The sequence below is a fragment of the Amblyomma maculatum genome, chromosome 3 (genome assembly GCF_055883805.1).
Source record: "Amblyomma maculatum isolate TAMU_Amacu chromosome 3, ASM5588380v1, whole genome shotgun sequence".
In the NCBI taxonomy this organism is placed as follows: Eukaryota; Metazoa; Arthropoda; class Arachnida; order Ixodida; family Ixodidae; genus Amblyomma; species Amblyomma maculatum.
Window position 1 is genome coordinate 155,363,015 of NC_139346.1, and position 576,716 is coordinate 155,939,730.

Consider the following 576,716-nt stretch of genomic DNA (forward strand, 5'->3'; position numbering starts at 1 on the left):
CCAGCCGCCTGCGCCACAGATCATGACGTACAGCGACGTGTTGCGTACCCCTGCGCCTGAACCATTGACACCCTGCAACCCTCCTCCTCCCGCTCGTCCTCCACCTCAATATCCAGTTTCGACTGGTGTGCCTGAAGCTCGACCAGCCGTTCGCAAAGCACGCGCGTGGCGCACGCCGAACAATTTGCCTTTGTGCTTCCACTGCGGCGAAGCCGGTCACGTTCTGCGCCACTGCCCGTACCGTCGGATGGGATTGCGCGGATTTTCCCCGGATGCTCCTCGGCCGCGCTATGGCGAACGACCTCGGGACATCGACCAATACCTCAGCGACCACGTCCCACCTGCGTCCCTCCAGCGACGCCAGTCCAGGTCACCACCGCCGACACAGTTTTCAACCAGCCGCCGTTCTTCCCTCAGGCAGTCCCCAAGTCCGCACCGGGAAAACTGAAGACGGCGACCCTCGGGGGTAGGGCCGCCGTCGATGGACACTACGACCAACATCCTCCGCTCACCGATCCGATCACACAGACCGACCTCCGACCCTTCGCTCCGACCAACAGTCCGACCACTTTTCGACGATCGCCGAAGATTTCCTCCGACGCCCCCAATCGACGCACCGCACGACCAACGAGTCCGACGACCTCCCGACGATCACAGAAGCTTACCTTCGACGCCGTAATTCGACGCAACGAACGACCCGTCAGCCCGACGATCCCTGACACGCCGCACTTTGTCGACGGTGAGCTACATTCCGCCGAGATACCGATCGTCGTTGATAACCACAACACCACTGCCCTTGTAGATACCGGCGCTGATTTTTGCGTTATGAGTCATGACCTTGCTACCATTCTGCGAAAAGTCCTGACTCCTTGGCACGGAGCCCCGATAAGGACAGCCGGAGGGCATGTGGTAACGCCGCTTGGAGTGTGCACCGCTCGTGTCGAGATTCGCCACGTAACTTTCTCGTGTTGCTTTGTTGTGCTAGCAGAGTGCTCCAAGGACCTGATTCTCGGCCTTGATTTTCTTAGAGAAAACGACGCAATCATCGACCTCCGTGACTTCATGGTGACTTTTTCCATTCACCGCGCAATTTCCGACGAGGACAGACAGCACAGCGACGACTACACAGACAGACCAGTTTTCAGAGTGTGCGACGACCATGTCACTCTACCTCCACGCACCAGCTTGTTTGTTACAGTGCAGTGCGACAACCCCCCCCCCCCCCCCCCCCCCGCCTTTCAAGGCCTCGCGGAAACGAACGTGAATTTATTGTTGAGCCTACAAGTCTGCGTCGCTCGGGAGGTCTTTGCCTTGAGAAATAAACGAACTGAACTACTTTTAACGAACTTTAGTGCTGAATACCGCCATTTACCACAAGGTACAGCTATCGCTTATTTTGACGAAGTCAGTGCGCCATCCACCCATTGCGCCCTTTCGCTGGCCAACGAGAACCCTCCCGAGAACACTGGACATACTGTTCAAACTGACGTGAATCCAGCTTTGTCTCTTACCCAGAAACGCCGCCTTCAAGCAATTCTGGACACTTACCGTGACTGCTTTGCCGTCACTTCCAAAGTGAAACAGACGTCAATAACCAAACATCGAATTATAGTTGATCCACCGAGCGCCCTATCCGCCAACACCCCTACCGAGTATCGCCGAAAGAACGAGAGGCTATTCGGGCGCAAGTTGATGAAATGCTCCGCGATGATGTGATCCAGCCGTCCACAAGTCCATGGGCCTCACCAGTTGTGCTGGTCGCTAAAAAGGACGGAGCACTCAGATTCTGCGTCGACTACAGGAGGCTTAACAAAATTACGAAAAAGGACGTCTACCCATTGCCTCGAATCGATGACTCGTTCGACCGACTTCGCCACGCCCGATACTTTTCATCGCTCGATCTACGCAGTGGATACTGGCAGATCGAAGTCGATGAACGTGATCGAGAGAAAACCGCATTCATTACTCCTGACGGACTGTACGAATTTAAGGTGCTTCCCTTCGGTTTGTGTTCCGCTCCCGCAACCTTTCAAAGAATGATGGACACTGTCCTAGCCGGCCTGAAATGGCAGACGTGCCTCGTCTCCTTGACGACGTTGTCATTTTCTCTGCGACCTACGAAGAGCACCTCAAACGATTGACGGCCGTGCTAAATGCCATCCGCGGGGCCGGACTCTCACTAAAACCAGAAAAATGCCACTGGTTTTACAGGAGATTTGTGCACGACTTCTCCCGAATAGCGGAACCATTGACTCGTCTAACAAAGGACGACCAGCCTTTCATCTGGGCCGACGAGCAGCAAAGGGCCTTCGAGGAGCTTCGCAAGCGCCTTCAAACAACGCCCGTACTTGGCCACTTCGACAAGGAGGCCGACACAGAATTACATACCGACGCCAGTAACGTTGGCCTCGGTGCAGTTCTCGTTCAGTGGCAAGAAGGCGTTGAGCGGGTGATTGCCTACGCCAGCCGCACCCTGTCTCGTTCCGAAGGGAATTATTCTACTACCGAAAAGGAGTGCCTTGCAGTTGTTTGGGCGGTAACAAAATTTCGGCCATATTTGTATGGTCGGCCGTTTAGAGTGGTCAGCGACCACCACTCACTCTGTTGGTTAGCAAACCTTAAAGATCCTTCAGGCAGGTTAGCCGGCTGGAGTCTCCGCTTACAGGAGGTCGACGTCACTATTGTGTACAAGTCCGGCAAGAAACACAGTGACGCTGACTGCCTATCCCGAGACCCTATCCCGTGTTCTTCAATTGAAACAGATGACTCCGTCTTTCTCGGCGCTCTCTCGATGCCAGATCTCGCTCAACAGCAGCGAGACGACACCGAACTGCGGCCCCTCATCGATTACCTCGAAGGAACCGCCTCATCGCCGCCTCGCCTTTTCACGCGTGGCTTGTCGTCGTTCTGCTTACGTGACGGCGTCCTCTACAAGAAAAACTACGCTTCCACAGACATTCAGTATCTGCTGGTTGTCCCAACGCCGCTCCGTACCGACGTTTTGCAGGCATGCCACGACGAGCTTTCTGCCGGACATCTCGGTTTTTCGCGCACCTTGGCACGAGTACGACAAAAGTACTACTGGCCCAAGCTTGCCGCTATGGTTCAGCGCTATGTTAGGACGTGCCGTGATTGCCAACGTCGGAAGATACCACCTGTCAAGCCGGCTGGCCTGCTGCAGCCTATTGTTCCTCCGCGAGTACCTTTTCACCAAGTCGGTATGGACTTGCTCGGGCCATTTCCTACGTCATCATTGGGCAACAGGTACATTATAGTCGCCACAGATTATCTAACCCGCTATTGTGAGACGAAAGCTCTCCCCAGCGGCACGTCTACTGATATTGCGAACTTTTTCATCTTTAATCTAGTCCTTCGTCACGGTGCCCCTGCGATCGTTTTAACTGACAGAGACACGGCATTTACTTCAGCTCTAACCCAGGAAGTGATGCGGCTCAGTGGCACTTGTCATCGCAGAACAACAGCTTACCACCCTCAGACGAATGGCCTTACTGAGCGACTCAATAAGACCATCGCCGATATGCTTTCTATGTACGTCAACGAAGATCATAAGAACTGGGACCAGATACTACCGTATGCAACATTTGCTTATAACACCACAGTCCAGGAAACGACCCGCTTTACACCGTTTCGTTTGGTGTACGGTCGCGAAGCTGTCACCATGCTGGATGCAATGTTACTGCCAGATGCTGCCCACCCATCGATTGCAGGTGCCCACCAATTCGTCCAGCATGCCGAGGCCGCTCGCCAGCTGGCTAGACTGAGAGTCCGGACACAGCAAGTTAAAGATGCTCGACGGTATAACCTTCGTCACAGGGAGGTAATTTACAACCCTGGCGATCAGGTTTGGGTGTGGACACCTGTTCGCCAGCGAGGTCGCTCCGAGAAGCTTCTGCGCCGCTACTTCGGCCCGTACGAAGTACAACGCAAACTCAGCGACGTCACCTACGAAGTGACCCCGCAAGGAACTGTTCGCTCATCCCGACGGCAAGCACAATCGGAAGTCGTACATGTCGCCAGGATGAAGCCCTTCTACTCCCGCTAGGTCAAGCTACATGTGTTTTTTTTTTCTTTGCTTCCTTTAACTACTTGATGTGAACGCGCATCCTCGCCGACTACGGTTATCCTCGACCTCGCCACTCGGCATCGGGACGATGCCTTTCCCACCGGGAGGGGCAATGCCGCAGTGTTCTGGCGCCGCCATGTGGCGAGCTCGGGAGACTGGCACGCGCTCGTCTTCTTCGCTCTCGGTGCTCGCCCGCCAGTCGGTTCCGTACCTGATCTTGCCGGTGCTTTTACTTAGTTCTAAGTAAACCTGCTGAACCAGTTTCACTAGCTTCTGTGACATTTCATATAGTGATTATGCTCCTTTCTGGTAAAATACAGAGGCTATGGGTTGTAGGAAAACAAACGTATTATTGATGAAGGCGAAAAGTAAGACGCCCATGGGCTGTGCGATTTCAGTGCATGTTAAAGAACGGCAGGTGGTCGAAATTTCCGGAGCCCTCCACTACGGCGTATCTCATAGCCCGAGTTGCTTTGGGACGTTAAACCCCACAAACTAAACCAAACCGCATAGGCGTCAGCTTACTTGAGCTCTGCGGGAAAGCGAGAACGACCTTGATGTTTTCACAGCGGTTGTATATCGCACTATTGCACTGTACAGCACCACCATTTTTGCAGAGCATTGAAGAGCACCTTAGTTTGGCAGTTAATGTCGACACGTTAATAATGAAGTCGTTGTGTAGAGAGGGGAGATCAATGTGTGCATGCCTTTAACCCTGCTCACTTTATAAAAACGCTGATCGAATGCATCGCTTAATTGATCCTTTTGTAATGATAGGATTTTGTATACTTCCGCACATTCTGGCTTATTACATTTGTAATCTACGCAGTTTGATAGTAAAACTAGTGGTCTATAGAAAGCATTAGATAGAAAGTTGGTTTTAAAAATGGGAAAGCGCAAACGGCTGAGAGGTTTGTCGACATGTTCAAGCCGATGCGGGCAATTAGAAGACAACTAAATAGGAGACAACTAAATGGAGTATATGGTTAAAGCAAACATTCTGCAGCACCAACACATACTATATGATTTCATGTGAAATTTTTGTGCCCTCCATCATCTCGTTGTCCACAGCGAGCGCTGGACGCCAGTGCTCACGGCATCCGTCGAGGCGGGAAGTCCCGACGACCGCTGATTGTGGAATTGTCACATAACTAAATATGGCAGCGCCTACGCTCTCGCGCTGTAAAGTGCCTGTAGCGCCTAGTTCCATGTAAATACGTAATCTTTGCCTCAAATGTACTTTGGAGAGATTCCCGTAATTCTCGGTACAGAGTGCGTGGGTTACATATGCCTAAGATTTCAAACTTCGCAATTTGCAGACTATCTATAGATGAGGACAGTAAACAGATCTTTTCTCAATATCGGCGAATAATGCACGAGGTTTCCAATGCGTATTCTATTGTAATACTTGCCCCATATCTGCACGTATATTTTCATGGGCTGTTAGGGCACCTCTTACGTAAGCTATTTGCCGGGTAAGGACAATCTAGTCAAGCAAATCAATGTTCTCTTTTTATACAAAAATATAGCTTAACGACAAAACCTTCCGATAAGTAGCGGCACTAATAAAGCATATATAATGGTTTAATTACTCTCCAGGAAATCAAGAGAATGCTGTCTACCGGAAAGAAAACCGCTCCAGGGCACGACAAAATGCACTATGAAATGCTGCTACATCTTTTCGGTGCGGGGCACTAATATCTCAGGCCTGGAAAACAGTCACTATTTCACAGTTCCTAAAACCTAGAAAGCCACAAACCTCTCCTATAAATTAGTCTTATAGCACTTACAAGCAGCCTCGCAAAATCTTTCGAAAGTGTTCTGAATATGCGGCTGACCTTTGCTCTACAATCGTGGCAGGTTCACGGTATTCATCAGTGCAGATTTAAAGAAGCATGCTCAACGAAAGACCATGTAGTACGGCTTTAAAATACTGTCCGAGAGGTCCTTCTAACAGACAGCACTGTCTTGCCATTAAAAAAAAAAAAAAAAAAAAAAAAAAACTTACAACACAACCTGGAAGTTCGGCATTATCCGCGATCTAGCAGCCCTAGACAACGGAAGAGGAAATGTGGAATTGCCTGAATGACTTCCTTTGTAACTGTTTGTTTTAGGTACACCTAGGCTCAACCCTAACGAATCTTTGTTCGGTGAAATAGGGTGTCTCAGAGATGTATCCTAAGCACTACACTCTTTGTAGTTAAAATGAATTCTATATCAAAAATAATCCCCAAATCCATCATGTACTCAGTTTATGTTGACAATATTAAGATCGCTTGTACATCATCGAACATATCAACATGCAAGAGGCAAGTTCAGCTAACAATAAATAAACTGCCAACATGGACAGAAAGAAATTAGTTTCTGTTTTCTTCATAGACATCAGCAGCTGTTCTGTTCTCACTGAAATGAGAAATACAATCTGACCGCAACCTATGCCTGAAAGCCTTAATACCTTTTAAAAGTTAACACAAATTTCTAAGAGACACTTTCTATTCTTCCTTATGTACACCCTCAAAAAGAAAGCATCATGATGTCAGAACATACTGAAAGTACTGTCACGAAAACACTGGTGATCCGACAGGGCATGCCTTTACACATATTTCGCTCTATACTACGTTCAACTTGTGATTACGAAAGTATAGTATATGGGTCAGCACGATCCTCCTACCATAAACGTCTTGATCCAGTGCAAAACCTGGGTTCGCGTCTCTGAGCTGGTGCCTACTCAACTTCACGCATTAGTAAATAGCCTTTACGTAAAGCAACAGACAAACCAACCCTTGCGAGAAGAACAATGCTCACGTGTACATATTACTAAAAAAAAAATTCCTCCCAAAACACCTTTGTTACCCTACCGTCCCTAAGTGCACATGCAGAACCCTCTTGAAGAATGAACCCCAACTGATCAAGTCCTTGCTACTCTGTTTCGAAAGCATATTAGAAGAGTTATAAAAATTGGATGTTATACCTAATATTGTCGCAAAACACAGCCCCTTGTCGCCATGGGAGCTTTCCCGCTGTGTGTGACCTCATATTAACACACCTTCTAAAAAAGGTAACACCGCACGAACACATACTGCAAGAGTGTCTAGCTCTGAACGAAGAATACACGAGTTACACAGAATTTTACACAGAAGGCTCAAAAGCAGAAACTTACATTGTGAGTGCTGTAGTGCAAGAAAAATGGAAGATAATAGTACGAATACGAAGTCGAGCATCAATAGTTACTACCTAATATTTTGCGTTGCTTGACAACTTGACAGCGATATTTCGCGAGTTTGACAGCTGGGTTTCCCACTGCTCTTCCGTTAGGCCCCTGGTACTGGTGGTTATCATACACTGTGGTCCCTTGCAATCCTACGTCATATGTTGTAGGGTGTTTGGCAAGTCACATTATGTGTAATCATATTTGTAGGTGGTGGGCGATATCGTGTGTAGTAAGGTGCCGTGGACGTGATTGTTGGTGTTTTTATTTTTCTGATGGTGTCTGCTTCTTCTCCGGTTAGTTTCGGATGAGGTGGGGAATATTTTCTTCTGTCAAGTCTGTAACGCAGGAGGATGTCAGCATACTTCTTGGGTGCATCATAAGTCCTCCGACATCCCTCTAGAAGTGGTGCTCGGTTGATTGGGCGCGTACTGAATGACGGTATATTCGAGTGGCAACAGGTTAGCTTCCGGTTGCTACATTATATGGCACCCAAACCGTGTAAACAGCACATACTCTTTCATACTACTGCCACTGTGCAAGAAAAAAATGAATTTGTGTGCGTTTAATATAGCCGCGTTTTTTAATGCTTTGACGAATTTCACTAAGGTCAAAGGGGCTCTCTAATATCACGCAGCCGCTATTCAAATGCGAAGATGATTGCCTGTCGCGGTTGGTTACCTCCTCATATATGCTGTTACTTTTGGAATACTTTTCAGCTAAATAAGTCACTTCTACTGGAAGCAGAACCTTTGTAGGCTGGAGAATGCAACAGATGCGAAAATTAAGTGACGTCACTACCGGCTGATTTGCAAGCGAACTGAGAAGCCAGCGAAATCATTTCGCGCGGTCCCAGAGTCTATGCTAGACAGCCTTTCACTTCCTAATGAGTTTGTGCCGCCATCAAGCCTATATTATTGAGTGGCAAAAAATGGCTTTCCGGCAAAATTATGGCTTTTTGTTTTTCAAGTCCCAGGTGTTTCTATACTACGAAATCTTGGGCCAAACGTATACTATGTAATAACAAGAGTTGCACTATGTCATGCCAGCCAAGTGGATGCCCGGTAATCACTGTGCAGGAAGTAATTAACCGTCGCAACTGCAGGACAAGCTTGCATTATGCGTAGAGCGGAAATTTTATTTACATTGACGAGCAACGCCATAGTGTCCAGGCGCATTTTTCAGGACTGCTGAACGGAGGTGTACGTGTCGTGGTCACTTCTTGCCAGCTGAACCGTAGCAGTAATTTGGCGGTGCACAGGTTGGACATGCGGCCGAAGACGCCGGCGGATAGTAACAGGAAGAGGCGCACAAGGGACATCTCGGCGCTGTAGTACAAAGCAAAGGAGAGGGGAAAAACAATGCAATGATTAAGAAAGAAATTTTCTTCATCGCATAACTAACGAGCAAATTATCATCGACAAGAAACATCTTTTTGGACCAGGCTATAATACTTAAAGACAGGCGAAAGTTATTCAAACTGACATCTTTATGAGTCTCTTTTTCCGCGGACATTGATACACTATAGAACTAGACGTATTATTCAGCGTTTCCTGTGACTAAGCATTTTAGTTGTTCTTTGTTTCTGGTGGTCAGAGTGTGGGTATTTCTCGGTTGGTCCCGAGACGAAAGCAAGTAAAATATTTACGTTTAAGGTTATGCATTGAATGTCTAGGCGATGTAAACATGTTGTAAATAAAACAAACAAACATAAATATGTATAATTTCCGGTCGTTCATCTCAAAACATTTCACTGTCCATTAGGGAATTCACGAAAGGAAACGCATTTCCATGCTTGGTTGCTCAAAGGAAGAAAAAAACTATGGGCCACGTAGATGTTCGTCGGTCTGCTGGTATTAACTGTTAGCGCAAAAGAAGTTCCAAATCTCGGCAGTTTGCACAGTACTGCAGCACTGCTTAACGCGATCTGGTGCAACGCAACTGCTTCGCATTAAATGCGTCAGCACTACCTCACGATATCCTCACGAACTTATTAGGACCATTCTTTAATCTACACCAGCTACACCAGTGCAGCGAAAATCCATTGTAGGTATAGGAGATTTTCTTCACTGGTGTAGCTGGTGTGGGTTAAACAAATGGCCCTAGCTATGCGAAAGCATTAATAAGTTTAATAAGAAAGCAATATGTCTTTTTGTACTGAATTGTACCACCTGTACGACTTTGGAATGTTTTTCCCACAACACTAATGCCCCTGATAGGGCGCTGTAGGTACCTGAATAAATAAAATAACCTAATAAATTATGTTATGTCGCCAAAACCTGAAGCCAAAGTCTGTCACCAAAACGTGAGCCAAAATGGATTGGTGGTAGTGTTCGTGATAAGAAAATAATGAAAATGAAAACAGAGGTAGTGATAACGTCATTAGTGATAATGAATTATTAAAATTAATTATTCATAAGTAACGTTATGATAAAAAAACTAGTGATAAGGAAATTAAAGAAAAGAAGATCAGCGATAATAAAATTAATGATAAGACAGGTAGTGATAAGGAAATTATTGACAAAAATATGGGATAAGGGTGCTTTATCTCAATTTATTTCCTTGTGTTGTCAGAGTCACGGTTATATTCATCTTTTCGATAAGGATGCTTTCGCATTTCTTTAATGCGAGTTACCGCAGTGATCTCAATTTTTTTCCCCGTGATGCCAAGTCACGGTTATATTCCTCTTTATTTCAGCTCTCGAACTCGCGTCTGCAATTCGGTAACACGTCCTGCCTCTTTTCAACAGACCACTCGTTAAACACCGCCTCTGGCAATGTTTTTGCATCTCTGCGGTGATGACCCACGACAGAGATTTTTAAAATAATTACAGTGCAGAGTTTGTTTGGGACCTGTCAAGCACAATTCTCGAAACTAAGAGGAGTAGAATGCGAGCTTTGTTCGATACCACTTTGGCATCCACATATCATTAAGTCTGCCTCATGGCAATATGTCTCCTGGTTCATTTTCATTGGGCTTGTATTCATTGCACAACAGTTTGGAATCGTCAACTATTTACAGCATGGCCGGTTGTTTATATGCCATGTATCAGTTCAGTTCAGTCGTTCAGTCGTGTCCGACTCTTCGTGATCCTATGGACCATGTCACGCCACGCTTTCCGGTCTCTCACCATCTTCCTAACATCACATAACTTCATCTGCAGTGCCTCGAGGATGCCATCTAACCATCGCGTTCGCTGCCTACCCTTGGAATAATAAAAAGACTGAAAAATAAAAGCGTTCTGCCCATGCATGCTTGTTAGGTAGTAGGAAATGAGTCGTGAAATTTAAGGTTAATCTCACTTACAGTATCAAACCGTATTTTTTTTTTAACTGGCTCCGAAATTCTTCAAAGAAGGCCGGTTAACTGCTTTAAAAGTGTGATGGCAGCGCTGTAAGGCTATGTTATCGCAGATAAGAGCACTTATTAAGAGTATTCAGCACACGGAAGAGCATTGTGTCATAAGCAGGGAGAACACTTTAGTAAATCTGAACTTTGGGGACTGATACTCACGGCAGACGCAGATGCCGCACTCACTGGGATACTCCAGGCCTAGCTCACAAGGGCAACGGCATGGCAAAGACGGCAGACATCCTCCGGCTCCGTCCACAAAAGAGCCTACGGTGAAATTCTTACGTTTATCCAGAGAAGCCTTTTCTTGGTGCATGTTCGTACCGTACTTTGAGTACGCATTACTTAGATACGCTTGTTACACTCACCTGACTCCTTTACATTTTTACCGTTAGCGAGCGTCTGCCAGTTTTTGGGCAGACTGACCGTCGGAAACATCTAGGAGGTTCGTAAGGGCTTCAACTTCAGCCCGACTTGTCTCTCACGTAAAATACCCCCTTTAGGTATACAGATACTTTCTTTCCGTGATAATACGCATAAGGTCCCCCATAGGCTCGTACCCTGTAAAAAAAAAGTGTGTGAAATTACAGGTACTTTAGAGAAATTCTCTGTTCCTCTACAGAAAATAAATGTTATACTCCATTGACGCAAATACGTTCAAGAAAAAAAAAAAACAAACTAATTTCTGTTTTGGGCCCAAAACTCCGCTGGAAGGCAAAACATTGGAGGCAGATATGGTGTCTGCTCCATTTCCTATCGCTAAGTGATTCTTTCTTGAAAAGTAGATGAACGCTAATGGAAGCGAAATGTTATGAACGCGAAGGAGGCGCTGTCTAAGAGCGGCTGCGTAACAACTTTGATACTACAGCAGCTAACTAGTGGCGTCAAATTGAGGTCATTTATTGGCTATGAGCCGATAGTGGGCCAAACCAGAAGGAAGAGTGGCTTCCTGCTATAGTGGAACAGTTATACATGATATCGCTCCTCTGGCTGTTTAGGTGGCTAGACAAGGATTGTTGCGAGGCGAACTTTATGAGTGCCATCGAGTACTGCCCGCGCCGACACACAGATATCCGTGTGAAAGTGGTAAGGTTTTCGCTTTAAAATTGGTGTTCATTGACAGCAAGTGGAGCTTTATGTAATATGATTGTTTTACAAGCAGAAAAACGTGTGAAATGACCGAAGAATATAATATATTTATACATCGCTATATTATATGCAAGGAGAGAAGAAAAAAAAAAACCGTGAAATGAGAGAAAAGTAAAAAAAAAAAGACAACGTAGTATAACAGAGAATTTTAAGAAACTTTTCTGTTAACTGAAGACAGAAACAAACTAAAATAAAAAAAATAATAAAACAAAAACAGAAAACATAGAAAACAGAAGAAAAGTCTTATATTTTTCAAGAAAAAAAATTAACAGTGTAGGAAAGAAGCGGCTTTTTCCTTTCAGAGAACCCCTTACAGCCAATGGCATCGACCGATTTTTATGTAAGAGACTAGTCTAGTTAAGCCATAGTGAACCCCTCATCATCTCTGTCTCCCCTTGCACTGTCATGCGTACAGGTCCAAGGCGTTCCAAGGTAATTACGACGTTATGGGGATCGGTCGATGACACGGCTGCAGGGAGATCTTTCTAGGGCAACAGCCGCTTTTTTTTTTAGTTGTATTTCTTGGGCCTTTATCTAGTGTTCACATTCTTTAGTGTGTAAAAAGCACCCTGCAAAACTTGGGCTTCGAATAACCTTTCCCGCGAAGCTTTGGAGTAACCTCGATTTTTGAAAAAAGCACGAGAGCAATGCTGCGCACACAGTCGCAAATAATCGAGTTGTTTAGAAAGCTAGTAGAAAGAAGATAAAACTATAGGTGGGCGCTAAATAGCTCCACTCTATACAATGCTTCTGAACAAGTGGGAGCGTCGTATAGAACGGTAGCAGAAGGAAATGCTATTAAATACCTGACAAAGTATTACTTCTCAGTTGACGCGCAGCAGTAGCGTTTTTTTCTTTAAGCTGCTCGTAAAAAAAAAAAAAAAAAAAAAAAAAAAAAAAAAAAAAAGAGAGAGAGAGAGAGAGAGAGAGAGAAAAAGAAATTTTGTTTAAGCTTTAAATAAAGCTTCAAAAATATTTCGGGGGCGCGTCCTGACACCGAAACACCCGCCTGCTGCCCCTGGCGTCCCTGAAACCCAGGATGCTACTTTTTTCACCTTTTTATTACTGCCACTTGATTGACAGAAGCATACGTCACTGCTAGCGGTCGTTGCGAAAAGCCTCGTTATGCATTTCCATGTAGTGCTATTGAGCGCTTCGCACCTACCACGGGGCTGCCCTTGTTTTTACTCGTAAGCGTGCTGGAATTTCGGTTGTCAACTGATGTGCGAGAATGGCCCACAACTCCGGTACACTTGACAACTAATAGCAGCCCGTGGAAGCGTCGCTTGTGTGTTTACCAATAGGGCATACAAGGCTTCAAAAGCTACCTTTTTTTTTTCTTTTTTTTTTTACTGACGGTATCTGCTAGTGTTGCCTTCTCTTTTCTTCCCTCTTTCAGCATGTTTTTTTAGCTGTCACCAGCCTAAATACGTGTCAAAAAAAAAAAAAAGCTCCGCAAAAGCTACTTATTCTATGCTTTTGATATCTTCCGTCTTCATATGCGGTAGAAGCAATAAGCAATTAACTCTCGTCGCAAGCGCTGTTTGCAGCGTAACAGTCATCTCTTTCTAACAAGAGTTTCTTGCGAGGGACGTAGGACCGGAGACAGCAAATAAAGCCTGCACTGCTGGCGCAGCTCCCGTTTGACATATTTGCAGACTCACCTGAAGCTGCTTCGCAGTAGTGAACCAAGAGGGCGATGGCGAGTACTGCCTTGACCGACATCGTTCCTGCAAATGGAACACGTACGCAGCTGCAAAAGAATAAGTTTCCAGCCGCTCGAACGGAAGACGCGTCAGCAAACCAAACTCCCGTGCTTCCTGCGGTGCACAAAGTTCACTGTGGCGACCGGGCGCGGCGAGTGCTCACCTAAGCTATTGCGAATCTCGGCTCTATTGCAGAGACCTCCATATGGAGGGCTTAGCTAGATTTACTCTTTACTTTGACCGTGTGCAGGCTGCAGTATTTGAACGCAGTTTACAAGAGCGATATATAGGGTAAAACTGCCATTTTTAATGATAAAGGAATATATGAGACCATTTCAAAAGTGCCATGTTGAAATTTACTGCTGCAAAGATCAAGTGAAGGTAGCACGAGCCGATGAAAATGGGTTGTTAAACCATCACAGTAAGTTGCCTAGGGCTACACTGAATTCGCCATTACACACTGTAAACATGAGCCGATGAAAATGGGCTGTTAAGCCGTCATAGTAAATTGGTATTATATATTCGCCATTACACAAACATGAGCCGATGAAATAGGGTTGTTAAGCCGTCATAGTAAATTGCATTAGGCTGCTCTTACTTTGCCATTACACAGTATAAACATCGTGTACTATATAGGGAAAAATTCTCCATTACACGCTATAACAGGCATGTGCTCATAGGTGCCACGTCTTCCAACGATTACCTCGTTTGACCACTACAGGTTAGGTCGTTTAAGCCCGACTTGGACTTTCACAAGTTTCCCCGGTGCGATTTAATCGTCGACGACCTGTACGTAGCTAAAGTTCGAATGTGCACATAAGCTACACTACACTGCATGCAATAGCAAACACCCCTTCGGCCCACTCAGCGTGATTTGATCAGGTATAGCGTGCGCTACTTTCGTAACAGAACAGCGTCTGAATGCATACGCTCGCAGTAAAGCTTCCTCCGCGTCTGGGTTCGATCCCGGATGCAGCGGTCACGTTTTGAGGGAAGCAAAACGAAAGGCGCCCTTGTACTGTGCGATGTCAGTGCGCATCAAGTAACCCATCTCGTTTGAAGTTATCCGAAGCCCTCCATGGCGTCCCTCACGGCTGGAGCCGCTTCGGGGTGTTATACGCCACAAACCAAACCAAACCTTACCTTCAGAGTCTTTGGCTGCAGCAGCAATACGTAGAGATTGCAGACTGGTTCGAGCTACGATGCAAGAACGTGCGTGAGCTGCGCGCTTTTAACCGCGCACTGGCCCTTTGTGACGTGACCTCCGACGAGCATGACGAGTCCTCCTTCCGTACCTATCTACCTCGGCATCCGCCTCAGTAAACACGCGCAAAACTGAAGTTTAACAACACGTGTGACACACTTTCACTGCTCAAAGGTCCGCTATGTGTCTGCACGTGGAGGGGTTTCGGGTCAGTGTTTTAGCCGGAAATTGTTTATTTTTACTTCCCAGAAATCCATGGATGATAAAAATGTGCTCAGCGTGTTGACAAGGAAAATAAGGGGTCAGCAGATGTAACGTTCACACTAAAGCCGACGAATTTATCAGGATGGCTAGAGAGGGATTCGGCAGGCAGTGTACGGTTCCCCTACTCTAGCATGATTGGTCAAAGTATACCCTGACAATTGCTGTGACCGCTGCTAGCTCTCTGTGGCTTACTTATAATGACAGCCCTCTCATTGAAAAAAAAAAAAAACACATAACGGTGCGCGCATGTGGCGTATGTTGCACTCGATGAACGATGCATACGATAGACTGTAGGGGTGATTTCCATGGCTCTTTTGTTTGTTTTTTTGTTTTCACCTGGGAGTAAATAAAAATTAAGAGAATTGAAAACCAGTGCCGTTTCCGTTTAGGATAATAGCACGTGCATAGAGTGTGCATCTCCAATTGTTTCTAGTTTTTTTTTTTTTTTTTTTTTTTACTTGTGTTGACCAAAGGACACGCCATGTCGGCTGCGACTGTCAGCTGAGGCTGCCACGTGGCTCGGCAGACTCCATTAGATTCGCCAGTTTTTACTTGGCCATTTTCTTTTGGCTTCGATGTCTGCAGTTACAGTGCTGGTATTGCTGATACTATGCGAGCTGCGATAATTCTAGAGCAATAGCTTTATGATGCCTTTAATTTTGTGTAAAGGGCAGGGTAAGGTCATCACCGCAAAAAGCGACTTGATTATGTGCCCAGGTTCTCATACATAGGGCTCCCACGGGCTACGCAGTCACCGCAGATGTAATTGCCAAATGGCTGTCGAATGCAAGGCCCAGGCACAATGATCTCGCAGCTAAGCTAAAAGACCGGCATGATTGCGACGAAAACGTAGCCGCAGTTCTATGCAGAAAATGCAACATGGACGCCCGCCCAACGGTGCAACACATGTTGTGAGGCTGCCCTGGCTACCACGACATCACAAAAAGACGCCTTCCAGTCCATATGACCACATTAAGTGATTGAACAACACCCGGCAACGATGACGCTCGAGCTCGACCCACGCTGCTATCCCTCTGAGAGTTTGCACGTGAGGCAGGCATTGACGTCGAAATGTGAGCTCGCTGACCCCACTACCCCTCTCCCTTGAACAAGCCTTCGTGCCTACTCCATTTATTATTAAAGATTACTCACATCGGTTGACATACTCCCAATAACCAGTATATCACAATCTGGCTCTCCGAATAGGCCGAAATCGATTGCCACGCTATCAGCAGCGTTCAATCAAACGGTTCCTATGCTGAATATAGCCCACTGGGCCTCTCAGGGCGCCTCCTAAAATACAACTCTCCCTTGTGTATAATTTAGTTGTGTTCACAGCAATGCCTATAGAGCCCAACCCAGAGGATGTCATTAGTGGCGAGGATGTCATTAGAGGACGATTGTATAGTGGCGAGTTGTCGGGAGGGTGTTAAGTAATATTTTAAACTTAACACCCTCCCGACAACTCGCCACTATATAATCGTATCCACAGAAAGTCTATATATAACTTGTACGTGTCTGGCTTACCTACAGTTGCTCTAACGGCACCCCATCGAGTCTTCCGACAAACGGACGTAGCCATTTAATGGATCGAACGCTATTTACATATTCTTTCTATGCTATACCGTCAACCTTACAACAGTTTACTTAGTTTCTATTAAAATACTTTATAACAGTTCTACCAGCATCTATATCAATCGTAAAAAACATCATGGCAACGCTTTTTCAAAATTAGTAATACGATTGGTAGAATCTAACAGTCCTGTTGGGCTAAGCTCACTGAATTGCTTGCGTTCAAATCTCTCACGGGGATGGCACATGACTGCAACTTTTTATTTAACGCGACGGCGTTAGAAGCCCTTTTACCAGACAATCCGAAGTCGGCGTGGTGAGCTAAAATCACGAGCATGACGCTGACAGGTAGTAGCTGGCAGCTGGCATGGCCTAGCACTAATTGGACGTAGGGTTGTCGGACGTTAAGTTTGGCAGGAGCTGCCAACTTGGGTCTCTCCTACCATGTGAGAAAGTGATATCTGAATCCGCCTGTCAAGGCCCTTGGGCTCTGATTCAGACATGTTACCCTTAGGCCACTCAAAACGTTAAAAACGGGGCATTATATGTTGGGTGGTAGCCTACGCTATCGATTCATACCCTTAAAGGAGCAGCTTAAGTGTCCCCCATAGTTTTATATTTAGTTTTAGTGGGGAACTTGCCTGACTCGAAAAGGATTATTCTTAAATTAGCAACGCATGTAGCCATGCTGGCACTTGAGATCTCTTTAAAGCTATCAATTATCTCAAAGGTCAGAATAATGCTTCTTCTATCCTCCACAGATATTTTGAGATTTGGGGCCGTCGTAGCTGCCTGACTCAGAAGCAGACCCTGTGGCCTGGAAACTTTTGACTGCACCTTTTCATACCCCGCACAGCAATTCTTTTTTTCTTCCGCTGTTCATATTCTGGTATTCGCCACGATAATCTCATGATAAAGCTTGGTGGGGGGCAAATGTCTAGCAAACATATCGTGCCGACAAGGACACGACGGTTTACGAATTAACTGCGGGCGACAAAAGCCGGCTGATTCATTGGAGCCCTGTCTCGCTATAGCCGATAAGGAAAGTACCTTGAACTGATGAGTGGTATGACAAAGCGTTGAGCCAGAAGAGGTTGTACCGAGTGCTACACAGGCTGGTCTTCAGTCTGCGCGGCGATCGTGTTGCTGGTGCACTCGACATGCTTAATTTGCACGAAGCTTTACTGAATTTTAGGCTTAAGATTTTCATAAATCCAAATCCTTAATATCTTCTGTATGACTTCCCTTAAAACACTACTCCGCAGTTTGGATGCGTTAATGATTCTTTTTAGCTTTTTTTGTGAAAAACAAAATGTGTCGCATCAAATACCCTGAACATACTTCCCTTCAACACTTCCCAGTTCTTAAGCAATTGAATAACTATATTTGATGCAATGTCTATTTCATTCCATTCACTTTTTGTATTTAAATATCCGTCTTTCGGTACCTGTAATGATTAAATATTTTCTGATTATGATGTTCTACAGAAAGGTGTCGATGCTTTTTCTTTGTGAGAAAGATGGATGGTTTCCACAATAAGAAAAAATTATATGGGCTTCATCTGTTACTACGAGTGACACATCACGACGCCACGTTCATCGCACTTTATTTCGCCTTAGTCTCAGCATACATGATTACCTGAAAAGTAAAATAAGTGCCCAGCGGAGTAATAAGGCCAGGCTAACGAAATCACCCCTGACCTACAGGATCAATTTTAGTAAGCATTTTGGCAACACTGTGCGCGCCCTGTGGCGCAGCAGCGTTTGGCCTCCAGTGTAAGCGAGAAGATTCATGGCGTTCACTTCTTGCCAGTGCTGCCATAACAGTACGAGGCTGGTGCACACCGCGGGCACGAAGCGGAGGAGGTGGGCGGGTAGTAGCAGGCCGAGCTGCAGATCGGGCACTTGGGTGCTGCAAAGAAGAGAGCGAGGAATAAACACTACTTTTTTTTTCAAAGGACCATATAATATCAATTACTCATGCACTTGTATAAAAGACTAACCTACGCACAGAAATACACAGAATCCCATGTGAGTCTATCGGTGCTCGCGTTGCTCCCTGTCATATACTGATTGTCATCTACTACTGGTGGCCACTTATTGAAACTACTGGTAGTCAAAACTGTTTACCGTGCATACAAATATTCCGTTTGGTGCTCTACTGCTCGAGTATATTGGCGTAATGAGTGGCTAGTAGTGTTAGCAAAGGGAACATGGCCAAGCCGCGTGAAACATGGGACTTTTATAATAATTTACCAACATTGGAGGGTCACATTTGGAGGGTCAAATTCTAAAGTTAAAGCTCAGCTACTTTGGTCATCTGATGAGAAGGGAGGAGTCGTTGGAGAAAGATTTGATGTTGGGAAAGGTTGAGGGTCGCCGGAAAAGGGGTAGGCAGCGAACGCGATGGTTAGATGGCATCCTCGAGGCACTGCAGATGAAGTTATGTGATGTTAGGAAGATAGTGAGAGACTGGAAAGCGTGGCGTGACATGGTCCTTAGGGTCACGAAGAGTCGGACACGACTGAACGACTGAACTGACCAACATTGCAGGTTCTCCAGCGTGATTCTTAAAGGGAGCTGTGGATGACGTCAGCAGTAGTGCTCAGACTGTGAGAGTGCAGATGGTTCCCCTGCTTCCGATTTGGCCGCGAGCAAAGTCCGTCTAAGCATGCGTAAAATGCCGCTAACATTTTTCTCCACAGAATATAAACCCTAAATACTAGAAGCAATGTATATATATGTAACCTTCATCGTGCAGAAAAATTTGAAAGTCCGTCATGTACAGGAGTTTTTTCTTTTTTTTTTTTTTTTCAAAAAGGGGTAGTTTTGCAGGCGGAATTTAACAACCATAGAGTGCCCAACAATTCTATACAAGGGCATGTTTTCAAAGGGGAGCTGTTTTTGAACGCAAGATTTTCGTACTCATGGGAAGATTGGACTATTCATACCGATATGCTAATAATAGTATCATATTATTCCATACTGTCTCTCAATTATTGTGTAAAACAATCCTCATTGCTTCTATGTAGCTGACGTAACTACATTCGGGGCGAGCGCAAAGATAGCTTTAATAAATAAAAATTTAGTTGTTTCTCGGCGAACGACTGGATTATTCTCATCAATATTTCCATAAATGTTTCTTACAGTATTCTACAGCTTCCTCCAAATTATAAGCATATGTCACAGAAATTATGTCACAATTATGTCACATAAAGGCGCACTTTGTTCATGCGTAAGTCCCGTATGACGGTGGCTCTTCTTTTTCGGTGAGATTTTGCTTGCAGCTATTGCAACGTAGTTTTGGTGTTGTCACGGCTACAGTTCGATGCAAGGCTATTTTTCTTTCTTTTAGCGCCAAAGCCTCCCCTTCACGTTTTAAATCCTACTTTCATTTACCAAATGCAATAGAAATTTCTTGAAGCACCCGCACTAGAATTTCGATGTTACGAATTCGATAAATAAGACAACATAACTAGAATATCTAGAGATTAAGAATAGAGCAAATTTGGCTTAGAAAGTTAAACAAGTAGTCACAACAGACACTGTCTAGGATCGCGTCAACGGCTTACAAGAAATATATGCGTGCACTTTAACGAGAAGACTACAGGTACCGACAGTGCCAATTCGATAGGGTGAGTTTGCTCTACTCACGCTACAAAAAAGTGATACTCCGACGACATATACACCTCCAGACATCTTGGAGGCGCGAGTGAGCGGTTATTTATATAGGCGGCAGTTATTGTTGCAGTGCAGAAAGGTTGTACGTCCCGTACAACCCATATGTACTTTTGCAAAAAGCGTTTTTCATTTTGTCATCCACCCTTATGCGGTCACTCATCGCCGCTTCTGGAAATATAAATCCCTGCATCTGCTGAACTTCCGCCTTCTTTTTGCTGAGTGCCCCCTCGCTGTCCTATCCAAGTGAAGCGTATAGCATTGAAGCGCAAGCGCAATGACCGTTTGTTCAACAGTCTCCACCGGATACACTTGTCAAGCCGCCAGTCAAACCACGAGATTAACTCGTCGTGTATTATGTTTTCAGGCCCGTTTTATTTCGTCGTAAAACTTTGCGCAGGAGGTAACCAAGAAGACAACGTGCCTTCAAAACACACGGGACGCGGTTGCTTTTATTGAAGCGATAGCTTTACTACGTGATGTAAAGTGAAGGTCTCCGTGCACAGAAATACGACCTTGAAGTGAACCAGAGGTCAAACCACGAAACACTTGTGGCTTCGCTAAGGTCTCAAACCCCACGGTAGCAAAGGTCAAGGTCAAAGGTCAACGTGAAAGGTCAAAGCGATGAATTATGACGTGGGCATATGATTTCGTGTAACATGATAGTTGACCTCACATTGGAACTGAGTATATAAAGAGGAAGGCGCAGCGCGCCAGGCCATTACTGCAGAATGGAGCCCGAGGATAAAGACACGAATGAAGCTATCGCTTGCACACTAGGTTTAACGTAGCTAAACAACCAGCGATTTTTTTTTTCTTCTTTAGTGCCAGTGCTTGGCTGAATACGCCAAGCACAGTGTGCACACGCGGATTTGTTTATATATTTACTTCAAATTTGTAAGTGCTTACAAGTAGATTATTCCTTTGCTCTGGGCTCGTTACTATTATTCTGGTAGCCTTATTCTCCTTATTCCGCCTTATTACTTATTCGGAGCGAAACGCGGAATGTCATCTTGTATTCGCCGCCTGAGGGCCACGTATGGTCACAATGACTCTCTGATGTTGTTTATCCGCCAACGTATCACGCGCGCGCAGGTTCTGGTTAGCGAAGGGCCAGCTAGTATAGCGAGGTGACATCGATTTAATAAATTCACACACTTTATTGTAAAATCGCATAATCACTTACTCACTCACAAAAAATAACACATATTGCACGTGTATACAGCACACGTCTAAAAGCAACTATAACCTCCAAGAATACAAGTATTGCAAGTTATTTTCAGAACGGCGAAGGAAGTTTATAAGTGGGGAAAAGACTCCTCAGTAATTCAAACATTGGAAGGTGGCCAGATAACTTTAAAAGCTAAAAGTTAGAAGGTGGCCAGATAAGCAAAAACCTTTTTCACTCTGCGTTTTGCCGCTCCAGTGAGTCCCTCGTTGTCACAAATTATCTTCAGTGTGCGATTGGCTCAAAATTTGTTACGCTCTAAAAACAGGTGGCAGAAAGTATACGGTGATTTCTTCCTTTTATTCCCAGCCCTGTAGGTATTCTTCCTTTTTTTTTTAATTTAGCAGCGCAGAACAGAAGACATGAGGCCAAGCTCCATGAGCACCATACGAAGAAATTCGCGGTACACAGTGAGGGTATCTTTCGTTGCAGTGTACTGCGTTCTTGAGCTGTTCGTCGTTACAAGACGAAAAAAAAAGAAAAAGAAAAAAACGACACCGTGTGTGCGCGCCTATGAAGTAAAGCCATATGTAAACCGTGTCAAACGGGTTAAATCAGGCTGCTGCGGAAAGAAGTGCATTGCGCGCTCTTGTATAGAGAAAGGTTGCATGCCAAGGTCGCATATCGAAGTCGCATATCCTCCAAACATCAAGTACCAGGCGAGTTTGATGTGACTGCGTGTATTCGCTGCAATACTCACGACAGACACAGATCCCGCAGTTGCTGGGGTACTCGAGGCCCAGCTCACACGGGCAACGGCACGGCAGTGATGGCAGGCAACCGCCCGCTACGTAAATGGCCACAGGTCACAAGATTAGTGAAGTGATCCTTGGATAAAAACAATTAGATTTCGCGCACAGCAGAACAAGATGTCAATCCCTTGTACCCGTAATGCGTAATGAGTGAACACAGCTAGTAAACGGTCACTGTACGTCATGCGCGCGGTGGCTGTCACCTACCGATCTGAACAACAGCCGGCATATTGATCAACGATTCAAGTTTATCATAAGCACGGTGATGTTTTAAAGGAACCGTTGAGTATACAGTCCGCGTCTGATCTTAAATTTCTTTGTTGCCTCTTTTCATGCATCCGACCCTATGCCTGACACATGTTGTCGTTAGTATTTTATGCCAACTAAAAACTTTACTCACGACAGATAGTTCATAAACTTAAAAAAGGTTTGTTGCAATACAAATGAAATTTACAGATTGTATTAATGCGCTATAAGCGATGTTTGACACCCCTTTTGCGGCCGATCTTGAACTGGATTATTTTTAGGGAAGACTGCACATCCTGTTTACGCTACATATTATAAACTCCTGTTTTTAAAGCCAGTTCTTTGCAATTTCACACGCACCCAATACACGGTAGGTATGTTTTTATTAACAATGAGATGTCATTATTTTCGCGTATGTACTTCCCGTTATAAAACTGCAACTCCAACTCACGATAGGCACTTCGAGGAGGTTTACATGAACAGTCAGTCCCGGATGCATCAAAGTAAAATCGTTTGCGAAACCGTTCAAGACATCTATAATTGCACATACACAATATTGCAATGGCCATGCTTATCTGCAGCTTAGCACCAAGAATTCAGGATATAACGACAGAGATGAGATGGCTGCACAGCATGAAGAGCACTCAACAAGAGCTGAGGGGGAGTCACAGTTCGCAAGCCGAGCCAAAATTTCGACAAAGGAAATTGTCTACTTCTGGGCCAAGACGAATACAAGACGTCCACACGAAGACAAGTCCCCTTGTAGAAACGTTGGTTCAGTTTGCGAACTGAGGCTCCAGCTCAATCATTGCTCAGCAGCAAGAATTCTAAGCAGCCTATCCTGTAGAGACAAGTCACCAGTTAGAGTGTACTCTCGTCTCAGCCCTCACTGGAATGTTGCTACGCGCCTGGCCTGCTTTGCATCGAAGCCGCAGCGGATGGGGCTTCGAAACTAGTCGCCGCCTACCGCATGAGGCCGAATCCTGTTACAAGTACAATTTAAGTAAAATAGCACCTTATTAACGTTTAGGCGTGGTTAGGTTCCTTAAAGCACTTGGCAGCAAACCAGGTCAAGCGAAAGCCACTGGTAGACTCTGTTCAGCTAGGTTGACTTCACCGGGCAAATGTTTAGCGGTCATTGGCTCCACCGCGTAATAGCTATGTCGTGTGGAAAAGGTGCGCCCCATACCAAACGCCATGCGGAACCTCCTCGTCACGCTGTTTTACAACGTCTTCCTGAGGCGAGTGCTGGGTCAGCAAGTGTCCAAATCAGAGTAGCTGGCCCGGTTCCACTCGCGAAAAATGAGCGCTGCAATACCGTTCCTACGATACTGAATGTTCCGCTGGACAATAGTCCGATAACTGCAAGCAGTATGACTATAGTTCTTAGGGAGAATTTTAAGAGGATTTTATTTTTTTACAGTTAGGTATAAACAATGATTCTTTAATTCTTGGCGTAATGAATCCTCAATCGACAATAATCAGATGCTGCTAAGTCCAAAGCTCAGCTATTGAGCGTTGTTGCAAGGGTGACTCAAGAAAGTGTGCTTTATTGCAAAGCATTATCGCGGTAACGGAGGCACCACACTATTATTAACCGATGCTTGCCATAATCACTATATGTATAGCTCCTAGTTTTCTGTAAATACTGTGAGTTTAAAGCACCTTTCGCAAAATTACGGGAAAGCAACGAGTAGGATTTTTTTTTGTTCTTTTTTTAACGTCCAATTTACAGTACCACACCCCGCATTACTTCCACCGGAGTGAAGAAACATCCCATCTGCAGTGAGGCCATTTAATCACTATGCGATAACTTTTCTTGTAAACCACAGAACTGTTCGAGGTCCACCGTTGTGAAATTCGCTGAGCAACCAGCACAATTCAATCTTGATTTCAAAATAGCATAATTCTAATTCTTCCCCTGCAAGGTTTAATTGGTGTCAGTTAACAACAACAGCTCATCCCTTGTAACACCGCACGCTTAGGTATAACTTTAAAGTGGCTGAAATCTTTCTTAGCACTAGAGCGACTCACCTGAAGTTTCCTGCGAATAAATGGCAACAAGAGCAAAGGCCAGAAGCACCTTGATCAAATTGGTCATGGCTGAAAATAGCATGCGTAATTAATACGGGAACCGGTAACATTGATAAGTAACCTTCACGCACAATAATGTGAAAGCGCAGATGTACTCTGTTTTAAAAGAGGGTTTACCGATCCTTCCATACGCCATCGTTCATTCAGCCCTTCTTAACTTCCTGTTATGTTTCCCATATCGTTCCCCTTATATTTGGTTTTTGTTCAGGCCAAGGAACACAAGAGCTCTGTATAAGACAATCAAAGATATCAAAGGAAGCTTCTGTGCTAAGCTGGGCGTGATAAAGGACAAACGAGGCAAGGACCTCACTGAAGCCTCAGAGATAAAGAAGAGGTGGCAGGAATACACAGAAGAACTGTACAAGAAGGACCCGAATGTGCAAACCCAACATACGACGGTCGTGATTACACATCCCGAGCCGGGCATCCTGAAGAGTGAAGTTGAATGGGTCTTAGCCAGCCTTGATAAGAACAAAGCTAGCGGAATTGATGGCATTCCAGCTGAGTTGCTTCGAAACCTAAACCATGACGCTGTTAACATTCTGCATACATTATGTTAGAAGATTTGGACAACCCTGCAGTGGCCACAGGATTGGAGGAGGTCAGTTTACATCCCCATTCCAAAGAAAGGCAGTGCCAAAGATTGTTCCAACTACCGCACGATCGTGCTTATTTCGCATGCTAGCAAGGTGATGTTGAAAATCCTCCAAGGTAGGCTGCAGCAGTATGTGGATCGGGAGCTTCCGGACGTGCAAGCTGGGTTTCGCAAGGGCAGAGGAACTGGAGACCAAATTGCTAACCTTCGCTGGATCATGGAAAGAGCAAGAGAGTTCCAGAAACCCATCTACTTCTGCTTTATTGATTATGCGAAAGCGTTTAACTGCGTAGATCACAGCAGATTGTGGCAAGCTCTCCAAGAGATTGGAGTTCCAATTCACCTCATCTGTCTCCTCAGGAACCTGTATAAAGGGCAAGAGGCCGCAGTCAGAACTGGGCATGGTCTTAGTGATTGGTTTCCGATCGAGAAAGGAGTGAGGTAAGGCTGCATACTGTCGCCCTGCCTATTTAACCTATATGCAGAGTGCATCATGAGGAAGGCCGGTCTGGACGAGTCTTCAGCTGGAGTGAACATTGCTGGAAAACGTATCAACAACCTTAGATATGCGGATGATACCACTTTAATGGCAGAAAGTGAAGCGGAACTCAAGAGACTTCTGATGCGCGTACAAGAAGAGAGTGAGAAGTTTGGGCTTAAACTGAACATTAAGAAGACAAAGATCATGGCGTCTTGCCCTATCAAGTCCTGGAGCATCAATGGACAAGAAGTAGAAGCTGTGACAGGTTTTCTGTTCTTGGGCTCCAAGATTACATCGGAAGGAGACTGCAGCCATGGAATTAGGAGACGCCTGCTTCTGGGAAAGAGAGCAATGGTTAGCCTTGACCGCCTAGTAAAGAGCAGAGACATTAGTCTGCCAACCAAGATCCCTATAACTCGTGCTATGGTCTTTCCAGTTGTGATGTATGGATGCGAGAGTTGGACTGTGAAAAAGGCTGACCGCCGAAGAATTGACTCATTTGAATTGTGATGCTGGCGAAGACTCTTGAGAGTTCGTTGGACTGCCAGAAGATCAAATCAGTCGATGTTGTCGACCATAAACCCTGACTGCTCATTGGAAGGTCAAATTCTAAAGTTAAAGCTCAGCTACTTTGGTCATCTGATGAGAAGAGAGGAGTCGATGGAGAAAGATTTGATGTTGGGAAAGGTTGAGGGTCGCCGGAGAAGGGGTAGGCAGCGAACGCGGTGGTTAGATGGCATCCTCGAGGCACTGCAGATGAAGTTATGTGATGTTAGGAAGATAGTGAGAGACCGGAAAGCGTGGCGTGACATGGTCCATAGGGTCACGAAGAGCCGGACACGACTGAACGACTGAACTGAACTGAACTTTATTTCATGTACTTGGGCGGTAGCGAATAACAGCTCATTTTTTAGCATGGTTGAGGCAGTGCGCCTAACATAAGCATGTAATTTGACGGTTTCAACTCTAATCTGCTCCAACCACCGCCGTAATCCGTCGTTTTCTTTGCGCGGGTCTCGTATTCGACGCCCTGAAGCTAAAAAAAAAATAATAAGACTTGAAAATACATCTGCTTTTGCGTTACGCTCGCAAAAAAAGTGCGCCCTACATAGTCGAGTCATAGTTGTAGCTGTAAGGCCTGGACTTAACTGCATGACAGGAAGACGGTAGTGAAAGGCCGTCATAAGTTACGGTGAATAAAATGCGCTCGCGGGTCTCCCATTATGAAGCGCGTCACGCTTTATTCCAGCACTGGGAGGGAAATCTCTAATTATTATATAAAATTCAGAATATTTTGGTTGCGATTAGCTTGAAAGCGATCGTGACGCCACAGGTGAGTCGTTAACCAATACAGCACAATAGCGCATTGTTGACTCATTTCTATCCTGTCCATGTTGTTCGCGCTGTTAAACCATGTCTCATTTGTACGCATACCAACTTGCCCGATTTCCAGTCTTCTAGAAGGGCAATATCTATCAAGGAGTTTGCTCATTTCACTCTCTTTCTTGGTTAGTACTTATTTTCTCTTCATTATCTGCATTAATTGTATTCAATTTAAATTTGTGACACTGTCTTCTTCCTACACGATACCTTAGTGACGTATAACTAGCAGTAAAATTTCTCGCGCTATTCGTAAATGCAACCAACAATTACTCACCTTATTTGAGTAGTACCCGATGGAAGTAAATGTTGGTAGAAGAGCAACGGACCACTGCGGATTTTCGCTGACAGCAGGGTTTTTAAACGCGCGTGTAAAGACGTTTACCTGCACCGGAAGTCAGAAGGTCGAGTGGGGCTGCTTTTTCTCCCCAGAATTGCTCTATTATCGATCGCGGCACGAGGCACTGTCAAAAGTTTACGCGTTCCTTCACATCCATAATGTCCGCTTGATCAGCGCACGTGTGTGCGGCGGGCACAAAGTTCCCAAAATAAACGAACTTAAACAACACTGTACGAGTATAAACACGCAGCTGGCGGATGTTTCTACTCAGATGCAAACCATAAAACTGCACGTGGTATCTAAAGCAAGATACTCTTTGTAAATTTAAACTACAATTATAAATACGGAGAGTATCTTCGAAGCTCATATATTGTGAACCAAATGTGTTGTAAGTTTCATGTAAAATTTCATTGTTTCATTCTCTAGTACGCTGTCTGTCAAAATTAATAGGCCTGAGAGCAGAACCAATCCTGTGGGAGCATAAAGACATCATGATGCGATGTGCTTCCTCCAAGCACGGAAACATGCTTGACGAGTGAAGTGGTCTAGTCTAGACGATGATCGGTCATCCCGAGGTGAAAATATAGTTCGCGATTATCAAGTAACGTACTCACGAAAACATATCTTCGAATTGTTTGTTTTTCCTTTTTTTTGACATGTTATACATCGCGCTTTACCTTTCCAAATATGCAAGATCATGTGCGTATGTCTCTTCTCGGCAAACTTTAGGCAAGACGTTCTTCGGCCTTTTTCGTGAACCATCCCCGCAGTTATGGCGCCACTAGTACCAGAAGTCTATCGACATCAGCAAAGTCTCCATATTAGTTTGCAGGTCATTACTAACATTCTAAATAGCGAATCCGTCAATATAATGTAAATCAATTTAACAAGCCGTATGTATCAGCATATACCAATCCAACAATCCCTACAAGCAACTGTTAGGTCCGTTATCAAGTATTCGCGATCGTGTCACATTATAGGCAATACAACAATTGTCAAGATACGGCGCATGACGTGGACGCACTGACATTCGCCAAAAACATTCAGCTCATTAATTCGAATAGTTTTTACCCTGAAAACACGCATGCAGAAAATACGACCACGAAAAAGAACGCATTGCCCTCTATCACTTGTGCCGCAGTTTACAAATTTGTGCGCAGATAGGATTTTGTACAATTCTCTGCATCCGTGTATCATATATTGTTTCTGTCTTTAGAACTCCGTCGCGACAGCTCAATGATTAGGGCCCTCGGCTATAGCACTCTAATTAAGACGCAGGTTAGAAAGTGTGTTCGAACTCGGCCTTGGAGGCCGCGTTTATAAGGAGGTGAAACGTAAGGTACCCGTGTACTTTGCGATATCAGTGCATGTCCGTGTCTGTTATCGTAGTACCCGAAGCTTTGAAAACGCAAACTAACCAACTTGCCCAGCTTGCCGCTCTGCTCCAATATGTTTCTTTTGCATTATAGGCTCTGTTTTAAGCTCTTCTCACGATTACCCGCCGTGGCAGCGCAGCGGTTAAGGCGCTCGACTTCTGTGCCCAAACATGCGGAATCGAATCCCGGTCGTGACGGCTTCTTTTCGGTGGGGGGTGAAAAGCAAGGTGCCCGTGTGCTGTGCGATGTCAGTGCACGTTAAAGAACTCCAGGTGGTCGAAATTTCCGAAGTCCTCCACTACGGCGTATCTCATAGCCTGAGTCGCTTTGGGACGTTAAACCCCATCAACCAACCCCCATCTCACGTTCGGCGATTTCCGTCGGTCTGTCGGCGGCTCCAAATGTTTAATATCGGACACGGAGGGGAACCTTATGGTTCAAAATCGCGGTCTAATCGTTGGCCACCCGAGGTTCGGACTGCGTTAAACGACTCGTTCGGTTTATTCGTACAAAATTGCTGATCGAGTCGAGTTTCAATATGTGTGAGGGAGTCGTACCGACAACCTCTGGTCATTGAAACCATAGCTGGGGTGTAACTTCCGGTGGCCGTGGCGATAAATTGTTAAGTTGGTTTAAAGCGAAGGAAAGTCGCGTGCATCTGTCACACTTCTCGGTGGACGCCTGAACCACGCCGTAAGGCTGAATGAGGTTGATGCAACTTTATTGTGAACAGGGATGGAAGGAAGGAAAAACTTTATTTGAAGATTGAGATAAGTTAGCTAGCGTGTCGAAGGCCGTGGAGACCTTTGGCGACGCCGGTCCATTCGACGGCCTTGAACTGGATGTCCGGGTCATCACTGGACCTTAGCTTTCCCCTAGCTTCTTTAGAGGAATCAGGTAAAAGTTCAGAGGGAAGCTTATGGGCTTTGCACACCCAGATAATATGGTCGAAGTGGCCTTTCTCGCCACAAAAGCGGCAGAAGGGATTCATATCTTTATTTATGAATTTTAATGTGTAGGATATGAGTGGCTCACTGAAGGGTTTCGGTTCCTGACTTCGCGCCACCGCTCGGCCGGCTAATTCTCGAGCATGTTAGTGGGCAGCCTGATTTCCCGGATTACCCGCATGAGCTGGAGTCCATATTAGTTCGATATCTCTCAGGAGGCGGAATTCTCTTATTTATGAAAACCCCAACTCTAGCAAAGTTGCTGATCGCCGACTTGGAGTCGCTTACTATGGTAGTAGTATTAGAAAAGGCGATGGCGGTCTCCTCCGCGACTACCGGTCTGGATGTGGAAGCCGTCTCCACCATAAAAAAAAAAAAAAAAAAAAAAAAAAAAAAAAAACTGATTTATTTATAGAAAGGGAAATGCGCAGTATCTGTCACACTTGTATCTGTGGACACCGCAACCGCGCCGTAAGGGAAGGGAGGAAGGTGGGAGTGAAAGTGGAAAGAGAGAAAGAGGAGCCGTAGTGGAGTACTACGGAAAATGTCGACCACTTGGGGATCTTTAACGTGCGCTGACATCGCACAGCACACGGACGCCTCTTCGTTTCGCCTCCATCGAAACGCAGCCGCCGAGGTCGGGTTCGAACCCGGGCACTCCGGCACAGTAGTCGGGCGTCTTACCACTGCACCACCCCGGCGGGAGAAAGAGGAGCCGTAGTGGAGGACTACGGAAAATGTCGACCACTTGGGGATCTTTAACGTGCGCTGACATCGCACAGCACACGGACGCCTCTTCGTTTCGCCTCCATCGAAACGCAGCCGCCGAGGTCGGGTTCGAACCCGGGCACTCCGGCACAGTAGTCGGGCGTCTTACCACTGCACCACCCCGGCGGGAGAAAGAGGAGCCGTAGTGGAGGACTACGGAAAATGTCGACCACTTGGGGATCTTTAACGTGCGCTGACATCGCACAGCACACGGACGCCTCTTCGTTTCGCCTCCATCGAAACGCAGCCGCCGAGGTCGGGTTCGAACCCGGGCACTCCGGCACAGTAGTCGGGCGTCTTACCACTGCACCACCCCGGCGGGGCCGGCGGGGCATGACCATTCTGGCCGGATAAGGAAAGAGAGTGAGGTGGGGGTCAAAGAAGAAAGAGAGAAAGAGATGACGCGTAGTGGAGGGCTCTGGAATAATTTCGGCTCTCTGAGTATAACGTGCACTGACACCGCACAGCATCACACAGGCCTTTGCGTTCCGCCTCCATCGAATCGCGGCCGCCGCGGTCGGGATCAAACCGGGGTACTCCTTTTCAGTAGCCGAGGGCCTTAACAACTGAACAGCATACGCTCTTGCATTTCAACGCCTATCGTCCGGGGCTGCTGTTTTTTACTCCTGATATTTCTCCCGAATCATGCTTGAAGGGCTAGTTGCCTGCGTCCAGAATGGCGAACATATTAGTGAATATAAAATGAACTTCATGCACTCAAGGGCAACAGCAGATAAAGCCACACAGTTTTTGCGAACTTCCGCACTCACACAGCGGTGCAGTAAAACCTTGGAAGTCGTTTAAAAGTGGAAAGTGATGGCGCCTCTTTCCATACACGAAATGCAGTACACAACATAATGCGTCAGTACTGTGCTCGTTCACGAATTACACTACACGAGATACTATGGCACTGCAGTACTCCTACACAAATTTCAGTTCACGGCGGCATACTATGCCGCTACAGTACTTATACGCATGCTATACTAGGCCACACACATCCTAACACATACACGAGCACCTCCGCGCTGTTCGTTTATCGCGCGGATTTCGGCCTTGAAAGTCTGTATCATTTGAGGGGAAGTATTGAAGAGAGGAAGTAGCCTGCATGCGCGGCAGCATGTCGAGAAGCCTTCAGCAGATAGTGCGCTTTCCTGGGTTATGTCGCTCTGAAATGTACCTTTAACGGGGCATTTTTAAAAACTAATTGGCTTCATACGATGTAGAATACTTTGGCACTCTTTCTCATTGAAACATTCGCTTCGAAACACCATCGGCCGCCTTTATTGGTGCTCTCCAAAACCGGAAAATTATTTTGGTAAGTTTCCATTGCATGTGTTTTTATGGGTCGTACTCTCGACTTGTGCATACTACGTTTCGCGGTGTTTTAAAAAAATACTCCGCCTCTGTAATGAGATTTCGTACTTTCATATTGTGTTCTACGATGTTAATAGTTACCCCGTACGAGTATCCTTCCACCATGCTCCGCACTGAATGACGATATCATAGGCGCACTGTGAAATCGAAACCTGCTTTGAAATATTTTGGTTCTATGTATTTCTATGGGCGATAAGCCTTTTTTTCACTCCCAGTCGGCATCACCTTTTAACAGCAGCGCCATCGCATCTTGCTTACGTCACAGATTTGTATTGGTCTATAAGCAAAAAGCAAAAAGAAATGTAGAAAAATGAGGGTCTCGTTAACATACCATTTTCGCTTGGTATTAGTGGTTGTTGGTTGCCTTCGAATGTACCAGCACAAAGTACCGCAAAATTTCAAGAATGTCGCGAAACGCTACAGAGTCGACGTCGCGTTTTCTGGCCCCTAATGATGGCTAATTTGTGTGCACATGTGCAAAGACAGATTGATAGACCGCCTAACTGCAACCCATTTGCTTATCACGTAAGGCTCAATTTTCAGCTTGTACCTTGCGTGTACGCCGCGGTTTATGAGTTTCCTTTCTCTTGCGGATGCATTTTGGTCGGACAGATGAGAAGGTGAATCAACATTCGTTTATAGAGTCGATCCTCCGACAAACATTCCCATGTTGCTAAGCGTCACAGTCACTGTTAAAAAAAAAAGATAAAAAAAAGGCAAAGAAGATAATGCCTTCCGTCCTTTAATAAAAATAGGACATTAGCGGCATAGAGACCATGGCACGCGAGAGTTCTTCGAGGCATATGTCATGACTCATGAAAAAAAAAAAAAAAAGAAAGACTTTTTAGCGATCCATCCTCCTGCTGACTGGGAGGCGCGATTTCCGCCAGACACGAAAATTTGATGACAGAACAGCTTTCATTTTAAATGTAGTCTGAGCATGATGTTTATCATTTTATTTATATCATGTTTCATCTGCATAAATTTCAGTTTTGTGTGCGTGTGTACTCGGCTACCTTTATTTTGTTGCCCGTGTCGGTCAGCGCACCTGGCGCTACACTGCATGTTTATTAACCACAGGTGCTTGCTCCATCAAGTCCGTTTTTGAAGTTAAAGTTTCAGTCGTTATTCCAAATTTTCGAGCCGTCAGCGTCACGGAGGTTTTCACCTTCAAGTGACCTTGACAGATACTGCGTCTTTCATTTCTTATAAAGCAATTTAGAAATGGAAGCGAAAGATTCATTGCGCAGGAAGTGTGGGTGCCTACGATTTTTTGATGTTCACCCAAATGTATACTGCGCCTTTCTTTCCCCAAAATCTTACTCGAACGGACAGGCAGATAAAGCAAGGGGGACAGATACTACGCCTTTCCCTTCCTGTGAACCAATAATAATAATAATAATAATAATAATAATAATAATAATAATAATAATAATAATAATAATAATAATAATAATAATAATAATAATAATAATAATAATAATAACGGAGAGGCAGCACTGAATTGTGCAATGTCCAGGCACGTTAAAGGCCCAGAGGTGGCGAAATTCCACGAGGACTTCTTTCTCTTCTCTGCCCCGCCGGGGGGGGGGGGGGGGGGGCGCAGAGGTAAGACGCCCTTCTACTGTTCCGGAGTACCCGGGTTCGAACCCGACCGCGGCGGCTCTGTTTCGATGGAGGCGAAACGAAGAGGCGTCCGTGGGCTGTGCGATGTCAGCGCACGTTATAAAGATCCCCAGGTGGTCGAAATTACTCCGTAGCCCTCCACTACGGCTCCTCTTTCTCTCTTTCCACTTTCATTCCCACCTTCCTCCGTTTCCTTCCGGCGCGGTTCAAGTGTCCACAGAAACAAGTGTGACATACTGCGCCACTCCTTTCCTGTGAATCAATTATTATTATTATTATTATTATTATTATTATTATTATTATTATTATTATTATTATTATTATTATTATTATTATTATTATTATTATTATTATTATTATTATTACTATTATTATTATTATTATTATTATTATTATTATTATTATTATTATTCCTTTCTCTCCGCTTCTACTCCCATCTTCCTTTTCTCGTGTCTGGCAGATACTGCGCCTTTCCTTCCTTTAAACCAATGTATAATATACAAGAAAATATGAAAACATGATCTTGTCCTGGTTAGGTGGAGGTCTCCACAATTTCGTGGCGTCCACTCAAATGTATAACGCTCCTTCCTTTCCCCAAAATCTAATTTAAATAAAGATTTTGAAAAAACACGGATTGAAAAACGGGTGTTACAGGCGATCACTGCAGCACTGACAGATTTCGCTCTAAAATTAGAATCTTAAGGAAAAATAAAATTAGAAAAGCAGGCATAGGTAACACAGTTGTGTGTGTGTGGGGGGGGGGGTTAACATCTCAAAGCGACTCAGGCTATGAGAGACATCGTAGGGGAGGACTCCGCAAATTTCGACCACCTGGGTTTCTTTAATGTGCACTGACATCGCACAGCACACGGGCGCCTTGCTTTTCGCCTCCATCGAAAAGCGGCCGCCGAGGCCGGGATTCGATCCCGTGTCTTTGGGAACAATAGTCGAGAAGTACTTTGCTTTGGGCTAGTTGGTTCATGGTTGAAGTGGATTATGAAGACGGCGCGAAAGCGACGAGGACAAGGAAGGAACACCAAAATAACGCCGTAACCACGTGTGTGTGTGTGTGTGTGTGTGTGTGTGTGTGTGTGTGTGTGTGTGTGTGTGTGTGTGTGTGTGTGTGTGTGTGTGTGTGTGTGTGTGTGTGTGTGTGTGTGTGTGTGTGTGTGTGTGTGTGTGTGTGTGTGTGTGTGTGTGTGTGTGTGTGTGTGTGTGTGTGTGTGTGTGTGTGTGTGTGTGTGTGTGTGTGTGTGTGTGTGTGTGTGTGTGTGTGTGTGTGTGTGTGTGTGTGTGTGTGTGTGTGTGTGTGTGTGTGTGTGTGTGTGTGTGTGTGTGTGTGTGTGTGTGTGTGTGTGTGTGTGTGTGTGTGTGTGTGTGTGTGTGTGTGTGTGTGTGTGTGTGTGTGTGTGTGTGTGTGTGTGTGTGTGTGTGTGTGTGTGTGTGTGTGTGTGTGTGTGTGTGTGTGTGTGTGTGTGTGTGTGTGTGTGTGTGTGTGTGTGTGTGTGTGTGTGTGTGTGTGTGTGTGTGTGTGTGTGTGTGTGTGTGTGTGTGTGTGTGTGTGTGTGTGTGTGTGTGTGTGTGTGTGTGTGTGTGTGTGTGTGTGTGTGTGTGTGTGTGTGTGTGTGTGTGTGTGTGTGTGTGTGTGTGTGTGTGTGTGTGTGTGTGTGTGTGTGTGTGTGTGTGTGTGTGTGTGTGTGTGTGTGTGTGTGTGTGTGTGTGTGTGTGTGTGTGTGTGTGTGTGTGTGTGTGTGTGTGTGTGTGTGTGTGTGTGTGTGTGTGTGTGTGTGTGTGTGTGTGTGTGTGTGTGTGTGTGTGTGTGTGTGTGTGTGTGTGTGTGTGTGTGTGTGTGTGTGTGTGTGTGTGTGTGTGTGTGTGTGTGTGTGTGTGTGTGTGTGTGTGTGTGTGTGTGTGTGTGTGTGTGTGTGTGTGTGTGTGTGTGTGTGTGTGTGTGTGTGTGTGTGTGTGTGTGTGTGTGTGTGTGTGTGTGTGTGTGTGTGTGTGTGTGTGTGTGTGTGTGTGTGTGTGTGTGTGTGTGTGTGTGTGTGTGTGTGTGTGTGTGTGTGTGTGTGTGTGTGTGTGTGTGTGTGTGTGTGTGTGTGTGTGTGTGTGTGTGTGTGTGAATCAAAAGGAGGCGTTTTAGATCAAAATCCTGGGTTCTAAATGCCTACCGTGATTTCACGAATACTGCTGTGTCCATTCGTTAGCTCACTGACTTGCCTAATTCAGACCAGAGGTAAGCAAGGGTGGACAGACCACAGGAACAATCACACAACTGCATGTCCGCGCCGTATATGACGGCGTGTGCAACCTTACCTTCCTCCTTGGTATCTTGAATGCTGCATCCGGAAGAGCAACAACACGGCATCGCGAATTACCCTACTAGAAACCGCAAGACAATAGCTCTGCCCACGCTGTTTGGTACCGCAGGAGAGGAGATAGCAGCCCAAAACGCAAGAAAAAATACAGCTAATCATGAAATATCGTACAGCAGCCGGGTGTTTTGACAGGATTGTGTTCATCGTGTCTCAATTATTAAACGTTATTTTGTTGTGTTTATCAGGCGTCCATGCTTCCAGGCCACACATTGCATGTGCTTCGCAAATACGATCATCCTAAAGTAATGATTTTGTTGCGAAAGCAACACTACGCTAGGTCTGAGCGATTTCACGGAGCTCCGAAGAGCCCCAACTGCACATGGCGTCTCTCATACCCTGAGTCGCTTTGGGAGCTTTGGGACGTTAAACCCCACAAACCAACCAACAAACCAACCAACTGCACATGATCAAGGAGCGAGTGACGTCACACGGAGCACTGCTGGAGAACCGCGTCTGACTCAGATGTGCGCCGCCGCCGCGCCAGCTGCGCATGCGTCCACAAGGAGTGACGTCATACAGTGGACAGCTGGCTCGCCGAGAGGTGCCGCCGCCGCCGCGCCAGCTGCGCATGCGTCCACAAAGAGTGACGTCATACAGTGGACAGCTGGCTCGCCGAGGTCACCGCCGACTCCTCCCCAGGGGCGCGTGGGTATATGCAACAATTTCAAAAGATGAAAAGGATCTACATTGCATAGCATGTGGGAGATGGGGCACTCTAGATCATATTATTTGGGAATGTAACAACAACCCAGGAGCTAAAGAAAATATAGATAGAGACGCCTGGGAGACCCTGCTGTGATGCGAGGACCCCGCTCAGCAGCAGCAAGCCATCCGCCTGGCGGCTGAGGCCGTGAAGCAACAATGCATATTCACCAGACCTTAGTTCGCGAGGCTCCTGAGTACAGTGTTCTAGTGCTCCTGAGTAAGGCTCCATCAGGCCTGCGTGCCGAAGAGTCCGAAACGGAGCTTCTTCTCGGTGGAAATAAAGATGAGGAGCCTTAACCCTACTCAGACTGCAGCGCTCCGTTTAACCCCAGCGGGTGTCACGTTCAGAGGGCCACCCCTCTCTATGGAAACCGCGCCGCGTTCATCAAACCTCTCATTCTAGCCACCCTACCATAGTGGAGGGCTACGAAGTAATTTCGACCACCTGGAGATCCTTAACGTGCACAGACATCGCACAGCACACGTACGCTTCTCCGTTTTGCCTCCATCGAAACCATATTCTCACATCGTGATCGAAACCACGGTCGAAACGCAGCCGCCGGTGGTCGGGTTCCAGCCCGGATACTCTGCCTAGAACGCCGGTGAACTTTGATACGTTAAACGGAACGCTGGTTGAATTCGATACAACGCTCGGTCGCCTGCAGCCTAAGCTTTCAGCAGCGTTGAAACTCTAAAATTTTCTTATTAGTGATGGCGTTGGATACCGATCACGCTTTGTAAGAAAGTCTGAGCGCTGCTGCTGCACACGGTATATCGCGCGCCCGTGGTCGAACACAACCAGCGCTCCGCTGAACGCATCAGTCTTACAGGAGAGCAATGCGCAGTGTCTGTAGCACTTGTTTCTGTGGGCACCTGAAGTCCCTCAGAAAGGTCAAAGGTCAAATCGGCTTCAGACATCGAGTTTTTGAGAGAATGTGGGCAGTGGGGCTGCAGCACTAAAAGCACGCGTGAACATGTGATAACGTTCTGCCAATGGGAGGCCTCCATCTTTGTGCCTACCCTCGGGTAGGCACAAAGATGGAGGGGGACGGCTACTTTCACAGATTGGCGTTACGTTTAGTTCATTTAGCCGTTTTTAGTCAAATTATATCGCGGGAGCCTTATATGTTTATTCGACATACGAGTGCAACTTCCAGCCGTACTACAGGTGCGCCAAAAGGCGACCTGTGAACAATGCAACAAAAGGTCAGTAAAAATTGACGGTAGCCTATTCTAGCAATGCAGTTTATCCTAATCACTGGCTTGACCTTTTCTACTGACATTTTTCTTTGAATTAATGAATGAATAAATTATATATAATTAATTAATTAATTATTGAACTAGATGAAGGTGCGGATTTCACTCCGCGTACAGACGGAACTGAGAAAGAGACAAAGGACTTCCGCGGTTTCTGATTTTATTTGTTTGCAGTGCGCCAGCACCCACTTCAAGCATCGGGCATGCAACTCAGAACTTGGTTTCGCAGATCTGGGAAGCGCTGACGATCTCCTTCAGGTAGTCCTCCTGCAGTAAAAGAGATGGCACTCAATCGCTTTTGCGCCGCAGAAAGAAGAGTGTAAGAAGCTTATTATTACGCTTCGTGTAAGCTTGTCAGCTCTATACGCACTGCGTTTCTTTCACCGATCCTCGCGGCTTTGGTCTAACCGGCAAAAGAGATCGGCGACTTAGCTCGCTTAGATGGTGTATATAAAGCGAGCTGCGCAGTCCGAATTGGTATTTTTTAGGTATTTTCTCGGTTATCAAGCCTCCGTTTTTGGCGCGAGTGGTCTCTTTGTGATTAGAACGTGGCATCCTAACGATACATGGCCGACTTCTTTTTTGTCCCCTGTGTCTCTTAAAGCTCCCGGTGGTCATTGGCGGCGTTACATTTAAAATGACGGTTTAGCGAGGTCAAAGACCGACAATGCGACGCATTGCGCACTTCCTGGGGAAACGTGTGTTTGAAACCTTATCGCGTAGCTTGACGTGCTTGCTAAACACTAGTGCAATGTAAATTATTCTAAAAGAAAACAATATGGTCATTGCTTATCGCCAGGACCATTGTCCTTTACGGGGAACAGAAGGTGGGCGAGGGAAACTTATGTGATTCTGGGCAGTACGTGTGGCTCAACGTGAGCAGAAGGTATCCTGTGTGATTGCTGCATTTCTAAGTGCGATGCTCTACAGACATTAATGGACATGAATTCGTTGACGGTCATATTGCCCAAAGTCAGTATTTTCCCTCCTTGTTCTATTTCTTTTTTATCTTACAACGAGCTGTTTAACATTTCAAGTTATTCGCATAGAATAGCTATAGATGAAAAATAAAGCTTGCCTTTTAAATGTACTCTCCGAGCCGTTTTTGCGTGAATAAACAAGTTAGAAGGCAAAATTAAAGCAAATATGAAAAGCCCGGTTCAACTAAATTGTCTGATCTAGGAAATGTGGCTAGCTGCTTTTAGGCGGCGTGCAATAATCGTACTTTCAATGCTTTGCTTGGTGCTTTTACGTGGCAAAGAAACGTCCTGTGCTGTGATGTAAATTTCTTCACTATACTTTCGACCGGCCGCGTAGTTATTTAAGTACACTTCATTTCATTCGATCTATATCCGCACTCTTCGGAAGACTGCCATAGCCGTCGAGTCATCACGGTTTCTCGCATCGAGTTTGGACACATCCGACCACGACATCAGAACTTAAGTGCGTCGATCCGTCTAACAACAAGATTTAAAATTTCTTACCGTCCATATTAGGCGCATAAGATCCTCCTGAAAATAAGAAAGAGAATAACGGTTAGAGCATCTGCTTCTACACTTCTGTATTATAGAAGGGTATGATAAACATTTGGGTCCCAAACAAACTTATAGAACAGTTCTAATTTCATGTGTCTCCTGTTGCGTGCTAAAATACATTTTACTGCAGGTTGCTGTTCATGTAAACACTGCCAAGGGCGCTCATAGGGCCGCTGTTTGGCATGGGCATATATAGGCTCACATAAACTTTCATTATTTTCAGCAAAATTAGCTCAGGGAACGCTAAAAACAATCATGACAAGTACGTGATAGGTACGAAACCATTCGTGAGGTAAATAGAGCCCTTCCTTTTGGGATTTTCGGCTTTATACTGTATACTTTTTTAGAAATTCGATGTGTAGAAATAAGGTGCTGGTTATTTAGTTTAAAATCGGATAAAATTGTAGTTCGGGAAACGTTTTCATCGCTTCATTTCTTTTTTCGGGAATAATTTCCAGCAGCAGTAACTGGCAGTTAGCATGCGTTATCATTCATGACATAAACCTGTTGTCAGGGTGGCTGATCCTGTCCCTGATGGTGCTGGGACAGGTAGGTCACTGCCGCTTGCGGCGGGGGCTAGCCTGCCACTGAATTTTTATCTGTTGTGGGCCGTCATTGCACCCGCCACCGCTTCGGTGGTGGACGATGGCTGTTGCGGCGCGCGTCTTTCACTCTCTCTATTTTCTCTTCTTTCCGCACGAGACAGCGGCGGTGGCTCAGCTACAGGGCCAGTAACAGCCCCGTGAATTTTATTTTCTTTCTTACTACAGCCACAACAGCAGCTGTTAATTGTTTTCTAGGCAGTCAAGAAATGGCAGCTTGCACCAAGGAAGTGTTCTCAAGGCAAAATATTTTTTGATTTGTCATTAACACTAATTCGTCCCACACATTACCATCTTCCTTAACAGCAATAAGCGTCTTTAATAGACATGTCTGCCTTTGCCCATCAAACGTTGCAGCGGCCATTTGGAATGCCCGAGAGTCCTGGAACGGGGTGGCATCAGCGCGGACTTTGTGCTCTGGCTTCTCGCTTGTAACACTTACATCTTGAAGTTATCAACTGTGTAAGCTATATATACATTAAAGCAAGTTTAAGAACGTTACCAGACAAATGAAAACGACGCTTTAGGAGAATATTACAGCCGCTTGTTCCCGTGAGATGTCGTACTTTGTAAACTACAAGTAAAACGCTCTTTAGCACGCATTTCTCACAGAAATCTGATTCAACCAGGCACTCATGAAATCAACTCAGTGAGCAGGAATCGAGTGAAACTTTGTTTTGTTCGAGCAAGAAGGGCTTTTAAGTATAAAGAGGTTGGTTGGTTGGTTGGTTGGTGGGGTTTAACGTCCCAAAGCAACTCAGGCTATGAGAGACGCCGTAGTGGAGGACTCCGGAAATTTCGACCACCTGGGGTTCTTTAACGTGCACTGACATCGCACAGCACACGGGCGCCTTGCTTTTCGCCTCCATCGAAAAGCTGCCGCCGAGGCCGGGATTCGATCCCGCGTCCTTGGGAACAGTAGTCGAGCGCCGTAACCACTGCGCCACCCCGGCGGGGTTTTAAGTATAAAGAAGAAAACCTCTTTGCACTTGACTTCACGTGCAGCAAATATGAAGAAAACAAAGACATAAAAGGTCACGAGTGCTAGCGAAAACTTAATGAATTTCAGGGAATTCGGATATGAAAAGCTTGCCATTGAGTTTTGTACTTTTCTGCACTCACACATTCAATTGCTCACTTATTAGTACAGCATGTATATAACTGAGCCACACTTGATAATACAAGCGGTGCGCTTACCACATCGGCCTGTGACTTGCAAGCATTTCGGACAAAACTGACGCCCTTCTCCGGCAGCCTTCCCAAGTGGCTAGCGACCTGCGCGTAATAAGAAGAGCTTGCATATAAATAACCATTGGACAATATGGGGCATGATCGTTTCGTAGGCATGCATTGAAACTCGAAGTACATAGACCAAGCAGCCAAACATCCCAGTGAGTATATATAGCGTCTAGCTGGCTTTGGCATGTGATTTTGCTGTCGCTCTTTTCTTTTTTCTTCTTCTTTTTTTTTTTTTTTTTTTTTTGCTATTGCGAAAAATTGTGAAATCTGAGCAGGATGAAGAAATGAGTGGAAGAAAAGTAACATGGCATGTGAATATTGCACCCCGCAAAATGATCCACAGCTAAGTGAACGCATGGCGGATTCCATCAAGCAGAGGGAAGCGAAACAATTCCGCTAGACACCATTCAATAACACTGTATGCTACGGCACCCTCTCCGATTTCTCAAAGTCACACAAGCGTTTTGCAACCAAGGATGTTTGGCTATAGAATTTCTATAGAATGGACTCTTAGTTCACTCTATCAAGTTACTCCCGAAACATCAGCATTGAAGCAATAAAGCTACAGCTTCGTATTTAAATGCGCCAGTTACCCGCAGAATCAGCGGGTTCCCCTGTTCTTGACTGGTTTTTAGAGCGTTAACTCTACTGCGCTCATTTGCGAGTATCACGTTATTCGCAGATCTTGTACTTCATATGCACTCCACAGATGGCACCGCGTACTAGTGCGCCGTGTGTTGTTTCCCCTCATGCTGTGTCTTCATCATCGTGTCCAGACAAGAGAGCCCTATGCTATAGCATAATATTGTAAAGTTCCCAGCACGTTCATTTTTCGCAAGAGTATCTCCAAAGGACTTCGCGATCTCTTCAACAAACCGGTTTCAGGTCGTGTGGATTTCCTCGTGGTTGTCAAACCAACTCAAAGCCGTGCCAGCAAGGAAGAAAACAACGTTGTACAACCGGGTAGGGGAGTTCCAGCGGTTGTACTTGCTGCACCTTTCGTAATGCCGGAGCCAGTCTTCAACGTCACCTTCTGTCTCACCACGAAACGTACGCGGCTTTCGCTGATGGGGTCGTCTCGTCTTCAGCTCGCTGTTCCTGAGTCTGCGTCTCTTGGGTGGTGGTAGCCTTGAGGCGATAAAGGTGGCAAACCTGCTATCCTGCTGCTGCGACGGGGTACTGGCGAATCCAGGACGTTTTAAGTCGAAAGCATTTAACGGCTCATGCTGTAGTGGACAAAATGTGTCCCGCTTTTGCGGCGGCTCTGATTGGCCGAGGCGGGATGGCGTCATAGAGGTTTCGACCAATCACAGAGCACCACCACAGGATGCGCGAATGCGTTCCTTATATGGCCATATGGCGATCAATGATCAATTACTAATTAATGACTAATTAATTTATTGTTAAATATATATGAATGGCTAATAAGGTGATTCATTATTTACTAATTGATGACTAATTGATTAATTATTTAATCTATTACCTGCTCAATGACTAATTTATTAATTATAATTACTATTTAGTGCCAGTTGCGTAGCAGAATGCGGCACTTAGGCTTTCGCCTTTCACTACTTTAGTAGCTAAAGTCCCTCATATTTCTTTTTTACCCAGTACTTACACCAAATGCAGCGGATGGAATGTTTTTAATAAAATGAAGGCTTGGCGAACGAAGCTGGTCGCAAGCGGTTCAGAGCCCAGATCAACCTGCGCGCGTCTCACTCTTCTTCTTTCTCCTTCTTCTTCACTATGACGCAGCGCAGCGTAACAGTATGAACAAATGCAACCACATGACAGGTGAGGTTAACTTGTCCAAAACATTGAACATTCTTAGGAACTTGAAAGACCCTGATAAGACGAAATGTCAGTCGCGCATCAGACTAACAAAGGTCAGACAGTGATTTGAGGGAGCGGACAAGGACTTTCGACCGGAAGGTGGACAGTGGGCCTTTAAGATGTGTGGATGTCGATATGAATACCTTTGGCGCAGTGGAGGGTGCGGTGCCACAATGGTATACGATATGTATGGTTTAGCGTGCCGAAGCGACTGTGGCTATATGAAGGACGGCGTAGTGGAAGGTTCTGGAATAATTTCGACTGTTTGAGAACGTTAAAGCGCTGTGACGTCATACAGCACACGGGCGCATATTGTGCTTCGCTGCCATCGAAACGCGGCACCTGCAGTCGTATCAAACCTAGGTAGACCGGTTCAGTACCCGAGAATCTATACCACTGAACCACTGTGACGGATGAAGGATTTCGAGAATCTCTGGAGCTGTACAGCAATTTGAAGACCAATCCTGCCACGGTTGGTGCATGCAAGAACTTTATTGAGTGAGGCTATCCTACGTATACGGCAGTTCAGTAACAGGAATTAAATGACAAGTCAGGATCTTGCCAGTTTAGGCGGAATGGTTATGCTCGCTTCAGACTCATTTAGTGCGTCCAGTACTGTAAAGCGTCGCGCGCTGTTAGCGTCTGAAATTAATATAGAAACATGCGTGGTGTTCATTCGGGACCTCGGCATTACGATCACATGTAGGCCTTGGCCTCGGGCTCGAATCAGTAGCCTTTGGGGATTTTCAGCGGCAGTCGTTGCTTTTAGTATAGAGATAGCCAGATCGTTTCTGAAGCAAGTTCCTTGCTCTTCCACGTTTCCATGAGTCATCAGGCTCCCAATTTTGCAGTAGCGCAGATAAGTTCAAAGAAAGTTTGAAAAGATGTCACCTGATTCTCAAGGCCGTCGGTGACAGAAACAGTGCCATAATTAACGACAGCCTCTCGGTGGGTTGAATAATCTCTCAACATATGTTTCAGTGCTGCCATTCCCCCTTTTATCGGAGAAAGTCTACGGGGAAACGCCATGCAGAGAGCGACAGCGGCCGCACTTCAGGGTAGTTGCGTGGAAAATGTGGTTCAGAATGTGTGGGACAAACATTGAAGTTACTAGGGCCATTTTTTATTCTACACCAGCTACACCGGTGCAGCAAAAATCTATTGTTGGTATAGGAGATTTCCTACACTGGTGTAGCTGGTGTAGGTTAAAAAAATGGCCCTGCTGTGGGTGCAGTTTATGTGCTCTATTCTCGGGCACTTTGCTTAAGGACGGAGAGCCGAACCGGGTGTCGAAAGTGCCAAACCAACACATGCGATGGCATATGGCCACTTTCGGAGATCAGTCTGACGCCCTTTGACCACAAGATGTGCTAGGCATGTATACCATTACAACACTGTTGATTGCTGGTTTGATCACTCAATATAGACCGGAGTCACATATGGTCGTGTATGACTCCTGAACGACACAGAAGTGAAAGCTGATGCTGGCGGTACTCAATCTTACCAGCGCGCTCCAGGCTTTGACCTCAATGCTAAGAACATATTGTAAGCGCTGTACGGCGCTTCATCTTTCACACGGGTGCACGTGCTACTTCATCTTCATCCTTCTGTCTAGAGGAGATCCATCGTCATCGCTCAGTGTGATTCGCTTCGGTGTGTGACCCGGGCTTCAGATCTCTAATAAACCTGGTCTACCAATCCCGTCCTTACACGTGGTGGAGGTGCGTCTTGATTTTCCCGCTGCCTCGTCACCTGCATCTACCTGGAGCTCCGTATCGGTCGCCGCTTGGCAGCTACCACCCTCATTATGACACTAGAGGGGACCGCCGATGTTTTGGGTTCTTCCCACTGCACCCCAGCTCCCCTTACTACTTGGACTGTGAGATGCCATCAGCGCGACCCCGAGACGTTTGCCAGTCTACGCGGCGATGGCGCTGATGACTGGCTTGACAACTACGGCCGCGTCAGTGCCTTCAACCGGTGGGACGATCCCCTCATTTTATTTGAGTGATGTGGCCAAAACATGATTTTTGAACCACGAGTCGACCGTTCCGGACTGGGCCATATTCCAGAAAAAGTTACGCGAGATATTCTGCGCTCCTGCTGTTCGAACGGATTCCGCTAAGAAGAAGCTGCATGCTCGAGTTCAATGATGTGGTGATCTTATTTTGAAGACGTCCTCGCATTTTGTCGGCGTGGGAATGACACCATGCCAGAGGCCGAGTGGGTCCGGCACGTCATTAAGAGCATTAGATTACTCGCCTTCAACGCTCTGGCCGTGCAGAACCCTACCACCATCGACGCCGTCGTCTCGACCTGTCAACGACTGGATGAACTTCAATCCATCTGCCTCCAGCCTGATCAGCCTTCCTTCAGTTCTACTGAAGCCTTCGACCTCCGTGTGTTTATCCGCGGACTAATTCATGGAGAGCTTCTAGCTCAGGGTGATTCGTGCCCTAAGGTGATTAGCCCTCATTTCCTTGGTCAGTTCCACAGCAAGAGCCTCAAAGATCATAGATATTGCTTGCCATGCTCGGATTTTGAGCTAATGAAATAATAGCATGCAGTATACACTTCTGGCACTCTGGATGCACTGGTTCAGGAGCTCGGCAATGCTGATCCTGCGCTTCCAAGATTTCACTGCTGCCTTTTTGAAAGGAAGAGCCCTACACGCGACGGCTGTACCTCCCCATTTTCGCCGAATGAGTCCTCATGCATGTTGTCACTCCATCCTCTCTTTGCGCTGCTCTCTTTTAGTAGATTATTGTAAGGAGTTTCATTGCCTACTGCAACAATTAAATCCGGCACCTAGGAACCCATAACGCTGTGTGTGTCTTCTTCCCCACCGCTATGAGTTATCGCGCATATAACCTCTTCCCCATGGCAGCGGTGCAGCGCCGTGGTAGAGAACGCAGTTCCCCCATGAAGCTCTACCATTTTTCACCCAGCTTCTGGATAATTTGTTAATTCCTATAGGTACATTGGTCTGTTGCCATGTTTACACAGCGCGTTAGTATACCTTTCATAATCTGCATCGACCAGCTTTCCCGCGAGTGTTAACCTAATGGAGTTATTGCTGAGTCAAATTTGAGCATTGGTACAATGATCTGCTTATTAATGCTTTGTCATGCTCCCAGTAATATATCCTCGCCCGACAAGTTCAAGCCGCTGATAATATAACCACATCATGTCTGTCAATAGAAGCTGCAGCTAAACGCGATTGAGTCGAAAGCGTCGTAAGGCAGGCTCGGTTAAGTAACGATGCTAATCCACATCCGTTCTCCCAGATGAGAAGATCGGCGCATTGAAGCTGTAGAGAGAAAAAAAAAAACAGCTTACCTCGGGGCTCACGTTCTGTAGGATGCACTCAATCCCTGTGACTATCTTGTCTTCAGGAAGACCTGCGAGTTGGTCATCTTCATCAGAATGGCTACAGTATATCTAGAGCATCATTTTTTTTTTATATTTTCTGCATGCAATTAGATTTAACGCACTAAATACGTCATCAAGGTCAAACCTTTTATAAGGCCACATCACCGCAAGCGGTGATCTTTTGAACGATCGCTTGCAGTCTGCGGATGAAAGTTTCAACTTTCAAATGCTGCTTGGTTTTGTGGTAATACAAAATTGTGGCGTCATTTTTTTCCAGTACCGCTTCAAAGGCATTGCTACATGACACGTATTATGATCAATACAGGCTCTTAACTTACGAAACGGCCTCAAAACGTTCCAATTAACAGCTACTAAATATACCAATATATAAACTTACCAACATAATCAATTAGAGATCTGTGAGAGATGTACTTTTGTGTATTCAATCTCTTTTTTTAAACACCTTGTACATACAGTCTGCATGGCGGACAAAGCTGGGGCCTGCAATGTTAACCAGTTTCTTCGTTTTAATGGTAATGCTTACCGAATTCAGATGAAAATGACGCCACCTCATTCGTGTTTACGGTGATGATAGTCCACTAGTTTTCAAGCTATATATATACGCACGCCATCTGCTAAACCAATGACGTCATTCGCAAAGTGAAACAGCGGTTGGCGAAATATGCAAAATATATTTGTAAGTACGGGTTGCAGAAGACAGAGAAATGCTCGGAAAAATGTGTGTCTCGGCAAGGCGAATACAAAGAGAAGACAAGTTTTGTATATCATTTTGTTTGGAGTGATAATTATAACTTTCTGATGCACCCTCGTAGCTGTGTAGACGTGCAGACAAGTTTACCCATCTATATATCCTCCAGGTCATCTTGGCTAAAATGCATCCTCTCCGTTTTATTTATATCTGTTCATTTGAAATTAAAGGCACCGCTACAAAAGAAAAGTCGCAAGCTGCAGAAGGAAGAACATAAGACAAAGTCCGTCCGACGCGTCCGAGCTTCCTTGCGTTTCCTTTAGTAGACTGATTTAACTGATTTATTTATAGGAAGGGTAAGGCGCGGTAACTGTCTCACTTGTTTTCTGTGGACACCGCAACCGCGCCAAAAGGGAAGGGAGGAAGATGGGAGTGAAAGTGGAAAGAGAGAAAGAGGAGCCGTAGTGGAGGGCTACGGAGTAATTTCGACCACCTGGGGATCTTTAACGTGCGCTGACATCGCACAGCACACGGACGCCTCTTCGTTTCGCTGTCCATGTACCGTCTGCATGTCAGGCGTACAGCCATATTCAGAAATTTTATACTGATGCCAGGGAAGAATTCTTGAACGTAATTTTTTTCCACGTTTTGTATAACAGCTCCATAGCCATCAATATACCTGCAAACCTTTTCTCAGCAAGTTTTTAGTGTCTTGTTATTTATATTCAAAACCTCACCCTCATCGGTTTTCTACGGCAATCTTAAAAGCTTTTTTGTGATTGCAGTGCACATTTCAGAAACAAAATTTTGGTCCACATGGGGAATATCAGCCATTTCTACCAATATATTCATAAAAGCATTTTAAAATATTCCACGGCTGCCACGAAACTGTTTTTAAAAACACAGCCCATAGGTTTGCGGTGGCAATTCTAACAACTTGGTGTCAGCGCAGGAAAAACTTTAATCTCGCAACGAATCGGAGGCTGAGACGATCGTCATTAACATGTGCACAACACATCCCACAGCTGTCCTACAATATTAAAAGGTGCACTCGGCTGCCAGAGAACGAGGCCAGTTCGAAGCTGTAGAAGCTCTCACTCTGCAAACACACTGCACTTGCAAGTCAGATAACTTCTGTGTTTTTTCCTATCTTTATTTGTGCTGACGATCCAAGGCTGCGACCCTCAGCATTAGAAACCCACCTTTCCCGTCTTTTGCAACTTCTTTCTATTTGTCTCTGTTTAAATGTTTTCACTACCACAGCCATACTCTAATACTGCTTGTTCCTTAGGCTGCTCGAGACGGGCGCTACAATAGCAAAAAAAAAGAAAAATCATTACCATGCTCCGACGATGAGAGTATCTGGCGAACATCTCTAGCGACTATTAAATACAATAAACGTGCCTGATGAGCCCTTTTGCGCGAGGGAAACGGTCGAAGCATCGTGTTTAGAGACTGCCATGAAGGACTGAATCTGAGTGCCTGGCTGCTTCCTCATACGAGCCGTCTGCAGAAGCGAATGGTGTGCGCTAAATACATGCTGAGCGCACGCTGGCTTTGGCCTTGACCAAACGGCGTAACTAGAACGAATGGCACCCGGTCCGGCGGTCGCGTGCATCAGTGCACCCCCATTGAACAATGTCATTTTTCCTTGCTTCGCAACTGATTTCGCTCGCGACCTTGCGAGAGGTATTTCAATAAAACATCGCATACAAAACGTACTGAGTGAATATATCACCACGTGAAAGCGTATATTTCCAAAACGGTAAATCTGTAGAAAACGCAGGAACGGACGAGGTAGAAGCAAGCAGTCCTCATCATGAAGATCGCCTAATTATTTTCCTCCCCGCGGATCAGCTCCGCTTTAAGGCTTGAGACGAACGACATTAACAGCTCTAGTCGGGGCGATTGGACGACGTCTGTGGATCGAACGGGTCAAACTTGACGCAACGCGTGATGAGGGCCAGTGTGCGAGGAGGGTAGTTTTCAAGGAGGTTTTGATAAGAACACCGCAAGAGAGCAAGCGAGCCTGAAAATGAGCGGGATCCCGATACCAGCGGCCATAAACCGACTTTAATAGATTTGTGACACGGAGAGGTGGACGCAGACAAGTTGGCGCCGGAGGTCTGTTCGCACAATTGCATCTCGTGCGTATGTGGCTAAGCTAGTGCTTCTGTGGGGTAGGATGAATTACCGACCAACGCGACATAAGGCGGGGCTGTACACATCGCGAATGTAGAGGGGGAAGGGGATGGGAGGGGCAAGAAATTTTATTAACTAAAGCCGTGCTAGCCATGCTGAACATCATTTTACGGCAAATTAAATTAAATTCGCGAGGTGGGGGGGGAGGGGGGTACCCGAATTCCGCCTTCAACGGTATTACGTGACAGCGCCAATGGCTCCAATCCTTATTACCTCACACAAACTATTTAATACACAGTCGTCGTAAGCTCCCACATTTTGTGATATCTGGCATGTTTCAACCAAGGACCTACCCGCATGACCTACAGAGTAGCGTGTCCTTGCTCTCCACCTAACACGGGCGGAGGAGGTCTCTGTGAGGCCACGGGTCGGAGTGGTACTTACACTTGCAGTTCATCACCAGTGGTGGCAAGGTGAGAGGATACCAGTTCCGGACAGATGCCCTCCCTGAGAAACAGCCGCTTGCGACACCACTGTCCAGTATCTATTATGGACATGCCCAGCAACTTCGCTTGTGCGCAGTAATACTCTCCAAATCCAAAAGGCAGGCATTTCTTTCACTAATGGTTCCCATTTGCAGTTATGGATAATGAGCATTTATGCTCGCAGTTAATGCGATTTATTACACATGACTGGACTGCACGCGTTTTTTTAACGCTGCTTTTTAGTACCACCTTTTATATCGTTTTATATCGTAACTTAGCGCAGTGAACAAGTAAAAAAATACCAGGGACTTTAGCGACTAAAGTATTGAAAGGCGAAAGCCTGAGAAGCCTCATCTTGTCTAGCGTTCCTGCCATCTGCAACCCCACACTTGAATGCGCGCCAAGGAACGCCACGCGACAGCCGCCGCAAAAGCGGGACACACTTTGTCCACCACAGTATGCGCCATTAGAAAGAATGGCGGATAGCCCTAACTGTGAAAGATGCGGCTGCGAAGAGACCACACAGCATCTCCATTGCGAGTGCCCTGCTTTTTCAAGCGAAAGATATGCGCTGCGTTCGGCTCTGGACCATCTTGACAGCCGTCTTTTCACAGAGGAGAAAATCCTCGGCCCATGGCCACAGAAGGCGTCTAACGGCAAAGCCTTCAAAGCACTTATGTGTTTTATGAGAGACACAAACTTGATTGAGAAACTGTGACTGTGCTCCTCGCCGCCTTACCTTTCCTATCATCCTCTTCTATCTTTCTCCTTTAAACTCCTCATTCCCCTTCCCCAGTGCAGGGTAGCAAACGGAAGCTTTCCTGGTTAACCTCTCTGCCTTCTCTCTCTTTCTCTCTCTCTCTCTCTCTCTGAAGGCGTACCCTTCCTATCCTATAATTTGTCTCCCATCGTTAGCCTCTAGTCGGCATTCGTTGCAGTGATACATATAAATATAATTGGTTTACAGGAAAGGAAAGGCGCAGTATCTATCACACTTTCTCCGGCAAGTGTTGTTGTGGCTTTAGGAAGAAGGAAAAGAAAATTCACGAACCTGCTACTAAGTTTCTGAGGCTTCACAGCAACTTCCGGCTTTCAGTTTCTAGGCTAAGTTGAAGATATCACGTTTGCCTGCTCGTTTCCCGTCCCATATTACTTGACTGTTACGAGCTATCGCTTGATTTCTGCGGGGTCCTTCCTGGAGAGGACGTCCGTCTCCTCAGGCATCCTAGAAATTATACGATAGAAAATACCAGCCTTCATTCCGTATTCATATGAATAATTCTCTAGCCTGTTGAGCCACCTCCACTGCCTCGTGCGGACAGAAGAGAAAATAGAGAAGAAAGGAAAAAGAAGAGGGAGAAAAAGACGCGCGCCACAACAACAGCCGTCGTCCACCACAGAAGCAGTGGCGGGTGCAATGACGGCCTACAACAGATAAAATTCGGTGGCTGGCTAGCCCCCGCAGCAAGCAGAGTTGACATACCGTCCCAGCCCTGTAGGGCAAGGAACTGCCACCCTTCACCACCTCCTTCACCTCACCCCACCCTCGGCAAGTGTGAGTTTGGACAATACACCATCGCTCCTTTTGGGTGGAATTCATTGGCGCGAGTTCATGTGTGGCATTGCAGATGGCAGGAGCGCATCCCGCCTCAGCCAATCAGAACGCTTCAAAGGCGGGACACACTTTGGTTTGGTTTGGTTTGGTTTGTGGGGTTTAACGTCCCAAAGCGTCTAAGGCTATGAGAGACGCCGTAGTGGAGGTCTCCGGAAATTTCGACCACCTGAGGTTCTTTAACGTGCACTGACATCGCACAGCACACTGACGCCACTCCGTTTCGTCCCGAGTGGTACTGCAGTGGTAAGACGCCCGATTACTGTGCCGGAGTACCCGGGTTCGAGGCCGACCTAGTTCGAACCCGACCTCGGCGGCTGCGTTTCGATGGAGGCGAAACGAAGAGGCGTCGTGTGCTGTGCGATGTCAGCGCACGTTAAAGATCCCCAGGTGGTCGAAATTACTCCGTAGCCCTCCACTATGGCTCCTCTTTCTCTCTATCCACTTTCACTCCCATCTTCCTCCCTTCCCTTACGGTGCGGTTGCGGTGTCCACAGAAAACAAGTGAGACAGTTACCGCGCCTTTCCCTTCCTATAAGGTAGGTAGGTAGCAACTTTAATGATTCAAAAAAGAACCAAGTGAGGGGGGTAAAGGGAAGTGAGGGAGCAGGACGACGATGGGCCCTCAGGCCGCTCTAGATGGCCGGACACTTTTGAGCTTCGGCGACCCCTCGGGCCCAGCTCACTGTCAGAAGCTGTACCTCCGGCAGCGAGCTGCGCAGAGCAGCCTCCCATCGCTCTAGATGTCTTGGCCCTTGCCACGGGGGCTTGGGTTTGTTCGGGCAGTTCAGGAAGACGTGAGTAAAGTCGGCTCTGGTGCTAGGACACAAGTGGCAGTAAGGAGAGGTTTCGCCACGGTTTATAATAGAGAGAAGGAAAGGGGTCATGACTGTGGCCGTCTAAAGTCTGCGCCAGAAAGCCTGGTCGCTTTTGGGAAGAGATTTATGCGGAGGAGGGTACAGCAGGCAGGAATTTCTATAAATTACCGTGAGGTCGTGGTAGTTAAGAAGCCGATCTCTGGCACTGCGAGACGAAGGCACCAGGTCGCTCTCAGCCCGGTTGACGAGTGCTCGGGCTGGGAGTGAGCGGCCGTGTTGCCTGGGTGTTCGCTGTGCGCAGGGACCCAGAGGAGGGTGATGAATCAATCAGCCCACGACAGCATGAGCCATTAAAGGCTTTCGCCTTAATAAACCGTATAGCATGTCTTACTCAAGACACAAGAGTCCTGGAGAGTTTGATTCCCCTTATCCATTCAACTGAAAGAAGCAGCCCGAGTTGGCAGCTGCTGCCAGCTCATCTATCTCGAGTGGTCCAGTGACGTCACACAACTATACGTCCAATCAGTGCCCGGCCTGTCAGCTGCGAACTACTGTAGTAATATTACTGCCTGCCAGAGGCATGCCTGTGATCTTTTTTTTTTAGCTCACAACGCCATTTCCTGATTTTCTGGAGTGCGAAGCCCCTACCGAGGAGGGAGGTGGTGAAGGGTGGCTGATCCTGGCCCTGATGGGGCTGGGACAGGTAGGTCACCGCCGCTTGCGGCGGTGGCTAGCCTGCCACCGAATTTTATCTGTTGTAGGCCGTCATGGCACCCGCCACTGCTTCGGTGGTGGACGACGGCTCTTGTCGCGGCGCGCGTCTTTCTCTTCCTCTTCTGTTTCTTTCTTCTCTATTTTCTCTTCGGTCCGCACGAGGCAGCGGAGCGAGTTGAAGTCTACCCTGATGGAGCTGGGGCAGGTAGGTCACCGCCGCTTGCGGCGGGGGCTATCCTGACACCGAATTTTTATCTGTTGTAGGCCGTCATTGCACGGTGGCGGACGACGGCTGTTGCGGCGCGCGTCTTTCTTTCCCTCTTCCTTTTCTTTCTTCTCTATTTTCTCTTCTGTCTGCACAAGGCAGCGGAGGTGGCTCAGCTGCAGAGCCAGTAGCAGGCCCGTGCATTTTCTTTTCCTTCTTCTTACAGCCACAACAGGCAGCGGAGGGACCCCGCCGGTGTGGTGCAGTGGTAAGACGCCCGACTACTGTGCCGAAGTACCCTGGTTCGATCCTGACCTCGGCGGCTGCGGTTCGATGGAGGCGAAACGAAAAGGCGTCCGTGTGCTGTGCGATGTCAGAGTTGTTGTTGTGGCTGTAGGAAGATTGGTTGGTTTGGTTGGTTTGTGGGGTTTAACGTCCCAAAGCGACTCAGGCTATCAGAGACGCCGTAGTGGAGGACTCCGGAAATTTCGACCACCTGAAGTTCTTTAACATGCACTGACATCCTATATAAATGTTTTCTACCACCACCACAGCACACGGGCACCTTGCTTTTAGCCTCCATCGAAATGAAGAAGGAAAAGAAAATGCACGGGCCTGCTACTGGCTCTGTAGCTGAGCCATCTCCGCTGCCTCGTGCGGACAGAGATATTGATTTGTAGGAAGGGAAAGGCGCGGTAAATGTCTCACTTATGTTCTGTGGATACCTCAACCACGCCGAAAGGGAAGGGAGGGAGGTAGGAGTCAAAGTGGAAAGAGAGAAAGAGGAGCTAGTGGAGGGCTACGGTGTAATTTCGACCACCTGGGGATCTTTAATGTGCACTGACATCGCACAGCACACGGACGCCTCTTCATTTCGCCTCCATCGAAACGTAGCCGCCGAGGTCGGGTTCGAGCCCGGGTACTCAGGCACAGTAGTCGGGCGTCTTACCACTGCACCACCCCGGCGGGGCGGACAGAGAGAAAATAGAGAAGAAAGAAAAAGAAGAGGGAGAGAAAGACGCGCGCCGCAACAACGGCCTTCGTCCACCTCCTAAGCGGTGGCGGGTGCAATGACGGCCTACAACAGATAAAAAAAAATACGGTGGCTGGCTAGCCCCCGCCGCAAGCGGCGTTGACCTACCGTCCCAGCCCCGTAGGGCCAGGAACTGCCACCCTTCACCACCTCCCGATGTCGGCGCACGTTAAAGATCCCCAGGTGGTCGCAATTACTCCGTTGCCCTCCACTACGACTCCTCTTTATTTCTATTTACTTTCACTTCCACCTTCCTCCCTTCCCTTGTGCAGTTCAGGTGTCCACAGCACAAGTGTGACAGGTACTGCGCCTTTCCTCTGAACCTCTCAGCTCAGAGCCAGAAGCAGGCCCGTGCATTTTCTCTTCCTTCTTCCTACAGCCACAACAACAACTACCTGGGGACGTGCGCAGACATCGCACAGCACACGGACGCCTCTCCGTTTCGCCTCCATCTAAACGCAGCCGCCGATGGAGGCGAAACAGAGAGGCGTTCGTGTCCTGTGTGGTGTCTGCCATTATAAAGTCGTACGCAGGCGTGTACCCCTCCAGATATTGGCCTAAAACATTAGAGCACTGCAGAATCTGCATAGGAGTAATGCGAAAGCACGGATTCTGCTGTTGGTTGCTTCTGGTTGCTTCTAGTTGCTTAATTCACTTCTTCTTTGCCCATTGTAGCCTTTGGTACTTTCAAATTGCGCGCCAATCCCTTCCTATGCCATTTTTCACTTCCGGTTGCGTGACGTCACATCCTCTACCTCACACTAATTCTCTTCTTGTTTACCCTTTTTAGTCCTTGGTACTTTCAAATTGCACGTCAATCCCTTCGAATGCTTTTTTTTTCGGCTCTACTTTCGGTTGCGTGACGTCAGATCCTTGACGTCATATCCAATACCCAGCACCCCTTTCTCTCTTTTCGCTTTCACTCCCACCACCACCGTTCCCTTAGGTGCGGTCAGGTGTCCACAGAACAAGTGTGGCAGATACTGCGCCTTTCCTATAGTGAACGATAATATTCTAGTTCACTATAGCCATTCCTTTCCTGTGAACCCGTTATTCTAATTAATTAACTAATTACCTTATTGACCTAATTATTTTTTCTGACACAACATTACGTCACCCTCTATCGATTGACATCACTAATTAACCTCTACCACTTCTCAATTACTCATAACATGTTGCGGACACGGTTTGCGGACAGAAATCTGTACATAGCGAAGTAATGGACAAAAATGTGTCCCGCTTTTGCGGCGTTCTCATTGGCCGAGGCGGGATGACTTCATAGAGATATTGACCAATCAGAGTCCCCCCCACAGTATGCGCAAATATGTGCCTTATATGGCCATATGTCAATCAATAATCAATTACTAATTGACATATTAATTACCAATTGATAACTAATTTATTCATTACAATTGCCACTAATGAATAATCAAATGCTTAAATATTTATTGATCACCTATCTAAACACTACTTAAATAATTAATAATTAGTGCCAGTTGCATTTATCTATGGTATGCCGCACTCAGGCTTTCGCCTTTCATTACTTTAGTAGGTAAAGTCCCTCGTAATTCATTCGCTTTATTTGTCCCGATCTACCCTAAAACGTAAATAACAGCTGGGCGTATTGCGAGGAACATAACGTGGTGGGTTAGGTTCCCCAAAGGATTCGACAAGTAAATGGATTTAACAAAGAGGATTCAGGAATTGCATTCTGTTAGGAATACATGTTTTTGTAGTTTAACATTACGGCCTTTTTTTTTCCCCCTTTCGGCTGCTTAAGTGCCAATTGTCAGTGGTACCTTATATTTTGTATTACATGGTCTTTGTCTCATCACAGTAGTCGAGCATCTGATGGGGCTGGGACAGGTCGGTCACCGCCGCTTGCGGCGGGGGATAGCCTGCCACCGAATTTTTATCTGTTGTAGGCCGTCATTGCACCCGCCACCGCTTAGGTGGTGGACGACGGACGTTGTTGCGGGGCGCGTCTTTCTCCCCCTTTTCTTTCTTCTCTATTTTCTTTTCTGTCTGGGGTGGTGCAGTGGTAAGACGCCCGACTACTGTGCCGGAGTACCCGGGTTCGACCCAGACCTCGGCGGCTGCGTTTCGATGGAGGCGAAACGAAGGAGAGGCGTCGTGTGCTGTGCGATGTTAGCGCGCGTTAAAGATCCCCAGGTGGTCGAAATTACCCGCAGCCCTCCACTACGGCTCCTCTTTCTTTCCACTTTCACTCCCATCTTCCTCCCTTCCCTCACGGCGCGGTTGCGGTGTCCAGAGAAATCAAGTGAGACAGTTACCGCGCCTTTCCCTTCCTATAAATAAATCAGTTTTTAAAAAAATCAGTCTGTCTGCGCGAGGCAGCGGAGGTGGCTCAGCTACACAGCCAGTAGCAGGCCCGTGCATTTTCTTTTCCTTCTTCCTACAGCAACAACAACAATAGTCGAGCACCTGTGGATTGTGGTGCTGCGGATCATTGTGCCCTGAGCGGCTTCAGTGCCCTGGCGTCTGCCCTGCTGCTTGGCGTACCGGGCTCATTTTCCTCGGCGGGCGCTCTCTTGAGGTTCGACTGCCCGGATCCCGCCTGCTGTCAAATCCGGCGGTCTTGCTGCCCCTGAGTCCGAGGTCGGGCTATCTGCCTGGCATATTGGTTCCGGGAAGATGGACAACCGCCACCAAGTACTAGGCCTTCCAAGGCCCAGTGCTTCACTTTCGAGTTGCCGGAGCCAGCTCTGGCAGACGACCTGATTGATGCGTTCGAGAAGGTCGTCAGTGTCGTCGGGGGGGGGGGGGGGGGGGGGGGGCAGTATTTGCAGCACCTTGGCGGAACTAAATTCCTCGCTGCTGTGTCGTCGATGGCGCAAGCGACGAATGCTGTTGCCGCTGGAGCTCTGCCCGTTGGATATCGCAGTGGTTTTTGTCACCGTTTTCAGACTGCAGCGACGATGTCCTGGCTGCAGCCTGAAAACGGTGACAAAAACCACTGCGATATCCAACGGGCTGAGCTCCCGTGGCAACGACATTCGTCGCTTGCGCCATCGACGACACAGCAGCGAGGAATTTAGTTCCGCCGAGGTGCTGCAACGCCTGCATGCGGCGTTGCAAGCCTCCATCTCATGTCCGTAGGCGGAGCATCGCCCACACTTGGTCGCGCGGCAAGCAGCTCTGCTGTTGTTGCCGCGGGAGCTCTGCCCGTTGGATATCGCAGTGGTATCTGTCAGTTTTCAGCCTGCCGCAGTGCATCGGCGACGATGTCCTGGCTGCAGCCCTGGCACCATACGACAAGGTGCAGGCAATCACGGAGCCCGTGTTCAAATGAAAGAGCCACGTCCGCAATGGGTGCCGACTTGTGAAGTCGGACATGGCACGAACACCTCCGAACTTCCTCTCCGTCGCGGGCCACCGGGTCATGCTAGAATATCGCGGAATGAAACGGGTCTGTTCGCGGTGCGGCAGGAAGGCCACATGGGCGCTGCTTGCCGGGCGACCAAGTGTGGGCGATGCTCCGCCTACGGACATGAGACTTGAGGCCTGCAACGCCGCATGCAAGCGTTGCGGAGGCCAGCATGAAACATTGGACTGTGTACCGCCACGGTCGTACGCAAACGCTGTTGCTGCCACTGAGCGTTCCATCAATGCAACAGTCGTCATCAAGGCCTCTTCCAACGAGCCTGACATCCAGCAACACATTTCCCCAGCCCCTTCCATCACGGAAAAGGAGGAACAATCGGCGGATGCCTCATCAGCGGAGACCGCCGAGGAACTATCAAGTAAGCGCGAGACATCCTCATTGACCGATGGGTCAAACACATCGAACTTTCAGTGCCCTCTGGCTGAGCAGCTGAGCATGGAGGAGTCTCAGATTGGATTGGATTGGATTGATTTGGATTGATTTATAAGAAGAGAAAGGCGCGGTAACTCACTTTTTTCTGTGGACACCTCAACCGCGCCGTAAGGGAAGGAAAGAAGGTGGGATTGGAAGTGGAAAGAGAGAAAGAGGAACCGTAGTGGAGGGCTACGGAGTAATTTCGACCACCTGGGGATCTTCAACGTGCGCTGACCGCACAGCACATGGACGCCTCTCCGTTTCGCCTCCATCGAAACGCAGCCGCCGAGGTCGGGTTCGAACCCGGGTACTCGGGCACAGTAGTCGGGCGTCTTACCACTGCACCACCCCGGCGGAGCAGTCATTCTCAGATGAGCCCAGTGCAAGTCATCACAGCAGGAAAAAAATGGCTGAGGCTTAGCTTGGTTAAGCCTGGTCAGATGCGAAGCATATTGATTGCTAAACTCGGCTTTCCATGGTTACACTTGGCTAAACTTTTCTTTCCTTGGTTACACGTGCTTTTACACGGTTTAAACTTGGAATGCACAATGTTTTCCCATCGCATAAAACTAGGTAATAGCATGACTCGTTCATCTCTAATCTAACTGTGTTACCGACACGCACAACGAACATGTCGTCCCCCAGGCCAACGATACTCGATTGCCACTACGCGAATATGTACGCAAAGCAAAAGCTGGAGGCATCGCCACCTTTTGTGAGGGTCTACTGGAGGCGTTGTTGTTGTTGTTGTTGTTGTGGCTGTAGGAAGAAGGAAAAGAAAATGCACGGGCCTGCTACTGGCTCTGTAGCTGAGCCACCTCCGCTGCCTCTTGCAGATAGAAGAGAATATAGAGAAGAAAGAAAAGGAAGAGGGGAAAGAAAGACGCGCGCCGCAACAACAGCCGTCGTCCACCACCAGCGGTGGCGTGTGCAATGACGGCCTACAACAGATAAAAATTAGGTGCCAGGCTAGCCCCCACCGCAAGCGGCGGTGACCAACCTGTACCAGCCCAATCACAGGAGCACTACTTCTAACACCGTGCACAGGAGGCGAGTTGTTGTTGTGGCTGTAGGAAGAAGGAAAAGAAAATGCACGGGCCTGCTACTGGCTCTGTAGCTGAGCCACCTCCGCTGCCTCGTGCAGATAGAAGAGAATATAGAGAAGAAAGAAAAGGAAGAGGGAAAGAAAGACGTGCGCCGCAACAACAGCCGTCGTCCACCACCAGCGGTGGCGTGTGCAATGACGGCCCACAACAGACAAAAAAAAATTCGGTGCCAGGCTAGCCCCCCTGCCGCAAGCGGCGGTGACCCACCTGTACCAGCCCCATCAGGGGGCGAGCGCAATCGTCTCCTCTTTATATATAAACCTGCGCTATACCACGTGGTCCGCACAGCGTGCAACCCCGTTGTTGTTGTTGTTGTTGTTGAAAAACCTTTAGTTCCACCGAGAAGAAGCTCCGTTTCGGACTCCCCGGCACTCAGGCCTGATGGAGCCTTACTCAGGAGCCTCGCGAACTAAGGTCTGGTGAATATACATTGTTGCTTCACGGCCTCAGCCGCCAGGCGGATGGCTTGCTGCTGCTGCTGAGCGGGATCCTCGCTTCGCAGCAGGGTCTCCCAGGCGTCTCTATCTATATTTTCTTTAGCTCCTGGGCTGTTGTTACATTCCCAAATAATATGATCTAGAGTGCCCCATCTCCCACATGTTATGCAATGTAGATCCTTTTCATCTTTTGAAATTGTTTCATATACCCAAAAGGGACTAATATGATTGCCCCCTTGTAGCCTCCTCCATGCAATTGCCTTCCCGTTTCCGAGGGAACGGTCTGGTGGCGGATAGACCCTTCTGCTTAGTTTATAGTGATCTGTAACCTCTTTATACGAGATTAGGCTATCTTTTACATCCATGCAAGAGGGCTGCTCGGCAGCCGCCCGGTGATAGAGAGCTCGGGCAAACTCATGAGCAGCCTCATTCCCTGCGATGGATTCATGTGCTGGTATCCATATAATTTCCACGTTGCGCTCAAGCGGCCTCGATTCGAGGACTCGTTTGGCTTCTTCTGATATTCTTCCCTTCCCAAAATTTCTGACCGCATTTTTGCTATCGCATAGTATGAATTTAGCCTTGGTACCGACACAAGCGAGCGCTACTGCCAATTCCTCCGCCGCATTGGCGTCTCTCGTGCGGCTTGAAGCCGATACTACAGGTGCTCCTGTTCCGTCGACTACTGCGGATACGGCTGCTCCTTGCCGTCCACATGCAGCATCTACGTAGGCCACTTGTTCTGCTGGTCTCTCCTCTGTCGTGTCGTAAGCGTATCACGTGGTGTGACGTCACCATACCACGTGGTCCGCACGGCGTGCAACCGCAGCCGACGGCGCGAGCCGGTCCCCCGTCTCTCCTTTGTCGTGACGTCAGCGTATCACGTGGTGTGACGTCACCATACCACGTGGTCCGCACGGCGTGGAACCGCAGCCGACGGTGCGAGCCGGTCCCCCGTCTCTCCTCTGTCGTGACGTCAGCGTATCACGTGGTGTGACTTCACCATACCAGGTGGTCCGCACGGCGTGCAACCGCAGCCGACGGCGCGAGCTGGACCCCCGTCTCTCCTCTGTCGTGACGTCAGCGTATCACGTGGTGTGACGTAGCATTCCCCATTTGCACGGCGTGTAACCGTCACGAAGGGCTGTGGTTTACCTCTAGCAATATGCTTCGCATAAAAGGTGATCGCAGAGTCGTGTACTACATCTCAATCAGACGTCTTACACGGAACCATTAAAGAACGCCAACGCTGTGCGAACATGGCGGGAGCCACAGCTCCAATCAGGCACATTCCGGTGGTCCCAATTCCACAAATCGAGCGTTCCGCTCTGCGAGCGACCACACGAAAAAAAAAACTACACGCGAATGAAGGTGATGACAGTAAGTGGCAACATTCTTCGCATGGCTACTGGCCGCCGCTACGCGAAAGGCTGTTCATGAGCGTAGTATTGCTTTCGCAATAAAATTCGGCGGCAGGCTAGCCCCCGCCGCAAGCGGCGTTGACCTACCAGTCCCATCCCCGTAGGGCTAATAACAGCCACCCTTCATCCCCTCCCATCAACGGGTCGGCGTAGGACCGTCGTTGTCATGGTCAAGGGCTCAGCCGGTGGGACACTCTCGGGTGGCCGGTGGATGATGAAGCGTTGAGCGCTACAGAGGCTGGGGCGTTGGAAGACGCCAGAGGCCTAGCGCAGGCGATCCGACGGAGACGCAGTGCAGCACGAACCCGGAGTCCATCAACTGCCTCCTACACGCTCGAACGCCACGTAGTACCTCGTTCCTGTGCCTCCTTCTACACCTCGGTTTTCCGACACGATAGCCTTGCCAAATCACGCCACGCGACATCATGTCTTCGCGGCGTCGGCCACGTCCCGCAAGTTCGCGGGCGCTGTTACGCTGCTTCGCGCGACGCTTGTGTCGAACGCACTTCACTTGGCATTCTTTGCGAATGCGCACCTCACACATATCTGTGTGCCCGAATTGGCAGGAGTGACTCAGATATAAGCCCTTCCTTAACCAAGTCGTTCGGACGTACTACCTGCGTGACGTAGGAGCAGTGTGCCTGACCAAAACCATCTAGGAGGTGTTGGCCTGACTCTCTAAAAGGTTGATTCCTACATCACTCTCCCACTTCAAATTAGTAATCAGGGAGTAATTGCTTATTCGAACACTACTTCAAATTAGCAATCCCAGATGGCAGCTCCTCCCAGTTTTGTGATGTCATGTGGTCTCGTTAAGTTTTGCTGATCAGCAAAGGATAACACTTAAGTATCCCGCATGTTTAAAAGGACGACATGCACGAACCTGCGCCCGCGTATTCGAGACGTTCGCGGAGTTTCGAAAGGGCTTTATTTTATACGAATGCAACGTTTGCGAAGATAACGAACCCCTACCTGTATGTAACTCGTTAGCAGCTTTTGCCATGTAGCGCCTGCTCGAAGTATGGATGGTCGGTGGTATAATAGCACTAACTGCTAGTAACGTTGCGAACCTGTGCGTATCTGCAAATCCACACTTAAAGCGAAGTTTATGCATGTAGTTTCTTTCGTGGCGACACTCTCCATAGCTCGTTGCAATGATGGGACTTAACGAATGGGCTAACACATTTCACGGTCGCATCTAAAGCTCACCTCTACGTTGCGCGGCCACCAAGTATACCAGACTTTGACCGCTTAACCACGTACGTGAACAACCCGAGTGCGGCTGCAGTTTCGGAGAGAATAAATACAGTTATCGGTGCAGAAAATACAGCCGTGCTGTCTGGGTACTAAACGCTTGATTGCAGAGCGTAACATCCACCAAGCTGACAGTCCTCATAAGCCGAGGATATCTCATGCGGATGCCTCTGACTTTGTATACATGCACAAGAGCGAAGTCTCTCCATGCGTTCATGGGATATCTCCGTTTGACAAGAGTTGTCTCGAGGCATAATATCCCCGTCACTAGAATTGAAGAGCGTTCAATGTGTACCCCCTTTCGGGATAGCGTCGGGGAGCGGTCACGCGAAAAAAAAAAAAAAAAAGCGAGGGAAATAAAAAATATAGGGGACATTCAAGCTCCACTGTGCGTGAAACGCGGTTCCCGCACACAGGCGCGTGCGCGTGCGCGACTTTCTTTTTTTTTTTTCACTTCTTTCATTTTCACACTCTCAATTTCTAATGAAATGTTTTTCACCACCACCACCGCCATAGCGGTATGACGCAATTCGCCGTGAGATCGACCTTAAGGTGGGGCCCGTCACTTCGATAATGTGGATCGGCAGCCAGCGGCCCTCGCAGAAACGCACGTGGCGTAGGTCTGCTTCCGAGTTTATGGTGGGTTTGTTGGCGATGACAGCGTGCCTTCTGCAATGCATGAGCGATTTACTCTTAAGAGTGTTCCAATATTGCAGAAAAAAATCCGTGGATCTGGTCAACGCTGCGTATCCTATACGAGTGAGACAGACAAATTTAGCGTCAAGCCCACGCAGTTTCAAGGTTCCTGCTCTGACCTGCAGTACTTTAGAATGAATCGAGACAGCTTGCGTCATTGTATCGTACTTGACTCGAGGATTGAGCAGGTTAAATGTAGCACTGGCAGCGTACGTACCGCCCGACGGGTTGCCGTAGCCTGAGCGCACATCATCTCTGGCTATACAACCATGCAGGCACAAGCATTCACCAAAAATAAGATTACGCCGGCAGTATACAGAAAACCTCTCCGCACAGCAAAGCTGACTGTTCACATGTAGAGCACTGAGCGGGTTTAGTTTTCCGAGCTCACCACGCGGCAGATCCTTCTTGCGGCCAATGTCAGAGAATCTTAGCCCTGCTCCAATCACTCTAAATGATTTCCTAAAATAAATGAAAGCAAACGTGATTTCTGTTGTGTGTGTTGTCGATAAATGGTAAATTAGTAGTGTAATTATTTTTTTTACAATGGCAATAAATTTCACCGTATAAGGGAACATTTAGAAGTTTGACAGAATTTAGAGCTATCAGCGATTAATTTTAAGTAACGTTGAAGTGAAAGCTACGAATCAGTTGCTGCAAAGACTTCATAAGAAACTGTACATTGGCGCTGTCATGTTCTGGCAAGGAATTTTGAGAGGCTGAAGATTTCTTTATCACTGTAAATATTAAGTAGTGACTCAATTTTATCCGAAGCAAAAAATATTGGTTACTTCCAAAACTGGTTCTGCATATAAAAAACTGCCGAAAGAAATGGAGTTCATCTTATCATGCGACTATAAAGATAAACATCGATAGTTAAGCCTGTATGAAGCTATTTTACTCCCCTTGTCAGAAACAACAAGTTTTCTCGGAAGACAGCACTTGACGAAAATGGATTCTAATGATTCTAATGGGCTACCAGGGAAATATATTGATCTAGGTTTATTATGTAATGCTTAGTGTAACAATTAGCTGCTGGGAAGATATGTTTCTCAAACCTTCCAGCATTTCTCTAAAGGAAAATATGCTCAGTAGCACTGTTACGGATGTGCAGAAACCTTCAACCGCAGAAAATAAAAAAAAAAAAAACAGAGAGAGAAAAGAAAAAAAACTGCATGGGGTTTAACGCACCAAAGCTACATAGGCTATGAAGGATGATGTAGTGGTGGGCTTTAGTGTCATGCAGTAAAATCCCAAAGCAGGGAAGCGCCTTGCCGAACGGCCGTGATTGAACCTTCCCCCCTCCCTTCCCTTTCCGTTCGCGAACTCAGCAATCGGGCGCCCTACCAATGAGACATCGCGACGGAGGTTTAACAACAAAAAAAAAAGAAAAAAAAACGTACTCAGACAACTCTATCGTGCATACAGAAGGCACAAAGTGGCTTGTTCAAAACTGGATTCTGCTACGCAGCAGTCTGTGATTGCATATTTTAGTAGCTGCGGTATTCCAATCAGAAACGGGAATACACAATTTATGAGCATTTGCATTAAGTTGTATTGAAAGCATTGACCTGTTTTGCAGGGTGCCTACGACAGGATCACTTCGTTTGTGACGCCGTGTGTCAAACAATCTCAATCGCTAAGACCGCCCACATGCTGCATGCTGGATGATGTCCTTATCCAGCACGACATACTCGATATGGACAAGTACTTTTTTTTAATGGAGCGTAGGCTGATAGCCTGTCCACATTTCTTTTACGAGAGGCAGATAGTTGAGCAAAAGCGCACAGGAATCGCGAAACAAACAGTAAACATTCTATTATACGGTGCACGCGCACAAGTAAATCACTGCGGGCTGACACGCGACGCGAACACGCATCCACACTGAGTAGGGTTCACCAAAGCGCCGCAAGGTGGCGAGTCTGCTCGATCTCGAGGCCATATTTCACAATAACGAGCACTGCTTCTATCACTTTTTATACTTTCAATTTTTGTTTTTCTCGAATTTCTGGAACATTGGCATTCCAATCTAAGCATTTTGACGCCTGTGTGCCCTCGTTTTTCCAGTATTTCATTTTGGAAATATTGCTAACTTTCAACACAATGTGTATTGAGGAAACAGGAGAGCATTTCTCCGCTAGCAAACGTTTCGACAGAAGAGCACAAGCAATACCACTTGTCGTTGACTAGCAAATTGGGGCTCTATCTCGACCCTAATTTTTTTTATGAACTGATACTTAGTATCAGCAAACATTGGCTTTCCAATCTAAGCATTTTGACTCCTGTGTGCCCTCATTTTTCCAGTATTTCAGTTTTTTCTTATCTTAATTATTTCATTAATCAATTAAACATTTTAAAATTTTCTTAATTAGCGCCGTCAGGCATTGCTTTTTCATTCTAGCATTTTGACACCTTTGACCCCCTCCCCTTCCAATTTTTCTCATTTGTTTAATTCATCAATTATTTACTATTATTTTATTAACTCGTCACAGCCTTCACACACCAATCGACCATCACTCACTAGAACCACAAATTACTGTGATACGATTTTTTTTTAAGGTACCCCAAATTATTTTCGACGCGCAGTACCGACTACTACGACGTTGGCGGCTTTTCGATAGAACGAACTGTATAAACTATCCCTTAAATAAAGATATCGCGGCCTCCAAGATCAGGGTGTTCCACTTACGGCACAAGAACTTTCCAGCGTTTACAGCAGTGGCCAGCAACAGAGCGGACGCGATGAACAGTGCCGTCTTCATGGTGGTTCGGGCACGGAGAACAAAAGAAAGTTACGTGTGCTTCGATCGGTAAACGGGCTGTACTCTGCGCGTTTCTCGACAAGCGGACCTTTTTTATATGCAGCACTAAGAAAGATGCCGCTGCGACAGAGCAAGGCCACGGTCGCTGCTGCGTCCGGTTGGTGGCTGCAGCTCTTTATTTTTTATTTTTGTTCTCCTTTCTGCATGCCTTCTCTTTCTTTTTTTTTCCTTCAATGGATAACCTAGCTCTAAGACAAAAGCGATTTATTTGTTAGCAGATGGGGGAAGACTCAATAACTGCCTCACTTTTCGATGGGCACCCCAATAGCGTTATGAGAGAAAGATTGAAATACGGAGTGCTATAAGAGAGGAAGAGGGGACGGTAGTGAAGGGCTCCGTAATCATTCCGTCCACCTATGGATCTGTCAAGATCTTCTGGCTGAGAGGAGTTTCAAGGGTAAGGAAGCAAGTGGCGAGAGGGAAGGGTCACTTATGTAAGCGCTTTGTTAAGAAAGCAAGAAGTGCAGCGGAACTGGGCTAAGAGCGGGCACTTGAAGAAAATGCATGCAGGATGTATACAAGATGCCTCTGACGCTGCTGATACGCTTGGGCGCTTCCGATAAACGGCTGGAGGAAATTCTTCGCTCGTGTGACGCGCGCGCGCGAACGCGAACAACGTCCATTACCGTCGCTTTTGTTTTCTTTTCTTTTTGCTTACTTTCTCTTAAGTCTGTTTCCAATACAGAAGCCTGTCGCGATCGACGCATGGGAGTTTGCGTGTATGGAGCACTCTCTTGCAGCAGTCCATGTAATCAATGCTCATTTTTCAGCATCAGCATGGGATGAAGCTGAGACTAGAGTTAGTGATTCGAGGACGTGAGCACATAGGCAGAAACGTAGCAACACTGTCCGAGTGCGGACCTTCCGCCTTAGGGACTGCTACTGCTGCACATTTATTCTCCGAGACACGGTGGTTGTCCTGGACACCGGGGCAACCGCTCTCTTCGCCTCTTGAGCAACGGAATATGCAAGACCACGGTTCTAAGCGACAGAGAGTTACTCAACTCGCTACACGTTACGCGCATGTCATGTAGGGAGCCTGTAAATCAGCCGCGATTTCCGCTGACTTCATCTTTTATTTATCTTTGCTTCTCGATGTTGCTCATCTGCGCTATCAATTTATTTTGCGCGGAGTCAGGTCGTCAGCATGTGGTGAATTGTGGGAGGTAATTTTGAGACAGCAGCGCTCCTACAGGAAGTGATGTAGTAGCAGGCTACTGTGCTGCGCTCCCTCGCAGAGTTCAGAACATCGGTTATTTGCAGCATGCTGAAGCGAAGGTTTTTGAGGAGTAATAGTGCATTATGACCGAAACAGCAAATAATCGCACGCGGGCAAGTGGCGCGATACGTTGAGGTACAACTATTTTGAGCGCACGAGTGACTTACACGCACGCGCTGGCGGAAATGAACCCGCGAAAAACAAATGCAATAAAAGCCATTGAAAGTAATTAAGTGCAAATGCAGAATAAACTGAACTGCCCCGTTGTCTGCATTGTACTTTATGATAAATGAAAACAAAAGCTTGAGTGCTATCTGGCAAGCCACCTTTATTTGCGCAGAGTTAGTAAAACATTTTGATCGAAAAATTAATGGGCAGTACCAACACTGTGGCGATGTGGCAGATGTCTATCAGATGGCGGGTGCCTGCCAACAAAATCGCAAACTATTCCCTATTCACAACCCTACTCGAGAGGACTGGGAGGCGTCGCTGTTCAGCAGCTCCGAAATTGAGGAACAGCGAAACCTGCTTAGCGGTGTCCACACTGGCACCAACCTCTATCGTTACCAAATAAATGGTGCACCACCACCACCACCCCCACCTTGCTATCAGAAAATACCACTCTTTTTTTTTTTTTTTATGTTGGAAAATTCAAGCTTCTCTCGGACCTCACGAAGTCCATATTCTTGCTTTATTCTTCGTGTGAGCGATCTCTGGTGGAGTATTAGTATTTTGCATCGTAGCCAGAACAGTTGCGACAGGGGAAAACAAGATTTGGAGCAGTGTTCTTTGTAGTCGGTCTTCAACGCAGTTCCCTCTTCATTCGATTTCATTGCCTTAAAGGCGTCACACAAGGGGTAGAAAGCGTTATAAAACCGTGTTGCAGCACTTTTCTTTCTTTTTTTTTTTATACTTGCAACAAACTTGGATGAACAGGTGAGTGGTATCTTTTTTCCCTAAACCACGGCAGCGAATTAGGCAACTAGCTCCTTTAGTACGAGAGACAAACAAGTGGTGCAATTTAATCACAACGAGGCATGTGCGTTCCGCACATGTTCTATTCGGAAAATTTGGAGGACGCCGCATTCAAGCATTAACGCATTCATACATCGATACTTTTCAACCCTTTTGATTCTGGATGATGCTATATAAACTGAACAACTCTGCGATTCCTTCTTTGTTTTTCATCAGTTGAATAGGCGCCAAAACCGTTTTTCCACCTTGAATCTTTCTGTTTTGTTTTGATTTTCTCTGGTAGAGCAATTCTGCGTGGTAAACGCAGTCCAAGCCCTGTATGGGCAATGCCCCTCATTATGTGTTTGCGTACCATATACTTTGCAGCCAAATTCGTCTATTTCTAAACACGAAACGACATTGTGTGGACCCATAACTTAAAACCAGCATTGTTGTATCTGGTCCTGGATGATAGATTGTGTGCAAGACAGTGCTGGCCGAATACTGACAGGCTATTCTTATCTTTATAATACTGGAGTGGGAAAAAAAACACAAGCTACAATACTGGCTTTAATTTGATCGCCTGTTACACCAGCACCTCGCAAGTTAATTTAAGTTCTTCTTCGATAGCATTCTCTATTTTGTCTAACTTCGATCAATGCTCCTGAAATTAAACTATAAAGCCACAGAACACCTAAACGTGTACTTGGATAATAAACAATAAAAAACGCGGAATGAAAAAGTGTTCTTAAAGTCGCTATCGCGTCTAGTCTTAAAGGCGAAGCTAAAGCATCCTAACGCTTTTTTTTTTTTTTTTAACGCGACGACGTTAACGGTCTGGTTCAGGCGTTGTCCGCTTAGGAGTTGTCAGCGCTGTCGTCGTTGTGAGCGGAAAATTACGACCATGCGCCAGGCAGGTTGTTGACAGTTGACGTGGCCAGGCACTGATTGGTCAAGGGTTGCGTGACGTAACAGGAGCACATCACATGACGAGTTGGTAGAAACTGCCAACTCGGATAGCTCCTTTAGGATTTCAGGGCGAGAGGGGAATGGAACCCGCTGGGGTGCCTAAATACCGAGCCACACAGACTAGGCCGCGCAGGCACATTCGTGTGTCTGAGTGAAAAGCGGGGCTTTAAGTCTATGTCGGGTGGTCGTTAGTCATTTAAGACTGTATGGTAATATATGTGAGATAATAGAGGCACAAATTAAGGGATTAGTGATTAAGCGACTAGCAAAGTGCATGTACGAGAGTGTAGATCCGCAGACGACAGCCATTGAGCCTTAAAGGCGGAACTTAAATGCCTCCAATTTTTTTTATATTAAGTTTCAGACCAACTGCATCCGCAGTTTGAGGCTGTAGCTAAAAATTTTGTTCGGCCAGGACATATTATTTGTGAACCACGAAGCCCCTGTTAAGGTTCGCAGCTTTCCATTTAGCCAAGCAGGTGCATGTGTTTGAATGAATGTTAGTAAGTAATTACTTCATTATTTCAAATATACCCCGCCTTGAGATATTTCCGTGAGCACACTGAACTCACCTTTTGATGACCTTTCCCTGTCATCTGTTAGCTGCTCTGGATGACAAATGGTACAGCGACTGCCCGCTAAGAGGGAGCTCTCCCGGACCCAGGACGAATTTTTCCTCAACAAAACCGTTTACCTTTGCGACTGTTAATGACTACTTGCTCTCTTATTTAAAAGACTTGGTCGAGACCTGTGGTATGCGCCAGTTGTTGTTGTTGTGGCTGTCGGAAGAAGGAAAAGAAAATGCACGGGCCTGCTACTGGCTCTGTAGCTGAGCCACCTCCGCTGCCTCGTGCAGACAGAAGAGAAAATAGAGAAGAAAGAAAAGAAAGAGGGAAAGAAAGACGCGCGCCGCAACAACAGCCGTCGTCCACCACCGAAGCGGTGGCGGGTGCAATGACGGCCTACAACAGATAAAAATCGGTGGCCGGCTAGCCCCCGCCGCAAGCGGCGTTGACCTACCGTCCCAGCCCCACAGGGCCAGGAACAGCCACCCTTTTTACCGCATGCGCCTTCAGGAGAGGCCACACAGGTTGTCCAAAAACGCGCCCTGGGGAAATGCAAAAATCAACATTTACTTTCCTAATGAACACCCACAGAGTTATCGCACGAGTATAGCAAGCCTGCGTGAATAACAAAAAGCAAATAAGCACTGCAGTCATCTGTTAACCAAAAGCTAGTGAAAAGCGTGCGGTTTGCTGCTCTGACTAAAAAAGAACAGGAGAAACCAACTGGCAGGTGAACAAGTGCATAAGTTTCAGTATACTCCACAAGACTTTACAGGGGGAAGGGATGTAGCTAAATTATTTACAATTCAGAAAGCGGTTATGGAATCAGGCCAAGATGCTTATCGGGAATACACGATTAGTTTAACGCTGGAGCTAAAACGCACTCGAGTGATAGGAAACGATTGCTTAATAGAGCCCTGCACGAGAGACAAGCGAACGAAAACCGCGCAAAGCATGCGTTAATCGTTGAGGTTATTAAATTCTGCTTAAAACGGAACTACCAGAAGGCCTTACTATGCTCCTGCAAATCGTTTCGTGCTGGAAACCAACCAAGTCGTCGTCGCTTCAGAGAGCATGGCATAGTTGCCAACTCGCATCTTTTCGAAATCCATCTACTTTTTTTTTCACCTCTATCGTGTGTCTGCATCTAGCAGGGAGGTGACTAGGCTGAAATTATGCAGTCGACAGACCCCATGCACTTCATCCTCCTATTCCCTTCAATAGCAGCAGCTTCCACGTTTACGTCATCAGTAGACGCCTTGGCCCATCGATATGACGCCTTCAAGTATAAGCATCGCCCAAGAATGTAAAGAGCTACCACGTTAGTAGAGCACTGACTGCCAGCATCCATGAATTAAAGAGGCACTGAACGAGAAAACTAAATAGCTAAGTCCACTATCCACTTAAATGCCGAAACCGTGTCCCAAAAGTAGACATGTGACATTTTCCCTATTGTAACCCCCCCCCCCCCCCCCCCCTTTGTGTAAGAAAGTAGCCTGGGACCCTACCAACAAACAATTTCCTGGCTACGTACCTGCTGGTGTGATCGCATGCCGCAGTTAGAGCTTCCGTTTCGGTTTCCCCAAGTTATGAGCTTTCGCTGACGTCGTTCGTGAATATACTATAAAACAAAGTCAAGCGTTCACCTTGTATTCTTGAAGCGCCTGATTCGAATCCTGGGACCATTAAACCAGATAGAGTATTCCCCCAAGCACCCCCCTCGCAGTGTGTTCAGCTAAAAAGCAAAAAATTTGACCGAATTAAGTGCCACTCATTCGTTGCCAGCGACAGTGCAAAATATGTGCACCCGCAAAAATTGCACCTAGTACTCATTCTGTATGTTTCTTTTCACTCTAAAAAGTGCGTTCCCGACGTACCGTTAAAAAAAAAAAAAAGAACACTTGTGGCTCTCAGCTTACTGCATGCAATTTTTATTGGCCTTGTATCGAAGGATAGCTGCTATTTGCGCTAGCTGTAGCAGTACGATGCTGGTGCGCAAGCCGGGCACATGTTTCCTACAGGTGGAAAGTAGCACCCCGTAGGGCATATTGGGCAGGCCGGGGCTGAAAAACAGAAAAGACAGGCCAGGGAAACACGTGTGACCAGCCACGTTAGTGCTGTCATCAGCAACAGCAACGCCGCAATGCCCGAAAACAAAAAAATGTTCCCGATATTTGTTATCGACTTTATGCATTTTGTTGTTACTTGCATGCAAAGACGAACTTATGATTCTGACGATGTATTTAAGTTACGCGTAGCAGGAATTTCGAAAATTACAGTGCTTTTTTAAGTCTCCTTACGGGTCGAAATTGAAATTTGAACTGGAAGATTTTTTTTTTTTTTTCTTTCGGATTATGAGAAATCCTCGAGAGCAGAGCTAAAGGCAGATAGTTCTGCCTGATGGGGCTCCGCACCCCAAGCGGAAAACACAAGCACAGATATACTACGTTTACAGCAACAAAACTGTGGGGCAGTATTTAAAAAAAAAAAAAGAATGCATCTGTACAAATGTTTAACCAATGCATCCATGAATCATGAAACTCAATGCATCGCATGAAACAACACAATGCACAAGGTGCGAAACATAACACGTCGAGCAAATTTAGAATACTAAAATAGTGCTAAGTACAAATAGTTGAAAGAAGATAAGGTTTACTAACGCTTCTATGAGCGAATTCTTTTGAAATCCTGAGATAAGGTTCAGATAAATTGAGTTTATTGATTGAGACCGAAACAGCATACGAGGCCATCTGTATGGGGTCATCTGTATATCTGGGGGAGTATGATCATGTTTGATGAATATTGTATTGAAAGAATTGAGATTTAGTTTTATTTCTTTGTAAACAAATAGAGCAGGCTGAAGTAAAATGTTATCTTCTAAATGAGGTATTTTGGATTTCAGGAAATAAGGCACCTTGTGCTCCTAAGCAATAAATGGCACGAATCGCATTTTTGAAAGGTTTGGTTTCATTTGGTTTGTGGAGTTTAATGTTCTAAGGCGACTCAGGCTATGAGAGACGCCGTAGTGGAGTACTCCGGAAATTTCGACCACCTGGGGTTCTTTAACATCGCACAGCACAATTGAAAGCCTTTCTAGGTTCGTGGTGCGTCTGCAAAAAGTGACCGCCGGACGCGTCATCGGGAAATGTCCGCCGTATGAAGACAGATTAAAGAAGGGAAAATTATTAATATCAATTGTTGCCAAATAATAGAGGTTGTTATATCCTGCCCACAGCACTGATTAGGCAAGAAATGTTTTCACAGGAGGAATCTTTACTTGCTATTTTAACGAACAAGTTGAGTTGGAATTACAGTAAGGTAAGCTACAACTGCTAAAAAGTACTCAACGTCAACACCAGCCTTTGCAGGTTGGCTGTGACCGACGAGATTGTCTATAGCACAGGCACGTCAGCGAGGCATATTCGCTTTATTAAGTTCACACTTTATTAGATTATACAAACGACCGTAATGAAATATGTTCTTGCGGGCAGAATCGGTCCCTGGTTCGATTAGAACAGTGGTCGGCTCGATGATATCATAGGTACTGCAATATCTATGATGGGCACACTTGCCGATACATTTTTGGCCGACCCTTCCGTCCACGCCACCAAAGAGGCAATAAAGGCTTTCACCTTAAGATGCTTGGAAAATGTAGGCTTTTGTAAGCTTGCACACATCATAGGTGTATACAGCGCACTAAGTTAAAGGGCCCTTGAAAAGCTACTTGAGGTTATATGCTTACGCAAGAAATCTTTAGAGATGATGTTTATGAATATTCGAGTCAAATTGAAGTGTCTTGCGTACAGCCTATAAGTTACAAATAATTCTCTAAAAACTGCTCTTGGCGACTGTTCGCAACCGACTTGAGCGACATATCCCGTGCGAGCACAGCGCGCATACCCCCTTATGACGTCATTGAGGCTTGTTGGGCGCGCCCGGTCATTGGACGCTCCCATGGTACGGGGGCGGGACGGGACGTGGTAAGGCGGTGTTGCGACTCGTTCTCTTGTTTTTTTCTTGCGCGCCGGCGTGGAATGACTTCAGGTGGGAGAGGAGGAGTATCATTTTCGATCGCCCATAGGTTCGATGCTAATGAAGGCTTAATAGGTTTTGTGTTGCGGGGAGAATTGATTGGGTACCTATGTTCGTGCACGTTCGCTAGTTTTAGTAAATAGCTTTTCGTGGGCCCTTTAATCACTCACTAAAACGTCCATCAGCGATATACGTAAATACAGCATTAATTATATACTCCATGCAAAACAAGAACCTTCACCGAATAATGTGTTACACCTAGCCATACGGCTTGAACTATATTTTCCCTATTGCTGAGTACCTGATCCTTCAGTTTATGATTCGCCTCACCGTGTTGGCTCAGTGGTTACTTACTGCACACGATTGCTGAACCGAAGGACGCAGGACAGAGTCCCGGCCGCGGCGACCTCTGCAGCAAGCAAAGCGCCCGCTACTGTGCGATGTGAGCGTCTGTTAAAGAACAGCGCTTGGTCGAAATTTCCACAACCCTCCACTGCGGTGTCTTTTTGGAACTGAACCAACCCACTGTCTGTCTTTGCTGTTGCCGCTAAGAGCCCAACTTTTAATTCCCTGCTTATTCGGATTCTTTTCTTTTGTTAGTACACTCTACTCGGGATTGTATTTGCATATTACATTTGTGTATAACGTACGTTCCCCTCCTTATTGATTTTCCGTTGGGGATAAAATAAGAGAATAGGTGAACGGTATTCCTTTTTACCCGTAAATATGTCAAGTATAGCTACTTATTACCGGTCACGCTGAGAGAGCACCATTAAACCAATCTCATGAGTTTTCGTTGCGCTTTATGTATATAGGGCACAGGTAAATTGTGAAATAGCAGCCATGCTATAGCCCTCGAGGGAGCGGAGAGCGCCAATCGCCAAACCACGAATTTAAGTTCTCGTAACAGACTCACCGCAGACGCAGATGCCGCACCCACTGGGTGCTTCGAGGCCAAGCTGGCACGGAAAGTTGCACGGCATAGATGGCCTGCACACGTAACCGCCTGCGTGCAGAGGCATAGTTTCGCGTTACGTTGAGAATGGGCCTTTGTTGACCTTAAGGATGAAAGAGGTGTTAATCGGATATACCGCCACCATAGAAACAGTGTTTTTCCACCTCCTCCCCTCTGAAAAAAAAAAAAAATTTCATCGTGGCTGGTATGATCAAACATCGTTGTGCTGCTTAATTCGGTTATAGCCAACACGACAGTGATCACCAAAGTTGGCCCGGGCTACTACCAAATTTTGCACAGGCCATCTTCAAAATGTTGCTGTGTCGACTCGTTACACGTGCGGATGCAACAGGCCTGGCTGTTACCTCGGATATAACGAATATGGGTGTGGCTATGAAAACCCTCAGTTTTTGCCGTCATCGGAAACTTATCCCAGAGCTATAGCGCCGCATCATTTTTTTTTTTTTTAAGTTCATTCTTTTTTTGGGGGGGTAGCGGATTCCGGATTCAGTCGACACTGGACACCTCAGTTTCCAGTCAAGAAATGCGAACATACTAAACGCTTCAATGTCTGACCGCCCGTCATTAACGTCGGCTAATGCTATAGCATAGTGCAATTTAGCCAACACGCCTACCAAGAGAGAGAGAGAGAAAGTAAACTTTATTTTTTTTTTTTTTTTTTTTTTGTACGCAAACTTGCCATAAGGCATATTATATAAACTCATGTAAATGGTTTTCCGTGAGGAACCGGAGCAGGCTCCCGCTCTTAGCGTTGTCGGTGAGCCATTTAGAAAAGTTTAACGGAATTGCGTGTGTGGTTTCCTCAGTCCAGGATGCCATTGGCCTGGGTTGTCTCCCGGGCCCTTGCGAGCAGGCTCGCTGCTCAGAGAGACCCGTGTGGGCCAGCTCTGCCTCCCACTCCGCTTGGCTGTGTGCTCGAGCTTCATTTTTCTCTAATTGCTCTTTGCAGTTCCATATCATGTGAAGGATGTCCGAGACTTCATAGCATGCAGTGCATGTGTTGTTTTTGAATTTTTCAGGCCAGATTTTGTGGTACTTTGCTAGGTTTGGGAATGTCCTAGCCTGTATGTTCCTCCAGATTACTGCCTCCTGTCTGCTGATACCTACCAAGGCACATAACGATTCATCACAGTAGCTAGCCCAGACTTTAAATTTAAAATACCCCACTCTTCTTGTATCACGTTTGCTTTCCTCATATGTTTGCGGGAAAAATAAAACTTCTGCAAACCGAACTAAACAGCAGCGATTTAATCTAAATTTGCTCAAACGTTAGATATGATACACAGAATTGCTTAAAAGGAAGCTGAAACACTTTATCGTGATTTTCACGAGATGCACACATGAGAATATATGGAACTTATATTGATTAAGCTTGCGAAGTTGTTTTGCGCTGCCCTTTAAAGATATCGTGTAATCAACAATTAAATTCGCGATTATTTTTAGGATTCTCTTTACAGCAACAAAGCAGTGTGGAGGAAATTTTACTATGATGTAATTATTGCCGGCGTTTCAAATTTCAGCTGCTTTCGCCCAGTTCCTTTTGTGATTCCATTTTGGAAAAACTCAGCGAACTCGGGCGATGACGGAGACGAGTGGACACACGAGCGCTCGTGTGTCCACTCGTCTGTGTCCTCGTCCGTGTGCGCTGAGTATTTCCAAAATGAACTATATCCAACTCGTCCAACTCTCAATTTTTGTAATTCACCCGATTCCGACAAACAAGGCCTCGTGGCCTTTACCTTCGTTGGCGTTGATTTTCTTCCTCAGTGTAGGCGTTTATGCGTTAGAAATGCATCACCTTCGAAGATGACGTCAACATCGGTGTGCCTACTCTGCAGCTTGCGTTGTGGAGAAGCCTGAACGCCGAAACAGATTTTTCAACAATTATGTGGTCAATTTAAATGCTATATAGCGCAAACTTATTTGCACGATTTACTATCAGCCTTCACAGATTCTACTCCTTTAATTCAGTTCAGTTCCAAACCGTTTAAGCTGCTCGTTAAGGCATCGCTGCAGAAAACACCTAGAAGCAGCGAAATCTGAAACCAGTTCATTGTTAAACAGGTGATCAATGTGTGCACAGGAATACAATCACCGTGATCAATTTTTTTTTTTCGCTCTACCCTGCAGTGTCCCCTCATAATGTGTCCAAATTACACCGGCGTCCTTCAGTGCTTAATCTTACAAATACAAGACCCTTTCCATGGCTGCCTCATACTAATCTCAGTTTACCTTATATGTGATGTAACCTATTTTCAAAATACATGTATTTCCTTAATTCCCTGGTGTAAATATACCCATACCATGGCTAACAAGTTACCTGAACAAATTTAATACCTTCAGACAAAAGTACTCTCTGAACAAACAGCTGGTTCATGACCAAAGTTAATGAGTCTCGAAAATACCATTTCGTCTTGTTCGTTCCTTCTATACGTTCATGTAATTTCAGTCCACTTTAATTTCGGTAGCTTGTCTCCTGATAAGTTAAGCTTAGGTAAAAGGCGCGAAAACACACACGAACACAAGAAAGGTAGCGGGACTGAGCGCCTTGTGATTAGTTAAGGTACTGAACTAGTTTTTACAACTGAGCTCTAATTTCGTTCACTGGTCAGATTGAGTGTGCCACTGACGCTAGCAAATTGGTAGAAGCAGTATTCGTCAACTTTCTCAGATATTTTGATTAACCTAAGTATGTCATTTCTTTTAAATTGCGAGCGGTGGCATTACTGGTCCGGAGCTTACACTATTTCGAAACTATTTAACAAATAGGCCACAAGGCTGGTCCTAAGATTCCTGAAATTCGTGCTAAACCACGGTGCTATATATTCGAGGTATTGCATTTTCGTATTAAATAAACTACCTCCTTAAATGTTTGAACGTGTCTTTATAAATGCTATACGTCTCTTTATATGCTGACAAAACTACAATTGTGTGCAAAGACACTATCTAAATAATTTTATTCCCTCCCTCTATCATGATGCCTCTAGAATTGCTGAGTGGTCCGAGCTAATGTGTTGCAAATTAACACGCTGAAGTCAAGCTTTGTTTCGTGCTTTTCTTTTTTAATCAGAATAAATGCACATAGATATTTACCAATCTGAGTTACCTTAAACTCTGGTGTCATCACAGCTGCCAAACCAACTTTATTGAGGTCATCATTAGCAAAGAAATGAAAATCCCAGACCAAATTTTATTTAAAGCAAAACGTTTTGCCTTTGGAATAAGAATATTATAATCAAAATCCGACCTTACTTCAACGTGCACGCACTAATTTCGCTCAGTCAGATCACTTATGAACATTTAAATGCTTTATTTTCTATGCATTTGTGTCACATTTTACTTATCACCCTTATCCTGTGCGTGTCTCCCTTTTAGCGTAGTAGCGTCACATGCCTCATTAAAAACTGCTCCATTACTAATTAAAAATTGTGAAATATATTTTGTCAGCGCTGAACAAACATAACTCGAGACCATGCATTATTTGAGGAAGATGTCAGCCGAATACAAATACTCATCAAGCAACAGAGGAACAACATTCGTGGTGCTGAATTTGTTTTTTTATTTCCTTAGCCTACCTGAAGTGCTTGACCATGAGGAAATTTTATTTTTACTTGTATCACCGAAGGGCAGCCAGCTGCTCAAGAATTTTATTACAGTATGATTCGCTACCATGAAAAAAAAAAAAAAAAAACGGTGTATGCGCAGTTGGTTTACCTTATAAGCAGACCTCATTTTGCTTAAAGGCATAGCTGAATGCATTCAGCATCACAAACGACAGGTGCCAGTGGAAGCACAGCGGCAGGGAATCCAGATCGAGCAAAACGCGAAAAGCCACGCTGGCGTTACAGATAAACGACGAAGATAAAAAAATGCGTACCCACTACAACTATATGTACATCGCATAGACTCCAACAGCGCATGCGTGGGCGTGTAGTACGAATGGAGAGGGAAAACATGAAATTTAATGAGCGGCGCTTTTGTCGTTGTTGTTTCTGATATAAATCGCCACATGCAAATTGTTTTTGAAACACTCGCCCTGTTGAAGCGACGCAATTAAGGCGTCCCTTCGTATCCAAATATGTGTAGCAGTTTCGGCAAAAGGCGTTTCAAGGCCCCATTATAACTCGCAACTTGCAGAGCTTCATTGCAACCTTGACATCATACAGTTCATTATCAGACTTGATTAGAGCACTTGGTCGGCGCGCTTACTTTTATTCGGTGTCACCCTATGTGGTTTTAAGAGGTTATTGACTTTTCTTACTTAGAGACCATGCGATATGCAGGATTTTTGAAGAACTAACATTTTTGTTTGAGACCGTGTACTTTCAGGGCAGTATAAGGATGTTGCATGCGCAGTTGCGTTCAGAAGCTTTACCTTCGACTCTGGTGGCCGCGACCGCAGCCAGCAGGATGACGCAAATCGACTTGAGATGCATTACTTGGCACTGCAAGTACACAAAACGACGCGAGTGAGGCATGCAAATCTGAAACACAGGGCTGGCCAAAATGCATTTGATCTACTTTACAAGTGAACTTACACCAAGCAGAAAAGCAGAAAGGTACGTCTTTTCGCGTCATGACGTCACAAAGGTGTGGCAACGCTGGCGTCGATAGACTGGTTGCGAAAAACGTTACGGCATAGCGGTACACCTAGGCACAGCTTTTTTTTTTTTTTTGTTTTGCCGTTGAATTATTTGGGGCCGTAGCTTTATTGTAGTTAGAACGCAATGTGGCAAACAGCTTTTTAACGTATAATTATTGCACATTGTAACTGCACCATTACAATTATATATCCGCAGATCCTGCCTCGGCAGGATCGCAGCATTTTGCTATTTGTTTTAAAAGAATGTGTCCCATTAGTTTTCAGAAAGTCTTGGCACTCTGTTGTGAACGCACGATAAACTGAGAGCAAATTATTTATATTCATTGGATGATTAGACCATTCTCATGTATAACAATAAGCACATCTAGCATACCGTGTGCCATGTTACCGTTAGCGTAGTACCGGGAGCCCACCCACCGCTAGTGGGCACGCGCTAATGCCGACGCGGCAGGTGTACGAGGATGACGGTCAACTGGCATCATCATCTACCGCGCGCATACGGATCAATCAACGCGTGCGCACGGGGGGAAGGCAGGCCCAAGGTACTCCGGTAACCCTAACGCTAACACGATACACAGTACGCTAAATAAGTTAAGTATCTTACAATATACCACAGTTTCCACACAATCAGATGGTGTTTCAGAAACCTGAACTTGATTCGCTTAAAATTAAACACAGATATTCAGTGGACGTTATTTAAAGCGATATAGCTTTAAAGGCCCACTGTCCACCCTCCGGTCGAAAATATTTTCTTCCCCGGTGACTGTGAGACTTCGCCCCTAGAACGCAAGGCCGCAAAATGTTTTTGAAAAGAGTAACTAATAACGCAGTTACAGCCACCGCAATCACCCGATTCTGCCATGCCTCTCTCCTTCCGTTCCCTCGCAAAGGTTTTTCACTCTCCTGCCCGAGGTCGTCTAGCCTCCGCAATAGAAATTCCCCTTCCTCCTCCGCGTTTGGCGGGAGGTGGGGCGTGGCTCTCCGCGAGCGCGAAAAAAAAAAACGGTCGAGGGAGCGCGCGCCGCTGGATTCAGTCTGGCCGTGGCGAGGGAAAAGCGCGCTGGGAGCGGTAGACACCCATCCTTCTCCCGTCAGTCAGCGAGACGGACCAATGGACGTCGCTCCCGGTACGTACGTCATTATCGGGGCCCGTCGGGCCAGCGCAGGAAGCGGTGAAGCTGGCTTCTCAAAGGAGAGCATGAGGGAGCTTTGAATTGTATTTTCGATGCTTTGCGGCGCGCGTGTCGCTGTAGAATTTTGCACAGACTATCTTCGGTACCTGATCGAAACACTGGGCTCCTTTTCTTAAAAGGGCCTTCCCTGGACAGTGGCCCTTTAAGGCTCCCGTTCACCGAAGGTTCCATTGTTGAGAAACTCAGGTCGCGCATGGATGTCTGGAATAAATGGTATCGAAAATATTATTTCTAACTTTCTTTCAAATCGACGCAAGTCTCAGATGACTTGGACAATTTTCATCAATTATGGTCGGAATTAGAATCCACGACCCTTCGGCCGTAAACAGACATGCTTGCACGCTGCCACATATAGGCTGCGAAGGCATGGTAGTATAGCTTGGGTGCATGCGTGGATTTATATGCGTGCCGTGTGGCCATCTTTCTCTTAAAGCGGTAACTTGTGTGCGCTAATGAGTATGTCTAATTAGAGAAGTGGCCCGCCAAGGTGGCGCAGTGGCTACGGCGCTCGACTATACTGTTCCCAACTAATCGAGATCAAATCCCGGCCTCGGCGGCCGCTTTTCAATGGAGGCGAAAAACAAGGCGCCTGTGTGCTTTGCGATGTCAGTGCATGTTAAAGAACTCCAGGTGGTCTAAACTTCCGGATTCCTCCACTACGGCGTCGCTCATAGCCTGAGTCGTTTTGGGACGTTAAACCTCACAAACCAAACCAAACCAATTACAGAAGTTTTAAGACGAAAGCCTTTAATGGCTCATACTGTCGTCAACAAAAGCTGTCCGTGCAAGCGGCGTACCTGATTGGTCGACAGAGAAGTGGCGTCACCTCCCATCAAATTCAAAGCGACCAACCAGAAGTCTCATCTTGTCTAGCGTTCCTGCCATCTGCAATCCCACACTTGAACGCGCGCCAAGGAATGCCACGCGACAGGAGCGATGGTGTATCGTCCAAATGCACACTTGGAGAAAGTGTGACAGATACTGCGCCTTTCCTTTCCTGTAAACCAATTGTAATTTAGCACCAGCTCCTTCCCTTGCCCCAAAGTATATTCGTATATGTTGTGAAAGAAGGCCAGGTGCCCCGCCGGGGTGGTGCAGTGGTAAGACGCCCGACCACTGTGCCGGAGTACCCGGGTTCGAACCCGATCTTGGCGGCTGCGTTTCGATGGAGGCGGCTGTGCGATGTCAGCGCACGTTAAAGATCCCCAGGTGGTCGAAATTACTCCGTAGCCCTCCACTACGGCTCCTCTTTCTCTCTTTCCACTTTCACTCCCATCTTCCTCCCTTCCCTTACGGCGCGGTTGCGGTGTCCACAGAAAAACAAGTGAGACAGTTACCGCGCCTTTCCCTTCCTATAAATAAATCAGTATTTTTTTTTAAGAAGGCCAGGTCCAGACGGCAAGGTCGTGAAGGCAAGGCAAGGTATGCCGTGTCAGCGTTTAATCTGATGGAGAAAACCCAAGCGCGCGCCGGAGCCGGCGCCGCGGGACGATGATGATGGTATGTACAAGAGGAAGAAGAAGATCATGGTATGTACAAATGAAAGAAGATCCGTGGAGGGCTCACACAATCTGCCCGGGGGGTCGGAAGCGGCCAGCCTGGCCGCTCCTAACCAACCGATGTACCGCGGCGCAAAACGGCTTCAAGCGAGATACATGAACAATTTCAGTTCCACGGTGGCGTCGGTCAGCTGGGGGATCAACAGGTGTGACTTGGTAGTTTACTGGGGAAGTTTGGTTGATTACCTTGTAGGGACCAATATAGCGGTGCTGAAATTTATCACTAAGGCCAGGGGTGCGCAGTGGTGTATAGAGCAGTATTTCGTCACAGGACGAAAAGAGACCACGCGATGCTTCGAATCGTAGCGACTCTTGCTGTCTTGCTGGCACGCTTCTGTGTTGAGGCGGGCAAGATGACGGCATCTGGCCACAAGGGATAAGAACTGGGCTGGTAATGATGAGGAGTAGTCGGGCGTAGAGAAGAAGGAAGTGTCGAGGATTGTAGTAGGAGGACGGCCGAAAACGAGGAAAAATGGGCAGTAACGGGTAGTCCGCTGTACTGCAGTATTAGAAGCGAATGTGACGAATGGTAGAACAGTATCCCAATTTCGATGATCCGGTGTGATGTACATGGATAGCATATCCGATAGGGTGCACCCCGCCGGGGTGGCGCAGTGGTTACGACGCTCGACTACTGTTCCCAAGGACGCGGGATCGAATCCCGGCCTCGGCGGCCGCTTTTCGGTGGAGGCGAAAAGCAAGGCGTCCGTGTGCTGTGCGATGTCAGTGCACGTTAAAGAACCCCAGGTGGTCGAAATTTCCGGAGTCCTCCACTACGGCGTCTCTCATAGCCTGAGTTGCTTTGGGACGTTAAACCCCACAAACCAACCAACCAACCAACCAACCGATAGGGTGCGGTAAAATCGCTCAGTCAGACCTTTAGTCTGGGGATGGTAGCTTGAGGTTGTCTTATGGAGGGTGGATGACGCAAGAAGAACTTCGGATACGACTGTCGATAAGAAGGCCGTCCCGCGGTCACTTAGAAGCACCCGAGGAGCGCCATGACGCCAGGGCTCACAATATTCAAAGAGCAGGTTGACCCTAAATGCAAAGAGTGTGGCGTCGACGACACTTTAGACCACATTACATGGGGGTGCGCATCCTATCCACCCCCTGACGATTGCTGCTAGCTCCATCTCTGGAGGAGTAGGAGGCTGTGCTGCACTGATCGGAGCCGGCCTTCCAGGTTCGGGTCACTGAGTGGGCCGAAGAGATCGCCGACAGGACGCAAATGGCAGCCATCTGGCGTGGCCAACAATCCAACTGAACCCTCACCTCTAACAACCGGTGAAAATAAATGTTTTCCCATCCATATGTAGCACTGCAACGAACGCCGATGAAAAACAAACAATAAGAGACAAATGATAGAAGAGGAAGGGTATGCTTTCGTCATTCTCCTTTTCAGAGACATCTAAGAGACCCTCTAATTTTTAATTACGCTTGCCGTAAGTAATTGAATGTTATCTGTAACTCTTTTCGAGACACTGGCACTGTTTCGGAATTGCGTGTAATGGTATTTATTGCATAACAAATTAGGGTAATTTATTAATCCAATGCTTTTTCCATCGATTCTGAGCACCGAACCAAGTGAGAAAACGCAACTAATCTCCTCTTCCAGAACCGTTAGCTTGTTTCAAAAATCGTTAACGCAATGCATCTTCAAAAATAGCCAACATTCAGCGCATTATTACTCAGCCTGTATAGGAACCATAGGACAAAATTTTGGATCACTTGACAACTTGAGTCCGTTTTTTTTTTTTTTTCAGTTATAACTAATTTAGCATGCGAACGTTGTTAACAGCTAAGGCCGGCATGTCTAATATTTCGCACTGTTTCTGTATCCTATTTAAACAAAGTACAGCTCTGCTTTCAATTGCTCACAATGGTACTAAACATTTTTAAAATGCGTTGCGAAAAGCTAGCGTGTAAAAAACGACAGCGATCGACTCCCCTGATGGGGCTGGGGCAGGTAGGTCACCGCCGCTTGTGGCGGGGGCTAGCCTGCCACCGAATTTTTATCTGTTGTAGGCCGTCATTGCACCCGCCACCGCTTCGGTGGTGGACGACGACTATTGTTGCGGCGCGCGTCTTTCTTTCCCTCTTCTTTTTTCTTCTCTATTTTCTCTTCTATCTGCACGAGGCAGCGGAGATGGCTCAGCTACAGAGCCAGTAGCAGGCCCGTGCATTTTCTTTCCCTTCTTAGCCACAACAACAACCACAACAACAACAACATTGGCCTATTCTCTTTATTATCAGTTACTGAGTGCAAGAGATGGAAAGCATCATACTGATTCAACATAACCTCGTGTGGTTTCCCACACACCAAAACAACAATTTCTTTTCCTTAGGTGCTGCTGCGCTACTTCAGCCTTCAATGGCGAATAAACAAATTATTCTTAAAGCTACATTTATAGGTATACACATACCGAAAATCCTGATATAGCGTTAAACAGAGGAGGTTTTAACCTAACCTCACGAGGTTTCCCACCTCTAATCAATGCATGCGGAGAGTGAGAAGGGTAAAATGCTGCTCGAAAGCGCAGGAGTGAGTGAGTGAGTGAAAAAACTTTATTGAGGTCTTTTGATTAGTCTCGGAGAGTCTTCCTGCAGCCGCTTCTTCGCCACCGTTGGAGACTCCTTAGCACGGGTGGTTCCCTCATTCCAGGGCTCCACCGGTCCTGGCTACCTCGCATGCGTGCTGCACCAATGCCCTTTGGGCGGTGAGCTCGCAGCTGGTTAGCAGGCCCTCCCATTGCTCCGCACTCGGGTTAGTTTGTTTGTGGAAAGTGTAGTTGTGTTTACATTCCCATGTGACGTGGTATAGGGTCGGACTGTCTCCGCACCAGGGGCAGCTATCTCTATACTGTGTGGGAAACATTTTGTTTAGAATGTATAAGTTGTGGAAGGTGCCAGTCTGCAGTCTTCTCCAGCTGGTCGCTTCTTCTTAGTGAAAGTAGTGAAAGGCGAAAGCCTGCCGCATTCTGCTGCGCAACTGGCACTGATTAGCAATAATTGATCAATTAATCAGGTAGTCATTAAGTAATTAACTAGTATAATTATTTATATGTATACTTAATTAATAATTAAGCTGTTATTATTGAAATACTCTATTAGTCATTAATTCATTAATTATAGTTAGCCATTAATTGGTAATTGGTCATTTATTGGCATAAGGTCATATAAGGCACGCATTCGCGCATACTGTGGTGGTGCTCTGTGATTGGTCGAGACCTCTATGACGTCATCCCGCCTCGACCAATCAGGGCCACCGCAAAAGCGGGACATATTTTGTCCACGACAGCATGAGGCATTAAAGGCTTTCGCCTTAAAAATTGAGAGGGGTGCAACGTTGCTGAGCCGAATTTGGAGCGAAAGCTGTGGCTGCGGTCTACCGAGCGTTGCATCGAACACAACCAGCGTTCCGTTGAACGCATCAAACTTCACAGGCGTTCTAGGCAGAATCCACTTTTATGCCCAGCGCATGCGATGCTGGCAGACGATTCCCTGCTCCATACGGTCAGCTCTCCCAGAACACTAGTCTAGGCGCATTGTAGTCTAGGACTCTGACTCTCTGAGGCGGCGCTTCCATCTTCTGGGATACTGCTGCCCTCCTCCTCCTCTCTGTAGCGAGCGCAGCGGCGGATCCCCTGATGGGGCTGGGGCAGGTAGGTCACCGCCGCTTGCGGCGGGGGCTAGCCAGCCACCGAATGTTTACCTGTTGTAGGCCGTCATTGCACCCGCCACCGCTTCGGTGGTGGACGACGGCTGTTCTTTCGGCGCGCGTCTTTCTCTCCTTTTTCTTTCTTGTCTATTTTCTCTTCTGTCTGCACGAGGCAGCGGAGGTGGCTCAGCTACAGAGCCAATAGCAGGCCCGTGCATTTTCTTTTCCTTTTCCCTACAGCCACACCTCTGGAACGGCGCATGCGCAGTAGTGGCTTCTGCCCAGCTCCGCGAAATGCGCTTTTATTAGCCTAGTGTAGCTATCACTACAAAAAAAAAAGAGCTCAAATAAGATTGCCGTAAATTATATGCTGCTGTAAGCATTTTAACTCGTTTCCCAACATATTTTAAACACTTGTCGTTAGTCGTTACTTGGAGTGATAAGTCAGACCGCTTGCGTAGCGCTCCGGTAGATCGAAAAAAAATTTAGTGGGATTAGACGCATGCATCCGCTTTAGTTTCCGCACCTTAAGGTTAAGTTTCTAGCAGCCAAAACAACTTTTCCTTTTTCGAAAAAAAAAAGTCATTGTACACTTACACTAGCGATGACATTAACCTCGGAAACATTGCATTTGAGCTTATTCGGGGTCGCAACAGGCTGTCACACGTTCTCATCTTTTAGTGAGACTTCTAGCCCAGCAGTCGAGCGTACTATAATAAGGCTGCATACACTCTCCTTTTCTCGAAGGCACATTTGATGTCGCTACATTGCAAGCCTTCGAAACTGCCGCACCGTGCAGAAAAAAAAAAAAAAAGTTTCGAAAAGTTGTCAGCATAGTAGGCTAGATCTGGTCAGCTCATTTTGCACGGTCATTCTTTGATATGATAAGGCTAAAATTTTCCCGAGCACAGTGGCGTTTCGCTAACTTTTTTTGTCATCACCGTTACTCGCGTTAGTGGAAGCAAACGTGCGTCTGTTCTAATGTATACTCACAGTATAAACACAAACAGTAAAGCACAGTAGTCGTGCTTTATGAATTGAACGAAAGCTAAACCCTTAATTATTTCTTCCGAGTTGGCGCTTACGGTACCGCGATCTTCGCAGCGAAATGACGAGGGTTTTATGATCAATTTTTCCTAATTGTGTGAGCTGATTTTTTTTTCTTACTATACGCGTTGAATTGTGATTAAAACACTATTAGTGATAAAAGCGCTGCGCGATTTTGCGACATTTTATGAGCGCGTGGCTCAAAGGCTCTATCTAAAAGTATTTCAGGCTGAGAAAATTAAAAAAGAAAGCGCGCTTTCTCAAGCCAGTCGCTTACCGCCGAGATACAGTCGCTGGTATCGTCGAATGAGGCGCGATACCGAACAAGGATGAAAGACAGTGCCAGCTGCTACAGCAGCTGTCCGTATTGCCCGCACTGCAGTTTCTGTAGCCAGCTCAATCTTCAAAGTATTGCACAAGTGCCCAGAGATGAAGTCTTTTCTATTCACTTGAGGATTCTTTTTTTTCCTGAGGTAAAGGAGGAAGGGGGGCGGAAGGATTCAAAACTAAGCTGCGTCCAAGAAACAATGCCACGGTCGCCCAGCAAAATGTGCTAGTAAGCACTGGTCTATAGTTACCTCAAATAGTGATTGCGGATTGTTTTTACTGACGGACGTTAAACAACAAAGAGCTCTGACAGTTGTGCGATCCTTCCTGTCCTAAACCTTCGTTTCATGAAAGCCTGGCGTAATAGAAACGCGGCAGATATCGTTGAAGTGTTTTCTCCCTTCAGTTCTAACGAAAGGCGGAAAGAATAAAGAAAAACGAATACCGGGTAGCCATAAATTGTAAGCGAAATTTTAAAATACCGGCTATTGTGTTAAGTGACAAGGACGTTGTGCAGCTGCTGAGTGTGAAATCGTTCGAGTCGTTTCGCTTTCTGGCGAAATTCAAAAACATCTCTCTGTAAAGCCTCTCGGCTAACGGTAGACTCCTCAAATGGTATATCGAGAAGGAATGGAAGGATGTTTCCTTAGACATGGATTTTCCTGGCCTGGGGAGTGTGGTCCCGTGACCTGGAAAATAAAATAAAAAGGGGGAAGCAGTAATAAAAAGTACAGAGCGAGTACACGTGATGAATAAGCCCAAGATGAGGGCTCGGTGCCGGCAGGAGCTTCTGGGACAGTGTGACTCCAAAGGACCTGATCAAATATGTAGCTGCAATAGAATAATTGTGAAGAGCGTTCCGGAAGTGACAAATTATCAGCGTATGCCGAAAGGAATGTTAGCAAACGTTAGTGACGTTAGCACTAAAAAAAAAAGGGGGGGGGGGGGGGGGGGGGTCCTGGAAGGAGGGCTGGTGTCATGATAAGGAACGCAGGTTCAGTTAAATTTCAGGAAGGCATTAGATGAGTCTGAAAATGACGGCAGGTCAAAAAAGAAAAGGCGACACAGAAAGAGAACAAGGAAAAGTGGGAAGGAGAACTGGGAAAAAAATAGTGCCTGCCACACATGCCAAGGTACGATTGCAGCGGAGGTTCCTGGACGCCCACGGAGCTGTATGTCCGTGGCCGGTGGCCGGGCCCCCTCCCCAGCATGCCCCTCCTGCGGTGATGCAGGAACGCTGGGGCACCTCCTCTGTGTGTGCCCGGCACACGCCTACCACCGTCGCAAGATGGAGGCAGGCTATCGGGCCCTCGGACTTCCTGCTGCCCCCGAGGACCACCTGCTCTTCCCGGCCAGGAGCCCCCTGGCAGCCCACCGGCTCCTGCGGGCCTTCCTGGAGGAGTCCGGCCTGGCTGCACAACTGTAGCCTACCACCGGGCCTGCTGACCTGCTGGCCACAGCGTTGGCGACGGAGCCGATGACGAGGACGACGACGAGAGCGACTCCAAGATGATGACCCCCCCCCCCCTCCTCTCCCAACATCCCATCTCCCCTCCCCCCCGGACACCAAGAGTGCTGCCGCGAATTAAGGCCGGCATAACCCGTGCCCGGTATCCCCCCCCCCCCCCCCCCCCCCCGTGAATATCCCAAAGTTCCCAACCAACCAATTACGAGAAAAAAAAGTATTCAAAGGAAACTTAAAAAGTGAAAACAGAAGAGAAGGAGAAATTTTTGTTTGCACACATGGAGTCATGCTATAAAAGGGGGAAGAAATCTGCAAAAACGAAATGTGCACAATACAAGCTACATATGATTGACTTCAAGAATGATTACGGCCGGGGCAGAAGGAATACATTTCAGATTATAATTTTAATTTTTTCATTCATTCATTCATTTCTGCTGGTTACAAAGCTTTAAATTTATGGATTAGAAATGCATCCCTGTATTTTTTCTTCCATAATTTAGTCGACTTGGAAAATAAATAATGAAAATTAATCAGATTTATTGCCATTCTGACTGAAATGCTGAGAAAATGCTTTCGGGAGGTTTTGCCATCATCTACACGATGATGATTTATTCTTAGCGCATTGACGGCCCTGTCTCTGCAATGTATTGTTTCTGGCAAAAAGAGCATTCTAGAAGGTAGGCAAATTTGACGATGTGCAATTAAAGTCTGATTTTGTGTGAGAAGCCCCTTGCAGTGCTTTTGACCGTGGTGTCACTTTGTATGTGAGCGCAAAACAAAGCAAGGCAGGGCAGGGAGGGAGGGAAAAGAAAGAAAGAAACAAAGGAAAGGAAAGGAAAGGAAAGGAAAGGAAGGAAGGAAGGAAGGAAGGAAGGAAGGAAGGAAGGAAGGAAGGAAGGAAGGAAGGAAGGAAGGAAGGAAGGAAGGAAGGAAGGAAGGAAGGAAGGAAGGAAGGAAGGAAGGAAGGAAGGAAGGAAGGAAGGAAGGAAGGAAGGAAGGAAGGAAGGAAAGAAAGAGGGAAGGAGGGAGAAAGGGAATGGAAGGGAAAGGAAGGCTGATTGATTGGGATACGGCTTCGATATCCCAAGGCAGCGGATCAAACCCGGCTGTGGCGGCTGCATTTCAAGGGAGATGAAATGCAAAATCCCGTCCCCATGGCCGTGTAAACTATTCCGTAGCCGCATGCTACACATGACATGGGCGTACCTCGCGGACCATACATCGGTTAGAAGCTCTATGTTTACCCTGTCGCCGCTGAACTGCACGACGAGATAACGCATGCACACAAAGATGCGAGGCACTCTGTTCAGTATGTTAAACCGGTAATAGACCCATTTCATGCTCACGTCTACTCTCGATCACGGGAGAGGCAGCGATGTTTTCGGCATTTCTACACGTTGAAGAAAAAGAGGCTTCTTTCCGCCTCGAGTTGTGAATTACTCTGCAGGATGGTCTTTCTTCTTTCATCGTTTTTGTTCTTTCTTTTTCTTTTTTGCCGTCTATAACGCATCTAGTTTCTTCGCTCCGAGAACGTAGAAGCATATGTGTCAAAGAGTGATTTGGATTCGCATCCTGAGTTTTTAACGGCTACATTGACAATACGTATTTTGCGCTCGTTCATTTACTCACTGAATTGCTCCAGATTATAGGCAAGTCAAAACCACCAAAACTACAACAGAACTTATTTACATCTGAGGAGGCGTGTCATATGCGCAGTACAGATTTACTATCTATAGCTGTTGTGTGGGAAAGCGTCATGTCCTGGACACTTTGCGATGCGCGCTTCGCTTGTCGCGAATGTCCGCAGCAGAGCAGCCGAACGCCGCCCTTTCCACCTGTTCTCACGACTGTACATGCAAGCAGCATTCGCCGCGGGGGTTCAGAGGTTATGACGCTCTACCGCTTAACCGGCCACGCGGATTCAGTGCTGACCGCGGCGGCTGCTTTGTGATGGAGGCGAAAAGCAAGATGCCCGTGTACTGTGCGATATGTCAGTTCATGCTAAAGAACCCCGAGTGTCCGGAGCTCTCCACTACGGTGAATTTCATAGCCCGATTCGCTTGACGTCGCATCCTATTTACCAAAATTTAACGCGCCATTGTTAAGGCCCCGTTCAACGAAAATCTGGCGTCGGCGCCGGCGTGGTGACCGAAAAATCACGAGCATGGCGTTGGCAGGCGGTAGCTGGCAGCTGACATGGCCGCGCACTGAATATGGATGGCATGACGTTACGTTTTGCGGAAGTTACCAACTTGGGTTTCTCCTTATCAGAATCAGCCTACCAGGACCCTTGCATTCACGTTACCCCTATAGGACACGCAGGCAGGTTTACGCGGCTTGGTTAAATAGGGGCTTCATATGTGGGCTGGCTATATCACCGTGGGCTATATGCTATCGCGTCATATCCTTAAAGGTGGAGCTTAAATATCCCCCCCCCCTCCCTCTCTCGCACCATTTTTTCTTACCCTGTCACGAAAGCTGCTCGGGCTCCTACTCTCCACAGCAGGCCTCCTTATGTCAGCGTGCACTGGCCGGAGACTGCGGTTCGCGCGGACGTCACCTGTAGCACTGTAGAATGAGTGTCAGTGTGCAAGTGTTTTTCACTTCTGTCGCTAACGCGCTCCAGATGCCATCTATGAATAAAGTTGTGTGCTGGGCATCGCTACCTCCATCTTTTTCTGTGCTCGAGCTTCTGTTACCTGAAGAGCATTTTTCCCTCGTTGACGCCCGCGATTTGTGCATCATGCAAATTGTGAACTGGAAATCGCGCCTTGTAGGAAATCAATGAGCTGGTGTTTTATTTTTGTGTCTATTCTTTGAGTATGGTAAATCCATGTGCGCTTTTTTTTACCTTTGGTTTTGTGCATGGCAGTGTAAATGTATTGATTTTACTCAATAGTGTTAGAGGTAGCCAAACAGATGGACTTTGGGCTTAAGGACATTTCAGCGAAACGCGTTTTTTCGATCATCAATGATTCGCCTTTGGCTTACATTCCCAGATTTACCGTTTTTTTTTACAGGAATGTAAGCCCGACACCGGCAGTACAAATTGGTATTTCCATATGTCAGGATTCGGCAGCTGAGCGTAGTGTCCTTTTGCTATGGTCTGCCTGAGTCGCAGCAATACAAACATATATCATTACATTCTACGACACTATAGCCCCAGTCACATGGCGACCACCAGGCTAACACAGAAGTTTGACCTCTAAATCTCCCTCAAGGTGAAAACGGCGCATACCCGATGGCTCGAACTACCTGGCATAGTGAAGCTTTCATTTCAAAAATGTGCACTGGTTTTCTACTGTACGCCACAAAGAGCACTGCATGTGTTGCAGTATCTTTTGTTCACTTTTCATCTTCGTCGATAGGGGAGAAAACCTGGGCCAGGGGGCGCTGCGCCGCTCTGTGCGTCAGCGCCCTCCATGGAGATCCCGTCAAAACCTACGCGCAGTGAGGCCGCGTCGTCTGCTCCCCGCCACATAGAAAAGCATGCTGTCGTCTGCTCCGCGCTGCTCTCCAGCACGTGTTTGTGCGCAAGCGCTCGGTTGTTTCTCTGCTCCTCCGGCCGCATTCTGGCCGCCGTCGCGCAAGAAAAAAAAATCTGGAATGAAAAAGTGACGGCGCGCTTTTTCGCAAAACTCGTGAAAGTGTTTTTCTCTCTGGAATGAAAAAGTGACGGCGCGCTTTTTCGCAAAACTCGTGAAAGTGTTTTTCTCTCTTTCGTGTTGAAACAATGGTTGCCGGGTTTTTTTTTTTTTTTTTTAGGTATCTCGTACTGCTCGTATCTCGCACCTCTGTAACTGGCGGTGCCGCAGCAGCCATACCAACCAAGTCGGCCTCAAGAAACAGATATGTCATTAATGCCATCACTCGGCGCTTATAAAGGGAAAACACATACGTTAATCGTCCTATCCTCATACGCGATCCTGCTTCGGGAGCTCAAAACTGCGCATTTGCTAGAGGAGATAACTGAACTAGGGATTGCACAGCGTAGCTGTGGAATTAAGAAGACGAAGGTTTACTTGGAGAGATGTCCCCGCCTGCATGAAAAGTCGTCAGGCATTTCCTCGCTCTTCGTCTCACGGAGAGAGGAAACTGCCGAAAGAATGGCATGCCTCGGCTTCTCGTCAGTGATCCAGGTCGTTAAGAAACTTCTCATCGTTAAAGGTAGATAAGTGATTGATTTCGTATGGCAGCGCCACAGCAGCGAACTCCCCCTGACCGCTGTCAGCAGGAACCAAAGGGTAAGGCGGCATGCTTTGTGCCTTTGTAGGGAACGCGTCCTAAACGCGCCGAAAGCAGGCACCACGGCGCCGGCAGCATCGCATAAAACGTCTGTCCCCAAAGAGTTGAATAGGCCCCTTTCAAGTGAGCAGTCACAAATGGAAAGGAAGCTCCCCAACCAGCGCCCGGAGCACTCGTCGCTGTGTACACGCAACGAGAAGGCTGGACCCTTCATTCTCTGAACATGGAAGAGACATCAAGAGGTGCCGCCTCAAGTCCTTCAAAATACCTGTCGCTTGCCTCTGCCTTCGAGTACCGAATTCGCGTTCTTTTTTTTTTTTTTTGTCTGAGCTTGCCAACAAGCGCTATTTGAAAACAATGTCCGCGGCGATCAATTAATCATAATTTCTCACTTTCGAAAGCACCGATAAAAAGCGTGCCTCCAGCCAGCCTCTATGTCAGCCGGGGCACAGAAAAAAGTAAAAACAAGAAACACCACTGGCAAAGAGCGCCGGCTTTGCGCGCACAGACGCATGACCATCCCCCCTCGTCCTCACTCTCCTTCTCCCGCTCCGCTTGCACGTGCGGCTGCCTCTAGCACGCGCTCCCGAGCGAGCGGGCTGCGCAGACTCCGCAGACAGCAGCGCGAATGCGCGTAGGTTTTGTAGTTCCTCTCCGCTCCGATGGAAACCGAGCGCTGGCGTCGCGGAGCGAACTCCAGCTTTGGTTCCCTATATTGAAATATTTTTCAAATTTTGCAAACTCTTTCAATGCAGGAGAAACTGCAGGCCAAAATACGAGCAATTTGGAAATCCATTTTTGAATAATAGCTTGTAGTGTAAAGCAATTGCTGAAAAGCCACTTTTTAGAATTAAATTCAAGTGCACAAAATAAAATATTCCAATTACATACAGAAAACTTGTTGCTAGGCTAGTTGGCGACACATTCTTAAAATAAAAAGGTAGTGAAATACATACAGTAAGCAATGAAGTTGTTCAAGTTGCCTAAGTTTCTTGTGCATTAGGTAATTGCTTGGTTAAAGTTAACTGGGACACACTTACGTACAGTACGCTGTTGTAGACCTCGGTCTAGCATATACAGGCCCGTTTGCTACACTCTTATTTCTAGAGAGCAAGTCAAGGTGCTGGTTGCCTTATGTCCTGAATGTCCATTCATTGCCAGTTTTCAACATAGTACATATATAGGTTCCATGGAGTGGTGGTATTGTCATGTACAAAAACCAACTATAACAGCTCAAGTATAACAGACCTTTATTCTTCTCAGAGACACTGAGAAACAACAGCAGATCTTATATGAAAAGGTGAAATAAGCTTTTGTATACAATGATATGTAAGCTGAATAAATAGAATGTGTTGCACTAAAAATATGTTTCACGTATAACAATATCACAAAATGTGAGACTAACTGCACCTTCGTCCATTGCATCTCCGTTAGATAGAACGATGCAGCATCATTCAGATGAAAGACATTGAACAAACACTCCATAAACACCCAGATGCTGTTGCATGCAGGCTTAGTCTCACACTAATACTGATACACACAAAAAGAATGTCACCGGCTTTCCACTAAGCTACAAAATTCTTCGGGTAAATAGTACTCAGCCCTAGCTGTGAACATAAAAATTCTTAAAAATACCCGCCAATGGCATGAAGATAGGAACAATAGAAAGAAGACTATTACACAGCAACAGAAAGAAGATAATTCAGTTAACATTATCGCTTTTTCTCCACGCAGCTCCTCTAAGGCTGGCATATGCATAGACTGCATTATTTAAAAACACCGGTCTCTATTCGTGAAGGCACACACATGAGGTTTTCATTCTATGAACAGTCCGCATCTAAAGCACAGTGTGATGCATTAGGATGGCTTTCAATTTAGGTGAAGACTCCTTGACCTTGTGAGGTCAGCAAGAGTGACTTTATATAAGGCACACCATTGTTGACAGCAGCAAGCAAACAGCAAGTGTCAACAGCCGTGCAAAAAATTAAGGCAGAATTCAAATAAGTCCACTCCAAATAAGTAATTCAAAGGCAGTGCGGTGTCAATGGCAGTTGTGCAATATGCAGATGAGAGCCTCTAATAACGCTTAGCAGGTATGGCCGCAGCTGTTGCAGGTCCTTGAAAGCAACAGTAGGCAGCCAGAGATCACGATACAGAAAGTAAACGTGCCCCTACAGCGAACCAGTCTTGTCATATGTGTATGCAACATGAATAATCTGCAACAAACCGCAATGTACTGGCCAAGCTCAATGCAGACTGCACATAAAAATGCTTGTGAAATGCAATTGACAGATGCCAATGAAATGTATGCACAGCCTGCATTTTGTCAACATGATACACGAAGCCAAGGTCTCCTGTAAGATTCTGGTGGCACAAACATTCAAATGAGGGCAAGCACATGCCTCACCTAAGTCACGGGTGGCTGCTCTAGACAGACAAGAGGGATTTGTAAAATAGTCTGGTAGTCTTGAAAACTTAAGACTTATCATCAGTGAGGAAAAAAAATGCAAAAGTCAGATCCCACAGTTAAAAAAAACCTTGTCCAAAACTGGTGAAGTCTTGTCTACACATAGGAACCCTCTTCCAGCGAGAGCAGGACAGCAGCAACCCTCTATAAATCACTGCTCTCCTTCCTTTGTGGGTGCCTGAAAGCCAGTTGCCTTCAGCATTGACGAAAATGCAGAGTTTGGGTCATTTGCAAGAGTGAAGGGGCTGTCCATTTCAAGAACCTAGAAAGAAACAAGCCATCAAAGCTAACTCATGCCTGACAAACAGAACAGGAGTCTAATTGCATTCCAATGATTACAACACAGAAACTGCCGCAAATAAACCGGCTAGCCCTGCTCCTACTGGTCGATTCTGACTGGCAGGTCTGCGACCAAAAGGAGTGGGGACTGACCGACAGGTTAGTGACAATTTTTATGATGTGATCAGAGCATAATTCGGCCCCAGCTGTCTATGTGGATAAAACAAACACTGCTATGTCATGTTTCCAAAATTTCACTGGTGTTTCCTTATAATTTATAGGTTTTTGGTCACCTGAAACAATGCTTCTGCACAGGAAAGAACTGCTTATGGCCGAATGGATGGCTAAATTCAAAACATGATCAAAATAAATTCATGGCATTTGATTCACAATAATGTAGCACATATCTAATACAGTAAAGCACAGGAACAGATTAACCTTTTCCTGCTATTAATGCAGTTTATGATAGCAACAACAGTAAACACATGTCAAAAGCTATTCAATATGTGCATGACATCCGCTACATTTGCAAGAGGAAGGATTCAAAAATGCCTTCTGTACAAACAACTTTTCACTCGCAAGATGCTCGCTGGCAAAGTCACCACTCACTCACCACTGTAGATCAGCATTCAACATAATCTTTATGTCCACTGCCAGACCCCTCCACACTTTCTTTATTAATTTAAACAGCGTGAACACGAAGACAAAGGACAAGATAAAAGAAAGCCACAGTACAAGCGCTGACTCCACACTTGAATAATTACTCACTGCCGGGACAGGATGAATATTTGTTTAACTAGGAAGTTTCTGTTTTCCTTTGTAGCCATATGGCTGCACTGCGGTGGATGTCCAATAGTAATTACTCCCTTACAACAAATCTACTCCACCTTACTTGCATAAAAGCAAATTTGGTCTAAACTTGCTTTCAACATTTTCAATTGGAATGTCCTTTCGCAAAAATAGTTATTACATCTGCCCAAAGCACATCAGCACACTAAATCACTGCAAATGCTCTTTATATGGACGTGGAACACCCTGAGAACACGATGCTCGAAGGTGCACCCATTACCACCAATGATGTACTACATACAGCATCCAAAGGTAACCTACTGTTTAAGAAAAGTCATGCTGAGAAGACAAACCAGGGGAACTGGTTTGGTTTGGTTCATCAGATTTAACTTCTCAAAGCTACTCAGACTATGAGGGACAACATAGTGGAAGGTTCCCGATAATTTGAACCTTCAGCCCAAACGAAAACAACCTGCTTATATGGCGGTATTTTACTGAAGAAAAAGAAGGAAAACAGACTCCAATTTTCAACTTCTGAAGGGGCTACATATAAAGATCAGCTCAAGGTAATAGAAGAGCTGCTTCTCTAGCCAAGCTAGAAAGGTACATGCTTAACTAACACCGGGATCAACCTCAGAGTCCCGAGCCTCACAAAGTTGCCACTAATTTATTCACATCAGGCAAACCTTACCAGTAAACTGTTCTCAAGTTACTCAATAAGGCATGCTGAAATCGAATTCAGAAAGCTGTTCATAGCATGCGTGCTCACCTGTCCAGCATCCAACACCAGAACCATATCACAGCTAAGGACAGTGTTCAACCTGTGTGCAATGGTCAGAACGGTGCAATCCGCAAAGGTCTCTTGCACTGTCTGCTGGATCAACCGGTCTGTCTCAGCATCCACAGATGCAGTGGCTTCGTCCAGGACCAGAACCTGCACGCAGCAGCAGGAGCAGAAATGAAGAAATTAGCGATACGAGACACTGGTGAATGGCATAGTTGCCCTACTGGCTTTATTTAAAGCAAAGCCAGACATATTTAACCAAGCATTGCAGCCACACTCAAGTTCTAAGCATACACAAATAAGACCGGGTGCTTCATGAATGAAATGTGCCATTACAGGCTAGCATTCTGAGCTAGGAGGTTTGCTCAGTCCATGCCTGTGGTGTCGTCCCTAAACCACCTCCTTTGATGGTTGCTCACGAGAAGGAGATGAAGGGTTAGTTGGTATAGCATGGCAAGACAGCATGAGGAACGACAGCAAAAAGAAAAAAAAGGTACATAGAAGACACACATGGGTGCTGACTATCAATTGAAATTCAAGTGCTACGTTGGCACATGAGCAACTAGGCTAACACGTACCACAAATGAAATTTATTTTGGAGGGCAGTCAGTATTTAGTAAAGAAAAGAGGGTAGTACACCGTAAAAGGCTGCTTGGCTGTTGGAATACATTGCAAGCATTTGTATAAAACCATGCAAAGAAGATACAATAAAATCTAAAAGCTATGAGGCGTAAGAGGCCAAAGTGCGAACTACCAAAGCACAGGAAACCCGAAGGACATAAATGAAGGTGCCAAAAGGCTAGAAAATAAGAAAGCAACAAAATATGTTGCAGTACACATCTTGGCCAAATTTAAAACATCACATGGCGAACAAAAGCAATCGGAACAGAGTTTTCGTCACGCCGAGGAACTTCAACTCTTTTGGGGGACGGGCAGAGAGGCTGAGTGCTAACACGCTGGTCTTTTGCATTACAAATATTGAGGGCTTCGAATAGTTCCTTGCATCTACAACAATTTGTCATGTTGCTTTTCCTTCAAGATTATATCAGGCATGTAGTGTCCACTGTTCCGTACAAGCTGTTTCACAGATCAGCCTCTCAAAGGCCATCATCGATACCAGAAAGCTGAAGTTATGTCACACATGGTTATTACGCATGAGTGAACAATGTGCTTGCCTTGTTGTGACGCAGCAGAGCTCTAGCCAAACACAGGAGCTGTCGTTCGCCGACAGAGAAGTTGTCCCCATTTTTCTCTACGGCACATTCAAGTTGCTTGTCCTCTTTCTGAATCTAGACAAGAAAAGATATAGGATGCAATAAGTGAGTCCCCCCATGAGATTAAGGTAACAAATGAGAACAGAAGAATCCTTTACAGAGGCTGAAGTAGCGTCAGGAATTGTAGGCAAGAGTTGACTGCAACTCAGCAAAAAAAACAAAAAAAAACGCAGAGCAAGTATGTAGCATGTGCAAGCTGTAACAGTGAAAGTATAAAATACTCAAAAAGAAGTAAAACACAAAGTTACATTCTCATAGACACTTTGAAATATATACAGCTGCCACAACTCTGCAATACAAAAGCATAAAAGCATGAAAAATAAGAAAAAAAAACCTTCCATCACATACATATAGCTGGCAGCCCTAAACAGATTCTCGTCAGTCACATTGCTGTTATTTTTGTAATGGCTAAAAGTAAGCTTTGTGCATAAGTGCACAAATGCCAAAAGCAGTTTTGTTTGCATTTATGGATCTCATAAAGAGTTACTGTAGGTTACATGAAAAGCCCTATGTATGCATACACACACATATCACTACTTGAATTAAAAGTAAAAACGAGGTTTATTCACTACTACTAACACTTCCTGATGCAAAGCAAAATGTCTTGCCGAGACACAGCACGGCAGTTTCAATGATGGGGCAAATTTTGCTTCCTCCTATCCCAGTTAATGCAATGCAGGTCTGAAAAGAGTGGTGTAACCTAGCACAGACACCATGCGAAAACAGGCTAAGCTATGAGAGCAACATCTACCTCCATGTAGATGGGTGAAAAAGTAAACAAGCGCACAAAACTAGAAAAGAATAATTTCTGGAAGAAAATTTCCTAGAACAAAGCCTTTTCAAGAGCCTATCACAGCAAAGCAAGACAAGCACGGAGCCTACCTTTGACTTCAAATGTGCTCTCGCTAAGGCGTCCCAAAGTTCTTCATCTGTGTTTTTATTTGTGGGGTCCAGGTTGTATCTGCGTGACGAACACAACATACCATTTTAAATGTTTTCGCAGGTGCAACGGCCCCAACCTTCAACAGCAAAGCAATACATACTTTCTTAAGGGCAGCTGTATATTATTCTTCATGCACACAATATCTTGCTCCATAAAATTGACGGGTGATTCAGCATGCTTAGGTCAAATACAAATTAGGTTTACTAGTGCTTTGGCCATCACTTCAGTTTCAGGTCACACACACTCATTAGCATGCAGTCATAATCTACCACGCCATGAGAAAGACCGCTCAACATAAATTCCCGCTTTCACCGAGCTGTACAAACTTGCCTGCATGGCTTAAGAGTAGCGTGTCTAATTCTGGATCCAAGGGTCCCAAGTGGGCTCAATTCTAAGCTCAAAAGTGCTCCCCAAATTTGCCATGACATGTGATCTTATCATGTCACACAAACCATCTACACAAGATATAAGACTTGAGTGCATTACATGAGCGTGGCTACTGCATGAGCTTGAGGCTTCAGACATTACACAATAGCTGAGTGGAACCTTTAGTGGAACAAGCACACTAAAGGTGAGACATCTGCGCAAACGATAAAGCCTAGATGTGGCAGAGTAAGAAGCGTCATAAAAACAGCCGTAGCTAGGTTGCTTTGAACATGATAATAATCCTACAAAGCTCAGTTTACGTGCTTTGTGAAAACCCTGAGTTATTTCAATGCTACAGGCACCATTCAAAGTATCTCTACAAGCATCATTTGCAGCCAATAGGGCAATCGCATATCGAGCTGCAGTGCAAAGAAGGTGTACGCACCTGACGGTGCCTTGGAAGAGCACAGGGTCCTGTGGAATTACAGCCACTGCAGAGCGCAGTTCGTGCAGCCCCAGGGTGCTGACATTTACACCGTCCAGCAGAATACGTCCAGACTCTAGTTCCTTCAGTCGCATGAGTGACACCAGAATGGAGGACTTGCCTGCAAGAAGACAAATGGAAAAGAAAATGGGGTCTTGCTTCAGCATATTGTAGGAATTTTAAGATCATTTGCTGCCCTCACTTGCATTAACTTAAACTTTCAATGCACTTCAATCAATAAAAAAGACCAGCACAGGAGAAGTGACATGAAATGCCACAGCTCCCGCCCCCATAACAGAACTCACAAAAAATTTCATAAAAAGTCTGCAAGGCATTTTTTATAGCACAGCCCTTCAGTACCTATTCGTGGGTTAAACGGTATAACCGTCCAGGCAAAGGAGAAGCATTCCAGAGGATGAAAAAGTGAGCGCGGAGGATAAAAGTATGGCGACAGTGAGAAGCGCGAGGGGAAAAGTGACCGAACAGAGGCATGCTGCCAATGACAAGGCCAAACACTGACACCGTTTAGAAGTGCACATTCCAAATGCAGTTCCTTTGAAGCTGTGGTTCAAACACCTTACTGTTTGGTTCGGGCTATGAGAGATGCCGTAGTGGAGAGCTCCGGAAATTTCAACCACCTGGTGCACTAACATTGCACAGCACATGGGCACCTTGCCTTTCGCCTCCCCCAAAAAGCGGCCTGATCTAATTCCTCTCCAATTAAGAGTTTGGTTTGGTTGGTGGGGTTTAACGTCTCAAAGCAACTCAGGCTATGAGAGACGCCGTAGTGGAAGACTTCGGAAATTTCAACGACCTGGGGTTCTTTAACGTGCACTGACATCGCACAGCACATGGGCGCCTTGCTTTTCGCCTCCACCGAAAAGCGGCCGCCGAGGGCGGGATTCAATCCCGCATTCTTGGGAAAAGTAGTCGAGCGCCGTAACCACTGTGCCAACCCGGCGGGGTCCAATTAAGAGTGCAGCACCTTGTAAAAGTAGATTATGTCAGGACTGAAAATGTTCTGAAAATTATTGCTGTTTACTAGAAAAAGAAGTAACTACATTCTACTTTAATGGTTATGACTTCTATATTACACAGATGATGTCATGGTGTTTTTTTTTCGCCTCACATAAATGGGATCCTTTTAACAGTGGCATGGCTCTATGGCTGCAACAGACTGTCTGCACTCTCAGATGCCATGAGGCCAGCAGTACGGTAGATAAATCAAGCCCTTTTCAACAAAAATACATGCAATGCTTCCCCAAGAGCTTCTCTCATGATGCCTTGCATCACAAACAACTGTCACATCTACTGCCAGTTATGCCAATCAGCGCATGATTGGCCGAAGTGTCACAGCTGAAGTGTGGGCCTGATACAAAAACCAGAGATTTTAATGTACACCTAATTCAGGAGTGCTTTACAAATAACGCACAAAAAAGTACAAATAACTAAATGCAATAACCGCTTACCGGCTCCAGTACGGCCAACGATGCCCACTTTCTGGCCGGCCTGCACGTGGAAGCTGATGCCGCGCAAGACCAAAGGCAGCCCTTCGCGGTAGCGCAAGGACACTTGCTCAAAACGCAGGTCTCCCTCGCTTGGCCAGCCCGTGAGGTCTACACCAGCATCAACATGCCTGGGGGCCTCTTCCTTCAGATCCTGCATTGGTGGGGACAGGGGTCAGCACTGCTCCAATTCACTGGCCTAGAAAGAGTGCTTAGGCACTGACAGCAACGTCACGCGGACAAGACTAAAAAAAGGAAAAGTGGAAGCTTAAAGTGACCCTGACAGAGAAACTGCTATGGCAGAGAGCTACAACTGTGGGACATTGATTTGGACCAGTGGCATGGACTGTGGCATAAAGACCGGAGAAACTAGAGGTCTAGGCGAGAGTTTTAAAGGCTAACCCTATTTCCTCAACAGTACCAAAGACTGAGCATTTTGCTCACAAAAACTGCAAAAACAATCATAATCAGTAAATGCAAGCGGAGAGAAACGCACACTTTATACTTTGACCGAGGCAACATGAAAAAGATTGTTTGGCTGTAAATCACTCACCTCGCAGTACTCCCGGATTCTTTCCATTGAAGTAAGCCTGGCTGACAGCTCAGACTTCAGCCTCATAATGAAAGGTATAAATGTGCACACCTGAAAAGCCAAAAAAGAAGACGCAGCGAAGGCTATGAACATAACTCTTCTAAAAGAAACAATGTTTATGTTACCTTTTAGGGACACCAAATTCACTACCACAGGAATTACCGGTGTGCATCATAAGTACTTCATAACTTGTGATGAAGGGCTAGCAACAACACAATTGACTTCTTAGAAGCCAACAACAAAAAAAGGGGGACAAAACCCGAACTTCTAGGTTGGTTTGTGGGGTTTAACGTCCCAAAGCGACTAAGGCTATGAGAGACGCCGTAGTGGAGGACTCCGGAAATTTCGACCACCTGGGGTTCTTTAACGTGCACTGACATCGCACAGCACACGGACGCCACTCCGTTTCGCCTCCATCGAAACGCAGCCACCGAGGTCAGGTTCGAACCCGGGTACTCCGGCACAGTAGTCGGGCGTCTTACCACTGCACCACCCCGGCGGGTAAAAACCCGAACTTCTATATTGTCCACACAAACTGCTGTATAGTAAGCAACTTCCATTGCAGCTGCTTTCAATGATGTCTGTAGACCTTGCGCCATGTTGGAGGATTGCGATCGCGGGATTACCTGCTACGGAATGTATCAACAGCTTTCTTGGTTTGGCAATCATTTTATTTAATTGTTCAAAAGATAAATAATGACTAACAAGTGATCCGTGGACCTTTCTGTATTGTCCACGTTTCTGATTGGCTTTGCAGGTACCTATTATGCGTCGAAAACGCAATCGAAGAGGCACCGCAGCAGCGAAGAAATTCACAATGGTTTCAGACGTTGATGACGAGGAAGTGCACTGGAGCAAGAATATTCTTTTCGTTTTGAAATGTCAGACGCACTGCTCTTCAATCATTGACCTCTATTTGTTTTCTTTTTGCGTAGCCGACCATATTGTGGGGGTTAAGGGGGTAACTCCGCGCCCCCATTGCGCGGATGACACATATATTGTAATCACACACTCGATTACAAGTGCACCTTGGCGAAACTTGCCGATTGCTAGAGTGTTTAAGGCTGACCAAAAACCCTGTGCTGCTGAGCCAAAAGACACAAGCTCTATCTCGGCTGAAGCGGCTGTTTTTCTTATGGAAGTGAAAAACTAAAACACCCGTGTGTCGAGATTTCAGTGCACTTTAAAGATTCCCAGGTGCTCGAAATTACTCTGCAGCCCTCTACTACTGCGCGCTTCACATCCCTGGTGTAGCTTGGTCGTGCTAAAAAATGCCTAATTTGCACTGTTGCTCGCATTTCGGTGCAACGATAGCAGGTGATCGGAAAACTGGCAGCCTAAGCATGACTGCCAATGCTGCACTGTGGGTGCACACCATCACTTGGACAGTTCTGCATGAAAGATTATATCTTCGTAAAATACGTGAAGAGCGAACAGCCTTCCACGAGCGGTTAATGACTGATTTACGCAGCCTACTGCGTGCGCCGGCTAACTGAAGGTCTGCATCGGATCCGTTCGCCTGTGACAATTTGCAAACAGAAAAATGTGCGAGACTTGTATAAAATCGAACTAAGTGTTAAGAATAAAAAAGAACGGGCACATGAAGCCAAAGCGCCAGGCGCAAAACTAGTCCTGCATGAGAAACTACTAGCTGACTGACGCACTGAGCAGTAACAACTAGAAGACCACGGAGTGCTTCTTGCCAAATTACAAGATAAGCAAACAGCTCACTTTTGGGCTTTCTTCTATGATCGAACATCTGCAATTAAATTATTACTTCTCGAAGTGAACTCAATATCTGCTATCGGCTTTCTCGCTGACCTCCTATCGTGATCCCAGCAAGAAAAAAACTACTGGGGCACTTAAGCCTCCTTACGTGTTGCTAATGAGTATTATTAAGTTATACTGTTTTGCTTCCGTTGCATTTTTTTAACCGAGGTAGTAATGGTTAGCTCAGTTAATGCGCGGTTTTATCAATTTGACATAATTTTTTTGTGGTTTACCATTCGATTTTGAGTTATATCTGTCGAGGCCTTTTTAACGATATATAACTATGTTGCAGCCTAAAGTTAACCACAATATTATTAATACCATTTACCTAATTAGTGGTTATGAACTAATAACTGCAACTAGTGTAATACAGCCGTACTCGATATAAGCTATCCAGCAATATAACGATGCTTTAGCGTAACTTACAACGTAGATATAATTAAATTAACAATTAACAAGTATGCAATTGGTTCAGCGCAGTTGTACTCAACATAAGCTATCCAATAATATGACTTATTAATGTAGAATAAAACTAATCTTAATCCCTATTAACTAATTAATGACAGTTAATTGAGAGTGAAAATTAGTAAAGGGCAATTATACTCAACAAACAATACAACGCAATAACACGTGTTACTATTATCCAGCTACACAGCCATTGCAGATGCATTCTGTTTACACACCTTCCATACACAGTGCACGTGAGCCAAGTAATGCTGCGCATTAATAAAAATCTACGAAGCTGGCACCCTCACTTTGTTTGCCTGCTTATCCATAGCTCCTTTTTGTGTGCATCAAGAGCCGCAGCCATACAGTCTAGCCCGGTTGTAACAAAGTCGGCGGGAATTGGAAATCACTTCGCTATAGCCACTATTTCATTGTATCTAGACTTTGAATAAAAAAAAAAATAATTTGAGCAAATTTTTGATCGTCGCTGGATGAAGTGGTCCAGCGTTCCCTGAACACGTTTTGCAAGTGCGGTCTTCAGGATCGCGGCCTCCATATCGTCCAACTGAAAACCGAAGTTCTGCTCTGAACTCCCGAGGTACATCCGTAGTGTGTCAACAGCTGCAATGGCCGCTGAGGGGGTCATCAGCTTAGTGGCGCAACCAGCGTCGTCGCAGTCACTCTCGGAGGTGCTATCCATCCCTTCCATTACGTACCTGGCAACTTTGTCAATCGTGATGTCTTCCTTGGCAACAAGTTCGTCATCCGTGGAAATGAAGTCCATGTGGGACAGACCTGGAGGCACAAGGTCCAACTTGTTAGCGGACTCCCATAGCTGTTCCAAGCAGGCTGTCATGGTGGCACCATCAGCTGTTGCAGCGACGTCAACTGCAGCAGTTTCGTCCTAAGCAGGCGCCATGTCTGCGCTACTGCTTCGGAAGAAGCGAGCTTTCTTAAAGCAGTGAGCGATAATCAGGTAGCCAGGTCTTCACATCCCTCCAGGCTTCACTTACAAGATGGCTTTCCCCACAGGGACCTTCATCTCGGTCATGTTGAAGGTGCTCGATCACTCGGCGTCGGTAGTGGACCTTGAAGTTAGCGATAACCCCCTGGTCCATAGGTTGCAGCTTGGCAACTTGGCGAAGCCCAATTTCTTAGCCTTCACTAGCATGATTGGTCCACTGAGGGGGATGTTCTTTGATCGACATAGATGGCGCACTGGATCCTCTTTCGGTCCCCGCTGTCAACGTTGTCGTAGAGAACAGCGTTGATCTTTCTGCCGTTCTTGATTATCGTTGAGAGTGTGGACTGTGCGATTTCATACTTCGTGCGATAATCACTATTCATGTTTCGGCGCACTTAGTCCAGAATGGCACGCTTCGTCTTCAGTGACAACACTTTCTCTTGCCCATTGAGGTGCTGGGTCAAGCAAAACTCAACATTGCCGGGAAATCAAAGAGTCAGGTCCGAGAAAAAGGATAACTGAGTAGGTCCATTGTCTAAAAATTGTCCAAGCAAAGTCAGGGGTCACCGGATATCAAAGGTAAGAAGTGGAACAAGGCAGGAAGGCGTAACGGCATCAGCAAGAGAAGTGTATACAAAGATCCACGAAAGCGGAGGAAACATCTTCACTCCCGCGACGATTTATCCCCGACTCTCTCTCTCCTGGGTTCAGAACCGAGTGAAGAGAAATTCAAGAACCGCGATTCGCCAAGTTGACTGCTGCTCCGAGACGTCATCGAAAATTGCCTCTTATTTTCTTCCTTTTTTTTTACCTCCCGCGCAACCAGCTCAACAACACGACGAGACACCGCATCACGAAGATATGCCAAGCGCTGCAGTGAAGCAAACTTTCACTTCGCAAAAGTGCAGACGACGCTGCTAATGCGACCGTCAGCCAAATTTTGTCCTTATTTTCACACAAAAATTTTCCGGAAGGCATAAAAGCTCGATTGACACATTATTTTTCACTTGGTACAAAATCACTTCACTATATCCGCTGATGCATGCTCATTTACTTCATTAAAACTGGACCAAATTGTATTGAAAATGCAAGAATGGGAATGGGAAATTGAACTTTCTTCGTTATAACCGCTATTTCGCTATAAGTGGCTTCGCTATAACTGGGCTAAACTGTATTTGCGTACCTTAGACGGCGAGAAATGCCAACTAGCACATCGCTATCCTGTATTGCCATAGTACTGCTGCAGCATTCAGAACCCCACGACATAGCGGAAATGCGCTTGGTCAGCGCAAGGGGGCGCCAGTTTTTGAAGAAGGTCTATATATACCCTCCTGAGACCCAAATAAGTAAGCAAGTAGAATTACAAATGAGAAAAGTGTTAAATATGTTCTAAATAGCCCTGATTGTTTCAACTTAGTGCGATGTTACTGAACAAAAAAAAAGAGACTAAGAGAGTGCATGTGCAATTTAAATTTTGACTTCTGCACGTTTGCTTATTATTATGAATTTTCATACAACATACTTTCAGAGTTATTCAGTGAAAATACTATGCAGAAATACAAGAAACAGGGCTTGCTATCCCAGCATGTGAATTAATGCTGCACCGCTGAATGGTGCCGTGATGCAGCTCATTTTTTCGAAACCCTTAGTCAGGAATTTGAACAATACAATTCTATTAATGCTGTGTAGGTACTAATAGGTTTGTAACATATTAGACAACTAGATCTCGTAAGGATTAATGCCTAGGCATTGGAGTGCTGGCTCAAAATGTAGTGTCCAATATAGCTCGAACAAGGAAGAATATACCGAAACTAATGAAGCCATGTTATGGTGTATACAAGCCTCTGACCAGAATTGCAGAAAGAGGTAAAGAAAATTACGCTGATAACACTGTTTCACATCGTACAATTCAACCAGCGACGTACGGAAAAGACGGAGGTGAGCATGAGGCCTGCCAGCCCAGTGCTGACACTCTGGCGCATGACAACGACGATGAAGGCTGCGGCAGCCACCATACAGATGCCCACAAACTCCATGCGCAGCGTGAACCATCGGGACGCCAGGTGGAACACCACATGTGCCCCGGAGTGCTTGTTCACCAACTCATACATCCTGAAGCAGACCAAAGAGAATTCCAAGCATAGTCAACACGAGACATAAACGCAAGGAATGCCTCACATACACAGCACGCAACCAAGGTCGCCCACCATAATTCGAAGTCTTCTTTTAACACCGATCTGATGCTCTCATCATAGCTTGTGTAAATCTTTCAGGGTCATCTACTGGTTAGACATGTTTTAGCGATTCATGATCATGGTTTGTTTAGCGAGACAAATTTTGTAATATGTCCTGAACTTTGTGTGAGGAAAGGCGCACAAAACAGTCACTTATCAATGCCAAATGACTCAATGTCAATGACTCTGGCGCTAAGCATTTGCTTCGTAACCTTGGAATCCTGGCAGTCGCTGAACTCGTTAAATACAACTTATGCATATTCTTCTACAGGTTACTAAATGACGAGCTTCCAGTATCACTTATTTCACAAATTTCACTAATAAATGATAACAAAACATGATTTGCAAGAAACAAAAATTTATTAATTCCTAGAGTACAAACAATTATGGGAAACAAAATTTTCATTTTTCTGCTATCATGGTCTGGAAAGTGTTACCATCTATCATCAAATCGGTTAAAAAAAACAAATTTGCATCCAAGTTTCTTTTTAACAACAAAAAATAACTGATACTAATAATGACTATGTTATCAGCTCTGCATAGTATGTATTTTTATCTGGTTTAACATGTTAAAAGTCTGTACTGTCATGCCTTTTTATGCGTATCTTTTATTACTGTTTGATTTGGTGTTTAACTTACATGCTCAGTTCATTTTATGTTGCAAAATAATGTTATTCTTATTATCAGCTTATCTATAGTCTATGTTCAATTTATCTTACTGTGAATTATTGCTGTCTTGCATATCAATCTTTATCTGTCATTCATAGGGGGTTCCGATACTGTCGCCGACTCTGGGACCTCCTAATATATGTATATGCTGGAATGTACTCAACAGTGATATAATAAATTGAATTGAATTTAATATGAAATGACTCTTGCGAGATCATAAACACGGGTTTGGTATGAAACCCCGATAACTGCTTTTGTTTCAACTTTGTTCTGCGACTGTTTTGTGCATTTTTCACACGTTTAGCCTTGATCATATGGGTCTTCCATTGAATGCTCAACTACCTCACACTTTACACGGTGTCAGAACTCAGAATTCATTTTTGTCATCCCAAAAACGCCTCCCCTAATTTTTTTTAATACATCGCACAGGTTGTAATATGGACACTATCTTTCACTGCCTGCAGTTGGATAAGGCATACTGTCATATAAGAGTGAAGTTGCCAGCACAAGCCAACAACATGACTAGCACTGTTTCATGAATACACGAACACATTCTTTTTGGTTTGGCTTGGTTTAAAGCAATTAACCTTCGAAAGTGACCCAGGCTATGAGGCACGCCATAGTGGAGGGCTCAAAATATTTCAACCACCTGAGGTTTCTAACGTGCACTGATATCGCACAGTACACAAATGTCTTACTTTTCGCCTTTGTTGAAAAGCGGCTACCATGACTGAGATTTGATCGTGCATCCTTTGGTTCAGCCGTCGGGCACCCTAACAACTTGGCCACCTAAAATGGCTTGATAATCTGACACAAACCCTACAATGGTTGAAATGTAACCGTCACGAACATCTTTGGATGCACACTTTAACAGTAAGTACTATTGACGGCCTGGTTTCCATCAACTGGGCCGTCAACCATGGGAGGTAGTGCGAAAAGATATGTGGCAAAAAGCTCACTTGTTGGTGAACCACTTGTGGCACCCGAAGACTCGGATGACTGCGACACCTTGCAATGTGGTGGCAAGGTGCACAATAACCGCCGAGCGGGCAATGTTGTCCAGCTTCTTGACTTCACGCACGCCAACGTTTAGCCAGCGGTCCAACAACAGATACACCACTGCGGATGCAGCCAGAACAATGCTGAACACGTAGTACACATACACCGAGATGAGCAACTGAAGGGCTATGGACAGCAGACTCTGCACCACCATCTCCAAGAAGAAAGGCACCCTGATGTCCACTGGAAAAGGGCACAAAAGAAACGTACACAATAATTTACAGCACGTCTAGCAGCTTCCTTGTGCTTCACATATTTTAGCATTAATGTCCCCAACCCCACACATGCACTTTAAAATAGGAGTGTGCAAAAAAAATATTCCACATTTCAAATAGTCTTCGAACCGCATCTTCTATCTGATTCGATTTGCACTGCACTTTCACTATTTGAACTATTCGAGAATGGTTTCAATACCAAAAGTCCTCCCAAATTTTCAGAAACTATAAATGTTCATGAATTTCGCAACGGTGGCCTCTTGGACTTGTCGCACAACCCAACTTACTTCATGCAGCAAAAGTCCATGAGGTAATGTGCTCGCGGGTTAGAAAACAAATTGCCCCCAATACAAATAGCCCCAATGCAGTCAACGAGTTGCTGTGAGCCTGACTGACAGCGCCGATCCTCTCTTTTTAGATCACCATACGGATGCACATGGGAGCAACCCGGCTTGAAGGCAGCACAAAGGCAAAGGCACAACGGGGAAATTACTGGCATGAAGACATTGCAGTTCTTCCATGCTTGTCACACTGGAACTGAGGGCTCATTCTAATCAGCATGAGCGACCACGACTAGACTCACTGCTCTTATGGGCAATACCAGAGATGTTGCAATTGACCTGACTATTTGTGAGCAAGAGAGGGGTGTTGTACACAAAGACAGAATTGGAAGCCGATAACCACCTCAAACGGTCATGGCTAGCCTTGGCCGTCTTGTATAGAGCAGAGACATTAGTCTGCCAACCAAGATCCGTATAACTCGTGCTATGGTCTTTCCAGTTGTGATGTATGGATGCGAGAGTTGGACTGTGAAGAAGGCTGACCGCTGAAGAATTGACGTGTTTGAATTATGGTGCTGGCGGAGAATCTTGAGAGTTCCTTGGACGGCCAGAAGATCAAACCAGTCGATATTGTCGACCATAAACCCTGACTGCTCATTGGAGGGTCAAATTCTGAAGTTAAAACTCAGCTACTTTGGTCATCTGATGAGAAGAGAGAAGTCGTTGGAGAAAGATTTGATGTTAGGAAAGGTTGACGGTCACCGGAGAAGGGGTAGGCAGCGAACGCGATGGTTAGATGGCATCCTCGAGGCGCTGCAGATGTAGTTATGTGATGTTAGGAAGATAGTGAGAGACCGGAAAGCGTGGCGTGATATGGTCCGTAGGGTCACGAAGAGTCGGACACGACTGAACTGAACTGAACAACCTGCTACTGTGTTTTCACAAGGCTTTCACGGGGTTGAAATTCTGAAATGTAATGATGTTGCACGCCGGTAATCAGTTCAATCAACCTATGACTAGCAAGACCCTTCCGTTCTGCTTTGCATTCCACAGCGGGTTTCTTCAAAACAGAAGGATTTGTGAGAAATTGGCTGATCAAACAAGTGCTTACTCTCATCCATGTCTTTGGAAAACCGGTTAGTGATGCGACCAGATGGGGTCACGTCAAAGAAGCTTGTTGGGCATCGTAATATCCCTTGAAGCATTTGGTTGTGGAGCCTGCTAGAGGCATTCAACAAAATCTGAAATCGAAAATCAAAAGAGAACATTAAAAGCATGCAAGCATACAATGTAAAGGTGCTCCATGTTAAGGTCTCTTCAAAACACTGTTCCAACAAACAAAATAGAATTCTATTCTTTACAACCTTATTCTCAGGTCACTTGATGTTTGCTACATTCCTAAATGCCTGCCGTTGTGGTTACCAACAGTAAGCAAAGATGGCAAAACATTGGGACACTAAGCCATTAACGCATGAACAGCTAAAATCGTTTTGGAGAAATATTTCAGCCTGCTTTGCTAAACTAAGCTGAGGTCCGCTGGATATACTGGTGAATGTGTAATCAACTGCCTTCAATAATAATGACAGCTGCTGACTGATAATGAATTACACAAAAGTTTCCAGTAATAATCTATATGAATGCACCCTAGCACTACTGCATGTATAGCCTACACGCAACATGAACATCAAACACACAATGAACACGAGCATACCGTTGTGCACGCGATGCCCTTGACGATGCCACACAAGAGCATCACGGGCACAGCCACACCGTAGGCAATATAGTAGAAGCTGTCCGAGTGGCCACTTGGGTCTGGGTGCCCATGATGAATAGACTGGTTATGAGCAGTCGTAAATCCTGCGAAAAAGTTAACAGTGAAAGAACGCCCAAGAACTTGTAGCATGAAATCTTTGCATCTCGGGAACCGAAGCTGGAGTTTGCTCTGCGACGCCAGCAGAACAACAGAACAACCCAAGTGCAGTCGTGCAGCGCAGGGCAGTCTTTGGAGTTTGCGCAGCGCGCCCGCGCGGGAGCAGAACTGCACTTTACACGGAGCAGAAGAACGAAGAGGAGAGAGAGAGCAGTCGCGTAGAGACTCGAGCAAGGCCAACGCTCTTCGCCAGTGGGGTTTCTATTTTTGCTTTTCTCGGTTCCCCGGCTGACAAGGTTTCTATTTTTGCTTTTCTCGGTTCCCCGGCTGACAAAGAGGCTGGTTGGAAACATTTTAGAGCGCAGCTCTTTGGCGTCCGTTCCTGGGTTTCGCGTCGGCGTCGGCGTCTGCCTCGTAACCAGCTCCGCCCCCCTTTCATCCCCCCCAGCGCTAGCAGCGACCGACTGATACCGCTGATACGCCGATAGTGAGTCAACCCCAGCTGCGGAGTTGGTTTCCCCTCCTCTTTCTGCATGACGGCGACGGTGTTCTATGCAGTCACGTTATCTTGACTCTCTAGCGGCGTCAGCGGCATCAGTCAGTCGCTGCTATCTCTTCCCTCCTCCCTTTATCGCGTTGTCCGCTTGCTGCGCGCGCCTCTGCCCCCATCGTTTGCCGCTGGGTGTACACGCCGCCCCCCTCCCCCCTCTTCCTGCGAGTCTCCGGTTGTCAAAGCGCCGGCTCGAACTTAATTCCTTTCTTCGCTCCTCCTCCAATGCAACCCCTGTGCGGTGGCAATCAGAGAGCCAGATCGGTGGCGGCGGATCTGTATATGTGCACCGCCCGAGCCGAAATTGCCGCTGCCGTTCGCCACTGCGAAATTATCTGCCAGTTCTTTCTGAGCCATGAGCGAGACGACCGGTGGAAGTCCTCCGTCTGCTGCTGCTGCTGCTGCTAAACGAGCTGCCAGAGCAGAGGGACCAAGTCGAACATATATCAGTCTACTTCTCTGACCACAAAGCTTCCTTCATGACTGTCAAGAACTGTTAGTGGAGTCTTTGTTAAAGGAATATGTGTGAAAAATAAAAAAAAAAATTCTGTGATAGCGCATACATGTGTTGCTCGATTTCTTTGCCTCAATCTATCGAAAGGTGAAACAGCTTATTTGCTGCGCTCAAATTTCGCATTAGGAAGTAACGCAATCGTCGGTAATTTTTTATTGGAGCTTTCGAAAGCGAGAAATTATGATTAACTGATAGATAGACTATCGTCACTGCGCCCCACTTCAGGTCCTGAAAAACAATCGCCGTGAACAAGCGCTCTTTAAAGAACACTTGTTGGCAGGCGCTGAGACAAAAAAAAATAATACATGAGCACGGATTCGCTACTCGAAAGCGAGAGGCAAGCGACAATATGCGACAACATTCCGACGACGAGGCCGCACTGTGCCGAGGTTTTGCCAAGGTCTCCACAAAGGGCGCTGGCGCACAGAGCGACACAGCGCCCCCTGGCCCAGGTTGTCTCCCCTCTTGCTCAAAGAATCAACAAGACATGCAGATTAGTCACACATCGCAGTAATAGCACGCACCTTTGATTGGCAACTGTGTCGATGTTTCATTGACAAAGGCAAGCTTTTTAGCCTGCATCTGAAATTGCAGAAGAAAAAGAATCGCTATTAATAACAACATGTTCAAAAAGCTGGAAAGCTCAAACATTATACAGTAGGATCTTAATAATATGCATCTCATGGAGCCACAAAAATATCTGTACCCATCCAAAACTCATCAGTAAGCAAAGGCATGGAAAATGCATTCATGCAGACTTGCACATGAGTGATGGTATTGACTTGTAGTAGTGTGACCACCACTATGTTTGCTCGCTACGCTCAAATAACAACACACAAAGGTGTCTGAACTTCAACCTGGCCTGGCATTGTGTGTTCATGAAACAAGATGAGCTTAAAACAACATGTACCCAATACAGTTAAACCTCGATGTAACAAACTTCAATGCAATGAAATCCTCGGTGTAACGAAGTACTTTGGTTTTTCACAACTTCGTGTCCGTAGAACACCATGTATTTTTAGCCTCAGTATAACTAAGTAAATTTTACCGCAGCTTCAATATAGCGAAATTTCCTTGCTGCCTTAAAATGAACCAGCGGAAAAATTGTGCCGTGAGTGCGAAAAGTTGAGTGAAGCACGTAGTGGAGTGCATATGTGAAGGTGCGTCATCAGAAAAACAGGTGAAGAGTGCATGGCCGATGTAAGCATGGGTGGTGATGGAAGACTGCATGCTGCGCCATGTGGGGCAGTATGGGCGATGTTCGTGAACATAACGTTGGGGAAAACCACTAGGTGGCACAAACCCCTGCAGAATGTGCCGCCAGCAAGACAGGACACAGCCAACGCAGCTCTGGCAAAATGTCCAATTGGTCGCCCCCTGCCCGAAACGGATGCCAAATGGGGTGCGGCGCCTGAACTCAAAGGGACCTGCGCTGCGATAATAGTGTTTACCCGCAAAGCTCTGAAAAAACCTCAAAGGGTAGGCACATCCGTCTGCCTGACAACCTCACTTTACGCTCAGGCGCTGTGCACACATGCCAACTCTATACGTGTGCACTAACAAAGACTCGCATGTTTGCGCATGCAGCGATGATCATCCTGAAATGGGTTTCAGTTCATCAGGTGAGACAGAGGGCACCATTTTCACTGTTGCTGACTTAGAGAAAGCGAGACGAATAAGATAGCATGGCCCACAGCCACTGGCCTTCATTTCCCTGGCTCCTACGTGGCTGCACCAGCGGCTGAACGCGGTGTCAATTCGGCGACATGATTGGGAACTCACAGTTCAGCCAGGCGGTGATGATGGCGAAACAAAAAATATATGTCGCCATCACGCACATAACACACAAATCCACCGCAATTCAAGGCTTTAACTCTTTATGGCCTGTGAATGTTCTGGAGGGTTCTCCGCAGGCAAGATCAAAAATTTTCATGTTTCAAACCTTTAATTTAACGAAGTAAATGGCAGATTTTGCCGACTTTGTTATACCGAGGTTAACTGTACTCACAAGCAAGTAAACAAACAACGTTTCGCATAAACCTAAACTCGAAATCTTTTGATCACACTATGACAGTTTCCGTAACCCACTGAACATGCAGCTAAATATACTATGAGCTACCACTGCCAGGAATACTTATCAAATGCCTCCTTTAGAACAAACATGATACGGCACGAATTGCTATGAATGGCCTTACAGTAAAAGCTCGTTAATTCGAACTTCACGAGACCGGGAAAAAGTTCGAATTATGCGATGTTCGAATTATCGAATGGCCTCGAAAAAACTGGCCAAAACCGTTTGTACTACGGTAAAAGTACCGTATTTAGTCGCCTAACGAACTCGCTCGCATAATGAACCCACCCAGCCCTGATTTGTGCCTACGAATCTGAAAAAAGTAATAATAATAAAGGCGTCAGTCGTTAGCGCGTCCCTCCGTTTCGCGCCTTCACCGTCCACAACGCATTTCTTGGCAGTGCGCCAAGATGCTGCGCGGAGATAACGGCGTGCTTATCTTTTGACTTTAGCTCAGGTAGGGAGGAGGAAAGCGAACTTGGCAAAGTGCCAGCGCTTGTCCGGTTGTGCAAGCCTCCTTTTCAGTATGTTCGCTTTACCATGCTATGAGCGACTTGGGCGGGCGGTGCCGTCTACTGCCACTCCAATCATCGGAATGAACGGTGCTAAAAGCCGGCGTCATGATCGCGGCTGACTCGCGAGCTTCCGTTGACTGATGGGTGGAAGGATGGATGGCTATCGAAAAAAAAATTAACCCATAGTGTCCGTCCAAAATCATAGCCTTTTATGGGCATTGGCTGGGACCGTGTCGACAGTACTTATCCCTATTTCCAAATTAACAGGGTTGGAATTAACGAGTATTTAGTTGTGAGCTACGGAGGTTGCGCAGAAGAGAGAGCAGGCAGCCGCCGCCGCGCGACCATGCACTGACCTTGCCGCGGCCACGTCCCCTCCCTTCAATGCCGCCGGCCGCCACGCCGGTCATGGCGCCATTTAAGTTTTACCCACTATTCCATGGTTTTACCTGGTTCCTTATTCTGTCCCCGTTTTGGAAGTGCGCAGCCTCTAATTATGCCTATTGATCGCGGAGGTGTTTTTTTACTTTTTTTTTTTCCCGCGTGATGTGCGCCAATCCACCCAGACGTGGCGGCGCGTAGCTCGAATTATCCGTAGCGGAACCAACTCGCGTTCGAATTAACGGGATTTTTTACACACAGATCTCTATGGAGCTTGGCCGGACCAAGTAGTGTAGTTCGAATTATCCGAAAATTCGAATTATCGAGGTTTGAATTAACGAGCTTTCACTGTATATCCAGCACAATGTTGAAATGAGACCAACATGTGGCAGGTAAAGCGAGATCACAAAAACATAGCTGCCATCTTGCCAAAAAATAAATTTTTATCCATGCCACACATACCGAGTCGACCCAGTACTGCAGCCAAATGTTGGCGAACATCTGTGCACAGACAAAGACCAGGAAGGCCGCAGCCAGCATTGCCACAATGCACGGGCCGCCCGCAGCTCGGACGAAGAGGCAGGTTGCGCGTTTTGACAGGCCTCCAAGCGCTTTCTCTTCATCTTTCACCAGCCGCCTGCTGCCTTCTATGCTGCCGTCCACTGCAAAAATTAATGCGTGCCTATAGACGTTGAACCATGTGTTCATTCATGTTATGCTTGTTATGCAGTGATTACTTGTCAGCCCTAAACTCTTGCCAACGCTATCTTCAAATCGGGTCAGATCGAGTAGGATCTAGTGAAGTTGGTTTGATTCAGTCCACTATGTTGGGTAACACTGAGTAAAGTCCAAAGCCTATAAGCCATTGTTCACAACACTGATGGCCAAGCTCAGCCCTATGGCATGAAATATTTCTTCCAATAAGGCCAGAAAATCTATTACCGAGTATGCGAAATATCGAAGCCTCTGACCAGTAAAACAAATACAAATCCTTCGCACCCCGCTGCGATGGCGCAGTGGTTAGAGTGCTCGACTGCTGTATTCAAGAATGCAGGATCGAATCCCGGACATGGCGGCCGCTTTCTGATGGAGGCGAAAAACAAGCCACCAATGTGCTGTCATGTTAAAGAACACCAGGTGGTCAAAATTTCCGGTGCCCTCCACTATAGCGTTTCTCATAGCCCGAGTTGATTTGGGACGTTAAACCTTATAAGCCAAACCAAACACCTTTACACAGCCTCCACAAAACGCCGTGTATTTAATTCCCTCTTTAATGACGAAAAAAATTAATGGTAAGAGGCATGAACAAACATCAAGTAGAAATATAAAAGCTTTAAGCAAAAAAACTCTGCTTGCCTGTATCCTTGTCACCGATGAGTGTTTCTTTCGAATCAGCAGAATCTGCCTTTGGCATATCTGGTAAAATGAGAAATGAGAAATAAATGATTACTTCACTGCTATTTCTGCTCAACACAATTAAGAGGGTGTGGGTGACCAGTTTGTTTGTTTCTACGTGGTTATTTTTAATGCAGGTGCATTCTTTTTTTCTTGCACAGATAGCCACAGTTAGCAGACAGGAAGTTGCTCAAAATAAGTGATACACTGGTACAAAACATCTTTCACTGCAAATGATTTGTGAACTCTAAGCTCCAAATTTAGGTATATTCAATAAAAGCACGGACGTAAAGTCAAATTATGCTCTGCACATGATACAGAAACCCGGTAGGTTTTGTGCATTGGTTATAAAGACAAAAGTAGAGAATTTTCTTAATGAGAAAATTTCAAGTGGATGTTAGTTAGAGACCCACTTTATTTGAACTTCAGAGAGAAACTGGAAAGTAATACAAAAAAAATCATAAATTGAGAGCACAGGATATGCTAGGTACAATAGCACAGAATAGAATAGCATAAAATTAGAGCAAACAGAATTTGGGATAACTGAATAAATACACTGAATAGCATACATTTACTGGCTTCACAAAAACCCACAGGAAGTGAAGTCCTGCAAAAAGGGGCAGCTTTATAACTGGAAAGAACATTAAGACTGCTCAGTCATACTTCATGAAAGCATTTTATGGCATTGGCTCCCACACCCACACTCCTCCGAGGAACGATATGATGCCAACACACAGCAAGGCTTGGTGTCATTGACCACATGACCATGAGATGCATCAAATGACTAAATAGGTCTGTTAAATTTGTTAAATTGCTCCTGCATAACCCCTTTACACTATATGTACGATTTCCTTGCACTACTATCATCCAGCCTCTATGACTGAAGCAAAGCAGCCAGCTAGAAGGAAGGACATTTAATTTAAGCTCCTGATGTTCTGTATGCAAAAGCGACTTCGAAGTTTTGAGTATATATCACTTGTTATGTCGCATATGATGAGGGAGAGTACTGCAGCACCTTGCCGTTGACTTACTAGAAGTGTCGTTTTTGTTATTTTCCAGTTTTCATTTTTATTCTTTTTACTTCTTCATTTTCATCTATTTTGTTTTGTGTTTTTCTAATTTTATTTTTATTTTTTATTTCCCTCAGGACTTTCCAGTATCTAAGCTAGACAAGGAGAATTATAGACACGTTCACAAGAAGTCGACATAGAATAGTGGTTAACGCGCTCGGCTGGGACATGGAAGATGACGGCTCGATCCTAACGTGGACATTTTTTTTCTTAATGATTAACAGCTCGTAAGGACACACCGTGGCGACAGTCTTTGGCAAAACGCTCCTTAAACAGGTCTTGGATGCGCCACTCGTGCGACGAGAAATGTTTTCGCATTAATATTTCTTAAGGACCAGTCTGCGCAGTTAGCAAGGACCTCAACCCTTATGCGACATGGCATTCACATCCTTTTAAAACCACTATGAAGCCAGTTTACAGCACAGCATTACAGCGAACTGTAATATAGCAGCTTCAAAATATCACATGTGTAAAATATGCATTGTAAGAGCACTCAGCAAATTTAGCTACCTTTAAGCTTTTTTTTGCTGCCATTTCAACTACTTTTCAGCTACTTCCGAGTTGCTTTCTAGCCACTTTTTACACCACTGAGTTCGGCAACACTGCAAGGAGTTCTTTACAGCAGATGCAAAAGCTCACAATGCACGATGACCTTGCTTTAATCAATTTTTAATAAAATATATATATACAAACCACAAGGAGACGAACCTCCAGCTCCGGACTCAACAGAGACCTTGGCGGTGGCGTCCATTTCGAACATCTTGCGGTACTCCCCACGGAAGGACATGAGGGCAGCATGTGTTCCCCGTTCGATGATGCGTCCCCCACGAAGAAAGAGTATCTGCTGGCACTGCTCCAGGGCGGCCATCGAGTGGGTGACAAGGAAGACTGTCTTTTCACGCAGGGCCCCCCGGATGCAGCGTTCAAGCAGTCGGCGTGCCACACGGGTGTCTACGGCCGACAGAGGATCGTCCAGCAGGAAAATGTCACGATCGCTGTACAGGGCTCGTGCCATGTTTATGCGTTGCCGCTGGCCCCCGCTCAGTGTGGCACCTTTCTCGCCGATCTGCAGATAAGCATCCCGGGAAGCAAAAGTCGATGTACACTTTAGCTGCAGCAAGAAGCGTCACCTTCAAGTGCGATCTGAAGGTACTCTTGTGCCAATGCCAGATGCTCACACTTTTGTTGTCGTCCCTGACCAAAATAACAAACAGTTTTCATGCTTGAATCATGGACTCATGTGCCCTTTAAACTTAATTCCAGAAAAAAACAAAATTCTCACTGACCTGCCAACTTCAGAGCGGGCAGTATTTACTGCGAATATGATGATGGTGCTGTACAAATAATCATAAGAACAAACCTCAATAGCATTATTGTGCTACTTTTCGAGTGTAAACCTCTAAGTTGGCTGAATTTTATTCTCGCTTTCAAAAGCTAGCAAAAGAGAAAACCTCATAATTTCTTTGATAAGGCTTAGGTTGCGTCCACTGTGCCGTTTAATTTTTCCACTAACCGGTATTGCGCTCTTCTAAGTGAATTTTGAATATACACATGGCTGATGTACACATACAAATCCACCCAGCATGCAGCAGAGGATTTGTCTTCTTACACAAGATGGAACAGCCACCTGAAGAAAAGTGTCTCCTTTATCTATACGCAGTAACGGATGCATTGCGAGGATAAACTTGCAATCAGATTCCACAAACAAGAAAACCAGAAAAAATTAGGGAGGGACAAGCTGATGGTTTTGGCTAGGGGGCATTTATGTATCCCTTAGCAATGCTAACATTCAATACATGTGGCTCAAATTAACACCATAAGCCTAACCTTGGTGCCATTACGAGTATATCCTCGCAGTTCCCTACTCTGTGGCTTATTCTGTGGTGCTGAATCCTTACCCAAATCCAATCACAGTGCTAACGATATGAAATGTGCAGCTACCCAACATTTTTGAGAGTGGACATTTAAAACACCCGGGAAGAAAAACATGTAATATTTTTATCTGTTAGCATCCTGGGAACTCTATTGCAAATGCCACCATACCAAGACAGCTGGAAAGGATTACTTAGTCATTATTATTGTATCCCAAGGGCTGTAGGGTGCTTCACACTTTTTCCACTGCTTAATTAAAGGTGACTCAATTTCAAAATCACACAACAGCCATGAAAGGCGATATATACATATTAGCTGTGCTTTGGTTTTTTTGACGTTTAACGTCCCAAAGTGACTCAGGCTATGAGAGACGCCATAGTGGAGGGCTCTGGAAATTTCAACCTGGGGTAACGTGCACTGACATTGCACAGCAACTTGCGTTTCGCCTCCATCAAAAAGCAGCCGCATATATGCATACTAATTAGCACAATGCTGCCGACTCTAGAAAATTTTACTGCAGTGTCCAGTCATTACTTGGAAGTTATTTTTTAAAATTTCACAAAAGCATGTTGCACAGCTGCTATGTACACAAGGCCAAAATAAATCCCGCACCCTTTGGAGAAAAAAATTCACGTGACTGAAGAAATATTACCTCCGTAAGATCTCCGCAAGTAAATTGGGCCAAGTCAGGCAACAGGCAGCAAGCATCAAGGACTGCATCATACCTGCGAAAAACAAAAGATAAAGGTCAAAGTATCTATAGGCAAAAAACAAAAACAAACTACAGTCCAAGCAAGGCAAAACTTCCACCTTGATTTCAGATATGGCAGCCCAAAAAGGATGTTGTCCCTGATGGTGGCATTGAAAATCCAGGCTTGCTGGGTGACAATTGCAATGCTGCCATTGACATCCATCTCCCCTGTCACCAGGTTCATCTGGAAACATTAGAACAGCACCATCAGTCCATAATATTCGAAACTAGCTCTTGTTTTCTGTTACAAGTGTTGTCACATTCACACTAAAAGAAGAGATGCTACTTACAATCATGTTTTTGCTGACTGCACAACAGAACTAATGTTCAAATATGTTCTCTGCAACACAACTTCCATAATGCTCTGGGCTCTACCTAAACAAGCTCGTGCTTAGTGCACAATAAGCTGAATGTTAATTTATACCGGAAAATCTTTTTCACTTGACTTGGAAGAAAAAAAATATGCACAATCCTATGAATTGACATCCACCCGAGCACAGCCATACAGCTACAAAGGTAAGCTAGAGAGCTTCCTCAGAAACTTCGCAGTTAAAGAAAAGTTCATCCTGATTCGGGGATCGGTAGAGAGACTGCCCCGGAAAGGTGGTGGTCCCGGGTTCGGGTGGTCTAGGGATTTCTCTCTAAATATTGACCAATACCAATTGTATGAAACGTCTGAAAATTTAACTCTGTAAGCACCTACCTCACCGCACAAAGCATTAAGAAGTGAAGTCTTGCCACTGCCCACTCGACCACAGATTCCAATTAGTGAGCCCTGAAAGCAGAAAGTGGAACCAAACAGACTGAAGAGAAACAATGAAACAAAGTTACGGCGAACTGAGCGAAGCAATACTCCATCTAAGGCATATGATGGGCCTCAGTTGTTTCGGTGCCATAAGACGCAACTAACATTCCCTCTCCTTACCTTCTTGATGTGCAAGGTTATATCTTTCAGTGCCTCTTCGGGTTCAGCGTTCGCCTCATTTATGGGCGTAATCTCATTTGCGTTCCCGTTGCATGTTTCTTCTCTTGAACACCTCTGCTTTGTCCGTTTGGTGTTTGGTACACCCTTTTTGGAAAAAGAGGAACAATAAATGGCAGTAAATACTGCATAAAGCACTGAGCCATCTATAAACGATGCTGTGTGAAAAAAAAAATTTGTGATTTTCAGAACTTCACTGCTGACAGATGGGTATGGTGTAAAAAAAAAAAACAAAGAAGAAAACATTTCTCGACCTTAGCAAAACGGAACACTTCAACATTTCATCAACTCACAAAAGCAAACAGTCCAATGTATTATAAATGGTCACTCAATGAACTTACGTTTTGCCTCAGGGAACAGACTTTTTTTCTTTACCTTTCCCTGGTCACTCCTTATATCGCTATAAACATGCATTGCACATTCATCTTTATGCCTATTACAATGTTTCACACATTGCTTAATTGGTCAATACAGGTGACATCTGGCAACTTTATTAGCTCATTGGATATAAAAAGCTAAGGCAGAAATTTTCTGAGGTTATCAAGATGTGAATTAAATATTAACGCGTAGCGTTAAAAAGCTCGTTACACAGGAAACCTGAAAGTGTCCAGAGTCGGTAGGAAATAATGATTAGAGATTCTGAAAATGAAATCAACAAATCAAGGAAGGGTTCAAATGAAGCCAAACTTGGCAATGATGTTTGTGTAATGGGTATACATAGTTCTGTAAAATAAAATAGTGCAATTTATGTTGTAGGGGACTGCACCCTGGTCGTCTGTGTGCCAAACGAGCATGCCACACATGGGCCTTAAAGGCTCTCTGGTCTAAGCGTGGTACGGAAGGCTTGGAGAATGTGTTTTGGCGTGTGTGACGTATTAGCATGCGTTCCAGTACGGCAGTAATGTACAATGAGAGAGAAAAGGAGAAAAAGAAGGGTAAGGCAAAGCTTAAGCGAGACCTAGTTTTTCTGACCTCCTCAGAGTTGAAATTGTAAAGAGCTGAGAGTATGCATTGCACACACACACTACGGTTACCCATTGCAAGCACGCTTACTAACCTTAAACCTGTCCTTGACAATGTCCACACTGTTTACGTTGGGCTGCACAGTGTTCCACGTGAATGTGGCATCAGAAACTGTCACAGCAAAGCGCTTGTCCTTCTCCTCTATTTTCCTCGTCCACACTTTGGCATCATCCAATTCGAGGAGCTCCTGCACAGATATTACAGGCGACAGATGCACACGCTTCAGCCTGACATGCCATGAATGCACTTCGTACCAAAACCATGTGTTAAAAAATACCAGAGTACACTACAAATGCCTGTAAAGCTCCTGCGCCCTTTTCTTGTACCTATGATAATCATGACAATCATATATGCACCTGGCACACTTCTTATGAACAGATAAACATGTTTTCAAGCAGTGTGATTACGTGGTGAGCAGAAACTAAAACATGATTCTGCATATTTCCAGGAGATTATTACATGATAGCAGTGATGATGATAAAGGTCAAAACAGCTGTTCTATAAGATATTTATCAATAATTACTAATTCGGCACTTATCAGCAATCATAAAGCAACACTGCTTTGTTTTCCCCCTACTCAACAGAAAACAAATCAAGCTGCAAAATAAGCTTAAAATGCTTCACCAAGGTCTCTGTGCACTCATCTGGTTGGTTTGGTTTGAGGGGTTTAATATCCCAAAATGACTCAGGCTATGACAGATGCTGTAGTGGAGGGCTCCAGAAATCTTGACCACTTGGGGTTCTTTAGTGTGCACTGATATTGCACGGCACGTGGGCGCCTTGCTTTTCGCCTCCATCGAAAATCTGCTGCTGCGCCCAGGATTCGATTCTGCATCTCTGGGCACAGTAGTCGAGCTCCCTAACCACTGCACCACCAGGGCAGGGTGTCTCCTCTATATCGCGCCAAAATTTTCCACATTCCAGTTTATTACAGAACTGAATGCGGTGTGCAGAAATATGATGCCTTCTTCACCCAAACTATTCAAGAAAATGGCAGTGTTGGCCTGACTTCAGTCATTTTGTTTTTATACCACTATTAACAGCACACAAGGCCATGGAAACGGCGTCTGTGACAGTCTGTGACATCCGCAGCCCTGGATGTCATGGACTAATTTCATTAAATAAAACAAAGAAGCATACACGACTTGCACATAATTAGATGTTTTCAACTGTTTAATACATTGAAGAAACAGGTGACCGGTTTAGAAAGCTCGAGTCAGATACTGTTGAGAGTGCAACAAGAAAAAATGAAGACAAAGAGGTGCACACACCTGGATTCTTTGCAAAGCCACTTTGGCCTCAGTGACTGCTCGGATGGCATAGGGCAGGGTGCCGATAGAGAAGCCCATGCCATTGAAAAGTGCAAAAAGAGTGAAGGCTTTCGAAGCCACCAGCTCATGGCCTGTGGCTCCATAGCCTAGCAGTGTCGACACGGTCGCCATGATCAGGATCACTGGCGTCACGGTCGTTGAGAGTGACTGCAGAAAGTTGCCTTTCATCAGCACATTACGCTCGTTATTCCGCACACCTATGAAGAGAAATAAATGAAAAGAACAAGGGTTTGTATATTTGCACTGTTTCACATTTTCAGCAAGACCTTCTTCAAGCAACACATTAAAAGGGACAGTGAGCACAACGGTGCTTAGCCGCTAATGCCCCAGTCAAACTCAGGAGTGATAACGCAGCTTTTACACCTTGTTACAACACACCTTCCACCAAGTGCTTGTGGCTCTATGCCTCAGTACTATGCAATCTTAAGTACAGGCTCGCCTATGTAACATTATGATATGGCACATTATGTTCTAGACTCGGGTCAACTTGGAAGACCATATGAAAAACCAACCAATTGCCATATACACCTTCCCCTCTAGTCTCAAAAGCTGAGCAAAATGACTTGCATCTCTAACATGCTGTAGGTCCTATGAGCATGAAAAATGGCACTTTTCTTAACAAATAGCCCCATTATCAAATAACACGCATCTTCACTTCAACTAGGCTGGTTGGTTGGTTTGTGGGGTTTTACGTCCCAAAGCGACTCAGGCTATGAGAGACGCCGCAGTGGAGGACTCCGGAAATTTCGACCACCTGGGGTTCTTTAACGTGCAGTGACATCGCACAGCACACGGACGCCACTCCGTTTCGCCTCCATCGAAACGCAGCCGCCGAGGTCGGGTTCGAACCCGAGTACTCCGGCACAGTAGTCGGGTGTCTTACCACTGCACCACCCCGGCGGGGCACTTCAACTAGGATATATGTTACTAGCAACACAGATAACAGGTACGGACATTGCAGGAAGAACAGTGGCACCTACCATTAATCTTGTTGGTGAAGGGGTCCTCCCAAGCATACATCTTTATGAGCCGAATGTTATTAACCACCTCTGTCGTCAGCTGCACCCGCTCATCTGCCTGCTTCACCGTTTGTCGCCGCAGCTTGGCAATGACCGCTGCAATGGAACCCTGCAAACGCGACATATATAGTGAACAAAGGTTTCCACTCAGAGGTGGCAACATTTTTTTTAAACAAAAGCAGCACTAAATAAATTCAAATTTTGTACAATTAAGAATTACTCACTGACCCATTCATTTAGCTCATTAACATCTGCTGGCTGAAATTTATGTAAGGAATATATTGTGAGGTAGTGTGAAGAATGATATACTGCCAAATTGACTGGTTTGCTAAAAAAAAAAGCAGTAGCAGGTGTGGCCAACACCAAGGAAGCTAAGTATAGATACTGGACATTACACGTCCCTTGCAGGTTACCAACACATCTAGTTCAAATTACTTCATGCGTGAATAGAGTGTCTAAAAAGAATATATATATATTAGTGTCGCACCAACGCTCGGTGACTGTTGCAAAGAAGACAAGCGTATGTCGAAAGGCGCGTGATAACAAAGAAGACGACGCAGGAGACTGGCTTGCTAGTTGAACGTTCGACCTGAACATCGACCTGAGATTGAACATACTCTTATACTATATTCTTAGATACACAGCTTATTCATGACTGATGATTGGAGAATGCCTGTGCCACTGCATATGTTGTCTCTTGCCAAACAGACATGCCTACTATATAGATCTAAAAAACTAATTTCTAGTCAGGTCCTAGACAGTTTTTGCACCGCAGCGGCCAAACTCATTCATGCCCATCGAGAGAACTTTGCGGTTTTATAAAGTTTGCTCAACAATGCAATAAATACCAATGTCAAAGCAATGAGCACTTTGCAATTCGTTTTGTGCGGCACCTCCTCTTCTAACCAAATCGCATTTGACATATCACTTGCTGCCAGAGGACAAACACAACAATTTGTTTCACAATATGTCACTTAATGGGCAACTAAAGAAATAAATAATAAATAAAATAAGTAAACTGGATAAGCTTAGAAAGGGAATGGCGTACATGTTGTTGTTGCTACTGTAGGAAGAATTAGAAGAAAATGCACGAGCCTGCTACTGGTCAACTTGGAAGACCATATGAAAAACCAACCAATTGCCATATACACCTTCCCCTCTAGTCTCAAAAGCTGAGCAAAATGACTTGCATCTCTAACATGCTGTAGGTCCTATGAGCATGAAAAATGGCACTTTAATGAGCCACCTCCGCTGCCCCGTGCGGACAGAAGAGAAAATAGACGAGAAAGAAGAGGGAGAGAAAGACGCGCGTTGCAACAGCCGTCGTCCATCACCGAAGCGGTGGCGGGTGCAATGACGGCCTACAACGGATAAAATTCGGTGGCAGGCTAGCCCCCGCCGCAAGCGGCGTTGACCTACCAGTCCCAGCCCCGTAGGCCAGGAACAGCCACCCTTGTGCATAGGTAAATGCAGGTCATTATGCTGCACAATTATTTGAAAAAATTACGGCCGATTATACAGTAATCAAATGCGAAGTAGGTGCGTCGCACTGCTTAACCGTTATAATTCAGCACGTCAAGCACAGTGAACCTGCGCCGCAGTGCCTGACAGTCCAGCTTCATCCACTGCGATGCAAAGCAAACGCATGGCGCACCCGCGTCCTCAGCTTTCCTTACACCATCTTCCAAAATGAACGAAACAGGCACAATGTACCTCTTTACAATGCACTTCTCTGGGCCGAAAGTCTAAATGGATCATAGGGGAGAGAAAGAGAGAGAAATGCGCTTGAAGGCGAGCACCCGTTAAGGTGCAGAGATAAGCACAAGCAGCTTCACGACGCGGCGAGCGACATTAGTTAACGCACTGCCCAGTGACGGCCGCCACGTCTGCAACTGACACGGCCCTCTCTCACTGTCTACTCTCTCATTAGGTGCATCTATGCGGTCGCTCCGCCCCCCCCCCCCCCCCCCAAGTGATAAGTCGCATGATGCGGGCGTCGCCACTTTCCCTTCCTCCTCTTCAAGTTCACGGAGAGACGGATGGACAGAGAGAGAGCGTGCGGCTACTGCTGGAGCTATGCGACCACTCCGCCTCCTCAATGCCGAGCCGCGCGATGCGTGCGTCGCCACCTTCTCTTTCTCCACTTCAAGTTCACGAAAAAAGAGTGGGAGCGGCTTCGGACAGGCATCGGCGAAATCCGTGATTGCAGCTAGTAGTGCTACGCACTAAAAAAAAAACTGAGTCAGATAGAAAGGATCCTATAACTTAATCAACCACATACTCCCCAGAGCTCAGAGACTGAGCATTTTTATCCACAGCACACCACTGCTTTGAGTAAGTGAAACAGTGAAGTTGAACTGCCAGTACTTACCATGACTGGATAGAACAGGAGTATCACAAAGTTTCCCATGAGTGCCCATGGGCCGATGAGGTAGCAACTGTAGACTAAGGTCAGTATAAACATCACAGGTGTGCCCAATATGAGGGTCCCATTCATAGCTGCATCAAACACTCGCTCCATGTCATTTGTGACGTGGTTGATCACCTGGAAGGAAAAAAAAGGTGGGAATGAAGTAAATTGCACCCTGGTTCCTCTCTTCCTCTTAGTCAAAGAGGTGTTCACATCTAAAAAAAAACCAAAGAGCTACAGACCTGTCCCGAATGTTTTTCTTCAACTCTAACCTTGAGCATTCTTCGGTACATGAGCAGCTGCAAAGCCCCCTGAAGTCTTATGCCTGCAAGATGCGAGAGCAACAAGAATAGTATTAGCACACTTGAAAAAGTTGCGTTGTATAAATCCAGGCAGCAGTCTAAAATTGAAAAAAGCTACCAATGCACTACTAACATAGTGCCACTAGCATAGCCAGCACACAGTGTAACCAGTCAATCAAAATACCAGCAGCTGCAAAAGTAACGTTCGACTATTTGCCCCGCATCTTGTAACAGGGGCGCAATGTCACAGCCAAATCCAAGCAGAATAAGATGAGCATGCTGGACGCCCTGTTTAACAAATCCAAGACGCCATCAAGCAATATTGTGGGGCTATAAAACTAAAAGCTACGTTCAGTAAAAGGTCACAGTAGAAGCCAGAAACATTAAAAATGAGAGTAACAGCAAAAGGATTCCTAAAGAGTTATTATTGCAGCAGGTTAAATCAAATACCCCCTTTTCCAATATCAGACTTTCTGCTATGGAGATAAGCAGGTGCTCGCTTTGACAAGTTTTGCACTGGATGATCAAATACTCATGCATTTCCCAAGACTACATATGAGCAAACCTTAGCACTGAGCAACCTGAAATCTTGCAAAAATTTTGAATACATACTAACTACAAGAGAACCTGCATAAGAGAGTAAATTATACCACCAATGAAAGAATGTGCCATGCTCAGGAATGTGCAGCCCATGCAAATCTTGTATAGATCGTAGAGTCTAGCACTGCCACGAAAACAAGGCTACACCTCACCGTAGATGCTAGCTTCCAGAGGGAGCACTAGTGCAGCATTACAGCATTACAACTCTGCAAAGCTGAAGCTAAAGCATATAGTTTAAACCACTTGTACTAGTCGGAACCTGGGATAAGCAAATGCATCAAAACTCCTGCTAAGCCCCGAGATCCTAACTCTGAGGTTCTTATAACTGACTTGCAGAACTGTTCAGCCCCTGGTAATGGCACAGAGGAGTCAGTCTAGGGAAAAGGAAGCAAAAGTGTTGTATGAAAAAACATAAGAAACCCACAGTTATCAAGTCAAATTTCGCTCGATCGATATGTTCGAATACTTTGCCACTACTTTATTCCACCACACAGAATCGGCGAGTTTACGAACAACGGATCCCTGTCTCTAGTAAGAGACCAAGAATTGCAACCAGGCAACTACAGGTGTGCTTCTGAAAACAGCTTTTTCACAAATTTTGTGGCATCCACACTTTTCTCCTCAACTGCCCCTGAGCCAACATGCCTTGAATTACAAACATGAAAGATAAAATCGTATGCAGCTTCCTTGGGTTTAACCATCCAGGCAAACATAGGTGGCTGCCAAAATAGTAAAGTGCTTCAATGACCTCGGGAATGCCTACTAAAACCCCAAAAAGTTTGCTAACCTCACCTTTAGAACCACTACACATCTACTATGCGCAGTTTGTTGCAGAAGTATAAAGTCCAACCATGCCATTCCCTTCAGTGGCGTAGTAAAATATGTAAACTTTTGCAACAGACTGTACATTTCAGGCAGTGCAATCCAACATAACACAAACTAAAATGTAAAAAAGTAACAAGAAGCCATCTGATGCTTGTGTGTCAGCAGCAGAAGAAACTTCCAAGATCGTACGTGAGGTTTAAAGTGCTAAAGCGATTCTGGCTACAATAGAAATTCCAGGAGCCAAACTCACCAGTGTGAGCACCAGTCACCCAAGCCATGCTCAGGCATGCCGATCGCAGCAGTTGGGTCCCCACAAGGCACAAGGCAAGCAGCAAACCTGTGCTCAAGTTCGCAAGGGGGTCTTCAAGGTAGGACAAAATTGCCCGCAAAAGCACAGCCTGAAATGGGAGACAAGTTGCATGAAATACGTAAAAAACGGCACACCACTAAGTGCACAATTACTAAACCACGAACTCCAATTTATGCATATATTCATGCTCCGCCTGACAGTCATGTGCAAAACCATGTTTGAGATATTCAGGTTTCAAATTACACGCAAATAATCCCAGAAAAATAATAACACAGAGTCAGGCTAGCACTAGCGTTTCTAATGCCTAACACAAAGCTGACATGAGCCCATTATGCTGCCAGTGCCTTTTACGTACGAACAAAGAAACAAAGCATCACTACAGTAGCATTTGAAGCAGAGATAGCTGCTTCAACTCGGTCTTAAGGAGGAATGGGAGGTTGTGGGACAAAATCTTGAATCATTGCATCAATTTTAATGAAACTTCTCAGAGGCACTTTATCCCATTAGAGCATAACCAAAATTAGAGTACTATATTATTTTCCTCAAAGAAGTTATGCTGATCACAATGAGCTACTCAGTGTGTCATGTTTAGGCAGAAATACTGTTAACATGTTCCCTTTCTTGGCCCCAAAAAAGCCAAGAAATAGTGAATAACAGCGCTCCACTATTCTTCCATCATATGCACTTTTTCTGAAGTGACAACATCGCGCCCAATGCCCAAAAGAAACAGCAGTACTGAAGCCCAAGCCAGAGATTAGCAGACGAGACTGGTCACTTACAGGTCCAAGAAACTGGAAAGTCATGCCAAGGCAGGTGAAGAAGCCAGAAATAATGGCTCGTGTCTTGCAAAACCTGGCAGCAGCCTTCCAAAACTGAGCCTTTTCTCCCATCAGTAACTGCTCATCCTTCCAGAGTCGTTCAAGCCTGCCCATGAAAAAATAATGGCAACTTTTAAACATGGTTTACCCGTATGTTTCTATTTCTAAAAAGCTTAAATTTTCATCGGCTGCATTTATGTGCAAAAATCCCCAAACAGAAAGTTATGGCAATGCAGAAAAAGCAGTATGGTCACACAAATAAAAAGGCAGAAAGTGTAATCTTGACCGATGTGCACGGGTTTACAACAAAAAATGTAACACAATACTAGTATGTATACGCCGCTGACCTCTTTTTTTGTGCAGTACGTGAACACAATGAGAAACTGGATAATTTAGTCTGGTTTGGTTTGTGGGGCTTTAGGTCCCAAAGAGACTCAGGCTATGAGAGACACCGTAGTGGAGGTCTCCGGAAATTTTGACCACCTGGGATTCTTTAACGTGCACTGACATCGCCCAGCGCACGGGCGCCTTACTTTTCGCCTTCATCAAAAAGCGGCTGCCGCGGCCGGAATTTGATCCCGCATCCTGGGCACAGCCCTCGAGTGCCCTAACCACTGCACCACCATGACAGGCTATGAGAAACTGGCACTGCACCATAAGCGTGAAAGTGTACATATGAACTAGCTACATATATCAAATATTTGTATAGCCATGGCCATAACACTTGGCCATTGATGAGCAATAGTGGAGGGCTCAGAATTTTAACTATCTGGAGTTCTTTAATGTGCACTGACACTAGTACATGGCCACCCTGCATTTCGCCTTGATTGAAACATAGCCACTGTGGCCAGGTAGTTGAGTGTAAGGGTCTTTCTAAAGAACATAAAACATTACACAATAAAATTCAATACTCCTTGAGTTAATACTTTCCCTTTCATATGTATTCTTGGACCACTGCCAACTTTGATTAACTTTCCCCCTACACCTGCATACCAGACCGATGTTTCTTTCCTTTGGGTGCACACTTCCTGAAATGACCTCCTCTCATTCACACTCATCTATGAAACCGATGCACAAGTTTACAAATGAGCTCTTATCAAGACTACAAAAAAACCAGCCGCCACCTATATACAAACATAAGCTCAGTCCAAAGAGTGTTACAACCCTCTGATGTCACATAAGACAATGCCATGCAGTTCTAGCTCAATGTGGACCTTGTGTGTGGCTAGGTCACAAAGAACTTATATGAAGTCCGACCCACGGCCAAGACAGCATTTAGGCAATCTAAACAACATCATCATCATCATCATCATCATCATCAGCCTGACTATACCCACTGCAGGGCGAAGGCCTCTCCCATATTTCTCCACTTAACCCGGTTCTGTGCTAGCTGCATCCACTTGACCCCTGCGGCAATCTAAACACGAGCCTTTAACCAAATGTTTAAAGATTTCCATAAACACCGGTTTAAGCACAACTATGGGCTCAGGGATTATGTAAGCTTAAGCAAAAAAAAAAACTGCTTGGCAAGACTAGCAGCTGTAGGCCAAAGACTCACCTCTTAACGTTGACTTCTGCCGATTCGCTGGGTGCCATGTGCCAGAGGTCCTCCTGATGGATGCCCTGGCGGTATGCCTTCCACATCAACCTTGTGAGCCACACAAGTGAGATGAAGGAGAAGAGACCTGCCTTGCTGGTTGGCAGCTCATGTTTGTCTCTGAAATGGATGTGAATAGCATGACAGCAGCAAGCACCTTACATGTTTGCTCTGTTGCTTCAGCAATAAGAAATTCTAGAGGGCACTTTAGACCACTAACTTGCGATGAGGTGAAAGCCATTATAACGTGGTGGATCCTAGCCCTCCACTACGACGCCTCTATCTCCAGCTCTTCTTTCACTCTCACCTTCCGTCCTCCCTTTATATATGTGGTATATTGCGTGGTATATATGTCCGCAGACAATTGTGACAGATACTGTGCCTTTTCCATCCTGTAAATCAATTTGAAATGCCGCTGATGCCTGCTGTACTATAGCCTCCTAGAGATCTGGGTCTGCTTGTTTGCTGTGTGGTGCGGCGTTCAAGGAAGCGGCAAATGAAAGGCGCCGCATGGACGCCTAGATCGGATGCCCGGAGGGGGTCAGCTTCTTCCATACATGAATCGCCTGGTGACATCATGACCAGTTGTGATGGTATGTGGCACGCCCCTTGTCAAACACAACCAGCATTTCATTGAACGCTACAAAGTTCACCGGCGTTCTATAATTCATTTACAGGAAATTAAAGGCGCAGTATCTGTTACTCGCGGAATCCCACTATCCTCATGGTAGACAATGGGAATTATGATTAACGTTTCACGATTCAGGGTGTGGCGCAGTTTCTAAAGCGCTCCAGCTGGCTGGGTATCCAAAAAAATGAAGGTTCGAATCCCGGTGGAGACAAGGTTTATTTACTTATTTTTAACTATCTCCCTCAAAAGTGTCACAGCCTCTGCGACAGCTCCTGCTGACATTGCTTGCAACATCCACCCATCTATGGGACAGCGTATAAAGCAAAGAACTTCTGTTTTAAGTCACCTATGCAACAGCACAGTGCACTTATGACAGTCTACTTTCTGTAAAACAAAAAAGATTTTTTGAGCACCTCTTTGACTGCACTTGGCCATGCATTTCGTGCCTTATGACCATGCTCTCGTCTTCTTTGCAAATCGCCAGCAATGTGGGTGGAGAAGCTAGGAGTTCTAAGAGCCCAAATGCAGTTATTTAACACAGCAAGATGCTGCCTGAGATGCTTAGTGGATAAGCACGCAAACACCAACATTCCATAGTTAATTCAGACAGTTGTCATCAGAAAATGCCCTGTGGCGGCACTTAACGAAATCTAGGGAAAGTGGCAAGTGAAAGTGAAGTACAATGTTCGCACACATTATAATGTGTAGCTGTTTCTATTACATTAAAGGAGCATAGGCACCATATTTTAGTTGCATTTTTCTTCTTGTTAATCATATGCGAGACAACATTCAGCATGAATTCCCATGTGGTATTTGCCTACTTCTCTCACAGTTTGTTTTCACAGCAGAGTGATGCCTATGACACCAAACGCAAGTCTAGGTTATGTGAGAGATAAAAAAGCTGTGACATAAAAGCTGCTTCTTCACTCATTGCGACTGCTGTTACTAAGACAAGTTCGCTTTAGTGTTGGAGTGAATTAAAATAATTAAGGATGTTATTGTTTGCCCACTGACAATGAGGGCAAACAGCGGGCAGCCTACAAATGCCACCTGGCCACGTTACCCTGAGTGGAAGCAGACTATGCGATGAATACTATTTAGCACTGGCCTGCCTATGTGGGCCCCAAGTTATTTCGTAATAAGCAGCACCCATTTTCACAACCTTCCGTTAAAATAATGAGGTTCAGTACATCAAAATAAACAACAGACACATCATAGGCCAGTGTCAATGTTTGAGGCTGAAACCAGAGCTTTGGAGAAGGCAATTAAGGAATGCTAAGGTACATTAAGAAAGCCCCAAGATGTGTTCTTCATTCAACTACTATAACCACCATGCATAAGGTGCACCACACTCCTGTGAAATATGGTACAGCTAAAGCAACCATTTCTTTGCCCTCAAGGGAGAAAAGACCTCTGCTCTTCAATATGCATCACTTATGTGTTGCTAGCAATTTCTGCTTGTCCTGTGCACAAATAGACTTTTGTGCACCAGGCACAGTGACTAATGAATGTTATGTACCTTTACGAGACCTGTTTAGCATATTCTTCAAAACTGAACAGTCCATTTCGCCACGTTCATTAATTATATACACGTGCTACCTAACATACTTATACTGGAAAAAAAAAAGTGTGCGTGGGGGCTTATACAGAAAAGGTGCCTCAAAGAGCTTTTAAATGAAACTATCCAATGTAAAATAAGCGCTGCCAAAATATTTAGGAATTAAAGTATGACAGGAGCAAATTCTGGAATGCACACGTAACCAGGAAGCAACGTTACACGCTTCCCTCAGCAACAAAGACAACTGGCAGCTGCTGTGTGTTAAAAAAAAGGGGGGGAAAAAAAACTGGATGAGGGACAGGTGCAATGTATAGCCAAGCAGTAGCGGCATGACACATGGTGACACTCTTCGAATGCTGCTGCTACAGCTGCAACATTTTACCCTGACCTCGCTAATCATTTCCGTCATCGTGCAGGCATCCAAAGTCTGCACATACCTTTGTGTTTGTCACAGGGGGCGTAGGAAGGCGGTCATGCCCTCCAGTTTCAACTTTTCCCAGCTAGCGGCCCATTGACGTGCACATGATAAATGTGTTTATTGTACTGTATGTTCGTACTGTGGCACGGGCAGAGGCTCTTTATTTTTCTTTCCTTTTCATGCCTCAACATAATATATGTATGTTTGTACTGTATTGTTAGCAGCAAACCCACCCACTGTCACTTTATGCCACTGCTGGTGTTCATGAAATTTTTGTTCCTCAAAAGCAAAGGTAGCACACTGTGCAAATGCCACAATAAAAATAAGAATTCATAGCTGGCAGGTTCCAATGATGGTACCAAAAACCTTGCAACATCATCATAATCTGCTTTGATTATTAAATACTGTTTCACTAAGACAATAGATGAGACTGTTAATCTAGGTTAGATAGTATAGCGAGAATTTCGAGCGTAACACTTGTGCACACACCCCCAATACATTCCCAGATACATCACTCAAAGACAAGAACGTTTAAGATCCTCCTCCCCCTTTTTTTTCCACCAATCACCTGAGTCATGTCACCATTGTAATGATTCAAAAAGTGTTAATTTTCAATAGTAATTATGCACAGCATGAATGATGTACATTATGATGAACTGCATTCACAAGTTCTTGACTGTGTGCAATCTACACATGCAAAGCCTTTTAAACACCACAATACACAATTAAAAAGAACATAAAACTCACTTGGAGTGAGGACGGACAGGTACGAGCACTTTTAGGGCATCCTTGTACTTGGATAGACCTTCATTCACTTTGAATGTGTCCAAGTCCAGCGAATCCCTGAATATGACAAGGTTGAACACACCGTTTCTATGGAATGCTTATCAAAACATGTGTGCTAAATGTACTTACAGAAACATATAAGGCCAGTCAAGATGGTCCACAAAAATAACTCGCGAACTGGCATTTCCCAAGGTCACAGAGTAATACAATTTACGCAAGTGCCAACAAGAACATCAGGCCTCATGAACAAATATTTAAGCATTCGAGTGAACATTAATTGCTAAATGCAGTTTTTTACTCTCTTCTCCAATCACAGCTGTTCAAGTGCAAAGACCACACACACTAGAACCTTTTTCTAGCCTAGAATCACCTCAAGGATAAATAAAATTGTGTGCTACAGGGCTGCACACAATTCACAACCGTTCCATTTATATTGCACAAATATTTCAATGCTCGACTACTGAAAACCAACTTCCAGAGTCAGGGATCACTAGCTCTTACGCACTTTTCAATTTGTTATCAGCACATTAAAAATGTTTGCTTTTCGCAAGCTGTAGCCTGCAGGCTTGATAAGAGTAAAGTTTCAAAATGGTTTCAGACGCCTCCTTGCGCTATCTTGCCAGCTGAATTTTTTATTACGCGTGTGAGTGTGTAGGTTTGTTCTTCCCATGAAGTGCCTGCAAGCTGGAAGACCAAAAACTCCGAACAGAAAAAAAGGCCGGCAGGCGCTGGCGCAATAAGCACATGCAGAGGGCTTCTTTCGTTGCAAGCGGCAGTCGACGCAAAGTTACTCAGATTGACACACAAAGATCGCAAATTCTATGGACATATCGTCTCGGCGCGTAATACGTGCGCAGTATATGCGTATGTGGAAAGGCGCGGGGATAGCTAGCCTGACAACAGCAGAGGTGAACATGACGCCTCGGTCGGGCACCTGTAACCCGACGCTACAAACGTGCAAGGTGCGTGCAGCACGTGTCTTGTCAATGAGTGGCTGCGCGGTTTTATTTTCTTTTTTCCCCTCAAGGACAGAGTTCGCGTCGGCCGACTCCACGGCCTTGGCTGGGAGCAAGAGCGAGAGCCGACTTGGGGGATTTCGATCGAGAGCAGCTACAAAATTAATGAATGACAAAAGTAAACAAAAAAGGTTGGAGAAGGCGAAGTAACAGTGTAAAGGTTAACTCAATCGCTACTGTCAAGCCGCAGCGTGAAGAGACAGCCATATATCATAAGCGAGTTATCAGAGCAACGCGCCTGAGAGCACATTTTGAAATTCTACGCGCGGGAATATCACACAACAGTTAAGATATACCAATCGTTGAGTCTGCTTGCCTGCCGGATTGTCGGTGGCGCAGTACAGGGAGCTCTAAACACGTTAAAGACCAAAATGTTTTACTCACGCGTTAATCATGTTACAAGCTCGGCCATCGGTCGAATCTTCGTCGACTTGCGCGTAGTCCTCAGCGGTACCATAGGGGAGGAACAACGAGCCCGTCGACATCCACTTGTGCATGTCCGCAGGGGGCTTGTTAGACTTCGTTGCCGCCATGCCTCGCAGTCGTGTGGAGCTTCTTCCGTGAAACGGTGCGGTTGCGCTACGGATGAGTCAAACGCGTCTGCTACAGCTGGACGGGAGACACGCAGGAACGGCGGTTTCGCACGTCATCATTTGAAAACGAGACAAGCAGGGAGACGCTAATTCGAGACTATTCACGACAAGGAGCTGAAATTTAGGGTACAGTACCTTTACAATAAATGAGGCATCGTACCAAATGCACCGTCAAGGTCGAGCAGCCGGTGCGCCGGCGACACGGAAGAGAAGTAAAGCTCGCGCTGCACGCACCGACCTCGAGCAGAAGCTTGGCAGAAGCAGAACGAGCGAACGAGCGCGACGAGCGCTCGGGCTGGATTGACTTGCCTTGCCAGCGATATACAGTGGTGATAATGCCGCACCGCATTTACTCGTTGGAAAAACAAATTTGCATCATGCCAACAGGCACGTGTACACGTGTATTGATAAAACGGTAGCCCTTGATTGTAAAGTAACGCTCGTGTAGCAGAGCTTGTTTTATCGCGTCAGTGTGTTTCGGCTCGGATGCGGCAATCTTGGGCCTAGTTCGCAGTCGAAGCAGGTCGAAATCAAAGACAATAAACGCCGCGGCGCGCTGAAATGTGCGTCATATAGACTGCTATTACTGCTCGTTAATATTTTGTTTGTTCGACATGTGTCGAATAGATATGTCACACGTAGAGCTGTTATAAACTTTCTAAACCTAATTACGAAATGTCGGACAGTAGTTCTGATGAAAGCGATGAGCGGCTTCGAGAAGCGGTGGTCACTGCCAACGATATTGTCGGCAAAAAGCCGCACAGATGGTACTGGGAGTTCGTTGTTCTTTTTCACTGCTATTAGTCTGGCTGGTGAAATGCTGAAGTTATCCCATTTTCATGTAGCGTTCAAGAAAGTTCCGACGCATCCAACGATCATGGTACCAGCATAACGGACCTCACTTTGGAGTGCAGGCAGTACTTGGCCAAAAGCCTGTCAACTAGCCTAGATAAGTAAGTTCGTTTCGAGTGGCTCTCGGTATGCACGTAAAGTAAGGTGGACAAGTTGACGCAGTATTGTGCTGCTTTTCGAGCGTAAACCTCTAAGTGGACTGAATTTTATCATTCTCGCTTTCAGAAGCTAGCAGCTAGCAAAAGAGCAAACCTCATATTTTCTTTACTACGATTTAGGTTACATTCAAGGTGCCGTTTAATTTTTCCACCGACTGGTATTGCGCTCTTCGGAGTGAGTTTTGAATATGTATGTGGCCGAACTTATATATATATATGTGGCTGTCAACAGCCTGTCACGTTGCTTACATAAACATGGAATCTTTTTTTTTTTTTTTTTTTTTTTTTTTTTTTTTGAGTGATCAGCACTATCACACTGACATGTGGGACAAAATGCTTTAGGACAACCTCATAATGGTGTGTGAGTATTGATGTGCTAGCACATTCGATGAGTTTTGTGAGTTTATTTAAGCCATATGTGTAGGTTTCAGAACTTACGTGCTCTGTTATTAGAATCCAAGGAGAATAGGACTAGACGACAAAAGGCACACACAGCAGATCATGCATATGGTGTGTTGTGTTGGCCTTCTGAACATTACCCCAGCTTGCGCAGTTTCCATTTTTAGCATATGCAGTTTGTCATCAGTTGGCAATTCAAGTAACCCACATTTTAGTAACCTCCTTAGATTTTGCCATGAATATTGTCATGCTCATGGGCCTTTCTGCAAATTTTTTGCTTGTAGGCAAATCAAGATAGTTGATAGGCATATTGACATCCAAGATAAAGACGAAAGCCTAGGTAAGTGAACTTGGACTTCTCATCCAAGATGGTTTCGTCAAGAGTGTAAAAACTCATTTTGTTTTTCTTGTGCAGGTATTAAACTTTTTAGTGACTCAACTGTGGAGCTAGTAGAAGCCGAACCAGAAGTGGAACGGCCACGCAAAAAGCACAAAAAGTCAAAACAAAAGTAAGGACCAGAAAACAAGTTGAAAGGAGTATGCAGCAGCAATGTATCATATTTATTTTTATGCAATTGTAGGTCATCCTGGTAAACTCTATCTGACCATCACTTTGACACCTGCAGGCTTGTTACTAAATATATTGCCATAGACTGTGTCCACAGGAACGCCTGAAGTTACATCCACATTAGCTAAACTGATCATAACTATGCACTGTTCTTTTTTCCGCAAGATATGCTTAAATCTAAGTTTAGGAACATTTAAAAGCGAAAGTCTAACATAGTGAACAAGCTAAAGACAGAGGAACACAAGAAAAACAAGTACACTGTGTTAGGTCCACACCAACTGGCCCAAATAGTCGCCATATTAAAAGTGAAAGCTTTTGTGGTAATAGGTTATGAGCAACTGAATCAAACGCTTTTTGAAAATCTAAGAAGGAAAGATAAAATCTCGCTGGCCAGCAGAATTTAAGGAAATGGAAATATTATAGGCGAGTTCTTTAAGCTGTGCTTCACAAAAGAAACTGAACCTAAATCTGTGTTCTGTCGAACACGAATTGTTTAGCAGATGGCCAAGAGTGTAAATGAGATGTTCGAGTGTCTTGCATGGCACACTGCTCAGTGATATATGCCCTTAGTTATGTTTTAGTTTTGTCTCTGCTCTTATGGAGGGGAATGATATTAGCACTTTTTTTGTCAACCTCTGGAACAATGCAACTAGATATGGGCAACTGGAAGCAGCGCAGTTTTTGTAAACATAATTGAGTATGTTGTCAGGCCCATGTGCTGAATTTAATTTTCGATAACAGCATGATTCCCCATTCAGAAATTTCTGTGTCATTCATTCTGGTTGAGGTATGCTCATTAACATAATCAGAAAACACTGGTTGGAAACTGTCCTTGCCCTTTGAGTCCATGCCAAAAATGACTCAATCTAGTATATCAAGTACAGTGGCACTGGGGTGTCTCGTAGTTTTTACATTTTACCACAGTTCCTTAAAGTTTGTTTTTATTCTTTGCTTAAGTTTGGTGAAGTATGCCATTTTGCACATAGCATATTTCTTCAGATACGTTCTTAGTCTGCATTTTCATTTGGGAATACAGTGGGCATATCATACTATCTGCGAAACGGGTGCTTCCATTGATTGATTGCAGCTTGGAGATTACTATTTTTTCAATGCTTATACATCACCACGCTTGACTGATATGAGGTGGGACAGTATGAATGTGTTCATCAGAGATACGATTTTACTCAAACAAGCTGCAGTAGGCATCCATATTTAGACAGTCCAAGTGAAAGAAAGTCGGGAAAAAATCACATCTAGTTCATGTGACGCAAAGCATAATCACCTTTTTCACCAAAAAAAAATATTTAAGGTTGTATGTGCTGGTGTTTCATAACAATGCAAGATAGTTTTTCTAAAACTATGTCATGGTCACTTACACCCAGCAACAATTTGGCAGAGGCAACTGGGCTGTGGTCATTGCAGAAAAACAAGTCTAGCACATTAGCATAGAAATCTTTGGCAAGGATGATAAATGTTTCATCAAAAGCTAATGTGCTACTAAGCTGAAAAAGATGGCTGTGCACTAGTGTAACCAAGACGCCTATACAAAGAACCAACTGCTTATAGAGTACTACCATTCATCAGCAGTACCTTGCACCAGATAGTTTCATGCGAGTCGTATAGGTTAACCAACACACTTTTCAAACTGCTAGAACAAGGATAAACACACCATCACCACATGCATTGACAATCTTGCCTATACATGGCAAGATTCAAGATATCTTGCCATGTCTTGCTATCTTGCCATATCTTGCCTATACATGGCAGAGAATGGAGGAAATATTTCACTATTGCTTATGCTACTGTCTAGCCACAACTCTGTTCGAATTACCATGTATGCATTCGTCATTTTTAAGAGTGAAAAAAATGGCTGTTGGTCTACGCAAGTGACATCTCTTTCAAAGGTTTTGTCTAGGTGTAGCCTGTGGTTTGCTTGTAAGGTTCAAAATGTGACAGTCAATGTGGGCTGTATATGAGGACACTGTTGAGGTGACAGCAGAGAGGGTGCTGCAGTTGTAAGCCCAAACTTTCTCCGTTTTCACTTTTGACATCATACCATAGAATGCTGACCACAGTAGCACAGAATGCAACGGATGGGCAAGAAGGCAGCCTGATTTACACTCAGCAGTGCATGACCAGCTTGTCCAAGTATAGATCCCACTTTTATTGAGGTCAGTTCATGCTGGTAGCTAGGGTGAACAAGAGTTTCCTATTAGCAAGTGTGTGATGCATACGAGTCAACTCTCTGTGCCTATTTCTTTCTTTCCTGTGTTACGACTGTGTGCAGTGTTGCAAAAATGATACTGATGGTGGGTTACCTATGCTGCATACATTTATACCGCTTTCAATGCGTATAACAAGAAAATGAAATGAGAACTTGTTTCAGAACTTTGCACATAACTAAAAATATTTCCATTCCCTCCAGTTGCCAATAGAAGGTCCTGTAGTTATAATTATAGAGGCACTCTTCCTTTTTTATTTGCTGCTTGCCTCGGCCTTTAATTTCTTCTAAGGTCACCTGAATGGCATAGATATGCCATTCTACCTGCAAAGCCATGTACGGTATGCGCAAATATATAAATTTTTATTGTTATTTAGGCAAGCTTGAAAATGGATTGTTATCGGAGTGTGGATGAGTGAATTACAGCGTGCAAGGCCTAGAATGCATCTATTCACCACGAGATCAACTTAGACGTAGCACCACCGCTGCTCCTGTAGTGTGGATCAGCAGCCGACGGCGCTTGAAGAAATGTGTGGCATCAGCTTGTTTCCAAATTTACGGCATGCTTTCTGGCCAAGAAAACTTACGGTTCTGCAGTTTTAGAGTGGAAAAAAGCCATAAAATAAGCCATGCTGCAGAAAAAAAAAGTGTGGATTGTAGAAAAACATGGCACGCAACCACCCTCTTTTGGATTTGGTGATGTCGTTATGCATGCATTTTAGCTGAACCACGCTAACGGGTCCAATATTTTCGTTGCGTCACATTGACCAAATGGCAGTTTTTTTTTTTTTTTCTTTCTTTCTTTTTTTTTTTTTTTTTTCGCCTTCGGCCCCAAATTTACTCGCTTAAAATGGGTCTCGGACGGGCAAATTCAGAGCCACTTCCAGTGAGTGCATTTCGCGTTGTAAAATCTCACCGCGCTGACATGGTGCTGAGCTAGGAACAAAACTGGCACCTAGAATGGAGTTTTTGCGAGCAGCCTACTAGCATGTGCTTTCTCTTGTCCTCTATTTTTGTAAGGCGAAGCTGCTGCAACTGGTGCACTGCAGGGCACAACGAAATGCGTAACAATATAGTACTTGTTGCTGTGCTGCAATCTTGTAAACCCATGCAGATGCAAACTTGGTATTCTGACCTGGCTTGAAAAGGAGACATTACCTCGAGGAGTATGCGGAATAGATAAAGCACAGACAGCGTATTGTCCGGCTGGTTTGTAACAGACTGTTACTGCCCATCACCTCTGGCTAGACGTTTCAAATGCTGAAGAATTATGGAGGATGTTATCCCGCATGAAATACTCAATACAGGCAATTAGTGCCTTCAGTGTGGTGTGGAATGATAGACTGCTCATATTTTTGCTAGTGGCAGACAGGTAAGTAAAAGTTCACTGCTAAGTGCGAAACAAACAGCACACATCAGGCCATTCGTGCGCACGATAACACTGCTATCTAGAAGACGACATGAGCGTGCATCCACACTGGGTAGCGTTCGCCGCTGCTTCGCAAGGTGGCAACTCTGCCCAGTCTTGAGGCCAACACCATAAATAGCTTTTAAGTTGTGGTGCAACACAGAAACTGCCACATACAGTTCCCTCTGCTTGTTTATTCAATTAATTTTGACAAGTTTTATCGCAAAATCTAAATCGAATACGATGCACTAAAACGTTTCTTGGTTGTTTTTTTTCCAGGGTAACCGACGACATGCTCGCAGCTGTTGCTGTGACACCTGAATGGGTGTTGCAGCAGTCAGGGATCCATGGTGCACACAAATAAGTGAGCGCTGCCTGTGCACTTTATGGGAGTTATTGTGCAGTAGGAGATTACAGGCATTCCTGTTGCGTGCATACTTTCGTGGTCATTATTCTCTCTGTAACTCAACTGTGTAAGGCATCTGCCATCATCTGAAGTGTGAGGGAATTAATTGACTGCAAAAGTACATGCAGTGCTGCCTTCACTGTCTATCATCATTGTGGCTTTAACGCCGACTCCCAAGTCAATTCAAAGGCTGCCTATCAAATGAGTCATCAAGTGCAGAGAGTGTAGAAAGATTTCGCATGGGAATGGCCAGCATCAACAGAACTTGAGAATGATAAATGATCTTCTGCACATTTCATTTTTGTTTATTCAATGTGGAAAACTCAAGCACTCGTGACTAAATGAACTGTCTTCCATACCACATCGGTTGGATTTTCGGTGCCTAGCACGACATATCATGTATATGCCACAGCGAGTCTGCAACTAGTGGCACCACTGTTTGTTTCACTGTTTTGATATTGCTTGCGCTTCACATTCAATAAACTACCTAGCCACAAAGTGCATGAGTTGCCACGGTTGCTTTTGTTGCAGTGTCAACCACAGAACTGACACAGTGCCATGAAGTTACTAATGTACTGTGTAATGGAATTATAGGGTTAACAACTACTATATAAAACAAAAGAAGATAGTGCAGCACTGTAAGAATAAGTTTTTATACAAAGCAAGTGTGTCAAAGCCTTTCCATCCTTTGCCACTTGCAGACCACTGAACTGATGTACTGTGCTGCACTTCTAAAAACCTCGGATGCCTGCACTATAGTAGACATTTCATTTTACCTCTGCAATACACTTTTCTTCATCAGAGTGCAGAACACAATTTTCAACTTCCTGTGGGCCCCATGCAGCTGCATTTGCATAACTGTACTGCTGTCACCCATAGCACGCACATGTCGCAAGTTTTTATGCAGGCTAGGCATGTTGGTGTTGAAAGAAAAAGTCTATATGTTATGGCTAGGTGTTGGGACTTTCCAGTCCAGACCGATAAAAAATGAATAAAGTATGCCAAAATCAGTTTTCAAAGTCTGATTAAACCAAAAAAATGTCAGTATTATTGGGATGTAAACCATAGCCAGGTGGCTGTTGTGTACAAGTTACATTCATTCGAAGGTTAAATTAAGTGCAAAGCCAACAGCGTGGTGTAATGGTGGTATTGTTGGGTAAGCAGCACCATTGTACGATTTGAGGCATTGCTCCGCTTGTTTATGCGTGCATCCTCGGACCAGGAAGCACTTTTATTTGCCTCTTTGCTGTTTGTATTACTGCCTGCAGTTATGGTTAAGTAGGTTTATCAACTGCATGTAGAACACTGGCATGAAACCACCATAAGAAAATTGATCTCAATCTGGCTATCATCCAATCATTCATCAGCATGCAGACCATGTGATAAACAGCCTGTGTAGCTTTAGAAGCATGCTTGCACAATTCTATGCCAGTTTTGTCATTCAACTCCTTTTTTTAATGATGATAGCAATGCCTATCACCAGCAAAGCTACAAGTATACTATCATACTATCATTTGCACAAGAAATACTGGTAAATAAGCTGTTAACCCCAACAAAAATGCTGAGGCACTCTCCAGGCTCTGTTGACCTCACGAGATATGGTGGAATCTCCACACGATTCTCATGGGAGTTGAATAAAACGTGTCATCCGAAAACCTTAACCAAAACAGGCCCCAAAAGGTCACGGATGAAACATACTTGGCACAGAACTTTGTAGAAACAAGCCGCATTTCATCGCTTAGCTCTGTGACAAACACAAGAGAATTCTTTGATTTCGTCAAAGATAAATATGCAATGTTATTGTGCGCAACATGTCATAGGATGGGTGACAACTTGGGGGGTAAAAAAAAGGCAAATTCTTATTGACTAAAGTGGGAGCAAGTTCCTTCCGCGGGCAAATAGCGCTAAAACATTGGCTCCGGGAGTCTGCGTTACTGCGGCTACTGTCGCCCCTTTCCCGTTAGTATTTAGAAACTATGCCCTCCTCTCCAAATAGTACTTTTCACTGCCTCTTGGAGGGGAATTCGAAATATGAAATTTTCATACATTTTCGTGGTATTATTCAACTCCATGCGAGATACGATTGTATTGGCCATACAAAAGTGTACTGCCTCTAGAGGATGTCGGCTGGGAATGAAAAATATTATGCCGGCAAACATATTAAGCGGGATTGTATCGAGATTTCACTGTAATCACATTAAATCACTGAAGAAGTCAGTAGACCATTTGGGAAAATGTTCGTGGAAGAAAAAAAAATGTTCCTAAATAAATGCCAAATTTTCAAGTAACAAAAACCGATAAGTGTGACCATTAGCTATGGCTTAGTAGCCATAGCTATATAGCATAAAAAAAGAAAAAGGACAGGAATGTTTCTACTATTTGGGCACGCCCAATGAACAAGTTTGACCAGACTTTGGAAAACAATATAAAGCAAAATATTGTTAATTAGGACATTTGAACTAAGAGCACGGTCTTGGTCGATGCCTACAAAACTGACTTCAACCACTCATTAATTTAGACACGTGGTCACATGTAGGAATGACCTGCAAAGCCAGAGATCGTTCAGACCCCCTCGAACCTTGGCTGCATTGAATAGTGATACCCGCACACCTAGGGCATCTGCACTATGGAAGCCCCACATTGCCCAGTAGCATAGTTTTTTCCTAAATTTACATTCATCTTGCTGCTGCCACTGCCTGCACACATCAGCCACTTGCACCAGTTCAGGCACTGCACTGCCCACCAGTGGTGCTTTAGTTTTATTTTCGAAAGGCGCCACACAACTCTAACACCTCCGCATACTTTTTGCACCTACATACTTCCCTCTTCAAGTACCCTGAACAGTTGCATTTTGGGCCATTTGATACTTCACATTTTTCTCTGGTCCTTTAAAACCTGAATGAGATTTTGCAGCTCCCCTTGATGCATTGCCAAACTCCATTACTGATTGCAACAAATGTTACAGTATGCAGTATTGACAAGAGCTACATCCTGTAAGCTTCGTAGCCCACAACTGTGGAATGTTGCCATGGTCTCGCAGCACAAGGAAACTTAGCAGAGGGCAAAATTCTCTGCACTACCACCACTTTAGAAGTCAAAGCTTCATTACGCTAGGTAGAGCAGTGCTTCAAGTGCGATTATTTGACTTTTACCGAGCTAGAGGGTATGCATGGCTATGTCTGACCACAAGGTCATGACCTTGGATGACCTTTCAAATACGGTTGGCGAGAGCAATGAAATGGGAGTGAGCTTTGAGATTGGTCACACGACTGACGTCATACCATCGTGTGATGGAAGCAGCCATGACATCAGCTGCAGCCGAGGTATACGAGCGCAGAGCAATCGCACCTAGACTAAGAGCCAGATGGGAGAAGAGAGATAGATGGATTTATTGAAAGGAAAAGGCAGAGGTTGGCCTGAATAATTTAAATCTGGCCTGCTACACAGCACTGGGGAAGAAAAGAAAGAACGTCATGATGGGTGACGTGGGAGAAGGCATATGAAATGGGAGTGCACTTGGTACTAGATGTAGTTTAATGCTTCCGGCCTATCATCCTGCAGCTACACCTCGCTGTGCAAAGATAAAGGCAAGAGATAGCAAGGGAACGAAAGGAAGCTTTCACTAAAGATTCTTGTTCAAAACAGTGCAAAAATGACCTAAGCAATTTGAGTCAGTAGCCAGAGGGGGTTTCACAATATCTCCAGTTGTGTTGCCAAGGTGGTTAGATATTGAACTGGAGGGACACTGAAAGCAAAACTTGTGTACTTGTCCTGAAAAAGACGCGGGCAACATGGATGCTGTAATGGAGTGCTCTAGACTAATTTGCACTGCCTAAGGTAAACGCATGCCAACACCCCACAGCGGGCCCCAGTTGAGCTTCATCTCTAGCAAAATACTGGCACGACAACCAGGTTTGAACACAAGTCCTTTGGCTCCAGAGTGAAGCACCCTAATCCCCTTGATGCCACTAAAAAAAAATAATCAGAAATCGTGAAATTTAGTATGCCTTTTCACCAGTTAAAGCGCGTATAGCACAATGTCACCATTCCTGTAGACAGCAGAAAAGGAAAAGAAGAAGACAGTCTGTAGGTTGTCTTAATTTTAAGTTTTTATTACCCAATTTACACAATGCCATAGTATGCAGAGATATAAAGTCGTAGTACATGCATCCTAGCACACAAAGGGGGGGAACTGTGGAAAAGTGGTCGAGAGGGGTTGCGCGGCAGATGGAGCAATGACTACGTTGGGTTAAACCACACTCTTCGGACACGATCGAATGATGAGCCCCCTTTGGAACGTTGTGCCCACCGTTCCCACCTGCACCGAGATATAGCAAGGCGCCAAGAACAAGTGGAGGGTGGAGGGGGGGTCCCCATGGGCCTAAACACTCATGTGTCCACAGCACAGATTTGCGAGAGTGCTTCACAAATGTCACACAAACATTGAGACAAGTATTTAAAAAAATAATGAAAGAAAAGTACACAGCAGTAAAGCAGCTAATAAAGCTGGTCTCACACAACATTATGCCAAACAGTTCATGTGAAAAATGGCTTTATCTTTGGGGAACCTTTATTACTAACAAGCAAAGCTAACCTCGTTAAAAAAAGATAAATTTAGAGAGATGTGTCAATGGCACCCATCAGACCCTGGGGTCAAGACTTTGTTGGCTTTGCCATGACAGCCTTAGGCCATGGAAGCAAATGACCACTCTGACAACAGGCTTTGGACCAAAAAATAAGCACGTACAAAAAGCTCACCTGGCAGCAACTCGAGCACAAAAAAATCTGCTAGACAAAACTGTCCGGAATGCTCAATGCAGGAAGCCTGAAAACAGTAACCCAGTGCAACGCGAAAGACCTTGTGAGCCCAAAAAATTGGGCAAGAGCAACGAGAAAGACTGAAGTGGGACAACAAATTTGGCTCACCCTGGAATAATGACCACAGGCATTAAAAGAAAATGAAAGGGCTCCCCACAAGTCGCAGCGCTTCAAACACAAGAAAACTAGCAAAACAATTTACAGGCAGCACTGCTCTCTACGTTCAAGGAATATCCCAGCGCCCGAACCTACACTGCCATATTTCAGGAATGAGCACTAAATTTAAAGAGAGAAAAAAAAAAAAAAAAATGGCACACATGCACACACGCAGACATTTACACACAGCATTTGACTGTTGTCCTTCCCTTATCCCCATTCACAAATGGGAGAGTACGGACACAATGTGCAGCACACTACAATGAAAAGAATAGGCGGAGCTCAAAAGCGCGAGCAAGTCTGCTAGAAGCCCAGCTGTGGCGCATGTGATGGGAGAGGAGCAAGTGAATGAAAGGCACCGCCCAAGAACCAAAATGTGTGGCCATACACCGTGGAAGCTGGCAAGCCACTGCAGGTAAAAGCTCCCAAATGGGAGGGCGGAGGGGTCACAATCAGCTGGGCCAGGATGCTGCCGAGAAGAGGGCACTGCGGCTAGATATGCCTCTCTGATAACGCAAAAAGGATCCATACTTGAATGTTGGTATCATTCACCGCTCGTCTGGGCCAAGGAAACAACTCCGGCAGTGCCACCGCCACAGAGGAAAAGAAAGAAGAAAACCTATGGGATGTGCTATTGCTATTTTTGTGCCCCTGCCCACCAACCCTCGGTTTTGTAAAAGGACTGCCTCTGAAGTACCAGGCATCTTGAGTACACTGTTGGAATGTCTGCTTGTTGAAACATAGAAAGAAAGAAGCACTTGAGTACTGCAAAAGAAAAAAATAAAAATAAATGCACAGTTAACAGCCACCGAGGGGAAAAAAAAAAAAAGCTTTCTTACCAAACTCGACACCAAGAAGCAGTACCAAACAAAGGTTTACGCTTTACAAACACATTGTACACCAACAAACATCCCGGACCAAGGAACTTAGGTAGAGATTCGTTCGCGTCACATCTAGAAAACAACAGTGGACTACCGGCCAGCACATGCACGAGTCTTTCTGCGTCACACAGCGGGATACACACTACAGGAGTCCTCAAAAGAAACCCCCACAACTCACTCCTCCATCACTAGCCCCCAAAACAAAACCTCACTGAACGTGTGAACCTTGCTAATGTCACAGTAACACAGGGGGCGCTCACACGGAGAGCCAAGTGACACTCATCAAAAGCAGGGTGCCTCACTGCTTGGGCGACTACGATTTGGGAGAAGGCTTGTCCACTGCCAAAGGCAAGAAGACCCCCACAGCAATGCATGCTCTACACACACCCCCATTGGTCGCTGCCTCCATTCGGGCGCGTTTTGGTCGTGGCCTGGTTACAAGACTACTACGCTAAGTAAAATGCCCACCGGCCACAAGTCGAGTGCGCTACGGCCAAAGGGAAGCTGTGCGTAACGGGATTAAACTGGGGGGATCGAAGCCTCCCCTATAGTGGGGGGAGAAAAATTAAAAAGGCGCTGAGAGCTGCTCCGATTTCCAGAAAGCGCATGTGTTGTTAAACCTTCCAAAAAGAAGAAAAGGGCAGAATTCTGCTGTAGTTTGGGTCACTAACAAACACGTACTAGTCGCAAGACAGATCACTCAATCCACCACTGGTTCCCCCCCTCCCCCCTTTCTTCATCTGCTGCTGCTGTTTGCTCACATTCCTTGTAGAGAGAAAGAGCCTAGAGCTACTTTTACGAAACATCGTGGTCTTCAACCTCGGGTGCTTGTTCCTTCTGTTCACCGTCACCTGCAATGGGGAAAAACAAAAAGTAATATCAAGGGAGGTTACCAATTCTAATTTGCACAGCTGATCTTACAAGAATCAAATACACCAAATAATCCATCAGATTTCAACACTTAAGAAAACACCATGAAGAATAAAATGGCAGAACAGAGTCTGGCATTACAGGTTAGTCTGATATAGATCAGCTAAATTAACATATGACTGACTGCACACTGATACTAGCTGCAACGCCACGCAATTTCAGCAGCACAACCTAAACCATGAATAACACGTAACTGCACACTTGCACCTCAGAAAACAAGTAGCAGGGAAAAAGAAAAGACAAGGCTATGCAAACTTTGCGTCTAATGAAGCATGGTTGCATGCCTTCGTTCCCAAATTTCCACACCGGGAACTACAAGTAAAGCGTTCCTACCTCCTCGCACCTCAGCCAAAGAATTTTAATAGTAGCATACTAAGATTTGCAAACAATTCCAAACATTGGAGGAGTGGCCTAGCTTTGAAAACAATCTTTTAAAGACAAGTTTGTATGGCCAATGTCACTTTGGCATACAGCAAACCTCGTTATAACTGATATTAGTCTTAAATATATGCACAGATTCCTGCAATAAGCCTACTAATAAACACAAGGGGCACTATTCTAAACCTTACAACACAGAGGTGCAAAAATGAACAAAGATGACTATGTATGTAAAAGCTCTCCTTTCATTCAGTGTTTGAGAGCAACAATTAATACAAGCTAGGATGCTGGGCACGCACGCCCTCATTTAAGTCCGCTTTTTTCATTTCACATACTACCACACGTCATCTGCCAGAATATGCTCAACGATTTCCTGGTCACTCGCCTGACAGCAACAGCCAGGTTATCATAACCAGAGAAAGTCCTCAAATGTTAACATTCAGAAGTGCCAGTTAATGTGGTGACATCGCCCAACACTTCTACTCATTCGTCACAGCACCTCAACAGCAGATTCCTTCAACCTTCTGTCAAAAGATTTTCGACTGAGTGCTAGGTGTAACACTGAAGCTTGTGGCAGCATCCTTTCTCTACATCCGCTGTCGATCGTCTTAAGAACACCTTTATTTTTGTATCGGGCAAAATTGCATCCCCATTTGGCGAGAGAGTTGCAGTTGCCAGAATAGCAGGCTGCAGTGGCCGCAACACGGTAATGCGATAGTTTGATCACGTGCCGACCACAAGCATGTCAGCGCTAGTTTCAGTTTTCTGGCCCTAAATGGTGCGGTGCACGAATGAGCAGGCAATTAGCATTTCTGCTGTGGATGATTCAAATAACCAAAATATTGCATTTTGTTAGCAAGTTTTCTTCGCTCCTTTATGAATTTCGAGCCAGTGAATACAATGAAATTTTTTGTTACAACTGTCGAGCACCAAATTTTGAATTTTTGTTTCACAACACAGATACAACTCCCATAGAAAAATAAAGCATGGGCCAAGCAAGGTTTGGCTTAGTTTGTCGGGTTTGACGTCCCAAAGCGACTCAGGCTATGAGAGACGCCGTCAATGGAGGGCTCTAACCCAAGCTTTTGTTACTTCACTTTATCCGATAATTTGCTTTACGTGCGTTTGTTATGATTAGGTTCAACTGCAGTGGAATCTTAACACAACTGAGCTGAACACGTTCTTTTTGGTAAAAAAAATCTAGTGCAGTCAAGATCACGTGTATTTGACACCACAGACATGGACGTGCACTAAGTTGTTCTGCAGACAACCGCTGCACAAATGCATACCCTCGTGCTGCATGTCGGAGGTCCAGAGGGTGAGGTTATCCCTGAGCAGCTGCATGATGAGTGTGGAGTCCTTGTAGCTCTCCTCGCTCAGGGTGTCGAGCTCGGCGATGGCATCGTCAAAAGCTGCCTTGGCCAGCCGGCAGGCCCGGTCTGGGGAGTTGAGGATCTCGTAGTAGAACACTGAGAAATTGAGAGCCAGGCCCAGGCGGATCGGATGTGTGGGAGGCAGCTCTGTCATGGCAATGTCGCTGGCTGCCTTGTATGCCACCAGGCTGTTTTCGGCTGCTTCTTTGCGGTCGTTGCCTGTTGCAAACTCAGCCAGGTAGCGGTGGTAGTCGCCCTTCCTGCAAACCAGCGTGCTGCCTGTTAGTTAAGCGCTCATCCCCGGATATCTCATTTGAGCCCTACGGACTAGACCCTGCAACTGGCACTGCTGCGGTACAAAGAAATTGTGGAATATTGCCATCGCTCCCAGCACTGCCAACATCTACCTCCCGCCAAGAGCCTGGATAAGATGGGAGAACAAATTTTATGCCAACTCCAAACACTCTGCCCGGCCGTATAACAATACTTTGACCCCGTGGTCACTGCCAAGAGCTATCTGCCTGCACTGCTTAAACTGTGTGGAGACGGCATATGTCTAGCAGGCTGAACATGCCCTCACAGTACGGGCAAAAGCAGTGGTATCATCCTACGACATCCCGAACTGAGGATGTCAACAGAGCTTGCAGGGTTCTTTCGAGAGGCTCATAAGCTCTCTTTTTCTATAATCAAGTTTTCACCACCACCACCACCAGAGGACAGCTGTCATGACAAGTGCAATCCAGTACAAATGGACCAAAGGCAAAAATAAACCACACCATTCTTTCAGCCAATGTTATAGCATGATGCATGGTCACTGTACGCCTGCCGAACTGTGCAGGTTCTCATTCTCAATGCAATCGCTTTCAGAGCCATTAAAAGACAGCAAAACCGGAATGCAACCAGAGTCAGCTGAAATTCGGCACTGCGTAAAGGCGCCACTCACAAAACAGCCTGTACTGAAACTTTAAAAGCAGCAGTGATGTGCGGAATAAAGGCTCAAGACATCCACTGCACAGTAATTTTCCGCAAAGTATTTGGTCCATGAATCTATTCAAGCATTCGCAGAAATTATGGACGCATCCCTAAGGGTGCAAAAGGAAAAAAATATGAATGCCACACCTTATTACAAAAGCAATGACACTTTCTCAACTCACATCTTGTAGTAGAACACCTTGGATTCACCGGTGGAGGCAGTGGGGATGAGGTGCTTGTCCAAGACATCCAAAATGTCCTGGCAGATTTCTTTCAGCTCCGTCTCCACCTGTCAGGACAGTGCAAAAGGAAAGTTAACAGTGGAACATCACTGAGCAGGCACACAAATGAGCCTTTCTGAATTTCCATATTCGATCATGTAATCTGAACTGGTACTAATGACAACACTACAAGCACTTTACTTGCTTGCAGTAATATGCAGGAGCGTGCAAACAGTATCTTTCCCAAATAGTGTAGCTTCAATAGCAACTCGACTGTGAATCAAATATTTTTGACAGTATCCGATACTTGCGTCAATATTCAGCAAGCCATTCATGCAAACTAGTGGTTGCACTGCAGTGCAGCACCGTTCCTTATACACTCATAGCTATAGCTGTTAAAAATAGGGATGCGCAAATACGCTAATGGTTTTTGAAAAGTATTTGCAGTTCAGTTCGTATAGTGAAGGCACTGTTCACAAGCTTTCTAAATAATCACAAGTATGAATTTCTAGTTTATCAAAACTCACAGCAAAACACTGCAACGTTTCCAAACTACCTAGCTTGCCCTTTCCTTAAAGAAACGACTGGCAGCATGCAGCATTATGTGCCAATGGCCCCCTAGAGTTACTGCTGCTCAACGCTTGCAGGTTGGAAAACAAGTGAAGCATCATGTGGCGCATCTGACTGTCTTGGAACAATGCATTGGGCAAATGGCCGAGAGTCTGACAGGCATTGATCATCTTGTCTTAGATCACCATGTGCACGCACACAGAAAGTAACCAGACTTGTGGAGGACACCACAAGGGGGCCAAGTTTCGGCCCGTGTGCACCGCTGCGGTTGTTCCACGGCGACAGTGTTGCTCATTCATACAACTTTTATGGGACTAGAAATCTACACACCTTAGGCCATAGTGTACACAAAGAAAAATGTGCAACAGAAGCACTGGGCTCAAAGCCAGCCTACAGAACTGCAGTGCGTGCATTGGGGAAACCAAAGACATGGTTTCGTTTGAGTCTTCGCAAGCTCACGACAGCACTGGCATGTTTGAGGCCCATCATATAAGGCTTGCAGTCCGAAAACAAAATTAAAAAAAAGAACAAAAACCAAAACATGAAAGCTAAGTGACCAAGTGCTTGTCAAACACTGTTTTGGGCAGTATTCCACAACCAATGCTTTGTCTTCAGGTGTCAGGAGGGATCATGGAAGGAATGGTACGACTACAGTTGCTGCATTTTGCCTACGACTTGCCTCACTATGCATTAATTAACGACCGATATCACTCCTCCAGTAAGAAAGTAGCCCGATTACAATACTTCATGGCAGCATTCAGTAAATTCCTTTTCCATGTGTGCAATAAGACAAACTGTGATCTTAAAAGACTTGTTCACCAACAGAAATGATAAAATGTTATCTTTTGCTGTTGATGACGAATTAGAGCTATGTGTGAGTGGAGACATGGTCCCAGAGGTCAGTTCTGTAGCATATACCAGAGCTTTAGTGTAGTGACCAATTTCCAAGGGCATGCATGAGCATTATGAATACCACCACATAAATGGAATGTGCTGCAACACTGAACGTAAGAAAAATATGGTGGGCTTTACCCGAACCTTGTGTCGACCATTTAAAAACAATAGCAATTTCGATGTTCAAAATTTTCAGATGTTCAAACACCATCAGCATGTGCAAACAATAAAAAAATTTTTAAAATTTCTTTTTTTCCCCCAATATCCCACAAACTTCTCAGTAGTGCACGTAAGATAGTGCAAGACATTGATGCAAAAAGATTAAGCATGGCATGTAATGACTCAAAAGACAGGCTAGTACACTTTTGGAGCTTGCAGAGCTCCAGTGATACTCAAAGTTATCACTAGGGTTGGGACGCTTGTCACATATAAACCAGTTGCAAGCAATGCCGAACTAAGCTAATTCAGGGGCCTTCCTGCTTTCTGTGCCTCATGCAAATACCATACCTGAGTACAGTCTAGTGGGGAAAAAATTTGAATGCCTAGAATGTTGCATTCAATTGGCCTTCAACACGCAGAGCTGCTTGCACACCGGACTTTTTAAATATGTTCTGAGCAATCAACACGGGCAATAATTCCAAGTACCGCAGTAAAGCAGATTTTACTATGCTATGGTGCTGACCTGGGCCATTTTGTACATTACCATTGCCAAATAATGTTACTGAACAGGACAAGCATTGAAGCAATAACATGCCAATGTGCTGCATGGGCACTTCACTATTTATACTTGTTTGAACTTGGTGCACCCAATTTGTGGAAGTTTCTATTGCACTATGTCATTTGAAGCCCTCCCATACAGCAATTTACACACCCTCCACACGAGAGACAAGTAGTGAACAAGCAAAGCATGTTCTAAATAGTATTAATATTCATAGGCAGCTACATGTCTACTCTCCTAGATTGAGACAGTTGCTTCTCTAAAGAAAACAAAGGTAATATGTACACATTATTGTGCTCCTCCAACATTCATCTGCTTCTGATGGCATCTAATTATTTTTGCAACTAACATACACGTCTGCCATGTCATAATAAATTAATACAGCTGCAGCGCCAGAAGATGCATTTTTCATCTGAAGGGTAAGCTATTAACTGCACAGTCTCGAGAGCAGAGGTACCTGTATCCGGTACTGGCGGATCATGTCGAGCCTGCTCTCGGAGCCCTTGTTCTCTTCCTTCTGCTCGATGGAACTGATAATGCGCCATGAGGCACGGCGGGCACCGATCACATTCTTGTATGCCACTGACAGCAGGTTGCGCTCCTCCACAGTCAGCTCCACATCCAGGGAGGCCACCCGCTTCATCGCCTCGACCATCTCTGCAACATCATATGCAGACGTGCTGTCAAAGTATGGCTGGCCAGACCCACGTGGACCACGAACAGGGCAACTTTCCATGAAACACAGAATATGTAAATTCGCAGCACAGACCCAGATAACCTTTCTTCCACGAGAAAAGCGCCACCGGCTAAACAGCAAAGCCAGCAACATTGCACTGTTCTGGTCAGCGCTATGGCGGTAAATACACCCACAAAACAGCAATAGCACAGGAAGTACACTGTGCACGGTAGAATTGGCCTCGAGATCGAGCAGAGTCGCCACCTTGCGGCTCAGCGGCAAAACCTACTCAGTGTGGATGCGTTTTCGCGTCGCGTGTCAGCCCACAGTGATATACGCGCGCGCATGTGGCGTGTACAGGAGTGTTTTTGTTTGTTTCGCAGTTCCTGTGAGCTTTTGCTTACCTATATATGCCTGTTGCAAAATAAATATGAAAAGTGTATAACCCCACGCTTCATTAAAAAAATATATACTTGTCCGTATCGAGCATGTCATGCTTGGATAAGGACATCATCCATCGCGGTCTTCGGCGCTTGAGATCCTTTGATATGCAATGTCTCAAACGAAATGGTACTGTCGTTACGCCGTGTCAAAGCAAAAAAGGTCGTTGCCGTCAATAAAGTTAATGCAAACGCTCAGAAATCACATATTCCCGTTTCTGCTTGGAATACCGCAGCTACTAAAACATATGCCACCGCAGACTGCTTTATAAAGCAGAATGCAGTTTGAACAGACCACTCTATGCCTACTATGCCGTTTGTATACACGATAGAGTTGTGTGAGTACTTTCTTTTTTGCTTTTAAACCTCTGTCGCGGTGTTTCAATGGTAAGGGCGCTCGACTGCTGATTTCGAGAACGGGGGATTCAATCACAACCGTTTCGAAAGGCGTTCCCCTGCTGTGGAATTTGACTGCACAATAAACAATCTCACGTGGTAAATGTGGTGTTAATAATAATAATAAAAAAAAACTACACCAAAACCAGCCTCTGCAATCATCCGTCATAGCCGATGCCGCTTTTATGCGTTAAACCCGGGCCAATATGCATTTCTTTTCTTTTCTTTTTTTTTTTTTTTTTTGTTGAAGGCTATAGTGCATCCGTAAAAGTTTTAGTGAGCACATTTTGCTTTAGAAAAATGCTCGAATGTTTGGTAAACATATTCCCTGCACCTAATTGTTACCCTAAATATTACATAATACACCTATATCAATGTACTTTACTGGTTGCCTGTTATAATCCCTTTTCGTCCAAGTGCTGTCTTCCGACAAAACTCGTCATTTCTGACAAGGGGAGTAAAACAGCTTCATGCGGGCTTAAATATCAGTGTTTAGTTCGAGGATAAAAATACATTTTTATAGTCGCATGATAAGATGGCCTCCATTTTTTTCGGAATAGTTTTATATCCGGCATCTGTTTTGGAAGCAACCCTAATATTTTACTTCGCATAAGATTTAGTTACTGCTAAATAATTAGTGATGAAGAAATTTTCAGCCTGTAAAATTGCTTCCCAGAACATGACAGTGCCCATGCGCAGTTTATAATGATGTCTTCGCAGCGAGTAATTCGTAGCTTGCACTTTAACGTTACTGAAAATTAATCGCTGATTATTGTAAATTCTGTCGTGTGTAAAAGTTCTCTCACACGGTGAACTTTATTCGCATTGCAAAACAAAATAATTACAATACTAATTTACCGTTATATTAACATCCCACACATCAGAAATCCCTTATACTTTCCTCAGTTTCAGGAAATCATTTAACGTTAGTGAAGCATGCATTAATACACTATCACATTCTATGACAGTGGCCGCCAAAAGAATCTCGGCAAATTCAATCCACTCAGCGCTGTACACGTGAACAATCAGCTTTCCAGTGCGGCAAAGTTTCCTGTATAGTGTCGGCGTGATCTCATTTTTGGGGAATGCTTGTGCGTGGTTGTCTGGGCCAGAGTTGATGTGCACTCAGTCTAAAGCAACTATCCATGCAGTGCGCTGCCAATGCTACATTTAACCTGCTTAATCCTCGAGTCAAGTACGATATAATGAACCAGGCTTTCTCGATTCAATCTAAATTACTGCAGGTCAGAGCACGAACCTTGTATCTGCGTGGGCTTGACACTAAATTCGCCGGTCTCACTCGCATTAAAGTCGATAAGAAAAACAAAGCTGTCATTAGGCAGGCCCAAGCATTAGGCGCGTGAGCGCGGTACAGCGCAAGAAACGTGCAAAGTAAGCCTAGAAGACTGGTGGTTGCGTGCTTTGTTTTCCTAAAATCCGCTCTTCTTCTGCTGCATTGGCGAAATCTTTGGATTTCTTTCTGTAATATTGCAGAAATACTGCACAAGACATGTTTTCATCGCCAACAAACCCGCCGTAAACTCTGAAGCAGACCTACGTAGCGCGCGTTTCTGCGAGCGCCGCCGGCTGCCGATCCACACTACCGGAGTGATGGTGGCGCCACCTCTAGGTCGATCTCGCGGCGAATATATGGCAGAAGGTGGAGCCACAAATAGAGCTGATGTGGCAATGCAAAGGGCATAAGCTGTCGAGGCTTGCTACCACATTGGACCAGAGTTAAAGCATCTCCAATGATCGTGTGGATAGAACAGCAACAAGTATTACCCTTGTGGACTCCATGGGGTCATCGAAGAAGCTATCAGTACTTAGAGCTAATAAAATCAACATGTACTATAAAAAATATAGCATCAACCACAAAGAAATGTGTGCATTGTTCTAGACGACAAAATGAGCCGAGGACAACTTCTACCTACTTGTTCAATTTGTGTACACGCATCAAGCAGAAAAATCGTCTGGTACAGAAGACTTCCTCTCAACAAAGCTGAATTTCAGGGACCGTGGCTTCAACTTTCCTCAGCACACAAAGACAAAAATAAAAGCCTTCGGCATACCTTTACTGTAGATTAGGACAATGTTAGCATTCTTCTAAGATTCTGGTACTGTCGATGTCATAAGGTATTGTGTAAAATGGGTAGCCAGATTTTCTAGCAGAACGTCTCCATCGTCTTTCAACAAATCTGCAGTTCATTAGTTCTAATGCCTTCTTTGTAACAACGTGCTTTCATTCTGCAGAATAATCTAATTCCAGTTAGCACATTCGTAACTACTCATGTACGCATTAGAACATGTCTCTAAAGAGCGGTTCACACTGGAAACAGTAGGTCAACACGTCTGTTGCCCGACTACACAGAAATGAAACTTGTGCGGAAAACTTGGCAAACCCCCCTTGACACACCAAAAAAAACTTCAGCAAAAGTCCTTTGCTGCCCCTCTAGCATAGCTGCTCGCATGCTCCCTTCCGCAAGACTCCTGCGCATGGAAGAGGAGGGGAACAGCCCCACCACAGCTGGTGCTAACGGCACCCTGCCCGACTGCTTGCAAGACACTGTGCCATGGCATACGACAAAGCAATGAAGGGAAACTTTTGAAGCGGAAGCTTCACTATGGCAGCCAGCTCGAGCCTTCAGCGTCAGTGTATAGCTGAAATAGTGACAACTGGGGCCTCACCTTTCATGTGGGAGGGTGGCAGAGTCAGCCTGCCATGACAAGTTACGCCTATGCTATGCAGGCACGTTCATAAGTGGCATGAAAGTAGGTTCGGCTTAGAACGCCAGTGAACTTTGATGCGTTCAACGAAATGCTGGCTGTGTTTTATGAATGCTGGACCGCCTGCAACCAAAGCTTTCGCTTCACATTCAATTCAGCAGTGTTGAACCCCTCATTTTTCTTTTTTTTTCAAGTACTGTTTGCAAGCATGGAAGGCATTAAACAATCACTGCTAAGTGCCTGCTTTGTTTGTGTGTTGCCAGTAGCTTCGCTCGTCCGGCAAACAAGCCAAATACTTAATGAGCGCCATTTGCATTTAGGCAACACTCCGCAACTTGTCATGTTAGCTATTTGTGCAGCTTGACAAGCTGTTGAGAAACAAGTTTGTTGGTAAACAAGTTTTCTGTCGATGTTGTGTTCTCGCAGTGTGGCTGCCTTAAAGGGGCTCTGCAATGCTGATCCGCTACACTTTAGATGGATTATTGTCACTCAGATACCAAATCAAAAGGAAATACAGAAGTCAGCACTAGAACCAGAGTTATTAAGGAATTAATTTTTCAATATACAAGCGAACCAAAAATTGGCTTCAACTCATTTTTCCCGGTCTTTCACTTTCCTATTTTACTCTCCCAATGATGACACGTGCGGCACCAATTGCAACGGCCTACATGAGCACGTTATCACAGCATTGTGGAAGAGGGCTTCTCATGGTTTCCTGCTCGCTGTAACACTTTTTGCTAAATTTCACGACTTTTCTTCCATGGCTAAGACTGTGTGGGTGCCTCTCAGAAATAGAATGAGGAAAAAATAGACCGGAGCTGGCGTGAGGAGGTGACATTCCTTTGTCACCACGCACCCCCAACTATTGTGCTACAATAGTGAGTGATGAGGTCGTTGAATTCTTTCCTGCCTACTCTGCCACAGGTAGCCGTCCACGTGTATAGGCCACAAAGTCTTTCATGCAAACTAAGTAACCAGCGCCTCTGTTGGTGCTTTTTAAGTCACTTGCTTTGTAGTGCATTTGTGTAATTCAAACATATTGCATTCATTGACTGAAAGGTATACTAAATAAAAAAATTGCCGCCGAGATTTCCAGCGCAGATGGTAGCTATCGCATTAGGAGTGACCAAACAATCTACGTTATGAACAGAAATGAGCGGAAAGGAAGTGTTTTAATGAATATTTCTCAAATCGCCGCACCTAGCGAGCTCCTGTGAAAGCTCTGACAAAACCGGATATCACGTCACAACTACCCCACCGTGGTCGGTTGCACCTGCTCATTTTTCTTTTTCCCCGTGGCACTCACAAAGCACAGGAACGTGCATGTCTTTTTTTTGCTGCTCATGCTCCTACGCACAATTCATCATTCCCTCCTGCGCGCAAACCATTGTCCGCAATACATGCCCTCCGTTAGTGTCCCCCTCGTGTGCAGCATTCCACACTTCAAAGCACTGTGCATGGCGCGACGCTGGGGCACCCTGCCCGACTGCTTGCAAGACGCTGTGCATGGCATACGACAAAGCAATGAAGGAAAACTGCGTGTAGCCAGTCAACCAATTTCAGGTGTGAGGGCGGCGGCGGTGGGATCGCGGGGCCATGACATTGCTGAGGGTAGTTGCGACGTCACACCCGCCGTCTCACAGTCGGGAGCACGCTGCCTCTGACCCGGCGGCCGCTCAGAAAACGTAAAAAATACAGCCATCTGCTCAAAACTAACCCGAATTATTTGTCTGTACTAGTGTAATCGTGTCTTAAGAATGCAATTGTGGTGCTTTTTCAATATTCTTGGATATTTGTTCAGTATACCTCTAAGGTAAAATACAAAAAGACATAATAAATCCCTCCTAATGGGCAATTTGCAGTGCATATGCTATTTATTCAATAGCCAAACGTGCACCTGTTGGAGTCCGCTGCAAAGAACCACCACTGTTTACCGACACTGTCTGTACCATGCTGTTGCTTATCGAGCAAACTAAAGTATTAAATACCAAAATATGCGAGTCATGATCGGTGGTAATAGCATCGCTAGAACTCAACTGCAACAAACAAGTAAAACAATACACTCAAATTATGTTGCAGGGCCTTATTAAGACACTTCACAATAGCTAAAGACCACAATGCATTCACATAGTCTGATACAACTAAAATCTGCATTAACTGCCACACAAAATTCCTCCATGACAGAAAGCAGCCCTGTTAAAATTTTTTCCGCTAGCCTAAATGAAACGCTGAGAACCAGACTGTATTATAAGCTCAAGAATTTCGATACCCTTGGCTTGTTTGGTGCAGTCAACTGTCAAGAACAGATTACTGTGCAGCAAATCTGCCCAGCAGAGTAATACACAAGCTGCATACCATGGCCCATTAGCAGTTGCTGTAATTTTTGAAGCTGTATCCTACAACGCATCCACCTTTGTTCTGCCTCAATCAAGACTATAGGCATATGCACGGGATCTTAGTCTAAAGGTCCTGGATTAAATTCCAGACCTCGTCCGAATTTCCCCATTTCTTTTCAGCTCAACTGCTTTGGTTACAGGAACCTCCCCAAGAAATTTGGCATCAATCTGAAATTTTTTTAATAGTTTCCAAATTTTCTTACGATTCATTGGGAGTTTTTCACTCTCTATCAACAACTTCAGCTTTTCTGCTGCATCCATATTCTACCAGTTTCTATATTTCAAAAACGAAGTAGGGGTGAATCTGCTTACAATCGAAACCGAAGCATGCCACTGTAAAGAGGCGAGACAAGCTATCAGGGATGCCTGACATCGTTACAACTGTTTTCTCTTTCCAGACAAGATTGCGACAACAACCCTTTCAGGTCATTCTGGTTCATCCACTCCTCAAGGGTTGGAAGCGTTTTCATCAGACAAAATTCGAGTCAAGTTAGAAAAGCTGGCTATCGAGGCAAACGAAGGAAATTATCTAAAACGCTTATGCAGACCGGAAACTAAGCGGTCGAACTACATGGCGGTATGACACGTTTAAAGACGCCCCGCCTCCCTACCTTTGCACCCATTGCCAAGAAAAGTGTCCCCGAGTATAGCACAGCAAATTTCAGGTTCCTTACTCTGCAACTGACATCAACAAACGTAAAACTCTCCTGTACTAGGTTTTGGTTTGGTTCATGGGGTTTAACATCCTGAAGAGACTCAGGCCATGAAAGACACCATGGTGGAAGGCTCGGGAAATTTCAACCACCTAGGGTTCTTTAATGTGCGCTGGCACAGCACACAGGAGCCTTGCTTTTCACGTCCATCAAAAAGCTGCCGCCGCGTGCATCAGGTTTTCCAACTGATTCCATGTTGTCTCTTAGAACTCTATTCGTTGATATCCGGCAGCAAAATTCTAAAAATTCTTGCTTTCCTGCTGCAGTAGGTAAGAAGAACATCGAAGTAGACCAAACAATCAGGACACTTGAGCTCCGTTTTAAAGCGACCACGAAAAGATATGTACTTAGACTTTTTTAGAGTATGAGCAAGTACTAATATTCGCCTTTGCAGCACAAAAATTTTGAAGCTGGTTTCATCAACACTGAAAATATTGGCAATTAAAATTTACGCCCCTCCTCTCTCCTTTAACTCTACACATGCTTGCACCTAAAACATAAAGTAGCACCCCACTTGGGCACAGCCAGATGTTCCAGTTTATGTTAATAGGGAAGGACAGCTAAGAAATGGGGTACGGAGTCGTGGTGGTGCATGCAAGCACTGCTATGACACATCGAGCAAAGAAACCCAAACATGTCCTCTTGATACTCACTACTATATTTATAGCTTCTCTAAACAGACGAACACTAATTAGCAAATACCCTTAGGATACCTCTGTATATAAAAGAATGTATGACATTGATATAAATACCGGCTTGTACAAAAGCAAAGCTGCCAAAATGGGTCAGGCGTTCGAACCTTAACCAAAATTTATGAAAGAACAAATTACTTCGAGAGGTGTAAATTTTTTTTCACTATAGAAGTCCTATATTCAATTATTCGCAATCCAGACGTCGACATGCAATGTGGGCTTTCTCTACACGATTACAGCACCACTGTTCCAGCTGAAAGGTAGCCTTTGCTATCGATAATTTAGAACTGTCTGAAGAAAACGCTTTGAAAGCAGATGGTGCCATAACTAAGCTGTCCGATGGCCTGCGCCACTTGGAGACAAACCTTTAAGGTATGGGTCAACCATTTTTTGCCCATCAGACAAGATGTGCGAGCCTGGTACATACAGGATGCTAGTGCTCTTTCCAATAAGCAAACAAAAGTGCACCATGGTGCTCAACAGAACAAATCAAAGCGAGCAAATTATGCAGCATGAAATAGCGCTCCTACAATGGCCCTACACCTCCCACCTGCTTTTTATAACCAGTTATTTTCCACCTGCCTCTGATTTGTCACACCAGAATTAAGTTGCAGGCACAACGCATTGCATGACAGAGGCCTACCAAACTCATGCGGCGACTAGTTCATTGTTCAATGACTGGAAGACAGTCACTTGCTTTTACAATTGCTAATTGCATCTTGAAATGTGAACTTGTCTACAACTTCCAAAAATAATAACAATGAAAAGCTAATCGAGAATTTTGCTCACTACAGAGTACAATGCAGTAGCTCCATCCCTGCAGCAATGATGTATGCAACTATAAATTAGATATGCATTGAAGCTGACAGCGAAAATTTTTCTTCCCCTTTAAAACATATCAATATAAATTTTATGCACACCATTTGCTTTGACCGTGGTATTTGTAAAGAAGTGTAACAATAAACCAGAAAGCAACATAAAGGATTGCTTTAGAAGAGAGGAAACGAAAACTACCAAATAACAGAATGACCGCAATGCTTAAGGAAAACAAAAGGGCATGTTATAGCCTCCAGATTTCCTTGTGTACGAGGAAGCAGTTGCCTGCCGTTGGCCAAAGGGACGTTTCACTCCAATCGTTCACGTAAAAAATAAAGTGAGGGCCACCTGTAGCTTCATCCCCAAACTGCGCTTTCCAAGCAACCTTGGAATTAATTAGTGACAACAAAAAGTCAACACAAAGAAACTATTTCTATGCATGTGATGCAAATCAAACAGTCATTCCATACTAAGAACCAGCATCCAATTCATAACATTTAACTGACTAGCTCAAATAAAGCTTGGTTCAATGTGGGCACCAACAACACATTGCAAGATGCAACTGTGTTAGCACAAAGTGGTGCAATATGAAAATACAGCCAATCTTTTCACAATACTACACATTGAAGCTATTCTGAGGGCCTTGCAGAACATGCAAGACACTTGAGACTGAAGTAATATAAAGCCAGGTATAGTGACAGAGTATAAACACTGCATAGACATGCATCCAATTGCAAGAGGACTGACATCACGGTGCACAGTAGATGTTTCCATTACGCAACCTACCACATAACAGCTTATTTGCCCTTCATTCCATTCTTACTGCAAAACATTGCACAAGCTGAGAATTTCACAGTCCATTCTGAATTCAGTAGCAAAAGCAATGAGTTAAGAAACCGCATTGTCTCGTACTATCCCACACGGAAAAATTGCATTAGCCTGCATTAGGTCAGGAGAGGGCAGAGACACAGATTGCCCTTGGCCATGAAATGCCATACCGTACTGATTAAATGCCACCACGGCATTTACACATAACATTTACAGATAACATGATAGCTGGGTGAATCTTAATACCACTGACTAGGACACGAAATGCTTGATTTCGGCGGTCGTCACTCGCATTGATGCATCCCAAATTAGGCGCGTTATCACCCATCCCCCTTTCCTCCTCTTTTCGCTACTTACAACAGCAGATTTTGCATTTCAACAGAGCAGTACTGCTTACGCTACCGTTTACTATGGCAAAACAAAAAGACACCAGTGTTCACTCGCACCTGCAAATGTTTAATAAAAGTCAATTATGCTCCGCGAACACTATCCACACCGGAAACTGCAGTACTGAACTCCATTCCTTGAACAGATTATTGATTAGTAGCGGTATTTCAAAGCGAGGAGCCTACCGGTTTCGCCATCACTCGAATAAACAGCGCGAACTGTTAATACAGCGACATTGATCTCTACAATGTTTACGAGCCGCAAAAACGGTAGCGCTTAACAGTACCCACTGCAGCTCTACAAAAGGACGGGCTCCGCCCCGCAGTGAGTATTATGCAGTAAAATGAACGCCCAACAAACGACCAACACAAGAAGTATGCCTACACGTTATAGATTAAAAAAAAAAAAAATGGAACCATTGCCAAGCTGGTGACAGGCACACTTCCCTCAAGGTCCCAAGGGCAGCGACCAAATGCCGGCTAAGGGCCACCCGGTCTTCGCTCCGCAAAATGCAGCTCTCAAAAGGCCGTATCCGAGTAACAATCGCTGCAGTAGTTTGGCCACAGCTCGCATAACGACCGCTCGCCATGCATCAACCACTAGCCTTCAGCCAAATGTCAAAACCGGGCATATCGCCAACGCCGGACAAAGCAGCCAGTGACCTCACTGCAGTCGTTCTTGCCCGACGAAAGATGTTGAGCACGTTAGCGTGCAATTATAATCTCAACAAATCGCTCCCCAATGAGGTTTCGAACATAAACTGCACGCTACCTAACTATCTTACAGTCGAAGGCAGTCACCGTTAGCGTGGGCAGGGCACGCGAGATCTGTCTCCGGTATTACACAGGCACCGCGTACGCCGTAAAAAATGCCGAGCACCGCATCCGGTGCGACGGACCGTAGAGTATGCAACGCACGCTCCAAACTCGCGCTAAGGATTAGCGTTTCGTTGCGAAATGCAGAAACAGTCGAGGACGAGGCAAGGCGGCATAGGCCTAACGTCTATGCCAAAAAGGACTCCCGACACTTGGGAGGGCACATCGCTCACCATCGTATCGCTCGGCTTGTTCCGCTAGCTTGGCTTTGTACACGTTGTCTTCTCTCTCGGCCATGGTGAACTAGGAAGGGACAATCTGTGCCGGTGCCCGAGGCAGTGAATAAGAAACGCTTGACGCACCGCCGAGAAAATCCGCTCCACCTCCCGGTTGCACCAGGCCTAACACTTTGCCGCCACGAACGACAGGTTACTCCGCGCCGGACGCGCCGCCGTCGCACGCACGTACACAACAGCCGCCGATGCAGCAAAGCGGCCGGACTGCTGTCGGGTGTCTCCGGAGCCTCCGCCACACACAGACGTTGAAGTAGTCCGAAACGAACCGAACCCCCTTGCGGCTGTCAGCAACCAAATCAGGAGTTATGTGCCCCGGAGATAAAGCCCGCTTAAACGATATTTGCAAGTTCAGGGACGCAAGAAATTCTTCGCCGAAGCTGTCACTTCTCTTTCCTTCTCTCCTACTCACTCTCTCCTTTTTCGTCTGCTGCAGGCTTATTGGGCGAACGCAACGTCCGGAAGGGTCGATTGCGGGCTTGTCCGTCGCTCCCTCGAAATTCGAATCAGCTTTAGCGGCGTTTCCGTCAGTCCAAGGACGTTGAAAATCGTCACATACGCTACTAAAGACAGGCAGTGCGAAGAAACAGTGATGACGCTTACGTGCGCCAATACGCGTAACCTCCGCGCAGCGAACGCAGCGTCTGCACCAAGACTGCCAAGACCGACTGCTCAACATCGGGCTTGAAAGCCTCTTGCTTCCCCTGAAAAGCCGCGGTGACCATTTTTGCACGGCGTCCCAAATTCAAAACTATATAGCACTGCAAGAATTTTTGAAATATTACATTTGAAATGACACGGAGCTAATATTAGGCAACCCAATTTCGTAACAATACACAGAAAAAAAAACTGAACGCAGTTCTGTAATACCGTCCCAGCCGCTAAGCCTCCATCCAAAGCGGAGCATTTATATTCTACATCATTCAACAACTGCTCTGGTGGCAATCAACTTTTCCCACACACCAAATTACACTACTGATGCTAATTTCTCCATAAACCTGTTAAGATGTACAGCAGAGCGTCTATAACTAAAGGGAGATGAGTAGAAAAAGACCACTTAATAGCGATAAGGAACAGCTAAAAAATGCATAGCATACTGTTGTGTGGAATGGCTGAAGCCCCTCTTTAGTATCTTTGAGGAATCTAACAATAACTGTGTGCATAAATCAACGAACAATATTGAGAAAAGGTTCTCATATACTTTAACAGCACTGAGTTGTACCATACCCAGCAAATGCAGCAATCTAAATAAAATGATAGCTACATTAAAGTGACTCTGAAAAGATATTTAGAGCCACATGCTAATGCTAAAATATGTAGAGGCGTTGAAGGGAAAGCAATGCAAAAAACGAATACAGGAGCAGAAGAACACAACAGTGAGGTTGCAGGCCTTGATTCCGCATACCAACACATGCACCACACTCGTCCCATGGTTCTTCTCCCCCATCTTCATTTTTTGCGCTGTTTGCCCTTCAATACATATTACCAACTTGCCCATTTGGCAATACTATATAGATGGTCTTGTGAGCATTTGAGCCAAATCTGTACACTCCACATAGATCCTGTAATTAAACAATTTGTAAATTGTTTAATTTACAATTTCTCCTTGTCACCCCACACAACTGCTTAAGGTGATATCTCAATGCATGTTCTTAGCAGCCCTTACCCCCCCATGATGTTAAGTGGGCAATCTGGATTCACCCTCTCACTAGGCACACCCAAATAACATAGGTGGGACAGGGCACAGTGAGAAGTAGTCACAACTTCTCTTAACTGTTTCCTTTAAGCAGCAGTGTATTGAGTGGGGAGAGGAGGAACAGAACTTTCGACTGCTGATATCTTTGGTGTTAGTGAGGTTATCCACAATTTTTTGGTGCAGCGATAAGTGATGGAATATTGACCGTTCGTGCGCATTTTCTGGCCTTCGTAAATATCTTTTCGTAGCCCCTTTAAGGGCTGTGCAAACAATGGTGCACAACATATACACATTCACTAAGATTAACCAATGCAACTCACGCACACACATGCAAGCGCATACATAAAGTTAAGCAGACTGAAGACAACTCCTAAATCAGCGTTTTTATTTACTTTCTTATTCAAATTGTAACTTATTTACATAACTGGCCACAAAAGTGGCGACACAGCAGTAGCTCTTGTCTAGGCTAAGTTCTTGACTGCAGTCATCTCAGGCACAACCACTTCCTCTCTACCAGGTTGACTTTTGATGCCACACTGTCCACAATTCAAGAATGGAGGAAGCAGGACGAATTATCCGTGGTCAAGTGACGTGTTGCGCGCTACATTAGTCTTCAACGTCTCCCTGCTGTGGCCTTGCTTGGAAGTCACAGATGCTAAAAGAATTGTTATGTCATCTGGTTTTCCCCCTATGTGAAAGAGAGAAAAACAAATCACATATATTAGAATCACAACAAATCTACGATAAACACAAAAATACTGGTTGATTTCATACAAATGCAATCACAGTGAAAAGCCAACTTTTATTCCAGTGAACATCTAAACAGTGGTAGCTCAAAAATGCTGACTGTGCTGCATCTGCATCTTGACATACACACCTTGGCACATATCTCGCTAGATCACACAAAAAACATGAAAGGCTACAATTTTGACATACTTTCTCCGCACCTCTAGTAAAACCCACATAGGAGATCCACAGGATCTTTGATCTTGAATGCAGCCCCTTAAAATTTGGGTATAGCTATACATAACCACAGTGACAATGCTTACAAATAAGAAATGCCAAGCAGCTGCTACAAGGACTCCTATCTTTCGCTGGAGGATTTTGGATGTTGCTGTGTCCAAGCTACTGGCCTATCACGCCGAAATATAGCACACTAACTACCATATTATGAACTGTGTCGGTTGCTCATTTGACTAGAAGGAGCTGTAAATGACAGTGGTTTCTCAACAATTACAATCCAGGCAAGTGTCTACATTAAATTACTTCTGAAGCACTACAAACCCTAATGTACTACTACTCGACTGCATTATATTTCAAAAATAGATCAGTAGTTTTCCCAAAGAAAAACCAGCCAAGGATGGAAGACCCTGAAATAAAGCTACTAATTGAGCCATTATTGTGGTAGGATAGCTAAGGAGAAGTGAGGCAATTTCGAGACCAAAAACAGCTTGCTGTTCAAAAATATGTGGAGCTAACGAATTTTTATTTTTGTAGCACATCTTTATCTTGGCAAAGCCAGATGACAAAAATATGTGACACCTTCAACAACTTTAAGAGCAGAATAAAAAAAGTCACCCGCACAGCTGTTCAAAACCATGTCCACTCTAGAAGGAAACAGTCACATCCACCCTTGCTTGCTGCCAAAAATGATCAGATTTGCACCCAAAGCATAGAAACTAAGCTAAATGAAATGAAAAGGCTGAACACAGTATTACTTACAGAGAAATGAATACATTTTCATACAGAAAGATGTGGCTTTCAAATGTATGTAAAAGCTTACTGTACTGGCATTGTGTTTGTGTTATGTGCATCAAGCAGCACAGACAGGTGCATATAACCTCCACTGTGTTCTATCTGATGACTGTGGTGCAGTGGTGCAGGCATTAGGTGTTACTGTCTAGTTTCAATTCCACTACAAAAAAAAAAAAAAATTCTACAGTGGCATGATTTCCCAGTAGCTCTGAAGCACCTTTTAGAGCAGGTTTATGGTTCATATGCACCATGTGTCAATGCATACAGTGAAATCTCATTACTATGAACACCACATTCACAAATTTTTCAAATTATCGAAATTTTTAAGAATCCCCAGAAGATTCCTTATGTTTTCAATGTAAAACTATTTCAGAATAACGTACATATTAAGTTTTTGTTCTTTAATCTAGGAACATCAGTATTACGAATTTGGCTAAATTAACAGTGCCGCAGCTCACAACTCTCGGGTGAAACAACTGCAGTTTCTGTGTGTATGGACTGTGGGCTGTAGCTATCATCATCAGCATATCTATAGTGCTCTACCTAGTGCCACCACAAAGCCGTGGATTAATATGCAGTAGCCAGCAAGCCTAGTCATCTGCCTCTTTTCTTCCTGTGCTGTGTGTCGTTCGCTGGTCGGCCATTCGTGCCATTTGAGCGTGCGGGACAGTCGTATATCTTTTTTTTTTTTTTGGCCGCGGATTATCTTACTGCGAAGTTTTTGCCAGATATGACAATGATTGCAGCCAGCGAAGTGCCAAGAAGATAGGAACGCAGCTTTCACTGCAAGAAATCGATGCAGAGAAAAAGCGAATCGGCTTTTACAGAGAGCTAGCATGGCCCCATCGACCGCCACAATCATTTTGTAAGGCCAAGACAAGATTTTCAAACTTCAGGGAGCATTCAAGATGAGGTCATACCGAACTCTAATGTTTTTTCGAACATGAAAAAAGTATGTACTTTCATCGCTCGGAGCAATTACTCACCCTACGTGGTGTTGCACAAAGTGGAAGGAGTATGTGCTGCAGTAGTGTAATGTAGTGCATGGTCGTGTTTACTGCATGCGGCAGAAAAAATAATTGATTTCTTCACATAAATCAGCTTTGAAGTAAGTGCAACATCTTCATTTAAGGTTTTGCTTATTTACACACGTGTCTACTGCTAAGGTACATCATTTTCATACTAGGTTTGACCACTGGCTTATAACTGCAGGCTTTTCATTAGAAGGATATTACAAAATAACAAACAATTTTTTGCGGTCCCCTGCGATTCATTATATCATGATTTGACTGTACGTATAAGGCATTGACACATGGTGAAAAACCATAACAATATGCACGCACATACCTTCTGGTTCGTATGAGTATACAAAGTTAATGACCTAATTTTAGTTAATCAGTTATATTTCTTTAATTGAGCAGTATCATGAAGTGTCAGCCCTGCCATCTCATCTATCAGTACACATCATCCAAGCCCAAAGACAAGGGTCCAACGCCGACCACAGTGAATGCTTTTTGATGGAGGCAAAAAGCAAGGCGCCCATGTATACAGTGCGATGTCAATGCACATTAAAGAACTCCAGGTGGCTTAAATTTCTGGAGCCCTCCCTATGATCTCTCATAGCCCGAGTCACTTTGGATGTTAAGCCGAACCTTTTATAGTTTTCAAAGAAAAAAAAAAAAAAAAAAAAAAAAAAAAAAAAAAAAAAGACCAGGAGTAAAAGTGCGTGCATGCCTGCAAATATTTGTGTATGTGTGAATGCAAATATGTGTGCACAATTTAGAGCATATATGTAAGAATATGCGAGTGTGCAGAGTAGGAGGTCCGTGGCTGACCCTGTCACCACCAGCCAACCTTTTCCACACTCTTCTATGCATGCATGTATGCCACTTCACCTCTCCCTCCCCTCCCTCCCTTCTGTCTTAATTTTCAGCTAAGAAAGCTTTTGATGACACAGTATTAACAAACAAACATTGCTTTTACATTGCTGAAAATGACTAGGCAAACAAACACTGCTTTTACATCGCTGAAAATGACTAGGCAGTTCAGCGGGGGCTAATCACAAATTATTCTGCATTAGCACGGCAAACCCTGGTTTACCACGCCTTCACATTCTATGGTTTTGCTTGATCTGAACTTGCTAGCCTCGGTTGACAGATCATGTGAGGTGTGCTGCCTAACTTGGAAGCAGCAACACAGACGAAAAGAGCCCCATTTTATCCAAGCTCTACAAATGTGCATGCATGGCCTAGAAGTAAAATGTCCAACTTGTGGTTCCAAGAGTCTCGGTCGATTCCATGCCGATCTCAAAGGTGCGGCCCAACACTTACAATGTTCAGCCAAAACCACGAGAGTGCATTCTGGGTAGGTATGCATTGGCTGTGTTTTATGGCACAAAAGCAGCTAAAGCCATCATGTGCCAAGCACAGAGTTAAGTCTGTTATTGTTCCAGTACTCGAGAAACTGCTACCTGTGCAAGGCACGCCATTTAGGTCATAACCTTCTGGATGATCCCCACGCACCATAGTCTTTTGAGCTCTTCCGTACTTTGGTGCTGTCCTTCCTAAGTAACTGTAGCGAGAAATGGAGGTGTTGACTACTGCAGGCCTCTATAAAGAGATACGATGTCAGGAGCTAAAAAGCTACCCAAGGAATAGAGGTTGGTCTGTCCATGAGACGAATTAAAAGATATCGTAAGAACTCCCAAAAACAGCAAAGCTGCACAGAAAAAGACACCTCTGCTTACCAATAGTGTCAATGCCATTGTCCCGTGCCCGAAGGGAAAACGGAGACAGGTGGGCTTCGTCAAATGCGAGCCGCCTGGCCTGCAGCGCCAGAGAGTTGACTGTCTGCTGAATGCTGTCTAAGCTCGTGTCCTGGGGAATTGAAAAAGAATGAGGACAGAAAAAATAAACATCTGAAGCCCAATCCTGTAAGACAGTCAATGACGAGAGTAAAACTATAGGTGCACCCTTCATATAGCAGAAAAGGGAGAGAGTGGAAGATTTAAGAGACCTATCACACCTTCTCTAAGTCACAACAGCCAGCAAACTACTTTACTCTGGCTAGTAATACATAATTTGCGTGAAAGAGGTGTTTTAGTCCTCCAAGAGATGTCTGTACATTTCTGCAGGTGCTTATTTTGCTATTTACGATGAAAACTCGTGAGTTCAAACAATGAATGACCTAAAAAAACTGATAACCAAATGCATCACAGCAAATTTATTTCAATAAAGGTTGGGCAACGGTTGCCTGTGATTTAGCTTGCATTTTTGTAATGCTTTACTGCGTACACACTTGCAGCAGTGTTACAGCAACACTGCCTTAAAAATGGTAGGGACCTCCCCGGCATCCTTCAGGGCACAATGTGCTAGCGGCAGTGCCTCATCACAAGCAGCTTGCTTCTAGTGTGACGAGTTGCAGTGCAATAGAAGAGCAGTGCACACGGAAGCAAGGGAAATGAGCAGTGCCGCAAATGAGTGTCTGAAACAGCACGCAGCTGGACTGGTGCAAAGTTGGCAAGACTGAAACTGAAATCAACTGGTCGGCCGACCCTCAAAGACATTCACTTGTCGTCACGCCTGCCATTGAGAAAATGTCAGAGGTATGTGGTTAACTTTATAGCATGCAATTCAGGTCTATTATGACAATCCCTTACCAAGCTGATCATACCTGGAGCATCCTGTCTAATTAGCCATTACAAGACTCATAGCGTCCTTCTGACTTTATAGATTTACATAGGCATTGGCCGGCACATACTGACACTTAGAATTGTCCGCATTTCCAAATTAAAGGCAGATGAATAAACGAGCTTTTAGTTGCACATACCAGAGGTCGTGCCGAACAGGCGCCGTTATTAATGCCATCCCCTATTTTCTAGCTGCTGCGCCGGTCAAGGTGCTGCTTTGATTTCACCCATTACGGTTTTAGAGTAAATGTCAGATATATTGAACTTGCAGAGGATCAAGAAAGAGCTTGATATATTGATAATTCAATGCAAAAATATGCCAGACAGAGGAGCCTCTCTGCACCCATGCTAGCAGCACACTTCCTGCAACAACGCAGCCGACCTAACTCCATGCGCAAAAAGTGACCGTCAGGATCTGTTATGAGAAGGACCTTTCCAGGTGCATGGCATGCAATTCAATATATTGAATGTCTACTGAATAGAAGTTCGATAAGTGCGAGCAACTTTGTTATACTTCTGCAAGAAATTTTTAAGCAGACACTCTTAAAGTTTGATATAAGCAATATTTCAAAATATACGGAATCTACTGTACTGTACTAGGCTGCCTTATTTGCACTAGGCTACCCAGACACAGAGCGCAGTCTGTGCCAGAACTGACTCACATTCGAATTAAAAGGGTATTTTATACATAGGCCTCTATGCAGCTTGCCCGGGCCAAGTAGTACATTTTGAATTATCCAGAAATCAAAGTTATTAAAATTAAACTAACAAGCTTTATATGTATTTTATTTAGATGATATAAAAGACTGGTTTGGAACAAGCAGGACGGGCAAAAGTAGAATACAAAAAAAATTAAATAAGGAATGGCTACATTATTACATAAAATAGCACTTGATGCAAATATTTTCAACATTTAGGCATGACATTTTGAGTGTATCGCCTCTAAGAAGTTTCAAAATGTAACTGGCAGCAACTCTAAGTACAAACGGCCAATTTTTCAAACTCTCTAGAGACTGCGAAAACGTCCTAACATTCAGGCAGTCCTAAATATCAAATTTGTCACAAAAATAATTACATAAACTTCTGATTGTCACTATGGTGACGGAAGGGGTCAGCAGACCAGTCTGATGCTTGCAGGTCTTGATGCGCAATGTTTACACAGGCAATGGGCAGCAACTGGTGTTCGATCAGCACCTCGCACAAGAATGCGCTGGCTGGCTTGGATGAAGTCCAGACGTGAAAGAGAGACTGCCACTGCGAGTTCGGGAACTATAGGTTCCCGGATAGCGTGATTCCCCAGTTACTGTGTCCGGAATTTCAACAAATTGTGGTCGCATAATATGTTTTACGAATATCCGGACATGTGCCCGTGACATAAAAGACTTGAACAGTGGCGCTCATCCACCACGGTTTCTTTTCTGCAGTGCCTAGGTGCAAAGGAGCGAAGCATCAAAGAAACCCAGCGAACAAACATACGAAGTGGCTGTTTTTGTGGAAATATGACTTCATGAGGAGAAACATGGTGGCTTCTTTACAGTGCTTTAAGGGCATAGGGATGAACCATTTGAAAACTACAATTATTCACTTGCATACGAGCGCACTGGGTCTGGGGGTGGGATGACGCATGAGCAAAAATGCGGCGACTGTACGCCCGTCTTGACATGTCTATGCTGTAACGAGGCGAAGCATCCAGAAGCAAACCAAGAAAGTGATGCCGGACCATCACTGTCTATGAAGCGGACTTGTAACTAAATCTCTTCCGTGCTTAGGACAACGCAAATACAGATTGAAGTCTGCAACAGCTAAAAAAGGAGCTGTTTATACTTGACGTTTATAAATGCTAATCTACACTTCACGCTGTCAAAGTCTCAATTCTAATGCCTTCGTAGTTCATTCAACAGCTAATTTTTTCAAACTCGGGCGGTTCGGCTCATACGTTTTCCAGGATAATATGTTTCTTCCCCGCATATAAAAAAAAAAATATAATAGAACGTATCGAAAAGGTTTTACTGTAGTTCTGATTTGCCTCTAACTCCCCATAGTGATACACCTGTTTAGCTGTTTCTACTCAACTTGGCTCTAGTTTTAAAAAAAAACTGCACTTGGGACCGTTCACAACACCTCAATTCCCCTCTGTGAGGGAGCTTCAGAGCTCAAAGGCAAATCTTGATTTTGTTTCATAAAATCAACACTCTGTCTATAATACAGCCTCTAAGCATTTCACAACAGATAGCTATACCACATTTTTTTTTTTTCGAATTTGGATATTATGCATATTTGCGACAAGCTCGCTCATGTTTTCGCAACTGTAAGTGCCAGACTTGGCTGGCTGCCTGTGGCTTATTCATATTGGCACGAAATGTTTATTTGTTGCTGCGAACAGCCGCAGGCACGCAACCTTGTTACTTTGCTTGTAGCGCACAGAATAATGCAGGCAATGACGCAAATATTGTTCTCTTTGTTTCGGCATGCAGAAAGCCGCTGGGTGCATTTTGATCATTTCCATTCTTACAGAGGATGCACTGAGATGTATGTATATAGAATCATTGCAGCCCATCGCATATGCTTCCACATTGTTCCAAGCCATTCTTCACCTTTGGCAGGTTTATCTAGATGCTTCTTTGCAGACTTTAATTATGTCATTATGTCAAAATACAAGCAAACCGAAAATTGCATTCAACTCAATTTTCCCGGTCTCTCGCTTTCCCATTTCACTCGCCCAATTACGACACGTGCGGGACCACTCGAAACAGCCCATATGAGCATGTCACTATAAGGTCACAGAAGATGGCTTCTCATAGTTTCCCGGTCGCTGTAACACGCTTTTGCTAAAGTTGATGGGTGGTGGTGGTGAAAACATTTATTATAATACATATAGGTATATACACTAGAAGGGATGCCTAGACAGGCACTCCATTGGCGTTTGCCGCAGCCCGGGCGCGCTGCGTTAAGACCTTTTGGGCCTCTAGGGTGCAGCAGCCGGACAGGGTCGCCTCCCAGTTCTCTCGGGTGGGGTTGGGGATAGGGGGCAAAGATGGGTTTTTCTGGCAGGCCCACACCATGTGGTAGGTGTCAGACACCTCCCCACAGTGCGAGCACAGCCCGTCGAATTGCGAATCAAAATGTTTTAGAATAGCCGGGCACAACATTGTATTGGTGAGCAGGCGCAGGAGCACCCGCTCGTTAGCCTTCCCCAGCCCTTTGCACGGGGTGGGAAGAGTTTGGTGCGTAGATCTGTAATATTCACATATTTCTTTAAATTTGTAAACTGGGCTGAAATCAAAATCCTGATCCGCGTCGGGTCCCGTGGGAAATGCCCGGAGAGAAAGCGCGGGCGGCGGCGTCAGCTGCCTCATTCCCTTGGAGACCTGGAGCCCAAACGAGAGATCGGTACGCGGGATCCGAATCTCGACTGCAATTTTGGTATATGCGGTAAGCTAGGGGAGCAGTCCACCCTTGCTGGGCGTTCCGACAAGCCCCTCGCGAGTCGGTTATGATGTATTTGGAGGAGAAGTCAGAGGCTGCGAGGGCGATGGCAACCTCTTCTGCTTTTGTTGGTGACTAGCTCTCTTCAATGGCGCCTAACAGAAATAGAATGAGGAATAAAGAGACTCGTGTGCTTCTGTTGACGACTGATGGGTGGAAGGATGGATGGCTATCGCAAAAAAAAAAAAAAAAAAAAAAAATTAACCCATAGTGCCCGTCCGAGATCATAGCCTTTTATAGGCATTGGCTGGGACCGCGCCGACAGTACTTATCCCTATTTCCAAATTAACAGGGTTGGAATTAACGAGTATTTAGATGTGAGCTACGGAGGTTGCGCAGAAGAGAGAGCAGGCAGCCGCCGCCGCGCGGCCATGCCTTGCCATGCACTGATCTTGCCGCGGCCGCGTCCCCTCCCTTCAACGCCGCCGGCCGCCACGCCAGTCATGGCGCCATTTTTTTACCCACTCTTCCATGGTTTTACCTGGTTCCTTATTCTGTCCCCGTTTTGGACGTGCGCAGCCTCTAATTATGCTTACCGATCGCGGAGATGTTTCTTTTTTTTTTTTTCGCGTGATGTGCGCCAAGCCGCCCAGACGCGGCGGCGCGTAGTTCGAATTATCCGTAGCGGAACCGACTCGCGTTCGAATTAACGGGCTTTTTTATAAACAGATTTCTATGGAGCTTGGCCGGACCAAGTAGTGTAGTTCGAATTATCCGAAAATTCGAATTATCGAGGTTCGAATTAACGAGCTTTCACTGTATTTGCAAAGCGATGTAAATCTCGATGCCACCCTTGCCACCTAGTGAAATGTCAAATATGAAGAATGTGAAATATACAACTTTTCTTTAACAACATGAAGAACCAATATTTTGGCGTGTACAGTTTCCAAAAACACTTGAAAGTACTGTCCAGGCTTCGAGCACACCATCGCAACAAAGCCGTTATACGGCTATGAAACACATGAGTCGCAGATGCAACATCTGGTCACATACACACAAAAAGGATGCAAGGCCGATATGAAATGCCAAACCAGCGATTAAAGACCTAGCAAATGTGGCAGGCATAGAGGGATGCAATATCGTCACAAGCCTGCGAAGGTGAATATCAAGTTTTGGGTGTGGATTCGTGCCGCCCCCATGGATGTGCAATGAAATTACTACAAAGTAATGGCTGATGATAGTAATTCCACAGATAGTTCACACTGTCCTTTTGTGGTGGCGCAAGGTACAACTAGAAAGGTGTAATGTTAATAGAATTCAAAATTGTCTCCCAAACAGGGATTATTCTGTGTAAATTTGGGGCGAGAATCATAAAACCATAAGACAGGTCCAAATTCATATATTTTACAGGAAATTCAGAAGAGTTGGTAAGTATGCCTACCCGAAGTTGTGCGAGCTCGTTGACTATCATGTTCTCGGGCAGGTTGTCGAAGAGGCCATCAGTCGCCATCAAGATTAGGTCCCCTTCTTGGACAGGAAAGGAAGATGTCTCAGCTGACTCAGGGCTGCACAAACCAGAACACAAGATACATTGTTCAAATGCCTTTAGAAAGCTTCAAGCACAAGTAGTTTATTAGAGAATGTGAACATTCTAATAAGTGGAGACTAATATATAAAATGCATCACTGTTTTTATGCCTTTATTTCTGGCTAGCATGGCACTTCATCCTCGAGGGCACTGCTTCCCATATCAGCAGCACTAATGTTATCATAGACACAGCCCAGAATTATGTTTGAAAAATATACTAAAAATGATCAGACAATCGCTCTACACAGGTACACTGAATAATGCCCCCTAGTTCCTTAACACCACCGCTGTACAATTCAAGGCTGCACAAGTGAACAAAAGGTTTCAAAACTTTCTGTAGTCTTCCGAGCGTACCTGTCGCTGAGGACGAACTGACTGACACCCGGTGGTGGCAGGCACAGCTGGAAGGGAGTGTTGAAATAATGCTGCTGCTCCTGAGACCGGTGAACTACTTGGCCCCGCCGTACAACCAGGAACCCACTGTCCCCCAGGTTAGCAGAGTACAGGATGCGCTCCACACAGTTCAGCACTAGGACGCACGCCGTGCTGCTCCCTGCACAAGCACCACAATGTGAGGTCAGCGAGAGGCAAAAAAAAAAAAAGATCAGGACAAATGATGTCATTTAAAAAAGAGAATGAAACAATCTACAAATGAGTTAATATGGCCACAATTTAAAGCAAAAAGCCGTACAGTTTTCTTACTCTCTTTCATGATTTGCCAATTCAGTGCAAGGCTGCTCTCAATAATCCTCGCAACTAAAGTGATGATTTGAAACATTTGTTTGAATCAGGTCCCTACGAAGTAAGTGTATCACTGGAAGTGACCATATGGCTGGCTGATCTTGACTTTAACTGCTGTTGGACAAATGGGAACTGAAAGTGCATGCATGGCAATGGCATTTGTACACAGCATTTGTACAATCTGCTTTCTCACTCATTCTATGTGTAGGCCACTAACATTCATGATAATGAAAGAATTTAGCTAACAGCTGTCCTCGCTCTACTGTAAGTGAGAAGACAAAACAGAAAGTGAACGAACCTATCTTCCAAATATAGTTAATATTCCAGCACAGCGTTTTCTAACAACACAGTACCGAACATGAAATCTGGTCACAGTCAACTTCAGAGTTGTAAGACCTATCTTAGCAAGCAGGACGCTACCCGTTCGTTGCAAGCTCTGTAGGATGAACCTTTAAAGAATATTAAAATATGTATGTGCATTATAATATTCTTGGAAAATTGCTCAAACACATGTTAACATCCATGCTCTGCTACCAGTGCATATATGGAACAAAAAACACGCGAAGTGTATTTGCACACCTTGGTCCCACAAATCTATAAATTATTCAATTTTCCCCTATAATTATCTTCGATGTGAATAAAGAATACAGTGATGATGGAAACACAGCAAATGTCCAGAAAGAACAGCAAACACAACAAAAAACTGAAGATGACCCAGAAAACAATTTTCTTCCAATTCATCCAATTCAGCCCCATCGTCCTCCTCCATACTGAACTGTCTGTCGCCTGTAAGGTTTCTGCCCGGTCTAAAAGAAAAACAAACAGTAAACCACGCTGTCAAAGTTGCACCGAAATTCAAACCAGTTCGGCGGGTAAAATAAAAGTCAAAGTCCATAACTCATTCATTCAGCTAAGTAGACCGGGACTACAGTGGCAGTGCATCGCGCGTTCTCATAACGTAGGACGTTGTCGTCAGCGGTTCTGCGCACAACGGCACACACAGAGCTCACCTATAATGTGCCTCTTGTTCTCCAAGAGCTCGTAGTAGCTGGACGCGATGATGCTCGCCGGCGAGTTTGGCTTGAATCTACCGGAGTGGACGACGCGTTCGCAGTTGCGCATCAGCGCCGTTGAAAAGAGTGAAGGGTCTACGCCGTACGTTCGCCATCCACCGACACCGTCCGCTACACCTGCGGTAGAGATGTCAAAGAAAAAAACGACGATACCTAAGTTCACCCAACAAAGAAAAACTGACGTGCGCAGCAGCGATCTACGCGCCTGACCACACGAATTTGCAATGCATTGCATTCAACTTGGCCAAGCTCGCTGACAGCGTTGAATGACGTTCACCTTGTTGCCTGACATTGCACTGACGGATCCTTTGAAGCTAGAATGAAGGAGCATCCCGCGCAAACATGGATATCAGCAGTTCCTTTCCAAGACTGTCGCACTATTCGAAGAAACCCAGATCCAAAGCCAAAGAAAGTTTTTAGGCTTAAAACGCTCACCTAGGACGTCGAAGGACTTGTACTTCGCTGCGAAGCAGGCATCGTCTCCGAACTGGCCCCTGCCCAGACCTATGGAGAAGCGGTTCCTTTCCTTGGGAAAGCCACAAGTGACCGTCTGAAGTCCGAGGTCGCCTTTGGCCCAGGCGTACTTCGCGTCGGCGCTTGTGGTGCATGTTGAATAACTAAAAACACTGTTCGCTAGGGCACGCGTGAGGATACGTCCATACATTAACACCGACTGCATGGCAGTGTGCGTGTTTACGGCAAGTGCTTGCGGCTTACATGTTCCGGGGACAGGTTGCAGCTGAACTTTTCAGCAGGTAATTTTCATGAATATACACCTACGAGGCGGGCACGAACAATTCGCGATTATTAAACCATGCTGCATCCATCGAGAGGATCAGCGCCTCTGGCGACCTTCACTTCGGCGATCACACACGGTCAGCAGACGCGAAGCCGACGCGCGTCAAACCAGACGCCTCTGCTATCGGTGCATGCCATAAAATAAAAATTTCAGGAACACATTTTGAAGCGTATAATTTAGTTGACGTTTATCAAAGCTAATCTGAACAGAGATACTTCATTAGAACAAGTTGAATTTTGTTTGCCGTTTATTTGCATACGAATCTACCAACGAGAATGTGTGGCTCTCTCAACTGGCTGCGCACTGTTCCTTTCGCGTGGATTTCGGCAGCCGCTTGCCTGTAGACGCGATGTTCTTGATGAGTACGCGCTTGCTAGGTGATTCGTGCGTAGTAAGCCGACTAGCTCATGCCTGAAACGCGTAGAAAGTCGTCCTTGGACGGATATAGTCTATTAATCTCTTAAGCAAACCCTATCTTTCGTTTTTGGCATTATTTATTGGTCCCGGCGACCAGCTCTTCATTGCCGCCGTAAGGATGCAACGCTTCGTAGCATCACTTTTTCCGCTCTGCATTCTGCTCTCCTTTTGCGATCCTGCCCTTTGCTTGGGCGAAGTCATATATGCTATCAATGCCGGTGGTGAGGAACATGTGGACATTCACGGTATCAGGTACAAGCGAGATCCTCTGTTCGGAAAAGTCGGCACGGCGTCCGATTACGGGAAGCTTCTAGTCATTGGCCGGGCTCACAAGAACGATCATATCCTTTACCAGACGGAACGCTATCACACCGCCACATTTGGCTACGAAATCCCGGTTAACAAGGATGGTGACTACGTTTTGGTGCTCAAGTTCTGCGAAGTCTACTTCGATTCGTCGGGGCGGAAGGTAAGTGCCGCAGGAGCACAGTCTGCGTGGCGTTTCGCTACCAGCCACGCGTTTAAAATGCAGCGATTGCAGCTGCACCTGCTAGCTTTCGTAGCACTTCGTGCGATTTAATCAATTTAACGACTATTCTTTCTGTTCTTTCTTCACTACGCTATCCGCCGCTCGGCTTCCCATCCGAGTGTATTCGATCGCCGCGCGAGCGCTCGCGAGGAGCCGGAATCCGCGCCGAGCCATCTGCTCGTGTTCTACAGCGCACACATTGTGGTCGTCGCTTTTGTTTTATATTAAGTGCTGACACGCTTTGTCGTTGTTGTGAGGAAGTGGTGCTTTCGTTTGTCTGCTTTTTAATGTCTTTGATATTTTTTTTGCACTCGTCTTCCGACTGCTAGGCGCACCGGTAGCTGGGAATCCCGCTCGAAGACACATCCGTGCTTGGTTTCGCCCCCGTTTCGACGTGCCAACGAGGCACGCTTGCGCACCTCGTTTTACACGTTTGCAGTCCGTCTAAAATGTGTGCATTCATCATCGCTTGGCATTTAACTGTCGCTGCAGCATCGACGTTGTGGCATATTCTCTGCCTTCTGACTTTTTTTTTTTTCATTGTTTGGTACTTTATATTTTATTTTGGTGCGCTTGTCGCGCGACGTCAATCAACCTTTTTAAGCTGATGAATTGCGTACTGAAAGCTGCATTGGCTTTTAAAATGTCTGGTTAATATGAACGTTAACTTATACTGGTAACAACTATCAGTGTGATATAGACCGATTTGCAGTGATGTTAGCCACGGCTTGGGGTACTGGGAGGTCACAACGCTATCCTGGTTTTTCGGCGAGTAATCAGATGTTTCCAGTAGTGCAACAGAGTTATCTTTACGGAAAATGAATGCCAGCCTTTAAGCAAGGCTAAGTAGCAGTTACCAGCTGCACTCACCCAGCGTCATATGGGGTACAGATGACTCGTTTGTTATAAACTCCCATATAAAAAAAAAAAAATGTCCGGCGGAGTCGCCGACCTTGCAACAGCTTGAATCCTTGTAGTTTTTTAAGCGAGTGTTAGTACCATGTTGGAAAAAAAAAAAATGAGGTTAAAAGGGGGAAATGCAATAGCACCTTCATTTTTTTTTTTTTTTTTATGTCTGTCAATTACATATCATTGACCAGGTCATACTGCACTACATACTACACCACTACAGCATTCATATAAGAATTACAATGGATAACATACTATGCCATTGCAGTACCCATGCATGAATTACACTACACGACTTACTATGCCACTGCAGTACTCGGGCATAATTTAAAGTATGCAAAACATGTTATGCCAATTCCACTATGGGCCATACTACGCTACTATGGGATTCATACATAAATTACACAACACGGCACAGCATACAACGGCACTATAGTATCATACATCAATTGAACGACACAGCATTCTATTCGTACACGAAATACATTATGTGACATACTATGCCACTACAGTACTCATGCATGAATTGCAATATATGGCACATGGCAGCACTAAATATAATGATAATAATAATAATAATAATAATTGATTCACAGGAATGGAAAGGTGCAGTATTTGCCACACTTGTTCCATGGACACCTGAACCACGCAGTTAGGGAAGGGAGAAAGGTGGGAGTGAAAGCGGGAAGAGAGAAAGAGGTGCCGTAGTGGAGGGCTACATTTCGACCAGCTCATGAACTATACATGAATTACACTACACACCATACTATGCTACTACAGCACTTGTACACAGATTGCTGTATGCGACATATACTACTCTACTACAGTACGTGTATTGCCAAACCATATCCTGTAGGAGTAGTTAAACAGTGATTGTTGCTGAAAGGTGTCGCTGAAGTCAACCTAAAGGTAACATAGCAGGTGGGTGAAGCACGGCAAGGAGGTGGTGTTACACATGTGTAGTACCATGATGATACTTTTATTTATTTATTTTAAGGTGAAAGCCTTTAATGCCTCATCATTGTCGACAGAAGGTTGTCAGCAGAGGTTTCATTCTTTTGAGAGCGGGAGTTAAAAATAAATGAATAAACCTTGTCTCCACCGGGAATCGATCCTCCATCCCTTGGATCCTGAGACCAGCGCTTTACCAACTGCGCCATGCCCCGGATAGTGAAACGCTTTTCATAATTCCCCTTGTCTACCGTGAGCATGATAGCGGAATTCTGCGAGTGATTTATTTATTTATTTATTTACAGAAGACTGCTGGCTTTATTGCAAAGCCTTAAGCAGGAGTGGGTGTAAAATACACTTTGACAAAAAGAAAACCTCCCTGAGGTACGCGCAACTCAGCACACAATACCGAAAGAAACAACATTATACAATATTAGACGACGCCTGGCGTCAAAATGAGCACTGGGGAAAAAAAAAATGAAAATGTTGAATGCTGCAAAATTGTTACAAATTCCTAAGCGACTCCGTAAATGACTGCACAGTAGAAGCCTCTACAATATTCGCTTTGAGGACATTCCATTCGCGCACAGTACGGGGGAAGAAAGAATTCTTGTATGTTTCAGTGCGGCATGAGTATTCCTTCACTTTTAAAGAATGGTAGGATCGTGTCGAACGACCCGGGACGAGCTCAATGTACTTGCTGCTGTTAATTCCTAATTTGTTGTGAACAATCATGAACATGTATTTAAGCCTCTCGCGGTATCTCCTGAGCTGCAAAGAATCCAAATTTGCTTTCTCAAGTAGCATGGTAGGGGACGTCTGCCAGGTGTATGAATTATAAATAAATCGCACTGACTTTCTTTGAATATTTTCGAGTGTTTTAATGTTTTCTTTAGTATAAGGGTCCCACACAACAGAGGCGTATTCTAAAACAGGTCGGATAAAAGTTTTGTAAGCTAGTAACCTAATTTCCTGCGTAGAGTACCGGAGAGATCTTCTTAAAGCCAAGTTTTTTCATAGCTTTATTTTTAATATTAGAAATGTGTTTGTTCCACCGTAGGTCAGAGCTAATCGTTAATCCCAAGTACTTGTAGCTGTCCACGGTAGACAGGGGATGGTTATTAATAGTATAGGCAAAACTTAATGGCCGCTTCTTCCGCGTAATAGACATCGAAACTGTTTTTTTAGTATTAATACTCATCTGCCACGTTGAGCACCAATCATCAATTTTAGCCAAGGCGTCATTAAGAAGAAGCTGGTCAGCAGGAGTTCGTATTTCGTGATATAATACACAATCGTCGGCAAACAGCTTGATTTTGACAGGAATGTCTTTAACAATGTCATTTATAAAAATTAAAAAGAACAATGGCCCAAGTACTGAGCCTTGTGGGATACCGGAGCTTACCAAAGCTGGGCTCGAACATGCATTGCCGATTGATATGGACTGATATCGAGACGATAGATATGCTTGTATCCGCGTCAACAGTAGATCGTTTTTAAAGATAGTATTTAGCTTTAGCAAGAACTTACTGTGTGAGACCCGGTCAAATGCTTTTTCGAAATCTAAGAAAATGACATCAATTTGACATTGGTTATCAATAGCTGCGGCAAAATCCTGCATCGTCTCTAGAAGTTGGGTCACTGTAGAGAAGCCTTTGCGAAAACCGTGTTGCCGGTCGTCAATTACGTGATTGGTTTCCAGGAAGGCTGATATATGCCCAAAAAGTATATGTTCAAGTATTTTTGAAGAAGTACACAGTAAAGATATTGGCCTATATGAGCTAAGTAGAGATGAATTTTCAGTTTTGGGAATAGGAATAATTTTTCCGTGCTTCCAGTCCTCCGGGAGCTCGGCGTTTAATAGAGACTTCTTAAATATGAGCGTTAAGTACTTGGAACACCATTCGGCATATCTCACAAGAAACGTATTTGGTATGTCATCAATTCCCGGCGTCTTTTTTGCGTCACAACTGAGAAGCAGAGAGAAAACACCTTCTTCAGTTACAGATACATCAGTAATAGGCGGACAAGCTGAGTTAAAATGAGGCTTTCTACCATCATCGTGCGTAAACACAGTACAAAAGAAACGGTTGAAAGACGAAGCAATCTGTGTTGCATCAGTAATCAGTTCGCCGTCAACGACAACGCTGTACACAGGTTTCTTTTTCTTTGATAACTGCCGCCAGAATTTTGCAGGGGACGAAACAAGAAAGTTTTTCATAGATACGCTAAAGTGATACTCTTTTGCTTTTTTGATACTGTGTTTTAAGTTCAAGCGCATATCAGACAGTTTAGCAGCATCAACTGCCGACTGGCTTCGCCGAAGTTTTTTGCGAACTCTCTTCATCTTTCGTCCCATGCGTACAAGTTCCCTCGTCATCCAAGGGCTGCTGGCGCGGAGGGTAATTACCCGAGTAGGCACAAAACGCGAAATGCAATTCAGAGCAAGGTTCTTAAAGAAAACCCAGAGATTTTCTACTGAGCAGTCGCAGGATTCGTAAAGAACCACAAAATCTGAGAATGAAATATCAAGCAAGTCTAAAACTGCAACATCATCAGCACGCGAGAAGTTTGGCACAACACGCACCTCTTTCTTTTTATTTTTCGGAAGAAGCAATGGAATGTTTAAAGATACCATAACATGGTCAGATATGCCTTCGAAATATTGAAGTAGAGGACCGCGACGAAAGACACTGTTACTAACGAAGAAAAGATCAAGAATGGATTTCTTATCCTTTTGTATACGCGTTGCTTGCTTTACTAATTGAGTTAAATCGTGATCAAGTACGATGTCTACAAGTAGTTCGGCTGATGTGCAGAGCGGCTCTGGAAACTGTTTGTCCCAATTGACGAGCGGCATGTTAAAGTCTCCAGCCAATAGTACATTACTTGATTGTGCTTTTATAGTACATAAGAACTCATTTAGTTTCTAAAAGAAAACACCGTCACCTCGTGGTGGGCGGTAAAACGCGCCAATAACAAGACTAAGTTCATTTAGAATTAGTTTACAAATGACGCATTCAATTCCTTGCACGTCAGGTAGCCTGATTACTTGGAAAGATTCTTGAAAAAGAATTGCAACACCACCACCGCGAGAAGTCCTGTCTTTGCGCATAATTCTGTATCCTGGTGGCGTAATTTCTTCATCAGTGATATCAGAGTGCAGCCAGGTTTCGGTGATTATAATGATATGCGGTTTATGCGCCACTACTATACTTTCCAAATCCTCAGACTTGTTCACAATGCTCCGGGCGTTAAACTGAATACATTTTAGCGATTTAATTTGACTGTTCTCGATTCATTGGTCACTTTGTTTTCGATTCCGGCTGCCATGCTCTAGGACTCTTTCTTTGCTAGTGTCATCCCAAACAAACAGATCGTCACCAATTTTTATCTTATTGTAGATTAGCTTAACCTTCTGACCGGCTTTTCGAATCTCTGCGGTGCTTTCCCAGAGATTCTTCCGTATCTGCCGCGTGGTATACGAAAAGTCTTCTGAAATAGAGTAATCGGTGTCTTTTAGTTTCGAGCAGTTTTTCAGTATGTTAGCTTTCTCACGATGATCCATCAGCTTGATAATAACAGGTCGATGCTTGTTAGGTTGCTTGCGACCGATTCTATGAATTCTCTCGGCTGAAACAACTTTCGTGTCCATTTTGTCACAGAACACGCCTTTCAACACACTCTGTGACAGTTCTTCGTAAGTTTCATTCAATTTTTCAGGAATTCCGAACACGATTACATTATTTCGTCTGCCCCGGTCTTCTAGGTCGACAAGCTTCCTTTCTAAGCATGTAACTCGTGATTCTAGCTCCCGGCTTAAATCTCTGAATTCATTTATAGCTGATGTGAATTCTTCCACTTTGTGCAATTTGGCCTCAATTTCGCCCAGTCTCCGCTGAATATCTTTCTGGCCTTCAAGGAGCTGGGTCAGTAGCTGTTCAGTGGGTGGCCCAGGGTTGGACTCAATGTCGCCACACAGCATAAGTAGAGACAATATGAAGTCACGACCAATAAAATAAACTTCAAGCACTCTACGTGGGCATGTCAGCTGGATAAGGCACATATTATTGGATTTGATTCTAGAAACATTGCTACTAACCTGCATGAAAAACAGGAATGAATTTGACATGGTGTCGACTGGATGCCAGCTGACATGCCCACTGAAGAAGGATGATGGCAGGAGGGCTTTTATATCGTGGTTCGTCGATGACGTCGATGAGGTAGCACGTGGCGATCCCCAGCAGTCACTCAGATTCGGAAATTCTTTTTCTTTTGCGCAGTCTCCGTGCTGGCGTAGGCGTTCAGCGAGGATGAATTCCGTGTTCACAGCGCCGGCTTCCGCAGTCGAGACGATTAGGGCAAACTGCATGAAAAACGGGAATGGATTTGACATGGTGTCGACTGGATGCCAGCTGACATGCCCAGCTGACATACCCACTAGATACTGCGCCTTTCCTTTCCTGTAAACGAATTATAGAGCGCCGGTGAACTTTGATGCCTTCAATGAAATGCTGGTTGTTTTCAACAAGGGGCATGCAATGTACTGTCACGACAGATCATGACGTCACTAGGCGATTCATGCATGTACGAAGCTGACACCGCCGGCTGTCCGATCCAGGCGTCCACGCACACATTTCATTTGCCACTTCCTTGAACGCTGCACCGCACAGCAAACAGAAGCAGACCCAGATGTCTAGGAGGCGTTAGCACAGCAGACATCAGTGGCATTTCAAATTGATTTAAAGGGTAGAAAAGGTGCAGTATCTGTCACCATTCTCCGTGGACACATGTACCATGCTGTAAACTGAAAGAAGAGAGGGAGATAGAGGTGCTGGTTACGATCCACCGCGCTATAATGGCTTTCGCCTCATTGTACTTTAGTGGTCCAAAGTGCCCTCCAGAATTTTTTGGTTTATTCGCACAACAAACTCTAAAACATAGATCTAGAATGCATTAAGGTTCATAAAAAAACGTTTTCACATTTTTTTTTCTTACAGATGTAAAATTTAAATGATATCAAAGCTGATTAGTTTCATATCGTTCTTGTCTGTTGCACCTAGGACTAGAGGGCGCTGGCTGTACAGAGCAGTAGTATGCGAGAAGTGGCTGCGAACAAGATTAGCAAAGGAGTGGAGAGGTTTACATGGGAGTGCTGTCGTCGCTTTCTGTCTAGTCTTAGTTGAATTAACTCTGTGTACCATACACTCACTGAAGGCAGGAAACGATTACGGTGAAGGTAATTGCATAGTGTTAACCGTTGTCATACCGCCACCTCATGGCTCTGCTCGCGGCATGTTTTTCGGCTATTAAGAAACAAAAAGAATCACATAATGCAGCCTAAACTAATATACACCCCAGGAAAGTTGTTAGTGAATGGCAAAAGAATTAAGAAATAAATTACACTCAGGGGATTCGAACAGGTGTTGTGAGTGCAGAGTGTGCATGCTACACACGGACGGAGGACAAGAAAACACACACACGAGCTCTGAAGCTGCGTCAAAATGTGCGATCCGTCCGTAATGTATCTCTCCGCCTTCCCCTGGGGGGCCAGCCTGGACACTTGCCTGACCATGGTCAGCAGATCAGGGGCAGTTCTCCTGGGCTCCACAGCGAAATTTGGTCCATGACTGAGAAACTGATGGACATCCTCGGGGACGTCCTTGATGCTGCCAACGAGATGACAGGATTTCTGGTCGGCTTCTTCTTAGCCGGCGCGAGCGCACATAGACATGGGAGGATCTGCTGCCAGAGAAATTCGGTGGTACGGGTGCTAATGGCAGAAAATTCGTGCCATTTCCTTGTCGAGGATTGCGGCAGCGAAGATGATAGCACAAGCAGCCGGAGGGACTCCCGCTGAAGACGAGCAAGATGTTGACATTCTTGTCTTGACATTGCTCGTCTTCAGCGGGAGTACCTCCGGCTGCTCGTGCTGTCATCTTCGCCGCCACAATCCTCAACAAGAAAATGGCACGGGCTTTCTGCCATTGCCGCTCGTACCACCGAATTCCTCTGGCAGTGGATCCTTCCACGTCTACGTGCGCTCGCGCCAGTTAAGAAGCCGATCAGAAATCCCGTCCACCTCATCGGCGGCGTCAAGGACATCCTCAGAGGATGTCCATCGGTTTCTCAGCCATGGACCAAAGTTCGCTGGGGAACCTAGGAGAACTGCACCTGATCTGCTGACCATGGTCAGGCAAGTATCCAGGCTGGCCCCCCAGGGGAAGGCGGAGAGATACATTGCGGATGGATCGGCCATTGTGACTCGAAGCTGCGTTTCAGCGCTCATGTGTGCGTTTTCTTGTCCTCTGTTCGTGTGTAGCATGCGCTGTTGAAGTACATAACGGAAAACCAGCTAGCCCGTCAGCTTACTCTATCCTTCTAGGGAAGGAAAAGAGCCAAGTTCAACCTTTTGCATAAATTGAAATCTCATCAGTTTACCACTTGGAATAGTAGTGAAAGAGTACAGTTGCTTATTACCATGCCTAGAAAAAGAACGGGATGGAAGATTCTCTTTTGTCTCGCTCCCCGCATGTGGCTTGTTTTGCCGATTTTTATAATCTTTCTGCTTTGTGAGCGCTCTAAAAGCAACCAAATCAACAGATATCCAACATGCGAGTGTGCTAAGGGACATCTGCCTTTTAAGGTGAAAGCCTTTAATGGCTCATACTGTCGTTCGCAGAAGGCGTCTCACTTTGCGGCCACCCTAAGTCACATGATGCCACCCAAGATGACGGCCACCATAGGTCAAGGTGGGCCACCCTGGGCCCACACCACCCAAAGGGGGATGTATTAATGCGTAAGCCCTAATGCGCTTTCGTTACGTGGAAGGCAGTAGCCGGCAGCTGACATGGCCGAGCACTAACTGGACCTAGGGCTTCCTGACATTACGTTCGGCAGGTGCTGCCAACTTGGGCCTCTCCTCTTATATGGGAGGGTGATATCAGAATCAGCCTGCCAAGACCCTTGCATTCACGTTATCCCTAAGCCACGCAAACACGTTCCTATGGCCCGGTTAAAGCAGGGCTTTATATGTTGGCTGGTAGCTTACGCTATTGTGTCATACTGATCCAGACGTCTGTGCGGCGCCTTTCATTTGGCGCTTCCTCGAACGTCACATCACACAGCCTACAGAAGTAGACGCAGTAAAACCAGGAATCAGCGAAGTTTCAAACAAATGCTTTCGCCTTATCGCACTTTAAGGGTCCAAAGTGCCACACAAATGTTTTCATTTCTACAATGACCGAGAAAATATAAGGAACGAGGCCTCTTGGTGGCAAAACATGCCTTGCTGAGATGCTTACTTACAGATTTCTTCAAATTGAGCAATAACAAAAATACGTCCCAAGCGCAGTATAATGACGCACCTGTGGCTCGGCGTCATTCAGACTAGAAGCCATTTGCGTCGCAGGTTTCATGAGTGCAAATCAAATATTATCATAAATGAAGCGTACACATTTCATAAGAACTGAAATATATGGGCGGAACAGTGCACCGGCTTTGCTAAGCTTGGATTTCGATCCCGAGCCAGCGAGCCGGTTAATGTCCAATGCAGCGCACGGAGCATGCATGAGTCATCCATTAACATGCATTTCAGTCTACTAGCATTTGCGCCCGCGAAGAGCACCTTTTGATCTGTGTACTTAATCTTCGACTGCAAGATTTGCTTTAATAATGTCGTAATCTAACAACAAAACCGTATATACATCGCATATGCTACAGCCTAAAATTATGATCAACAAGTGAGCCGCTTCACTTCACAGCGCTGATAATTATGTAGCGGACTTACTCTGAGAGGCACTGTCTACTGTTTACAATCACATGGGAAATGTATTTTGCAGTCAGTAGTGACTCATCTCCCCTCAGTCATTTGCTCTACAGTGTAGACGGGAATAACAAGTTTCTGGCATTTAATTAAGCTTGCTTCATGGAAATTTGTAGCAGTCTTGTCGATCCCCCATGCGACATAGCTCGTGAATGCGTACACGTGCAAAAGAGCGCGCGACCCACGCGGCGATAGCAGCGAGCGAGCCGTCAACGTCACAGGTCATAGATGACGGTGTACATCGGGGACTGCAGCACCACTGAGCAATGCTTTGGGAGCCTATACTGAGTTTTAGTCTAACAAACTCCTTAGCTGTTTCAGGACCACTTCATAGGAAATCGGTCATATATAACCGATGGTATCTGATGCACTGCCAAGCATGAATTTCCGTGCGATGAAATATGTAGGCGCACCTAGGTAGATATTATGAGAGCTGTAGTACTTAGTTTCTACGTTGTTCTTTTTTTTCGGCAGGCAGTGATGTAGAAAAAATAATTATTCGAAGCGGAGGGTTCTCAAATGTCAACAAAAATGTTGTCGAGCATCGTGCTAGGATGCGCTACTAATTCGACACCTTTTTCATGATTCCACTGCTTCTACCGTGGATTTTCTAAAATAGAGTAGTAGCAGAGAGTCCAAAGACGACTTTGTGGGGTCAGATTTTAGCTGGGATGATGAGTCAGTCAAGTATTAGTCTGTAACTTTATACAGTGGCCCAAGAAAGGTATACGTTTAGGTTAAGCTCGCTCTTGAGCAGTTGCACAAGCTCACTGTATGTTCCTGCTGTTTTATTTCTTTTCACTATAGTTTCAGCAACCCTGTATGACAGAGTTTCGGCAACAAGGAAAGCTATGGCACATGAGGTGGCTCCTTCGGAACTTTAGGTATTGCTAAGCTTATTTTGATACATCAGTTGGAATATGAGCACCTACCTTTCTGAGGAGAGCTCCTGGAGCAGATTTTCAATTTTGATGGCAAACTAAATTGCACTTTGCCGTGCTGCGCAAAACAGACCAGCCATAAACCACAAAAGGTCGAAATGCAAAAAACTTCTAAGCTGTGCCATAGGCAGAGGAAGATCCCGCTGAAAACAAAATTTTTATCAATTTAGCAATGTTGTTACGAAGATGGCACACCTTCAAAGTGGACTTCACCACATAAACATGTTTGGGTCACGGTAATTTGGAGTCACTTCATATTGTTAATGCAGTTAGGAGAAGGGATGTGTGGGACTCCCAATAACTGCCGCTGGAGCTGGTCATCACTACTTCCGAAAAAAAGGAAATCGGCAGTTAGACGTGCCAAAGTTTGGAGCGGAAGCTCCAAATCTCGCATGCAAAGCTCAAGATCATGTCATTCCGCACCAGTGATCTTTAAAGCATGTTGTGCCTAACTATGTGGCTTGCTCACCTGGCAGGTGTGCTTACTGCATGACTCTCACACTCGAAAGGTGCCCCTAACCACTTGACTCACTCGCTTGGCAGGTGTGCTTAACTACGTGACTCGCCGTTGGCTCACCACTCATTCCCGCAGATGACTGACCATTCTCCTGATATAAGCACAAGCGCTGTTCAGTGTTTTGCAGAGTGATGGGAGAACTAGGGGGGGGGGGGGGGGGGGTTGCAGGTACTAGTCGTCTGACCACCCTGCAGATGTTGTGCAATATTTGAAAATGGTATACAAATCGCGGAATTAAAAGTTGGCGCAAGTTCGACACATAATCAAGTGTCAGCGCCCACTCAAAACTGAGACAGATACTGCGTCTTCCTTTCCCCTAAAACTGACTTGAGGAAGAAATATGATAAAATGTTGCTGAATGAAAAAGCAGTGTCACAGAATCTATAGCGTCTACTCTCAAGGTGAAGCTTGAGCATCCCCCTAATTCGAACCGTCCAACCATGCATAATCATGGTTAACACAGCTTTCACTCATATCACTAGGTCCAAGCCAAGTCTAAAAACTCGTTTTTTTTTTTTTGCCATAAAAATGAGAATGCAACATTTTTCTGTATCTTGCAGTGTTTCATTTTGAAATTCAAGCCTTTTTTTTTTTACTTTCTCGAGTTTTCTTCAGAAAGTTATTGTAGTCATATTTTTTGTCATTTGTAAAGGTAAAAAAAAAATGGTATATATTTGAAAGGCTATTTAAGTAGCTACATTTTAGTACATTTTACTGCAAAATCATCCAAATATTTCATTCGATAAAGTTTTGTCTCCAAGACTCTTCAGGTTCGCCTGTTTTACTCCATGGTCATGAAAGACTTAACACTAAAGAAAACAAAACGCATTATGCCAACTTTGTATATTTTGAAGTTTTGATATTACTGTATGCATGCTTTTTCAGCACTGTGTTAATTCTTTCCCCTAAAATTAATCTTAAACTGAAAGATATTTTGTTTTCATGTTATGTGTAGAGCTTAGGTAAATATTATTCATTAATATGTAAGAGCATTTAAGTAGCTACAATTTGATATATGTTATGCCAGGGTTGTTGACTAAACAAAGCAGTAAACTTGATAAGAATGCAGCGGTCACAACTGTACTTTTAAAGCAGTACCGTAAATCGTGTTAGTAATGTGGTCATAAAGGTTGCTCAGTATGAAGAAGGAGCTACTAAGTCTACTCCAGCAACTTGTTACGCTCCCAGATTCACAGCTTATTGCTGGCATTTGCTCCCATGACTGGAGCTTGATTGATTTCTTTTTTTTTTTCCAATATACATTTTTTGATAGGAAAATAGACCAGTGTGGACTGAAGTTTACTCATCATTCAGAACTACCTCTTGCTCTGTGTTTTCTGTTGCTTCCGCACATGTTCCGTAACAAAAAAAAAAAAAAAAAAAAAATTCACGCAGGTGTTTGACGTGGTCTTGAATGGACAGCACACTGTGGTGGCTGACCTAGACATCCATGCCAAGGTTGGACGAGGAGTTGCTCACGATGAGTACATTGCATTCAGCATCAAGGGCAACAAGCTGCGCATCAACGGGGAAGAGTCCACCCATGATGGAAAGATCAAGGTTGAATTCATCAAGGTACATGTATAAGCATGGATTTTCTTGCACAGCGCCTCAATGGCTTTTTTGCCTTGTTTGAGTGTATCCATTGTGGAAGTTTATATGGAGGTCTCAAGAGTTGGGCATAAAATGCACCATGTGCTTAGTATAGAAAGAAAACGGCGGGATGATATACTGTAAAAGTCAAGTCCCTCTTTGAGACAACCATTTACATTCATTTGTTGTCTTGCTGCAGCTACAGGTGGCGAAGAAACATAGACATTTTGCATTAATTCGCTCCGTGCATGAATGGCCTTACCCCTAACAAGCGGCCAGATGTGGAACAAGCTTCCGTTCACTTCCGGAGCACTTTTAATTGGTTTAGCAGTTTGTGTCTCGGGGTTGTAAGGCTGGAAAATTGAGTGTTGCATGACTTGTCTCATGACTGTTTCTTTTCAACGAAAACAATTGCATATCCTCCACCGTTCACACATGTGATGGCACTGTTAGGCCAGAACGTCATATTGTTTACCGCTGGCACTGACTACCAAAATGCTTTGTGTCAACTGTAGTACTTTACTCGTGCCTTCGTTCTTGCAGCGGCATTCTTATTATTAGGCTCAGCAAACCCGGCACTGTATTCAACGGCATGTATTCATGTAGCTTTTTCTGTAGGTGACACCATGTGCAACTGATATTGAACTGTGTCTTTGACGACTGTGTGATTTTGGCTTGATGGCAGCAATGTTTCAAAATATCAAGGCGTTAATGATTGTCCTGCCCTAATTACATGTCAGTTATTATTTGGCTGAAGCAATAGTAAGCAACAGCCGGAGTTTAATATTTGGAAGCCTGCAGCTTAGGCCTTGTTCAATACATCAACTTATACATTACACCCTGCACTTAGTTTAATTAATTTTTACTGCATTTTTCGCTACATGTCAATTCCCTTTATTTTGCAGGGATACCGGGACAATCCAAAGGTTAATGCCATCTATGTGATGAGGGGAACACTGGATGGTAAGAAGTTTTATTTCATGCACCGTAAATGCTTATTTGTCCTTGTTATCGCACATCTAGATAGTGTTCATAGTTCCAGGATTTAAAAAAAAAATACAAAAAGCAGTACACAAAAGTTGTTTTTGTGCATGTGGTATGCTGCCAGGTGGACACAAACTGTGAGGATATTTATCGTAATATCAGTAATTAACTAACTGAAGTAATTAAATTTTTATTTGCTTGAGTTAGCATGCAGTTTATATTGAAAACTACCAGGTAATGGCATTTGAGGGCCTCTGTTTTGTAGAATTATCCTTGCAGTTCTCTTACTGGCCATGCCAGTTGGGCCCCAAGGTGGTGGTGCAGTGGTTAGGGCGCTTGACTCCTGTGCCCAAGGATGTGAACCAAATCTCGACTGCGGTGGCTGCTTTTGTGAAAGGCAAGGCGCCCGTGTGCTGCGTGATGTCTGTGCAAAATTTCCGGAGCCCTCCATTGCAGTGTCTTTCATAGCCCGAGTCGGTTTGGCACGTAAAACCCCTCAAACCATGCCATTTGGTCATGCCCATCCACTGTTTGGATGTAGGGTTGTGTGACATATGTGACCTGTCATCACTTGACCATATGACATGTTGATTAAGCAGGAACAGCCAACTTGGGTTTCTCCTTTCAAATGGGAGGGATCGCAATCAGCCTTGCAGGATCCTTGCATTCTTAGTGAGACACGCTACCCCTAGGTCACGCAGGCACGTTTGCACGATTTAGTTAAGCAGGTCATTACATCTATCTCAGGTGGCCTTTCATATACAATTCTACAATAAAGAGTGTGTTCCACGAGGTGGAGTCCGGAAACAGCCCAAGCAAGTCGACGCAAGCATAGAAGAATGGGTCATTTGGGATGGGAATGGGCTCCAGGCATCCAGAAGGCAAAACGGAAGGCTTCTTCTGTGGCTGACACATCTCGCATGTGGCCACATAGTTTTGGACAGAGTGGTAGAGCCCTGGCTAGTAGAAACGGTGGCGCACGCTGCCATACATGCGGTAGGTGCCAAGCTGTCCAGCCGTGGGAGCATCATGTAACTGCTCGAGTACGGTAGGGAGCAGACATTGGGGAATGATGAGCAAGAGCTCACGTCATCAGGTCGCGTATTGCAGCGGTATAGTGCGTCTTCTGTGAGTACGAACAGGGCTAGGGTAGGATAAGAATGACTGGTAGTCAGACGGTCGATTAGAGAACGCAGTGTAGAATCTAAGCGCTGTTCTTTGACGATGTGGGGAAAGGCCGATAAAGAAGAGATGCATGCGACGACATCAGAGTCAGAATCGGCGAGGGGACAGGACAAGCAGTTTGCATCTTGGTGAAACGACAGAGAAGGTATGCTCTTGTAATCGTAACGTCCAGTGTTCCAAACGACCAGTGGGGTCTTTGAGTGAAGAGAGCCAGCATAAGGCATGGTGGTCCACGATGACAGTAAAGGGTCTCAAAACAAATAAGGGCACAATTTCGTAACGGCCCAAACAAGGGCCAGGCATTCCCTCTTTGTGATGGAGCAATTTTGTTTAGCCGTAGATAGGAGACAGTTGGCATACGCAATCACCCTGGTGTGACTGTGGTGTCGCTGAGCAAGTATAACTCCAATGCCATGGTCACTTGAGTTCAGTTGGGGCAGAAGGGTTCAATTCGGCCAAGACGGGTAGGATGGTGAGAGCACAAATTATCTCCGATAAAGCTGCAGCCTGTTCGGGGCCCCAAGAGAAGGGTACAATTAGTAGCACCTTTCTTTCCCTCCCAGCGGCCACGAATTACAGACGCTAGCGCCAAACTTCCCATCGTGGCGGGAGGGGGCGCATAAAAAATGGACTTGACGGGGGAGGCCGTATAGCGGAGCGGTCCAAGAAAACGGCGCGCTGTAGGGGGTGTCAGTAGGTTGCTTCAAGCAGCGTGGGTCGCATGCTCGCATGCATCCGTGCCCGGGAAAACGCTCTGCCGCAGATTTTCTACCGCACCTTACCGTTCCTGTTGCGTCGTGACCGGCTGGCGGCAGGAACAGTATGATGGAAAGAAAAACCACCGGCACAGCGTTCTCGAGGGCGCAGGTGCTCGCGAGCAAGCGTACCCAACCGCGGCAAGAAATGGCACAGAGAACAGCAGATATTGTCTTCCTTTTTTTTATTAACTGCATGTGAAATAGAGAATGAAAACATGCGACGGGGTATCACTCACACACACACGCACACACACATTCACGCACACAAATACCACTTTACATATCCAAATTTTTACAGTAGTGCTCTGCGCTAACATTGCAATCTTGGATGCTTGCTTTATCAATACAAAAGAACCCAGCTTGCCGGCACAGCTTGTTTCAATATGTGCACAGCTGATATGAAATCAAATAAATGATACACATATTCATTATGCGCATTCCATACCAACAAAGCAATGCAGAATTATAGAGTAAATGCATGCATTCTAGTATACCTTGTGGTTGGTATTCGATGCTGACAATCACATGTCACCATTCTATACATAACCAAAATACATGATTAAAAATTTACACTAGCCTTCCTGGAAGAACCGTTATCTTCAAACACACTTACACTTCTCCACAGGACATGAAGGTAACAAGTTCAACAACACCAACCACAGCGGATGTCGCTCACTGTAAGGGCCAGCTCAATCAGCAGAAGAGATGGGTTCATAGCTGCACGTAGACAAGTCTCTCATCTCACGAAGGGGCAGAGAGCCAGCAGGAGTGAGATGCACAGAGTACAAAAGCCACAAAGAACAATTGCGACTTTGGCCGATAAGCCAACACGCAGAGAATTCACAGTGCTAGGCCACACAGGGGACCGACACGGATGCCGTTTCTAATTCAAAACGAGTGGAGTCAGTAATGGTTGCAGTGGTTCGCGCGAGGGCGAAGCCACGCAGCGGAGTCGGCGGCGCCGTCGGTGCGAGAGGAAAATTTAACCGCGAGGGAGAAGTCCGCCTCCCATGTTTTGCGCTTTCGCTTTCGCCCTCGTGTGTAAGAAGGTGCGGCGAATTAGACGAGACGGAAGTGCCGCTGTGCTTCCGCGGCCTGACGGGAGCACGTGGCCTCTGTTCTTTGCAAAGCGCGGCCACTGACAGCTGATAAGTATCAGTGGTAAAAGTACATGCAAAGTAAGCTTGGTCGGCTGCTCTTTCTGAGCATGCCCTGGTACCACCTATTGTCATCTTCTGCTGATGGCAGCACTTTGTGAAATGTGAAGGCCATATGCTCCCATGTTCTCTCTCATATTGCTTCTAGCTGTATGTCTTTGTTCAGCAGATCGGTGAGAGGGTGGCCAACAGTTGCAAAGTTCTGGACGAAGCTTCGGAAATAAAAACACAAGCCGATAAAACTTTGAACTTTGCGCTATGAATGGGGCATGGGAAAAGCATTGACGGCACTAATCTTACCTGGTCAGGCTGAACACAGTCTGCGTTAACCAAGTGGCCAAGAACTTTGATTTCCCAGTAATCAAAGCTGTATTTCTTTGAGTTGAGCTGAAGTCCGGCACGGCAGAAAAGCGCAAGAATGGTAGAAAGGTGAGAGAAGTGGCTGGCAAAAGTGGACGAGAAAACAATGGTGTCATCGAAGTAAAGCAAGTAAGTCGTCCACTTGAAGCCTCAAAACAGAGTTGTTCATCCTTTTGAAAGTGGCAGGGGCATTACAAAGACGAAAAAGTATCACTTTAAATTGGTAGCGGCCATCAGGAGTGAAGAATGCTGTTCTTTCATAGTCTCGTTCGGATCTGCCAGTTGCCATAATGAAGACCGATGGAGAAAAAGTAGCTGGCACTGTGCAAGCGGTCAAGTAGAATAAGGTATTGTTATGCGGGGATCCAGGCACTGATAGCGAGCAAGACCGGAGCGGTGGTGGCTTAACTTGTAGAAGCTAGTCTGGAAAAGCACTTCCTCTTTCTCAACGATCTGTCCCCTTAATCGGAACTTCTTCTTTGCAATCTGGCCCCCGCAATAAAGAAGAGCCATCCTGGTGACTCAAGGAGGTGAAAGGATAGCGGGATCCTAATAAGGCTTCAAACGGTCGACGTGAACGATCTCGCGCCCACGGTGGCGAAGGTCGGTGGAAGCGGCTAGCGGTTCAACTTGGTAATTGACGGGAGAGGTCTGTTGGAGCACTAGATAGGGTCTGTGGTACTTGGAAGTAAACTTGCTGGTCAGACCTGGGAGTGTCGATGGGACCCAGAGCCATTCGTGAGCATCGGGAAAGAATTGGTGGACAGAGTGGCTGCTGTTGCTATGGGCTTTCTTCTGGGCTTGCTCGTCCAAAGTAAGCGAGCAAGCCGGCTTGCGATATTCTTCGGCGTGCCTGGCAGCTGCTGAAAGCTATGTATGCTCTGAGATATCAGGACGGTAGGGGAGGATGGCGTCAAGTAGAGACGAAGGTTCATGCCCGTACAGCAGAAAAAAATGGCGAGAATCCTGTACTAGTTGCTTGAACAGCGGTGTTGTAGGCATAAGTTATAAATGGGAGAATCTTGGCCCAATCGGAGTGATCGGAGGCGGTGTACTTGGACATCATATCACCCAGTGTGCAATTGAAGCACTCTGTCAGGTAGTTGGTTTGAGGGTGGTACGCGCTGGCTGTCCGGTGGATGGTCTGACATTCGTGTAGGAGCGCTTCGATAACCTCGGATAAGGAAGATTTGCCTCGATCACTTAAAAGTTCACGCGGGGGCCCCATGCTACAGAATGAAATGATGAAGAAAGGACGCAATATTGGGTCCGGTGGCATCCTGAAGTGCTGCTGTCTCCGCATAGCGAGTAAGGTGAGCGATGGCCACGATGATCCAACTATTCCTTGCAGGTGTGTACGGCAGAGGTTTATACAAATCGATTCCAACATCATGGAATGGTCGGTATAGGCATGGAAGATGCTGTAGTGGAGACGGCTGATGGAGAGGAGGAAGCTTGCGACGCTGGCAATCGATGCATGAACGCACATACTTACTGACGAAGCTATACATACTGCACCAATAAAAGCGCTGTCGCAACCGTTCATAAGTCTTAAATACACCCACGTGGCCACACTGCGGATCGTTATGGTAAGATGTGCAGATATCTCTACGGAGGTGGCGAGGTACGACGAGCAGCCGCTTAAGGTCTATCCACACTTGCGACTAAATGAGGACGCGCGACTGGTAGTCGCGCAACGAGAGGAGAGGAGCTCGCTACTACTGATGTTCACACTTGCGACAGTCGCCTTCTCGTTCTGTTCTCGTTCTGAACGAGTTGGGAATAGGAGAGCTGCTGGGCGATGACAGCGAACGTCGGTAGCAGCCGCTTGCCAGACACTTCAGCTTTTTCAGGCGAGCCGGTGCGCATGCCGCGCTCTCGTGTTTCCAGGAGAACGCCGACGACGAATAGACGGTGTCAATATAAAATGTTGCACCTGCGTGAAAAACCCATTTCTCAAAAGTTCATGGTACTAACCGGATAGTCTGAATATCTTTCTGAATATCTTTCCAATCTCCTCCCAGGCCATATGTTCCTTCTCCCTGCCTTTGAATTCCGGGTGCCGTTTGTTGAAAAGGTAGGGGTATTCTTTAATTGCATTGAGAAGGTGCTCGATCGAGTACTCCGGGACCTCGCTGATTGGTGAAATGGTTTGCGACTAGTAGTCGCGCGACTGGAAATTCGAGCAGTGCCCGATCGGCCCGCGGCAGTCGCTTTTCGACCGATGCGACCATTTGCGACTGTCGCTTTTCGACCAAAACGGTCACGCGACCGCTGCTAGTCGCAAGTGTGAACGGGCCTTTACGGTCATCTGGCATATAGTTGCGTCGATAGAGAAGACGGTCATGAAGGGCGAAATGCTGCACTTGACGACGAAGGGCTTAAGGAGCCGGTGAAAGTGACGAGTTCGTAAGAAGATCGATTAGTGATGTTAGCCACGGATCCTTGCGCTGTTCAGATGGCATGTCTTCGATGAACAGGGAAGGCAAGGCGGAGCTGGAGGCAGGGGACAACGGAGCGTCAGGCGGCACCGGCGAGCGAGATAAAGTGTCTGCATCAGAGTGCTTGCGCTCTGTACGATAGATGACTCGGATACCATACTCTTGTAGTCTAAGCGACCAGCGGGCGAGACGGCCGGTGGGGTCTTTTAGTGAAGACAACACAAAGCTTGTGGTCTGTAACAACATCAAATGGGTGCCCATACAAGTATGGGCGAAATTTCTGAAGCACCCAAACAATGGCCAAGCTTTCCTTTTCTGTCACCGAGTAGTTTATCTCGGCCGTGGTCAACATTCGTCTTGTGTATGCCACAACGTATTCATCAACACCGGGTTTTCGTTGGGCAAGAACAGCGTCGAGGCCGGCGTCGCTGGCATCAGTGTACACTTCGATAGGAGCAGCCGGGTCAAAACGGCGCAATACAGGGGGTGTGGTAAGTATCGTGCGTAATTTCGTAAAAGCAGTATCGCAAGCTGGCTGGTGACCAGGCAGAAAGATGTTTGTGAGCGCTGAGAAGTCTCATCAGAGGGTCAATGATGGTCACAAAGTTCCGAACGAAACGTCTAAAATAGGAGCAAAGCCTATAAACTGCATAGTTGCTTGATAGATGTTGCTCGGCATGCCCAATGCACTCGCCATGTTGCAACGTGAGTGAATAGAACGAATCGTTACTAATGGCAAGTTCAGTGCAGCCACTTCGTACACTAATGACTGCGCAGGGCAGGGGAAGACAGCATCGCGAGACGAAAAGGGAAGATGTGGTGAAGAGCACTGTACAGTCATGAAGAAAGGTATAGTTATAGTATAGTAGAAAGGTATAGTATAGAAAGGAAGACGGGAAACGGGAGCCATTACCACTTTTGCATCATACCCTTTAGAGGGAGCTTAACTGTCTCCAAATTTTATAGCGAAAACTTTACTAGCCATTACACAAAAATCTGGTCGCCAGCATATGGACTCGATGGTACCCCAAGAAGACTTCTGGTGCCCACGGAAACAAGTGAGACAGGTACTGCGCCTTTTCCTTCCTGTGAACCAGTTATGAAGGCGAAAGCCTTTCTAGGCTCACGGTGAAAATCTCGCGTCGGCGAGACTTGTCCGCTAGATGTGTCAGCGAGATTCCATGAGTGACAGATATTGAATCTTTTCTTTCCTGTAAACCAGTTATGGAATGCCGGTGAACTTTGATGCGTTAAAGAAGGGGGCGCGCAATGTACCATGTGCAGCAGCAACGCTCAGACTTTCGCATTTCTCCACTACAGATTCTGCAGTGCTCTTAAAACCCTTTTTTTTTTTTTTTTTTTTTTACGTGATGAATGAGCAGCTATTTAATAAAGCTAGATGTTTGACATACTGGGACTGCAATGGGGGAATCAACTACTACTATAAACTTATAGGCTCATAGAGCCTAAGTTTTTTGTGCCTATTATAATAAAAGAAAACGAAATGCGCATGTATCATGATTTGAATAACAAAGACTGCAATCAGTATTTCACTCGGTGTCATAATCTTTACATAATTCAAGAAACAAAATGTGCATATTTAGTGCACAATTTCCATAACAAACACTATATCTAATCCAACATTTCACTCAGTTGCATAACCTTCTGTTAATACAAAAAAAAAGATGCACATATTAATTGCACAATTTGCCTTGCAAACACCAGATCCATTATTTCACTCACTGGCAATGCAACAAAAAAAGACTTTCAAGCAAGTTTTAAACCAGTTTTGAGAGCTTATGAAACTTTTGAGTGCTTACAATACTGTTGCATTTGCAGTGCTACGTAGTAAGGAATGACTTGAACCATTATGTCCTTTTTATTGCCTATAATTGTCTATAATGTAGTCAACTGTGATGTCGAAAGCGTTTTTAAAACTGCTCTTCTACTTGTAAGAGAGAAAGCGTGGGAATAGTTGTGTGCGTTAGCCTTCGTTTTGCTTTTTGAAAGACTGATTAAGGCTGCTTCAGGCCTTGTCACATTAACAGAACCCACGGTCCTAGTTATGCATGCCGAACACTCTGTGCATTTCAGCAGTTTTCTGCATAGAAACCTGGGGACTTAATTATCTAATTTTTTTGCACTGGCTGAGTTAGGTTCATCAAAAAGGAAGACCTCACATTCATTCTCACTCTCAACAAGACCGTCAAGTTTTCCCTTCAGCTCATTTATGCGTGACTGGTGAGGCCATCTTTGAATGCTTGAGTAATGTCAAATAGGTTTATCAGATGTGATTCTTCATTGTCCTGCAGTTACCATACTTAGGAGGTTTTCTGATCTCCCATTGTCATTCTTGTGAGACAATGAAGAAGGAGAAGAAATGTCCTTCCCTATTTAACCATGTTAGAATTTTATATCGGCAAAAAACAAAGTTGACAAGAGAAGTGGTAGAAGCATATTTTATTTCAAAGGACATCAAATGTGTCATCAAGACTTCTCTTGCTCTTTTAAGCAAAGAGGTTTATTTTTTTAGTGTCTATTTTATGAGCAGATGAACCCAGGGATGTTTCACGCAGAAGCTTAGTTTTTGTCTGGGCATTGGATTAAAGGCTTAGGCTGAGTTGCGAGCTAGCGCTTGTCCTGTAGCTTCCTTTTATCTTGTCCTATGTCTTCCCTTTTGCGCTGTTTTTATTATCAATGGATGTTTACCAACTCGCCCAACAAAGTATATTGGTAAGCAAAGCTTCTTATGTGGTAGCTCCAAGAGCATATCATTGGCATCAGTATCAGTAAAAACAAAGAACAGTCTGGTGGGTAGCTGTGAGCCGTTGGCGGTTTGCAGGTTATTTTTTCTCTCCTCTGACATGTAGCTGGGACAACGGGTGAACATCCAAGGAACTACGTCCTTTGTGAGGATCACGCTTTGTGGTGTACTAACGAGAACATGTCCCTTGTAAACTGCATTCCAAGTCTTTGGGATGTACTGTGCATCAAACTTTTTTTACATGGTCGGTCTGTCACTTGCACGATGCGGTCTTTGCATGGAATCGCATGTGGCCATACCTTCAAATCCTCCCCTCCTTTCGGAGCCGCAAAGAGAGATAATTTCGCATCACATGTTCAGTACCCCAAGTTGCGTCGAGGCACAGCGCATTTCCACCCCATTTCTTTTGCATTCAGGACAGCAGTTTGCCTACACACAGTAAATTTTCCTTGCCATCCAAAATACTTATCAGACAATTAAAATTGTAATCAGTAAGGTACAAACGTAAGCGGCAAGCGCAAACGAAGCACGTTGCGTACACCACATCAAGCGCTCAGCCTCCTGCGGTGTAAGATATGGTAGCAAGCCTACCACCTCCTGGCCAAGTCACAATTTTCCACATGCAGTTCTGCCTAATTAGTCATCACATCCATTTACAAGTACTGATGTGCCCGGTTGGGGTATTTGTGCAAGATATATGTTGTTTTCTTGCATTTTGTGTCAGCTTATGGCAGCATGAACTTAACCTAACCAACCCTAGCCCAGCCTAGCCATTGTTTCTTGGTTGCAAAGATTCAAATACTGAAATAAAGTAACACATTTCGTCAAGGTTATGACCACATGCAAGGTATTGCCATTCACTGTGGCGATTCCCTTTTTTCTTTTGCAGATGTGCCCGAAATGCCCCCATTGGAAGAGATTGAGGAAGAGGACGAGGAAGAGGAGGAAGACGTTCCTGCCAGCCATGGCTCTGGCGACTCAGCTCATGGATCTCAGCATCAGCCGCGGCGACCCTCTGGGCCCCGTAGCCCCAACCCATACACGGGAGACGATAGCAGCGCCCTCCTCCCCATCTTTGTTGCCATCGGAGCCTTCATTCCGCTCCTGTTCTGCCTGTGCAAACTCTGAGCACCATCTGAATGGTCTAGATGATTTTGGCACCACAGCCCAAAAATGGGAGCAGAAATGGGTGAGGCTGTGGAGTGAGGTGTGAGGTGAATGGGGTGTACAGAGCATTGTGGGTTCATTTGGACTGCAGCTGAAGCTTGTATTCTAAATCCTCGCCAGATGTCGGGGCTGCCCTTTGTGCGTACTGAATGAAAGTGCTGGCTTAGGCACGTGCACCACCAGCTTTTGCTGCAGTTCAAGGAACTACAGCTGTCTCGTGTGATTGTGTGTGTCGAAGAAAGCGATGGCAAGCGTGCAAGCAGTCCGGTACGAAGGAGGGTTACTGCATTTCATTTCAGGGCCCATACATCCAGGGGCATAAACTTTTTGGGAAAGTGAACATTGACAAAGACTTTCTTGGTCCACTTTTAGTCATCTACATTATGCAGCATGAAACAGGGCTTCAGAATATTTTGCTTCATTCCACTGATCATGTGTGACAGAGTGGTACTGGAGTAAATTACAGTGATGAGTTTGCATATAAGTCGTTGTGATTGTGGCTTATAACACAACTGTCAAGTGGTCCTACCGGTCTTTCATGTTTTGTTAGGAATTTGAGAACCAAGCAGAAGATAAGCATAATTTAATATTTCTATTCCCCTGTGGCATGTAGGCTTGCGTGAAGATTTTTGCCTTTTTTTTTTTTCCTGCAGGATGATGTGGACAGTGCATAATGGTAGCTCAAATGTAGCATCATGTTGTACAGAGCGAGCACTACTTTTTGTACATGTCCTTCTGCATTTCTACTCTGTCAGTTGCATTGTGCGGGTCTGCTTATAATGCAGTGAGTGCATTGTCATTCATTACACTTCATTGGGGCATTTCTTCATCATTTTCATGGTTTTGATTGCAGCATGCTGAGCACACATGAATTGCTTCCAAGTAGGTTCTAGCATTGGGTGACGTATGCGGAGGTGAGCGGTCCTTCTTGAGAGTGAAGTTATCTCCACAGGTGAGAAGCAATACCTGTGGCATGAAGCTGTGTGTCTCAGTAGCTCGTCTATTTTAGCACCGATTGTCACTTGGTAGGTGCAGAGAACTAAACGTGGTATGTACTGGACTTGTGGAAAAGCCTATTACATGCAAATAGAGCAAAGGCTGATGGTTACAGCATGTGTGTCTTCTCGTGAGTGCCACAAAAACTTTTGTGTAGCTATCTTCAGGCCATGAAACATTCCGAGCACAGTTGCTATCCACTCCTGCATCTGTGGAGAAAAGAGTGGCAGGTGTGGTTGTTTGGGAGACTTCTGCTTCGTGCCAAAAGGCAGAACTTGCGAAAGGCTTGAAGTTCTTGATGCAGGCCAAGCATTTTGTTGTGTGAACTGGACACAGCCTCTGCCTCTTGATTCTCCATAGAACAATTCGACGTGATAGGTTTATTGTGAAATGCAGGCCAGGGAGTCAATGTGTGATGAAAGGCAAAATGCAGGCGTTAGTCTAGAATTTCCAAGTGTTACTCTAGAATTTCAAGCAACATTGAAAGTCATCTGTTTACTGTTCTTCTTTCATGGTGAGGGTACTGCTTGTTTTGTAGGAAGGAAGTGAAAGGGCATGTCTTCAGGGTTGCCGGTTTTCTAGTGTTTTTTCTGGTGTGCTTTTGAAGCGGGCTTTTATAGTTGTATGTTTGGGTTGTTTTCTCTTTATGTGTACAGCATTTTTGCTTTTGTTAATAGGTTCTTCACTTTACTGTGACATTTAACTGGCACACATTGACCTTGTAGTTTTTCTTGACGTAATTGTCTGCCAGACTTGCTGAGACCTGAGACCTGTCTTGTTTTTTGTTTCTAAACTTTCGTTAGTGTGACTTCCTTTGTTTTCCTCAGAAATTTCTTTATTTCCCTGACAAATCACCATATTGCATAATTAGCATACCTTTAAGAAAGGGAGGGGTGGAGAGAAATTTATATATTTACATACCTATGTATACATGTACCATACAAAACGCATGTCCTATATTAAAAGATTTTGCATTGAAATCTGCAGTTTGTGACAATGCTTGTAGGTGTCATCATTTGCTTTGGGTCAACTTAAAAATGGAGAAAACTAAGGAACCTGAAAACGGTTGAGGATTGATCTGGCTGCTGTTGGCACTCAGCAGAGCAATCTTTACGTGTAATCAGGTTTCTTCTTAGTGCTCATGGTTTGTTGTCCTGTAAATGATTTCAGTCCTGGCAGCTCACGGGCTTTGGCACTAGTCTGGTGAAACCTTGGCTGCAGGATAGAATCCCATTTCAAACCAGCGGAAATGCAAGGACACTGGGGTGCTGAGTGATGCCAGAGCATGTTAGAAAGGTGACAATGGTAATTCGAAGCTGCATGAACTTTGGTTGCAGCAACAGGTCTGTTTATGTCGTAATTAAAAATTTCTTGCTGGAGTCTCATTGACTGCCTTGCTAAGTTTACAAATGACCTTTTCTGTCTTTGTTACAGTTCATTCCCTATTTATACTAGGGTCTCTAAATGTTGGTCTCCTGTGTGTATCTACTGCCTTCTTTTTTCTCTTTTTATGCCAGCAAATATGTTCAGTTGATTAGCCTTTCTTTGCCTCCTGATTTTCAGCCGATCTCCAATGGGGGTATGTGCCATTTGTTTGGACGAGAATACTATGGCTCCCCTGTAGTTCACGTGCAGCTTTTGCATGTTAAATCCAATAGTATTTTTGGGGCAGACTTGCGATTTCTAATGACAGAACCAGATTGGTCTGCATGTTTTGCAACTGGGCATTCGAGTCCGGCGGAGAGCATGTGCCCAACTCTGTGTTTCGAACACTCGAGTTCCAGCCGGAGCAAGTAAGTGGCACTCACAAACTGATGGAGGAAAAATACATAATTCCCTGCACTTGCTTGCTCTTCATATGCACGTGTCTGTTTTCAAACCTGTAACGAATCTAAGCTGCCACCGCTGCTTCTTGAAATAGTTTTGGCATCAACAGTCTACGATATTATTTCATTCTTGGTTGCACAGCCAAATGCGGGCACACAGAGAAAGTCGCGGTGCACTGTTTTTAGTCTACCAAAGCAGATAAATAATTGAATGGCTTCGAATTTACGAAATAGAAGTGTGTAAAGACAGTTTTCGCGCATACTTGGCAGTCATTCTCCAAGCCAAGGCTCCTCTATGGCTCGAGCTCACAAGTTCGTGACAAGGATTTGCATCCATAGTGGCGGCAAGTACTGATCATTTGCTACAAAGCACAGAGGGTGGAGCCGGCATCGTGAAGACAAGTGGTCGGAAATCGAGAGTCGAAGTCGACTGACTTCTCTACGGAGTGACCTTCGCTCGGCGATCGCTCCCCATGTGTGTTTGGAAGATGCGATCTGTCTTCTGGATCTGGGTTTTGGAAATACAGTTGCTCTGAAAAGAGAGGAAACGTTGCTCTGGAAGTGCTCCAGATCTGCAATTGGAAGTCACCAATTCACCATTGGTTACGGGTTAACCTTGAAGGAAGTTCGCATGTTGTAACTGGGCACAAGATACTAAGGTTTATGTTGGAAGTATTGGGCTTTTCTTTTTTTTTTTTTAATGAAAACCACAAGCCTAACATCTGATCTTTGTTGGCAAGAGATAAGGCAACATGTGGCAGCATGACAGTGAGCAAGTTAAGAAGCCCAAGACAGTATTTTTGGGTTCAAGCAGCATTCCCTAATTAGTGTGATTATGAAGTTTTAAAAATTTGGTGTGCACGTTAAGCTCTGCATTTAATGGTATGGTATGACAGTGTTATAGCTTGTGTCTGCAGCTTCCATTGCAAATCTTTTTCTGAATCCACTTTGCTACTTGCTTAATCACTTCTCTTAATTTGTGCCTCTTTGATATCGTGCATACTCATTAGCAGCATTCTTTGGCTGGCACATTATGCCCAATATAGGTAATCAGTAGAGCCAGGTTTACCAGTGGCTTAGTGCGTGAACTGATGAAGGCTGTGGCAGTTTTTAATTGGCCCTACATTCTGCCGTCCTCTGCCTTCATCAAAAATTGTTTGCAACCAGTCATAGTAGCAGGTAGCAATGAATGGACTAAATAGTGTAGATCTTGCAGCTGTTTCTGTACATTTCATGGTAGAATGCAGTACTATAGCTTCAAGCACCATGTTTTGTAAATTGAAGTCGGCAGTGGCATAGGCAAAAACGCAGCATGCCTACACAACTCCAGATGGCCCTGCGTTCGAAACCAACTGATGCGTGCAAATATTTTGGAGCATACGCACAACTCTTGCTAAGAAATATTTGTGTTTGAGCCTATTCCCCAGATGGAAAGTTGGCAGCACATCTATAATGACCGAATAATTAGGTGGTTAAACGAAATTTAGAAAAACTTCAACTACACTTGATCAACTTCTGGACCAATTGCTACTGCATGTAAGAAAGAGGATGCCATGGATAATGTGAAAGAGCTTTTTCATACTATGAGTTTTGTATGTGCTCTCTGTTCTCCATGCATCTCAAATTAGAAACTGCTGAAGATTATTTTAAATTAGGTGTAGGTAGTGCAAATTTAAGAGCATGATGAGAATATCATGCGTTGAATTACAAAAAAAAAGGAACAGCATGATTATTCTCATTTAAAAATTGGGACAAAACATACTGAAGACAGAGATCAAGAACTGCAAGCATAAACGGTACACTTAGGAGTATTGCAGAAAAATTTGATCTCTATGCCAAGTGCTCTGCCAACTTAATTTTTGCTAAATGAAATGGCCGTTTGAGATGGCAATCAGGGTCTCGCTTCGCAGGTAATGCATGCATAGAGGTTTCAAGAATGTTTTCATGTTTCTCTGCTGGCTTTAGATCTGCACGAGTGCATATTAAGACTTACTTATTCCTCGAGCTTCTAGCAAAAATTGATGCTTGTTCTGCTGACCTAGAAATTTAAAATCAAGCTTTATTGATGTGCTTGTCTTATTAATTTGCATCTCTCATAGCTCATATATGTCACCTTGGGACGTTAAGCTCAATATGCCATGTACTTATTCTAGTCGGAGTGTGTTTCGTTGGGGTATTGTATATTTGCCAGCTACTGTACTACCTTCAGTGAGAAATTTCTAACAATCTGGAAAATAGCACCATGTGACTGTGTCGAGGTCCCAGCGACGTTGCTTTCTAGGGGTGGTGTTGTCACTTTTTGAAGCTTGCAAAAGTAAAAATAGAGAAAAAACCATATCACGCTAATTCTCAAGTCCCGCCCGTACTGTACTTTGGCAACATATCGCCCTTAGAGGCTTGGTGCGGCGTCTTGTGCCCTTTTCTAAGCAGATGCTTGGACTGCAGTGTGGGTAAATGATATTTGACAGGGGCTTCCCAAGATGGATATAGATATATATCCTCGTTGGCACTCCCCTCCATTTGACTTAAAGGGACCCTAGAAAAATAATCTCATTCAGCAAGTCTGTAGTAGTGGGTTTTGTGAGCATTCTAGTACACAATAACACTAGTTCAGTGTGGTGAAAAACATTTATCAAAGAACATTTCAATGAGAGAGAAAAAAGAAGGGAAGGGGCAGGGGAGGGGGCCAGAGGAAGGACACGAACTGTCGGGAGACCTCCAGCTTTTCCTTTCAACTTTCGAGCATTTGCTAGCTGTGATCGCCCTCCAAGAGCTAGGGAAAGGCGCTACACTAACAAATTATACGACGTTCCAGCAGGACCCCTCGACTTGTCTATGCGTCCATAGAAATTATACAGCCAACCAGGCCGACTTAGACCTGCTACTTGAATACTCCTTTGTAATGGTGACCCTCCTCTCGCTCCGCAAGCAGCACCCACCGTTACACATACTCAATGTATACTGCACTCCGAAATAACCGAATGTTTTATTCGTGGACCTCTTTAGCAGCGCGCTCAGAGTTGCAGGTTGGGACCCCCTCCCGATTGTGGGCGATTTCAACGCTCCCAATCGAGTGTGGGGCTACCGTCGTGAAGAGAAGCGGGGATGCTAGTTGGCGGAGCTTGCGTCAACGCTTGGCCTCACTCTCCACATTGACTCAGTCCACCCAACTCGTATAGGCAACTCTGTGACTCTGGATTCGTGTCCGGACTTGACCTTCACCCGCAACATTCAGTATGCAGACTGGGTCAACATCGAGAAAACCATCGGCAGCGACCACTGCCTTCTCAACACAACTATTAGGACCCGTCCTTCTGCGCGACCCACAACACAAGCTCGACTCCTAGATTGGACCAAGTTCGGGCAAAACTATAACATTGAGACACCCATACATGAGCAAGGCTACCGATCTTGGTCCAAACAATTGTCTCCAGCCTTTGCTCCTCCAAAACTCAAATTCAGCTCTCAGAGGTGGTCTCGGATGTGGACAACCACCTCCTCCACCTCTGGGAGGCCCGGCATAGCCTTATCTGTCGGTGGCGCCGGCAGAAGCACAACCTTAAAGCTCGCATCGCCGAGCTCACCCAGCGAGCGGCTGAGTATGCGGCCCAACTCACAGACTCCAACTGGGTGGCCCGATGCAATACAGCCGCGCGGCAGATGTCTAGTCGGAACATCTGGCGACTCTCCCACGCCCTAATTGACCCAACGCAAGCACGCACGGAAACTCAAAAACACCTCCAAAGAGCAATACACAGCTTTCAGGGCAACGTAACTCGGTTGGCCCACAAGCTACGAGACCAGTACTTGTGCACCACTCAGGACCCCCGCGGGTCGGCATACTCTTGTGCAGGCTCTGAGAATGTTGAGCTGGATCAACCGTTCCAGCTCCACCACCTGAGGGCGGCCCTGGCGAAAATGAAATGTGGCACTGCTCCGGGTCGTGACATAATTACAGTCAAATTGTTAGCCAATTAACCTCCCCGACCCGGCATACATATTTTTATTGGATTACATTGACTCAATACGGCTTGGGGAAGTGCCACTCCCCATCAAATGGAGGAACGACAACCTTCATCCCATCTGGGCAATTGTGGGCAAACTGATAGAGACGATGGTACGCGACAGGTTGTCCGAGTTCATGGAATCCCAACACATTTTCGCGGACAACATGTTCGGATTTCGCCCACACAGATCTGCACAGGATGTCTTGCTACAACTCAATTGGGCTATCCTCGACCCCTTCGAATACCCCCATAATGACGAAGGTTGTATTCGCCTTGGATTTGAAGAGAGCATTCGACAGCGTTACCCACGAAATCATTCTCACCCACCTCGCTCAAACTAACTGCGGTAAAAACGGCTTTCAATACATTCAGCAATTTTTGACCGATAGACAATCTTACTTTCAAATCCAAGATGAGAAACATGGGCCTTTTCATTTAGGAACCAGGGGTACACCTCAGGGCGCGGTGCTCTCTCTTGCCTGTTATTCAATCGGGCTATGACGCACCTGCCGGCCCATCTGGGCGCAGTCGCCGGTGTGCAGCATGCGCTGTATGCCGATGACATCACCCTGTGGGCCACGCAGGGCTCCCTCAGAGACATTGAGGCCTCAACCTGCAGCAGACTGTAGTAGACTGTTATGCTTGTCGCTGCGGCCTCAATGCTCCCCCAGAAGTCTGAATTTGTACACATACGCTCATCACCAAAGTGCACAGCCAAAATTGCGTTGTTTCTTGAGACAGGTCCAATCCCTGACCATGTCGAAGTCCAGGTACTGGGGCTCTTCATACATCAACACAAATGGTCAGTAACGACATTGGCAAGGTGGGGGACCAGGTGGGCCGCATGGTCCGCCGGGTTTCTAATAAGCGCGGGGGGTTACGATGCAAGGACTCCTTGCGTCTGGCGCATGCATTTGTAACCAGTCGAATTCTATATTCGACTCCGTACCTCCAACTGCGGAAGCAAGACGAGGATGCACTCGAAGTCATCCTCCGCAAAATTATTAAACGGTCCCTGGACCTCCCGGTGAACACCACCAACCAGCGTCTCCTGGGGCTGGGCATGGTGAACACGTTTCGGGAGCTGCGGGAAGCCCACATGACAAACCAATATACACGTCTCTCGAAGACATCATCGGGTCGCCGCCTTCTTGCCCGACTATATATCCAACACACCATTCTCATGGAAGAGCGTGTACGCATTCCATCCCAGTGAAAATGCGCCCTCTTCCCGCAAACATGACCCGTGAGGCCGGCACCTGGCGCGGGCGGAAGCCCTGGCTCGTCACTATATATGGATCGAAACCCGGCGTATTCTACATGGACGCCTGGGGTCACCACCATGGGGGATGGTAAACGGCTGCAGCCGTCCACCAATCCGAACTATAGTGAACGGACTTACTTTTCGAGCCCGTAACATATAACACATGCGGAGGAGGTCGCCATTGCATTAGCTGCAGCTCATCCCACTTCCAAAACAATTATTTCCGACTCTCGCGGGGCCTGTCGGAACGTCGAGCAGGGCTGGGTACCGTACCTAGTCTATCACCTACTCCAAAACAGCGTCTACACCGGGGATCCCGCTCATGGGCTCCTGCTCACATGGGCCTTGAGGGAAATGAGGCAGCTGACGCGCCGCCCGCGCGCTCTTCTCACCGGGCATTCCCCTCCGACCCTGATAATCAGGAACTCGAATTCGCTCCGGCTTATTCTTTCAAAGATATTGTTTTACTACATCAATCTGGCCACGGCATTTATTCCCGCCAGTGTAAAGGCCTCTCAAATGCGGAGGAGCGGCTTCTGCCCCGCCTTCACACAAATACTTTGCTGTGCCCGGCAGCTCTCAAACACTTCGACCACTCTTTTTCGGGCAGCTGTCCGCACTGTGCGGAGAATTGCACCTGCACCTGCCCCTCCAACCCTGCTATCCCCCCTTACCCCAAACCCACCCGGGAGGACTGGGAGGCGACCCTGCTCGGATGCTCTGACCTACAGGCCCAAAAGACATTGGTTGAGCGCGCCCGGGCAGCAGCCAACGCCACTGGAGTCCCGTACTAAGGACCTCACCTAGCGCTTGTGAGGGCATGGTCCAATATCGTACCTCCCTGTGAATGCTCTTTTCCGTTAAATGTACCACCACCACCACCTACTCAGGCCAGCGACGTTCACGTCGGCATCTATAATATGAATTTTCGCGTGTGAATTGAGACAGCCATACGCCTGCCAGCAGAATTTTGTCCCGGAACACTTATCTATCTGTTGATCGAACTAGAATGCAGATTTTAACATGTGCCGCACAGGTTCTCGCAGACGCCGCGCTGCACGCTGACCGTCACTACAGGACTACTGTGCAGCCATCGTTCCAGCCATTGCCTCTACAGGAGGCGATGCTCCAGCTTGTCGCTGAACTTAGTGCGGCATCGTGAATGCCGCCGACCCCGCCGACGTCGTCACAACGTCGCGAGTTTACGTCGCGTTTACGCGCGCTTTTTAGGAGCAACAAAAGATATGCAAAAGAAAAGCGCGCGTTCATTGGCATGCTCATTGGTTTGCCGCATGTGACGTTGATCGCCCAATGGGACGCGCCGGATTGTGTCGAGGAGAAGAAAGCATGGAAGAAAAGATTGAGAAGGAGGTGTAAAATTTGAGTGAGGGGTTTCGGATAGATGGATGAATAGAAGGAATGTAAGAGCTCCGCTTTGAAACATGATGGTGACAGTTGCCTCATGCCCGCGGTTGCTGCCGCTTGCGCCGCCGCAGCTATATTGATGATCTCTTATACTAATATTGCTAATATATTTTGCTGTAAAAAGTCAGTTTCATCCAGGCTTTGCACAATACCAGGGTATTGCGGTTAGCGTTATTTACTTCGCTTACGTGGTTGTGTCTTGGTTGTGTTCTAAATAGTTCTAAAGCGACGACAGCGGCATCAGCGGCGTTGGTAAGCAGCACGCACCGTTTCGCTGCAAACATGTTCCAAAGCGAAGTAGTGTAGTGGTAAAACTGGTAAAACAGGCGCTGGTTTAAGCGCGTGGTAGGTAGGTCAGGTTGTTCGCCGATTGCGGCAAGTTGCTACGTGTTTGAGTTACGGGTTTAGTTGTAGCCGGTTGCAGCTTTGATATTTTACGCCTGCAGTAGCATTGTGAATGTGCGGTTTATTTTAAAAGTCCGGAAATACTGCCAGTGTCGAACCAAGCATTCTTGTGATCCGCCGTGTTCACGACAAGGTATGTGCGTATCTCTACTATTGAGCCGTGTTAATCGAAAGGAGTGTTATTTATATGGATATATCATATTGTACTTGGGCATAATGTGCGGATCTCGGCGTCGCGTGGTAATAAATGCAAGATGGCTCTGTAGCGTCAAGAAACGGGCCCAACAAGCTAACTTGGCTCTTGCTGCGTCTCAACACAACTCTGCATAGCAGCTTATTATTTAATCAGTTGGGTTGAAATGTTTATTCACAACGTGTGATGTAAATCGTTTAAGTAAGTAACGGCTTTTCTTATTTGTGTTTTGGAAGTCGTCCATGTGTTTTCAGCGTCGCGCACATCATCTACCATGGACATGCGTTTTAGCTTGGGAAATATTTTGCTCTGGGCCGACATTGCAGTGCACAAGGCCCTGTTTTTGCGCCATTTTCATTTGAAGGTGCAGTAACTATTGTCCGCTCTGTGATAGACGTGGGCGGAATTTATTTTCAATACCGCGGCGTGGTTAGCACTTTGACAAATCACATGGCGGGCAACTGGCATTGTTAGGACGCTAGGCCTAAGAGTTGACCACTGTCACTGCCCCTTTCTCCTTCAAAAGGTTGTCACTGTATTACTGTTGCAATTGCTTAGATACAATATTTGTGTGTGCAGATATCCTATTCAACCCGTGAAGGGGCTTATAGGTGCAAGTATACAAATAACCGACGAACACGAAAATAAAAATCTGAGCAGTGTTCGTATCTGTGTCTAGTGCCTTCGTATTCTTTTCTCTAAGGATAATTTGAAACGACAAGATGTCAACTCACTTTACAGGTATGGGAGGCAGCATTTACCCTTGCAGAACTTGTATTAATAGTTAGTTAGGCTCCGTATGGCTGTTTTCACTTCTTCCTCGACCATTCCTCGTCTTGAGTGCACGTTGTCAGTGCACTTTCACAGCTTTCAAAAATGCTGTAAAATATGGATTGTCAATTCAGTTAAGCAGTTGTAGCTGCTACATTTCGTAGTGATGATTTGTTAGAAACTTTTGGATCACGAGTTTTGCTGTTTTCCTTCATTATGCACTTATAGCGCTGCGGCTATAGAGCCGGCAGTTGTTTCTTGAAAGAGCGCTAGAAGCTTTTCTTTACTAACTCAGTGTTAGTGAGGAGGAATGAAGTTTATTAGGGATCTATATCGGATGGAGCACGCAAAAGTGTGTGCGCAGAAGCCATCCGGTCATAAACGAATGTATATTGGACGGGTTGCGATGGCGTGTTTTGGCGCGCACGTGGTACTGTGCCATTGTTGTGGGGGGCCTCTCGGGGTCTCTGGTAATAGCGGTGCATCCTCTGATTGGATTGGTACTGAGGCTTCCCTTTTTTACCAGGTAGACCAGAAAGGTCCTGTCAATGTAACAAGGCTGCCAACCAGGCCTGAGGCTGTGACCTCATGGCACAGCTCATAGGGCATGTGTGGTCCGAGTAGCATTTCTTTGCACTTTAAACTCTTTACATGAAAGAGGATGCTGGCAGCGTAGTGGTGGCATACTGCAAAACTCATTATCTTCATGGGGGTCTGAAGCAACTGTGATGGCAGAGCAAGGAACTTGTTTACTGCTCTTTCGTACAGAAGGTCCTACCCAAACTATTCAAGCTAAAATTGATATTGTCGTGGATAGCTGGATACTGGATTTTTTCAACCGCCACACATTCAGTCCTGCAAGAGGACGAACACTGCATAATGGCTGAAAGCCAAAATTAAGATGCTTCTGCTTTGATAAAATGCAAAAAAAAAAAAAAAAAAAAAAAAAACTGAGCAAACAGTTTGTGCTTAGGTGCTCTGGATGCATCAGTGTGTAGTGAAATTCATGACACTGAAGTGAAGATGCAAGATTCAAATGTCTTGCAGCTTGCCTGCAGGAACACATGAAGTATTTAAAATGTGCACGGAGTCTGCCGGCACGGCACTACTTTCCTGGGAGCTGTACTGGTGGACGTAACTTCTGGGCTGCCCGAGAAAAATCGAATGCCAGACTTGTGTCACCAGTCCAGGACTGCCTAGGACTGAAAATCGAGCATGCCCACTGTCTCTGTGCCCTGCAGCTATGCCCTATGGCATGGATGTGACAGGGCGAACTCCCCATACTAGATATTGGAGCTAGGAGCTATTCACTTTGTCTGAGGCCTTGTGGCATGTTTTGTTGTGGTTATTGCCGTTTTTAAAACCTGAAGAGGTTGCATCTGTGTGAAACTTTTGCTCCTTAGTTTATTGGTCCTCCGAGAAGGATTTCTGCTTCACTTAGTGGAACAGACGTTCGTATATGTCCTTGTTGCAATGTCACTTATCTGTAAGGAGGCCATTGCTGTTTCTGGCTGTATAATTGATTCCAGGCATATTGAACTCTAAAGGGATTGCAAAATAATTAGTATATAGTTTAGCAAACAAAACATGTCAACAAATACGCTTCTCTGTAAACCTGATTACAGTGCACCCACATTAATGGCGCGCTTCCTGCGGCAACGCGCTGCCCACAGGCATACTGGCACATATCACCAGCCATGAATGCACGATGCGCGCGCGCATCATGCATTCGAAGGTTGCTTTCAAGCAGACTCTATATTCACCTTATCATGGAGTTTTCCAGCGCTGCCAGCAGCTGCTTAAGGATGCTCATCGACCCAGATGCGCACACTTGCAAAGTGATCGTGCGAGTGCCATTAGGACGAGCACTCCTTGCAGGTGCAGAGCGAGCAGTTTGATATTGGATGCAAGGGCACACCAAGAAGCCACCTCTCGGCACTGCTCTTGTGACACACTAAATGGAATAACCAGGGATATAGCATGTCTACCGCTCCTGCATGATTCTTTCCTTGGTAGTCTAGGGGCGTGTTAATATCGCACTTAATTTACCCTTTTGTTTTGGGCCAGTTTAAGCTTAATTTACAGTATTACCCACTCGCGGAAAGAAAGCACTTCCCTGCATCAGCGAGCTTTGACTACTGCTACGCGTACCGACTGCAGAGTTATTGCTGTTATGAAAAGAACTGAAGCTACCATTCAGCCAGTCGGAAGTAAGCGGTCACTGAATCTCAGTAGAGTTCTGAGAGAGTAGTAGAGCTTAGGGTTGGAAGTGCTCCTCCATTTGCTTCATTCTGCTCCAAACTGCTTTTCCTGCTCGATTCTGCTCCAAAATGCAATATTGCTTCAAACCTTAATGTTTTTCCATCAAATTTAGCAGAACCTGATTTTACCGCTCAGTGGACCCAGGAAACTCCTTTCTGCAATGAACTACATGAGTTCTAATGATTCTGCTGGGAAAACAAGCACATACTTGACAATTGTGCCTCTTTGTTAAAGGGGGAGTGGGTCTTAAAATAATTTTCTTTATTTTGGGTCCAACTTCAAAGAAAAAAATATTTTGAAATAATTACAAAATTTTAGACTACATTAACCAATTCATCAACTAGCTTTTGTACAGCAGTTAAAATGATTGCTCGGCAGATTGACGATATTGTCACGTAGTGGTGACAAGGCCGTACACACCAAAAGAAGACGCAGGCTTGATGGTACGGAAATTAACTCTTTATTGGGCTGACTTGCGCCCGCAAAAGAACTAAGCAACTCGGCGGCGGCGATAGCAGCAAACGTGTTGGTCGATCGTCGAACAAAGAATGCTCGTCACACTCGTCAACGCTCAATTTAAAGGCTGCACAGAACAATCTCGATAACGTCGCAAACAGCTACCAGTACGGCCTGGAACATTGTGGAAAGACACCTGAGTGGCCGGAACCTTCGAGACAAATCTCGGTGCACCTTGTGCTACAACAAAACTGATAAAGGCGTGACTCGTGACATCGAGCATTAACAAACAAAGATTACGGAACTGATACGCGGTCAAGAATCAGAGTGATAAGCCTGTATGCCAGCGGCTGTTAAAAAACAAATACTGTTATGAAGGTTTCGCAGCAATATCCTGCTGTTACTAGTGGTGCCATTTGTCTGTACACATGCTACTCAATGTCATTGAAATCTGCTGTGTGACAACAGTGTCTTGATAGCCCTAAAAAAAAATTTTATGGCCACTGACTCAATTGGTTCTACTTTGGCAGCTTTGCTACACCCGAACTCCAGCTTGAGCATACACATTGAAAGTTCCAAAAAGTGTCAAAGCATGCACTGCGTTTGCACAGAACCACCAAGTGGTTTTAAACCACTCCGTCTCTGTGCCGCCCCCTCCCATTTTTTTTTTTTCTTTTGCATGATTAAGCATTACTTGCAAAGGTAGTTCTAGCACTTCTTTTTGCAGTATTAACGTTTACGCTGAAAGTATTGATGTGGAGAAGGCATGCCCATCCACTTTGCAGACCCTAACCGATTCACCAGCCTTGGTTTCAAGACTGATACTGAGAACGATTTTTATTCATTTCTTGTTCTCCTCTGAAATTTATTTTATGGCTGTTTCTGGTTGCACTGACAATTTGCCCATTTGCGGAAAAATTTAATTTGATAAAATTGTTCTGCCACTCAATGAGAACTCTGTGAGATTGAACTTGTTTAGTGGTTTTATTTGGAGACTTGTGTGCTATTACCTACACAGGGGGACAGGTGAGACACAAAGCAAGACACAAGCAATAAGAATTAAACTTTGCACTTGTGTTGTGTGTTGTCTCATCTGTCCCTTTGTGTCGCTAGTAGTGTGCATGTCTCCAAATATGATAATCAACTGGCCCCTGTGCTAGCATTTAGTGGCTTAATTCACCATTCTGAAACCATAGCTCGAGGCTGCTGTAAGTTTTTTTTTTTTTAACTGTTTATTTTGTCTATTAGATTGCAATGTGACAGTGTGCATCATTTCTTCAGTAGTTAAAATCTGCACTGTCAGTTTGAGCTGCTGAAAAGGGAGTTTGCGAGCAAGACATGATTCTTTTCTCGGAAATGTGCTTTTTTCAGACATGTCTGATCAGCCTACAGGACGCGCACGGGGTCGGTCGCGGGGCAAGTCCCGCAACATACCCCCTGCACAGGAAGCTGGGGTACGTCGACCTGGCTTCGAGGGCCCTGGGCCGTCTCAGGTGAGTGTCTTACTCTGTATTCCCATTTCTCTGCTGATCGAGCCCATTGTGAATAGTTTGAAAATTTTTTTGGTCAGCTTAAGGTGGGATTCTATTTTTCAGGAAAATTAATATCAAATACAATGAGTGCGGAATCGAACCCAGGCTTCTGTGGCTGCTTTTGGGTGGAGGTGAAAAGCTAGGTTCCTGTGTCCTGTGCGATGTCAGTGAACGTTGAAGGGGTAGAGATGCCAAATTACAAGGTTGTGCAAAGCGTGTCATATGCTTTCTTTGTGTTTGAAGACCACCATTGCAGTCGAAGTATTAGACTTAAGGGAGGAGTAGAAAATAGGTTAATTCTTTTTTAAAGTTTGTGGAAATGTTCGCTCTTGCATTCCAGGCCTATCGCTAGTGCAAAGACTGTGACGTAGGTTCACTGAAAAAACCCACATTCAAGTATTTGTGACGTCACTGCACAGTGTTTTGACATAAGAGACAATGCTGCTGGTCAGCTATTTCTGGCTGTTTTATTGCACCCGTAGCATTCTAACAGTTCTAACGCACGGACAGCACGACGGCTCAATGTAGCCAAAATTGTAGCGGCAATGGTTGGCGGTTGGCGTCGGTCGCTGTAGCCGAGACCGAAGTGGCCGGTGGCACAGCAGTGAGGCAATGTAGTGCTATTTGGTTTTATACCGGAAAAGGCAAATGTTATTAGGACTGCTGTTAACTCTTGCAACAGTAGCATGCCTGCACAAATGCGGAGCCTTCGGCAACGACGCCTCCCACGGGCGCGCCAGGTGTCGAACTGCTTGCTCTTTGCCTGCCCTACTCACAGCTATACTCCGTTTCATACATCAAGTACAACACTGCCAGAGCTAGAACTCTTGTTTGTACTCCCCGCATCCGCGATGAAAAATAGTGCCTTCTCTTGACGAGAGGAAAGAATAGTTGCTTTGTCTGCAAGCTTAATACGTCCTACATTTGCCATCAACTCCATAAAAAGCACCCTTTTAGGGAGAAAAAATCGGATTCGGTAACCTCGATAAAACGTGCGTATGGAGACTGACCTCAATAGGCCTAATTTTCTCTCCACAAGTAGCGCAGACGACTGTTCCGGGTCACTTGCAGCATTTCTCGGCGCACCGGGGTCACACCGGCGCTTCATGGTGACTGTACACGCGTACTGCGATGTAAGCAATTGCTGATTTCAGTTCACTGTTGCCAAAACTGTACTTGATCGTTTTGATTCGCTAAAATTGTGAATGAAGGTTCGCACGCATAAGCCATGCTCAAAACTGCGCACGAAAGCGATGCCTCGATCAGTGTGATTCAAACTATATACCTGTGAGCATTTACATGCGCTCCTTCACAGTCAAAGCCTCTCCCATTTTTTAAATTTTCCCAGCTACTCGCATAGCATAGGAATTTGGGCAAAATTGTAGTGAAGCGAGCGGCCGACATCGGCGCTGCTGCGAGGAACAAGTTGTCGGAGAGTGATTTGGTGACAGCTGTTCGCAGGTGACAACGGCATGTTTCCGAGTGTTTCGTGCTGGCGCAGCGTGACTGGATCGCCAAAATGACGCAAACATCATGTTTACGGATGCAGTCGACCAACTCTTCCGCAGTAGACTCTGCCATGAGAGCATATGACGGAGTCACATTGCAGACAGAGCAGACGACGCGCCTACTCGTTGACGTCACCAGTTTTTGGCCCACGTGACATTTCCTTGTTATGCATTCAGTTTTGATGTCGAGTGAAAACCTAATAACTATGAACTGAAACTGCTGCGTATAGTAATAAATTGTGTAATGCAGTTTTGCCCTTCAAACATGGTGCTCTACGACGCTTACAGAATCTCTACGCAGTATTTACAACACAAAAGTATGGCACAAAAATTTGGTGTTCCTACCCCTTTAAATAATCTCCAGGTGGTTTAAATTTACGGAGTCTGGCACCGTCAATTCAGTGTTGCCAAATGTCGGTGAGCAAAAGTAGCTAGATGGCAGCGTGAAAGTAGCTAAAGGTAGCTAAAAAATTTAGCAAGGAGCTAAAAGTAGCTAGATGTTTTCCCAAGTTTTATTTTATATTTTGGATATATAATGCATTTATTGGCAGCTCTATTATTGTAAAAATTAAACGCAGCTATCAAGACATGGTTTCCTGCAGGCGACTACGCATGACAAGTGCTAACTAACGAACATGGAGGAAGGAAAGAACTTGTTTGCTTCCTTCCTTCCTTCCTCAATGCTAACGAATAACGAATGATAAATGTGCTCAGGTTTCGATTCCGATAATTTAGGCAGACGTAGTTTTCGCAAAGCGTTAAAGCTTGCGCGCTAAGAAAAGATTAGCTGCGAATGCATCACTGCTTTGTAAACATGTAAAGAATGGACGTTTATCTACTTTTAGTGCGTACACAGAGGCCTATGAACGGAGAGTTATGAAAGGTTTAATGACTGTCCAGGCGATATCTTCAGTCCGCGACTCGGCATAACTCGGACCGGTGGGCCTCTTTTATCCGCTCGGCGCTGACCGCGCATGATCCGCAAAGAGTCGAATCAGACAGTCGATTCCAGGCGCCTTATGGTCGCCTCGCAAGGAACGTTAAGAGTTTAAGTAATAGGAATGCGTACACACATGCACAATAGTGTACCGCGAGCACGACTTCGATGCTCATCGGAGCCATCGCGCTGCACGATAGGCGACACCCGTCAGAAGCTGCGCCGCCACATCAGCCGCATGGCCTCGCATCTCTTTACTTTGTGAGCTATTTTTTTTTCTTTTTCCCGCTGAGGCAAACATGGAGGAAGCTCCATGGAGGTAGAGGTAGAGTGTACTAGAATAGTACACTCTAGTAGAGGCGGCGGAGGCATACCAACACCCCCTAAGTGGCGCCTTGTATTGCATCTTCCTCCTCTCTCTTTTCAAGTGTTTCCTTCTTTCTCGCAATATATCCAATATATCTTTGTCTGGTTTGCGGCTTGTTTAAAAACTACCAAATGGCGCTATGTGCCTGACGTCAGTTTCATCATGTGTAGCGTCTGTGGGAAAATGTTTCACGCCAGAATAGTAATTTTTCAAAATGTAGCTAAATTTAAGCTAAATTTCACCAAAATAGTTAGATTTGTAGCTATATTTTGAAGAAAGGAGCTAAAACAGCTACTCGTAGCTAAACTAACTTTCTTGATAGCTAGTTGAGTCCAAAAGTAGCTAAATCTAGCTACAAAGTAGCTAAATTGGCAACATAGCCCAAGTCTCTTTGGGATGTTAAATCCCATAAACCAACCAACAAAATACGAAGAGGAAACTAGTGGTCTATGTTAAACATTGCTTTTTCGTTTTCTTGTTGGTAATCAAATACAGTCGAACCTCGATATAAGGAACTCTCCAGGCACTCCGCTCAAGGCCGCTGGCACTCGCCAAGTTTGCCCTCCCCTTACCTTCACCCCACCACTAGAGCTAACGCCAAAAAACACACCAATAGTTTGCTGCGCGGCACCCTGGCGTGCTGCCAAGAAGTACGCTGGTCTGAGACTGCGTGTAATGGGGGGACGCGCTAACAGCTAGCGGTTTTTTTTTTTTTTTTTAAGTTCTCAGTGGCAAAAGTGGGAGGTGGGCTCTTATGCAAATAAATATGGTACACGTGTCCGTAAAGCCTGAGCAAAAGATTGCGGCGACCAAGGTAGCTGCGCCGGCGTGGGAGATGCAGACATGTGACTAATCAAGTTCACTATAATACGGCACCGTCCCCGCTAAAGTCCCTAGGTCAGCTGATCTAGAGACTCGTATTAATTCTATTGGCTCTTGTCTCTGTTTGCAAACATAGAGTGATGATGATGGTGATACCAGTGGCTTGCTATTTGCACACACGGTGGAAAATTACGCTTCTGCATCTGTTTGGTGTCGCTCATTTTATGCTCCATATATACAAAATAATATCTGGCGCCCTTGTTAGCGCGACTACTGCTAGAATTTCTTGGGCGTTTTCTGAATTCGTCATTTACAAGTTCCCAGCAGCGTTTCATGAACCTGTTGCTTCATTGGGGCAGCTAAAACATAGCAACCTCGACGTAACGAAATTCGCGATTTAATGAAATTTTCGGCTGCAAGTATGACTTCGTTATGTCGAGGTTTCACTGCACGAGCAAAAGGAACTTTTACCTTTATTGTTAAAAAATTTACTAAATATGTATCCCACGCCAGCAGTCATAACTCATATATATACCTGACCACAAGTTAAAATTTGTTCATCCAGTGGCCTCATGCTTTGTGCTGTACAGTGCCGTGAATGTTTGCCTGTTTCTTCCCTTCCCTCTTTCTCGCTGCATTTTTACTTTTTTAACTTCCTTAACAGACTTTACTATAAATGGGGAAGAATGTACATTTGTCTATTGAAGATGAATTGGAACTTCAGTTTTACTGGACTATATTCATGTTTACTACTGTAGCGAGGTTCTACTCGCTGGGGTGGCACAGTGGTTAGGGCGCTAGACTACTAGCCCAAGGATGCGCGATCGAATCCCGGCCTCGGCAGTCACTTTTCGGTGGAGGCGAAAAGCTATGCATCCATGTACTGTGTGATGTCAGAACCCCAGGTGGTCGAAATTTCAGGAGTCTTCCACTATGGCGTTTCATAGTCTTAGTCTCTCTGGGACTTTAAACCCCTGAAACCAAACTTATAGCAAGGTTCTACTGTATACACATAGGCATGAACTGTGCAGTGAACCAAAATAATTACAATATCGTGAGTTGTTTTTAATGGCATAATTACCAAGAACTGTGGTATTTAATAAGGAATGCTTTTAAAGAAATGCAACAGTAATAAAAGTACTGCAAGATTTTTCTTTTTTTTCTTGCGTTGTTGCACAGCTTACTGAATGTGTGCAGTTTCATTAAAATATTTATTCTGGGAAAAAAAAGTTATTAATGTTGGTGTAGGCAGAAATGGCAGAAAAGAGTTTTGTGGAAAACAACGGTTTCATATAGCTACATTATACTGGAATGGAAGCGCTGCTCTAGGCAGGTGATGGTGGTGGTGAACTCTTTTATTGCGCCCAAAAACAGGGGACTAGTCAAAGGACCGGTGGCGCTGGCTTAGAGGAGGTCGGCGGGGATCCCATAGGATGCCGCGGCCTCCACCGTGCGCTGGATATGCCAGCGTTGGTCTGCTGGCTCGGAAGTACGCAGGAGAGACTCCCACGTCTCTGGGCTGTTTGAGTTGTCTGTGTTGTAGTGTGTACAAGTCCACGCCATGTGTATGAGAGTGGCCGGAGTTGAGCAGTGTTTACACATGGGGGTTGTCTGTTTCGGAAAGATCCTGCTGTATAAGATGGGGTATGGGAAGCTTCCAGATTGTAGTTTGCACCTTCGGACGGCCTCACGTCTTGTTAGATCGCGGTGTGCGGGAGGATATGTGCATCTTTGAAATCGGTAGTGCTGGAGTATGTCTGTGTAAGTGGTGAGTAGACAAGCGCGGGAGATATTAGTACAGTAAAACCTCGTTAATTCGAACTCGGTTAATTCGAACTGACGCTCGGGTCTCAGCATGGCCCTATGTATTTCAATAGGAGGAGATCTGCTGTATAAGATGGGGTATGGGAAGCTTCCAGATTGTAGTTTGCACCTTCGGACGGCCTCACGTCTTGTTAGATCGCGGTGTGCGGGAGGATATGTGCATCTTTGAAATCGGTAGTGCTGGAGTATGTCTGCGTAAGTGGTGAGTAGACAAGCGCGGGAGATATTAGTACAGTAAAACCTCGTTAATTCGAACTGACGCTCGGGTCCCGGCATGGCCCTATGTATTTCAATAGGAGGAAACGCCCGATAATTTGAACATGCCAGTATCCACAACGGTTAATTCGAACTAGGAGCCAGGGGCTCACACAGGTCCTCGCAGACAGAAGTCGGCCCATATCGTGTACAATGTGCAGAAAGATTACTAAAGACGCAAAAAACAAAATCATTCAAATCTGCCCGCGTGCGCGAGACGCGGTGCGCACTTGACAGTCACAGCGAGCATTCCGGTGCATGCCGTAGCAGGTTTTCGCTGCCGGGTGCCGCCAGGCTCCATCACACCAACGGTCCGGCGCAAGCCATTGCAGGTTTTGGCTGCACCGCGGTTGCTGGGTGCGCTTTTGACAAGCCTTTTTTCTTTTTGTCCTGCGGTCACGTGTGCACAACGCAGTTGTCGGTGTCGTGCATTTGTTCGTGCCGCGGTGGTCCAAGCTTTACCGTTTTCGTTGCCTCACCGCTTTGCCAGCGACGACTCATCGATTGTGACAGCCATGGCAAACCGCGGTAAGTACACGGCACAGGGCCTCAAGACGAAAATGGGGATTTTGAGTGAGGTGGAACGTGGTGTCCTATCCAAGATGGATATAGCCAAAAAGTATGACATCAAGAAGAGCAACACTGTCAACGTATCTCAGGAACAAGGAATCGATCAGTGCTGCCTTTCGTAAAGACGTTATGGAGCCCTCTCGCAAAAGGCTACGGACATCGGCCCATCCCGAAGTGGAGAGTGCCGTAATGGCATGGATAAAAGAAGTTCACAGCCGGAACATTCCGTTAAGCGGGCCCATAATTGCTGCGAAGGCTGCAGTCTTTGCCAGGCAAATGGGCATCAGCGAGTTCGGCGCGTCGGAAGGCTGGCTGTCGCGTTTCAAGGCGCGTCACGGGCTGACATTTAGTGGGGAGTCAGCTGAAGTCGACAAGGAAACGTGTGAACAGTGGGTCTCCAGTGAACTGAAGGAACTCCTCGCTGATTATGCGCTCAGCGATGTATTTAATGCTGACGAGACGGCGCTGTATTTCAAATTGCCCCCCAACAAGACAGTCACTTACAAAAGCGACACTTGTGCTGGCGGAAAGAAAAGCAAAGAAAGAATCACCGTCATGATGTGCGCAAATGCGACGGGCACGGAACGGTGCCGCTTGCTGGTGATCGGCAAGGCAGAACAGCCTCGCTGTTTTAAAGGCATCAAGACGCTTCCTGTTGATTACACCGCAAACAAAAAGTCGTGGATGACACGGGAAATTCTCACCGACTGGCTGCGCAAGCTAGACAGGAAATTCGCTGCACAGAACAGGAATGTTCTCATGTTCGTGGACAACTGTACAGCTTATTGTGACGTGAGTGGACTGACAGCAATCCGCTTGGCATTTTTGACTAAAAACACGACTTCTGTGCTCCAGCCTATGGATCTTGGAGTTATTCAGAACTTAAAAACGCTATTCAGGCGCCACCTCCTATAGAGACTTCTTCTTTGTTTGGACAGTGGCAAGTCGTATGACATCGATTTGCTTGGAGCTGTCCACATGCTGGCATCATCGTGGAATACCGTCAAGCCGGAAACTATCAAAAATTGTTTCCGCAAGTGTGGCTTCGGTGACGCCCCAGAAGCATGCAGCGCGGAGGTAGCGGATTCTTCATCTGATGACTCCGTCGTGCTCGACCGTGGCTACGCGGCTTTGTCGGAGGGTGTCGCCTTTGAAGCCTACGTTGACGTTGACAATGGTGTGGAGACGTCTGGGCCCTTGAGTGATGAGGATATAATCGCGGCTGCATGTGCTCCACAGGGCTCACGGGTGGCGAACACGGCTGAAAGCGATGAAGAGTCAGACGTAGGCGACGATCCAGTGCCACCCCCTAGTGCATGTGAAGTAGTGTTGGCGCTCGATTTCGCTGCACGATACTTCTCCGCCGATGAGAATTCGGATCCTGTGCTGCAACTCTTGGGCAAGCTGCAGTCGATGCTTGTGGAGTCGCGGCACAAGAAACGCAAGCAAACGCACATTACCGATTATTTTTCCATGTAAATAAACATGTCTTGAAGCTCGCTACTCACACGAATGCATTCCGGTTCTTGTTTGCGGCGCATGACTGACCGATTAGTCCCGTTCATTCGCCGTTGCTGCTCAATTGCAAAAATTATCGGAATGGCCCCTCCGTAAACGTGTAGTAGCGCCTAGCCCTCTTTACTCATGGTAATGAGTCAACATGTGGGCTCGGCCAGCACGGTGGGCCACGATGGCGCTCATTCCAGTGCCCGACTGTTAATTCGAAGAGTCAGACGTAGGCGACAATCCAGTGCCACCCCCTAGTGCATGTGAAGTAGTGTTGGCGCTCGATTTCGCTGCACGATACTTCTCCGCCGATGAGAATTCGGATCCTGTGCTGCAACTCTTGGGCAAGCTGCAGTCGATGCTTGTGGAGTCGCGGCACAAGAAACGCAAGCAAACGCACATTACCGATTATTTTTCCATGTAAATAAACATGTCTTGAAGCTCGCTACTCACACGAATGCATTCCGGTTCTTGTTTGCGGCGCATGACTGACCGATTAGTCCCGTTCATTCGCCGTTGCTGCTCAATTGCAAAAATTATCGGAATGGCCCCTCCGTAAACGTGTAGTAGCGCCTAGCCCTCTTTACTCATGGTAATGAGTCAGCACGGTGGGCCACGATGGCGCTCATTCCAGTGCCCGACTGTTAATTCGAACTCCGCTTAATTCGAACAATTTTCTCGGCCCCTTCGAGTTTGAATTAACGCGCTTTTACTGTATCAGCGAAAGCAGGGTGGCTGATCATACTCTCGGCTCAGCAGCTGGGATCTCCAGCGAGAGTGTGCGCCTGGGTGTTTCCGCTGAGCGACTCGTGGGCTGGACCCCAAAGAAGTAAGCGAGATGTGGGAGAGGGTGCTGTAGAACGTAGAAAGTAACGCCTGGCGAGAGATACGGCCAGCATCGTAGTTGCAAATAGCCTGTTGAGAATCACTGATGACGACTTTGGAATTAGGGTCGGCTAGCGCTAGAGCAATGGCAACCTCATCAGCTGCGGTGACTGTTTCTGCATTGCGAATGCTGCAGGCTGTGTACCAGCTGCGATGAGGGGCGAGAGCTACCGCCACCATCGCTGGCCTCGTTGGGTGTTGAGAGGCGTCCGTATACGTGACGTCCGGTCGGCCCGTCTGCCTCAGTGTTTTGCAACAAAATTTAGCGGAATAGGGTTTTGCTGCTCAGTGGGCTTTGAATGGTATTGCCTAGAAAAAAATGCTATCTGATGCAATTTAAGAGTCTATGAGAACCACAGAAGGGTGATAGCATGTTGTGATTTACATGTATGCAGGATAGGGTCGTCATAGTCAGAATTATGGCAGCACTCTGATGGTACAGGTTTAAACGCATCTCGTGCTAAGCCTAATGCATATAAAATTTTCATAACCCAGAAAAGCATAATACAGTAAAATCTCAGTGATATGAATCCGGTTACGAATTTCGGGATTATACGAATTCACGAAGTTCCCCAGCCAGAGTGCATTGTGTACAATAGGCAAAATTTCGGATGGTCCGGACACTCCCCCGCACCACCATGGATGATACGAACGCGCAAACTGCGACCGCGACCTCAAACACTATGCACTCTCTGCACATTGTTGACTCCGCGATTGCTAGCCGCGCTGTATGTACGCGTCACAAGCAGTTCACGGTGACGCATGGTCTGCTCTTCGCCGACGTCTCGATTTTCTGTCGAGCTCACACCGCGAAAAGCTTTCAGCGGCGCGTGGCCCACAAACCACACCCGTCGCGACTGCCGTAGCTAGCGGCGGCATGCGAGGCCGGTGCGCACAGACCGAACATCACGGACTCTGCGATCACGATCCGCGAGCAGTTCGCGGCACCGCGCGGCCCCGTTGCCATCCCCATTCATGCTGTACGCGCTGCTAGAAGTACGCGGAGGCGCGGGCGGACTCCACATCGCCGGCGCCGTGAAAGGTTTGCAGCAGCGCGCCTGTGAGTAGTAGTTGGCGGGCGCGCACGCCATAGACTTTGCGAGTGCTAGTCGCGCTGTACACATTGCGAGCAGTCTGTTGCGCCCGCCACGCTACTGGCAAAGTCGCTGTCTCTTGTCATACTTTACGCACAGTGAGAAGTCTGCGGAGGCACACATCGCGCTGTGTCCGCCGCAAATGGAGAGCTTTACGCAACTGTAATAAAACTTCTCGGGCGTAAACAGATATGCGCAACTACCTTTCTTGTGCTTCTGCATACTTTGTTTCGTTTGTTTTGGTGATACAAATTTTATTGCGACCCCGTAAGATTCGTATCACCGAGGTTCTACTGTAATTGTTTGTTCATAAGAAAAATTTTAACGAGCCATGAGCAATTGAGTTTTAACCTTATCTTTCCAAAGATTGTGTAATTTGAAATAAAATTAAAAAATTTTTCGATATTACTGCAATTTCAAAAATGTCTTTAAAGTGGCCTTCTACCTTAAGCGCTGTTGCTAGTCGTTAAAAATTTGTAAACTTTTTAGACTACTACTGTATGAAGACTCTCCTTGTTGCGTAAACATCATCCTCTACCTTTTCTTTTTGATACTCTATTCCTGTGATAGCCACCACCTCAGGCATACCAGCAACAGCCACAGCAGCGCCCAAGCTATCAGCAGCAGCCAAGCTACCAGCAACCGCCAAGCTACCAGCAACTGCCTGGTGCCATGGCTGCGCCACCACAGCAGCAGGCAGCATTCCAGCCGGCACCAACAATGGCCTCATCAACTGGGCGTGCTGCTCATAGGCCTGGAACGTTAGTGCGACCTGGAGATATTACTCAGGCACCCCCTCAGCCGCCCACCGAGCAGATGGGAGCCATGAGCCTGGCCGGAGGAGACACTGCAGGCAGGGGCGCCCGTCGTGGTCGGCGGGATGAGATTGCTATCCTTGCAACCCGGCCACAGCGTATCACTGACAAAAAGGGTGAGTTTGCAATGTTGGCAATGTTGACGAGTTTGGCGACTCAGCTACCCCTGCCCTGCATTATTGTTACATGCCTGCAAGTTCTTCAGATTGTCCAGTGAAATGTATGAATATGGGTCAGTGTTATGGTTTTTTTTTTTTTGTTTTGCTTCAAATTGTGCGAAGCGCGAATTTAATTTGAGGAAAAAAAAATTTGTTGCTGTATATACTCTTGGGCCACACTTCACGAATTTCATGCAGGGATATTCATTTTTCTGTTGGTTTTCTTACAACAGTGCAAGCGCTGTTGCGTGCCCGGTTGTAATGTGCCGACACGCATTTTCTTTACGAGTTAGCACAGATGTGGGGAATTCGTCGGTACAACAGGTTGCCAGCAGTTGCTTTAACCATTGTACTACGTTTAGGAAAAGCCACTTGATATTCAGTTCCTCCTAAGAGCCGGAGATGTCGATGTGGCGTGTACTCTGGCTGCGTTCCGCACTTATCACTCTCGGCGTCTAGTGGACGTATGTTGATGGGAAGGTTATCGGGCAACTTTATGTTCCGACGTGCATTTTCAATGTGCATTGGAGTATGTGTGGGTAAGTCAGTGACATTGAAAGGGCTATTTTCAGTTTTCCCTTTTGACCAGTTTCTCAGCTGCGGAGGAACAGCAGTTCAGACGTGTGTTCCATGCGCACTTCTCATCTTTGCGACTGATGTAGTGATTAGGCTTTTTGATGTTATGTGCTTACTCCAGGTACCACCGGGAACCCTATTAGGCTGTTGTCGAACTATTTCCGCCTGGAGACAATGCCAAACTGGGCCATTCAACAGTATCACGTGGACTTCGCACCGAACATTGAGTCGTCCCGGCTGCGTAGTGCTCTTCTGAGGGATCACCGGGACAGGTTCGGAGGAAGCTACATATTTGATGGCATGTCTGATTTGAAGAGTTCCACTCGTCTGGAGCACAAGGTTAGTCTTCGGTTCTTTCTTTTTTTCCTGGGGTTGCACCTCTTTACAGCATGTGAAGCACACAACAGAACTGTGAGGTAGAGGACCACTGCACAGGTTCTCACCAAACTAACTTACCGTGACAGTTTTTAGATGCTGTTCGGGCATTTTTCCCACACCTGTGAAGTCCAAAGTGACAAGCTTTTGCTGTTAAGCTGGCTAAGCATCTTTTGAAAAGGGTCCATTAATGCTTGCAGCTGTACATTTTAAGTACCTTGTTAGGCTATGCAAATAGACCAGAGCTCCTTTGGTTGCAGGTGACGGAACTGTACTCTCAGCGGCGCACTGATGGTGCCCAGATCCGCATCACGGTGAAGCATGTCCAGGAGCTGGCACCGAACAACCCTGAGCTGCTCAGGATCTTCAATACTCAAATGCGAAGGTGAAGTCTGTTTGGCTGGTCATGTTTTATGTCTTCTTAAGTTTTGGTTTTCTGGTCATTGTCTGTCAAGCCTTCTGCTGCACTCTGAACTGATTTTTCTTTTGCTCTCGTACTCAGGAACCTCGAGAGTATGCAGTTTGTCCAGATCCGGCGCCAGTTCTTCAATGCTGCTGGTCCGAAGCCTATCAGCCGTCACGGGTGAGGCTGTTAGCATTGTGCAATCTTTCAGACTTGATCAGTTATTCACATGTAACACAACCAAAAATATAATGCAAGATGGTACAGTTAAATCTCGTTACAAGACACTGTTACAAGAGACACTTGGTTATAAGAGACATTTAAAAATGGTTAGATTGGTTTTCCTGTCTGCCATGTTAACTACATTGCATACAAGAGACATGGTTACAAGAGACACTCTGTTACTAAGGACAACTTTTTCAGGTCCCTGGAGTAAATTCTTCACTATTTAGAAGAGACACAACCCAGGTGTGCTCATGCAATGCAGCTGAAGCGTACCAACTCGTACATGATGTGCTTTAGATTCCTTTAGTTAAATTCTGTCCCATACAGTGTCCTTTTTGTTGTATATGTCGGGAACTGAGGAGTGCTGTCCCATGATTGGAAAGTGAAACGACCCCGCTCTGTTTCAGCCACTGGCATCACATTATTGTCACCTATGAAGTCAGTCGGAATGTGTGAATGACATCCAGCATTTTTGACTCCTCGCTGTTAAAATTTGATCACAAGATGAAAGTTCAGAATCCTGATGTCTTTCTCTTTGTGGACAATGTTTGCAGCACCAAAAGCACCAAAGTTCTTGTGCTCAAAGCCACCAAAATTATTTTTCTCTCCGAACTCCACCCTACTTTCAACCAATAGATAAAGGCATTATGCACTCTGTCAAGTTTCTGTGCAAAACAAGGTTGGTAGAACGCCTGTTGCTCGATAGGCAACAAGACTCTATAGTAGTAATTGATGCGAAGTTTGCTGTTCAGGTAATTTCAGGTGTCTGGAATGGCCTGAGAAATGAAGCTGTGTAAAATCGTTTCAGACAGGCGGGCTTTAAATGTGGTGACATGATGTAAGAGGGCCTATATATGGGTACTGTGGAAAGCTTCCTTGAAGATGAAGCTTGGGCGAGCATCCAAGAGGCTGCTGAGGTACCAGAATCTTTTGAGGAATTTGTATCTGCAGATGTGGATCTGGTGGGCTCCCGAAGACCTTACAAACTGTGCGATTCTCGTGCAAGTAAATGGCACATGTTCCGCAAAGGGTGACTACAAGGACATTTCAGAAGAAAAGGGTCAGCATGTGAGGGTGATGAGCATGTAAGAGTGCTTCAAAGGTATTAAAGCAATAAGAAGGCTTGCAAAGTGAAGTGCTTTGCCTTCAGAATTTGGGAAGGAATACACTCTGCTTTCCTGAAAAATTTCCTGTTAATGTGTGTGAATGCATTTATATCTGATGTGCAGTAAACTGATAACACAGTGCTTTTAGATCCCTTGAGTGTCTCTTGTAACGAGGTTTTACTAACGAGTTTAAGACATTGTAAAAACAGCAATAATATTGTGATTATAATGCTAGCTCATAGTGCTCAATTCAACGTTGAGAGCTTGGAAAAAAAAGTACGGTCATTCCTTGTTTCACTTGCGAGATCCTCAGTGGTTGATTCTGTGTCATTGTAGCATGACAAATTTAGTGGCAGTTTATCTTGGGTAAGTGCGTACATACGTGCAGAAGCAATGCTAGACTGTTTTTTTTTGTTTTTTGTTTTTTGACACATTCATCTAAGTTTTGGCTTGACTTGTTTTGTCACGAAATAGGTCTAATTAATGAGAGACCCTGGCCTTCAGCTTCTTTGTCTAGTACATTTTGGGATCCTAAAAACTAGTATTCTGTTTTGTCTTCCCTCTCAAGGATTTCAAGATAATAAATCTTTTAAGGGGGGACACGGGTCTTGAAGGCGGAAAAATCGCTCAAAAATCAATTTTTAGAAAGCTGAAGTATTAGAATCTACAACTATTATTCTCTGATTCCACCAAGTTTCTCACCTCTTGTGTCAATATTTGAGGCGTAATATCAATTTATAACAAGTCGGCTGGCTCATTTCAAGCTGATGTTTTCACTAAAATAGCGCATTTTCAAAAAAGTATAGCTTCCGTTCCACGGCCGCGCTCACGGCGATCTTGGTCTCTTTCGAAAGAGTGGCTTTTCGCCTTCAAATTTCGCGCTCCTGCGCGTCGTTTCGCTCATTGGTTCGATACAAACAAAAGAAAGAAAAAAAGCCACAGCACACGTTCCTATTCGTTGCTTCGGTGCATGTGACAAAAAGGGACCCTGTGATTGGCCGTTCGCGTCTCGCGTCGTCTGCTGCGCGCGTCAGGGCAGTCGGAGCCGTGCCCTTAGATGCCATCTTGCCTAGTGCTGTCAGCCTCGAACGCCTCGGAGATCTCGCAGCGATGTCTACGCCAACGAGAAAGTTTGCGATGCGTCATAAATACGGCAAAAAAAGGAAAAAGTCGTCGATCGGCAATGCTAAGAAAGGTGCTTTGGTGTTGCGAGACGCCGAAAACGAGCAGATTCCTGCGTCCAGTGACCGTGTCGACGAACCTACGGATCAGCTAGGCCTAGCGGGCCCGTCAAGCGAGCACACTTCAGACGTCGTCAGCCGCATTCGTCACGATACAACGCTTCTGACGCCTTCCGATCTGGCAAGTGAAAAGAGAAAAGCCGACGCCAAACTGCGGGAGTTGGATTCAACGGCAGCAACGAAACGTAAGACAGACTTTGCCGCCAGCGATGCCGCGATCTGCCCGCTTGATGAGACGAGCTTCGCCATGATTTGCATCGAGTCGATCAACAGCCTTCTTGACGGTGCAAAGTGTAAAACGTGTGGAGGGAGTGTTAAAATCGGCCGAGGTGATCGCGAATACGGCCTCGCTGTCAAGCTTTTCTTGACATGTGTCAACTGCGGCGACAAGGCATCGGCGTGAAGTTCGCCGCGTGTGGACGGAAAGCAAAGTGTAAATCCTTTCGCTGTGAACATTCTGGCTGCGCGCGCGATGCAAAGTACCGGCAACCGGCGGACTGCATTCAACATCTTTGCCGCGATGAATATTTCCCATCGTGGACTGCACACGAAAACGTGGCAGAGCTACGTAAAAGAAAAGCTGACGCGTGCAGCCGAGAAAGTGACCGTTGAATGCGCGGAGTCAGTCCGGAAGCTGTACGATGAACTGAACGTTGACAATCCTGGCAACGTAGCCGTGTCCTACGATGGGACTTGGATGACTCGTGGGCATTCTTCCCACATCGGAGTCGGCACTGTCATCGAGCTTTTTACGGGGCTTGTCCTAGACTACGCTGTCCTGAGCAATTTTTGCGCAGGTTGTGAGCGGGGACCGAAAGTGGACGACCCCACGTACCAAGAATGGAGAGCAAGCCACGTCTGCCAGAAAAATACTGATAGAAAGGCTGGTGAGATGGAAGTAGAAGCAGCCCTAATCCTATTTAGAAGATCGCTCCAGAAGCACAACCTCAGATATATAACGGTGCTGTCAGACGGCGACAGCCGGTCCTTCCTCGCCCTGAAAGATGACCAAGTGTATGGCTACGTTGAGGTCACCAAAGAAGATTGCATTAACCATGTTCAAAAGCGGATGGGGACAGCTCTCCGCAATCTGCTGTCAAAACAAAAAGGGTCAGGCTCGGAACCACTTGGTGGTAAAGGCAGACTAACTGGTGATCTAGTCACCAAGCTAAGTTCTTACTATGGCTGGGCACTCAAGTCCCACAGTGGCAACATAGAAGAAATAGCAAGAGCGGTGATGGCTACCTATTATCATGTGACATCAAATGATCAGGAGTCGGATCACAGCCTTTACCCAACAGGTTCAAGTTCCTGGTGTTGGCAAAATGCTGCCAGTGCCAAAGGAGAGCCAGCCCCAAGGCACCGCTACAGCCTTCCTAGTCATGCATGCAAGGCATTGCGACCAATTTATGAGCGCCTCTCTGACAAGAAGCTCCTTGAGCGATGTGCAAGGGGGAAAACCCAAAATAATAATGAGAGCCTGCACTCTCTCATATGGGCACTGGCACCAAAAGAAAGGCACGCATCCCTCTTCAGTGTTGAGGCCGCAGTTGCAGAAGCAGTCTTGAAGTTTAATATAGGGTACCAAAGGACCTCGGTAGGAATTTTGAACGAGCTGTGTTTGAATCCTGGCCAGAGAAGTGTGCGGCGTATGGTAGAAAAGGACAAGCTTCGGTCCGTTGCACCTACAAGCAAGTGCGCATCGGCAGAAAATTTGCAGCGTGCTCTGAAAAAGCTCCACAAAGGTGGTAGTGCTCAAAATGACTATGCCCCTGGGGCATATTAACAATGTCTGGTAGTTGACATGTACATATTTTTACTTTTAGTGATTAGAAATGACTTCCGTTTGTTTTTCTCATTTTCTCAAGATGTGAATTTTGGTCTCCTGTCAAGTTGGTGAATGCGATATCTCAACACCCATTGCAGATACAGCAATGATTTTTGTTTCAGCATTAAGCCAAATATGTGGAGCACACAATGTTGCAAGGAAATTTCTTTATTATTGCTTTAAAATTTTTTAAAATGGCACTTTTTGTGACCACTGTGTTTCCATGTTATGACTACTAAACTTCAATGTGCAATAAAATGAAAAATAATAATTAAATAAAAAATCTGCTTGCAACATTGTGTTCCTTATTCATTCTAGTATATAGCTATATGCTAATAAGTTTTTGTGAAGTGGTTTTTTTCCTATTGTTTTCACAGCAAGTGCACCATTGTTCTTAATTATCTTAACGCCTAATTGGTTCAGAGAAAAACTAATTATATTTTTGGAATCAGCACCAGGAACTGCACACGTGTGCCAAGTTTCATCACTTTAGTTCAAAAATTAAATAAAATGGCTTTAAGACCAGTGTCCCCCCTTAATGAGTGAACCTTGTACTTAAGTTTTGTATATTGTGCACATCAAAACCTAGCAGTGTTCTCTAGTAACAACAGTTTGCAACCATACCACCACCCTAAATTTAGTAATAGCAGTGTAAAGGTGCTTATAAATTGACCCAAATTTTGTTCAGTTAGCAACGAGTGGTTTTATTCTGTTGCATAGATGTACAGTAAAACCTCGATATTTCGAACCCTGTTAATTAGAAATACCGGATAATTCGAGGGTTTTCTGCGGTCCCATATTTTGCAATGTATATTTGACCGGATAATTCAGACCGGCGGCCTGCCCGGTTAATTCGAAAATGAGTGGTGCTATGCGGCAGTGCCCGATTCATGTTTTTCTGCAAACGCGGCGAAGCTACGTCCCTGTGGAGCCATGAGGCAAAGCCACATAGCAATGGCAATGATTTATAGGCGAAGCGCCCCAGCCGGAGCATTCTCAGCACAAAAATCTCCACGGTGCGCCCCGCGGACTGACGGTATGCACACCTGCAGAGAAGACATGCCTCACTGCAACGCAGCAGGCGTACCGTTTTTGACACGTGATATCGCCACCACTCCATTCCATGGCATCACCACCCTCTTTGCTATGTGTCAGGGACAACACGTGTTCAGTGCCGCGGCCGCTTTTTTTCCCCGTGCCTCTGACCCTGTAAGTATGCGCTACGCAGGTCCTGCCCATACCATTTTTGTGTTGTGCATGGCAGTTAAAGATCGGCTGCTGTGCCCCCCCCCCCCTTTTTTTTTTCTGGGCTGTGCAGGAGTGCTAGGCCTGTGACCTTAATGATGAGCGAAATGCAGAAGTACAAGGCTTGAGCGTGCAACAGAAGTTCTGCTTGATCCAAGAAGCAGGCAAGAACGCTTGTTCCAAGTCAGAGTTGGCTAAAAGGCACAGCGTGCCCCTCTCGACATCCACAATACCGAGCAACAAGTTGAAACTAGAGGCCTATGGCAAGACACATTCTTCGAAGCGGTCATGAGTGCTGGCTCCCTCATATCAAGATGAGGAATTTGCTCTGCTTCGCTGGCTGCAGAAAGGAAACGGGCCGCTTTCCCATTCAGTGGAACGCTACTGCGGTAGAAGGCCAATGACCTGGCTGTGCGACTTGGGCACGACGAATTCAACAGAAATGTCGAGGTTCAGCGCGAGCGAGCTCAAAACATGTTGGCAATAGACTGCCTTGAAGTAAGCACTCACGTCTGCATCTGCACCCAAAGGCTGCAAGCCTGCCGTAGTGTTAGGTGGGAGGGAAAAAACTTCCACATGCGAGAGCTTCTGAGCTGTTTGGTGCGCAGTGCAATTATCGAGCACCAATGCCACCTTCCTGCCTTCGCGCTGCATCCGCTGATCAAACTCAATCAGCCACTGACTGAAAAGTTTGTGCGTTGTCTATGCTTTCCCATTTGCGACGGTAGCGAACTGGGATCCTCGCGGCACCACGAAAAAAAGCTGGGATGCTTGAATTTTCCTATGACGAAGGCGAGACACTTGTGGCTATCATCCATATTGGCACATAAGAAAACAGTAATACACAATTTTTTTTCCTTCTCAATCTTGAGCGCGTTGTGGAGGATTGTCAATACAGTCAGTTGCGTCAGGTTGTACTTGCACACCATGTTGCACACTTTTACGCAGTCCTTGTGCTCGCATATAATGTTCAGCTTAACTTCTAGAAGTATTGCTGTTCGCTTTCTCTCGCTGGTTGTGTTGCACTTCCGGAAGGATGGTCCTCCATTGCTGTTCACAGAAAATCCAGGACCAGCAAGATTGTGGCAAAGGAAATGGCACACTAAAAAAAACCACGCTAGAAAGACGTGCACAAATGCTGCTGCATGCTTGCCACAAAATGTGTGCATACGCGAAGCAGGGATTTGGACAAAGCAATGCAGCGCACCACGGTCAACACAGCCTCTGAATGGACTGCTCCATCGTGCCGAGGCAGAGAGGACGCGAGTTCTGTGGTCTCAAGGGGGAGTGCTTGCTCAAAGTTCTCCCTCAGAACGACCGTGCCTAGCAGCACCTTTGCTCTTCCCACCTCCTCCGCAGGAGAAAGTGCACCATCCTCTCCCGGGTCTCTGTGGCATGCAAGCTTCCCCTGAGCACCTGACCGACGCATTTGCTCGACACGCTCTGCTCCGATTTCTTTTTCTTTTTTATTGTCGCTGCATCGGCATTGTCTGTGTCTCCGCGTACGTGCACGCTTTTGTGCTCGCTGCGTTTCCGCGTTGTCGTTACTTTCAGTGACACCACTGTAACAAGCGGGTTATTTTACCATAGAACACATGACAAGCCTGACGGTGCAGCGGCTGCCCATTGTTATATCCGATATATTGTTAAACCAGCATTGTTATTAGTGGGTTTGACTGTAATTAACATTTCTGACTCTGGAGAGAGCAGCAACGCTAAAGAGAGCGTTGTCGAGAATTGAAAAAAGCACACTTCGCAGTGAAGGGCACCACAGTCAAGGGTAGAAAACAGGCCAAGGACAGGATTACTGTGTTGTTGGCACGAATGTGTGGTAAACACAAGCTGTCGCTGCTTGTCGGTTAGGCGAGGGAGCCTCGCTGCTTCATGTAACGAGTGCATGAAGTAGCGCAGCTGCCGCCAAAGGATGAACTCGTTTACAAGCACAATAAGAAAGCCTGGGTGACAGGTGCAATATTTGAGGAGTATGTGTGGCAACTTGACTGCAAGTATGGGGCTGTAGGCAGGAATGCCCTATTTGTTGTGGACAATTGCCCGGCATATGGCGACGTCCCACACCTCTAGGTCATCAGGATGGTATTTCTACCTCCGAACACCACTTCGATCTCACAGCCGATTGACTGCTCAAGCGCATGCTCCTTGGCTATGACAATGGCAAAAGTACTCAGTCGACCTCCTCGGAGCCATGTGCCTCGTGGTGTATGCCTGGAAATAAGTGGAGCCCACTTTGATCACACATTGATCAGGCGGTGTTTTGCACATGCTGGATTTTCCAGCGAAAGCACCGTTGATGCCGATGCAGACTATTCATGTACGTCTGAAGAAGGAGCAGAGTATTGAGACTGCATCAATGCACTCTGCGCACAGGATGGTGAGCCTAGCGCAGTCTGCTTCTTGATGTGTTCGGTCAGTTCGAAAATCAGCTTAATTTGAAGATTTCTCGTGGTCCCAATGACTTCGAATTAGCAAGGTTTTACTGTATAAGCTTTCATACACACTAAAATCGAGAGATACTTTGGGCAACAGCACAAGTTGCGATAAAAATAACCCTTTTGATGATACTTGCAAAGTGCAATTTGTCATGTTGCCTCGATTGATGCTCAGCTCCATCAGAATAGCCTCGGTGGCACATTCTTTCCCACAAGTAAAACCCATACAGCTTTGCTGCAGCGGCCTCCACTGTAAATAGTGAGGCGTGCCTAGTCTGTCAATGTAAGTACAGTATTTATGGTCAAAGCTCAGTTAACGGTGGAATTACTGGATAACCTAAATGCAAGCAACGTTTGGCTGGTTTGGATGCGGTTTTTCGGTAGGCGTTTTGTTTCTGTAATGGAATGGAGATTCTTCATCAGTTATAGTACGCCACGGCCAGCCTTGGTGTCATTGTTATCACGTTGCACGCCTTGGTTCTGTTGCGCTAATTGCATGGGAACGTTCATGCATTCTAGTGGTCCCAATTGCTACCAAATTGAGAAAACGCCGCTTTTTAAATAAATTGGATAGTGTTCTAAGGCGATATTTTTGTCTTGTGTTACTGTGGGGAGTTGTTTCGCTCAGCGTATTTTTTGTGTTGTGGTCATATACAGCCTGGAGATCTGGGAGGGCCTGACCACTGCTGTGGGCCAGCATGACGGAGGCATCCTCATGGTGGTCGACACAGTGCACAAGGTGCTGCGTACGGAGAATGTGCTCCACCTGCTTGGGTCTCTGCAGCAGTCTACCCGTGGCAACTACAAGGACGAAGTCATGAAGGCTGTCGTTGGATCAATCGTCATGACCAGGTTTGGGATTCCCTTCGGGGCACTTTGTTACCCTGGCATTTGGTGGTGAAATAAGTTGCAAAATTGTAGCCATTAGTTGCTGAATTGTTCATTAAGGGGAGATGCGGGTCGAAAAACGCGGGTTTTTTCGAAAATGACTGATTTTTTGTTTTTACTTGTTTTGTCAAGTTTAGTATCTCTACTTTCATGAAAATAAAAGTTGCGGATCACGGGAGGAGATCAGCCAAGCCGCATTCTCCCAATCACCACAGTTGCCCTGCGTCTAAAACGCAAGCAATAATAAAAAAAAGCATGCCTACGTCGCGTTTTTCGAGCGCTGCGACTGGTTTTTAAATCACGTGGTACGAATCAAGCCTCGCCATTGGCCGCCGCGCGCGCGCATGTGGCGAAGCCCACTTGCTGGCTCCTTGCTACGTCGAGGTGCGTTTCCGAGTGACGATCGTTCGGCAACTTTATCTTCGTCATGGATGAAGCACAATTGAACCAGCGCAGTCACCGAGGAGTGAAATACCGTTCTGTTCACAAATATAGAGGACGTTGGCGAAAATCGAAAGAGAAGGCTCGACCAGTGACAACTCGACCTGTGGCAGTTAGGCCTAGTGGAACCGACGCCGATCCCTCCAGCGTTTCAGATGCCTCCGAGGAATTTGAAGCGGCGTTAGATTGTGTGAGTGCCTCGGAAAAAAAGATTGGGCATTTCTAAGGTGAGGAAATAGCCTGCGATGAGGCGTCATCTGTAGTTACTGACTTGGCAGTGGTGAACGTTCTTGTGGGCGGCGCGATTTGCCCAAGCCAGCGTTCAGGACTTCCAGTATTCGGGAACCGGCCGCAAAGCGCAGACTCGCTTCATTTCTTGAACTACTCTGTGAGAACTCTGCCTGCCCGCAATGCGTGCTTTCCACAACATACTGATTGCGGCGAGTTATGGCGTGCAGGAATGCGAGCAGAGATTGACAGCGGGAGCTCGGATGAAAGCTTCGCCATCAACGTCAAAGCTGCTGTGGCGGCCTGTTTTATAGGAATTGGATATGAGCAGCTAGTGCGATTTTCCTCAATTATTGGACTCCACAAGCCAATGCATCATAGCTTGGCACATCCAGAGAAATAACAATGCAGAAACAAATGTCCTTGAAGCTGACTGCGGAAGCGAACGCAAATCGCCGCACACTGAAGAAAAAAAGCGCATGTCTGAGTCCACTCGCAAGGGTCATGAGGGAGCGCCTTATGCTGCAGGAAGTTTCTAGTGCCAGTGGCTGCTTTATGGACAATTTTCTTCTTTTGTTCCAAAGTTTGGTCGGAATTGAAGCTCTCTTTTTGAAATAAACATGCTATTTTAAGTTCAAATGCATTTTTCTCAAAATGCAATTTTGGGCAATTTTCAGCGTTTGCCCTTCATGTTTTTGGTACTTCTGATGCTCATATCTGAATGAAATTTTGCACATATTTTCTCTGAGGTATGAGGAGTGCCATTATCTCTTTCAAGAATAAATACTGATCAAATGTTTACAAAAAAAATATAATTACCACATGGTGGTGTCTTGACAATGTAGACTTGCCAGGTTCAAATTTTTTATGTCATTAGCATACTTAATATGTACTTTATTATTAGTTTTTGGCACTCTACAGTTTATATGGATCAAAATGAGCCATCAACTGTGTGTGTTTATGGAAGTTTAGTATGGCAAAGAAGGGGGGTGTATATTTTACACACTGTCACTGAACAGAGCAAAAACTATGCAACTTACAATAAACCTAATTGCAGATTTGAAATCAGCATAAAAAACTGAATTATTAACCAGAGTTTCATAGCTCTAAGTCAAATATTAAAGAAAAAGTGTCTTCGAGTAGCATCTCCCCTTAAACATGATTGAAAAGGTTTTTTTTTTTTTTTTTTTTTTTTTTTTGTCCTTCCCACTTTTTCTGTTTCAGAAGATGCGTGCATCTTTCGCATGCGTACGAACAGTGGAATTACAAATGGTGAAATTGCACTCTGAATGGCTCGACAAACTGGGCACGTTAGATTTTCAGTCCCGGGCAGTCCCGGACTACTTGCTGACAAGAGTCCGATGTTCAATTTCTTCTTGGGCAGCCCAAAAGCTCCGCCCACCAGTACAGTTCCCGTAAAAGTAGCGCTGTGCCATCCAGCTGTATTAAGGGGGGACGAGGGTCTTAAAACTAACTTTTTTAGTTATGGCTAGAATCTCATGAAACTTTGCACGCAGATGTGGTTTTCTCTCCTGATTTCGAAAATGTAATTATAATTGAGCTGGTGGTATTAGATCAAAAGTTATCTAACAAAGTCCAGAGCATAATTAGTGAATTTCTTACGCAGCTTTAATGAACTTTCTCATTGCATTTTGTTGCTTTTAATTACATAGATTGATAGCCAAAGTCTTCCCATACTCGATGACATCCTTCGTTTTCCTCAAAAAGGCATGTCATTCTCACATATTATGGTGAGAGTAAAAGGCTGCATTATTTGAAACGAACTCATTAAGTTAATCTCAAATTGACATTTATCCATTGCCTAAACTAAAAAACTAAAAATGTCATCGGGTACTTCATTTCTCTCTGAATAAAATGGTACTGAAGTTATTTGTGTGAACTAAAAAGAAGTTATCAAAACCCTGCGTAAGACTGTAGAGATCGACCAAAAATATGAAACTGAGAAAACGGCATTTGAAGTTTGACCACATATTATAACTTGAACAATCAGTAGCCTCACTGTGATATTTCTCACCAAAAATGTCATGCTCTTCCCATTTCTAAAACTGTCTTTGGATTTTGAATATGTCAACTAAAACTGAAACTATCACCATTACCCATGGCCAAGGTAGTGTATGCCATTAGGAGATCAGCAAAATATTTTGACATGCAATATTATTTTAATGGCAATTTGAAAAAATCTCGATAGAGTGATGTAAGTGTTGGATCACCCCCTGATTGTTGGATCACCCCCTGATCTTTTCAATATGACTGCAGTGATGCTAAATTTGTCATTGTCACTCGGCGACAATGTAGAGAAAAAGCACAGTAAGGCTGAGTGCAGTGTCCAGAAACAGCACTGAGAAAAACGTATTTGCATTTTGAGACAACCTTTAACTTTTGCTACACTGCAGCTATGGTAATATAAATGGAATCGTTGTGAGGCTTTGTTCTTTATGAGGAAGGCTATATACTAAACATGTAACAGTACCCTCCCCAAATACTGGTAAAAGCTTGCCACAAAGTCTAAATATACCGCCACTAGAACCAGCGGGAGAAGCTTTATTTACAACTTCATATGCCTGTGGCAGTGCCCTTCAAGGCAAACAGATACTCAAAATTACGATAAAACGGTCTTGCAATATTAATAAACCTGCACAAATTTTAAGGCTAAAGCACAGCGGCATACTGGAATGACCTAATAAATTGGCTAATGTTGCAGAATGAAGCGTTGCTACTTTGCTGTACAGCGCATGCAGGGCCGCACGCGGAGTCCCTTGCTGGAGCTAAAGCTCGAACTTTCACACCCCTTGAGCGCAGCGACGTGATTACTTAGACAATCGAAAAGAAAAAAAAAAAGAAAAAACGAAACCGTCTGCGGAAAATGAACGCGGGCAACGGCGCGATGTCAGGCTCGCCTGTCGTCTGAAGCGACGCGATAAAAAAAAGCAACGAAGTGGTAGCGTCGGTGAGGACCATGAGTATCAGCTGAACAGTTAAATCTATCGATGCTATCTTTGATGCCTCTGATCCGGCTCGCAAACGATTATATGCCGCCGGACGTGCTGCAGCTAGGTCGAGAACACGCCTCGCGACCCTGGCAGCGCGCCGCCGCACTCGTTCTCCGACGCGCACTCGCTAGGCGCTTCTGTTTTCAATACACTCCTGATACGGCTACGTCTACCGAGCTACGTCTAAAGACCAGCACCGGCTGCGGGAACGACTGATAACGATCGTGAAAGCGCATCATAAACGAGCGAAGCAGCAGCCGCGACGAAGAACGTTAAAAACAAACAAACAAAAAAATGGCAAGTCAGTCGCGCTGGCCAATGGGAAGCACGAGACGAGGGGCTCGCTTCGCGAGCGCGCGCTCCAGCCAATCAGCGGACCGGAAACGGCTTTCGGAAAACCCGCGACGGTGGTCGTTCTGTTTGAGCGAAGTCATTTGGAGATGCCGCAAAATGCGCACAAAGAAACAAGCTTCAAAACAAGTCCAAGATGGCGGCGGCCAGCCGGCTGCTTCACCCGCGGCGCGCGCGGGAAGTTCGAACAATTTTCACCCCTTTTTTTTGGCCATTTCGAGGCTCCCGTGGCGTTTTAAAAGTTGATTTTACCGTATTTCCCGATCGAATTCAGTGTTGATATTTTGAAGGCTAGTGCTCAAAGGTACAGACATTCCGAAAATGCATTTTTCTCAAAATCAATTTTTCGCCCATTTTTTACCAGTTTAAGACCCGCGTCCCCCCTTAAGTTAGACAGTGTGCAATTATGTTTCGTGTTCCTGCAGACGACGGTATTGTGCATTAAACCGCGACACAAGCTCTGTAACTGATTTCTAAGCAAGCGTGAGATTTCCCAATCTTGAGTCTTCACTTTCTTGTCTTAATTTCACTACACGCAGACGTATAAGGAGCCCCGAGGCCTGAAAGCATCGCAAGCAAAGTGTTGTGTGCCGGAGCAGCTAACGCTTTTTACAAGTGCTTCTGCAAATGCTTTCGTCTGCTTTTGAGCACAGTTAACTGGGCGAGCCCTAGAACTTCGCGAACATCAACGGCAAGCAGATCTTGTCAAATGCGTTGCATTTAGGCATTTTGCGCTGTGTTCGTGAATAGCTGCAACTGATTACAAGTCTCTATTATCTGTCTTTGGTATTACACTCGCGTCGGGAGATAAACGCGCTCGCAACTGCAAAAGAAACTGCGCATTGTGGTTGACTGATGGTGGGAGCATGCAAGGTTATGTTACCAAAACGCTACTTCTGTCAAAGTGGAAGCAAAGACCTGTCGGCGGGTATTCTGGGACGGGAAAATCGAATGTACCCACTGAATGTAGCAGAGAAGTTGCGAGCTCAATTCGCTGCAAGTTTACGCCCTACCAATAGCTAACAGCAACCCTGCTCATTCTTTTTAATGTGTATACTGCTTTCCCTCCTTCCTTTTGTTTTTTGAGATGACCAAATAAAGTTTCAGGGTAGACACATGGCACATACATTTGAATAACTGCAAAGTTTCATGGAGTTGCGAACACTGGTACTCAAGTTACAGAAGTATATCAGAATGGTTCACATAGGTTCCTTGTGACATGCCTGGAGAACTTGCAGGATGTGTTGGCGCAGTAAAATTCATTATGAAGGTTCCTGAATAGGTACCTTTTTTTTTTTTTTTTCCTTGCTAAACAATTTTGGCACAGCATTGAGTTTATTGCCACTAATTGGACTTGCATTAGCCTAATGTTGATTATTATAAATTCCAGACTCAATATTTTGAAAAAATTAGCTTGCCTTGCCCTCCGAAATTTATTCAGGCTTGTAATAAAAAAGAACAGGTGGCACTCAGATTAGCGGTTCCAGAGATACTGCTGGAAAAAACAGCCATACCAGGAAAAAAATTCATTCTGGGAAAATGGCCCTTGAAGTTTGCAACAACATTTGCAGGTCTAAAGTTTCTTTTTTACAGCAGCATGTTGTGCCTCTGCCTCCTCGATCTCCTCAGGAGTCTGAAAGGTTACTTTCATGCGTACAGTGGACGACGCAGATGATGCGTTATTGCTTGCGATGACAGACTCTATACGGGAGGTTAGGGTCGTTGAGGTTGGTGCAGTCGGGACACCAGGCACGCTTCAAACGTAGTCTTCTTGCATTGATGCGAAAGATACGTAGTCAGTGCTGCCTCTGCATAGCAGAGGCAGCACGACTGGAAGCGTCGCCACGACCGTTGGCAACGCGCTTCGCTAATTTCGCCATGCGGACGGCATTCACAGAACGACGCCGTGCAATGAACACTGTTTTGAACTTCTTAGCGTGCATCGTGACAGACCGTGCGAAGGTCCACAAGGTGCACAAAACCGTTCAAAACACGCCACAAATCTAACGACTGACAATGACTGCGATCTCAAAAATGGCGAGAAAAGAAATCACCAGCACAGTAGGCCAGTAAGCAGCCGGAGCAGACGACGCGCCGGGGAGAGATCATTGTACCCAGAAATGTGGCACAGTGTGTTTGTTGCGCCATATTTTTGGTACTATGCAGCACCAACTTGCCCCTCAAGCTGTTATCTTAAGAGACCATTGTGTCAGCGCGCGCAGCAGCAGCCAATAGCAGTTGCGCGATCCCCCGCATTCTTGAGGAGCCTGCGCTTCGTCCAATCACAGCCCGAATTTGAGACTTGGGAAGCTTAACAATCCCTTCGAGGCCCCCAATCACAAGTGAGCCATACTTCTGCTACGTCGCGGACGCCACCGGCGAAAGCAACATGGAAAAGGGGCAATCTGACAAGGAAAACAAAACCAAAATGGCGGTGCTCGGTTCAGCGGCAGAGTTTGGGTACTTTTGTCGTTCGCTTGCTGGTCGGGGGCTGCCGCGACCAGTTGTATGTTTAATTTGAAGCAGTTGCACAATGAATTAGGCACTCATAATTATAGAAAAGGTAGTTTATAACACATACAGCCGATATATACTTTTTTTTAAAATCAACTTCACGATTTCTGACTTTCGCGCCCCCCTTAGTCTGTCCTCCTGTAATCCCAAGTTTCAGCTTGCAAAATATGAAAACAAGATTTAAATGCGAAGTCAGCTAAAAACAAGTCTGAGTGACTGGCAGTGAGCGAAAAAATTGAAGTGTTACCAAATTGTGGCTATCTTCGAGCCTCCATCACTCAGAAGAGCAGCGCCGATCGCCATTGTGGCTAGGGCTAGGGTAGGGCTCATAATACAAACATTTGAAGAACTGCCAAGTTTCATGGAGCTGGGCTCATGGGTTCTGAAATTAGAGGAGTGGTTTTCATAGGTCCCTTGGGGCAGGCCTGGAGAATTTGCAAAACGTGCTGGCACTACAAAATTCGTTACGGTCATTCCTGGATAGTTACCCCTGACAAGACAATTCTCCTTTTCCAAATTTTCTTGCTGAAAAATTTGTGTACGCTGGTTATTAAGTTACAGAAGTATATAATATGGGTCACATGGGTCCAGGCCTGTAGAATTTGCGGAATGTGTTGGCATTGCGAAATTCATTGATGTAATTTCTGAATAGGTATCGCGGGGCAAGACTAGGGCCTTTTCTTTTTACTATTTCCTTGTTTTCTAAGTTTCACTGTAACAGATGCTAGGACGCTGCAGGCGTCGATGCAGTGGTCGTCGGCGTGCCTCGCCATGAGGACGGCGTTCGGTTCCGTGTATTGAACGCGTGACGAATCTCGAGGCATCGTGAGCGACCACGCAACATTTAACACGTTGCTCGAAACTGTTCAGAGGGCACGATGAGAGACCGCAAAATCCGGCGATCGCAAAAATGACGAAAGGCGAACAGAATGCGCGAAGTACAAGGACTGCAAAGAGCCGGAGCAGACGACGCAGGGAGGTAGCCGGAGGAGACCAACGCGTCAGCGGGCACAGCAGCCAATAGCAGTCGCCCGATCCCCCACGCTCTCGCGAAGCGTGCATTTTGCCTAATCGCAGCTTTGAATTCAAGCACGGGAAACTCGAAAGCTGCCGCGAGGCTCCCAATCGGAAGCAAGCCACGCCTCGACCGTGCCACCGTCGAGGTTGGCAGAAGAAAGCGCAAGAATTAACAAACAAAACAAGACCGAGATGGTGGCGCTTAGTTCGGCGGGAGAGGAATGGCGCGCGCAGTTTGGGAATTTTTGGCGCTTGCTCGCTGTTCCGCGGCTGCCGCCACTTGTTATATAATTAATTTAGAGTATTTCTACGATGAGTTGGGCATTGATAATTACAGAAAGGGTAGTTTATAAGACATACTACCCGAATATATAGCCTTCCAAAAATCTGTTTCGCAATTTTTCTATTTTCAAAGGTCGTGTCCCCCATAAATCATGTGACGCGAAAGCGAGACCACCACTGGCTGCGCCTGTGCATTGAACCCATCCCAGCATGCCCTGAAAGCACAGATCCTGCCAGCAGTGAAGGCTGCGAAGTTATTTTACATAGAATTTAACGATCTGTGGCTTGTAATGAACTACTCTTTAAAAAAGGAGTTCAGTTCCTATAAGGTATGCAAATTTCAGCCTCCGAACTTCATTGTTAAAAAAATTTTCGGCGCCCGCCTACCTTCAAATCAGAAACTTCTCCTAGGCACTTCAATTCACGCAAGACTCAATCCCCAAATTTTCTTTAGCCACTTTATTGTAATTGATTAGTGGACTCTCTTCCAAAGGGGAATCTAATGCTCGCATAATTGTTTGTGCAGGTACAACAACAAGACGTATCGTGTGGACGACATTGACTGGTCTAAGAACCCACAGCAGACGTTTGACACCAAGGAGGGCCCCATCACCTACTTGAAGTACTACAAAGATGTAAGTTCTGTTGGTTTATGTTCCAGTACCTGTGAGGAGTTTGGTGTGCAGTGGTAAACAGAATTGGTTGTAATTCTTGAAGGAGAATAGATTTCAATGCATTCATTGATTTCTAAACCAATGCATGGTGCAGTCAGTCTGGTAACCAAACCCAATTTTGTTTGACGATGGGCTTCATTAATGACGCTTTGTGCCCTCTCTTTCATGCTCTTGTTTTGGAACCGCATTTGTTGGCTGCTTTAGGAGGCTTTTTGTGGTTTTCGATTGGTAGTGCACATTGGCGGCGATATGTGCAACCACTTCTCAGTTTCATGTCTGACCACTTGTGCGCAGCACTACAACAAGGACATTCGGGACATGAACCAGCCACTGCTCGTGTGCCGTCCCAGAGAGAGGGACATACGGGTGGGCCGCACTGACAACCTCTACCTCATTCCCGAGCTGTGCTTCCTCACAGGTGAGCGGTCTAGTTACAGTTTCAAACTGAAAGCGGGTGTTCCTATGTGCAATGCGCGTGCTGCACGAATTCGTTCAATAGTTTTCCGTAAATCATTCTTTCTAGTAGCCGGGGGCTCCTGCTAATTGCAGCATGCAGGCAAACCTGCTTCTAGTGAAACTAAAGAAAGACTGAGATTTTTCGTTGCATCCAGGTTTTCGTTGTGTGAAATATTAGTGTCGTCTGATGCGTATTTATTGAGGTATTAGCTATCAGAGTCAGTAATGGGATTGTTCTGGCTCATAAGGGTGCCCCCGGGATCACGAATTTCAATGTCGCGCGCAGCAAATTTATTTTAAGACTCACTTCCCCCCTTAAATATAGACATGTAGCATAAAAAATGTGCGTAGCAAACATTATTTATTTTTTGATGAAGCAGCTGCTGCGAACGTAGTTTCTTGCGTAGTGAAAATTACGAGCCTAATCATGTTCTGTTATATTTTGGTGGCTCTAGTGAATCCTCCATGAACTCATACGACAGCCGCAGTGGGTAGTGAAACATCAATAGAATTCAGTCTTATTTTATATACAGTTGTTTCGACATTATCCTTGTTGTGTATGCAGAGACATAAAATAGCCCCTGAGTATTGAAAATCAGTTCGAACTTGGCTTCTTCAAGCGTTGAATTTAGCACGGGTTCTGCCATTCAGTAGCCGAATTTCCTGCAAATAAGAAAGGCTTATGGGAAAACTAAATAGCCAAGAGTAACTAACAAACACCGTGCAAAATGTCAGTGCTAATTATTCAGTTCACTGCTAGAATCTCATTTCTGAAAGCAATAAGAGTTGCTTTTATTTAGTACTGTTTGTTTATTAGAAGAGCTTGATGGTGTGATCTTGTAATGAGCAGATGGGTTCATTTGATCGAGGTACTTTCCTGACTTGCCGTTGTGAATGATTTATTCTTGGTGTGTGCTTTTCCTGCCTGGTGAAAAAGGGCTCACTGACGACATCCGCTCCAACTTCACCATCATGAAGGACTTGGCCAGTGAAATGAAGCTGGACCCCGTAAAGCGTGTTGTCAACTTGCAGGAGTTTATGAAGAACATGACCAGGTTTGTGCAGCTTTAGCCTGTGGCTGAATCATTGATGCAATGGTTTTGTGCACAGTAAATTACAATCTCCAATATACTCCAATTGCCATTGCAATGTGCTGTCTCCAACTGAATATTAGGACGACATACCACAAATATTGGAAGCGGCCTTATTTTTGGCATTGCTGTTCAAAGCAGCGATTGCAAGATGCACATGCTTTTTGCGGTGCGTGCGAAAATGCCAGCCTCCTTTCAGTGCGGTCTTGGTATCAGTTCTCGCAAACTGGAAATTGGGAAGTAATGCATTTTGACCGCCACAGTAGAGGATGTGCTTATTGTATGACCATTATGTGATTCTCTGGAAGTTGTAAAATTTTTAGTCGTATTTTCCGGTGTATAAGACACTTTTTTTTTTTTTTCTTTCCTGGCGAAATTTTCTGTAGTGTGTCCTATACAACAGTGTGTCTTATGTGCGGTGGTTTTTTTTTTTTTTTTTTCTCTCGCAATGTTTATAGGCAAACTTTGTCGGGAAACGGCAGCGACACCTGCTATTACAATATTTACAGTCTCTGTAGTGTTCTAGAATTGTACAGCAGTCTCGTTGGCAGAATGGTAAAAGATGGTGACGTCCAAGCAGACTCCTTTCCAGTTACGATTTACAACATTGTTTAGCGGCTATTGCATATGTTTTCTCATTCCTGCACATGCTTTGCCGCGTTCATCACAGCGCTCGCGCGCAGCGCCGATGAGCGTAAAGAGGACGCCTGAGCGCTGTCGTGAGAAATCGGCGGCCGTACCAAGGTGAAGCCTTTCACTGCTTTGAGTAATAAGAAAGCGTCACTGCTCTCACTGAGCGAGAGTATTTTCACGCATAAGTCTTGCCTCTATTTTTTTCTATCATTCTCACGTGCACATACCATATTTACTCGTAGGTTGGCCACGATTCTAAGCAGAGACCAGAAAGTAAAGTCCGCAGAAAAAAGTACAAAAAAAAAAAAGCACTGCAATTGTAGGCTGACCAAAAAAACTGCGAACATAAAGTACAGCGCGCAAATGACATTTATTTACATCATCCTGCTCAGTCGTCATCGCTGAGTTCCTTATCTGAGTAGAGTGTATGTAGTCTTCAGTGCCATCAAGTGCATTGGAAATGCAGCACTTGTGGAATGCGCACACAACCAGGCTTTCTGGGATATCATCCCAGGCTGCAGAAATCCAACTGGCCATGGCTCCCAGCGATGCGCGCTTTACACGACCTGTTGGTGTAAGCTCGCACTGTTCACCAAGGAAGTCCACGTAGTATTTGCGCAGCCGATCTGTGAAAGCCTTGTTGAAGCATACAGTCGCCGACCGTTTTTTCGGACTTGAAGGGACCCGAAAAATGGTCCGAATAATCGAACAGTCCGAAAAATCCGTGAAGCACAAAAAATCACTTTATTCAGAGGAAATCGGCTTAAAAAAGTCGCCGATTTTACCTTGCGGCAAATTTCTTTTGCTGGCGGCGATTTGCGCTTGTATTTGCGCCAAAGTTGTCGTTTCGCTGTACACGCTAGACAGCAAGTTCACAGCGTTCGTAATTTGTGCAAGCGATGGCTGTGGTAGTCAAACACGCAAAAATGAGGCACTTTTCGTTCAGAGCGGTGGAACCGCCGGACGCAATCACAGAACGGCCAAAGGATTGACGTCGCGCCACTCGGTTGACGCGGTCGGAGAAACTCGTGTGACAACACGGCGGACGTATGAGACAAAGCACAAAGAGATAGCTGCCCGCGTCAGCGTTGGCGACAAAAGCAGGTTGACGGCGATGACAATCCGACTGCCACCTCGAAGTGGCAGAGATTGCAGGGGCCTCTCCTGGCAAAAATGGGGCACCGAAACCATGTCAAGCCAATCCAACTGCAGAGCCAATCCACCTCAATCCAAGATGGCGCTTGTTGCGCCGGCGAAAAGCCAATAAGATGGCAGATTTTGGCCTGCAGGGGACTGAAATTAGTCCGAAAAATCGAACTTTTGGACTTTTAAAGTCCGAAATATTCGTCGCGAATATGTATGCGCTTCTATGGGATGACTGACGGTGCCTCACTGAAGTCCGAATTATTGGAGTCCGAATTACCCGTCGGCTACTGTACATCTAGAGGCTGTAACTGGCCTGTCATGCCGCCAGGTATGATAGCGACGTCGGTACCAGCTTTGGCAAGTGCAGCTTTTACGCCGTCAGTTAAGTGGCCATGGTAGGAGCCTAGGACGAGGAGTGAATGTTTGGCCAAGCCCTCCCAAACTATTCTTATCCACTTCTCAACCATTTCACTCGTCATCCATCCATTTTAATTAGTGCGGACAGTCACATTCCTAGGAAACATTTGCAGAGCTGGAAGAGTTTTCCGTTTGAAAATTACATAGGCTGGGCAGCTTGTGGCCATCCACCGTGCAGCACAGCATCACCACATCACGGGCAATTGGTCAGCGTTTCCCATTTGCCCTAGGGCATAACTGTTCTCCATCCTCTTTTTTATAATCAATCGCTGAAACAAACTCTGCTTCTCTTCAATGTCGCTCGGCAGCTTTTGACAGATAGACGTGCGACGTCTGAGGCTGAAGCCTAAGTGCTTAATGAACTTTTGCAACCAGCCCCGGCTGGCTTTGAACTGGTCCTGTGGAATACCTCGCACTCTTGCCAGCTCTCTTGCTTTGGCTTGTAGCACTTCCGTGGTCACTGGAAGTGCCGCAGCTCTCTGCAACTTGACGAACTCGGCCAGTGCCGACTCCACTTCGGGATGGCGGCCTTTCTTCAGTCCTGTGAAAGCCATTCTCATTGCGGCGCAATCAAAAATTTCATCACGCTGCTTCCTCCAATGGCGAACATTCTTTTCGTCCACGCCAAAGTTCCGCTCGGCTTGAAGATTTGATGATTCTTCTGCAGCGAGTATAACTTTTCGCTTGAAGGCGGCGCTATAGTGACACCGCCTGCTTGGTGCCATGGTGTCGGTGAAAAAAACAGCACACATAAAAACTCCCGGAACACACTCAGGATACCACATGAACACACGAGAAGACAAGGCCAAAATGGCAGCCAGTGTTTGCGTGTGCCTTGGCCGGCTACGGCTCGTCTTTTATTTTATTTTTTTTTATTTATCTGGCCTTCTGTGAGGGCACCACCTGCGTGCTACTTTTTTCCCCTATTTTATGATTATGAGACCCCGAGACAAAATCCTCTTAAGGGGGGACACGGGTCTTGCGGACCAAAAAATCGCGAAAAAATCACTTTTTAGAAAATGTGATTTGCGAAATCAGTAGCTCTTTATCTACCTATCTGCTAAGTTTTTCATCTCTAGGGTCGGTATTTTAGTCACAATGCCAATTTATATAATCGATGTCGCCCAAATTTGGGCCGAAAACGACCCCCGAAACAACCATTTTCCGCGAGGCGTAGCTCCCATTTTGTGCGCGGCACCGTAGCCATCTTGGTCTCATTCGAAAGAGCCGCCTTTCGTCTTCAAATTGCCGCCTCTGCTGTTTACATTCGCCCATTGGTCGCATAAAAAATAGCAAAAAAAGAAAACGTGGCATTTGCAATCCCATTGGCTTTCGGGGTGCACGTGACGATAAGGCGTCCCCGCATTGGTGGAGCTGGCTGACGGCGTCTGCTCGGCGCGCCCGAGCCGCGGGGAGACGGCGGAGACGTGACGCCGGCCGCGCTTGGTTCCGAACCGCGAGGTGCGTTCATGGCAAGAATTTGTGAAAAAAGTAAAAAAAAATAGTTGAATAATCATCTCAAGTGATGCCCTGCCCCGGCTGTGCGCGCTCAGGCCGACGGAAATCGTGCGCCGAACGATCGTGTGTACGAGCCTGAAGTAGGCCTAGCGTGTTCCCCAGCACGGGGGACTGCTACTGCCAGCGGTCGCACCCGCCGCGACAGTGATAACGCTGGCCGCAGATGAGCAGAAAGATAAGCTCAAAACAGGAAGAGCTTGAACTCGCGCCAACTCCAGCAACGAAGCGGTAGACGGATTGTGTTCGTAACGATGACGGCAGCGCGGCGGACAGTCCGCTTGGCGATGCGGAGTTCACGATCGTCAGATCTAAACAGTTTGCCGAGATTGGCGAAGCGTAAAACATACGGCGGCGATATTGGCATTTAAAAAAGTGAACGGGGATAAGGAATCGCCGTCAAACTTATTCTCCAATGCGTAAACTGCGGGACACGTCGTCTTCGTAGAGCTCGCCGCGCGTTTGCGCCGATCGGACCTCGTTCATAGTCCTTAGGGAATTCACTTGCTTCCAGTGCAATGCAGAGCACCGGGAAGCAGCAAACAGCTCCAAATTACATTTCTTTTCCGCAATAAACGTTCCTCACCACGGTCTTGATGCGAGGACGTAGCAAAACGACGTACGTAAAAAAAAAAAAAAAAAAAAAAGAAGAAAAAGTGACAACTGAATGTGCTGCAACTGCAAATCAAAATGAAAGAGGCGACACTTGGACGTTGGAAAGCAAAGAGACTACATTCCTGGAGGTTTATAGCCATTTTAAATTGTAAACGTGTGCATTGCACCAGTGAATGTCTGAGAGCAGAGAGGAAGCGTGCTTCCTCTGCTGCTTTTCAGATCAGACTGCAGCAAAACGAAAGCAGAAGGGCAAACCCAATGCAGATTACTGTCCAGGAGCCTTCTAGGCCACAGTGGCCTGCATTTCTACAGTTTTTGTTTGATTAAATTAGTGTTTGACATTGCAATTCGTTTTTTCCATTTTTCTCAAAATGAAAATTTTGCCTACCCTTCTATTTTGCGGGTGGCATTGTGGCTCTCCTACTCCTTAGATTGTAATGATTTTTATTTTTACTGGCTCGTGAGTGTTAAAGGAACACAATAAAGCTATTATACAAGGTCTCAACTGCATGAAAAATTTTTAAACATACGAAGATGTAGAAAGGGGGTGGTTGCACTTGTGAAGCTGAAACTTAAAACTTCCATAACTTTGGCTTGTAGTAAGGCAGGAGCACAAAACTTGTTTTATTGCGTTCCTTAGACATTCAAGAACAGATCCATGTGCATTTTAGCAATTTCCCTTCAGTAGATATTTTTACAAGCTTCCCGCAAGTCTGGAACAGCAAAGTTGCTGTAACTACTCAGCAAATTTATGTAGAAGAAAACTAACAACATATTTGAAACCAGCACAAGAATTTACATAAACCCTGCAAATTTCATACTGACAGGACAAATATTAAGAAAATTTTGCTCAAGACCCATGTCCCCCCTTAAGCCGACCCCAGAGTTTCCTATCTTTTTTTTTTTAACTATCGGCCTAGATTCGAATAAATACGGTAACTAATTTTCTTTCAGGCACAAAGCATGCGATGGTCGAGCAAGCATGTATAGTGAAGTCCTATTGCCCTAACCTGAGTAAATTGAAGTGCGTCGTGTGCAAGGGTGTGTCTATATGCACCAATTTTTTGTTGAAGGCCTCTAATGATGAGCGGTGCGTCTTATATACCAGAAAATATGGTATAGTTAAATGTGCTGTCATGGAACTTTCACTTAGGGGCTGCTCTCACTTTGTGCTGCATTTTTCTTTTTCCCAGAAATCCACAGGTCACAAAGGAGATGGACCAATGGGGGTTGAAGTTTTCTGAAAAGCTGGTTGAGATCTCTGGTCGTCAAGTGCAGCCAGAGAGAGTGATTCATGGAAACAACATCAGGGTAAGTTATTTCGTCACCATACTTGGCCTATTGAGTGGGAAGTGTTTGCCATGAGTACACTTATCAAGTTTATATGCCAAATTATGTATAAGCGTGAGAACTTTTAATATAAAAAGGAAAAAAAAAAACACCTTTGTGTTTTCTACTGTGCAGCATTGGAAAGAAATCTTCAAAGGAGGTTTTCTGCTGCCCATTTTGTTTTGCAGTCACCCGTGAACTCGTCGACGGCAGACTTCTCGCGGGAGATGCGGGACAAAACTATGTTCAAGGCTATCCAGATCCGATCATGGGTGGTTGTGTGCACCCGCCGTGACATGCAGAATGCGCAGGACTTTGTGCGTGAGCTCATGTGTGTGGGACCACCAATGGGAGTGACCCTGCAGCAGCCGCAGGTGTACGTATTCGAGCTTGGCTTTTATTCTCTCTGAGTCCGGCTAGTTTCTTTTCCTGCCAGCCTCTTTTCTGTTCCTGTAATCAGGGTCGAAATATAGCATTCGCTTTTGAACATTGTACATTGTTTGAATCTTGCTTTCGGTATCAGGATTGCTCTGGATGATGACCGTGTGGGCAGCTACATAAACGGCCTCAAGAACATCCCTCGGGAGACTGAGATGCTCATGGCGGTGTTCCCCAACAACCGGAAGGACCGTTACGATGGACTCAAGAAGGTTGCCTGTGTTGACATGGGACGTGAGTTTTGCTGCTACTGCTCGCTGTTTCTTGTTGGAGTGTGTGTGCGCGTCAGTAGGCTCATTGCACTCGTATTCTGTTGCACAGTGCACACCCAGGTGATGCTGGGCAGGACCATCAGCAACAAGAAGAACCTGAAGTCTGTGGCAACAAAGGTGGCCATCCAGATGAACTGCAAGTTGGGTGGAGAAGCTTGGGCTGTTGAGATCCCGGTATGCCCTGGCTGCTGTTCAGCAGCTTTGTTTCTGATCTTTTTGAATGTCTTCATCCTTGCTGACAAAGAATGCCAGGCTGGGTAGTTGTCCTTGAGGGGGTAATAATCTTGCTATTAATCTTCAAGTTCACCAATTCTCTTCGTCCTAAAGTCGGTAGTTTCAGCATAATATTTAGTTTAGATTGCCGCGTGGTCAGAATTTGCGCCGCGGTAGCTGAAAAAAACTGGCACATTTTTAATTGCGCAGAAATTCCTTTCTACCGTACCAATCTTATCCATGTTGGGCTGCCACGAAGTGCAAAGTGTGTGGTGGGAATGCACAGGTTTCAAGAGGCGATCACGAGTGCAGTCTAGCGGTGAAATTTTCCTTGTGCATTAACTGCGGAGACATTTCGTCGGGAAGTTCATTGCGCATGTGAGGCAGTCAAAAGATAAATCCATTTGCTGTGAACATTTTTCTGCACGAGCTATGCAAACTATGGGGAATAGGGAAGCTGTGCTGGGAATGGGCAACACTAAATACTGAGTGAGCTCAGTATGAACCCAGGCCTCCATAACGTCTGAAGGATGGCTGATAAGAACTGACGTCAAAGAGCAGAGTCTGTACGCAAGCGTGCCTCGGGTGAAAAAGTATCATTCAGGCGAGAACAAGCAGTCAGACTATATGCCTGGTGCGTGTTAGCCCACAGGATACCTAAATATGTATTGCTATCTTTGAATTAATTATGCCTAGCTTTTCATTTCGCAAATTTTGTCTACCCGGCGATATATACATATATATATACAGTAAAAGCTCGTTAATTCAAATTCCACGGGGCCGCCAGGCCAGTTCGAATTAACCAAAATTCGAACTAATGAAAGTGAGCAAAAATGAAGGCGTTTGATGCCCGGAGGGCACGAAAAACATTTATTTAGCAAAAAAGTCTTATCATCTTCTGCTTCTTCTCTCTGAGGGCTACCGTACTCACTCGGTCTTCTAGCATGCGAATGCGACGCAGGGAGTCTTCTTCCCCCTCTTCAAAGCTGAAGAAAAGGCGCGCGACATTCAGCGCTCCCATAACTTTTGCCGCGGATGGACGCACGGGCTCTTGCTCCTCGTCGTCGTCCTCGTCTTCTGCCTCTTCTGGGACAGACTGCTCCCCAACAATTTCAGCGACAATGTCCTCATCACTTAGGGCACCGCACACTGCTGCATCGCTGTCTACTCCAACGTAATCATCAAAACTGACGTCCTGCAGCACAGCACGCACAGCCGCAGGCAGAGGCTCCGGACTCCCATCGTCGCCACTTTCTTTCATACTTCCGGCAGCAAAGCCACAGTGGTGGAAGCAGTTTGCAATTGTGGACGGCGTGACCTGCTCCCATGCACGCACCAACATGTGCATTGCTGTGAGCAATGTGATGGTGCTGGTCTTCTGGTTTCCAGTGCACAAAGTCATGCGCTCGATCATGTGGCGCCTATAGAAACATTTGATGTTTCTGATCACCCCCTGATCCATCGGCTGCAAGGCCGCAGTCGTGTTGGCGGGCAAAAAGACGAGCCTTGTGGCTTTCAGCTCGGCGTCGACTTTGTGCGCCGAGCAGTTATCCACAATGAGGAGAACTTGACGCTTCCCTAGCTCCATCCTCCGATCGAATTTCAAGAGCCATTTTTTAAACAATTCGCCCGTCATCCACGCCTTGCTGTTGGCAGAGTATTCCGTCGGCAGCGTCCTAATGTTCTTGAAACATCTAGGCTTATGTGCCTTGCCGACAACAAAAAGAGGGACCTTCTCCGTCCCGGTCATATTAGCGGCGACCAGAACAGTAATCCGCTCTTTGCTTCGCTTGCCGCCAGCGCAGCTGTCCCCTTTAAATGTTACTGTTCTGTCGGGCTGGAGCTTATAAAACAAAGCCGTCTCATCAGCATTGAATATATCATGTGCCGAGTAGCTTTCTAAGTACTGCTGCAGAGCACCGCTTCGCCACATGGCACAAGTTTCTGCATCCACTTCTTTGGCTTCTCCAGACAACACCCGGAAGACAAGATTATGTCTGTCTCTAAAGCGGTGAAACCATCCTTCGGAGGCGACAAAATCTTCCACATTCAAGCGCAGGGCGAAATCGTCCGCCTTCGCCATGATAATTGGGCCGCTCAGTGGAATGTCAGCGCTTCTCATTTCTTTCACCCACGTGATCACAGCGGTCTCAATTTCCGGATACTTGGCTAACCGAAGCCTTTTTCTGTTGCTGGCGAAATCTTCGGCTTCATAGACATCCTCGATGGCCTTCCTATTTCGGACGTACGTCGACAACGTGCTTGGTGGAATCCCGTGCTTTTTCGCGATTTCCACTTTGCTGGCCTTCCGTTCATCCACCTCGCGTAAAATAGCCACTTTCTCCTTCACCGTCTTGGCACAGTATTTCCCACGCGAACACATCTCGCGGACACAAGCTCACAACAAGCGGCGTGCAAAACGAGGGCTCACGAAATGCAACACGAAACCGTGGTCGATAACACTAAAACGTCGTTCCTCGAAGGAGTCACGGCAGGAAAGACTGTTTAGTACTTGTTCCAGCACCCTAGCGGCGCCCCGATGGTTGTGCCATCTATCGTTCTGCCGTGAAAGCTTCCAACGATGGTTTTTAACAGCGCCGCTTGGCGGCACGCAGTTCGAATTATGGGTGGCGGCACCAATTTTTGAGTGAATTAACGAGCTGTTACGCGCATAGACTTCTATGCACTGCGGACCGGACCACGATGACTATTTCGAATTATCCAAAATTTCGAATTAACGAGTTGTGAATTAACGAGCTTTCACTGTATATATATATATATATATATATATTTTTTTTTAGGGTCAAGTGGAAAAACTGCTTCGATCATTGCACTCTTTCATCCTTCTACTATACTGCTGTGCATTAAAAATGAATTATTAGCATGCCAGTTTTTTCTCATGAAGGTACTACAGTGGACTCCTCTTAAATGGAACTTGAAGGGGATTCAGAAAGTGTTCCATTTATCAGAAGTTTCATTTAAGCAAAGTACACATATTTCGTGATGCAAAACTTTATTCAAATTGTTCCAAGCCTTACTGTTGTGGGTGCAAAGAAAAAAATGAATCGATCTTAGTTTGCTTAACATTTTTCAATTGCTTTTTAACGAAGTAAGTGTGCATACTCGACGAGCTTGGCAGAAATTCCACACACCCCTCATGTTCAAAGTAGTGTTGCAGAAGTGCAACAGCATTTTTAGCTGCACTATCTGGCACTGCACTTAGCTCAGGGTCCTCACACTCGTCACTGGAGGAGGAGGACTGGTCGTCGGCTTGCACCTCGGCAATCATTTCTTGAAGACTTTCCTCACGACAGGTGCGCACGTGGGCATCCACAGCCTCATAGTCCTGTCGCGAAAAAGGAGCACAGGGCACTACCTGCCTGAATATAGTGTCGGCTTCTACAGCTTCTGTATCGGTAGCACTAGCCTCTTCATGAGGTAATGGTTCATGAGCTTTGAAGCCTGCATGGTGGAAGCACCTCTGCACTGTTGTCGCCTGCACTTGTTCCCAGGCACGGACCAAGATATGTATCGCCGACAGCAAAATGCTGTAGTCTGCACAGCATTTGCTGTATAGTCTGCACTGTCTGCACAAAGCAGCATGCGGTGGAGCAGCTGGCGGCGGTAATGCACCTTGATATTCGGTATCACCCCCTGATCCATAGGTTGTACCAATGCAGTTGCATTGGCAGGCAGAAACTCGAGGCTGATGGACTTCAGTCCTTCCACTTGGCCATGGGCAGGGCAATTATCGACAATGAAAACAACTTTCCTGCCCTGCTTAGTAAACCTTGCATCTTCCTCTTGCAGCCAGTTCTCAAATATTGCCATTGTCATTCACGCTTTACTATTGGCAGTGTACGTCACAGGAAGACTTCGCGTTCTTTTGAAGCAACGTGGGTGCTTTGCCTTCCCGACTACCAGCAGTTTGTTTTTCGTCCCCTGCCATGTTCGCGCCCACGAGCACAGTAATGCGCTCCTTACTGCGCTTCCCACCAGTGCAGGCTTCGCCTTTGTAGGCCAGTGTCTTAGATGGAAGTGCTTTATAGAAAAGGCCCATCTCATCAATGTTGAACACGTCTCGTGGTTCATAGCTGCTTAAAATATCCTGCAGTGGCCCCTGTTGCAAGTCGGCACACAAGTCTTTGTCCACGGAAGCACTTTCACCGGAGATTGTCTTGAAGACTAGGCCATGGCGTTTTTTAAAACGGCTGAGCCATCCATCGCTGGCGCTGAAGTTGTCGGCTCCTAGTTGCAAGGCTATCTTTCGCGCCTTTTGCTCCAGAATGGGACCGCTTATCGGAAAATTAGCGCTACGCGCACGCTTAAATCATAAAAAGAGAACCTTTTCTAATTCCACATGCGGTGTTGTCCTCATCCGCATTCGGCTTGAAGCAAAAGTCCCAGTCTTCACAGCTCCTTGTATAGCGGCCTTGTTCTGCAATATCCGCGACAGCGTTGACTTCGGGATGTCGAACTTCTTCGCAACTTCTGTTTTCGAAAGGCCGCTTCGCTCAAGCTCCTGAAGAACTTGTAATTTCTTCTCAAGCGAGAGCGCTTTGTGTGGTCGTTTCTGAACGTTCTCCATCACGACCAAGCATCGACCTCGCGTAGGCCTAACGCAGAGCACCGGGACGACGCACGACACGACAATCCGGCATAGATCCGGCACGGCGGCAACAACAATGGCTACTGGATTGGCTTGCCTCAGCTGTAGTTCTGGCTGTGAAGTATTTGTTTGTGAGATTACCGTTGCCATGTGCGAGAACATATTTGCTGGTCAGATTCCGAATGTTCAGCTTTTGTGCCGTTTAACCGAGGGTAACAAATAAGCGGTGTTTCAATTAACCGAATAATTTTACTGGTTTGGCATAGGAATCTAACCAAATAACGCTACTTAATTCCGTTTATCCGAAATTTTTATTTAACCGAGTTTCGTTTATTGGGCGTCCACTGTAGTTGGTGATATAGCACCTAGCTGACTTGGAGGAAAAAATGCTGCATACTTGAAATCCAACAAATTCATGCAGTTTCATCAGGATTGGCTTTAAAATGGGGAAAATAGCTCTAAGAGTGTCCCCCTTTTTCTCGTAGTGGACTACGGGATTCAATATTGCACAAAAAAAAAAAAGTGCAGCTTACAATGCAAGGGTGACTACTTTCCAAGAAATTATTGCCGATTTCCGAATACCACTACAATGATAATCTTCACGTCTTCAGTAAACGGCATTTTTCTCGGCGCAAATGTTGCACTTCCAGAAACTTGCTAACATACGTCGGCATGCAGAATATGCTATGTTGGGAGCGTAACTTGATAGGTTTCAGAAATTTTTTTTTAATGACTTAAATGGTTCTCGGCAGTTTTTTGAAGCCATTAAATACTTCAAATGTTTCTCCTCGTTCCTTGAAGGCCGAATTAACGGGATTTTGCCGTACTGTGCATTGTTGGTGCTCGCAGACCAGTCGTGGATGAGTCTCGTAATTTTTCAGCTTCAAAACGTCATGTGTATCGGCTACGACACCTACCACGATTGCCGCCAGAAGGGACTGTCAGCTGGTGGCTTTGTGGCCAGTTTGAACAAGACCCTGACTCGATGGTACTCACGTGTGAGCTTCCACCAGACTCACCAGGAGCTCGGCAGTGCACTGAAGACCCACCTGGCATGTAAGTGTTGTTCTTGCCACGAAAGCCCCTGTTCATTTTTCAAAACTGTTGAACGGTACTCTGCTGCGCACTTCATGGTCAAGTGCGAGCTTTTCTTTTTAAACGAAGCATTGATCATTGGGTCATTTTTTTTGCTTTTAACTTTAAGCTGTGTCAAGCATGAAAAAAAGCACTTGTGTAGAAATTGAGATTGAGTAGACTTAAAAATTTGAAGTTGGCATTCAAAATAAATGCAGACAGAAGTCTCTTTTTTTTTTTTTTTTTTTTTTAATGCTGGGTGTCATATGATCTCATTATTAAAGAGGCGATGACAGGGTTGTTCGATGCATTGCTGCTTTATACTTTTGCAAATAAGAAACTCTATAGAAACCGGAATTGGGAAAACTCCTCCCACAGAGAGCGGCCACCATTTTGGAATGACGTCGCATGAAAATAGACGGCGGAGCGTCGTCCGCAATGCAGGCTGGCTGCAATATCAAAGGACCTGTCTCTTTCATTCGTGAACGATTAGCACAGCGATTGTCCCTTATGCAGATGTGCTTGATGGACATATTACTGCACAAAAACTATATTAGGTATGGTTTGTTTTCTTCGGCATACTTCAGGCATGGTCACAGTCGGTGGCTTGCGCGGTTAGTTTCTTTAGCTTATCAACTCACTGACCTGTCGAATCAACACCGGCGATGAGCCAACACGACCAACGATCGCCTATTGCCGTAGTGTGAGGTTTTCTGCCCCGTGAAGCCGGTGGAACTCATCATCGGACTGGCACCCATCTGCTTTGGTTAGATCGGAGGCTGAGCGAGAACTGGACGCCCAATGAGTTAATGGCCTGAGCAGGATGCGCTCTTTCGTCTGTATACCTTAACCTTGTTAGAAAAAGGAAAACAAGCAGCTACACTTTATGTGTTGCCACTTCTCATGAGCAATTACTTTTTCCAGAAATATCAATCTGCGCAGAATTCCGCCGGCCTGCTACGCGACAAGTAGGCCTAGCGCGAGTATGCGGTGTTTGGGTCTGCAATTTTGGTGATTACGGACGCGCATGCACAAGCTTTAGCACTTGCATGTGGCTATCGCGTGTAGTTCTGGCAATAGTGATCCCAATTCAGCTACTGCTTACACCACAAAGCGTATGCACATTGAGCAGGAAGCGTCGATGTGACCCTGTCTGGTGAGCGCAGCTGACATCTGTTGGCGCCGCTTGTGGGTACCCGGCGCAGGGCGCTTACCTTGCAGCGCAATTGTAGTTCGTAAACAAATAAAGGTGCAACCGGCTTGAAAAGAAGCATATAGTTTTGATATTGTTAGCTCAGCTTGAATTTATGCCGTGCGGACGAGCAGTATACATCCAGTCATTACAAAAGCTGTGTAAACAAACACGTTGGGGGCACAGTCGTAATCTGCAAATCGGCGCATTAAATACTAAATGGTGCATTCACGCTTAATTTTCTCCACAAGCACTAGAAAAATGCAAGGTTAGGCTCGAGAGACAGTCGCAGTTGCGCGGCTGTGATGGAGGCGAGACTGAGACAGCGGCGGCTGGAAGGGTCTTGTTCGATGCGGGCAGTGAAGCGCATTCAAATTGCATTGGGTTTTGCGATAATGGGACTGAAGCGGCTGCACATGCTTTCGTGCACTGGCCGTGGCCGCAGCCTGAACATAGCTTTGCAAAAAAGGCTTTACCAGCTGAAAATAATTAAGTTTGACTAACACGCACATATAAAAGCATCTCAAGAGGTACTGCTTCGTTAAAGAGTTTTGTCTGCTGTTCTAATGTCGCAAGGAGTGCCCTCATGTCAACGTATCCTTGTTTGGGTTTTCCTCTTCGTTTTTGGACCGAAAGAGCGACAGGCAACACAACACTAATCCCTCCCCCTTTCGCGGAAAACACTGCATGAGGAAGCATTGGACATGTCGTTTTTTTTATATGCAGGAACGCTTGTTGCTGAAACAAGCAAACTCATAACATATGAATAACATGCTTTCGATGTATGCCTAATTAATACAGCATGAGCCCATTGATTTTGGCCTCCTCGACAATCTCTAGACGAAAGCCCAAAACAAGTCCACTTTTCCGACGATCAGGTTGCATGTTATTATAGTGCAGGCTTCTTAAAGAAAAAAGAGAATATAAAAATAAACATCTTGCTTAAAAAGAGAAAGAAAAGAAACTGCAACCGCCGTCCACAGTGTGCATGCGAGAATAGCAGACTTGGGGATGACGTTGTGACGTCAGCGGCCAGTGGCTGCCAGACCATGAAGCTGCTTTTGAAATGATTAAAGAAAATTAATTTTGAAATGTATCTACTGCTCCGAATGAGCTCAAATTTTGAGGAATTGTAATAGTTTATGCTCAAATGTTAGCTATCATGACCCCTTTATGTTTTTAGAGACCTTGCAAATGCAGCCGAAATTGCCATCTTGCAGGCATAAAACGGTTCTAGCTCAAGGAGGTTATATAAAACTGTATAACCTCCCTGTGCTAGCTGTGGCTGGACTTTTTTTTTTTTTTTTTTCTTTCTCTTCAAGCACTGAACTTTTCGATTGTGCGATTGCTGCTCCAAATCTTCAAATTAGTGTCCTCTACTTACATAACAACTGTTTTTATTGTTGGCGGTGTGTTGGTCGTCATGTGTCATTTTGCTTAGGGGGCAGCGGCGCGCAGCCGATGCATAGTAGATGTTAAGCATCACTGGCTTTACCTGCGATCTCTGCTAACAAATGGCTTGCTTCTCAGCACACCTGGCACACCTCTAATCGCATTTCATGCTTGCTGTTTCGTTTTGTGTGTATGTTTAGGATGTTCAGGACTTGTTGGACACTGCCTGATTGCTGAAAGTGCCTCTCTCGTACAAACTGCGGTGCTGCAGAACAGCTAGTGCACAATCTCCCTCTCTTTACCGAGCAAACCAATTATTTACAAGCGCGCATACTGCAGTGGCCTGAGGCCGTATTATGCGACGATCACATGAGAAATCTCCAAACCGATCAATTAGCCTGACACCTTCTCAATGGCAAGCGGCTATATCCTGCGGCTATATCACCCTTCATTTATATGGCGACGCAGCCTGTTTGCGCATGTGCACAGCTGGTGAGGCGGCAGCGTGCGTAGCGACTTCACTCGGCTCCTCACACATGCGCACAACAGCTGGCAAAACGGTCGGAGTGGCGGCAATGCACGCACTATTGTGTCACTCGGCTTCTCGCACCTGTGCAGAACTGCACCTGTTGGGAGGTAGCAAAACGGCGAAACTGGGGCCAGTGTAGCTCTCGCTACAAAATGTTCAGATGTTCTTTCATTTGGTGCCTTACTGATGCTGTTAGCTTTTTTTTTTTTTTTTTTTTTTTTTTTGCAGTGTCGATGAAACAGTACCAGGAAGAGAACAATGCAGTTCCAGAGCGCATCCTCTTCTTCCGTGATGGTGTGTCGGATGGCCAGCTGCTTCAGGTGCAGGAGTGGGAGGTTGGCCAAATCCAAAGCCTGCTGACCGAGATGTTTCCAGGGAGAGAGTAAGTTTTAGCTTCTTTGCACATTGTCCACTGTGACCCTGTTCAGTTTTATTTGTTGGCGATTGTTGCGTGTTTTGCAATCCTTGTGAACATTTGGGGTTATGTGCCAGTGCCACTGGATGATCTAAATTTCTAATAATTTGCATGCTTTGCTGTAAAGCCGTTTTTCACCTTCAGTGTGGATGTGACAGTTTAAACATGCGCTGTTGGTTGCTTTCTTTCCCCCAGACCTCAGCTCGCATTTGTTGTGGTGACCAAGAGGATAGCGGCCCGTTTCTTCAGCATTGACAACAGGGGTGGCTACCAGAACCCGCCTCCAGGAACAGTGATTGACAACATGGTTACCCGGCCAGAACGGTATGTTGTGGAATTTGTATGATTGTAGAAACCTTTGCGCTGGGCTTTCTCCTGCTAAATATTGGGTTTGGGTATCGTGCAACCAACCCTTGTTATAACAAAGCTCGTGATGCTACATGTTTTTATTGGTTTCCTGGTCCGATTGAAATTCATGTATTCTTTCCTGCATTTAAGTGGGGCAAGGGTGTTTAAAAGATTTTTTTCTCGCAAAACTTTCTTCACTGATGTGGTTTTTTCACCTGATTTTAATGCACAATTAGTGAATTTTTTACACAGCTTTAATGATCGTTCTCATTGCATTTTATTGCTTTTATTTAATTACATTGATGGATGACGTGCCGTTAGAGGAAAACGAAGAATGTCATCGTATATGGGAACTCTGGCTATGGTTGGTTTGTGGGCTTTGGGGCGTTAAACCCCACGAACCAACCATAGCCAGAGTTCCCATACACGATGACATTCATTTTCCTCTAACTGCACGTCATCCTGGTATGCTTCAGTCGAACCCGAATAATTTGAATTTCGGTTATATTGAACTCGCAAAATATCCCCTTGAGAAAATCCCATGTAAAAGTATAGGAATGCTGCGTCGTATATCGAACTCCGCACCACGCACTGGAAAGTGTGCCTTCCCCTAAGACGATAGCATAGTCCTTCAATGCTTTTATGGTCACGAAACTCCGGCCAGAGTTTCATACAGAGACAGCGCGTGCCGCTGGGGGCGCAGCTGGTCTAGTGGGGGCATGAAACGGTCGCGCGAGCCTTGTACGCAGCGGTTTCCCGGCCGGCAAGCTCGCATTCTCTTGGTATTTTCGCTTTTTGGGGGTTGTTAGCTGGGCTTTTCGTGAACGCTACTTCACTCATAACCTAAAAGCAAGGGTGCAGCAAGAAAATACTAAAAACCCTGTCATCGACAGTGGCCGCTAGCAAACCCTGCTGGCTGCCGTTTTCTGATGAAACACGCCCTTGCTTTTTGCTTGTTATGAAACTGATTCTCGTACATGAGTGGTACGTGACTTTTACGCACTTTTTTACTGCAACTTGTGTGCAATGCCACCTCTGGAAGATTTAGCGTAAGGTCAGTAATATATCTTTGTCCCTGCGCTGCGATGATCTGGGCCGACCTTGCTTCAGAGTGCATAGAGAGGTATGCTTATGACTGGCATTGCGAAACACTGCAAGCTCAATGCCGCCGAAATAAAACGCCGCGGCACATGACGTCAGCAGCCGCACTTTTAAGAACGCTATTTCGGAGATTTTTTTTTTTTTTTTTTTTTTTTTTTTTGCTGACACTTGCGAAGGTGGCCAATTCAGATGCTGAAGCCATTATAGTTTTACTTTTTCACGCTGCGACGATGATGAAGACGCTGGCGAAGACGACGCTGGCTATAGGCACCAAGAAGAGTTCCCGTGTCTATAAAACAACATTGAGATACAGATGTAGATGATTCTTTAAAATCTAAGTGATAATAAGGGAAATATAAAATATATTGAGAAACTGTATTCAATATACGGCAACGTGTTCGTAGTAAAAATAAAATAATTTGATACGAAAGAACATTTAATGACAAATGCTTAAAGTTCAACTAAAAAAGGCAAAATAAGAAGCCATTGAAAAACACATCATTTATTATGTGTACGTAAGACACGGGATACAAAATGTGAATGTAGCTATTTACAAATAATACGAAGATGAGCAAGTTTTTACGTTAGCAAATATAGAGCACACCTGCTCCTCAGAGACACCAACCAACCAGGTGTTCAGGAAAAAACAAACAAAAAAAAAAGAACTTAAGGTGGCAGCGATGCTCACATTATATAGGCTGTCAGAAGGGCTCCTATTAGGAAGGCTAGTGAATAGATTTGCATCGAAGCCAAAATCAGCCTTCAGGTTTCGCATGTAGCCATAGATTGTGCGAGGATTTGGCAAAGGCAGATAATCATTCTCGTGCAGAAATGTGTAGACTGCTGTGGACTTCATTTTGAGGAGACAGTCATAAAGCCACTCCTTGTTGTATCTAGAAAAAAAAATTAAATTATAAGTAGGACACGCGTTGTAGGCACTTCACATTTGAAATACATTACAGAAGATGGCAATCCTGGAAAACACACCTGTACACGTTCATTACAGACATAAAACTGAACAGTATGTACATTTTTATCGCCTGACCCAGTTAAAACTGATGCACCAGAACTCAGTCATGTTATGCATGTTACGATAACGAATTCTAGAACAGTAATTGACACGCATATGTACGGTATGTTTCGCTTAGCTTCGGAAGTGCAATACCTACGCAAGAGAAGGCGCTCATAGCGCGGTTTTCTAATTTTGGACTCTTACCTTGCTGCTTTATTAGACTTCAGGTTGGTCTTCATCAGCCACTGATCAAAAATCAACTTCTGACGCGAAGACAACTTTGCGATGTCTCCCTCCAATCGCCTCAGCTTGTTCAGCTTTAATGCCATCGTCGACAGCTTCATCTGGCACAAGCGAAGTTGTTGCTGCGTGCTCCGGAGCTGACCCTTCACTGCCTGAATCTCCGACAGTGAACATACCGCTCCCTCGGTCTGACAGCCAGTGTGTGAGCTTGTGGAGGCACTTTCAGGGTCCGGTGTCATATCTGCACGGAAAAGTAAACAGTTCTTCAGAACGTAGAAATGAGAGATCACGAAGCCCTCTGCAGGAAAACCTGCTGACAACAGCAATAAAAGGCACCCAGAGGCGTGAGCGGCTTACCGTCATCTCCGCATGCGGTAGTGGACTTGTATGCGCTAGAAGAACCATCACTTTCTGCCACAGCGCTGGGTTCCGGTGATTTCCGGAGTCTTTTTGCTGGCGGCTTGACTCTGGACTTGCGAGTTCGTGGCTTCGGTTTGCTCAGATACGATGGTAGGCCTTCGAATATGCGTGGGACGGCGCCGGATCTGAGTTTCACTTTCTCGCGCTTCAGAGACACAGATTCTCCTTTCACTACAAAATCGTCAGTCCGAATAATATCAGTGGGGTCAAAATGCCTTTCGCAGACACGGACATGCTTTGAGGCGAAAGTGAATCCGCCTCTTTCCCGTCTTGGTATAGCCCGCTTCCATTTATCATGCTGCTCGGCATCGCTCGGTAAACAGAACAGCGAGGCCTTCTGTTGCAACCCGTCACATAGCAACCCGTCACACAGCAGGTCTTTGGCATCGCAGGCTAACGTGTCACATTCACTGCTGTAAGAATGAAAACAAACTTGGGAGCAAAAATAACAGCAGCCGCACAGGCGACGTCGCGCTCAAAAAGGGCTCTGCCCGTGTCGATGTTCCCATCGCTGGCCCCCATCGTACACCTGGCGCCGCCTCGCGGAAGGCGCGGTCAACATATGAAGCTCTCCCATAGCGTTACGGCGGAGTTTCGTGACCAGAAAAGCATTGAAGGACTCTGACGATAGCATCACGCTCAGCCGTTTGCCGCATGACGTTTTCAAGCCACGCACGGAAGGAATGAAACAGAACAGTTCGGCGACTGCTGCTCTAAGGCAATGCCGCGCTTTTTCCCCAAAGGCGCATGCGTCTTAGGTGATTGTTTGGCGCACTAGCGCGTGACGTTTGCAAGCCATGTGCGTGAAGGAATGAGACGGAACTGGTTTGGCAAAGGCTGGTACAGAGTGGATGCAGCCAAAGCAGCCGTGGTATTCGGAAGAGGGGAAAAACATAATAGAGGGAAGCATAAGGCTGTGCCCATTCTTTTGCCGAGATTTATCTCTCCTTCCTCTTTCTTTCCCGGTCTTCATCATTGTTCACAGCAGCACGCGCTGAGTGCCTGTGGTGAGCTTCCACGTTGTCTGGTCATTAATGTCCTAACTTTTTTTCGTTACGATGTGTGAGAAGAATGCCAGTGTTCAGATTTTTTCCAATTGTGTTTGTTCTATGCAGGTACGACTTCTACCTTGTCTCGCAGAGTGTGCGTCAGGGCACAGTGGCTCCTACTCACTTCAATGTCATCCACGACACCACCACGCTCAAGCCAGAGCACATGCAGAGACTCTCCTACAAGCTCACTCACTTGTATTTCAATTGGCCGGTAAGTATGATTCCTTTCTTTTATTATTATTATTATTATTATTATTATTGCGAAAGCAACTGCGCCAGGTTTAACCGCTCGTCGCTGTGTGCTGGCAGGAGCTGCCAACTTGAGTCTCTCAGTTCACATGGCACAGCCTGCCAGGACCCTGCTTTATATGTAGGCTGGCAGGAGCTGCCAACTTGGGTCTCTAGTTTCACATAGGACGGTTATGTCAGAATCAGCCTGCCAGGACCTTGGCATTCACATTAGCCCTATAGGCACGTTCATACGGCTTGGTTAAAGCGGGGCGTTATAGGGAACCAAAGCTGGAGTTTGCTCCGCGACGCCAGCGCTCGGTTTCCAGCGGAGCGGAGAGGAACTACAAAACCTACGCGCATCCGCGCCCGCGCAGCGCGCGGCTGTCTGTGGAGTCTGCGCAGCCCGCTCGCTCGGGAGCGCGTGCTACAGGCAGCGGCACGTGCACGCGGAGCGGGAGAAGGAGAGTGAGGACGAGGGCGGATGGTCGTGCGTCTGTGCGCGCAAGCCGGCGCTCTTTGCCAGTGGTGTTTCTTATTTTTGCTTTTTTCTGTGCCCCGGCTAACATAGAGGCTGGCTGGAGGCACGCTTTTTATCGGTGCTTTCGAAAGTGAGAAATTATGATTAACTGATCGCCGCGGACATTGTTTTCAAAGAGCGCTTCTTGGCAGGCTCAGACAAAAAAACAACAACAACATGAACGCGAATTGGGTACTCGAAGGCAGAGGCAAGCGACAGGTATTTTGAAGGACTTGAGGCGGCACCTCTTGATGTCACTTCCATGTTGCTCAGAGAATAAAGGGTCCAGCCTTCTCGTTGAGAATTGATACGCGTGTACACAGCGACGAGTGCTCCGGGCGCTGGTTGGGGAGCTTCCTTTCCATTTGTGACTGCTCACTTGAAAGGGGCCTATTAAACTCTTTGGGGACAGACGTTTTAGGCGATGCTGCCGGCGCCGTGGTGCCTGTTTTCGGCGCGTTTAGGACGCGTTCCCTACAAAGGCACAAAGCATGCCGCCTTGTATATCCTTTGGTTCCTGCTGACAGCGGTCAGGGGGAGTTCGCTGCTGTGGCGCTGCCATCCGAAATCAATCACTTATCTACCTTTAACGATGAGAGGTTTCTTAACGACCTGGATCACTGACGAGAAGCCGAGGCATGCCATTTTTTCGGCAGTTTCCTCTCTCCGCGAGACGAAGAACGAGGAAATGCCTGACGACTTTTCATGCAGGCGGGGACATCTCTCCAAGTAAACCTTTGTCTTCTTAATTCCACAGCTACGCTGTGCAATCCCTAGTTCAGTTATCTGTAGCGAATGCGCAGTTTTGAGCTCCCGAAGCAGGATCGCGTATGAGGATAGAACGATTGACGTATGTGTTTTCCCTTTATAAGCGCCGAGTGATGGCATTAATGACATATATCTGTTTCTTGAGGCCGACTTGGTTCCGCGATGGCTGTTGCGGCGCCGCCAGTTACAAACAGAGGTGCGAGATACCTAAAAAAAAACCGACAACCATCGTTTCAACACGAAAGGGAGAAGAGAGAAAAACACTTTCACGAGTTTTGCGAAAAAGCGCGCTGTCACTTTTTCATTCCAGTTTTTTTTCCTTGCCCCCTTTGTTAGAGCGCGACGGCGGCCACAATGCGGCCGGAGGAGGAGAGAAACAACTGAGCGCGCGCGCGCAAACACGTGCTGGAAAGCAGCGCGAAGCAGACGACAGCATGCTTTTCTATGAGGCGGGGAGCAGACGACGTGGCCGGGCTGCGCGTAGATTTTGACGTGGTCTCCATGGAGGGCGCTGATGCACAGAGCGGCGCAGCGCCCCCTGGCCCAGGTTTTCTCCCCTATATGTAGGCTGGGGAAGAACGCTCAGTCGCCCGCAGCTAATGCTTTCGCTCTATGTTCGGTTCAGCAGCATTGAACCTTCAAATTTTTCTTTCGATCTTTCAGTATGTGATGCGCTTGGCTTTGGCATTTCATGAGTTTTGCCTGCGCTTTTTAAGGGGAAGGCAGGTGTCTCTACAAGTGGCAAATCTTTTGTAACTCAGCTTTAAACAAATTCATCAATGCTTGTTTCAACTTTTATGTGGAGTTAATCCCACTGCAACAAAATTGAGCAGGCATGGAAAGGTTCTCACGAAATTATCCAGAAAAAAAATGTACCGTAGCATTTGTCTCCACTCAACCTTCTACTCCGCTTCACATGCTGTTTGCAGCACTGCGAAAGGCAAGATTGACATACAGTAGAATCTCGTTGATACGATTCCCACGGGCTCCGACAATAAAAGCGTATTATCCGAAAATCGTATTATCCAAAACGAACTCCAAAAGATCGCGAATAATACATACTTGGCACAGAACTTGCTTTTATTAAAGCACGTTAAAATAATCCGTCACTTTGCGTTGCACTTTTTGCTTTTCGAGGTCCTGAAGAAAGCTTTTTTGGAACTCGTAGAAACGAGAAGCAGTTTCCTCACTCAGCTCCGCAGACGCGACAAAGCCACGAAGCCCGTCCAAAGCTTGGAGTGCGCCGTCAGTATTTAATGGCCGACGATCGCCGCTGCAATCTCCGGCGTCTTGGTTGTCATCGTCGTCGCTCTCCTCTTCAGCGGTAACATCTGCAATGATGTCTTGGATGGTGCGCAATTCGCATGTCGCCAGTTGGTCGTCCGCCGATACAAACTCTTCCGGAGACACGCCGACATCGAGGTCACCCCAGTCCGGGATGTCAATCTCTGCTCTGTCAGCTCCATGTTCCTCCGTATCGCCAGATGCACAAAAAAAGCCACACTTCTTGAAGCAGTTGGCGATGGTGTCGGGTTTGACGCGATCCCATGACATCGCTAGAAAATGAATGGCATCAAGAAGATCCACCTTCAAGCTGGCATCTTTCCGGTCAATCTTGGCCAAAAAGCGTCTGACCAACAAGCTCCTAAAGTGAAATTTCACGTTTCTAATGATTCCTGCATCTAGGGGCTGCAAGTGGCTGGTGGTTGGGCGGCAGGAAAATTACTCTGACGTTTTGCAGCCACGAAGTATCGACAGGGTGCGCGGCACAATTGTCGAGAAATAGAAGAATTCTACGGTTCTCGGCACGCATCCGGGCATCCAGATGGGTGAGGAACTCTGTGAAAAGGGCTCCGGTCATCCATGCCTTCCTATTCGCTTTGTAAACGACAGGAAGGCGTGGGTTACGCTAGAAGCAGCGTGGCTTCCAGAACTTGCCAATGACGGTAGGCTTGAGCTTCTCGGTTCCATCAGCATTGCAGCACAACAATACGGTGACTCTTTCTTTGCTTTTTTTTCCACCTTGACACGTCTCACCTTTCATACTGAGACTTTTCTCGGGCTGGAGGTTGATGAACAACCCAGCTTCATCTGCGTTGAACACGTCCCTTGGCTAGTATTGAGCAATCACTGCCGGCAGAGTCGAAAGCCAGTTGGAGACCTGATCTTGGTCGGCAGACTTCCCTTCGCCGGAAACGGTTTTATACGACAGGCCATGTCGTGTTTTAAAACGATGGAGCCACCCGCCCGAAGCTTTAAAATCTTCAATGCCCAACGAGAGTGCAATCTCACCAGCTTTCTCGCGAACAACTGTCCCGTCCACGTTTACGCCTGCCGCCCTTACTTCCCTGAACCACGCCAGTAGAACCTCCTCCATCTTGCCATGCTGGGCGCCCCTTGTTTGCTTCACGCCGGCGCCGAAGACTTGAATGTTTTTCCGAATTTCTTCTCGCTTGCCGACGATCGTGTTCAGCGTGGAGACAGGCAAACAAAGTTCGCGTGCCAGGTCGACACGTTTCTTCTGCGGATTGTCGTCGACTTTTACGAGAATATCAAGTTTTTCTTTCAGCGATAACGCTTTACGCTTCCTAGACATGGTGAAGCGCACGGGTGAAATGCGGCACCAAAACAAAAACGATAAGTGCGAAGTGCAAGCTGAACGCTTGGAAAACCAAAATGGCAACGAGAAATGGCAAACACAAAGCCAACAAAGCCTACAGCATCGTCAATGCATGCGCCAATCACTGCTTCTTGGTCACGTGATTTTACCGTGATTACTATGTCTTAGGATAGATGGCGCTAAAAACCTTCGGTGCGCTTCGGCGCTTTTGTTGTGCGAGCTTGGGAAAATGGCTCCCAGAGGCCGCCACACTGGTGCAGACGCTGTGCTGAGGCACGGCCGGACTCGAGCCGAGCCAGGCCAAGCCTCGAGCATACGAAGCGCATGTCGTCGCGTGTTCAGTCCGCCGTGCCTGTAGTTTCACTCGATGCGATAATTTCAGTAGCTGTGCCCACCCTCTGCAAAGGACTGGCTCTGATGTCATCATCATAGTTGGAGAGATGTGATTCTTACACGTGTCTAGCAAAGGTCATGTCCAACATCGAAAATCGGCCACGAGCGCTAGGGGAGTTACGACCACTGCAGCTACTGTCAGATCCCGCTAGGACACTTTTGCTGCCTCCTGGCGCGAAAATCGAAACTGCGCGAGATTTACGGAAGACGTTTCCGCGATCGTATTATCCAAACCGACGTGGAAATACGATCGTATTAGCCGTACAAAAATGCATTACCTCTAAAGGGCATCGGCCGGGAACGGAAAAAAAAACGTATTATGCCGAAAAGCGTATTATGCCGAAAAGCGTATTTAGCCGAATCGTATCAACGAGATTTCACTTTAAAGGAAAGGTTAATAGTGCAAAACGACACTCACAAATAGGCCGAGCAATCAGTTTTAAAGGCAAGAGTGATCTGGACCAACCACTACATGATTGTGCTCCTATCGCTGATGGCGACACAGAGTGCAAGCATGATGATGTGGTGTATGCCACCCTGATTGGCTTGGGTTGCCCCTATCTTTTTAGTGCGGCTAACAGCTTAAGTGATATGTAGCTCCTTAAAATAGCTGAGCTAATCCTGTACTCTAGTCAACATTTTGCAGAGCATGCATGTTTAGGGGGAATCGGTTGCAGCATTGATAATCTTTTGACAGTGGTTCAGGGCTTCTGCACCCACTAGTGTGGCCAGATGATGCAAGATAAGCTGCATTTAGGAAATGTCATCACCATGTCGTCGAGAGAAATGGAGTTAACAGCGGGGCATTGTGGCATTCCTCTCCCACAGGGTACCATCCGTGTTCCTGCTCCATGCCAGTATGCCCACAAGCTGGCATTTCTGGCAGGCCAGAGTCTTCACGCTGAGCCACACAAGAGATTGTCTACCACTCTCTTCTATTTGTAATGTGCGCCCATCGAGACCCACAAGCACTGCCAGTTTCATTTGCGTTCTTGTAGCAGCTGCGCCTCCCAATCCTTGACGTCCTTTCTGCTTTGTACTTTCGAGTTCCTTCTCTGTTTTGTATTTTGATTTCCATCCCCCCTTCCTCCTTTCGTTGTCTACATTTCACGCCTTGTACGAGTGGCGTAGGAACACTGAAGCAGTATCCTCCCATCAATGCCAGGCGTAACGAGATGCTTGGTTTGGTGGCTGTGTTCTATCCAGCTGCAAAGGGTACCTCACATGCTGGTGACTGAGCCACCTGTAACATTGTTGGGATGTGCTGCTCTTAATGTTTTCCATTATCATGCTGCAAGCCGAAAGATTGGTTTGTAATCTTTTTTTATTTTTTACATATTGTTGCTTCTCAGGCAGTTATTCAAATTATTGCTGGAATGCAATTTATTTTGTTATAGTACAAAGTTTGCATTTCTGTAACCCACTTCGAGTTGATGTTTTTTGGCAGGGGTCTAGTGCCTTGCAATAATGTTTCAGAATATGTTTCACTGTTAAAATGTCATCACATTGAATAAAAAGTTCTTTGTATGTCTCTTTTTTTTTTTTTTTTTTCATATGAGATTTTTTTAAGGCTCATGGAATGAAATCTCGTGCGCGAGATCTGTCATATTTCGCGAGGTGCGTTATTGTCTAGCAGCGTTCCTGCCATCTGCAATCCCACACTTGAACGTGCACCAAGGAACACCATGAAACAGGAGATGGTGTACCGTCCAAACTGTCTTCGAGAGGCTAAGTGATACTAGTGATTGGTTATCAATAGGGAGAGGCATAAGGTACTGATGGCAGATTTGACAAGATTGCTCGCGAAATGGAAATGAGCAGTAATGTGAGGACCATCTCGCTCACGGTAAAAAGCCACAGGGATTGAGGGCGTCTCCACGCATGTCTGCATATGGGACCTCCTTTTGACCAAGGTTAGTACGACAGCATAAGAACCACTGTAACGATTGTTTTTTTTTTTTTTAACCAAGGTCGCCTGTCTCGATTCTGCGGGTCAAGTTTAGTGCACACTGTAGACTTGCCACCTGCTACCTTTGGCAGGTGAAGAAAAGGGGAATGTGGCTGACAATGAAATCCCCTTCATTGTGAAATGAAGTGAGGGAAAAACTTGTAGTGGCTATGTTCAGTAGCACTGCAGTCATGCATAATTGCATCTTGCGCTTTGCACTGGCACTGTGGAAGCCGCATCGGAACCGCGGTGTTTTTCTGCAGCAGACTGGAGGCGTCTTAATATCACCCTCTCTCCCCTCGCCCTATGAAAAGGTGCATGTTGAAATTTTCCAGCTTTAGCGTGACTCGTTCTGCACTGTTGGAGGATCATCTCGTGAGAACGGATTGGCATTGACCTCGGTCCTCCCAAGCTTTGGACTGCCAGATGTGCGAGTGAAAAATCCTGATCGGGTATGTGACAGGGTTGTGATGCTGCAGCCACGTGACCTTATGAATTTCGAACACGTACAACGCTTGCATATTAAATATGATGTCCCGAATGCAGTGGAGGTGATCATAATTCGAATCAAAGGTTGCCATGCATTCTCAAATGACAGGTTTATATTAATAAATGATTTAAAGTATTCTAGGTGGGGTTTGAACCTGCGAGCCAAACACTGCCCACTTGGCCTGCTAGGGCTTGCTTGTATGAGTGGGGAACACTGGATATGTGCATGTTTTCTGCCATTGAGGTGGCTTTTTTACACTACTCGACTGCTATAATGAGTAATCTGAGAGCTAACAATTTCGGAAACAGCAATTAACAACAGTCCATATTCTCTTTTCTGAAATAATTATTGGAGTCTCGACTATCGATGTGGTGCAAAATGTTTCCGAACTAAGTGCGTATTTTGTTCCCATATTTAAACTATTTTGACCTTCAGCAATCCTCTAGTCTCCGTGATATTCAGTTGCCTAAGTTCTGGTAGACCTCAGGTACACCACCGCATTTGCATGAAAACATCAAAATCTGTACTACACCTTTCCAGATTCTCCGAATAACTTCTATTTGTTATATCGACAAAGTGCAATTATGACAGCTGTTTTGCTTTCGCTGTAATTTCGCTAGGTGGCTCATCATAAAATATCTTACAATGGCACCTCCTCCTGTCATACAATATCTTACAATGCCTCCTTTGCTTTTTGTGCAAGCTATCGAGCTGATGCTTGTCGTGCATAGTGGCACCACTCTCTGTGACTGATTCCTGCCACCCAACAGGTAGCCTCATTTCTACACCTGCCTACAGGCAAACTAGACTTCTGCCTTGACAGAAGTCTTACATGTTATGCACGTGATAGAAAATGTTTAATTGCACACATCACACTGATGCTGTGGCACGTTGATGCTGAAGCCATAAAAAAATCGCACGAATGTGACCAATAGCAAAACAAAGGCATATATCACAGGAACTATAATCCTTACACAGTACATAGCAAAATTCTACGGGTTTGTCAATGCAGGCAACATATACATGGGCAAGTGCATTTTCAGCATTTCCTTACTAACAGCCAGAACCTAGTGGTAGAATTTAAACATTCACTATGCACACTACGGTGCAAATCTGAAGCCACGAGTAACACAAAAGGACACTAACACAAAAGTACGAGAGACGAATGTCCTTTTGTGTGTTTTGTTAGCTTTCTCAACGGCCATTGACTTGAAACAGCAGCAAAGCTTTCAACAAGTCCACTTAAAGCACATCATGCCAATTGGTAACTGCTGAAACTGCACCTAGTGTTAGTCTGTAAACAGCCGAGGACATTGTCTTTTTGCGAGTAACATATCTGTTATTCACAGCTATTGTCCACATGCAGTTTGACTATTCGTTGGCTCTGCTTCCTTGGTATGCCTAAAGCTGAAGGAAGGTGAGAGCATTTGCCTTCGCATTTCGTACAGAATGATGGATGCTGCGATAGCAGTGTTCAGGCTCTCAATGCCGTTGTTGGCAGGCACATGCACCCTTGCACCGACACAGTCTATGGCGAGCTTGCGAGCCTGGAGACTGAGTCCGTGTGTTTCTCCACCTACGACGAGCACGGTTGGCACTTTAGAATACTCCACAGCTGTGTAGTCATGATGCGGCAGAGGAATCTCCCCGCACTCCTCCAGCTCATCCACATCACGATATGATTCGTCCACTTTCAGACGCTGTCCATCAGCTGTTATGGTCCTGTATCTGACTTCATCATCCTTCTCTCCCTCCTCTTCAGAGTCTGACACTTCTGCAAAGTTTCAAAACGAAAGTAAACATTAGCCAGGCACTTCCGTCCACAAGGCAAATGCAATGCAATGGACTGACAGAAAGCTGTTTCTCTGATAGTTTTATGCGAAAGTCTGAAGAACAGTACAGAATTTACACACATTACTGGAAAGGGAAAAACAAACAAAAGCGATGCATACCCTGCCACTACTGCTTTATGAAAAGTGTGGCATAGCTTTATTCTTTCCTTTTCCGAAGGCTGCCTTATACAGCCATAAGTTATCAAAATCGATTTTAACGCATAATTTGCATTTCACTTTTACGAGCTTAATGGAAGTCTGCAGCAATGGCAACTAGGCCAGCAAGCTAACCCAGCTGTGCACCATTCCACATGCTGGTTAATGTGTCACTGGCGTTTTCTTCTGTTTTCGTTTTTGTCTCTCTCACAACAATTTCGCAGTCTTTTAGCAAACAAATTTATCATGATGTAAGAATTTTTGGCAGTTTTTATGGGATCATTGCATAATTCAAACTTTTGGATTATTTAAACATTTTTCGTGGTCTGTTCCAAGTTCCAACTGAGCTTTTATTATGGTCTTTAAGATGAGTTGCAAAACACTAAAAAAAAGCCACCAAGTATGATGATGGCATCAGTGATGCCCTTGAGCACCCATATATGTTCAAAAAGTTCAAAATACCATCAGGCGCGGGAAAGAACAGGTGAATTGAAAAATGCGGGCAACTAATCACTCAGTGACCGACCATATCGCAGTTTCAAGCCTACAATGAAAGCGATTGCATCAGCAGTACTGACGATGAAAGTTCAGAGTGGTTGTCTTTCTTGCCTATTTTTAGTTTTTACCTATCTTGCTTATTGCCAAAACAGGTAACAGCAAGCACTTTTACCTAGCGTGCAAAATCGGAACCAATTCAATTACAGGGGAGAGCTTAGTGCCTCCTTGTGACCGTGTTTACTTTTCAGTACAAACTATTAGTTCTGTTCGAGAGCATGCACAGCATATATTATTGAAGCCGTCCAAAGGAAAGCCACTAGATTTATCTACCACCGTTGCGACAACCAGTTCCCTCCATCATTCGTCATACCTTCACTTGACCTAGTACCCACTAGTTGAACACCGGCGCGTGAACTTGTTAAAATTTTTTTATAACATTGTTCATTCATTCTGTCTTCTCTCCAGTTACTAGTATATCACCTTCGCTAAATTTTCAACCATAAGGAGACATCACGTGCTTAACACTACACAAATTTATGCATGTACAAATGCCTTCAAACATGGTTTTCCCCTCAAACAATTGAATACTGAAACTCACTAGCAAGTTCCGGTCTCATTCAACAAATTTGTGTCTACATTATATCTTTGTTGCCCCTATTTTTTTTAATTTTTTATTATGCTCCTGTATTTTTATTGTAATCTTCACTACTGCAATAGCCTCATATGAGATGCAGTGCGTGAAGATAAGTAAGTAATCGTTAACTCCCTTTCTTCCTTCTTCCCTTTTGCTTATAATGGTGCAATGCATAATCAAAAGCAAATAGTTTTGAAAACAGCGAACTAGAGTGTTCGGCCCTTCTTGGTTTAAAAAGTTGTTAGAAATAATTTTCAGAATTACATTACTCAGGCAAATTTACTAGTACTCACTTCGAACCCCCCCCTCAAAAAAAAAAAAAAAACACTACTACTATTAACACACCCTTAGCTAGTGGGTTTCATTTTCAGACCTTATTTTCTTTAGCATGAGGGCACAAAATGGGCTAGCTCGCAGTGCCGTTACTGATCTTCAAAGCAAGATTTAGTGATTGCTGTTCGCAGTGGTGAATATAATATTGTTTATTTGTTGTTGCCTCCTCTGGTAGGACTCGGGTGATGTCACTATACTGTCAGTACACAGGAACAAATCGCGTGCCACATTGCAGTGACTGTGTGCATGATATCATTGAATGCTAGCTAACCAGTGTGGGCTGATGTTACAAAACCAACAATGCTGAAGAACCAGGAAGCATGTTCTTAAATTGTCGTCATAAGGTGAACTTGAACTGATCAGATTGTGCATGACAACTACATTACTTGCGGACTGAAAAGAGGGTGGAAAGGTTGGACTGTGGGCTGCACTTGACCTTGCATAAGGAAGCAAATGCTCCTGACACTTGCTCTTGAAGGAGTGTGGACGCAAAATGTTTGGCTGTGTAACACGTTTTGTTGCCTCAGACAGTAGGACACATTTATCACCATATGGACTTTGCCTCCTTCCAGTAAATGATTGCCTTTCCTCTTTCAAGATGTTCTAGTTTCAATGGTCAAGTCCCACGAGGCATAAAAAGCGTGATAGGTCATCTGAATTTTCTACAGTGCTGCAAAAACATGCAAGGAGAGATTTCATTGTAAATTATTTACCGGGCACGGGCAAATTTTATGTAATAACATATTAATGTCTAGCATCTTACTCGAACGAAAGAACACAATTTAAGTTTGGAATCTCGCTAAGTAAACTAGGTGGTCGAAATTAATCTGGAACCTTCCACTGTGGCGTGCCTCAGAGCCCACATTGTTTTGGGACATTAAACTCAATACAAAGTCGATCCTCAATATATCAAAGTATTGCTTATTTTAAGAAAAAAGAATCCCTATGAAAATCCCATCAATCGAAGGCTGATGGCGGTTCTCACCAGGCTTGCTTCGCTCACCTTTTTGCTGAAGGTGCTGCAAAAACCAATCATGCCTGCTTTGCTCACAGTTTCGCTTTGCTTGATGTACACCAATTACTTCTAAGCACCACCCGTAGTGGCTTCGCTGCGAAGCAGTCTTGACCTACCGACATGCAGAGCTCTCCGCTCTGCCAGTAAGGCAGCGGTTGCAGGTAACCTCATTCACTGCAAAGTTTTATATACTGAGTAACCGAAATACTTCACAATCCTCTTTGAGTTCGATACAGCCTCAGGATTTTACTTAGGAGTAGAGCACATTCATAACTGCCTGGCTTTGCTTACCTTCATTTAGGTCGTCTTCCTCCATTGATGATGGCCTAAACTTTTGTTCATCAGTCCGGTGATCGGCAAGGTAAACGTTTGTGTCGGGGGTGACATAACTTGGCATGTGCTCCCATGCAATTCCACTGTGGATTGGGATTCTGAAGTGTGACCCAGCACCAGCACGCAACACTTTGAGATCCCATGGATCAACACAGCCTGGAAGAATCGCAGTACAGAGTGTGCAAGCACTTAACACCAAGGAAGAAAAAAAATAAAGGAGGTAGAATTGAGCAGTTACATGCCACACTGAAAACCCAATCCCTGACACTGGTAAATGCAGCTTCAGCGCAGACTTCCCAATACTTAGAAAGAGGACAAGTGGCAACGAACTAGCAGGACTTTACGTCACTAGAAGGGCTTGAATGAATGATAACAGGTAGAGTTTTCTCTTTTTTTATTGGTAGACAATCACTTTTCAAAGTAAGCGGTTATACTGCACTGCTCGGGGAATGCGGTACAACACCCAAGTAAAAGTTTCACTAAACAGTATGTAAGGGGAGCTGACATTACTGTCCTGAAACCTAGATGCTTCTGTCAGTTTTTACAATTACTGCAAAAACAGACAGTTCACCTTAGTTCCAATATAACTAAAAGGCAGGCAAAGCTTCTAACCTTCATGTCTCTTAAGTAATTAAGTGCCAAGTGCAAGTAAATTTTTTGCTTCATAAAAAGAGCATCTTTGAGTAGCACATCAAACAAGAGCACCAAAAACAAAATATGACGTTCGTAACTGAAGGGACCACTTCAGGAATCGCTCATAAAAACGATCATTCTTAGAACTGAAACTGGAAAAAGGGCTGGCATTACTAAGAGCCAGAATGATTTAGAAAGGAGTGCTATTGGACCTCTGGCCACTGTAATTCTCGCATTTTAGCAGCTTTGTGCTGTTTGTAGAAACCTCAGTGTTTGGGCATGAATTGCATTGACTGCATTGCATACCTTTTGAAAGCAGCAGTCGGCTGCAGCCAGCCGCTGCAGCACTTCGTATCAGTGTTCCCATGTTGCCGGGATCTCTGATGTTGTCTAGAATAACGCTCACAGGGATTGTCGTCCCTGTTCTTTGAATCTCAATGTCATCCACTGATGGTTTTTTGAACACTCCTGTAACAAGAGTATATGCATAATGGCATCAATTATTCAGCTTTCTACCATATTTAACTGCGTTGATCGGTGCTGTGCATACAGACATTCATTTTAGCATGCGCTGTGAGAAAGTGCACACAATGTATCTATAATCAAGGTCTGACAATTATCACAATGCTCTGAAGATTCCAATGCATACAAGGAAGTTGAGATCAATGATCATTTGTGGTTGTAAGAGTGGAAGCGGGCTCAAAAATTTTGGAGCAGCTCAGGGAATAGGGATGTCATTTTGGTACACCTTTGACGCAATAAAATGAGTTTCAGAGCATTTCAATATGGCCTGGAAAATGTTTCTAGGGTCAAATTCCTTTAGTAATTGCAATTTTCTATTCCCGACATACAAAAAGCCCTGATGTGGTTCATTTTTATTAGACATTCAATGCTTTGCTGACTATGCACACATCTCTGATAATGTTTTAAGATAACACAGCTGGCCTGAGAACAATCCAGAACAGAGCCACAGCAAATAGAAAGAGCACTTACAACTGAACACCAAGTCTGCTTTTCGATGGAGGCGAAAAGCAAGGCGCCCATGTGCTGTACGATGTCAGTGCACGTTAGAACCCCAGGTGGTCGAAATTTCCGGAGTCCTCCACTACGGCGTCTCTCATAGCCTAAGTCACTTTGGGACGTTAAACCCCATAAACCAACCAACCAAGTCTGACTAAAAGCTTTTGCCTATTTTGACTTCGACACATTCAAATTTGATGCGCTCAAGCACTGCCACTAATTTTGAGTTCACATCAATGAGCAGCACATTTTCAATCTTTATATCGTGCGTACCCTTTATGGTCCCATACCTGTGCTGGCAAATTTCTGGGCACTGGTCGGTAGTCTCTTTAGGGAGTATACACAGCACTAAAAGGTACCCTTGTCTTCCCCCTTCAGCTGCTTTATTTCACCGCCTTCTGCTGGTGCCTATGCGTTTTATTTTTTGCTTGAGTGACATTGGGGCTTCTGCAATTTCAGTTTGTTGGCAGTGGGTCATGTATGGCTTCTCTACACAGTTAAGAAGGTTTCTAGTGAATGGCATCTTCAATGCATCACCCCTATAGTGCTTCAAATATGCTTTTGCCCGACGTAGGCTTGGCATGCTTGCTAGTGACAAAGACTCAATGGTGAAGTACTTGTTTTCACAGCATAAGCTTTAGAACAACTCGTGTAGTTTTTTGTAGCTGGACAAGTTTCCTAACTGCTTGCAGTAGTTTGCAGTACCTGCTTCGCTCACTGTTCTCGCTTCTCTCTACCAGCGATTTAAAAGGTGGGGAGAGATGCTATGTCATGTGCAAAAGGGCATTTTTGTGCAATGAATTACCTTCAATCGATTGCGGCTCATTTTAAATTTACTTGCAAACAAATATCTATTATGATCCATGCTTCTCTAGTTCATGCAAAAGTTTATTTTTATTAAGCCCAGTACCCCTGCATAACTCACTATATGCCTCCAGCCTGCTGCGCCTTTCACTGTCACTTACTTCAGGTAGATCAGACTGCATTTTTTGTAAGCAATACATGCAGCAAAAAAGCAGTGTCCACTAAATTTGATTGCTAAATATTGAGGCAGCCAGTTTGGAGTAGCAATTCTACCCCTGTGGCAGCGCTCTGGAATTAATGTATTATAGACTTATGCAAAACTGTTCATAGTTCACTGTTCATGCGAAGGCGAGACAACTGATGGTCGTTAAGGGTAATGGAGTGGATTCTAAAACAAGGCAAGTGTGGCAGGGGGCAGCAAAAAGTCAGGGAAAATTCATGTGAGTGGATGACAATTGGGAACTTGCTATGGTAAGGTGGCCACAGCTGGCACAGAACAGGGTTAATTAGAAAGCCTACAGTGGTTGTAGTTAGGCTGATGATGCTCATAGTTTTGCAGTGCAATTTAAAATTAAACGAACACTAAAGCACTGGAAAATTATTAATGACCTACCTCAAGTGACAGTAACATTTGTTTTTCTGTTAACAAGAATTAACTATTGCAAATATTTAATTCCTGCTAATCTGCACAGAAAACAAAACCAGCACCCTTACCCATAATTCCTGGGCATGTTGTCAAGTCGGACCAAATTTTCATTTTCTTGTAAAACACCTTCTTTATTTGGTCTTCTTTGAGCGTTTCTAAGGGCAGTCCTTCCAAGTGTTCAGGGAGGGAGAAGTAAATGCTTTCGCATTTGACGCCAGCTTTCAGAGCATCGCCAATTAGCCTTCTTCCTTCCAAAAGGACTACATTCAGTTTTTCCCTCTTGCGCTTCATTTTCAAGGCGATCATGGTGTTTCTGCAGCAAGGAACAATACCAGAATAATCGCTTATATTCACAGCATAAAAATTCTTTGTCTTCCAACAGTTCCCCACACAACTGGAAGCAAGTTTCTTGCAGCAGCTTTTGTAGCAGAAATTTCAGGGTTTGAAACTGCAAGAATTGCATATTTCCTGCTTATGTAGCAAAAGGCTATTGCATTTAGAGCCCTGCATATATAGACTCAATAAAGCCAGGTCGAGTTTGCCTGTCAAGTAAACTAAACTAGTTGTCAGGTTCATGCATGTGCAGTCAAGTTGAGTAAAGTAAGCAGCAGAGCAATTCAAATTAACTCTTCTGTAGGGGGTAGGTTAACTTGCTTGACCTACTAGCTTAAAAACATGTAGATGCTGTAGAGTCAAGGCATCCAGTAATAAGGAATAGTGGGATCAAGGGCTTCTAGACCGGCTACTAGAGAGCGTGAAATTGGGTGCTTTCTGGCCCTTATTAATAATAATTAAAAAAATTAAACTCTCAACATTCAAGAGCAGCAGAATTAAACATGAACTGGAAGCTTGCACAACAAGTGCAAATCTTGATGCTACAGACAACTGCTATACTTGCTTGGTAGGAGCAAGTTCATGTAGACAGCAACTATGGTGAGTCAGCGTGACCTAAACCTGGTTCTGTCGAGTCCATGATACAAAGCTAATGTAATTGCTGTAATGCAAAAAATTGTGAGACCTGCATCCAAGTTTTGTTATCATAGCATTCTTGTAATCTTCAGGGTGACAAATAAATAGATGTATGAAATGAAAAAAACAAAAAAACAAATGCACACAAATGCAAGATTAACACTCTTAAAACTGAGGCCCGTAGCATTTGTCATCATTTAATCATTCTGAAAGCATGCAAAGTAGCTTAACACCAGTGAAACACGAGAGAAGAGAAGCAGCACCTCAGGCATAATTGTGAGCAGCACCACGTCTTATACACTCCCTTACAGTGCTTGGACAGCAGCTCTGCCAGACGAATCCCACTCAAATGCTACTTATTTGGCAATGTGCTAGTGCCTACATATCAGTTCTGCCACACTCAGCATTGCGGTGGATTCATAAATGTTACTGCATTTTGACAAACAGCGATGTAATTCTGGCAGCTACTTTTGGAGTGAAGCTCTACTTCTCGCATGCAAAGCTGAAGGTCAAAGCAGGCTTGGAAACCTCACTAGGAGGCGCATATTTTTTTCCTCTCCATGCCACCACAGCTATGCGCTTCAAAGCCATATCCGCCACTGCGCCGACTGTCACATCACCCGCTCCCTCTCGCCAGGTGTGACACGTGACGCATCATGTGACTAACCGCCGCCTCTTCAATCGCTTGCTCTCACCAGTTGTGTTACGTGGTTCACTCAGTGATTCGCTCTTGCTAGATAAGAGGGCAGTGCTCGCCGCCTAGACAACCCGAGATGGACACCGGGGGAGGATGGCAGTTCCTGGCACTAAGGGGCTGCAAATTCAAAGAACCCGCACCACAGCAGGGGTCCTCTTGCATCGGGGTGTATCTGTTGTGCATGCTGCTTCGGCGGCTGGACAGTGTTTAACCGAGCTGTCACTCCGTATAACCAGGCTCGGCTGAGTTGAGCCACAGCAATTGTTTGCTCGTCAATAACGCTTGACTATTTTGTTAAAGTTGCACATGAAAATTTGACTTTTTAATTCGTTCAGAAGAGTGACGGCCATAACCATGGTGTTTGAAGCCTGCTTTCAAGAATACTGGGCAGTCTCAGTTTCTGAAGCCATCAGAAAATTTTCAAGTGGTGCTCAAAGTATGTGTGGAGTAAATAGTATTAGTGGTGACGTAGTCCCATCTAGTGAACTAGATTAGTCCCATCCATACAGCAATGCTAGCACACACAACTGAACGTGCGAGAACGAAACTATAGGCAACACGCTGTGGCCATACGGCGCTAATAGAGCGCGCCATTCAGGGCAGCCCAGCCAACGCCGGCATGGCCGTGTTGCATTTGCGTCGTATGGCGGGAAGCATATTGGCCGCCATTTTCTGCTGTTTTGAGGCCATTGATTACCTTGAGAGCTACTTGGTGAAAGGACGCTGCCTGTTCAAGAATAGTCACGTTTATAACGTGAAAGATGTCGACAGGGTTTAAACGTGAAGTACCGCTCGCGACGGAACAGACGTGCGTACGACGTTGAGCCTCACATGTGTAAATGAAACTCTTCACTGACCTATTACGTGCACACCTCATGCCCAAGAATGCATGCTACTTTCCTCTTGGTTTCGCTTCAGTTTCATATCGTGCCGAACACATTTGTTAGTCGCGCGCAGCTTTCAACAGGGCCACGGAAGTTAGAATAAGGCATGTGCAGTTGCAGGTATGGATGCCTTAAAAGCACTGTGCGGCTGCAATGTGCTTCATCAACAAAAATGAGCATGCATCTTGTACTACCTCTATGCTGCAAGCATGGGGAAAGCTGGCGTGGAAGCAGGTAATATCTGTGTCTGGTGGTCTTTCACACACTATAGTCCGTTACGACTGTATGCTGCTAAAACACTTTTGAGCACACTGCAGAAACCTGCATTGGAGAAATGCTAAAGCATATGTGTTGGTTATGCAAGTGGGTTCTGCATAGAACGCCGGGGAACTTTGATAAGTTCAACAGAACTCTGATTGTGTTCGATGCAACGCAAATTCACACTCAGCACTTTTGAGTGTCGTGGCACTTTGATCAGCATGACTCAGCACTCTCAAGTGTCATGTCTAAGAACTTTTGAGAGTCATGACCAGACACTACTCATGGTTATGAATTTGAATTACGAATACACAAGTCATGGAGTCTGAGTGGCACATGACAAGTGACTGAATAAACTATGACTCATATAACATGACTAGGCATGACACAACATTTATATACCACTTCTCATTACATACACAATCATGACTACCAGTCTCATCTTAATGTGAAGTCATACCACACGTTACATTTTGTTTCCATGTTTTGCTTCCACGTATGAAGATAGGATGAACCAGCCAAAAAGACGCACACAGGAAAAAGAAGCAGACTGTGTGCGTCTTTTTGGCTGGTTCATCTTATCTTTATGCTATCAATGCAAATTTCGCAAATATAGCCAAAGCTTTTGCCTTAATAGCGGATTGTTGATACGAAACTACGAAGTTTCTGAGAAAGCTGTTTAGCTTTCCTTTGTAGCCGTATGGCTGCGCTTGGGTGGATGACAATGAGTAATTACTTCCTTATCACAATAGCGGATTGCTGTGTTGTGCTTGACTGTTCTCGGATCTCTCCTACGGCGAGCCTTCTTAACTTTGAAGCCGGAAGTGTGGTTGAGTACTTTCTGATGTCCCGTGCTTTCGCTAGGCTCATGGAACCATAGAACGAAATGGCGAAATCCCGTGCGCGAGAGTTGTGCCAATGCCTCCTATAGTTGTAATCGAGATGCGCCAAGTAACGCCACGCGACAGGAGCGATGGTGTACAGTCCAAACTCACACATGCACGTGAACGTGCGACGGATACCGCGCCTACCTTTCCTTTCCTGCAAACCAATTATAATTATATGTAGCACAGCAACGAACGCCGATAAGAGGCAATTGATAGGAAAGGAAGGGTAGGCTTTCGCCATACTGCTCTCAAGAGTCATCCTCTAATTTTTATCCACTCGCCGAGGGTCGTCTATTATTTTAAAACCGACGCAACTGAGCTTATGTTGGTTCAGGAAGTCAAGGTCAACCGAGGGCAACGAGAAAATTGAGAAAAAAGATATACAGTCAGGACACTTACGCGAATTCGTCATCGTCGCTGCCAAGTTTGACGTAGCGTGGTTCGCATAAAGGTTCGGTCACCGCTTCGCTAGCAAACGGCGCTGGATCAACGACTTTTGGTTTCGGATAGATGACTTTTTGAGGCCTCCTGGCGAAACCTTTGTGTCGGACGTGCGCAGGCCGTGGAGAGACACCGGACCAAAAGCGCGTGCAGTTCATTAGTAAGGCCACCGTGCTTCTGCCAAGGGATTCCATGATCACAGAGACATCTGATAATGCCCGTTGAAGGTTAACACCGTGTGGCTCGCCGAATCACTGTGCGCAAAAAGTGTTAATTACATCACCCCAAACCACTCAATCCGCTCAACTGAACATGCGAGCACTACATGTCGCATGCATGCCGTAGGGCGCAGCCATTTTCAAGGTAATCGACTCGGCCAGACTCGGTATGGATTTGTTTCTACTACTACAAAACAAGAAACCAAAACCGAAACTTGTGGCAACGTTCACGCTAATGAAGTATGTTGCTATAGGAAAAACTGTGCGCTTAATTTTGCGCTGAATTCTCAAAAGTTATCACTAATGTTTTCCTTGAAATTGCTAGCGAAACGATGTGTAGAGAAAGAAAGCTAACAAGAGCGCGCGGCTCGTGATCGGCGCCCCGCCCCCTGTCGCCTCACTCGTCTGCGGTACTTGGGCTGACTGCACGGGTCACCTTGGGCATCAGGCATTCGGGCTTCCACGGTAGCAGTCGGCTGGACTTAACAGCTTGCCGAGGCTCCTTTGAACCACTGAAGTGCTTCGCAAGCTTCTGTCCGGTGAGTGCTTCTGCCAGGGCTCCAGCTGACGCGTTCACTGAACCGCCACGGCCGGTGAGCGGTCTGCTCGGGGATTCGAACTGCCGCACGAGATCAGTCTCGCGAGCCATGTCTACCGTTTCGCCTGTCGGAAATGACACTTCCGTCTAGTGTTACGTTATAAAGCCTTGGCGAAGCTAACAGGTAGAGCCGTACAGCTCTGTCCCAACCGCTTGCGATGGTTAATTCGAAGACTTCCTGGATTTCTCGCACTATCCGCAGAGAGCGCAATTACTGCGCTTTCTGCGCGACTTCTCGACACTGTCTTAGCACTGTTTGACGCTCGGCGTGGTGCAACATTGCAGCATCAGTGATTCTATGCTCGACAAGTAAGATTCGTGTGTGAAACGAAGATTTCGGCGCTCTTTCATTAGCTGCAGGGAGTAAACACGATTTTTGGGCTATGGGGACTTGTTGCTGTGCATAAGCGAATATGATGCTGTGCACTTGCTCGCTGCCACGGGACACGCAAGCTCCTAGCTAGGTGTTTTTTTATAGGCAACTGGATACTTCATTTGTTAACAGGTTAACTGTCGTTTGAACTTCGTCGAATTTTATCAGCTCCGTTTGTTGTTTCCTATATTGTTCCATTCGCTGTTTAGCGCGTAATACGCCGCGGAAATTAGTGTTTTTCGCTCATTTTATCGCGTTAACAGCTGGTTTTTCTCGGGTAAGGTCGTTGCTCGCTTTAATACGTGACCATGCTCGCCTTGGCAGTGTTTCAAACTGGTGCGTCTGGTCTGTTTTATGATTGTCGTAGGGCGAAGATAGGCTTTGCGCAAGGGCCAAAGGCCGTCGGAGTTGACGTCCAAGGTGACCTTGCGGGAAATTCTTGTATCTTGTTTACAATCTTGAGTAGAGGCAGGCGCGCGGTAAACGAAGCTTATTCAGTCGGATCGCGTATCCATTTCTCACCTCGAGTTGCCCGCCAGTTCGGCTGTGTATTTTACGCAATTACATCCAGTACTCGGTCAAAGCTTCGACGTTACCTGTATTGTGCCACATTAGTAACGCTCGTTTAGAACGAAATACTTTGGATTAGGCTACATTGTCTTTTTTTGAAACCACATATGTAGCAGCGAGTGTTAATTCTCCGCGCAAATGAAGCCGTTCGCTGTGGCCTTCTATGACTCCCGCGGCTCGGCATTCTTCCGGGACAGCGATGCGCGGTCTGCAGCTGTAGCTAGTTTTTATCTTTCTCATCTCGGTACTTTCTTTCATTCTGTTAATGGTTGTGTGGACCTGGCATATTGTGCACACACCTGCTGGTTTCTACGGCGCAAATATGCGCAACACTGTGCAACACCCACCTGATAGATATGCAACCTTTCCTTTGGCCTGGTGCTCAGCTCATATGCGGTCTTCAGCCCCGAGTACAGGAAGATACCAGAAAGATACATGAAGAAAGAATTCTGCTCTCATGACTGTCGTTCTAAAGAGCTCTGAGCACCTCAACTCTCCTAATGCTTGTAGTGCAATATTTGGTAACTTTGAATGCCACCTTTTTCCCCTGACTGGTAGTTGCTGTCCCGTGAAAAGAAAATGCACAATTTATTTGAGAGTGATTACCACTACCAACGAACTAGCTAAATGCACAGATGATTTGAGAGTAACTACCAATACCACTGAACTAACATAGACTGCCTCGATTATGCTCTCATCATATTCAGACTTAGGAATTTGTCGATTTATATTCGTGGATGAAGTGAAATATTGTGGCTATGAAACTAAAACAATGTACCTGATAGCACCAGATGTGTTTGCTAAGAGCGTGCCAAATAAAATTATTTAAGCTTGATTTTGTGCCTTGCATTAAAACTAAGAGTCAAAGAAGGCAGATGTGTTGGAAATCACTTAGAACAGATCAGATGCAGACTTTTGTGTTTCTGATATATGCTATGCATGCAACATTGCCAGATGTTGCTCTTCATTAAGCATCTCAGCATTCATCTGCAAGTTCTGATCATTCCAATATCTCTTTTACTGATATTCTTCTGTTTAACGAAAATGTTCAGCATCATGCTGAGTGTTCGTAAAGTTAAATAGATGTGCCTTTTTTTTTATACATTATTATTATTATTATTATTATTATTATTATTATTATTATTATTATTATTATTATTGTTATGTAATCATTCTGTCTGGAGATGACCAGAGTGGCCTACGGTACAGAATGAAATAAGACAAAATGCACTAGCAAAGCAGTTGCTTTATAACTGAACAGTCAGTATGCTTATACACAGGAGTTAGTTTAAATGTTCTAATGATTCTACCTAAGCCTTTATTATGTCTGTACATCAGATTTCAACAAGCTCCTGGTTAGTTTGGGTTATGCTCTATGAAATGAGTTAAAACTGAAAGCTGGATGAGTTAGTATGAACTAATTCTTTTTGCAAGTGCGAAAGACAGCAAATACATTTTTTTTTTTTTTTGCAGAATCTGTCTTCACTGAGCACCTGTGCGCAGCATGTGGTTGTGACCGATTTCCTCTTCCCATTTCTTTTTTGCAGCTAACAGCAGTAAAAGATGGCTGGCCACTTTAGCTACCCCCCGCCCGAGATGATGAAGGAGCTCAAGGCGACTGCAGAGGCCATTGTTGCCCCCGGCAAGGGCATCTTGGCCGCTGACGAGAGTACCGGTGAGTGGTGTAGCAGGATGTGGTTAGGTTATTTGACTTCTAAGTGTTGCCAAATATTAGTTAAGGGCACTTAGTTCGCTTTTTAGCTTTACTACAGGCAGATGCCAGATTATGTCCTCAGTACCCTTGGTAGAATGTGCAGTATACAGTGAAAAGGTTACAGAAGACTTGCACTTGCTCAGATGGAATTGTTTTGGTGGAGCAACTCTATTAGTCACGATTTCTACAAGGGCTTTTTTTTTTCTCAATATAAAAAGCTATTCTTCCCATTTTTTTGTGCATACTTGATTGTCTCAATGTAGAGCTGGTTTCATAGCAAGCTAACACCAGGCATGCTAGGATTCACACAGTGGGCACCTTGAGCAGGCCTTTTTTGCACACTGCTACTAGCACTGGTGCATAGTCTCATGTGCAGGATTTGAAAAGCAGTCTTGATTGTGCTGGGGCCACTAATGAAACGAATTCGAAAATGTACTCAATGGGAATCCTACTTCAGAATTCATTGGCATGTTTTATCATTTCGCACTGTTGGGTGCTTGGTGCTGCAGTATCGCACTCTTCAACTTGAACCCGCGTTGGAGGAAAATTGTTCCAATGTAGCTGTGGTTATGCAATTTAAATTATTTTCTGAAATTGTCCCTCTTGATTTCTTCAGTTTGCTTTGCTGCTGCACTACAGCTGACTATATTGGGCACTACCTGATCTTGCATGTCAGGTGTCCGTTGTAAATACTGCTCTGAAGCTGTTGCAGTGTTCCCCTGTTTTATAACTGCATTCTGATACTGCATTAGACTAATTAGATTTTTTTGTTTCTGTACTTGCTGTGGCCACATTGAACTAGGTTCTCTTAGTACCTGGTCTTCATCAAGCGGCACACTAGGTGTGGCTCTCCAAGCAACCTCTTCTTCTGTAATAAATGCTTTCCACCACCACCACCCTCCTTATTTGTTTGTCGTGCAGCCACCATGGGCAAGCGGCTCCAGGGCATTGGCGTTGAGAACACTGAAGAGCACCGGCGCCAGTACCGGCAGCTCTTGTTCACCTGTGGTGAACAGATGAACAGCGCCATCAGTGGCGTCATCTTGTTCCACGAAACGCTGTACCAGCAGGCTGACAACGGAACTCCATTTGTGAAGATCCTGGAGAACCGCGGCATCATCCCTGGCATCAAAGTGGACAAAGGCGTTGTTCCGCTCATGGGCACTGATGATGAGAGCACCACACAGGGTGTGTGTGAAATTTTTGAGCTGCTGCAAGAAGTAGAAATGTTGCAAAAGTGGAAATTGCCTTGTTCGCCTTTATCATGTTTCAGTACAGCGAGGCACAACAAATTGATATCCAGATAACAGGTTTAGTTAGTCCGCTAAATTTACTGTTCCAAGCACTATTCATCGATGCATATGGAGCAATTGTTCTCCTAAAATTTGTAGTAGGAAGACTTGGAAGGAATTGTTGTACGAAGTCGTAAATTTTCACTTCGTGCACCTTGTCTGTTTCTCGTCCTTTCCACTTGGGTATATGGTAGCTTAATTTGCCTTAGCTTATAACTCTGAGCCTTTTATGAACAGCAGCTTAAACAATATTCAGAATGTGCCAAGAAGCAATATGCATTTCTTTTTTTTTTTTTTTTCTGGGGCCTTTCGCTGAGGTTTGGTTATTCAGTACTGGCAGATCGAGCTTTATCCTTAGTGGGTGTTTCTTCACTTCTGTGCTGCCACCTAACTTTATCTGCAAACAGTAGAGCTGGACCTCGGGACAGATTTCACTGAACTGGCCTTGAGTACTCGTGACCTCGGTGAACGATATTCGCGGGCTGCCCTGTTCTCCTTGGTCTACCTTGAGGCTCTCCAGACAGCCATGCATGCTGTTATCAAAGATAATATGTGCCGCCTGTCCTATCTCAAGGCTAGTCCCCCGTGGATTTTCTTACGCACTCTCTGCTCTTGTCGTTATCTCCCAAATGTATTGTACTTGGCTCTCTGCTCTGTCTAGCTGCACTTCTTGTGAAAGAAGGGTCACAAACTCTTGTTGTCATGATAGGAAATTGTTTCGATATTAGCTTCTGTAAACATGGTCCCTTTGTCTTTTTCTGAGTGTTGCTGGAACACTTATGTTGAGAGTACATGGGCAGTTTTACATGTGCACTTAATGTCACAAAAAATTATATTGACGGACAGCTTTGCTTGTGCAATTTTGCTTGTGCAGGTCTCGATGATCTGACCAAGCGATGTGTCCAGTACCGCAAGGATGGCTGCCGCTTTGCCAAGTGGCGTTGTGTCCTGAAAATCCGCCCCCACTGCCCATCGCCTCTGTCAATCTTGGAGAATGCTAACGTACTGGCTCGCTACGCTGTCTGCTGCCAGCAGGTACAGCAGTTTATTTTTCTTTTGCTTTTAGGTCGTATATGCACATTTTGAAAGGCCATTTTAATTTGTAAGCTTATTTGAATCCTTTCAGTCAAGTTCGAGGACTATATAGCTGTTTAAATATACGTAGGTGCATACAATGAATCTGAAATGAAATTCACGTAGTGCTGTGTTACCGCTGAAATTTAAGCTGTTTTGCCAGTATTTATTAATTCAAATAACTCACAGGCTCCTTGTTAGGAGTATTGTGTGAGTGGGGCATACAAATGAAATAACAAAATGTAAGAGCAAATAGTACAACAAATGAAAGAAAACGTTAAACAATGTTTACCCGAAAGTATTGAACACAAGACACTAAATGAAAAGAAACAGTTATACAAAGTTTAAAATAAGGCTACATAGGACAAAAAATTTTCAGTTGAAGCCAACAAGAGGGTAATAATGTGGATTTTATACAATGTCAAAATATTATTGTTTCTAAAAGGGCATAGACCAAATATTAAGCAATTATGTCAGCTATTATTTCTCTGAACACTGCAGTATCACCGATATTAGTAACGTCATCAGGAAGGTTATTCCAGAGGTTCATGGCACGTGGGAAGGCAGACAAGTTAAATGCTTTAATACGACCGAAAATGCGTGTGAAGCTATTGTGATTGTGAAGGCGATGAGATGTACGGCATGGCTGTGACAAAGGCAACATGTTTTCATGAGGACTGTATACCATCTTATGACATAAACAGAGAAGTGCGATTGTTCGACATGATTCTAAAGAAGGAATAGATAACGATAACTTGATCTTGGTCACACTGGAATGACTGTTATAATCTCGAGCGATGAAGCGTGCTGCGCCATTTTGTACAGATTCAAAACAATGTATTAAGTATGCTTGATCAGGCGACCAGATGGGCGAAGGGAATTCAAGTTGTGGGCGAACAAATGTCTGATAAGCAAATTTTTGAGTGGCAGAAGGCGCAGCGTGAAGATTAAGTTTTAGATATCAGAGTATGTGAAGTCTTTGCTGTGATGTTATGTGTGTTGACCAGGAAAGATTAGCAGTGAAATGAATGCCAAGATATTTGTATGAAGACGCCGCAGAGACTTGTTGATTATTGAGCGAATAGGTAAAAGTGAAATTAGATATCTTGCGGCTGAAAGTCATGAGTTTGCATTTGTCCGTGTTAACTGTCATTAGCTAATTACCACACCAGCTTGTTATACGGTCCAGGTCTTTCTGTAGAGCAAGGTGATCAGCTGGATTAGAAATTTTACGGTATATAATAGTCGTCTGCAAACAAATGTATAGTAGAGGTACCATATTTACTCGCATAATGATCGCACTCGCGTAATGATCGCACCCCTGAATTTTGAGGTCAAAATTCCATTTTTTAAATTCCCCGCGTAATGATCGCACCCCGAACATGGAGCCGCCTGGTGGTTGATCTGCAGTCATCCCGCAGCGAATGCATTCCGACGAGTTCCCAACCTAGTCTAGTAACGTTGGAGTTCCCATGATTCCATGCTTTGAGGCATTCGCCATTTTGCAATTCGGCAGCGTCGTAGCGTGCTTTGTGTTTTTGTGCGAGTTTACGCCATTTCACCATGGGGCGGTATGCCAGTTACACCGCCGCGTTCAAGCTCAAGGCTGTCGACTATGCACTGGAGCATGGCAACCGCGCTGCTGGTAGGCATTTCGGCGTGGACGAAATGAGGATACGCTATTGGAAGAAGCAGCGCGAGAAGCTGATGGCTACGAACAAGACACGGCGGGCTTTCCGTGGACCCAAAACGGGCAAGTTCCCTCGTGTTGAGGAGGCGGTCCTAGAATACATCCGGTCCGTAGAATACGGCGGTCCGTTCAAGGACAACGTTCGACGACTTTATGCTGAGTGGATGGCGATGGGCCAGCATGATTTGACGCCGAGCGGAAAGATTAGAAGGCCATCCGTGGAGATGCTGTGCTCGTGGATCACAGAAGCGTGGAGCAGTATCCCTGACGAGGTAGTGGCTAAGAGTTTTAAGAATACAGGCATATTTAACGCTTTGGATGGAACGGAAGATGACTTCCTGTGGGATTGTGAAGATGCTCCCAGCGACGACACTGCCGTTTCCGATGAATCATGCAGCAGTGAAAGCGAGGATGGCGAGAATTCAGACTTTGATTACAGTACTGACGAAAAAAAAAATAAATGGGCATTGTGCACTCCATGTGATGCTTAATGTGCATGTTTATTGCGAAGGTAAGCCTTACTCAGCTTTTATTTTTGGTTGTAATCGAGATATATGTTCCAAGACGTCTGACCTGCAACTTGTTTGCGTTTTCGGTGCTCAAAAATTTTTTGTAGAAAATTTACCCCGCGTAATGATCGCACCCCGAAATTTGCGTCAGTATCTTAAAAAAAAAGTGCGATCATTATGCGAGTAAATACGGTAATTTCAGTAGGCAGATCGTTAATATATATTAAAAATAATAAAGGACCCTAAACACTGCCCTGGGGAACGCCAGACGATACTTCAGAAAAGGAAGATGAACAATCATTTATGCAGGTGAATTGTTTGCGAAATGACGAAGTTCCTAATCCACGATAGCTCTAGGGTCAGCTTTCTGCATGAATTTAACTTTTGTTCAGCACCCTCACATTCAACATCATCACATTCAAAAATTTTTATATAGGGCTGCTCACTTTGCCTGTCAGGTACTGGGGCTTAAGTAGACATGCAATAATGTGGGAGTCAGATGGGAACTACGATGGTGACGCTGTGGTTAGGGCGCTCGACTTCTGCAGCCAAGTATGTGGAATTGAATTCCAGCCACGGCGGGTACTTTTCGACGTAGGCGAAAAGCTAGGCGGCAGTGTGCTGTGTGATGTCAGTGTATGTTAACGAACCACAGGTGGTCGCAATTTCTGGAGCCCTCCACTATGGAGTCTCTCATAGCCTTAGCCGCTTTGGGATGTTAATCCTCAAAAACCATAAACAATCTCCTAGATAAGCATGCTACCTTCGCATAGGCATTTACTATTTCGATGTACATAGTTTCGGTCTGAGATGATTTGCTGGCCTTGGCCTGCAAAAATAACAAGGTGGATGGAGGGCATTCCGTTGGATGGAGGGTAATTTAGCTCCATTATTTGGCTGAACTCCAGTGCAGATTATACGTTTCAAATTTTTATTTCCATTCAGTTTGATTTTTCATAGACTGTCCTTCTAGTTATGCCAAACAGTTCTGGTAATTAAAATTTCTCAGTTGTGCACTTTTACTGCTTTTGTGATGCTGTAGGTTTGGATGGACTGCTGCATTGTAATTCTGAAGCTAAATTTATATTGTTTGTGACATGGCTTCAGATCATTTCATTCTCAAAGCATGTTGCCTCATTTGTGAGGTATATTGCATGGTTAGACTTTAGTAGGCTCCTGGAAAATCTTACAGTAGCACCTGTTTAGTACAGTTTACTTTCTGATTTACCAATTCAATCACTCAAATTCATGAGTAATAAAAGCATGCTTTAGGCTAGTTTTGCATCCTTCAGGATGATGCAATATCCAAAAAAGTGTGCTTATAATTACGTTCCACCATACAGTACATTCAGTAGTCAATAGAGGGTGTGCTTATGTATGAGTGGGCCAAGCCTTATGGCGCATGCCTCAAGCAGTCTGACGTCAGGGTGGCTGCTCTGCAGTGTGAAAATGCCACGAGGGAAAGCAACCTGAAATACACATGTGCTGTCGAAAAAGTAGTCGTGAGCAAAAGTAGTGTGCAACACTCAGTCCGTGGCGGAGCTCGGGCATTGTGACTTCATCTAACATCTATTTCGGATTGATACAGTAGTGGCGTTGCCCCATTTTAGTCACATTCACGTGTCGCTGTCGCTATCCCTGTAGCTATCGCTATTTGGAATTTCTATGTAGTTTTCCCGAGCTCCGTCACTGGCTGAGTGTTGTATACCACTTTTGCTCACGACTGTACATAAGGTTATGTCGTGTGTCAGGCGTATAACCTCATGTATATGCATTTCTTCTTTCTAAATAGAATTTGTTGCGAGACAGCTTTTGCGTTGGGTACAGGGTCGTCCACTTCTAGCTGTCACGATCACTGTTTGCTCATCGTTATGTCCGACGCGAGTGCACATTAAACCAAAGCGGCTCAGACAAGAGGGACCTGGAGGTGGTGCTTCCCATGGCCTGCCACTTGTTACATGGCTGGGTCGGAAGCAATGTTGCTTTGAAAGCAGTGACCATGTTATAGCTAGAGGTGGACGACCCTGTACTTAGTTTTCGACCCTGTGTGCACTGTAACCCATTCTGAATGAACATATTCAGACTAGTCAGACTTGCCACTGTAATCCTAAAGACGGCAGCGCCACATGAATGTGAGCCGGTCTAGCCTGGCAGCACTCATGGAAGTCGGCAAGAGTGGATTTTCTGCAATTTGTAAATGCAGTGCAACAGTTCTGGGGAACTGTCCCGACCGGCCAACAAATGCTAGTAGCCATTCTCCTGAGTGGAAGCATTTATGCAGTTGAGCCTGGATAATCAAACCCGGGTATTGCGAGTGATTGCTTATGCAAACTGTCTTAATATCCCATTGAAAACCTCATGCAAAAGAATACCTGTCTTTTCCCATAAACGAAACATTCGATCTATTCAGCTACGTTCTGTTCAACTACGGGCAGCTTCGTCTAATGGCACATCCAGCTTAACTTTGTGTGCATGTAGCGGGGCTTGTGAAAGAAAAATGTTGATGCAGCTTTCACTACTTCATCAATAGCTACTGCATACTATGCCTTCTGTATTCCACACATAGGGATGCAGTCATACTAACTACGAGCAGGCAGTGACAAGATGGCACAGAGGGGCAGAAAGTTGGCCTTGCCAATGGTAGCGTGTCTGGACTCCTAGCAGAGTGGAAACCCCAATTTAAAGCCTTAAAACGCCCGTGGTCGAAATAACACCCCTTCGACGTTGCCTTTCGTCTTGTGCACAGGCTGGCATTGTGCCCATTGTGGAGCCCGAGGTGCTTCCCGATGGTGACCACGACCTGGACCGGGCGCAGAAGGTCACCGAGGAGGTGCTGGCAGCCGTGTACAAGGCTCTGAGTGACCACCATGTCTATCTGGAGGGCACCCTGCTCAAGCCCAACATGGTCACCGCTGGCCAGAGCTGCACCAAGAAGTACACGCCGGCTGATGTTGCCCGTGCCACTGTCACCACCCTGCAGAGGACTGTGCCAGCTGCCGTTCCTGGTGAGTGCTCATGGTCCCACTCTGTGAAGCCATTTAAGTAATGGTCATTGGCCACGTCTGTCTTGTCGAATTATTACCTGGAGAACTGATCACTGCTGCATTCTGTACTGATTTAACCTTATTTAGAAGGGTGTAAAGTTTGATAAGTTAACCATCCATAGTAGAAATGATCAGTACAAGAAACGATGGATGGATTAATAGGGACGGAGTGCCGCATTCCTTTAGGTCTGCTTACCCACCTCATGTTTCCTGTACCGCTTGTCTACTCTTATCATGCCTATTAAGAACTGAAACTTCTGCTTATAGACTAGCTGAAAAAGTACTCAGTGGCAGTAGTAACCTTTAACAGTTCAGAATAGCTGCATGCTCTATCACCCAAGGCAGCAGTGCTTGTCCACTTTAGTCTCTGCTTTTTGCATAGGTAACATTGTGATCTAGGCATTCGAGACTTTGGCAAACTACTTGAATCAAGAAATGGTTTCCTTCTTCCCTCATGTCTGCAGGCATCACATTTCTGTCTGGTGGCCAGTCTGAAGAGGAGGCTTCAGTCAACCTGGATGCAATCAACAAATATCCAGGCAAGAAGCCCTGGGCACTGACCTTCAGCTATGGCCGTGCCCTGCAAGCCAGTGCCCTCAAGGCTTGGGGCGGAAAGACTGGCAACGTTAAGGCAGGCCAGGATGAATTCTTGAAGCGCGCCAAGGTAAGCTGAGAATGGAAACTCCACTGGAAGCGTGATAGTTCCCTTGTTTTGCTTTTCTAACCAAAGGTTGGTTAGCAAGCAACTACTTGACATAGGCAGTGTGTTCTAGGCATGTGGTGTTGGTCTTCAGGACTTGTTAAGCATGAAATGCTTCTCAACTGATGTCATATGTAGCGTGCTGAGCACAATCCAGGTGCACTGGAATTCTATACTCTTCTTCAAAATACTATACTTTGCTACTCTTCTTTTGTAGATGTACACATCTAGAGGTACAGGGTCATTCACTTCTAGCTATTAACATGGTCACTGCTTTCAAGCCAGTACTGCATCTGATGCGGGCTCATATCGAAACAAAGTGATACCACAGAGTGACCCAGAGGTGGCGCTTCGAGCTGCTGGCCACTTAGCCTCATTGCATGGCTGGGCCAGATGCAACGGCGCTTTGAAAGCATTGACAGTGTTGTAGATAGATGTGGACAACCCTGTACATAAACCTCACTGGGGCAAGGCTGTGGGAATGTGACTGTTTATTTAAAATTGAAATCTATTGTAAGAAGGCTAGGTAAAAACTAAGATGCCGTCTTACTGTAAGCATTTTAGGTTGATAATGATTAGTGACAATGAGCAGATGTTGCTGCTTCGAGAAAACATTTCGTGCTTAGCAATACATTTGCATTTGAGCCAAGGCCATATTGTCTGAAAGTTTCCTTCGGTAGATTGAATGCGTATACTTGGGGTGTTTTCTGTTGCAGGTGTTTTTTTTTTGTTTTTTTTTTTCACTCTTCCCTTAGAAGTAGTGGTTGCCTCTAATGAATATGTATTTTAATGTAGATGCGTTTAAATTGCAGTGAACTATTCAGAATAATTGCAAATCAACAATTATGTCTCCAAGTCGTGGCTTCTAAGTGGCTTTTGAGAATATAGTAAGCAACAATCCTTGTAGCCAACGTCTACCATAAATATGCTTTTTAATGTTTGTTAATGCAATGTTACTGATTGCAGCAAATGTAGTGAACTGTCAACTTTCATAAAATCCTATGCAAAAATAGCCAAAATACTTGTCACATACTTTAGATACAAACAAAAAAAAAAAAGGATGTTGCACTTTTTCTGAAATTCAGTATAGCTGGCTGGCAAATCTGATCAAGCCCAGGATTTATGAATGCGGGATTGTAGTATTTATTGCCACTGCAAATTATCTTCTGGTTGTGCAGTATAAATGCCTGGAATAAATCGTCGTCGAGGGCTCCATCCACCTTCACAGTATCCTGCGGCTGATATGTACAGGTTTCCGAGAGTGTGCGTGATGGCAGCAGTGCTGCTTGGGTGCAGTAGAAATTTGCAAAAGGCTGGACATGGCAGAGCTCCAGTTTAGCCTCTACTGCAAAAACAAAAAAGCAGGACATTCCAGAAGTACTTTTACTAGCAGCCTGCTACCGTTAAATTTACAGATCATTGTGCATTGGTCAAAGAGTCAGTATAGCAATTTAGTTTCACTCGTATTTTTTTGTTTTCTCTGATTTGCCCAAACATGCCATGCTCCTTCCATTATGCCCTCTAAACGAAAGGCTTCACCAAACAGTGGTGGAGGCACAAGGATTATAAATGAAAAGCACAGTGGATAAGCTACTAGGTATTAAGTAGCTATATTGCATCTAGCTTATTCGTAAAAGTTCATGTCTTGTTGTAGTTATAACTTAAATCCCGCTGCTCAAAGTGTTCCTTTCATGGTGGTACGGGAAAGTAGTTTAAGGGAGCCTTGAAGTGCCTTTGCTTGCTTGGTTTAATAGGTTTAAGAGCAGTAAGAATGGTTTGAGAGGCTGCTAGTCATCCAGCAGCAAAGGGAGCAAACAGTGGTGTCTGCCACCTTTTATTTTTAAACAAACAACCAGAAGACCGCAAACATGCATTTGTTACACATATTCAGCATTTGCACTTTGCCTGCTGTTAGCGAGCATGGTAATTGCACCATACCCTTGCACGATGCATGCGTTTTTGCATTTCAAAGTGTTTGCAGCTCCAGCATGGCTGCTCCATGCAAAGGCAGGCAGCCTGCAAGGTTAATCTGGCTGCTGCATCATGGGCACACAAGTGCCCGTTTCAATAGCTTTTGTGGTGATCACCCCAACAAATGCAATGCTGCCTTTTGACTACACGGACATTTGCCAGTGGAAGCAAAAGTGCCTGTAGTGTGGTGCCTGCAGGCAGGTGCTAGTGTAAACTAGATTCTGCACAAATTTCACCACTCACAGTGCGTGACTGCAGCCTCCTTATCTCAAGCATCCAAGGTAGCAAGAATTTGCTTCTGGTGCTCTGGCATCAGGGTAAAGGCCCCTAGTACACTTGCGGGCGACTGTTATGCCTGCTAGTGAGGATAGAAGTTTTGGTGCTTATGCTGAATGTGCATACCTTGCACCATTGCATAGGTTAGCTGCAGCTGTCGAGCCAACCGAAAATGCTTGTAGCTGTTTCAAATCTACTTGGTAGGTTAGGGTACCTAGATCATAAACATTCATTGCAGTATTGAATTATACCTGCAAGCCTGGATTCCAGCTTACGGAAGTGTCATGTAGTCCTCCTTTTGTGCAGGTAATATTATGCAGCAGCTAGTGTTAACGTAAAGCTTGGTGTAGGTGTGAGTCTGCTGCGGCTATGATTGCAGTATGGTTACTTGTTGGTTAGCGCAGCATGCCTGATAAAATTGGTTTGACGTTGCCTGCAATTGAAATGCAAAGGAATGTGTAGTAATGCACGTTGTTCTTCCTTTTATTGCCACCTTCCCTCCCCCCACCCCACTCCCTTTTTATTTTCATTTTTTTAGGCTAACCACTTGGCTTGCCAGGGCCTGTACTCCCCGGGTTCCATTCAGAGCCTGGCCTCCGATCGCTCCAACTTTGTCCCCACCCACTCCTACTGATTTCTTTCAAAACTGCAGAAACCCAAAAGAGCTTTCAAGCCTTTCTTAAGCCTTGTTACTCTCCCTTCCACGAGTTTTCTTTATTTTCCAGTTTTATTGGTGGGGGGAAAAGCTTACAGTTTCCATGTATTTGCAAGTGTGCTGCCTACAAAGCATGCATTTAGCTGCGCAATAACTGTCCTGTAGCACGGTCTCCTTGATTATTAGTCTAGTAGCAATAGTGCTGTATGGATGAAAATGGCCAACCATGGTGTTTATAAAATGAATTGTGCCTTCTTAAGCTGTATTGTCCAGTTTTGCGCAGAGGCATTTATTGATGTACGCAGGTGGAATTTTTTCTTTTTGTCATTATACTCTCAGAAATCCTGTCATCCAAAGGAATCTAGACGTCTCAGAAATCCTGTCATCCAAAGGAATCTAGACGTTTTTTGCACACTTGCTGCCTCTCTTCAGAGTACAGGCACTTTTAAAACAGAACATCTTTGTGATTACTGCTTTTCTGCTTTTACGAGAAGCATAGTTTGTGCATGAAAATGTTGGCATGTTCATGTTGCATTCCAAGCCTGTTATTTTTGTTTAATCTGCAGTTTTAATGATGCCATACTTTTGTAATGCATTGTTTTGTGCACCAAAGCTGGCAAGCATGTATGCAGTAGTGTTTAGAAAGTATATTTTTTTACCAGTGCCATTGTTGCCCTACTGTTGCTTTTTCAGAGTTGTTTATTTTTTTCTTGCATTGCAAATATTTTCCCATTCGGTTCCTTTGTTTACAAAAGGTTCCTTGTGGATAGTCTTGTCCAATATTTTTTTATTCTGCCTTTGAACACATTGTAGCATGTCGATACAGTTTATTTGCAAGCTTTCATACGAACAACTGTGAGGCTTGATGTATTGTATTTTATGATCAATACTTTGGGCTGTGTGCGATTTGTGTGCCAATTCAGTGGCATTTAGAGACTTAGTGAAATGTAAAGACTTTGCAATTAATTTTGCTGCTGTTAAGCTCACAGGAGTGTGCATGCATTTCGTTGGAAACTTTGTATGCAGTAACCATGACACTGTGGTTGATAAGCTTTTGTGATAATGTGTTCTGTCCAAACAGGCCTGCAGTGAAGCTGCTCTAGGAAAGTACGCCGGAGGTGTTGCTGGAGCGGCCGCCTCAGAGATCCTCTTTATCAAAAACCACGAGTACTAGACTTCCAATTCCCCCCATTCCACCATAATTGGAACTTTTTCTCTCCTAGCTGTAGTGGCATGTGACCCCTTCCACTAGTCGACCCAACGTTTATTGCATCAAAATTTTGCCCCCTGGTGTGGTCTGGACATTCCCTTATATGCTAGTGCTGCCATTCGGTGTTACCAAGCGTTAATGTCTTGTGCACAATAAAAGTTGCAAGTTAACTTCACTTTGTGTTGGCAAATTTTTTTCTCTACCATAATATATATTTCTTGCAAGGTCCACTACTGAAAGTAAACATCCAAATTTCATGTTGGGCAACCAATTCTGAAAGTAGCTGGTGAGAGGGTGGAATTTTGCTAGTAAAGGCTTGTCACTTTGAGGGATGTGAGAAGCAGAGAGCAGCATAGCAAAATATGTTTGGATGACTCCATCTAGTCCATTTAGCCTTTTAAATGAAGGCTTGTGGCCGTTCATTTCGAGGACAAAGCCAGAGAAACTCCAGAGTACATATACTGCTGTCGCACGGGCATTTCGAAGGCCCTTGAATAGACTGTCTATTGGAAGGCCTTCGAAAGCTGCCACACGGGCGTTTTCAATGGCCATTGAGTCGATAGTCTATAGAGTGGACGTAACAGCTCGGAGCTCTGTCTAGATCTCTAAGTCCTTCGAACGTCGTGCAAGGTTGCTAGTGTTGACCCGAGGAGCGTCACGCACACACGTGCACACAGGGTGTTTACAATACCAAAACGTGAACAAGCGTTATTTTATATCTCATTTAGGTGGTAAAATATTAATATCTGTAATAATTAATATAGCATTGCTCTTTTTAAGGTGCATTTATCTACTCTCTACCACTGTAACATGCGCCAAAGCAAGCAGAATGAAAAGCACAGCCGTATGAACGTCAACATGTTAAAAAAAAAAGCAAAATTGTCCTTGAATAACAACTGAACACCTGCAGTTACTACAAAAAGTTGTTATATATAGCAAAACTGAAAGCAATGATAGTGGTGCCAAACACCAGAACTATTTTAATAGACTTCCGAGTTCGATCGCGATTGAAAATCTAAGGCTATCGACTCAATCACCTTTGAAAGTGACTGTGTGACTGGGGTATAACATATCCAGAGGGTAGTCATACCTTTAACTGGAGGAGTCTCACAGCGACAAATAGCACAAATATTGTTAAAGAGCGCATATAACTGTGTTTTCAAAAAGTCTGAATCCACTTCTGTATTTTTCTGTTGCTTTTATTATATAAATCAAAACAATAAGATATCCTAGGGGGGTTGTTCCCTTTTAGGCTGCATTATGTGATGCTTTTGGTTATCAGTAGCCGTAAAACCACCTTCTGGGGAAGCTGGGAGGTGACATCAAAATCTGGGGTATGACCATGTTCACAATATGTATCTAATTCTTTAATTATTCCTCTCCTTCAGTAGGTGTGTTACCTTTCAGACACTTTTGCGCCAGAGTCTCCGTTTAACTCGATGACAAAACTAGTGAGGAGAGAAGTTTAGGGGCCCTACAGTTGAGACATCAGAATTATGCGCTGTATTGTCTGCAACAAAATACACAGAATTTTCAACAATAACTTATTTATTTCATATCTACATTTGTGGAATAAAATGTACAACGCTAGTTCGTCGGGTCAATTTGGCTTTGGAGGCCACGCCAGGGTGACTTCGTTGTGAAGGCTCTCTTGTATCCATTCCAAGTACTCTTTCAGCAGGTCTGTGAAATGTACATGCAGAGAGGTAAGAGTATGTGTATAGCTAGACATTGCATCAAAACGTGCTATTTTAATAGCATGCTTAATAGCTTAAATAATATGTGCAATTAACATTAATTTCACAAACAATAAGATAACCCCACACCATTGCGGTTTTCGTGCTTTGCTGATGCGAAATAAATGTTCAGTTGACGTCTGTGCTCATCTCAAGTCTCTATTGGGAGCTTTACTTCCCCTTGCTGTGCAAATCTGTTGTATAGCCCGAACTGCTACTGTACCTTCAGCAGCAAAGCATTTGTGCTTATCTAATGCTTGGGAAAAAAAAAAATTTTATATATATATATATATATATATATATATATATATATATATATATATTTTTTTTTTGGCCTCCAGCATAAGCGACTAAAAATAAGGTTCATTTTGCACGAATGAAATTGTAGTATATTTCTGTGCACATTTTTTCAAGCATTAGATAAGCAGCGCTCTTGAAAGTTGCAAGGCACAGAAAAAAAAAAAGCCAAATCTGCAGTAACTAACTCCCACGTGCTATCCATGGTTGTGCTTATGTAAGCAGTCTTTGCCCAAGAAATACAAATAGCAAAACACAAGATTAATGATACGGATATACTTGTGCAGTAGCCATTGGGGCAATTTTAGATAGTATGAATGCCTTCTCAGGCTGACCACAGCAAAAATCAACGTCAGACCTGTACATCGTAACTCTGCTGCACCCATCGCAAAATATTCCTGACCAGAGGTTGATTGGACAAAGGCACCAGTGACTGCAAAACTGGTCTCTTGATCACCACACTACGGAGGTTACAAGCCAGCAAAGGAAAAAAGTAATGAAGATGACAACTGTAAATGTGCATCCAAGTCAAATGGTATGGGAGCCAAAAAAAAGGTGCTAGCTTTCATGCGTGTCAGCAGTTAAAATATTATGTATTACCATCAAAAGAGACAAAACCAAAGCACTGGGTACCTGCCAAGCGTGCTGCCTAAATTTTATTGCAAACAGCCTCCCAAATAACAAAATTTTGTAGTGCTGCTGTTCCTGTGTTAATAAAAATTAATAAGCACACACACTGTGTTTATTAACACAAAAAATTTAAATGTTGCATGCAACAACAGTCAAAAGCTTTTTTCTTTTTTTTGTTAGCCTCGATAAAGCAAACATATAATCAAGATCAAATGGCTCTAGGTACTAGATGGCATTTCTTCCGCATAATTTGCCTGTCAGAAATATGAGCATCAGGCCAAGTCATCAACCACTGGATCTCCCAGTGATCCCACAAACAAGGACACCCGACGTGCGAGCGTTCATTCTGCATTCGACATCACAGATTGGTGAGCATCACTGATTTGCATGTATGCACGCATAAAAAGACCAAATAAGTGCTTCCCACTTAAGGTAGAAAGCACGCAACGCATACAGCTGGTACAAGAACAAATTTTGGGCAACTCCCTAGTCAATGGGACATTGTGCCCTCCGATGCAACATCTTGTCTTTCCAGTTACAATCAGCCTCATTTTCTTGTTGACCAAGGGGGTAGGAAGGGGGTCCCCTTAAGTTTGATCCAGAGATCTAGGTGCCTTACTAATATGGATGTTATGTAAGAAGAGAGCAATTTCTTATTAAAATCAATAACAAAAATAATAAAACTCCACTACATTCATCACGGGACTCAGGGGAAAGAGAGATCTGGGAAAACTGTAGCCGAACACTGGAAAGTGAAGCCTCAGTAGTGGGTTGAACCCAAATTATTCTTCGTCACAAAACAATTGTACATTGGTGTCTCCCACATTTTTCACTATTTTTTACCAGCAGCAACACGCTTCTCTAAATTTTGTGCGACTTTCGAGATGCAGCAGCAACTGTCGGTCCTGATAGCCCTGAGCGTGCAAAATGTTCTGAACTGTGTGATGGCTCTCTGCAACATACCCACCCCTGCACCGTGTTGTGGCAACTGCTTTAATCCAACAAAATTCTCACAGATATGAATTTAATTCAATTCAAATGCAGAATGGTCACAAAATTTTCTCATAGGAACACCATGAAAAACTCCCTCTTTTCAACAAGAAATGCACTGAATATGTTGGATATACACTGGATACCATACAATGGATCTCGGTGTCTTGTGAATGACTTCATTTTTGACCATGTTCAACAGCTAAACTTAGGTCATGCATATACTTAGCAAGGTGTCAATACCCATGCTACATTCAACTTAACTTTATTTCAGCCGTTACCAAGTCTCGCACTCGTGCGGTATGCTGGTAGAGGCCAGCATTGTATGCTTTGCATGATGAGATGATAAGAGAAATTAGATGAAATATGTGTAAGCAGCTACGCTGTACGCTTTCCATGATGAGAGAAAGTACATAGATGAAAGGTGTGTATGCAACAGTGCACCACTCACACTTTGGCTCGCTGTCCCACAAGTCGCACAGTTTCTGTCTCGAGTTCGCAGACCGAGCAACAAGGGCTTGCAATAAGTGCTCCGTGCGAGGCTGCAGCCTATAAAACATGTGCAAGGACAGAGTCAACAATACGCATGGCAGTGCCAGTCATGCTATTCTTAGGCACAGGACCCTGCCCTGCGATAAATGCAGACGCATGACCCCCACAGGCACCCAGTGGTCCCAGCAAAAACTGCGAAGGTCACCTCTGGAGAGCAAGAGGGATGCAGTCAGACGTGACCTGGCTCAGATCGTAGCACAGCTGTGCGCGGGGCCTTGTTCGAAAGAAACCGGTCACCAAGAATAGGCTGCCCACTTCAAAAGGAAGTGAAATGTCTTTGCTGGCAGAAACTTGACACAGTATGTCAATCAATGAACGTTATTCAGAAAAGAAAAAAAAGAGTACACCAATATTTAGAGGAGTTGGAAGGGCGGGACAAACTACATGGCCCAGTTTACGTAACTCGTGATACCCCAGAAATTACATTCCATTTGTGACAAAGCAACTAACTGCCAGACTCTGAACCAAGCACAGAAAGCAAATTCTTTTCGAACATTTGACAACTTTGCTAACATAGCATTTAGCTACATTCACAATTAGCTGTAATGATGGCCTTCTTTGCAGGCTTCTTTTGAGCAAGCAAAACCATTTGGTACGAATACTTTTACAGAAACAGCACTGTTAGATGCTATGCAGCTTTATTGCTGAAATTACCCGCATATGTCCGACAGCTTACACTGTTCACAGCGTCATGGCAGAAGTGGAAGAAAGTTTACTCGTGGGGCATGCCATTTCGCATATGTAGACTCCAAATAAGTGGATCTCGGTTGATTTGGAACAGATTTAAAGTAAGAAAAAAGTCTCTACAAGTTGAACTGCTTTGCAGTCGACGCTTAATTAACTTTTGCAACAAACAATAACTGCGCTAGCTCCATCAACAGTACTTGGAGAGCATAAGAATCCATAAGGCAGTCTCCAGGCAAGCAAGCAAGAAAAATGGAAGGATAAAAGAAATAAAATGAAAGAAGCTTTGTCAGTAAGTGTGAAGAGTGGAAAAGGAGATGTTCGGGCAGCATTCCGTGGTATTTAAACCTGTCCTATTTTTCTTGACATATTCAAATTGCACAATATGAATTAGGCATTAATTTCACATCTTGCGCATCAGTAAACAATTCATCTCCCGAGTTTCCTGCCATTCAAGTGAAAGTTGGTAGGAAATTTTTACCTGCGCTCATCTGCAATTTTCTCACCCTAAGCTAAATATGCTGTACACCCAATAATGATGAGTGAACTAACCTGGCCCAGCTCTTGATCATGGTGACAGGTGGTGACAGAAGCAGCTTGCTATACTTCTCAAAGAAGGGCAACACATCTCCTTGGAGCAGGAAACGTGCGAACCACCGGAACTTATCGAGGCTCTCGGGGAATTCTTGCTCCACGGCCTCCATCTGCCATGCATGAGGTCCTGCGCATAGAACACAACCACTTGTTGGCTTTTCAGACCACCCCAGATTTCTACACAATATAGTAACAATTCCAATACAACAATGTAGTAACAATTCTGCATTCCAATAGATAAAGGTTATTGCATAAGATCAAAGCAGCCGGTGAAAAAACAATTACTTTACTTGAATTACTTCACTGCATTCCCCTTTGTTGCATTTACACACTAATTCAACGCCGACAACATTATGATTTTTTTTTTTTTTTTTTTTTTCATTTTTACTGTTCTACACCCTTTACTCTCTGCCTTTCCCTCTCAAAACCTTTGCCCAATGCAGAATAGCATACCAATGCTGTTTCAGTGCCGGCTAGATTCTGTTCTCAAGTGCAATGCTTTCCAGGCCGCTATGTTTAGCCAGTCCCACTCTAGTTCCCACAGCAAAACACGCATTAAAAATTAGCAGTTATGTCATGGTTGTGGCAGTGCTCTTGCACGGTACATTATAAACATTATGACTGTGGTTTACCAGTGCCAGCATTCAACAGCTTTGTTTTGTCACCGGCAGCTATCTTAAGTTAAAAGATGTAATTTCTGCATTCCAATAGATAAAGGTTATTGCATAAGATCAAAGCAGTGCATGCATGACACAACTTTGCCTCCTCCTTCCTGTATGCTCCTTTCCCTCCACTGACAGCTGCTCAGGCAGAGGAGAGAGACAGTGCAGGACGTTTAGGACACTTGGGTATATTTCTCATAGTCCTGCCAAAAGTGAAACAACGGGTTTCTTTTTTATTTGCAAATGGCCATAACAGTGAGAAAGAAACTGTATTATATCAGGTGTCAACGCTATGCGATCTATTGCAGGCCAAATTTCAGAATAATGCGACAGTCAAGAATGCTAGCAGTAGAGCCAACGTTTTAAGAACCTGGAGGCTGAAATGCGACATCAAGGCTATTACTCAGCCAAACATAGTAAGATGTGGAGATGGAGACAGATAAGAGCTTCGCTGAGAATGCTCACCAAATGTGGCTGTGACAGAGCACAGTACTTTGTCGCTCTTGCGATCGTAGTGCGGTGGAGGCTCTTCCAGTGGAGGTGAAAAGGTGCAGTACTTTGGAGCATAAACGGGCAGCCACTCAGGCTCCACTTCTGCAACCACTGCAGGAAGGCACGGGAAGATACCACTGACATAATACATAACATGGCAACAATTTAGCAACACTAGCAAGTCTAGGTAAAGTTACCTTAATGCCATGCCATTATAGCTATAGTGTCAGATGGAGTCAAAATAATACTTCCAATGACATCTCTATGAAGTACAACAACAAAAAAAAAATGGCTCACTGCTCAGCAAAGCAGAACCTTCATGCACAAAAATAACAACAAATAACCAGAACATGTACCAAACATCGCATATGAAAATACACAAAAAGAAATGGTTAGGAATATACAAAAGAGCAGTTTCAAAAAGCTACACAAAGCAGTTTTGTTTGTGCCTCATTCCAAGGATGATGCTTCTAAACACACCAAAGTATGCAAAGTATGCTCATATTGTGAAATTGATTTCCATCCACTTATTGGATCTTCAGAAGTGCAGCACTAACCTCTCATGAACATTCTACTTGTCTCGAATATTTCCTGGTACAAGACGAATAGTGGTTGTTTGCTGTTCAACACCGAGTTGGGATGGATGAACACGGCACCATCCACTTCCATGCTCTGCACATACAAAGGCAGACCATCAGAAATAGGAGCAAAATGGCGCATTATGCAGGTGCGAATCCCACATAATATACCAAAAAAGAAACTTGTGCTGAATAGCTCTCTGCCCGCAGACACTTATGTGGCCTACCTTGTAAGCATTCTTAGCAATGGCGTTTTCTGTCTGACTGCACCTTTCTTCGTCCGTCATCTTCCTATAAGAGTGGAGGAGCAAAGCAGTGAGAAGACATCAAACGTAATTCAAATTAAGAAAGATAATAAATTGGCTGATTTACTTCCATCATAATTAACAAAAACAACAAAAGTAACTCTTTCTTTACCATCTTGCAATTTGCAGTGACAGCGCTTTTAACTCTACTTCAGTGACCAGTATGGTCTCTCCTGAGCCTTGTGCATGTCTCTCCTGAACCTTGTGCAGCAACCTAACCCGCAAATTTATAAACAAAAGGCCAGTGGCAATTTTTTCGCATTCCATAAGCTGTTCCAAGATTTTTCAAACCATTGCACTGCACTGTGGTGTGCAAATACAGAACTCCAGAATTTTTTGAAACTATTTCCTCCCTTCTCGATTAGGCTTAGAGCAGAAGGCTAGAAGCATCAGCTGCATCACATACTTGGCAATGTGGTCACTGAAACCCATGAGCAAAACCTGACGAATCAGTTTTGCTTGAAGATCGGTCGGCGGATCCATCCCAGGGTCCACGGACAAGTTTAGGTTGGGAATGAGCAGATTCACTGATGGGAGAAAGAAAGAGAGAGAGAATATTTCTGGGGCCCTGAAGGTAATACAACAAAGTGAAGTTAAATAAAAAGCCACTGGCTGCAATCTTTAACGGAATACTGCACAGAGGCTATCCGAGTAAAAGTAAAAACAGTAGATGCAAAAGTTTTTAGGGGCGGATATATGGGAGACTCCAGGAAGAGCTACCATTTATGCTTCCTGTTTATGCGAAGCATTTCTTCAAAAATTTTCAGGTGAAAAATAAGGCTTTTCAACACTATCCATCAAATATTTCTCGGTTAACCACTCCTTCCTCCTTGAATCTTTCCCTGACAGTTTATAAGTAAGTCACTTGCATTTCTTCAATTGATACATAATTGCATATTCCGCATCAAAACCTTGTGCGCTGCAATTGTATGTTGCTGCATTTATGGTTGTTATTTTAGTTGTAATCTATCCTCCCACATTGCAATGGTGCTGCAGGACCAATAAATAAACAAAAACAAATAAATGCACCTAAAAGCCGAAACATGCATGTGCTTCTTTGTGTCGTAGCCACAATTAGTGAACATGAACTAACGACCGATTTAGTCCACACGTGTTGCGCCTTGTGGAGCACCAAGTAGTGTGCACAGTGTAGGCGACTGCATTTTGCCCACAGGCATGTGCACGAGGGGGGGGGGGGGGCTACCCCTAATCCTCTCGGGAGGGGAGTGTTAAGTCTGCCCCATACCTTTACTGCACCATACCGGGGGAAGTGGGCACTGCGGTGCAACGTCAATGCAGAACCCTGCTCACGCCTATGATCTTGTCACACATAAAAAGTGACACAAAAGACGTACACTCATTTGTGAGCTGAATTCGAAGCTTCCGGATCTCAACCATAGCCTTGTAGCGAAGGCCATGGCTCTCGCAGAACGCAGGTGTGCAACCAACAAACTCGGATGCACCAACCGCTTTGAGCAGCACCATGACATCCCCCAGAGCCAAGGAGTGACCCTGCGCAGTGAAGGAGAGACGCCAGTTTGAATGAGCCAATAGCTGTGTTCGGCACGAGTAATTACTACCATGTACTGCCACAATACAGTAAAGGTTTATTCCAAATATAACTCAACCCCCAACATGCAGGGCTCACTGGTAAAACAAATTAAAAGTTGAATCTTAAATTAAGCTGACTCATAGTTAAGTTTCTCGCATGTCTCCTGTCAGTATGTATACACATTAGCAGTACAATAGAAAAATATGCAAAAAAGTAAAAGCAGCAGTGACCTACGGAGAACCCTGACAAGGGAATGTGTGCACACCATTCTCAGGATAGCCCCGAGGACTGCATACACTTGGTGTAGGTATGCACTGCAAAGACACAAAGAGTGGGCTCCACTAAAGTGTCCATCACTCCACCGAAAGCAGGTCTCCAATTCCTTGCTAGAATTCGTCCAATGAGTGAAGTTACAGAGTCACATCTAAACCCTCTTCCCCCTCATATTCCCCTACAACTATTCTTACATCACCCTCCTTCATGCGATGCGATAAATCAGGTCACTTTGCGACTTTAGGTCACGTAATGCCACCCAAGATGACGGTGACCAAAGGTCAAGGCGGACCACCCTAGGCCCACGCCCCCCAAAGGGGGATGTATTACGGCGTTAATACGCTTTCGTTACGTGGGAGGCGGTAGCTGGCAGCTGACATGACCGAGCACTAACTGGACATAGGGCTTCCTGACATTACGTTTGGCAGGAGCTGCAAACTCTGGCCTCTCCTTCCATATGGGAGGGTGAATCAGCCTGCCAAAACTCTAGCATTCACGTTATCCATAGGCCACGCAGGCACGTTCATATGGCTCGGTTAAAGCGGGGCTTTATATGTTGACTGGTAGCTTACGCTATTGTGTCATACCGATCCATGCATCCATGCGGTACCTTTCATTTGGCGCTTCCTCGAATGCCGTACCACACAGCCTACAGAAGCAGACACAGTATAACCAGGAGTCAGCGAAGTTTCAAACAAAAGCTTTCGCCTTATTGCACTTTGGTGGTCCAAAGAGCCACACAATTCTACTTTTTTTTTTTTTTACTTTTTCGCAAAGCATATTTGCCACCTTTGAAACAGCCATAAAGAAAGAAGAAAAAGCTGTTGTCTTGGAGGGTGCACACTTGCCTGCATTAAAAATTGTTTTCACTTGCTGCCAGTTTAATGTTGCCAAGAGCTCTAGAGGTAGGAGCAAAAGGAAAGGAAGGTTATTATGCATAGTATTCTGGTTGGCTAGCTTGCACCATGAGAAAGGATTAGAAAAGAGTGATGAGGTAAGAAGAAAGGGTGTTGAATAAGTACTTGCATGGCAGTCTAAGTAGTACACCACCAAAATGCTACAGGTATGGTTTCTGCGCAAGCAGTGTACTATGCAAACAAAACTGCCACTGCACAACTGCATGCATGCACGCACGCACACACACACAAGAGAATGTACTTGCCTGTCCTGCCCACATCTCTCGCACCTTTTTCCACCTCGCTTGTTTATCCTGGTAGGGAAAAAAGGTCAGCATGTTTATAAATCAGCTCAAAAAAACTTGCCCCCAAGCAGCTGGGCCACATTTTGAAAATTCATGAATGTACCCTGTACAGGCATCACAAGCATGCAATCCGACAGAAAGCTACAGCTCTGCTATTCCCATTTCAAATATATGTATAGCAGGGTTAGCAGAGCCTCTTCCAAACGCACACCCCTGAGAGAGCCGGGCGCCGGGCCAGGGGACGCTTGTACCCATTTTACCGGTGGGTGCCCGGTGGTGGGTTTCGAACTGGCCACCTCCCGCAGTCGAGACGGGCGCCCATACATAAACTGGAACACACTGCTTTTACGTGCAGCACCACATTACTATCTGAAACAGAGAACAGGATCCTGAGCAGAGTACACGGATGATGTGATAATCTAAATTCCGATATTTTGAACTTTTGATTAATTCAAACAAATGTCAAAATTTTGGTTGGCTGGCAGTATTTGAAATGCATATTTAAAGCTGCTTATTTTGTACTGTGGCTTCTGTCAACACAAACTTGTTGTCATACTCCAACGTTCGTAGTGAGCGAAAGAGTGACAACTGAGGTCAGGTACGTCAGGTTTGTGGCCCCGCACGAGCTAAAAATTTGGCCTCTCCAACCAGCTAACTTGAACACAGTCCAAAGTGGAGCAGAGTTGAGGTCCAAATGGTGCTTCAAGAAATCGAAGCGGCTGTCACGAGGTGCTCGTTATTTCTTTCAGCGAAGCCTTCACACGTGGACGTTGCCGCAAGAAGACCGCTTAGTATTCTGGAGTACCTCTGCTTCGAAGTTCCCGACAATCAGCACACAATACAGCAAGATGGAATTGTGAAAATTGTCATTGGTGTGCCGTTGCCACTGGGCAATGAAAGGCAATTTGCATATTTATTTGTAGTTTTTTTTCATCAATCAAATTTACTGAAGTGTGAAATGGTTCCTTTAAAAGTCTTTTTTTGTAGCCATGCAATGATTCGAGCTTCAGATAATTTGGACATTTTTCCCAGTCTCTAGGGGAAACCAGTGCACTACTATATACTCTCTACTACACTGCGCTGCACTGCACTGCACAGCACTGTACTGTACTGTACTGTACTCTACTATACTGCTATGCTGTACTACATATTACTCTTTTTCCTCGATATAGGTAACCAGTTCTACGTGCTAATGTCTTCAGCTACGCTTTTAAGATAAATATTCCAAAAATACTTTAAGTATATAAAGATGTCCATGAAGAAAATCATATTTAGTGTTGGATTGTACTGAGCAGCACCTCTGACAATTCAAATAAAAATCTGTGATTTCCAGAAGTTTGAATTGATGAAATTACTGTAACCTATCATTAACAAATTTAGGGCCGGATACAGTAAGAATTGTAATTATAAAAAGTCAAACCAGGAATTTTTGGGCACATTCGAGATGCATGCAGCACAGTTCAACCATGCTAGGAGACACTTTCTTGCAATATTTTTCATCATATCACGAAATGTCTTTCAATCAAACAGTACAACTTTGGCTATAGTGACACTGAAATTTATTGCAAAGCCCAGAAGTAAATTTACTTCAGCTGAGTACAAATGAAATTAAAATTTATAATGCAAGTGGCTATAAACAACACAGTGTTTCCAAGAAACACAAGATGAACAGAGATGCCTGTACCATTGGGATAGATATTTCGCTACAAATTTGCACACAATTTTAGCAACCATTCTAAAGCACCCACACATTGCCTTTTTACAACTCCAGAAACGTTGCTGGCAGCCTCAACAAAACCATAGATGACTTACGTGCTTGCTGTCCTCACCAGAGAAGCCCATGGTGAAGAAAACCTCCTGCACAGTCATGGCAGCCACCACGGCAACCACGTAAGGCAGAAGGCCATGCTGGTGAGAGAGGGCCAACATCTTGGCATAGCGAGGGCTCACAGGAAAGCAAGACATGGCCCGCCCCAAAGGAGTGATTCGAGCGCTCCACTCCCCTGCATGAAAAATGAACAGGCAGGACTAAACATAGGGAAAGTTTCAGCATTCCAAGCAAGATTTTGATCTTCATACAACCATCAAATAAATCCTGTAAATTTCAAATAAAGTACAATTACTGGTCAGCCCTGCCTTGTCCTGTACCTGTTATGGTTTTGTCTTCATAATTACCATCATTAGTCCAGCTACTCCACCCTGGGGTTCTTTTTTAGAGTACTGCATCTTCCAGATGTGCAAAACAACCAACTAGCATTTAAGTTAAACCTGTGCTACAAAAATATGCACTTTATTGGAAGCTTTATTGTTGCTTAGGGACTTGACCCAAAATAGCTAGAGCCAGGGTGCAACATTAGTACTATGCATTAGAGCTGAAGTTGTATTCAAAGAATGGAGCAGATTTTCAAAAAAAGAGAACGAATGAAAACAATTTCTTCAACTACGACATCAGATGGTCACAAAGGAACCTTCCAGACAGTTTGCACACACAAAAAAAGTACTGTATATTATGCAAAGCAAATGAAGCAAATTAATGAAAACAACTTACACTTTGCCAGATCCTTGAAGCGAGCTGGTTTTGGAAGCTCTTCCAAAGCTCCCATTAGAATCAACTTCTTTTCAGCTGCCTGAAAGTTGGAGTATTCAGTTGTGTACACACATTAGCTGATATAAAAGCAATAAAAGGGTAGCAGTTCGGTTGCTTTACCTTCAGAGCCTCCTTGTCTGGTGCTGATGGGTACGGGAAATTCACAACCTTATCTATGTTCATGGCCTGCAAACATTTAAAAAAGAAGCAACTGCAATATATTTTAAGAAAGGAAAAAAAAAGAAAAGGAAATTCACGACACTGCTAACAAAGCAACAACAAATAAATGGAAAAAGAATTTTATCCCTTTTTGCATTAAAATTTTCACATGCACTCACTGCATCCAGTTTGATACAGCTGAGTATCTCTACGATTTCGGCCCAAAGTCCGCTCAGAATTCATTCAAATTACACAGAGTTTGAATAAATGATAGCCCAAATGGCTTGAATAGCTGATGCACAGATAGGCTTGGTTCAGTTTGTGGGGTTTAGTGTCCCAAAGCAACTCAGGCTATAAGAGATGCCGTAGTGGAGGACTCCGGAAATTTCAACCACCTGTGGTTCTTTAACATGCAGTGACATCGCACAGCACACGGGCGCCTTGCTTTTTGCCTCCATCGAAAAGCGTCCACCGAGGCCAGGATTCAATCCCGCATCTTTGGGAACGGTAGTCGAGAGCCGTAACCTCTGCGCCACCCCGGCGGGTTGATGCACAGATAGGTCTCGATGGTATTGGTAACAGCAATGGAAAAAGACACGCCAACCCACACTAGGCAACTTCATGTGCCCGCAGGTTCTGAGCAATGACAACACATGATGTGTATCGAGTGGCCTCCGACACATGCCAATACTACAATGGTGCCACTTGTTGGCCGGCATTCACCTCAACAGCCCCGCAAATATATACTACTGGATCCCAATATGACAGGTGCAAGAGCAAGGAAACAGCAAGAAAAATGACAAATTTCATAACAGGTGCTCTACACAAGTGAAGAATCTGACTACAGGTGCCACTTTCAAACACAAACCTTCATTTGTAGGACAAGGTCATCGACAGGTCTCCGTGTTATTTCTGGTGGCGTGAACTTTTGGAACTCATCGTTGAAAATGGCAGAGGAGTATAATCTAAAGGTGCACAAAGTAAAAGAAACATAAGCTAACAGGTCACAAGCCTCAGTCAGGACAAGGCAGCCTGAAGGCCTTTCTTACCTATAACAATGACCTGGGCATGTTCGCCCCGCTCTGCCAGCTCTCTGATCTGCAGATGCTTTGGAAACCCAAGATATAAGAAAAGCTGATATTCCTGTCACTTTGTCGTAGACACGCATTTTGACCTGCAAAGAAGGAGCAATCTGTTTAGGTGACCATCGCCACTGATGCTCCAAAGCAACAACACCTGTCATACGCATGTTTATAAATGTTGAAGTTAGCTTAATACTTTCCTGCCCATGGCTATTCTCATCGATAGCCCACTATCAATGGTCTCAAAGTCGTAATTCCGTGATTTCGAAGTGTTCCTGGACCGCGGGTAGTAGAGAAAGTATTCCCTCGGTTTCATTTTTGTTTCTTTTTTCCACCATGCAGTGAAATAAAACTCCTTCGGAGTCAAGTCAGGTGACACGTGTGCATCGTTTACATGGTGTCAGCATCGCACGCCACTGCGTGAACACAGCATGTTCCCTCAGAGTCTGATGCATGTAAGGTCAAGCTTTTGGACAATGACAGCAGTAGTAACACAGGCGACAACTTCAGTTCGTCAGATCTTAAAACAGAGCCAAAATCCGTCAAGTCAATCCAAACACTGACAGGCATCCTCCAATACGTTTCATTTCCTTCTCCAAATCATTTTGAAGCTGCCGTGCGCTGATGTAAAGGCGCCCTTCATGTTTTAAAGGTCACAATTGATATATACAGGGTGTCAACTTCTTTTGGGAGAGATCACTTGCCGATAACTGTGCAGAAAATAGTGTCATGTGGCACGAGACAGCTGGATGTTGACCTCGGCATTGCTTTGCCTGCTGGCACAATAACCACTAGGGATCGAACTTTTTTGCATAACTTCAAATATTCTGCACATAAGGTGCTGATATTTACTGAAATAATGCACAAGTACTCCCTGCAATAAACACACCTTTTAATTTTTGCGTACTACCTCTGCAAAAAAACATTGTTTTTATACCCCTTTTCATTTTAGTTTAAAATTTACTATACACCGACTGAGACTAATGTCATTAAAAAGAGAATGTTCTCTTCTAAAAATTTTTACTGTATAAATGCGTGTAAGGGCCACACCCAAACTTTTCATGACACACGTGGGAAAAGCCTTCAAAATTCACGCGCACAGAAGCTTCCAGATGCCGCCAACAGATGGGACCCGCAGTCGCGGGTCATCATCATTATCATATTTTCCCTCTGCTGCGAGCTTCCGCAATCCATATTGGCATCGGTATCGCCAGCCCCGCCCACCCCAGCTTTGTTTTGCAACTTCCGCGCATTAACTTGACAGAGTTAAACAACACATGGCAGTATCTGCACTACTATAGCCATCATTTCGGGCAGCCTCACTGGAATGCTGCAACCCCTGGACGTCAGCATCAACCAGTCTTTTAAGGTTGAATTCCGAAGGCAATACTCAGAATGGATGACAAACAACAATCACGACCAGAAGCCGACCGGCTCAAGAGGGCATCGTTCGCGACTGTGCATGGCTGGATTTTGTATGCATGGAACTTCATGTCTATGGACATTGATCCCGGAGTTTCAAGGCGACCAGGATTTCAAAGAGTTTAAACGGGACTGAAGACGACTTGTGAGGTGAACGTGCACCAGAGCACAGTGCCAGCTCGGAAAACTCCGCGAATGACGATTGAATGGTAAATAAATGCCGCACATTCACTGATTAGTCTGTTTTTACTTAAAAAAAAAATTTTTTTTTCGAGTGTCACACGTATGGGCTGCACCTTGAAAATTGGCCCCCGAACACGCGTTTATAAGGTACACTACGGTCGAACCTTGATATAACGAAGCCCTACTTGCAGCTGAAAATTATGTTAAATCGCAAATTTCGTTAATTGAGGTTTCCATGTTTTAGCTGCCCAAATCAAGTAACAGGTTCTTGGAACATTGCTAGTAGATGGGCACTTGTAAATTACAAATTCAGGAAATAAGCCAGAAGTTCCAGCAATAACAGCGCTAACAAGAACACCGGATGTATTTTTGTATAGTATCAGGAGCACAATGTGTGACAGCAAGCGGATGTGAATGCGTCATCTTCCTTTGTCTACGCAAAGCATGGAGTGAGCGCAACACCTTGTACTCAAAGCTGCCGCCAGATGTCGCCACTAGTACCATCATTATCCAACGTTTGCAAACGAGGCTAGAGAATAAATCAGCTGATCTAGGTACTTTAATGGGGACACTGTTCGCATCCCCCAGGCCAGCGCTGCTACACCTTGGGCGCGGCAATCTTTTTCTCGGGAATCAAGTATGCGTAGGTATTTCTGGTAAGCGCTAACATCATGGCGTGACACGTCCTGAAACTTCCGCACCACGAGTTTTATATATAAACATGACCAGATGGTGAAGCGGTCCGCCACTATCATCATTGTTTCGCTCGCAAATTCGAGACTGTTGGCACAATTTGCACGTAAACCGGCAAATGCAAAATGTGATGTGTTGGCTATAGTTTTACCTCTCATCCGATTGTCAAAGTGGCTGCTGGTACATGCATACACAGATTGCATACACATGCATACAAAAAAAAATACACAGATTGGGAAATAAAAAAAATACACTATAGCACAAATTTTTTTACACTGAGGTACGTTACATCGAGGTTCGACTGTATACACTTTAGCATCAAGCGTGGTTTGTTAAATGCAAAAAATTATTAGCTGCATCACCTGAAAACTACTTTGGAAAGTGTTAAGTATGATAAGGTCTTCAAATTTCTTCCCATGAAAAAAAGCTAGAATAAAGGAAAAGCCTGACAAAAAAAAAAAAAAAAATGCAACTGAAATTCTGTTCCTCATTCTGATTGAAAATGAATAATGCCCAAGGCCTGCAACAGTGATGAATTTGAGTGCGTATACAACTCCCCCCCCCCCCCCCTATTAAGACGTAGGTGTATCAAAAATGAACACGTCAGAAATGCACTTATAGTAATGAAACATCCATATGCTTTGGTGGAGCTGCTCTCAACCGCCAACACTTTTTGCCCAGATTAAAAAAAAAAAAAAAAGAAAAAAGACAGAGATAGAGAGACTGAAAAAAAGAAAAGCTAGTTAAGTCTTGTTTCCATCATTTGCCTCAATGCCTCTGACACAGATATAATGACATTTCATAACTGTGCTTAAGATCAAAGCAAAGCAAAGCAAGACATGAATGGAAGCACACATACAAATGGATGCAAACATTATTTGTTAGTGTAACAGTCTGTAAAAATATTGAAAAAAAAAAAAAAAAAAAAAACTTAATACAAGAGTGCATCCTACCTTGCCAGTGTCAACAACATATTTAATGTTTGGAATGGTCAAAGATGTTTCGCCGACATTGGTCGCAACAACACAAAGCCTGGTGCCTTCTGGAGGGGTTTGGAAGACCTGAAGATGAAATAGGAGTTAATTTGGGGTCAGAGAATACAAACAGAAAGTGCAAATAAAACCCCAATAAAAAACAAGATTAAAGTCAATGCAATTTATAATAAACAATGAAGCAACATTTCAATATTGAGTGTGCTAAAATGCAAATTACCAAGCATATTACATCAGAGAATGCATAATCACACATTTGTTTCCGTGTACAATAAAAGCACCGAGGCATTTCCAAGTGCCAATGCAAAAGAGTAAATATGCTATAATTCCCACTGATTTAACGATCAATCTATGCCCCAGAAACTTAACACAAATTGTTAAGGCATTAGTCAAGAACAAACCTTGGCCTGCTTCTCCGAGGGAAGCAGAGAGAACAGGGGAAGGACAGTAAGTGGCTGAACATTCCTGTTTGGGGCAAGCTCCTCCATGAGGTCGTCATCCTCAGATGAGGAGAGATCACCATCCTCTTTTACATCTTTTACTAGTTCTTCTAACTGGCCTTCATCCAGTGGCACCACAGAATAGCTGCAATGATAACAGAATCCCATTAGAGACATGCAACTGCTAGACCCATAGTGGAAATGTTTAGATATACCATCCAACGTACATGCTAATGGGCATGGGCATAGTCGTACGAACCTTGACCATAGACTCTGCTTACGTGAATAAAAAAAAAAGGAGTTCTTGAAGCCTGCGGTATCTTGCAATAAAACGAGGATAAGCAGAAGCCAATGCACTACCCTTATCACAAAGTTACGCATCAACAGCATGTTTGCAGCAGGGGCACAGTGGGCCAAAATGTTAGCTGTAAAGATCCCCCAACTCCATTACAGAAAGGCTTGTCATTTCATTTCACTACTTGCAACTATGTAAAAATATAATGAAATAGCCATCGAAACTAGTAGCAAAGAGTTTTACGACACCAAAGAACGGCTCATTGCACCTTACGCCAACACAAAGAAATTTTGCAGGCTTTTTGTTTTGAGCAAAGTCTGAAGCATGCAGAATGAGTACTGCTTGATGTTCACTGCACATAAAATTCGAAAGAGCAATTCATATCTATCATAGTTGGTAGCGGCTGAAAATGGCAGTAGCAAGCACAAGAAAACCACTTTTTGCATTGAACAAAAATGTTTTGCAAGCTTAACACGAAAACTGAAGTAAAGCTTGCTGCGAAGCAAGCATAGTGTTATAAACAAAGCGTTATATATGCAGTCTGTTTATATCAGTGCTATAGTGTTTTCACATGGTGCAGTTGTCATGTTCATGAGCAGAAGAGAAAAAAATGGAGCAGTCCCCAAGAGTTATTTTTTAAAACAGTTGACTTTCAGTACACTATGAAAGCCCCTCCTCTGTTTCCATAAACAATAAACCCATTCTTATTAGAAACATTTTTCAACAACAGTTTAAAGGTGATAGCACAAGCAAGTGGAATGCATTTGATGGAATGAACTCACGGGAATCTGGTGCAATTGCCAAATGCAACAATGAAATAAGTGTAATCATGGAAGAGGTTCGAGCAAGAGACTTGAAGCATTGTAAAAACCGCAAGTTGACAAAACCTCTGGATTAGCACATTGTTAGTTAAACTCACTTGTCAAGGTTAACACTTCTCGTCTTTGTCTCTGCCGTAGAAGAAGCTGTTTCGCCTTCTTCTCCCTTTTCCTCACTGAGGTCTTGTTTCAATGCCTCCTGGGTCTGCCTGTGAAACCCGGGGTTCACCGGAAATCGTTTTCTAAGTTTCCGACACAGAGATTGGACTTCTTGTTGCCCCGTCACAAATACCAGGATGCCACCCTCTGGTAGCTGTTGGTGTATCTTGCACACCTAAAAGAAAGTACAAAAGAAAGGGGTAGCAAGTTTTCACATAATCTGTAAGTTCCCTCTCTTTCCATCTATCCGGCTGCAGCTGGCCTAAAAAATGGACTCCTGTCGTTGCCTCGGATAGCCGGAGCTCCCCACCATTTTTAAAACCTCTGAATGCTACTAAGAGACCTACTCAAGGACTTGGGCCAACCCACTACCCCCGTGCAACTGCTGTTATGCGAGCAACTGACTGGCGGTGATGACCACGCACTGTCTACCAGTGCCTTTTTTGTTGCACTGCTTTTATACAACTGCTGGGCTTGATGCAGTTCTACAAAAGCAGGAGCTATAAAGTCTGCTCTGTTTCCTACACAGCATCGCCATCGTCGTTAAATCTTTGCAGTATTCAGCAAAATTTCAATTAACATGGGTCGAACAGATAGGCTACACATTGGATTCATTATACTGAAACCTACGAACGTGACACATTTGTTACATGGAGTTCACAAATACAGAAGCTTAAATGAAGGAAGGACTGATAAAATGACAAACTTGGCAATGCTGAGGAATTGGCTACCTGGAATTTCGGCACTTCCAGATTTAGTGGTGCATGGTCACTGAGGTAAATTATGACACCTGGAATTTCGGTACTTCTAGATTTAGTGGTGCAAGACCAAGGAAGGACTGATAAAATGACAAACTTGGCAATGCTGAGGAATTGGCTACCTGGAATTTCGGTACTTCCAGATTTAGTGGTGCATGGTCACTGAGGTAAATTATGACACCTGGAATTTTGGTACTTCTAGATTTAGTGGTGCAAGACCACTGAGGTAAATTATGACACCTGGAATTTCGGTACTTCCAGATTTAGTGGTGCATAACCACTGAGGTAAATTATGACACGTGGAATTTCGGTACTTCCAGATTTAGTGGTGCATGACCACTGAGATAAATTATGACAAAGTGCACAAAAATGAAAAACACAACCAGTGTCCCAAGGAGAACGGTCACATTTATGCGGTCTTAAATGTAAAGTTACGCACTGGGTACATTCAATTTTCCACTCCCGAACTGCTTGCTGACAGGTCTTGGCTTCCGCTCTGACAAGAAGTAGCATGATAGGCACATGACTTTGAAAACTGCCTCCATTGTCTGCTTTCAGCAGGTGACGCCAACCATTAGTCACCACAATATGTACACCAAGACTCGGTTCTTTCACAGTGACACCATGCGCACATTCACCTTTTGGCTAAAGATACTAAAGGTAGATAACAGAGGCATGATTTAATCAGTGCTTTTTGCGAACGGAGCGAGACATGTCTGAATGCGAAGCACTTGGCAGAACTCAGTTTGGCAGGGTTTGCTTGCTGTTGCTGCTCGCGCAGCTCTTTTAAGGGCCCTGCTCATTGTACTCGAAAGCAGACGAAAGCACTCGAAAACGCATTTACAATAAGCATTAGCTACTTCAACACACAGTGGTTCGCTTGCAACGCTTTCAAGGCCTGCGTGCTGAAAAGATTGCGGAACAGGTGAAGAACTTCTGGACAGCATGAACAAACCATTCGTACTTGGGGCTCTGGAAGCTTCGGCGTGATGTGAAACTCAAGAATGGAAAACGAGATGCAAGATTCAAATGTCTTAGATCTGCTTGGAGACAAGCTATGGAGCTTGTGTCATTGTTTAACGTACAATATTGTCTATAGGAACAGGAGAACCACTCGAAAAGTGCACGGAGCTTAACTCATTATGGCTGCCAGCACACCACTACTTTCCCAGGAGCTGTACTGGTGGGCGGAGCTTCAGGGCTGTCTGAGACTGCGGACCCACTGCTGCCTGCACTGATTTTTCAATAGGCTGAAATGTAGCCATAAGTCAAACATAAATTAATACATTGTGTCCTGCCCCTTATGTTACCTAAGGTAGATTTAGACTGTACCTTTTAGAGGATGCTAATTAACTCCAGGTAGTCTACATTAATCCAGAGCTCTCCACTTGTGCATGCCTCATAGCCCATACGTGGCTTTGGTATAAAATACCCTACAATTAGTTTATTTTTCTTCATAAGCAATCACATTTCTCACACTCTAAAATCGTCCAACAATCAATTAAACAATTTGAGTGCTAAAAACAGTAGTTACCTTGCGGTATGCCTCCTGCATGTAATCATCTGGTGTCCTCTTGTTGAAATGAATAGTAACAGGGTGCTGTCTAGCGTCCACCTACAAGTAATAATAACATCTAGTTTATGGCACAGTATCTGTACATAGCTTTGTAAAAATAGATGCCACCAGTCTGAACAATAGCGCAGCTACCCATGGATGTTACAGTCATACCTTGATCACAGGTGGGGGCGTCTTGAAAAGGTGAGTATTCTCCGTAAAATCTTCTACCCTCAGGGTTGCTGACATGATTATGAGCTTCAGTGGATTCCCTTTCTGCCAAGAAATGATTAAAGCATGAAAGCATAAAAATGACTCCTCTCCTCATGGCCCCTCTGGTGGTCAATGTCCAGAAGTCACATGTGCTTTCTGTCGCTTTTTTTTTTTTTTTTTTTTTTTTTTTTTTTTTTTTTTTTTTTTTTTTTTTTGCGAAATCATTTTTTTATCTTTCACGAGCAAAAGACTTGACTCTTTCATGTTTTGTAAATCATAGACCACAGGTGTACAACTCATCTTTCAGCCCAAGACCAATCAAAGCAAAGCAAACAAGATCAAGTGACAGTACTAGGCAGGCAACAAGGCAACAAGGCCACTCTCAGGACCTCATTTTGATGAGCCATAAAGGCATCACAAACATCACTAACAATACAACGTGGCATTAGTACGGCTTACTCGTCGTCGCAAGGGCACAATTCTTGAGAGGAGGCCGATTAAGATGTCCGAGTAGATGCTCCTTTCGTGAGCTTCGTCAATTATGATCACAGAGTAGCCAGTCAGGAGAAAATTCTGCGGAAACAGGAAAGTCATTAGCAGCGAATCAGTGGCACCTTCAGATATAGAGAGGTTAATGTCACACCAGTCAGGTGCTTCCCACAATTATGTGAAAGCTGGCTAGCAAACAACCACAATTACCTACAGACAACAACTGGGCTCAAGTGAAAAAGTTATCAAAAGAAATTTACTGTTGAAGCAATCATAAGAAAGACATACCTTACACCTGAGGATGAAAGCTGCTTTTTCTGATGACCAGATAAAATTATGAAATAGTTTGCAATGTTTCTAATATAAAAGCATCAAAACATACAGCAAAGCATGTGATTAATAATATTCACCCCCAGAACAAATCTGACTGTTCTGAAAGCATACCAGACCTGAAAGCCCAGCCCTGCATTTCCTACTGCCAAACTTGGCATTTTTTAATTTCAACCTTGGTTAATTGCAACAAAGGTAGAACAGTCTGGCGTCGGCACTAGTACCCACTTCATTCATGCAGCTAAATCCCAAATTTTGCTTCCAGCAAAATCTTCTCTGCCTTAAAAGTTGCTACCCCTATCGCATGGCCCACTCTTCCGCTTAATTGTATTGCCGCACTATTTTTTAGCCTTAAAAATAATGACAATAAGGAAATGAACTGCCCCGACCGGAGGAGGCCAGTAAAACCGGCAAAATAGGCCAACAAGAATCATCAACTCATTGAATGAGCAATCCTCCACGATTTGTTCAAAGGACACCAAGAAAGCTCTTTCAGAAACATCAGTATATCAGTACATGGGCTAGGAAGCTTATGAACAACTGTGAAAAACAATAACAAAGTGCAATCTGGCTAGCTATTTTATCTCTATCCCGTAGAGCACTCGTATAGTGTCCTAGTAGTTAGCTAACCAAAGCAGCAATTAGGTACTGTGAATTAAAATTAACAAAAATGAATATGAGGCCGGCAGCATCACCCTGTGACTAAGAATATACTTGCAAGGGGCAGAAACACACCCAGTGATTATACAAAATCTTCAAGGAGTTTAAAGATAATGATAGAGTTCTCTTTTACAAATATGATATAGTAAAGACAAATGTTCAAGAATGGCAAGGTACTGTTCTATCCAATATAAAAATCATTGCCTTGCGGAACTTGCACCTAATCAAGTTGTGATCTCCAACTTGAGCTACTGCTGTAAAAAAAATTGATTTATAACTATTTTGCAAGTGAAGACATCTGCCTGCCTGATGTTCTTACAGATAGACAGAAATAAATAATAACGTAATTATGAACTTTACCATGTTATGTTCCCAGTGTAATACAGATTTGCTAAAGACAATAAAAAAAGAAAAAATCTCGCTCCCCACCTGCTCCCACAAGAACTTTCTTTCTCTCTTCCCTCATATTCCTAGATAAACATCTGCAGCAATCGCTCATAATAGCCATACTTTTCTAATCTTAACAATTCATGATACACACATTTTGAATCTCTTTCAATAGAACACCATCTGTCATGAATTTGATCTTGGTGTCACTGGTGACATTTCCTTCAAAGCGGATCTGGTAGGAGACGATTGATGAGGAAAGGCTCATTTCTTCAGCAACTCGCTTTGACATTGACACAGCAGCCACACGCCTTGGCTCTGTTATGCCTATCATCTTCTCCCTGAAAGAAAGACAGTAGATTGCGCCACAACTTAGTTGCTACAGTCTGCATTCGCCAAGCCACATCTTGGAATGTATGATCAACCGTCAAGAGCAGTTTGAATTATCCTCTGATTTGTGAAGAAGTGGAATTTCCTAACAATTAGGGATCAAGTGCAGAGTGCCCACACCAATCATGCCACAAGTGCAGAAAGCACCTTTCTGCTCAGCATGGATGACAAAACTGCCATGGTATTCAAACGCTTGCTTCTGGCACTACATTTACCATGATAACAGCACAGCACCTGGTTAAGGCTCATTAGGCAACGGCTCAATAATTAGGCCAACTCGATTTCATAAAGCACACGTAAGCATCTGCTGTGCACTAGAAAAAAGTCAGTCCAACACACAAGCAACATGACCAACGTCAACACAGTTCATACACCCATGTTCAATTTTTTTTTGTCTTGGCAAACAAAAACATTCCTGCACTAACACGATCAAGACTGGCGATTATTAAAATCTACCACCAATTTTACCGCCAGTCAATGGAGGTATGTATACATGCAGGCAAACGAATAATAGTGATCTCTAATGAGATCACCACGAGTTATAAGAACTTATAAGTACAATTCATTATGTGTTTTTGCATGGTTCAAGCACACGTCAAATACAGTTCCTAACACAATGCTTTGAACAGGACTTCCTGGCTCGAGCTGAAAATAAGTTGCCAATACTTGATGCATGTCAAGTGCTAGAGAGCTTTTCTGATCTCCCAAGGGCCTTTTGGAATGTCCATAATGGGAAAAACAAAAAAAAGCAAACACTATGGGACATTGTGTAAATTGGAGGGCACAGCTTTTCTTAGAAGTTAAAGTCGTGCCTTTCAATATGCACAGAAAACATAATTTAGTTTTTAAGTTGCAAAACACGTGCAAAAGCACAAGGAAAGGTAGTGGCTGGTCCTGTCCCCACACAAAATGCCCGTGGAAGCCTTGCGACCCACACAGCTAGCGACAAACTATAACCTTACTACATTACCTCCTTTGAGCTTTATGAAAGCGTTACCATGCAGCCGCTGTACAACTCACCTGGTGTAACCAGCCTCATAAAGAAACTGTGGAACTTGGGTTGTTTTTCCTGAGCCAGTCTGGCCGCAGATCACAACAACATCATTTTCACTTATAGCTTCCATAATTGCTTGCTCTTCTGCAAGAATCGGAAGTTGATGCCGGGCATTCTGAAAAAGCCAAGAAAAGAGAAAAACGTAAAGAACTGTAGTAGACCGAGTGTATTTATTTCTAGAAGCTTGAAGGTTCAGTTTGAACCAAAAAATACGAAGAAAGTACACTGAGGAGTAGAAGCAGGGTCTAGCTTCTTGGAGCAGGCATGGGAGCAGCAAAAGCCTTACTTTGGAGAAACTTTGGAGCATCAAAAGTCTGATTTTGAAGCATGTTTGGACAATTTATGGGCTTTTTTAGAGCACTTTCGAGCAGGCTAATAGCATTAACTGCTAATAAGCACATCTTTTTGTTCACAGCCACAGTAAGTTTTATTAAATTTGGCATGCAATGGAGCAGTAAAAATGTTCAAGCTAGCCTAAAATTCGAATTATCGACTGGGCTCGAAAAATCTGCGAGAACAGTTTGCACTACAATAATTTTATTTGATGAATACCTAATGACAGCTGTGTGCATCTCACATGAAACCCAAGTGAAAACAACAGTTTCTCTTGGTTTCGTCCTGCGCTTTGCTTTGAGCACACTGTCAGGAAGGTTTAAGAATGGCTCCAAATTGTAAAAGCTGCCCTACCCTTTTCCCTGTGTGTCTCGTTATTATCGATGCTGTGCACAAAACGGACCCATTGTGTTTTGAGGATGCTTCACCTAAGGATGCCTCACGTTTGCGGAGAAGCGCGTAGTTCGGTAAAACTGCACACGACAAGCTGGAAGCAGAATGTGGGTGCACATATGCGTATGCGTTAGAACAGCGTTACTCCAGCCCAAATTAAAAATAAAGCAGTATCCTATGTGCGCGCACAACCGCACCCGCAGGATAATGCGAAGGAAAAGCAAATCCATAACTATGTGATTGAGCTTTACTTTGGAGATGGTGAACTTCCCATCTTCGTCACATCTGTCACAGCGTGCACAATGTGCGCAGGTACAATTGTTAGATACAATTCAGGTTCAGGAAGGCCTATTTCGGTGATTGCTGATAGCGCGTGCATGATCCTCCTTTTGAAATAACCAGAACGAGCCCACTGATGTCCGAATGAGCGAGAGTAAGACGCCATAGACATACATGGGCATCAGCCGGGATCACACTCCTAGTTCAAATTATCTGAAGTTCCGAATTAACCGGGGTTTAAATAAATACTATATTCCAAAAACTGCATGAAAATTGATTGTGTACCCTATTGGTCAAAATTGTTTAGGAGTGAAATTGTTCTAAAGGTGTTTGTTCGAGTTCACAAACAAAATAGACAAATGACAGCTACTATTGAAAGTAACAAAATTGATTAGGTGCTATTAAATTCAATCCAGAAAGGCACTTGCCACCAGCCTTTCGTGAAGCTGTGGCAATAACAGCTTTAGGACAAACACTACAAGTGAATTAAGCTGTATTGGATGTGGATGCGGCTGCGTCTTCTTTGTAGCGAGTACCCGGTACTCTCTCCCTTGCTTTTCAACATCACCATGTGCAGGCTCCCCCCCCCCTTTGCTGAGCGACATACTGCATGTAAAACACTCCTATATGCCGACGATATTACCTTATGGACAAACACTGGCTCAGACGGGGAAATTCAAGCTTCACTCCAAGAAGCAATCCACATACAGCGCGTTGCAGAATTAGAGTTCTCCCAGCTAAACCGCGGAATCCTTGCAGTTCAAATTTCGCACAGAAATCACATTTTGTCGCTAGTATTTTTTAATACTAAATTTGTTTGGGGTACTTGCCTGATTCGATCAGAAGAAGTCAGATGTTCCCATCGCCTGCGGCGGCGGCGACGCCAGACGAACCGCTGCCCCAGCGATGAGACTGGTGGCGCCACCTCATGCTGCTTACAACTCTGTAGCAGGAAAAGAGGGGGCGAACGTTTCTGGCAGAAGGTTTGAGTTGTTGTAAGCAGCATGAGGTGGCGCCACCAGTCCCATCGCTGGGGCAGCGGTTCGTCTGGCGTCGCCGCCGCCGCAGGCGATGGGAACATCTGACTTCTGATCGAATCAGGCAAGTACCCCAAACAAATTTAGTATTAAAAAATACTAGCGACAAAATGTGATTTCTGTGCGAAATTTGAACTGCAAGGATTCCACGGTTTAGCTGGGAGAAGCATTCTACATCACGCCTCTAATTGTGCAACACCCTATAGTTCATACTTTTGTCCAAACAAATGGGCTACTCTGTTCACCAACCAAATCAAAACTCCTAGTGATCCGGAGTGAAAGTTCCCGACCCTTTCACACGGAAACACAAGAACTCATTACCTTACAAATTAACACGCACCTAATCCCTTCCGTCAGCACTATTCGGGTCCTCGGTACGCTCATTCAAAATAACACGCCAAACTCGGAAGCCATACAGCGACTTCGCACTACCGCCCAACAGATTGCTGGCCTACTTCGCCGCATAGCCACTCACCACAGAGGAATGCAGGAAGCTGGTCTCTGCCGACTAGCCCAAGCCTTCCTAATAGGCACAATAGTCTACTGGTATCCCTACTGTCACCTTAGAAAAACAGACGAGGAGGCAGTAAACAGCACCTCTCGTTCCACATACAAGACTGCTCTGGGTCTTCCTCAATATGCTACTACACAACGCCTCCTTTAACTAGGGATCTATAATACTCTCTCAGAATTCATTGAGGCCCACAGAACAGCACAAATACAGCACCTCTTTAGCACCGAGCATGGCCGCCTAATCCTTGGTCATATAGATATCAACCCTATCGGAAACCGCACCCTGTTTTTCGTCTCCCTGCTGAAATTCACAGATGTTTGATCATCAAGCCTATTCCCAAAAACATGCTCCCTGGCCGCCATGAAAGACGCTGCCAACTTAAAGCTCAAGCACTGGACGATTTGTAATCTACTGCCGACCATGTAGTTTACAATGGTGCGGCACGACAGGACGCCACAACCTATGTGGCCACTTCCGCCACATCAATTTCCACCCTCGTCGTTTCTGCTACCATGTGCACTACTTCCACTGCTGCAGCAGAAGAGACAGCCATTGCGCTGGCTATCGCCGACCCCCGTAGGCGAACCATCCTCTGCGATTCTAAAAAAAAAAAAAAGCTATCATAAATTACTCGACTGGTTTTGTGTGCCGTCCGGCTGCCCGTGTACTGCGCGGCTTCACGCCTACCCATCCAATAAACCTCACCTGGGTTCCTGCCCATGCGGACAACGCTGGAAACGAGGGGGTCGACCGTCTAGCCCGAGGATTAACAAGCCGGGTGGTCACCCCCTGCGCTCTGGCCCCTCAGACCTTTGGTGAAATCACAAGGCAGATGCGACGTCTTTTTCCGCCCCCTCACCCAGACCTCACTCGGGCAGGCTACGACGCTGCGCCGACTACAGAACCAGTCGATTTTCAGTCATTCGAGATTGTCATTGATCACCAATGGAGAATATTAGCACATATCCTATGGGACTGCGCGGGACATCCACTTCCTCAAACTTTGCTGCCAGCCCCGCCCGAGGAGGGCTAGAACATATTCCTACGCCGACCAGATACATAAAATGACATAACTGGCGCTCGCCACGTGGGCTCAGAACGTCGCTCACATCTGGCAGCCACACTAAGCCCACCTGCCCTACCCGACCATGTTCTAGGCAATAAAGTTGTTTCACTCACTCGGCGTCTTTCAACGGTTGAGTGTGCACACATCGGTTCTATTTTCCGCCCGGGAAACCGCTGCCTTTGCCCTCTTCGCCCGGTTTCATACGCATTTACCACTGCGAGCAATGTGTGTGAAGCCACGCCAGGTAAGCAGAACACTCCTCTCACCTCCTTGCGTGTGCTTCCCCATTAGGTGGTTTATCTCACCCCTGTATGTGAGCGGGATGTTCGCTCGCTATTGCGGTTGTATTTGAGTGTTCTCTTGCCATGTACTCGAGCACAATAAACCCTGTTTGAGTATGTACCTCTGTGTTTGTCCCCTCTGCCACAGTGGCGACTTTTCGCACCGCGGTTTGAGGGTCACAGCTCTGTCTGTTAGGGCTGCCACGCCGGGGCTGAAAGGCGACTGTAGCGTCTAGACCCCCCCCCCCAATTGTGGTGCATTTTTGCGAGAATAACTCCAATAACTTTGGGACATTACATATTTCTACGAAAATGTTTGCCGTATTTTCAAAAGATAGAACTGAAAATGCCAACCTCCAGTTATCCCAGGCATAAAGCCAAAATTACGAAATCACTGCTGTGGCCTATTGCAAGTGTGCACTCCCATATGTAAGAGCCAGTACAACTTACTGTACTCTATTTCAGCACTAAGTCAAAAGATGTAACATTTAATATACAAAAAATTGAAAAGAAGCAATATATCCCCCTCCATTACATGGTCTGCAAAAAAAAAATATATATATATATATATATATATATATATATATATATATATATATATATATATATATATATAAGCAAACCAGCAATAATTCTTAACTATAAATACTCAAATAAAATTCTCATGCAAACTTACAAGTTACCTTAGCTCTTTCATTACCACGCTATACACAGTGTACCACAACGTCTCTCAGCCCTCTGTGAAAAACTGACTTTACACGTTTTTCAAGTAAATGTTACCACACAGCTCAAAAACCAGCATTTCAGTTTCATTTATCAGTTTCCAGTAAGCAGAAACCCTTCATCTGTACATCTGCATCATCGGTGAATGTCCAGAGTCCAGTGCTATTGTAGCTTTTAAGTCACAAGAACATAGCACACAAATTATTTTCAGTACCAATGGTGGCTTCGTTTTCAACTACTGTATAAAATTTTGTCAGAAAACAGCAGTGTAATTTGCTGTATGCACAACATTATGCAAATTCTTGACTTAGGTCAGCATACAGTAACCTAGACGAGTGATAACTTATATATATATGGCCATTAGATGGTGCCTGCAAGTGGGTCACTGCAACAAAGCTCAGTGAATCTCTCAGGAGTTGCTTCCGTTGGGTTCACTCAAACTCACATTCATAGCCTCCTTTCTAAAAATAATTCCTAGGTCAGTGCCACTTGGGCTAATGAAATAATTCAGCCCAGTGAGCACAAATGAATCGTGAGTTCAGATGAGCTGTGAGTCAAAATGAGTGAGCCCAAACAAGTGATGAGTCGAGATTAGTTAGCGAGTCCAGACAGGTTGAGAGTCCAAATGATTGACTGAGCCTAAATGAGTCATAAGATGAAATGAGCCATCAGTCACAACAAGTAGTTAACCCCAGATGTGTTGCGTGTGACAGTGAATCCAAGTGAGCTGAAAATCTAAATGGGGAACGAGAGTGTGTGCATCTAAGCTTGGGTGAGCCCGCAGGTTGACCAAGCTTTGGCGAGTGAGCCTAAGTTAGCACTTGTAATTTTGCCGAAGTTTGGCTTGCGAGCAGCTCGAAGTGTTGGCGACTATACTTCGTCTCACAAGATATCTGCAGCACTGCGAAAGGCAGAGGAGTCCTTGCAATTGTGCTCCTAAGTGCCTCTCGCCCCTGTGCACTATAACAGAGAATTGTGCTCCTACTGTCACCCCCGCCAATTTGGGGGGCGAGAGGCACGTAAAAGCACAATTTCCTATTGTAGTACGCGTGATTCTGACTGGACCGGGGTGCCTCTGCTTTTCGCAGTGCTGCAAACATCTTCTGAGACCAAGTATACAAGCCACATAAAATATCCGAGCTCGGCCCTATACATTACCATTGCCCTATGGCCTGATAGCAAAGAGACCGACTCACCTGAATTTCCTCCGTCCTGTGCACTGGCATAAACATGCATGGGGCAGACTGCTGGGAAACTTTCTGAGGTTGAGGTTGCTTGTCTTCCTGCTGATCTGCTGCAGTGGTAGCTCCAGTTTTCTCACCTGTCTTTTGGACCGTGCCCTCAACCACACCGCTCCCTTCGAGATCCTCAGTAGTGTTGTTTGAGCAATTTCGATCTACCTCTGAATCCATCTGGTTCTCGCCTGGTTCTTCCTCTTCGTGCACTGGCTCACTGTTGTCCTCCTCACTCTCTTCAGAGTCAGATGATTCTTCTGACTCAAATCCCAGCACATCATCTCTCTGAATACGAGCTCTCTTGGGTGCTGCCTGCCGGCTTCCTTTGGTGCTGCTTATTCGTAACGATCCTTTTTTCTCATCTGGCTGAGGGGCAGTAGTAAGCTCGCTGAGCCTGTCCAAAATGAAGATAAAAGTTATACATAGGATAAATTAACAAGGACAATAAAGTAACAATGTTAACAAGGCATTAGTGCATGGTTAATCATGAATTGAAATGGTTTCCTTCTACACTGTCAGCATGTGCAGCTGCAACTTTTTCCGCATGTTCTGTCAAGTAATGGGTTGGTATTATGCATTATAACGTACAGTCGTAGGCAAAAGTGGTATGCTCCACACGCTGCGAGAGAACTGCCCGAGGAAGCAGTTATTTCTGAGATATGCATAAGGTACCTTCCTTCATATACTTGCCATCTCGTCCAAGCAAATTTGTCTGGCACATTTTTTTATACCACTTTTTCTCACGTGTGCAAATACTCTCTCTAGTAACTGTTCTCTCCTACTGCCATGTGTGCATGCCATTTCCTGTACAATGGCTGCACACCAAACCTTGTACAGGGTGTCATAAACATTCATGCCACTTAACCTTTTCAGATGCCCCCTTTTTTTGTTTCTGTAAAAAAGTAACAATCAATTTTGAATGAAACTGCATGTTCATGCCTTCATAAAAACAATTTTTGAGTTTCCCATAGCAAAATACTAGCAGTTATCATTTTGCATGAATGCGTAAAATTTAGTGCAAAATGTTACAACTATTGTGTTATGTTAGTGATGCATTAGCAACACTGAAATGCTGCCACTTATGAAGTGAAAGCCTGAAGAATTGTAGAAATAATTTCTATTTCGGATATGCACATTACATTTCAAGTAGCAAAACAAATGTGACGTTACTACTGATGGCAAAATATGCCTGCACAGAAAAAGCTGGACAACATGCTACCCCGGTCAGCTCTGCTGAACACTGCTTACTGCTTTGGCTATATGGCATAAAACAAACCTTATTTGCGACATGAAAGATGCAAAATTCACTAGAAACAAAGGAATTCACACTATGTGCCACTACACTCTACTAAAGAAAGAGTTGCCAGTTCACTATGTGCACATATGTTTCAAAAGGTTGACGTAACTTTTTGTTTGTGGTCCACCCTTTCAAGATACATGAATATAACTTTCCCTCAAGCTAAAAATATATGAAAAATGCTTAGATTATAAAACTCACAGAAATTTTCTTTCTCTGTAGCCTGGGCTAGGGCAAAATGATGAGTTTATTTTCAAAGCGAGCCACATCAAACTAAACAGTAACTGAGAAAAATGCGAAAGTTTATAATCTGCAGAAACCATGGCGATATTCAAGCCATTATGCTATGTAAATTAAGAGTATGTTAGAGAAACCTTAAGCCACTGCAAATATGACTCTGCTTTGTTCTGAAGGCTTTATTTCTGCAGTAATAATTCATGCCTTATTTATGAAAATAATGCATACAAATGATTATTCTGTGAAGTAAGCAAATAATTGATAAATACCATGTATGCAATCAGAGGCACACTGGAGCTTAATTAATTGACACAATTAAGTAAATGTGAATAGCGGGTTTCTGCCACAAGCCAGGTGTGACAGCCTGCTTTCCTTAACTTTTCACTTCGGCAACAGAGATGTAAACTAGAAAGAATTTCTGAGAGTGTGAAATTATCCCATTTCAAAGTAGCAACCTAAACTTGTTTTTTATCGAATTGCATCATACCGTAGATAGAGAGAGCACACAAAATGTCAGGACTACCGCTTGCCCAGTTGATTACTGTCTGTGTCTGCCATACCTTATGTTATAAATGAATTTAGGAAGCAAATACCAACTATACAAACTACATATTTTAACGTTCAATGGAGAAGAGGTACATTTTTGCTTTCTAAGTGATGAGGGTAATCATCCCTTTGTTGTCATCACCATCTGGGTTCACACCTTCCACTCATTTTTTTCATATCCTATGCAGACTATCAAAAAGTAGAGCTAGAAAAGGAATAAATGAAGCCACAGTTGAAAAAAAAAAAAATGCAAGCTGCAAGTCTCCAAGCTGACAAAAAAAAAAAGCTCTCAGAAATAAACATGCCTTATTTTGGCCCATACAACAGCAGAATAAGGCCTTTTGCTGTGACTATATTTTTAAATAACAAATAGATGGACAACCTTGCCATTACAGCAAAATCTGACGAAGTTGATTTTCTCTAATCGGTTCATTCTAAAAGAAAAAGAAAAAAAACCTTAAATGTATATCACACTGAGGTGCTTACTACACTGTTCTTGCTTAGGTTAGTTTATCAGCTTAGCACAAGAACTAGCCATAGAAGACAACTGTGTCCTTACCGTTTCAGGCCTTTCGTCTGCATGGCGGAAGTGGAAATTAACATAGAAAGCTCCTTCTGGCTTGCCTGTGACTTCTGCAGTTCTTCCAAGAGGTGAGCTCTCTGCCCGCAAAGATAAAAAGTTAATTAAGCACAGGCAACAAACACACATTAGTAAAAATGGACTCTACAGCAAGGTGTGTTCTCCAAGCTCAGTCGACTGCATTCAGTCACAGCAAACTGCTAATAAATGACACAAACAAAAATATACGTAGGCACTTAAGCTCCGCCTTTAAGCGTGTGACATGAGAGCGTTAATGTCTCCCAGTTGCCTTTCCTTACAGATCCTTGTTCGTGCACATGGACTTTGCTACTAGCCTAATTACTAATCTTTTAATCCCCTCGTCTAATCTCTACAACATACAGTTGTATGTGAAAGGCCATTCCGACACAGAGATAAGGCCCTGCTTAACCAAGCTGAATAAATGTGCCTGCATGGCTTAGGGGCAGCATGCTTGAATCAAAATGCATGGGTCCTGGAAGGCTAATTTTCATCTCAACCTCCCATCTGAAAGGCGAGGCCAGAGTTGGCAGCTCCTGCCAAATCGACCATGTCATGCGGTCACATGATATAGAACAATCCAACAGGCAACCAATGGCAGTCTCCATTTTCCAGAGAATGGGGCATTTAATGTGATTGCGTTAAAGTGCACGAAACAACAAAAATCGAGGGGACACTTAAGCTCTGCCTTTAAGGGTATGGCGTGATCGAGTTAGTGCCTCCCATTAGTCGGCTGCCCTTGCAAATCCTCGTTCGCATGCATGAACTTTGCTGCTCGCTTAATGGCTATCGTTTATCATATGCATCTATTATCCCACACATATTCATAAGCAAACAATCACAAGATAGCAAATTAAGTGAACGACCATCCAACATAGGTATAAATCCCCATTTTAACCACGTCGTACAAATATGCCTGTATGGACTAGGGGCAACATGTCTAATTTAGGGCCTAAGGGTCCTGGAATGCTGGATTCTAATCGCACGCTCCCATCTTATGGGCAAAGCCCAAGTAGAGTGTGTTTGCCAACTTGGCCATGCCATGTAGACTTGCGACACAACAGTCTGTCAGTGCATGGCCATGCCACTTGCTAGCTATCACCTGCCAGAGTCATGCCTGTAATTTTTTTCTCATAACACCGACCATGACAAAACTGAATTTCTGGGGAACGGGGGCCTTTACCACTATTGTGTTAAAATATCACAGTTGCCACTCCAGGGGCTGAATTACACTTTAACCACATGACAAAAACTTGTCACAAACAGATCAGCTAGCCATGCTCCTATTGGTCGATTCTGGCCGGCGGACCTCTCGACTAATAGGTGTGGGGGCTGGTCGAGAGGATTGTGACAGTTTTTGTTATGTGATCGGAGCGGAATTTGGCCCCAGTTGTACAATGGTTAAATGGTTAATATGTTATATTAACGTTACTTAAAGTGGGATATACAGATGTTATGTATGGGCCTCCTCATATCCACATTTAAACTAGTGCGACAACAATAATCAGACAGTGAAACCCTACAGTCACTCAGGTCACTTACATTGATTTTCTTGTTCTTCTTTTCCAAGATTTTCTCAAGCTGTTTCTTCTTTTTCTTGGACAGCTTCGGGGCAACTTTGACGTCAATGGCCTTACCGACTTCTTTCTTTTCAATTTTCTTAGATGGCAAGATGAGGGCATTACTGCTATCATACTTGTCGTGTCTCACGTTCAGCTCAACCTCAACCTGCAATAATAATAATAATAATAATAATAATAATAATAATAATAATAATAATAATAATAATAATAATAATAATAATAATGCGCAAGTGCCTGAAGTGTGCGCGATCCGAAACTAATTTGGTTTCGCACTGCTAAAAGGCTCCTACAAAGACAGTACGCCCTCCTCATTATTGTAAGCACAACAGAGCGTATCCAGCACATTGAAACATAGAACTTCTCGCAGAGCGAGCTGAAATGTAACTACCGCATCTAGTCTAACACGGCCGAGAAACCAAGTGTGATGCCTCAGCAATGTGCGGCACGCTAAACGGCACGTTCTAAGCGCATACATTCCAACTTATTATTGACGCTGTTTAAACAATATCCTGTATACACAACGTTTTTGAAGCGCATCTCTAATTACGTGCAAAATTTGGCGATGCAGCCACAGACGCTTCCGAACGCTCTTGCATTAAATCGTGTTGGCACTCACAACAACGACGACATGCTGTAAGGTGATCAGGAGGAACTTACCTCTGGTGGTCTTTGTTGGTCTGTCGGTGTTGTACGCTCTGAATTCCTCGCTTTAAGATTGTATTTTCGCCGAGACCGACCCATTTCAATGCAGATCGCACGACCCTGCACAAGAGCACAAGCACGTGTACGAAGTTGATGTTAGCGACCCAACGTTGCTGTCATACTGCACCGAAACTGCTGAAACCGCCGACGCTGAGAGTTTACTTTGTAACGGCATGCACCGTGGCATGCACTCACTGCCACTCAGCTTTCAGCGGTAGCGTGCTACAATATTTGTGTGGATTATATTTTTTATACAGCAATAATTAAGTCAGAAGTTTAAACGTTGTAAACTAGTTGGCGAAAATTTAGTTTTAAATAGTTAGTCATTCTACTTCCCCTTCAACTAAGTTAATGTACATAACAGTTAGTGTTTACATTTTTGCTAGTAGATAGCAGCACATGTTAAAAACGTTTCCAGTTAGGATGCCGTAAGCACAAATTATATTTCAATGTTTTAATTTTTATTTTCATATCATTCAAGTAGCATACAACTGTAGCTTCAAAGCATAAGAAATATTTTTTCTCGCTTATTTCAGTTCCTAAAATAGGTGCTGCACTCTTGCAGCGAAAAATATTAACTGACACTCTCTGATGCCAACAGTCTTGGCTTGTAGACGCACTTACCTCTTTTGTGCTACGGTATTGATACGCGCGCTCACTCGAAACAGCTCAAAATCATCGTTGGCATGCTTCGCTTCGCCTTTCCCAAATGATGCAGTTTCCTGTGAATTGATATGAGTTTTACTCAGATTCACTACGACGTTCAGAAGCTTCTCTTCAAAAAGCTTGCCGAAGAATACGGCGAGAAGAAAATAAGTACGTAATTGCCGTATGCATCTTGTTTGAAATAACCTCTACTTCGTGAGTACCTTCTTGCAACTGTTTAATGCATCGTTTCTGTGTGTTTCAGTTTCAACAAAAACGCTCAATGAGTAAGTACGGCTACATGGACGTCTTCGCATTGATCTGTATATGACTCAGCTATGGCTCCTGAAAGCCAGGATTTTTCCTAGGATGTACCATAGGCTATGGATGTACTGATTTGTTTGCAGAACTTATGACAGCAATGCGTCAAAAGAAGTGTAATTGTGTAACGTATGAGAACCCAATAAAAATAGCACAATTAGATGGGGGTTTGGAATATTTCTTGTGCCATCTTGATATCGCATACCACTGGGTAATAATTTAGCTGTTCACTTGAAGGATAAACACCCTTCACACACACGAGCAGAATAAACAAGAGACAGGCTCTATAAACAGTTATTTAATGCTGTTTCTTTTAAGCTTCTTCCTTTTTGTTTCACTGTTTTTTGAATGAGGCATTTTTTTCCTGAAGCATTTAGGATCATGCTCATGTCGGGAAACTGATGCAACTTTTTATTAGTACTAGTTTTGATAATCCCAAATGGTAGCACCTTTCAGCAATTGCTGATACTATCCGTGTATGTGACAGCACTTTTGAAAGATTGACATACAAAGACAAGTCTAACAGACGTTTTCTGTGACCATGTCTCAAAGATTGGACCACTTCTTTCGAGGTCCTCTTCAATCAGCACTGAGACTTGTCGACAGACGCCGTGTCAAACGTTTGACCTGCCCACGTGGCCGAACAGTTTATCAAGTTGCTGGTGAAGCCAGGGCATTTTATACTTGCCTGCCAAGTGGCAATTTCTGCGCCTGCTATTCTTATTTGCACCAAGGTAAATCCAAACAATTTTGTTTGTTGTTTTATTCTTATGTAATATAAATCTGGCCTAAGTACTCCTCATTTGCACGCTTTTTGTACTTTGAAATTAGCATTATCATTACTTTATCTGTTAATGCAAGAGGGTACTGAGCTTCTCTTGCTTTCTTAGTTTCCTGAAATTAGACCTACTGTTTTGATGTTGATCTTGCTTCATTACATCATTTTCAGATTTTATTGTCACCTGGGATGCAATTAATTTAATATAGTTATTGCATTGTTCTATGAAAATGTGGACATGAATTTATTACTTTCACCTGGTACACCATATAACATTTATATCATCCAAAATATTTAGTATTTTTGAAAGCAGGCCTGAATAAGAACATCAAAGCAAGAGTATTGTATTTCTTGCTTGTTTCCTTTGCAACGTAGTTTGTGATGCTTGTTCAAATCTTTATCTCTCAAATTTTGTGAGCCAGCCGTGTTAGAATTTGTAGAAACACATGACATTGTTCACGTTACCAGAGGTCACATATTATTCCAGCGTGTCAAAGGTATGCACTGTTTAGGCTGTTCCACCTATCAGCATCACTACCAAACTTCTTTTAAATTGTCAGCAGTGCTCTCATCTTAATCTGCTGGTGGCAAGGCAAGGTCTAACACTATGTTATGTGCCAATGCAGCAAACCACGTTCTTTCCTGTTTACAGTGATCAACAAATTGATCACATAGACAGCCAGCCAGTAGGGACTTACATATGCTTATAGAAGCAGTGCGAGATGATGTCTGTGACTGTGTCACCCTACAGCACGGAGGCAGCATCATCTGAGACAGTACAGTGCTCTCTACTGTCGTTGGCAGCTTGGAAACAACATTTATATGGAACAGATCGAGAACATTTATTTTGCACTGGCCATCTACAATGCCTCTAAACATTTTCTTTCTCCTTGCTTTCTTCATTTTATAAGTAATCATATTTAATTCATAATGTTTATTTGAGTCTAACCAGGGTCTTTCTTTGCATATTTGAATGCTTACTAAAGGCTGTAGGAAATCAGTGTTTTCAGGACAGGACATCATGGAGAATCATTAAAGAGGAGCAAGAGCCATGTCATTTGCATATGTACAGTCTTTGTCAAAAGTGTAGAGCCCAGGGGGTCTACTTCTGAGTCACTTCGTGCAGCTTGTAATCTATTTCCAGTGTTCCGAATCTCTAGATGGTAAGAAGATTTTTTGTCCTAACTTCCCCGATGGAAACAACCTCCACTAATGCTAAATCAGCGCCCTTACGTGGCTCAGAAGTAGACCACCTGGGCTCTACACTTTTGACAAAGGCTGTACGTCGTCAACAACATTATGAGGGAGGGAAACAGCTAAGGGCCCCTTACCAGGTTGGGACATAATTGCGCAATGGATAGATCTGGTGCTTGCCGTCACTTTTCAAAAATACTAGAGCCACATGTGCTATAAAAGATGGTGAATGTTCTAAACAGCCACTCACCTTTCCTTTTGATGTGCTCTTTTGCCTGATAAGCAATTATATTGCGTGCAGTATAGTACTCATAACATGCTTCTAGTACTGTGTAAAGCTATGTGCTCTAGAAGCTTTATGCACTTGATTGTATCAGATACTGCTTGATTGAACAAAGAGTCATCACATAGTGTAATGCATCACTAGAGAGGAGTTTCATTTATGAAGTAGGCTTGTGCCTCTAGTTTGCGGTAACAGCTTTGTTGTGTTGACTTCTTTTTTCACAGTACTGCGAAGACAAGAAATACCAATGGTAAGTGAACAGCCAGTGCATGTCTGAGAGCCCAAGAGCCCAAAGTGCTGGCAAGACATGATAAAAACATGCTTATCGTCCAGGAGACAGCATAGCTAGTAATGTACAAAGCTGTTCCGAGCACTCCATAGTGGCTTTTTTCATAACTGCGCTGTAGCTTCTGGGGCCTGAAAATATAGCAATTTCTTATGAGCTGGAGCATGACCTAGTACCAATGCACATAACAGATTATATTTCATTTAGGAACTGGCACCTACACACTACATTGCAGTAAAATTTCTCATTTGTGCAGAAGTAACTTATTTTTTTGGTGATGTGTGTGGTTTGGAAGCCATGTCAAATGAGGTCCCCTACATTGGAAAAGAAAAAACATTCACTTTTTATTTTTTTTATATACTTATGGATATGTGTAGTAAGCAAGGCAGTTCAGGATGGGAGCACCTTTTAGTCGTAAAGCCACCATAACCGGCAAAAAGTGTTTCTTTTCACCTGACAGAAAAATTGAGCACCCAACATCATTTTTATGTCATTCCTTGTACTGAAAAGCAAAAATGCTGTCCTCCACAGTTGTTATATAGCGTGAAGTCATGTTGCCTAACCAAAACTGAAGCACTGTCACCACTGGATATGGAGAAATATGGATGGTGGAGCACATTGCAGTGCTTTGCTAGAATCATGATTATTTAGCCTTCTATATGCCCGAGCAAAAGTTTCTCAGCTAGAGCCTTTTTTGTTTTCTAATATATGTGCGTTAAAGCACCCAGGGCTGTTGTAGCGGCTTGTTTTACTGCTTAAAATTAAAACTAGTCACGGGAAAAGTGCACAAAGCAATCAGTAAGAATCAATCATAATGATGTGCAATAAAAAAATATTGGCATTTTTGCACTTTGTTCTTTAATCAACATTTCTGAAAATAACGACTCCGTTGATTTCAGACAGTATGGCTTTTGCGAGAACCCATCAATGGTAACACAGTTACTCGAAGCTATTCATGATTTTGCTGCATCTTGGATATGCAGAGCCAGGTAGACATCATTTAATTAGATTCCGAAAACAAGGCTTTGATTGCATATCCCATCAAAATCAGTGTTCAGGAACACTTCAATAAATAGCTAAGCATACCTTGCTTTGTGCTAACAGAGTGTCTCCACTGACGGCATTAGTTCCAGTCTGCTTTTGTCTTATCAGGCATATTGCAGGAATTGACCTTGAACCACTTTTATTCCTAGTTGTTATTAATGACATTGTCCAGTATAAACCAGTGAAAATTAAAATGTTTGCCGAAAATTTATTTTGTATCAGAAAATTAACGTTCTGAATGACCAGGCTGTTCTAAATTCATCATTATCTAAAATAGAATGTTGGTGTTTTGCTTAGCAGATGAAGGTGAACGAGATAAAAACTGTGTCTATGGCAGTTACAAAGAAATGGACTCTCTTGTCTTTTCAGTATTCCATAAATGGTCTCTGCCTTTCTTCAGTACAAAGTTATGATCACATCTGATCTCAGGTGGAACACACACATCAGTGATATTGCCTACATTCATTAGAAGGCTATTTAAAACTGTCTCTATGGCAGTCAACAGAAGAAATGAAATTACTGGCATATAAACATTCATTAGACAGATTCTTGAATACACCTCCATCGTATGAGACCCATTTACTGAATTTAATATTAGCAAACATGAAAGTGCTTAAAGGAAATCAGTGACATTCATATTTAATTCATATAGTTGGTGCACTTCCCCTGCCTAGCTCTTAGAAAAAATGAATTTGGACTCGTTGCATATAAGATGTCATCCTGATCGGTTGAAATATGTGTATTTAATATTTGATGGCATTCTATGTACCAAAATGAATTTATGCATTGAAGATATAACTCAGCATCCCACACGAGAAAATCATTACAAAAAAAGTAAGGGAACTGACAGCTTCAGTGGTTCATTTTTTCAATAATAATCCATTAATTGAACTGGCTCAGTATGTGCATTGCCAAAAAGCCAACTGTCGACTCATTCTTGAGTGAGCTTTAATCTGAGAAGCATTTGTCTTCAACTTGCACCAACATCCATTTTTATCTTGCCGACTTTGCATCTTCATATGTTCAGATTTTTTGCCTAGCATGATTTTGTATAGATAGATGCGTGATTCGTCATCTTTAGATTTTTTTCCTTTGCCCCTGCCAGTATTTGAGTACACACACTTATGTGTAACACTAGCTTCTCTGCATACGATATGAAAAATATCATCCACTCCTCCCTGAGGCCTTCCTTGAAGGCTGGAAATATTGATGAAAAAAACAAAAAAAAAAAACAAATTAAAAAGCCAATTGAAGCGGGGAATAAGTTCCTTTTCAGTGGTTACTGTTGAAACCAATGAAGCCCTACAGTGGTGATGACATTTAGGCTTATTATTTTTATGCAATAGCGTATTGGACTTGCTCAGTTGAAAAGCCTTTGCCCTATCCCAAAATTGTGGATGGTAGCCCGGAAATGTGCCAAAAAATAAGCAATTCAATAAGATAAATTTGTCACCACTGGGGTTCGATGCCAAGACCTCTGCTTGGTCATGGTCAGTGCCTAGGTCATGAAGAGTCATTCATACCACGTGTGTTAGAGGGGCACCTGGTTAACGCGTAGTGGTGTGTATGACTTGCATATTAACGTCTTTTTGGGATGTGTACTGACGTTACAGCAGTAACAATTTTAAAAATTTTAAGTAATTAAATAGAATTGCAGAATGAACAGGCGGTGTTAAAGGCGCTGTTGTGTCAACTCTTAAAAGCTTGAGCATTCTAATTTTTTTTCGTCTTTCCAGTGTAAACACGTGCTTGCATCTAGGCTGGCTGAAGCGCTTGGAACCTGCGACAATGTCTGCTGCACTGACGAGACTATGATGTTCCTTTTGCACGGCCTGAGTTAATGCAATTTTCTTGGTTATCTGTGTTCTTAACCACTTAAAATGTGCCACAGATGTATAATAAAATACTAGATGAAAATGCAGACTGCACATCTGAGAAAACTGGGTCTAGATCTTCCGTGGTGCACACCACAATAAACATGAACCCTTAAGTGAAATTATATTGGCATTTGTCCTTTGATCAGACTTTATTCATCAGTCTTGCAGCAAGAGTTGTCAAGCACATACATACATGCAGCATATATATGATGCAACGTGTCCATCTTTGAAACACTGCACCCACTTCTTAACATGCAAGGATATATTTTATTTTTAAAAATATATTTAAGAATACCAAACTGTTTCTTTATATGGGTGCAGTAAATATCGGTAATAAAAATATATGTTATGTAAGCATTCTTGAATCAGCAGACAACATACTGATACGTTTTAAACGAAAGTGCAGCGAACAGTAGGACACTTGGATAGTGGCGTATTGCACTGCTAATGCAAAATAAAAGGAGGAACTTGGCCAAACAGTCTTCCCCAGTTGACAAATGTCCACAGCAGATTTGGGCCTTTGTTCTGAAAAGTCAAAACTGTAATTAGAACAGAACACACATAATCGTAGACACAGTACATTTGAATAGCATGTTCAACATATTTCCACATACACTTCTAAATGGCTGCTTGCATGCAGTATAATGGATTCCTGCACAAGTTTTGAGTGACATTTTTAGTTTTTCATGTAGCAGTAAGAACCTCATCCTAGTGGCATAAGTGAAAAGAGTGTACAACTAAATTTGCAGTTTTTTTCTTTTCATACAGGTTTCCAGTTCACAGGAAGTGGATGTCGAGGTTATTGATCATACTCGCTGCACAAATATTTTTATAGTGAGGATTGTTTTTTTCTGGACAAAAAGTAGAACTTCGTTAAAAAAAAAAATGCGGTATTTGACAAATATATGCACCCTGTAGAATGCTTCCCTCAGCTGAACCTGACATCAGAATGACGAACTATTGCAAAGCTTGTGAACAAGTTAGTAGGCCTTAGAAAAGCACAACTTTGACAAGTCTGTCAGAGAGAGTCAGCTTGCACACCATGGATTTCATAATTGTATAGTGCACATCTTCAGAAAATATCCTTGTAATCAGAGCTTGCGCTGTAGCTTCAATAGCCATGAATTTTTTTTTTTTTTTCATGTAAACTAACTGAAAAGATGTGGTACCTGTGTGCTTGCTTCTTTGATGTACTAAGGAAACGTCAGTGTTCAGTTCCAACTGTTGTATCCACAACTACCTGCTTCTCAAATGCAGGTTGGGAAACCCAGTAGAGGGCATCCGCATATATTTCTGTGCGCTGGGTCATCTGCAAGATTAAAGGAAGACCAGCTTTATAAGTTAAGTCATTTGGAGGCAGCCACAACAAAGCTGGAAGCATATTGCACTCACCCTAAATCCCCAGGCATCGCGGACCTGCCGACACAGGTTCAAGTCGACTTCTGTTACCAAGAGGCCGTCACGAATACGGGACAATCCCTGGAAAACACACAGAGACGGTTTAGTTGAGAGTTCATCAAGAGTGCACTATAGGCATGCCTATTAGGCCTGATAATCCGAATGACACCTGCACGATTCTTGCATTTCATTGCGTCTGTGTGTCCCCTCTAGACATCGCTTGAAGAGCATTTTTGTGGATTTTTTGGCGGCTGTTAAAAAAGGTGCCATCACCTTATCTGGAGATGTAACATGTTCTAGTTGGGCAATTAAACCATGAACAAAAATAGAAAAAAGGTTTGGTTCATGGTGTTTAACGTCCCAAAGCGACTCGGGCTATGAGAGACGCTGTAGTGGAAGGCTAAAAATATTTCGACCACATGGGGCTCGTTAACGTGCACTGACATCGCACAGCATACAGGAACCTTGCTTTTCGCCTCCATTGAAAAGCCGCCGCCACGGCCGGGATACAAAAACGGAAAATGTAAATGTCTGAAATGTAGATGGCCATTAATGGTGTTCTTTTTATAGTCCAAAGGGTGGTATTGCCTAGAACAGACTGCAAATACGTTGCTTCAAGAAGCTGCTGCATCTACCTAAACCAGTGACTCGTCTGTATTGATTGTAACACAGTAAATCTCGTTAATTCAGCTCCTGTTATTCTCGGTAATTCGAACTAAGAACGCAGTCCCGGCCAACGCCTATGTGTGACAAAGTCCATGAAATCTAGCACCGGTTAAATGTAACTGAAGGTAACGCCGAGGTACGACCCGTGGGGCCAGCAATCATCCAAACAGACCTCTCCTGTTTGGCATGAACAGTGATGCCTGTGAACCTCGGGAGTGCATGCTATTGACGATCGAAAGTCCTCCAATGGTTATATCTAGCTGAGCAGTGTAGTTTGTTTCACGTTTCTTAAATGTGTGCCATCTTGACGCTGTCATCAGGTTCGCGCATCAGCCGGTTGTGGCATTTCGGGCATTGCTAGGGGCATCGCTAGCATTTCATTTATTTTTTGATGGTGTCATGCCGGTGCAACACCTCATATATCTCTATCTTGCAACCGCATGCTTCCTCCGCTCTTGGAGTATTCTGAATCGTCGCATTTTCAGGATGCCTAGTGCAGTGAAGCATCCACAAAACATGAAGGAACCGTTCATGAAGGTGCACCGCTGCTACAACTGCTACTGCAGTGCATTGTGAAAAGTGTCGTAGAAGCATTTATGACTTTGAAGCAATCCTTCGACCTGACGTTGTGTGCACTGCAAAGCACTTGAAAAAACTATGAAAAATCGTCGTTGCTTGCTTTTCATCTCAAATGTATGAATAACCATGTTTCAGGTATTCATGAATGGCAGTTTTGTAGGGCCATTCGCTAATTAGAAAATTTTTCCTGGTCCCTGACTGAAAGCCGAATTAAAAACATTTTACAGTATAACACTAACTGACTATACCAATGATTCCTGTTAGATAAACGTTGTTAATTATTTAAGCTTGCAGTCAAGAGAATAAACTCACAGGAGTGCGGCTTCCATCGGGAGCAGTCACGTAGCTGGAGCCTGTAATAGCGCATGCATCAATGTAATGGATGCATAGATGAAAGAGTTTCAGTAAGTAATATGCAACCTTTTATAAGCATAAGCTTTGTTTGCAATAAATAATATTGTTGATCTTTTCTTACACATAATCTGGCTATAAACAGTCTCGAACTTATAAGTGGTCGACAGTGTACAAGAATAAGGCTGCAATGAACCTAAAGGGTGAAAAAAAAAAAAATTCGATCTACTTTGGTAACACAGTTGGTCTGTCTGACTGAAGTAAGGATTAAAACATATGCAATACTGACAGAAAAACATGCATACTATACACTAACTCTAAATGATATGTTGTCTCCGCCTCTAATTTTACAGATACAAATATCTGTTAGAAAATGTATAAACAAGTGAAATACATACCATAAAAGTGGCCAAAGTCCTTGTGGGCTAACAAAGATGGAAATCATTTAGAATAACGTCCACACCAGTGGCAACTGACTATGTCAAGCTTACCTTGTTTCTTGTCACCAGAAGTAAATTCTGTAGGAAATACTTCCTGCAAGGCAAATAAAAATATGACAGGTGCACAGCTACAGGTTGCAGACTGCATCCCTTGAACAAAATATGCAGGCACATTTGACGGCATCACAATCACAAGTCGTGCTAAAGAATTGCGAAAGCGTCCCACATTGCCTGGAGGGCTGTCCACTGCTCTGACCAAGCGTCAAGCATTAAGTCCTCCGGGAGTAGCCTGCTATCTAAACACTTCAAGGAAGGAGCTAGCGTCGCCTATCATGACCCTTTTTCTTCTCTCCTCCTTCACCAACACAGAGTAGCAAACCAGATACTCATCTCTCATCTTCCGACTGTCTTCTTCACACTTCGCTTTAATAAACTCATCTGTCTAACTACTGAGTGCAATTTTGTTTCCTGTACATTCCAAACAATGGAAGCTGTAGTATACAGCCAGTAAACCTATCGCACTGAAATGTGCAGCATGAATGCAGAAAAAAAAAAAAGAATGAGCGCTATGGTTTTCTAATGCAAGGAATTGAAGAATTGAAGAGTAAATGTAAATGACAGTATATCAGCAATAAAACTCTGCACACATCAGCTGTCAGGTCTGTCCTTAGAAGAATCAACTTACAGTTCCCACTCTGTTGATGGCACATGTAAAGTAGCTGTTTGCAATGGCTGCGTTTCTTGCTTCAACATGCCACAATGGTTCGCTTAAGCCAGCCACTGTCGCAGATGGGTTGAACACAACCTCTGCTCCGTTGGCACCGTACATGAGCCAGTTGAGAGGGTGGTGTCTCCCATAGCAGATGTTGACGGCAATCTTGCCTGCAAGGACATGTCACCACAAAAGCATGCTTTCTACTACACTGCAGTCATTAATGGCGGTGCAACACGCGTCAAGTGCGTCAGCTTTATTTGTGGTCATGGCAAGCATCATCACCATCATCAGCCTGAATATACCTACTGCAGGGTGAAGGCCTCTCCCATATTTCTCCAATTAACCCGGTTCAGTGCTATCTGCATCCACTTGACCCCTGCGAACTTCTTAACCTCATTCGCCCACCTAACTTTCTGCTGCCCTCTGTTGTGCTTTCCTTCCCTTGGAATCCAGTTTGTTACCCTAAGCACCCATCAGTTATCCTCTCTTAGCACTACATTTCCTGCACATGCCCATTTCTTCTTCTTGATTTCCATTAGAATGTCAGTAACTTGAGTTATTTCTCTGACCCACTCTGTACGCTTCTTATTTCTTAATGTTACCCCTACCATTTTTCGTTCCATAGCCCTCCATAGCCCATGGCAAGCATAAGCGAGGTAGAACTTACCAAACTGCGTCTGGAAGACTGGGTGTCCTAGTTTTGACTCCATGTAATAAGTCGACTGAAAGAAATAAATTGAAAATGAGTTGCTACTGATACGTGAAATCCCATGTTTGAAAACATGTTTCCACATGTTTTAGAAAGGCTTTTAGAAAGTACCTCACCTCATTAAAGTCGCCTACTCTTGGGATGTGGTTCTTGCGCGACTTGCCCAAGACAGCTCCGCTATTTGAGACTACCACAGCTGTGTTCCAGAGGACGTCTGAGTCGTCGCGTTCAAGGATTGGGCAGACAATAACCATGTTGTGCTTTTTTGCCATCTGGATGTTGTTTTTTTTTTTTTTTTTCAATTGAAAAAGAACACATGGCAGGTCAATTGGCCACGTGAGTAAACACATAATGATATTCAAGAGCAGCGTTTCATGTAAGGTAAAAAAAAAATATGTTGCAGATTAATAACAGTGGACCAAAATCACCTGCTGACACAGCTGGACTGATGGACCGTACTCTGCAGATTCTGCAAATTCGCACCATGGGGTTTTCTCTCTCGTGCAAAAGGCAAATGGCATATCTGAAAATAGAAGGGAAGGCAACATACACGGCAGTGTCTTTACTATGTGACATTTGGTAAAGCACAAGTGCCTGCTGCAGCAGGCAGTAAGTGCTTGGAATGCGGGATGTCCCCTCAAATAACTATTTTGTGCATTTACAGTTTGTTGACGAGCTTTATGTGCTGATTGCAATTTTACACATTATACAGCATCATCATGCTGGCACATGCTGAGCATATATCAGGAACATAGAAGACACTCCTTGTTAGCTAGTAATTAAGTAGAGTCGACCCTTGTAAATTTGAACGCTTTATTTGAACCAATGCTTTAGTCTTGTCAACACTGAGTGCATTAATCGAGGCTCTTAGTTAAAAAAGGAAATGTCAGTCTCCCTGTGAGTAGTACCAAGTTATCAAGTGTCAATTGTATCTACATCCCTCCTGCTGATGAATACAGTTGTTATGAGATTTTGTATTAATGTAACCAATGGCGACTAGTATATTAGTCATGAACAAAACTTTGTGGCGCGGTGAAGCGAAGATGACTATGCTCAACCTGCTGCATCTAACAGTTTCTCACATGATATGACCACACTTGTCTATGGTCTGCTATTTTCGTCTCCCCTTTCAATACATTCCTGCTTCTGATATTGACACGTGAAACATGACTTTGCTGTGATTCAAAGGAGGACATTTCCCCAGAAGAATACTCCCCCAACAGGGAAGAAAACAACACTTAGGTGAAGATGCATAATTTGCTACCAATCTGATAAGAAAGAAAACGAAGAAACTGAAACACTAGTGCAAATGGTGTGGAGTAAGCTTCTGTGCCACACTTTGCTTCGGATTGTACCGTACAAAGTGTTCTATTAAATGTGTTGTAGGTGCTCGGAAATTGTAGCTGCTTTTAAGATGCCTTTCTGCAATACACGAGTGACAAGCCATGAAGCCCTCTTCAAAATATTTTTTTTACGCAATTTCTGAAGTAGAACTTACTGAATTGAAAGAATAGTGCCATTTTATTCAAAGCTATATGACCTGAGTGAAATAACAATCCGGTATATTTAGAATCGGAATTCTCTTTATTTTCACGGTAGAGAAAGGGTTAACGTGCGTGTCTTTCTTCATAAGCATATACCGATCAAACAAGGGCTGCCCTAGGAATCGAAATTATAGGGGGGGGGGCTAATCTGTTTTAGGTGTGTCACGCAGGACATTAATGAATCCGAAACTTATGAGAAAGGATGCAAACGATTACTTAACTTCATACAAGACCAATGGTCGTATTTATGAACAGAAAAAAAAATCTAAAGATCAAGGACTGCACAAAATGAGTCGAGAAACTACGCAACAGTTAAATAGGATTACATGAAATGTGTTGAGAAGCCATGCAGTAGTTCAGACTACTGGCAATAAACCTTATAAAAAAAATTGCTGTTCAACAACACTCGTGCAATGCAGATAGAAAATGCTGTAAAAGGCGCGTACCTTTGCACTGTAGTATAACAGATCAACACAGTAATCAACACAACCAAGACGGCCGACATATTCACTGTACTTGCATGCGAAAGTCTTTGTTCCACAACAAGCCAGCTATGGAGGACATGTCCATTCACATACATGCATTCCCATCTTCCGGTGCTATTAAACAAAACTCCCCGTAGCGTGTAAAAAAATGTTCTTTATGAATTAAGGGGCCGGGTGCCTTCAGAAAAATAAGGGGGTGTGCAGGAAAATAACTGCCATCAATTTTTTGGTTCTAACTGTATAAGGCTTCAATGTTCACAGAAGACTGGATTGGCCAATGAACCACGGTTCAGGAACGTGGCATGAACAACACCTGTCAATGATTATAAGGAATCGTTTGTTACTGACATGCACTGCGATACTTATTGGTGGGTTTGTACAGTTGGGAATACACTCACGCCAGGTCTCCTGGAAGCAAATCACATTCACTCCGCACAGGGCCGCAGCCTCGACAATGGTCTCTATGCGGCGGTGCAGAGCCTCGCGCTGAGCTGTCACTGTTTCAGTCGTTGGCAGTACTATGCGATTTTGTACTAGGCCGAGCCGCACCACCCGCGGCTGGCGCATCTCCTCTTTATCGGCAGTGATTCGGTAGCCCTTGAGCTCAAAGTTGTGTTCTTTGGCCAGTGCAAGTGCGTCGGGGCCCAAATCCAGTGACCTGGGGCAGTAAAATACTATGTCAAGAACAAGCAAACGGCAAAAAAACGGCAATATATGCTTTTTTTTTTTTTCCAGTCACGCTCCCATGTAATGAAATCATGGCATGAAATCAGTAAGTCGGACAAAACGGGCCGAGCACAGATTACCGGCAGAATGAATGACAAAATATTCGTTCGAACATATATGCGGACTACAAGATGCATACATTCAGTGGCGATGTCGAATATATTACTCTGCATTGGTTTCTCGAACACATGAAGGCCCACAAAAAGTACATGTTCGTCTCGCGCAATTCTCCTGGCGGATATGGGTCACGATGACCACCTCACACGTCAGCCGATCGCCATCAAAGAAGAGTCACGCACCCGCATTCCTTTCCGTAGAGCACGCCGCGGACTTTCTCGAACTCTTCAGGAGGCAAGTTTTCGGTGAGAATTTTCTCGACGCTCTCAAACTCTTGGCTAGCCATTTCTCTTTCTCCGGATGTAACGTGATAGCAAACTTGTGGGGCAACGGAGGGACGATGAAAGCGATAGATGTTTCCACGGCGGCGACTGACAGCGGACTGCGGCGGCAGGACGACCCAGTTGCAGAAGACGATCTCCGACGGCGAAACCTGTTTGACCTCGGGAAAGGGAAGTTCAAGCTCATTTGCGCAACTCTTAGATACTGGGAGACTGCCGAGGTCCTGATCTCGACGCACGCTTCCACGCTGATAAAAGGGACGGAGCAAGAGCGAGAGCAGCGGGAGCAACAAATTTCGCAAAATCGTCTGCAGTCTGCGCGCATGTCTGCGCGTACTAGACCCCACCGGTTCCGTTTTGTAACAACTATATCATACCGCTGCTTATGTGAGTCGCTTTCGCTTTCTTGCATAATTTTATGCTTTCTTGGCTGCAAGTTTGCTGCTCACTTTGGAATATTTTTTAATCCCCAGAATCGTCCAGAATCCTCGTCTTGCAGCACGCAGTGAGGGACAAATTGAAAAATATTCTCAAGAGATATTCATGAAGTCACAAAAAGTGTTTGGATATCTCCCATAGCTCGCCGTGTCGCAAGTATTTATGAATAAATAATCTTGTAAGGTATTATCGGTATTACCATAGTATTAGTTTGCCATTTCTGAAGCTGAGGCACTAGTCATAGAAAGAAATGCATTGACCATGCTGATAATGCTGATGATTAAAATAGTAGGCTCGCAGTAAAAAAAAAAATTTGTTTTTAATTTAATACTGTTCATAAAAGCTGTTCAATAATGAATTATTAAGGCTTAATTTTAATGTGGTTGTTTAATGTTTTTAAATTAAAATCCCTTTTTTTTTTTCTGCGCGATGAATGTTTACAGCGGGAAACGCACCGGTTACGTTGGCTGAAGGAGTTTTGCGTGCGATTTGCAAGCAGTTCTGTGTAATCCATATTAATCGAGTGCGTTTGCTACTTGATTTGCAAGGTAATAGGTCGCCATGTCAATCGGCGTGCCCATAAAAGTTCTTCACGAAGCAGAGGGACACGTTGTTACCTGCGAGACGAACACTGGTGAAGTCTACCGAGGCAAACTGGTGGAAGCCGAAGACAACATGAATTGTCAAATGGCTAACATCACAGTCACCTACCGGGACGGAAGGGTGGCTCAGCTCGAGAACGTCTACATCAGAGGGAGCAAGATACGTTTTATGATACTACCGGACATGCTCAAAAACGCTCCGATGTTCAAAAAAGCCGGGGCCAAAAGTGCGACGGCGTCCGCCGGCAGAGGAAAGTCGGCGATCTTACGAGCCCAAGGTAAGGCAGAAATGCGCTCTGATGAGCACGAATTCTCGTTTATTGCTGGAATAGGGCGTATGTTATCATTGTCTCCGCTCTGCAATCGTTCCATCTTGATGTGCGGTTGCTTTGTCAGTGATAGTGAGCTACTAGTTTCGCTTTGTTTTTTTTTTTTCGATGCCTGCAGACCGGTGCCCAAGCACCTTTACAACTATTGTTTTCTAAAAGGAAACGAACATCTAGATCGTTAAATCTCTTACGAGTCACTTTTTAAAATCCTAATTTTTCTCTTGGCGTTATTTTCTTTTTGCTCTGCCGTGGCGGTGCAGTGGTTACGGCGCTCGACTGCATTGCTTAACGGCGGCCGCTTATCGATGGAGGCGAAAAGCAAGGCGCCCGTGTACTGTTCATGTCAGTGCACGTTGAAGAACCCGAGGCGAAATTTCCGGAGCGCTCTACTACGGCGTCTCATAGCCTGAGTTGCTTTGGGACGTTAAACCCAGAAAACTAAACTTTTCCTGGTTCAAAAATCTACATGCTATGCTTTAGAAAAAAGGGTTGTGTTTTTATGATGACGCTGCTATCATCCAGGAATGCATTTTCATCAACAAAATGCTACAGGACAACCATAGTGACCTAGTGGGGCTCAGAAGAGTTTCAGAAATTCTCATCTGTTGCATCAATTAGAAAGTATTTTTAAGTGAAGAAGCATTAACTGCGAACATTGCCCACAATAGCGACATTGTGAGGACATAATATAGCTTGGGAGAGTTTCGAGCACGTATACCCCGAAACCATGAATGTAGATTGGTTTATAAGAAAGAAAAGGAGCAACAGCAAGCTCCGCATCATGCATCCCTGAAGAAGGAGCCGAGTCTGAAACGTCGGGTATCTGTAAAATAAAAAAGTTTCACTTAGTATCTGTAACATATCTTCGTTGGTATCTAAACCACCCTGTATGCAAAGGGATGAGGTAGGATTGAAAGAAGAGGGAAGTGCCGTGGTGGAGAACTGCCTGGGGATTTTTAACATGCGCTGATATCGCACAGCAGATGGACATATTTTAATTTCTCCCCCACCGAAATGTTGTCGACTCAATTCATGGGCACTGGACACTCCACTCAACATGCAGCGATTTTAACGTCGACGCTAAACACTGTGGTTGCTAGTGTTCATGTGCAAACTATTCGGGGTCACAGTTGCTAGTCCAGTTCAATCCAGTCAGATTATATTTTTGCATGACACATAGATGTAACCAGCACAAACTGCTTCTTTTTAGTTACCACATGCTGTAGCTCACTGGGCTGCGTGACAGCACAGGGCACATATGCATTTAAAAGCAAGTTTGCTCAAAAACTGTTTTTGTTTACGGCAACAAATTATGGGTCAGCACACAGGCTTTCCTGTAGTAGAATAGTCTGTGTGTAGCATGGATTAGAACGCCGATTTTTAAAAATATACCAGCACTCCAACTCACCGAGCCTCATACATTAGTAGTTGTGTCTTGAAATTTGCTTGCATCCACTTGATCTGTGTCCGTTATTCTGAGTCGTATGCTTCTGTGCGTTGTTTGCAGGTGTGACGTTGTGAAATTGGTCCAGATTGCCCTTGCCTTTTCTAATGCTACGCACAGCTTGTCAAACAGAGTGGGCATTCTCAGTCCTTCAAGCAAACTGTAGCTTTTGCATGTGTTGCCTAACTGGCAGTGGAGGCACTAGGTGTGTTGATGCGATAATTTTATGATGACAGTGCTGTCAATACCAGCGTTTAGTTATTCTGTGAAAGCCGTAATTTTTAATTTTGTGTGGCTGGCTTGGAAGTATGTGATCATCACTTGTCTGAATAGACGGTAGAGATTGAAATAACCTTGGACCCACGTGCGCAAGTTTGTTGACTTGCTAGAGCCATGGTAGGTGTGCCTCCCTCCCACCAACAAACTTAGGCTTTAGTTTTCACTTCAGAAGCGTTGTTGACCTGGTTCTACCATGGCTGAGAGTAACTAGTGTGCATGTGATGAACTGCAGCATTATGTACGATGCAGGTGGGGTGCCACTTCCTACCTTCTGCATTATATTAGAAGGATGACAATGCATGAGTTCATAAATTTCGTCTCAGCCTCTGTGCAGTGATGGCTGTATAACATGCCATCGAAATTATAGTAATGAAACCAGGGGCCGTATTATGCAATGGCCACATCACAAACCTTTCAGTAATCTGTGGCAAACATATCAGTCAATTCCGCTCCTATTGGTCAATTCTGACAGGTGGACAGGTCGACCAATGGGGGCTGGGGCTAATCGACAGGTTTGTAACAGTTTTTGCGATGTGATTGTTGCGTAATTTGGCCCCAGCACTGTTTTGACTGTGTGTTCCAACCTGTCAGGCTAAAATGACCATTACATGACGGATGCTTGTACTGGAAAATGTAGAAGAGATCACAACTTTTGTTTGGAATTAGTGTGTTAGTCCAGTTCAGTAGTACAAGTCACGCACAAATAGGTAGATTGAAATGGTCATCTTGCAGCAAACCTGGCTTGTGTGTGCTGCATGATACTGTCTGGTAATCTGGTCTATTAGCACCCAGTGTAATTGTATCGGGCATGAAAGTGATATGGCCGTACAGAAGCTTTAATTGACCAGTAGTATGCATGCACCTTATTTTTTGGTCACTCTTCATTGAGTATTTCACTTTTGTAGCATAGAGAAGACATAGAAGTGACCCACGGGAAAAATAACACGAAACACTGGGTCAAGTAGAGGGGGAAGGGCACCGAGTCTCTCCACACACGCATTCTAATGGCTTTGCTGAAACCCAGTGCACAACCCTTGTTTACTTCCAGTGGTTGCCACTGATGTCATGCTTTTTTACAAATGGCTCATTGTGATAGTTGTGTAAGTGTAGGAGGGTCAGTTGCACGAGTTGGTAGTAATTCATATTTTGTGTGGAAAACAGTGCAAATGGACAAAGGACAGAGGAACAAGGAGCGTGTGTCTGTGTGCTGTCCTTGTCCTTCCGCTTGTGCTGTTTTCCACCCAAAAATTGTGTAAATGTAGAGCTGTGGCTATAACATGGCATATGAATTCTGTCAGTTTAGGTGAAGTGTTAGCATGGATATGCACCTTGGGTGAGAATTGTTGAAAGTACAAACATTTTGTTTATCTTAGGTTTGTCTGGATCATATATGATACAAATAAGTGGTCATTTTTTTCTTTAAATCTGGGCCATGGGGGGCACTTTGCAATGCTGTTCATACTGCATTCATATGCGGTTTTGTGCTGATCTGCTGACACTAGGAGCAAGTCTCGTAACTGTTATACCGGAATATTTGTAGGATGCTACAGTTTTAGAAAAATTCATGCAGAATGTTTTGCATGGGGCACCTATGTTGGGTTATGGAAGAAAGCTTTTAAAAACTGTGTCGAGATCAACTGTAATCTTGCGAGGCTGGTCAGCAGTACATAATCACCATGTTTTCTAAGAGGGCAACAGTAGTAATGCTAAGGTGTACTCATTAATGTTGGTTGAGATATTGATGAGAAGAACTAGAGGGTATTAAATGGGATGTCATAGGGCTTAATGAGGTTAGGAGGCCGAATAAGGCATATACTGTACTGAAGGGCAGGCATGTACTGTGTTATCGAAGTTTACCGGAGAAGCGAGAACTTGGAGTAGGTTTCCTTGTCAATAAGTATATAGCTGATAATATAGATGAATTCTATTGCATTGATGAGAGGGTCGCAGGCCTCATAATTAAACTTAATAAGCGGTATAAACTGAAGGTTGTACAGGCCTACACACCTACATGACCAGGCTGTGGAAAGCATCTACGAAGATGTAGAATTGGCAATGCACAGAGGAAAGACACCATATACTGTACTAATGAGCGAATTCAATGCCAAGGTAGGGAAAAAAACAGGCAGCAGACCAGGCAGTGGGTGACTTTGGCGTTGGTTCTAGGAATAGCAGGGGGGAGTTACTAGTTGAGTTCGCAGAGCGCAGTAACTTAAGAATCATGAACACCTTCTTCAGGGAACAGAAGAATTGGAAGTGGACATGGAAAAATTTTAACAGGGAGACTAAAATTGAAATTGACTTCATAATGTGTTCTAACCCTGCCATTTTGCAGGATGTAGAGGTAATCGGGAAAGTGCGATGCAGTGACCACAGGATGGTAAGGTCTCGAATTAGTCTAAATCTGAAGAGGAACGAACTAGATTAGTAAGAAAGAAATCCATCAATGAATTAGCGGTGAGGAAGAGTTCAGGATCTCGCTACATAATAGATATCTAGCTCTAACCGAGGATGACATTAGCCTAAAAGCAATGAACAGTTATTTCAGACATACCTTTACTGAGCGCGCTGTAGAAGTAGGTGGTAGGATAGTTAGAGAGGATACCGGTCAGCTGTCTAAGGAGATGAAAGAAATGCCAAAGTATGAAAGCTTCCAATCCAACAGACCGGATAGAATTGGCAGAGATATCAAAGCTAATCAATAAGTGCAAAGTGGCCGATATAAGGAAGTATAACATGGACAAAATTGAGCATTCTGTAAAGAACGGGGGAAGCCCTAAAGTGATACAGAAGAGATTGGGCAAAGGCAAAAATCATATGTATGCACTAAGGGACAAGGTGGGCAATGTCATCACGAATATGGACCTGATAGTCAAAGTAGCCGAGGAGTTCTATACTGATTGGCGGTAGGGAAATGCAGTCAGGCATTTCGCCAATGACGAAGGATGAAGTTAAGAAAGCATTAGAAACTATGAAAGGGGGGAAAGCAGCTGGAGAGGATCAGGTAACTATAGATTTGCTGAAGGACCAGGGGGATATCATGCTAGAAAAACTGGCCACCTTGTATACGCAGTACCTGATGTCATCGGCGGTACCGGAACCATGGAAGAACGGCAACATTATCTTAAATCATAAGAAAGGGGATGCTGAAAAATTAGACCAATCAGCTTACTGTCTGTTACGTATAAGGTATTTACTAAGGTAATCGCTAATAGAACCAGGACAACCTTAGACTGCAACCAAGCAAAAGATCAAGCAGGATTTTGGACTGGGTACTCTACTCTTTATCATATCCATACCATCAACCAGGTGATAGAAAAATGCTCGGAATGTAACAGCCCTTATACATAGCATTCATTGGTTACAAAGCATTTGACTCAGTAGAAACCTCGGCGGCCATGCAGGCATTACAAAATTAGGGTGTAGACGAGCTGTACGTGATATAGGGGCTGCACAACAACCATAGTCTTGCAAAAAGAAAGTAACAAAATTCCTATAAAGAAAGGCGTTAGGCAAGGAGAGACAATCTCCCCAGTACTATTCACAGCTTGCTTAGAAGAAGTATTCAGAGACTTGGAATGGGAGCAGTTAGGGATAAGGGTAGATGGAGAATACCTCAGTAATCTGCAATTTGCTGATGACATTGCCTTTCTAAGTAACTCAGGGGATGAACTGCAAAGAACGATTGATGGCCTAGACGGGTAAAGTAGAAAGGTAGGCTTGAAAATCAATATGCAGAAGACTAAGGTAATGTTCAACAGCCTCGGGAAGGAACAGCAGTTTACGTTAGGTAGCGAAGCACTGGAAGTAGTAGGCGAATATGTCTACCTAGGATAGGTAGTAACCGCAGATCAGGACCATAAAAGGGAAATAACAAGAAGAATAAGATTGGGATGGAGTGCGTTTGGCAAGCACTCACAGATTATGACTAGCAGCTAAAGGGTTGAAGAAAGAAATCAAATGGAGAAGAGTTGCCACCGTAAAGTGCTTCAGAATAATTTTGATCGCCTGGGTTTCATTACTGTGTGCTGACATTGCACAGCATATAGGCACGTTTTTCATTTCGTCTGCATTGAAATGCAACCATTTAATTTTTCATATCTGTGCTGAAGCACTGTAATTGCAAAGCTACATTTTTTTTTTTCTCAGTTAAATAGAGAGGATTCTGACAATATTTACAAAACATTCTGGTGCATTACTGCATCTACCTCTTGATGTGGAATAAACTGTTTCTTGCAGAATGGATATTTTGCTGTTTTTCATTGAAGTCAATGAAAAGGCTGGTTTTTACAGGTGGAATAGATGTAACAGTTGAGGCTCTAAGTACACTGCTTTCTGCCACTGTTTATGCTGCTGAAATTTCTCATGTATACTATCCAGTCTCAAAATTCAAGACATACTCTAGGAGTATATTATAATGTTATGGCTGATGTTGCCACCTTTCGTTTTCGAGTGTGTAACAATATACTTTGTAGTGGATTGTCAGTGTTTTGTAGGACCAAACCTTTTGAAGAAACAAATAATGGAATTCCCTGAGTAGTACTGCAGTCTGTGCATCATCTTTGGATATCTGTTATATACATATTGCCATAGGCATTATTGCTGCGATAAAGAGTGACACTAATGAGCTTGGGAATGGGGTCAACAGCTAATTATATTCATTGTAAAAGGTGGCCTGCTACTTTTGCATACCTTTCTCTAAGATGCACTTCCACGTTTGTGTAAATACCAACAGGAAAAGGTTATTTCGACAAGATTGTTACATCCTTCATCCCGAATCAAAAATATCCAAGTAGTTTATGTAGATACAAGCTTGTACCTTCATAAACTACTTGGATATTAGATATGTATTGGATATAAATTGCTTGGCTGGCTTCAAATTGTGCCAATAAATATGATGCACTTGTAGCCTTTGGTCTTTTCTTATGTGTTTCCATTTCTGTATTTTGCAGCTGCCAGAGGACGAGGTCGAGCCAGAGCTTTGTTCCAGCGGCGGAAGTAGTGCTGCCACCGTGCCATGCTCCATATTTTTTTATGCACATCACATCTTCGGCACTACCAAGGATCGCATTTGTTGTTTCTTAAGGCATGCCAGGTGCATTGATTGCAATTCGTGTCATACGAAGAAGCCTCTCCTGTGGCATTTCATCGCTCATCTGTTAGTAGCACCTCTGGAAGGAATAAAGACTGAAAATACCATCTGGATCATAAGGCGAGCTCACTGCAGTAATGCGTTGTGTGTGTGTAATTGATTAAAGTTTCATTCCCTGGTTTCGTGAAATGAGAATAAAATCACTTTCGGGGTAAACATGGTTGTGTGTGACTGAACATTTTTGAGATACAGAGCATTTTTTTTCTTACAGTGATAGCTTTTGTGCCACTAGGCCTTTGCTGACCATAAAGTCAATGGTGAACTATTACGTGGCACTGCCGGTCATTGGGAAGTGTTGCACATGCTGGCTTGGGGAGGGGGCTCGCCGTCGTACATGCTGTTTTGTTTTTCAGTAATAATGCTAAGGTCGTATCTCTGGAACGTTTGAGCCTTCATTACCAGAAATGACCGGCATCGCTACTAGCTCGTGAAGAACGCATAATGTTTAAAATCTTTAGAATCATTATTGGTTCCCCTAGGGTAGTTAACCATTCAATTAAATCAACTTTTCAGGAAAAAAAAAACTTGTGAAGTCTTGCATATATATGCTGTGTGTGATGCAGCCTTCGTAGCGCAGTACAACCGCGCGCCCAGGAACTTGTCGAATTTGAAGCAAGGCCAACATTGCTCAGATCTCCGTTGCTTCTGCCGCGCCACCTCGGCGGGCTGCAGTACCGCAAGCTCTACGCGAGAACGGAGCCGGAAGCGTGTTGCGCAACTGCGGCGTGGGATTGCGCAATTATTGTTTACATGCTAGGCGGCCGCGTGACGGAGACGATTGAAAGCAGCAAAAACACGTGAGCTGGTAAGACTGCGGGGTGCCTCCCTTTTGCAGTTGCTTGACTGGGAGACATTTGTAAATAAGAAATTCGTCAAATTCAGCACATCGACGCCTTCGTCTTGGTCACCTTGCCTCTATGTGCCACGTGGTTGTCAGTTAAGTAACGCGATCAAAACCCTCTTGCGAGTGTGTGTCGCTGGAGTGTTTGGTGCAGCCTGCTTTTATTATTGTTTGCCTACGCTCCGTCAGAGTTAATTTGCTGCCGAAGAGTGCCGGAGCACATTGGAAATTTATTCACGGAATAATTTAGGCGCGTCTTGGCGAACGAGAAGAAATCGATTCTGACAGCAAGGTAAATAACGTGCTCAGGCGGTTGTGCTTGCTTTTAAGGAACCATTGGTTATTTTATTTGCTGCTTGCCATTAGTGCTTGCCAACATATTATGAGAACATTAGTATTGCCTTTAAACGCGGCGGTGAATGTATGACATAAACATTAGCCGCACGCGCAGAGGTGATTAAACTCCGACAGTTCAAGAACATGGGCGCTTGGCCAGCATGAGGAAGTAGTGTGCGACGTTACTGACGAGAAATATTCCTTGTACTAAAAAATTGCTATACTAAAACTGCCACCTTAAGCGTTACTTCGTGTGTGCTGTCTTTTTGAAGCGTGTTGGGAGGTTTTTTCTAAACTCAAGGGGAGAGCGAACTTTGTTTTCATGAAGTAAAGTAGTCCGGCGGCGGGCGAAGGCGAAACGCGCCCACGGCGTGTATTCGGGAACTCGCGATTCCCCAGTTAGGCTTAGGATTGGGGCCTTCCTTCGGCCCGATAGGAGTTTCCCGGGCAACGGGCATCAGACACTGGGACTGGAGAAGGTGAAGTGTAACATACTGGCTCCTGTATATAACCATTCCTCCACTAAAGCATCAGATGCCTTGTTTTTATACATTTGTCTGTGATACCTCTGGACTGCTGTGCATCGGACTTCAGGAGAATCGGCCCTTTAGGCCTAGTGGCTCAAGTGATCCACTTATCAACCCACTTCGCTCGCTACGAAGCTGCAATAGTTGTATTATAGTATAAATAGAAGACAAACGGACATTTAGAAGGTAAGCGCCAACTTAGGACTGGACTGTTTACACGATTTTACTTGCGGCCCAAGTGTGGAAAGGTGCGCCAAATCGTCCCATCGGCCTGTGAACAATCATGAGCGGCGATACGAAAAGGAAAAACAAGAGCAGCACAAGGTTTGTACCCTTTTGATTTCGGCGTTTCGTGCCCGGGCGCAACTCTGCCATGCGCTTGCTTGCCAGAAGCTGGTCACTTCCGTGTTTTTAGTTGTTACGACCCGAAACATGCTGCTTGTGATGTGTAGGCCTAGACCGTGATCGCGTATGAATCGATGCAGTAACTTCTCGACCGTCGTCCTTGCTCGATGCTGAGGAATGCGTTAGTGCCCTTTGCTGCTGCTTGAGGAGAGCGCACGTTTGCTTGCCTGTTTCGTGCTTTATTTTTCCATCTAATCTAGGAAGTCTAAGTGGAAAACATCTCGGTGAAAGAATCTGTGGATTCGTGTGTAGCTTTGGTATGCTGCGCTGTTTTCCAAGTGTTGTTTAGCGTGCCATCATATTGTGAACTAACCGGGCGATTTCCTGACTTGCCTGTCGCCTAGCCTTTATTTAACCCCTTTTTTTGCGCAGACATAGTTGAGCTCGCTTTTGTGAGATTTGAAGGAACGCATTAGGATAGTGTGCGCACGATGGGGGTTTTGCTTTTCGCCATGTGCACTTAGGTTTCACGCTTCTGCTTGGATTCATTCGTGTTCACGTGGACTTTAGAGCAATTACTAATGTTGGATTAGCGGGTCGCAAAACTTCTCCTCTGCAGTCTACGGCGTGTCGGCCATGCAACGTTCGCAACGTGTAACACCTCCCTTCCTAGTGACCTCGTTGGTGCTGAAACATTCCGCTGGAAGCGAGGGTGTGTTAAAGAAAAATAAAAATCGGACCCATGCCATTCGATGTTAATGCTTTGTACAATTAGCTGCGTCGGTATCGGGGAACAAACGCTTCCCATTTTTGGGCCTATACTCGTTGGCAAATCGCGAGCTAAACTTGGGCAGCTTGTCCCTGTGTAATATCGTACCCGCTAGATAATTATGCATTAAGCAACTCGTTCGGATTTTGAATATTTGGTTGGCTATCGTGCTTTACGAATATATATAAAAAAACGATTGGGCTGATAGGGAAGTGAGCAATCCCCCGTAGTTGTGCTGCAGAGTGCATCAAGTGTGAATGGTGATTTCATCTAATAGACACGAGGGCACGGTTCTCTTTAGGCTCAGTAATGAATCTGCTGTGACAAAAGTGAAGGTTGTCTTGTTACGCTTTCTTTTATGCTGCTGCTATTTTTTTTTCTTTTGAAGCAATTTCTGTGGAGCTTACTGCTGTTTAATAATAAACCATATATGATGCAGTTGGGATGATTGCGATGTTGGTTTTCCATAGCATTCTTTGTGGCATACCCAAATGATGAATAACATTCTCTATTATATATCCATTATGTCTTGCTATGCATAAAACTTCTCAGTGCTTAGTCCTTGCAGGCTCCTTTGTAGGAAGCAGTGACTGCATTCTATTTCTTATCAGTCCTCCTGCTGAGATGCTTCTTGGTGGCTAACAAAAACCATCTTTGATTTATCATCAGCCAACAACTATAAGAGTCAAGAATAAGGTGTCGCTGAGTATAGGCACCGTGCGTATCCAACTCCAAGGCAACATGCACGCCACAAGCGGCGGCACACGCATCCAGAGTGAGAGGGCGACACGGACCTCACCGCAGTGGCTGCATTGCAGTATACCGGAGAGGTCGTTTTGGGCACAAATGAGCCCTGCAGAGAGTTCAAAAACTTCTGTTTTCTGCAACAGTGCTTAAAATAATTCTCCTGGGACCAGACCCAACATTGGGAGCTGGAATGACACCTGCGTTGCATTCAACTGGTTCATCGCAACTGTCGTGATTAAATTTAATGCGATAGAAATCATGACTTTTTCTTTTCTGTTAGTTGCAAAAAACCAAACACTTGTGTATTTACACCGAGGCCTTTTTCCAAGTGGAAGGTATCTCTCCGATTCGGTGCCTTAGGATGAATACAAAAAGGATCGGTTACATCTGAAGTGGAGGAGGCTGGCCGAGTGCACGGGGATCGAGGTGCCAGTCAAACCATCCCAGGAATTCTTTTATGTCGCTATCTGCAATTTCCGTTTTTGTTGTTAAACAGGAAATGTGTTCGTGGCTTCAATATCAAGTGATGTGCATTATCTTTTGTATCATTGTACAGTCATAAACAAAACTCTGCGGTATGTGGTACTATAGAAAAAAAAAATTATTTCTATGCGGATGACCAAGATGGGTGCATAAAAAGTGCTGAAACACATGGGGACATATGGGCTCCATTCACAGGAAAGACATTAGTAGACTAGTTTAACTAGTGAGGCAGGGCTGATTTAATCTGAATTCTGCATTGTGCAAAATTTTGTTCGTGGCTGTGCTTTCAATCAATCAGTCATCCAATCTTTATTTCAGTTTGTGCATGCTAACTGGGGATGGTGATAAAAAAAAGCATTAAATTATACACTGCTTGACGGGTTTCACCACCCCTACAAGTCAGCAGTAGGCACAAGGCAAAAACAACCACTGGTAAAAAAAAATGAATACAAGTGCATTTACAGAACAAGGTTGACTGATGCTTATTTCATGACTGGCAATATTAAGCACAAAAGACCGTGACAAAAGACAACTTTTCTTTTCAAGCCTCCCTTTGATGTCCTGGGCTTCTGCTAGTTTTTGAAAAATTTCCATTGACCTCTGGAAATCTAACTTAAACATTTCTGTAAATGATCCAGTGTTGAAATGGAATCTCCATTCCCCACATTTTAGGGTGACTAGATTTCACTCGATTGTACCACTTAAGCTTGATGCCTTTCACAAACTTTGAGCCTCAGAAAAAAAAAAGCTCTTCAGTCAAAAGGCAGACTGGCATCCAGCAGTGGTGTGAAGATTCCTTTTGACATGGTCGCTGTCTGCTACAGCGAGGAGCCTTCTCACTTTTGATGCCTAATCGGTCATTGCTGGCACTGAACACAACGCTGTGGGGTGTAGAAATATATCTAAACTGGAAAAGGCAGATAAGGAAGGAATCTTTGATAACATGATAGGTAGTGCCCTACTTTTTGAAGCTAGATCTGGATGCCTTAGAACATGTGTGAAGAGGAAGAAGTACACAAACATTCTAGGCAGTGACATCGTGATCGCTGCGCGTGTTGGACCTGACTGTGTTCGCTGTCGCTGTGCTCGCCGCTGATCTGCCCAGTCCTGCTGATCTGCTCAATAAACCCCCATCTTACACATGCAGCTACAAAGAGAAATATAATCAAGATGAGAGATGTGTAGTGTGTGGTGAATCTGTAGAAACAATTGATGTACTTGAGTGTTATGGTGTTCATCCAGATGTCGATGCAGGTGCAGTCGCTCTCCCGGTGGCCTTGAGATTTATAGACACCAGTGGTTGGGTGAATGAATTTGGGATGCAAGTTAGCAAAAAACGATTGGAAGATTAGTGGCTGAAAATCCTAAAGGTGGCATAAGGTTAGAAGGGTGGAAATAAAAATTTAGTAACTGAAGAGGTGAAATAGTTGTTGGATTTACAACATTCAAAATATAAGGGTGAAAAAAAAAAAAAAGCCGAGCACGGTGGAAACTGACATTGCCGTTTCAAAGGGGAAACTCATGTTCAATTGCTCTGGTGGAGGTGCTTTTCTAGGCGCATGGTGCCCACCAACACGAAATCCGACGCAAATTCTGTCTTGATAAAATCTATGCTGTGATTGGAAGCTACCATCTAATGCAGCTTTCAGATTGTTCTCCCATTTCTTCTTGTGATAAAGAAATGGCCTGTCAAAGCAGCATCATTGTCATGTGAAATAATTTATTTGCATTAACTCATGTAAATGTGTGTAGTATATTTGCAAGAAAACTACAGTGCTAATATTTCAAGCCATCTACTTCTAATGCCATCTGTACATGTAGCTTCCTACTGACAGGATGGCTCAGTTGGCTGGGTAAACGAGGACAATCCTGGTCGCAGTGGCCAAATTTCAGTGGCGGCGAAGCGTAAGGTGCCAGTATGCCCGGCAGCATCAGTTCACGTTGAAGAACACCAGGGGTTCGAAACTGTTCGGAGCCCTCCATTTAGGCATCCCTCATGCCTGAGTTGCTTTGAGACATTGGAGCCTTTAAACCAATACACCAAACATATACCCCCTCTTTTTTTACTAGTAGTCGGATACGACTTGTCTGCAGTAACTGCCACACAGTTTCTCGGTTACAGAAAGTCCGCTGTTAAAGTGTTCCTTGTTCTCCAACCAAAATGCTACGCATCAGACCAAATTACAAGCTAAAGAATTTCGATGCCTCTGGCTTCTTTGGTGTGCTAAAATTTTAAAAATGGATTTTGTTTGTTGTTTAACGGACTAATACACCGTGTACAACTGCCTACAGTTGGCAACTGTTTTCTTTTTCTTTTTTTAATTTGTACCCTTCTATAAGCAAAAGCTGAGCTGCCGCTTTTAAAACTCCAGCCATACACACCAACTGTCCCAGAAGGGAAGTTGCAGAGCTTAAGGCTCTTGATTTTGTATTTGTTGTGCTGAATTTAATACTGCATGCATACTTTTATTTTTCTCCTTTCTGCAAACTGAGCAAGTTTTTCAATTTTCAGTCGGCCACCACGGTCTAAAGCTTCGCAAGAGCGAAAGGTGAGTTGTCAAGTTTTCTCAAGTTGTGTAGTACAGGTGAGAGCAGTGGTGATGGTACAGAGCTGACTTCTACCACAGTCACACGAACTCTGCTGAACTCCTTTAAACCTCCTTCAGCCAAGGTTGCCTTTATCTAAAGGAAGATGCATACTGTGTCACATGAGTCTTCTATGAAAGGCAGCTTAAGGAAGATTCTAGTGTAAGGACCTCTGTCATCTTTCTTGAACAGCTGAAAGGAGTATTCTCACTCCTTGTAATCTTGAGTTCTGAATTTTAAAAATAAATGGCATTGATTTTACTTTGAATAGCAATTATAATATTTTTAATCATATAACATAAGTACATGAGCCCAGATAAAAATGTTTTTTAAATTTGACTCTTTTAATTTAGTGTCAAAAGAATGGTACTTTGTTCGAATAAAGCTTTTAGTTAAAGAACAACATCGGAGGTGCTGTGAACTCGATCGTTGTGCGTGCATGTACAAAGCGAGCAGTGCCTAAGGGATCTTGAGGGGCCTGTCTGTAAAACTCTTTGTTAGCTGTGTGACACGACAACTCTGTTGAAGAGGAACTCCGTAATAGTGCTTTGAGAAGTCAGTTAGAAAGAGTTGCGAGTTGCCCGTATGACACAGGTATTAAGGATTTCATGTCTCATCGCTGTGCTCTGTGAGTGATGTAGACAGTTCATAGTTTTCTCCTTTTCCTCGTTACTATGTGGTATGGTCTTTGTCAAAGAGCACGGCGCATAATAGTGGTACTGTGAAGGGGATAGAGTGCTGAAAAAAATGTTTTTTTTTTTTTTTTTTTTTTTTTTTTTTTGTTGTGGGCATTCTTTGAGGAACGTGCTTCATGTTCACTGTAAGCATGATGCACTGCATTTTCTTTGTTGGAATGCTATGCTATCTTAGTAAACACCAGATAGTACTGGTGCGAGGAAATCAGGAGGAAACATTTTGTGTTTCTATAATAAACACATTTCATCCTAGTATTATCAAAGTCTTTTGCTAGGAGAGGATGCCATTGTCGAAATTTTTTATTTTTGATTTTTTAAAAGAAGTAAAACTAAAACAAACTGAGTTATTTTAACAAGAACTGCTTTACCTTGAGTTTGGCGCATGATGGCCTTAGTTGCCTATGTGCCATAAAACCCAACACAACCCAACACACACACTTACAGCTCTTTCCCTCTAAATCCCATTGCACAGTTTGTAATGTGATGGTAGGTTTCAAGAAGAAAAGACCCTTATTTCCTAAAAATATGGCTAGTAGTGATTCGGTTGTGTGTTGTAACGGTTCAGACTAGTTGTTTTTGCATGCTTCAGCATTCATGACTTTTTTTCTAATAACACCTGTGGTGTTTTACTGAGTGACAGTCAGTTGCACATGAAATGAACACTGGACAGCTTTCCTTACATTATGTACTAGTTCCTAGTATAATGCAAGCACCACATAGGTATTATTGGTGTGCATCCTGCCTGCTGCAGTTAAATTTAAGCAAACAGAATCGAGACTTGGACTACTTTCACCTATAAATATACCAACAGCTATGCTGTCGTAATATGCTTGCATCACACAGTTCCTTGTCTTATGGTTGACCAAGTTTCTGACCAACTTGTTTTTATCTTTCAGCTCGAGGGCGTGTACAACAATGCAAGGTTTGTCCACGTCGCCGCTTCTCTTGTGGTGAGTTTTGTCAATTTCTTGTTGCCAGCACGTCATCCACCTTTCTATTTTACTTCTTCATTGCATGAATGGTTGAAATACTTGCCAGTGTTCTAATAATATATGAACCTTGTAGAAGTGTAGTTAGGGATTGGATGTTGGGGAAAGTAGTAGTTCTGAGAAAGTAATTTTTTGTCTTTTTTTCTGTGGTACAAACAGCTGCAGGCCATGCATACTCATATTCTTGTTAGTACTTGCTGATTAATAGCTACTTGGACATAAGAAGTTTGAGAACCTGAACGGTTGGTGTTTGTTACTGGGTATGTATTTTTGGGGGTTGTCTGAGGACCTGATAATGATTCACACAATATTAGTGGTCACTTTTTTGCAGCTCTTCCAAGTCAGTTCTTTTACATGTGGTTGGCATATATTTCGCACTGCTTAAAATTACTTCTTTACTGCACATAGCACTGCTGCTCGATGATGCCTAAGGGTGGTTTTACTGTCTGAAGTGTTACAATAGGCTTCCGAAGCTCCGCATGGCGGCAATGCTGTTCCTGACGGTAAGTGCCATCTATGGGCAGAAAAATAGGAACTGGGAATATAGGCTCCCAAAGCATCGCTGGGCGGCGCTGCGGCTCCTGATGGGCAGCGTCATCTGTGGCAGAAAAATACACAGTGGGGCGCCGCCGGCTTGGCTCGCTGCCTTTGCGGCGTGCGCCGCGCGCTTTCTCTCGCACGAGCACGCGCCCTGACGCGCCCCCGCAGGCGCATCACGACATGCCGCCTGCATTCCGTCTTGATTATTAGACAACCTGCCGCGTATTTCCATGAAGGAAGCGTAATTATAGGCGAGAAAACTTTTATTCACGTTTGTACTGCACAGCAGACGACAGACGGCAATGAGTAAATACTGATTGTGAATGCGTTTCCCACGTTAGCGAAAACGTAGGAAGTGTATTTCGACGTAAGTCTGCTATGTAATTATATTATTGTATATAAAATGTTTAAAAACTGCAGACGTATTATCAGTACTCTGAAATAAAGAGGCTCGCTCGTTGATCATCGTTTTGGCCTGTAGCATTAGATCTGTATACAGTTTTGTTTTTATTATAACGACGTTGCTAACGCAAATCTTGCAGTAGAAGAATGAGTTATAGTCCGAAGGAGGTGTTTCTTCAAAGGCATGAACGCTAGCAGTCTCAAAGCACACGTGTGCTGCACGCGACATAACCGGCTCGCTGGCTCGGAAGGCAGGTGAGATCCAAGCTTGTACTACATAGTGTTTTATTTCGGTTCTTATTAAATGGTTGTGCTTCATTTCTATTTGGTTTGCATTAACGAAACCTGTGACGCGAATAGGGTGCTCCGCGCGAGTATTGTCAATCGAGCCATAACTAGGATCGCTTTTGTATTGCACTTCCGACATATTTTCGTTATGAATAATAATAATGTTGGTTCATTTATTGGCTAATTTGCGAAAATCTGTAAAAGAGTTTCAGCTCAGCAAGGCATGTCCCCACCCCCCTCCCCCCTTTCCAAGAAAAAAAAAAAAGGTCTCGTTCCTAGATATTTTCTTGGTCTTAGGGTACATTCACACAACATTGTCGATCGTGGACGTCGCACGCTGGATATCTGTTCATTTGGTTGCTTTCAGAGCACTCGCAAAGCAGGGAGAGAGCACAGAACAAAGCAAGACACGCGGGTAGCGAAGAGCTGGATATTCCTTCACCCCCTTCGCTTTGTATGCATGGTGTTAAACCACTGTACTCTTTCGATGCCTCTCCAAGCCGTCTTTATCAACTGTCGACATTTCTGAGTTTATGGAGAAGGAGGAAATTAGCTCTTTTCGTTTCCACAAATAACGCAACACTTCTTAGAACGCTGTCACGCGGTTGGAAAACAGGTCTTGTGGAAACGCTTCCAAAGGAATCTGCAAAGTTTCACACATGAGCCTCGTCTTTTGGCGCTTCGCCTACTATTGTGGCTGCCCATGACACAATGCTACTTAGTACCTCCGTTTCGCGTCAGCGGAAGCGTTTTTGTATCGATAAATAACCGCCAGGCGCAACTCAATCGCCGCACACGCACAGGAAGCTAGCGGAGCGTCTGCTCCGGCGACGTCCCATCGTTTCACATTTCGCCACCATGCCAGGAATACGGCGCTGCCATCGCGCGGCGAAACTTGAGCTTGGGTTCCCTATAGGGGTTGCGTCAGCCACGCATTCTGCTTGCACTGCTGCATTCCCGCACCCTTCCGAGCACGTGCAAAGCTCTCGCGCTGCATCTGCGTCGCGTCGCAGTGTACCATCAGCGGCACGGCTTGAGAAAAATCTGCTTGCTTAGCTTACTTAAATAAGGTTGAAAAGTTAGTTGACAATATGTGCTCTCTCAAACAGACAGTAGACAACTACGATAAGTACTGGAGGCGTTGTGCGCTTTGGAAGTCAATGGTCACATTGCAAACGCTGCGTCATTTGTGTTAGTCATTTTAAGCGATAGTTTATACAGCTCGTTTGCTCGAAAAGTCACCAGCACAGTAGTAGTAGTAGCTGCACCATGGATCGGAAATAATAGAAGGCTCCGTAAGAAAATTGCATCATTGTAATTTGTGATTCTAGTGATTGATGATTGATTGCTGTCTAACAGGCGACGACAAGTTTATGAAATCAATGTAATTAATTGAATAAATAAAGGAATAAAAGAGTGGGTTCAAAGGTATCAAACTGCTCAGAATGGAAAGCCAGTGTTTGCCATTGCTAAGTATTAGTGTACAAAATAAATTGGTAAAAAATAAATAAAAAGTGTAAAACACTCTCCGTGTGGGTGAAACGATATCGCATCATAACCCTTAACAGCTGATGTTAATTGGCCGCTAATTTTTGGTTGGTTTGGTTTATGGGCTTTAATGCCTAAACACGACTCAGGCTGTCAGAAAGGGCGTAATGGAGGCTTCTGAAAATTTTGACCACCTGGGGTCTTTTAACGTGCATTGACGTTGCACAGAACACAGGCACCTTGCTTTTTTTTTTTTTTTTTGCCTGCATTGAAAATCTAGTTTTTAGTAAATGTTCGAAATACTGAACTCTCTATAAACACTACGAATTGAAGAACTCAAGGTGCACTCGATGGATGTTCTACGCTGTCGAATATGAAGATCATGCTTTATTTGTTTTCATATGGCATCCTTGTATAGGTAATCATGTTCTCTTTGGGATGAAAGTAAATTTTGTGCTGGAGACGTTTTTCTGTCACGGTAGCGACAGCCAAATTTTTGACCTCTTCGCTCGGGAGTTGGAAAAACATTCATGCTGTAAATGCAGTGCTTTGGTAAAATCATCTGGTGAATTCTGAATGCACGAGAAATGCTTTTTGGCTAGCAACAGTTTATTTTTAATTTAATGGGCAGCTTACATTTTTTGAACAACCCATTAGCCTCTTACCCCTCATCTCGCCCTTCATAGCTGGCAATGAGACCAGCATTCTTGAATGGAAACCTACGGGATCAAATCTTTTTATCTTTTTTGTACAAAGGCATCCACTGAGAGAGCGCACGCTGGGCGCCGCTCCCCTCCTAGTCCCCGCTCGGACTGTAGGGCGCGTATGCGCGTGGGGTACTGATGCTACCGCCAGCATCTGGCCGGCAATGCCTGCCGTGCTCCTCCCCAATCAAAGCCCCGGTAACCTCGATGGCTTGCTGTCAGGGGAGGCGCACCATCTAAACTTGAGCTTGAGTTCTCTATAGGTGATACATAGAAGTCTGACTGTTTTATTTTTTTTGAAAATGGGGTACTCTTCTTGATGTTTTTTCAGAGTGCATCTTTTATTGGGGAAAATGATTTCTAGGCATGGGATTTTCTAGCGTTCTTTTATGAAAAAATATAAATGCACCTGTGCAGTCAGTAGTGATGTATGGCTTATCTTAGTTCTTTTTTTTTTTTTTTTTTTAGAACTATGAGCAGTATTTAATGAAAAATGGTCTTTTGAAAGCTATCCATGGTGGAGAGAGTCTGCAGTTGTAACGAATCGTAAAATTGAAGTTAAATGATCTGGCTATGTGAGAAAAAAATTGGCTGTAGCTTAGCTCTGCTATGCTAGAATATGCGTAGTGTGAGCTTGGTTTATCTTGGCTTGTCTCGGTTTTTCCTTGGTTTATATTGGCTTATCTCAGCTTTTCATGGTATCTTGGCTTGTCAAGGCTTATCACTACCTCCTCGGCTTCCCAAGGCAGACAGCACTGTATACAATGCACACGTTTATTTATTTTACGAGCGCCGGTCTACGAACTACGAGCTAGGAATGTCGAACTACGCTGTCATGGGCACGGTTGCGCTCCCTTTCTCTCTCTCTCTTGACACACCCCGGTAGAACCAACACCCTCTTCTAGGTGGTGTTGGTAGAAGGCTTAAACTACGCCTTTAAGAGTGGCTTAAACTACGCCTTTAAGAGTGGAGCGTGACAGCTTTCTTCCCCTTCTTTCATCCATGCTACAAACGCCGGTGTGCGAGTGCCAGTCTGCGAACACCAGCGGTTTACGAACGCTGGACTACAAATGCAGAGCTACGAACACCGAACTACACTGTAATGGGCACAGTTGCTCTCCTTTTCTCTCACTCGGCACCCCCCTTTCTCCCCTCTCTCTTGCTCGACACACCCTTTCTCTTCTTTTCCCACTGGGGTTGCAGCGGAAGCTGTGTCTCTGTTACCTAGCGTGGCTCTCACGCATGCGCAGATTGGTCGGCGCAGAGGACACGTGAAACTCCTTCCAACCCGCGTGGTTGCACTCTGGGCTAAACTAGAGGATCATACAATAAATGGTCCATGTGCTGAAGCAACGTTGAAACTGTTGTTTCACTGTCGCGGAATCGAGAGCATTAGTTTCACATTTATACACAGTTTTGCATTGCTGGTTGGTTGTCGCAGCTCCTAAAGATGTCAGTGTCCACTGACCTTGCCTCATGTAGAAAAACTTATTTAGCCAAGTGACTGTCTTATTTGTGTCAGCTTACTGTTGCCACTACAAATTCCAAATATGCCTGTTGTGGCGTCATCCTGAGACGCACTGTGCACGCCCGTCCTTTCCTTTCCCTCACCCAGCTCTCACTGAAGTCATGTGACCGTTCTGGCTGTGTAGATATTTGATGGCGAAACATTAAAGAGGGTCATTCTTGGTCAGGATACCACGAGCGCCAGTCTGCTTATCTGACATGGTGGCTCGCCGTGATCCTGGTTCCGAAACATTAGCAGTTTTCTCTTGTGACTCTCTGTAATTGGTACTGAATATCCTGCTAGCTGTGAGATGCGCAGCAGAAGTGCTCGCGTTTCTGGCTGAAATAGATTTTCAAAGAATGGAGTTGGCATAATGTTATCAGTGTTCTTCAGCTTGAACCGAATAGTCCAGCTCCTAGTTATTCAGCTATATAAATAGCTGCATATAATACATAAGTTAGTTTTATTTACTAATTTATGCCTTTGTCATTGATCTGAGCAGCTGGCTTGAAAATTTACTGATTTCCCTTCCTGTCTAGGGCCATGTTGTACAAGTGCAAGTTAGAGATGGAGAAATCTTCGAGGGTGTTTTTCGGACCGTTTCTCCAGAGGTAGGTTCTTCTTTCCTTCTTATTTCCGGTCAGGTTTTGACTTTTTATTTTATTGTACCTTTTCTGAAGTCTTGCTCTGAGTACTTACTGTGTGGGATGCAGCTGAGGTTACTTGTGGTTTGTCGCAAGTTCATGCGCCGTTGCAAAAATTAAAGTTTAGCGCATGGCCTTGCTTTGCTGCACTTTTTCTTGGTTGCAGTGCCCTGCTAGTGCAGGACACTTAAGGAAATTCCTTAGTAGCATTAAAAATCTTTTGCTTTGCAGTACTGTGGCCTTGCATTTTAGAGAGCTGCTGCAACTATGAACACAAAAGCGCTTACATCCTTGGACCACGTTTTGTCTGCAGTATGTGATAGCATGTGTTTTACCTTTCAGTGTAGCGTAATTAGTAACGCTGCTGTGCAGTGATCTGGAGGCATCACTAGCATTTCCATTATGCACGTCAAGTAGCAGTGTGTCATATTCGCATGAGATGATTAGCTGAGAACTGCATGTAGCCTAGCTTATTTATATTAGCGCTGCTGTCATTTCTTGATGTGGAATTGTTATCCTGATGCCTTGCTTACGCTAACCGTTCACGTTGGTGTGGCTGGCTTTGAAAGCTCCCTGGTTACTTGCGTGTCTCGTACTCACTGTAGATTGGGTTTAAGTTTCTTTATCTATGTTTGGTGTGTGTGTGGGGGGGGGGGGGGGGGGGGGGGGGCTGCATGATTTATTCATTACTGGGGTCTGAAGTAAGCACTTTTTGCAGTGTCCTGCAGCTCGTTTAGTGTTGTGTTAGCCGTTGACCTCATGAGAAAAAAAGAAATAAAACTATCTTGCTCTTAGGACTGTCGGATGTGCTGGTACAGGGGAAACTATCAGTCTGTGAATGTAAAGCACCACCGTGGGCCCATTTTAAACTAAGTGGTGCTTTCTTTTTTAAGGGGGGGGGGTCTGTTTCTCGTCTAAGGGAAAAGTGAATTTCTAAATCACGGTGTAGCAGCTGAAGATTGTGATGTGAAAACTAGGTCCACTTTCTTCTGTGACAGAAATATGCGTAGCAGATTGTAATGTGAAAATGGTGTATGTGCTCCAGTAACAACTGTGCAGTGGAGTACTACAGTCCGCACTAATTAAGACTAGATGCTTCAAGTTATCTTGAGTAGCTCCCCACTTCTGTTTAGTGCAGGCTTGCGAGTGTGAAGTACTGTGCTATCTTTGTTCTGCTGGGCAATGCCAATTTGGATTGTGCTGGTGTCCATGACAAAAACCAGGGTGTGCACTTCTATTACCTTTCCCCGTGCAGCTTGCACCATGCATTTTTCATGACTGCACCACATGCTGTCTGCGTATTGCATTGCCCTGATGTCGTTACTGGCATGCAGCTTGAGGTGGTGTTGGAGACTGCCCACCCCGTGGAGCCCAGTGCACAGTCGGAATCGTCGTCACTGTCACGGCTGCTGACGTCGCTGGGTCGGGACCAGCGGCTCATTGAACTGATGATTTTCCGGTTGTCGGATGTGGTGGCGCTGTGTGCTCCGAATGCGGACTTGGACTTTGCCACGCGCGATTCCTTCACGGACACAGCCATCAGCAAGTTTAATGGCCAGCTCGGTGAGCGTACCCTTGAGCCTTGGATGGATAGCAGCGCTGCTGACAGCATCGGGGGCCTCGATGATCCCCCGCTGGATGGAGAGGATACGGTCAGTTGTTTTCCTATTGCCGCTAGTGCAATTTGTATAAAGGCTATGGGTCAGTGTAAAGAGATTTCCGGATGCAGTGTATGGGCATGCCAACTATTTTTAGGGCAATTAAATTTTAGTGTGTGCCGATTGGAGGAAGCAACAGAAGAGGGTTTTGCAGGGTGAGGGGCTATAACCAATGTGCTTGTTGTTACCTTGATCATTTATAGTCAGACGCCCGCAGGGGGCATCTGTTAAAGCAGATGTTTGCGTGTGCTGTGCGACACCACGGACCCCGAGCACCCACGCTTAGCCGTGCGTGGCATCGCCGTGTCTGGGGAAAAGGGGATCCTGGTGGTTGAGCCGATGCCGAGTGTTTTGGACCTTTAAGGCCCCTCGGCGGAGGCAACACACCACTTTGGCCCACGCTTCCCACAGACGGCACCTCCGGGCTGACCCACCCGGGGGAAATCGGCAGTCGCCTTTTCCTGTCCTCCCCTCCATCTTTCTCTTTCCTATCCCCTCTCTTACAACTTTCCTGTCTTCTCTTACCTTTCTTCGTTTCTTCCTACTTCCAGGCGGCGAGGGTTAACCTTGTGTGGCTAACCACCCTGAGTTACGCCATATTGGGTTATAGTTACGGTGTACAGCTGGCGTGGGCAGGACTTGATTGCCAATTCCTGTCCCGTCCCCTCGTTGGGCTCCATGGTGGGTGGTTGGCACCGCAGCCGAACAATATACATTTTTTATGGCTTCCTCTTCTTCTTCAACTGATCGCCCTCCTTCGAAACGAGGGCGCACCGACCAAACTGCCCAGTTCTTTTTGAAAACAAAGAGCACCTTCCCACACTTTCATGTAGTTCATAGTGAGCACTCAGAAAAGACAGCAAGACAAGCCTCACCGTTCATTGTTGCAAAGACACTGACTGAAGCTATAGGCAAGGGTTACAAAATCAAGAAGCTTGCAAATGGAGACCTGCTGTTGGAACTTTTATATCATCATCAGTATGAGAAACTCTCAGGAGTCAGCGCTTTTGGTGACATTCCTGTTGTGATTAGCCCACATCGTTCTTTGAATACTGTTCGCGGTGTTCTTTCTGACCAAGATTTAAAGTACATGACAGAGGAGGAATTGCTGGAAGGGCTGAAAGAGCAACACGTGACAAATGTATACCGAATAAAAATAAGACGTGACAACAAAGAAATCGAGACTAAACACTTTGTCCTTACCTTTGCACTGAGCGTACTCCCCGAGTCTGTGGAGGTGGGGTACACAAAACTCAACCTGAGGCCATACATTCCGAACCCACGACGTTGCTTTAACTGCCAGAAGTACGGTCACGGTGCTCAGAGCTGCCGAGGCTGACTCACTTGTGCAAAGTGTGCTGTACATGAGCACCAAACCGATGACTGCCAAGCTCAACCCCATCTCTGTGCAAACTGTCAGGGCAACCATCCTGCTTATTCGCGTAGCTGTCCGGTGTGGAAGACTGAAAAGGACATAATCACTCTAAAGGTAACAGAAAACATCACGTTCACCGAAGCACGCAAACAATATTCAATCAAACACCCTTCCTATTCCTCTGTGGCGCAGCAGGGCGCGGCACCACAGGAGTCTTCAGCACCTACCCAGGCCACGAAAAATGAGTCTGGGGTGGTGCCATCCGCGCCCCTGGTGGAAGTAGCTGGTGCTGCTCCACTACCCCCAAAACAGGCTGCGCTGACCCCCAGGTCAGCGGGCCCGAAGGCCTTGTCCCAAGGGGCAAGGCCTAAAACAAGTGCACCCGTGCCTTCTGCACGAACGTCCAACACATCTGAGGATGTGATGGACACATCTCCCTCCTCGCCGCCGCGTCAGCGGCGGCAAAGCTCTCTCGAGCGAAAACGAAGGGACAAAGTCCCAATAACAGGTCCAAAGGACCCAACTGCCTAGGTTTTTAAACCATCCTCAACTAATATTTTACTATGGCATTTTTAGTTCACTGGAACTGTCGTGGATTTTTAAACAATTACACTGACATAACAGATATATTAGGTTCTTTTTCCCCAGTCGCATTGTGTCTCCAGGAGACAAACCTTGGACCACAGAATAAAAACATCCTTAAAAAGCATCAAGTCTTTCGTTGCGATCGGCAGAACCCAAGCAGACTCTCAGGTGGCACTGCTATTGTGGTCCAAGGTGGTTTTCCAACCCGAAAAATCGACCTTAAAACCACATACAAAGCAGTTGCAGTCACAGTGCTCCATTTTAAAGCCATAACAATATGCTCCATTTACATTGATCCTCATCTAACCGTTACACTTCATGACTTAGAAACTCTTTTAATACAACTACCAGAGCCATATCTTTTAGTTGGGGATTTTAATGCTCACTCCTATTTTTGGGGAAGCAGACAAACTGACGTCAGAGGTCAGGTTTTAGAAAGTTTTATTCTGTGCAACAATGTCTGTTTGTTAAATACGGGGAAACACACATACTGCTCTCCAAGCACTGGCAAATTCAGCTGCCTAGATTTGTCTTTTTGTTCACCAAGTGTTTTTACCGATTTTAAATGGGACGTCCTTGACAACCCCTATGGAAGCGATCATCTTCCAGTCATTATCAGCCTAGCATCATCACCATCAATCACCCTAACAAAACCACGGCGCTGGAAGCTAAATTTGGCCGACTGGGCGCTCTTCCGCGAGGAAGCTGCCCTAGAAGAAATCTTTTCGGACAGTTCTGATGTGGATAAATTAAATGAAACTTTCACAGCACGTATTATTGCCGCCGCTTACCTAGCCATTCCACGGACTTCCGGTGTGGTGAGACAAAATCGTAAAGCATGGTATACACAAGAATGTAGAAAGGCAAAAAAGGAACAAAACAAAGCATAGGGAATTTTACGCCGCTACCCAACACATGAAAACCTGATAAATTTCAAGAAGGCAAAATCTAAAGCTCGGTATATCCGCCGCACAGCTGAAAAGCAATCATGGCAGAGGTATGTATCTTCTATCAACAGCTCAGTTACATCCAAGGACATGTGGGAAAAAGTACATAAACTAGATGGAAAGTACTCCCCCTTCACAGTTCCATTTTTCACAACCTCTGGTGCACAAACCAGTATAGAGGAACAAGCAGACATATTGGGAGAATATTTTGCTGCAGTTTCAAGCTCTACGCACTATACACAATCTTTTTTAAAGTATAAATCAACAGTTGAAAAACAAAAACTCCCAATGACTGGTAGCATAAATGAACCTTTTAATGCTTTAATTACACTAGAAGAAATACACAGAGTACTGTCAGCTGGCAAACACACTGCACCAGGACCTGATGATGTGCACTACGAAATGTTAGCCCATTTATCAGAAACCTCTGTAGAAGCATTGTTAAAACTGTTTAACATAATCTGGATATCCGGAAAAATTCCTGAGTCCTGGAAGAAGGCCATTGTAGTGCCACTTTTGAAGCCTGGAAAGTCTCCAAATTCTCCAGGTAGTTACAGGCCAATAGCCCTGACGAGCTGTCTTGCAAAGTGCTTTGAAAGTATTCTAAATATAAGATTGATGTTTGTCCTCGAATCCCAAAAACTGCTTGACACTCACCAGTGTGGCTTCAGGAAAACATGTTCCACTACTGACCACCTTGTCCGCCTCGAAAATACAGTTCGAGAAGCGTTTCTACATAAGCAACACTGCCTTGCCGTCTTTTTTGACCTTGAAAAAGCCTACGACACCACATGGAGGTTTGGGATCCTGCGAGATTTGGGAGAGCTTGGAATTCGCGGCAGGATGCTAAAATGTCTAGCTGACTTTCTACATAATCGATCCTTCCAAGTACGTCTTGGTTCCGTACTTTCTAAAAACTTCACACAAGAAACTGGAGTGCCCCAAGGGTGCATTTTAAGTACCACGCTTTTCATAGTAAAAATGAACTCTATAGCTAAAGTAATACCGAAATCCATTATGTATTCAGTTTACGTAGACGATTTGCAAATTGCGTGCACATCATCAAACGTAACTACATGTGAGAGGCAGATTCAGCTAACTGTAAATAAGCTGGCATCATGGGCAGATAAAAATGGTTTCAAGTTTTCCACGCAAAAGTCTGTGGCTGTTCTCTTTTCTCTTAGACGAGGACTGCACACTGACCCCACCATCTACCTAAATGAAATCACACTACCAGTAAAACACGAACACAAATTTCTAGGTTTAACATTTGATAGGAAGCTCTCTTTTCTTCCTCACATAAACGTCCTGAAAAAGAAAGCTTCCAAATCTCTGAATATACTCAAAGTCCTCTCACGCAAACACTGGGGGTCTGACCGGACGTGCCTTTTGCACATCTACCGCACAGTCATTCGCTCTTGCCTAGACTATGGCTGCATTGTATACGGATCAGCAAGACCTTCATATTTGAAGCGCTTGGACCCTGTACATAATTCAGGCTTGCGTCTTTCTACTGGTGCTTATCGGACATCACCTATCGCAAGCCTTTATGTAGACACCAACGAACCATCCCTAGAACTTAGAAGGACCATGCTCACATTTTCATATATCCTGAAAATACGCTCCCTACCGAAACATATATGCTACCCCATTGTCACTAAATGTGCCTCCAGAATATTGTCCAAAAATAGGCCTCAGTCAATCAAACCCTTTTTACTTCGATTTGAGGATAAATGCAAAGAATTAGGAATACTAAACGCCCTCCCCAATATTGCATCAAGACAAAATTCACTGCCACCATGGTACAGCCTTCCTGTTGTGTGCGATTTCACACTAACTCAGTTTTCTAAACATAAAACACCACCTGAACACATCCTGCAAGAATTTCTAGCTCTTAAAGGAAAGTATGACAATTGCACACAATTTTACACGGATGGATCCAAGACAAGAAAACACGTAGGAAGTGCAATAGTGCATGGAAAATGGGAAAAAACTGTGAGATTACCTCAGTGTGCAAGTATTTTTACAGCTGAATGTTATGCTCTGGCAGTGGCTGTAAGCAAAATAGTAAACGAGAACATTACAAACAGTATTATATACACAGACTCCTTAAGTGTTCTCACAGCCCTTCACCACAAAAATGCAGTTGTACCACTACTCGGGGAAATCATACACAACATATCAACAGCCTCTGCTCGAGGACATAAAATAACGTTTTGTTGGGTCCCGAGTCATGTCGGCATTGGAGGCAATGAGAGAGCTGACTTTTGCGCTGCCCAGGCCCATGGAAAACGAATAAAGAACATAGACATGCCATACAGAGACTGTATGATGCTGGTGCACAACAAACTAAAGGACGAATGGCAGTCATCATGGAGTAAGGAGGTAAATAATAAACTGCAGTTGGTGAAGCCCACTTTAGGGGAATGGAAATCATGTCGCAATCAAGAACGTTTTATAGAAGTGATTTTATGCCGTCTCCGCATTGGCCACACGCATATGACGCACAATTTTTTGTTGAGAAAAGAAAACAAACCTCTGTGTGAAGAATGCGGACAGCAACTCACCATAAACCACATTTTACTTTCATGCACAAGATTTGAAATGCTAAGGAAAAAGTATTTTACTCGATTTTACGATGAACACATTCCTTTCCATCCAGCTTTGATTTTAGGTGAAAGCGGACTTGTCGATCTATCATGTGTTTTTAGCTTTTTAAAGGAAGCAAATGTTTTACGGAAACTGTAGAATAAATAGTGTACGCCATTTACAACCTTGTGCTTGGCGCATGATAGCCTGAGCTGCTTATGCGCCATTAAACCCAGCACAACACAACACAACATTTATAGTCAGACAAAAGGGATTGAGGAATGCAGCAGTCTCCCTCACTTTTGAAATGCTAAAAACTTTGCTTTTTTTATTTGAAAAAAAAAAAAAAAAAAGTTCCAGAATAGTTTGACAGTAAAAAGAAAAGAAAAGCTCTGAAGCAGCCTAGGGCTTTTTTTTTTTTTAATTCACAAAATGTATTGATAGCTAACATAGCATTATTTTACATCAGAATTTAGACGTTTGGCATTGTCCCTGTTAAGTGAAGGAAGAAAAGAATAAACAAATATATTTTTATAGATCTATTATTTTTCTTCTATTTTTGATCATTCAGTTTAGATAACATTACCTGTTCAGCTTTTTATCGTGCTCATGTGCCAAGAGTTTACTGTGTTAATTGAAGTTATTCCCTTGCTAGGCTGTAAAAGCCGTCGTAAGTAACATATGCTTTGGAAGAACCCTGTTGCTTTAGGTAAAGTAAGTATTGTTAACATTGTCGTGGGTCCCACTTATTATGGTCACCATGGTTCTTGATGGTATTATATTGTCACGCACACGGGGATTAAGGATACCAAGGATAGCAGGGGGGTAGCCCAGACACAACGGCAGCAAGCAGCACAGAGGCAAAACGCGCAAGCGACACTTCGTCGTCCTCTTAACTTCGTCCTCCTTCACTCCTCAGTCATGCGCCGCCTGGTAATGCTAGGTGGCAATATTTCAACTCCCGATAGGGTTCGTGTGTTAAAAACTGGTATTCTTTTGGGCAAAAGCTCGAGATTAGTGTTCAAGGTGGCATTAGCAATGCACTCTCCAGCTCCTACATTGTCCCACTGTCTAATAACCGTTGCAAAGTGGCCACAGAGTAGCATGCTTTCAAGGTGCGAGCTTCCCAGCTGCTTTGATCATAGGGCTTAGGCCCTGCCAGCATAGCTCTGTGGTTAGGGTGGTCGACTGCTGATCCCAAGTACATGGGTTCTAACCTGGTCGTGGCAGATGTCTCTCGATTGATGCGAAAAATAAGGTACCTTTGTACTGTGCGGTGTTAGTGCACAATAAAGCACCCCAGGTGGTTGAAATTTCTGGAGTACTCTACTACGATTTCCCTTGTAACTTGTTGGCTTTCATTTCACCCTCTAGACCAGACCAAATCGGAGAGCTCGAGGTTTACCTTTCGTATTAGTAGAACTTGTTCTGTTTATGGGCTCAAAAGTAGGCTCCTCTTTCCTCTCACCCTTTTCTCTTTGTGTCGCCTTATTTTGTTTTGTTTTGCCATTCTGTTCACACCTTAACGTGTTGTGCATTCTCCTCACAGAATGGCTGGGATGCTAACGAGATGTTTAAAACAAACGCCGAGAAGTACGGAGTGACGACATCTTACGACAGTGCGCTCTCGGCCTACACGGTCAAGCTGGAGCCAAAGAACACGGACGAGTACAAGCTGCAGGAAGCCAAGGCATCCAAGATTGCCCAGGAGATCGAGAGCAACCCCGTCTTCAAGAAGCGCATCGAGGTGGAGAATGGAGACGAGGAAGACAAGTACAGTGCTGTGGTGCGACCTCCGGCTGATTGCGCTCCACAGGGCACAAGGCAAGCTCTCTCCTCATTTTTCTGGCTTTGCTGAGTTCCGCACCAGCAGCGGCTGCTCCACCTTGCCATGGCTGTTATAAGTAGGGATGTGAAGAATGATGATCACAGAGGTACAAAAGCTTTTGTTTCTGTAATTAGTGGTACCCATGTGCATTCAAAGGGCAATTTGTAGCATTAGTTACAGTGAAAGCTCTTCAATTTGAACTGCACTACTTGGTCTGGCCGAGCTCCAGAAAAGTGCACAAAAGAGTTAATTCAAATGTGGGTTGGCCCCGTTGCAGATAACGGGTCGCGTCTGGCTGGTGGCACCTAGCACGTAACCAGAGAAATGCCCCCACAGTATGGCAGCCCATCATGAAGTTGTGTTGCCTTCTAAATGGAGAGAGAGAGAGAGAAGGTAAACCCAGCCAGAACAATGAGTATAGAATGGGTAAAATAAAACCGGCAACATGACTGGTCCGGTGGCCAGATGAACTGGAAGGGGAGTGCTTCTCGTCTGTTTTATGCCACCTTTGAGATGAGCCCATTTAAAAGCCCATTAGTTGTACTCCTGTTTGTTTGGTACTATATCGATAAATGTTGGTGCATTCCTGGCCAATGCTCATGTAAGGCTTAGCGTCGGACGGTCACTATGGGGAACAACATGATGGGAACAATCACAACCCAGCCCTGCTCAAACCTGAATTGCATGTTGTGAAGGCCATTGAACATCTCTGACGTCCGCATGGCAGCAGGCGCAGTGAAATACAGAGGGCTGTGTCATCGAGTAGAGGCCGACTGTTCAATTTCGGATTCACTGTTAGAGCTTTTGCACCAGTCCCACAATGATGGCTGCCATGCTTCATGCTATTTCAGATGCTCATTAGTGGCACTGCGTGTTTCCCTCGCTTCCACTTAAGGAGTTAGTCGTCAGCCGTATTGTTTTGTTTTTTTTTTCCCCCGGACTTGGCTGGACCCGGGAAATGACCCAAATAATCGCAGTCCAAAAAATCGGTCAACTTTAAAGAAAAAAAGAAAAAAATGCTTATCTGCGAGAAATCGGCTTTAAAAATCTCGAATCTTGCTGCTCCCCATGTTTCATTTATATGCCGATACCAGGAAGTTATAGTGGTTATAGCATTGCGCAGTCTGCTATTGTGATCGGCTTCCACGCGCCGCCCATGCGCTCGCGTGATTCAGTGTGGAAGGCGCAGCTTCCAGTGCGCTCACGTTGGCAGGTGCAGACGCGGCAGGTGTGCGCACCGCTGGGAAGCATGCAACTTGCTCAAGGCTTTAGTTCTTCGCAAAGGCGGATCACGCTAAGCTGTAGCCGCTATAGACTATCTCAGTCAGTCATGCTTTCGTCACGTCCATGCCACTTCATGACATACTGTGACGCAGTCGATCGTGCTGCGAACAAATGCACGCTCCGAGCGAAGCTATAACGTTCAGTTTCCATGGATAAAGACGATAGCCAAGACCGTGAAATGGAACTCGTAGGAAAAAAGCAAGCAGAACGAGAGTTCTAATGAATCACAAATGCATCGTCGTCGTCGTCCCCCCTCCCCTCTTTTCCCGCGGGTAGTGGCGGCGGGTGGCGTTGGAGTGAGCTGCGGCGGACGGTACTCACGCTTCATTCTCAGTCCAATTGTGCGTTTTGTAGGGTGCCACAATGAAAAGGTCGAGCTTCGCTTATTTCTACTGCCTCAAATGGCGACGATGAATAAAGAGCCAAGCTATTTCATCCGAATGACTGCTTTGCCTAGCTCTCATGGCCGCGCAAAACCAATTGTTTTCAAAATCGACGCCCACTTGCGTCTAAGTGATGCCGAAAAAAGCTTTGTCCAAAAAACGACCGCCACAGTATTGCTAACGCCAAATTGGAAGCCCGTTGTGTGTTGGTAGTCAGGACCGTAATGAGATTGGCGGTAGGGAAAAACAGTCGGACGTTCCACCAGTGACAAAGGACGAGGTCAAGAAAGCACTAGAAATTATGAAAAGGGGGAAATCTGCTTGAGAGGATCAGATAACTACAGATTTGCTAAAGGACGGGGGGGATATCATGCTAGAAAAACTGGCCACCCTGTATACGCAGTGCCTGGTGTCATCGACGGTACCGGAACCATGGAAGAATGCAAACATTATCCTCATTCATAAGAAAGGGGACTCTAAGGACCTTAAAAATTACAGACCAATCAGCTTACTGTCTGTTACGTATAAGGTATTTACTAAGGTAATCGCTAATAGAATCATGACAACCTTAGACAGCAATCAAGCAAAGGATCAAGCAGGTTTTCGGAAACGGTACTCTACTATCGATCATATCCATACCATCAATCAGGTGATAGAAAAATGCTCGGAATATAACCAGCCCTTATACATGGCATTCATTGATTACGAAAAAGCATTTGACTCAGTTGAAACCTCGGCGGTGATGCAGGCATTGCGAAATCAGGGGATAGACGAGCCGTACGTGAAAGTGCTGAAAGATATATATAGTGGCTGCACAGCAACCATAGTTCTGCATAAAGAAAGTAACAAAATTCCCATAAAGAAAGGTGTTAGGCAAGGAGACACAATCTCCCCAGTACTATTCACAGCTTGTTTAGAGGAAGTATTCAGAGACTTGGAATCGGAGTAGTTAGGGATAAGGGTAGATGGAGAATACCTCAGTAATCTGCAATGCGCTGATGACATTGCCTTGCTAACCAACTCTGGGGATGAACTGCAAATAATGATTGATGACCTAGACAGGAAAAAAGTAGAAAGGTAGGCTTGAAAAGCAATATGCAGAAGACTAAGGTAATGCTTACATTAGGTAGCGAAATACTGGAAGTATAGGCAAATATGTCTACTTAGGACAGGTAGTAATCGCAAATCCGCACCATGAAAAGGAAATAACAAGAAGAATAAGATTGCGATGGAGCGCATTTGGCAAGCACTCGCAGATTATGACTAGCAGCTTACCGGTATCGCTCAAGAGGAAAGTATACAACAGTTGCATCTTGCCTGTACTCACCTATGGGGCTGAAACGTGGAGGCTAACCAAGAGAGTTCTACTTAAGCTGAGGCCAACCCAGAGGGCTATGGAACGAAGAATGGTAGGGGTAACATTAAGAGATAGAAAGCGTGCAGAGTGGGTCAGAGAAATAACTCGTTGCCGACATTCTAGTGGAAATTAAGAAGAAATGGACATGGGCAGGACATGTGCGAAGAGAGGATATTATAACCGATGGTCGCTGAGGGTAACAAACTGAATTCCAAGGGAAGGAAAGCGTAGCAGGGGGCGGCAGAAAGTTAGGTCGGCGGATGAGATTAAGAAGTTCTCAGGGGTCAAGTGGATGCAGCTATAGCACAGAACCGGGCTAAGTGGAGAAATATGGGAGAGGCCTTCGCCCTGCAGTGGGTATAATCAGGCTGATGATGATGATGTGTGTTGGCAGTGCTGGCAAGGTCTGTACTATTTCCTTTTTATTTGCCCCCTATCTAACTGCTGCTGTGCCATGTAATATAGGGATGCTGTTCTGTTCAGTCAGTTACTTGCATGCTGGATACTTTTGTGGTCTCAATGACTGCAGGGATTGCTTTTAATTTGCTTAATTCTGTCTGACACGTTGACAACTCTGGTTGTGGTTGTGCATGTTGTGTGCAGGTTTGTGCGGCGGAAGACCACAGGCGGTCCCAAGCCCCTGCGGGGCACGCCGCCCCCAGCAGTGGCGGCAGCTGCGGGCGGCGGCCTGCCCCGGGGGGGCCTGCCCGCCTTCAAGAGTGGCGGTGGCCTGGGCAGCCCGTCTTCCAGTGGCCCGCCTCCCAAGTCGCACCATCCAGCTAAGCACGGGCCTCCACACACGCCAGCCGCCTTCCCCGAACCGGACACCTCCCCACGGCTCAATGGCGGTCAGTCATTGTGCGCTGTTCATGTTTTCTGTGCCCACACACAGTTGCATGTATTTTTTGTGGATAGTTTTGGTTTCATTGTTTGCTTCCGTGTGTGCAGCAGGGCATCCAGCACATTGGCTTCTTGCAGGGGAGGGCATTAGCGGCTGTTGTTAATCTCCATGCATTTCGCTATGTGTGGCACACACGGCGCATAAGGGGAAGCAGTGAATTGTCTCCTTTCCAAATGTGAGATTGAATCGGTTATCAAGGCTTGTGTAAGTGGGCTGCACGAGAGCAGTCTCGTCATCAGTTGTCAACACTGCTTGAGAGGGTTCCTTGATTTAAGGGGGGACGAGGGTCTTGAAACTAACTTTTTTTGTTATGGCTAGAATCTCGCGAAACTTTGCACACAGATGTGCTTTTTTCTCCCGATTTCAAAAATGTAATCATAATTGAGTTGGTGGTCATCGATCAAAAGTTATCTAACAATGTCCGGAGCATAATTAGTGAATTGCTTATGCGGCTTTAATGAACTTTCTCATTGCATTTAGTTGCTTTTAATTACATGGATTGATAGCCAAAGACTTCCCATACCCGATGACATCCGTCATTTTCCTGTAAAAGGCACGTCATTCTCACATATTATATTGAGAGTAAAAGGCTGCATTATTTGACACGAACTCATTAAGGAGGGACACTGGTCTTAAAGCCATTTTCTTTAATTTTTGAACTAAAGTGATGAAACTTGGCACACGTGTGCAGTTCCTGGTGCTGATTCCAAAAATATAATTAGTTTTTCTCTGAACCAATTAGGCGTTGAGATAATTAAGAACAATGGTGCACTTGCTGTGAAAACAATAGGAAAAAAACCACTTCACACAAACTTCCTATTAGCATATAGCTATATACTAGAATGAATAAGGAACACAGTGTGGCAAGCAGATTTTTGATTGAATGATTATTTTTCATTTTATTGCACATTGAAGTTTAGTAGTCGTAACATGGAAACGCAGTGGTCACAAAAAGTGCCATTTTAAAAAATTTTAAAGCAATAATTAAGAAATCTGCTTGCAACATTGTGTGCTCCACATATTTGGCTTAATGCTGAAACAAAAATCATTGCTGTATCTGCAATGGGTATTGAGATATCGCGTTCACCAACTTGACAGGAGACCAAAATTCACATCTTGAGAAAATGAGAAAAACAAACTGAAGTCATTTTTAATCGCTAAAAGTAAAAAATATGTACATGTCCACTACCAGACATTGTTAATATGTCCCAGGGGCATAGTCATTTTGAGCACTACCACCTTTGTGGCGCTTTTTCAGAGCACGCTGCAAATTTTCTGCCGATGCGCGCTTGCTTGTAGATGCAACGGACCGAAGCTTGTCCTTTTCTACCATACGCCGCACACTTCTCTGGCCAGGATTCAAACACAGCTCGTTCAAAATTCCTACCGAGGTCCTTTGGTACCCTATATTAAACTTCAAGACTGCTTCTGCAACTGTGGCCTCAACACTGAAGAGGGATGTGTGCCTTTCTTTTGGTGCCAGTGCCCATATGAGAGAGTGCAGGCTCTCATTATTATTTTGGGTTTTTCTCCTTGCACATCGCTCAAGGAGCTTCTTGTCAGAGAGGCACTCATAAATTGGTCGCAATGCCTTGCATACATGGCTAGGAAGGCTGTAGCGGTGCCTTGGGGCTGGCTCTCCTTTGGCACTCGCAGCATTTTGCTGGCACCAGGAACTTGAACCTGTTGGGCAAAGGCTGTGATCCGACTCCTGATCATTTGATGTCTCATGATAATAGGTAGCCATCACCGCTTTTGCCATTTCTTCTATGTTGCCACTGTGGGACTTGAGTGCCCAGCCATAGTAAGAACTTAGCTTGTGGACTAGATCACCAGTTAGTCTGCCTTTACCACCAAGTGGTTCCGAGCCTGACCCTTTTTGTTTTGGACAGCAGATTGCGGAGAGCTGTCCCCATCCGCTTTTGAACATGGTTAATGCAATCTTCTTTGGTGACCTCAACGTAGCCATACACTTGGTCATCTTTCAGGGCGAGGAAGGACCGGCTGTCGCCGTCTGACAGCACCGTTGTATATCTGAGGTTGTGCTTCTGGAGCGATCTTCTAAATAGGATTAGGGCCGCTTCTACTTCCATCTCACCAGCCTTTTTATCAGTATTTTTCTGGCAGACGTGGCTTGCTCTCCATTCTTGGTACGTGGGGTCGTCCACTTTCGGTCCCCGCTCACAACCTGCGCAAAAATTGCTCAGGACAACATAGTCTAGGACAAGCCCCGTAAAAAGCTCGATGACAGTGCCGACTCCGATGTGGGAAGAATGCCCACGAGTCATCCAAGTCCCATCGTAGGACACGGCTACGTTGCCAGGATTGTCAACGTTCAGTTCATCGTACAGCTTCCGGACTGACTCCGCGCATTCAACGGTCACTTTCTCGGCTGCACGCGTCGCGGCAGGCGTCAGCTTTTCTTTTACGTAGCTCTGCCACGTTTTCGCGTGTGCAGTCCACAATGGGAAATATTCATCGCGGCAAAGATGTTGTTGAATGCAGTCCGCCGGTTGCCGGTACTTTGCATCGCGTGCGCAGCCAGAATGTTCACAGCGAAAGGATTTACACTTTGCTTTCCGTCCACACGCGGCGAACTCCACGCCGATGCCTTGTCGCCGCAGTTGACACATGTCAAGAAAAGCTTGACAGCGAGGCCGTATTCGCGATCACCTCGGCCGATTTTAACACTCCCTCCACACGTTTTACACTTTGCACCGTCAAGAAGGCTGTTGATCGACTCGATGCAAATCACGGCGAAGCTCGTCTCATCAAGCGGGCAGATCGCGGCATCGCTGGCGGCAAAGTCTGTCTTATGTTTCGTTGCTGGCGTTGAATCCAACTCCCGCAGGTTGGCGTCGGCTTTTCTCTTTTCACTTGCCAGATCGGAAGTCGTCAGAAGCGTTGTATCGTGACGAACGCGGCTGACGACGTCTGAAGTGTGCTCGCTTGACGGGTGCGCTAGGCCTAGCTGATCCGTAGGTTCGTCGACACGGTCACTGGACGCAGGAATCTGCTCGTTTTCGGCGTCTCGCAACACCAAAGCACCTTTCCTAGCATTGCCGATCGACGACTTTTTCCTTTTTTGCCGTATTTATGACGCATCGCAAACTTTCTCGTTGGCGTAGACATCGCTGCGAGATCTCCGAGGCGTTCGAGGCTGACAACACTAGACAAGATGGTGTCTAAGGGCACGGCTCCGACTGCCCTGACGCGCGCAGCAGACGACTCGAGACGTGAACGGCCAATCACAGGGTCCCTTTTTGTCACATGCACCGAAGCAACGAATAGGAACGTGTGCTGTGGCTTTTTTTCTTTTCTTTGTTTGTATCGAACCAATGAGCGAAACGACGCGCAGGAGTGCGAAATTTGAAGGCGAAAAGCCACTCTTTCGAAAGAGACCAAGATTGCCGTGAGCGCGGCCGTGGAACGGAAGCTATACTTTTTTGAAAATGCGCTATTTTAGTGAAAACATCAGCTTGAAATGAGCCAGCCGACTTGTTATAAATTGATATTACGCCTCAAATATTGACACGAGAGGTGAGAAACTTGGTGGAATCAGAGAATAATAGTTGTAGATTCTAATACTTCAGTTTTCTAAAAATTGATTTTTGGGCGATTTTTCCGCCTTCAAGACCCGTGTCCCCCCTTAAGTTAATCTCAAATTGATATTTTATCCATGGCCTAAACTGAAAAAATTAATGTCATCGGGTACCTCATTTCTCTCTGTGAAAATGGGACCAAAGTTCTTTGTGTGAACTAAAAAGTTATCAAAACCCTGCGTAAGACTAGAGATCGACCAGAAATGTGAAACTGAGAAAACGGCACTTGAAGTTTGACCACATATTATAACTTGAACAATAAGTAGCCTCACTGTGATATTTCTCACCAAAAATGACATGCTCTTCCCATTTCTGAAGCTGTCACCATTACCCATGGCCAAGGTAGTGTATGCCTTTAGGAAATCAGAAAAGTTTGTGGACATGCAATATTACTTTAATGGTAATTTGCAAAATCTCGATAGAGTGATGTAAGTATTGGATCACCTCCTGATCTTTTGTCACTCAATGAGAATGTAGAGAAAAAGCCCAGTAAGGCTGAGTGCAGTGTCTAGATACAGCACCGATAAAAACGCATTTACAATTTGAGACAACTTTTAACTTTTGCTGCACTGCAGCTATAGCAGTATAAATGGATTCTTTGTGAGGCTTTGTTCTTTACAAGAAAGACTATATACTAAACATATAGCAGTACCCTCCCCAAATACTGGCAAAAGCTTGCCACAAAGTCTAAATATACCACCACTAGAACCAGCGTGAGAAGCTTCAGATGCTTAAAAAAAATAATAATAACGAAGCCAGCCGCGCATTTTGCAGCTGAGGAACGTGGGCAACGGTGCAATGCCATGCTCGCGTGACGTCTGAAGCGTTGGATAAAAATGCAACGAAGGGGTCGCGTCGGTGGGGACCATGAGTATCAGCTGAACAGTGCAATCTATCGATGCTGTCTTGGATGCCTCTGAACTGCTCGCAAACGATTATATGCCGCCAGATGTGCTGCAGCTAGGTTGAGAACACGTCACTTAGGATGCGACATGCAAACCTGGCAGTACGCCGCTGTACCCGTTCTTCGACGCGCACTCGCCAGGCGCTTTCGTTTTTAAGGGGGGACACGGCTCTTTGGCACCGAAAATCGGCCTGAAAATCGGATTTTCAATTTTTTCATTTTCGTATTCCTCGCACCATTCCGCATCTGCACGCAAATTTTCATCCTTATACCCCGCGTATTTATGAAGTTATAGCAATTAAAAAATGCAGTACCACACCCACTGCCCTTTAAATTGTGGACAAACGACACCCAATTTCGATCGCCCGGCGCATGAGAACTACGCGCTCCACCGCGGCGATTTTGGTCTCGTTCGAAAGCGCGCGCTTTCGGCTTATTTTTTCTTTCGGAAAGCAACCCTGTGCGCTCCGCCTTAAAAAACAAACAAAAAGATAGCATGCAGCGCGCGCTACTATTGGCCGGTTAAGGCACGTGATCAAAATGGCGTCGTTTGGTTGGTTCCGGCAAGCTAGCCCTGAAATGCGGACTCCCAGTGACGCCATTTTGTCTTTCTGCCGACCACGCTAGTGCAACGCGAGAGTCATGCCAGGCGCGAAGAAGTACCGCTCTTTGCACAAGTTCGGGCGAAAGCAACCAAAGAAACGCGTTAAGAATGCGACTTCGTTGCATACTGTGCAAGAAGCAAGTGCCAGTGCTGCGGGATTGTGTGACGATCACGTTGCGGGCGGCGACGCTTCTCCGATTCCGCTGGACAACGGCGCCGTTCTTCGTGCCGACTGCAGTCGTGTACGTATTGATACCGCGCCTGTCACTAACAGTGACATAACTCAAGTGAGTGCCCGTGAGCAGGCTACGCTTGATAGACTGGTATCGACGCCGGCGACGGCACGAAAGACCGCGCTGTTCGCCGATGCAAGTGGTGCGTCCGCAGAGTCAGATGCGGACGGAACAGCCTCCTATGCGGTAATTGACCTCAGCATTGTGAATATCCTTCTGGATGCCGTGCGGTGCAAAACGTGTCGTGGATGCGTGCGTTTAATTACCAGCGACCGGAGCTATGGCCTCGCCGTAAAACTGATCGTGCTGTGCGACAACTGCGGTGAGATTGCAGCCGAGTGGAACTCACGGAGGGTTGACGGCGAGAAAAGGTGCAATCCTTTTGAGCTGAATATTCTGGCTAGTCGAGCAATGCTGTCGACCGGTAACGGCCAGACAGCAATGAACGATATCTTTTCGGCGATGGGGTTGTCGCGGCGCGGGATGCACAACAAGACGTTTCAATGGCATCTGAAGAACACACTGCAACCCGCTGCTACCCGAGCCGCCACGACCGCTATGGCACAAGCCGCGCAGGCAGTGGCGAAGGTCTACGATGACTTGTGTTTTGGGCATAGGGGGAACATTGCCGTGTGCTACGACGGCACATGGATGACGCGCGGACACTCATCACATATAGGTGTCGGTGCCGTGGTGGAACTCTTCACTGGTTACGTGCTTGATTATGTGGTGTTGTCAAACTTTTGTCTGGGCTGCGAAATTGGTCCCAAGCCAAACACTGACGGCTACGAACTTTGGAAATCACGCCACCAGTGCCAAAAAAACACCAACTCCAAGGCTGGTCAAATGGAAGTAGAGGCTGGCAAAATTCTGTTTGAAAGATCTCTGCAGCGCCACAACATGCGCTACACAACCATGCTATGCGATGGGGACAGTCGCACGTTCAGTGCTCTTAAAGATGCTGCAATCTATGGCTACATTGAAATAGTCAAAGAGGACTGCATAAATCACGTGCACAAGCGTATGGGAGCAGCTTTGCGCAACCTCTTGCAGAGACACAAGGGTGCAGGGAAGCAAAGTCTTGGCGGCAGAGGAAGGCTGACAGCTGATCTAGTTGACAAGCTGGCAATATATTATGGCCGAGCGCTTCAATCAAATGTAGGTGATGTGGATGCCATGCAGCGAGCTGTGATGGCGACATATTACCACATCACATCTACTGATGACTGCCCCAAACACAGTTTGTGTCCTACCGGTGAGAAGTCATGGTGCCGCCACAACGCTGCAAAGGCAAAAGAGGAGCCTGCACCAAAGCACAATTACAGTCTGCCAAGAGATGTGGCTGATGCTCTTTTGCCTGTTTATAGTCGTTTATCAGAGAAGAGCCTGCTGCAGAGGTGCATTCGGGGGAAGACCCAGAACTCGAACGAAAGCTTCCACTCGGTCATCTGGACCTTGATCCACAAAGAGCGGCACTCATCACTGTTTGCTGTGGAAGCAGCCACAGCAGAAGCTGTGCTGCGCTTCAATGCCGGCTGCAAGCATACAGCAGCAGCAATTCTGCAAGAATGCAGTACAAATGTGACAGCAACTGGGTCCAGGAGAGCTGAAGAAAAGGACTTGCACCGTAGCGTACGTTCTGCAAAGAAGCGGGCGACTTCGCTTGGCGTTGCTAAAACAGAAAAAAGAAAACACCGCGACAGCATGCACCCCGACTATGCTCCTGGTGCATTTTAATAGCATGAGGTCTTTGGGGTTGCCCTTCCTGATTAAATGCCGTGAGGCTTGAGTGCTTCCGACAATCCCCCAATTTTGGTAGTGTTGCATTTTTTAAAGATCAATATCTCTGGTCCTGTTCTTGCTATTGCTTTAAAAAAATTTTTTCTAGAAAGGGAATCCTGCGAGTCTCATGAAACCAAGGTAAATGCAGTGACGACAAAAGAAAATTTGCTGAGAAGGTTATGTTGTCTTCGGTACCCAAATGGAATTTTCCTTTCAAGCGTTTCCTATTGCGTAACTTTGGCTCAAATTGGCATAGGCCATTAATTTTCGCTTCAGATCACTTTCCACCTGTTTCTGATCTTGTTGACATATCAATCATTGACATAATTTACACCTACATGCTGTGAAGTGTTTTTCCTCGTTTTCTCAAAACTGCAATTTTGAGGGTGCTGCAATTTTGGAGGAGAGATATCTCTTAGTCTATTTGTGCTATAGCTCTCATTCTTGTCTTGTTAGAAAGAGAAAACCTTCGACAGTGCCGTAGGACAAAAATATGTACAGTTATTATGCGGCAACATTTACAGAATTAATTATCAATCTTAGGTGCCAACCTGGGCTTTTATTCATAAAAGTTTGACTTATTGTAACTTTGGTTCAAATTCTTCTACCACGTTAATTCATGACTAGCGGCACTCTATGATCCTTCTAGATCACTCTGGCAGGGCTATTCTCCTCATGCCATAAAGTGTTTAGTAATTAACTCACCTCCAAACGAAGAACATGAATTAGGGATTATTTTGAAAGCTATTTCATCTACAAGAAAACTAATCAGATATTTGAAATCAGCATGCAAAAGTACATTAATGGTGCGAGTTTCAGTCAGATCCACCCATAAATAAGGAAAAAAGTTTTAAGAGGGGTGTCCCCCCTTAACATAGCTTTTGAGAAATACACGAGGTGTGCAGTCGGCTCTGAATAATTTTGAACTTGAAGTAGACAAAATGACCTGTTCAAATTAGGGCGGGCCTTTTTAGTACACTTGACGTTAACATGAGCAAAGAATACGTTTGAAGAAAATAAGGTTCGAATTTGCAAAATTTCACTGTGCAGTTTCATGCCAGTTGTAATTGAGAAGCTCCAAAGTATCAGTACTGTAGTGAGGAATTCCTGTGACAATGTGGGTAAGCTGTTTCCAGCAGTTCCCAGACTGGGTTCTTTGGAACGTTGGTCCTTTGGGGAACGGAAAGTTCCCTAAGGACAGTCTGTCAAAAGTTCAGTGCCCTGTGGGTCTGCTTTTAAACCCTTCTTGCTTTACCATTCGTATAAATCCTACCCATCAGAGATGGTTGGGCAAGAAATCATGCATTCAGGAGATTTAGAAGAATACTGGAAGTTTATTACAAGCTACACTGTGGCTCGGGAGCAAGTCAAAGCTTCCTGGGGCTCGAAACTTTTGACAAAGACTGTACCTTCACTCATGCGTGCCCTTGACCCGCCTCAACTTCCACTAATCATTTTTTGTTTTCGCTTCATTTCAGTCAATCATTTATTTCAATAAAATATACAAATTGCAAAAAATGTTGGGCCAATAGCCGAAGCTAGTTTAGGCCCGTACATACATACATACATACATATACACAGCAGTGGAGGCATGCTAAAGGACATGTAACAAATGTTTTCAGGCTTATACACACGCAAATGTAACAATCAATGAGCACACAAAGTTCACACACAAGCTCATATCACACTGTGTTACTCTGCTGTCAGTACAATTTAATTGGTTTTACTGCCCGAGGTTTAAGATACCATAGTGACTAAAGCTATGAGGGATGGCGCAGTGCAGGGCTCAGGATACTTCAACCTCCTGGGGTTCTTTAGAAATGTGCTCTGGCATTGCACAGTGCACGGGGGCCTTGCTTTTTGCCTCCACTGAAAAGCTGCCGCTGCAGCCAGGGTTGGACTTGGGTCTCCAGCTGATTAGTTGAGTGCCTTAACCATTGATCCACCTTGGCAAGTCTGTATTAATTAAATCAGGGTATTTTTACAAATGCTCGCATGACTTCCTCTCCCCCTCCCTCCTTCCTTCATTGTTTTGCATAAATTGAAGAAAGTCGAGCTATGTGAGGTTCCTCAGCATCTTTTGGAGTTTCCCGTGATATGGAACAAGAACTCCTGCATTAATCTATACTTGTCGGGGAGAGCATGCTTAAAGTTTAACTTTGGCTTGTGTAAATAATATCTGCTTTGCACCACTTGCCTCAGCCCTCAAGTTGGAGAAGGAGAGCCCAGTGAGCCCTGGGCTTTGTGAAGCAACGTTGCCAGAGGAGGCTGCAACTTCCCCCGCTGCAGCGGTGCCTACGACTGAGGAGCTGCCGTCCACTGTGGACAAAGGGCTTGCGGACCGCAAGGGAGTGCCACCCCCTCCACTTCAGAAGGGCCGCGTCCAGGAGATTGAGGAGTTCAAGAAATTCAGCACCAGCATCAAGGTGCATCATGTGTGCAGATGCTGCTGGCTCTTTTGCAAATTGCAATGAATTATAGTGGCCAAGATTTAACAGCAACCTGCGTATATATGTAGGTAATCTATACCAGAAAAGGGGTTAGGACGGGGAATTTGAAAATTTTGTTTCCCGTGTTTTCTTTTTCGTTGACACGTGTAAAACCGACCACCGTAGTCTGGTTTTCTTGCAGTGATTTTTTAGTGCGCTTTACGTTCTCTAACATTTAGCGTTTATATGTCTGTGCGAGGATCTTAAGCTTTCTTGCGTTCTTCAGTATGAATTCAGGACTGAGTTTCTAACACTGTAGGCTCTGCAAATTTAGCAATGCCCGACAGGGTAAGAAATAACAATAAAAGTTTAATACGTAGCTTTGTGTAATGTTAAGAGAAAGTTGTTGGACCTACAGTTTTTTTTTACTGAGATTTGTACAGAAGCACATCACTAGTGCAAACTAGTGCATATTCAGCTAAATGCAATTTATAGATGCAATGGGAATGCATGTGAGAAAACTGAAAGAATTGACTTTGAAAACTGTTTACTTTTTGAAAAAAAGTTTTCTTTTTGTAGCTGTGTCTTGCTTGAGGAGTTCAGGGGCATTTAGCTCTGTGCACATCTGTGATGAGCATTTTAATCTAGTAAGAATGCATCGATTTAACTGTAGTGCAGTGGAGTGTGCGTCAATTTAGCTTGTGCATTGTACAGCTGGATGAAGGCAAGGAGTCCAAGGAGGCGACCAGTGCTGCCGGGACGGAAGAGGAGATGGAGAGCAAGCGGACAGAGTTGGATGAAGCTGCCACTGCCAAGGAAGAAACGGACCGACTGGTCAAGAAGTCCATCCTCAATCCTAATGCCAAGGAGTTCGTGTTCAACCCGACTGCAAAAGCCTTCACTCCGGTGAGTAAACTTGGCACAAAGGAGAAACCTTGTGGACATGGCATGCAGTTAGTAGAGTAACCCTGTGCATTTCTTATCAACATAGTGGCTGCCGTGCTACCTGTGTTGCGTGCAGAATGTGTCATGAATAAGATGCACATTTTTTCCTAAAGCTACAATTGAGAGTACTAAGATAGCCTTAAGGTAGAAGATAAGAAGAAATTGGCATGGGCGGGACACGTAGTGCGAAGAGAGGATAACTGATGGTCGCTTAGGGTAACAAACTGGATTCCAAGGGAAGGAAAGCGTAGCAGGGGGCAGCAGAAAGTTAGGTGGGCGGATAAGGTTAAGAGATTCGCAGGGGTCAAGTGGATGCAGCTAGCACAGAACCGGGTTAATTGGAGATATATGGGAGAGGCCTTTATTTGCCTAGCAGCTTCCGTTTCCGGGACAACTTCGCCGCCGTTGCTGCTCGCCGCCGAAGTGTTTTTTTTTTTAAGCGTGGGGGGATCTTTTCGACTGCCTGTTCCTCCGTGTGTTTGTCATGCGTTTCGCGTGTGTTGCCGAGCGTAGCAAGTAGTCCTAGCCGTGGTCGTGCTGATGCGAGAACTATGTTCTGTCGCTACTGTGGCTCGCATTTAATTGAATCGGCTTCAGTTCAAGAAGCTATTTCCGGATTTTATAAGTTTTTCTTTTTTTTTGCGTGAAACGCGGCAGCGAGAAGGCACTCAACGGAGTCGGTGTTGTGATCCAGTGGGTGGTTGTGGTGTGCCTCGACAGTGGGAAAACCTACTCTGTCGATTTGCTTGGAGCACTTAGTACGCTCGCCGATGCGTGGAAGTCTGTAGCACCCACAACACTGCGCAATTGCTTTCGCTACGCGGAATTTGTGCTGAATGACGAGTCTGCTGCCTTGGATGAGGAGAGCGTCGTCGAGCAGCTGTCAGGCAGTGAGCAGCTCATTCATGACCTTCGCACTGCTGGTGTCGAAATTCCATGGCCGTCTCGTTTTCAGAGTTCACAGACGTGGACCACGAGTTGGAATTGTGCGCTGGGACAGATGCAGAAATTATTCGCCAAGTGCTTGTGGAGTGGAACTGTGCGATTGTGCGTCTGTGGAAGATGGCGCGAACCAAGACGACGGTGGTATCTCTCAAACTGAAACGGTCGGTTCGTCAGGATTTCCAGCAGGGTTTCAAGATTGGAAGCCTCGCGAAAAAGTATGGGCATTCGCACTCTACGATTTTAAGGGGGGATGCGGTCTTAATATCGCGAAAAATGGTCAAAAATGGCAATATTTAAAAATTGCTGTTTTGAAGTCATCAATGTCCCGACTATGCCTCTACAAAATATTATAGCTCAATTCCTACTCAAAGTATTAAAAAAACGGCAATTTAGAAACGTTGGTGAGCCGAAATTGAACGCCAAACGCGAAAATTTGCACCATTTTCAAGCCGCCGTAGCTCCGCGCGGCGCGAACCGATAGGCACCATCTTGGACTCATTTGAAAGCTCGTTTCCCGCTCTCTCTCCTGGCGTCTCTCAACACGCTGTAGGTGTTCGCACAGCGGAGCTTTCGGCATCCGTCCGCAAGGGGTGAATCGTCGCGAGACAGCCGCTGATTGGGTAAAACGCGCGCTCTCCAAGGCGCAGCCCTCTGATTGGCCCTGACGCATGCCTCGCCTCCCGCGACCGCGTTGCCGACTCTTCGTCGTCTGCTTTTGCCCGCTGGCACGTGATTTTTTGCGCTCCTCTTTGTTTCCTAGCATTTCTCATTCTGCATTTTTTCTCATCGTTCCTGTAAATATTTGGCTATTAACTCGCTCCTCTTAGCTTCGAAGTTATTGTTTTCGTGTGTATTTGCCTGCCTGGTGTCTGTTCCGTGTGTCTCGATGGCACGGTACGCGCGCTTGAAAGCAAGCACGCGAAAAGCAGTCGGCAAAAGGAGACGCACGTGGAATAAGAAGAGTGCCACATCGAGAACTACAGCTTCGGTGTTGTTGCAAGCTGCAGGGCCGTCGGCGGATGCGGCTGCATTGAACTCGTCGACCACAGTTTTGCCGATGGACGCGGCTGGACCGACATCGTCGATGTCAGCTTCGTTGGTGGACGCCGCGGCTGGACCGTGCCGATCGGCGTCAACTTCGGTGTTACCGCAAGTGTCTGCGGTTCCAGTGGATGCGCCTGGACTTAGCCCGTCGAAAATATCGACTTTTGATGCTCTGCGAGTCGCTTCAAATTCTGTGTCGTCGGAAGCGGCCCAGCCGGCTGAGCTAAGCCTAACGACGACTTCGGCGTTTCCGCACGGCGCTTCAGCGCCGACGGACGCGGCTAAACCGAGCTCGCGTGTTCAACGTTTGGACACAGTGTTTTTTATGGAGGCGGAGTGCGCGGAACGCGAAAAATGTGCAGATAACGCCAAGACGTCATTGGCGAAGAAGTCCGCGACTTCCCGCAAGTTCGAGCTGATGAACGTCAGCACAGTAAGTGTAGACGACGATCACGGCACTGAGTATATAATTGTTGATATGAGCATACTGAAGAAGCTGTTTGCATCCACAAGCTGCAGCAAGTGTGGGATGGCCAGTGTTCAACTCGCGAAATGCAGCGGAAGAGAGTATGGCTTAGCTGTGAAGTTAGTGCTCACATGTTCGAATTGCGATTTCGCCGAGCGGCACTTTTCGTCGCCACGAGTGCCCGGGAAATCTAGCATCACACCCTTTGAAGTAAATCTGCGGGCGATGAAAGGCATACAAAGTATAGGGAAGGGAGTGACTGCTCTAGCGGATTTTTGTGCAACAATGAACCTCTCCCACCGAGGACTTCACCACAAAACTTTCAGGGGGCACATGAACACCATGGTGAAAGCTTGCCAGGCAGTTGCTACTGCTACAGAAGCAGCAAGTGTCAAAGTGGTGAAGGACTTATACAAAGACTTCCTGAACCCAACAGGAAATATAGACGTGATATTTGATGGCACATGGAAAACGCGTGGCCACAATTCAAATATTGCAGTTGGCTGCATTATAGAACTGTACACTGGCCTTGTACTGGACCATGTTGTGCTTTCGAGGTACTGTCGTGGGTGCCAAGGGGCACCTGATCCCAGTGATGATGGTTACGGTGACTGGGCTGTGAACCACAAGTGTATGAAGAACATTGACTGCAATGCCGGACGAATGGAGACCGAAGCAGCTATGATTTTATTCAATAGGTCCTTGGAAAAAAATGGGTTGCGGTACACAACCATACTTTCGGATGGTGATAACCGCACATTTCATGCATGGACCCAGGAAGGCGTGTATGGATATATATCCATTGAAAAGAAAGACTGCCTCAACCATGTCCACAAGCGGATGGGGACGGCTCTTCGCAACTTGGTTGAGAAAAAGAAGGCACAAGGGCAATCTCTTGGTGGAAAGGGCAACCTTACCCAAGAAAAGATAAAAAAGATCACCAATTACTATGGGTATGCCTTGCGGAGCCATAGCCACGACGTCGCAGGCATGAAAAAGGCAGTGCAAGCTACGCTGTTGCACCTGACCTCAACAGATGAAGCCCCAGATCACAGTTGCTGTTCTCAAGGAGTTGATTCATGGTGTGCCTTCAATCGTGCTTTGGCAAACCAGGTGGAGCCTCCACCACACAAAAACCCTCTGCCAGGCCATGTTCGCACTGTGCTTGAGCCAGTTTTTGCCAGGCTGGGCGACGAGGCCCTTTTGAAGCGCTGCAAAGATGGCATGACACAGAATGCTATCGAGTGCCTGCACTCTGTTATCTGGAGCCAATGCTCTAAAAACACGCATGACTCTTTGCTGGCTGTTCAAAGGGCTGTTGCAGAAGCAGTTTCTCGCTGCAATCAAGGGATGGCAGCAACCAGCAGAGCTGTTGCAGAGCAGCTTGGTTATAGCCCTGGCAGGTGCCTCATTTGTAGGAGCCTTGAAAAAGATAAACAGAGGCTGTGCAGGTCTGATAAGGGTCATACCGATAATGAAAAGATGAAGAAGATGGCCAAGAGGCACAGGCCTGACAGAACCCAAGACTACTGCCCAGGACTTATGTGAATGATTTAAGATTCAGAGACTGTAGCAAGTGACTTTCTGAGCATCTTTTTTTTGTCAAGTGCCAATGCCATACATAGATTTTCACAGCCATTACATGAACAGATTTATGTAAATTTGGTGTCATTTTGTTCACCAATAACTGGGCTGCATGCTAAAGCATTAAATCCTTCCATGTGATTGGAAAACAAAAGTGGCACAGTGAGTAAAACTTTGAATGCAGTTTTCTCAGCTTTGTTTATTTGGTAAAAAGCCTTGCCTTACGGAACTTTTCATAATGTTTGCATACATGGATTTTATTGAACTTGGTATCATTTTTTTCAGTAAAATCTCAGCTACATCCTAAAGCTTTCCGTTTTCGATAAGTCTGATAGACTAGCAATTAGATCAGATGTAAACTAATTACTCCCACATTGTCTTTTTTCTCCCAACTTTGTTGTTCATTCATTACCTATATAATGACTTCTTAAAAATTTCCTTGGCTTTAGGATGTGCAGTAGGCTCTTGGAAATAACAGCATATTTTTAAAACCAGTTTTTTTAATTAAGAAATTGCCGTAATGGCCCGTAAGAAAAGACACTATGTGCAGTACATTATCTTGCCATATTTTCATGTCTAGATGAGGTATTTCAAATCTAAATACATATTTGGAATCACCATTCAAAGATATATCACCATGGCAATTTTCAGCAAGATAGGTTAAGAAATAAAAAAGAAGTTTTTAAGACCCTCATCCCCCCTTAATTATCATCAAGCCTAGGGATGTTCTGCAATTCATCTAGTCGCTGATCAGATTAGCGCACGCAAAAGGAGTGCCAACCAGCTTATGTGCCACTGGAAGCAATGCTCACTGTGACCGAAAGCTTCAGCTGTGTTCAAGCGAGTGCGAATATCAGACTCTTTTAAGCATGCTTAACGTCTTTTATGGCATTTTATGCTCTTTACGATGATACGCGTTGTTCATCCCGATTGCTGTAGCCAAGTTTACATGCATGGGAAAGTACATGGGTGCGTCTAGAGTCCGGTCTAGATGTAACGATAACGGTTATAATGATCGACTTTTCCGGTTTTCTCAATATCGTTATAAGTGGACTGCATTGTAGCTTGCAAGCTTTTTAGTATTAAGACCTTTGTAGCTAGCTACTCGGAGCAGTGAGGTTAGCACTGTATTCATTCCTGGGTTCTCAATGTAATGCAAGATGTGCCCTGAAATTGATGAAGTGAGAAAAAGAACTGGTGCTATATTCATACAAATGCGGTGTTATTCTTTCTGATTTCCGCAGCAACACCCAAATCTGCGCATAATTATAGGACCCCAGAGGCCTTAACCATGCATCACATTGATAGATAGCTACTGGAGCAGTGCTGGTGCTTATCCCGGAATTTAATCATCGATCATTTTCTCCAAGTTTCTGTATTAGGTACCAGTTGTAGCTGTGCAACAGGCAGGTTATAGTAATAAGAAGTAACATGTTGTCTTGCACGCAGCGCACTCTGCTGCCCCTTACGAGTCCACCCAATGGCGCCGGTGGCAGTGGTGGTGCAGCGGCAGCCGCTGGGGGTGTGCGGCTAAGCTCGAGCCCTCTGGTAGGCCCCCCGGCGGGTATGGGCCAGGCACCCCCCCAGCAGCTGATGCCCGGGCAGCACATCATCGCCATGGCACCCCAGTACCTGATGCCCGCCACCCCGGTCAGCGTGGCACAGTTTGCACCCGGACAGGGACCACGCTTCCGTAAGGCCATGCCCCTGGTCCAAACGAGGCACGACCTTCCGGCTTCTATGCATGTTGCGGCAGCAACGGGCCAGCCAATATTGGCTCCGGCCGGCCTGCCAAATGCCCCCCAGCTTATGGTGCAGTACACACCGGCTCAGGGCATGATGCACCCGTCGGGACCCCAGCAGGCAACCGTGGCCTACCAGCAGGTGCGTTCCGGTGTCACTTGCTTCCTTTCGTGGCCTGTTTGCTTTGTCGTGGGAAAATCGTGCTTCTTTTATAGAGCAATAACTGGTCATACGTGTGGATGCATGTGCAACAAGGAACAAGGTAAACATGGGCTAAATGTTATGATATGGCTGACACGAGGTCCATTGCTTTCACTGCCCCCAGCATGGTTTAAGGGGAAGGTTGCTCCTAGAGAAAAAGTGTTTCTGTGCCAAATTTAACGAAAATGGCACACCCTTAAGTAGTTTTTTCACGCAGATTTTAGGGGGGGTGGAAGTGCAGCTCCAATTGTTTCATTCTGCTCCAAACTGCTTTCCCTGCTCCATCCTGCTCAAAAATGCAATATTGCTCCAAAACTGCTCCAAACTGGCTGTTTTCATGTTCTGCTATCAAATTTAGTGAAACACTGGAACAATATCATTGCACCAGTGGCAAAGATATAACGCATCTTGCACTAGGCTTAACGGACATGAGGTTTTCTCGTGCAAGCCAATGAGATGTACGTGGTGAGATGCTTGTGGCGATTTCACCCCAGGGGCACCGCGTGCCCCAATCTCCTCTGCTTTTAAATAAAAGTTTCGTCTCTCTCTCTTCACTTCAGCGTTACTTCGGGATTTCTCAAGCTTGAGGGGCAGCCGCGGAAGGTCCACCAAAATGATGTCTCGGCGGAGCTCGCATGTCACTTGCCATCCGTCACCCCTCTCTGCAGTTATTATGCTTTTTTTCGTGCAAACCGCTTATAACAATTATTGGTTATAACAATGGAAATTTCGTCACACTTGAATATTGTTATAAGTAGATTCGACTGTAGATACAGTTCGGCCTGAGTGTAACAAACCTCATAATAACAAAGTTCGCAATGCAACAAACTTTTTTGTTTCAGTTTCTTGCTTCCATGAAATGCTGATATCCTTGCCCTTGATTTAATTATGTATGGCTGGTCGAGATATAACAATAATCGATTATAACAATCGAATTTTCCAGTTTTCACAATATTGTTATAAGTGGACAGCACTTGACCAAAACTTTGAACATTTGAAACATTTCTCATTCAATATTCTGGATTGATTGATTGATTGAAAACATCTTTATTTATTCAGTATTCTCAGAACATGTGGGTGGGCCGCCTAGTCCGGTAGTCCATTGGCTGCTGCTGCTGCGCTGGCCCTCCCCAACAGCCAGTGCTGACGGTCAGGATCATCGCTGAGCAGAATAGCCTCCCACTGCTCCTCCGAGGGGTTGGGAATGGGGTCAACTAAGGGATTAAATTGGCATGCCCACACCATATGGTAGAGGTTAGCTACCTCTCCACAGTGTGGGCACTGCAGAGAGTATAGTGTAGGGTACCACAGGTGTAATTTAGCTGGTGTTGGGTATGTGTTGGTTTGTAGTCTCCTAAGGATGTTCTCTTCTAACTTATTGAGGGATTTGTGTGGTGTTGGGTACTCCTTTCTGGCTGTTCTGTATGGCGCGAGATTGTCAGCATACACTGCTAAACCTATCAGGTCACGGCACCCTTCATGGTCATCAGGGGGAGACGCCCGGTATAGAAGAGCTCGGGCATGCCTGTGAGCGGCTTCGTTTCCTCCTGGTAGTTCCAGGTGACCGGGAAACCAGATGATTGATGCTTGGTTGGGTGGGTGCTTAGTTAGCAATGACAACCCTGACTTATGAATTAATCCGTAATTGAAGTTGCGACAGGCGTTTTGGGAATCAGTGAGCACAACGGCGTTGGGGTTAGACGCTACAGCTAATGCAATAGCTGCCTCCTCTGCGTGAGTGGGGTTAGATGTTTTCACCGAGGCGCAGTTCACCATCGACCCCGCAGGCGTTGAGACTACGATAGTCATGACTCCATTGTGTGGTCCTGCTGCGTCCACGTAAAGGGTGTTAGTCTGCTTGTCCCATTTCTTCTGCAGGGCTTCCCCTCTTGCTATCCTCCTCTCGATGTTATATGCGGGATGCATATTCCGCGGAATGGGGTACACGTTGATGCGTCTTCTCACATCGCGTGGGACCTCTTCCCTTTGGTCAATTGTATAGGGCTGATTAACTGGATCTTCTCGAGCAGTTCTCTGCCGGGTGTTGTAAGTGCGAGCCTATTGAGTTGTGAGAGCCATTGTGCTTCCCACATCTCTTCGAGGGTATTATGTACTCCTAGAGCCATGAGCTTGGCCGGTCTTGTAGGCTTTCCTGATGAGTGTCTCCAACTTTTCAATTTCCGACCTGGAGAGGTTAAGGAATGCCGTCCCGTACATTATCCGCGAGATCACGAAAGCTTACACTAAGCGGATGGTGTCCCTTTCCTTCATGCCATGGTGTTTATTTCGGATACGATGTATCATCCTCTTTCTTGGTCACAAGTCAAAAGCTATGAAAAATTGCCACGGCATTGATGCCATTTTTTTTTTTTTTTTCATTTTTTTTTTCTTTTTTTTGCCCAACTTAGTGTTGTGCTTTTTCATTTTCAGGAAAATTGCCATCCCTTTAGAGAAGGTTCATTACATTGAAAAAAAAAAAAAAAAACTTGATAAAATCATCCACTCCTTCACCCATCAGTCATCAACAGAAGCATTTGTTCAGCCACGATCATGATGCCGGGTTCTAGCACCGTTTGCTTCAAAGGGCTTTTGCTGCTGTCACGCGTTCCGATGATTTTGTGGCAGTGGATGGTGCCTGCCCCTGCCCGTGGCAGTCACATCAATGTGCGAAGCTCATTATAATTTTCATTGATGGCATTTATACCTCCATACTATCGGACCCCCGAAGGGCCGAAAAAGCGTCCGGAAATCCAGGCAGTCTGAAAAAACGAAACCACAATAAGAACCTCGCTTTATTTACCAAGCGGCTTTAAAAACTGGTTGATCTGTTTCTGCGTCGATCTCCCCACCCTCACAGCCAGTCTCCTCTCCGGTGGTGAAGACTGGTAAAACCATGCAAATGTTGGAGTGGCACGATGTTCAGAACAGAAAGAGGTGTGAGACATGGAGCCGTAACCGTGGAGCAGGTGCCCATGCACACTGCACGATTTTGGGGAGCTTCTATGGACTTGCCACACAGCTAGCGCTGCCTGCTCTCAAGAGTACCATATTTCTTCACATAATGAACCCACTCACCACTTACAGCTGAGAATTTGAAACTGAAAAAAAAAAAAAAGAGAGAGAGAGAGAGTTAGCCCCCTCCCCCCCTCTCGATGCATTTCTTGGCAGCGCACCAAAATGCTGTGCAGCTATGATAACATTAGGGTGTGTATCTTTTGACCTTAGCTCTAGCAGTAGGGAAGGTGGGAGGGTGAGCTTGGCAGAATGGCAAGTGCCTTTCACAGGAGTGCTGGGATGGCTTGCTCGGCCGCTCCGGTTGTGCAAGCTTGGTTTTCAGAACATTTGTTTTATGCAGCGATTGGGGCGACCACTATGGCTGAGATATAATGCTCTAAATGATTGCACAGTGGGACGACTGCGGGAATGTGTGAATGCGTGGGAGCCGCGGTTGGGTTTGGGGTGAAAGACGCATTTCAGCAGCATAGAGGCTGGGCCATCAGTGACAGGAACGCAGTATATTTTTTCATAATGCGGTGTCCTTTGTGCATTCTTTGTGTTCTTCTCTCCTCTGATAGCAAATTGATGGTGTTGATGTGTGAGCCAGGATGTGTGTGCGTGGGGGGGAGAGTGTGTGTGTGTGTTTGCGATATGAGAGCGGTGGCTCCTCCTTTTCTCTCTTTCTCTCACACGACTCCCGTGCGGGAACAGGCTCAGTGTTTTGGGCCCCTGGCGCAGATGTACCCCATGATGGGTCACCGGGTCATGTCCCCTCAGCCCATGGGCATGGTGGCCGCCACGCACACAGCCTCCTACGGTGATGCCACGCATCTTCCTACACAGGTCTACAGTGAGTGGCCTATGTTTTCCTTTGGTTGTTTTTTTTTGTTTGTTTGTTTTCTCTCTCCAACACATACCTTGATTGTGCAGTTCAAGTGCAACTAATTTCTCAATGAAAAGCGATGATAGTCGTACTGAACTTGTCTCATATGCATGCCACAGTTTATGCTAGGGTCACGGTGCCAGTAAGTTATTGCTGCTTTGTTTCAGTGCTTGGCTATGGCAGTTCCTAGTGCCTATTAGCTGCGTTTTAATAGCTTTTCTTTTTGTGTATACACTGTGGCATGCTGCAGGAGTGTTTTGGTCCTGTCATCTATGCTTTTGTTAAAATGCCGCATTTACTCGATTCTAAGCACATCCCTTTTTTTCATGATCGCGATGCCCAAAGTGAAGGTGCTTACATTCAAAAAATCTAAAATGGCCCGCTCCCCCTCCTGTTTTCATGCCGATATCTCGACGAGACATGCCCGAGAAATGACAATTTATTTGGCAAACGGACTCCAAGAGAGGGTTTCACAGTCTAGTCCCTCTCTTGGTATTGGTGGGAAAGGCACGTGAATGCCGTGGTTTGTTGCGGAGCGCATCACCTGCCTGTTTTATGCCCCTTTTCTTCCCTTGGTTTGAAGAGAGGGTCTAGACTGTCGGGTTGCATAAGACGAGACCTAAGACTTGACTTTATCACTCCGTGCAAGCAGGCCCTGGTTTTGTATTTTCTCCTCGTTTAGGAAGCGCCATGCAGCCGTTCAGGCACGACACAGCATAGTTCGAATCATTTGTGGCAAAACAGACTCGCGTTTGCATTCAGTATTTGTATACATATTCTTCAGGCTTCGGGGAGCTTGGCCAGTCCAAGTATCATAGTTCGAAATAACAAGTTTTCACTGTGCTGTACTGTCGGGGCTGCCCAAATAGGCATACCCAGGTTTCCCAAAAAAATTTTACCTTCGAACCTCGATATAACGAACCTCAATGTAACGAAATTCGCGATGTAGCGATTTTTTTTTATTTCCTAATATCTGCCCCATTGAAAACCACATATTTTTTTTGTGTGATTTAATGAAGTAATTTTATGCCGCACTTTCGATTTAATGAAATCCTCACACATCGCATGCATGCACCAGCAGCCACCTTGACAATTGGATGAGAACTAAAACTTCAACACAGACACACCGCATTTTACATTTGCCCTTTTATGCACCAACTTTGCTGGCTATCTGGAATCTGCGAGTGAAACGAAATGATGATGACAGGGGCGTACCGCTACGCCATCCGTCGTGTGCTTAAAAAAACGGTGCGAAGATTTACGACACTTCATGCCATGACGTCACTGGCCAGTTGGAATGACGAAGCGCTAATCGAAAATGGCATATTTGCTCCCGTAATGAACCCACTTTTTTTTTTTTTTTTTGAGAAAAATCGACAAAAGTTTGTGGGAAGGGTTCATACACAGGAAAAGTTGAGATTCTTTCTTTTTTTTTTACTAGTCCATCCCAACCATCAATCGTCAAAGAAAGCACACCGTTAGCTGCTATCATGACGCCAGCTTTTAGCATCATTCATTTCAAAAGGCGCTTGCTGCTATCACAAGTTCCAATGATTTTGTTGTAGCGGACAGAGCCGACTCCAATCCCTGCATGATAAAGTGAACGCACTGAAAACCAGGCTTGCACAACGGGATCAGTCAAGCAAGTCAAGCAAGCCACCCCAGGCACTCCACTCAAGGCCGCTGGCACTATTTCAAGTCCCCTCCCCGCCCCGCCTCCCCCCGCCATCTACCTCATCACTAGAGCTAACGACAAGAGACACACCGTGATGCTGTGGCTGCGCAGCACTGTGGCTCGCTGCCAAGGAATACACTGTGGCGGCGCGAAATGAAGGGACAAACTAACGACTAGCATTTTTTTTTTTTAGATTTCTTAGTGGAATAAGTGGGAGGGCCTTTTATGCAAGTAAATACTGTGTGTGTGCGCCCAAGGTAGTCGTGCGTGCTGGTATGGTACCACTAATCTAGTTCAGAGCAGCGTCCCCGTTAAATTCCCTAGATTAGCTGATCTAGAGACTCTTATTAACTCTTTTGGCTTTCTGAATACGTTGGGTGATGATCATACCTCTGGTGACATCTGGCAGCAGCTTTGAGTGCTTATTAACTCTATTGGCTTTCTGAATACGTTGAGTGATGATCATATCTCTGGCAACATCTGGCAGCAGCTTTGAGTGCTATGCGCTGTGCACGCTCTTTGTGCATGCGGCGAAAAATTGTGCGTTCATGTCCATTTGCTATCACTCATTATATTCGCCTGATATACAAAATAGCATTCGGTGCTCTTTTTAGCGCTATTATTGCTAGAATTCCTTGTTTATTTCCTGAATTCCTAATTTAAAAGTTCCCAGCAGTGTTCCACGAACCTGTTACTGTATTTGGGCAGCTAAAACATAGCAACCTCGAAGTAATGAAATGCGCGAATTAACGAAATTTTCGGCTGCTTGTAGGAGTTCGTTATATCGAGGTTTGACTGTAAAAAAATATATTTTGAAAGCTGGGATGGTACACAGGTCCTTCTTCCAGATAGAGGTAGGATGCTTGTATTGCTGCTACACGTGGAATGAGAGCTTGCAGGACAAAGGCATTGTTAAAGGGCCTTTAAAAATGCCTTTACTTTTCAGCTAAAGTTTCTTGCTCCTTTTGAAAGCGATGAGTCCAAGCGTCTGAAATGTTAAATTGGCGGATGCTAGGTTGGAAAATTGGCCAATTTGATGTGCGGCACTCGCTTAATGCATTTGCTTCATTAAATCTTGCTATTCACTGGTAGTTCTCTTGGACCTCAGGTTGTGCTGCCGAATGGCTCCTTGCTGAAACCTATAAACTTAGCTGTGGATAGGCAGTGTGCGCGTTCTGTCTTCGTCAAGTGATATAATATAAGGGAATTTTTCAGATGGTTTTTTAGTGTCTACGTACTATGAGCGAGCAGCAGGCCTGCAGTCCTCGGAACGTGGGAATGGTACGGACGCTCCTGTTTCTTCGTTTGTTTTGTCTTCATGTCCATGTTTTTTTCAGGCATGGGAATAATTTCAAAAGTGTAGTGCTGAAAAATTATCAGATTTTTCTTTTTTGTATGTATAAGTAATTCCCAAATTCTGACATCCTCAATGTTTCTCACAATGATTGCAATGTATGATGGTGATGGATGTCGCCTACCGCTACTCCTGGCGCACCCCGTACGAGAGGATGAGAGTTGGTTTGGTTTGGTATGTGGGGTTTAACGTCCCAAAAGGCGATGAGACTTGCTGACATACTGCTTCATTTTGGCAGGTTTGCTCCGTTGCAACCACTTGAGTGTTCAGTAGTCAACCCACAATATCAGACCTCCTTTCTTCAGTCGATATTTCTAATACATTGCATTTCTAATAAAAAATATATGTGAATCTGAGAAGTATAACAATGGCACCTAAGTACATTTCTGGGGTGCTGAGTATTGCAGCAACTGAAATATGCACCCTAGAACTCCTTTTTCTGTTTCACAACTACTAAGCTTTTACAGAAGGGATTTGGTGCATGAATAATGACTAAGCAAGCATCAACGGTGTCTTCACACAAGCACCAGCTTAATCTGGTAGGGCCTCTGCCTACTTTTTGGGCAGTGGCATAAATATTCTGCAGACCCAGAAGTTGACATTAGTGACAGAGGTTCATCGTGCTGTAAAGCCATCGTATGGCGCACTGCCATATATTAATACCTCACACGCCTCATTACTCATGACCTAGTGCGTTTTTCTTTCTGTAAAGCAAAACCTAGGTAAACTAAGATAACAAAGCTCATTGTGAGCATAACGTCCCGTGAGGCTGAATATTCTTAAAAATGTGTATTATAATTTTTTCTGTACAGAATATGCGCCATTCACAACCTAAGCAATTCACAACTATTAAAATGTCAAGAGAAAATTATCTGTAATGCTGGCTGCAAGGGGTTGCATTCTGTTAGTCAGAACGGTTTTGTTAAATCTGGAAATTGGGCTTGTATATAAACTGGCTGTTTTTATCTATTTTATTTATTTATTTTTTTAGAAAATGTTTCTGGGTACCTCACCAGTATCATAGGCATATGTGTATGTATATGTATATATTTATTTATATATATATATATATATATATATATATATATATATATAATTTTTTTCTCGTATTAAAAATGTCAACCGAACATGTGCATTGGACCTCTTGGAAATCCCCTGAACGGGTCCTTTGCAGTGCCTTTGCCTTATTTTAGGAAGCTGAGGGATATGTGCATGTAGTCTGTGCTGTAATGTCAAGTTTGGACACTGCTTTCTAGCTTGCAGATGGCTGTGATTTTGGGGGACGTGTAAGAATTGTGCATGACAAAACAGCACGCAGAAAATGGCAAGAATGGTAGCGTAGTACACTGCAGTGCTGCGGTAAGGGTGAACTGTTATAGTCAAATCCTTACTGCTGCTGCTGGTGTTTTTTGATGAAGGCAAAAACCAAGACATTCGTATACTGTACATGTCAGTGCATGCCAAAAAAAAAAAAAACATTACAGATGGTTGAAGTTTTTGAGGTCATCCACAATAAGGTCTTTTGTAACCTGAGTTGCTTTGTCATGTTAAGCTCCATAAACCAGGCAACCAATAATAGTAGAGGGTAAACCTTAACTCTTTCCCTACCGCGCCCATTGAGCATCGTTAGCCCGCTAACTATGAATTCACGAGCCGATTTTGAACCTTTCCGCGCCGCTCACGGACATGCTATGCCATCTAGAGTATAGTCGGATAACTGAAGTTTCGATTTTGATGCTGTTTATATTTTTCACGCGAGGCGGCTATTTTTGAACGTGCTCCGAACATGCGGCAGCGTCGGATTTGCACGCGAGAATCGCGCCATCCGCGCCGACGGCGCGCGCTTCGAAAAGTCGCAAATTTGACGACTGCGCGCGGTCTACGATCGATTTTATCAATTACCGAAGTAGTAGTGACTCTGAAGATGCTGCCAGTTAGCATCTGATTTCAGTTCCGACCCCGATGACGACGAAAAGTGGCCCGGAACACCGGCGGCCGCACTCCGGACGCACTAACGATGACTTCACGCGCGAATTTTGAAATTTTCTGCGTCTCTCACGGGCATGATGCGCTATCTAGCGTGTAGTCGGATAACTGAAGATTCGATTTCGATGCTGTTTATATTTTTCACGCGAGGCGGCTATTTTTGGACGCGCTCCGAACGGGCGTCGGTGTCGCACGCGAGAGAGGCGCCACCCGCACGCGAGAGCGGCGCCACCCGCGCCGACGACGCGCGCTTCGAAACGTCGCAAATTTGACGACTCCGCGCGGTCTACGATCAATTTTATTGATTTCCGAAGTAGTAGTGACTCTGAAGATGCTGCTAATTAGCATCAGATATCAGTTACGACCCCGTTGACGACGAAAATTGGCCCGGAACCCCGGCGGCCACACTCCGGACGCACTAACGATGACGTCGCGCGCGAATTTTGAATTTTCTGCGTCGCTCACGGGCACGATGCGCCATCTAGCTTGTAGGCGGATAAATGAAGCTTCGGTTTCGTTGTTGTTTAGTTTGTTTACCGCGAGGCGGCTATTTTTGAACGCGCTCCGAACACGCGGCCGCGTCGGAGTCACGCGCGAGAATGGCAGCACGGGCATCGACGACGCGCGCTTCGAAACGTCGTAAATCTGACGACTCCGCGCTGACTGCGACGGATTTTATCGACGATACAAGTAGCAGTGACTCTGAAGATGCTACAGTATCATCAGAATTCAGTTCTGACACCGACGACGATGGAAACCAGCCCGGAACATCGGCGGCCGCAGTCCGGTAGTTTCGTTTTTTTTTTGTTGGCCTTTATTGCATGTGTCTGCGACCGCTCTGTATGTTTTGTTTTTGCTATTGGTATCATTTATCTCTTTTCCAGGGTGTCAACATCATTTGGGCATGATACCTTGCCTCCCGCGCAGCAGAGTGTGATGTTCTGCCCAAGAAGGGAACCGGGCATACATTTTGGCATGGCGCTCCGCAGCGGCCCTCGTCGATTGCTTCGCGCGATTGACGTTTTCCGTCTGTTTTTTACGGCAGACGTTATTGGAACAATTTGTGAGAACACAAACAAGTATGCCTGGATGAAGATTTTGGACAAACCCACCTACAGTGAAGCCGACGGGTCATGGAAAGAGGTCACGCCAACAGAGATGATGACTTTCATTGGTCTGCTTCTCTACATGGGGATAGTAGAACTACCGCGGCTGCACCTGTACTGGAGCACATCTAGTCTTCTTTGTGGATTAATTCCCTCAAAGATAATGCCTAGAAAGCGATTCTGGGCTCTTCTTGGCATGCTCCACGTGTCTGAACCGGATTTGCAAACCCAAGGAAGAACATCAAAATTGGACAAAGTTTCATGGCTCCTAGCGCACATCAATGAACGATCGGCATACTTTTTTCAGCCACACAAAGAACTGTCTGTTGATGAAAGGATGGTAAAATCAAAAGGGCGATCTGGAATCCGGCAATACATTCGAGATAAAGTAACCAAATGGGGCTACAAATTGTGGGTACTCGCCGACCCTCGATCTGGCTACACAATTCAGTTCATTGTTTACGCTGGCAAACGTGACAAGCCGAGTGCGAATGGCTTAGCCTATGATGTGGTCACCCGCCTCTGCGACAACTACTTGGACCAGGGCTATTGCATATATATGGACAATTTTTACACATCTACCAACCTTTTTCGGTGCTTGCTTGAACGCTCAACACTGGCTTGTGGCACAACGCGCAAGGACCGGCGTGGGTTTCCTAGGGAGCTCAAAGATACGAAATGGGAAAGGAAGGCCAAACGAGGAGATGTGCGCTGGCTCCGGGACAGTGGCGTGCTGTACCTTCAGTGGAAGGATCGACGCGTTGTCCACATGATGACCACTGCCCACACGGCAAACAAGTATGTGACCGCGAAACGACGACAAAAGCAAGATGGGAAATGGGACCAAATTTCAGTCAAAAAACCACAGCTTGTGGACGAGTACAACATGGGTATGCTTGGGGTAGACAAATCCGATCAACTCATTGGCTCTTATAATGTTCTGCAAAAGTGCGTCAGGTGGTGGAAAACCCTCTTTTTTCATTGCATTGACATTGCTTGTGTCAACAGCTTTGTGATATTCCAAGAGCATCGGAGGATGCATCCCGAAATTGCAGAGCTCGCAAGGGTCGCCCGCTATGACCAGCTGGCATTTAGGCTTGAATTAGTGCGACAGCTGCTTGAACTTGAGGATGCACTAGTAGTTCGGGCTCCTCCACCGCCGCAAGGCATCCAGCACCAACCAGAAAAAATGGACACATACCGAAATTGCAAGAAGTGCTATAATGAGACCAAAAAGCAGCAGAAAACAAGAGTCTACTGCAAGACCTGCAATGTCCCTCTTTGTTTCACATCAAGGAACTGCTTTGCCGCCTGGCATGCCCAGCTTTAGGACATACAGTTACTGTTCCTAGTTATTGTTCTTAGCAAGAAAGATACTAAATCTATAACACTGAATTTTGCAGAGACACTGGCCAATGACATGGCAAACATTTTGCATATTCAAGAAAGTATTTAGCCTTTTTATTTTTTAGATAAAATCATATCTTTACGCATTTTTGTTCATTTTTGCCAAAAGTTTTGTTTTTGGCCAAATATATTTTACCTTGCTGCGTATAATTCGTTGTTCAAACTTGAATACCTAAAAAGCACGTTTATATAGCTTTCTTTTCGTGTATTACACCAGGTTTCAGAGATGATATTTTTGTCAGAAAAAAAAAAACTACTGAAACCTATTGAATTTTGTGCCAAACTATAAGCTTCCAGTTATTATTATGCAGCAAGAATACTATTTGGTACTAGAGTTTTATTTTTTCACAGGAAGTGGCCAATAGATTTCTCTGCATTTTGTATATCTCGAAAAATTTTTAAATATTTTTTCCTTTCATGTACATGTGCATTTATTCAAATTTTATTCAATTTTTTTGAAAAGTCGTGTTTTTGGAAAATAAAATTTTGTGTTACAATACATAATTTCATTTTCAAAGTTGTATGCCTACAAAGCCAATCTATTTAGCTTTCTTTTCATGTATTTCATAAAATTTTACACAAGACAGTTTTTACAGAAAAAAATATCTAGTGCAACCTATATAAAACGTCCATTTTCCCCATGGTAGGGAAAGAGTTAAGGTAAGGTGAGATTGCCATATTTACTTGATTCAAAGCATTCCATTTTGTTCACAATTATAATTCGCAAAGTAAAGGGTTGTTCCAAGATACGAAAAATCTACCCACCGCTTCCCTCCTCCCATGTTTTTGTGTCGATGTCTTGATTGGCAAACGTGTTCCTCAACGCGAATATAGTTCGCTTGAACTTCGAACTGCGGCAGCCCTCTTAAACTCACATCGACTTCCGTTACGGATGCCGAACAGCTGATACAAAAAAAAAAAACAATGCGGGCCCGCGAAACCTGCCAAGATCCTCTGAATGTGTATCAAATCCAGGTCCTCGTGACAACTCGCTAATAGAGTAATCGGGGTCGCTTGCTGACGTGTGCTGCCAGGCAGTGTCGAAACGCAGCAACACAAGAGGCTGGAGATCATGTCGCGGACACCGCACCACCGCAAGCCTCCAACGGCTCTGGCTCTGCTGATTAGCACTGGTAGTAGCACTGGAAGCGCACTGGTAGCCTTCTCTACTCTCTCTGCATTGTAAAATAGGGTGTTTAGGTTCGCATGCAAACTTTCTACAATTTTTTTTTTTAAGTTAAGGGGAGGTGCTTAGAATCGCGAAAATGCGGTACTGTGCAGTGCTGCGGGAAAGGTGAACTGTTATACGGTTCTTCCCCTGTTATAACTGCGGCACTTAGCTGTGAATAGACAGTGTGTGCACTCGTCATCGTGGAGTTTTGTGACATGAGGGAGTTTTTTCAGATGGTTTTTTAGTGTCTACATAATATGAGCTATTGGTTTGGCTAAGTTGCAGGGTGCAGTATTATTTCATATACCTCTCTGTCATGCTACAGCGCACTCGTTTTTCTTGACTGTTGGTTGTCTTAGCCCTTTGAGTGTCAAATATTTTCGTCCAGAATCAAATTTTTTGTTGCTATTTTAAACAAACAAAATTGTGAAAGTCTGGAAAATTAGGCGAGAAATATGTAGGGAGAGTATTACAATCAGTGAAACTAGACGAGAGGGCAATGGCACCCTGTGAGTGTTGATAAGCTGCAAGAGCACTAACAAAGGTGAAAATGACCTTCCGGGGCCTCCACTAGCATCCCAATGAAGAGAGATTAAATTTCGCGTTTCCGTTGCGATCGTGCGGTGGAAACGAAACCACGAGGGCGAGCCGTTGCAAATCAAGCATATCCCCACAGCTCACAATAGGTTTTTTTTTTCTTTCTTCACTGCAAGGTGGCAGCGTAAACAATTTTAAAACGCTCTTGCAAGTCCCAGAAGGTCTTCACGGGCCTCCGCTAGCGTCCCAACAAAAGAGAGAGATCAAATTTCGCGCATGTTACGGTCACGCAGAGAGACCGAAATCGCGATGGTGCGCCGCCGCAAACTGCATGCGACTTGACAGTCATGATCAGTTTTCTCTTTCTCGGCAGGATGGTAGCGTAGACAACTTTAAATACTTCTTGTAAGTCCTAGTAGATGGCAGCACCTCCCAATAAGTGCGTCTTAGAAAGGCGCGAAATTTCAAACACACACTCAGTGCAGCGTGCGTACGGCAGAACCCTGTGACACAGAATTCGGCCACTGTATCCGTACGGCAAAAAATATGTTTGCACTAACATCACACTTAATAGTTTCGTTCACTCTGCGATTAGCTAGGGACTAAGCTGCTGTCTCAAAGAAATCTGTTCACCAAAATTCGCCTGGCAAAGTTGCTTGGACAGTGGAATCAAAACCAAAAAATATTAAACAGAAATAGCAAAAGCAGGTGAACCTTCGCTCAATTTTATTTCTTAGCTGTCTGGATTCTTCTTACACAATGCAAAGAGAAAAATTTAATGATGTTACAAGCGAGGACTGCATCTTATTCTGCCATAAGGACTCTTCATGCATCATATTGTGTAGCTCTGGGCTATTTTTTATGTGCACTGTTCTTTCATGGTTAGTACTGTTATTTTGACAGTCGCAGACGCCATGGAAGTCTGCAGAAATTTTAAATGTGGACAGTGTGGTCGTTTTTACAGACATTGAAGTCGAAGTTTCACTGCATGTGCCTCAATGCACTCAGACCTGCAGCTGCCCTCTTCTTTATTTTTTTTTGCCTCGTGCATGCGCAGTGCTTCAAGGGCAGGGTGCGGCGGCAGGCCAAGGGGCAGCGCCGCACTCGAGCCCGCCAACGCCGGGGGCCAGCACTCCCGTGGGTGGGGCAGGCCAGGCAGGCACTCCGCCGGTTGTGTACCACCCGCCACCGCCCCCCGGCGGCACGGGGCCCCCTCCCCAACCCAACCTGGTGCTGGTGCCCCACTCGGGGGCCAACACGCCACCCCACCTGCTGCCACACAGCCCCATGGTGCCCCCACAGCTGGCCACCGCGCACTTTGTGCACCACCAGGGTGAGTAGGACAAGCAGCCACGGCCACATGCAGTCACTAGGTTCTGCACTGGCCGCGTTCCATGACTCCTTTGTTGTGTGGTGATGAGTGCAATTCTTTCATGACTTGTAACCATGGCTGCTGTGCATTCAATGGCCTCTAGGTGCTGCTCAGAAGCGCCAATCTGAAGTTTGTCTTCTTGCTGTCAGTTCTGCGCATTCTGCACTCAATGCCGATTGCGCCAGTAGCATCCCTGTGCAATGGCATGTCAGTTAGGTGACGCGTAAAGACAAGGGCCTAAAGCAGAGCCCAAGCACAACCCCAGCTCTTCCTTTAATTTGGGAACAACGTCGCAGTAGTCTGGGAATCACCCTTTGAACATTTCAATTTGGAATATTTGGCGTGTACGCGGTTTGTTGGCAACAAAGTGGCCAAATTAATACCAGTTGCATCCGTCTCACATAGAGCTTGCTGCTCACGAAATGCAGAGTAAGCTTTTTGATGTCGTGTCACATAGGCATCTATTGAGGGAAGTTCATGAGTGAACACCCACATGCACTTGGCATTTGCTGATCAGTTCTTAGGGGTGAAGTATGGTTGGCATAGACAGAGGAGCACTGCATCTGTTAACGAAGGCCGGCGTGGGGCCAGTGTCTCGATGGTTCACCTTCGAAAAGGCGCACTGAAAGTATGGCAGTGATTGTTACAAGCCATGATATTGTGGTAAGGAGTGCTTGCCTGCTGCTGCGGTTGTTGTGCTCCGCAGTGACTGTGAGTATGGCTTGGCCTAGCTCTGCTGGCCATTTTGTGCGGCGTTGTGATGCTCTGCACCTACACTGCTTTGTAGATCACATAGGCAAAATTTGTTGCTAATACAATTTGCATGCCTGTAATTACTGGCTGCACGTGCAGTGGTAAAAATCTGTTCATGGATTATAGACGCCTAATGTCTGAAATCGGCACTAGGAATTTCGACCACCTGGGGTTCTTTATCAAGCGCTAACATTGCATGGTACATGGGTAAGGTATATTGCCACAAAGTATAAGGTTCACCACTACATTGACTAAGCAACCCTCAGCAACTTGTTTTACTCATGAGTGTTTAACTTATGCCATTGGTGAGACGCACACCATGTTCATACTTTCAGTGCATTATTTATTTCAAAGATTCACCGGGACTGCACTTGTTCGGTGTAAAGATCCATGGTAAATTGGGGCTGCAGTAGGAAATAATTTAATGGCAAAATGCTGGTCTTGTGTAAGGGCCACATCCCGTCAACGTTCAATTTAGTGGCGGCGTAAGTAGGGCATGAGCATTGCAAAGAACTGATTTGCAGACCTGTTTGAAATAGGGTCCTCTGATAAAGCAGTCGGCAGATTCAATCTACAAAGCAGTTGTGGCAGCTAGCAAGTAGGTGTAAGAGCATATTTCTGCAGACAGACAACACGGCAGGAAAGAAATGCACTCACATTGAGTAACTGCCATGCCGTACTGACTGTCCGTGCGGGTGCATGCAGGGGGGAGTGTAATGTGTACTGCTCCTCTGCTGCTGCATTATTGTTTTTTGTGAAATTGTGGCATCTTGACAGATGCTCTAAGGGCTGTATGTTAGGCGCCTGTAGCAAAAGGTAGTCTCTTTTATGTCTTAGATTGCGTTCACCTTTGACACCATTCGACAGTTTATTTTTTAAATGTGTCAAAATGGAGCAGTACCAGAAGGGAGAACAGAAGCAGGTTTATAGTATATGGGTACATTGTAAGATATGGTGTGACTGTGCTAACACCAGCACCATAGTTGGTCCACTCTCGCAGGAAACAAACTTGGCAGTCAGCATGCCACGCTAGTAGCACTGCCTGCAATGTACGGGCAGCACTGAACATCGAATCTCGTACCTTTTCTATGACGGTGTTAGAATTGTGATAAAATAGCGCTCTATTCATCATTGGTCTCGGTGCTTGTGTCCGTCTGTGCTGCACAGGCAAAACTAATGACTATGTGCTCAGTTTTTATCCTGTTCCTGCTTTGCCATGTGGTCACATGCACAGCTGGCTTGTAATCAAAACTCCTGTAAATGCCAGCCACGCTGCTGATAATCCATAGTTCTGTGGGGATTTTGGTCTTGATGCAAACATATACAGTAGACTCTCAGTGGTACGATCACAGCTGATGCGAATTCTTAAAATTTTCCGCGTTGTGCGTAGAGCGCAGGATTAGATTTCTGAATGCTATGGATGTTGCCAATGCGTGCGCCATGGCTACACTGTTGAGCACTAAGCACTGCTTGCACATCGACGATGTGCATTTGGCCATCACATAGAATGCAGCGGGATCAGTTAAGCAGTGTTGTGCGGCCCATACGTCACCAATATTGCTGTTGTCTGTTGGTGGTGGGATTCACCGGGAGCACAGAGAAGCAGTGCACTGCCACAAGTCCTTTTAGCTGCAAACAGATCGGTGTGAACGTAGATTTTCCGTGCTTCTGCTTACGGATTTTGTTCATCTGGGTGACGTAAATTTCAACGGACAAGAATATTTTTCGTGAACCTGTGAGATCTGTATCATCGCGATTCTACTGGAGTAATATGTAAGCTGAAAATTAATGTTTTGCGCTGCATACAATTCCAACTTGCTGATTGGTAACGCTGGTTGTCAGTGCAGCGCAGTGCCTTTTCAGGCTGTGTAAATGTCGTCTTTGAGAGGCTCCAGGCCTCAGGCACTTTGATGCCACTAACTTTACCCTGAGCAGTGCTTGTATTGGGTGCGAGCGCCACCACTGGAGCGAACGGAGTGTCGACCTAGGGGAGCAAGTGGGATAACGTGACTCCTCTTACTGCTGCTGAAATAGACGCTCGATTGAATTTGTGTGTTTTAAAAGCTAATAGTTGCGTTTATTTCTGTAGTTTGGGTTCATGTAGAGTGCCAGCCTTGCACTTTTTGATCTTGCATCGTTACTGAGGCTGCTGAAGTTTATTTAAGCTGTTGCTACGGTCTGTTGCTGCTCTGTATCCGGACGTAAGTGAGGGAATCCGGTGCAAGCTCCCATTGCTACCCGAAACATAAGCTCACAGAACATTCCTTAATCAAAATTTGAATGGGCAAACCAGCGAGTGACCATTCTCACGATGTGCGCAGCAGACATTTCAGCGGGCGAGATTTCGTCCATAGAGTTGGCGCCAAAGGTTCGGTGAGTGGCAGAAGAAACGGCGCCCACGTTTTAATTTGCGCTTATCATTTGTGAAGGTAACGGTACTATGTTGCTGGAAGGATTAAAAAGATGCTGGCTTCTTCACGGAGCAGTACCCTCCTGAAGAAAGGAGGGATCGTGCGAAGGCCAGAAGGTCTCAAATTATTCTAAATAAACGCATTGGCACGGAACTTTCACTGAAGTGAACTAGAAGATTCTGCCACCTCGGGCAGCGGTATGCATGATGAGTTGTCTCAGGCAGCGTCTCCAGTACTATAGTTATTTCAAATGACAGAGTTCATGAATAAACGAAAGATAGAGCATTGCGTGCGTGTTGTGATGTGCTGATCGAGATATGCGTAAAAAAAAAAATCTAAAAAATCTACCTTGCGCGGGGAAAACAAATATCCGCTCTAACCAAGAGTGCCAATGACGGTAGTCAGTGCGCAAGAATTTGCTGCTGGAATGCGCGTCTTCACATTTGCTAAAAAATTAATCCACATTATTCCCATAGTCAAACTTGTTTTCTCTACTGCGTTCAAGGGAGCATATGAACGGTGCCACTTCCGCCGGCGCTATGCGAAGGCGAGCATCTATCAGGCTCCTGACAGTCCTTTGCTCTTGCAGAGGAATCGCATTACCTGTGCACTGACTGCTTACATCTGACTGGTTGTGTGGTAGCTTTATTTATTTTTCATAACAGCAGAAATGTTGAAGCCGGTGCACGTCGTCGTAGCAGCAAAATCCACCAACTTCGATAACTCTAATTCGTTGAAGTGCATTCTTGCCGAACAAGTGGGTCTTATACCTCCAATTAAGCTTATACAGGCCCAGACTGAGGTGTATATTAAATAAATACAGTCGAACCCGGATATATTGAACTCGAAGGGGATTGCGAAAAAGTTGATATATCGATAATTCGATATACAGAAATTGGCTTGTGACGGCACTTATGATGCGAAAAAACGATACCGTATTTGCCGCGTAATCAACCCACTCGCATAATGAACCCTCTCTCCGCTTTTGCTCTCGAGAATCTGAAAAAAAAAAAATGCTTTAAGGCCAGCTCGCTCACATGCAAGCGATTGAGCGATCTCGGCGACGAGCGGCAGCGACAGAGCGAAAAATTTCCAACTTGTTGGAACTGCGTCCCGTTCGTCCCGCTGCGTCCTGAGCCACCGCGGCAGCTCAAAACAAGGTTTCTGTGTCGCTGCGGCAGAAAATCGCGAGCGTTTTCGCTTGCATGCCGATGGCGCGCGTCACTCCGTTTTGGTCGTCGCATCCACAGCTCATTTCTTGGCAGCGTGCCATGATGTTGCGCAGTGATAACGTCAGGGCGCGTTTATCTTTTTATAGCTCTTGCGGTGGCGGGGAGCGAACTTGGCAGAGTGCCCGTGATGGCTTGATTGCACAAGTCTGGTTCGATTTATCACGCCGCGCTTGTGGCGGGCGTCTTGATCGCAGCAGCTGACGGCGTGCTTTCCCCTTTATTCATACATGCAAAGATAAACGGCTCCCGCCAAAAAAAAAAAAGCCTGCCCCCTTCTTAACGTCCGCAGCCGCCATATCTTACGCTACGTCGCGCGTACAGCACAACAATAAGAAAGAATGACTCTCGCAAAAAACAACAAAAAAAAAAAAGAAAAGAGAGCTGCCGCTTCTTAACGTCCGCAGGCGCAATAACCACGTCAGCCGCCGCGCGCAGAGGGTACAGTGAACTCGGAGGGTTCGCAACACACGCTGGAGAAAGCGTCCCACGTCTGTCTGAAAACGGGCTGAGCTGGCTTGGCGCATGCGTAGCGCGTGCTGAAGGAGAGAACTCGGCAAAAAAATGGGCACACCCACGCACATGGCTTGCAAACGTCATGTGTTGGCGCGCAGGAAACGATAACTGCAGATGCGCGCGCCTTTGGCGAATGGGTGCGGCGCTGTCCAGAACTGTCCCCTCTCATTCCCTCCGCGCGTGGCTTGAAAACGTCACGCGGCAAACGGCCAAGAGTGATGCGATTGTCTTTGGGAAAGGCACACTTTCCAGTGCGTAGTGTGGAGTTCGATATATCGAACGACGGCGAAATTGAGTTCGATATACAGTCGAACCCGGTTATATCGAACCCGGATATATTGAATTTTGGTTATATCGAACTCGCGAAATATCCCCTTGAAAATCCCATGTAAAAGTATAGGAAAGCCGCGTCATATATCGAACTCAATTTCACCGTTCGTTCGATATATCTAACTCCGCACCACGCACTGGAAAGTGGGCCTTCCCCAAAGACGATCGCACCACCCTTGGCCGTTTGCCATGTGACGTTTTCAAGCCACGCGCGGAAGGAATCAGAGAGGACAGTTCGGTGACGGCTGGTCTGGGCAGCTCCGCGCCCATTCCCCAAAGGCGCGCACATCTGACAAGCAGTTGTCGTTTCCCGCGCGCCAGCACATGACATTTACAAGCCATGTGCGTGGGTGTGCCCATTCTTTTGCCGAGCTATCTCTCTCCTTCAGCACGTGCAACGCATGCGCCAAGAGCTGGTTTTCAGACAGACGTCGGACGCTTTCTCCAGCGTGTATTGCGAACCCTCTGCGTGCGGCGGCGCGGCGGCTGAGCGGCTGACGTGGCTATGGCGCCTGTGGATGTTAAGAAGCGGCAGCTCTGTTTTTTTTTTTTTTTTTTTTTTGTTCTTTTTTTTTTCGAGTCTTTCTTGTCGTTGTGCTGTACGCGTGGCGTAGCGTAAGATATGGCGGCTGTGGACGTTGAGAAGCGGTAGGATTTTTTTTTTTTTTTTTCGGGGATGTTTATTAATTTTTTTTTTAATCGTTTATCCTTGCATGTATGAATCAGCGAAAGCACGCGGTCAGCTGCTGCGATCGTGACGCCCGCCCCAAGCGCGGCGTGGTAAATCGAACCAGACTTGTGCAATCAAGCCATCACGGGCACTCTGCCAAGTTCGCTCCCCGCCACCGCAGGAGCTATCAAAAGATAAACGCACCCCGACGTTATCGCTGCGCAGCATCTTGGCACGCTGCCAATGAGCTGTGGATGAGACGACCGAAACGAACTGACGGCGCCATCGACATGCAAGCGAAAATGCTCGCGATTTTTGCCGCCGCGGCGACACAGAAACCTTGTTTTGAGCTGCCGCATTCGAGCGGCGAGAGGGACGCAGTTCCAACAAGTTCGAAAATTTTCGCTCTGTCGCTGCCGCTTGTTGCTGAGATCGCTCAGTCGCTTGCATGTTAGCGCGCTGGCCTTAACGCATTTTTTTTTTTTTTTCAAATTCTCGGGTGCAAAAGTGGAGGGTGGGTTCAATATGCGAGTGGGTTGATTACGCGACAAATACGGTATCGTTTTTTCGCATCGTAAGTGCCGTCACAAGCCGATTTCTGTATATCGAATTATCGATATATCGAACTATTTCGCGATCCCCTTCGAGTTCGATATATCCGGGTTCGACTGTATGACGCGGCTTTCCTATACTTTTACATGGGATTTTCAAGGGGATATTCCGTGAGTTCACTATAACCAAAATTCGATATATCCGGGTTCGATATAACGGGGTTCGACTGTAAATGAACGTAATGCTAACGCGAAACTGAACTGCCTAGGAAAGCATCCTGCATCCTACAGCAGCAGTTCAACGTGCGTTATCCCACTTACTTCGTCATGCGGGCGCTTCTGAGAGGTGGTGCCACGATGTGTCCTTGCGCCCAATACCCGCAGGTAAAGGTGCAGCTGTGCATGCTAAGTCATGGACGAAATTTTTTGCATTGCCAATTTGCAGGAAATACCATGTTTACTCGCATAATTTGCATTCTCATGTAATTTGCGCACCTGTAACTTATTAGCCGGATTTATAAAAAAAAAACATATTTTAACTGCATATTTTGCGCACCTCATTGCGCGAAAACGCCAGCATGCACGCAGGAATGCACAAGCAGACCGCATCGGTGCGGCGCACTACCGAGGCCTAGCCGAAGCAATCCCAGCCAAAGCGAAGCCGCGGCACAGTAGTGCTCGTTGTGCGTCTGGCAAGTCCATCTCTTTGTTGTTGGTGGCTCGGCTTTGTGCATATGGGTTTGACGTATGGTTGTTCGGTTGCAATGGGCTACCACAACTATCCGGCAAAATTTAAGCTCCAGGTGATTGAATTTGCAGAAGAAAATGGAAATCGTGCCGCTGCCAGGCAATACGAGCTTAATGAAAGCCACGTTCGGTACTGGCGAAAGCAGAAGGCAGAGCTAACAAATGCAAGCCCAGGAAGGAGAGCATTTTGGGGACCTAAAAAAGGTAAATTCCCCACCGTTGAAGAACCCGTGCGTTATGTTCGTGAGCATCGGGCCTCCGGGATCGCAGTGTCGTGCAAGATGCTGCAGTTCCAGGCCAGGAAAATTGCACGTGATAAAGGGATCCCAGCTGCGACGCTCAGAGCAAGCAGGCGGTGGGTGACCCGTTTTATGAGACGCCACCACCTGTCTTTAAGACGAAAGACAACTCTCTGCCAGCGTTTGCCTGTAGACTACGAAAAGAAAGTGGTGGCATTTCACCATTTCGTGATAGCGCTGCGCAGGACAGGTTTCATTATGTCCCAGATCGGGAACGCTGACGAGACGCCTCCAACATTTGACATGCCACCCAACATCATGGTGAGCGAAAAGGGAGTTTCATCTGTTGCCATAAAAACAACCGGTAGCGAAAAGCAACGGTGCATTGTAATGCTAACAGTGACTGCTGACGGTCGCAAACTCCCACCCTTTATCATAATTAAGTGGAAGAGGATGCCGAAATTAACAGTGAAAGGACTCATTCATGTTCATGTCCACAAAAAGGGTGGATAAATAAAGCATTAATGCTCGACTGGCTGGACACTGTGTAGGGGAAGCGACACTATTTTGCGACTACCATCGATGTTGGTCCTTGATAGCTTCAAGGGAGATGAAGACCACCCTGGCTGTCATCCCAGGCGGCCTGGCATCAGTTCTGCAGCCGTTGGATGTCTTCATTAACAAGCCGTTTAAAGACAACGTGCGGAAGTTGTACGTCGAGTGGATGGCCAGCGGAGAACACAGTCTTACTCAGACTGGAAAAATGAAGAGGCCTCCTTTGGAGGCGGTCTATGAATGGATACTGGCAGCGTGGGACAGGGTCTCTCCCAACATTGTGGAGCACAGCTTCGAAAAAAATTATACTGTCAAATGCGCTTGATGGAACTGAGGATGACGCTATTCGGGGTGCCAGCGACGTTTGTGACGATGGCCGCTACGATGTCAGCCATGGTTCGGAATCCAGTTTTTCCAGCAACGACTCCGATTAGACAAAATATGTGCACTTAATAAAGGAAAGGGTTTTGCTTATATATGATGCCTCAATTTTTTAGATATATATTGCACGTTATATCCTTTTTGCGGGCGAATTTTTAAGCCATGTTTGCGGAATTTTCGCGTAATTTGCGCGCACCCCCTTTTTGAAGCCTTAATTTATGGGGAAAAAAAAGTACGCAAATTATGCAAATAAATACGGTTACTTATTTCTGCATTGCCTTGCTGGTCAGTCAGCTGGAACCCCTTGTGCTTCAGTGCATTTTATTGGCATTATTTGCTTGACTAATTGCATATGAATTAATTTTTTCCCACGAAGCCTCATCCCGTACTTTTTCTCTCTATGACTGTACATGTACAAGTAAGCAGTTTCCATACACCAGCAGCCATACGTGCCAGGTTTTTAATACCTTTTGAGTAATGCGTTTATTGTTGTTGATATAGTAATGTATAACTAGCACTTCTAGCATTATGTGGTGCATATTTATGGGTGGTTAACACGTTTCCTCATAATTTTTATCTTCTCGCTGCTGCGTATAATATCAATAGTATCCTAGCCGGTGGGTGTGCAGTTTGCTTATGACAATTTTGCCTGAATTGGGAATTTAGAAAAGAATACTTTTTTGCCAGACAAAGGTCTGGCAATTTCGTTTAGCATTTCTTCAGCCAAATTGCTCAGCTTGAGGTAGCTTTAATATGTAAGAGAGGTGGATGGTCATTGGAGGGGTCTCCTGCATGGTGCGGGAGTGGGGTAACATATTTCTGTGCAGCTTTTCTTGTTTGGCCCGCCGATATCAAGAGCAGAGCCCACTGTTGGTGCGTGCACGTCATTGAAAAATGGGCTAACGTGATGAGTAATAATATGAAGTCTACATTTTGCAAAATAAAAGTTTAGCCTCCTCCCTCCCCCTCTCCCCCAATCACGAGAGAGACTTCACCCAAAACTAGGATACTGGTATGCTGCAATTTCTTTCATTAGTGGTAAGCGGGCAGGAATGCAAGCGGCAAGTGGAAATAACAGTGTTATTTGAAAACCTAGGTAGGCACAGGCAGTTCTAAGATGAGGTTTTTTTTTTTTTTTTTATGCAAACGAAAAAAAAAAAATAAAGTTGCTTGGATATCCTGTTCTTTCCCAATTTCTTTTTCTTACTTGTGTATACATATGAGGTAGCTTGTAATGTGCTTTGTTTTAGCGCACAGTGCTTTTTGCTTCTCTTTCGATGGCTCCGTGACATCCCCCCCTCCCCTTTATTTCCCCTGCCGTTACCCCTCTCTCCTTGTGGGCACTACACAGCATGGTGGTTGGCAGGTCATTTTGCTAGGGGTCGCTTACGTCAGCTTGCAGGCTGTGCACCCTCGCGTTTTTACTGGGCACAGTTGCAGATGCTGCTTTCTTTATGGCTTCTTTGTACACATGCGTTGTCTCCTAGTACACGAGTACATAACCCGTTGCTGCTGTTTGCTGCCGTCTTTTTATATACATAACTGTTCTGTGACGCGGCACGCTTGGATGTTTTTTGCTGCTGTTGTGGTGGTTTCTTGTTTCCCTCTTCCGCTGGTTTGGTGCAGGCTTTTCCCTCATCCACTGTCTGTGCACTTTATTTAGTTTTCATACATTTTGCCCAGTCCTTAATGATCACAAGTATTATTAGCTTGTCATTTAGTTTCGCTTTATTAAGGGGCAGTAAGTGGCGATCATTTATGTGGCAGTGCGAGTGCTTTGGCTTCCCAGGCTGCTCTCTGTAATGCTTTTTCACTCATTGCACGGAAATCGTTTGAAAACTGCTCCCGACTTATCAAGTCTGCATAGTTTTTTTTCTGGTGGCCTTTTGTAGGCTACTACAAAGAAGAGGTAAAGTGCATTGACTGCCGGAATTTTGAGTGTGTAAAATATTTAAGGCCTTATTGTGTAAAATATTTAAGGCCTTATTGTATTGGAGAGCATTTGGCAGGCAGTGGTTGATGCACGGGCAAGATGTGCACCAAAACAAGTGTGGCAAGCTTTGAAGGCTGTCGTGGTGCTGCCGTTTACAGTGGTGCATATACTGTTCTTTTTCGTATAGTTGCTCTTGTGTTTGAATAGATTTAGGCGCCAGTCCTGCTATTGGAATTGCCCTGCTTTTTCAGAGACTGCACGGGGGAAGGAATAAGCACTGTTGATTGTGCCAAGTCAGGCAGTTGGCTGCAATTGTGGGCTTGACGTGTCACAACTAGAAGTGATATTGCCACAATATTCATTGGATGCAGAGACTCAGGATCGAAGGGCCGCTGCGCCTAAATGCCAGTGCAGGAACAAGAATGGTGGAGCAAGGATGCCCGTATAGATGTGTGAAGGGGGAGGGAAGGGGAGGGGGGGGGTGGATTGGTGTGTTGAAGAAGACTAGCCTGAGCATTGTGCGTGTGGCAACTTTGGCGTACCCCTGTTACCTTGAACGTAAAGCTGCAAATATGCTACCTTCTGTGAGAGGCTGTTAGAGCTAGTCGCAGCTTTTTGCACAACATTTTTGTTACTTCTTTGGTCACTGCAGCCACCATGCCGTTCTTTAATGGCACGCACAGTTAACAGATTTTGTGGCTTCTTCTTTTCATGGTGTGATCACTGAGCTTTGTCTCTGCTTGTTCTCCTGCTTGGGAAGCCCTGGTATAAGGTGGATATTTGAGCACAGCTTGCTTCTTTCTCCAGATTTTTTTTTTTTTTTTTCTTCCTGCACAGCAGTGGTTGGGGGGGAACTGTGTGCACCGTGGGAAAAAAAGAAAAGAATGGAGAACCTCCCATCTGTTGGAGATTTTTTTTTTTTTTTTCTGTTCTTTTCCTTTTTCCTCCCTTCTGGTGGTGACCATTGGGATCTGATGTCTTTTTTCTGTACACTCCACTCTTTTCTTTTTTTTTTTTTTTGCTTTTTATTAAGCGTGTGTGTACGTGTGTGTGTGGGTGTGCTCTGTCTCATTTCCTTGACCATTTTTGTGTTTTCTATTATTTTAGTGTTCCCCAGGCTGCTGCCACCAGGTAATGCCCAGTGCGATAAGTCGTGCTTCCCCAGATAAGCTAGTCACATAACCTTTTTTTGAAGGCATGCAGTACACTCTGTGCACCCAAGTGCTCTCTTCTATTATATTTTTTTTCCTACATAGTCCTCTCTGCATACTCTTTCCTCATATTTTTAAAAACTTTTCATTTATCTGGCCTCTCATTTCAAACATGTAGAGTGTTGCCATCATCTGGTTTTCTCAGTCGCGGTTATGGAGGCAGTAATGTTTTGTGCTGCGAGTGCTTGTTGGACAATGATTGGTGCTGCTCTCAAGACAACAGCTGCTGCACATATTTCTCATTGTGCCTTGTAGATCCTAAAAGAGTAAGAAAGTCTTATAGGTTTATTTTTGTCATTCTTATTGCACTACTCATTTTATTTTCTGTTCGGCTGGAAGTGTTGGCATTTGTGCATAGTCCTCTTAAAGTAGTTTGAAGCTTGCCACCATTTACGAATTTGTTACAGCCTATTACTGGACTGTGTTTTCGCTAACACAAAGTGTTGGCAAGATTACTAGCCTTGGTGACTTATACTTCTGGCTGTCCACTCCTAGAAGGTGGTGATCAATTTATTTTTTTTTTTATTTGGCTAGAAACAAGGCACTTAGATTTAGCGTAGCATGTGTAGTGTTGTTCTCTCAGATGAACTTCTCATGCTATGTGTAGAATGCAGCAGGAGGTGCCTTTAGCAACACCACATCATTGTTGCAACTCCTTCCCAGCTTCTCTTGTGGCACGTGTATTCTTGAAAGGATTTGATAAGCCAGCCCTGTATTGTTTTCTACTTTTTGCCTCTGGCAAAGCCTCATAGCATTCTTAATGCGACTTTTTTTTTTTTTTTTTGTTTTTTTTCTCTCCCGATGAAGTGCCAAAGCTAAGAGGAGTTTCACTTTTGGCGCCTCTGAGATCATGGAAATGAGACCATTGCATGACTGGCTCTCGTTTGCCTGCTCCTGTTGTCACTCGTAGTTTAGGGAGGCTGTAGGATGCATCTTTCTCATTTCTTTCCCCCCTATTCCCCTCTTGGCTGTTTTATATTTTTGCAACGAACCCATTTCCCTGCCTAAGAGAAAATCTGAAGGCATCATAAGACTTTACCTGAGACATCTTGCGTCAAACCTAGCAAGCTGCTCTATATCTGAAGAGCTCAGTTATTGTCGGCAGTATGTCAAGCCATGTCCAGAATCTGCATTGGCTGCCCGTTTGAATTGCATGCTACCGGACCTGTACCCTGCACCGATGCGTTAGTAGGTGCTTAGCAGTGTGCTGCTCGTACAATGTGAAGCTGTCTTAACTCTAGAAGTTCAGAATCCAAAATTGGGATGAAGGAAACCTCGTGCAAGGGAGTGCAACTTTCTTGCCTTTTATCTTTTTCTTTAATTCTCCTTACTGGAGCATGTAAGGGTATCCATTACTTCTTCGCCTTTGTTTTTGGCTTGTAATTGTATTTGTAATTGTTATTGTATACAACCTTACATTTGACAGATTGCTAGGTTGGCTTCCACGTAAGTAAAAGCTTAGCTGTGTCTCAGCACATTTGGTAGGTAAATTTTCTTCATGCTTACCGCTTTAAAGTGGAACTTTGCAGTACTCTGCAGCTTATTTACTACTCAATAAGCCGCGTGTATGTAGGTCGAGAGGGCATATAGGTCGACCCCCTTACCTTGAAGTGAAAAACGAAACCAACAGAAATTGCCCAAGTGCGTACATTTACAGTATCGGCTGCGTCGGTGTATCACCGAAGCTACGATCTCGCTTCAAACTTTGAGCAATGTACTTGTCACTCGCCGCCTCATACAGTGCATAATCTAGTTCCGTCAAGCATGTTGCTTATGCAGCATTTTTCGAGGGTAGTGCGCGATCAACTATCTTGTGCACGTCAATATCACACGGCCTTTTCTGAAGTGCCAAATTGTCACTGAGCGAGCAGCCATGCTGCCCATGTTGCTGTTCGCTTTGGCAAATCTTTTTCTGGAAAGCCGCTTCACTTGCTGGTATTCCTTGCTAATGAGTTATATGCTATATATGCCAAATGAGAGTGTGCACGAAGACAAATACAGTGTAGTCCACTTATAAGGATATTGAAAAAAAATACTAAAATTTGATCGTTATAACTGATTATCATTTTATCTGGACCGGCGAGAAAAACAAACACCCCACGCATTTTCTCATGCATGTAGGCAAACTTACTAGGGATGAATGAATCTGGTTGAGCAATGCTAATAATCGTAAAGAGCACTAAACACTTTATTACAGGCTATATCAGTAGCCGTAAAATAACTTATGCATACTAAAAAAAAGGATTGGAAATTCGCACTTGCTTGAGCGGCTGCTGAAGCTTGACAATCGCTGCAAGCATTGATTCCATTAGCGCGTACGCTGGCAGCAGTCCTTTTTACATGCACGGAACCGGTCAGTGACTGGATGAACTGCAGGACATCCCGAGTCTAGATGATCGTTAAAATCGTAGAGTGCAAATGCCTGTATTTTTTCGCGAGGTTTCCAACCCTGAAACTCTGCCAGAAATCTCTATGAATCTGCTGTTTCATCTCGACAGCTATTGAGACGTCGTCATCGGCGCCATATTACATGGACACACAATCGGCGATGACGATACGGCCGCACCCTTTGCGCAGCTACGGAAAGCAATTGCAATGGTGATAGTGCTCGTTTTCTAGTCGCACGCAATGGCCCTTGCAGATATCGCTACGCTGGTTTGTTCTCGCTGCTTATGCAGTTTTCATGTCATTCTCTTTTTAGTATTTTAGTTTTTATCAGACATCCAAACAAATTTTCAGGGTAAAGATCTACCAGGCGGCAATAAAGCTATCGTTGCATCCGATATACCGCCGATAACCGATCATTATATTTAGTTTATTTTTACATAGGGGCAATGGGAAAACTGATAATGCCCAATAATTTGATCATTAAAAGCAATATATTGTTATATCTGGTATCGTTATAAATGGACAGCACTGTATGCGAGGGACTGAAACAAATACGAGCAACTCCAGGCTTTAGCTCTCTTAGTGAGCAGGATTGCCACATGTCAGATGTACCTCACGTTTTGGTAAAAACGTCTACATAAGACGAGTGCGATTTTTAGCTTGCTCTTTTCAAGACAAAAATCTCTTTTCCGGCTTATACATTGTTTCTAACAGCTTTTGTAGTTAGATCCTACCATTACTGAAGCCATAGTCTCATATTTTTGTCTTTGAAATGGCAGTCAAATAATGCTATACTTATCAACGTAAAACATATAGTGAGACCCAACAGGCACAGTTTGACCTCATCTTATCTATACTGTTTTCTACTTTCCTTTTTAGCATGTCCTGGCCACTTGATAGTGTTACTGTAGGTGCACAGTGTAATTGTTCCAGGCAGATTCCAACTTCAGTAGATTGTCAGGCTAACATTGCATGGCGACAGTCGTTAGTTACTAAAGCTGAGAGGAAGTGGGTTCGTTGCTAGCTTTGAATGCTTGCCTGCAACTACTAACTTGCCTGCATGGTTTGAAGCATCCGTAGCTAATTCTTGATTCCCTTTAACGTCTGCAACTTAAGCTGTGCGCTGCTAAGAGTGATAGGACATTTCAGTGATTCTTTGACACTGCCTGTGCTTTCTTTGCTAATCTCTTTCCACTGTTGGTTTGTTTCGTTACAGGTGTTTGAAGAAGCCCGAAGAAATTAGGTAAAGGAAAAAAATAGGCAGTGCTAGGAGAATTAAGTTATTGCGCTCACCCTCGACCCTATCCCCCATGCCCTCTGCCGAGCATGAAAGGAGAATGAAAAGAGTATATATAAGGACATCGGATCTGAAAAATGCAGAAATCGGCAAACTAACCTTCAAGTCGCAAGATGTGAAGTTGCTGCAGCATGCTACTTTCCATGGCAGGCAGTGACAAGCTGACAAGCAAGCTATAGCTGGGTTGCCATCGCAACAAAGCATCCTGTCAAAGCCTCCAGAATTCCCTGGTCTGTGGGAGAAAACAAGACAAAAATGCCCTGAGAAAAAGAAAACCTGGAGTCTGCCAAGGCTTCCACTTGCTTGACAGCGGGATCTTTTTTTTTTTTTTTTTTTTTCGCTCCTCATCTGAGAGAGCTTGTAGGGAAACAACAAATGAACAGAAGAAAATAAGAAAAAAGGATTGAAGAGAAACAAATGTTTACTAGTAAAACACAGGCAGCACTTGTTGTGTGGTTCTTGGCGGTGGCCATGACATTTCACGGGTGCGGCTTGTGAACATGCAGTCCAGAACCTGCAGTGGCAGTTACTGGGCAAGCGTGCCAAGTCCCTGGCATTTGGCAATGGGTGTGTTTTGCATCATTCTGTGCTTCTTCCTTATTTTGGTGGTGACGAAAAGATTGAGGCTTTTACCTGCACTGCTCACAGCCAACAATGTTTGTCTAACATAGTTATGTTACTAAACGTGGAATTTTATTTACAAACATCTTTGGACAGGTATGGTATCCTTGGCAAAGATGTGAAAAACCCTAGCCGATGCGTACAGTTCTGTTGCTGGCTATGGGTTTGATAAAGGACAGAAGGCAAGTGCACTTAAGATACTTAAAAGAAAATAAACACAGGTCTGGGTGGCTCAGTGCCCTGCGAAACCAAAGACGTTCATGCACAAGTTCTTACACCCCCTGTCAAGTTGGCAGTGCTGCGAGCAATATGCAGACAGCGGACAGATTGCTTCTCTGTTTTGAAACTTCAAGTGGGAGATAACTGCTTTTTGAGGCCTGTGTGGCTTGCTCATGGTGACCCAGGACAAAAAATGGCGGGAGTTAAAGCATAGCTTGAACCTAGTGATACGAGAAAAAGATCTCTTAAGCATGGTTTTGCATGGTTGTGCACAGTTTGAATTAGGGAAACACAAGTTTCACCTTAAAAGTGTGATAGTGCCTTTCATTTGTGTATCTTAATTTTCCTCCATATGTCTGCTTAATTGCTTATGAGCATCTGTTCTGACAGTCTTGTTTCCAGAGGTAGCATCAAAGGGTTCTTTCTAAGCTCCTGCTGTCCCTCAGGGTCACATACTATGTGACGCAGTGATACAGGACATATATTCGCCACAATGTGAGGTTGGCATTGTTTAGGTTACAAGCAACGTTAATTCCCTGGAATGTAGAACATCCTTCAATGTGAAGTTGGTAATAATTAGTTCACAGGAAAGGCAGAGTGTCTAACTTGTTCTGTGGACATCTGAACCGCGCCAGTAAAGGGAGGAAGGTGGGAGTGAAAACAGACTAAATTTGGAGGTTGTGGATTAGGATCCCACTAGTGGCATGGTGTTTTCTTCTACTTTGTGTTTAATTACCTTGAAGCTAGAAAATTCATCACTTTTTTGACAGCAAACATTTTCTGAATTTGCAATGTGTCCCTTGACTTTGATGTCTGGTCATGTTTTTACTAAACATACATACTCAAACTGAATTGCTTTGCAGGATACAATGATGACAGTACTTACATATTAATTACTGCAATCTTCAGAACAAGTGTTTTATAATATGGTAGTGTCTCAAATGCTGACAAAAATGTAAATTCAAAAATATTGTAGCTGGTCCTGCTCACAGTTGTCAATACAGCGAAGCGCTCAAAATCACAAAGGACGAGGAGGGAACAGGACAATCCTCGTCCTTTGTGATTTTGAGCGCTTCGCTGTATTGACGATGAACCAACATGCCCAAACATTTTCCCTTCACAATTGTGTCAGCTGGATAGCTATTAAAATTTAAGTGCTAGAAAAACGAGCGAACCAACGCAAGAGCCATTTGTGCAGGTGGAACTGTAGAGCACTAAAAAGTAAACACATTCTTGTGGCGAATGAAGATCAACAGTTTCCCACTTGAAGCCTATTTCACAAATTTCTTTTGCTGCTTGCACTCGTGGCTGGAACGCACAATTCATGCAAAACGCGAAAGTCGACGAACTAGTCTGTTGACTTATCGACCACTACGGTAAATCTTGTGCTTCAAAGGCGTCGCGCCAGTCCATGTATCCATCGGAAAGCTGGCAAGTTGGTCGCATTTCAAGTAATATTTTGCGGCCTCTGTCGTTTGTTGCACATTTGTGAAATTCATCCATTCGCTACTTGTGCCAAGAACGCTGAACTGTATTGCTCTCCGACAGCAGTTTGCAACCTCGTTCAGTTGCGTAGTGCTGTTTCGAAACTATTGTCTCAGCCTTCGAATTCCATGTGGCGCTAATTTAGCGGCACATCTTGGGACAACCGGCTAGCAAGTTCGCTTTTGAAGCGAAAGCTTGACTCGCCACCTCTGGCTGCCTGCCCTGTTCATTCTCTGGCAAGGTGATGAAGGGTGGCTGTTCCTGGCCCTGCGGGGCTGGGACGGTAAGTCGACGGCGGGGGCTAGCCAGCCACCGATTTTTATCTTTTGGGCAGTCATTGCACCCGCCACTGCTTCGGTGGTGGACGACAGTTGTTGCGGCGCGTTTTTCTTCTCTATTTTCTCTTCTGTCTGCACGAGGCAGCGGAGGTGGCTCGGCTACCGAGCCAGTACTACAGCCACAACAACTGTCCGTTCTCCCTATCGCTCAACTCTGATTTGTCTACCGCTTCCTCGCTATCCCTTCTGCCGCCCCAGTTCAGGTGCTTCAGATAGATACCAAGGCTGGCAAGCGCATTTTCCTTCTTTTTTTGGATATTAATCAAATAACCGCGTCTCTCATAGCCTGAGTTGCTTTGGGACGTTAAACCTCACAAACAAACTAATCAAATAACCACATACTACTACTATAAACCAATTTACTATGTCGACGTAAGATTCACTGACGCGCTGTGCGCGGTGCATTGTGGGTAATTGAGGCACAGTCGGCCATTTTTGTGTCCACGGAACGAACAGGGCGAACGTACGTATCAAGTGCTGTCGTGCGGTTCTACAAGTAGTGGCACCCGCAGCTATATGTTGTTTATTGAGCTATCGTAGACTGTAATAGACGCGTGCACAGTGTAAACAACGGAAGCTGAAGAGCTGCGCGAAAGACCTCGGCATTTTAAAGTTCCGGAAGTACACACGAACAACTCCACCCGAACGAGACACTTCCCCGAGATGCGACGCCACGTATGGCTGGCACGGCACAACCGCACAATTATCTGGAATATGAGAAATGTATGTCAAAATGGGCTGGACTGGAATCTTCCGGATGTGCCCTAGCAGCCAGCTCTTGTTACTATGTGTGCCCGACTGTTCTTCACGCACTCGGAAGACACATTCCCGGTAAAAGAGCAGCGCGGCAATGTATCGCTTGCAGTCATGCGCATGCATTCAGCGCGCCGCCAACACCTCCGTGTCGTGTTTTGTTGAAATAAAATCCTTCAAAGAGGACTCGCTAAACTTTGTGTTGCCGTACTTGCCTCATTCGATCAGAAGAAGTCGGATGTTTGCATCGTCTGTGTCGGCTGCTAATCAAAGCAGACCGCATGCAGCTTCGGCGAAGGAACGTACAGGCGGGCAGAGTTGTTTTGCAGAAGGTTTGAAGAACTTCATAAACAAATTTATCTCTAATAACAAATCAAGTTTAGCTTGGCAAAAAGAGTTTTGTTGCAAAAGGTTATTTCGAGCCCGCAAGGCAACGAGGTGGCGCTACCGGTGTCATCGCTGTGGCGTGTGGCAGCGGTTTCTTTTGCTTCCTTACCGCCACAGACGATGCAAAGATCCGACTTCTTCTGATCGATTGAGGCAAGTACACCAAACAAGTTTTGTATAAAAGATACTGACTACTAAACGCCATTTCTATGCAGAATATCAGCTACAAAAATTCATCGGTTTAGTTGGCACAAACGTTGGACGGCACGCACGTAATTGCACAAAGAGCGAGTTCGTCTGCTTCAACCGCGGCTTTTAACCCAGCCGATTGTAACGTAGTTGCGTTCTTCGAGTGGTCAGTAGGCTTGCGATTGGTTTCTTGCGATGAAGCTCGTCTGTAGAACAAGGAATTCATGAATGTCGCATATATTTATGCGGGCACAGGCCGACGCTTACCGTGCAGTTGCGCATATCGACTGCACACGGGTTGGTACCAAAGTTTTGTTTCGTACAGGTCTCTGTCCGCATCGCGCCCACTTTGCTGATAAATCGAACTGTCACTCATGATACCGATTGAGTTTTCATAACAACGGGGCTGGCATGAGGCAGAGTGACAGACCAAACGGACGCGCACGAACAGCTAACCTAACCGCCGCCCCGTACTAGTACTAGTCAAAACAGGACGCAAAGATGGCGTCGGCTGCATACTCACGTCAGCTGTGACGTCATGTGAATACCTCCTATACTGCGCCTTGCTCCCCCAAACCCCCTTACGGCGCGGTTCAGGTGTCGACAGAAACAAGTGTGGCAGATACTGCGCCTTTCCCTTCCTGTCAACCAATTAAACTGGAAACGCTCGAAACTTCTATAAGGATCTGAGTTATTGGCGAATAGTTTCACAGACCTCGCCTAAGGCAGGCTGGGAGCTAGATACTACCTGCTGCGTTTGGTCTTTGGGCAATCTGATGAGTGACCGGCGTTATTGCATTAGTAGTTGCTCGTTTAATAATTCGTTCACAGGAAAGTAAGGACGCAATATCTGTCACGTTCCGTTGATACCTGAACCGCGCTGTAAGGGAAGGGAGTGAAAGTGGAAAGAAAGGAGCCATGATGGAGTGCTACAAAGTAATTTCGACCAGTTGGGGATCTTGCACTGACATCGCATAGGGGCGGGAGGTTGCTCCTGGCCCTACGGGGCTGGTACAGGTAGGTCACTGCCGCTTGCTGGAGGGGCTAGAGAGAGAGAAACAACTATTTCCCCCAGATGTCGTGAATTAGGGTAGGTAGGTAGGTCATGTGTAGTCTCCAGGTGGGGGCGACATGCCCACGAAATAAGTGCAAATTGAGTGTTCTTGTCTGGCTTGGTGAGGAGTTTGTCCTAGCTTTCCGCAGAGTAAGGTGGGCTGGCCTGCCACCATATTTTGAAGAGAAGCTCCACTACGAGGGTCAGAGTCGAGCTTGGCGTATGCGGTATGCCGCGACCGAGTGACGTCACAGCTAAGGCCAGCTGCGCAGCCCCCTCGCCAAGCTCTGCCGGCGTTGCAGATGCCCATAGGAATCCATGCATTTGGAAGTCATCGTAACTATCACTAGTTAAGCGGTGCTTAACACGTTAGAAATTAGCTAGTACTTAGAAGGTGTGTTATGGTTATCACTAACCAATAGCAATGGTTAGCAGGGTGTCGAACCGGAACCGAACCCGAATTTTTTTTCTCCATTTTGGAGCTGAACACGAACTGGAACAAATCGGAGAAATCGATCCGAATCGGTTCGTAGTACAGTTCCAACCCATTTTTGCTGGCAACTTCATTACATTTTTTTTTTATCGTTGCTCGTAAACCGCTGTTTTCGCGTATTTCCAAAACATCATATACTGAAAATTCATCCCTTGCAAAATGATGACGAACAAAGGAAAATATATTCTCAAATGTATATCGCCAACTTCAGGTGCGGACCTATCGTTCCATCCCGAGCGGGTGCCGCTGCACTGTGCGGTGGTGCCGCTCATGGAGAAATTAAGTTTCTTTATTTGAGAGCCTAGCTTCCTAGGCAGTGAAATCAAGCATATAATTCGGAAGTATAGTTAAATATTTAGATAAATAAATATATAACCATTTACAACTAAAAAACGAAATGACATGTTAATGTCACACAAATCATTGTATTTACCCATCGTTCGATGACGTCGCAATTAGTCTCATGGCATCCCAGTAAAAAAAATCAATGGGTCCAATTGGGACGACCAGGCAGATTGAATTGGTTCTGCCAATCCCAAATAATTTGCCCAGTGAGTACTGTCCAACACAACTGGTTTCTTGACTCCCAATTGGGACACCCAGTTTCCTAACTCCCAATTCGAAATGAAACTGATTGGGAGGGAAGAAACCAATGGGGCATCCCAATTGGGATTGAATAAACCCATTGGGCTAATTGGGAAGCCCAATATGTTACTTCAATCCCAATTGGGACGCCCAATTTAAACCAATTGGGCTTCCCATTGGTTCTAATTGGTCCTAAAGAAACTCCCAATTGGGAAAGTCGTCAGTGATGTCGTTGACTGAGATGTGTACATATATACATACCCCTATAAAGAGAGAACAGAGAAAAAATTAAGTTCCTATAAAAAGTATATGCGGCTTAACTTTAACTGATTTTATCGTGTCCACTGTAAGTGCCGGCAAATTAAATAAGTTAACTCTGAATAACAGATGTGTCACTGGTCCCAGCAGTACTGTTCAAAGAACGGAGTATATAAGTCTGCAAAGTATCCTGTGGATATATACATTGAAACTGCATTATTTGTTTGTGTTATGCATGCTTGTCTAATGATTTCTGTAAAAACTTGTGATTTCATTCCACTTGTATAAAAGTCGGCTGCCCTGTAACTTCTGGACAAAAAACGAAGTTGCATCTCCATTCTCGCCCCACCGGGGTGGTGCAGTGGTAAGACGCCGGAGTTCCCGGGTTCGAACCCGACCACGGCGGCTGCGTTTTACCGACAGTCACCGGCCGCAAGCTCCTAGAAAGATTAGGACACGACGTAGAAGGGATCGTAGATACAACAGCCACCATTCCAGACGAGGTCCGTCAAACACTGGATGTCAGCTCCTTGCCGAGAAACATGGATCCCAACCTCCACGCCGCTAGAAGGCAGGCCAGGGCAGACTATACAGCGGAACCTAGCCACAATGGAAAATACAGTATACACAGACGCGGCCCTATACCCATGGGACCGCAGGACCAGAAAGTTCAGAGTCGCGGCAGCAGTGGTAGACCACAGGGGGGTACCAATCAGCAGTGCGACGTTAAGAAACTGTACGGTAACGGAGGGGGAGGAGGCTGCCGTAGCTCTAGCGGCGGCCGAAGGTTACCGTAGGAACAAGTCTCTGATACTCCAAAGCAGCATGCAGGAACTACACACGGGGCAAAATGAGCAAGGATGCGCTGAGCATCCTCCTCGAAGCAAGGCTTCCAAATAAGACCTTAAGACACAGGATTTTCTGGATACCGGCACACACCGGGATAGAGGGTAACTCTAGGGTAGACAGCCTAGTTCGCGAGATCACGAACCGAGCAGGGCAGTCAGAAGCCCTGGAGGACCCCATAACGGTGGAACCAACGTATACAGAAATACTAAACTGTCACAGAGGGCGGAGATTCAAATACCCACCACCCCACCCACACATCATTAACACAGCACGAGGCGGTCTGCTGGCGGAGACTGCAAGCAGGAACTTTCCACAATCTATACATACTACACAAGATGTTCCCTACACAATACAGGAACACATGTCCGTGGTGCGGGGCAACCCCACACTATACCACATCACATGGGAATGCGAACGAAACAGAGCCTTCCACAAACTAAATAACCCGAGTGCGGAACAATGGGAGGGTCTGCTGACCAGCAGCGAGCTCACGGCCCAAAGGGCACTGGTGCGGCACGCCTGCGAAGCAGCAAGACTCAGCGGTGCCCTGGAATAGGGGCGCCGACCTTGTGAAGAGGCCGAAGATATGAAGACATCGGCCCGCCGCTAAAACCATAAATTTTTAGAGCAATAAATGTTTTCTCTCTCTCTCGATGGAGGCGAAACGAAGTGGTGTCCGTGTGCTGTGCGATGTCAGCGCACGTTAAAGATCCCCAGCTGGTCGAAATTACTTTGCAGCCCTCCACTACGGCTCTCCTTTCTCTCTTTCCACCTTCATCCCTTCCCTTACGGCGCGGTTCAGGTGTCCACATAGCATGTGTGTCAGATACTGCGCCTTTCCCTTCCTGTGAACCAATTGCATCTCCATTCTTTTTTTTTTAGCTATGTGAGTTTAAACCATTTGGGCTCAATGGGTATGCCATTTGAGTTCACTTGGTAAACCATTTGGTCTTCATGGCTGACCAATTATTTTCAACTGGAAGCACCAGTTCATATCAAATGGTCAGGGTCAATGGGTGGCGAAAACACAATTGGTTTTTGACCAATCATTTCAATTGGGCGATTCCCAATTGGACCCATTGAATTTTTTTTTACTGGGATGTGCAGAGCAGTCTTATCCGATGCGATGCCAGCAGATGCAATTTGGTTGACCAAGAATTCAGAATGATAAGTCGACCCTAACAGAGGGAAGACCGCCTTGGGCAGCAATCTACCTGCCTGTTCTTGAGTTGTATCTGAACTTTAGGACAAATGTGATTCCATAAGCCTATTTCCCCTTTTGTCTTGTCTTCCTTTTGTCCCTAGCGATGTCTGCTGGTTTTATTTCCCTTGGCAAGTTAAACTATGCCAGGAGTGAAGATTCGGTGTTGAAATTTGAATATTGTCTGGGTGGAGCAGGGAATTAAGTGCAATTACTAGTAGGATTATTAATTCAAAGCTCTGCTTGGTGTGCTACCACTTCGGCCCGGAGAACTATGGTGTCGAAAATAAAACGCGTTTCATCGATTCATCGATTTATCCACCATCACTGAGGCAAACGCCTAAGGCAGTCTAGAAAAGTTGCTCTGAAAGCTAGAACTTCACTGTTGAGAGAAAACGTAACTAATACCCTCGTCTACAGGTTGCGCGGTGACGAAGAGGTCGGGACAGACATTTTGAAAAAGCAGAGTGAGTGCGAGGTCAAGGACCGAAGGAGCTTTAGACTAGGCCCTAAGAAAAAAACAAACAGAGGAAGCAAAGGCAATATTTTTCGAAATCGGTGAACTCCATCGTGAGACCCTCGATGCCACATTACTCTGACAAGCGAGGTAAGGTGCCTTTCAAAACGGCATTTGGTCACTACATGGAAGCGGTTAGGTAGGATCGCCCGCGGCGATCAAGTACCGCTACAGGCTGCAGCAGAATTTCCCCCCTATGTTAAGCTTACAAGCTGAGGATGAGCTTGAAGCGTTTGATATGTTAATAGAAGAAGGCAACCTTCAAAGAATCGGAGGCAGCAGCAATTCTCTCAGAATTGACGTACAGAGCCAGATATACACATTTCAAAAGGTTCCCATAATAAGCAGACTCGAGTGTTTTCAAATTTTGGGAGGAGGGGAAGTTGTGGCGTTCAGAACTATCTCTCTGAACGCCTACAGTTCTCTAGCTACAGTAGCGCCATCTAAATAGGTAAGCATCGAGAGAGCGTATATCCTTGTCATCGAACTCGGATGACTTCAACAACCCTCGATAATGTCTTCTTTCAGTCTTCCTGTGCTGCCAAATAAAAAGTTGACAGCATTTACTGAGCACATAATAAAATATTTGCGAGCAGCCATGATGGTCTTGTCATGCTTGTAAACTATATGCGACTAAACATTACAGTCTACTTCAAAGTAGTTATGGAAGAAACTATATAGCGCGCCTATGTAGGCAACTATGGCGCGAAACAAGACGGTGGTCGTATTAATCCGGTTCTCCGGCAAATACGACAACGACTCCAACCCCAATACGTGTCCGAGGGGACTTTTGTCGGCGTCTGTCGGGCCACAACATACTGGTGCCTTTGCGTTTCACCTCCACAGAAACGCGAAATGAAAAGGCGTCCGCGTGTTGTGCGATATAAATTTAGTCACACATATGCCATATTCATTGCTAGTCTTGGGGTGTGTGCTTCGTTTGACTTGGATCTGATTCCAAAGTTCTTTAGTGGGAGCCGGACGAAATATTGCTGTACAGCCTTGTCCACTTCTAGCTATAACAAGGTCATTGCTTTCAAAGCGACATTGCGTCTGACTTGGCTGCCCTGATGGGGCTGGTGCAGGTGGGTCACCGCTGCTTGCGGCGGGGGCTGGCCTGGTACCGAATTTTTATCTGTTGTAGGCCGTCATTGCACACGCCACCGCTGGTGGTGGACGACAGCTGTTGTTGCGGCGCGCGTCATTCTTTCCCTCTTGCTTTTCTTTCTTCTCTATATTCTCTTCTATCTGCACGAGGCAGCGGAGGTGGCTCAGCTACAGAGCCAGTAGCAGGCCCGTGCATTTTATTTTCCTTCTTCCTACAGCCACAACAACAACAACCGCCATAAAGCTAAGTGACAGACCTTGTGAAGCAGTATGTCTGGCTCCCTCTGTGCTTCCATCACTTTACACTTTGCATTAATATGCGCTTGCGTCAGATGCAGTGTTGCTTTAAATGCAATTACTATAGCTATAAGTGGATGACTGTCCATGTACTAGACGAGGTTTCGCTTTAAACTAAAATCATGAATTTTTTACCTGAACAGTGCAGCAGGAAGCATTTTATTTTAACTTTCGGCGCACAATAGATTTAATTGCTTATGCGCCAATGAAAATAATAATTATTTCCCCCTATCCTAACCGTCGGTCACTCATTATAAACAGTTGTCTGAAGTCTGTACAACCAACTGAAGCCTATCACATCTGACGACAAAGACAATATACGGATTACTACATAAATATTCTTGCTTTTGTTATATAATAGAACAGGAAAGAAAACTCAGTATTAAAAATGTGGATTGAAAAAAAAAAGTTTTTCTTGTTTATTTATGAACCCGTTTGAACCTTTTTCAACCGGTTCGACCCTGCCCGGAATGGTTCGAACCGGAACGGAAAGGGTCTCCAGAGCCAAAACCGAACCCGAAAGACATGAATTGAACCGGAACCGAATCCGGAAAAATTTTGGTTCGACACCTTGGTCCGTAGCTCACTTTACCCTGTTTTTTTTTTTTTTTTTGCGCCAGGTGTCATTTTCGGCTGGTAAAAATATCACCTGTTGTTCGAGAAGATCTACAACTTTTACATTGACACCTTTCTCTCAAGCCAGTAATTACAAAATATCTAATTAGTCTTCACTAATTAACTTTAGTGAATGAAAAAAAAAATACTGGAGGTTAGCATAGGCGACTCTGAATTGATTTCACTGTGTTAGGTCTAATAGTATTTTTTATTTTAGTTCAAGTTTCACTGGCATGTAAGAGTTATAGCCTCCACAATAAATGCTTTTTCTTTTTTCGAGTAAAGCTATTTTGAATCACAATTCACTAATATTTTAAAAAATATTCTCTTTGCGCAGTGATATCATGCATGTAGATTGTTACGTAACTGACAGCAATGACAACAGGACGCATTCTTCGCGCGTACCACATATTCTGAAGTTGAGTCAACACTGCGACTATAGATTCTGAAAATCCCGGCGTCTGTCCGCACACATAGACTAGTGTTGCAGGAAGTACGTGGCAGGGCGTGCTGTTTTTTTACCGTCACAATTTAACCTGCTTTAAATTCTCAAATGATGAAAAAAAAAAAAGCATATATCCGCACTTTCTGGCACCAGCTCTGACTTCATTTCATTGGCGATAATTCTAACTCTCAAAAATGCTGAGAAATGAACGCAGTATCGGGCACCTGAAGGCGATAAAAGAATTTCAGAAGAATTGCATTTTAGCAGGCGCGCGCTCTCCCATCGGCGCAGCAGTCTACGCACGAGCGTATTGCACTCTGTAGCGGAGTACGACACATGCGTTTAAAATGGGCTCGTTCCAAAGAGCTACAAGTGCTTCAGGGTTCTCTTTCAAAAACGTTTTGATCGTACTTGATAAACACTAATGCAGTAAAAAAATCGACGACGAACAGTTGCAAACGCAGCCGCGGCTGGCGTATCTATTAGCGCTGACGCCACCTTGATCCTTCTTTGGTGGCGGCGCGTGGCGGCAAAAGGCCGTACTGGCGCCGACGGCCGGCGCCCTTGGTTCTCCGCTCCTTTTACCAGGGACACACAAACAGCGTTCAGTTGAACGCATCAAAGTTCACCGGCGTTCTATAATTGGTTTACAGGAGAGGAAAGGCGCAGTATCTGGCACTCGCCGAATCCCGCTGACACATCTCGCTGACAACTCGGCAACGCTCAGTGCAGATTCTGCAGTGTTTTGGAAATTTTTTACATGATGAAACTAAACGTGGAAAATGCCAATGAGCTTTAAAGAGCGCGACTGTCACAAATGCTGAAATACGGGCAAGCCTGCAATGCTGCCCTGAATACAGTATATCATAAAGCGAGTGAAAGCAAGGGACACGCGACTTCAATAGCAGCGCAGGTAGAAAGAAGGCACGAGGAGGCACAAGAGAATAGAGCAAGGAACACATGGGTCCAGCTACTGCTGATCGCACCGCGATTTTCTTAGCTGGGATGTCTTTGTTTTCATTTTATTGGCGCTGTTGTGCGCACATCATGTCCGAAGTCAAGACCTTTGCTCCATCAGTCCATGTATGTCTAGACTCGAGTGTGACCCGATTCGGAAGGCCGTCCCGGTGGCGAAGTGGTAGCGGTGAATGGTTGCATCGACTGCGCAGAGTTTAGAGCGCTCTCTCCCGCCTCTCGAACAGGCACAGCCACCGCTGTGGTGCCCTTGGAAGTTGAATCGGCGACGGTGGATGGTAGTGGCTGCGCGAGGCTGTCGGTCCCTCCCTCCGCATACGCCACCTTGGTCTGGATGGTTACTTGGTACACTTCCATCTGGTTGATGAACAGCGCCTGGGCATACCAGAAGGGGGCTGCATTTTTGAAGCGAAAGCTTCACTGAGCTAGCTACGGAGCATTTCGCGTACGCCGCAGTTTGACCTTCAGCGCGCGATCTGTTCGCCGTCCGCTTCTTCGCACGTGAGAGGAGGGGGTGAAGGGTGGCTGTTCCTGGCCCTACGAGGCTGGGACGGTAGGTCCAGACTTTCGATGTGAGCGGATGTGTCCCTGCTCGCCTCCCGCGATATCGTCGCGCCTCGCTCCGTCGCGCCAGCTTCGCTGCCGCCGAGCACCTTCGCCTGCGCCCGCTACCGTCCGTAGCGGCAGGCGTACGTCCTCGCTCGTCGCGCGCTCTCCAGCGCCGGCGAGTTCCTTCTACTAGGAGGTCTTCCCAGCAGTCGGCCGCGTCAGCGGCCACCCGCTACCTCTCCTAGAGGCCTAGCTCGGCGGGCCGCTTCGGCGGCCGCGGCGCCCTACTCCTCGAAAAAGGATTTCCTCGGGGCCGCCGTCGTTTGCTGCGGCGGCGGCGGCCCCCTCCCTACTTCATGGACAGCAGCCTGCAGAACCGCCCGCGGCCTCCTGCAGCTCCTTGGATCTGGGACGCACCCTGGCTAATTCTCGCTGCACCCCCGTGGCGCGAGAACCCCATCGCCACGGACCACGTGTTGCTGTGGATCCGGCGACCTACCCGCCGCGCTGCTGCTGCTGCAGCAGTTCCCGGCAGCCCCCCCAGTTGCCGCCCGACTTCGTCGTCGCGGTGACTCCCTGCTGACATCTTTGTGATGCCACAGTCCTCGCTGCGCTCGCGCTTCCAGCCAAGCCAGCATGCTTGCCACGTGCAAGCCACCCGCCGTGCTCGCAGCACCACTTGTGTGCACCGAGGCGGCTCCACCTCGCCGCCATGGACCACGTGTTGTCGCGAATCCTGGCACCCCCTCCTGCTGCTACCTGGATACTCCGGGACAGCTCCCCGTGGGCTCCCTGCTCGCGGGCCTCGGCGCGCTGTCTACTGACGGTCACCTCAGCGCCACCCGCCGCGCTGCTGCCTTGGCAGCAGTCTATCGCGGTCCCCTCCTGCTGCGGCGGTTGCTCCAATCGCCGTGGCGTCCTGCTGTCAACAGCAGTCCTTCCTGTGCCTCGCAGAGGCGCAGTACCAGGCTTCGTCTGGAACAACCAGAAGCGCTGCTGCACCGGACCACCGACCTGCCGATGCTCACCGGGCTATTTGCTTGGTGCGGGCCACGACGAAAAGGCGATCTCCCCCACCCCACCCCTCCCAACATCCCACTTCCCCACCCCCCCGGACACCAAGAGTGCCGCCGCGATATTAGGCCGGCATAACCCGTGTCCGGTTCCCCCCCACCCCCCGTGAATATCCCAAAGTTCCCAACAACAACAACGGTAGGTCAACGCCGCTTGCCGCGGGGGCTAGCCTGTCACCGAATTTTTATCTGTTGTAGGCCGTTATTGCTCCTGCCACCTCGGGGGTGGACGACGGCTGTGGCGGCGCGCGTCTTTCTCTCCCTCTTCTTTTTCTTTCTTCTCTACTTACTCTCTTCTGAGCCCCGCCGGGGTGGTGCAGTGGTAAGACGCCCGACTACTGTGCCGGAGTACCCGGGTTGCTTATTAGCAAACCATATCCCGTAGGAGCACTCGAGCAGACGACGCTCTGGCGCGTGATTCCTCTGAGCAGCGCCACCAAGCGACAAATAGTGGATATATTGTCTAAACGAATAAGAACATATTTAAAGCCCACCGTTCACGTCGTTTTGGTGGCGCAATGGATTAATACCTCGTCTCTCTTCACTGATGCCACTTAAACATGCGTTCGACTCCTGTGTTCTGTTTTTTTCTGAATATTTTTTTTTCAATTGTCTTCACTGTAATTATATCCTGCCTTCAGTGAGTGTATGTTACCTTTAGGTTGCGTTTACAGACACCTTTAAGTAACAATCGGTATGACAACAGTTACACTAAGCAATTACCTTTCCCACAATCATTTCCTGCCTCAGTGAGTGTATGTTACCTTTAGGTTGCGTTCAGAGACATCTTTCAGCAACAATCGCCCTTTACAGTGAGTGTATGTTACCTTTAGGTTGCGTTCACAGAGATCTTTCAGCAACAATCGCCGTTTAACTCGATGAAAGCGTCGTCTGTTCCAGTGCGCCTACGGGATATGGTATGGCAATACGCACCCGGGTTAGAACCCGACCTCGGCGGCTGCGTTTCGATGGAGGCGAAACGAAGAGGCGTCCGTGTGTTGTGCGATGTCAGCGCACGTTAAAGATCCCCAGGTGGTCGAAATTACTCCGTAGCCTTCCACTACGGCTCCTCTTTCTCTCTTTCCCCTTTCACTCCCATCTTCCTCCTTTCCCTTACGGCGCGGTTGCGGCGTCCACAGAAATCAAGTGAGACAGTTACCGCGCCTTTCCCTTCCTATAAATAAATAAATACCTATGGAAAAAGGAAGCTTATGGAATGCGGTCGTTAGTCTCAGTTGCTTACCTCAATAAACAGCAGCACGACCTTGTACATCACCGGAGTAGAGTTTCCGTCCTGCAGACAATGTCGATCCCCTTAGCATTTCTCCAAATAAGCACTCGGAAAATAATTAAAAATTACAGTTACGATACTCGGTAGTGAGAAATTCGGAAGCAGCTCTTTACGCCGCAAGTAGCTCGGTGTTTTCTTCGTCAGTGGCGTGTGCGAGAAGCACGAATCCGTTTTGACAGCGGTTTACAACCCCCTAACCAAAGTGCTTAAAATTGAGCTCCGCCGCCCATGGGGCAATTGGATAAATTTTGCAATGGCGAATTATTGCAGGATTCCTATAACTTCCGTTTGAACGATGACAACTAGCGGAAAATAGAAAACTTAATAAACCGATTGAGAGTGGAATTATCTATGGTTCTGCGGCGTCATGCAGGAGGGAGAGCTCAGGAGTAGCCCCGCCCACACTCAGTGAGAAAAGTGGGGCGGAAATCAGTTTTTTTTTTCAGGGGGCCATATTGTCCGGGCGCCGGCTTAGCAACGCTGGGCTTAGCAACCAACGTTACTAGTAACTAGTATATTCTAGGCACTATATAGTAACGCTGCTAGCTGCTGTCTTTGATTATGCTCACTGCCCGGTGCTCACGCAGTTCACAGGAAATCAGTTCTAAGCTGCCTTATTCGTCATTTATGAGCTTTGTGCGTAGTGTATAAACTTGACGCAGCATTACGGCGATCGAATGGCGCTGTCGGCTATGGAAACGGTTTCCGTTCTCCCGCTGTTCATTCAATTCAAAATTCCTGCGCTGTAGAGTGTTGTTGTTGCGACTGTAAGGAAGAGGAAATGAAAATACAAGGGTTTGTCAACTGCATTCTAACTAGGCTACCAAGAGGTTGAGCGAGAAAAGGGTATAGGAAGGGATTGGCGCGCAATTTTAGAGTACCAAAGACTAAAATGGGTAAACAAGAAGTTGAGCGAGGACGCGACCAACTTCTTGTTTACCCATTTTAGTCTTTGGTACTTTCAAATTGCGCGCCAATCCCTTCCTATGCCCTTTTTCGGCTCTACTTCCGGCTGCGTGACGTCACATCCTTGACGTCATATCCACTACGGCACCCCTCTCTCTGTTTCCGCTTTCACTCCTACCTTCCTCCCTTCCTTTACAGCTGGATTCAGGTGTCCACAGAACAAGTGTGGCAGATACTGCGCCTTTGCCTTTCCTTTCCTGTGAACCACGTATTCTAATTGCCTAATTAACTTTTTGGCCTAATTATTTTTCGAACACAACATTACGTCACCCTCTATCGATTGACACCACTCATTAACCTCTACCACTTCTCAAGTACTCACAACGGCTGCAGACACGATTTTGCGGACGCGTTTTGCAGACACGACCTACGGACACGGTCTGCGGACAGAAATTTGTGAACATAGCGAAGTAATGCTTCCGCATTATTAAACCTTGTCTTAAACCTGGAGATCTTTAATGTGCACTGACATCGCACAGCATCAGCGCCATCTAGAATTTCTTAGGTGGCTTTGACAGCACACGAACACTTCTACGTTTCTTCTCCATCGAAACGCAGCCGCCGGCGGTTGGATTCGAACCCGGGTACTCGGCACAGTAGTCTCGCATCATAAATACGGAGACCTGGGAGGCCTGCGTGCCTCGAATTCTTCGTGAAATAGTTCTATTGCGAAAGAATACTATGCCAGATTTGCAGCGGTGGCGTAGCGGTAGAACATCCGCCTCGCATGCAAGAGGACCGGGGTTCAAATCCCGGTGCCGCGCAATTCTCCACCGGATGACCAAAAAAAAAAAGAGAAAAAAAAATCCGCGTGTCGATGGAATTGCATATACAGGTTTGGGGTGCGACCTGATGCCGGTGAACACCTCCGGCAACGCCCTCCCTCACCAGAACAGGAGTTGGCCACCCTGGTGCAGTAATTGGCCACAACCTCCTATGATAAGCTCCATAAAACCCCGGCCCTCAGTCACCAGCGGCTGCGGAACAACTGACCACGGCGGCGGTCAGACCTGTGACGCAGCAGGGGGTGCTAAGAAAGCCTGGCTCCGCTGGACAGGCCGCCATTGGAAACTGACCCTGGCAACGTTTAATGCTAGAACCCTAGCTAGTGAAGCTAGTTTAGCAGTGCTGTTAGAGGAACTAGAGGGCATGAAATGGGATGTCATAGGGCTTAGTGAGGTTAGGAGGCCGAATGAGGCATATACTGTACTGAAGGATGGGCATGTACTGTGTTATCAAGGTTTACCAGAGAGGCGACAACTAGGAGTAGGTTTCCTTGTCAATAAGTATATAGCGGGTAATATCGATGAATTCTATAGTATTAATGAGAGGGTTGCAGGCATCGTAATTAGGCTTAATAAGCGGTATAAACTGAAGGTTGTACAGGCCTATGCACCTACATGTAGTTATGATGACCAGGCAGTTGAAAGCTTCTATGAAGATGTAGAATCGGCAATGCGAAAAGTAAAGACGCAGTATACTGTACTAATGGGCGACTTCAATGCCAAGGTAGGGAAAAAACAGGCAGGAGGCAAGGCAAAAACAGGCAAGGCAGTAGGTGACTATGGCATTGGTTCTAGGAATAGCAGGGGGGAGTTACTAGTTGAGTTTGCAGAGCGCAATAACTTACGAATCATGAATACCTTCTTCAGCAAACGGAAGAACCGAAAATGGACATGGAAAAGTCCTAACGGAGAGACTAAAAATGAAATCGACTTCATAATGTGTTCAACCCCCGCCATTGTGCAGGATGTAGAGGTAATCGGGAAAGTTCGATGTAGTGACCACAGGATGGTGAGGTCCCGAATTAGCCTAAATCTGAAGAAGGAACGCAATAGATTAGTAAGAAAGAAACCCATCAACGAATTAGCGGTGAGGGGGAGGGCAGAAGAGTTCAGGATCTCGCTACAGAATAGGTATTCAGCTCTAACTGAGGATGGCGACATTACCCTAGAGGCAAGGAACAATAATTTCAGAGATATCATTACTGAGTGCGCGGTAGAAGTAGGCGGATAGGATAGTTAGAGAGGATACCGGTAAGCTGTCTAAGGAGACGAAAGATTTGATTAAGAAACGGCAGAGTATGAAAGCTTCCAATCCAACAGACCAGATCGAATTGGCCGAGATATCAAAGCTAATCAATAAGCGCAAGGTGGCCGATATAAGGAAGTATAACATGGAGAAAATTGAGCATGCTGTAAAGAACGGGGGAAGCCTTAAAGCGGTAAAGAAGAAATTGGGCATAGGCAAAAACCAGATGTATGCGATAAGGGACAAGGCGGGCAACGTCATCACTAATATGGACAAGATAGTCAAAGTAGCCGAGGAGTTCTATACAGATCTCTACAGTAGCCAAAGTAGTCAGGACCGTAATGAGATTGGCGGTGGGGAAAAACAGTCAGATGTTCCACCAGTGACGAAGGACGAGGTCAAGAAAGCACTAGAAACTATGAAAAGGGGGAAATCAGCTGGAGAGGATCAGATAACTACAGATTTGCTGAAGGACGGGGGGGATATCGTGCTAGAAAAACTGGCCACCCTGTATACGCAGTGCCTGGTGTCATCGACGGTACCGGAACCATGGAAGAATGCAAACATTATCCTCATTCACAAGAAAGGGGACTCTAAGGACCTTAAAAATTACAGACCAATCAGCTTACTGTCTGCTACGTATAAGGTATTTACTAAGGTAATTGCTAATAGAATCAAGACAACCTTAGACTGCAATCAAGCAAAGGATCAAGCAGGGTTTCGGAAACGGTACTCTACTATCGATCATATCCATACCATCAATCAGGTGATAGAAAAATGCGCGGAATATAACCAGCCCTTATACATAGCATTCATTGATTACGAAAAAGCATTTGACTCAGTTGAAACCTCGGCGGTGATGCACGCATTGCGAAATCAGGGGGTAGACGAGCCGTACGTGAAAGTGCTGGAAGATATATATAGTGGCTGCACAGCAACCATAGTTCTGCATAAAGAAAGTAACAAAATTCCCATAAAGAAAGGTGTTAGGCAAGGAGACACAATCTCCCCAGTACTATTCACAGCTTGTTTAGAGGAAGTATTCAGAGACTTGGAATGGGAGCAGTTAGGGATAAGGCTAGATGGAGAATACCTCAGTAATCTGCGATTTGCTGATGACATTGCCTTGCTAAGCAACTCGGGAGATGAACTGCAAATAATGATTGATGACCTAGACAGGAAAAGTAGAAAGGTAGGCTTGAAAATCAATATGCAGAAGACTAAGGTAATGTTCAACAGCCTCGGGAAGGAACAGGAGTTTACATTAGGTAGCGAAATACTGGAAGTAGTAGGCGAATATATCTACTTAGGACAGGTAGTAACCGCAGATCCGGACCATGAAAAGGAAATAACAAGAAGAATAAGATTGGGATGGAGCGCATTTGGCAAGCACTCGCAGATTATGACTAGCAGCTTACCGGTATCGCTCAAGAGGAAAGTATACAACAGTTGCATCTTGCCTGCACTCACCTATGGGGCTGAAACGTGGAGGCTAACCAAGAGAGTTCTACTTAAGTTGAGGACAACCCAGAGGGCTATGGAACGAAAAATGGTAGGGGTAACATTAAGAGATAGAAAGCGTGCAGAGTGGGTCAGAGAAATAACTCAAGTTAACGACATTCTAGTGGAAATTAAGAAGAAGAAATGGACATGGGCAGGACATGTAGTGCGAAGAGAGGATAACCGATGGTCGCTGAGGGTAACAAACTGGATTCCAAGGGAAGGAAAGCGTAGCAGGGGGCGGCAGAAAGTTAGGTGGGCGGATGAGATTAAGAAGTTTGCAGGGGGCAAGTGGATGCAGCTAGCACAGAACCGGGTTAAGTGGAGAGATATGGGAGAGGCCTTCGCCCTGCAGTGGGTATAATCAGGCTGATGATGATGATGATGATGACTATGCCAGGTTTCGAGCCTTCAGCGTAGCGTGGTCCGGTAGTTACGCTTTACACCACGTGACTACTGACATCATGCCAGCGCGAGAGCTGGACTACCAAGTCGGCTTTTCAGCGTAGCGTGGCTCATAGTCACGCCGGGCATTTCGCGCTTCTCCCACTAGGTGCGATGTGGTCTAACAGGTGGTGTCGTCTTCCATTGGAGACACTTCGCCTCTCTTCGGTAAGTAGAGGAGGGGAGGCTGCGCTGTATAAAGCATGCCATTTCAGCGCTTGTCCCCTATGAGGTACTCCCCTGTTGGGGCTGGGACAGGTTAGGTCACCGCCGCTTGCGGCGGGGGCTAGCCTGCCACAGAATTTATATGTGGTAGGCCGTCATTGCACCCGCTACCGTTTCGGTGGTGGACGACGGCTGTTATTGCGGCGCGCGTCTTTCTCTTCCTCTTCTTTCTTCTCTATTTTCTGTTTGCACGAGGCAGCGGAGGTAGGTGGCTCAGCTACAGAGCCAGTAGCAGGCCCGTAGATTTTCTTTTCCTTCTTCCTAGAGCCACAGCAACTTCCCTGATATGGCTGGGACAGGTAGCTCACCGCCGCTTGCGGCGAGGGCTAGCCTGCCACCAAATTTTTATCTGTTGTAGGCCGTCATTGCACCCGCCACCGCTTCGGTGGTGGACGACGGCTGTAGTTGCGGCGTGCGTCTTTCTTTCCCTCTTCCTTCTCTTCTCTATTAGAGCGCAGCTCTTTGGCGCTCATTCCTGGGTTTCGCGTCGGCGTCGGCCTCGTAACCGGCGCCTCCCCACTTTCATCCCCCCAGTTCGAGCCGGCGCTTGGCAACCGAAGCCTCGTAGGAAGCGCGGAGCAGCCGGAGAACACAAGGAAAGGAAGGGGGTTTGGGGGGGGGGGGTCGCCGGAGGAAGCGCTAGCAGCGACTGTCTGATGCCGCTGCCGCCGCTAGCGAGTCAAGACAACGTGACCGCGTAGATAATAATAATAATTGGTTCACAGGAAGGGAAAGGCGCAGTATCTGTCACACGAGTTTGTGGACACCTGAACCGCGCCGTAAGGGAAGGGAGAGAGGTGGGAGTTAAAGTGTAAAGAGAGAAAGAGGAGCCGTAGTGGAGGGCTACGGAGTAATTTCGACCACTTGGGGATCTTTAACGTGCGCTGACATCGCGCAGCGTACGCCTCTTCGTTTCGCCTCCATCGAAACGCAGCCGCCGAGGTCGGGTTGGAACCCGGGTATTCCGGACAGTAGTCGGGCGTCTTACCACTGTACCACTCCAGCGGGAGATGACCGCGTAGAAAAACTGATTTATTTTTTATAGGAAGGGAAAGGCGCTGTAACTGTCTCACTTGTTTTCTGTGGACACCGCAACCAAGCCGTAAGGGAAGGGAGGAAGGCGAGAGTGAAAGTGGAAAGAGAGAAAGAGGAGTCGTAGTGGAGGGCTACGGAGTAATTTCGACCACCTGGGGATCTTTAACGTGCGCTGACATCGCACAGCACACGGACGCCTCTTCGTATCCCGTTCCTCTCGCTCGTAACGCGTCGCACGGCTGTGACAACCTCGCGAGGCACTTGTATAGATCTCGTCTTTGAGAATCGAGCATTGGTGTACCAAGTCGAACATATATCAGTCTATTTCTCCGACCACAAAGCTTCCTTCATGACTGTCAAGAACTGTTACTGGAGTCTTTGTTAAAGGAATACGTGTGAAAAAAAAAAAAATTCTGTGATAGCGTATACATGTGTTGCTCGATTTCTTTGCCTCAATCTATCGAAAAGGTGAAACAGCTTATTTGCTGCGCTCAAATTTCGCATTAGGAAGTAACGTAATCGTCGGTAATTTTTTTTTCTTCTGTCTGCACGAGGCAGCTGAGGTGGCTCAGCTACAGAGCCAGTAAGTAACAGGCGCGTGCATTTTCTTTTCCTTCCTACAGCCACAACAACAAGACAGTTTGTAGTAAGTAGTAAGTAATTGGTTCATAGGAAGGGAAAGGCGCAGTATCTATCTCACTTGTCTTCTGTGGACACCTCAACCGCGCCGTAAGGGAAGGGATAAAGGTGGGAGTGAAAGTGGAAAGAGAGAAAGAGGTTACCGTAGTGGAGGGCTACGGAGTAATTTCGACCACCTGGGGGTCTTTAACGTGCGCTGACATCGCACAGCACACGGACGCCACTTCGTTTCGCCTCCATCGAAACGCAGCCGTCGTGGTCGGGTTCGAACCTGGGAACTCCGGCTCAGTAGTCGGGCGTCTTACCACTGCACTGCCCCGGCGGGGCACAACACAGTTTATCATGCTGTCTGAGAAGCAGAGTGAGAAGGCGGCTCGCCAGTGTGAAGCCAGGAAGCGACAGCGAGCTATGGAGACAGAGGAACAACGTGAAGACCGTCGAGCCAGACGTCGTACTCAAGATGCGGCTCGGCGAATGCGTGCTTCTCAAGCCACCGAAGCAGATTTCTTTCGCTATCTCCTAGGCCTAACTACAGCTAAGCCACTGTGAATTTTTTTTCCTCCTCCCCCTGGCATCTTATCCACTGCACCACCGCGGTGGGGTGCTACAGAAGACAGATTTAAAATTTTGGAGGGAAGACCCTGGGTAGACCCCTTTTCAGTGACTTTTTAAAATAGAAAGGAGAGCTGACTTTGTTCCACGGCACGCGACTACTGTGTCATCGGCGTGGCGCCTCGTGCACGGCGCAAACCAAGAATGGCATCACGGTCGAATTGCTCAGCGACCTTGGGAGAACGCTTTCGCGGTGTCCAATCTTCTAGAGCACTCTACCTAGCCGGTCGCATGCTGGTTTGGTCTGAACGCAGTCGGTAAAGCCAGGGGCGCTATTACAGAACTCCATTCAGTTAGGCGTTCAGTTTTGGAACGCTCTGTGATTGGTTGGAAGCACTTCCGCTCAAAGCCTCGGAATTGAACGCTTTTAAGTCACGGCTCCTTCTGAGAGGCTTTGAGCGGAAGTGCTTCTAACCAATCACAGACCGTTCCGAACTGAACGCGAACTGAACGCAGTTCTGTAATACGCCCCAGAGTATAGGGTCAGAGCGTTATGCCGGGGACACTTTGGATGCGTTCCGGTTCCGACCGTTGTTTGCGCCGATGCATTTAGTTTTGCAGCGAAAGTGGTAGGTAGCGCGTCGACTTAATTAGGAATAGGATGCCTCGATAGGATGCCTTAATGGCCAGCGCCGCGAAGACACCGAGGTACATACCTTAATCAGGGATAAATCAGGGGTAAAGGGGTGATACAGAAAAGCCTACCAAAACATGTCCGCGAGACAAGGGGAGCGGAGAGAGGCTAAAGCGGACCGCATGCCTCAGTGTGACATTTCTGGTGGTGTCCGCAGAACACTGCGACACACTCGAACCGGCACTGCTGTCCCATTGAATTCATTGAAGCGCACAAGGCGCTCTCCACTTTGCACTTACCCGATGCATGCGTTGCCTCAGCCAGTAGGAACCAAGGTACGGTGGCTTTAAGGGAAAATAATAAAGAATGAACGGTGATTATTGATTTGTATAGCGGCATTTGAAATTTCAATGGATACATGCGTCGCCTTAGAAGTTATTACAACAGCGTGACGCGCCAGTATCGAGAACGCAAAGAAAGAGAGCTCTATTAGCACAGTGTGCTTAGAATGTGATGAACTGTACCGGAATGTTCGAATAGCTCTCAATGGGTGAGTGTATCTGCGTCGACCTACATTTGTTGGTCATATATCCGAATGAGCCAATAACGCTGAGAAAGCGCCTTTTCTGGGAGGAGTCGCCAGCGAGAAAATGAATGTCCTTCAATGTTTGTCCATTTTGCTGAAGGGCCCGTGCAATGACTGTCGATGCACTTGTCTGTATGACTATTTTCTATATGTAGCATGTCCTAAATGGCTCTAGGATGCAGGCCTCGCACCACCTGCCGAATCGTGAATCGTTTGTGCTGCAGAGCTGATATCCTGCCTATCGTTCGCTTTACTATCTGTGTAAGCTGTACATAACGATAATAATCTTGTTCAGATGTACTCTGCGTCACATACTGCTTTTGAACAGTTTCTTTTCCTACCCTATTATACATGTACCGTGCCGGAACACAGCTTCTCACCGAAATTGTTGAAAAAGCGCCTGTATCAACAATGGCTATTAGCCTGCGTTGAATATTTCATAGTCTTCGGTTTTGAATTTCAACCATGAGAACTTCGGCTAACCTGTTTTTCGTAAACGTTGATGATTGCAAAAGCGAATAAGATGGTAGAGTTGTTTTTATAGCCTGATTTTTTTCCTAAGTACGGTGCAGTGACTCCATGCGGTAAACTTGTACAGCGACTTTTATGTGAATTAGTAAGGGACACCTTAATGTGGAATAGTTGGCGCGATGCGGATATTGGTGAGGCTGGGTAGGCCAGAGTGGCCTGGTACCGACTGGTCGCTGTGGGGTCAGTTATTCTTCTTGCGCTCCTTCAAACGTAATCGGATGAACGGGAGGCATAGAATAGCGATGGCACGCCCTCTGACAGGCGATGTCTTATAGCGCATGTTACATATCAACTTATCTGCAGAAAGAACGCTTTAAAAAACAAGCTAGCTAAGCGGACCCAGCATATAACATCCGCAACTTTTTCCCAAACCAGGAAGAAGCTAGACAAATTCGACAAAATACCGGCCACTGAAAACAACTCTCTGATGTCGGCATACATGCAGCCATCTATATAAGGCACGGCGGTTACGCTATAGGGGATAGCTGGAGCATATAAGCATACGGTTGATGTCACATAGCTCTGATGAGAACAGACTTGAAACGTCACATAACTCTGATTAGAATAGACTTGAAACGTCACATAGCTCTGATCAGAACAGACTTGAAACCCCGAGCAAGGCTACGAGGTCGGCGCATGGGCGCGGACCGACACAGAGTCATGCGCATGCGCACCCACCACGTCTCTGCAACCGGGTCGAATTACTCGTTGTCTACGCTCCTGCACTGCCGGACTGTAAATGCGCGACATTGTGCATCGAGCGCTGTTTCTTGGGGACGTACTTTTATGAGGATATTCTTGCCGATTTCAAGAATGACGTGCAGTCCAGACCCCATCACGCGGGCCGAGATCCAAATCAGGCTCTTTGCCATGCCGGAGTGGTTATCCTGCGCGAGATTATTAATTATTGTGTGTGATGATAGTTTCTTTGCTATATGGATGACGGCAACGAAGCTGGCTCGGGCCTTGGCAAGCTCATGGAGGGGTGAAGTCAGCGGCAGAGCTTCGACCAAGACAGCTAGTTCAGATGCAAAAATGAGAACTCACTGCTTCAACAAGCATTGATAACTATGTTGAGGAAAATTAGGGGAAGGGAGATACAATTACGCTCAGCATTGTTAGGGCATGAAGCGAGAACGTTAATGGCTCCCTTTAGTGAGCTCCTCTTGGGGGTCCTCCCTCGCGTCCATCAACTTTGCTAGTCGCTTAATTAGTAACATTTTATTTGTACATCCATTATCCTACACATACTCATCAGTGTGCGGTCGTATGATACCATATTATGTGAAAGAACATCCGACATAAATTTAAATACCCGCTTACCACCCACCTTCCACCCCCTCTCATCTCAGTAACGAAGCCCGAGTCGGCAGCGTCTTCCAAACGGGCTATGTCACGTGATCTCGTGACGTCACACAACCAGGCGACTAGCCACTTTACTGCCATAAGTCACCTGCCAACTACCACCTCGCAGAGCCATACTCCTGATTTTTCGCTCATAACGCCATTCTCGCCGACGCCGGATTTTCTGGTGAACGGCGCCTTTAATTAACACTGTTAAGATGAATAATAATTCTGAAATTAATTGTGAGCACGCCGAGAACTGCTCCGGAAGGCTGCCTGTAGTCTTAGCTAGTGAAATCATGGACAACATATGGTACCACTCGGAATCGTTTGAGCTTAAAATATCGTCATTTCATTATTACGTCATGCATTTGGTTCACTTAACAGCAGTAGGCATTCAAGAGGCGCAGATATATTCGCTGTGACCACGGATAGCAAGAACGCAGGGAGCTTGTGCTTCGGAGTCCAGCCTTGAAAAGAGGAAAATGCAATTAAGTTTTGATGAATGATAACAGAGGTAGAAATCATTTTTTTTAAAGCGACAGACTAAGAGCCCTGAACAAATATATTTAAAGCCGAAATCTGGACGAGTTGGCATACATTCATATACGGAACAGCGCAACAAAGGCGGCAAGGACGAGACAAGATTATGGTCATTGAGCACCAAGATGGGCAGGCTGTCCAGTTTGGTCTAAGAGGTTTGGGGAGAAGGGAGTCTGGAGGTCCACTGGGCATTGAAAGAGAGTGCCCCATATTGACATATGATGAGGTCAGATGGCAGGAGCTTCAGGCGAGCGGAGGTATACGTGATAGGAGTGTTGAGGTGAAGTCTTAATGGTGGGCATTGGGGAGTATTTGAAACGATCGATTTATGGGAGCCGTGTAGAGTATACCTTGATTAGTCGTTTGCGGCACAGAGTCTTGTCTCAGGTCTGAGCTCTTCACAATAGGGAAGAAAAACAAATTAGCATGTTTTTTCTTAGCGGTTTAGCGTCGAGAAACTGACACCTAAAAGTAGTGAAAATTATTCCGTAGTCCACCGCTATGGTACCACTTTCTTTCACTCCCACCTTCTTCCCTTGCCGCAGGGAGTGGCTCATATGTCCAGCGAGAATTGTGATAGTGCGCCTTTCCTTTTCTACAGGTATCAATTTGCAATGCATGCAGATTTTGCAAGGAGCCCATCTACTGTGCGATGTCGGTGCACTTTAACCATCCCCAGGTGGCTTAGGGTGCCTCGATGCGCGCACATCGAGGCACCCTAAGAAAAGCGCAGTATCTGCCTCGGAGATTCAAACGTTACAAAGGGTCTGCTACCTCCGCTTTAGTGCTTCTGCGCTACCAATACTGCACATTAAACTTCACCGAGGCAATTGCGGCGCTAGGCGAAATTCTTTCGGGTGACATCGACGTTAAGACCCCAGGTAAATTCTCCTACGTTCAGCCGTTATTAAGGCGAAACAGGAAGCGCCCGCAGCGAGCGGCACTAAAATCCCTTCGTGCATCGCTGGTTGCCCTAACAACTATTACGCCAGCCATTAGATATGTATGGATGGATGGAAAAACTTTATTCTGTCAGAAAGCACGTGCGGACGATTCCGTGTTCGATGACCATCAACCGTTGTCGAGTTACCGAAGCGACGGTGTACACGTGACCTAGCGCATAAAGGGTACAAGGTGTGATAAATACGACGTGTAGTTAGTTGCACGCACGCGCGCACGCTAAGGGAAGATCATTGGGAACACAGGGTAGAATACAACACAGGTGGCGCCGCGCACCGGCTGCGTTAGCGGCGCGCGCCGCAAGAGGAGGAAGGCTGCTCTGTTCGGCTAATCTACCTTGGAGAGCCAAGGTGCTCTCGTGGGTAGGGCCCGAGCTACCGCTGGAGCCACAGGAGTCCCGTACTAAGAACCCCTCCTAAACTTTGTAAGAGGCTCGCCCTTAACTCCTGCCCCTACTTTTTTTCCTCTCTCATGTAAATATTATTTAATAGATGTTTTTAACCACCCCCGCAAGAGGATGCTAGTGTATTCTTACGTACGCTCCCGTTGCGGAGTAGGAACACAAGAGGAATTTCTAGAGGAAGAGTGGGAATTCGGTGTCACGTAGCGCATTGCGCGAGTGAGCTTTTATGCACGCGCGCAGGCAGTGACTTCGCTAAATATTTACTGTGTTCACATGCACTTATCTGGCATTAGTTCATATTTAAGACATGGGCGACAATAGGAAGAATATGGGCTGAGCCCGCGTCATGCGAGCACATGTGCTAGCGCGTGATTTTGAGTAAACAATGAAATTAGTGACGCTGACCTACCTTGTGCATGCAAAAGAACCACACTCCGATAAGCAGCATGTGGACGAAGTGCACGAAGCATTCGAAGCCGCCCATCATCCAGGTGTAGGGACGCCCTGGACACAAAGGATTCCGCGCTTCATGACTGGCGAACAAACGTCATTATAATCGAGGACTGCTCGTTTGTACCGCACGCTGCAGTGGATAGAGAGATTTAGCTTACCGTGATCCGTGATCGGCCACTGTGACCCGCTAGTGGGCGGGGAGCACAAGCTGATTGGTCCCGACGCGGCAGGTCTATGTGCCGACATCTACTGACATCCAGTATGTGGCGCCATCTATCGGCGTCAAGAGATCTGGGCATGCGCAGTGGAATGCGCGGTGGCGGATCACGGTAAGCTAAAACTCTAATCAGTCTCAGCCCGCTGATATGCCCTACACAAAAGAAGGCAGTTTTCGGCGGCTTTTTATTCGTCGATGTATACGCTGCTGAGCCGAACCCAAATATAAATCTAGTTCTTTCCCTATATTAGGTGGGCTTGCCTTGTGCCACGATGAAGGCTGCACGGTTCTGCAATCCGCTTTATCTGAGTATAGGTACATGGTTACCGGTACGCTGGCTCTAATCCTAGTAAAAAAGAAAACAGATAATTTCCTTCTGTCACAAAATAATTTGCGTGGTTTTTGACCGCTAGCCTGTTGACATAACTTTCTGCAGTGCCTTCAGAATTTTATCTAGGGACAACAGAAAAGTAACACAGAACTACACACTACAGATTAGTAGCACGGAAAAAAAATACAGAACTGCAAAAAGCATGCTACAAATATGCGGAGTATTTTGTATTTATTTTACTATTCTTCAGCCTTTTCCTCTGATATGCGTCTTGATGACGATATGCGTGGCTCACGATCACTACGACTGCGAAGCTATCCGCGTTTTAATACAAATGGTATCATGAGGCCACCAAAAAATGTACCTCTGCTTTTGTCACTAAGCATATGTGCTTAGGTTTCCATACAATTTTTACAGTTTCCAATTTCGACTACTCGAGGGTGTCTGGTTGGAGAACAGTGTCATATGCTTACTGTGCATTTCAATGTACGTGCCATTGAGGTACGCCACAGTCCCATCCACAACCAGCATGGCAAACGTGAAACACTGCATGGAAACGTACACAGACGAGCGAATTACTCCACAGGCAGCACAAGCCATTGGTCCAGAATAATAATAATAATAATAATAATAATAATAATAATAATAATAATAATAATAATAATAATAATAATAATAATAATAATAATAATAATAATAATAATAATAATAACTGGTTCACAGGAAAGGAAAGGCGCAGTATATCTGTCACACTTGTTTCTGTGGACACATTGCCAACACAAGCACAGTATTGAGTGGATGGTTTGTGCAGCTTAGTGCGCGTATTGTACTGAGCGTGCTGGCATGCATATATTACTCAGATTGTTCATATAAAATTAGCTGTGGTTTATCTTGTGGTTAAACCTGGAGGTACGCGAGAGCTGTCTGCATGGTTACGCTTAGGTTCGGCTTGAAAATAAAGACATGGTTTTTGCACATAGTAGTTTACTCTATGGTTTCAGCTTTATTTATGATATAGGGGGCACTTTGGAACACTAAAGTGCGATGAGGCGAAAGCCTTTCTATCTACCCCGCCGGTGTGGCGCAGTGGTTACGGCGCTCGACTATGCTCCCAAGGACGCGGGATTGAATCCCGGTCTGGGCGGCCGCTTTTCGATGGAGGCGGAAAGCAAGGCGCCCGTGTGCTGTGCGATATGAGTGCACGTTAAAGAACCCCAGTTGGTCGAAATTTCCGGAGTCCTCCACTATGGCGTTGTTGTTGTGGCTGTAGGAAAAAGGAAAAGAAAATGCACGGGCCTGCTTCTGGCTCTGTAGCTGAGCCACCTCCGCTGATTTGATTGATTTATTTATAGGAAGGGAAAGGCGTGGTAACTGTCTCACTTGTTTTTCTGTGGACACCGCAACCGCGCCGTATGGGAAGGGAGGAAGATGGGAGTGAAAGTGGAAAGAGAGAAAGAGGAGACGTAGTGGAGGGCTACGGAGTAATTTCGACCACCTGGTGATCTTTAACGTGCGCTGACATCGCACAGCACACGACGCCTCTTCGTTTCGCCTCCACCGGACGCAGCCGCCGAGGTCGGGTTCGAACCCGGGTACTCCGGCACAGTAGTCGGGCGTCTTACCATTGCACCACCCCGGCGGGGCCCACCTCCGCTGCCTCGTGCAGACAGAAGAGAAAATACAGGAGAGAAAAGGAAGAGGGAGAGAAAGACGCGCGCCGCAACAGCTGTTGTCCACCACCGAAGCGGTGGCGGGTGCAATGACAGCATATACAACACATAAAACTTCGGACAGGCTAGCCCCCGCCGCAAGCGGCGATGACCTACCTGTCCCAGCCCCACCATGGGAAACGTCTCTCATTGCCTGATTTGCTTTGGGATGTTAAACTCCTTCCCCGAAACTCTCATCCACAACATCACGAGCCCCGCCGCCGAGCCCGGGCAAAGGCGCTCCACAAATATTACGGCTCCGAGACGGATGCTGTATGGGTGGACGCCGCATGCTCGGGCGATGAGGCGGCGGCAGCCGCAGTGAACAATACCCTTCAGTCCATTGCAACTCTCCCCCTCCCCTCTGTTACCTCCTCAGAAGTGGCCGAGGAGGCAGCGATCGCCCTTGAAATTGCCCACACGGAAGCTAAATATATACTCACAGACTCAAAAACTGCACTTTCGCACGTGGGCGAGTTCATGTTTCTGCTTTTTGCATGCTGACCTCGCCCACTGCCAACCCGCCCCGCCACGTGGAGCTTATCTGGATGCCTGCGCACTCGGGGAACCCTGGCAACGAGGCCGCCAACAGCTTAGCCCGAGGTCTAATACACCGGGCACGGGCGGTCCCCACGTCGGAGTTCTCCCGGGAGCGCATGCACACGTTTAAAGAGATGACTCAGGCCTACCGGGTCGAGAGACAGATCTACCCCCCACTTCACGCCTCCCTCAGCAATCACCACCAAACACTATGGCGCCACCTCCAGACGCGAACCCTCCCATCCCCTTACATTAGGTCCCGTTACCACCCCACTCTTACCGACCCCTCCTGCACCCTTTGCAACCATCCCACTGCCACCCTCGCCCACATTCTATTCCAATGCCCGACGGATCCTCCCCAGCGGGGTCTGGAGCACTTCACCACCTGGGAGGAATGGGAGACCCTGCTACGCTCTAAGGACCCGGTCTGGCAAAAGACCGCCACAGACCGAGCTGCCGACGTCATGAACCGTAGGAACATGAACGTTTGAGCGTAGTGGGGCCGTGCGGGGGCCCAGGGGCCTGCGCGCCCCGAACTCCTCTGTTAAAATAAATGTTTTTTACTATTACTATACCCCACAAACCAAACCCAACCCAAACCTTTCTCTCTATTTCTACTCCCACCTTACTACTGTGCCAGAGTACCCGGGTTCGAACACGGCCTCGGCGGCTGCGTTTCGATGGAGGCGAAACGGAGTGGCGTCCGTGTGCTGTGCGATGTCAGTGCACGTTAAAGAACCCCAGGTGGTCGAAATTTCCGGAGACCTCCACTACGGCGTCTCTCATAGCCTGAGTCGCTTTGGGACGTTAAACCCCACAAAACCAAACCAAACCAATCTACTCCCACCTTCCTCCTATTACTCGCGAATCGGTTGAGGTGTCCGCGGAGAATTGTGACAGATACTGCGCCTTTTCTTTCTTGCAAATCAATTTTAAACGCCGCTGATGCCTGCTGCACTGAGTCTGCTTCTATAAAAGGTGTGGTGCGGCGTTCGAGGAAGCGCCAAATGAATGGCACCGCACGGACGCCTTGATCAAACGCGGGCGGTATTACAGAACTGCGTTCAGTTCACGTTCAGTTGCGAACGCTCTGTGATTGGTTGGAAGCACTTCCGCTCATAGCATCTCAACTTGCGTGACGTAAAAGCGTTCAGTTCAGCGGAAGTGCTTCCAACCAATCCCAGAGCGTTCCGAAACTGAACGCCAACTGAACGCAGTTCTGTAATACACCGGCGAGGTTAATGATGATCATGATAACTTTATTCTTCCACCAGATAAAAGATCCCCAGGTGGTCGAAATTACTCCGTAGCCCTCCACTACGGCTTCTCTTTCTCTCTTTCCACTTTCACTTCCACCTTCCTCTCTTCCCTTACGGCGCGGTTGAGGTGTCCACAGAAAACAAGTGAGACAGTTACCGCGCCTTTCCCTTCCTATAAATCAATCAATCAGAGGCCTCCTAGTTCCTGCCTCCGGCACGCAGGCCTAAGTGACAGGGGCCGGGACCTCGGCGATTAGAAGCAGGCAAAGAGGTCTTGGGTCTTCGCGGCTTCTTCCGCCAGGCGGATGGCTTGTTGATGTAGAGCAGGGACCTCGCTCCGCGGCAGGGCTTGCCAGGCTTATCTACAATTTATATTTGCTTTAGCCCCTGGGGAGCTAGCACATTTCCAGATAATGTGGTCGAGGGGTTAACTTCGCCTGCTGATGTCATCATTAGCCGTGACGTCATGACCGGATCTGACGTCACCGCCGGCCATAACGTTACAGCCGATGATGTCGCCATGTGATGACATCATTGACAGCGATTGTCATTTGATCATGACTAATGGCTGATTAGTACTAGTTAGTGACTAGTTTGAAATTAGCTATGGTTTAGCTTGTGGCTAACCTTGGAGGTTCGCGGTCCGTAACGCTTTCGTTACGTGGGATACGGTAGTTGGCAGCTAATATGGCCGAGCACTGACTTTACATCTGGCAGAAGCTGCCAACTAGGGCCTCTCCTTTCACAAGAGAGGGTACAGTGGCTGATATCAGAATCAGCCTGCGAAGTTCGAACCCGACCTCGGCGGCTGCGTTTCGATGGAGGCGAAACGAAGTGGCGTCCGTGTGCTGTGCGATGTCAGCGCACGTTAAAGATCCTCAGGTGGTCGAAATTACTCCGTACCCCTCCACTACGACTCCTCTTTCTCTCTTTCCACTTTCACTCCCACCTTCCTCCCTTCCTTTACGGCGCGGTTCAGGTGTCCACAGAGCAAGTGTGACAGTTACTGCGCCTTTCCCTTCCTGTGAACCAATCTAACCAATCTAACTGCCGACTCATCCCTAGGCCATGCCCAGAGGCCAGCTGTGGCAGTTGCTAGGCAACGGCTCAAGGTCAGTGCTTCCAGGCGTTGGTGCGACCACGGCCAAGGTGCGGCCACGACGAAGGTGCAATTACAGCGAAAAGCGAAGTGGCTGGCGTATACTGCAGCTCTCGCTACACAAACCCACTATCACGCAATTAATTTTTCATGTCACAGTCCTATGTATGCGATGCAATGTGTGCCTGCGCATGCAAGTGCACTTTACATGAACTGCAGGGAAAAGCCACATGATGTGGACGTGTTGAAAAGTACTTGCGTGAAAGAACGCGGCCGGGAGTGCATAGGCAGCCTATTCTCAAAGACAGGTCATGACCGGTTTTCGAGTATAATATTTAGGACCAGTGAAACCTTTTCTTTAGCAAAGTATGTATACTTTTCTATTAATTTATTTGAGATACCTGCTCAGCATGTCAGGTGATGTCTGCTTAGCATGGCATAAGAGCATGAGACATATAACAGGTCCCAAAATCTCTGAATTCATAGATAAGCGTTTACACCACAATATTTACCTTTCATCGCTGAAAACTACGGAGATCGCAGCATTTCTTTCTACGTGGGACGCGATGCGGACGTGCACCGCATGCGCTCACGCCTTGAGGACATTTTCGGCGGAACGCGTTGCGTTGGACTCGCTTTTAGTGGGACCGTCTACAGAAAGTTGGTCTGCACCTGCGGACATCACATTTGTGGCACGTTTGCACTTTTTAGGTGTTTTCTACAGTTTTCGACTCAACGACGGGGCGACAAGGTTAGGCCTAACCTCTAGTCCGAGCCGACGCGGGCGGCGCCGGGCTCCGGGGCTGTGATTTGTAATTGTGGCCCTCTGCGAGTATGAAGAAAATGGCGTATCCCGTAGAGGGGGAGCCCATAACACCCGAAGACTTCGAGGCGGGAGAAGTATTCTGGGCATTGAAGGCGCAAGACCGATTTAAGAAGACACATTACGGCTACCACCTAGCGAGACGCAGGCGGACAGCGACGGACGCAAGGTGCATGAGCGGAGCAAGTCAAGCGAGGAAAAGCGCCGATGTGGAAGAAACGCGGACCGTTTCTGAAGATGCCGGCCAAGGATTTCAAGGTCGTGTGCAGGCCCAAGAATTGGAACTTGAGTGTGGTGACGTTGAGGGGACTGGGATATGCAATGAGAGCGGCAGCGAAGCTGACGAGTGCGACTGCTGCGGACGAGGACCTGATGCTGGTCGACAAGACGAACAACACAATGACGGTGAGCACGCCGAGTATGAAACGCAGTGGGGCTTATGCGAGTGTCAAGCTGGGGGATTATAACCTTGAGGTTTTGGCTTACGTAGCAGCGCCGGAAAACTCCGTACGGGAAGTCATCTACAACGCATACAACTGATGCCATTTCGAAAAATTTCGAGTGGGACTCCTAAAATGAAAAGAAGGCATGGAAATTTTGGATGCGAGACCTTTGGGCATGTCGAAGGCGATACAGATCACTGTTGGAGGGAAGCATGTTCCGTGGCAAGTCATTTACGGGAGCTGCGTGTATGCTGTAGTTCCGTTTAGAGTTACTCGAAACATGCTACAATTGAAGACGAGTGGGACATCGAGTGGACGTGTGTTATCGTTCGAAGACCAATCTGTGCCGTCGATGCGGGAAGGATCATCCTGCACCGGCGGAAGGAAAGCCGCTGACGTGCACGCCGGACTGCATCGTGTGCCGAATTCACAATGCCGAATTTGGCGTGCATTTCGGCAATATTCAGGTACGGCCTTCGTCTATAGGGGCTTCATATAAACATGGATGGACGCACCTGTGCAGCCCTAAGAACGTACAGTACTCACGGATTGAAATAGGACACTCGGAGCGCGTGGCCGTCGCTGCATGCAGCGCCGCCCGTGGATGCTCATGGAACCAAGGTGCTGCATTGTGGTATAGCGCGAGGGGGCAACATCTAAAAAGCAGAACTGCTCCTTCCGGTCGCCAATAAGCCGGCCTGTTGTTACCACACTGCCTTGCATGCAGCGACGGCCACGCGCTCCGAGTGTCCTATTTCAATCCGTGAGTACTGTACCTGAGTTGACAGCGTTCCAGACGCAAAGATGAAGAAGATCAATAAGGACCACATCAACATACGCGGACGCCTTAACTGAGGACCGAACTTAGCCGCAGTTAACGCGAATAGCAGCTCACCACTGCTGCACAGCGCGCAACCGTTACATAACGAAGCTGCGGTTACAAATATCCTAATTATTTATAACACCGTGCGCGGAGCTGCTTCCGACTCGGGCGGCAGTAGCGCGCTCAAGAATCGCCCTACAGCCGCGTCGAGGCGTACTACGGCAGCGGCGGATATCTCTTGCGCCAGCGTGCGTAGTGAAATAATAGAGAGTTTTAGTACTGCGTAGTGAGCGCTGCGTACGCACAGCCCACGTACTTTGCGGAACGCTACGGCATGGTCGCGTACATGCCACAGAAAGACTTTTAGTAGGGCGGAAGCGCGTACGTACGCAGGAGTCCGAAAGCTAACGCGGCAAGCGCACTGGCCTGTGTAGTGCCATCTCGCAGCCATCCAAAAACTGAATTTTCTGGCGCAGGAACTCCTGCTTCATTGTTTTTCCGACAGGCGAGAGATGGAACCCATGCTGCAAAGGTGCTGCTTTGGTTCGTCGTTGTTGCAGAGGATGAGATATCAGGAATAACTTTGACTAAATCGGGACACTACCCTTGCAAACGTAGTAGAAAGCAAAAATTAAGAGTACAACCCCGTGCCAAATTTAATCCGAAGAAGCAAAGCGTTTTTCCGAGAGAAACGATGTCATGTCAAAGCAGTTTTCTGAGTTAACAGTGCGCCTATGATATCATCATTCAGTGCAAAGTAACTATGAACCTCGGAGAACACACTGCGAAGCTATACGAAGTCTCATTAGGGAGGCGGTGTATATTTAAAATGCCACGAAACGTATGCCGTAAAATTCTGGAGCATGGCCCATGGAAACATATGCAAAGAAAACTTACCAAAATAATTTTTCGGTTTAGGCCAGCACCAATGAACACGGCAGATGGTTAAACGTTAGCGAATGTTTTTAAGAAAAAGTACGACAAAATATGCCATGGCTTTTTTTGAGCCAAACAATATTTAATGCGCCTCGATGAATCTGCGTTGTAAAGACCTGCATACGCCTGAAATCTAGCTGTCCGCTCTTCCGAGAGCTTCAACGTTTCCTCTTCAATGCAGCAGCTGAAATGATACAAGCTTTTAAGCTGAAGGTAGTCATTACTCGGCACGAGAACGAACCGTGCACAGCAGCAGACGACCAACAGTCCGTCTGCTCACACGAATGTCGTTCGCGGTCGCCGGCGTCGTCTGCGATCGAATAGAGCGTCGGCTGCGCCACCGTCTGCTACAGTGGACCGTTCCCTTCCGGCGTTTAAAAATGCTTTTTGAATGTAGTTTAAGGAATGTAGTGTCTATGGGCTGCTTACTTTGAATGACAGATATTACTAAAATTTAATACATACGGCAGCTGCATACGAGAAGCTTCCGCCATTGGGAGAAGCACCCAGCGCATAGCGAGCGTGTATGCGGTATCTGTGGCTTCACAACACAAATTTTAGCTGTGTTTATAAATAGATTACCCGTGGAATGACTTAGCATACTTTATCACACATTTATTCAAAGCACTCGCCAGCTTTTAACGATAGACAGCCTCCATTCGTACTACATCTAAACGAGAAAAATACTGCGGTAAGTTGCGTTTACATGTTTTCTAAGGGCCCTACCAACTCGTACCCCTATAAGTATAGCAGCGTCATATAGATACTCCGCCTTTGAAATGGCATTTGATATTTTCCCAGTCTTTTATAGGATGCTTGTAGTTGCTCTATACCAAAAAAAAAAAAAAAAGAATCATAGGTGCCCCGTAAAGATGGCTTGAAATCTTTGGCTTCCACATATTCTCATGGGTGCTAAGCCTATACATTTCACCCCCAGTCTGCGGCAGGGTCGCGGGTGCCTCATTTGTTTATAAACACGGCGTTTATCTAAGGTGTGAAGCCCAAGGGAAATTTGGTTCTGCTTCGGGTTTCAAGGATCCTGGCGACGAAATACACCAGCTAGAAGTTGGAGCGTTCGCGCAGCGCATTCATAGAAAACAATTTGTGCGTCGCATAAGGCACAATTTGCAATACGCGCCCTCTACCGCGGAGCAACAAATAAATTAGAAGTTTTTACTTCTCGGGAAACGCCAAATCGTCTGCAATAAAAAGAAAAGAAAAGAACGTGCTGCGGGTTTGCTGCTTATAATGCGCGGCTATATAGCCAAACGTGTCTGTCGAGCTTCCTCACACACGAGAGCAACCCGCAGACGGATCAGGGAACGCACGCAGATGTAGGGATTTCTGCGTATGCAAGCAACGTATACGCAGTACGCAAGAATCGTGCTGCGTATGACGCATGCGCAGTAAGCAGCACGCAGGCCGCCTACGTACGCAAGGGTTCTGCGTATGCTTACGTACGCAGTTCTAAAACTCTCTAGTCTTTCAAAGAATAACAAGCCTGACATAAAGGCGTATCCGAACTGACCACTTCGTGAGAATCACTGTGATCACAAGCAAGTTTCTGCATAACAGCTGCCGCATGTGTAGCGCCGGCTCACCCGGCCTTCTTGTGCGCTATCTCTGCTACGGCTCACCCGGCCTTCTTGTGCGCTATCTCCGCTGCTATATGGCCTCGCACATATATATGGCCATATCCTTTTTTTTTTTTTTTTTACAATACAGTCGGTAGACCTTTTTTTTATTTTTTACACTGGGCAGGCCATTTACAGCAGTGCTGATCAAATCGAAAACACCGTTCGCGGTGGCTTCGATGAGAAGCAATCTAGGCCTAGTGACGACTATAGGGAGTATAGGCGCGGCCAATGCGCCGTCGTCCACCGCGCTAGCGGCGGCGCCAATGCCACTCCGGCAAACTCGCGGCATTTGGCGTCGCGCGTGTTCATTTGGGAACTTCTCTTTCATGATGTAGCTGGGGCCCGATGCCTTTTGACACTTTTCACTAAACACGCCGCTGTAAAACACTTGTCCGGGACGTGACGAGGCAGCAGTACGTAGTGCTGCACGTACCGTGGTACGCGGTACGCGGTACTCGAAGGCTGCATAAAAACACCGTCGTACGCCACTCTAGACGCATGCCTATGTTACTTGGTGCTCTTCAAAACGTGCTAATAGTGCACTTTGTTGATGTGGGCTAGCTCATGCACTTTAATCGGGCGCAAACGCGCCTCCCCCGTTCACAGACGCCGCCAGGTCCGTGGTCCGCGGTCCGAGAAAAATGCCCAGCCATTTTCGCCCGCTCTGATCCGCGGACCTGGCGCGGACCTCATAAACCGGAAGTGGAACGTCACGTGACGCTTGGTCCGCGGACCAAAACAGGTCCGTGGTCCGTCGTGTGGATACACCTTAAGCAGGCGACGGCCCGGCCGCAGAGCACCGAGGACAAGAGCCAATCTCGCAAAGAGGAGCGGCGCCCGATCATCGAGCGCTGAGAGAGACGGAAACCAGTGCAGAGACCGGTCGGGTTCCTACCCGTCACTGCCCGGTCCCGGGGGTGACAAAGGAGAACAAGGTTCTAGACAGGGAAGAAGCACAAGCGACACGAGAAAAAAGGTGAGCTGCCGAAACGTGGACTCCCAGATTGAGGCTGCTCGAGAGAAGGATCTGAAAAGGCAAGCAGGCAGATTGAAAAGATGGAAGCTAGAATGGCAAAGATGGAACGCACGCTTAATAGCGGCAAAGGAAGAGGGTTAGAGGCACCGGTAGTGCAGGCCCCGTAGCAAGCAGCACAGGCGGCGGCTCCTCGCGTACAGGAGACAATTGATATGGAAGTGGAGAATTAGGGGAGGGTCAAGGGGCCGCTGCCAGTAGATAAGAAGGCTAATGCAAAGAGGGTGCCAGAAATGTCGGTGGCGGACATGCCGCAGCCGGTGGTTAAGGTCACAAATATTAGGGCGGATGTGGTTACTATTGCGGAAAGAACACAGAGACTAGAGGAAAGACAGGATAGGTTGGAGGCTCGGGTGGAGAGGATTGAAGCCAGAATTAACAAAGTTGAGATGAGTCTTGATGCCTTCACCAATAATTTCCGGGTGTTCCAAACTCAGGTTATGGGCATGCTTCAGCAGCTCAATGCTATGCTGGAGGCTAGCCTGGCTTCCGGTGTCGGCCAAGCGACGACGTTAGTCAACGCTGATCATGGCCCCTCGCCAGAAAATTAAGGTTTGGCAGTAGAATTGCAGGGGCTTCCGCCGCAAGCGGGGGAACCTGCAGTTATACAAAACCTGGACTGAAAGTCGGACATTATAGCTTTGCAGGAGGCCAGTAGATCTATGAAATTACCGGGATATAAGGGATGTACACCGCCAGAGTTTCATCCAGGAGGCGTATCAGGCGTCTTAACGGCTGTGCTAGTCCAAAGCAAAACCACTGAAATTCAGCATACCATAGGCGGCAGTGGGGAGGACTACGTCCTTCTAGAGGTTCTTCCCAAATTAAAGGGCGATAAGAGTCTATTTATTCTAGATGTCTATTGTTCACCAAGAGATAAAGGGGTGGGTTTGCCAGAGCTTCTGATAAGACCGAAAGTCTAGCGGCTAGGACACAGCTCATTGTTGTGGAAGATTTAATGCGCATCGTCCGGAGTGGGGTGACATCAGAGCCAGCCCAAAGGGCAATCGGCTTTGGCAGGTGGCCCAGGACCTACGGTGGATGATCTTGAACAACCCATTAGATCACACGAGGACAGGCAACAGCGTGAGCATGAGCACATCTCCAGACATCGCGCTTGTGAAGGGTATCGGGATGCAAATTGGCGAACACAGGACAAGCGCTGGGAAGTGATCACTATATCCTCTCCACGTCGTTTAGTGTCACGAAGCAGAAATACAAGGTGAAGGAGCCTAGAGTGACGGATTGGGACAGATTTAGGAAAGTCAGAGAGAACACAGCTAATGGGGAAATCACGGACTTAAGAACCTCAGTTGAGGCGCTCAAGCAGGATGTTACGAATACTGCGAAAGAGGTTCTGATGGAGGAGGAAGGCTTTACTGCGGACTCTAGACTGTTACACATGTGGGAAGCGCATGCAAGTCTCATGAGGAGGTGGAATAAGCAAGAAGATAATGAGGTCTTCCGCAGGAGGATTGCCAAGCTAGAACGAGAAATCTAAACTTATATGTTGGACTTGCAATGTAAGCAGTGGGGGCAGATTTGCGATTGGATGAATGACAAATTCGGATGCAAAAAGACATGGCAGCTGTTAAGGAACCTTTTAGTGCCTGCAGCAACCAAGTCGGCGCCAAAGAGGAAAATGGCTAGATTAATACATCAGTATATCCAGCACAACTGGGGAGTTTTTAAAGGAGCTCCGGGATTCTTACATAAACGACGGGCGAGGCGGTTGCATGCCGGATTATTCGGAGGAGGAAAACCTAGAATTAGATGCGGACTTTACACTGGCAAAAGTGGAGTTTGCAATGGGGCAGCTTCATATTACTTCGGCAGCGGGTCCTGACGGGGTTACAAACAAAATGCTAAAGAACCTGTACTCCAAATCTGTAGAGGTACTCACGCACCTGATGAACATTATTGGGAGGCCGGGGAGATTCCGGCAGAATGTAAGCATGCTAAGATTATATTTATTCCTAAGCCAGGAAAGAAACTATGTATCGAGAATCTGCGCCCCATTTCGCTGACGTCCTGCATGGGCAAAGTTATTGCGCACGTGGTCCTCAACAGGCTCCAGGCTTATGCGGAACACAAGAAATTGATACCTGCAAACAATGATTGGTTCCAGGGCCAATTTGTCAACGCAGGACGTCATGTTACAACTAAAAAGGACGTGGTTGATCTTGGTTACGGCACGGGCACCAAGGCAATATTGAGGTTCGACTTTACTAAGTCGTTCGACAATGCTGCCCATGAGGCGATATTGAGGAGCCTATCAGACATAGGGCCGGGGGTATGATCTTCCGGTACATCAGATAATGTTTGAATAACATGACTGCGGAGGTTGCGATCGGAGAATCTATCGGATCCCTTCCCGCTGGGAGGCAAGGGGACACCACAGGTGTCGGTTTTATCGCCGTTCCTCTTTAATCTAGCCTTGATCAATATACTGCCGAGGCTGGAAGAAGTATCTGGTTTGAAACACACATTTTACGCGGAAGACATCTCTATGTAGCCACCAGGGGTAGCAATGGACAACTCGAGGATATGCTGCAGCAGGCAGTGGATATTGTGGAGGAGCTAGCTGGAGAGGCGAGACTTTCGTGCTCTCAGTCGAAGTCCGAGCTTTTTGTAGTTAAAGATAAACCAAGAGGGAGACATGCGAGGCACTATGAGCCGCCACCGTCGCTAGACGTAAAGGGAAGGGGGGGGGGGGGGGGGGGCTGCGTTTGTCGCTGAGGTTCAAACGATCGGCATAGACTAACCGGAAGAATACGGAGGCCTTAAGAAAGCTTAAGGATATGATAAATGCTACCGTGTGACTTTTTGAGGAGAATCGTCAATCGTAAGGGAGGGGTGCGGGAAAAAGAGTTATGTCAGCTGGTGCAGGCATTGTGAACAGTAGAATAGTATATGCGACACCTTATAAGAAGTTGGACGTGATGGAAAAAAAAGAGGTGGAGGCTATAATTAGACAGACATATAAGGCGGCCCTGAGGTTACCTAATAATGCGTCCACCGAAAGGCTGCTGAGATTAGGGGTGCACAACACCCTGGAGAACTACGGGAGGCACACTTGGTGATGCAACTTGGTAGGCTTTCGAAAACAAAAGCGGAAAGGGACATATTGGAGAAGATCGGCATTGGGGTTGAGGCTCCAGCCGGGGACATGAAAGTTCAGGCGGGGCGGGAAATGCACAAAGGGTTGCACATAAAGCCTGTGCCTAAGAATATGCATCCGGTATATCATGAAGGTCGCAGGAAGGCAAGAGCCAGAGCTTTGCCAGCTAAGTTTGGGAACCATACAAAGGGGCCATCTATGTAGACATCGCAGATTATAAGGACAAGGATGCATTTGCAGTTGTGGTGGTGGGCGGACGAGGACGATCGGTGACCTCTGGATCAGTCAGAACCCGTTTCTTCGCAACTGCAGAGGAAGCAGCTATATCATTAGCTATATCTCACACCAACGCCGACCTGATATTCAGCGATTCAAAAACAGCCATCCGAAATTTGGCGAGGGGCAGAATATCTGGTATAGCGGCACAACTTTTCAATCACGTCAAGGGATGATAGCTTATAGGTGGAATGGATACTGGCACACTCGGGAACCCTGGGAATGAGGCGGCTCACATAAATGCTCGAGGTTTCGTCAGCCGAGCAGATGAGCCGGCGGTTCTGGGGAGGTCCACGAGAGATGGGCTGGTATCATTTCACGATATCACAAATCACTATAAATGCGAGCGGAGGATTTATCCGGCCCCGGGCAAGCAACTGGTCAAGGCACAAGAATGTGTCTGCGCCTTGTGCCTGCGCAAGATTGCAGACCCGCTCTTTCCTGAATCCCTATATATTGAGCAAAATATACCCGGAAGAAATTAATCCGGAGTGTAGAGGATGCCAGGAGCTGGCAACATATGACCATGTCTTATGGGAATGCAGCATAGCGCCGCCGCTGGTGGATATTATGCGGAATCGTTATTTCGAGCAGTGGGAGGCCGTGTTGGCCAGTTCTGACCCGGTCGTCCAGACCAGGGAAGTGGAGTGGGCCACCTAGGTCGCCATCGGCCGTGGGCTGATGGCCCTCTAGCACGGAACAGTCCAAAGCTGCTGTCTGATGAAATAAAGTTTTTCCATTCATACATACAGAAATCGCACTAGCGGCAGCTGAGGTGGCTGCCCGCGTATACTTACGAAATAGAAGACTACTATGACTTCAATAAACGTCTTGCTGTGGGGCATGCTGTTGTTCTTTTTCCTCATCTGCTAGATTATGTTGTCTAATGGACGACGACAAAAAGCGCATTTGCGTGGTTTAAATGTCTTAGTGGACATTGGTTAGGTCCTAACTTTTACAAAAACAGCGAAAATAGGGACAGAAAGTTGTAAGTCTCATACCTAGCCCATACCTATAGGCAGATTTATTTATTTGGCGCTTTTAGATTCTTTCTTTGCTGTATTTTTTTAACTTTCAAGCAAGGAAGCAGCGCACATTTCACTCCGCTTCAGAGAGCTAAAGACGCTTTCAAAAGTTTTATTTTTCTTATATCATATACGTTAGTGGAAAACAATAGTCTGCTAGTAAGGGTTACGAAGCTCTTATACCTTGGTAAGTCTTGGTTTTCTTGCTTTAGCGTTGCTAACTAGTCCAAACTGCTACGCCAGTAAAGTCACATATGACTGAGGCAGTAAGTACAGCCTAATTTTGTATGATTAGGACAGAACTATAAGTTGCGACAGAGTCCCTTAGGTAAGCACGAAAAATTGCATGAAGGGGAAGATGTGCGTGTATGAAAAAAGAAAAGTTGACAAAACTATACTTACAAATTGTTCTGTGACCGCATTGTATATTTGCTTGCTAACTCCTATACATAAGAGCAGAGACTCTTAAACGTCAAGTAATTCAGGTGACGTATATCCGAGATTCATTTAAATTCGCAAATGCTCAATATCTCGTGCGGCACACTATGACGACCGTGGTCGTGCAGTGCGGAAGACAACCAAACTAGAGACGCCATGAATTAGGACCGTTTCAAAATATATATACAGCTCCTTCAGTAAAAAAGGCGTCGCCGCCCTTGCAGCCCCGAATTGAGGAAAACGCGCGAGAAAAAAAAAAAAAAAAAACAATACGCATGTGATTTCGTACCGAAACTGTGACACAACCGTTATTAGGGCAATGTTAACGGTGTCGTCATATAATTTCGCTTAGAATTTAGCACCTGTACGTAGGGAAGTTGGTGGCTAGTTAGCGATAGGGATTCGAATGGATAATGAATTTACTACCTCCAATTGTACGCCGTTCGTTCGAATTGAAGTGAGACAGATACTGCAACCTCCTTTCTCCAAAATCCAAAACAACTAAAGGTGTTTAATGCTCCGGCAAACTCTGGATCAGTCTCCTGGCACAGGGTCTAGCTACGACTGAAGAGTGCGTACATGACATGACCGTGACGTCATGTCAAGTGCCGTGGTCAACGGAAGTACAGCATAGCACGTCAACACTGAGCAGGCTGCCGCCGAATTTCTGAATAATATGCCTGGTGAAAGCTGACGGTGCCGCATTTCACCTACCGCGGAGAGGCGTCAAAATGGCGGGGAGATGAGGTCTAATTCATATTTGGCTTCGGATGCTGTCGGACATAGAACATAGATTCAGTAACAAAAGTCCGAATATTCTCGAGACGAACCTCAGAGAAATGCTCTGAGGGCCTCCGCCTGAGTTAAACAAATGATTTAAATTCGTTTAAGTAAAAAAAATTGCCCACCATTACGTTACCTCCTAATGCGAAATTTGAGCGCAGCTCATCAGCTGTTTCACCTTTTCGATAGATTGAGGCAAAGATTTCGAGCAAGAAACATGTGTACAATTACAGACTTTTTTTTAATTTTTCACACGTATTCCTCCAAGAAACACTCCACTAACAGTTCTTGGCTGTCATGAAAGAAGCTTTGTGGTCGGATAAATGGTTGCGGGAGGCAGCGCGTGGGCCCATAGGAATGTTGCGCGATGAACAGATAGTAGCGACTGACTGATGCCGCTGACGCCGCTAGCGAGTGAAGCGAGTGAGAACGGAATGCACGCACCGTGATCTGCTCAAAACGAGCCTGCGTTCCGGCAACCAGAGAGCACCCTCGCCGCCACGCAGGAAGAGGGGGGACCCCTCCTCCTCTTTCTGTATGGCGACACATGGCGGCGACGGTGTTCTGCCCCGCCGGGGTGGCGCAGTGGTAAGACGCCGGACTACTGTTCCGGAGTACCCGGGTTCGAACCCGACCTCGGCGGCTGCGTTTCGATGGAGGCGAAACGAAGAGGCGTCCGTGTGCTGTGCGATGTCAGCGCACGTTAAAGATCCCCAGGTGGTCGAAATTACTCCGTAGTCCTCCACTACGGCTCCTCTTTCTTTCTTTACACTTTCACTCCCACCTTCCTCCCTTCCCTTACGGCGCGGTTGCGGTGTCCACAGAAAACAAGTGAGACAGTTACCACGCCTTTCACTTCCTATAAATAAATCATGTTGTAAATAAATCATGTGTTCTACGCAGTCACGTGCGCACGTTAAAGATCCCCAGGTGGTCGAAATTACTTCATAGCCCTCCACTACGGCTCCTCTTTCTCTCTTTCCACTATCACTTCCACCTTCCTCCCTTCCCTTACGGCGCGGTTGAGGTGTCCACAGAAAACAAGTGAGACAGTTACCGCGCCTTTCCCTTCCTATAAATCAATCTACGCAGTCACGTTGCTTTGACTCGGTAGCGGCGTCAGCGGCATCAGTCAGTCGCTGCTAGCAATGCCTCCGCCCCCCCCCCCCCCTCCTTTCCTCGTGTTCTCCGGGTGCTGCGCGCGCTCCTGCCCCCATCGTTCGCCGCTGAGTGTACCCCTCCCCCCTCCCCTCTTCCTGCGAGACTCCGGTTGCCGAAGCGCCGGCTCGAACTGGGGGGATGAAAGGGGGGGGGGGCGGAGCTTGTTACGAGGCTGACGCGGCCGACGCTGATGACGACGCGAAACCCAGGAACGGGCGCCAAAGAGCTGCGCTCTAAAATAAATAAATAAAAGAGGACAACACCATTTGAATTAATTTCATCCGCGTATCTAGGAGAGCATGGCGGTGCAGGGTTCCTAAACAGAAGCCACGTTTTCGGTACAACACTGGCCAAATCAAGTACAAAACCTCCTATGAAGGGTTCTCTAAATTTTGTACCATCTCCCTCGCTGGAACACTGGGAAGCTGTACTCGCCAGCCGGGGCCCAGACGTCCAGTCCCGGGCCTCGGCAACCTCGAGGTCTGTAATCTCACAGGAGGATCGCACCTAGTGCATCTTTCCTTCTATCTGACAAGGCGAGAGCGCAAGAGGTGGCTGACAGACTTGGACTGCCGGCCACCTGGAGCAGCTGAATGCAGCCCAAGGCAAAAACAATCTAAATCGCTGACGAATAAGTTTTTTTTTCTCTCTCTCTAGAGAAACGCAAGGACAGAGGGGCTTTAGAAACGCATAGACTGTGGCGCCAGCTATACCTCTAGGTAATATTCAGAAACTATGCGCATGCGTTACGCGTGAGATCTCTTCCCGAAATTCGAACAGCGAGTCAGCAAGATTAGTCGCTGTACCGATGTTTTTTTATTATTATTATTTTGTTTTTCAAGAGCGAGCGTTTGTGCTGCTGCCTCGTTTTTGCCATTACAGAAGCGGCAACTACAAGTACCTATAACACGTACGTGACTATTTATTGACTCTCACTCGCTTCTTTTCGAGGCCAGCTTGCAACTGTGGTCGCCCTTGCGTTTTGAGCGTTACTCCTAACGTTCCTTGAAAGTTTCCAAAATAATAACGGCAATTTCAGTCTCTTCCTAGCTAGTTTTACTCTCTGCTTGCCGGCTTCGCAAAAATCCAGTGTTATATTGATTTCTACAAACGACCTAATCGATTTACTGAAGACTAAATGTGCTCAGTTGGCCTGCCATTTACAAAAGATGGTTGGTTGGTTTGTGGGGTTTAACGTCCCAAAGCACAAGAAGCTACGCATTCTACTGCTGCACTTGAGTAACTCCAAATTTACTGAAGAAATGCCCTAGTGCGCTGGTATGGAGGCGCCACTGCTCCGGAACAAGTAGAGCCACCTCCCGCCGGCGCACCCGTATGTGGTATGTCTGCTCGTCGAAGAGAGGCGGCGGAGTGAACGCGAAGTCTACTCTTCTCGGCAGAAACCTTGTGAGAAGAAAACTTTTGTCGGTCATTTCCTGCCTCGTGTCACACGCGTACTTAACAGACACATGTACCATGTGTGCGTGTTGAAAAATAAACCAAAAACAAAGCGAAGAAAGCCGATACCCATTCATGCCGTCTGGTAGAAGGCCGCCGGCGCTTTGGGCGCAGCGCATCGTCGGCGCGCGAGCGCTTCTGCTGGCGGCTCTACGTTTTTTTTTTTTTCCTTTGAAGTAGGAATTCGGAACCCGAACAATATGGCACTTTGAAAGTAAAGACATAAATAAAACAAAAACTAAGCCAGTGTGCAATGCGCAGCACTGGCTTTTCCCCTCGGTGGCAGCGTATGTGGAAACGGCATGCTAGACCCCCCCAGAAGCGACAACCGAGAGCTGGGCTCCGTTGGTCAATAGAAAGGCTCTTAAAAAAAAAAAAAAAAAAATCACGTCTTCCCCAGGACGGGACGAGCAGGCTGTATATGGAGATGTACCCTAAGGCGTCAGGCCTTGCGTGCACGTGCTTTTTCGGCGCTCGGCAGTTCTACCGTAGTTTTTATTTCCTACTCGTTGCGTCGAAATAAGTGGTGACGGTTCAGTGCGCGGAAAAACAGCCATAGCTAAGCAAGCTCCACAGCGCGCGCTGTTCGGGGGATTTCGCGTGATCGGGAAAGTTGAGACTTGATTTAAGAATAACTGCTTGGTGCGCGGTCAGAAACTGTACGAAGCCAGCACGTGCGTGGAGTGCGCGGGGAACTTCACAGTGCAGAAGGGCCCTCGGATATCTTCAGAAAATGCGCTAACGAAATGAAAACTGCCTTTGGAGGTAAGTTTTATTCGGCCCTTTCGGCGTCGCTTCACCACATATGTAATTCATTTTTTTTTATGTAGTTGTTGGCAAACCCACGCAATATCACGGATGCCAGCTGCATCTGCAAGGCCGCGTGCCACTGTTAACGATGCGACACATCGCTCTCGTATGATTTCCAAAGAAACCGCAAAAAAAAACAACTTGATTTTCGATTGCCTCCCGACGTTTTTTTTTTTTTTTTTTTATAACTATTATGACACCCATAAACACAACAGCAGATCGAGCTGTTAGTTTAAAAGGACGTTTTCTCTTTGCGGGGAGCCATGAACGTGTGTCAAGTCAGCAAGCGCGCACTCCTGCAATGTGCTTCGCTCTCCATGTCGTGCTTCTACGTCTTTTACGTCAGGCTAGGCTTCCCAAAAGCGAGCACCGAGAACAGCTGGAAACTATCATTAGGTAGTCGTTAGAAAAAAAAAAAAAAAAAAAAAAAAAAGCTCTCGTTGGGCAGGAAGGCTCCGCGCTCTCTACAACGCAGGCTGTGTCCGAAGACCTGCCAGCGCTGGTTACAACAACTTTTAGTAGTTGTTACAACTTTTAGAGCTCGAGTTGGATCCAAAAGGAAAAAAAAAAAGAAAAAAAAAGGCCCGTTTTTTTTTGTGTGTGTGTGTTTTTCGCGTGTTGCGCGCTCGATACAAACAAGCGATCGCTCGTGCATGACTGAAATAAACCTAGCGTCAAGTACTGTACAAAAAAAGAAAAAAAAAAGAAAAAAAAAAGAAAAGTGGGAAATGCGCAGCCGAAACGAAAAGCAATGGGTGCGATATGAGATACGAAATGACTAAGTAAGTACAGGCCCTTGTTTTAGTCGCTGTTTATTTTTTATTCTTACGGGGAACCAAAAAGAAATCGGAACACAGCGTCGGCGCTACCCACGGTTGCGGATCCAGACAGCCGCCTTTTACAGCGGCGCCTCCCAGACGGCGCCACATGTTCGGCCAAAGCTGCAGCGCACCAGGCCCATAGGAGCGAGTTTTGTAACTGCGTTTAAATTAGCAAAAAACAGGGATTAGCGAAGTGATTTCCCTACAGATCCCTTGAAGGAGTACACACGAGCTTGTTTTTCTTGAAGTGCTCCCTAAACTAGTGCCGTTTTTAAAATTTTTTTATTAAGCTGGTGACTACCAAAAATGACCACCGCTTCTCCTCTGATCTCAACACCCCGCCCCCACCGATTTACATTCCAGGGGAGACCCCTGACGACGACGGAACATTTAGCCTCAGTGGTCAAAAAAGAAAAAAAAAGGGGGGTTGAGGGGGGGGGGGGGGGGGGGTTACGTTACGCGAGTCCCGTGGTAGATTTCAACGCGCATGAAGTTCAGATTACGCGCGCTGACGGGAACGGTAGGAAGCGTCCCCTTCTAGAGGAGGGTGCGACATTTTCCTAGTTAAAGAAGTTTACGTTGTTGTCTACTATCATGCTACTACATGCATTTCAGAACCGCTGTAGTACTTACAATAAATAAGTGTGTTTGTTGATAGGTACATGCCAAACGAAGTCGCCGCAGACAACCGCTGACGGCGTCGCTATCGCAATCACCAGCGTCAGCGTCCTTTATGCTCTCTACGTATCTGCCGTCTCTACATCGGTTACTTGGTAGCCGAAGCGGATATCGCGCGGCCTTTGTTCCGTAACCGTGACTCTACGTAGACCCGTCCCTGCCGCTTACACTTATCTGTTTTGCGGGTGATCGCTCGTCATAGCAGCTTCGAAGATGATGTCCAGGTCGGTGCGCGCTGAAACGCGAAGTCGGGCCAAGGATGACTTTAAAAGGGTCATGCAAGCCATCGACAAGGTTCGGAAATGGTAGGCAATCGATAGCCGCGTTGCTACCGGCTTCTGTGTGGTCGCACACAACGTGTGTAGAACAGCGTGCGGAGTGTCATTTGTAATGCGAGCGGTACTCGTTGCACAGCTGTGAGCGACAGTTGAACTTGACGCGTGCGAAAGAGCTGAAGGCTTCGTCTCGTGTTCGTGCGTTTTGTACGGCAGACATGATTGCATGCTTATTGAACTGCCGTTCGCGACTTTTATATGATATTTACAAGTAGCTAATAAATGTGCGTGGTCGCGAAAGCGTTTTTCTTTTATTTGATTCATTGCCAAGAAAAAAAAAAAGTTCTGTACTCGCACATGTTTGCATACGATGGGGTTGTTTTAAATTTAGTGTGCCTTAATATGGAACGTTCTTGCACTTTGGTGGTTCTTATGAGTTTTACTTTTAGATAGTAGTTGCTTATACGCAGTTGTTGCTGCTGTTATTGTTATTTTGCGCACACGATGATCGATTTTCATGGCTGCCTGCTTTCAGGGAGAAAAAATGGGTAACCATAGGTGACACAACGATGAAAATATACAAGTGGGTTCCAGGTGGGTTTTATGTTTTTCTTGACACGTAGGTTGGCACCAAAACTTAAGCTGTCATTATATGGTGTCTGCTCACGAAATAATAAAAGGCACAACATAAAAGGTATCGACACTATTTTGGCGGGGTGGTGTTTGTGTCAGGTACTTGAAATAATGTCTCTTTTGCTCATTGTGATCATGATATGCAAATATTTCAGGAGTAAAACATAGCACTGTCAAGTAATAGTAACATACTGATTTGTGGACTGTTGGTCTGTTTTTTGCTGCATAACTGTGGCTGAAAGGAAACAAAATGTTAGATGTGATCGCATAAAATGTAAAAAAAAAGATGCTGCAGTATTACTCACATTATATGTCAACTGCATCTTTAGTAGCCCTGTATACATAGCCTCATCAGACTCTGGTCGAGTTTTCCTGTCGCAAAAAAAACAAGCTGTCGGGTTCATGTATATGCAGTCGGCTCGGACAAAGTAGGCGAGGAACGAGTCGAGTTAACTCACCTGCACGGGGTTGGTTAGCTCACTTGTCTAAAGCATGTAGACACTGTCGTGTCAGGGAGTTGAATTATGGGGAACTCTGGGCTCAGAAAGCATCCGACATGGCTAGGAGCATCAGCGAAATTGAATGCTTCTGGCCCTCATCAATGATAAAAAATAATAAGTGAAGCTGTTGATAGTAAAAGGCAACGGAATCAAACACGAAGAGGAAGCTTGCACAGTAAGTGCGAACCTCAACGCTAGGTGCTGCTGCTATACTTGTTAAAAACGAGTTCATGTAGACCTCACTTATCTGACACCGACTCGACCCGGTGATCTTGAATCCATGAAAGAGGGCTAGTGCGCAGTGAAAATCGGTATATTTCATTCAGCTGTCATGTCAGTTTAGATCCTCTTGCTCTTATAGGAAATATTTGACTGTAATGTTGGTGTACATTTCTACTGCTAGCTTGAAAAACTTACAAATTTTCAAGTCTTATGATTTGACATGAAATATTGTGAAAACGTCCACATAACTTAGTGACTCTAATAGTTTTGTGATGGTTGTAACAGCACAGGAGTGTCCGAAGCAAAAATTATGACTTGCTGGAAATACACCTCTTGCTGAAGCATTTTTCATTTCTTTTTCAGTTCCTAGCACAGACCAGGTATGCTGACTTTTCGTAATTTACTTTGTCATGAAAAATGCTCGTGTGAAAAGATTGTGTGTATGCTAAACAGCTAGCTTTTCATGCTTTTTTGCAACATCTGGTTAAACGAGTGGAGACGGCAAATTTCTGTCGCGTGTTCTGTCCTTGGAATGGTGCGCACTGCATTGTGTGAAAAAGGGATATAAATGAATTTTTTTCACTTATGCAGTTTCAGTTTTGGTTCCAAATGCCGAGTAGCGACTGTGACGTCTGGATGTATTTAAGTTATGAGAACACGAAAACTACAGTGCGATTGCTGTTTTGCTCTTTTTAATTTGCAAAACCCTTTACGCAAAATTGCACGACAGCTTGAATTGCAAAAAAGAAATAAGCAGTGTTTGTATGGCATTTTGCAGCATGAAGAACGGTTGCATCAATTTTGATATGAAAGAATGGAAATCTAGTGCCACATGGAGGTCCATTAGTTATATCATATGAGCGAATAGCGCTCCATAGGCGATATTGGGGGAGGGGCCCTGCTACAGGGGATATATTGTGCTTGCTTTGTCCCATTCAGTACTACTGCGGCTGAACAATGGCTGTTGTCACAGTTGCTATGGCAACCAGAGAGGCACAAGCCAAACTTTTTGCTTGGCTCTGATGACCATACCAATGAGTGCATGATCACTAAAAACAAGCATCCAAAATTTAGTTTCTTTAGTCTTAAGCCAACTGACTTTTCACTTACTGAATGTAGCATTGCACGATGAATACGAGATGAAGCGTGGCGCGTGTTGAGACAAACACAACTGTGCAGAACTCCAGTCTGGCACATTAACAGGGATCAAGTTCATCCAGGTCGTTGCAGCTTATTCCTTGTCCTTGCAGCATAGAATAGAGCCCAGGGTACTAGCCATGTACTAAAGCTTTAATGTACAGGGACTATGGACTGGCCCATCGGTATGTCCTATGGAACGGATCACATAAGACATACCCTCATTGCATTTATAATGATAGTATGAGCAAAGGCTGGGAAGTCGCTAAGCTTGGTTATTGTCTTGAGAAGCTGCTAAAAGTATTTGGGGTGCTTGCTACTAGCCACTGATGGTATTCACGCACAGGCATTTCCTAGTCTTTATTGGTTGTTCTCTTTGATGGTACACTTCACCTTTTGTGTATGGCAAAAAAAAAACATTTTCAGCATTAGGTATTTCATCACTGGAACACTTGTCGGTGTCCTAACTAGTGGTTTTGGCTTTATGGGCCAACTTTGCTTAATGACCAACTTTGCTTAACTTGAAAAAATAAAAAAACATATCATCGGTAAAATGCTGCTTATTATTATAAGAAATATTCATCCGTGAAGCATGTTACAAATGCTTTGCATTTGTCACAATTAATTGCAATGTTTTCTTATCAACACTTCCATAAGTATTTTTCCTAGTCTGTTTTTATTATAAAGCTTTGTGTTTAGGAATATTTTCCTGTTTATTTTTTTTTCTGTGGCAATAGTAATGTGATTTATGTAACAAGGTGCATAAATTGCATTCATATTCAAGGCAATATGGAACATGCATGATTTCACAGTTTTCAATATTCCTCGGTTTTGCTGAAAACAAACAGCAGCTTATTACGTAGCTTGCAATAATTAGCAAAGGCTTCACACATAAAATGTAGCTTTGTAGCTATGAAATCAAATTCTTTTATGCGGTCACGGTGTATTTTCTTTCTAGGCAAGAGCAAAAAGCAAAGTGCCAACAACAACAAGCAACAAAGAGAACATTGAGACATCAGCAAAACATGAAATGAAAAGTGATGGTAAGTGTCTTGGAAAGAATTGGGCTTTAGTGAGTGATATTGTGTTTTTGATCTTCTTCTAGATGCATGTTAGACATTGTGCTTTTCCCGTGCAGCATGTAGTGGTCATCAACCACTGCTTACTGCAAGTTCTGGTGCATTTCATTTGGTAAATCATCTTCTCTATGCTTACATCTGTCTTGCAGACTCTCAGTCTTTGGTAGCAAAAGACAAATCTAATTCAAACATGTCTGAAGGGCTTGAGGAATCTTTCACAGGTAAGTGCAGGCTTATCTTCCTGTCTTTATTCGCAATAAGTATTCTTGAATATTGTCTACATTCATTTCAAGTATTTTGTTTCGCACACACCAGCAGCAAATATTTTCTTGCCTTTGACAGCTTACCGTACTTGCACGACTGTAGTCGACTTGAATGAAAGTTGACACCTCCCCAAGTCACATATCCCAAAAATAAAAAGAAATGCACCCGTGGATTCTTTCGACAGTGAAAATTTATTGCCTGGATGAACTACTTCTTCCCACTCCAGATCACATATTTCGGTGATATACATTGCAAGCTTGACCTCTAGCTCTGGATAGTGTCCTGAGTGCATCTCTTGGAAGGCTCTTCACTTGGTACCACAGTTGAGAATTTTCCTTCACTGCCATAACCACTCCCACGAATTAGTTTAGAAGCGTTCAGTTTGTGGCCCACTGCTCAATTGTTCGGCATAAGGGAAGGTCACCCTCTTGAACGCTACAGTGAATGAGTGCCGAATGCTTTGGCCAACCGTTAAAAGTAAAACGCGTGAAATTCATCCTAGGTAGAACTTTGAATGAATGATCGGTTTCGGTTCTTCCATCAGCCATCGACACTCCCTGGAAGTGCCTTGTCATGTGACCCAATGCAACTGACATGCAAAAAGCGAGTCTGCAATTGGAATAGCAGCCCTTCCGTAAACTATTGACGCTCATGTAGGCATGGTGTGCGCTGCGTGAAAAAAAACAAAACAACATTCTTCCCGAGAAGTGCGCAGAGTAACTGACTTGCGCTCAGAGCCGTAGAGCAAACAAACGTGTCATAACCCCCTAAGGCATTGTTTATCTTGCTCTTATTGGCGGTGCCATGCTATGATTTCGATTGTAAGTCGCCCCCCCCCCCCCCCCCCCCCACTTCAGATATCCAAATTTTGAAAAGAGGTCGACTTACAATTGTGTAAATAAAGTACATTTAAAAGCTTTCCTTAATGTGTGAATTCTACATTAGTGATGCTTATTAGTGCTTGATTTGTACTTTGTTAATTATACAGGTTTCTCGGAGTTCAGCCAAGATTCCCAGGGAGATAGCCATGTTCTCAGGGATGCGCCACCTGAAGAATCCAGCACATGTATAACTGAGAATAGCAGTGACACTCAGTTTCCAGACTCTCAGACAGGTGGGATACTCAGTGGTACATGATGCGAGTTCTAGTAGCCTGATTAACTTGAGTGCTTTAAAGCTTGTAGTTTGTTAGGGTGCAGTGTTTTTTCTTCAATTTAAATCTAAACAGGGCTACTGAAGCACGGTCTGTAAACTTGGATTTTATTCAAACCAAACCAAATATTGTTGCAATTGATTTTTATTTTGATGGCTTGAAAACTACTTTGTGGTGGTGTAATAGACTCTATTTACTTTGCAGCAGATAATAGTTTCGTGCTTTAAAATTGACATTTTAGCTGTCCTTAATTGTTTTACTTGATTTTGACGGTACTTAGTTACTGATTTTCTGTATTAGGAGTACAATAGACTAACAGTTATTCCAACTCATAGGATAAAAAATTGCTCAGAATATGTAATGCTCAAATTAAGTGGAGCATTTTATTTTTCCAGTACACTTTGCATTGACAGGGCCAGAACATCTGCTTGGATAAAATTCTGTATTATGTGCATTTTTGAAAGCACATACAGTTCGTTGTAGCTGCACTTAAAATTGATTGCATTATTAAGACTTCATTGAGCTAAATGTGGCCTGTGCAGTGTATGCAATTAAAACCAAGGGAAGGAATGAAGTAGTAGCATGTGAGTAATGGCTTATTGTGTAACGCATTTTGAAGTGTTTTTTTGGGTCATGCTCTGTATGAAATTGTAGTGACAGGCAAATCCTAATGCTTGACGTTCTGTCTACAGTTGAACCCAGATATATCAAACTCGAAGGATATCGCGAAATAGTTCAATATATAGATAATTCGATATACAGGAATCGACTTGAGACGCCGCTTGTAATCATAAAAAATGATACCGTATTTGTCGCACAGTCAACCTATCACATAATGAACCCACCCTCCACTTTAGTGATTGAGCGAACTCAGCAACAAGCGACAGAGTGAAAAATTTCTAACTTGTTGGAACTGCATCTCTCAAGCCGCTTGAGCCGCCGTGACAGCTTAAACAGGTTTTTGCATTGCCGCAGCAGAAATCGCGAGCGTTTTCGAACGCATTTGAAACAGCCTTTAGTTGGTGGCCCATCCCTCCGTTTTGGCCGTCACATCCACAGCTCATTTATTGGCAGCGTGCTAAGATGCTGCGCAGCAGTGTCGCGGCCTGTTTATCTTTTGACTATACTTTTGATAGCTCCTGTGGTGGCGGGGAGTGAACTTAGCAGAGTGTCCGTGATGGCTTGATTGCACAAGCCTGGTTCGATTTATCAGGCCGTGCTCGGGGTGGGCATAGTCGACTGCTACAAAATCGTTGGAAAGCGTGATAGCTGCAAATGCCGTTTGAAACGAACAATGCCAAAAGCCGGTGTCACGATCACAGTTGACCGCATGCTTTTGTTGATTCATAGGTACGAGGATGGACGGCTCTCTCAAAGAAAAAAAAAAAGGAATCTGCCACGTCCTAATGTCTGCAGCCGCGATAGCTTGCGCTACACCACACTTTCAGCACGGCAACAAGGATAGACGACTCTGTCAAAAAAAGATCTGCTGCTGCTTCCTTATGTCCGCAGCCGCCATAGGTTATGCACGTTAGCACGACGACATGAGAAAGAGAGAAACAAAACTATGCACATCGCACGTCACCTGCTGCGCACAGAGGGCTCACAACCACAACACACATTAGATAAAGCGTCTGGTGTTTTGTCTGCCACGGGCTGAGCTAGCTTGTCCGCGCATGACTAGTGCATGCTGCGGTGAACGAAGACCAAGAAAGAAAGAGGAAGGAGAGAGAGAAAGCTCAGCAGAAGAATGGGCACAGCCTTGGCTTTGCTCTATTGCTTTTTTCCCCTCTCCCGAACACCATGGCTGCACTGGCTCCCTCTCGTTCCTTCATGCACATGGCTTGCAAACATCACGTGTTGGCGGGTTGCAAACAATCACCCCAGATGCACGGGCCTTTGGGGAAAGGGCATGGCACTGCCCTAGACCAGCTGTCTGTTCCCTCTCGTTCCTTCCGCGCGTGCCTTGAAAACGTCACGCGGCAAACGGTTGCGGCTGATGCGATCGTCTTTGGGGAAGGCGTACCTTCCAATGCATGGTGCGGAGTTCTATATATCAAACGAGCGGTGAAATTGAGATTTGATATACAATGCAGCTCCTCTATACTTTTACATGGGATTTTCAAGGGGATATTCCATAAGTTTGATATAACCAAAATTTGAATTATTCGGGTTCGATATATGTATCCCTAGTGAAAATCACGCCAGCGAGCCTGAGGCTGACACCCAGTGGCGACATGACTCTCTGTGTGGCTATCGCCAAGTGATGGCTCCTAAATCACTTTGACACCCTACAGATAAAAACTATGACCTTTAGAACATGCAGAATATCTTCAGGTCAGCACACGGAACAGAAGAATGCAAAACCTCTTGGGGGGATATTTTTTGGCGCTTGGGTCGGTTTGATGCTGTTTCACTGTCCAGGATAAATGAGATTTGGAATGAACATGCCGTTTCTATGAGAGGTAGCTATGCGTGGTGGCGCTGTCATTATGTAAACAATGCATGCATGTTACCTGACGCAACTCCAGGGGGTTTTAAGTTCCACCGCGCGGCGGAAAAATAAAAAATTACGAGGGTTCAACGCTGCTGAACCAAATATTGAGCGAAAGCATTAGCTGCAGGTGACCGAGCGGTCTTCTTCTCTTTTTCTTCTTTCTCAGCCCACATATAAAGCGCCGTTTTAAACCAAGCCGTATGAACGTGCCTTAGTGGCCTATAGGGGTAACGTTAATGACAGGGTCCTAGCAGGCTGAGTCTGACATAATCGACTGATGTGAAACAAGAGACCCAAGTTGGCAGCTTCTGCCAGCCCGCACCCTAGTGTCACGTGGGGTGTGACGTCACAGCGTCATGTGGGTAAGACGTGGCTACCGGTCGCGCTACATTGAAGGCTCGATACCTAGAGTAGTATTGCTTTCACAATAAAACAGAAGATGAAACTGAGATATTAGTTTTTCTTCTACCCACTGGATGACTCTAGCTGTCCAGGAGCACTTTGAAAGTGGGAAAATGGAAATTTTTTTACCACTGTTAGCGGGCTTTCAATGAAAATAGGTATGGGCAGGAAAGTGTTAAGTAAGGTACATGTGCAAAATAATGCTTAAAAGTAGGAAAAACGTCCGCTAATTCAACTCACATATATATGAGGGCAACAACCACCTCCTTATCCCTGAACTACTTTTAATGCAACACTATTAAAGGGGGCATGAAACGGCTAGAGAGGCCACTGACAAACGTTTTCAATGCGCAGAACAAATGCTTCCGAGCATTCGTTCAAAGTAAAACTCATCGGAAAAAATCCAGCGATTTGTTATTAATTTTTAAAAACAGCGTTTTTTGAAATTCGCGGGCTGCGCCATTTCTGCGTGGCGGCGAAATTTGGGACTATTCTGCCGTGATTTCCTACGTCACCAGTCCCAGAGTGACAGGCTGCCATTGGCTGCAGCCGCGACGCCCACTACGTCACTGACACACTTCCGGTAGCTGCAAAAGTTGTCTGCTCGAGTGCTGCAATGCATGCGTGAACCCGAGCTTGGCGCTTCGGTTCGTGATGTTAACCGAAAAGGTGGTGGCATCCGACTGAAAGTGCGCGTCGGTGCAGGAGTGCGAAAAGAGCACTAGCTGGTCCGATTTAACACCGTACCGATTAAATAGGCAGCATCAACCTTTATGTACCGACCAACGGCGCAGCAACGTACTGTAGTCCCTCCCGTCTCGTCTTTGTCGCATCGACCATTTGTGCGGCGTGTTAATAATTAAATGGAACGTGCGTCAAAAAAGGTGTACCCTCAGCTTCATCGCGAAAGTACACAAATTCGCACCGCTTAAGTGCAGCACCCGATGCCACCAGGCGCGGGCGCTGCGGCCGACGGCACTCCGGTCGTGCGCTGCTCCCTGCTCGTCGATAGGCCTTGTTTCTTTTACATCGCAGCCACGGCGGACGGCATTTTAGAATCGTCCGCTTCGCTGCGTCTCTAGTGTAGTCGCTCGCGTGCTCCTGTGCACGATTCTTGCGTGTAGCTTCGGAAAACAGTGACAACCTGCGCTGCCGAACTGCATGTGGCGAGCTGCTTTGCTCATGTTTTGCGCCGTTGTTTCTGGATCGGCCGATGCGTACACAGGAGATAAAACACGCGTGCACGTTACGCACTGGCACTTCCTAAACTATGTGCGTCCGACTGAAAGTGCGCGTCGGTGCACCAGTGCGAAAAGAGCGCGCAGGTCCGATTCAACACCGTACCGATTAAAAAGGCAGCATCAACCTTCGTGTAAATGAAACGTGCGTCAAAAAAGGTCTGTCCTCAGCTTCATCGCGAAAGTACACAAATTCGCACTGCTTATGTGCAGCACCGGATGTCGCCAGGTTACCGCAGAGATGCCGTCCGCGGGCGCTGCGACCGACGGCACTCCGATCGTGCGCTGCTCCCTGGTCGTTGCTAGGCCTTATTTGCGTGGAAGCCACGGCGGACGGCGTTTTGGAATCGCCCGCTTCGCTGCGTCTCTAGCGTAGCCGCTCGCATGCTCATGTGCGCGATTCTTGCGTGTAGGTGCGAAAATCAGTGACAACCTGCGCTGCCGAACTTAATGTGCCGAGCTGCTTTGCTGATGTTTTGCGCCGTCGATTCTGGCTCGGACGATGCGTACACATGAGATAAACACGCATGCACGCTGCGCATTGGCACTTCTTAAACGATGTGCGAAAGGACGTCAAAAAAAAAAAAACACTACACTATCCTTTTTGTTAACCTCAATTTTAAGATTCGCGGACGAATAATTCGTGCTCACCTGTCATCCGATATCAACTTTGTAGCGATCATCAGTCCGTGCTCTCGTCAGTGATACGTACGCGTATACATTCCATTCATTATGCACAAGAGATGACTCTCGCCGACCATAATGAAAGCAGCTCCGGACTAAAAGTGACGACGACATATGTTTGCACGCGGGCAACTCGCACGCTTGATCGTCTGCCAGCATCCATGCAGAGTCGATGCTATCGCGTCAACTCCGCGAGGGGTCACCGGCCGCCGTTGGTCAAACCGCAGAAGACGGTACCAAAGAGACTGACCCAGGCAGCGCGAGAGAAGAAAGCGGTCTTGTAGAAAGCCGTGCTCGGCAAGAGTGCACGCTAATTTGCGCTGAATGGGACAGGGATGTGAAGGAAAGGGCTCCCTCCGCGGCGGCCGCCGGTATGTGTGGACTCCCACCTGCAGGTATGCGCTCGCGAACGACCCGAGTCGTTCGGGCTGCTGTCGCGCACAATTCCGAGAGGTCAAGAAACTGAAGACACCGGCGACCGAGGAAGACAGCAGACAAGGTTGAAAGCTATGCAAATGCAGACGGGACGGGAAAGGCAGAGACCGTGAATGCATGGGCGACGCTCTTGGGAAAACAGGCGCGACGACCGGAAGTCTGAGAACCGAGCGTCACCCGATGAAACTTCGTGGGCGGGGCTAGCGGGGCGGAGTTCCCGAGCTGTTTCCTTCGTTTTTTTTCTGGTGTCTCGGAGTGTTGAGTTGAGGAGAGCGAGGAGGAGCGCCATTTTTAATCGCCGATATCTCTGGTGTTAATGAAGCTAGCTAAAAAATTCTTGCGGTGAATTGACCTGTGAGGGAGTACCTATCTCTCGACCGATTTGCTTTACCCCGTTTTAGGCATTGCATGACCCCTTTAAGGCTGCCAATCTGGAATGAACCAATGCAGCGTTGCAGTAGTTATCAGCGGTATGAGCGAAACGTCACAGGCAATCCCCTGGCAGGTGGTAGTTTCCAGATGACACAGCTGGGCACTAACTTTTTGGCAGGGTATGAGATGTCACGATACCACATGACACGGCTGAGCTGGCAGGAGCTTACCGTAAGGTGAAGTGGGAATCAAACCTCAGACTCTTGAATCTTGAGTCAGACGTGCTACCCCTAGGCCTCGCAGGCACATCCGTATATCTTGGTTGAAGCAGATGTTTATATCTATTTTGAGTAATCTTCCACTAAATGTCGTAGCTTATGGATATTTTCTAGTGATCGTGTGGGAGATAAGGCACTAATTGAGGGATTAGTGATTAAGCGGCTAGCTAAGTGCTTGTAAGTGAATAAGGATCCACAAGGGGAGCCGCAGAAGGGAGCCATTAATGCACCTGAAGCGTCGTTCAAGTTTTTCAGCTGTACAGCTAGAGTCAAGGTAAAGACAGGCACTCTGAAAGCTGAGTTGAATTGTATGAGGGGGAAAAGATTACATTGCATTTGCATTTAGTTGCTTTTCCTTACAAACAGCTTTTACAGAACATCAGGCTGTAACTTTTTAATGTAGCAGAGTGGTTTTTGCAAATTTGTTAAATTCTTTCTATATATAGTTATGCTTATCATGGTGTGTAATTTATTTCCAGTTTTATTTGCCCAGTTAGCCAAGTAGCCAAACTGTTAATCTGTCTAAATTACCTGTAAATTGTCACTGCCCTGGTTACATGCAGACCTTGCAGCAAGGCGAGATGAATCAAGTGAAGACAGCACAGAGGCACCATTGAAGAAATTGAAGATGAACAGCGATGGAGCCAAGGCATAGAGTAGCAACACTGTCGGACACCACTTGCACCATCGTCACCAGCAGTCGACAACAAACATTCATTTTGCACGGATTGTGAGCAAATCATCACATTGTGTCAATCATTGCTACCTGCGTGTTGTTGCAAGGGTGGCGATGTGAATCTCGGCCTTGATGCGAACTGTTGACCAAGAGGAGCATGTGCGTTGTTACGTACAGCATGTGTGGTGTCTTGCTATAGTTCGAGACAAGAGTTGAGGTGATAACACTGGGGTACCTGTGGACTGCGATGCAGCCAAGGCCTATTTTAAGGATTGGGTAGCAATTTATGCATGTTATACACGCAGAATGCAGAATAAGTTGTGTGCATGTGCAGCTGTGTAAGTTTGGTAAACCCTGCAGCATGAACGTTTTTTGATCTTGTATCATAGTATGAGCTGTACTGCTTTTTCAGATACGGCCCTATTTGCACTAAAGAAGCACAAATAAATCAATGCTTGTTTGCTCTTTAGTTCTTGAAATTTAATGTGATCAATGAGGAACTGGTCAGGTCTCCTTTTTCAAATGGATTTGTGCAACGTTTTCTAGCATAAACTGCTGAGTAATCAGAATCTGCATGTTGGCTCTGCTGTTCTTTATTTGTAGTGTTTTCAAGGTAGTGTGGTTAACTAGTTAAGTTTCTTCTGTGACCATTATTTTTGTGATGTATCTAGGCTTTCTAGCTCCCAAGTGTTCTAGGAAAAAAGGGACGATTATAAAAATGGCTTGGTCAAAATTGGGGTCGTTGAAGGTTTGATATGCGCTGCACAGCCTTATATAACGACTAAGTTACTACTAGCGAGTATTGGCTTTTGTAACTGCTGAGTCATTGTTAGCGAACATTGACCTTGTACTGTGAAAGTGCAGGTTATTTGAGAGTCCTCGGAAATTATCTTGGAAAAATAAAGATGCCGCGCTCAAAATATTAATGCAATTATTTTACTGTAGTAACCACGACATGCCCTCCACTACCGGCACCTCTATCTCCCTTGCTTCTTTCATTCCCACCTTCCTCCCTTCCTTTACAGTGTCGTACATGTGTCCTTGGAGAATTGTGACAGATACTGGGCATTTTCTAGAATAATAATTTGTTCACAGGAAGGGAAAGGCACAGTATCTGTCACACTTGCTCTGTGGACACCTGAGCCGCGCCGTAAGGGAAGGGATGAGGGCGGGAGTGAAGGTGGAAAGAGAGAAAGGGGAGCCGTACTATGGAGTAATTTCGACCACCTGGGGATCTTTAACGTGCGCTGACATCGCACAGCACACGGACGCCACTTCGTTTCGCCTCCATCGAAACGCAACCGTCGCGGTCGGGTTCGAGCCCGGGAACTCTGGACAGTAGTCGGGCGTCTTACCACTGCACCACCCCGGCGGGGCTCATTTTCTATCCTTTAAATTAATTTCAAACGCCGCTGAAGCCTGGCGTACGTTTGCTTCTGTTTGCTGTGTGGTGCGGCGTTCGAGAAAGCGGCAAACGAAAGGCGCTGCATAAACGCTTGGATCGAACACCCGGCGGGGTCAACTTCGTATATGCATGAATCGCTTGTTGTGGCTGTAGGAATAAGAAAAAGAAAATGTACGGGCCTGCTACTGGCTCTGTAGCTGAGCCACCTCCGCTGCCTCGTGCAGACAGAAGAGAAAATAGAGAAGAAAGGAAAAAATTAGCTGGGGCTTCGCTTTAGTTAAGCCTGGAAATTGCGAAAGCAATGTCCGCTTGGCTACGCAAAGTGTTTTGCTTGTGGTGGTGCACATTGCTAATCTCCTGTGTGCCCACGAAATGAAAGGCGTATTTTTTCCGAAGTCTTCCATATAGCTATACTGAAGAAACTGGCGAGTAGGCGCTACTTTTATTCTCTACAACCCGATAACGCACGCCATACCACACGCTGCAACACACGCATCCATCACCGCAGCAAGGCCTGCAAGCTCTTGCAACTTGTATGACCAATCGCTTGCCGCCGTTCGCAGGTGGTCGACCGGCCGTGGAGCGTAGCTGCGGCTCGCTGAAATGCCGACTTTTACCACCACCACTCCCGTCTCTCGCTCCGGTATGACGGCAGTAGTCACGTGACCGACCACCGTCGCCGCTCGACCGTGAAGCGTAGCTACGGCGGGCTAAGAGCCGACTTGCTACCATCTCTCTCGCTCTGGTGTGACGTCAGTTGTCACATAACCGACCACCGACCTTGAAGGGTAGGTGGCGTAATTGGTTCACATGAAGGGAAAGGCGCAGTATCTGTCACAATTGCTCTGTGGACACCTGAACCGCACCATAGGGGAAGGGAAGACGAGTTAAAGTGGTAAGAGAGAAAAGGGAGCTGTAGTGGAGGGCTACGGAGTAATTTCGACCACCTGGGGATCTTTAACGTGTGCTGACATCGCACAGCACACGGACGCCACTTCGTTTCGCCTCCATCGAAACGCAGCCGCCGAGGTCGGGTTCGAACCCGGGTACTCCGGCACAGTAGTCGGGCGTCTTTTCCCTGGCGTAGTATTGCTTTCGCAATAAAAGAAGAGGGAGAGAAAGACGCGCGCCGCAACAACAGCCGTCGTCCCCCACTGAAGCAGTGGCGGGTGCAATGACGGCCTACAACAGATAAAATTCGATGGCTGACTAGAGCCCGCCTCAAGCGGCGTTGACCTACCGTCCCAGCCCCGTAGGGCCAGGAACTGGCACCCTTCACCACCTCCTCATGAATCGCCTGGAGATGCCATGACCTGTCGTGACGGTACCCCGCGCGCTCCTTGTAGAACAGAACGGAAAAGCTTGGAGGGTGGTTACTCCTGGCCCTACGGGGCTGGGACTGGTATGATCACTGCCGCTTGCGGCGGGGGCTAGCCTGCCACCATATTTTTGTCTGTTGTAGGCCGTCATTGCACCCCTACCGTTTCGGTGGTGGATGACGGCTGTTGCGACGCGCCTCTTTCTCCACCTTTTCTTTTAATGCGAAAGCATTATTTCGCTATGTGTCTGTGTGTGTGTGAAAAACGTTATTTAGAAGAAGCTTGAGGTAGCCGGGGCAACCTCACGCAATCACTAGGTGGGCTCCTCATTATAGGAGCCCATTGGCGACCGCCGCGGCTCGGGCTCGGTGGACCAGGGCCTTCTGGCTTGCCAGGTCGGAGTAGCCGAGCAGGGCTGCCTCCCAGTCCTCCCGTGTCGGGTTGGGTTTGGGGGCGAGGTTCGGGGTTGACTGGCATGCCCACACCATGTGGAAGATGTCCGAAGAATTCTCCACACAGTGCGGGCGTTTTCCTGTACAGGCAGGATCAAAGTGTTTTAAAACTGCCGGGCACAGCAGCGTTCTGGTGCAAAGGCGGAGGAGTGTGCGTTCCTCTACCTTTGTAAGGCCCTTACAGGGCTTAGAATAAATTGTAGGTCCGAATTGAAATAATTCAGTAATTTCTCGAAAAGTGAGAGCCGGATTGGGTTCGGGATCAATAAGAGTCTGAAGGCGTTGCCCGGAGAATAAGCACGCGGGAGGCGCCATCTGCAGTTTCATTGCCTTTGAGGCCCATGTGAGCTGGAACCCATACAAATAGTTCGACTCACGGGGGCCCCGAGGTAGTCACTGTTTTGAAGGATGCGGTGCGCGAAGAGAAGAACGTACCCCTGTTTAATATTTCTGCAGGCCCCTCTTGGGGGGAGGGAAGGGGGGGTCGGTGATTACGACTCGCGAGTCCTTGTCTGCGGCGGCTAACCCGATGGCAACTTCTTCCGCATGCGTTGTCTTGAGCTCGGAACGTTAGGCCATTCACCGTGATTTTTTGATGGACAACTGCGGCCGTGTACCACCCCCCATGGTGAGGGCCGGAGGCGTCCACATAGAATATTCCTTGTTTATTCCCAAAGTGAAGGGCCAGTGCCTCCGCCCGCGCAAGGCGCCTGCCACTGTGTTCGTCACGGGTCATGTTGGCCGGAAGAGGGCGTACGTGCAGGACGTATCTCCAGATTTCAGGAATGCGTACGCGCTCTTCCGTTAGTGTTGGAGTTTACTGTAGTTGGGTGGTGGATGTGTAGTCGGGCGAATAGGTAGCGTCCCGACGGTGTTTTTGAGCCTTGTGTATTGATTAGTCCGGTGCGCCTCCCGGAGCTCCGCGAATGTGTTTATCATCCCCAGGTCCATGAGACGCTGGTTGGATGTGTTGATCGGGATATCGAGGGCACGCTTGTACATCTTTCTGAGAATCACTTCGAGGGCGTTCTCATCAAACCTGTGCAGGTGGAGGTAATGAGTCGAGTAGATGACTCGACTGGTCACGAATGCATGCGCCAGCCGCAAAGCGTCTGTGCGCCCTAACCCTCCGCGTTTGTTGGAAACTAGGCGCACCATCCGGCCCACCCCCACCTTGCGCAGTTTTCCTAGTGTTGTATCAGCCCGTTGATGTTCGCGGATAAAGAGACCACGTACTCTAATCTCATCATGTTCGGGTATCGGACCGATGGCCAAGGATAGTTCCATTTTGGTGGTGCACTTAGGCGACGGGCGAATGGGCACAAATTCGGATTTGGACGGTCAGCATTGAAGGCCGCAGCGGCGGGCGTAAGCGTCTACGATCTCCGCCGCTTGCTGCAGGTTGGCCTCTATGTCTCCAACTGATCCGTGTTTGTCCCAGATGGTTTGTTGTCGTCATACAGCGCGTGCTGGATGCCTTCGCCAGCTGAGCCGGGAGTTTCATGAGGGCCAGGTTGAAAATGGCGAGAGGACCGCGCCCTGTGGGATTCCTCTCGTTCCCAGTTTATATGGGAATATGTTATATGGAATATGTTCACAGATTTCTGTCCACTGACCATGTCAGCAGGCCGCGTCCACAGAACGTGTCTGCAAAATCGTGTCCGCAGCAGTTGTAATTGAGAAGTGGTAGAGGTTAATGAGTGGTGTCAATCGATAGAGAGTGACGTAATGTTGCTGCCGAACCAATAAATAGGCCAATAAGTTAATTAGGTAATTAGAATAACTGGTTCACAGGAAAGGAAAGGCGCAGTATCTGCCACACTTGTTCTGTGGACACCTGAACTGCGCCGTAAGGGAAGGGATGAAGGTGGTAGTGAGACGCCCAGACTAAACAGAAGGATCTATCCTCCACCAGATAGGTCCCTAATACCCTCAGAATGCAGGGCCTGGCAAAAAATTCAGGCCAATCGTTTCTTTTCTTGTGTTACTCTGCATAATGAGTTGACAGGGGACCCAGAGGCTTGCAATCTCTGCAACGTATCTGAGTCAAAATCATCTAATCTGGCAATGCCCCGACTCTCCGGGAGCTAAAGAAACTGATCCCTTTGATTACCTGGGAGTCCTACATCCGCAGCCCAAATGCGGATGAACAAAAGATTGTCCTATGCCTGGCGGAGGAGGCTTACTCTTCTCTGCGGCCGCGGCGCAGGAGAGCCGGCAAGGAGACTCTCCCCCTGGCTGAGCCCCTGCCCCGAGGTCCATGTCGGTGTAAATAAATTCTCACTCACTCACTCAAACAAGAAGTGAATTAAGCAATCAGAAGCAACCAACAGCAGTATCCGTGCTTTCGCATTACTCCAATGCAGGTTCTGCAGTACTCCCCTGATGGGTCTGGGACAGGTAGGTCACCGCCGCTTGCGGCGGGGGCTAGCCTGCCACAGAATTTTTATCTGTTGTAGGCCGTCATTGCACCCGCCACCGTTTCGGTGGTGGACGACGGCTGTTGTTGCGGCGCGCGTCTTTCTCTTCCTTTTCTTCTCTTTTTTTTCTTCTGTCTGCACGAGGCAGCGGAGGTGGCTCAGCTACAGAGCCAGTAGCAGGCTCGTGCATTTTCTTTTCCTTCTTCCTTCATTCGCAACAGCAACTCAACGATCATTTCATTGAACGGATCAAAGTTCACCGGCGTTCTATAATTCGTTTACAGGAAAGAGAAGACGCAGTATCTGTCACTCGTGGAATCCCGCTATCCCCACGGTAACCGGGACGTGGCGCAGTTAAATACAGCGATGTCGTCTGCACGCACTAACAGCATATGCCAAGCTGTGAAGTGTTTGCGCGAATTCTGTCGCGTCACCGGTAGTGAAGTTAATTGGTCGAAATGCCTCGGACTGTGGCATGGAAGGTAGCCATCTACGCCTGAACGGTCTGCCAGTGTGCCTTGGACGACGACACCAGATAGGTACTTGGGAGTTCCGCTTATGGCTTACCGTGACAGTGAACAGTATTGGAGAGGGCAGGCTAAAGAGATCGACAAAACTGAAAAGTGGAGAGGAACCCACCTATCTATTTTTGCAAGGGCCCCAGATTTATTCTTTATCAGTAAGCTCTGGTATGTTATACAGGTGTTGTAATGTTCACGGTTAAATGTTCAGAAGCTGCACAGGAATTTCGCTGTATTTGTCTGGGCGTCTGAATGGGAGTGTTGCAGCCGGACTAACTTGTTCAGACGAACAAAAAATGGTGAGCTAGGATTGGGCCACCTGTTTTTGCGACAGCTGGTCAGTCGTTTTTTGTTTTTTTACAGACACGACCGACCCTTTCTTACGCACCGTATGCAAAGTCAGACTGAAGCGGCTGCTACCGGAGTAAGCTGTTTCAACTGAAGATTTTTCCGCAGGGATTAAGGGTTTTTATAGAGAAGTCGTAGCAAGTGTTCGGTTCCTTTCAACGCGGTTTTCAAGTGATTATTTGTGTACCGTAAAACGAAATTTGTGTGACATGTTCCCTGTGCCTTTGTACAGGGCCATGTACGATGGAGGCCTAGGTGCAGATGTTTTAAAAAGGGTAAAAAGAATGCAGGTGTTGCCAGGAGCAAAATCCTTTTTTAAATTGCACACCGGAACCTTGCCGGTAAAAACATTTTTGGAGAAAAAGGGATTATTCATACCCTGGGGATCACACTGTTTAATACGTATGAAGCCAGAAACCATAGACCATGTTTTTTTTTTACACTGTTGGGAATGAGTATATTTTTGGGCTGTATTGCAAAGAACGCTAATGAAAGATTTTCCGCTAGACCCGCATGGCATTCGGTACTTATGCGTAGAAAGTGAGGATGGGGTGCCATTTGATTTAATTATGCTCATGGGCCTCCACTGTATATGGCGCTCAAGAATGGCAGGTTACCTTTGCGATAAAGCTGCACGGCCTGCCAGAATTTATTTTCGGGAAAGCGTGGATAGGCTTTTTGCAATCGAGAAAGCTGCAGCAAAAACCTCCCGAGTGGCTCTCAAGGCTAGATCCTTTGTTAAGTATTCGTGAATTTTAGTGTGTTATGTGTAAATAACGTATGTAAATAGCATTTGAGTGATTTTTGTTGATTTTGTTCTCGTGAAAAGAATTGTGTCAAGACCAGGCAATAAAGAAAACAAAAAGGATCGGGAGCCTTACCGTGGAGGCCCAGGGCAGGATATTTTAAAACGAGTGAAGAGGATGCCAGTTAGACAGGCTGCCAAAGCGTTCTTTTTAAGTTGCACTCGAACACTCTACCCGTCAAAACCTGGCTTCACGAAAAAGGAATCTATGTCCCTTGGATGACAAACTGCCAGCTTTGCAAGAAGCCAGAGACAATCGAACACATATTCTTAGACTGCTGGGATGCAGTATTTCATTGGGACGTGCTACAAAGAACAATTAAAAAAGAGCTGCCACTAAACCCTTATGGCATCCGGTTTTTACCGGTGGAGAACGAAGACGTACCCTATGATTTAATAATGCTTCTGGGCCTCCACAGCTTGTGGAAAACACGAATGCAAGTAAGGCATGAAGATATTAACATTCGCAGTGTACGTGAAAATTTTTTTGAAAGTGCTGTTTATCTACGGGAATGTATCTGCGCGCTCCCTGACCCACCACAGTGGGCAGAAGTTCTGGATGACCTGGTAAAATTGAGGAAATTTTAACCTCACACGCGTCAGCTCAAGGGCAGCTGAAGTGTTTTATTAAGTGTGACCATTTGTTGTTCATGTATACTTCGGAAATAAAGAAAAAAAAAGGGTGTGGCGCAGTTGGTATAGCGCTGGCATCAAAGGAATGGAGGTTCGATTCCCTGTAGAGACAAGGTTTACTAATTTATTTTTAACTCTAGCTCTCGAAAGCGTGACACCTCTGCTGTACAGCCTTCTGTCAACAACGATGAGGCATTAATACAGTGGAACATGTATCGCCACAGGAGGTGACGAAGGGCGGCTGTTCCTGGCCCTACGGGGCTGGGACTGGTAGGCCAACGCCGCTTGCGGCGGGGGCTAGCCTGCCACCGAATTTTTATCTCTTGTAGGCCGTTATTGGACCCGCCGCTGCTTAGCTAGTGGACGACGGTTGTTGTAGCACGCCTCTCCCTTTTCTTTCTCTTCTCTACTTTCGCTCTTCTGTCCGCACGAGGCAGCGGAGGTGGCTCAGCTACAGAGCCAGTAGCAGGCTCGTGCATTTTCTTTTCCTTCTTCATACAGCCACAACAAGAACATAATCTGAACACCAGCACATTCCTCCCGTCCGGGTAAGGAGGCTGCCCACAACTTCGCCCGAGGGCCTGTCAGCCGTGCGACGGGATAAACCCCTCTTGAGGTCGGCGAGGGACCATATGGTTTCATATCAAGAAATTTCACTGCCTTTCCGTCAAACACGTACCCTATATCCTCATGGACACAAATCTCTCACAAAGGCACAGGAGGTCACCAGGCGAAAATTACAGAAGCATTCTTCTCCAGATCCACGCACCTACGCCCATGCATACTCTGCATTATACACCCCTTACTGTAACTTATGCCACCACAGGGCCACATTACACCACATACATCTAGTGTTCCTGTATATGCTCCCTGCGGGAGCATATACAGGAACACTACATACATCTATGGGCATGCCTACGAGACCCCCCTTCTCCAGATCTGCACCTCTCCACCTGCGAGCAGTGGGAGGCCGCTATGCTCAGCTCGGACCCGGTAATCCAACTACGGGCCATCGAGCGTGCAAGGTCGCCAGAGCTCAAGGGCTCCTGGCCACCTACCGGAAGCTCCTGCCTGCCTGACTTCCTCAGTTAATGAAAAGTTGATGCTCCTTCTCCTCCTCTTATAATTGGTTCACAGGAAAGGAAAGGCGCAGTTGTCCGGAATTCCCGGGTTCGAACCCGACCTCGGCGGCTGCGTTTCGATGGAGGCGAAACGAAGAGGCGTCCGTGTGCTGTGCGATGTCAGCGCACGTTAAAGATGCCCAGGTGGTCGAAATTACTCCGTAGCCCTCCACTACGGCTCCTCTTTCTCTCTTTCCCCTTTCACCCTTTCACTCCCATCTTCCTCCCTTCCCATACGGCGCGGTTCAGGTGTCCACAGATACAAGTGTGACAGATACTGCGCCTTTCCCTTCCTGTGAACCAATTATTTAATTAATTAATTATAAGGCGCAGTATCTGTCACACACATTCTGTGGGCACCTGGACCAGCACTGCATGGCAACTTATGCTTTGATCTTCAAAGTTTTTAAGGTCAAATTGGCTTCCATGCTGACGGCTTGAAAACCTGGCATAGTGAAGCTTTCGCTTCAAAACTAGGAAAACTCGGGGAATTTGCCCTTATATCAGGAAAAACTAGGTGCAGTTCTTTTTACAGGGAACTAAACTTGCGATAAAAACGAACTGACATCGCACGGGTTGTACGATACGGCATTACGCGTCCTCTCCTCCATGACTGCCGGCCTCCCGCGTTGTGCTGTCAAGTGTACCATCTCAGTAAGGCGGCAAATTCGAAGCGTGTTGAAATCAGATACTTCCCGGCGCTCTGGCCGGCGGCAGAGGGACTCGGAGTCGTGAGCCCGCTTCTTCGCAGCGCGCTGCAGCGATCGTGCGTTTGCTTTCCCTATGTGTAATGAAAACTTGAAGAGTACTAACCGTATGCTGGGCCACACATATATTGGATACCCGAGCATGAGTTAAATGCACGCACGAGCGCCCACGCACACATGCAGTTTTGCAGTTGCGGAAAGGAAGTAACTGTCATGACTGAGAGCATATCTTCGCGTAAATGTCGACGTTTGGAACTAATATGTGAAATTATGTAAGATGTTGCTTAGCTTACCCAGTCGGAAAGAACTACAGAAAATTTTCTGATGTGACGACAGAATTTCTGTGCGGTTTTTGACGGGAAACCTGTTGTGACAGCAGAAAATTCTGTAGTAACATCAGCAATTTCTGTAGTTACAACAGAAAAGTACTACTACAGACAACAGAAATATACTACAGAAAAACTACAGAAATACAGAAAAGTACTACAGAACTACACAAAAATCTGATGGTTACGACAAAAGCACAGGATATTTTGTCGTATTTTTGACACAGTTCTGTAGTTTTTTTCGACTGGGTATGGACAATTTTTCGTCACTATATTTGTTTCGCGTAAGAGGCGCAATCTAAGATGCAAAAGCGGCCCATTGAGCCAAATACGCGCGCACAGAAGCAGCCAAATCTTTAGCGCTACTTAACTAAGCTTAAGCGCACACATAAATGCTAGGAAAAAAAATGAACGAAAGGAAGCAAGCGTGCATACTGCTCTGTGCTTTGCCGAGGGCAGCTCCAAGCCGTCGCTGGTTTTAAACCGCGTTGTCTACGGCTAGCCTGCCCGCTTTTCCTTTCATCCTTTCCGCACTTCTAGGAAAAAACAACAACAACAACAAAGTATGCATGTTGCTGTGGGCTTTGCTCGCAGGACGGATAGACGTTCCCACTCCTCCAGCTCGAAGCTACGCTCCGACATGGCTCCGGCAGCCAAGCGCCTCCTTGAAACCTTCCCGCTGGACATAAGAGAAAGTACTGGGCTTTAAAAGAAAGCTTGCAGCCACCCTCTCATTCCCTCGAGTAAAAAAAAAAAAAAATCACAAAAAACACTCATTAGGCACGTAGGAGTGACGTAGACCCTACGTCACCTTTGTATCACTTTACTGCGCGCCAAGGATCTGCAAAAATATCTTCCCGGCTGCTTCTGGCCTATACGGGTCTGGTACTGCTGGTAGATCACAGCCGCTTGCGGTGGGGGCTAGCCGGCCACCGGATTTCTATCTGTTGTAGGCTATCGTTTCGCTGGCGGCGTGCGTCTTTCCCTCTCTCTTCCTTTTCTTTCTTCTCTATTTTCTCTATTCTGTTTGCACGAGGCAGCGGAGGTGGCTCAGCTACAGAGCCAGTAGCAGGCCTGTGCATTTTCTTTTCCTCCTTCCTACAGTCACAAGAACAATTGGAGTAATTTCGACCACCTACATGCACACATACCACACGCACACATAACAGACGTACGCACAGTCATTCATTACCGCTTAGAGCACTTTCAGAGGCTGAAGTTAAGGTTCGCCGCCAAGGTTACGCAGGAAAGAGGAGACGAACCTTTGTAGATCCCCGTGCCACGGGGAATGGGTTGTTCGGTTTAGGAGTTTGGACGAGTGAAAGGAAGAAACTGGAGGGAGAGTACAGGGCAGCAGGTCGAGAAGGTGTTGAGCAGGGTCACTAGTATACTGAAGTAGGTCACTCCTCACTGCACATGGACCAAGTCCAATCTCGTTCCCTTTCCTACGTAGCCTTGGCTTCAGAGCTACAGAAAGTTATCCGGAAGTATAAAAAAAAAATAGCTGAATTGAGTCCGAGCAGACGACAGGCAGACTTTGCAGAAAATGGAGGGTTTATTTGGCACGTGGGGAAGCGCAGTAAATTAAAAGAGAGGAGGTTCGGTGGCAGGGTAGTCTCTATCGGTCGGCGTGCACAGCGTAGCAAAAGGAGCCCCGCTCGTCGTCGCAGCTCATGCGGCAACAGGCGAGCCCCGGTTCCTTGCAGTCCTCGCTGTCGACGCATGGGTCGCCGCACTCGTCTAGCACTAAGTTGGCAGGGCACGCTGCCAGGACAAGAAGGGGGACAGGTCATCACTTCAATCGTCATCTAGAACAGGCAGAACACAACAGGCACAAGTCGGTCAGAATTAATTACGTCCCCCTCTCTGCATAAGGCAGCCTTTCCTTTTAACGCCCCGTATACACTCGGTACTGGTTGCTTGGGTGACATGTGCTAGTGTAGAGGAGTGACAGGAAAACCATCACTGGCTTTGCTGTCGCACCTGACCTGATCGCGTGCTGGCAGGAACTAAGCGGAAGTCTCACTTAGTGGACGGCACTAGTAATCGCATGCCTGTACCCAGCATTGGCTGCTGGCTGCGTGACAAGAAACATGTATTAGAATAAAAGGTTCGTGTTTGTGTCCCTTCTCTCGTGTTTGTGTCGGTGTCCCTTCCTCCGTGCTCGTCTTTTTGCGCTACCTTTCATTCTAATAATGTATCACCAGCTAGCCCAGCAACAAATTTTATTGAAGCATATATTAGATCATCGCAACAAACCTGCCATCACATCAAACAAACCTGCACATCATTTCTTATTTCGGCAATGACCTGCGTAGAAGACCTGCCCCTGTAAATGTACAGGAAAAGCATAAACAAGTGAAGGACGAGTAAAAGCATAAATAAAATAAGCAGACACCGAACTCATACGACGCAAGCACAAGTCTGGGAACTTCTCCTGGCCATATACGAGCAAACATAAGGACACTCTTGTCTTGGCTGAAGTCTTCTACTTCTTTACCGACCCATTTTGCATTTAGGCGAACGATTCGCCCATTCCATCGCTGTTTATGTTGAGGTCTTCTAATTATCTGTGTGTCGCTCATTTCATTAGTGCTTTCGCGATAGTCTACTTCTCTGTTGCCCAATATGCATTCGAGGCTAATGTGTCGCTCGATCATTCCTTCATAACTGGCGCTGTAGTGTTTTACTTCCCTGTTACGCCATTTTCATTAGCTAGGCTGCACTGTTCTACTCCCCTATCATCCCATTTATGCATTCGTGTTAACCAGTCGCCGTAGTGTTTTACATCCTTAATCATTATCCCGTTATTACATTCACGCTAATTAGTCACTCACTGCACCATTGCTCGCGCTGTCTTTGAGTGCACGTTCATTGGCTGCGCTTATAAATTGGCTGTGCATACTGCAACGCTACATATGTGCGGGGGGTCGTATGTGGCTTAAGAATGGAATTTACGGATGCTTATTTCCACGCAATTAGTGTGGCTGTCTCTGCCCATGTGAATACTTCGGGTGCAGTTAGGCAACAACTGCCTTTTACTGAAAAAAAAAAAGGGCCTGAAATGAGAAATTTGAGGCCTCATGGAGGGAATTCACTATTATGGCTTGGAACATGAACGCTGAAGGCAGCTTTGCACCGCCTGAACTCGCGTCTTCACAGAGGCCTAGATTCCAGAACTCAGCATTACACCACCTTCAGCACAAAACTCAAAGTGGTATCGATAGGATCATACTTCTCTTTTTCAGCGTTTATTTCAACGCGTGTAGGGTTTTGCAAGACTCACGAACAAATATATATTAGGCGCTGTAACCAAGATTTCGTGTAAATATAAAAAATATAGGCTGTTTGAAGTATAAAGTCAGGATTGCAGTAGTGGTAATGACAGGGGCCCTGAAGGGTATCCACTGATGGCAAGAAAAGGTGATGATACAGATAGGTATGGAACCACCCATCATCCTCCCGCAGAAATTTTCGATCTATAAGGTATGTAAATCAAAAGTGTCGGCGAGTAAATGAGGCCCCGCGTTTTCTCTCTCAACTCATACATCGGGCGAAGCGTTAAAAATAAATGGAACAGACTGGTGCTTCTCGTCACCCTTAATGCGTCATCAGGCCTATCCGGCTTAGTTTTGCATTTTCCCTTTTTTTGCCGCTTGCTCCCCCGTCACGGCTTGACCACAAAGGAGGATCTCCGACAAGCCCATGACAGTCCGTTCTAAATGACGTCAGGTATGCCTTATTACGTCCAGAGACAGAATCCACGCGAAACAACGGCGCCAATGGTCAGCGCCAGGCAAGGAAATGGCATTTTAAAGAATCGTCTCCAAATGAGTGGCTCACTTCTGAGGACATATGTACGTGGTATGCACCGTGCTCAGTGACGTTTTCTGTACACAATGCAGCTTTTTGGTAGACAGTTATTGAAATCCTTTCTATGTCATTCGACGCCCTAAAACAGGTAGCCTGCATTATCTCTTGCGCAAGAATATAGGAAAATCGCAGTATACACAGAATGTCGAGCTGCAATTTCTCCGGTCGTTATTATACTGAACAGCGCGCCGCGCCACTGGCTGCTTTCTCTAACGGTGCCCATCCATAACACTCCGCGTGCGGAGACCGGACAGCTGCATTGCGTTGGGCTCATGCTGGTAACGATAGGGCTGTGAAATCGCCTGATGAGGTGAATGCGGAAAGTGCTGAAAAGGCAATATTAGGTTTCCTGCATTTTGTTCTCCACACCACATTGGTGTCCTGCGGTGAAGCGAATCAAGCTGGAGCCTGGAGGTGCTCCTCACCTGCCGCGCTTCTCTGCCAAAGAAGTTGCACAAAGCAGCTGCTCCTTAATTTTAATGTACTATTTTTATTTTACTGCACATTTTTCAACTAGTGCATTATACATAGTATATAAATATGTCTACACAATATAGTATGCTAAGCCTGTTACCAGCTGGTCACAGTTGGATGACCGACAGTGGCTAGTTCCAAAGCGAGCGGCTTAGATGTGAAGCAGATTAGCACGCGTGTCACGTCTAAGAAGCGCGTCACTAATTTGACTAGAATTTATTGCCACCTTCTTGGTTGGAGATAAGCTCACCTGTTACAATTTCTGTATGAATAACTATTCCGCGACCCTCTTCGAATCGATTAAATGTGAGCTCGACTACAGTTAATCTTTAGCCGTTGCAGTCATAGGCACATGTTTTCAGTTGGAGATTGAGAATTTCGATAGTGCACTTCCAGTCAGCACTGCGATCCAAAAATTTCTGTCCTCCACTCGCGCGAAGCCGAATCGCGGAGCTGGAAAGCGTCCGCTGTTACAGCCGCGAACACGTGTCCTTCGTCTTCGGCGTGTCACATTGCATTCTCTGCCCCACCCCGGAGGTTGCTTGATGCTCTAACCGTTGCTCCAGCTCTTCAGCGAGGTTTCGACAGAAAAGGCCACGTGATGTACACACCCGTCGAGTAACGTGTACTCGTGGACGTGGCTGTGTGCGCTTTTGTGCTCTGCGGTTTTTGTTTGGCGCACATATAAAAAGCCAGAATCTGGAACCGAGCCGGAATATGTTATTAGAACCGCGGCAGCTGATAAGCCTACAATTACTGATCTCGGCAACAAAACACGCGAGTAAAATTGCTTGGTGCAACAAAAGCTCATAAGTTAAAAAAATGCATTTTATTGTAGTAATAGCAGTAGCAATAGTTGCAACTCTAATTGTTATAGTCGAAAATAGAAACTTCGTCTGCCAGAGTATTAAAGGGATGGGGAAAACTGTGCAACACATGAGATGTAGGAAGACAACATGAACGCTGACTTAGGGCGCATCCCAATTGGCTACCCGGAGCAGCTCTCCGGATACGCGGAGGAGCGAAATGTTTAAGGGGCTTAGGAACCACACCGTCGTGGTCCAGTCAGAACTCAAATTATGGCTCCAAATCGTACATTAGAACACACTGTTCGGTTTCGCGGAGAAAAAAAAAAGAATTTCTCCGGGTCGCCAGTTGGAATATATCATTAGTCCACTCTCGTGTTGTCCGTTCCTCTCTTCGCCCACAGCACTGGCTTGTTTCTTATCTGGAAGTGAACAAACCATCTTAGATTGCCACCCTCGGCAGCGCCTGTTTTTGGACATCTATCACTAAGGGCACCATAGTTAAGCTAAACCAAACAAAATTAACTTCCATTATACCCCAAAAGTCTATTCTTCAATATAACTGAAAGGCTTCACTGAAAGACCTGTTTTATTTTAGTAAATAGAGCAGCTGTGTTGATTTATTCGCGTTAGGGGTACCTTTTTTCTTTTTGTATTGCGATCTGCTATCGCACTCCGATCTTCTATGGCAGCAAAGTTTCTTCTGGAGGGCTTGACTGCATGTACAGTCTTTGTCAAAAGTGTATAGCCCAAGGGGTCTGCTTCTGAGCTACTTCGTGTGGCTTGTAATGAATTTACAGTGTTCCGAATCTCTTGATGGTGAGGAGATATTTTGTCCTTCCCTCTTCATTGGGAAGGACCACCACTGATGCTAAATCAGCGCCACTACACGTCTCAGAAGCGGACCCCCTGAGCTCTGCACTTTTGACAAAGGCTGTGCCTGTTGGGAGAATCAAGTACCACAATTTGGTCGCGTAGCTGTGCGCCATTTACAGCAACGAACAAGTGGCTGTGACACTTCTGGCGACCATACGGTCAGCAGTGCCCGCAGCATGCTGGCTCCGGGAAATTGTGACTTCGATTGTCTACTATCGGAACAATGAATTATATAGCTTGCCCTGTATTCTGCTGTCGCCGTCTTTATAAAGCGTGCAACGGAAGCTCCACATTCCTTGACTTTCACAATTCGCTCTGAAATTTCGGAAGAATCTCGTTAAACTAAATTTCTGGCCTGAAATAGGCCCTCTCGAATAATTAGCCACCAAGTGGCACAGCTGTTTAAAACCATGTCCAAAAGATCAAGTGAGCGAAATGTTTGACCAGGCTCTAATCGATGGCATCTTTTTGATGAAAATATATTGATTTTTTCTTCTCTTTATTCGATTGAGTAATGACTGAACCATCACGTTACAGTCGAAGACGTCAGTTTTCGAGACAAGTTAACCTTCAGGGATACGGTCAGATTAGAAGTCTTTTCTGATACTCTATTATCATGATAGTGCCGTGCTGCCCAACATAAGTAGCAAACTCTGCCGTACTGCCATTGCACATTACTCTTTTTATGCTAGCATGGCTCATTTTTTTCGGGCACTGTCCGCCCTTTAACGTGCCGAGCACAGTGAATTTACAGGGCAGGCACTAAACAATCTGTTGCAAATCCGCTTTTGAACACTTATTTCCCCCCGTTTTAATTATATTCTGTCATACCCCCCCCCCCCCCCCCTTCCCCAGTTGTTTACGGAGCTTCTTTCCTGAGTATTGCTTAATATTTTACTAAACATTTACGAAACGTCAGCTAGTCATGGGGCCGTGTGCGTGTACAGACACTCTTTTATTAGCTAAGCAAGGTTTATAATCCTAATAATTACTCACCGTCACTGCATATGCCTTTAGACGAATGACTCGCCAATAATTATTTAGCGCTGAAACTTACGTCTTATGCATATAAGCCTGTCTAAGAAACCGCCGATGGACCGAGGCAGCGTTCAGAAAATGATTGTTTGTTCGACTGGTCACGACAGGCAGCAAGACGCGGACCAGTGCCAAAGGCGCCAGTAAAATTTCGAGTCACACGTAAGAGATCTTTTGTACACGCACATTCATTGTCAAGGGTTCATGGAATGTGAATTGTATACGCAGAAATCTGCTTCCTTTGCGTTAGGACTCATTTTTTGAAATTTAGTGGCAAAGAAGAAAATTCGCGCATTCGCGATTTGACTGCGCATTATTATAGTAGGTTACATAAGAAGATAGCAATTTAATCAATTGGTTTAATAATAGACGGTCCATCATCGCCTGGTTGCGAGTGTATGGAACACAAAATATTTAACGCGACAAAGTTAAGGCTTCCCTTTCCGCATAAAACGTGGCGTCGGCGTTTCCCCCTAAAACGTTAAGAGAATGCCTCCGGCAGATGGCAGGTGAAATATGGCCGGACACTGATTGGTCGGCTGGTTATGTGACGTCATGAGACCCCTGACATTGACGAATTGGCAAGGTCGCAAGAAATATAGGAATCGAACCAGATTCCTTGGGTCACGAGATAGACATGCTGCCCCTAGGCCACGCACACACGTTTGTACGTATAGGTTGAAGTGGCGATTCATATCTATTTCACGTGACCTTTCACATAATGTGGCAGATTACAACGGTATGCCGATGAGTATGTGCGAGATAGCAGATCACAGATTAGGAGATTATAGATTAGACAAATAGTAAAGTTCATTGTACGTGAACGAGGGTCCGCAAGGATATCCGCAGAGAGAAGTCATTAATGCTTACACGTCATGTTCTTAAAAGCGGATCTAAAAGTCCCCAACTTTTTCTGGCACCCTCCTTTAATGCCCTTTTGTTTGCTTCTAGCTGCATTCCTTACGTGCTCGCTTCATTTCTTACTGCCCACCCAGTCCACATTTCCTCCTTTGTTATTTTACTTAGGTGTGTCCCCATCGCCGTTAGAGGTCGGTCTTGTGTTAGAGGCGTCGTAGATAAACGAAATCTGGGTGCATTTTTTCATCAGTAACTGCGCCTACTTGCTGAGTCGTTTTACGCGAAAATCCCTGCCAGCTCGTTACTTTGTTTTTCCTCCTCCTGACTCCCTGTGGCGTTCAAAGGCTTGCGTTGAGTCGCCGCGTAAAGAGCTATAGTTGTGATCAATACTTACAGAGAGGCTATAAGCGCGGGAAACCCAGACGCACCATCTCTGCAAGAAACACAACTAAGAATTACTCCCTATAATACATTTTCGATACCAATCGCTTTTGTGAACAAGTTCTCCGCATTATTACTGCTGTCGAATTGGTAGTCAAGCATGTTGTCTGGTGAGTTGATTTTGTAGAGTTTCAAGCAGCGCTGAACATCAGTGTCTCTTGTAGTGTTTGCATCCACATTCCATACACCGTCTTTAATCTCCGATACACATCATTTGTAATTTATATATACCTCCAATGAATTTACTTCTAACCCATCGAAGTCCTAATCTCCGAAGCTCCAGAAGCAAGCCCGCACAACTGTATACTTTGTAGAAACTAGGGACCTCAGTAAGTACGCGCGCACACCTGCCGTAGACACTATACCCTTGTCACAGACACCACACATGACTAGAGTCGAGCACACTTTGCTAAAGCGTCTGCCTCGAACTTTTGCGCTGATGCGCATGCGTACCGGACTCCGGGCGTGTGGTCTTGCTCTTGATGCAGGAGCTGGTGAGGCGCGCCAGTGTGACGAGCCGCGAGACGACGCAGCAGGGCCTCTGCCAGCGGCGGGTGCCCGGGAAGGCGTGCATGGCGCAGCAGCCGGTCTGCTTGCACTGGTCGCTCGTCTCGCACGCATGCATGAAGCTCAGCGGGAACGGACACATCTCGTACATGCCGAAGCCCAGGTCCAGCTGCCGGGCATGGCCCCCTTGTCTTCCGTCCTCCGTTGGCACCCCGTCCAACTGAAGACGTACACACACGCACACAGAAAGAAAGACCGCTCATCAGTTATCACTTCAGAGCAGCGCTTCGTTTTTTGTTCGTACTTTAGCTTACTTTACTTCGGAGCGCTTATTGCGTTGTTATAGCGGTTATCATTGGGACTGTTCTAGACTTTTCTAGACTTCAAAAACTGTCTTCGGGGTCTTAGTAAACGGGAAGACCCTATTAATTTAAGGCAGTTGTATTTCACACATGGTGGCTTTATTAACGTTCACGTTTTTTTTTTTTTAATTTGAAAAACGAGGAGGTAGACGTCAGTACGGTCTGTGCCGCAGATTGCACAGTAGGGAGGACATTGTGTACGTGATATAGCTGCGCTAAAATTAAGTAAATTGAGTAAAATTAACTAATTGACTGCCTATTTTTATTTTAGGCTGCACAATTTTTGAGCTGAGAAATTTAAGGTTATCGACACTGACCATCGACAAGACCAGTTTTTGATTGATCTGAATCGGCATCTGCTTCCAAATATCGGAAGTTAAAATTTAGTCATTGGAAACTCATTAAATCGGCTTTATTGCGTCGCACGCTTACGAGTGGGCATCTCATTTCATACACATCAGTAGAGACGTAGTTTTTTTGTGCTATATTATGCAGAAAAAAGTTAACGGGATTTTCGCAATGGTATTACGCGTAGGGACATCATTAAAAATATGCAACGCAGAAAAGCTAACTCAACTAAATTAAAAACACAATCTATATTTGATTCCTGATGTTTCGGGCAGCGACGCCCATTAAGGAAATTGAAAAAATGGAATTCGCCTTGATGTTGGCAGCCTTCAATTTCGAAAGCTAATGTTTTGTCTTAGCATCCAAAATCGGGAAATGAATTAATATATTTTATGTATATAATCGTCTTTTAGGCGGACTTTATCACTTGCATAAAATTCGCTTTGCTATAGGCACAAGCTGCACGGCTGTAACCGTCACGGTTTATAAAATAAAAATCTGTAAACGCAGAAAAAAAAAAAAGCTCTGTGCACTGCTGGATAATGGATGATAATATTCGCAGGTTCTCTTTATACTTTTTGTTTCGGCCACGCAGGTTTTTCTTTCGCATTCTGCACCATCTGATTATCCCTGAATGCAATATTTGTGATATATATATATATATTTATATTTTCTTCGTGTCAGTGCATCTGGATGTTCCACTGATTGTTTGCCAGCGGCTCAGGGGTTTTCGGCTCTGCGGTGCTGGTTTGTTGCGACATTAATAATTTCTGCTCAATGCTGCTCTTTTTAGCAATTGCTACTAGTGGTTGGTTGGTTGGTTGGTGAGGTTTAACGTCCCAAAGCAACTCAGGCTATGAGAGACGCCGTAGTGGAGGACTCCGGAAATTTCGACCACCTGGGGTTCTTTAACGTGCACTGACATCGCACAGCACACGGGCGCCTTGCTTTTCGCCTCCATCGAAAAGCTGCCGCCGAGGCCGGGATTCGATCCCGCGTCCTTGGGAACAGTAGTCGAGCGCCGTAACCACTGCGCCACCCCGGCGGGGTCGCTACTAGTGGGGTGTTTTAAGCGTGTTGTGACGTTTGGTGCGTATTTCAGTTCCTGAGATGTATAGTTGCCCGCTCGGCTATCTTCAAGTGTTTCAGATGCGTTTCGCTTTGTCTCTAAGAATATCGAGTTAGATTCGCGAGGGGTTTCTTTCCAGCACCTGTAATTGTTACCTGACAGTACAAATAAAATAATGTATTTGTTCAAAGAAACAGCGAAGATGATGGCGCTCCCTCTGCTACATGCACATAGGAAATGAAAACGGGAAACAGGGTGTTGGTGACAGGGACAATGAGGAAAGAGGGTTAATACTGGGGTGCCCACGCAGGATGATAACAAGACGCGACAGAATAATTCCAATAAATAAGGGGCATGATATAAGTTCTTTAGTCCAGATGCCATATTGAAGAATTCCTCAACAAAAAACATTTAAGTTGATGCTATGAAAGCGAGGTTTTTTTTATAGTGTATTCAACTTGAACATGCATTTCGGTATCTGAACACATCGTTCATAAAAACCTTTCATTTGGTGTTTTAGCTCTCTGTGGAAATATCTTGCGAATTAACCTAATACTGAAACAGATCGCCATGTTTCGATGAAGATGAAATGCGCAGCCACTGCGCCCGCAATACCTTGTCTTCCACTAGACCGGGAATGTCCGCGTGGAAACAAACTATTCGCGTACACCTACGGATTGTTCGAGCATAGGAGATAACAGCAGCCTAATGACGTCCAATGCGAAACCGATATCGGCCAATAAGTGTCCGGCTTACGCAAAGCATGTTCCCAACAAATAAAAAGAGCGCAAGGCAAATGTCAATAAAAAGGAATGCAAAACGCGACGACCAGTCACGTTTTTATGCGATGCTTGCTCACCTTGTTGTTAAGCGCAGTGTCGTCAGACGAGTTGAAGCCCAGCGCCAAGGCGTAGAGGTGCTCGGGCGTCAGGCTGGCGCCAGTTTCCCGAGGGGCCAACCACACGACGGCGATCAGGACCCCTACGATCGTCGTCATCATCGCCGGCGTCATCGCGCTCCTCCCGTCACACGTCCTTGAGGCGGCGATCCTCCCAGCGAAGCGACCTTCGTCGACTAGCGAGCCCACGGATTAACGGACCTCCGCACCGCTGGCAGGGCGCAAAGGGGAGGGGGCCGCGGCAATGTCGGTGGGGCGAACAGCCTCGAGCAGCGAGGCGACCTCGCAACGATTCCCAAAACTGGTCCTGGCCCGGTCTTACGGCAGCAGCCACCGGAGCCGATTCCTCCCCGAGCGACGACATCAGGAAGTCGCCCGGAAGCTGCGTTTGATCAATCCACTCGCTCCACTGCACCTTCTTTCTCTCTCGCCTCTCCCCTTGCTCTCTTCTTGTTCTCGCTCTGATTTGACCTCTAGCGTTCATGTACCTTGACCCGTACGTTGCGTAGTACGTGCAAACTTGTCGATAGGTTGGTCCAGGCGAGTGGTTCCAATTAGCGATGCTCAGTTCGTTTCGGCGTCTTGATCGCTCCAGAGCGAAGAAAGTCGGCAGCTTTCGAAGAAGACAGTAATTCTCCTGGTGCACTTAGCTTTATTTCTTCCCCCTCTCCTCTTTTTTTTTTATTTAAAGACATCTCACTTTCTCTTTGCCCGCGGCGTCAAAGTTCATTATGGGCTGAAGCAGATTGCCGTGTTCCGATGAAAGTGAAATGCGAACATACTGCACTCGCGATATCTGCCTCGGTGAAAATTTTCATGCAGGATTCCACTGCATTCAGCAGTACTGAGTTTATTAGCATTTTTCCAGTAGATGCATGCTGGGGCAAGCTGACCAGGTAGTACCGAAACATCGATAAGCGCTACCACACAGTCAATTCGTCTTCTAGCATCTCTTAAATTGTACATTAACATTTTCTTGATGTCAACAAGCACAAAAAATGGCAAAAAGATATACAACGTTTTCTGTAGCTATACTATAACGCTTGTCATACTAGAATATACGTTCGAACCATATAAGCCATATATAGCATTGTCCCGCTGCTGTGGCGTAGTGGCTAGGGCGCGTGATGGCTGAACCCAAAAACGCAGGTTCGAACCAGACCGCGGCGATCGCATTTCAATGGAAGTGAAAAGCAAGGCCCCCATGTGCTGTGCGATGCCAGTGCACGTCAAACAATCCCAAGTGGTTGAAATTTTCCGGGGTCCTCCATCACGTTGTCCCTCATGTCCTGCGTGACTTTGGGATGTCAATAACTAGAAACCAAACCGAACCAAACCAAACTATGAATGACATCCGTCAACAAGGGGGTAAAAAGCACAATTCCATGCATGCAGGTTCTGTGTAGAGCGAATATACTTGTTTACCTAGTAACTAGCAACGCACCGCCTACACTGATCAGATCACAGCCTAGAATTCGCCCAGCGCTCGCCACTCGTCGATGATGAGGACGTCGACGCCAGTTCAAGCATGGGCGGCACAATTAGGCGCATCAGGTCGAGACGTAACACTATCGAAGCTGGTTTACCCCGCCATGGCTCGACAAACGAGTAATACATTGTAGAAAATAACAGAAAAACAGACGAAAGACGAAGCTAACAACGGACACCAATGTTTGCTTACGCGGCTTCTTGCCCTTTCCTCTAGTTTGCTTATTTATACAAAGATTGTGGATTCGTTCTGTGATTCGTCTTTCGTATACGTTGTGTACTTTCTATTATGAATTTAAAACTAATTTGTCCTTACTAATGTAGGATGATTGTACTCTGCTTACGTGTACGCACGTCCATTCGTTAAAGGAATTCTGAAGGTGCCAGTGGCGAAGGCTCAGAAGTAACGTTTTAAATTAAATGTTAGTCCTCGTTATTCATAACATTTAGCTGACAGTTATTTTCAGGTCGAAAAGCTCCATTATTGTACAAACAAAGCTGAAGTTCTGCAACTTCGGCACAAAAGTTTTCTCAGCCGCCACCGCTAGACAGAAAATCCCTTTTCGCTCAGCTGGTGCCATTAAACACTTACGTAGACAGAAAATTAGTAGTCTTACCTTAAAGAAAGTAGATCCCACGCACAAAAACATTTAGTGCCACATCAGAATGACTCAAAACCAACAAACGAGTAGGCGTTATTCTAGGACGAGTAAGTAAACTTGATTCCTTAACTAATGAGACCACTTCGACAGACCGAAAACCAGCAGGCTTCAGTTGATTCCAACAAATTACGATCAGCAATTTTCGCTTGGGTTTAACATGTTAAGGGGAGGGGAGGGAGAGGTTGGAGCGCTACATCAGAGTAAGATAGAGAAAGAGAATAAAATTAATTAAAGTAAAGTAATTACGCGAGTGATTCGCCCAAGTTCGATAAAAGCGTTAGCGCAGCAAACTTCAGGAACTGAACTGATGATGATGTCATCAGTCGTAATGCCCGCTCAGCGCCGCTCAATTTAACTTTTCTTGTTAAGATATAGATATTAAGACAAAAGGGGCAAAATAATTAAGATATACGGGGAAAAATGAGCATGATAGCAACTGCTATCCAACCCGTTTCAAAGGGGACGCTCCTATATTCCATCCATCCATCCTTGTCTTTCAGCCGGCGCCAAATCGCGCTGCATGCGAGAGCCGATCTCAACGCCCCCGCAGTGTGGCGTTAATGGGCGCTTCAAGCATGAGTCGAAGGGTAGCAAGAAGGTAGAGATTTAAAAAAAATGTCCTTCTGCTTTGAATAATTTGAGAGCGTCATCAAAACTCAATGCTTTATTCGTGGCTTGGACAACAAAGCCGGTGTAGGGGAGAGAGAGAAATGCACTTAATGAAAGGAAAAGCGGAGAGGTCGGCCAGTGGTAAAAGACTTGCTGCTTCGCACTGGGGAAGACGGTAAGGGGCGTAGGGGAAAGTTAGGGTACGAATGGAAGGTGACATTGCCATGGTACAACGAAATTCCTTGTCGTGATCGCAGTTATGGAGGAAACTTCGCGCATATTTGGCGGCACTTTCATACACACCAGTTGTCACTGTATACAAATCTACGCATTTGAAGGGAAGAACTCTCTACTTTTGTTGCAGCACATGCATTGCGCACTGCACATTAGCCACAGTTCCACTTGTCAGAGAGGATCTCTGCCGTTTTGTATGTGGGCACAAACGCATAAACTCGCACATCACTGCACCAATGAAATTCAAAATACACAACCACATGTTCCAGCAGAGACACTTATGCACGTAGGGTACGCATTGAACATTGCAGCACACATGTATGCATGTAGGATACGCACAGAGCAGCACACAAGTGTCACAGGCGGGAGTACACCTGTTTCTCTTAAAAATTCGAAGACGGCCTTCATCACCCGCCAGTTACTGGTTTGTTTCGCTCTGGCACCGATAGCAGTTCTCTCGGAAAGAGGGCGACTGTCCAACAGCCTGAGAGCAGTCTTCAAGATTCTCCTTTCTTCTGTATAGTGATGGCATTCGCGGATAACATGATGACTTGTCTCTGGAGTGTTGCAGCTGAAACACGTCAGGTTGGCTTAAGTTCCGATCTTATTGAGATAACGTTTGGCGTCCTCGACACTAAGCCGTAACCGACGGAGGGCTGTTCCTTGACGTCGCATACTTTTTGACGGTAGGAGGAGTCGTAAACCTTCATCAAGGCGAGAGATGCGGCCTTGCCGATGACTTTAGGTCGTTCCACTGTAACGGCATGATGCCCTGCAGTGAATGAGCCAGTAAGGCTGCAGCTTAATTTCGTGAAAAAGGGCCTTGTATGGAAGCCTGATCAGCACGGGTCCTCTTGGCTCCTGCATCAGTGCTTTCATTTCATGCGATACCACAGTGGCTGGGTATCCACTGAAACTTGATAACACAGCCACTCTCGAACGCCATAGCTAGCAGAAGCACAATTTGCTCAATTAGCTGCTCGTGTGCACATGGCTTCATATATTCTTATAATCTGCAATGCAGGTCTTGAGTCGCAGAATATTGTTCAATGATTAACTGTCTGATGACCAGTGTAGCGGATGACTTCTGGTAATCCTACTAATTTACAAATTAGGTTGTCGTGGACGACGTTTTATGTATGAGGCCAAAACGGTAGTTGCAGGCACTTCTAGGCACTAAAGATGGCTGCTGAAGAGGTGGTCGTACGTAACTGTGCCATCGACAAAATGTGCACTGAGTCACCATGCGTATAGATAAGATGTATGATAGCGGCAATTGTTTGAGTCCAGCTGTTGCTATATGGGCCTTTTTTGCTATTCCTGAAATACGTTCGTGCATTTTGAGGTTTGGAAGCGCCACAATTTGATAAGGCATGTAGTTTGTAGGCCTCACATTGAGTTGTGTCGTGATGACTTTCGAATAGTTTTTGTCTGGACGCGTACTACTGGCCATGGGGTGGTGGTGATGCCTGGTTAGATTTCTCAATGATACTCTTAGTGGCACCTGCTGGAAACAATTGTGGGCTGGGCAGGCGCGGGCCTAATAAAATCTGCCCTCTGTCGAAGTCTTCCATGGTAAACCCAAGTTCACCAAACCCAAGCTCAGTAGCAAGAGTAGTCAGGACGAAAATGATATTAGCTATAGTGAAGAGCAATCAAACGTTCTGTCAGTAATGAAGGAAGAGGTTAGGAAAGCCTTAGAAGCTATGAAAAAGGGGAAAATAACTGCGGAGGATCAGGTAACTACAGATTTGTTGAAGAACGGAGGGGATATCGTGCTAGGAAAACTGGCCACCCTGTATACGCAATGCCTGATGACATCGAAAATATCAGAATCATGGAAGAACGCTAACATTATCTTAATTCATAAGAAAAGGAACGCTAAGAACTAAAATTGCAGACCAATCAGCTTGCTATCCGTTACCTACAAGATATTTACTAAGGTAATCGCTAATAGGATCAGGACAACCTTATCAACCAAAGGATCAAGCAGGATTTCGGAAAGGGTACTATACCATCGACCGTATCCACAATATCAACCAAGTGATAGGGAAATGCTCGGAACACAACCAGCCCCTATACATAACGTTCATTAACTATACGAGAAAGCATATGACTCGGTCTAAACCCCAGCAGTCGTGCAGGCATTTCAATATCAGTGTGTGGGTGAGCCTAATGTGGAAGTCCTGGAAGATATATGTAGTGGTTGTACAGCAACCATAGTTATGCATAACGAAATTGATAAAATTCCGGTTAAGAAAGCTGTTAGACAAGGAGACTACATTTTCCCCAGTGCTATTTACAGCTTGCTATGCGGAGGGTGTATTCTAAGACATGAAATGGCAGCAGTTAGGCACTAGGGTCGATGGAGAATATCTTAGTATATGCGATTCGCCGATGACTTTGCCTTGTTGAGTAACTATGGGGACCACCTGAAACTAATGATTAATGGTCTAGACAGGTGCAGCAGAAATGTAGGCCTAAGGACAGAGGCTGGGACAGACCCAGCTTCCTATATGCTTCTCCCGCCACACCTCATCTCACTCACAATTGCTTACGAGCAAAACGAGCCAAACCACTCTGCGAAAGGTGCGGTTGTGAACTCACATTTAATTACCTGTAAAGAACTAGAAGATCTAAGAAAAATATTTTACAGTATAATACAAAGAACACGTCCCATTACACCCCACGGTCCTTTTAGGTGAACAAGCACTTCTTGATTTTGCGCAGATTTTTAATGCGAAAGCATTACTTTGCTATGTTAAATTAAATTGGTTCACAGGAAGGGAAAGGCGCAGTAACTGTCACTCTTGCTCTGTGGACACCCGAACCGCGCCGTAAGGGAAGGAAGGAAGGTGGGAGTGAAAGTGGAAAGAGAGAAAGGGGAGCCGTAGTGGAGGGCTACGGAGTAATTTCGACCACCTGGGGATCTTTAACGTGCGCTGACATCACACAGCACACGGACGCCACTTCGTTTCGCCTCCATCGAAACGCAGCCGCCGTGGTCGGGTTCGAACCCGGGAACTCCGGCACAGTAGACGGGCGTCTTACTACTGCACCACCCCTGCGGGGCTTGCTATGTTCACAGATTTCTGTCCGCAGGCCATGTCCGCAGACCGTGTCCGCAGACCGCATCCGCAGACCATGTCCGCAAAATCGTGTCCGCAGTGGTTGTAATTGAAAATTGGTAGAGGTTAATGAGTGGTGTCAATCGATAGAGGGTGACGTAATGGTGTCGCCGAAAAACTAGTTGGGCCAATAAATTAATTAGGTAATTAATTACAATAACTGGTTCATAGGAAAGGAAATGCGCAGTATCTGCCACACTTGTTCTGTGGACACCTGAACCGCACGTAAGGGAAGGGAGGAAGGTGGAAGTGAAAGCGGAAAGAGAGAAAAAGGTGCCGTAGTAGATATGACGGCAAGGATTTGGCGTCACGCAACCGGAAGTGGAGCCAAAAAAGGGCATAGGAAGGGATTGGCGCGCAATTTGAAAGTACCAAAGACTAAAATGGGTAAACAAGAAGAAGAAGATGATGATGATAACAACTTTATTTTTCCACCAGATAAGAAGGCCCCCAATTCCCGCCCCCAGCACGCAGGCCTAATGGACGGGAGCAGAAACCTCCGCGATCAGAAGCAGGCAAAGAGGTCTTGGCTCTTCGCGGCTTCTTCCGCCAGGCGGATGGCTTGTAGCTGGGGAGCTTCTCTACAATTTATATTTGTTTTAGATCCTGGGGAGCTAGTACATTCCCAGATTATATGGTCGAGAGTCCCTCTCTCCCCACAGTGCTTGAAGTTATCGTTTCTCCTATCGTCCATTTGGACATAATATGCCCAGACCGGGTTTACAAAGTTCTCAGCTTGCAGGCGCCGCCATGCGACTGCCTCCCTATTGTTTAGGCTTTTATCCGGTAGTGGCACCAATCTCCTGCTTAACCTGTAATTTTGAAGAATCTCCGTATAATTTTGCAGACACTCGTCCATGTTCCGGCAATCGGACGGCTCCACAGTTACCCGGAAGTAGAGAGCTCGGGATAACTCGTGGGCCGCTTCGTTGCCAGAAACGGACGTGTGTGCAGGGGTCCAAATTAGGGGAATTTTCCTGTTTAGTCGTCTACTGGCCAGAATCCTTGTCGCTTCCGGCGAGACCCTTGAATTAATGTGAGGTAGAGGACGGGACGTCACGCAACCAGAAGTAGAGCCGAAAAAGGACATAGGAAGGGATTGGCGCGCAATTTGAAAGTACCAAAGACTAAAATGGGCAAACAAAAAGTGAATTAAGCAACTAGAAGCAACCAGAGGCAACCAACAGCAGCATCCGTGCTTTAGCATTGCTCCAATGTAGATTCTGCAGTGCTCTTTAATATTTTAAGTTCTCCAAAGATGCCAGAATTTTAAACAAACAATCAAGCTACACCATTACCAATCTCTATCGTCAGTTTTTAACCTTGTGTTTAGCGTAGCGTAGCCTTGGTTGTTTTTACGCCATAAAACAAAATTTAACTAACATTATTTCTTCTGAGTGCTTCGTATTTTGGTGGCCTTCTTTAATTGTACCTCTCAGTATATGAAAATTCTCGGAACTACAGAATGCAAGAAACTAATAGTAACAATAAGATCAGTTGTAGAATAAGAGTAACTTTAATAAGAGGGGGCGGGGCCCATCTTTTTAGTTACCCTTTTAGTCCTTTTAGGCCCATCTTTTTAGTCCTTAGTTAGAGAGCTGTAGCCCATTTGGAGAGTGGTTCTGTGGGCATGCTCAGAGAATATCCATAAAAAAGTGGCTTGTTAGCCACAATTTTTACGCGGCAGGGAGGAGGTGTATGGCAAACCACTCGGTTGGGGAATGAGATTGTTTGGAGTTAGATAAGATTTTTATGTTCTTATAGATGGAGACTGCGCAAGGTGATGGTAATTGTATCGGGCCTGCAATCATTGTCCCCAAGTTCACAACCGGGAGGTTAGCAACAACGGAGTGATCCAATAAACTCAATCGGACTCGGCACCTTCAGCTTAACGGTTGCTTGCGCCCGCGTGCGTTCTTTAGTGACACAGTAATACGTGATTTCATGGTAGGAAATAATACGACTCCTTCGCAGGGAGGGCAGGTTCATTTATCAGTCGACGGTACCTAAATCATGGGCAGACCCTTTCCCAGGAAGGGAGGAGTGTGCGGACGCTCATGTACAGATGGACGTGATGCAACCGCAAGGAGGGTGAGTTTGAAACATAGATGTGTCGGGGAAATCCGTTTTTTAGCGAAAATCTGGAAAAAAGATTTTGAGTCATCGAAAATGAGGGTGAGCGGGCATATTAGATTGCTTACGCAAGGGTTTGGTTTGGTTTGGTAAAACTTTATTTCCCACAGTAGGGGTCCTGGAGGACACTCGGCTAGGCGCCAGGTGTAGAGGGCAGCTCCCACGTCGGCACAGAGAGCCCGAAGCTCTCCGCCGCCGCGCGGGCCTCCTGGACAGCCCGAAGCTGATCATGTAGTGAAGCACTTTTTAACACTTTGCCCCAACGTTCCTTGTTCTTGGCGTAGGCGTCGCTCGGTGCACAACCATGCAGCATATGGTTTAAGTCTACACGGTCACTGCACCGTTCACACACATGTTGTCCGTCGTAGTCTGGGTCGATGTGCTTCATGCGACAGGGGTTGGGGTATGAGTTTGTTTGGAGCAAGCGTAACGTGACTGATTGGCTGCGGGTTAATTTCTTATCCGGGAGGGGAAATGCTCGTCTGCCTAGATAAAGTGCTTAGTGAGCTCGTTGTACGTGAAAACAGGGTGGCTTCCGGTAATTTTGGCCTACCCGGCTTTGCGTGGGCACTTGAGAGCAGCTTTCGACCCGGCTAGCTGGCCAATCCCGGCTAGCGCGAAAGCATTGCGGCGGGAGTATTTTGCGGCGTCAGGTAGGAGGAGAAAAACATTGGTCTAAGCAACAAAAATATTGGAAGCTCGTCTCCATCAACCGCATTCTTAAGTGTGCTAAGCTAAACTCGCCAACACATGCTGCTTGTATCGAAGACAAAGAAGTTTCATGGACCACAGCGCATTGCCGCACCTCGAGTGCGCGTGTCCTGTCTGAGAATCAACCAGCAGTCCTCATTCGCGCACGACATTCTTTTGCCGTCATGAGCGACTCCATGAAGAGAACCGATAGCGGCCACTTAGGCCGGCATCCACCGGTTCTTCCGAGGCAGCGAACGAGACATCTCGGAGAGCGGCAGTCCCTGAGGAGCTTCGGCCGCTCGTCGATGCAGATGCCGACGCGACGAAAGGATTATGCGATTGCCGAACCAGAAGCCTGGCCAAGCAGGATGGTTGTGACGCCAGAGTCTGGGGTAATGGCTGCCTGCTCGCCTCCAGTGTCCTCAGCAGGTGGTGCCCTTTCACGCAGCGCCTCAGTGTCGCCGAAACAGGATCCTGCTTTCGAAAAATCCTCCAGGATTGTGCTAGGACATCGAAAGGTCGGCACATCTGTGGCTAGCAAGAGGTACGACATGGGTGACACCGCATGCTTAATGGCAAAGGCCGGTGACGACGCCACTCCGGAACAGTATAACTCGTCCAGTATTTCGGTGAGCGTGCATCGCGAACGGCGCCCCACGCCGTCCTTGAGACGGCACCAGACTTCCACGGTGCCAGCAGAGCGACTCACAGGTGCTTCTGGCAGAGTGCCCTGGTCAGATTCGAGCTCTGTCGTCTTAGAGGTGCATCAGAAGCCGCGGGTTGGTCCTCGCCGCGGTACAATGACACCAACAACGGCCAAACAGAGCAGACCGCCGCCACCAGAAGACTTGGCCGCTGATGACATAATGCCTGCGACCATACAGACGGCTTCCGGTATGGCCCTTTCCCCCGATTCTTTTGAAAAGAGCGTTTTGAAGCGCTCTGTCAATATCGATATCGAATTCAACAAATCCATATCAGTCGGAGGAAGCCGAGGAACGCTGCTGAGGTCAATATCTATGAACATAGAGCGGATCGTTGGGCGTCCACTCGGTTCACCGCGTTCTGGCACGCGCAAGCATCTAGTCAAACGTCGAACCGAAGAATCGCGCCCGGACAGTTCTTCAAAGGCGAGAGAGCTCGTTGAGAGGGCTCCAACTGCGATAAGCAAAGCAGATTCCATAGAAGGCAGGCGGGAGGTTATCGCGTTGTCTGGAGAGCAAGAAGGCAAGACTACCAGCAGAGAGTCTCTCAGTCGCGCAACGATAGGAGCTGTTCCGGATGTCCTGGACAGATTTGAAGACTCACTTGCATCGCAACTACGTGATATTGAAGGTTTTGCTGGAGAAAAGGAGCCACGGATGGCCAAGCAGGGGATAAAGAAGGAACCTGGGCAGACCAAAATGAAGCCCCTTTCCTCTAAAGAAGCCGGAAAAATACAAAAGGAGATAAAGAGGGTAAGAAAGGCGTCCAAGCAAGTCGAAAGTAAAGAGAGCAGCGAGTCGCTTCGTCGGGAGGCAACCGGCGCAGTGCCCGGTATTTTGGACAGGATGGAAGAGTCGTTAGTGGCTCAAATAGATGAGGTCAATAGGCTGGCAGAAAAAGAAGACAAAGAGTTAGCCAAACGTAGAAAAAGCCGCAAAGGTGATTCTGACGACCCGAATGCATTTTCGATAGATTCAGTTGAAAAAGGCGAGAAGAAACGAAGGGAGACATCCCGGAAAATGGAGCCCGAGCAAGACATGGGTAGAATTGAAAAGAAGAGGAAAACAAAAAATGGACGAAAGAAGGTGTCCAAACGAATGGGATCTGAGGAGGGGCGACGAAGCCTTCGATCTGAAGCGACTGCTGGAGTGCTAAGCGTTTTGGACAAAATTCAAGAATCACTGGTGTCGCAGATAGATGAAGTAAGGGTTCTTGCACAAGATAATGGTAAGAAGGAGAGCAGAGAAAGCCTTCAAACTGAAACGACTGCTGGAGTGCTGCGTGTTCTGTACGAGATTCAAGAATCATTGGTGTCACATATTGATGAGATAAGGGTTCTTGCAGAAGTTGATGGCAAGCAAGAGGGCAGAGAAAGTCTTCAAACTGAAACGACCACTGGAGTACTACGTGTTCTGGGCGAGATCCAAGAAGGGCTGGTGTCACAGATAGATGAGATAAAAGCTCTTCCAGAAGACAATGGTAAGCAGGAGGGCAGTGAAAGCCTTCAAACTGAAGCAATTGCTGGAGTACTACGTGTTCTGGACAATATTGAAGAATCACTGGTGACACAGATAGATGACCTTAAAGTTCTTGCAGAAGATGATGGTAAGCAGTTACACAAGGACAGAAAGGTTTCGAAAACCCAGCGCGTCTACGGCGAACCCACTGAGTCGGAGGAAAAAGGGTTATCCAAGCAGAGAAAACCTTCGAAATTCCAGCCCGCCGAAGCTCAAGCCACTGAACTGGAGAGTCAGGAGTTAACCAAACGCAGGAAACTTTCGAAACCTTCGTCTGTCGATGCTGAAGCTGCTGCACAGTATGGAGGGGAAGAGACGGATAAGACGCAGGAAAAAATCCCCAGGGAAGTAGCAGCTAAAGAGAGCGACGATTCTTTGTGGCCTAAAACTTTCAGTGGAGTCCCAGGCGTTCTGGACAAAATTCAGGAGTCACTAGTATCACAGGTAGATGAGGTGAAGGCGCTCTCTTATCAAGAAGAGTTAAGACGCAAAAAAGCGCGGCAATCTCAGCCTTTGACTGTGGAAGCCAGCATAGGAGAGTCAGTTCATGGAAAGCCGGAATTGACTGAGAAGACAACTGAGGAAAAGCCTTCAAAACGTCACAAAAGAAAAAACGACAAGGGTCTCTTAGAGCAGCGCACTACCGCTTCCGTTTTGGGTGTGCCAGGTGAAGAACTTGAAACGGTGCCTACAGAAATACCTATCAAGGATGGCCGAAGGAAATCAAAGGACAACATAGAAAGAAGTTTCATGGCCACTAACCTGCTGGAATCAGAGTATGAAGGAAAGCATGGAGATGCTTCCGGGGCAACCAAGAAGAAAAGATCAAAAAAAGGCAAGAAGGGAAAGAAGAGTCGGAAACAGATAACGCAGGACAGCTCTGAGAAGGTGATGGTCGTGGAAACGGGCTCAGCTGTAAATGTTGCCAGCGAGCGCCAAGAAAGAAGTCGCAGCTCTGGAGGTGGAACGTCGTATTCTCCATACGACGTCGCCGGTGAGGACAAGGAAGCCGAGCCGCTGTCAGATTTACCTGTGCGCATGCATAGTATTTTGAAGGGGCCGTCAGGTAAGAGGAGGAAGTCCAAAGGACTAGAAAGAATGGTGTTGGAAGATAGTCAGATGTCTGTGGCGAGGAGCACGTTGCCTCCATTTCTACCGCCATCATCTTACTCTACTGCTACAGGCGAAGGCATTAAGCCGACGGCAGCTACAAGAAAGAAAGAGTCCATCAATGGGCTGGAAAATGCGCAAGAACTGGACAAATACTTAGAAACCTTCGAATCAACCGCTGCGTTGCCATTCAAACTACACGCTGCGGGCCCTCAGAAGTCACTGGCTCCAGCCGAGGATTCGTTTAAGGAAGGCGTTCAAGATGTCAAGGACATCGCCGCGGCGTTTGCGAAGTCTGAAGTCGAGCCCACTGCGCCACAGGAAATGAACATATACACGACTAACGCAAGGCAGCCGGCCAAATATAAGAAAAGTCGGAAAGGTAAGAAGCGAGGCCAAAAGAGCACTGTCGACTCTGGTGAGAAGACTTTTAAGTGGTCCACATCGACGCTTCCCAGCTTCATGCGTGAATTATTATTCTCTACGCACCGCTGGGGTATGGGCTCCCCGCTGACCTCTGAACCATCACGGGGCATGAAGTGGTCCACTAACTTGGCGACCACTCCGTCGGTCGTGTCGCCGCCTACGAAGCGACGGACCAGTGCGGTCCACATTTGCGAGCAAAGCATCTCCTTGAAGGAGAGCCGTCCGCCGAAGCCACCCTTACCAAAGAAGAAAAAGAAGAAAAAGCATTCGAAGAAACAGAAGTCCAAGGGTGCTTCCTTGCTAACGGGTGATAGAAATGCGTCCGTGACTACTACACCAAGCTCGGCACCTGCCACAACAACCGTCGGCTCGGACGCCTCAGGAATAACAATGGCAACATGTGCGCTGGAACCCCCGAAATCGGGACAACCTGTAACAGGGAAGACTAGCGCTGTCAAGGGCGCAGGTAAAGCACTAACCGTGGAGCCAGCGCATCGAGGATCCGAAGCACCTGGTGCGCCCGCTGTGACTGCCACCGATGGAACAGCGCCAGTGCTGGGCGCAGCAGAAGCTGACATTAAGAAGTCCATAAAAGCAAAGGACAAGAAAAAGAAAAAGAGACAAAAGAGATCCAAAGGAGAAACGTCGTCCACCAAGAAAAGGAAGAAAAAAAAGGCCGGCCCCAAGACCAAGCAGCCGGAAGACAAGGTAGTAGTCGCACCTCAGATAGTGGTGGTAGCTGACGTGCCCGGCTCCCTGGCATTTGTGGCCCCTGTCGAGGCGACTCCCGCGGGTGAGCTGAAAGCAGAGGGTGCTCGTAAAGGCGAACTGAAGGCGGAAGAAGCTCTCCAAGGTGAGTTGAAACCAAGGCCGTGGATCACCACGGAGACGGCGGCAGCGAAGGTTATTAGTGGTGACGTGAGCCCTTTTGAGAAGCTGGCGAGTGAAAAAGACGTTGCGAAGCCGAAGACAGAGAAAGCCGCTTCAGCACCCCAGATAATGAAAAAGAAATATTCGAAGAAAGGCGAAAGAAAGAAAAAGAAAAAGGGAAAAGGCTCAAAGAAAGGCAAGAGGAAGGAAGCGAAGGGAAAGAAAAAGCGTACAAAGAAGGGTGCTGAACAGGGCCCAGGAGACGTGGTCGTGGTGCAGGAACAGGGAAACCAGGGCCTCATCGCTGTCTGCTGCCTGCTGTCCACCGTGTCTCTCTTCATTCTTGGCGTGCTGACCGTCTACTTGCTGTTTAAAAAGGTGACCCCGGACACTACTACTGTGCTGTTCACTCTGTTGACGCAGACTATAACATCGCTGGCAACGACAGCGAGCAGGTACTATGACATCCAGCCACTTGTTATGTTCACTGACGCGACAGTTGCGCGATGCTCTTTCTCATAGGAGAGCTCCGCTACTTATCCTCATCGTATGTTTAATGTCGTGATTGCGATATTTCTGGGTTCACTCGCTGCACGAAAACTAGTCTTGTCGAAGTGAGTCAAAGGTATATATTCGTAATTTAAAAAAAAAAAACGACGCGTGGGGATCTAGACTAGGAGGACTGGCGCACGCGGGAGAGCATCGTTTCCTACGGCGCGGTTGTCGACATATATGCTTGGAAGCTATAACATTATTGAGTGGGGGATCTTCTATCGACGGCATCGCACAGTAAAGTGACCTAGCTTCATTTCTTGAGTTTTGCGATTCCAGCAGTAGATAAAGCATGAAAGCAAGATATCTATGAAGTCAAGTAGAACACTAGAGGACTTTCGAATATTTCAATAAAGAGTCCGCATAGTGGATTCTGAAATTTTTAAAGAGACGGCTCCGCTGAAAGAACGCTAATGATGCCATTTCTGTTTTTATCCAACACGCACCGTGGACGTGCACACGTTAGTGCCACAGAGAGACCACAAGACAAAACAAGCTATGGGTCGACTCTTGTAACAGCCTCCGAGACTTTGCCTAGGCCACCCGCAAGCTCAACGACTCGCGTGACGACTTTCGAGCCGTCGACGTATGAGCCGGCCCACGAGCCGACCCACGAGTCGACCTACAAGCCGACCAACAAGCCGACCCACGAGCCCACCCATGTGCCGACCCACGAGCCGACGTACAAGCCGACCCACGAGCCGACGTACAAGTCGACCCACGGGTCGACCTACAAGCCGACCTACGAGCCAACTTACGAGCCGACTAGCAAGCCACCCGTAGTGATGGAGAAAGTGTACGAGTGCTCGACGGACTACTGCAAACGCGAAGCGACCTATCTCAGGTAATATTACAATTTTTGAATGTATTCATCACATTTCTCAGGTACGGACAACTCAGTGGTAAGGGTTAACCTAAAGTTTCGCATTAAGACCAGCGCTGAATGGTAGTATAAGAGAACATCGTAAATAAAGCAACCAGTGCGAGCTTCTAGGAGCTAGCATATACATTATATTTTTGGAGTTGAGGCTTTCAAAGAAAGGTAAAAAAAAAAAAACACTTGTGCGTAAGGCATATATGTTTTCACGAGGTGTAGTAAGGCGTTAATCATGACAGGCTTATTTTTTGCGTCTTTACATGATGCAGCAATACGCAGCGTATTTGAACGCTGGAACAACCGTTAATTACAGAGGATGCTTGCACACGTACAATAAAAAACGATTTCATCATCATCATCATCATTAAAATTCCGTAAGGGCCCCTGTTGGGGTCCTGTGGGGGCAAAAACAAAACTAGGTACTGAACAAAATGTCATGATATGTATAAAAGATACCGCAAAACACAAAAAGAAGCAAAGAACGCGCTAGTCATGAACAAGGCTTATCAATGTCTTAATGCTAAGAGCATCACACTCGTTGGTGAGTGTGATGTTAGTGGACAGCATGACTACCGAGTAATTTTTTGGAGCGAAAACCTCCACTTAGCCATGTTTGGCCAAAGTCACCGACAGATATAATTTCAAGCGAGAGTTTGCCGGAGGGTTGTCGTGGCGTCGTACAACGTGACTCGCGACAGCTGCCTCCGTTGCGCCGACCAACGCGTCACCAGTGTGGCCACGTGACCAAACATTTGAGTCGCTGTTCGCCGATTGATTGATTGATTGATTGAAAACATCTTTATTGATTCAGTATTCTCAGAACATGTGGGTGGGCCGCCTAGTCCGGTAGTCCATTGGCTGCTGCTGCTGCGCTGGCCCTCCCCACCAGCCAGTGCTGACGGTCAGGATCATCGCTGAGCAGAATAGCCTCCCACTGCTCCTCCGAGGGGTTGGGAATGGGGTCAACTAAGGGATTAAATTGGCATGCCCACACCATATGGTAGAGGTTAGCTACCTCTCCAAATAAGACGATGAAGCGCTGTTCTCAGTCAGTGAACATGTGTGGCTCGGCGAGCTGCGGCGTTGGAACCAAGAGTGAGCGAAATCCTGTTTAGAAGAGTTAAACCATTTTTTTTTTGCTTAGTACAGATCTGTATTTAGAAAAGAACAATTCAAGATGCCTTAGTACTGTCTGTGCATGGTGGGTTGCATAGCATGATGCAGTATACTGAGCTTGGTGATTAGACAATGAACAAAATTTAACTATAATCAAAGTTTTGTTTTAGATACTACGGGCGTTATAACATAAAAAGAAAGGGAAGGTTTTGTTTTGTTTGTGTGGTTTAACGTCCCAAAGCGACTCAGGCTATGAGAGATGCCGTAGTGGAGGACTGCGGAAACTGTCAAATATCAAATGTAATTCCGTTTTTTAAGATTTCCTAATGGGCATGCAATATTGTGACTCAAGATATTAATAATAAGGCGCACCTGAAAGCTCGTTGAATTGGTTTTCACTTTTTGCATATTTATAGAATGGTGCTGCGGGGCCATTCGCCAAATTGTTGCAAAATTATCGATCTGCATCATCAAAAAAAAAAAAAAAAAACAAAAAAAACGACGTCGGTATTTGCGCCATAAACAAAGCAAGCGACTTCATTTTATTGATGCGGAACACGTGAAAGCCAACTCAACGGGCTTTTAGATGTGCATTTTTCCCGTTCAATACTTCGTGCTATATTTCCCAATAAGGCAAGACTTGTTTTAACATTGACGCTTCTTCCGACTTATACCCAGAAGTCGCGAATTTCCATATCTTATACTGTATCAGCATTGCAAAACTGCAAAATTGGTACTAGATTTGTTTTGGAGAATTGTGTTATATTGAAAAATATTGAAAAAGGTGGCCTACACAGCAAATAAGTAACAAAATGAAGCATCGTTTAATCACCTGTCGACGCAGAATCAGGCTCACAGAAATTCAAGTTTCGTCATTAAGTTTAGCTTTCGCACGCATTTATGGCATGTCTTCTGCCTTGGATCTTGGAAATTCCGTTAAAAGGATATGGTACACGAGTACGCGTTCACGGTAGGAGAAATAATTAGTGCACGCATTTTTCAAGCATGAGCGAAAACCATCCACATTTCTGCACCCTTTAATATGTGACACGCCGAGAATTACAGGGTTACTAGGGGTTTGTAGACCAATGTAATTTGCTGGTTCAGGCGCAGGTACCACTTGTGAAGATGTGCGCAGTAGTTGCAGGTGCGGGCGCACTCCGGAGGCGCAGTACAAGGCCTTTTGCTTAAGCAGGTTGCGATGGAAGTACATTCCCCGCGCTGTGTTTGAACTGTGTAGACATTCACGAGCAGCTCAGCGTTGCCGTTTAACGCTGACACCGGACGCTAACAACTATAGTTGGTAGCTGTACACCTTAGGAGGAGGGCGACGTTATACTAATCGAGGTATATAGCATTACGCACACTGGTCACTGCCACACCATGTATCCTTTCTTCGTCGACACCAGTCATCTGCATCATGGTTAGCCGCTAATCACCGACGCACTTTGCGGCCACCACCTCAGGGCACTACTGACGACTTCCACGACGCCGGCATGCACTGACTTTTACAAGCACGTGTGCGAGGGCTGGTCCGCGCAGCACCCATTACCGAGGGCCGCCAATGCTTTCATATCCACGGACAGTTTGCTGAAAGACAAGCTGGTGGAGGATCTTCTGGAAACCATAAAAAATGCTGCCAACGAAAAGGACCTCCAAGTTGCCCTGAGCGTCTACGAAAAATGTGCAGATCGGGGAAAGGTGTGTTTTTTTCTCTTTCTCGCTCTCTTTTCCATCTGAATGCTTTCTTTTTGCGTGAAGTCGTGCATGAGAACCTAACGAGACGTACTATGCGGCTGGGGTTTGACGGACAGCATAGCTCATAAGTGATCCGAGGTAGTCATACATGTCGGCATTCGAAAGCAGAAGACGCTTAAAAGAAATTATTGGAAATCGTGAAAGACGCTACGAACAGGCGATCATATAGACTATCGTATATATGCTAGTGAGCCAGAAAGAAACGAGGCACTGCCTTGTCGGTTAGGCCAAATGATGAAGCACTGGCACAAGCCAAATACTTTAGGTTCTTAAGTGATCTAAATGCCTATGTAATATAGGATATTATCTGCTACTACAAACACGTTGTTTCAGGTAAACTTCCGATTATAAAGTAAAAATAGCGATCTCAAGATAGAACCTTTCCGGGAACAAACGTTAGTCGCTCCGAATGTAATTTACGAAAAAGAATAATTACGTAGCATGCGAGCTGAAATTCACTAATAATCGCTTCGTTAGTGCCATCTTGGGGTCAGTATAAAATGGGAGTCCGAATTAATGGACAAGAAGATGCGGTATCAGTCTTTTTAACGCAGAAAAAGGCATTTCCTGAAGCTCTCTGGCGTGGGGAAAACCATCGCCTATTCAAGCATAAAACCGAACCTTAGCGCAGGAGATACAGCCCCTTTCCTTTCCTGTAAACAAATTATAAAATGCCGGTGGACTTTTATGGGTTCTACAGAACGAAATTGGTTAGAAATGACTAAAAATGCTTAGTAATGAGTAGCAATGACTAAAACACCCTACTAATGAATTGTAATGACTACTAATGGCTTGCAATGACTTGTAATGACCAATATGTCAATGACGACTTGTAACGGCTACTATTGATTACAAATGACTAAAATTCTTAGTAATGAGTAGTAATGACTGAAATGACTACTAGTGACTTGTAGCGACTAATATGTATAACGCTGACTTGTAACTACTGATATTGGTTGGAAATGAGTAAAATGGTTACTTTAAGCTGAAATGACTAAAATGACTACTGATGACTACTACTACTAGGCTTTCACCGTTCACCTCTTAGAAGAACCTGTAATTTTTTGCTTTGGTGTTCTGCAAAAAAGCATAGTCGATGATCGCTGATTGTTTCATATTTATCGCACGATGGCTTATACACCTCGTTCCGCCGAGAAGGTATCGCCGTGACCGGGGCAAAAGTTGGCACCGTTCCAAGCGTGTTGCAAAACGTAGGCGCGTGATTTCTTATGAAAATTGTGAAGCAACAGCGTTTTGTGGGCCGATCGGGGTGACGTTATACCACTTCGCTTCCTGTTTAGCGTTCATCTGGTAGTCAAGTTGGAGGCTATATAGTTTACGATATACAGCTAGTCGTAGCGTGAGGATTGAGCCTTCGATGGTTCTCTTAAGTCATGAAGGATACATGTGTGGTTAATAACGGAAATAAGGAGACTTCAGGAGTGGCTGTTGTGTGCAAGCTTGTAAATCAAGTACCATCGTCAGCAGTAACACGAAACACATGTTCTCGAAAAAAATGTTTTAGCTCTCCCTCTCGAACCTTCTTGTTCTTGTTGAAAAAAGTGCGCCAATGACAGATCAGTATTAAAACGCTGTCAACAGATGCCTGCTGGGGGTATGTCTCTAGCGCGGATCCTCGCAGTGAGTGTGCTGCTCACGTTTCCATCAGGGTCTTCACGATAAAGATGCCGCGTAAGGTCCTTATGATTGCCCAGATGATGATTACGGAATAGGCGTACGTGAGGAACTTCATGGCAAGTATTCTTGGCAAGGTAATCATGACGTTGTGCCACATTTTCGATCGCAGCGATCGTAAATCACACGCAACTCTAATTCCAGGCGGACTCGTCGAAGGATTCGATACACGCAATGTTCAAAGCGTGGAGCATCGGCGAATGGCCTTTGTTACCCGGCAGCCGCCAGGATGACTCCGAGGAAAAGGTGTGGAAGTTCGCCGCCGAGTTAGTTCGTGACCTCGGTCTGGCCACGCTCGTCTCAATAGAGGTGGGTGCGGACCCGATCGCGCCGGACACGCCCGTTGCCGAGTTGGCACAGCCCGAACCACTGTTACCAGCGAACTCCGTCGTCAGCAGTTGGCTGAAAGATGCTTTCACGGAAGCCCTCAAAGTCCTGGACCGCACGCAGGAGACCAAAGTGATCACCGCTATGGTCTGTTCAATATTCTGTGTCCCATATCGTTATATTGAACAGGGTAAAAATGAATGGCAGCTCCCTTAATATGAGACAAGTTTCGACATCACGCGTGTAAAAATGATTCGGAGGTATAACTAACTGGAGGGATTCAACGCTGCTGAACCGAATGTCGTGCGATAGCTCTGTTGGTATGAGACGCAAGGATGGGTTCATAGTTTATTTTGTTTTCTTTTACGCTGTAAGGTGTACGAACAATCTAGTGATCACCATAGTAAACTTCCGGGGTTTTTTTTTTTTGAATATTGTAAACTGGCGTAGAAGAAAATGACGAGAGCATTGTGGAATCTACACTACAGAAAGGCGAAAACTTGTGTTGTTGGTGCACACGGTGCATCACGTTTGCTCTTGTTATCATTGCTATAATGTCATCATTGTCATCGCTACTATCATCCTCACAGGTGGACAAGGAGAATTATGATGTGCATTTCACTATCCGGACGTGGCGCAGTTAGTTAAAACGCTCGGCTGGGGATGCAAGTGATGGAGGCTCGATTTCCGGTGGAGACACGATTTTTATATTCTTCTGATTTCATCATGACATCATTTAAATGACAGCTATAGTGTGACCAGAACGAACGAACGCCGACAGTATGATTTATTAAAGTCTTTCGCCTTAAAAGGAATGGCGCAGCCTGTCACGCTTCTATGTAAACAGCTGCACTATGTCATCAAGGAAGGAAGAAGGGTTTGAAAGAAGAAAGAGTTGCCATAGTGGAGAGCTCTGGAATAATTTAGATCACAAGGGGAGGTGCCAGAGGAACAAATGCGACAGTTACAGCGCCTTTCCTTTCCTTTGTTGTTGTTGTTGCGACTGAAGGAAGAAGGAAAAGAAAATGCAAGGGCCTGCTACTGGCTCTGTAGCTGAGCCACCTCCGCTGCCTCGGGTGGACAGAAGAGAAAATAGAGAAGAAAACGAAGAGGGAGAGAAAGACGCGCATCGCAACAACTGTCGTCCACCACCGATACGGTAGCGGGTGCAATGAAGGTCTACAACAGATAAAAATGCGGTGGCAGGCTAGCCCCCGCTCAAGCAGTAGTGACCTACCAGTCCCAGCTCCGCAGGGCGAAGAGCAGCCACCCATCCCGCTGTTGTAGTTGGGACTGTAGGAAGAAGGAAAAGAAAATGCTGGGACAGTAGGGAGAAGGAAAAAAAAAATGCACGAGCCTCCTACCACTGCTGGCTCGTTCGGACAGAGGAGAAATCAGAGAAGAAAGGAAAAGAGGGAGGCAGAGAGAGAGAGAGAGAGACGCGTCGCAACAGCCGCCGTCCGCCACCTAAGCTGCGACGGGTGCAATGACGGCATGCACAACAGGTACAAACGCCAGTGCCACAAACGGCGGGACCGTATAGGGCCAGGCGGCCAGGATAGCCAGGAGCAGCCACTCCTCTCCTGTGAACCAATTATTAAGGCAAAAGTTTTTTTTTTTTTTTCTAGGCTCATGGTGAAATTCTCGCATCGGCAAGATTTGTCCGCTAGATCTGTCAGCGAGGTTCCCTGAGTGACAGAAACCGCGCCTGAATTCCTTTCCGGTGAACGAATTATAGAACGCCGGTGAACTTCGATGCGTTCAACGGAATGCTGGTTGTGTTCGACAAGGGGCGCGCGGCAACGGTCGGGCTTTTGCATTTCTCCTCTGCAGATTCTGTAGTGCTCTCGGAGCTTTTAAGACGAAAGCCTTTCTAGGCTCATGAAGCGAAATCCTGTGCGGGAGAATTGTGCGCGAGATCTGTGCGCAAGAAGGTCTACAACTCTTGCATTGACACTTTTTCTCTCAAGCCAATAATTACAAAAAATAGCTAATTATTCATCACTCAATTATTAACTTTAATGAACGAAAAAATACTGGCGGTTAGCATAGGCGACTCTGAACGCTCTGAATCGGTTTCATTATGCTAGGGCTAACCGTCTTTTTAAAATCATAAGCATAATCATAATCACCATCGTCATAAGCCTGACTACGCCAACTGCATAACATAAGCATCTCTTGTAGCCCTTCATTTTACTTCGACCTATACCAACTGCGGCAACTTTACTCCCGGGTTGTCCCGACCTGAATTGCTTGCCTGCAACCCATTGGCACCTAGGGCATTGCTCTACATGCGTCCAGTTGCTACAAAATTACTCACCCCCGATCTCATGGTGTGTATAGTTGATTTGGGCTGGTTGGAGAATGAACTGGCCCCGGAGCAAAAAGCTCGTTACCTCCTTTGAAATAACACAAATATGTCCAATAAACTGCTAATAAGGCGAAAGCCTTTAATGCCTCATCGTTGTCGACAAAAGGTTGTCAGCAGATGTGTCACGATTTCTAGAGCGAGTTAAAAATGAATGAATAAAGTTTGTCTTCAGTGGGTATCCAACCTCCATCTCTTGGATCCCCAGCCCAGCGCTTTACCAGCTGCACCACACCCCGGATCGTGAAAAGCTCTTCATAATTCCCTTATAAATAATAAATAAACATTGTCTCCACCGTGAACCGAACCTCCATCCACTGGATTCCCAGCCCAGCGCTTTACCAACTGCACCACACCCCGGATCGTGAAAAGCTCTTCATAATTCCCTTATAAATAATAAATAAGGAATAAATAAATAATAAACATTGTCTCCACCGTGAACCGAACCTCCATCCACTGGATTCCTAGCCCAGCGCTTTACCATCTGCGCCACGCCCGATTTTCTTTTCAGACAAGATATTTATTAAACGCGCAAATATACAGAAATGATTATGTACAAAGACTATTTACAAAGTACTCAGCCGTTGCTGAGCTGCACAACAGAAAACAGAATTAAAAGGCAGGCAAAGATTAACACCGTGTCACCAATCCAATGGAAACCAGTCAGGTTGAATGTCATTTTCTTCATAAATTTCCATCAGTTGCAGCATCATTTTGCTAAAACGGATTCTAGGTAGAACAACAGGTTCAGTGTTGCGATCCAACATGCGTGTCTTCCACAAGCTATGAAGTCCAATAAGGAAAAACATGTCATATGGTTCATAATCAGATTGTGTAACAGCAAGATACCGCACACTGTATGAACTTAGAACAAAGTCTTCCTGTAGAGTTCTTTGCAGCACATCCCAAAAGAGAATTGCGTCTTTACAATTAATGAAAAAGTGCTCTGTTGTTTCAGGCACATCACATAGAGGGCAGTTTACAGAAGATACAAAAATATTTTTTCCTATGGAGCCATGTGTTAAAAGGCAGAGCTTCGGTGTGTAATTTAAATGAAAATGTTTTCATGCAAGGAGAAATCTGCATTTTGCGCACACTCTTTAGCATAGCATGACCATAAAGAACAATACAATAGTGGCGAAAAAGCATTGTTATCAATTTCTTGTATAGACTCTTGCACGAAACAAAATAACTAATTAGAGAACTGTACTGTCAAAAACCGCACCGAAGCATAAACTTTCTGCATAAATCCCTGTAAATGTGAGCGGTCAGTAAAATCTGAAGAAACCACTAAGTTGGGAAGCAAATTCATGAAATTACTTGCAGGAATGCTCTAATAATCGGATATGAACAATCACGAAAGAAGACGAAACGGGCCACTGCCTCACATACAGGTTCACTAAGCCGAGCCCCCCTGCACAAACAAGTCTGAATAAGTTATCTTGTCGAATCGGTTCAAAATTTGATGACCGAATAAACGTCGAAAACATTCGGCGAAAACGCTGGATGTAATGTCTAGCACAGTTCACCTGATGCACTTAATAAATATTTGTCGCCAGAAACATGTTTCAGGCCTGAGCTCTACCGAAGATTGAAAACCGATAGGGGACAAACGTATCAGCTGGACGACTGGAACTCGCTCTTTCCAGTAAGGTGCACTTAATTGCATGCAGTGGAACGCCAAGATATTTAGGGGACACACATGACCATTCCACTCCTGCATTTAGAGGCGGTGTTGAGACCGATGAACCAAACCAAAGGCCAAAGTGATTCATCTGAGCACCAGAAACAGTGTCAAATTGTTCTATGCTGGATATAACTTTTTCTATGCTTAGTTTGTCAGTGCGGAAAAACGGAAGATCATCCGCATATGCGAGCACTTTAACCTCATTTCCAAGGAGAGGGAAGCCATGGATACTACTGTTACGTAAAACACTCAAACAAAGTGGCTCCAGGTAAAGGGCAGAAAGCAGCGGAAACATCGGACAGCCTTGCTTTACAGACGAGTTGATTAGTACGGGCTTGAGAGGTGGCCATTTACAATCAGGCGAGTCGAACAATTCCTGGAGCAAAGTTGCACCCCCTTTAGTACTACAGAACCAACATTCTCTCGCTCCAGAAGAGAAAACAAGAATAAATAGCGAACTCGATCAAATGCTTTTGTGAGGTCGACCTGAAGTAAAGATCCTGAGAGCAGGAGCACGATTCAAAGATTGTGCGCGCAATGTATACTTTCTAGGGTACGCCGCACGTCTGGTGAGGGCCAATGAGAACCGAAATTGCGAATTGTAGGCGATTTGATAAATTTTTGGCGAAAATCTTGAAATCCACATTTGCCGATGTGATTGATTCCATTGAGAGTATGTTTCTTCAGCAGTACTCTTTGGAATTAAGACTCCGTGACACTTTGTAAAAGTCTCGCGGGAAGGGCCTCTACATCAAACCTCATCACGAAGACATCTAGCAGGATAGTATTGAGAACAGTTTTAAAAGCTTTGTAAAGTTCACAGGAAATGCCATCAAGACTAGACTTTTTTGAGAGAGGTAACTGATCGATTGCCATTTATACCTCCTGCTGCGTGAAAGAGCTACTAATTTCCGAACAATCATCTTCTGATAATGGGGTCACCAGGGATATGAAACGCGAGATAATGTCAGAATTTCTCACGGGAAGAGTGGCATTAAACAACGACGAGTAATAAATCCACGAATATGGACGAACTTGATTCGTACTTGTAACCAATGTGCTATTACGCATTAATTACGCCGGGCGTTCCATCCCTGTGTCCGTGCGACACCTTTCATTTGGCTCTTCCTCGAACGCCGCACCACAGAGCATATATAGAAATGGACTAAAAAAATAGTTAAGTTACTCAATTAGGACGACGTCAAAGATGTGACATCGCCCATCTGCCGTCAGCTATGAGGACCAAGCGGGAACGAGTGCGCTCCAACACTGCCGGGCGGCGCTTCTTGCCTTTCGTGAGTGACAGATTCTGCGTCTTTCCTTTCCTGTAAACGAATTATAGAAAGCCGGTTCGACATGGAAACAAAGTTTAGCTGCTGTCGAACGGCGCAGAAGGCTGGAGAAATTAGTTTAGTTTAGTTTAGTTTGTGGGGTTTAACGTCCCGAAGCGACTAAGGCTATGAGAGACGCCGTAGTGGAGGACTCCGAAAATTTCGACCACCTGGCATTCTTTAACGTGCACTGACATCGCACAGCACACGGACGCTACTCCGTTTCGTCTCCATCGAAACGCAGCCGCCGAGGTCGCGTTCGAACCCGGGTACCCCGACACAGTACTCGGGCGTCATACCAATGCACCACCCCGGTGGGGCTGGAGAAATTAACTTCTTCTGATCCCGAGGTAGTGACTGCTTTTCGCAACGTATATCCAGGCATAGCAGAGCTAGACCATCATTCATTTTTTTGACACACGTCTTAAGATGCAGTGACGTGATATCGCGAACTTGTCAACAGTCGTGTGAACACGTTCCACTCAAAATTTCTGCACTGTTGTTTCCCTGCGCAGTCTGACAAAATCATCGACCTCTTCATGACGTTCAGCACGGAGCCGCTAGACGCCCGTCTCGAAGCCAATGTGGTGACGGTTTCACAGCTCGTGCCCAGTCTGCGAACCTTCCTTACCGACATTTTCGGGAAAGATACAAGCCAGTGGCGCGTCCTAGTCGCCTCACCCAAATACATCAGTGCCGAAGGCGTCGTGAAGATCGTCGAGGTATAGATTTTCTTTCAAGTTACTACTGGCTGCAATGTGAGCCCGAGCAAACTAACTAGCATCTTTAAATGTCAACAATGAAATAATTAATTTCTTTATAGATATCCTCAACATCATATAATTACGAGCGGAGTTCAGCCAACGGCAGCTCAGAGGCCTCTTTTAACAAGCTGGTTCTTTTATTTTTGATTGTTTATAACGCTAGTAAGAGCCACGTTATTCCAGCTATTCTTTAGTGTGTCCCTCAAATCGGAATATCGAGCGTTGTTTACAGGTTAGTTTTTACACACTCTTCTTAGTAGATCACTAGTTCTTATTTGTCCTCATTAAATGTCTTGTCGATGTCCATGTGTTCTAAGTTCCAGTTTATTCTGAACCATGGGCCGACGGTGAAAAGTTTTACACGAACGAAAACTAGTTTCTTGCTACGGCGACAAGTGCAACCGCAGAGTATTTGACACTTCCGGGATCGAACAGCGTTTTCTTGAGAGAGCAAAGGGTTAGCACAGAACATCACTGTAGTAGGTGATTAGCCCGTTATACTTAGTGACACGGGCGGAGGTATATTATTTTTTATTACTTTTGGGCCGCCTCATCATAGTATATGTATATAGGGGGTGGTATTAGGATGATGGCCAAAGCACTGGGGACGTGTTTCTTGATCTGCCCTGTTTGGTCATCCGATCACTTTCGCTCTGCGCCGGCCCCATACTTTCGTTTTTTAATGCGAAATATTTATTGGCTCTTGTGTCACCTCAAGATTTCTCTTTCTGGATCACAAAATTTTACCTCGTCAGAATTTGACAAAGACTGATGTACAACCTAATTCGGAATGCCCAGTTCAATGGTAACCTCCATACGTACGTTATCCACACCGAAGTTTGGCTCCACTTCGCCCGAATTTGGCCAAAATCGGTGCCTATATAGCATAACTTGAGTATGGTCAACTCAATGTTGACTTCCAAATTCGGTTTCGCCACACCAAAAATGTGGTCCTTGATCCAGAATATTTCACTTTCTCCTAACTTGAAGTTGAAATTTATTTTTTTATAAGAGTTCAGCACTTATTAGGTATGGGGTATTAGTATGGGGGACCTTTTAAAGGAAATTCGGTGGTTGTGGCACAATATATGCAGCACGTTTAGCAATAATTAGTGAATTACTGCCAAAAACACGTAAAACTTAGGTAAATCTGCTAGACTGAAGACAAAGAATGTAAATATCTAAAAAGCACTGAAAAAATACAACAGACTCTTTTACACATTACAGTATGAGCTTCAGAATGTGAATATAATAAAACACGGGGTTTCAGCAGACGCAATAAAATTGTACAGTACAATAATAATAAAATTATTACCACATGGCTATTATACTCAGAATATATGCCAGGAGGGTATTACAAAGAAAACATGGTGCTAAGCATTATTTAGTGCTGAACCAAATTCAACGAGGAAATGATTTTTCAAAAGACGATCAAATGACTGGAATGATGAAGCAGCCTTGACCAATACAAACGGCAACTAAGCCACGATGCTAATCAACAAAACGAAGAACTCATAACGACACTAGACACAGAACTCTCAACGCTTTCGCATTTCTGCCTGCAAGCAGATTTATGTGCACAGGCATATTTTCTTATTCAGCATGGCACTCACAAGTTCACTGAATTCTTGTTGAAACTCAGCAGTCTTTCTGTAAATAAGCAGCACGCGTGCTGAGAGGAGCTATGATGCACCGTCATGGTCATCAGACATACAAAACTATGGGTGACACTTAGACTCCGACTTTAAAGGCATGATGGGATAGCGTAGGCTACCAGCCAATATATAAAGGCCGGCTTTAATCAGACCACCTGAACGTGCCTGTGTGGCCTAGGGGGTAACATGAATGCATGGCTGGCTGATTCTGATGTTATCACCATCCTGTATGAAAGCAGAGGCCCAAGCTGGCAGCTTCTGCCAAATGTTAGGCAACCCTCCGTTCAGTCATCGCGCGACCATGTCAGGTGTTAGTTACTGCCTGCCATTTTATTTTGCGTGAATGGGGCCTTTTACGTTATCACGTACGGTAATATGGTTTGTCTTCATTTCTAATAGGGGAGTGCACATATTTCACATCTGAAGGAATCTCTGGCTGCTTGAGTGTGGCACATATTTTCGCGAATAATTAAAATCGAGCCGCCTGTTCAGGAGCGCAGATTACTGGCCCTGGCCGCTGCCTAGAAGACATGCTGTGTGGTCGCCTCAGCTGTTAAGTGGCCTTAGCTTGGAAACAAACGAGGGTCCATATAGCTTTCGTTGTTGTCGATGTTTTGCCACGCGCGTTCTTTACTAGAGAAACGTCGCGTTGGAGCCGCGGGGTCGGTTTTAGGCAAAATAATTCCCAGGGCTAGTTTCTGCAGGGGCGTCGCATTCGGCTACAAAAAGAAAAGAACACGAAGCGAGGACACTGCATTCAATTGTTCTTTCCTTATGGGCAATCCACCCTGTCAGAAAACGACATGGCCAGAGTTCGAGGCACTGCTTTTATCAGTGATACGGAGGAAATGCTCGTGTCTTCACCTTCGTCGTTTAACTGTGCACGAATTGCGTTATCGTTCGAAAGTATCGAAATCTTTCACCGAGCTACTCATCGCGTTATAATGCCTTATCAGACACAACATGACTACACCTATGGTGTTGGTGGTCTGTTATCAATGGCGAGACCACTGGCGTTCCATATTTATGTACAGATACAACGTGGCAGTATCTGCGCAGTAGGGTTCCGACGAGCGGGAGTTCACCTCGAGCGCATAATAGTGAGACACAGCCATCAGGGCTGCTCTGGTGGGTTGTTCTTCGTCACGGCGTACTATTCCTCGCGGTCGCTGAATCAAACGGACCGGCGACAAACGAAGTAGAATCAAAATGAGGAACGCCCCAACACAATGTTGTGATGGCAAATTCTGTAGTTACCTAGATTGAACTCGTGTCCTCGCCATGAGCATGCTGGCATTTAAAAGCCTGTGACATCCCGCACTTGCCATCTATACGTCAAACGCTCACGGCGTGTGCAGGAAGCCGAACAATCCCACATGTTCAACTACATGGGCTTCCTGGCAGTGATCCGGCTGGCACCCTATCTGCCCGGCACGTCCGACTACCCTATATACCGGCTCCGGTCGCTCTTCTCACACATCGTCATGCACCGAGTGAGGGGAGACGCCGACGACGCGCACACGCTGTGCCTCCGCTCCACCGAGCTCCTCCTGCCCGGATGCTTCGCCAAGGCGGCACTTCGGAAGCTGCGCTTCGAGGGCATAGACCTGACAGCTCGCCAGTGGCTGTCACAGCTTGTGGCAGTCTTCTCGAACAACTTACGTGGGCTGACCTGGATGGACGATCTGTCTGCGCTGTTTGTACGCTACCGGCTCAAGCGGCGGCCCACCGTCCGCCTAACGGGCTTCGACGGCGACCGCGACTGCGTGCCTTCCGCCGCGACCAGACTCTCTCAGAGCGAGCCAGTCAGCTTTTTCCGCGAGGTGGCCTCGCTCCGACAGAAGCTCATGATCGACGCGATCGCCACTGGTGACGCGAAGACGCTGAGGTGCGTGTACCCGCGATTAACAATCGGTATTGCTATTGTTGTGAGACTAGATTTCGTTTTTGACACATTCTTGTCATTTCTCCTAAAGCATGGCTGTGTGAAACGGTTAGGTCGTATGTTAAAATAATTGCTCTTTCGCTACAATGCCGTTGAGCATGTAACTTCTGGACGAAACGCGGTAGGGAGCGAGGTCTATGTGAGCACTCTATTGTCCAAGTCACGCCGGACGAAATAATTATGAAGGACACTTCGGCTCCGCCTTTAAGGGTATATGACAAGGTAGCCTATAGGCTACCACCCGACATATAAAGCCCCGCTTTAATCAAGCCGCATGAACGTGTTTGCGTATGCTTGACCTAGGGGTGACGTGTCTGAAGGATCCTGGTATGCGGATCCTGATATCACCTTCCCATATGAAACGAGAGGACTAGGTTGGCAGCTCCTGCAAAACGTAAAGTCAGGCATCCCTGAGTGTAACCAGTGCGCGGCCATGCCAACTGACAGCTACCACTTGAAATGAAATGTAATCTTTTCTTTGCTGTCAAGTCCAGGTGGGGGGATTGCAGAAAAAAGGCTGTCCTTAGACAGCTTGACGGGTCCACAATCCCTTATTTTGACAGAATGGCTGCATCACATATGCATACATACTCTTCACACACACACACACACACACACACACACACACACACACACACACACACACACACACACACACACACACACACACACACACACACACACACACACACACACACACACACACACACACACACACACACACACACACACACACACACACACACACACACACACACACACACACACACACACACACACACACACACACACACACACATATATATATATATATATATATATATATATATATATATATATATATATACAGATTTAACAATATGCAAATAGAGCATTCATTAGTAAAAATGTAAAGAAAACAACAGTGAAACTCATTGTTACAAATGCAAAAGAAAGCAACAGCACTGCTAGACAATATTACATAGAAACCAAATACATCTGCCGTAGGTCTTTATTGTATGCCGTGAAGAGATCAAAACCGATTGAATTATAATAGTTTAAAAATGTTGGTATAGTGTACTTAAGGCACTGTTTCCCGTAATTTGAAATTGACGGCGGTATTGACCAATTCTCGTAGAGTATTGTAATGCAACTTGGAGTTCTGTCTTGTAATTGGGATAGATTACGTAGATGGTTGATATGGCTGTGGATTTCCTGTTTATTTTATGACCTAAGCGATATGTATAGGGGTTGTAAACTGGAATTACACCAGAGTTTATAAAGAAAGTTGATGTGGAAGCAGTGTAAGACGCATTATGTGTGCGTCGGAGATATTTTTCTGTAACAGGTGGAAGTGTTCTATATTAGTGATGTTGTGTTTCCCCATACTGATAACAGTTCAAGTGTGATTGAAAGAGTGAATGATAAAGCACTCGTTTGATGCGTGTGGGAAGGATATATCTTAAACGACATATACACCAGTTATTTGACTTACTTTGTTTAGAACATGCTTAACATGATTTTCCCAGGGCAGGTTTGCGGAAAAGGTAACACCCAGACATTTCAAATTCTCGACTAAATCAGTCCACTTTGAGTTTATTATAATATCTTGATGCACAGGTATGTGCTTGTTTTTCGGCCTGAATATAATAGCTTTTGTTTTGCTTTCTTTTATCTTCATTGCATTTAGCTGTCGACCATTTCTCTAAGGATTTCATTGCACTGTTACATTGTTCAGCAAGGAGATTGATATCATTGCCGACGAAAAAATACTATTGCCATCTGCATAGATCATAATTTTTGCTTTAGAGTTAATAGTGACGATACCGTTTAGGTATAGATTAAAGAGTAGAGGCCCTAGAATACTTGTCTTCGACACTCCACAATGGAGAGTTTTAGCCTTCGATGTAAAGGTACCTATTTTAACAACTTCAGTTCTATTCGATATGTAGGATTTCATAAAAGGTAGTGCCTGTCTTCGTATGCCATAACTTAATTTTGCCAGCAAAACGTTATAGCAAAATGTTATCGCACCATGCTAGCGCTTTTTCGCTCACATTGATTTGATTCGTTGTGAGGGTTTCTCCTTTCTAGTGGTGGGAACAATAAATGTCCTAACTAAGTCGTGACTGTGGTGGAGTCTGTTCCACTGCGGTATTAATGCAACCATGCTATAGCATAAATATTGATAGCCTTCTCCAACGCCGGCGCAGGATTTTCTGTTGAACAGGGCATTTAATGCTTTCGCGTTAAAAATGCTATAAAGCAAAGCCTCATTCCACGCTGATTGCCAGGCAGAATGAGCATTTATGTCAGGCCACGTTTACTTTACCAAAGTAAACATTTACAGGTTGATTTAGGAGCTGCCTTTTCGAACACCCTGAGAGCAGATGGTTTATAATATTCAAAAATCCCACATTTAGAAGTATGTAAAAAATTAGCTTTCTCTGCTTTGGTTTTTGACTGAAGACGGAATGGTCAGGGCCCACAGGCGAACATTTGTTTGATAGCTATAATAGTTTGCAATATCCGGCTTTTTTACCACCAACAGAATCTGAGCTACGAATCATGGCTGTAATATCTACTTCAATATACAAGTCTATGGCTCATGAGCTCCATGAATCTCTACGTCCCGCTCTCACTTCGAGCTTTTAATTGCTTGGGCCTATTACGACTTAACAGCCATGTCCTGCTCCTGACATCTCTGGGTCCGCGTAAGAGATGTGAGTAGCTGACCGAATCTGATATACCATGCGTGCCAGGCAGCGAAGTGCGCACATATGACTATTTGCTCCAGAATCAAATCCAATATCAGTGAGCGGTGCAGTGCGTTATCAATGCAAAACTAACTTGTTTGCTCTCTCTTGTCATACCTCAGTAGCATTGAAGGAATGAACATGATTCGGCTTCTCCAGAGGAATGCTCGAAGAAGCAGTGGCCCCACTTCCATGTGCGTGTAAATCAGCTTCGACTGCTAAGAATTCACAAACTCGGCATCCTAACGGAATACCCCAACCGCAGTCAGGGCATGTTGTTACTCTGCGTTGGATGTCTGAGTACCAGAGGCGTTGATATAAGCCAATTCACTAGCTGGTAATGTGCGAGATTTCTCGATAACCTGGCGAATCGGACACAAGTGGCAGACGCGCTGTGGAAAGATAATGGCTAAGCACCACGCGAATGTCGGCAAAGTCCACCATCTAACCAATCACGCTGCTGTCAGCTCCAGGACGCGGTTTCAATCACTGTCACGGCTGCGCGGATGTCTGTATTTAGGTAAAGTGCAAGACAGTCGTGTCTTGTGCGATATCGTGCTCACAAGAACCATAAAAGATCAAAATTAGTTTCATCTATTTACCAATGTGTCTCCGCACCACGCTAGGTAAAGAATTTGATACATGCTTAAGCCTGCCACGTTCTTCATACATATGAAGTCCTCTCAGAGTGCATGGCATCACTATAACTGGGCGACCCACTGGTGGACTCTAGCGTATCAGTGATTTTACGATGCTTCCTTGACATCTAATAAATTTTTTTGTTTTGCCTCCTCGTAGCACTTGCTTGCAGCGAACTCCCGTGAAAAGCACTCAGTGTATGGGGCTCCACCAATGCCTCACCTTGTGAAAGGGAGGCAGCAGTGAGTGACCGTTCCTAGACTTTCGCGACTGGGAACGCGCGTAGCCTCCGTCCATTGTGACGGAGGCTACTTGCCAGCTATTATATCTGTTGTGCATGCCGTCTAGCGCTCACCGCCGCTTCGGTGGCTCTATCAATACTAAACCTAGCGAAGGGGATAGGAACGGCGGTTCCTAGCCCCCCGGGGGCTGAGATAGATGCCTTCATCCCTTGGGATGGAGGCTACTTGGCCGCGAGGTATCTTTTGCCCATGCCGTCTCGCACTCACCGCCGATTCGGTGGCTCCATCAATGCCACACATTGCGAGGGGGAAGGACTAGTGAGTGGCTGTTGCTAGCCTCCCGTAATTGAGAACCTAGAGGCCTTAATCCGTTGGGACGGAGGTTACTTGCCAGCGAGATATCCTTTGTGCATCCCGTCTCCCACCCACCGCCGCATGGGTGGCTCCATCAATACCACACCTAGCGAGGGATAAGAGGTAGTGAGTGGCTGTTCCTATCTTCCCGAAACTGAGGACCTAGAGGCCTTTATTCATTGGGACGGAGGTTACTATACTTACCAGTGAGTTATATGTTGTGCATGCCGTCTAGCGCTCACCGCCGCTTCGGTGGCTCCATCAATGCCACACTTCGCGAGGGAGAAGGACTAGTGAGTGGCTGTTCCTAGCTTCCCGGGATTGAGAACCTAGAGCCCTTCATTCGTTGTGATGGAGGCTACTTGCCAGCGAGCTATATTTTGTGCATGGTGTCTCCCACTCACCGCCGCCTGGGTGGTTCCATCAATACTACACATAGCGAGGGAGAAGAGGTAGTGAGTGGCTGTTTCTGGTCTCTCGGAACTGCGATGGATGCATTCATCCGTTGGGACGGACATTAATCTTTTGCGCATGCTGTCTCTCACTCACCGCCATTAGGTGGTTCCATCAATATCACACCTAGCGAGGCAGAAGAGGTAGTGAGTGGCTGTTGCTAGGTTTTCAGGACTGGTATCCTAGGAGTCTTCGCCTATTGTGACGCTTTGACGCCTACAACCTGTCAGCGAAGTATTATGTGCTCACCGCTTCTCTGGTTGCAGGTGAAAGTTGTTGCGATGCGCTTCTCCTGATTTAATCGTCTCTCGTCTTCTACAACTGTACTCTGTCCGTATTAGGCACCGGTAGTGGCTCAGCAAGAGCATGGCCGTGTATTTGTTCCTTCTGTCGCGATAAGAGTTTGCGAAGCGATGCATCCATTCCACGCTCTTCCTAACGGGCAAGACGCTGACATGTGCATGTTTACAAGTTTACATTCTCAGCTTCGCGCGGCGTCACGTAAACGGCGGATATCCCTTTTTGGAGCCAGGAGAGTGTCATGTTAGCGTTGAAGGCTCTGTCCCCATGAAAATCCGGCATCGCCAGCAAAAAACGGGCACAGCTCTGGCAGCTGAGAGGAACGCGTTCATGGATTAGCCATGACCTTATCCGACATCATGCGACTACGTGACATGCCTGATCTGGAAGTAACTGCTTACTCTAGCGTGTTATTCATATGAAAGGGTTAGGGTAGTCGAGCCTTTCAGGACCTTTGAATTTCGATTCAATCATGTCAGTCCTATAGGCCATGCAGGCACTGTCGCACGGCTTGGCTAAACGAAGCTTTACATATATATCGGGTAGTCTCTCACATAATTTTGTAGTTTGCATTGTATGTTGCGGAGATATGTGAAATAACAGAGGTGCGAATTAACGGGCTGGTGACTAAGAGCGGAGCAGAGTAAATGTACGCGAACGGGGATCCGCATGCGAAACCGCGGACGAGAGCTATTAATGCTGACGCCTCATTCCTCTTAAAGGCCGAGCTTAAGTGTGTCCCTCTCCAATGTTTTCGCGTTACAAGGGCGCTTAGACCATGTTGCTGCAGCGGCTTACCTGCTGGCTAGTGTAGGGCTGTATAGTACATGATAGTGGCTTCATCTACCTGCGTCGACTGCAAATCAATAAAGGCGAATTGCACCATCGTGTACTATACGCTGCCAAACGATATTAAATAACACGGACCTTTCACTAAGACTCCTCTTTTCTGTCTGCTTGTTTTCACTACATCCCCATCAGTTGACTCGTAGTACGGCTCACGAATTCATCGAGCGTGCACAGTTGTTTAGAGCGAGCTCTATACTCTTCGCACTACAACCTACAACTCCCGAGATCACGTGGCACCGGAAATGTGACCTTGAGTCGAGAGTCATCATAGTGGGGAGCCCCGAAAATTTGCGCCTCTTCGCACTGTAGCTCTGAAGGTCACTCATTTGTCCGTTTGATCTCGAGCCAAGAGATGCCGTCGTGAAGGCCCCCGGGAATATCGAACACATAGGGTTCTTCATTCACCATGTGTATAGATGGGGTTCAACTGCTCCGCCGGCGCCTCGTTGCTGCGTCTCGCCATGGATGAGGTGCGTATCGAGTCGCGTGTGTGAACGGTTCGGCGCAGGCTGATGCGTAGACATGCTTTACATTTCCTGCGCTAGGATAGCTATACATAACTGAAATAGAAACCTCAGCAATTGTCTCCTCTGACAAAACATTCACGTTCTTTTCTCTGCCGCAGGTACTCCGAAACATCAGAGCTGCAGCCGCACGCGATGTTCGATGCGTCGCACCGCGTGGTTGTCGTACCTTCGGCGCTATTCAACCAGTCGGTGCCCATGAACAGCTCAGCTTTCGCCCTCCACCTGTCGCGGCTCGGTGTACGCTTCTACCGGGCGCTGGTACGCGTGCTCTTCGATGACCCTTACGAGCTCGAGGCGCCCCTTCGCGATTACGGGGCGCGCGCAGTCATGAGCAAGGTCGTCGAGCAGCTCCAAGGATGCCTGCTGACAGACGCGCGGGATGCCTACTCCGAAGACAGGCCTCTTTTCGACGGCAATGACGTCAAGAAGGACCTGCTGGATCGTGCTACGGCCCTGGCGTTCGCTTACAGGTATTAGTTAAGCTCAATAAGCAGTATAAACTAAAGATTCTACAGGCCTGCGCACCTACATGTAGTCATGATGACAATACATTTGAAAGCTTCTACGAAGATGCAGGACCTCTCGGCAGAATATAGATATTCAGCTCTAAGCGAGGATGACGACACCTAGAAGCAATTTGAACCATAATTTCAGAGATATCACTGCGCTGTAGAATTAGGCGGTAGGACAATTAGAGGGGATACCGGTAAGCTGTCTAAGACGATAGATTTGATTAAAAAAACGCCAAAGTATGAAAGCTGATATAACCATGGCTTCAGAAAAGCTTCAGAAACTATGAAAAGGAGAAAAACAGTAGGGAAGGATTAGGTAACTACTCATTTGTTGAAGGACGGAGGGTATCGTGCTAGGAACACTGGCCACCCTGCTTACGCAATGCCTCGTGCAATCGACGGTACCGGAATCATGAAAGAACGCTAACATTACCTTAATTCACAAGAACGGGGACGCTATAGGACTTAACAAAAACAGACTAATCTGGTACTATTTGTTACATATAAGGCGTTTACTAAGGTAATCGCTAACAGAATCAGGACAACCTTAGACTTCAATCAAGCAAAAGATCAAGTAGGTTTTCAGAAAGAGCATTCTACTATCAATAATATTCATACCATCGACCAGGTGATAGAAAAATCGTCGGAATATAACCAACCCGTATACATAGCATTTCTTGATTACGAAAACGAATTTGACTCAGTAGAAACATCAGCAGCCATGTAGGCACTGTGAAATCAGGATGTGGATGAGCCGTATGTGAAAGTATACCGGAAGATATCTATAGTGGCTGCGCAGTAACCATAGTTCTTCAGAAAGAAACAAAATTTCTATAAAGAAAGGTGTTAGGCAAGGAGACACGATCTCCCCAGTACTATTCACAGCTTGATTTGAAGAAGTATTCATATACTTTGAATGGAAGCAGGTAGCGATAAGGGTTGATGGAGAACACCTCAGTAATCTGCGATTCGCTGATATTGCCTTGCTAAGTAACTAGGTCAATGAACTTAAATAATGATTGATGACCTAGACAGGAATAGCAGAAAGGTAGGCTTAAAATCAATGTGCAGAAGACTAAGGTAATGTTCAACAGCCTCGAGAAGGAACAGCAGTTCTCAATAGGTAGCGAAACCCTGGAAGTTGGTTGGTTGGTTGGTTGGTTTGTGGGGTTTAACGTCCCAAAGCAACTCAGGCTATGAGAGACGCCGTAGTGGAGGACTCCGGTAATTTCGACCACCTGGGGTTCTTTAACGTGCACTGACATCGCACAGCACACGGGCGCCTTGCTTTCCGCCTCCACCGAAAAGCTGCCGCCGAGGCCGGGATTCGATCCCGCGTCCTTGGGAACAGTGGAAGTGGTAAGCGAATATGTCTGCTGAGGACAGGTAGTAACTGCATATTCGGACCATGAAAAGAAAATAATTAGGAGAATAAGATTGGGATAGAGCACATTTGGCAAGCACTCGCAGATTGACTAGCAGCCTACCGGTATCGCTTAAGAGGAAACTGTACAACAGTTATATCTTACCTGTACTCAATTATGGGGCTAAACGTGGAGGCCGGACACTTGACAAGAATTTCAGGTGGGCGGACGTACTCTTACAACATGGTTGTTTTTGTGCTGGCGCATTAAATATTCGCGGGCTGAGGGTCTCGATGCTTGCTGAACAAACTGTAAGGAGAGGTAGCAGACTGCTACTGACCCGCTACCGAGTTTCGGTAGTTTTGAGGCTCAGCTGCTGAACCAAAATACCTGGTTTCGAACCCGACCTCAGCGGCTGTGTTTCGATGAAGGAGAAACTCAAATTTGTCAGTGGGGTGGCAGCGAAAACACTGCCAGATATGTAGAGGGGGTAATACTCCCCCCCCCCCCCCCCCTCCCCCGCTTACAGCACTTAGGAGGCAGTCTACATAAAAACGACAACCCTTCGAGGGCTTCCGCTTCAGGGCGTCGGTGATAATTCGGCACTGGTCTGTAGCAGTGGAGCTCGCCAGAAGTCTCCCAGTATGATTTCGCCGCAGTTGGGAATGGAGGGTGTGGAAGGTAAGGCATGTAAGGAACTGATCGGGGTAGCGGGAACGAAGGAGAATAGGGCAGGGAACAGTGGTGGTGGTGAAAACATTTATTGTTATATTTACAGAGAGGTATAGTCACCGGGATGCCTAGACAGGCACTCCATTGGCGTTTGCCGCAGCCCAGGCGCGCTGCGTTAAGACCTTTTGGGCCTCTAGGGTGCAGCAGCCGGACAGGGTCGCCTCCCAGTTCTCTCGGGTGGGGTTGGGGTTAGGGGGCAAAGATGGGTTTTTCTGGCAGGCCCACACCATGTGGTAGGTGTCAGACACCTCCCCACAGTGAGATCACAGCCCCGTCAAATTGTGGATCAAAATGTTTCAGAGTATCCGGGCACAACAGTGTATTGATGAGCAGGAGCATCCGCTCGATGGTTAGCTTTCCCCAGCCCTTTGCACGGGGCGGGAAGAATTTGGTGCGTGCATATGTAATATTCATATATTACAGATCCACGCACCAAACTCCGGTAGGCGTCTAGAGTCAACGCCAGTGGTTAAGTTAAAGGAGAAGGAGCCGGCGATGTGCTGTACGTTGTCAGTGCACGTTAAAGAACCCCAGGCGGTCGAAATTGTTCCGCAGCCCTCCATTACGGTGCCCCTTTCTCTCTTTTTTCACTTGCACTTCTCTCTTTCGCTTACGGCATGGGCATGGTGTTCGGCGCAATGTGTAACATTTACAGCGCCTTTACTTGTCTATAAACAAATTTACATTTCTACTTGCGCTACGACGACGCTTATAGCTTATGTACAGCTTTAGGACGATCAATGTTGCGTACATCAATTAGACGTTGCAGTCGTTGGTTCCGAGACCTATGGCACAGCTGTAACGTTAAGTGGGCACTACAATAAGCGGCACATAATGTAGAGGAAAACACGGTGTTGATCTTTTTCCTCTAGACCAGCATAAGTCTGTAACGTAAGCAAATGAAAGCATGTGCACACAAATTTTCCAAGTAACTATCTGATTTCACGGTGGACCTGTATGGTTGTCTTGTTAACGAAAGCTGAATATGACCCAAAAACATCCGCGGCGGCCGCTTTTCGATGGAGGCCAAAAGCCAGGTGCCCGTGTGCTGTGCGATGTCACTGCACCTTCAAGAACCCCATGTGGTCAAAATTACCGGAGCTCTCCATTACGGCGTCTATAATAACCTCAGACACTTTGAGACGTTAAACCCCATAACCAAACTAAACCAAACCAATACGAAAATACTAAATTACGCGACGCCAAGGCGACGAAGAAAATCGAGCGTTAGCTCATTGAAAACTATCTGTTGATGGCAGTTATGCCTGCTTATCGCGATGTCATAACACCTCCACGATGGCTCTGAGTAAGACGCCTGGCTACCGATCAGAGTTCCCGAGTTGAAACCCCGACCGCCAGCTGCTATGTTTCGATGAAGGCGATACAAAGAGGCGCCTTCGTGCTGTGCGATGTCAGTGCGCATTAAAGATCCGGCAGAAACCATAGTCAGCTAATCAAAACTAGCGATAGGTAATTATACATTGGGAACATTCTCCCCGTAAGCATGCGCATATTCTGGAAAATTCTCAGCCACCAAGGCACATTCGCCTTATCTGGACGTCTGCTCATGCCTCACTTGAAAGAGGCTGATAACTAGAATTGTCCCGCCGAGCTGGGCCGTGCAGCCCACCAGCTATACACTCCGACAGGGACAGGTTGTCTTTTCATAGAGAAATAATTAATGCAGCACTATAGGCTTGCCAGACTCAGATTCTCCATACAGACAAAGTGCTATCCGAACGCCAGGCCAGAGCATGGGCTAAATTGAAGCTAACATCTATCCAAATCTCGAATTATGTATCTTATATTTGGAAGCACTCTATTCAGACAAATGCAAAAATTGAGATACCGAAGTCTATCTAAAACATGATGAAACTGCCCACGGTCCCTGCCCGCGAGACACTTCATGCGCGACTGTATCACTGGGAGGCACTAATGCTCAGCCCCGACCCACCGACTCAGATCAAGCTCTTCCAGCTAGCTGACAGCGTTGCCGCAGATCAAGCTCCACCAGCTGGCTGACAACGCTGTCGCTACACAGAGACAGCTACCGTCGTTTAACCAGCGGGGCGGCCATTAGGGTAACTTCTCTGTTTTTGGCTGGTTATAAAGTTTCCCCACCACCACCCTCCGAGGTGGTGTGGCCGAAATTACTCCGCAGCGCTTCACTACGACATCTCTTCCTATCTTTCCACTTTCACTCCTTTCTTCCTACCTTCCTTTATGACGTGGGTCAGTTGTCCATTGGGATGTGTCACAGATACAGCGCCAATGTGCAGGCCAACATAACTCGCGACCATGTAACCCTCTTCCCCGTAGAATATCCCCAACTACCACCACCCCGCCACTACCTGCTGCTAAAACCACTGCGCTGGCTAATCAGAGTGATGCATCCCAGTTTAAGCTATATCTGATTAAGCCATTTTCTTGAGTTTCTTCTAATTTGAGCTCGCTCAAGGATTTTCGTTTATACTGACCGTTTATTTCATTATCCATTTTTATTTGCCCCTCTCTTATGTAGAACCCCGAAGGAGCACCTAGATTAATAAATGATGATGATGAAACACACAGAAATAATTTAGAAATTACCCCATTTAGCAGTGTATAAGCTATGAGGCACGCGTTTGTCAACTGCTGGCGAATACATTGAGAAAAAGTTAGAGGGTCTCTTCGATATCTCTTAAGAGGAGAATGGCGGAAGCTATATCCTTCATCTCCTAACATTTGCCTCTTATCGTTTGCCTCTTTCTCTTTGCCTCTTTTATCGTTTGCCTCTTTCTATTTGCCTCTTATCGTTTGCCTCATCTTCTGCCTCTTTCTGTTTGTCTCTTCCGAAATCATAATGGTCGTTTCGTAGTCTTGGTGAGTCATGGTTAGTCACTGTAATCATTATCACTCATCGCTAAAAATTTTTTCTCGTTTCCTGTCAGCTGTGGTAATTTAATGTCGTCGTTTGACGTATTGGTCGTTTCGTACTCGTAATGTCATGTCTGGTCATTGAAGTCAACACTTATAAGTATTTTTACTCATTTCCAATCAGTTGCGGTCATTACAATTCGTCGTTTCACATAGGGGTCGTTTCGTAGTCATTAGCAGTCATGATGAGTTCTGCCTAGTCATTTTATTCATTTCCACTCAGTTGTGGTCATTACATGTCGTTGTTTGAAATATTGGTCATTTCGTAGTGGTTAGCAGTCATGAGTAATGCCGACTCATCGTAGCCGTTATAGCACGCACCGCCAAGCATTTTTACTAATTTTCAATCAGTTGCGGTCATTACAAGTCATTATTCGTGATTAATAATTATCATTATTAGTCATTAGCATTAGCCCTTAACTCTGTCGATGTCTATAACTCTTATTCATTACCTTTTACCGTCAATCGTTTCCATTCTTAATATTCTACCTGACACATCCGCTATTTGAAGACTAATATATCAGCTCACAGATGCGACGCACAGGTCACACGCACAACTCCCGCGCACAGATTTTCGCTCCATGAGCACGGAAAGGTTTACAACGTTAAACTACTTTACCATCACTTTGAAGCTATTACCTTTCTAAAGCATCACAATAAATGTGTATTGTGACGCCAGACACGCTTCTCACATCTTCTAGGCGTTTTTCAGTCAGCTCTTTCTCCAAGACGCCAAACATCTTGAGTAGTCCGACATATGTTCGATTGAACCATCCCACATGTAGCTGGGTATGCAGACGATGCGTTTGCTCGCAAATACAGTTGTGCGAACAATAGAGTCCGGAGAGAGGATAAAGGTCAGTCGTAGGCACCTCTCCCTCACTACTGGTGTATCACGGGAAGACAGCTAGTTAAAATGTAGACGAGTCTGATTACAAATTACTACACGCTTAGACAGAATGTAGATAACAAATTAGACAACCCTACTTGGAAGGCTGCTCTCAAACGGCTTGATAAGTGAACTGCGCACCGTTGAAGACGACGGCGCAGACACCCACAGCCGAGAGTGTCTTACTGTTTGCAAACGCCGTGCTGGTCTATAACGGATAATATAGGGTCTAATATATATATGGTCTGATATAGGTGGTCTATATAGGGACTTACACCAAAACTCCGGTTATTTCGTGTTGCGTGTACTGTTAAGCGGTTTTGACCCACGCCATGGCGCCTTATTTAGTATGCATGCATGATGTCTCTTTGCTCTGTCCTTGTTTTATTCGCGCAGTTTCGGAGATGAATTGATCTTGTGAGTGCGAGATTGCATGCGGTTTCCGCAGACAGTGAAGCATTCTTCGGTCAATTGACACTGAATACCCGTTAGTGTGAGCCGGCAATTGACAAAACACGTCCTGTAATCATAAAGCTTTTAGACATAAAACTGCGATACTCAAGAACGGAAAGAAACTAAAGGGAAAAGATTATTCAATTGGCGAAGACTTTTCAAAGAAAGTTCCTGAACTAAGAAAGAAACTATGGGAAAGCGCGAAGCTGAATCGAGATAAAAAAGAACGGGTTTCCTTGGTTTTTGATAAGTTATATATCAATAATATCCCTTACGTATGGGACTGCGAAAAAAATGATAAAGTGAGGGTTCAAAAAAAAACGACGAGGTCACCGCAAATCGGCCCGTGACGCGAAGTTGCTCGCAGCTGCGAAACCGCTCACCGAAAAAGTGAGCAGTTCATTTAACTCAGCTTCTTTCTTCACTAACACAGATAGCTTGTTTTGCCATAGTAACACGGGCCAATTTAGTACAAAATGCTTGAGAATAGTTAACATTAACGCACGCAGCGTTGCAAACAAGAAAGACTCGCTTGAAATTAAACTGCTGCAGTTCAACCCACACATATCAGTCCTGACGGAAACTTGGTTACGTGACGACTTAGCAGATGACCTGGTATTTCCTCCTCATTATAAAGTCGTTCGCAAGGATAGGACCTCAAGGGGTGGCGGCGTAGCCGTTCTCTTGAAAGACTCTGTAGAATGCGACCTCGTATATGACGTTCCTGACCTTGAATGCCTTTGCATGAAAATTTCTTGCTGGGGTAATTCTTTTATCCTGTACGCTTGCTACAGGCCACCAGATGCCACACCCGACTATCTTATTAAGCTACAGCATCACCTGTCTTATTTCCGAAATAGGAAAATACTATTAATAGGTGACTTCAATCTGCCAGATGTGTGCTGGAACCGTTTCCAGGGCGGTACTAAATCTGGGAGCAGTGCAGACGTTATGTTTGATATCATGCTTACTCATGATTTAGCTCAAATTGTAAATCAACCTACTCGTGTACAAGGTACATCTTCCTCTATACTAGACCTAGTTTTTGCTAGCCGTCAATATTCTATGCATACTGTGTGTCACCCGTTAATAATTATGGGGGTATTATTAACGATGCGCCCTTAACGGTGCGCACACTCCCAGACACCCTTTGAGTGAGTGGGGGTAGCTGTTCCGGTCGCAAAGGAGATGCCCTCGACCCGCGTGGCAAGCTCAGCCGGAATTCAACTACCTTGTGGTGACAGAAGGGGGTGGTCGTTTGGTGCCCAGCGGTCGCCGGTTCAAACCAGAGAAAGGATCGGAAGGAGTCAGAAGTAACAAACAAAACACAATTTATGCACAGCAAGAGACGATACAAAGGAATACACAAGATCACTTGAAATACATAGACGAGAGGTTCACAGAATACAAACGCTAAGCATGCAATTACACAGGTGTCCAATAACGTAGAGGCTTTACAACAGATGAAACACGAGAGAGTACATAAACAAACACCAAATTGTTCACCGGGCACTGTAGCAGTCCGACGCCTCAAGAGTCACGATGTGGCCGCCATACGAGACGAGCGCCGCTCCCTTGAAAGTCCGTGGGCTTGCCAGCAGCGGGTGATTCCCGGGAGTCCAGCCGAAGCACAGGCGAATACGTCGCAAAACACGGACGAACTGACTGACTGACTCATCAAGCGGCGCGGTCTCTTTAAATAGGGCGCGCCGCGTCTGTTTGTTAGCACGCGTCAAAGCTAGCGCGCACACACACTTAGCTTCGCTGGTTATAGCGCTCTCTCTTCCTCCCATCGAGCCGCGCGTCGTCATTGGCTAGGTCCCATAGAAGATTCCGGAATTTTCTGGCGTATTCCAGTCCGATGAACCACCGTCCTCCCCGGGCAATGGGAAAGAGGGTGACGGCAACGCGTACAAAGCTACGCGCTCTCCCGCGCGGGGAAGGGGGCTTTCTCTACATGCTTTCCACGCGACGCCGCGCGGGCCTCGCGCCGTGCCGACTTGATGAAAATGGGCGCCGATTTCGTGACACTGTGTCAGTTGAAACAGGCATTTCAGACCATCACCTGGTAAGCGTGTCGATAGATTTAGTTAAGTTCCCTTCCCTCAACAAAAAAGTCAGTCACGTACGATCTTTCAAGGATTATTCTAGGGCTGATGATGCCGCAGTGATTGAACATATGGAAACTTGTTTATCCAGTTTCGATGAAAATGATGTCTGAAAGCTGTGGGAGCGATTCGTCGAAATGTGTCAATACTTTCTAAATACCTTCTTTCCAAATAAATGCAAAAAAGTTCACAAACGCACACCTTGGATGACGCGGAAGATTATTCAACTGAAGCGAAAACTAAAAAGATCTAAGAAAAAGAACCGCCAGTTAAGTCAGATTGAAACGCTTAAAAATAATCTTGAACGTGCGGTTCGTGAGTCAAAGGACTTGTACTTTAACACAACGTTACCCAATTTTGTTAAAAATGACCCAAGTAAATTTTGGAACTTCCTGAGTGATAGCAAGAAACATATCTCAAAAATAACATCGGAGGGAGATACACTGACTGATCCGATTGACATTGCACGTAATTTTAATGCTTTTTTTTCACAGCGTATTCTCTGAAGCAGGTACACAATGTGTACAAAGAGCGTCATATTTTCCTGTATCGGAGGTGGACTTTGTTAGCCTCTCTGGTGTATTTGCTTTGCTTTTAGAATTGAAGCCTAAAACTTCTTCTGGTCCTGATAATTTACCCAATGTATTTTTGCGACGCTATGCCGAAATAATTGCGAAGTTTCTTTTTGTGTTGTTTAAAAAATCTCTCTTGTCATCAAAACTTCCGGTTGAATGGAAGACTGCTCGAGTTGTTCCGATCTTTAAAAAAGGCGACTGCACATTATTACAAATTTATCGTCCTATTTCTTTAACTTCTGCATGCTGTAAAATGCTCGAACACATTATTGCTAAACATATTAACAAATTTCTTGAAGAACACTCCGTATTAAGCGACTGTCAGCATGGGTTTAGAAAGGGCTATTCTACAATAACACAATTAGTTACAATAGTACATACTTTTGCTAAAACACTGGATATGAATGGTCAAATAGACACCATATTTATGGATTTTAGCAAAGCATTTGATAAAGTTCACCACGGAAAGCTCATTCAAAAACTAAAAAATATTAATCTTCCAGACATTTTAATATCATGGATTGCAGATTACCTCACGAATAGAGTGCAATTTGTTTCAGTCGATGGGTGCAGCTCCAGTTGTCTCCCAGTCACCTCTGGGGTGCCCCAGGGAAGCGTCTTGGGACCTTTGCTTTTTCAGATTTATATAAATGATATTGTCAATGTGGTTACTCCAGGAACGCATATTCGCTTGTTTGCAGATGATTGTGTTGTATTCCGTCAAATTACGTGTACTAACGATCAAAATGAACTTGACCGGTGTCTAGAAATTGTTCTTGACTGGTGCAGTGAGTTTTCCATGGTTCTTAACACTGAAAAAACAGTTTCGATGCAAATAACACATAAAAAGAACCCGATTAACCATGCGTATACCCTTGGATCATCAACACTAAAGCAGGTTAATAGTTACAAATATCTAGGTGTAACAATAACAAGCAATCTTTCCTGGAACTCGCATATAGATAACATATGCTCCTCTGCATTTAAAAAGCTGTTTTCTGAGGCATAAACTAAGAAATTCTCCTTCTCACGTAAAACTGCTAACGTATAACGCTTATATCAGGCCAAAGCTTGAGTATGCTTCGGTTGTATGGGACCCATTTACTAAGCTTAACATAAAGGGTTCAAAGAAAAGCTGTTAGGTTTATCTATTCGAAATTTAGAATCACCGACTCCCCCACTGATATCATGGCGACTAACAATATTGAATCACTTGAAACGCGAAGAGGAAAATATCGCCTTGAGTTTCTTCATTCTTTACTTAACCATAAGTTAGCTTTGGATCCTTCACAGTACATATCCCCTTTATCCACACGGCATACCCGACATCATCACATTCAATCATTGACGCCGTATTTTGCGAAGACTGATTGTTTTAAATATTCATTTTTCCCGCGGACAATATCCGATTGGAACCATGTTATGGCACTGTCATAGTTTCGCAAAATTTGCCTGTTCATTTTTATGCATGTTTCTTTTGATTGTGTTCTGTATCTTCTGAGTTTTGTTACAATATATGCCTGTCCTGCTTGGACCCTGAAAAGGGTCTGCAGTATGTACTAAATAAATAAATAAATAAATAAATAAATAAATAAATAAATAAATAAATAAATAAATAAATAAATAAATAAATAAATAAATAAATAAATAAATAAATAAATAAATAAATAAATAAATAAATAAATAAATAAATAAATAAATAAATAAAAATCAGCGTTTATCGCCAGACAATTACCCGGTGGTTGGTATGGTCACGACGCCAATCGTTCTGTAACCTTCACGTGGCCATGTCCGAATGTGTGGCGTTTCTGGCAATATTTCGCGTAGGGCATTCCAGGAGCTGCTACACGTGCGGCGTATCTGGAACATGGACATCCGCTACAAGGGACTCGAACATCTGTCGGCTGACCACCTATTCTTCGTCTACTTCGCTTTGGACCACTGCGAGACCATGGGTGAGTTGCGCGACAAGACACGGGTACCCGGGCTCACTCCCCGCCACATGGTAAATCTCGCGGTTCGGAGCGTCCCGGCTTTCGGCGATACCTTCAACTGCAGCAAGGATTCCGTGTCCCACCATCACGGCGGGCCCAAGTGCAAGTAAGCGCTCTCATCGTGCGTTCGCATGCATCCGTCAGGGAGGCACTTTTATTCCATTGGCAGTGTCGTCCTCTTTCCGGCTGAAAATCGGTGGTCTGTGTTCTTGCGAAGCCTCTGCCCTCTTCCTCAAAAGCGGATAGGGGCATCTTCCGACTAATCTTCTGAGGCAGGGTGGCTCCTGTGGAACGCCCTAGGTTGGGTGTACTTTCTGGCACTCACCGGTAGAAGTGTCGGTGAACCAAATACAAATTCGCAATAGGAAGGCGATTAATGTAAAACCAAAATGTACGGTCTCTGTCAAATATTTAGAGGCCAGCGCTTTTTCGTGCCACAAAGCGTGGGTCGTAAGTTATTGCTGGTGTTCAAAATTGTCGGTAAAATAATAGGTTTGACCTGCTCTTTCGAATTGGTAGAATATTTAAGGGCACGTTAAAGGAGCCTCCCTTCATTCCTCAAAAGGAAGCCTCCCTGAGCTCTAAATATTTCAGAAAAACTGTACGAGCAATACCGCTAACGAAGGTTTACAGCGCCACATCGAATAATTGCCTGGGATTTATTTGTATCATGCGGTTTTTGCTGGCGCTTTGACAAAGACAATATTATAGACGCCGTCAGCCAAACGAGAGAGTACATCATCGAAAGAAAATAAAAAAAATGTCCCTGAAGCCGGTCTTATACTTATCCTTCATTTCTACCCCTGCCGGTATGCCAGCCTGCAAGTATTATCGCTCTTTCTGTCTGTCACACCGCCTTCGGAACCCGCCACTTCCCATCCCAAATGGACATGGCAGGTTTAGCCGAGATGACGATTAACTAGAGCTTTTGTGCGACACTCTATGAACGTCCTGGAAACTGGCATTGGCTCAAAGTAGCGGTTTTAATCTCTGCATAAATTTCTAATTTTGACACGTTCTGTAGAATTTTTTTTGTGAGCTTCCTGTATTTTGAGTTTTTCTTTTCTGTCGTTGAATTCGCATTGCTTTACCACACTCACGCAGGATTTTCAGTGGTCCTGGAACTCGGAGGCAGCGCAGTGGTTCCGGCGCTACACACCAGCGCAGGAAGGCAGAGCACAAAGGCTTGGCTTCCTTGCTGGAGCCTCAGCTGGTGCTCGGCTAGCATAACAACACGGCACCCCACACATAGATAACGCCGCTATGTATATACCTGTGGACGATATGTGCTACAAGAGGACGCTACGTCACCTGCGCGCACACTAGATGACGCGCTCTTGACGGCAGCGTTCTGTGATATTTATTCTGTGCGGCAAAGTTCATGCAGGAATATAAGTGAGAAAAACTGTAAATGTAATTATATGTGCGCTGTCGTTCCAGTTGCGCATTATGAAGAAAAAATGCGTACATTTACAATGGTTGTATACCACCGCGAGCGCTTTGTACGAACTGAAGTTTTTTTTATTGCTTTTACGTACTTTCTACGCTGCAATGCACACTGGACTCGATAGAAGTTTAATTAAAGTGCGCAAACTGTATCGCTCAATTTCGAGAGTATTCTGTTCAGCAGATGTGCAATATAAGGAGATAGACGAGTTGCCGTTTATTAAACCACTGGCTCTGGTTATCTGCTACATGATTTGTATACTAAGTGCGTGAGCCCGGACGGACGGACGGACGGACGGACGGACGGACGGACGCACGCACGCACGCACGCACGCACGCACGCACGCACGCACGCACGCACGCACGCACGCACGCACGCACGCACGCACGCACACACACACACACACACACACACACACACACACACACACACACACACACACACACACACACACACACACACACACACACACACACACACACACACACACACACACACACACACACACACACACACACACACACACACACACACACACACACACACACACACACACACACACACACACACACACACACACACACACACACACACACACACACACACACATGCACGCACGCACACACGCGCGCGCGCGCGTTTCTGAGCGAAGGAAAAAATTAGCTACGGCCGAAGTGGTGGCAGTTATGCTTGCGGCTATCACAATCATAAATGAATAAAAAAATGATACTTTTCAATAGCACGATCTCTCCGAAAGCAATTATACTGGAAACATGTCAGATTGGCAGAATAATGCCGAAATAGTATGGGCACGCTCCAAACTCGGGAAAATAAATGAGCCCACCAGGTCTCCCGTTGTCTTACCTTCCGGGTAAGATCTGGTCCACAGTTGAGCTAGTAAGCTTCAAAATAATTACTCTGCTCCTTCGTCTATACATGGCAGAATATACGCCGACAGGTAGGACTCTAAGGACGAATAAAGCACCTGGAGGGGCTTAAAAACAAGAACCCTTCCGAATCCGGCTAACCTTTGCCATTGGTACCCTGAACATTTCTCGGACAGATGCAAACTGGGTCAGTTTTGAATCTCGTGAAACACGGTAACTCGAACCACCTTTGCAGGCTGAATGTTCGAAACTATTTTACCCCAGAAGGGGCACAGCGGGGTTTGCGAAGCCTCTTCCAAGCGCACACCCCTTTGAGAGCCGGGCGCCAGGCCGGGGGACGCTTGTATACCCATTTTTACCGGTTATGTTATATAACATATGTTATGGACTTTTATTGCGCAGAAATTCAGAACATAGGTGAAGAAACAATATTGATGACTTTTGGCAGACTCTACTGCTAATTTCAAGCCCTAGAACTAGGACTAATCCCAATACATGAACACGCCTTCCCAGGTACAAGAGCTTCAAGCAGCCGTCTGTTGACCGCTTTCGCGACGAGGAGGAAAATAGCCAAGAAGCGCGGAGCGTCACTCTTCCTGTCTGGAACGTGGGGACGCGGAGGTGGCAACGGCGCTGCCAGGGCATTCTACGGAGAAAGCGCGCGCTCTACCCAGTCTTTGGCACATAAAGCGTCTTGAATTCCTGAAAAGTGTGTAAGCTGCTCAGCTGATAGGAGCGGTGCGCTATATTTAAATTCAATAAGCTTTTGTACCGCTACCCATGTCCTTTATTTTTTTCTTAGCTTTCTCAGCTTGAAGAATCGTGAAGACAAAGCTACACTCCCATCCCTCCTAACTCCCTAATTACCCAAAAAGCGGCCGAGAGCCATACCTTCATTCAAATAAAGGCTTCATTCATTATTTCTTTCCCGCCCCGGTTCGTTACATTTCCGCCGGGCGCAGCTTAGCTACTAAGAAGTGTCGCGGCTAGGAAAACTTTTTTTTTTGTTTACTGTGTTTTTCGAATTGGATCAAACCAACCAACCAACCAAACAAACAAAGACAGATGATTACAGAAGACAAAAGGCTGTACGCTGTTTCCACTGCAAGTCTTGTAATCGGGCGAGCAAGAGTGGTCCTCTGAATTTCAAACACCAACCGAAAGGGTTTCGCCTTGATGGCCTTTGTGCGAGTTAAAAAGCTGTGTTTGTAGAGAAGGGACAGAAAAAAGTGAATACCCGTACAACAAGCAGCCGTTGGATCACAAGCGGATGATATTCTTGGTGGCAAACATTTACGAGATGCCGTCTGGTGAAGTAAAACCATATCAGTGGAGTCACCTCGGGTTTATAAAAGTGTGAAAAAATGATGTCCGTGAGACAGAGTTACAATAATTGCACGCATCTTTCATGCTTTTGCTGCCAGTAATAAAGGTGAAGGTGGTCATGGCAACAACAGCCATTCTTTAAAAAATAAGCAAATGGGCTATAAATTGATTGTTCAAAAACTTATATTTTGCTAGGGCATTATGGGACATTATACCTTAAGGTCAGTATCATATAAGGATCACTTGTCCATTCTTTTTTTTTCAACTGGCCGGACATCAACGAGACGGCAGCATTTGATGAACGCAACTAGCAGCCAGTCTCAAATTCCAGGGCAGCAGCTCCTACCGTCGACGACAGTCATCGCCATTCGCCGCACGCACTGGCAAACCGATGGCGACTCATGCAGCCAATACATGCTTGTGTACGTCTAATGGAAGAGGTCAGCACCGATGCGCATTTCCCAACTGTAAACGGCACATAGCCGGAGGTTACAATTGCGTCGCCTACCAGAAAGTAAAGTATTTGTAAGAACGGCTGAGACTCCAATTAGCAGCAATCGGGTAGTGCTTCGATATTGAATGCACATAAAATCGCTGTGAACACATTCTTATTATTTTTATTTTTTAGAGGTATAGCTCTATGGCTTCTACTACGCCGGCCGAAAAGCCTTTGTCTGGGACGGTGTTCCTCTTACCCGGAAAGAAATAAAATGTATACAGCTCAGTCCTAGGCGGTAAGTTTTGTTTCAATTTTGTTTCAAAGAAAAAAAAAAAGGAAAATGATGTGGAAAGACACTGACGTGCTTAAAACTTCGCTTTAGATGCTCTAAAATGCAAGTTCGATCTGCAATCACATCCGATCAAAAGGAGATCACTAATCGGTTGCTCCACTGAAGCAAAGACGCGCGGTGTTCATAATTGGATTCTTACCTGCAGATATCTTTTTCCGCTAGGAGACGCATTTGACCTCCTACACTCTACCGTTTAAAGTCCCTGTAAACAGTACACTGCTAGACAAGAGCGCCACCTGCCATAGCTTCCAAAATATTCCATCTGTTTGGGTTGTCAGGTGGTTTATTATCAAGGTAGTTTATCGCCAAGTTTTATCAACAAAGTGGTTTATCAAGGCGCAGTTTGATAAGCGGGAGGATGCCCTGTCTAGTTTTAGACTCAAGGCCTAAACGGCCCTCGTAACACGAACAGCAGCGGCAGTCACTGGAGTCTGTCTAGCTTACCCCCCCCCCCCCTCCCCTATACACTCGCGCGCACACACACACACACACACACACACACACACACACACACACACACACACACACACACACACACACACACACACACACACACACACACACACACACACACACACACACACACACACACACACACACACACACACACACACACACACACACACACACACACACACACACACACACACACACACACACACACACACACACACACACACACACACACACACACACACACACACACACACACACACACACACACACACACACACACACACACACACACACACACACACACACACACACACACACACACACACACACACACACACACACACACACACACACACACACACACACACACACACACACACACACACACACACACACACACACACACATCTCTCTACCTAATCTCGTAATAAAGCTTTAATGCGAAAACCTTTTTTGGCTCAAGAGTGGTGTGGACAGGATTTATGGACAAATTATTACAGAGCGTGTGCTCACGAACTACCTACAAAGAAAAAAAAATGCTAGGTGGCACTTTTGATTTGGTTGGTTGGTTGGTTGGACAACTGATCACTATAATATAGTCTAGGCACTATAACTATAGTGCGACGACGCGAAAGTCTTTATAGCGCGGTGGTCCGAAGCCCTCCACTACGGCACCTCTCTCTCTCTCTCTCTCTCTCTCTCTCTCTCTCTCTCTCTCTCTCTCTCTCTCTCTCTCTCTCTCTCTCTCTCTCTCTCTTTCTCTCTCTTTTCTCTTAAATCCTCCTTTTCCTCACGGCTCGGGACGGCAGGTGTCCGCGGAGAATTGTGACAGATACTGCGCCTTTTCTTTCCTGTAAACCAACTTTAAACGCCGCTGATGCCGGCTGTACTGAGCGTCTGCTTCTATATGCCCTGTGGTGCGGCGTTCGAGGAAGCGCTATATGAAAGGCGCCGCACGGACGCCTCGATCGGACGCCGGGCACGATTAGCTTCACATATGCGTGAATTGTCTGGTGGCGTCATGATAATTCCTACGACAAGTCAGATGTAACGCAATTATGACGTCAGCTCCGGTTATTAGACATGGCCGGATGTGCCTTCACAACCTATCATGACGTCATGGCTGATGACGTCACCATGTGGCGTCTTCACAGTCAGTCATCTGTGTCATTACCCGTAACTAGTTAGTCATTAGTTGGTACTGATTAGTGACTAGTTAGTAATTAGCCATAACTAGTACTAGTTAAGCTGTGACATATGGTTATGGCCGGACGGACAGGTTTATAGCTGCGAGCATGCTCCATTAAAGGTACAAACTCGCTGTATCCCACGGAATCTCGAGAAGTGTATTGTCGTGGCCAGACGGACAGGGTCATGGCCGCGAATATGAGCCATTGAAGGCTTTCGCCTGATAAGACATTGCCATTACTGTATTTCGAACCCGTTCCAGAAGGAACAGATCAGGCTCTAGGCTGACGCGCGAGAGCACTATGCTATTGGTGCTTTTTTTCTTCATTGAATGTTCACAAAGACATCACTGCACAATATCAAGATCACTAAACATAATATATCAGCACCACACAAAAGTACATGGCTATATTAAAATTTCATCAGATGTGCCAGGTCATCAAGAAAACTCTTAGGAGGTTCAGTTTGGACTTTATACGCCTCTCTAATAAACAAAACACTTTCAGTGAAGTTATGACGAGTCGACAGTACATTGATATCTGCGTGATGGACAGTCTCGTCTTCCACAATCTGTGAAGGCCCAGGGCCATAACATTATAAGGTATACCGTTGTCACTTAAACCCGGGAGGTATCGAATTTCATACGGGGTTATGAAAGGTTGTTTTATTGCGATAGCAATACTGCGCCAGATTTCGAGTCGTCGCGTAGTCCCGGTGGAGGCCACGCTTGCAGACGAATAAGGAGGAGGAGAAATAGAAGGAGGAGGATTAGGAGAAGGGGAGAAGGAAGAGAAGGAGGAGAAGAAGAAGAAGAAGGCTGGTAACTGACGCTCTCGCGTCATACTTTTAAGGATGAGCTTAAGTGTCCTCAATAATGTAGCACCTTACACTGATAGGGCCTGATAGGGGAATAAGGTCGCAGGCAAAAGAAGCTTCCGCTGTTGCTATCACAATTTAACTAGCGTTAACCAGAGTTGACCACAACTAATTTTTTTTTAGAGTACGCTGTAAATTATCCTAATGAAACATAGCCTACCAACATTCCCTGAATGCATGTTCAATTGCTTAGAGTTTTTTACACAGCAAGCATCTAGTCGTCCACGTTACGCAGACTCCTTCCTCATATGTTAACATGAAGGATGTTAGAATGCAGCTGAAAGAAAAATGCTTTAACTGTAGACCATACATGCATCCTCCTGACTCGCTGCAGCACATCCTTTACTTTCCTCCACAGTGCACCATCGTATACAGACGTATGTGCGTCATGTTCTCGAATAAGTGTGAGTACGCTTTGTTTCTTTTTACAGAGGCGAAATACTGCAATGAAACATGCACACACCGTATTTCAGAGGACACAACTTTTCGATAATAGGCAGTCACTTTCCAACTGATGGCACTGGATGTGAATGAAATAAATTCAGGCAATGCTTTTGCCAATGTTGCCTGAATGACGGTTCGACGAAATTCATTCCTTTCATCATGCATGAAGAAAAAGCGTGATACCATCTTCTTGATAAACAAGTGAGAGAATCCAAGTCCTCCCTTACGAACTCTACGAAATAAATTTGTGCGACTAGTTCGTTCCTACCTGAAATTGCAGATAAAGATGCATATCTTCAACGTTTAGGCGTGACATAATCATCACTTACAGTATATATCAAACCAATTGACCATCAGAAAAACATGCGATCTGCAGTTCGTGCGAACACTGATAACCTGCAGCCTTTCCACGGCTTTCTTTTATTGTTCATTACCTCAGTTTCCTCGCTTCAGAACTGTTTCGAATCCCGATAGTGCTGAAGGAGCACCTCCTAGGTTAAATCAAGATATTGTTGTCGTTCACTGCTTACCGGTAAAATTTTAGAGTGCCACGTCCCATGTTCCATGTCATGTGCCACCATTTTTTTTTTTCAAAGTTTATCTGGGCTCCAGTGTAGATACAATACATTTTATCAAGGCGGATAGCCTCGAGCACGCTTTCCCTGAAATCACACAAAGCCGTAATGTCGTCTGCATAAGAAAGCGTTTTCACTTTTACGATATGCAGCTTAAAACTACGCATGTTTGCATCTCGGGTGACTGTCTTACGAAAAATTCGATCTGTGCAGCAAAAAGCAAATGAGACATAGGACGCTCTTGCCTTAACTGGTGAATGAACTGAGACACTCGGACTAAGACATCTGTTAATGATGATCTGCGTTGAATACCCTACATACACCATTTTAACACCGTCTAAAATAATGTTTTCTACATTGCAGCATTTCAAAGTACAGAAAGCACCTCATGTGACACCCTTTCTGGTCCACCTGGTAAAAAGGGAAGCCTCAGTACCAATCCAATCC

At 45.6% G+C, this 576,716-nt stretch overlaps 18 protein-coding genes, 1 long non-coding RNA gene and 2 pseudogenes across 30 annotated transcripts; 10 read left to right on the forward strand and 11 right to left on the reverse strand.

Moving 5' to 3' along the window:
- Positions 1-8,416: 8,416 nt before the first annotated feature.
- Positions 8,417-14,725, reverse strand: LOC146196541 (uncharacterized). Its single transcript, XR_014705638.1, has 4 exons — positions 14,643-14,725; positions 13,458-13,523; positions 10,807-10,911; positions 8,417-8,620 (listed from the first exon to the last, which is right to left on the reverse strand). It is a non-coding gene; the product is annotated as an uncharacterized LOC146196541 (long non-coding RNA).
- A 23,183-nt stretch (positions 14,726-37,908) lies between these two features.
- LOC146196542 (uncharacterized) lies at positions 37,909-65,616 on the reverse strand. Its single transcript, XM_084596374.1, has 5 exons — positions 65,486-65,616; positions 46,312-46,373; positions 41,098-41,175; positions 39,248-39,274; positions 37,909-38,030 (listed from the first exon to the last, which is right to left on the reverse strand). The coding sequence occupies exons 1-5, from the start codon at positions 65,556-65,558 to the stop codon at positions 37,974-37,976; spliced, it is 297 nt and encodes a 98-aa protein (XP_084452500.1). The 5' UTR covers positions 65,559-65,616; the 3' UTR covers positions 37,909-37,973.
- A 28,051-nt stretch (positions 65,617-93,667) lies between these two features.
- On the reverse strand, positions 93,668-137,219 carry LOC146196543 (ATP-binding cassette sub-family C member 5-like). Of its 3 annotated transcripts, none has more exons than XM_084598287.1 (30): positions 136,900-137,219; positions 136,556-136,750; positions 135,117-135,212; positions 131,724-131,882; positions 130,127-130,271; positions 129,288-129,435; positions 127,553-127,635; positions 127,272-127,445; positions 124,862-125,009; positions 123,822-124,078; positions 122,585-122,737; positions 121,471-121,614; positions 121,249-121,320; positions 120,605-120,729; positions 120,447-120,519; positions 118,616-118,988; positions 116,814-116,873; positions 115,920-116,119; positions 113,015-113,072; positions 111,268-111,413; positions 110,668-110,797; positions 108,961-109,243; positions 107,024-107,210; positions 101,879-101,968; positions 101,290-101,479; positions 99,782-99,941; positions 98,910-98,988; positions 97,929-98,042; positions 96,739-96,903; positions 93,668-95,163 (listed from the first exon to the last, which is right to left on the reverse strand). In XM_084598287.1, the coding sequence occupies exons 2-30, from the start codon at positions 136,702-136,704 to the stop codon at positions 95,053-95,055; spliced, it is 4,272 nt and encodes a 1,423-aa protein (XP_084454413.1). In that variant the 5' UTR covers positions 136,705-136,750; positions 136,900-137,219; the 3' UTR covers positions 93,668-95,052. The 3 variants fall into 3 exon arrangements, with proteins under 3 accessions (XP_084454413.1, XP_084454414.1, XP_084454412.1); XM_084598288.1 differs by having other exon boundaries at positions 118,631-118,988; positions 136,556-136,780; positions 136,900-137,218; XM_084598286.1 differs by having other exon boundaries at positions 136,556-136,780; positions 136,900-137,218.
- A 55-nt stretch (positions 137,220-137,274) lies between these two features.
- On the forward strand, positions 137,275-143,277 carry LOC146196544 (uncharacterized). The gene is made up of 5 exons (XM_084598290.1): positions 137,275-137,531; positions 137,610-137,717; positions 138,458-138,513; positions 138,589-138,682; positions 142,650-143,277. The coding sequence occupies exons 1-5, from the start codon at positions 137,440-137,442 to the stop codon at positions 142,732-142,734; spliced, it is 435 nt and encodes a 144-aa protein (XP_084454416.1). The 5' UTR covers positions 137,275-137,439; the 3' UTR covers positions 142,735-143,277.
- A 3,590-nt stretch (positions 143,278-146,867) lies between these two features.
- On the reverse strand, positions 146,868-166,227 carry 14-3-3epsilon (tyrosine 3-monooxygenase/tryptophan 5-monooxygenase activation protein epsilon). The gene is made up of 5 exons (XM_084598289.1): positions 165,807-166,227; positions 155,145-155,344; positions 152,467-152,573; positions 151,229-151,572; positions 146,868-149,482 (listed from the first exon to the last, which is right to left on the reverse strand). The coding sequence occupies exons 1-5, from the start codon at positions 165,868-165,870 to the stop codon at positions 149,427-149,429; spliced, it is 771 nt and encodes a 256-aa protein (XP_084454415.1). The 5' UTR covers positions 165,871-166,227; the 3' UTR covers positions 146,868-149,426.
- Positions 166,228-167,925: 1,698 nt separating this feature from the next.
- On the reverse strand, positions 167,926-180,719 carry LOC146196546 (protein phosphatase PTC7 homolog). The gene is made up of 6 exons (XM_084598292.1): positions 180,268-180,719; positions 179,770-179,949; positions 178,373-178,571; positions 177,873-177,996; positions 172,064-172,193; positions 167,926-168,250 (listed from the first exon to the last, which is right to left on the reverse strand). The coding sequence occupies exons 1-6, from the start codon at positions 180,509-180,511 to the stop codon at positions 168,135-168,137; spliced, it is 993 nt and encodes a 330-aa protein (XP_084454418.1). The 5' UTR covers positions 180,512-180,719; the 3' UTR covers positions 167,926-168,134.
- Positions 180,720-180,923: 204 nt separating this feature from the next.
- LOC146196547 (malectin-B) lies at positions 180,924-207,105 on the forward strand. Its single transcript, XM_084598293.1, has 4 exons — positions 180,924-181,517; positions 194,116-194,295; positions 195,219-195,276; positions 204,852-207,105. Exons 1-4 carry the CDS (start codon positions 181,167-181,169, stop codon positions 205,088-205,090), a joined length of 828 nt encoding a protein of 275 aa, XP_084454419.1. The 5' UTR covers positions 180,924-181,166; the 3' UTR covers positions 205,091-207,105.
- LOC146196548 (uncharacterized) lies at positions 186,385-188,476 on the reverse strand. The gene has a single exon (XM_084598291.1). The coding sequence runs from the start codon at positions 187,870-187,872 to the stop codon at positions 186,736-186,738; it is 1,137 nt and encodes a 378-aa protein (XP_084454417.1). The 5' UTR covers positions 187,873-188,476; the 3' UTR covers positions 186,385-186,735.
- A 7,644-nt stretch (positions 207,106-214,749) lies between the features above and the next one.
- LOC146196549 (piwi-like protein Siwi) lies at positions 214,750-277,431 on the forward strand. 2 transcript variants are annotated; one of them, XM_084598296.1, is made up of 19 exons: positions 214,750-214,899; positions 220,106-220,227; positions 230,605-230,965; positions 231,705-231,922; positions 232,219-232,343; positions 232,461-232,541; positions 241,111-241,305; positions 249,712-249,820; positions 250,154-250,277; positions 251,253-251,370; positions 256,926-257,043; positions 257,250-257,437; positions 257,585-257,733; positions 257,821-257,945; positions 263,475-263,649; positions 267,009-267,162; positions 267,391-267,519; positions 271,435-271,582; positions 276,729-277,431. In XM_084598296.1, exons 2-19 carry the CDS (start codon positions 220,108-220,110, stop codon positions 276,843-276,845), a joined length of 2,754 nt encoding a protein of 917 aa, XP_084454422.1. In that variant the 5' UTR covers positions 214,750-214,899; positions 220,106-220,107; the 3' UTR covers positions 276,846-277,431. The 2 variants fall into 2 exon arrangements, with proteins under 2 accessions (XP_084454422.1, XP_084454421.1); XM_084598295.1 differs by lacking the exon at positions 214,750-214,899 and adding an exon at positions 214,906-215,185.
- LOC146196550 (uncharacterized) lies at positions 268,862-270,910 on the reverse strand (annotated as a pseudogene). Its single transcript, XR_014705416.1, has 4 exons — positions 270,257-270,910; positions 269,861-270,140; positions 269,333-269,537; positions 268,862-268,933 (listed from the first exon to the last, which is right to left on the reverse strand). The product of XR_014705416.1 is annotated as an uncharacterized LOC146196550 (transcript).
- A 1,752-nt stretch (positions 277,432-279,183) lies between the features above and the next one.
- Positions 279,184-290,756, reverse strand: LOC146196551 (rRNA methyltransferase 3, mitochondrial). Its single transcript, XM_084598297.1, has 5 exons — positions 290,337-290,756; positions 286,311-286,555; positions 284,079-284,240; positions 283,098-283,295; positions 279,184-280,112 (listed from the first exon to the last, which is right to left on the reverse strand). The coding sequence occupies exons 1-5, from the start codon at positions 290,570-290,572 to the stop codon at positions 279,688-279,690; spliced, it is 1,266 nt and encodes a 421-aa protein (XP_084454423.1). The 5' UTR covers positions 290,573-290,756; the 3' UTR covers positions 279,184-279,687.
- A 221-nt stretch (positions 290,757-290,977) lies between these two features.
- Positions 290,978-306,447, forward strand: LOC146196552 (fructose-bisphosphate aldolase-like). Of its 2 annotated transcripts, none has more exons than XM_084598298.1 (7): positions 290,978-291,135; positions 293,685-293,812; positions 294,773-295,039; positions 296,018-296,178; positions 301,163-301,421; positions 301,925-302,124; positions 304,946-306,447. In XM_084598298.1, exons 2-7 carry the CDS (start codon positions 293,701-293,703, stop codon positions 305,039-305,041), a joined length of 1,095 nt encoding a protein of 364 aa, XP_084454424.1. In that variant the 5' UTR covers positions 290,978-291,135; positions 293,685-293,700; the 3' UTR covers positions 305,042-306,447. The 2 variants fall into 2 exon arrangements, with proteins under 2 accessions (XP_084454424.1, XP_084454425.1); XM_084598299.1 differs by having other exon boundaries at positions 306,144-306,447.
- Positions 306,448-307,778: 1,331 nt separating this feature from the next.
- Positions 307,779-342,444, reverse strand: kz (putative ATP-dependent RNA helicase kurz). Its single transcript, XM_084598294.1, has 26 exons — positions 342,264-342,444; positions 341,566-341,751; positions 339,985-340,085; positions 337,307-337,739; positions 331,451-331,599; positions 330,195-330,381; positions 328,634-328,747; positions 328,136-328,237; positions 327,941-328,021; positions 325,591-325,823; positions 324,338-324,521; positions 323,898-324,005; positions 320,614-320,738; positions 320,433-320,529; positions 319,526-319,591; positions 319,367-319,445; positions 318,631-318,821; positions 316,780-316,827; positions 315,148-315,304; positions 314,199-314,319; positions 313,715-313,778; positions 313,467-313,581; positions 312,883-313,020; positions 311,714-311,882; positions 310,377-310,474; positions 307,779-307,955 (listed from the first exon to the last, which is right to left on the reverse strand). Exons 1-26 carry the CDS (start codon positions 342,345-342,347, stop codon positions 307,873-307,875), a joined length of 3,513 nt encoding a protein of 1,170 aa, XP_084454420.1. The 5' UTR covers positions 342,348-342,444; the 3' UTR covers positions 307,779-307,872.
- Positions 342,445-342,910: 466 nt separating this feature from the next.
- LOC146196554 (zinc finger SWIM domain-containing protein 7-like) lies at positions 342,911-348,855 on the forward strand. The gene is made up of 5 exons (XM_084598308.1): positions 342,911-343,124; positions 343,219-343,240; positions 343,827-344,008; positions 345,754-345,779; positions 348,596-348,855. Exons 1-5 carry the CDS (start codon positions 343,043-343,045, stop codon positions 348,698-348,700), a joined length of 417 nt encoding a protein of 138 aa, XP_084454434.1. The 5' UTR covers positions 342,911-343,042; the 3' UTR covers positions 348,701-348,855.
- A 1,050-nt stretch (positions 348,856-349,905) lies between these two features.
- Positions 349,906-357,094, reverse strand: pyd3 (beta-ureidopropionase pyd3). The gene is made up of 11 exons (XM_084598307.1): positions 356,649-357,094; positions 356,022-356,281; positions 354,023-354,117; positions 353,711-353,866; positions 353,553-353,607; positions 352,856-353,052; positions 352,222-352,264; positions 352,129-352,155; positions 351,692-351,732; positions 350,129-350,215; positions 349,906-350,045 (listed from the first exon to the last, which is right to left on the reverse strand). The coding sequence occupies exons 1-11, from the start codon at positions 356,750-356,752 to the stop codon at positions 349,941-349,943; spliced, it is 1,170 nt and encodes a 389-aa protein (XP_084454433.1). The 5' UTR covers positions 356,753-357,094; the 3' UTR covers positions 349,906-349,940.
- A 516-nt stretch (positions 357,095-357,610) lies between these two features.
- On the forward strand, positions 357,611-365,147 carry SmD3 (small ribonucleoprotein particle protein SmD3). The gene is made up of 2 exons (XM_084598309.1): positions 357,611-358,065; positions 364,792-365,147. Exons 1-2 carry the CDS (start codon positions 357,747-357,749, stop codon positions 364,839-364,841), a joined length of 369 nt encoding a protein of 122 aa, XP_084454435.1. The 5' UTR covers positions 357,611-357,746; the 3' UTR covers positions 364,842-365,147.
- Positions 365,148-365,709: 562 nt separating this feature from the next.
- Positions 365,710-438,414, forward strand: LOC146196557 (uncharacterized). Of its 7 annotated transcripts, none has more exons than XM_084598306.1 (15): positions 365,710-365,796; positions 371,552-371,588; positions 373,217-373,270; positions 378,778-378,849; positions 380,217-380,534; positions 387,586-387,860; positions 391,492-391,736; positions 401,117-401,340; positions 402,058-402,249; positions 407,777-408,211; positions 411,980-412,118; positions 415,042-415,107; positions 422,445-422,720; positions 434,182-434,205; positions 437,890-438,414. In XM_084598306.1, the coding sequence occupies exons 5-15, from the start codon at positions 380,331-380,333 to the stop codon at positions 437,895-437,897; spliced, it is 2,088 nt and encodes a 695-aa protein (XP_084454432.1). In that variant the 5' UTR covers positions 365,710-365,796; positions 371,552-371,588; positions 373,217-373,270; positions 378,778-378,849; positions 380,217-380,330; the 3' UTR covers positions 437,898-438,414. The 7 variants fall into 7 exon arrangements, with proteins under 7 accessions (XP_084454432.1, XP_084454431.1, XP_084454428.1 ...); XM_084598305.1 differs by lacking the exon at positions 365,710-365,796 and adding an exon at positions 365,811-366,124; XM_084598302.1 differs by lacking the exon at positions 365,710-365,796 and adding an exon at positions 366,136-367,019 and having other exon boundaries at positions 412,007-412,118.
- Positions 438,415-479,002: 40,588 nt separating this feature from the next.
- Positions 479,003-481,057, forward strand: LOC146196558 (uncharacterized; annotated as a pseudogene).
- A 6,514-nt stretch (positions 481,058-487,571) lies between these two features.
- BCL7-like (chromatin remodeling complex subunit BCL7B-like protein) lies at positions 487,572-500,303 on the forward strand. Its single transcript, XM_084598310.1, has 7 exons — positions 487,572-487,843; positions 488,349-488,407; positions 489,532-489,548; positions 491,264-491,348; positions 491,534-491,605; positions 492,637-492,762; positions 499,271-500,303. Exons 1-7 carry the CDS (start codon positions 487,752-487,754, stop codon positions 499,360-499,362), a joined length of 543 nt encoding a protein of 180 aa, XP_084454436.1. The 5' UTR covers positions 487,572-487,751; the 3' UTR covers positions 499,363-500,303.
- Positions 500,304-511,058: 10,755 nt separating this feature from the next.
- On the reverse strand, positions 511,059-521,101 carry LOC146196560 (uncharacterized). The gene is made up of 3 exons (XM_084597037.1): positions 520,949-521,101; positions 518,257-518,530; positions 511,059-511,204 (listed from the first exon to the last, which is right to left on the reverse strand). Exons 1-3 carry the CDS (start codon positions 521,099-521,101, stop codon positions 511,059-511,061), a joined length of 573 nt encoding a protein of 190 aa, XP_084453163.1.
- A 25,692-nt stretch (positions 521,102-546,793) lies between these two features.
- On the forward strand, positions 546,794-569,863 carry LOC146196561 (uncharacterized). The gene is made up of 5 exons (XM_084596375.1): positions 546,794-546,995; positions 550,051-550,580; positions 556,835-557,206; positions 568,113-568,385; positions 569,384-569,863. Exons 1-5 carry the CDS (start codon positions 546,813-546,815, stop codon positions 569,502-569,504), a joined length of 1,479 nt encoding a protein of 492 aa, XP_084452501.1. The 5' UTR covers positions 546,794-546,812; the 3' UTR covers positions 569,505-569,863.
- Positions 569,864-576,716: the final 6,853 nt, after the last annotated feature.

Bases quoted from the DNA above. Each gene is read 5' to 3' on its own strand.
- LOC146196542 (XM_084596374.1), bottom strand. From the start codon at position 65,558: ATGAAGACGGCACTGTTCATCGCGTCCGCTCTGTTGCTGGCCACTGCT. The intron at 46,374-65,485 runs GTAAGTGGAACA...ACCAACTCGCAG, and splicing joins CGCTGGAAAGTTCTTGTGCC to GTCTTCCTGAAGACAAGATA. The intron at 41,176-46,311 runs GTAAGCTGTTTT...TATTACGCGCAG, and splicing joins TACAGAACGTGAGCCCCGAG to GTCGCTAGCCACTTGGGAAG.
- LOC146196543 (XM_084598287.1), bottom strand. From the start codon at position 136,704: ATGGCGGCAACGAAGTCTAACAAGCCCCCTGCGGACATGCACAAGTGG. The intron at 120,520-120,604 runs GTGGAAGTTTTG...TGTTTTTCGCAG, and splicing joins CTGCCATATCTGAAATCAAG to GTATGATGCAGTCCTTGATG. The intron at 99,942-101,289 runs GTAAGCGGTTAT...GTCTTCTTGCAG, and splicing joins CGTTGGCCGTACTGGAGCCG to GCAAGTCCTCCATTCTGGTG.
- LOC146196544 (XM_084598290.1), top strand. From the start codon at position 137,440: ATGTCGGACAGTAGTTCTGATGAAAGCGATGAGCGGCTTCGAGAAGCG. The intron at 137,718-138,457 runs GTAAGTTCGTTT...TTTTGCTTGTAG, and splicing joins CTGTCAACTAGCCTAGATAA to GCAAATCAAGATAGTTGATA. The intron at 138,514-138,588 runs GTAAGTGAACTT...TTTCTTGTGCAG, and splicing joins AGATAAAGACGAAAGCCTAG to GTATTAAACTTTTTAGTGAC.
- 14-3-3epsilon (XM_084598289.1), bottom strand. From the start codon at position 165,870: ATGGCCGAGAGAGAAGACAACGTGTACAAAGCCAAGCTAGCGGAACAA. The intron at 155,345-165,806 runs GTGAGCGATGTG...ATGATGTTGCAG, and splicing joins ACAAGCCGAGCGATACGATG to AGATGGTCGAGGCGATGAAG. The intron at 152,574-155,144 runs GTACCTCTGCTC...CTGTCCTGACAG, and splicing joins TCCGCCAGTACCGGATACAG to GTGGAGACGGAGCTGAAAGA.
- LOC146196546 (XM_084598292.1), bottom strand. From the start codon at position 180,511: ATGCAGTCGGTGTTAATGTATGGACGTATCCTCACGCGTGCCCTAGCG. The intron at 179,950-180,267 runs GTGAGCGTTTTA...TCTCTACCGCAG, and splicing joins CAAGTCCTTCGACGTCCTAG to GTGTAGCGGACGGTGTCGGT. The intron at 177,997-178,372 runs GTACGCTCGGAA...TGGTTTGTGCAG, and splicing joins CAGTTCGTCCTCAGCGACAG to CCCTGAGTCAGCTGAGACAT.
- LOC146196547 (XM_084598293.1), top strand. From the start codon at position 181,167: ATGCAACGCTTCGTAGCATCACTTTTTCCGCTCTGCATTCTGCTCTCC. The intron at 181,518-194,115 runs GTAAGTGCCGCA...AAATTCACGCAG, and splicing joins TCGATTCGTCGGGGCGGAAG to GTGTTTGACGTGGTCTTGAA. The intron at 194,296-195,218 runs GTACATGTATAA...TTTATTTTGCAG, and splicing joins TCAAGGTTGAATTCATCAAG to GGATACCGGGACAATCCAAA.
- LOC146196548 (XM_084598291.1), bottom strand. From the start codon at position 187,872: ATGTCAGCTGGGCATGTCAGCTGGCATCCAGTCGACACCATGTCAAAT.
- LOC146196549 (XM_084598296.1), top strand. From the start codon at position 220,108: ATGTCTGATCAGCCTACAGGACGCGCACGGGGTCGGTCGCGGGGCAAG. The intron at 241,306-249,711 runs GTTTGGGATTCC...TTGTTTGTGCAG, and splicing joins GGATCAATCGTCATGACCAG to GTACAACAACAAGACGTATC. The intron at 271,583-276,728 runs GTAAGTATGATT...CCTCTCCCACAG, and splicing joins ACTTGTATTTCAATTGGCCG to GGTACCATCCGTGTTCCTGC.
- LOC146196551 (XM_084598297.1), bottom strand. From the start codon at position 290,572: ATGGAATCCCTTGGCAGAAGCACGGTGGCCTTACTAATGAACTGCACG. The intron at 286,556-290,336 runs GTAAGTGTCCTG...TCCTTGCTGCAG, and splicing joins AGCGACGATGACGAATTCGC to AAACACCATGATCGCCTTGA. The intron at 280,113-283,097 runs GTAAGCAAAGCC...GAAACTTTGCAG, and splicing joins GGAAGACGACCTAAATGAAG to AAGTGTCAGACTCTGAAGAG.
- LOC146196552 (XM_084598298.1), top strand. From the start codon at position 293,701: ATGGCTGGCCACTTTAGCTACCCCCCGCCCGAGATGATGAAGGAGCTC. The intron at 295,040-296,017 runs GTGTGTGTGAAA...TTGCTTGTGCAG, and splicing joins TGATGAGAGCACCACACAGG to GTCTCGATGATCTGACCAAG. The intron at 301,422-301,924 runs GTGAGTGCTCAT...TCATGTCTGCAG, and splicing joins TGTGCCAGCTGCCGTTCCTG to GCATCACATTTCTGTCTGGT.
- kz (XM_084598294.1), bottom strand. From the start codon at position 342,347: ATGGGTCGGTCTCGGCGAAAATACAATCTTAAAGCGAGGAATTCAGAG. The intron at 328,748-330,194 runs GTGTGTATCATG...CTGTTTCCGCAG, and splicing joins TATTGAAAGAGATTCAAAAT to AATTTTCTCCTGACTGGCTA. The intron at 313,021-313,466 runs GTTAGTGCTGCA...GCCTTCCTGCAG, and splicing joins AAGTAGAATGTTCATGAGAG to TGGTTGCAGAAGTGGAGCCT.
- LOC146196554 (XM_084598308.1), top strand. From the start codon at position 343,043: ATGAGTTTTACTCAGATTCACTACGACGTTCAGAAGCTTCTCTTCAAA. The intron at 343,241-343,826 runs GTAAGTACGGCT...CATGTCTCAAAG, and splicing joins TCAACAAAAACGCTCAATGA to ATTGGACCACTTCTTTCGAG. The intron at 344,009-345,753 runs GTAAATCCAAAC...CTTTTTTCACAG, and splicing joins CTATTCTTATTTGCACCAAG to TACTGCGAAGACAAGAAATA.
- pyd3 (XM_084598307.1), bottom strand. From the start codon at position 356,752: ATGGCTAGCCAAGAGTTTGAGAGCGTCGAGAAAATTCTCACCGAAAAC. The intron at 353,053-353,552 runs GTAAGTTCTACC...ATGTCCTTGCAG, and splicing joins AGTCTTCCAGACGCAGTTTG to GCAAGATTGCCGTCAACATC. The intron at 352,156-352,221 runs GTAAGCTTGACA...CATCTTTGTTAG, and splicing joins TTCTGGTGACAAGAAACAAG to CCCACAAGGACTTTGGCCAC.
- SmD3 (XM_084598309.1), top strand. From the start codon at position 357,747: ATGTCAATCGGCGTGCCCATAAAAGTTCTTCACGAAGCAGAGGGACAC. The intron at 358,066-364,791 runs GTAAGGCAGAAA...TGTATTTTGCAG, and splicing joins GGCGATCTTACGAGCCCAAG to CTGCCAGAGGACGAGGTCGA.
- LOC146196557 (XM_084598300.1), top strand. From the start codon at position 366,979: ATGAGCGGCGATACGAAAAGGAAAAACAAGAGCAGCACAAG. The intron at 378,850-380,216 runs GTAGGTTCTTCT...ACTGGCATGCAG, and splicing joins TTCGGACCGTTTCTCCAGAG to CTTGAGGTGGTGTTGGAGAC. The intron at 380,535-387,585 runs GTCAGTTGTTTT...TTCTCCTCACAG, and splicing joins CGCTGGATGGAGAGGATACG to AATGGCTGGGATGCTAACGA.
- BCL7-like (XM_084598310.1), top strand. From the start codon at position 487,752: ATGATGTCCAGGTCGGTGCGCGCTGAAACGCGAAGTCGGGCCAAGGAT. The intron at 487,844-488,348 runs GTAGGCAATCGA...GCCTGCTTTCAG, and splicing joins ATCGACAAGGTTCGGAAATG to GGAGAAAAAATGGGTAACCA. The intron at 492,763-499,270 runs GTGGGATACTCA...GGTTACATGCAG, and splicing joins GTTTCCAGACTCTCAGACAG to ACCTTGCAGCAAGGCGAGAT.
- LOC146196560 (XM_084597037.1), bottom strand. From the start codon at position 521,101: ATGACGCCGGCGATGATGACGACGATCGTAGGGGTCCTGATCGCCGTC. The intron at 518,531-520,948 runs GTGAGCAAGCAT...GTACGTCTTCAG, and splicing joins ACACTGCGCTTAACAACAAG to TTGGACGGGGTGCCAACGGA. The intron at 511,205-518,256 runs GTACGCATGCGC...TTGTCCTGGCAG, and splicing joins GACCACACGCCCGGAGTCCG to CGTGCCCTGCCAACTTAGTG.
- LOC146196561 (XM_084596375.1), top strand. From the start codon at position 546,813: ATGACGTTCAGCACGGAGCCGCTAGACGCCCGTCTCGAAGCCAATGTG. The intron at 557,207-568,112 runs GTATTAGTTAAG...TATTTCGCGTAG, and splicing joins GCCCTGGCGTTCGCTTACAG to GGCATTCCAGGAGCTGCTAC. The intron at 568,386-569,383 runs GTAAGCGCTCTC...ACACTCACGCAG, and splicing joins CACGGCGGGCCCAAGTGCAA to GATTTTCAGTGGTCCTGGAA.